Source organism: Ceratocystis lukuohia (genome assembly GCF_044167205.1).
Source record: "Ceratocystis lukuohia strain C4212 chromosome Unknown Supercontig4_pilon, whole genome shotgun sequence".
Classification (NCBI taxonomy): Eukaryota; Fungi; Ascomycota; class Sordariomycetes; order Microascales; family Ceratocystidaceae; genus Ceratocystis; species Ceratocystis lukuohia.
This window is the reverse complement of record NW_027263523.1, coordinates 583,371-1,059,998: the sequence shown is the minus strand read 5'-3', so window position 1 is coordinate 1,059,998 and position 476,628 is coordinate 583,371. Positions and strand designations below refer to the sequence as shown.

General features: G+C 49.9%; 134 protein-coding genes across 134 annotated transcripts; 67 read left to right on the top strand and 67 right to left on the bottom strand.

Moving 5' to 3' along the window:
- Positions 1 to 3,625: 3,625 nt before the first annotated feature.
- On the top strand, positions 3,626 to 5,287 carry HOO65_040287 (putative glucose transporter rco-3; the record flags this gene model as incomplete). The annotated part of the gene is made up of 2 exons (XM_071002753.1): positions 3,626 to 3,757; positions 3,821 to 5,287. The coding sequence occupies 2 exons, from the start codon at positions 3,626 to 3,628 to the stop codon at positions 5,285 to 5,287; spliced, it is 1,599 nt and encodes a 532-aa protein (XP_070859130.1).
- A 484-nt stretch (positions 5,288 to 5,771) lies between these two features.
- HOO65_040286 (Beta beta-carotene 15 15'-monooxygenase) lies at positions 5,772 to 7,579 on the bottom strand (the record flags this gene model as incomplete). Its single annotated transcript, XM_071002728.1, has 2 exons — positions 5,772 to 7,385; positions 7,454 to 7,579. The coding sequence occupies 2 exons, from the start codon at positions 7,577 to 7,579 to the stop codon at positions 5,772 to 5,774; spliced, it is 1,740 nt and encodes a 579-aa protein (XP_070859129.1).
- Positions 7,580 to 8,395: 816 nt separating this feature from the next.
- Positions 8,396 to 10,299, top strand: HOO65_040285 (ATP-dependent RNA helicase DBP3; the record flags this gene model as incomplete). The annotated part of the gene is made up of 3 exons (XM_071002709.1): positions 8,396 to 9,886; positions 9,952 to 10,064; positions 10,143 to 10,299. 3 exons carry the CDS (start codon positions 8,396 to 8,398, stop codon positions 10,297 to 10,299), a joined length of 1,761 nt encoding a protein of 586 aa, XP_070859128.1.
- Positions 10,300 to 10,598: 299 nt separating this feature from the next.
- HOO65_040284 (Oligosaccharide translocation protein RFT1) lies at positions 10,599 to 12,386 on the bottom strand (the record flags this gene model as incomplete). Its single annotated transcript, XM_071000622.1, has 1 exon — positions 10,599 to 12,386. One exon carries the CDS (start codon positions 12,384 to 12,386, stop codon positions 10,599 to 10,601), a length of 1,788 nt encoding a protein of 595 aa, XP_070859127.1.
- A 7,963-nt stretch (positions 12,387 to 20,349) lies between these two features.
- Positions 20,350 to 22,960, top strand: HOO65_040283 (uncharacterized protein; the record flags this gene model as incomplete). Its single annotated transcript, XM_071002598.1, has 4 exons — positions 20,350 to 20,376; positions 20,784 to 21,441; positions 21,492 to 21,537; positions 21,757 to 22,960. The coding sequence occupies 4 exons, from the start codon at positions 20,350 to 20,352 to the stop codon at positions 22,958 to 22,960; spliced, it is 1,935 nt and encodes a 644-aa protein (XP_070859126.1).
- A 3,459-nt stretch (positions 22,961 to 26,419) lies between these two features.
- On the top strand, positions 26,420 to 29,986 carry HOO65_040282 (uncharacterized protein; the record flags this gene model as incomplete). Its single annotated transcript, XM_071002518.1, has 3 exons — positions 26,420 to 26,446; positions 26,523 to 26,711; positions 26,819 to 29,986. 3 exons carry the CDS (start codon positions 26,420 to 26,422, stop codon positions 29,984 to 29,986), a joined length of 3,384 nt encoding a protein of 1,127 aa, XP_070859125.1.
- Positions 29,987 to 31,273: 1,287 nt separating this feature from the next.
- Positions 31,274 to 32,059, bottom strand: HOO65_040281 (uncharacterized protein; the record flags this gene model as incomplete). Its single annotated transcript, XM_071000621.1, has 1 exon — positions 31,274 to 32,059. One exon carries the CDS (start codon positions 32,057 to 32,059, stop codon positions 31,274 to 31,276), a length of 786 nt encoding a protein of 261 aa, XP_070859124.1.
- A 2,967-nt stretch (positions 32,060 to 35,026) lies between these two features.
- HOO65_040280 (Translational activator GCN1) lies at positions 35,027 to 45,052 on the top strand (the record flags this gene model as incomplete). Its single annotated transcript, XM_071002443.1, has 7 exons — positions 35,027 to 35,150; positions 35,229 to 42,583; positions 42,653 to 42,757; positions 42,847 to 43,187; positions 44,304 to 44,573; positions 44,640 to 44,790; positions 44,909 to 45,052. The coding sequence occupies 7 exons, from the start codon at positions 35,027 to 35,029 to the stop codon at positions 45,050 to 45,052; spliced, it is 8,490 nt and encodes a 2,829-aa protein (XP_070859123.1).
- A 1,302-nt stretch (positions 45,053 to 46,354) lies between these two features.
- Positions 46,355 to 48,219, top strand: HOO65_040279 (serine hydroxymethyltransferase; the record flags this gene model as incomplete). The annotated part of the gene is made up of 5 exons (XM_071002718.1): positions 46,355 to 46,459; positions 46,566 to 46,622; positions 46,695 to 46,788; positions 46,876 to 47,013; positions 47,072 to 48,219. The coding sequence occupies 5 exons, from the start codon at positions 46,355 to 46,357 to the stop codon at positions 48,217 to 48,219; spliced, it is 1,542 nt and encodes a 513-aa protein (XP_070859122.1).
- Positions 48,220 to 48,484: 265 nt separating this feature from the next.
- Positions 48,485 to 51,208, bottom strand: HOO65_040278 (Alpha-ketoglutarate-dependent dioxygenase alkB-like protein; the record flags this gene model as incomplete). The annotated part of the gene is made up of 1 exon (XM_071000620.1): positions 48,485 to 51,208. The coding sequence occupies one exon, from the start codon at positions 51,206 to 51,208 to the stop codon at positions 48,485 to 48,487; it is 2,724 nt and encodes a 907-aa protein (XP_070859121.1).
- A 2,097-nt stretch (positions 51,209 to 53,305) lies between these two features.
- Positions 53,306 to 54,341, top strand: HOO65_040277 (bromodomain associated domain-containingprotein; the record flags this gene model as incomplete). The annotated part of the gene is made up of 2 exons (XM_071002936.1): positions 53,306 to 53,576; positions 53,638 to 54,341. 2 exons carry the CDS (start codon positions 53,306 to 53,308, stop codon positions 54,339 to 54,341), a joined length of 975 nt encoding a protein of 324 aa, XP_070859120.1.
- Positions 54,342 to 54,959: 618 nt separating this feature from the next.
- Positions 54,960 to 56,080, top strand: HOO65_040276 (60S ribosomal protein eL18; the record flags this gene model as incomplete). Its single annotated transcript, XM_071002902.1, has 3 exons — positions 54,960 to 54,963; positions 55,457 to 55,561; positions 55,638 to 56,080. The coding sequence occupies 3 exons, from the start codon at positions 54,960 to 54,962 to the stop codon at positions 56,078 to 56,080; spliced, it is 552 nt and encodes a 183-aa protein (XP_070859119.1).
- A 458-nt stretch (positions 56,081 to 56,538) lies between these two features.
- Positions 56,539 to 60,142, bottom strand: HOO65_040275 (Ribosomal RNA methyltransferase MRM2 mitochondrial; the record flags this gene model as incomplete). Its single annotated transcript, XM_071002517.1, has 9 exons — positions 56,539 to 56,622; positions 56,679 to 56,840; positions 56,916 to 56,981; positions 57,053 to 57,418; positions 57,477 to 57,742; positions 57,834 to 57,852; positions 58,198 to 59,646; positions 59,719 to 59,945; positions 60,076 to 60,142. 9 exons carry the CDS (start codon positions 60,140 to 60,142, stop codon positions 56,539 to 56,541), a joined length of 2,706 nt encoding a protein of 901 aa, XP_070859118.1.
- Positions 60,143 to 60,983: 841 nt separating this feature from the next.
- HOO65_040274 (putative dolichyl-diphosphooligosaccharide-protein glycotransferase protein) lies at positions 60,984 to 62,228 on the top strand (the record flags this gene model as incomplete). Its single annotated transcript, XM_071002862.1, has 4 exons — positions 60,984 to 61,343; positions 61,427 to 61,527; positions 61,603 to 61,958; positions 62,077 to 62,228. The coding sequence occupies 4 exons, from the start codon at positions 60,984 to 60,986 to the stop codon at positions 62,226 to 62,228; spliced, it is 969 nt and encodes a 322-aa protein (XP_070859117.1).
- A 704-nt stretch (positions 62,229 to 62,932) lies between these two features.
- Positions 62,933 to 64,796, bottom strand: HOO65_040273 (40S ribosomal protein RACK1; the record flags this gene model as incomplete). The annotated part of the gene is made up of 5 exons (XM_071002719.1): positions 62,933 to 63,358; positions 63,594 to 63,911; positions 64,168 to 64,294; positions 64,431 to 64,468; positions 64,755 to 64,796. 5 exons carry the CDS (start codon positions 64,794 to 64,796, stop codon positions 62,933 to 62,935), a joined length of 951 nt encoding a protein of 316 aa, XP_070859116.1.
- Positions 64,797 to 65,630: 834 nt separating this feature from the next.
- On the bottom strand, positions 65,631 to 66,895 carry HOO65_040272 (putative mitochondrial carrier; the record flags this gene model as incomplete). The annotated part of the gene is made up of 3 exons (XM_071002854.1): positions 65,631 to 65,975; positions 66,098 to 66,691; positions 66,887 to 66,895. 3 exons carry the CDS (start codon positions 66,893 to 66,895, stop codon positions 65,631 to 65,633), a joined length of 948 nt encoding a protein of 315 aa, XP_070859115.1.
- Positions 66,896 to 68,362: 1,467 nt separating this feature from the next.
- On the bottom strand, positions 68,363 to 69,951 carry HOO65_040271 (Pre-mRNA-splicing factor srp1; the record flags this gene model as incomplete). Its single annotated transcript, XM_071002772.1, has 6 exons — positions 68,363 to 68,415; positions 68,481 to 68,557; positions 68,623 to 68,837; positions 68,927 to 69,026; positions 69,092 to 69,148; positions 69,866 to 69,951. The coding sequence occupies 6 exons, from the start codon at positions 69,949 to 69,951 to the stop codon at positions 68,363 to 68,365; spliced, it is 588 nt and encodes a 195-aa protein (XP_070859114.1).
- A 1,378-nt stretch (positions 69,952 to 71,329) lies between these two features.
- HOO65_040270 (Sterol O-acyltransferase 2) lies at positions 71,330 to 73,385 on the top strand (the record flags this gene model as incomplete). The annotated part of the gene is made up of 3 exons (XM_071002681.1): positions 71,330 to 72,701; positions 72,766 to 73,199; positions 73,266 to 73,385. The coding sequence occupies 3 exons, from the start codon at positions 71,330 to 71,332 to the stop codon at positions 73,383 to 73,385; spliced, it is 1,926 nt and encodes a 641-aa protein (XP_070859113.1).
- A 450-nt stretch (positions 73,386 to 73,835) lies between these two features.
- On the bottom strand, positions 73,836 to 76,192 carry HOO65_040269 (putative fimbrin protein; the record flags this gene model as incomplete). The annotated part of the gene is made up of 5 exons (XM_071002629.1): positions 73,836 to 73,867; positions 73,949 to 74,905; positions 75,017 to 75,728; positions 75,803 to 76,013; positions 76,170 to 76,192. The coding sequence occupies 5 exons, from the start codon at positions 76,190 to 76,192 to the stop codon at positions 73,836 to 73,838; spliced, it is 1,935 nt and encodes a 644-aa protein (XP_070859112.1).
- A 1,973-nt stretch (positions 76,193 to 78,165) lies between these two features.
- Positions 78,166 to 79,065, top strand: HOO65_040268 (Zinc finger, RING/FYVE/PHD-type; the record flags this gene model as incomplete). The annotated part of the gene is made up of 2 exons (XM_071002983.1): positions 78,166 to 78,335; positions 78,525 to 79,065. The coding sequence occupies 2 exons, from the start codon at positions 78,166 to 78,168 to the stop codon at positions 79,063 to 79,065; spliced, it is 711 nt and encodes a 236-aa protein (XP_070859111.1).
- Positions 79,066 to 79,503: 438 nt separating this feature from the next.
- HOO65_040267 (putative phospholipase C20G8.02, mitochondrial) lies at positions 79,504 to 82,745 on the bottom strand (the record flags this gene model as incomplete). Its single annotated transcript, XM_071002541.1, has 3 exons — positions 79,504 to 80,479; positions 80,576 to 82,362; positions 82,488 to 82,745. 3 exons carry the CDS (start codon positions 82,743 to 82,745, stop codon positions 79,504 to 79,506), a joined length of 3,021 nt encoding a protein of 1,006 aa, XP_070859110.1.
- Positions 82,746 to 84,770: 2,025 nt separating this feature from the next.
- Positions 84,771 to 89,481, top strand: HOO65_040266 (DNA-directed RNA polymerase III subunit RPC1; the record flags this gene model as incomplete). The annotated part of the gene is made up of 4 exons (XM_071002479.1): positions 84,771 to 84,856; positions 84,932 to 85,043; positions 85,109 to 85,258; positions 85,345 to 89,481. 4 exons carry the CDS (start codon positions 84,771 to 84,773, stop codon positions 89,479 to 89,481), a joined length of 4,485 nt encoding a protein of 1,494 aa, XP_070859109.1.
- A 901-nt stretch (positions 89,482 to 90,382) lies between these two features.
- Positions 90,383 to 97,390, bottom strand: HOO65_040265 (MIT (microtubule interacting and transport) domain protein; the record flags this gene model as incomplete). The annotated part of the gene is made up of 5 exons (XM_071002447.1): positions 90,383 to 93,490; positions 93,599 to 95,199; positions 95,483 to 96,887; positions 96,940 to 97,033; positions 97,074 to 97,390. 5 exons carry the CDS (start codon positions 97,388 to 97,390, stop codon positions 90,383 to 90,385), a joined length of 6,525 nt encoding a protein of 2,174 aa, XP_070859108.1.
- A 1,709-nt stretch (positions 97,391 to 99,099) lies between these two features.
- On the bottom strand, positions 99,100 to 102,936 carry HOO65_040264 (uncharacterized protein; the record flags this gene model as incomplete). Its single annotated transcript, XM_071000619.1, has 1 exon — positions 99,100 to 102,936. One exon carries the CDS (start codon positions 102,934 to 102,936, stop codon positions 99,100 to 99,102), a length of 3,837 nt encoding a protein of 1,278 aa, XP_070859107.1.
- Positions 102,937 to 108,007: 5,071 nt separating this feature from the next.
- On the bottom strand, positions 108,008 to 109,254 carry HOO65_040263 (Embryonic stem cell-specific 5-hydroxymethylcytosine-binding protein; the record flags this gene model as incomplete). The annotated part of the gene is made up of 2 exons (XM_071002860.1): positions 108,008 to 109,171; positions 109,228 to 109,254. The coding sequence occupies 2 exons, from the start codon at positions 109,252 to 109,254 to the stop codon at positions 108,008 to 108,010; spliced, it is 1,191 nt and encodes a 396-aa protein (XP_070859106.1).
- A 480-nt stretch (positions 109,255 to 109,734) lies between these two features.
- On the top strand, positions 109,735 to 111,891 carry HOO65_040262 (Translation factor GUF1, mitochondrial; the record flags this gene model as incomplete). The annotated part of the gene is made up of 3 exons (XM_071002658.1): positions 109,735 to 109,929; positions 110,135 to 111,602; positions 111,680 to 111,891. 3 exons carry the CDS (start codon positions 109,735 to 109,737, stop codon positions 111,889 to 111,891), a joined length of 1,875 nt encoding a protein of 624 aa, XP_070859105.1.
- A 184-nt stretch (positions 111,892 to 112,075) lies between these two features.
- On the bottom strand, positions 112,076 to 113,043 carry HOO65_040261 (putative phosphoglycerate mutase protein; the record flags this gene model as incomplete). Its single annotated transcript, XM_071002965.1, has 3 exons — positions 112,076 to 112,545; positions 112,733 to 112,915; positions 113,013 to 113,043. The coding sequence occupies 3 exons, from the start codon at positions 113,041 to 113,043 to the stop codon at positions 112,076 to 112,078; spliced, it is 684 nt and encodes a 227-aa protein (XP_070859104.1).
- Positions 113,044 to 113,416: 373 nt separating this feature from the next.
- HOO65_040260 (Beta-catenin-like protein 1) lies at positions 113,417 to 115,318 on the top strand (the record flags this gene model as incomplete). The annotated part of the gene is made up of 3 exons (XM_071002711.1): positions 113,417 to 113,443; positions 113,530 to 113,581; positions 113,640 to 115,318. The coding sequence occupies 3 exons, from the start codon at positions 113,417 to 113,419 to the stop codon at positions 115,316 to 115,318; spliced, it is 1,758 nt and encodes a 585-aa protein (XP_070859103.1).
- A 228-nt stretch (positions 115,319 to 115,546) lies between these two features.
- On the bottom strand, positions 115,547 to 116,076 carry HOO65_040259 (V-type proton ATPase subunit G; the record flags this gene model as incomplete). Its single annotated transcript, XM_071003044.1, has 2 exons — positions 115,547 to 115,809; positions 116,028 to 116,076. The coding sequence occupies 2 exons, from the start codon at positions 116,074 to 116,076 to the stop codon at positions 115,547 to 115,549; spliced, it is 312 nt and encodes a 103-aa protein (XP_070859102.1).
- Positions 116,077 to 116,796: 720 nt separating this feature from the next.
- Positions 116,797 to 117,120, top strand: HOO65_040258 (uncharacterized protein; the record flags this gene model as incomplete). Its single annotated transcript, XM_071003064.1, has 2 exons — positions 116,797 to 116,892; positions 116,965 to 117,120. 2 exons carry the CDS (start codon positions 116,797 to 116,799, stop codon positions 117,118 to 117,120), a joined length of 252 nt encoding a protein of 83 aa, XP_070859101.1.
- A 388-nt stretch (positions 117,121 to 117,508) lies between these two features.
- HOO65_040257 (DNA-directed RNA polymerase II subunit RPB2) lies at positions 117,509 to 121,487 on the bottom strand (the record flags this gene model as incomplete). The annotated part of the gene is made up of 3 exons (XM_071002504.1): positions 117,509 to 117,671; positions 117,781 to 119,009; positions 119,094 to 121,487. 3 exons carry the CDS (start codon positions 121,485 to 121,487, stop codon positions 117,509 to 117,511), a joined length of 3,786 nt encoding a protein of 1,261 aa, XP_070859100.1.
- Positions 121,488 to 122,743: 1,256 nt separating this feature from the next.
- HOO65_040256 (Indoleamine 2,3-dioxygenase) lies at positions 122,744 to 124,225 on the bottom strand (the record flags this gene model as incomplete). Its single annotated transcript, XM_071000618.1, has 1 exon — positions 122,744 to 124,225. One exon carries the CDS (start codon positions 124,223 to 124,225, stop codon positions 122,744 to 122,746), a length of 1,482 nt encoding a protein of 493 aa, XP_070859099.1.
- Positions 124,226 to 125,999: 1,774 nt separating this feature from the next.
- HOO65_040255 (UEV domain-containing protein) lies at positions 126,000 to 127,157 on the top strand (the record flags this gene model as incomplete). The annotated part of the gene is made up of 4 exons (XM_071002893.1): positions 126,000 to 126,050; positions 126,129 to 126,216; positions 126,280 to 126,518; positions 126,585 to 127,157. 4 exons carry the CDS (start codon positions 126,000 to 126,002, stop codon positions 127,155 to 127,157), a joined length of 951 nt encoding a protein of 316 aa, XP_070859098.1.
- A 198-nt stretch (positions 127,158 to 127,355) lies between these two features.
- HOO65_040254 (Ubiquitin-conjugating enzyme E2 variant 3) lies at positions 127,356 to 127,937 on the top strand (the record flags this gene model as incomplete). The annotated part of the gene is made up of 1 exon (XM_071000617.1): positions 127,356 to 127,937. The coding sequence occupies one exon, from the start codon at positions 127,356 to 127,358 to the stop codon at positions 127,935 to 127,937; it is 582 nt and encodes a 193-aa protein (XP_070859097.1).
- A 452-nt stretch (positions 127,938 to 128,389) lies between these two features.
- On the bottom strand, positions 128,390 to 130,282 carry HOO65_040253 (uncharacterized protein; the record flags this gene model as incomplete). Its single annotated transcript, XM_071002713.1, has 2 exons — positions 128,390 to 128,938; positions 129,020 to 130,282. 2 exons carry the CDS (start codon positions 130,280 to 130,282, stop codon positions 128,390 to 128,392), a joined length of 1,812 nt encoding a protein of 603 aa, XP_070859096.1.
- A 748-nt stretch (positions 130,283 to 131,030) lies between these two features.
- Positions 131,031 to 132,293, bottom strand: HOO65_040252 (pheromone receptor; the record flags this gene model as incomplete). Its single annotated transcript, XM_071002856.1, has 2 exons — positions 131,031 to 131,452; positions 131,507 to 132,293. 2 exons carry the CDS (start codon positions 132,291 to 132,293, stop codon positions 131,031 to 131,033), a joined length of 1,209 nt encoding a protein of 402 aa, XP_070859095.1.
- Positions 132,294 to 137,680: 5,387 nt separating this feature from the next.
- Positions 137,681 to 141,729, top strand: HOO65_040251 (Importin beta-related nuclear transport receptor; the record flags this gene model as incomplete). The annotated part of the gene is made up of 6 exons (XM_071002499.1): positions 137,681 to 137,919; positions 138,098 to 138,763; positions 138,823 to 138,986; positions 139,298 to 140,568; positions 140,609 to 140,974; positions 141,433 to 141,729. The coding sequence occupies 6 exons, from the start codon at positions 137,681 to 137,683 to the stop codon at positions 141,727 to 141,729; spliced, it is 3,003 nt and encodes a 1,000-aa protein (XP_070859094.1).
- A 3,311-nt stretch (positions 141,730 to 145,040) lies between these two features.
- Positions 145,041 to 147,725, top strand: HOO65_040250 (uncharacterized protein; the record flags this gene model as incomplete). The annotated part of the gene is made up of 1 exon (XM_071000616.1): positions 145,041 to 147,725. The coding sequence occupies one exon, from the start codon at positions 145,041 to 145,043 to the stop codon at positions 147,723 to 147,725; it is 2,685 nt and encodes an 894-aa protein (XP_070859093.1).
- A 3,540-nt stretch (positions 147,726 to 151,265) lies between these two features.
- On the top strand, positions 151,266 to 152,585 carry HOO65_040249 (Vegetative incompatibility protein HET-E-1; the record flags this gene model as incomplete). The annotated part of the gene is made up of 1 exon (XM_071000615.1): positions 151,266 to 152,585. One exon carries the CDS (start codon positions 151,266 to 151,268, stop codon positions 152,583 to 152,585), a length of 1,320 nt encoding a protein of 439 aa, XP_070859092.1.
- A 1,274-nt stretch (positions 152,586 to 153,859) lies between these two features.
- Positions 153,860 to 154,916, top strand: HOO65_040248 (uncharacterized protein; the record flags this gene model as incomplete). The annotated part of the gene is made up of 2 exons (XM_071002928.1): positions 153,860 to 154,271; positions 154,348 to 154,916. 2 exons carry the CDS (start codon positions 153,860 to 153,862, stop codon positions 154,914 to 154,916), a joined length of 981 nt encoding a protein of 326 aa, XP_070859091.1.
- Positions 154,917 to 154,986: 70 nt separating this feature from the next.
- On the bottom strand, positions 154,987 to 155,718 carry HOO65_040247 (putative octanoyltransferase; the record flags this gene model as incomplete). Its single annotated transcript, XM_071000614.1, has 1 exon — positions 154,987 to 155,718. The coding sequence occupies one exon, from the start codon at positions 155,716 to 155,718 to the stop codon at positions 154,987 to 154,989; it is 732 nt and encodes a 243-aa protein (XP_070859090.1).
- A 1,614-nt stretch (positions 155,719 to 157,332) lies between these two features.
- On the bottom strand, positions 157,333 to 160,209 carry HOO65_040246 (Transcriptional activator somA; the record flags this gene model as incomplete). Its single annotated transcript, XM_071002571.1, has 4 exons — positions 157,333 to 157,497; positions 157,581 to 159,246; positions 159,318 to 159,475; positions 159,574 to 160,209. The coding sequence occupies 4 exons, from the start codon at positions 160,207 to 160,209 to the stop codon at positions 157,333 to 157,335; spliced, it is 2,625 nt and encodes an 874-aa protein (XP_070859089.1).
- A 3,428-nt stretch (positions 160,210 to 163,637) lies between these two features.
- On the bottom strand, positions 163,638 to 164,568 carry HOO65_040245 (Trafficking protein particle complex subunit 3; the record flags this gene model as incomplete). Its single annotated transcript, XM_071002975.1, has 3 exons — positions 163,638 to 163,949; positions 164,057 to 164,279; positions 164,531 to 164,568. 3 exons carry the CDS (start codon positions 164,566 to 164,568, stop codon positions 163,638 to 163,640), a joined length of 573 nt encoding a protein of 190 aa, XP_070859088.1.
- A 535-nt stretch (positions 164,569 to 165,103) lies between these two features.
- On the top strand, positions 165,104 to 166,545 carry HOO65_040244 (wd repeat domain-containing protein; the record flags this gene model as incomplete). Its single annotated transcript, XM_071002814.1, has 4 exons — positions 165,104 to 165,244; positions 165,343 to 165,469; positions 165,582 to 166,341; positions 166,395 to 166,545. 4 exons carry the CDS (start codon positions 165,104 to 165,106, stop codon positions 166,543 to 166,545), a joined length of 1,179 nt encoding a protein of 392 aa, XP_070859087.1.
- Positions 166,546 to 168,350: 1,805 nt separating this feature from the next.
- HOO65_040243 (uncharacterized protein) lies at positions 168,351 to 169,492 on the top strand (the record flags this gene model as incomplete). The annotated part of the gene is made up of 3 exons (XM_071002898.1): positions 168,351 to 168,657; positions 168,927 to 169,219; positions 169,274 to 169,492. The coding sequence occupies 3 exons, from the start codon at positions 168,351 to 168,353 to the stop codon at positions 169,490 to 169,492; spliced, it is 819 nt and encodes a 272-aa protein (XP_070859086.1).
- Positions 169,493 to 174,015: 4,523 nt separating this feature from the next.
- HOO65_040242 (uncharacterized protein) lies at positions 174,016 to 174,994 on the top strand (the record flags this gene model as incomplete). The annotated part of the gene is made up of 2 exons (XM_071002959.1): positions 174,016 to 174,643; positions 174,729 to 174,994. 2 exons carry the CDS (start codon positions 174,016 to 174,018, stop codon positions 174,992 to 174,994), a joined length of 894 nt encoding a protein of 297 aa, XP_070859085.1.
- Positions 174,995 to 178,277: 3,283 nt separating this feature from the next.
- HOO65_040241 (Zinc finger protein GIS2) lies at positions 178,278 to 179,011 on the top strand (the record flags this gene model as incomplete). Its single annotated transcript, XM_071003019.1, has 2 exons — positions 178,278 to 178,371; positions 178,440 to 179,011. 2 exons carry the CDS (start codon positions 178,278 to 178,280, stop codon positions 179,009 to 179,011), a joined length of 666 nt encoding a protein of 221 aa, XP_070859084.1.
- A 2,421-nt stretch (positions 179,012 to 181,432) lies between these two features.
- Positions 181,433 to 182,384, bottom strand: HOO65_040240 (Kinetochore protein fta4; the record flags this gene model as incomplete). The annotated part of the gene is made up of 2 exons (XM_071002969.1): positions 181,433 to 181,971; positions 182,057 to 182,384. 2 exons carry the CDS (start codon positions 182,382 to 182,384, stop codon positions 181,433 to 181,435), a joined length of 867 nt encoding a protein of 288 aa, XP_070859083.1.
- Positions 182,385 to 182,814: 430 nt separating this feature from the next.
- Positions 182,815 to 183,506, bottom strand: HOO65_040239 (uncharacterized protein; the record flags this gene model as incomplete). Its single annotated transcript, XM_071003024.1, has 2 exons — positions 182,815 to 183,120; positions 183,183 to 183,506. The coding sequence occupies 2 exons, from the start codon at positions 183,504 to 183,506 to the stop codon at positions 182,815 to 182,817; spliced, it is 630 nt and encodes a 209-aa protein (XP_070859082.1).
- Positions 183,507 to 184,941: 1,435 nt separating this feature from the next.
- HOO65_040238 (putative beta-glucosidase I) lies at positions 184,942 to 187,498 on the bottom strand (the record flags this gene model as incomplete). The annotated part of the gene is made up of 2 exons (XM_071002602.1): positions 184,942 to 187,364; positions 187,429 to 187,498. 2 exons carry the CDS (start codon positions 187,496 to 187,498, stop codon positions 184,942 to 184,944), a joined length of 2,493 nt encoding a protein of 830 aa, XP_070859081.1.
- A 609-nt stretch (positions 187,499 to 188,107) lies between these two features.
- Positions 188,108 to 189,748, bottom strand: HOO65_040237 (RluA family pseudouridine synthase; the record flags this gene model as incomplete). Its single annotated transcript, XM_071000613.1, has 1 exon — positions 188,108 to 189,748. The coding sequence occupies one exon, from the start codon at positions 189,746 to 189,748 to the stop codon at positions 188,108 to 188,110; it is 1,641 nt and encodes a 546-aa protein (XP_070859080.1).
- A 1,131-nt stretch (positions 189,749 to 190,879) lies between these two features.
- HOO65_040236 (putative transporter C11D3.06) lies at positions 190,880 to 192,515 on the bottom strand (the record flags this gene model as incomplete). Its single annotated transcript, XM_071002759.1, has 2 exons — positions 190,880 to 191,796; positions 191,855 to 192,515. The coding sequence occupies 2 exons, from the start codon at positions 192,513 to 192,515 to the stop codon at positions 190,880 to 190,882; spliced, it is 1,578 nt and encodes a 525-aa protein (XP_070859079.1).
- An 828-nt stretch (positions 192,516 to 193,343) lies between these two features.
- On the bottom strand, positions 193,344 to 195,368 carry HOO65_040235 (patatin-like phospholipase; the record flags this gene model as incomplete). Its single annotated transcript, XM_071002689.1, has 2 exons — positions 193,344 to 194,742; positions 194,827 to 195,368. The coding sequence occupies 2 exons, from the start codon at positions 195,366 to 195,368 to the stop codon at positions 193,344 to 193,346; spliced, it is 1,941 nt and encodes a 646-aa protein (XP_070859078.1).
- A 3,678-nt stretch (positions 195,369 to 199,046) lies between these two features.
- HOO65_040234 (C2H2 finger domain-containing protein) lies at positions 199,047 to 202,150 on the top strand (the record flags this gene model as incomplete). The annotated part of the gene is made up of 3 exons (XM_071002551.1): positions 199,047 to 199,136; positions 199,464 to 199,855; positions 199,918 to 202,150. The coding sequence occupies 3 exons, from the start codon at positions 199,047 to 199,049 to the stop codon at positions 202,148 to 202,150; spliced, it is 2,715 nt and encodes a 904-aa protein (XP_070859077.1).
- Positions 202,151 to 203,000: 850 nt separating this feature from the next.
- HOO65_040233 (uncharacterized protein) lies at positions 203,001 to 204,434 on the top strand (the record flags this gene model as incomplete). The annotated part of the gene is made up of 1 exon (XM_071000612.1): positions 203,001 to 204,434. The coding sequence occupies one exon, from the start codon at positions 203,001 to 203,003 to the stop codon at positions 204,432 to 204,434; it is 1,434 nt and encodes a 477-aa protein (XP_070859076.1).
- Positions 204,435 to 205,144: 710 nt separating this feature from the next.
- Positions 205,145 to 208,102, top strand: HOO65_040232 (uncharacterized protein; the record flags this gene model as incomplete). Its single annotated transcript, XM_071000611.1, has 1 exon — positions 205,145 to 208,102. The coding sequence occupies one exon, from the start codon at positions 205,145 to 205,147 to the stop codon at positions 208,100 to 208,102; it is 2,958 nt and encodes a 985-aa protein (XP_070859075.1).
- A 1,168-nt stretch (positions 208,103 to 209,270) lies between these two features.
- Positions 209,271 to 211,061, top strand: HOO65_040231 (Arrestin-related trafficking adapter 10; the record flags this gene model as incomplete). Its single annotated transcript, XM_071000610.1, has 1 exon — positions 209,271 to 211,061. The coding sequence occupies one exon, from the start codon at positions 209,271 to 209,273 to the stop codon at positions 211,059 to 211,061; it is 1,791 nt and encodes a 596-aa protein (XP_070859074.1).
- Positions 211,062 to 211,327: 266 nt separating this feature from the next.
- HOO65_040230 (mfs quinate transporter) lies at positions 211,328 to 213,399 on the bottom strand (the record flags this gene model as incomplete). The annotated part of the gene is made up of 3 exons (XM_071002679.1): positions 211,328 to 212,480; positions 212,556 to 213,065; positions 213,326 to 213,399. The coding sequence occupies 3 exons, from the start codon at positions 213,397 to 213,399 to the stop codon at positions 211,328 to 211,330; spliced, it is 1,737 nt and encodes a 578-aa protein (XP_070859073.1).
- A 391-nt stretch (positions 213,400 to 213,790) lies between these two features.
- On the bottom strand, positions 213,791 to 214,888 carry HOO65_040229 (Lipase 2; the record flags this gene model as incomplete). Its single annotated transcript, XM_071002910.1, has 2 exons — positions 213,791 to 214,614; positions 214,732 to 214,888. 2 exons carry the CDS (start codon positions 214,886 to 214,888, stop codon positions 213,791 to 213,793), a joined length of 981 nt encoding a protein of 326 aa, XP_070859072.1.
- Positions 214,889 to 217,423: 2,535 nt separating this feature from the next.
- On the top strand, positions 217,424 to 218,032 carry HOO65_040228 (uncharacterized protein; the record flags this gene model as incomplete). The annotated part of the gene is made up of 1 exon (XM_071000609.1): positions 217,424 to 218,032. One exon carries the CDS (start codon positions 217,424 to 217,426, stop codon positions 218,030 to 218,032), a length of 609 nt encoding a protein of 202 aa, XP_070859071.1.
- A 563-nt stretch (positions 218,033 to 218,595) lies between these two features.
- Positions 218,596 to 224,001, top strand: HOO65_040227 (Cytoskeletal protein Sojo; the record flags this gene model as incomplete). The annotated part of the gene is made up of 2 exons (XM_071002467.1): positions 218,596 to 221,359; positions 221,414 to 224,001. 2 exons carry the CDS (start codon positions 218,596 to 218,598, stop codon positions 223,999 to 224,001), a joined length of 5,352 nt encoding a protein of 1,783 aa, XP_070859070.1.
- Positions 224,002 to 224,424: 423 nt separating this feature from the next.
- HOO65_040226 (C-1-tetrahydrofolate synthase) lies at positions 224,425 to 227,507 on the bottom strand (the record flags this gene model as incomplete). Its single annotated transcript, XM_071002553.1, has 3 exons — positions 224,425 to 227,064; positions 227,129 to 227,166; positions 227,387 to 227,507. The coding sequence occupies 3 exons, from the start codon at positions 227,505 to 227,507 to the stop codon at positions 224,425 to 224,427; spliced, it is 2,799 nt and encodes a 932-aa protein (XP_070859069.1).
- A 1,606-nt stretch (positions 227,508 to 229,113) lies between these two features.
- Positions 229,114 to 230,905, top strand: HOO65_040225 (Eukaryotic translation initiation factor 3 subunit I; the record flags this gene model as incomplete). Its single annotated transcript, XM_071002736.1, has 4 exons — positions 229,114 to 229,163; positions 229,430 to 230,027; positions 230,226 to 230,450; positions 230,759 to 230,905. The coding sequence occupies 4 exons, from the start codon at positions 229,114 to 229,116 to the stop codon at positions 230,903 to 230,905; spliced, it is 1,020 nt and encodes a 339-aa protein (XP_070859068.1).
- Positions 230,906 to 233,004: 2,099 nt separating this feature from the next.
- HOO65_040224 (putative aminotransferase) lies at positions 233,005 to 234,462 on the top strand (the record flags this gene model as incomplete). The annotated part of the gene is made up of 2 exons (XM_071002807.1): positions 233,005 to 233,663; positions 233,733 to 234,462. 2 exons carry the CDS (start codon positions 233,005 to 233,007, stop codon positions 234,460 to 234,462), a joined length of 1,389 nt encoding a protein of 462 aa, XP_070859067.1.
- A 181-nt stretch (positions 234,463 to 234,643) lies between these two features.
- On the bottom strand, positions 234,644 to 235,663 carry HOO65_040223 (putative fungal specific transcription factor; the record flags this gene model as incomplete). Its single annotated transcript, XM_071000608.1, has 1 exon — positions 234,644 to 235,663. One exon carries the CDS (start codon positions 235,661 to 235,663, stop codon positions 234,644 to 234,646), a length of 1,020 nt encoding a protein of 339 aa, XP_070859066.1.
- Positions 235,664 to 237,834: 2,171 nt separating this feature from the next.
- HOO65_040222 (ISWI chromatin-remodeling complex ATPase ISW2) lies at positions 237,835 to 241,252 on the bottom strand (the record flags this gene model as incomplete). Its single annotated transcript, XM_071002525.1, has 2 exons — positions 237,835 to 240,882; positions 241,166 to 241,252. 2 exons carry the CDS (start codon positions 241,250 to 241,252, stop codon positions 237,835 to 237,837), a joined length of 3,135 nt encoding a protein of 1,044 aa, XP_070859065.1.
- A 2,032-nt stretch (positions 241,253 to 243,284) lies between these two features.
- Positions 243,285 to 244,112, top strand: HOO65_040221 (uncharacterized protein; the record flags this gene model as incomplete). The annotated part of the gene is made up of 1 exon (XM_071000607.1): positions 243,285 to 244,112. One exon carries the CDS (start codon positions 243,285 to 243,287, stop codon positions 244,110 to 244,112), a length of 828 nt encoding a protein of 275 aa, XP_070859064.1.
- A 2,559-nt stretch (positions 244,113 to 246,671) lies between these two features.
- HOO65_040220 (uncharacterized protein) lies at positions 246,672 to 247,301 on the top strand (the record flags this gene model as incomplete). The annotated part of the gene is made up of 1 exon (XM_071000606.1): positions 246,672 to 247,301. The coding sequence occupies one exon, from the start codon at positions 246,672 to 246,674 to the stop codon at positions 247,299 to 247,301; it is 630 nt and encodes a 209-aa protein (XP_070859063.1).
- A 420-nt stretch (positions 247,302 to 247,721) lies between these two features.
- On the top strand, positions 247,722 to 248,669 carry HOO65_040219 (uncharacterized protein; the record flags this gene model as incomplete). The annotated part of the gene is made up of 1 exon (XM_071000605.1): positions 247,722 to 248,669. The coding sequence occupies one exon, from the start codon at positions 247,722 to 247,724 to the stop codon at positions 248,667 to 248,669; it is 948 nt and encodes a 315-aa protein (XP_070859062.1).
- A 445-nt stretch (positions 248,670 to 249,114) lies between these two features.
- Positions 249,115 to 251,744, bottom strand: HOO65_040218 (DNA replication licensing factor mcm2; the record flags this gene model as incomplete). The annotated part of the gene is made up of 2 exons (XM_071002596.1): positions 249,115 to 249,351; positions 249,423 to 251,744. The coding sequence occupies 2 exons, from the start codon at positions 251,742 to 251,744 to the stop codon at positions 249,115 to 249,117; spliced, it is 2,559 nt and encodes an 852-aa protein (XP_070859061.1).
- Positions 251,745 to 252,566: 822 nt separating this feature from the next.
- On the top strand, positions 252,567 to 254,394 carry HOO65_040217 (Protein mlo2; the record flags this gene model as incomplete). Its single annotated transcript, XM_071002726.1, has 3 exons — positions 252,567 to 252,667; positions 252,771 to 252,825; positions 252,895 to 254,394. The coding sequence occupies 3 exons, from the start codon at positions 252,567 to 252,569 to the stop codon at positions 254,392 to 254,394; spliced, it is 1,656 nt and encodes a 551-aa protein (XP_070859060.1).
- Positions 254,395 to 254,755: 361 nt separating this feature from the next.
- Positions 254,756 to 255,781, bottom strand: HOO65_040216 (uncharacterized protein; the record flags this gene model as incomplete). The annotated part of the gene is made up of 2 exons (XM_071002941.1): positions 254,756 to 255,459; positions 255,544 to 255,781. 2 exons carry the CDS (start codon positions 255,779 to 255,781, stop codon positions 254,756 to 254,758), a joined length of 942 nt encoding a protein of 313 aa, XP_070859059.1.
- A 1,370-nt stretch (positions 255,782 to 257,151) lies between these two features.
- On the bottom strand, positions 257,152 to 257,849 carry HOO65_040215 (uncharacterized protein; the record flags this gene model as incomplete). Its single annotated transcript, XM_071003023.1, has 3 exons — positions 257,152 to 257,195; positions 257,248 to 257,716; positions 257,793 to 257,849. 3 exons carry the CDS (start codon positions 257,847 to 257,849, stop codon positions 257,152 to 257,154), a joined length of 570 nt encoding a protein of 189 aa, XP_070859058.1.
- A 928-nt stretch (positions 257,850 to 258,777) lies between these two features.
- Positions 258,778 to 260,595, bottom strand: HOO65_040214 (putative NADPH reductase TAH18; the record flags this gene model as incomplete). Its single annotated transcript, XM_071000604.1, has 1 exon — positions 258,778 to 260,595. One exon carries the CDS (start codon positions 260,593 to 260,595, stop codon positions 258,778 to 258,780), a length of 1,818 nt encoding a protein of 605 aa, XP_070859057.1.
- Positions 260,596 to 261,549: 954 nt separating this feature from the next.
- HOO65_040213 (NADPH-dependent diflavin oxidoreductase 1) lies at positions 261,550 to 263,756 on the bottom strand (the record flags this gene model as incomplete). Its single annotated transcript, XM_071002650.1, has 4 exons — positions 261,550 to 263,143; positions 263,223 to 263,288; positions 263,425 to 263,561; positions 263,616 to 263,756. The coding sequence occupies 4 exons, from the start codon at positions 263,754 to 263,756 to the stop codon at positions 261,550 to 261,552; spliced, it is 1,938 nt and encodes a 645-aa protein (XP_070859056.1).
- Positions 263,757 to 266,328: 2,572 nt separating this feature from the next.
- HOO65_040212 (Single-stranded TG1-3 DNA-binding protein) lies at positions 266,329 to 267,589 on the top strand (the record flags this gene model as incomplete). Its single annotated transcript, XM_071002857.1, has 4 exons — positions 266,329 to 266,546; positions 266,669 to 266,999; positions 267,064 to 267,189; positions 267,263 to 267,589. 4 exons carry the CDS (start codon positions 266,329 to 266,331, stop codon positions 267,587 to 267,589), a joined length of 1,002 nt encoding a protein of 333 aa, XP_070859055.1.
- Positions 267,590 to 268,126: 537 nt separating this feature from the next.
- On the bottom strand, positions 268,127 to 269,212 carry HOO65_040211 (ADP-ribosylation factor GTPase-activating protein GCS1; the record flags this gene model as incomplete). Its single annotated transcript, XM_071000603.1, has 1 exon — positions 268,127 to 269,212. The coding sequence occupies one exon, from the start codon at positions 269,210 to 269,212 to the stop codon at positions 268,127 to 268,129; it is 1,086 nt and encodes a 361-aa protein (XP_070859054.1).
- Positions 269,213 to 270,520: 1,308 nt separating this feature from the next.
- HOO65_040210 (Carbamoyl-phosphate synthase arginine-specific small chain) lies at positions 270,521 to 272,016 on the bottom strand (the record flags this gene model as incomplete). Its single annotated transcript, XM_071002797.1, has 2 exons — positions 270,521 to 271,702; positions 271,825 to 272,016. The coding sequence occupies 2 exons, from the start codon at positions 272,014 to 272,016 to the stop codon at positions 270,521 to 270,523; spliced, it is 1,374 nt and encodes a 457-aa protein (XP_070859053.1).
- A 2,503-nt stretch (positions 272,017 to 274,519) lies between these two features.
- Positions 274,520 to 275,363, bottom strand: HOO65_040209 (Electron transfer flavoprotein subunit beta; the record flags this gene model as incomplete). The annotated part of the gene is made up of 2 exons (XM_071002995.1): positions 274,520 to 274,602; positions 274,667 to 275,363. The coding sequence occupies 2 exons, from the start codon at positions 275,361 to 275,363 to the stop codon at positions 274,520 to 274,522; spliced, it is 780 nt and encodes a 259-aa protein (XP_070859052.1).
- Positions 275,364 to 275,998: 635 nt separating this feature from the next.
- On the bottom strand, positions 275,999 to 277,606 carry HOO65_040208 (SAP domain-containing protein; the record flags this gene model as incomplete). The annotated part of the gene is made up of 1 exon (XM_071000602.1): positions 275,999 to 277,606. The coding sequence occupies one exon, from the start codon at positions 277,604 to 277,606 to the stop codon at positions 275,999 to 276,001; it is 1,608 nt and encodes a 535-aa protein (XP_070859051.1).
- Positions 277,607 to 278,882: 1,276 nt separating this feature from the next.
- Positions 278,883 to 279,847, top strand: HOO65_040207 (uncharacterized protein; the record flags this gene model as incomplete). Its single annotated transcript, XM_071002966.1, has 2 exons — positions 278,883 to 279,243; positions 279,315 to 279,847. The coding sequence occupies 2 exons, from the start codon at positions 278,883 to 278,885 to the stop codon at positions 279,845 to 279,847; spliced, it is 894 nt and encodes a 297-aa protein (XP_070859050.1).
- A 1,500-nt stretch (positions 279,848 to 281,347) lies between these two features.
- HOO65_040206 (Tuberous sclerosis 1) lies at positions 281,348 to 284,512 on the top strand (the record flags this gene model as incomplete). The annotated part of the gene is made up of 1 exon (XM_071000601.1): positions 281,348 to 284,512. One exon carries the CDS (start codon positions 281,348 to 281,350, stop codon positions 284,510 to 284,512), a length of 3,165 nt encoding a protein of 1,054 aa, XP_070859049.1.
- A 3,971-nt stretch (positions 284,513 to 288,483) lies between these two features.
- Positions 288,484 to 290,095, top strand: HOO65_040205 (Glucan endo-1,3-beta-D-glucosidase; the record flags this gene model as incomplete). The annotated part of the gene is made up of 3 exons (XM_071002768.1): positions 288,484 to 289,075; positions 289,140 to 289,479; positions 289,579 to 290,095. The coding sequence occupies 3 exons, from the start codon at positions 288,484 to 288,486 to the stop codon at positions 290,093 to 290,095; spliced, it is 1,449 nt and encodes a 482-aa protein (XP_070859048.1).
- Positions 290,096 to 290,842: 747 nt separating this feature from the next.
- On the bottom strand, positions 290,843 to 292,737 carry HOO65_040204 (putative glucan 1,3-beta-glucosidase D; the record flags this gene model as incomplete). Its single annotated transcript, XM_071002712.1, has 2 exons — positions 290,843 to 292,545; positions 292,611 to 292,737. 2 exons carry the CDS (start codon positions 292,735 to 292,737, stop codon positions 290,843 to 290,845), a joined length of 1,830 nt encoding a protein of 609 aa, XP_070859047.1.
- Positions 292,738 to 296,366: 3,629 nt separating this feature from the next.
- On the top strand, positions 296,367 to 297,532 carry HOO65_040203 (serine family amino acid catabolism-related protein; the record flags this gene model as incomplete). Its single annotated transcript, XM_071002890.1, has 2 exons — positions 296,367 to 296,452; positions 296,608 to 297,532. The coding sequence occupies 2 exons, from the start codon at positions 296,367 to 296,369 to the stop codon at positions 297,530 to 297,532; spliced, it is 1,011 nt and encodes a 336-aa protein (XP_070859046.1).
- A 236-nt stretch (positions 297,533 to 297,768) lies between these two features.
- On the bottom strand, positions 297,769 to 298,440 carry HOO65_040202 (Centromere protein S; the record flags this gene model as incomplete). Its single annotated transcript, XM_071003027.1, has 4 exons — positions 297,769 to 297,778; positions 297,992 to 298,174; positions 298,233 to 298,360; positions 298,414 to 298,440. The coding sequence occupies 4 exons, from the start codon at positions 298,438 to 298,440 to the stop codon at positions 297,769 to 297,771; spliced, it is 348 nt and encodes a 115-aa protein (XP_070859045.1).
- Positions 298,441 to 299,040: 600 nt separating this feature from the next.
- HOO65_040201 (DUF1531-domain-containing protein) lies at positions 299,041 to 299,484 on the top strand (the record flags this gene model as incomplete). Its single annotated transcript, XM_071000600.1, has 1 exon — positions 299,041 to 299,484. One exon carries the CDS (start codon positions 299,041 to 299,043, stop codon positions 299,482 to 299,484), a length of 444 nt encoding a protein of 147 aa, XP_070859044.1.
- Positions 299,485 to 300,132: 648 nt separating this feature from the next.
- HOO65_040200 (uncharacterized protein) lies at positions 300,133 to 301,044 on the top strand (the record flags this gene model as incomplete). Its single annotated transcript, XM_071000599.1, has 1 exon — positions 300,133 to 301,044. The coding sequence occupies one exon, from the start codon at positions 300,133 to 300,135 to the stop codon at positions 301,042 to 301,044; it is 912 nt and encodes a 303-aa protein (XP_070859043.1).
- Positions 301,045 to 301,202: 158 nt separating this feature from the next.
- Positions 301,203 to 302,761, bottom strand: HOO65_040199 (DNA polymerase delta subunit 2; the record flags this gene model as incomplete). Its single annotated transcript, XM_071002782.1, has 3 exons — positions 301,203 to 301,426; positions 301,532 to 302,465; positions 302,555 to 302,761. 3 exons carry the CDS (start codon positions 302,759 to 302,761, stop codon positions 301,203 to 301,205), a joined length of 1,365 nt encoding a protein of 454 aa, XP_070859042.1.
- Positions 302,762 to 303,539: 778 nt separating this feature from the next.
- HOO65_040198 (putative ABC transporter ATP-binding protein C20G4.01) lies at positions 303,540 to 304,415 on the top strand (the record flags this gene model as incomplete). The annotated part of the gene is made up of 1 exon (XM_071000598.1): positions 303,540 to 304,415. One exon carries the CDS (start codon positions 303,540 to 303,542, stop codon positions 304,413 to 304,415), a length of 876 nt encoding a protein of 291 aa, XP_070859041.1.
- A 279-nt stretch (positions 304,416 to 304,694) lies between these two features.
- HOO65_040197 (Vacuolar protein sorting-associated protein 1) lies at positions 304,695 to 307,189 on the bottom strand (the record flags this gene model as incomplete). The annotated part of the gene is made up of 5 exons (XM_071002607.1): positions 304,695 to 304,863; positions 304,964 to 305,048; positions 305,119 to 306,761; positions 306,871 to 307,005; positions 307,143 to 307,189. The coding sequence occupies 5 exons, from the start codon at positions 307,187 to 307,189 to the stop codon at positions 304,695 to 304,697; spliced, it is 2,079 nt and encodes a 692-aa protein (XP_070859040.1).
- Positions 307,190 to 309,289: 2,100 nt separating this feature from the next.
- On the top strand, positions 309,290 to 311,393 carry HOO65_040196 (putative WD repeat-containing protein; the record flags this gene model as incomplete). Its single annotated transcript, XM_071002671.1, has 4 exons — positions 309,290 to 310,995; positions 311,071 to 311,213; positions 311,269 to 311,319; positions 311,368 to 311,393. The coding sequence occupies 4 exons, from the start codon at positions 309,290 to 309,292 to the stop codon at positions 311,391 to 311,393; spliced, it is 1,926 nt and encodes a 641-aa protein (XP_070859039.1).
- Positions 311,394 to 320,743: 9,350 nt separating this feature from the next.
- On the top strand, positions 320,744 to 323,044 carry HOO65_040195 (uncharacterized protein; the record flags this gene model as incomplete). Its single annotated transcript, XM_071002633.1, has 3 exons — positions 320,744 to 320,854; positions 320,919 to 321,047; positions 321,176 to 323,044. 3 exons carry the CDS (start codon positions 320,744 to 320,746, stop codon positions 323,042 to 323,044), a joined length of 2,109 nt encoding a protein of 702 aa, XP_070859038.1.
- Positions 323,045 to 324,480: 1,436 nt separating this feature from the next.
- HOO65_040194 (Importin alpha re-exporter) lies at positions 324,481 to 327,709 on the bottom strand (the record flags this gene model as incomplete). Its single annotated transcript, XM_071002542.1, has 5 exons — positions 324,481 to 326,823; positions 326,877 to 327,047; positions 327,110 to 327,277; positions 327,351 to 327,589; positions 327,640 to 327,709. 5 exons carry the CDS (start codon positions 327,707 to 327,709, stop codon positions 324,481 to 324,483), a joined length of 2,991 nt encoding a protein of 996 aa, XP_070859037.1.
- A 2,207-nt stretch (positions 327,710 to 329,916) lies between these two features.
- HOO65_040193 (uncharacterized protein) lies at positions 329,917 to 335,319 on the top strand (the record flags this gene model as incomplete). The annotated part of the gene is made up of 1 exon (XM_071000597.1): positions 329,917 to 335,319. The coding sequence occupies one exon, from the start codon at positions 329,917 to 329,919 to the stop codon at positions 335,317 to 335,319; it is 5,403 nt and encodes a 1,800-aa protein (XP_070859036.1).
- Positions 335,320 to 337,339: 2,020 nt separating this feature from the next.
- Positions 337,340 to 339,452, top strand: HOO65_040192 (Serine/threonine-protein kinase gad8; the record flags this gene model as incomplete). Its single annotated transcript, XM_071002667.1, has 4 exons — positions 337,340 to 337,364; positions 337,437 to 337,553; positions 337,681 to 339,179; positions 339,255 to 339,452. The coding sequence occupies 4 exons, from the start codon at positions 337,340 to 337,342 to the stop codon at positions 339,450 to 339,452; spliced, it is 1,839 nt and encodes a 612-aa protein (XP_070859035.1).
- Positions 339,453 to 340,076: 624 nt separating this feature from the next.
- On the bottom strand, positions 340,077 to 341,901 carry HOO65_040191 (glycoside hydrolase family 3; the record flags this gene model as incomplete). Its single annotated transcript, XM_071002727.1, has 3 exons — positions 340,077 to 340,123; positions 340,218 to 340,361; positions 340,437 to 341,901. 3 exons carry the CDS (start codon positions 341,899 to 341,901, stop codon positions 340,077 to 340,079), a joined length of 1,656 nt encoding a protein of 551 aa, XP_070859034.1.
- Positions 341,902 to 346,243: 4,342 nt separating this feature from the next.
- On the top strand, positions 346,244 to 348,822 carry HOO65_040190 (Inner centromere protein mis6; the record flags this gene model as incomplete). The annotated part of the gene is made up of 6 exons (XM_071002600.1): positions 346,244 to 346,770; positions 346,855 to 346,926; positions 346,981 to 347,293; positions 347,355 to 347,618; positions 347,691 to 347,811; positions 347,873 to 348,822. 6 exons carry the CDS (start codon positions 346,244 to 346,246, stop codon positions 348,820 to 348,822), a joined length of 2,247 nt encoding a protein of 748 aa, XP_070859033.1.
- A 95-nt stretch (positions 348,823 to 348,917) lies between these two features.
- HOO65_040189 (tRNA-guanine transglycosylase) lies at positions 348,918 to 350,589 on the bottom strand (the record flags this gene model as incomplete). The annotated part of the gene is made up of 2 exons (XM_071002750.1): positions 348,918 to 350,188; positions 350,325 to 350,589. The coding sequence occupies 2 exons, from the start codon at positions 350,587 to 350,589 to the stop codon at positions 348,918 to 348,920; spliced, it is 1,536 nt and encodes a 511-aa protein (XP_070859032.1).
- An 866-nt stretch (positions 350,590 to 351,455) lies between these two features.
- HOO65_040188 (putative LCCL domain-containing protein) lies at positions 351,456 to 353,462 on the top strand (the record flags this gene model as incomplete). The annotated part of the gene is made up of 1 exon (XM_071000596.1): positions 351,456 to 353,462. The coding sequence occupies one exon, from the start codon at positions 351,456 to 351,458 to the stop codon at positions 353,460 to 353,462; it is 2,007 nt and encodes a 668-aa protein (XP_070859031.1).
- A 5,701-nt stretch (positions 353,463 to 359,163) lies between these two features.
- On the top strand, positions 359,164 to 361,274 carry HOO65_040187 (Alkaline phosphatase; the record flags this gene model as incomplete). Its single annotated transcript, XM_071002669.1, has 2 exons — positions 359,164 to 359,703; positions 359,778 to 361,274. The coding sequence occupies 2 exons, from the start codon at positions 359,164 to 359,166 to the stop codon at positions 361,272 to 361,274; spliced, it is 2,037 nt and encodes a 678-aa protein (XP_070859030.1).
- A 259-nt stretch (positions 361,275 to 361,533) lies between these two features.
- HOO65_040186 (putative hydrolase C9G1.08c) lies at positions 361,534 to 362,289 on the bottom strand (the record flags this gene model as incomplete). Its single annotated transcript, XM_071000595.1, has 1 exon — positions 361,534 to 362,289. One exon carries the CDS (start codon positions 362,287 to 362,289, stop codon positions 361,534 to 361,536), a length of 756 nt encoding a protein of 251 aa, XP_070859029.1.
- Positions 362,290 to 362,601: 312 nt separating this feature from the next.
- On the top strand, positions 362,602 to 363,375 carry HOO65_040185 (copper homeostasis protein cutC; the record flags this gene model as incomplete). The annotated part of the gene is made up of 1 exon (XM_071000594.1): positions 362,602 to 363,375. One exon carries the CDS (start codon positions 362,602 to 362,604, stop codon positions 363,373 to 363,375), a length of 774 nt encoding a protein of 257 aa, XP_070859028.1.
- A 161-nt stretch (positions 363,376 to 363,536) lies between these two features.
- On the bottom strand, positions 363,537 to 365,744 carry HOO65_040184 (Phosphatidylglycerophosphatase GEP4 mitochondrial; the record flags this gene model as incomplete). The annotated part of the gene is made up of 2 exons (XM_071002649.1): positions 363,537 to 365,293; positions 365,561 to 365,744. The coding sequence occupies 2 exons, from the start codon at positions 365,742 to 365,744 to the stop codon at positions 363,537 to 363,539; spliced, it is 1,941 nt and encodes a 646-aa protein (XP_070859027.1).
- Positions 365,745 to 367,039: 1,295 nt separating this feature from the next.
- Positions 367,040 to 367,943, bottom strand: HOO65_040183 (Phosphatidylglycerophosphatase GEP4, mitochondrial; the record flags this gene model as incomplete). The annotated part of the gene is made up of 3 exons (XM_071002982.1): positions 367,040 to 367,060; positions 367,188 to 367,526; positions 367,722 to 367,943. The coding sequence occupies 3 exons, from the start codon at positions 367,941 to 367,943 to the stop codon at positions 367,040 to 367,042; spliced, it is 582 nt and encodes a 193-aa protein (XP_070859026.1).
- Positions 367,944 to 368,235: 292 nt separating this feature from the next.
- On the top strand, positions 368,236 to 370,077 carry HOO65_040182 (Origin recognition complex subunit 2; the record flags this gene model as incomplete). The annotated part of the gene is made up of 2 exons (XM_071002722.1): positions 368,236 to 369,878; positions 369,963 to 370,077. The coding sequence occupies 2 exons, from the start codon at positions 368,236 to 368,238 to the stop codon at positions 370,075 to 370,077; spliced, it is 1,758 nt and encodes a 585-aa protein (XP_070859025.1).
- A 206-nt stretch (positions 370,078 to 370,283) lies between these two features.
- Positions 370,284 to 373,175, bottom strand: HOO65_040181 (Dolichol kinase sec59; the record flags this gene model as incomplete). Its single annotated transcript, XM_071002569.1, has 3 exons — positions 370,284 to 372,340; positions 372,412 to 372,759; positions 373,073 to 373,175. 3 exons carry the CDS (start codon positions 373,173 to 373,175, stop codon positions 370,284 to 370,286), a joined length of 2,508 nt encoding a protein of 835 aa, XP_070859024.1.
- Positions 373,176 to 377,775: 4,600 nt separating this feature from the next.
- On the top strand, positions 377,776 to 378,754 carry HOO65_040180 (uncharacterized protein; the record flags this gene model as incomplete). Its single annotated transcript, XM_071002958.1, has 2 exons — positions 377,776 to 378,400; positions 378,489 to 378,754. The coding sequence occupies 2 exons, from the start codon at positions 377,776 to 377,778 to the stop codon at positions 378,752 to 378,754; spliced, it is 891 nt and encodes a 296-aa protein (XP_070859023.1).
- An 809-nt stretch (positions 378,755 to 379,563) lies between these two features.
- On the bottom strand, positions 379,564 to 380,091 carry HOO65_040179 (uncharacterized protein; the record flags this gene model as incomplete). The annotated part of the gene is made up of 2 exons (XM_071003045.1): positions 379,564 to 379,698; positions 379,780 to 380,091. The coding sequence occupies 2 exons, from the start codon at positions 380,089 to 380,091 to the stop codon at positions 379,564 to 379,566; spliced, it is 447 nt and encodes a 148-aa protein (XP_070859022.1).
- An 897-nt stretch (positions 380,092 to 380,988) lies between these two features.
- HOO65_040178 (uncharacterized protein) lies at positions 380,989 to 382,924 on the top strand (the record flags this gene model as incomplete). The annotated part of the gene is made up of 2 exons (XM_071002704.1): positions 380,989 to 382,002; positions 382,091 to 382,924. 2 exons carry the CDS (start codon positions 380,989 to 380,991, stop codon positions 382,922 to 382,924), a joined length of 1,848 nt encoding a protein of 615 aa, XP_070859021.1.
- Positions 382,925 to 383,057: 133 nt separating this feature from the next.
- Positions 383,058 to 384,427, bottom strand: HOO65_040177 (Formate dehydrogenase; the record flags this gene model as incomplete). The annotated part of the gene is made up of 3 exons (XM_071002829.1): positions 383,058 to 384,155; positions 384,298 to 384,345; positions 384,425 to 384,427. The coding sequence occupies 3 exons, from the start codon at positions 384,425 to 384,427 to the stop codon at positions 383,058 to 383,060; spliced, it is 1,149 nt and encodes a 382-aa protein (XP_070859020.1).
- A 730-nt stretch (positions 384,428 to 385,157) lies between these two features.
- Positions 385,158 to 386,669, bottom strand: HOO65_040176 (putative methionine--tRNA ligase, mitochondrial; the record flags this gene model as incomplete). The annotated part of the gene is made up of 1 exon (XM_071000593.1): positions 385,158 to 386,669. One exon carries the CDS (start codon positions 386,667 to 386,669, stop codon positions 385,158 to 385,160), a length of 1,512 nt encoding a protein of 503 aa, XP_070859019.1.
- Positions 386,670 to 387,434: 765 nt separating this feature from the next.
- Positions 387,435 to 388,076, top strand: HOO65_040175 (Nuclear transport factor 2 domain containing protein; the record flags this gene model as incomplete). Its single annotated transcript, XM_071003032.1, has 2 exons — positions 387,435 to 387,495; positions 387,544 to 388,076. 2 exons carry the CDS (start codon positions 387,435 to 387,437, stop codon positions 388,074 to 388,076), a joined length of 594 nt encoding a protein of 197 aa, XP_070859018.1.
- A 323-nt stretch (positions 388,077 to 388,399) lies between these two features.
- On the bottom strand, positions 388,400 to 389,509 carry HOO65_040174 (Protein farnesyltransferase/geranylgeranyltransferase type-1 subunit alpha; the record flags this gene model as incomplete). The annotated part of the gene is made up of 2 exons (XM_071002904.1): positions 388,400 to 389,277; positions 389,365 to 389,509. 2 exons carry the CDS (start codon positions 389,507 to 389,509, stop codon positions 388,400 to 388,402), a joined length of 1,023 nt encoding a protein of 340 aa, XP_070859017.1.
- A 55-nt stretch (positions 389,510 to 389,564) lies between these two features.
- Positions 389,565 to 390,613, bottom strand: HOO65_040173 (prenyltransferase alpha subunit; the record flags this gene model as incomplete). Its single annotated transcript, XM_071002932.1, has 3 exons — positions 389,565 to 389,575; positions 389,649 to 390,052; positions 390,594 to 390,613. 3 exons carry the CDS (start codon positions 390,611 to 390,613, stop codon positions 389,565 to 389,567), a joined length of 435 nt encoding a protein of 144 aa, XP_070859016.1.
- A 773-nt stretch (positions 390,614 to 391,386) lies between these two features.
- Positions 391,387 to 393,010, bottom strand: HOO65_040172 (Mevalonate kinase; the record flags this gene model as incomplete). The annotated part of the gene is made up of 2 exons (XM_071002762.1): positions 391,387 to 392,679; positions 392,762 to 393,010. The coding sequence occupies 2 exons, from the start codon at positions 393,008 to 393,010 to the stop codon at positions 391,387 to 391,389; spliced, it is 1,542 nt and encodes a 513-aa protein (XP_070859015.1).
- A 3,635-nt stretch (positions 393,011 to 396,645) lies between these two features.
- On the top strand, positions 396,646 to 399,083 carry HOO65_040171 (ribosomal protein L34-like protein; the record flags this gene model as incomplete). The annotated part of the gene is made up of 5 exons (XM_071002614.1): positions 396,646 to 396,663; positions 396,844 to 397,773; positions 397,835 to 398,265; positions 398,556 to 398,687; positions 398,765 to 399,083. 5 exons carry the CDS (start codon positions 396,646 to 396,648, stop codon positions 399,081 to 399,083), a joined length of 1,830 nt encoding a protein of 609 aa, XP_070859014.1.
- A 304-nt stretch (positions 399,084 to 399,387) lies between these two features.
- On the bottom strand, positions 399,388 to 402,227 carry HOO65_040170 (putative beta-glucosidase F; the record flags this gene model as incomplete). The annotated part of the gene is made up of 3 exons (XM_071002572.1): positions 399,388 to 401,348; positions 401,407 to 401,823; positions 402,062 to 402,227. 3 exons carry the CDS (start codon positions 402,225 to 402,227, stop codon positions 399,388 to 399,390), a joined length of 2,544 nt encoding a protein of 847 aa, XP_070859013.1.
- A 5,588-nt stretch (positions 402,228 to 407,815) lies between these two features.
- HOO65_040169 (Lipase) lies at positions 407,816 to 408,964 on the top strand (the record flags this gene model as incomplete). Its single annotated transcript, XM_071002896.1, has 3 exons — positions 407,816 to 407,906; positions 407,968 to 408,127; positions 408,199 to 408,964. The coding sequence occupies 3 exons, from the start codon at positions 407,816 to 407,818 to the stop codon at positions 408,962 to 408,964; spliced, it is 1,017 nt and encodes a 338-aa protein (XP_070859012.1).
- A 1,240-nt stretch (positions 408,965 to 410,204) lies between these two features.
- HOO65_040168 (DNA repair protein rhp7) lies at positions 410,205 to 412,253 on the bottom strand (the record flags this gene model as incomplete). Its single annotated transcript, XM_071002683.1, has 4 exons — positions 410,205 to 412,001; positions 412,071 to 412,098; positions 412,155 to 412,184; positions 412,249 to 412,253. The coding sequence occupies 4 exons, from the start codon at positions 412,251 to 412,253 to the stop codon at positions 410,205 to 410,207; spliced, it is 1,860 nt and encodes a 619-aa protein (XP_070859011.1).
- Positions 412,254 to 413,263: 1,010 nt separating this feature from the next.
- Positions 413,264 to 416,586, top strand: HOO65_040167 (DNA repair protein RAD16; the record flags this gene model as incomplete). Its single annotated transcript, XM_071002534.1, has 5 exons — positions 413,264 to 413,300; positions 413,463 to 414,961; positions 415,063 to 415,270; positions 415,366 to 416,293; positions 416,358 to 416,586. 5 exons carry the CDS (start codon positions 413,264 to 413,266, stop codon positions 416,584 to 416,586), a joined length of 2,901 nt encoding a protein of 966 aa, XP_070859010.1.
- A 178-nt stretch (positions 416,587 to 416,764) lies between these two features.
- Positions 416,765 to 418,228, bottom strand: HOO65_040166 (Thiol-specific monooxygenase; the record flags this gene model as incomplete). The annotated part of the gene is made up of 1 exon (XM_071000592.1): positions 416,765 to 418,228. The coding sequence occupies one exon, from the start codon at positions 418,226 to 418,228 to the stop codon at positions 416,765 to 416,767; it is 1,464 nt and encodes a 487-aa protein (XP_070859009.1).
- A 950-nt stretch (positions 418,229 to 419,178) lies between these two features.
- On the top strand, positions 419,179 to 424,584 carry HOO65_040165 (uncharacterized protein; the record flags this gene model as incomplete). The annotated part of the gene is made up of 2 exons (XM_071002466.1): positions 419,179 to 419,553; positions 419,617 to 424,584. 2 exons carry the CDS (start codon positions 419,179 to 419,181, stop codon positions 424,582 to 424,584), a joined length of 5,343 nt encoding a protein of 1,780 aa, XP_070859008.1.
- A 3,662-nt stretch (positions 424,585 to 428,246) lies between these two features.
- HOO65_040164 (C6 transcription factor (Ctf1B)) lies at positions 428,247 to 431,563 on the top strand (the record flags this gene model as incomplete). The annotated part of the gene is made up of 4 exons (XM_071002535.1): positions 428,247 to 428,594; positions 428,667 to 428,683; positions 428,748 to 429,049; positions 429,108 to 431,563. The coding sequence occupies 4 exons, from the start codon at positions 428,247 to 428,249 to the stop codon at positions 431,561 to 431,563; spliced, it is 3,123 nt and encodes a 1,040-aa protein (XP_070859007.1).
- Positions 431,564 to 434,470: 2,907 nt separating this feature from the next.
- Positions 434,471 to 437,200, top strand: HOO65_040163 (GAS2 domain containing protein; the record flags this gene model as incomplete). Its single annotated transcript, XM_071000591.1, has 1 exon — positions 434,471 to 437,200. One exon carries the CDS (start codon positions 434,471 to 434,473, stop codon positions 437,198 to 437,200), a length of 2,730 nt encoding a protein of 909 aa, XP_070859006.1.
- Positions 437,201 to 439,060: 1,860 nt separating this feature from the next.
- Positions 439,061 to 442,399, bottom strand: HOO65_040162 (malic enzyme; the record flags this gene model as incomplete). The annotated part of the gene is made up of 3 exons (XM_071002533.1): positions 439,061 to 440,284; positions 440,372 to 441,174; positions 442,219 to 442,399. 3 exons carry the CDS (start codon positions 442,397 to 442,399, stop codon positions 439,061 to 439,063), a joined length of 2,208 nt encoding a protein of 735 aa, XP_070859005.1.
- A 5,221-nt stretch (positions 442,400 to 447,620) lies between these two features.
- On the bottom strand, positions 447,621 to 449,835 carry HOO65_040161 (uncharacterized protein; the record flags this gene model as incomplete). Its single annotated transcript, XM_071002645.1, has 3 exons — positions 447,621 to 449,588; positions 449,650 to 449,722; positions 449,822 to 449,835. The coding sequence occupies 3 exons, from the start codon at positions 449,833 to 449,835 to the stop codon at positions 447,621 to 447,623; spliced, it is 2,055 nt and encodes a 684-aa protein (XP_070859004.1).
- A 325-nt stretch (positions 449,836 to 450,160) lies between these two features.
- On the top strand, positions 450,161 to 453,073 carry HOO65_040160 (putative U3 small nucleolar RNA-associated protein 13; the record flags this gene model as incomplete). Its single annotated transcript, XM_071002565.1, has 3 exons — positions 450,161 to 450,337; positions 450,424 to 450,451; positions 450,516 to 453,073. 3 exons carry the CDS (start codon positions 450,161 to 450,163, stop codon positions 453,071 to 453,073), a joined length of 2,763 nt encoding a protein of 920 aa, XP_070859003.1.
- A 409-nt stretch (positions 453,074 to 453,482) lies between these two features.
- Positions 453,483 to 455,081, top strand: HOO65_040159 (putative mRNA-splicing protein ubp10; the record flags this gene model as incomplete). The annotated part of the gene is made up of 1 exon (XM_071000590.1): positions 453,483 to 455,081. One exon carries the CDS (start codon positions 453,483 to 453,485, stop codon positions 455,079 to 455,081), a length of 1,599 nt encoding a protein of 532 aa, XP_070859002.1.
- A 325-nt stretch (positions 455,082 to 455,406) lies between these two features.
- On the bottom strand, positions 455,407 to 456,425 carry HOO65_040158 (Protein rds1; the record flags this gene model as incomplete). The annotated part of the gene is made up of 2 exons (XM_071002946.1): positions 455,407 to 456,199; positions 456,265 to 456,425. The coding sequence occupies 2 exons, from the start codon at positions 456,423 to 456,425 to the stop codon at positions 455,407 to 455,409; spliced, it is 954 nt and encodes a 317-aa protein (XP_070859001.1).
- A 1,438-nt stretch (positions 456,426 to 457,863) lies between these two features.
- Positions 457,864 to 462,084, bottom strand: HOO65_040157 (Protein SSD1; the record flags this gene model as incomplete). The annotated part of the gene is made up of 3 exons (XM_071002494.1): positions 457,864 to 457,903; positions 457,971 to 461,823; positions 461,958 to 462,084. 3 exons carry the CDS (start codon positions 462,082 to 462,084, stop codon positions 457,864 to 457,866), a joined length of 4,020 nt encoding a protein of 1,339 aa, XP_070859000.1.
- Positions 462,085 to 467,237: 5,153 nt separating this feature from the next.
- Positions 467,238 to 469,031, top strand: HOO65_040156 (Nucleoporin GLE1; the record flags this gene model as incomplete). The annotated part of the gene is made up of 2 exons (XM_071002735.1): positions 467,238 to 468,164; positions 468,252 to 469,031. 2 exons carry the CDS (start codon positions 467,238 to 467,240, stop codon positions 469,029 to 469,031), a joined length of 1,707 nt encoding a protein of 568 aa, XP_070858999.1.
- Positions 469,032 to 469,640: 609 nt separating this feature from the next.
- On the bottom strand, positions 469,641 to 470,496 carry HOO65_040155 (t-SNARE affecting a late Golgi compartment protein 1; the record flags this gene model as incomplete). The annotated part of the gene is made up of 2 exons (XM_071002992.1): positions 469,641 to 470,379; positions 470,450 to 470,496. The coding sequence occupies 2 exons, from the start codon at positions 470,494 to 470,496 to the stop codon at positions 469,641 to 469,643; spliced, it is 786 nt and encodes a 261-aa protein (XP_070858998.1).
- Positions 470,497 to 472,497: 2,001 nt separating this feature from the next.
- On the top strand, positions 472,498 to 474,086 carry HOO65_040154 (Eukaryotic translation initiation factor 4E type2; the record flags this gene model as incomplete). Its single annotated transcript, XM_071002771.1, has 3 exons — positions 472,498 to 472,526; positions 472,810 to 473,721; positions 473,801 to 474,086. The coding sequence occupies 3 exons, from the start codon at positions 472,498 to 472,500 to the stop codon at positions 474,084 to 474,086; spliced, it is 1,227 nt and encodes a 408-aa protein (XP_070858997.1).
- Between the last annotated feature and the right edge of the window lie 2,542 nt (positions 474,087 to 476,628).

The following is a 476,628-nucleotide window of genomic DNA, read 5'->3' as shown; positions in this document are numbered from 1 at the left end:
CGTCTCCCGAAAAGGGAAAGAGGCAAAAAAGAAAGACGATCAAGAGGAAAGCAGGGCCTTTTTCTCCAACTGCCTTTCTCCCTAGGAGGTTGTTTCCTCTAGATTTGCGTTTCCCTCCATGCTGTTTTTGGAGAAAAATAAATAGTCTTTGTTCATTACCCCGCACGTACAAAATGAGACCGCATGCAACGCCGGATGGCGACGACGACGATGACGAACTACAGGAATGACGACAGAAAAAGCGACGATCAGGAAGAACGAAGTAGAAGAAACCTCGTGTGCAGTGATTCGTGATACCAGTTTGGAAACTTCCCCAGAGTTCCCCAGATTCTTGTCCAACTGAAGCTTGTGGATCCCAGGTTGTTAGTGGAGGTGCGCCGAAGCCCAGACCAAGCCCATCTATATCAACAGACACGGACACACAACAGCCATGCAAAAATCCACGATGACCAACAGAAATACAGGCAAAGGAAATTGCCGGGCTATCGCCCATGCCGACACTAAGGAGACATAATAATAAAGAAGCTGCCTCTTGTCAAACATAGAGCGTGTTCTATACCCTTTCAAGTAGTATGGCAACATGTGAGAAGAAACCTAAATCTCACGATCGATAGTAGCAAATCCCTGGCTTCTCTAGAGTGATCCATCTTCTGTATCCATCCCCATGGGGGAGGAGGGCCACATGATCCGTGACGAAGCTGGGGAAGCTAAAAAACTAAGTAGCCTCGAGCGCAATTTTCTCGATCCTGTATTTTCATGTCTGGGGAAAGGAAGATTTGAACCTGGAAACACTCAATTCGGCCCGTCCATGGACTTATTATTTTTTTTTTGGCTGGCTGGCTGGCTGGCTTGCGTTTCGCGTGTTCTTGTACTTTCCCATTGCCACTAGGAGGTAAAACAAAAACAAAGAATACAAGTAAAAGGGCAAATACAAGAGCAGGCTCATGGCTCCCGATGTCTCCTTGTGATAAGTTGACGTTGTTGGCTGGGGGTTATCTTTGGTCTTCCAAGTTTGGATATCGAGGCTCTGTTGCAAACAAGCACACTAAGAGGTATTGCGGCTCAACATTTCAGTCGTGGTTAAGGGTTGGCAGTCGGCATACGTCTGCATATTCCCCGTTGTCTGCTTGGATTCCATGCCATCCGACCAACGATGTAGCTACCAAGACCCCGTCCCGTGACCTTTTTTCTTTGGTTTACTCTCTTTCTGTCTTTCCTCTTTTTAGCGCCTCGTGAGGTCTGGACCATGCGAGGCGGATGTGTAGGCCGAGTCCAGTATAGCGCATGTCTATCGGACCGAATACGCCAGGGAGTGCGACTAACAGGGCAGGGCCAGGGAAAGCGAGACGTGCGACGACCCCAACTGTTAAGCTTTTTCTTCTGCAGGAATGAACACAGGAAAAGGAGAGAGTGATTTGGAGGGACCTGGCTGGAGAGGGATCTCAGTTCTTCGATGGTCAAAAAGGGGAAAAGAGAAAGGAGAGAAGAGAGAAGAGGAGAGGAAGAGAAATCTATGGAGAGACGGGGATATGGGAGAAAGCAAAGTAAGCCAGGCCAGGGAAGGCTACAAAGCGCGTCTAATTTGCTTTTGTGATGCGAAAAACTAGATGCAATAGACAGCGGACCTGGGAAGTCCACGAGATTCACGTGTAGACCTTCTTTAGAGCCATAGATGGAATCTGAGAGTGTCCATGCGGCTTCAGCCCAAAGTAGTAGCTGCTACTAGATATCGTGCCTTCCGATTTCTGTGCGCAGCCTCAGCCTTGTAAGAATCCCAGACTCGTCAGCCACATTCGCCACACTTTGTTAGCTGCCCACAAAGAACAAACGGTGATATTTCCAACAGAGCAAGAACTCCGTACCACCACAGCTATTGTAAATAATAATAAAAATAAAAATAAAAATAAAAAGCTCTTCGCATACAATGGATGCGATGGGGGAGAAGCCAGTGGCCTAGCAAAGGGTCTAAAGAGAATGAGATGAAGGGAATGACAAGCACCGCCTCCCCGCCCTTCGCCATATGCATCATTAAAAGGTGAAAAGCTTTCCCAGAACGGGGAAAGCGCAGCCGCGACTGGGCGACGAAGAAGAGAATTGGCGTCTGCCAAACCCAAACCAGCCAAGATTCACATATTGCTCGGCCCAGCCCATGACTCAACCCAGCTAGGCTTGATGTTGATGGCTCTCTCGCTTGTCGCGGCGCGATGGGTTGGTTGCGCCCACGTGACAGCGTGGGTTGAGACAAATTTGCGTCCCTTCTTCCTTCTTGTCGTCCCCTCGGCCTTTGAGGCTCAAAAGCTACCAGCTAATCGCTTCTTTGTCTCCTACAGACACAGCCTCAGCCTTGCAGTTTTCTCGGTCTCTTGTCTGCTTGTGTCTGTCTTTTCACAACTGTCTGTATGAATGACGTACTAAATGGAGTGGATCTTTGTTTGTTGCACAGCCGCAGAGCCTCCTGCTTTCTTCTTTCCTTACTTGTTTTTCGCCAACCCTAGGCGTAGTAACCCTTATGATTCCATGCTTCATGCAAGTTCCTTTTTAAGGCTTATATTGTGTCCATACCTCAAGGCAAACGACGAACCTTCCGTCGGGAGGGTCGGGAGGCTTGTTATTTTTCTCCAGGTTTTGTCGAATTAGCACGCTTTGCTCTTGGAGGGCGATTGGCTCACTTGGTTACAAACAATAAAACCTGGGGCTGCTACTGCAATAAAGCCACTTGCATCACCGCATGTAGACTTGGCTCACCATTCGGCCCTGCTGTGGGCTCTTCCCCACAACCTTCCCCGCATCTGTACACAAGAACCGTCACATGACTCCCAGAGTCGAATTGAGGGAGTAGGGCTCCACTTCTACTAGCTGGTCTGTCCCTTCGCTATTTTCTCTTTTCTCTTTTCTCCTTTCTAGACCTATTATCTCACTTCTTGAAGCTTTCTGGGGACGCCGCTAGTGCCACCCCATGTCGCCCTGGCTATTGGCACTGTCTTTACTCCTTCCCTGTTTCTCTCCCCAAAAAGAAACTTTGCCTTGTTGTCTCCTTCCGGTTTTGCCACACCCTCTCCCTCCCCTCCCCACTAAAAGCGCTAAGTTGAACTTCATGTTAGGCTTTATTTCAAGGGAGGCGTTCAAGGGAGAAAAGAGAAAGACCAAAAGAAAAGGCGGCGGCACCTGGCGACTGGGTAGTTGCTTTTGGGATTTGGTAAGTCTCACACGCCCTCTTTTTCCCTCTTGGCCGGGGGGGGGGGGGGGGCGTGTGTGGGCCTCTGCTCATTTCCCCGCAATATCCTCACACCAAGACCGGAGGCTCCATGGTGTTATTTCCCTTTTCGGGACTTGTTTTGGGCATTTGCTCAGTATTTTGTCACTCATCGACGCCAGACAGCTGGCTGTCTTGTCATGGCAGGAAAACCTTGGAAATTACTATATAAGGATCGACTCGGTCGTCCCTTCTCATCTAGACACTTGCTCTTTCCTCCATCATCACTCACTCTTCACTTCCAAGACATCCTCTCTTCGTCTTGTCGTCTATTCAATTCACTTTCCCTTCTTTCCTCCGCTACTCTAGTGCCATCTTTTCCTTCTACATATTCTACTCTCCTCTCTTGCCCCCCGCCAAACAAACATCACAATGGGTTTCTTGGTGGACCATCCTGCCACGGCCGGCGCGACCTGGCCGTCCATTGCCGTGGGAATGTTCGCGGCATTCGGTGGTGTCCTTTACGGATACGATACTGGAACCATCTCCGGTATTCTAGCCATGGTAAGAGATCCGCAAGCTTTACTCCATGGTGTCTACACAGTTACTAATAGTTGTCCCTTCTAGAAATACTGGCTCAAAACCTTTAGCACTGGTCACACAAACCAGGATGGCTCCCCTGCTATTACTTCGGGACAAGAGTCACTGATTGTCTCCATCCTGTCAGTTGGAACGTTTATTGGTTCTCTGATATCTCCTCTCCTTTCGGATCGCATCGGTCGTCGTCTTGCCCTAGTCATCGTCACGTGGGTCTTCAACCTAGGTGTTGCCATGCAAACTGCTGCTACAGGCCAGGATCTGTTCATTGCTGGTCGTTTCTTTGCTGGTCTCGGTGTCGGTCTCATTTCAGCCATCATCCCCCTCTACCAATCGGAGACTGCTCCCAAGTGGATTCGTGGTTTGATTGTTGGTTCTTACCAGCTGGCTATCACCATCGGTCTGCTGCTGGCCAATGTTGTCAACAACGCTACACACAAGAATGACGATACCTCTTCCTACCGCGTGCCCATTGGCGTGCAATTCGCCTGGTCGCTCATCCTCTTCGGCGGTATGCTGTTCCTGCCTGAGACCCCCCGTTTCCTGATCAAGCAGGGCAGACATGAGGAAGCCTCCCAATCTCTGTGCCGCCTTCGTCGTCTTGACCCTGATCATGAGGAAATCCAGGCTGAGCTGGCAGAGATCCGGGCTAACCACGAGTACGAGATGTCGCTGATTTCCGAGTCTTCCATGCTCGATGCTTTCAAGCCACCCATGCTCAGACGTCTCATCACTGGTGTGGGTGTCCAGTGCTTCCAGCAGCTCTCCGGTATTAACTTTATTTTCTACTACGGCACCAAGTTTTTCGAGAACTCGGGCATCAAAAACCCCTTCGTTATTTCCATGATCACTACCTCCATCAACGTGGTCTCTACGCTACCTGGTATCTGGGCCACTGACAAGTACGGTCGTCGCAACCTGCTCCTGATTGGTGCCGCTGGCATGGCTGCTTCTCAGCTCATTGTTGCTCTCACCGGCACTCTGTCCACTGACCAAACCGACACTGGTGTCATCATTGTCAAGAACCTGGCAGCTCAGCGTGCGGCTATTGCTTTCATCTGCATCTACATCTTCTTCTTTGCCTCCACCTGGGGTCCCCTGGCTTGGGTCGTGTGCTCTGAGATTTACCCGCTGCGTATTCGTGCTATCTCTGTGGCCACCACTACTGCTTCTAACTGGGCTGTGAACTGGGCTCTGTCATACTCTACACCTTACCTGGTTAACTGGGGTCCCGGAAACGCCAACCTGCAGTCCAAGATCTTCTTTATCTGGTTTGGCTGCTGCTTCCTAGGTGCTGCCTTTGTCTACTTCTTCGTTTACGAGACCAAGAACCTCACTCTGGAGGAGGTTGATGAGCTGTACTCTCAGGTCCCCCATGCCTGGAAGTCTGCTGGCTGGAAGCCCACGCTTCGCTTTGCTGACACCAAGATCCCTGACCATGACAAGCCCCAGCAAATGGGTGAGCATGTCGAGACGGCTACCAAGGTTGAGGTGTAAAATGATTGCTGTGATTTGGTGGTGCTAGCAGCAGCTGGCAACGCACGGTTGGTATTTCACATCTGCCATTTATTTGTTCATCTCGGCTTAGGGCAAAGGATTTGCAACTTCACTTCCTTCTGTGTATTATTCCTCTGGTGGTGGGTGGTGCCCTTTTCCATGAGCCTGGGGCACTTTCTGTCGTCTTGTTTTCTCTTTTCTTCTTGGATTTGTTCTTTCTACTTCTTTACTCTCTTTTGATATCTTGGGCTGTTGGCGTTTTCTTTGCTCTTTTTATCTTTGGCAGTAGTCTACTTACTGTTTATTTTTGAAAATTCATATCTCTATATATGCATGGGGCTGTGGAAACAAGTCTATAATCATTTCTTCTAACTAATTGTCTTCCTAACTTTTCGCTCTCCTTATATTGTAATGTGAATTTAAATCAACGCACCCACTCCTCTGACCGTATAGTAATTTCATCTTTGAAACATCTCACCATCTCTTAATGCTTAGCCTTCGCATGGTGGCCATGGAACCCCAACCCAACTGCGAACTCACACTCAGCTCTCCCTCTCTCTTGCATCGTGCATGCATCTAGACACAGCAAGTAGCTCTTTCTGTTAGCCCCGTCCAGCACTACACTCAGCAAAACGCCATTATCCTCGGCTTCGTTGTTGTTTTCAGGCTCTGGGTTAGCCACAAAGATGGGCTCTCCCGGCGTATGGCCCTTCTCGCCACTCCAAATTATCACGTTGCCCGAGACTGTATCTGTCTTGGCGATAGCATCATACATTGTGCTAAGTCCCCGAGTGACTACGCTATATACATAGCGATGCTTCTTGGTTGAATATGCTGGGTTGATAGTAGGAAGTTCTCCTACGTGCGGTGCAGGAATGTCAACTACTAGCTTAGGGGCTGGTCCAAGGCCAGATGTTAGCTCTGCATTTATATCAAACTGGTAACGCCGCAGTGCGCCCATGTTGCCGGGCTTAGAGGCAAAGGACTTCCAGAAACTCTTGCCGCTGCCGTTCTTGTCTAGCATGACGTTGCAGTAAAAAGATGACATGATGTCTGTGTTAGGATACTCGACCATTTCACAGAACAGATGTCCCTCATCATCCTCGAAGGCATTGACTGAGTGGAAGAAGAAGCCCGCTGGAGTCTCAAATCTGCCAACTACACCTCGACCATGATGCCTATCAACCACAAACCACCTGCACTTTTGTGACTCCTTAAATGGCAGAATAGTGTCAATGATATTCAAGTTCCACAAGAGCTTCAGGCCGTTCCAGGCCAAGTGGCTTGACGGGATGCACAAGACAAAGTAGCTTGGCGAGAGGAAGCAGCTGTGCATGTAAGCAGCTGCCACTCCGGGCCCCTGGATATCGGCAATAACTCGTGGCTTGGAGTCGCCCTCATGTAGTTGGTAGATGCTATATGTTGGCACCCGGCCAAACTTGAGGCCGTAGTTGAAATAGTCGCCGGTCTTGGGGTCCCTTCCTGGATGAGCACAAGAAGAGTGGTAGGCGAACTCAGTTCCCATGTCGCCCAAAGTCAGGCATTTGGGGCCAGGCTCTAGAGTTATAGGGTCAATTTGCCGCACGTAGGCATTATCCGTGGCGGCCCAGAGACTTTTTACATTGGCTGTGTGGCCAGTAACGGTATCAATCAGGGGCTTTACCGAATCCTGCGGATAAACGCCAACGTCTGGGCTCACGGTGACCTGCAGGTTCTTTGTCGTCACCATCTTTCGCGAGAAAGATGACATGACCTTACCAAAAAGACCGATGCATGGGTCTTTTCGTTGGGCAAAAGAGAAGCCCTGTGTGGCACCAGCCCGAACCTGGGCAATGAAATCGTCACATTGCCGCCGGGACGAGTACCACACACTTGTGCCCTCACTCGAATCGCTGCTCTTGGGAGCCACAATCTCAAATCTGTGTACATGGCCAAGGCCGTCGAACCAGTGCTGGACATCATACGACCGGCCCGAATCATCAAGGTCGACCGAGTAAACGCCAGGACCCGTCCTGTATAACGAACCGGCAGCCCAGGCTGGGATCTCTCCGATCGTACGGAGCTTAACTGGCCCTCGCTCCTCAGTCAAGGCTTCTAACTGAACGGCTTGGTTAGGGTCAAGATACATTAGGCTGAACAAATCACAAAGCTAACACTGGCACTTACCCCAGCTTCGTTGGGCCACTCGTCGAAGTTCCCTGCTTCCCAGTTTTGAACCGTAGCTTGTGAGTCTTCCGCAAGGTCGCAGACAGAGCGTTCGAAGGCGGAAGCTGTTGCGCCAAAACAGGACATTTTGTGAGCAACAACAGGCTTAAAGATTAGATGAAGAGACAGAGAAGTAGAGTAGTTCAAGGAAGAAAAAACTCCAAAAAACAGAAACAGGCAACTGCTCAAAAGAAGAGACGGGTTTGCAGGAGAAGCGGGAAAGAGCAAACACTCGAGGTCGCCCCTGCCCTATTGAGAGAAGAAAGAACAGGAATACTTTACTTTTAAGTCCAAGCCTAACAGAGCAGCCCTCCATCATGTCACATCATATCTCTTTTACTTTTCATTGTAGTTGTGCTTGACGGGGCGAGAGGGACTTGCTTGTGTGACCCAAGACAAAGGAACACAAACATATCACAAACCGTGGACTTTTGCTGTGGCCAACCCTGGGCAAAAATACCAGGCGCAAGTGGCTGACTAGCTGAACATACAACGGAAATAAGACCTAAAATAAGCATTAGGTAGATACTCTTTGGGAGATAATAAGCGAACCTCCTGTATTTTACATAAGGGGCAAAAAGTTAAGTATGATGCTCCGAGTGAGGGTCGAACTCACGACCTTTGGATGGCATTTTACATTTCGGAAAGTTAATATCAGACTCCTCATGAATTATGAGACCACTGCGCTACCACTGCGCCATCGAAGCCCGTGATTGGTTGCTCTCTAGCGAGCTCTAAATAATCCTGGCTGTGGGCCGGGGTTTTCTTATCTAATCGATAAGATAACTAAACCGACTTTTTATTTTATTTTTCCTGTCCGCTAATTTTCCTTGAGCAAACTGAAAGCCGCTCCGGCCTGCCTTGATAAACCTGCATCCGGTCCCCGAGCACACTTAAACAGCCATGCCTGCCGAGATTATGAACGCGCCTCCGGCTGCGGAGGTTTCTGACAAGAAGAAGAGAAAGGAAAAGAAGGAGAAAAAGGAAAAGAAAGAAAAGAAGGACAAGAAAGCCTCTGCTACCACCGACGATGTCGATATGACTGAAGCCCCCGCTGTCGCTCCTAAAGCTAAGAGCGAAGATGGAATGAGCAAAGAAGAGCGCAAGGCTGCTAAGGAACAGCGCAAGAAGGAAAAGGCTGAGCGTAAGGCTGCCAAGGAAGAGAAGAAGCGCAAGCGCTCCGAGGGCGACAGCGAGGATGCCGCGACCGAAGAGAAGCCCGAGTCCAAGAAGCAAAAGATACCCTCTGGTTCTCCCCCTTCTACTGCCGGCTACACACAGTCTGCCGAACTTACCGCCTTGCCCCAGGACAACATTGACTCCTTCCTAGCCAAGAACTTTGTCACCATCGAGGACCCAGAATCTACCGCTCCTCCCTTCCGTCCCGTGCTGTCCTTCTCCCACCTCCCTTCGACCGCACTTCTGGCCAAGAACCCGTTCTCCAAATACAACAACCCCACCCCTATCCAGTCTTCATCGTGGCCGTACACACTATCGGGCCGCGACGTGGTTGGTGTTGCCGAAACTGGCTCCGGCAAAACCATGGCGTTTGCTCTGCCGTGTGTGGAGAAGCTGAGTGCTAATGGTGCTTCAAACAAGAAAGGCATCAAGGCTGTAGTTGTATCTCCAACCCGCGAACTAGCCATGCAGACGGCCGAGCAGGTGACGGCTCTAGCTAGTCTAGTGGGCCTCAAGAGCGTGTGCGTCTACGGAGGTGCGTCTAAGGACGATCAGCGCAACGAGCTGCAGCGTGGCCGCGGCGCCGATATCATTGTGGCGACCCCTGGACGTCTCAAGGACTTCATGAGTGACGGCACTGTGGTACTCAGTGGAGTCGAGTTTGTGGTACTAGATGAGGCCGACCGTATGCTTGACAAGGGATTCGAGGACGACATCAAGATGATCTTAGGCGCATGTCCGCCCCGGGAGAAGCGCACCACTCTCATGTTCACCGCCACATGGCCCATCAGTGTGCAACAGCTGGCAGCTACTATGATGGTCTCGCCCGTCAAGATCACTATCAGCAACAATGGCAAGCAGCGTGTCGACGGTGAGCTACAGGCCAACACTCGTATCACGCAAACCGTCGAGGTTGTAGACCCGCGTGCCAAGGAGCAGCGGTTGCTGCAATTGCTTAAGTCATATCAAACTAAGAACAGTGCCAAGGACCGCATCCTGGTGTTCTGTCTATACAAGAAGGAGGCAACCAGAATTGAGACATTCCTAGGCCAACGCGGCATCAAGGTCTGCGGTATCCACGGAGATTTGCGCCAAGACCAGCGTACCAAGTCGCTAGAGGCGTTCAAGTCAGGTTCAACACCTGTGTTGGTGGCTACTGATGTGGCTGCTCGTGGCTTGGATATCCCAGAGGTCAAGCTGGTGATCAACGTGACGGTGAGACACCCCCCCCCCCCCCTCCCCCTTGGCGATGTTATGCACAAAATTCTAACTGTGTTTAGTTCCCCCTTACCATTGAGGACTATGTCCACCGCATCGGCCGTACTGGCCGTGCCGGAAAGACTGGCGAAGCTTACACCCTGTTCACGCTGCACGACAAGGCTCACTCTGGCTCGTAAGTATCCCCTTTTGCTGCGCCTGCGTTAATCTCTTTCTTTGGCACTAACATGTCGCTCTCTCCTTCCTCTCTTAGGCTCATCAACATCCTCAAGTCTGCAAACCAGAATGTGCCCGAAGACCTGCTCAAGTTTGGCACCACTGTCAAGAAAAAGGTGCATCCCGTATACGGTGCCTTCTTCCGCGAGGTTGATCCCAGCAAAGTCCCAGCCAAGATTGTGTTTGACGATTAGATTAGCTATCCCATTTTGTTTTTCTGTTTTTCCTCGCTTTGCTTCTCCCTTCATTGGCTAATTCGGCTTCATTATTGTAATGATGGGTTCATCTGTTTGCTATTGTTTGTGGCTGATAGGAGTTTATAAAATTAAAAGAATTATCTCTGTTGCTTTAGTTTCTCCTACATCTACTCGCTAGTCATCAGCGTTGGTACGATTTGTAAAGCTGCTGTAGGAACGACAGCTCGGAAAGACCACTATATCGCGAACACCAATTAGTAACGGATTAAGCCACGGCTCGGCTATAGAAAATACACTTACATGGCAAGGACAACCGGCACTGCAGCGACGCCCATAGCTGCCAGCCTCATTAGCGGATTGGTGACCCCGTTGCCTAGCAACATTTGAGCCGTTATCCTGATTACATGAGGTGCTCCAACACACGCCACTGACGCCACAATCCCGGGTCGTAGTGCAAGTAGATCAAACCGCACACCCTCTTTCAGAAAGTAGCGTGAAATAAACGCACAGCTCCACACAATGCGACACGCCATGTTGACAATGTTAGCAAACACTAGGCCTGATGCTTGCATATCGGCAACCTCGAGGAAGAAGTATCCAGCAGCGCCAAAGACGGCTGAGAACATAGTCATCCACAGCGACTGTGAGTGCACCTCCTTCTCAGTGGCTACCGAGGATACAAACGCCTCGGTCAGTCCGTTAAGAGCTAGCAAAGGGATGTAGTAGCAGTAGCGTGCCAGCACATCCCCCGCCCCATCAGCAGCCCAGCGGGTCCCAGCCAAGATCTCGATAGCGGGTGGCGCAGCCACGGGACCAATGGCGACAACTATGGTTGAAAATAGGAGATAGATCTTAAGCAAAATGGCGAGATCATGCGCTGCTTTGCTGACGGTGACCTTGCGGTCAGCCACAGCTTTACCATCATTTTCCTTTATGTTACTGCGCGCTATATCCTTCTCTGTGCCGCCGTCTTTAGATGGAACCGAGGCCACACTACCTATCGCCAAGAGTCGTCCAAAATAGTTACGGCTCATTTCTTCGACTGGTTGAAACACCAGACGCGCAACCAGCCCGCCATAGTTGTTAGCGAGCGCATAAACTCCCTGGGCCACTGGGCTCGCCAACACCGACACAATCAGTGTATCTCCCTGCGTCAAGAAGTGCTTGACAATTCCTTGTGCCTGTAGACTTGCGGCCAATGTTATGGCCGGTTTGTAAAACAGTCCAGCCACAACATATGTCTGTTCTTGTTCCCTGCGATCCAACTGGGGCTGTAATCCTCCGCGTGGAAGCAGCGAGAATCCTTCATCGCGCGCCAGTGGCCATACATGGAGCACATATACACACCACAATATGATTCCATATGCGAGCTGGCCTGCAGCAAAAGGCAGCACACCAATGTCAATCTGTGCGCGTGATGCCCAATATGCAGCCCCTAATGTACCAATACAACGAGCAATGGCTGCTGCAGATTCGGCCCTAGCTCGGGCACCGAACTGCTGGCGAGCAGCCAGTAAGGCAAAAAAGGGCTCAGCAGCAAGCTCAATCAGTGACGCCATACCATAGATATTTAACGCTAGTGGAACAAAGTCAGCCGCAGTGGAGACCCGGCGGAACATTGCCCCAAAGACTAGGGCCACGACAGCACCCAGGGGCACGGCTATATATCCCAGGTTAATGGCGGTTTGGGAAGGGGAGCGGCACATCTTGAACTCCTGCGCGGACCTTGGTTGTTCCGCCTTGCTGCTTTTGCTGCCACCTTGACTTGGGTCTTGGCTTATGTGTTGGCTATGACCTTGAGACGTGTCTTTAGACCTGGTCTCGGCCTCGGGTGTCGCTCCAGAGCTAGATCCCAAACTGGGTCCAGGAGCAATAGGCTGACGCTGGGCAGCGACGCGCAAGCTCTCTCGGGCGAAAAAAAGGATAGACAGGTAGTAAACCTCCAACTGCGTTGCCAGGCCCAGCTTTTGTGCCGTCAGGAACCGAAGCAGCACCTGGCCAGCAGCAAAAGTCAAGCCTCGCGAGAGCAGCTGTTGCAAGAACAGGAACAAGCCGCCCCGGAAAACTGCTCCTCGTGAGCTCATGATTTGGGGGGTCTTTGATTGATTACTTCCGATTACGTTTGAGGGCGTTCAATCAGGCGATGACTCCACGATGCCTCTAATGGGATGAGCCTGAATTCAGGGGCCTAAAAGCGATGTAAACGAAGCTGCAGAAACCTCGGAGCTAAGAGAGACACAAGAGTCTCCTTAAATGTGACTCAATTTTCTTCCTAAATATCTGTTCTTTTTTTATTTTCGCTTTTTAGGCAACTTCCGGATGATGGTGATGGTTCGTCCGCCCGAGCCCGAGACCGAATGAATGAATGTAGTACATTTTGCTTACAATTTAAGCTTGTCTCACCATAACCCTAATGACTAATCCTTGTCAGTCCGTGCGCATTTGGCGCTAGCATGATTCCAAGATCGACGTACAACCTTTCCCATGTCCTTCATAGCCAAGGTCCACAGTTGTTGCTGCGTCTAAAGTCCGAAAATGCAGTAAAAAAATAAGCCGGGTGAACTATTCCACCCATCTGGTCCGTTTCATTTTCTCCCTTTTTTTCTACCATGAATGTAGGTCAAAGATCTAAATCTCGATTAAGCATAGTGCTTAGGGTTACTGGAGTTATTCACTATGAACACTTAGTACAGTTATATGACAGACTAATATATGGGGCTTAATTTTAGTGCTACTCCATTGAGGCTAGCAGAAAGTAAGGAGTAGATTGATTACCCTACTCATGATTATGTGGCATCTCTATATCATCACCAAACGGCTGCCCAAACAAAGTCCAGTAGTTTGTATCGACACCCTGGAAAGCCCACCGCCCTGCATCAGCTGCTAGCCCCGGCAAGTTTTGGCCTTGGACTACAGTATTGGCTTGATTGTTGATCTGGCCGGCCATGACATTAGTGTGAATAGGTTGCGTTGCGGCTTGTTGTGGATAGTACTGGTGGATTTGGTGCTGCTGTGTGTGGTGGGAATGCTGCTGGTGCTGAGACTGATGCATTTGGCCTTGACTGTCTTTGTTCTGGCGATGGGCTATCGCTATGCCACCTTCAACCCTTTGCTGCGAGACATTTTGTGGCAGATTTATACAGGCGTCATGTGTCGCTTTATCTGGCCCCTGTTGTTCCATGCCGATAAAATCAGCGTCCCCCAGAGGGCAAAAGTCAAGATACGTCGTTAATTCCGGATCAAGCGTGAATAGGTCTCCCATGTCGGGGATTTCCTGTATGCCTGGAGGAACAGCAATATTTCCAGTTGGCAAACTCGTACTTGCTGTAAATATGGGACCAGGAACAGATTCGGTTGATGGCACCGAGACAGAGACTGGCGATATTCTAGAAGTGGATAAGGTTGTATTACTAGGTATGGGGACCGTATTCATCGTTGACCTAGAGGACACGGAAGGCATAGCCGGATCTGTTGCCGCCATTCCAGCTGCTGTTGTTCTAGACTTTTCTGGCTCTTGAGTTGACTGGCTGGTAGAATTGTTGTTGTCGTGGTCTTGCGTTTTTAGAGTGCGCAACGTGACTGTACCAAGATAGGGCACGTTAATATGGCACAGGCCCGTCGTCGAGGCCGTCTTGGGATCAATTATTGGCATAAGCTGGTCGACTATAGCTGCTGCTTCGGCTGTGAGTTTGTCGTTGTTCCTTTCTGCAACTTCCTTAAGAATCTTTTGTGTGTTGACCACCAATTCTCGGTCTTTGTCCTTTTGATCTTCGGGGCTGACAGTAGCCGTTCCACGGAACTCGCACATCTCTTCATGATTAAGCTGGTTGCATCCTACATTCTGGTCAAGATACGATAGCAACACTGTCATGGAACCAACTAACGACGTGTAGTCAATATGGCGGCACATCATGCCACTCATGGCGTTACATCGCATACTACAGTATCGAGTAAGCACCTCCCGACTAGCGCATAAGCAACGGCATCTGCTGTATGCACGCTGCTCAGTTGTGGCACCCTTCATCATGTAGGGAAGATGTAAAATTATAACCAAGCTAAAGAAATGCATTTGAACCATGATCTGCAGGTTTGGTAGCAAGGTTTCTGCCGTGAAGGTGACTCCACAAAGATCGGGCAGCTTCCACCATTCCGCACCATTAGCGTGAGCAGCGGAAGTAATCTGGTTGTATATAGACATAGTGAGTTCGCGGGCGTTATGTGGACGTAGTGTATTTCGGTCGCTGATCCGAGCGGAAGCAATAGTCAGAATACGCTCTAGTCTTTCGGTGGGCGATAGCTCTGCAAGCACGCTAGGGGTCGCAAATGACGTGTCGTGGGTTGCTGTTGAAAGCCCCAAAAGCAAGGATGTGTATCGGTCGAAAAAATTAAGCCGGTACCAAAGAAAGCCTGGCGCTGGTTTCCAGGATGGATCAGTCTCATGGTCAACCGAGGGAACCATAAAGCGCACTCCCTGGCCAAGGCCCATGAGCTGCGCAAAATTTATAGCGCGACGGCAGACAATCCAAGCCTTGCGTAGGCTGCCCATATTGGCCATGAATAAGCACTGCAATAATAAGCACTCCAAGCCTTCTAGATTGACAAGAAGCTCATCGTCGCTAGTAATTAAACAAGAAACTGCGTTGTACCACTCCTCTGTAATAAGAGGCAGTGGCTTCTTGACGGTCAGGTCAGCGGCGTCAAGAGTTGGTTCAAGATGCTGGATAATTACGGCCATTTGCAGCAGTTTCCTGGCCATGCAAAGCGGGTGAGACGTAGGTGATGGCACAGATTTGATATCCTGCACGGCAGGTATCCTAGACCCTATGATGGACTTGATAGGAAATATAGTTGACATGATGAAATAAATGCCAGAGCTGTTTTCAAAAATGCGATTGATGTCCTCTTGAGGAAGGAAGAGAGGCAAGAGTCTTGTGCGTAGGGCATCTAGCTTCTGCGACCGTGGAATCGTGGGGGGCAATGCATATAAGCCAGTTCGCGAGGACTCGGAAAAGTTTGGTGATGGGAGAGTATATTGCCAAGCCAGAACATTGTTGAATCGGTGGTTCTTTTTGGAGGAACAGGAGGGCGGTATTTGTAGGGATGATATACACGAAGGACCTGTACTCGGAATTTTCGATGACGACGGAGGTGGTGGGACTGAGCGCGGGAGTGATAGCGGTGCTGGGGTCTGCTGTGGCGTCGTCCTATTTCTATGGTGCGATAGTACCTGCTGTCCTGCAGGAGACGCGTCGACTGAGGCACAAACCTTGGGCTTAGATGTCATCATGGGATCTATGTCAGTCTTCGGTATTTCAGACTCATCCGCTATGCTGGCACCATCAATAGAACGAGCCTTTTCGGTTTCATCTGCCACCGAGGCAGAAGTGCCTGGTGGCAAGGACAAGTCTTTCATAAGCCCTCTAGTCGGGTCAACGACTTTGACGACCAACTGCAAGGCTCGTTCCATTTCAGATAGCCTCTGATGGACAGTACGTGTAGAGCTGGCGGCAGGCTCTGACCGCTCATCAGGCCCGGGCTCTTCGGGGTATTCCTGGCTGCGGCATGGCTCTCCTTTTTCAGTGCAGCGTATGCATACAGCGGAATTGGCGGTCTTGTATTCACACTTGATTTTTCGACGACGGCCTTGAGAGGGAGGAATGGTTAGAAGGAATTTATGCTCGTGGGACACATAGAGTATTCATCTGTAGTATAAGACAGAAATTGGGTGGGGCATGATCGTGACGCCAAAGCTCACAAAACAAACCCACCACACACAACGTACATTGCCAGCAGCTCTTAGTGCCCTTGCGCACGCGGCGCTTGCCACCTTCTGTAGCCTGGAATTTCTCTGGCGTTGAGATGGGATTAATGTTTGAGGCTCCCACGGTGTTTGTATCTGAGCATCCCTCTGATGGGGGCTGTTTTCTCTTTCGATCCTGCATCAAGAGATGGGTTTATGGAGGGATGTGTATGGGTGATAGATTTCGAAGGCCAATTAGATAAATGCCTGCTTTGTGAGTCCTACCCTTTTTTTCACAGCAGCGTATTTGAGATGCTGAAGCGACACAAGGCTGATATCTATGCTCCAATGTTCCTTATATCCTATGATAGCGGTTGCTGATTTATCCGGTTGTTTGTGAGTGTCAAATCACCACCAAAAGTGACGATGGTGATACAAGGCTGTAAGTTCAGGGATGGGAGTTGTGGGTGGGCTAGAAGTAACCTTGATGGGTATCTTCCAAGGCATAAAAGGCAGAAAGACAGTGAAAAGACACAATGGTCTCAAGACCGAAAGACACAAGAACAGCGACAAGGTTGTGGATAGTTGGTCTTTAATACACAGCTGAAAAAGCTTAAGGTTGAAAGGCGGAAAGAGGTTATGCCGGGCGTGAATTTGTAGATGAAGCAAAATAAGGGTTTTGGAAATTGATTTATAATAATGAGATTTGCCGTTGAGGTGTCGTTGCGATGGCACAGGCGATGGGGGCGGCAATGGCGGGTATTATGTGGGTGTTATGGGTGATTAACGCACACGCACACACATATATATACATAAAATTGAGGGGCTAGAATTGAAGAAGCTAATAACACAAAGGGAGATGGTAATAGTAAAATAATCAGGGACTGTGGATTGATTATATGGAAGCTTATGGTCGGCAAAAACGATGGCCGACAAGGTCCGTGATTCATGGACGAACTTGAGCTGACTAAGACAAAAAACTCCAGTTTGGCTTTGTGAGTGCCAGAGGATCTAGGGTTAATAGTGGACCTCGAATATGATATCAAGTAATTCCCTTGGCAGCAAAAGCTTCTCCTTTACACTGTTCTTCATTTTCTTCCTCAAGGATTCCGATCTTTTCTCCTCCTTTATGCCATGAGCCATTTCACCATCATACTTCCAAGACTAGGCAGCCTTTTCTGTGCCTTGGACCTATGTACGCAGAGAATGCCTTCTAGCCATGCCCATGCATCAAGGTTATTTCTGTGAATGTACATGTCGTCAGGCTTTGTAATGGATGCTCCTTGCCTGCCCCACTGCTTTTCGCACTGGCCTTCTTGTCCGTTACCTCTTACCCTGATTCGTACCGCGCTCATAGCCTTAATCCTACAGCGAAGCGCAGTGCTACGCCCATTAGGTTGAAGAAGAAAAACCACGCTTTTTACCCCTTTTAGCGCCAACCCCAAAAGAGCGACGATGCGAGCATTTGGTCCGAAATACCAAGGATTACACGCCTCTCTGCAAATTTTGCTACATTTCGTGGGCTTGGCCTGGAGTTAAGGCTTTTGTAATGCGCGCGCTTATTCCAACCCCATATCCCATCTTGATCTGGCCTCTAGTTCGGACATTCTCTTTTGTCTTGACTCGTCTGTTTCTTTCATCTTTATTTATGTATTTAATATTTCTTTCTACATTCAACGTCAGTACAGGCCAGTATCTGAATCACCAAACCATCAAGCCATCTATAGTATTCGCACCAATGACACATCATCATGTACCATGATTCACCCCGTGCCGTAGTGCTATCTGGACCGGGACAAGCAATATCGAGATTATGGATCCCGTTTCCTCGAAAAGTATGTCTCAAGCTGGACAAGCACGATAGCCGGGCTGCCTGCAGTGAGGTTAAGTCCGAGTGTTATGGGTATGGGGGGTTTACAGGAAACTTGGGTTAGACAAGCGGCCGTAAGAATTAGGGTTTGCTTTGATGGTGCCCTGGTACGTCCTACATCGCTATGCTTGTAGTCCTTCTCGACCAAGGTCCTTCCCATCTTTCCGACCTCGCAGTTGTTTGTTGTTCTTGGCAAGGGTTGTCAAAGATACTAAATGGCAACCATTGTCAACATGCCTACGCATAGTAGGCCAGGGTATGATCAATATGCCATCTATCCATGTGACGCTTTTGGTTACTTGGCGTGCACTTACCTGGCGGTTGTGACGTGATGTTTGTTTTGTTTTCTTTTGTCTACATTGGGCTTTGCTTTGTTTTGTTTTGTATTTTTTTTTGGCGCTCACCTTGTGATAGCAGGAATTTGCAGTTGAAGAAACTTCAAAAAAAAATCTGTCGCAACAAGCTGAGAAGCTCGTTGTGTCAGTGGCAGACGAGCAAATATTTCTAGAGTTTAATGGTGTCACCAACCCTCCGCCTCTTAATATAGATCTTATATGTCTCGCTGTATAGACAATGTCCCAACACAGCCTTCAGATGGAAGGCGCACGTTGTCACTCTTGCACAAAGTTTCTTATCAGCTGTAATAGGTGATAGCGCAACTACCCAGTTCAATTTCCAAAGTTCAAGGGAAGGGACGCAACATGAGCAGAATTTTCGCACACAAAATAGCAAAACAGGAAGCTTCCTTTTTTTTTCCTTTTTCTCCTCTTTTTTGTTCTTCTAGAGACGATCCCTTCTTTTGAACTCTCGTGTCTTTGCTTCTCTTCTTTCAACATGTGTGGCATGGCATGAGGTTGGTAATGACTTAGTCGCTCTTTGTTCCTTTTTGACAGTTCATTGTTCTTCTGTTCTTTCTTTAATAATATTTGTTACTCTTTGCTTGTTTTGTTCTGTAGCCCGACGCTATTTGCTTCTATAACCAATCATATACATTCCTTACTCGTCCTCTCTACGTGACCTGCTGTCTACGATCACGACTTTACGAATCCCTACCTTCATCGACTCTCTTTTCAATCGTTGGCGACGGACCTGTCAAATTTCTACCAGTCTACCCCACGTTCGGTATAATACTAAGGCTGCTTTTGACCTACGCCTACCATAGCAACCAAGCAACCAACCACAGCACCGCCCTTTCTGGCTCGTGACCTACATGCTGCCTCGAATCTTGTGTTCTAAAGTCCTTGCCTCTCCCTCATCTTGCATCATCATCTCTGTGTTGTTTTTTTGGCCCTAGCATCAACCGATGCTATTTCCAAGGTCCCCTCGTCAGTTAACCAACTTTCACCCAAATATCCTCGTTCAATAAAGCGGTGGGGAGAGAAAGGGAGGTGGTGGCTGAGACGAGGCGGATTGAGTCAGAGACTTCGCTTTCCTAGTGCCCCAGAGTCAGGCGTGTGCTCTGGTGGTAAAAAAGAAAGAAAAAAAAAAGCACTCTCGCCTGCTCCGCCTACTATTCTGACACACTACACCAGAAGCACAACACCATCCAGAAAACTGGTCGGTGCACAAAAACGTCACAGCGCATTTGACCTATACTTGAATTTGAACCTCAAGTCTTCACCACGACCTGCACATTGCATGTGGCTCATCATCGAATATTTCGTCCCTCTAAACTATTGCGTTATTTGAAAAAAAAAAGAAAAAAAAAAAAAACCGCCCACGAAAGCCCTCCAAGAGGCAAAGCGAACAGACCTGTAACAAGGTCTCCCCCATGGATCCCTGTTTGTAAAGGGAGCCAAGTCTTGTTTGCTGACCGAATTTCATTTCATCTGAGATTCATGTTCGGGGAGATGATCGTTTGCCTTCTCTTTGAAACCTTGTCTTCATTTGTTCTTGAAATTCTCAACCTACGGCTGTACTCTACGCAATATCACAACGCGGTACCAGATATCTGCCTTTTCCAGCTCTATATTGTCTTCGTACATTGCCAACGACCAACGACCAACACGTGCTCAAAATACTGTCAGATAGCGCAATCCAATAGTGTCTATCCTCTACTCTAACCTCATTCACTCTACTATCTCTTTGTTCTTCATCTAAGAATTTTCTTTGTTCGCGCTATTCCTATTGCATGCCATACGCCATAATGTCTACTCACAACCGCCCTGTTTCCACAACGCCCTCACGAGCATCCTCGATTGCTTCTCGCACGCGACTTGATTCGTCACCGTCGCCACTTTCTTCCTCAAGAGGCTCTTCACCTTCAATAGCTTCGTCGGCTCGCACACCTACGCATATGAATCAGCCTTCAACACTCTCCAATCGTACAGATACCGACATATCGGATACGCCCCCTGTTTTAAGATGTTGCTGCGGCCTTATAGAGTGCAAATTCCTTAAAAATAACTGCGCCATACTCCAGAATGTAGAAAATGACATGCGCGCCGCTGCGGCGCTAGGACAGGTACGTTATGATGGTTGCTCTTTCCTGTCTCTAAAAGAGCAGAGACCCCTACCAGGAATTTCTTCGGCATGTTGCAGGGCAGATCGAAAGTAATATGTGGACTTTAAGCATACATAGGCTTTGGAGTGGCTCAAAGGGAGTGAATTGCAAAGTGTGTGGCATGTATAAGCCGCCCTTGATAGCGAGACTCGGAGGAAACACAGCGGGGTTCTTTCAAATACCGTCTCGTGCGTCGAGGAACCGATTGAACTCGGCACCCCAAGGGTGGCTTCTATTTTGTCTGACGCTCTTTGTGCTGCTCTCACTTTTAGTCCGTGGTTGTTCGGTTCGGGCTTTGTTAGATACGACTTGAGCCAATATTGTCTAAATATCCTATGGACTATTCATCGCTGACATTTTCGTTACAGGCTTTGCTGCATCGGCACGAAACTTACATGGCTGATGCTGAACGTGACCGACTTAAGCTCGTGGCTCGGATAGAAGAGTTGCAAAACGACAAAATCGAACTTGAGGCGTGTAACGAAAAGACACAAAAGGAAAACAAGGGCCTTATGAATCAGATTGATATGCTCAACACTTCTGTACAAGATGCAGATATGAGAATAATGCAGCTCGAGGCCAACCTTTTGTCCTCGGAGCAGACGGTGCGCCGACTCGAAAATGCCACTGCCCGTGCGGCTGACATGGAGCGCCAAATTGCCGTCCTTGAAAATGAACAAGACACGCTGCGCCACACTGTCAGCAAAACTGAAGCAGAAAGCCGAGACACGATGCAACGATGGCGCAGAGCTGAGCGCAGTATAATCATACTCCAAGAGCAAATGGACCGTATGGAACAAGAGGGGAAAGAAGAGCGCGAACGCCATGCTGAGATTATAAAGCGCATAGAGCGACAGCGCGAAGTTGAAAGGGGTCTTAACACGGCAGCGGGCCGATTAAAAGGTGCGGCTGCAGCAAAAAGTCTTGTTTCAACAGCTGAAGACATTGTGGGCGAAAACCCCGGGAATACAGTCGTTTCCCACTTCGTCCGCGACCTCCTAGCTGATAATGCCCATCTGCAACTCGGTATGACTGAGCTGCGAGAATTGTTGATTAATTCCCACGATGAAATCCAGGCTTTGCGGGAACAATTATTATCGCATCAACCATTGCAGCAGCCTAGTACACCGTCGGTTGTGACCCCTTTTCCTGAAAGCGACGAGAGTGTCACATCACCTACAGAGTCACAAAGCTCTGATCGTGGGCCGTCAAAACAGGTTCATGTGCATCATCACTATCATGTTGCAGCAACATCAAAGCGCACAGCGACAAAATCGAGGAAAAAGCGCAACAGCTTGGTGCCAGGCTCCTATAACCCCCTGCATTTGCTACCGTGGGCAGTGTAACATGCTTGCCGCTAACAACGCCTTCACACTCACCCAACCCTTCTATATCTCTTGGCGACGGTGACGCGCAAACTACCGAGTCCTTCAACTGCATCCCCGATGCCGCCGTGAGGGAAAGCCGGAAACGAGATTCTATCAACACTGCTGCTTCTACACGTCGCGATTCTATTTTCTCAGAGCGACCCTCAATATACTCGCCAACATCGATTCCATCTTCGCCAACTAGTAGTCGGCGTGTGTCGATGCTGAGCGCTTATCCGGCTGACGACAATGAAGTCACATCGCCAAGCTCACGCAAACATAGAAAGCGCATCTCAGATATATCCGCACACTTTGCGGTGCCGAATCATGCTGCTGGGATTCACGCTATTGCCGAGGAAGATGATGGACGCATCAGCAAGGGTATTCAGCGTCGTGTCACTTCATTATCAATCGCGGAAGAGCTTGCAGGTCTTGATGACGAGGCCGAGTTCGAATTCTGCGAGGATGACGATGATGGCGATGATGATAAGACACAGGATGTAGTGGCTCCGTTGCGCTCACTCCGGCGTCATGTATCACACGAGTCTATCATGTCTCTCTCTGGCGGTCTCGACATCCACACTCTCAAGGCTAGGCCTAGCCAGTTGACTCTTAGGCCATTGGGGACTGCATCGGCTGTCATCACTGACGTCGTGGCACAGTCTACGATCTCGTTTCAGTCGGGGTCTGATATTCGCAGCAGTCTCGCAGGCTTTGTGGGTGGCGATTCGGGCGTGACAGTCAAGGTAACAGCGGACGACTCGAGCGACGTTACTTCGGTAAATTCCTCATCGATTTCGAATGTTGGCAACAGCGAAACGAAGCCGGGCTCCGTGGTGCGCGGCTGGTCCAAATGGGTCCCGTGGGCTGGATACTCCTCGACGGCATCAGCAGCGAGCACGAATGCGAGTGCCGCGACTAGTGTGAGCACCAGTTTTAGTTCTACATCGACACTTGCCAGCGACTCAGCGGCATTGGCCACACCAAAGCAAACGCCGATTAAACGGGCGAACACGAGTGTCGGCGAGATCCAGCAGCCGGGCTCTAGCCTGCCTTTTTTCCGCAATTCCGGGGTGAACCAGCCGGGGCCATTGCCAAGGTACTGGGTGTCGGGGAGGGGGAGAGGGCGTGGAACAGCAGCACAGGCTTTGGTGGATAGCCTGAAGAATAATGTGTGATGCCTCTTTCTTTTTGTCACCTGTTGAGTCTCTTTTTTTGTTTTCCCTCTCTTTTCCTTTTCTCTTTTGTGTTGTTTTCTTCCTTCAGCCGACGTGTTCCAATCATGTCCTTCCTTTTCACTCTTGTTTCAATTCAGGTAAGATTTCACGAGCGACGACACAGAATTCCCTCGCTCTACTCGTTCTTTATTGTCTTTTTTTTTTTTTTTCTCTCGGTTTTCCCTCTTTCAGTTCTCATGTTTCCTGCACTGCATACATACATATATAGCATTGTTGCCAACCCATCCTTGGTCTGACTCGCTGTCTAATCTGTTATTTCCGTTATTTTGTTATCCCCCGGCTGCTTGTTTATTTCCAGCCCATGACATTTTTTTTTTGTTTGTTTGCCTCTTCCGTCTTTCTACCCTTCTTCTTTACTTTATCCTTGTTCTCTCTCTTTTTTGTTTTCGATCTGTCACGATTTCTCTTGACCAGTTCTTTGATCTGTCGTTTGTCAGTGGCTTTTGAGCCATTAGATAAGTTATAAGTTCATATATTCTAGCTAGAATGTCATCATGGTGCTTGTTCTTTGATTAATATGCACTAAACAGGGCAAAACGGCAGTTCTCTTATGATGTGCAGTATTTTTCTATGCCGTAAGCTAATAGCACAGCATCAACATGATCATGCGAGAGTTGCGGCCGACTTATGCAAGCCTCTTGAACGAGAGAAAACGCACATTTGCAAACCGGTGGGCCTTGTCTCTCTTGCTTCTTCTTTAGTTCTCCTCTTTCTTGTCAGACAGGGATCATCTTGCATAGAACGACGGTGGCTGTTCTTGGCACGCAGATGCGCTAAGCCTATTATGGGTGCAGCTGAAGGCTGAGGAACAGGGGAGGAGAAGCAAGAAGGGTCTAGCCAGTCCGAGTCAAGGGATCTTTTTGTGTGCTGGTAAAGAGGGAGATGGAGTCAGGGGTGCTTTGTTGTCTTGAAATGTTGAAGAAGTGTGCAGGTTTTGCACAGGATAGAAGGTAGAGAGCGATGCTGTGCTTATGCTACGTTGTACGCTTATTCAATCCCGGCGATCTTTGCATAAATATATTGCATTTTTTGGCCGTGTGGTGAGGTTTTTACATGTGCATATCCCGCAAGGCGCTATGAGACGTTGAGCTTGGGGCAACTTTGGCTATCAAGACTTGTCCATTCTTTCTTCTGACTATCTCTATGATCGAAGCCTGAGCTGGGCTGACCAACGAGCATTGGGGCTGAAATCAAAGGTTGGTTGGACAAAGCTTGTTTGGGGGGGGGGGGGGGGGACTTTGCTAGCAAGCTGTCTTGAAAGCCCATTCCGGGTTAATTCTCAATGGCTGAAGCTGGAATACAACCGTATGCAAGGTGCTTTGTCTTTTTTGCAAAAATAACGAGAAGGCAGCTCATTTAATGCTCCTCATCTTCTTGTCTACTGAGGCGTACCCAGATGCCAAAAACACGGCCACCATTTCCTAGGTGCATGTGGCTAGAGAAACACGGACAAACGACGCCTCGTGATACCAACCTTTGCCCTCTTGATTTGATTATAAGGCAAATGTAATATGATTTGCAGGCGGGTCTTGTTTGCGCACAGCAGCTTGCTTCTCTGCATGCGCGTTCATTGGCTGGGATCCATCCCCTTTAGTAAAGATTATCGCTTATTCTCAGCCCTGGACTTCACCCTCTCATTGAATTTTGCTCGCTGACCTCACTCAACCCACCCACCCACCAGCTAGCCAACCTTGAGGAAGAAGCAGAAGACTCGAGACATGGCCCACACATTAAAGCCGAGCCCCTAGGACGTACAAAGAGCTCTAATGCGTGACGATGGTGGCGTTTATGATGCTACAGCTATGGCTTGGACTAATACTATAGTTGCCTCATTTTCTTTTTATCCTCTCCTCAAGCCCCCATCTTGTAGCACGCGAGAGAGCAAGACAGCCAGTCAAGTTAAGTTAGCCTCTGCGGGCAAGCCGACATTTCCACAATTTGGGGTGCGTCTAGGAACCTACGAGAACAAGAGAAGTAGAACGGCTGTTGCGTTTATCTTGCGCGCTCTCGGCTCCCCCTCTTTCTGATATTACCTGGCAGCCCTCCCAGCCATAATCCCAGCTCCTCTTGCTTTGAGAAACGGGGTAGATTTTGACGAGCTAGACGACCTGACCCCCACCCCCGGGCTGTGTGGCCTGTCTTCCTTCTACTGGTATCCTCAGGTGGGTTTTAAATTTCCCCCATTTGCAAGTTTTTTGTTTCCCTCCTTAACCAAACCTGAGTCCCTTGTTCGTTCACTGGAATCGGGTCTTTGTCTCTTTTTTCCCAGACCTGCACTAACCGCCGCGTGTTGTATGTGTGTGTACGGACAAACATGTGAATGTACTCACATATATAGACCCACATGCATATATATGCATACACGTACTGCATTGCTAGACAAGACACACATGCTTTAATGCTTATAGCAGGTCTGACATTTCTTCTTTTCCTTGTCTGTCAGCCTTGCAAAGGCAGCCCGAGCAGCAAAACTCGACACTCCTTGCTTTTGTCGTTCCATTTTTGGGCTGGTACACTGCATTCCCGGCGGCTCTCCGAAGCTCTTTGTCTTCCTGTCTCTCTATCTACTGAGCAGAGTCAGGTCAAGTCATACGCTAGATCTGCTTGCCTTCCCACTAGTTCTCACCGCTTTTGCGCCCACTAAATCCCCTAGTCCAGTCCGACGCCAATTGCCGCTTGTATTTACTTACACACATCCTTACGACGACTCGACGCTAGGGCAGGTTTGAACCCCACCAGCACCAGCACCACCGCCTTTCGCCAGCAAGCACTTACCTTACTGCTACCTACTTACTTGCCTGTCTGGCTTTGCCCGACCCGCCAGTTACTACCACTTCCTATCCTGTTCTGCAGCTCCACGGCTAGCTAGTCTATTTGTACCTGGTACTTGCTAGCCTCTGGCGCTATAGACCCGTGGTGGTGTACTCACTACTTGTAGCCTACACTGACCTGCCGCTATATCGGCTGCTCCTTCCTCTGGCCTTCCTCCCTTTCTTTGTAACTTTGGGAAGGAACAAACAACCGCTAGGCTAGAAAGTAACAAGTCTCGGGGTTCTTGCTGCTTCTTTACAAGAGGAAAAGGAAGGAAGAAAGAGACGAAAGAAAAAAAGGAAACAAAAAGGAAAGTGCCAAATTTGGCTTTTCACTTCCCTGGATTTTGACGTCCTACTATCTCTATATCCTCCTTCATTATTTTTCTCTCTTTTATTCCACTGTCTTTCCTTTTTTTCCCCTTTGCTTCCCAAGGCTGCTTGCCTTAAAACATACTGATCCCCCCCCCCCCCCCCATTCCCGCTTGCCGCTGTCCCTCTTTGGCACATTTCTCAGGAGGCTTCACAGAGCCAAACACACTCTTTTATGTGGTGATAATCTGTACATGAAGTGAGCGAGCCCGTCATCATGGATATGAATAGCCTCACAAATAGCGTAAGTGTATCGTATCGTCTACCTTTCGCTAATTTTGTCCCCTCCCGCTAACAAAAAAATACTTCTCAATCTCAAGTCGTCCGACCCTCGCGTGAACTCGGCCACTGCCAATTCTACCGGCGGCACCTTGAGCAAAATTAGTGTTTCTGGCACATCTAAAAGCTCTGCCTCGGCTTCGGCCTTGATCAGCACTCTTATTCCTGTCATCGTTTACTCCGCTTTATGTCTGTCCATCTTCTGGCTTTTGCGCCACAAGTTCCCGCGGGTGTATTCACCACGAACGATCCTAACGAGTTTTCTACCACAGTAGGTCTTTATGACTCGCCGCCTAGGGACATATCACCCACCTCTTTTCACAGCTACTAACCCCAGTTTCACCACAGAGAACGAAGCCAGCCGTTGCCTGGGCATCTCTTCAAGTGGGTGACTGCCTTCTTCAAAGTCGAAGATACTTTTGCGCTCCAGCATATATCTCTAGATGCCTATTTCTTCCTGCGCTTCCTAAAGGTCCTTTCTGGTCTATGTTTTGTTGGAGTCTGTATTACATGGCCCATCCTTCTTCCTATACATGCCCGAGGTGGCTCCGGCCTAAAACAGCTTGACAGCTTGACTATCGGCAATGTTACCGAGAAAAAAACATTTGTAGTCCATGCTCTCGTGTGCTGGCTATACTTTACCATTGTGCTCTACACCATCTATCGCGAGTGTATCTTCTACATCAATCTACGCAACGCCTACATGTTCGCGCCTTACCAGGCCCAACGACTATCTTCTAGAACTGTGCTGTTCACGTCAGTCCCCCCTCGCTACAGGGATCCAGCCCGACTGCGGAAGTTGTTTGGTGATTCTGTCCGTAACGTTTGGATCCCTAAAGATACATCTGACTTGGAGAAGCTTGTCGAGGAAAGAGAACAAACGGCCTTACGCTTGGAGAAAGCCGAGATTGCCCTCATTAAGCTCGCCAACAGACTACGCAAAAAGGCAATGGGCCAAGAGCCACCATCGGAAGCTCAGCAACTTGACCCTCAGTTCCAGCCTGACTTTGTCTTGGGCGAAAAACTTAGCACCCAGTCTGAGGTGCCATCATCTAGCTCGCCAGAAACCCTTTCGGATTCACATGTTCTCGGTAACAAGGATATCTTTGTAGGTAGCTCGGCCTCTCCACCTATCCACGACCAACATATTCCACCAAAATCAACAGTCACATCCGATTTTCAACCGTCGAAAGTTGACATCCAAGAGCAAATTGTAGCTCTCGATGCTCTCCAACAAGAATCTAGTAATGATTCAACCATCAACGGTACTGGCTCCAAAATAGCCTCGCTGTCTTCTCCGTCGCCTTCTGAAGCCGCTCCTGCGTCACCAACTAAGAGCGAATGCGCCATAGACGACGAAAAAGTACCCCATGTGTTAACTGAAGCCCCAGAACCTATTTCAACTCTTACGAAACTACAGGCTGATGATAAAGGAAAAGTCTGGTGCGAGGTCCAGCAAGACACTCAACCCCAACCAGAAGCCAATAATGTACCCGCCACAAAAGACAGTTCTACTGTTGATGTCGAAGTTGCCCACCCTCGCCTTCCTGATGTCAATGGCTCTGTCGCCGCCCAATGGGTCCCCGCTGAAATGCGCCCTGCCCATCGCCCTCTTGCCAACTTCTTCCGTCGCGTCGACACCATCAAGTGGACCAGAAAGCGCATTCGTATCCTAAATCCGCAGATCCGGAAGATGCGCAAGATGCTGCTTCAGGGTGAGGGCAAGCCTCTGGCCTCCGCCTTTGTCGAGTTCAGTAATCAGGCCGATGCAGAAAAGGCCTACCAGACACTAACTCACCATTTGCCCTCCCACATGTCCTCGCGCTATATTGGTGTTACGCCTGACGAGATTGTCTGGACGTCGTTAAACCTAACGTGGCTCAGCCTTTTGCTTCGCAAGTTTGGCATAGCCGGTGCTACCTTTGTCGGCATCATTTTCTGGTCTATCCCCTCTGCCTTTGTCGGTGCAATCTCCAACATCGAAGCCCTTGCCAAATATGTGACTTTTCTCGATTTCGTCTTAAAGTTCCCCGAGTTTTTGAAGGGCATTATCCAAGGCTTCCTCCCTGCACTCATGCTGTCCTTGCTTATGGCTATCGTGCCTTATCTACTTAGAGGTGCTGCTCGTACCGCTGGCGTCCCTTCGCTTTCTTTGATCGAGTTGTTTGTCCAAGAGTCATACTTTCCGTTTCAGGTGGTGCAGGTTTTCTTGATCACAACCATTTCGTCTGCTGCTTCTGCTGCTCTTATGGAGGTAGTCAAGTCTCCGTTCTCGGCCCCTTCGTTGCTGTCGGAGAACTTGCCCAAGGCCTCCAACTTCTACATTTCCTACATTCTCGTTCAGTGTCTTGCGGCCGGGGCTGGTGCTATGGTGCATCTGGTTGATCTTTTCAGACACCAAATCCTCGCACGTAATATGGACTACCCCCGCTCGGCGTTTAGGGTATGGCACCAGGTTCGGCCCGTTCATTGGGGGGCAATTTTTCCAGTCTTCACAAATATGGGCGTCATAGCGTTTTCATACTGCTGTATTGCGCCGGTTATCATGATCTTTGCTTCATGTGGCATCTTTGTCATCTATCTTGTCTATCGGTATAACTTGATGTTCACCTACAACTCCAACATCAATTGTCGCGGACTCGTTTATCCCAATGCCCTCTTGCAACTCTTGACTGGACTATACTTGGCAGAGATTTGCATGATTGGTTTGCTCGCGCTCAGAGTGGCGCTAGTGCCGATGATTATGATGGTCATGTTCCTCATTTTTACCGCCATGTGCCATGTTTCTATGTCAGCTGCTATCCGGCCTCTCCTATACAACCTCCCCCAGTCCCTTGCTGTTGAGAGCCACGAGCTGGCCCATGGTGGAAACTTCAACATTGGTAGTGATGACGTCATCCCAGACGATGTTACTCATACGGCTAATGGCGACACCAACATCCGCCTCAAGGCTCCTTCTGCCGATGTTGACGATGGCTACATCATTCCGAAGCACAGCAGCGATGTTGACCACGAAGAAATTGCATCCCGTGGCATGGAAGGTGCCGATCGCTTTGTCACTAGCATTTTTTCTATTGGAAAGCTCAAGCTTAGCGAAGCCACCCAGGCGCTAGATAAGACTCCTATTGGGCCTGTCGCGACGTACCTCAACCGCTGGATCAGCCCACCGCGAGACATGAAGCCTGGCTTTGTCATGCGCTGGCTCCATCCTGAAGTGTTTGATGACTTTGCAGCGATGCAGAAGCTTCTGCCACCTGAGTTGCCTAACCCGACGCTGACATACCCCGAAGACTATTCAAGCAAGGCGTACTGGCCGCCAGCGATGTCAGCACCGCCCATGCGGCTCTGGATTCCACGAGACGAGGCGGGTGTTAGCAAGCAGGAGGTTGAGCACACATCCAAAGTAGTCTCAATATCAGATGAGGGAGCAGAACTGCTTCCCAATGGCCGCATTCGGGCTGATGTGGAAAAGGCCCCGTTTTTTGAGGAGCGCATCGTGTATTAAGGGGTTGGAGGAGGCTCTGTTGGATTACTGGATTTCCCAAGCCGTCATCTTGTCTTATATTTTGATCATTTTATTTTCTGTATGGTTTGTTGCTATTTCTTCCTCTGTCTTCAGCCTTTCTTTTTTTTTTTTCGGATATTGGCGTCATTTTTAGCGTATCCTTCTACATGTTATCATAGAATCTCGCGTCTATATGGGCTCGACTTGACCTGGCGTCTCTTGTGCTTAGTTTTCCCCAAATAGGTGGGGAGAGGAGGGGTGTATGGTATGTACTCGGGGGTTTAATTATTCGTGGTTGTTGAATGTTGGGACGGATTTAATGGGCTTTCATAAATTCATATTACCTTTGTTTCCGCTGCAACCTTCCATGTTTTCACATTACCACCACCATGCATCGGCACGTTCTCTCTATCTTGTGCCGTCCGTTCGTTCCTCTTTCAAAACGCCTGTAACGACTCTCTTGTTTCACCTGGTTTGTGCCAAATCCGGGGGGCGATCCTTGTCAGGGGATGATGGTGTTCGTCAAGCCAGGAGTTACTGAGGGTTAGAGTGCTGTTCTATGTTGCGCACGGGCTCGAGTCTTTGTCTTCTTTGTTCCGGGCTTTAGCTTTGAGTTGTGTTTCAAACGAACAGCTTCAGCAGACTTTCCATCTCTATCCCGGCGATCATCCTCTCCGGTCTTCTCTGAGACAGCGCAAAGACATACAAGTCCTGGGGCTCGTTGTTCTCACCATCCTTCTTCCTGCTCCTCCCTCTTCGTCGCTGTCTTGTCTGCTCTAGATGTTGATATACAACGCCACACAGTATCCTATGCAACAACAATGTATAAAGTAGGAAAATTAAAGAATTAAATTTGTGGTATCGTGAATGCTTGTGCGCTGCCTCCTCTCACTGTGTATCTTCGCTGGATAATAGTATGCCCATGAGGCCGCATTACAAATGGACAAAAAAATACAAAGGAAAGAAAAAGAAAGAAAGAAAAACAAGAAGAGGTTCAACCCAGTTCCATTGCCCAAAAAATACCCCCAAAAAAAGGAAAATAAAACAAAAATGCGCCCCTCTCCCCTAAAAAAAAAAAGAAAAAAAAAGGCCTTGTCAAGTGTAGCACAGCTATGGAAGTATAGAGACAAGCCCCCCTCCCTGTCTACTTTTGTGCAAGTTTTCCTTTTTCCCCTCTTCTACTTCGCTTATGACATCAGCGGGTAGAAAAAAAAGGTTTTTTTTTTCTTTTCACCAGGTGCCTGGAATCAAGCCACAGCCACCAGAGCAGGACAGACAGTGCAAGGCTCAGCGAATCAAGCTCATCACCGCCTCGCTTGTCTCCTTCATCGCTTTTTGTAGATCTTCAGGCGATGGGGGCGCTTCTGCTTCCACGCCGTTCCTGCAAGGCATGCCCGCACCCTCGACGAGCTTATTCGCCTTGGCTGCAAGGCTCTTGAGGAACATTTCCTGCACGAGCAGCGTCGAGCTGGCCTGCTCAACAGCAGCCTGGAACTCAGGGTTTGTCCGAGCCAGCTCGTGGCGGCGCTCGGTACGCGCCTTTTCGCACTCGCAGATGTAGCGATCACGCAGCTGGCGCTCAAGTGCCCATTTCCGGCAACGCGCATCGTATTTACGACGGGCAGCAGCGGTTACAGCGGCCTTGTTACGTGTGCGTAGAGCAGCGGCTTCTTCGTGGCTTAGAACACTAGGCGTACGGGCACCAGAGACCGAAGCAGAGCCGACAGAGGGGGTAGGTCCGCCTGATAGCGAGAGAGACCCAGATACAGAAGACCAGCGGGATCGGGAGCCGCCTCGCGAGGGATAGTAGTCGTGGTCCGACTCCGAGTCAGAGGAGCGGATGGAGAATGCAGTTATAGACTTGCGGAGATCCTCGATGGTACCAGAGAAACGGGTGGATCGGGGTATTATAGACGATGTCTCGGTGTTGTTGGTATTGCTGGTAGTGTTCTGGGTAGGGCTAGGAAGGCCGGGGATAACTTGGCTGATGGCGTTCGCTCGCAGATTCTGGAGGAAGTCAAAAGTCTTGGTGCGCTGCGGCAGTGACTGAGACGGCTGCGTTATAGACGACATGATGCAGTTGTGATGGTGGGTGTGGTTTTGGTCTAAGGCGTAGGTGAAGTGTAGTACGTGATGGTATGGATGTGGTAGAAAGAGAAGGGGCTTCGTGTCGAGTTGTCTTGTTGTTTATGGCTTGAGGTGGAGGAGAGAGTCAAGAATAGACAAGAAAGAGGTTGTCCAAAGTTTGGGCTTGTTGGGCCTTAAAGCTGGATGGATGCCTTATAAAGATACAGAAGAGCTTAATAAAAGTAGATAATAAAAATGGCAGGAAAAAAATGAGGGAAAATGAGAAAATGAACAGCGAAGTGGTAGAAATAAGTTCAAGATATAAATAGAACACGGAGCAGAAACGGCAAGTTGCAAACGAAATGGAAAAAAAAACATGATTATATGTGGCCGTTTTAATTCTTTTAATTATAATTATAACTGACATGATAATGCAATCTTGGCCCAGTCCGCTCTTCTTTCTCTTTGTCGCTCTCTTTCTTTGTACGTCTTTCAAGGCCCTTGAAGCAGCAGCAGGGCAAGAAGCCGCCCACTACATAGACACCCACCCAAATGACCTTTTTTACTTTCTCACAAGCAAAATAGGAAAGAGCTTTGTGGTTTCTGTTTTTGACCAGGGCCCCGCCTTTATCTTGCTCTTTCCTCAGGTCCTCCTCGCTCGCCCTTCTTTACGAAAGCAAAGGGAAGAAAAAAAAGTCTGGGCTGTGCGTGCACCCTCCAGCCAATCAACGAGCAGCAGGGCGCAAGATCCATACTACCAGCCCGCCTTTTCTCTTCTTCTTTCCCTCTTCTTTCTTCTTTCTCGTACACGGCAGATCACTCTTTGACACCTGCGAACCAGGTCCTAATTAGGCTTAGCCTCCAGCCAACACTATATCACATGGGGACGCCCATGCCTCCATGTCCATACCAGTCAATGCCTCCTCTCCTTGCTATTACTTGAGCGTAGGCGTTTTTTTCTTCCGTCCTTGTGCTTGTCTTTCTTTCTTTCTTTCTTTAGTTCTTTAGTTCTTATTTTTCCGCTTGCGGCCACCCCTACTTGCCCTGCTATTTTCGGCGCCTTTCTCTTGTGTGTGTGTGTATGTATGCAATACATGCGTACCTTATTTTTCTCGTGAATTAGAGAACGGCCTTTGTCCTACTCGGGCTTATCCAGAGCAAGGCAAAACAAAGACATCCCATCCCGAATCCAGGAGTGCAGGTGCAGGTCTGGGCTAGAAGCACCTCTCTTCTAAGCTTGTCTCAGATGCTCTAGTCCCCAGTTTCACTATGCTATGACTACTAGTACTAGGACCCACCTCGGACCTGCTTTTGCAGCTCTGCGTGCTGCGTAGACAACGCTCCGTTCAGTTGTTTGATCCTCTTGCTCTGGTCTTGCCCTGCGCTCTATGCTCCCTGCCTCCCATATCTCCCCCCCCCCCCCCCCCCCGGGGGAAAGAAGCACGGCACGCGTCGAGAACAAGAGGCCTTCGATTCCAACGTACCTGACAAGAGAAGCAGAGACCCTAGCCAATCCCCTAAAGTACCTGACAAGAGAGGCAGAAGAAGCCCCCCTCTTGAGCTTTTCTCTTTCCTCCCCCTTGCCCGCTTCCCGTACCACCTCTTTGTCTCTATATATCGCCGGGATCTAAGTGTAAAAGGACATCGTCATCTCGTTCATACTGCATAAATAAGCCTCACATTAAATCTGTGCACCGCCATCAATAGACTAACAAGAGTGCGAACACGCTGATAAGTACATATCATACAGCTGTTAAGCCCCAAAGCGGTAGAAAAATCGCACATACATGTTTCATCGCCTGATTTCCTTCCTTCCCTTCTTTCTGAGCCGCGGCCAAATTAATCCGCTCTCTATCAAATTCCTTGCGCGTATTTTTCTGCTTTAAGGCGTGGGTGATTGTGCCTTAGTTGCCATGCCAAGAATAACTACATGTGCTAAAGAAAAAGAACACCAGAAAAAAACGCCTTGGCTGATAGGATAAGATAAGCTTTGTTTCTCGCTAGCTGTCGGCAGCTGGCAGCAGCAAGCGATTGGCTTTTCTAAGCACAGATAAACAAAACCCCCCCCCACCAACGCCAATGACCCCGCATTAGAAGTCTGAACCCTAACAGAACTATCTTAAAACTACACATACTACTTTGCTACCATGCAAATACCACAGTTTTGATACCAATCATTCGCAAGTTACTAGTAAGATAGGAATCAATAAATTCAACCCCCAAGAATTATACATGCAAACTGCGATGGGCAATTGTAGTTCAAGAAAACAAATACTTTCACATAACCTTTAGGCTGTTCTAATCATCTTTCCTATCCTTGATCTTTAGACTCATCATGCATCATCTTGACCTGGCCCACATTTTTGCTCGCGGCAGACAAAATCTTCACCCTTGGCTGTCGAGTTCTGTCATGATACAGCCAATTTAGACTGAGGGCAGGCTTGATACAGCTCGCTGACAGAAGAAGTAGGTGTGCTACATACAAACCTGAGAAAAATACCTCTTAAATCTCTGGAGCTCTGCCATCAAGTTTATTGGCGTAGTTGCTCAATCGGGACTTGTCTGAATACAAAGCCTTGTGTCCACAAGATACTTAGTGACCGCCGCGTAAGAAGTTTTTTTTCCCACTTTTGTCTCTTCCCACCTTACATTACTGCCGTCCGCTTCTCCATCTCAGCCTTCCCCTACCATCTTCACGCAAGGCTACATGCTGTAACAAGAGCAACGGCGCTCTTCAAATAATTGCATCAGACTTTGTTCTGTCCTGCTTCTTTTTGCCTGGCTCGCTCCCACCAAACAAAGAGGGACAAAAACCCAAGTACACAGGCCTGGCAACGTCCAGAATCTGATGTTTGGAGCTTATATCTAGTCTTTGGGACACTCCCACCCTCAATCATTCCCCCTTCGCTTGCATCCTGCTCTCTCAGTATTTATTTTTGCTCTTAAGATACCCATAAAGATCAATCAAGAGCCATGGTTGAAGCTTCCCCTCTCCCCGACTTTGATCTTGTCGGAGCCAAGCAGGCTGTCTTGTCGTCCTCGACTACGATTAGGATAGCTCAGTTCAAGACCATTGACGAGCGCCTCGCCAAAAAGAGTGAGTGATGATGGTACCTAAAATTCCTGTAAAATGCTCATATTCCGTTATCTGACTGCTGGAATCTCGTCATAATAGCCATAAACCCGGAATTGGTGCCCGGAATCCTCCGCCTCTTCCTCTACACCCTTGCCGCATACACCGATCGACCATCCCGCCGTGCCGTGCAATCATGCCTTGTATCACTACTCGCCAATTCCGATCTTGACGCCATTGCCCCCGTGCTTGAGCCCTTCGTCGCTGCTGTCTACCAACAATCTCAAAAGGACGGAGTTGCCCCTGGGGTTTCGTTTGTTATTGTTGAGTGGACTGCTCTGCTCGAGCAGCATTTAGGCCCTACTCCCCTCTGGCCTAAATTTGCTAAGCCAGTGCTACAAACGGCTGCCAATGCATTTGAAAAAACCCTTGCGCCCCAGGCAAAGACAAGTCTGGCCGATTCTGCTACTACGATCACACGTCGTGGCTTGCGCAAACTCTTCTCTACGAGTCCAGATGTCGAGAAAACCGTTAAGGAGGCTGTAGCTATTCTAACCGCCAAGGGCCCTGCCTCAGCCGCCAGGAATGCGCCCTTTCTCGGCGTTATTGCTGGTGTCTCATCGCGCATTGAAAAGGCAAAACCTGTACTACAGTCCCTCAAGTCTGACTACTTTGCGTTTTATGCCCGCGAGATTGTCGGCTCCAAGACCGCTGTCCCTGCACACATTGCTGGTGCATGGTCCGATTTCTTCTCCAACTTTGCGACCGTCGAAGACTTTACCGCTGAGCTTGTCTCTGCGCTTGAAAAGGGCCTCCTGCGTGCTCCCGAGATTGTACTCACAAGCATCTTGGTGCCGCTTGTGACCAGTTTACCCACTTCGTACGACCTGTCACAAGCCCTGGTGGCTAATCTGCTGAAGTCTATCTTGAGCTCCGTTAAATCATCCAATGCCGTTATTCGTCAAGGATCTGTAGTGGCTTTTAAATCCATCGTAGCCAAGTCATACAATCACGATTTGTTAGCTAAGGCTGCTGATGAGATTCTCACACCTCTCAAGGCGGGTAAACTGCCCTCAGCTGACCACAGAGTCATGCATGCCGACATGCTAGATTCTATCCCCTTGTCAAGTGGTGTTGCTGACAAGGTGACTATTGCTTTGGCTTCAGTCACTGCGAAGGAGGGCAATGAGGCCGCCCTGTCTAGCGAAACTATTGCTTTGACCAAGGCTAGCCTGTTTTCTGTAAAGAACGGAACTGAGCTCCCTAAGCCTGTACTTGATGCCTATGCCAAGGGCTTGGTAGACAAGAAAATACCTACCCGTCGTTTGTGGCTGTTCCGAACTGGATCTCTAATCTTGGAAGCTGCTCGCCAGGAAATTGCCTCTCCTGCTACGATCAAGTTTGCTGAAGCTGTTGTACCTAAGCTGCTTGATGGTCTTGTGGAAGTCAACAACAACTGCATGACTGCTGCCCAATCTGGTGCTATAGTTGGGGCTTATATAACTATGGCTCTTGTTCCTGCATTGGGCAGCTCCCTCTCAAGCGACATCATTTCTGCCGCCCTCGCTAAGGCTGCTGTATACAAGACTGCGTTGAGCGTGGGAGGAAAGTCTTCTTTTCTTCTGAATCCTAGAATTTATGCTAAGCTGACCTCCACTGATGATCTGGTTTGGTTCTCACGTGCTATCTTCTCTGTGAATGGGAGCACGCTGGAGTCTATTGACGGCGCTGTCTCTCTCGCGTGGGCTGAAGCTGTTCTTTTTATTACTTGCTCTTCTGCTGTCCCTCATCTTGTCAGTCAAGAAGCTCGCAAATGCCTCTCCGAAAAGTACGCTGAGGCACCTAGTGCTATTGGATCTTTGTTGATTTCTGGTGTATGGGACTGGCTCCATAAAATAGAGACGGCTGATAAAGAGTCGGCGGTTGTGATCTCCAAGAGCGAGAACGCCCTCCTCTACCCCGCTATCCGGTCCTTTTGCTTGAGTGTTGATGAGCGCAAGCAGTTAAATATGAAGGTTGCCGACGAAGTTCTGGAGAAACAAATGTGCTCACTATTAGTCCTTCTTCGCGATGACTTGATACCGAGAAGTAGCTGGATTGAGCTGACGATCAAGATCGGTATTGATCCTGGCTCACTGGCAGTTAAGTATCAGGAAGAACTGATTGCTCAGATTCTTGAGAGGACTAAATCTGAAGAAAGTCTTAGTGTCCGAACATCTGCCTACAAAGCTACCTCCGAACTGGCGTTCGTTGCCCCTGAGACTATGACGTCACGTATTGTTGAGTTAATCAAAGAGTCTTTGGATCCTGATCAACTGGAGAACATTGGTCCTATGGAGGCTGCAATTTACAAGACTCCCGCTGGCACTGCCTTTGTCGATGTCTTATCAAAGAAGGCTCAAGTCGTACCGAACAAGAATTCTAAAGACTATGAGGTTTTGAAGTGGGAGGAGGAACTCCGCAGCTCAATTGCCAAGAAAAAGGGCACCGAGAAGAAGCTTTCTGCTGATGATCAGGCAAAGGTCAACGCACAACTCAAAAAGGAGGCTGGTATACGTGAATACATTGGGAAGACTGTTTCAAAGATCCAGCGTGGTGTTGGCATTGTGAAAGCTCTAGCTACTGGCCCACCTACTGAGGCCTCGCTGTGGATGCAAGCCGCTGTTGACTGTCTCTTGCGGTCGATCGACTCTGGCGCCTGTCTCATTTCTGGCGATGTGGCTCCTCAAGCCTTCATTGCATGCTCGGAAAGATGCAGTACTCGCCTTGGGAACAACCGCCAATTTGTCGGTATTGCTACCCTGCGTGCACGGGGTGTTACTGACTTGTCTAAAGACCTCCAGGAGGAGCCCCTCGGTGAAATGGTCACTCGTATTCTGTATAAACTACGATTTGCAGCAGAGCAACGTCCCTTTGACACTGTTTCGCTGATTTATCTGTTGCCACTCGTCTTCCACATTCTTCAGAGCGGTGGTGTTGGTTCTGTCGAAGAAGACCGTGATGTGCAGGTTGTTTTAGCGATTGAGATTTTGTCTTTCCACGCTGATATTTGCTCTGATGAAGCTGTCCCTCGCCTCGAAATTCTAGCCTCACTTATTGTTGCTATGCAGAGATACAACGCTCACTACAAAATTATCAAGGAGTGCCTTGCGCATGTTACTCGCTCAGTCGCCCCTAATATGTCTGTCGCTGAGATGCAGGCTCTGGCCAAGGGCGCCATTGTCGCGGAAGCCAATGTTCGCTCGGCTGTTTTGCAGTCAATTAGCAGCGATGTTGACATGAGCGAGCTCGACTTCTCTAATGAGATTTGGATCGCTGCCCATGACGACGACAATGAGAACAAGGTGCTTGGTCTAGAAATCTGGATGGAAAGTGACTTCAAATTGACTGAAGATGTTCCCCAGAAGATGCTTCCTTTCCTTGAGAGTAAAGACTATCAGCTGCGTGTTGCTAGCGCCCGCGCACTAGGCGATGCTATCAAGGCCCATGACTCCGCTCTGGATTCTGTGATCCTTAGCCTTGAATCTTCGTATGTTGAGTTGTCCAAACCTCGTGTACAGCTTTTGGATGAGTATGGAATGCCCAAGAAAATGGACCTCTCGGATCCTTGGGAGGCTCGCCAAGGTCTGGCCCTAGCATTCAAGGAACTGGCGCCATACTATACCACTGTCCAGCTGGATGCTCTGTTCGACTTCCTCATTGAAAAGGGGCCCTTGGGTGACAAGAACGCCAACGTCAGAGGCCAGATGCTGGATGCCGCGATTCATGTGATTGACCTTCGTGGCAAGATCCTAGTTGAGAAGCTGATGAAATCCTTTGAGAAGACCCTACAGATTCCGGATAAGGCTACTGAGTTTTCGGATCGCATAAATGAGGCTGTTATCATCATGTATGGCGCTCTAGCACGCCATTTAGCTGCTAGTGATGCTCGCCTACCTATAGTCATCGAGAGGCTGATTGCTACTCTGAGCACTCCCTCTGAAACTGTCCAATATGCCATTGCTGAGTGTCTGCCCCCCCTAGTCCGTTCATACGGCTCCAAATCTACCAAGTATATTGAGCAGATTCTTGAAACCTTGGTGAATTCCAAGAGCTTTGCTATCCAGAGAGGCGCCGCCTACGGTCTGGCTGGTCTGACTATGGGCCATGGCATTGGTTCCTTGAGAGAGCAGCGTATCATGTCTTCGCTTCGATCAGCTGCTGAGAACAAAAAGGAGCCGCATCAGCGTGAGTCTGCATTCCTCGCTTATGAGTTGTTGTCAGTCATCTTAGCCCGTCTGTTCGAGCCTTACGTGATTCAGACCGTGCCCCAGCTGCTGGCTGGTTTCGGTGACAGCAACTCTAACGTGCGTGATGCTTGCCTGGAGGCGTCTAAAGCTTGCTTTAGACAGCTGAGTTCCTATGGTGTTAAGAAGATTCTTCCCACCCTACTCAATGGCCTTGATGAGGACCAGTGGCGTAGCAAAAAGGGTGCCTGTGAGCTGCTAGGTGCTATGGCTTATCTTGATCCCCAACAACTGGCTTTTAGTCTTCCAGAGATCATCCCTCCTTTGACCTCAGTGCTCAACGACAGTCACAAGGAAGTCAGAGCCGCTGCGAATAAGAGTTTGAAGAGGTTTGGTGATGTCATTAGCAACCCTGAAGTCAAGTCTTTGGTGGACATTCTGCTCAAAGCCCTTAGCGACCCTACTAAGTACACGGACAATGCTCTCGACTCGCTCATCAAGGTGCAGTTTGTACACTACTTGGATCCTCCCTCGCTGGCCTTAGTTACCCGTATCTTGCAACGTGGCCTAGGAGATCGCTCCAACACCAAACGCAAGGCTTCTCAGGTCATTGGATCACTAGCTCACCTTACCGAAAAGAAAGACCTTATCAGTCATCTGCCCGTGCTAGTTGCTGGCCTAAAGATTGCTGTTGTGGATCCAGTGCCGACTACTAGGGCTACTGCGTCTCGCGCTCTGGGTTCTCTAATGGAGAAACTGGGCGAAGATGCTCTGCCAGATCTGATTCCTGGCCTCATGCAAACCCTCAAGTCAGACACTGGTGCTGGAGATCGTCTGGGCTCTGCCCAAGCCTTATCGGAAGTTTTGGCTGGCTTGGGAACTTCTCGTCTGGAGGAAACTCTGCCTACAATTTTGCAGAACGTCGAGTCTTCCAAAGCCTCAGTCAGAGAGGGTTTTATGTCTCTATTCATTTTCTTGCCTGTGTGCTTCGGGAACAGCTTCTCGGGGTACCTCTCGCGTATTATTCCTCCCATTTTGGCTGGTTTGGCTGATGATGTGGAGTCTATTCGTGAAACTGCCCTCCGTGCCGGTCGTCTTCTAGTTAAGAATTTTGCCGCCAAGGCTGTTGACTTGCTGCTGCCTGAGCTAGAGCGTGGTCTGGAAGATGATAGCTACCGTATTCGTCTCAGCTCCGTGGAGCTGGTTGGGGACCTGTTGTTCAACCTTACCGGTATCAGTGCTTCTGACGAGGATCGCGATGACGATGAGGATGCTGTTCGCGAAGCTGGTGCTTCTCTCAAGGAGGTTTTGGGTGTCGAGAAACGCGACAAAATTTTGTCTGCCTTGTACATCTGCCGCTGTGATACTTCAGGTGCTGTACGCGCTGGAGCTGTGGCTGTGTGGAAGGCACTGGTTCCTAGCCCACGTATTCTCAAAGAGCTTGTGCCTACTCTTTCTCAGCTCATTATTCGCCGTCTAGGCAGCTCAAACATGGAACACAAGGTCATCGCTTCCAATGCGCTGGGCGAGCTTATCCGCAAGGCTGGAGACAATGTCCTTTCTACCTTGCTTCCCACTTTAGAGCAAGGCCTTCTAACGACAAACGACACGGATGCTCGCCAGGGTATTTGTCTAGCCCTCAAGGAGCTCATTGGCTCTGCTACGCCTGAGGCTTTGGAGGATCATGAGAAGACGCTTATCTCCGTCGTTCGCACTGCCATCACTGATTCCAACGCTGAAGTTCGCGAGACTGCTGCTGAGGCTTTTGATGAGCTGCAGAATCTCTTTGGAAAGCGTGCTATTGATCAGGTTCTGCCTTATCTGCTCAATATTCTGCGCAACCCCGAGGATGCAGATAATGCCCTACAGGCTCTACTCACTTTGCTTACTGAGAGCACTCGTTCCAATGCTATTCTCCCCAACCTTATCCCTACTCTCACTACACCTCCAATTTCAGCCTTCAATGCTCGTGCACTTGCTGCACTCTCCAAGGTGGCTGGCGCCGCTATGAACCGCCGTTTGCCCAATATCATCAACTCATTGATGGATAACATTATTAACTGCACGGATCCTACTCTCAAGGAAGACCTAGATAACTCTTTCGATATAGTTATCTTGTCTATTGATGATGAGGACGGCCTCAACACGCTGATGAGTGTGATGCTTCAGCTACTCAAGCATGACGACCACCATCGTCGTGCTTCGATGGGCTTCCACATGGCCAAGTTCTTCTCTAGCGCCTCCGTTGACTACTCACGTTACAACCAGGACATTGTTCGCACTCTACTCAACTCCTTTGACGACCGCGATGCCGACGTTGTCAAGGGCGCCTGGGCTGCTCTCAGCGAGTTTACTAAGAAGCTTAAGAAGGATCAAATGGAGGCTTTGGTAAATTCTACGCGCCAAATCCTACAGCGTGTTGGTATTGCCGGCGCTCCTCTCCCCGGTTTCGAGCTGCCTAAGGGTATTAGCGCAATCTTGCCTATCTTCCTGCATGGCCTCATGTATGGAGGCACAGATCAGCGTACACAGTCAGCCCTGGCCATTTCGGACATTGTTGACCGCACTAGCGAGGCCTCTCTGAAGCCTTTTGTTACCCAGCTTACCGGTCCCTTGATTCGTGTAGTATCTGAGAAGTCTACTGAAGTCAAGTCGGCCACGCTATTGACCTTGAATACGCTGCTAGAGAAGATGCCTACTGCTCTCAAGCCTTTCATGCCACAGCTGCAACGTACCTTTGCCAAGGCCTTGGCCGACACTACCAGCAGCTCGCTTCGTAACCGTGCTGCTCGTGCCCTTGGTACTCTAATCAAGTACACGCCCAGAATCGACCCCTTGATTGCGGAACTAGTCACGGGCAGCAAGACAGCTGACCCTGGTGTCCGCACTGCTATGCTAAAGGCTTTGTACGAGGTCATTAGCAAAGCTGGTAGCAATATGGGCGAGGCTGGCCGCACTGCTATTTTGGGTATGATTGACAGTACTGAGGCTGATGAGAACAACCTGGAGATGACTATCACCAACGCTAAACTACTGGGAGCTCTTATTAAGAATGTTCCAGAGGATATTGCAATTACGTTGATAAAGAATCGTGCTATGCCTTCAGCATTCACTTCATCATCGATTCTAGCGCTAAACTCCGTCTTGGTCGAAGCACCCACAACTATTCTAGAATCGCCACTTCATGAGGCTCTGCCCGACGTTCTAGTTCGTGGTATTAAGCACAAGACTGTAAGCTTTTCTCCTTTTTACTTCTTCATTAAACAAATTATATTACATATGCTAACAATCAAAACTTAGCCTTTCATTGCTGAGAACTCCATCTTGGCTACCGGAAAGTTCTTGATGAACGAGTCACCCAAGGCCTTTGAGACTACAAAGCTCATTTTCGAGACTATTGCTGAGGTCATACAGCCTGGGCATGCCGTGGACGGACGCCGCCTTGGTCTAGTGCTGATTCGCACTCTAGCCCGCATAAATATGGACATGGTTAGGCCCCACTTGGCACTTCTAGCCCCCAGGTCTTTGCCGGTGTGCGTGATACTGTTATCCCTGTCAAACTGGCTGCTGAACAGGCTTTCGTCAGCCTTTTCAGCGTACCGGAGGAGGAAGGCCATGTCTTTGAAAAGTACATGGCCGGCCCTGGGGCCGAAATGGCGCCCAATGCCAAGCGCAGCATGCAAGACTACTTCAAGCGTGTGGCGCTGAGACTAGGCGCTCAGGTCAACGAGCGTAGAGAGGCGGAAGGTGGTGTTGGTGGACTAGGCTTGTCAAATGATGAGATGGAAGATGAGAAGGAGCTTCTGAGTGTAGGCAAGATTGAGATGGGTGACGTGTTTGACTAAATATGTTGCTCTACGAGTTAAGAGTATAGAGCTAGTACTGGCTGATATTGGTGCTTCTAACCAGTAGAAGGGATTTGTGCGATGGTCTTTTTTTTCTACTTCACTTGCATTTTATTTTCCCATTTTTCCTTGATATTTGGTCTATCATAAAAAGTTTCGGTTTTCTTGCACACTGGCTTATAATGACTACATAGCAAAAAACAGTCCAGGTTTATAATTAGTCCATACAATACTATTATCATGCTCTTTTTGTGCTACTTACCAAGGTGTCGCAAGGGCGGTTAAATTACAACTATTTTTAACTAATGTCCAACCCACACTGCTCACCGCCCTTAACCAACCAAACCTTTATCACTATCTAGCTCTTAGGGCGTGCTCCACTTTACATCACGTGCACTTTCACGTTTGCGCACAACAAGCAGCACACCAAAAAATGCCCTCTCGGCCCATTCCTAAACAAGGCGCCAGCTCCACTTTTCCCACAACTTCACCCCCCTCAGAACTACTGCTGAGAAATTCTGGTCCGTCCTGATTATTCTTACGACTTTTCCCTTGATCCAGCACCCCATTCACGACCACCGGACTCAAGATGTGAGTAACAACATGGCCCTAGTATTCTAAGCATTTTCGGATCTTTTTATTGAGAGGAACACTCAAACCGCACGCATCATTTGTTTTGCTGGCTGCGCTTCTTCGTCGATCGATAAACGATATTTTCATCCTTGGCTGGGCCGTTTGTGATGTGGCTACCGACTCGGCGGATACCTTTCGTTGGCACGATTTCCATTTTTGCAGACCTTTCGAAGACGAATCTCGGTTCATCTCTTATCAGCAACTCCTTGAACGTGTTTCAAAGTGATAGCTTCATTTTTGCCGACGCCAATGTTACCGACAATACATTTTTATTTCTTGCCTCATGGTGTTGCGAGCTGTATATTAGTCGTATCACTCTCTGCCTTGGCCTAGCCTCTTGGCCATCATTTCTCCGTCCGGCCACATGATGAACTTGTTCTCGATCGACGATAGAAGAAAACGCATACATGCAAATGGAATCAACGGCTTATCCAAGTTACGGGATACTAATCATAATATTTTTTCCCATGTAGGGTTAACCTGACGACTCAGAAGCGCCTCGCTGCGTCTGTCCTCGGCTGCGGCCAGGGCAAGATCTGGCTGGACCCCAACGAAGTCACCGAGATTGCCACTGCCAACTCTCGCCAGTCTATCCGCAAGCTGGTCTCCGACGGTCTCATCATCCGCAAGCCTGTCACCATGCACTCCAGATCGCGCGCCCGTGAGCTGAACCTGTCTCGGAGAGACGGTCGCCACCGTGGCTTCGGTAAGCGCAAGGGTACTGCCGATGCCCGTCTGCCCAGGTACGTTTGATCTTTCCATAGTTGTACGTTGCATCTTCAGCGGATTTAAGACTAACAGCCCTATAGCCAGGTCCAGTGGATGCGCCGCCTGCGTGTCCTGCGCCGCCTCCTGGTCAAGTACCGTGCCTCCGGCAAGATCGACAAGCACCTGTACCACGAGCTCTACCACCTGAGCAAGGGTAACACCTTCAAGCACAAGCGTGCCCTCGTCGAGCACGTACGTAATTCCTTTTCACAACCCAGTTTCCTCAGTCTTTCCCGTGTTAAGCGGGAGATCAGACTTGGTTGCAATTTTTCCTCTCCTTCAGAATACCAGTTTCTAACCCCCAGTACAGATCCACCGTGCCAAGGCCGAGAAGCTCCGTGAGAAGACCCTCAAGGAGGAGATGGACGCCAAGCGTGCCAAGACCAAGGCTGCTCGTGAGCGCAAGCTGGAGAGACAGACGGCGAAGCGGAATGCTCTGCTGGCTGATGAGTAAACAGAGTAAACAAGCAGCAGAACAAAACAACATACTCAAAAAAATGGGAATTCATCATCAGCACATGGAAAGCCGAAACGAATACACTTGGTGTGACCGAGATGAGAGATTATGAAAGGAAATAAAAGCGGGAGAAGAGAAAGAATAACTTCTTTTTTTGGCGCCGTAACGACAAGAAAATTGGTTGGCGGTTGCCAAGATAGAGAGTAAAAACGGGTTCATTCATCGCAAGATCTCTTCGTTTTTTTTTTCGCCATTTCTTGAAAGCCTATTCTCTGATCTTCTCCTATTTACTGGATGAATTCTTGGGGTTATCTTTTTTTTTTCCATGATGTGTATCCAGTGGGATGGTGGTGAGGGGAACTTGTTTTTCTTTTTTAACCCTGATCAAATGGTCAGCTAGTCCTGTAGGTTATGTCAGTATTGGTCATCTGTTTACTATAATGGTACCTTTTACTTTCATATCACTCATTAGCCAAGTATGGTGAGCGATTAGCTGTAGTGTTTTGTTGCGGCTGATCACGTGGTGTAAACACTGTAGGCATATTTAACCCTAACGTAATGAGTTCCTGCCCTCTCATACTCAATCTTGCAGCATTTGTATCCCGGATCAAAGGATTTCATGTCAAACCCCGCGGACACCATAGCAAATGACAACACCCTCTACAGAGTGTTGATAAGGATTTTTTAACGGGATCGAGTCAAAATAGCGGGGGGTATCCAAGACCGCGGAAAAGAAGTTGATGGCTTGTAGTATGTTTATACTTGTGTTTACGTGTGGTAAGAAGTAGTGCGGACTCCTCCATAAAACGACATCTCAAAGATCAACGAGCCTATGCTAAGCTGCAAAATTGTTGGTACTTTTTTGTAACCGAGGTATAGAGTAGAATTAATGGCCATTTTGTAGTAGACTTCTGACTGTCGACCTAGCTTTACTGAACAAACAACCTATCCATCTACTTGTCTACCCCCACTCTTTTCCGGTTTGCGGATTCCTATTAAGGAATCAACCTGCGTTATCGATACAAGCTTCGGAAGAAGGTAGTTACTCGTTCAAGTTATTCATCGGACGTTGAACGCAAAGTTCCCGCCCATTAGAGTTTCCGGTGAACACATTGACATTCTCATTCCTTTTTCTCTTCAGAAAAATATTTCCTTCCCCCCTCTTTCTTCTCTCACTGCTATAATTTCCTGGCACCTTGCTTTTCTTTTTCCTCCCTCTACAATAGCCCAATTTATTACATAATGCCGATGCGTGGAGTTCGGGGTGTTGTCAGCCTGTTGGCTAGACCCGTTGCGCCCATGTTGGGGGTTTCCCGTGCTGCGCAACTGGGAGGCAAGGCTGTTGGCTCCGGTGTTTTACGGACGAGAGGCTATGTTTCTAGCGCCTTCGAAGGCCAGCAAACGGTGAGTGTTCTTTCTTTTTTGCAGGCGGGAATGTTTCTTTCCATGGCTCCTCGGAAAGCTTGCGTTGTTGGTGCAGGAGCTAACATGAACTCTTTGGCGATGATAGTTGCTTGCGGAGAGCCTTTCTCAGGCCGATCCAGCTGTGTACGACATTATTGAGAAGGTAAAGTTTTTCCAAGATATAATTTGGCGCAAAATTGTGCTTGCTAACCCTTTCGCTATTGCTACTCTCTAGGAGAAAACTCGCCAGAAGAACTTTGTTAATTTAATTCCGTCGGAAAACTTCACGTCAGAGGCTGTTCTTGAGGCTCTTGGCAGTCCTATGCAGAGTCTGTTTATCCGTTTCCTCCCTCATCAACGGCGAGTCGCTTTTACGCTCGTGTGATTGCAGTCACACTAACTGGTCCCGCTTCTAGACAAATACTCCGAAGGCTATCCCGGAGCTCGCTACTATGGTGGAAATGAATTCATTGACATATCAGAGCGCCTTTGCCAGCAGAGAGCTCTGGAGACTTTTAATCTTAAGCCCGATGACTGGGGCGTCAATGTGCAGCGTAAGTGGAACTTTCTTAGACAACTTGTAGTAACATTTTTTCAACTAACACCCACCAGCCCTTTCTGGAGCCCCTGCCAACCTTTATGTCTACGGTGCACTTCTTCATACCCACGACCGTCTGATGGGACTGGACCTTCCCCACGGAGGCCATCTCTCCCATGGATACCAGACGCCCACCAAAAAGATTTCCGCCGTCTCAAAGTACTTTGAGACTTTCCCATACCGCCTGAACGAAGAAACTGGGTGCATTGACTACGACCAGCTAGAGCAAAATGCTCTACTGTACCGCCCCAAGATTATTGTCGCTGGAGCCAGTGCCTACAGCCGGCTGATTGATTACAACCGCATGAGAGAAATTTGCGACAAGGTCGGGGCGTACTTGATGGCTGACATTGCGCATATTTCCGGCATGCTTGCTGCTGGTGTCCTGCCCGGCCCTTTTGACGTTGCTGACATTGTGACCACCACAACCCACAAAAGCCTTCGTGGCCCTCGCGGCGCCATGATTTTCTATCGCAAGGGGGTTCGTCGTGAGAATCCCAAGACCAAGAAGCCCGAATTCTACGACCTGGAAGGCCCTATCAACTCGTCGGTTTTCCCCGGCCACCAGGGAGGTCCTCACAACCACACGATAACTGCACTTTCTGTGGCTCTAAAGCAGGCCCAATCTTCTGAGTTCCGTGCCTACCAGTCCCAGGTCCTGGCCAACTCCCAAGCCTTTGCTAACCGTCTGGGCCAGTCGCCAGAGAAGGGCGGTCTAGGATACAAGCTTGTCAGCGGCGGGACTGACAACCATCTTGTTCTTGTTGACTTGAAACCTAACGGCATTGACGGCAGTCGTGTTGAACGCATATTAGAGCTTGTTGGCGTTGCGTCAAACAAAAACACAGTTCCCGGTGATAAATCGGCTATGGTGCCTGGTGGCCTGCGGATGGGTACACCAGCAATGACTACTCGCGGCTTCACCGAGGCCGACTTTACGCGCGTGGCGGACATTGTACACCGTGCCGTTGGAATTGCTATAAGACTTAACAAGGAGGCACGCAAGGCAGCAACGGACAAAGGAGAGAAACTGCCGGGTAAGCTGAAGCTGTTTATGGACTATGTTGGCGATGGTAGCGAGGACCCCGAGATTGCTGTACTACGCAGTGAGGTTGCTAGCTGGGTCGGCACGTACCCCCTACCTTGGGCTGCGGCCAAATAAAAAGGACGGCTGGTCGTATGAGTGAAGCTACGCTTGGTTTGTGATTATTTGTTTGGAGTTGTTTCGTGGTTTTTTTTTTCAACACCCCTTCTGTCGTCTTTTTTTCTCTTTGGATACTTCAACACATATTTTTGTTTCATTTACAGCAAAGAAAAGATCAATACTTGTTTCTCATTAACATCTACGAATATTCAGGGCGATGGCTTGAGGTAATGAAAGGACTGATGTTTAGTTCAGTCTCTATGTCTCATTGATATCTTGGATATTAGGTTATAGTTATTCTTTCATTTGTGGTTTCAAGATCTTTGGAAAGGGTAGATTTTGGCTGCAGCACTTCAGTTTGGCCTTCTGTGTTTTTGATGGTTTCTCGGGGGGGTTCACGGGTTTCTTTGGCCTGGGGCTTTTCCTTCGACTTTTCCTGCAGTTTCTCTTGGGACTCGGCCTCGACAGACTCGTTGTCTAGCTTCATATGCAGGACATCCGAGCCTCCTTCATACGCCTCGTCCCAATCAAACCATGGATCCTGATTCTCACGACCAAAAGCTAAGACTAGCTTCTCCGTCGCATCTCGGTCCCCGTTCATGACCTTGCCAGCTGCAGCCTTGGTCTTGCCCGTTGCACCTTGCCCCCAAATGCTTGTCTCATCAGCACTTAGGAATGTCGCGATGAGCCGAAATGTAAGCGAAATGCGGCCACCACCAAAGGCCTTAGCTGCTTCGTCTTTATCGACATCGGCGCGCTTGTCAGGCCTAATTCCATGTAGCCAGTGCTTATTGGTGTATAGGCCCATGCGCAACAAGGAGTTGTGCGGCAACACAGCTCGTTCGACTCTTCGTGGCATTCCTTCTCCCTTGATCTCAACTTCGCCTGCAAGTTCGGGTTCACCCTTGCTAGCAGTATCACCGCTTCTAATTTTAACGGTGCGTTTAGAGCGGAAAACCATTGTCCGCTGCGCCCCAAGCGACAGATTAGCAATATAGGAGGTGCGTGCAATATCTAGCGTCTTATCGCTGTGCTCGGAGATGTAGTCGTGACCTGAGCGGTAGTACTGGATCAACACGTGATTCACATGGTGGCCGAGGTGGGTCTCAACGGCCTCTTTAAGTCTCAAAACAGTGGGGGAAAATGGGAGCAGAGGAGGTGATTCGTCAGCAGGATGGCGGTACAGTGGCTTGCTGCCGTCTTTGGCAATTGCGCCCTGCACGGCAATTCTTCGGGGCACTTCACCGCTACGGTGAGTCATGCTTGCCCACTGCACTTCTTCTTTAAGTGTATTGAAGGCCTCATCGGCAACGTGGGCATCAAGCAAATTTTCAACGACTGTCGTGTCGCCCTCGCAAAGCCGCAGCGGCTGCTCTTGCGGTAAGTGGAGAGGCTTCTTGTCAGGAGACCCGTTAAACCCGGCTTTGGACTCGGGGGTATTTGCAGCTTTAGGCTTGGTAGCCTTAGACTTCGGAGCGTCCGGCTTGACAGCTTCGGGCGGGACGACCTCGGGCTTATCGATCTCGGGTTTGGCCTTCTCTTCCCCGACTATTTCATCTTTGGCAAGATCACTAGCCTTGGCACTCTCGACAACCTTGGTGGTTTTATCGGCCATACAAGTAGTATCAGTTTCGCCAGCCCCGTTATTTTTCTTTGCTTCGCCGGGCATATTTGCCTTGGAGCTCTTTACTAGAAGCTGCTCCTCCAAACTCAACGCTTCAGACGATACGGGCTTCTCCTCATCCTCAGTCAATAGGGGTGTGCCCGAGGTTCCCCCACTAATAGTAAGTTGTTTAGGATTGGCTGGTGCGGATTCGACGTCTTTGGCGGTAGCATCGCTTTTCACGCCAATGACAACATCATCGAGTAAAGCAGCTAGCTCGTCTATAGATTCGTTCTTATCGTGGTCTTCTTTGGTGACAACAGAGGTGGGTTGTGGTATTTCTGGCCCCTCCAAGACCGGTTTCTCCAAAACAGCACCTTCAGAGTTTTTTCCTGGGGTTGAAGGTGTCGGTTTTGGCTTATCATTATCACCTGGGGATGCTTTCAATGCAGATTCTAAGACAATCTCAAACTCACTGCTAGTCTTGGATACCGGAGTCTTGTCGCTAGATTCGCAGATCTTATGCTTCGTGATTTCGTCTCCATGGCCTGATGAATTCAATGACAGATTCTGAAGGCTCTCTGTGATGTCTGGAGTTTTGTCCTGGTGATCTTTTGCTTTTGATCCTGACTTACCAGAGCTTCGCTTTGATGGCCTGCCTATTGCCCTCTGCACGCGCGTTCGGGGGGCTGCTGATGAACTCTTGGAGGTAGATCCGGAATGGCCTAGGCTTGAAATTGGAAGCGTTTCTCGGAAAAGACTATCAGAGTTGATAAGACAACAAGCGTAAATCTGATCCAGCTTCTTAAATGCAAGCTTCAGGCGCTCTTTCTCCCGCCATCCACAGCAATCTTGAATGATGTTGACTGTGGTTCCGTGCGGTGTTGCGTCAACGGCAGTTGCGAAGACTCCGATATTAGCTAAAGAGCCACAAAGATACAATTCGAAGGCAATGTGTTGCCGCAAACGCTCAACCAATCCGGTCTGCTTAAAAGCCGAGTAATAGTTTTTTGTAATGACGACATCTGTTCTCTCATCCAAAGCCTCTTTCAATACGTCAGGCATGTCACATGCGCTTGTGCCACGAGAAACACAGGGTCTTTCATTAAATTTATACGTCAAGAAAGCCTCAGGGTCTGTCTCAGGGGCAGACTCCCCCGTTGATGTGACAATGTGGTGAGGGGCATACTTCTCCTGAGCCTTGAACTCAGATCGCACCCAGATAACATCGCCTATAGAACGGAAGCGGGAGACCAGATGAGCAATATCAGACGACAGCTTATCGCAATCTTGCACGGCTAGCAAACCGTCCTTGGAAAGAAATTCGTTCTGGGCATCTATTACAAGCAGCGTCTTGCGGACCTGAAGTCGGGGGAATTTGGAAGGATCAAAGTTCGGCGGCATGATTGTTGCAGGGAGAGGAGGGCCCAGACAAGATAGCAAGCACTTGGGAGATGATGGTTATGAGACGTGAACATAGAATAAAAGCTTGTCCAAGCGGTTTAGGGTTCTTTTGCAAGGGAGCAACAGGGAGAACCCAAAAGAAGGGATATCGAAAGGAAGGAGAAGTAAGGAGGTATGACGAAGCTGGTGTAAAAGCAGAAAAATACTAACAGACGGAGATCAATGGGGAACAGGAAACAGGCAACAATCCGTGTCCTCTATTGGCACAGAAAAACAGGGAGCAAGAAACAGACAGGAGAAGATAGTAGGCGAGAGACCTAACTGCAAGATGCTGTGGGTAAATATCCAGCCCCTGTATGTAGATGGGCAGTCCTGCAGGTGGGCAGGGTGGGCAGTACAGGGCTAGAAATGCAGGACGGCTTGCAGGCTAGAAAAGGCGCAGGTGATTGGCTTCCGCAGCTCGTAGGAAGCCCATGGAATCATCAAAGAAAAGCCCGTTTTCAAGCTAACACGAGGGCGATCTGTAGCCGAGTTGACACCCTGCCGGCCAAAGCGTAAACTAGCTAACAATAACAACCACGGGCTAGCGGTCAGCGGCAATAGTGGTGATGGACAATACTTATACCTGACAGTCGCTGCCAGCTGTCGTGCATCGGCCGGAGTTACACAACTCAGGCCGGGAGCTTTAGCCTTAGCGCTACTATATAGTAGGGGTGCTAATGATTATGTAACAAATAATGGCCAACTAATGTGAAAGCACTGCGTCCACTATGAAGTACAACTGTTGGGAAATCGAGCATTGAAGTAGCTATGCTCCAGATGTTTGAGCAACAAAAATGCAAGATAAGCCCCCTAAATACTTTACATGCTAATAGAGGCATGCCTTGTGTAGAGAAGCAATATAGGAGGGCGCCCTATAGCGGCATCAGTAGCCCGACCGGGCACAAGTTACTAAGCGCCAGGGAACGTCAAAGAGGATATGTGGCTTATCTTAGGTATGGTATGGCCATGCACTATAGTTCTGTTACGCCCACGGCAACTAAATTCCAAGACCTGTGACACTGGCTCATGTGGTTAGTTTTCTTCCAACTTACTTTCTGATATCTCAGATTCAAGTAACGCCATCGTGTATTTCAGTCACTTCTCCATCAGAAATTTACTAGTATAGCATTTCCCAAGAAGCCACTCAACGCTATTGCTACCAACAATTCTTTTCAAGAGGAAAAGGCGCAGCTGACCGCTAAACAGATAGTATCTAACAATATCTAGCCAAGCTGTGTCAGAAAGACGGAATCTCTCATGATACCTTTCCACTAGTACAATGCCATTCTAGACAAAGTCAACTACATCTCGAAACTTGAGGCCAAATGGAAGGTTTACTCCAGCCAGAGGGCAACGAGTGAACGGCAAGCCCTCCAGACCATGCCCCTGAACGAGAGAGAAAGATATCTCCACAACTCCCAGTAAACATAGATATGCCATTTGTATGATCAATTTATGAGGCACGTGCTTTGCTCATGCATAGCTCGTCTGACAATGGGGCGCCAATACTACAAAAACTGTTAAAGAATAGCGGCAACGGAAATTTGGATGACTACGGCCATGACACATGAGTAACAGAGGAGATGGCGGCGGCGGCAACTATTACTATTGGGAGAGGGATGATGCTAGAAATGACGACCACGTTAACTTTAGTGCTTATATTATATTGTTGTGCTTGGGACAAAAGATTCAGGATAACGGCAACTGTAGAAGGCCAGCTAGGGGCGGCTAAATTTTGATGTGATTGACCACAGATTCTAATGCCAGCTAGTATACAAAAATATGTCATCTCTCCATCATCACGATATGGAAGACTGGGGTGGTTCATATCTGGACTCGTCCTCTCATATCACGTGATAGCGAGTAAGTATTAGTAATACTCGACAAGGCTGACGAAATACCTTGCTACAAGCCTTCGCGCCGTGCGTCCCCAACCCCAACCGCGGCAAGGCTGATAGACGTCACAAGTTAGTTTTCACACATGCGGCTGTTCTCCCCGCAGATTCGACACCTCTGTATTATCATACTTCACTTTTTGTCCTCAGCATAATAATAATGAGTTCAATGGACTTGTCAATGGCCGATGACAGCGACAAGCCATCTATTCACCTATCGCCGCAAGCTAAACCCACAACACCTACTATTCCATCTGCTCACGTTGTTGCCGAAACACCTCAAATACGAACACATAAATTCACCCCATCAACAGCTAGTGTCTTCGCAAATCAAGGCCTCCAACGTTCTATTGCTCTTGCGCTCAAGCAAGTCGGCTTTAATAGCGCAACACCGCAGGCACTCGATAGCTTCGCGCAACATGCCGAAAAATGTGAGAACGCGCTGCTTTGACTTGGCTGCTTCTCTCATCATAACATGCTAACGGACAACAGATTTACAGACGCTTATAGAAGACGTCCATAACATCGCGCTTAGTGCGCGTCGGGACAAGCCAACACCAAATGATTTTCAAGTCATGCTTCAAAGCCGCAACCTCCCCATCTGGCTACTAAATCCACATCGCAAACACCCTATCCCGCAAAAGTTGCTTGAGCCAAAGAAAGAGGCATCTGATCTACCTTCACCTTCAAATCCTGCGGTGAAGTCATTACCAATTCTACATCCAGATCTCAGTGGTGAGACCCAACGTAAAGCCATGGAGTATATTCCAAAACACTTTCCGGAATTTCCTAGTATTCATACCTTCCGCTACACGCCTAGGATCGAAAAGACGGAGCGTGATTCTCAAAAAATTCGCGCAGCGGCCGCACTTGCAGCCAAACAGGGTGAAGATGCCCTTCGCGGGCTAGTGCGAGCGGCCAAAGTGCGCAAGCAAAAGGAAGTACGATCCATTGTGCAGCGGGAGACCCATGGCCGCGAGAGGTACCGTCTATGGGAAGCCGCTATGCAAAAGCTTCTTTCCGATAAGGCAAATAGGCCAGCTATTGGAGGACGCTCTCGCCTTTCAGACCAGGAAATTGCAGACGCCAGCATGATTGTCAATGCTAGTATTCCCTATCTACGTCAGGAGCGGCCGCGAACAGGGGCTGGGAAGAGGGCTTTACCAAGGCCTACATTGGAGATTCAAGGGCCATAGAAAAGTGAAGAATCTCCGAAATATGGCTAAGAAAAGTGTCCGGCATGCCTGGCGTACAGATTGACTGGAGCTTGGAAGAACTAACACATCTTAATGGTTTGGCGTTACTTGCTTTGGAGTTAGAGGAGTTTTTATTTTATGCCAGTTAGTGTAGTGGGCTGCAAAATGTTTTAAAATACAATCACCTGAGAAGTCACTCAAACAGAACCAAATTAAGTTTCCTACGCGAATTTCCCACTCATTCTCCATCATTTCTATTTCACTTGATAGCTCAACACATCGGCATTAGTGTAAGCTAGTGCCGATATTTCTATGGAGAACTTTCTAAATACCAGCCCCAAAGCTACTAGGCTGCATTTTTTTCACCGACCTGACCGAAAGAGTGGATCCACAGTCTCCAAATCCTCCCAATAACGCCTCATGCAGATTGCCCTAATGCCCACAATTTACTTCTTTGGCCCCACATTCTCGTTTTGCAGCGAAAAGTTTTGGCCTGAGAGGAAAGTGGAGACACGGTCTAGAAAAATTCATTGATATCTCTGAGATTTCCCACTTGACTCCGAATAACTATTATTTCACTTCTATCAACCATCCGGAAAATCGCGAACCGTCGGCAAAATGGGTATGTCTTGTCCGAATATCTCAAGATAAAGAAAAGAGCTTTCTCAGCCTCTGTGTGCGAGTGGATTAGTTTACAATGAGCAATGCTATTTACGCTATCGAGATGACGGACGTTGCCCTGTCCATCACCACCCTTCAATAACTTGAAAATGGCCTCAGCCGTGGTTGGTGATGACAGCTGCAACTGATCTCGATGCTATCTATTGCAGGCTCAGAGGACTCTTCTCTGCGAACCCATGGTTTTACAAAGCAATACCGCTCGAAAACGCCGAATCAAAGCCACCTCTCGATTCTCAGCTCGGTCTGATTTCTCCATCTCTTGGCCTAGTGAAGACCTGAAATATGGCTTCACAGACGTCTCGTAGAATGAGATGAGACCATGCGACTTTCGAGGCTAATGGTGATTGATTCGTCGTTAGTACAGCATTTGCTTTGTTGCCATGCCTTGAGCATACCCTGAACACTCTTGGCTGACGAAACATCTTTTTTTTTAGCTATCGATCTGAAGCGTCACCACGTCAAGGGCACCCACCGCACTGCCGCCAAGAGCGACAATGTCTACCTGAAGCTCCTCATCAAGCTTTACCGCTTCCTGGCTCGTAAGTTTTGCCGCTATCCAATCCGATTTCAACCACCATCCGATAGCCATCCAACAGTTACTAACAAGTTCTCCAGGCCGCACTGACTCTTCCTTCAACAAGGTCATCCTGCGCCGCCTGTTTATGTCGCGCACCAACCGCCCTCCCGTCTCGCTGTCCCGCGTCGTTGCCAACATCAAGGAGGATGACAAGCGCACCGTTGTCGTTGTCGGTACCGTCACTGATGACAACCGTCTGCTGACCGCCCCCAAGGCCACTATCGCTGCTCTGCGCTTCACTGCCACTGCCCGTGCTCGCATTGTTGCCGCTGGCGGCCAGGCCATCACCCTGGACCAGCTTGCCCTGAAGGCCCCTACTGGTAGCAACACCCTGCTGCTCCGTGGCCCCAAGAACGCCCGTGAGGCCTTCAAGCACTTCGGCTTCGGCCCCCACAAGCACAAGAAGCCTTACGTCGAGTCCAAGGGCCGCAAGTTCGAGCGTGCCCGTGGTCGCAGACGGTCGCGTGGTTTCAAGGTGTAAATTGTCCCTCTTTGGTCAAAACAAAAGAGCGATTGCACCTTGGCATCAAAAAAAGATATCAAATCAAAAAAAACCTGTCTACACAAAAACTCTGGGCATCGGGATGTTATTCCGTATCCGTTCCACAATTATCTCTCGTGCGTGCAAGCACATGGCTATGTTTGTCCTCGGTTGTGTCTTTATTTTCCGGGGTTGGCTTTTGGGTTTATTTTTCACTGGGCATTTTCTTTTCTTTTTTCGGAGCATATGGCGTAAAATCAACAACTGGACTTTGACGGAACAACAAAATCTACGAAAAAAACAAGAATCCACACAAACAGCCAATTCCCAAGACGAGATCCGACTGAAGCTTAGTGCATGGCCATGTGCAATCTTGGTAATTGGGGAGGATGCGCGTGCTAATGTAGCGGGAACGAAAATTTTATGATATCATGTTCTAAAGTATCTTATGGTTGTATCTAGTGTTCAGTGCTCTTTGTAGTTGTCTCCTTTGTAGCATTCCTTTTGCGCTTAAGCGCCACAAAGTATGCTTCCTTGGATACCTGTAACCCTAATGTCAACATAATGATACTGCCTGCACGTTTCCATGTCCGCTTACCTTTCGTGAGGAGTCCGGCTTTTCTCGAAACACCTTTGTAAACATAGTCTTGAGCTTCAGCTCGAAGGCCTTGTCCTCCGAACCTTGGTAGAATTTGCAAACAAAATGACCGCCAGTACGTAGCGTATCTTGAGCAAACATGAGGGCCGCCTCACAAAGGTCCTATAAATTATGGTTAGGGTTAGTCATTGTAACACAACTTCATTAAAGGTGATTGGGAGGAAAAGCAGAGCGCACCATACTGCCGACATGGTCGCGAAACGCTATACCGCTTGTATTCATCATCATGTCGCTAATGACAACCTGCCGCATGAAAGAGTGTTAGCTGAGCTACATGTAATGCGTCCACCAGCCGCAAGCAAAAAGCGACTTACATCGACAACTGGACGATCTCTTCTCTCATGGACTCCATGGACTAGAGTCGGCGGAACATCCCGGACGTCTGCTTCTGCCTCTTCTCCACCTTCTAGTTGTCTTTTCATCTGCTCCTTTAACTGCATACGGGCGCGCTCCTTGGTCTCGATTACTAATGTCTTGACCTTCTCGCGCACCTGTGGTGCCAGGAAATCGCCCTGAAGGACTACCGCACCGGATGGAGCCGCAGCTGGCAGTAGGTCGATTCCTACCACGATGCCACCGGGTGATATCTTGTCGACAGCCACCTGCGACCAGCTACCGGGGGCAAAGCCCAGATCGACAACAGTGTTTCCGCGGCGGAAAAGGCGGTAGCTTTTATCTATCTAGAAGCGGGTTAGCTAGTGTGATCCAAGGATACCACGTAAGAGAAAAGGGCCGTACCTCGAGAAGTTTGAACGCGGCGCGGCTTCGCAAGCCTTGGGTCTTAGCTTCGCGAGTAAATGGATCGTTGCTCTGACGGGCCTTCCATCGTGACGAAGCGGCAGAGGAAGCACAGCGGAAACTGAGAGACTTCGTACCCAGGCTTATGACTTGTGGGGCGCCTATTGGGCGGAATACAGACATGACTTTGTGGTGTGAATCCCCTAGACAGAGATGAAATAGGGTCGGGTAGATAGCTAGACTCTTCTCGCTCGAGAGAGCCCGCCCTGAGCTTCGATTAAGAAAGTGACGTCAAATTTTGCGTTTATTTAAAACAGTGCCAGATTAGCGTTGTACACACTGTATAGCGCGCCATACTCCCACCAACGCCCTTATACTAATGACAATGTAGAGCCTTCAAGCTTCAACACCGTTTTAATCTCTATCTCATGTCATATAGGTCAATGAGGCTGCAAACTATGGTTAATCTGCGCAACAGACAAGCAGGTATGATAGAACGGTAATGAAAATATCATGACGGTAACTCGCAATGACGCATAAAAAAACACAAGGGTAAATAAAAAAAACACGAACGCTTGCAATGAATGTTGCCTGTCGTAGCCCGAACCTCCCAAAAAAAAAGACATAAAAACACGCGATACTTTGTCAGTATATCTCAGCCCACCACCCTATTAACAGTCTTTATTGCTTGCTAGCTTCATGCTATGAAGCTCGCTCCTACGCCCCTTCTATCCTTTTTCAAAGGCGAAAAGGATGAACCGAAAGCGCTCTTCTTGAGTCCGCCAAGAGCAGACTTTGACAGTACACGACCGCTAGGCCCAGCACCACCAGTATTAAGTCGACTACCGCGTTTGGGAGGGGGGAAGGCGGCAACGTCGTCTATGTCGTCATTATCAAACAGTGTTTTGGGTGCAGAATCTAGGATCTTGCGCTTCTTCTTAGTTTGCTCAGAGTCCCGGCCTGCAGCTGAGTTGCCAAGGGTGGTGGGGGCCTTGGGCTTGAGGGTTTTGGATTTTTTGGGTGGATTCTTGTTGCCGAGGATCGAGTCTTCTGGCCCTTCGCCATCATCGCCATCTTCAGGCTCTTCGGGGATCGTTTCGGCCAACTGTTTTTTGTTGTTGGCCTTAGTAACTGCAGCTACCGTAGCTGAGTCAAGATTCTTCTTTGTCCGACCGCGAGGCTTTGTTTGCTTGGCTGGTACTGGTTCATTCTCCTCATCTTCAGCAGGGGTAACCTCTGACAATCTTGATCTTGGTTTATCCTTTGTGGCTTGTACTTTATCGGCAATAGCTTCCTTGGGAGCAACAGCAGGCGACTCCAGCTCAAGAGCCATGGTAGACTCCTCTCCCGGACCTTTGGTACGATTGAGAAAGGGGGTGATGGAGAATGTCGACTTTTGACCAACTTGTGTTTGCGTTGACTTCCTGTTCTTACCATCAGTGATTCCAGGAGTGGCAATGGCCAAGTCTTCGATCTCATCGACACGACGTTTCTTCGTAGGCTTTTTCCCGCCAGGCCCAGCCCTATTGCTAGGCTTATCGGATACTCCTGATGTTGCTGCAGACAAGGGGCGAGAATCACTAACATCCAATTTCGCCTTTGTGTCACGCAGCTCTTCTCGTAGCTCTCGCATCTTTGTCTTCATGGTTTCAAGGCGCTCCTCCAAAGACTCGGAGTTAGCATTAGCCTCTGCCAACTCCCGTTCTCCTTCTTTACGAACTCGGTCTTTTTCTTTAACCTCAGAAGCCACCTTCTTTTCAAGTTCTCTGATTTTGGCTAGGAGATCATTCTTTTCGTCCTTGGCCTCGAAGCTATTGGCTGCTGCCTTTTCTTGCGCTGCCTTGAGCTTCTCTTTTTCCTTTTTCTCGGCTGCTAGCCTTTTCTCGAGATCTTCAACCCGCGATCGCGCCTCAGCAAGTTCTTCTTTATTGCCGCTATTTTGCAAGACTCGCTGCTTGGATCGTTTCTCAGCTTCTAGCTCGACTTCAAGGGATACGACCTGTCGTTCGAGGGCTAGCTTTTCAGCGATAGCCTTCTGTTGGCTAGATAGTTGGGTTTGAAGGTGTTCTAACTCGGGCTTAAGGCTGGAGAGTTCACGTGAAAGGGCTAGTTTCTCTGTTAAGAGCTTCGCAGACTCGTTAGAGGATGTTGTAAGGGACCCGATCTCGGCCTGTGGGTTGCGAAAAGTTAGTTAGTAACTGACTACACTGTGCGATAAGAATCATAGCAGTCTCGTGCTTACCCTCAATAAAGACAGGTCTCGAGACTGGCTCTTTGCTTGGCCGTCCAGCTTATGACACTTCTGCTCACTCGCCTCCAGTTTGCTCTCCAAATCGTAGCACTTGGCTGTGAGGCCTTCAATCTCAGCCTCCTTCCCACGCAGCTTCTGAGACATGTCGGCCTTATCGTCTTGTGCCATCTGGGATTTGACTCGTAGCCGTCGTTTGTCTTCTTCCTTGACGGAAATTTCTGTGTCGTGGGATTGAGCCTGGGCCTTGAGTTCAAGAGCGTGAATTCTTTCGGATCTCTACACCAAGACAACAAGGAATCTGTTAGGAAGCAGTATAACACTAAAGCTTAGTCATCGGTATAGGCGTACTTGCCTTGACATTTTCGGCAGATGCGACAGCCTTTTGCGCCTTCCGTCCGTTACGCGTCGGCCGCATGTTGTGCGCGTTCAGGCAAGGCAGTTTCCTTAGTTTACACCCCGTGATGTAGAATTGTAGTGAGGTCAAAAAGCCTAAGGCTAGGCTATCAAAGGGGTGGCGAATGTAGGAATTAGGTGGATATGCAACTAAAGAAAAAAAAACTTGCAAGATAAAAATGGCGCTGTAAAAGAAAATGAATGGTGATGTAATGCGTAATAAAAGGCGGACAATAAGAAAAAGAGTGTCTTGAAAATGGCTGTGATAAAGGTTAAGGAAGAGGTTTAATGTGGAGAAACAAACGATTTATAGCTGAAAGAAAGGAAATATTGCTTGCTTGTTTTTGTCAAGACCAAAGTAAACATAAGGCAACTGCGCTATCCTATAGTACTATAACGCCTCTGAGCGTCTGCCTTGATTCTATCTATAGCTGTGGCTTTCGCTCCTACTTTAGTGCCTTAACGGCCACAATCTAGTGGCTACAAGGACTATAGCAAGCACTATGTCCACTGTAAAGGAAAGGCTTGTTCTTTAAAATAAATAGCCCGTTTAGCAGTCTATTTTTGCGCTTAGTTAGTACTCTGGTTGATGACTAAGCTAACCTAGAGCTTCAAGACTTGAATGGGCCACGTTTTGGAGCTTGCGTAGCATCACCAAATTGCTGTAGTGCGATGCATCAAGTGGCAACGAAGCTTCCCAAAGATTTACACGATTGTCTCTAGTCACATCTTGCAAAGCCGGTCCTCTGCAGTTTTCCAGAGAGTCTCATCTCGATTTTGCCTGTCCGATTGAATTGTTCTTTTTGCTGTTTTTCTTTTTGTCTCTGGCCCCAACATTGACTACAACACCACCTTTTACAACTATGCGCTTGCTCACTACCCTCGTCTCGGGCCTGACGCTGGTCGCCGGTGCCTTGGGCGCCAAATCTAAAGGCCACTTCAGCGATCCCTTCACAACCTTTCATGAAACTGCAGTCAAGGCTGCAGCGCCGGTAAAGCTGAATACAGCACTGTATAACGAACTGACGGCTTCGTCGCGCGATTACAGTGTCTCCGTACTGTTGACGGCCATGGATCCGCGCTTTCAATGCCAGCTATGTCGGGAGTTCCAGCCCGAGTGGGACGTCCTCGGCAAGTCTTGGGCCCAGGGCGATGCGGCTGGGCAGTCAAGACACATCCTCGCTACACTCGACTTTAACGATGGTCGTGAGATCTTCCAACAGGTAAGACAGGGAAGAAAAAGTCATTGCGTCTATGGAACTTTCTATCATGATTCAATAGCTAACTTAGTGTCTCTTGCATTTAGCTGGGTCTATCTACCGCACCTGTTCTCCTCCACTTCCATGCTACCAAGGGCTCGCATGCCAAGGCCTCTTCCGACCCCATTCGCTATGATTTCAGCACTGCGTAAGCTCAAGAGAAAAAAGCCGACTAGTATCACAAGACATCACTCATCCTAACCTATTTGCTTTCCACATGTAGCCCTCAAACTGCTGAAGTTGTTCATGGCTGGATCTCCCGCCACCTTCCCGGCCGCCCTCACCCGCCCGTCAAGCGCCCCACCGATTACGTTGCCCTGGCCGTCAACACAATTCTAGTGTCTGGAAGTCTTACCTTGGCCTTTGTCATGTGGCCTTATGTCATTCCCATGATACAGAGCCGTAACCTGTGGGCTGCCATCAGTCTAATCGCCATCCTGATCTTCACTAGCGGCCACATGTTCAACCATATCCGCAAAGTTCCCTATGTCGCTATGACCCGTGACGGTGGTATATCCTACTTTGCCGGTGGTTTCCAGAACCAACTAGGTCTCGAGACACAGGTCATCGCTGCTATATGTAGGTTCTTCTCTCCTTTAGGATATTTTGCCTACATCTCCCGACTTAGCTTCATCATACTAACTACGTTTCCTTCCGCTATCAGATGGCATCCTATCATTTTGTTCTATTTCTCTAGCAATCAAGGCCCCTCGCATTGCTAGCCCTACTGGTCAGCGCATTGCGGTTGTTATTCTCTCTGCTGTCATCCTAGTCGTATACAGCTTGCTCATGAACATCTTTCGCATCAAGAACGGTGGCTATCCCTTCCGTCTCCCGCCTTTCTTCTAAATCAAGAATACGAAAGGAAAAAAGCCTTCTCAGATAAGCCATTTAACTTGCTACAACAGGGAACCTTCACACAATAGGGTCAGAACTCCCCTGAATGAAGGCCCTTTTGTCCCCAAACTTTGCTTCGACGTGGATTTTAAAGGAAAATGTATGTCTTTGGCTACGGTCTATTCAACCTGGTGGTCGAGAAAAGCAATGATATTGGATACATCACTTTATTCATGTACAATACAGATACATTAATTGCGCAAAATAAGAACTACAGGGCAGTATGAGGAATGTTATCTCTTTGTGATGTCAGTACATCTCGTGACTAGAGTTAACTTTAGAACCCTAAGGCAGCACACAAACTAGATTTGCATTATTAGGGTTAAATACAGATCAAGAGCTGTATATGCCCTATACAAAACTAGAGCAAGTGGCAGTGATATAATAACTACATGCAAGGCTCTTTTCTTTTGCTGTTGTTTCTTGTTGTAAGATAGCATCAATTTCTCACCCCTCTCCGGTTTTATGTATGAGTATAGGTGGAAGTATGCATTCGTTTGTGCATGTGTGGAATCCATTCATCGATCATCACAAATAATAGTAAAAATAGCAAAAACAGCAGAATACGGACGCGTGGGGTTCCGATGTCCTCTAGAAGCTTTGAAAGTTTTTTTGTGTTCCCTTTTTTTCATCAAGTACTTAAAAAACATAATTCTTTAAGCCCGCGACATAACACCCCAGACACGGATGGTGTTGTCAGTGTAGCCAGCGAACAGAGTCTGACCGTCAGCGCTCCACGCCAGCGAGATGCACTCGGGCTCGCGGCTCCGCTTGCCAATGTTGGTGAACTCGGCCTTGAGCTCATCAACCTTGGTCTTCTTCTCCAGGTCGAAGATGATGATGGAGGAGGCAGTGGCAGCGCATAGCCAGTAGCGGTTGGGGGAGAAAACCAGAGCGTGGATCTCGTCACCGGCGTTCAGCGAGTACAGGTGCTTAGACTCGTTCAGGTCCCACAGCATGGTGGTACCGTCCTTGCCACCAGAGGCGCACAGAGAACCATCGGGGGAGATGGTAACGGTGTTGATGTAGCCGTTGTGGCCGATGTGGTCGGTCTGAAGCTTGCAAGAAGACAGCTCCCAAACCTGAATCAGTTCAGTTAGCAGGAAAGCTCTTAAAGTGCTATGCTGAGGCTAAGAATTGCCAACAAGACGAGACGAATGCTAGTTGTTGAATCAGGATATGGTGTATGTTGTTCTCATGGCCTTTGGAGCTCTGAAGTAGCAAATACGTAAAAATGACATCATGAACAAGCAAGCTTGTACGTCCTACGACTTTTTCTGTGGCAATTCTAGCAAGGTTTTTATAGTAGTAACGTACCTTGACGAGCTTGTCCCAGCCAGCGGAGACGATGACGGGGGTCTGGGGGTTGGGGCTGAAGCGGACGCAAGAGGCCCACTCGGTGTGACCCTTCTCGGTCAGGGTGAACTTGCAGTCACCCAGGGTGTTCCAAAGCTTGACGGTCTTGTCACGGGAACCCGAAACAATCTGGCGGTTGTCGGCGGAGAAAGAGACCGACAGGACATCACCCTCGTGACCAACGAATGTCCGGGTAGTGTTACCGGTAGCCAGCTCCCACAGACGCAGGGACTTGTCCCAGGAGGCAGACAGAGCGTAGGCACCATCGGAGGAGATCACCTAATCGTAGTTAGAATTTTCTGTTCCAGTGTCACTGAGACTGGCAATCATTTGAGGGCTCCTTTCTTTTAAAGCCCTGTCTCTCGTTTAATACTGAAGGATCCATCCAGCATGTATCGAAAGAGCGGAAAAATGGAGCCCTTGGACATGGAGAGACGGGGCTGAAGAAACAATCCCGCAAAGAAAGCCAGTCGTCAAGGCTAAACAAGATATATAGCTTATTCGATGGGGGATAGGATTGGAGTTCTCAACATACACAGTCAGAGACAATGTGAGAGTGGCCCTGGAGAGAGCGCTTGGGGTAGCCGTATTGGGTCTCATCGCGGGTCAAGTTCCAGATGATCAGAGTCTTGTCACGCGAGGCAGACAGGAGCATGTTGGGGCTGGAAGAGAGGAATCTAGTTAGCTTTGATGTTTTTATTCTCGTCTGCTCTCTCGTCGACGTGGAGGCTGATCGAATAACAGGGCTTGGAGGCGGAAATCAATTTCGATGAAGGGGGGGGAAGAGGTTGATCGTACTTCTCCATGGAGGTAGCCAGGGAGGTGACCCAGCCGTTCTGTGAGCAAGAGAGAGTCAGTGCATTGCCCCATGTTAAAATTCAAGATCTTGCTTCGTTCAACTCATTTGATTTTTTAGCCCTTGGTAGCGGGAGAGCCTTTCTAGGTCGTCGACGCATAAATAATGCTATTATGACCTGTATGAAGGCTCTGTAGCCGACCACCGCCCAGGGTTAAAAAAATGCTAATGTATTGTTTTGAAGCTGGTGATTTCGCGAGCAAACGACTTGTACGTATTGGTGGGGGGAATTTGCGCCGGAAAGAGAGAGAGGGGCGTTAACGTACGTGGCCCTCGAGGGTGCCCTTAAGGATCAGCTGCTCAGCCATTGTCGAAGATTTGGTTATGACGACAAAAACGAAAAAAGAGAGGGAAAGAGACGAGTCTAGAGGCTTTCTCTTCAAATCAAGAGAAAGGGAAAAAAGAGGGTAGGAGATTTGGGAAGCAATTGGTTTCTCGCCCAGTAGAATTGGCTGGGGCCCACTATGCCCTGCAAGGAAGCAAAATTTCAGGATTCGATGAATTTTTGTGTGGGCAAAAATTCAAAAGCGTTAGGGCCGCACACATGAAAAATAGTGGGGAAATACCTGACGTCTGCTGGCAGCTGTGATCGATGAGGGGGCAGCTGTGAGAGCATTGTTTGGCTAACAATCTCTTTGGGGTTCAGACGGAAACATTGCGAAGGTTCTTCTTTGTGTTACCAATAGTCACAACGTTGTCATTGTGGCTGAAGTAGTTAGACTTTTTGGTGTATGTTTTACCCGTCTTACAAATCAAGCGAGGCTGGACTTTAGGTCGATTGCGCATGTTGTTATGGCTATATTGCACATGTGGTCTTGAATTGATTAGGCATGAAGATTTGTTCGCTTTCTCGACACAGAATTCGCGATGTAAAACAGAACATAGACTATAAAAAACACAAGATGTTGAAAGGCTGGACGAATATGAACAAAGCCAGAACCAGGATATGAGAACAAAACAAAGAAAAAGACCGCACGCAATGATGATATCCTACCCCGAAAATCCAATTCCATCCTGTCTAATGCCAAAGGAAAAAAAAAACACAAGAATTAAGCAAACAAGCAGATAGACAAAGAGAACGCAAAAGACGAAACTCGTGTCACATTACAACAACCATCACCGCCGCCCGGTTATACTTCGCTCTACAAAGACTGTTCTTCTTCTCCCGACGACTTGAGACCCAAGAGGAAATCGCGTGTCAGCTCAAAGCTGAGCCAATTTGACGCCATGCTAGGCGCAACCTTGAGTAGATTAGGCAAGATGCCCTTATACAAGCCCTTGATGCCCTCCTGCATAATGATGACGCGGACAGCATCAAAGATGCCCTTGTATTTATAGCCCATACCGGACATGGTGTTGATCTGGAATCGGCGGCGGAGAACATCGAAGGGGTAAGTGCAAGTCTGGGCTACGGCGCCAGAAAAGGCACCGGCAAGGAGCTTGCCAATGGCGCCAGGATTTTGCTCGCCATCGGGGTGAGTTGTTTCCTGGCCCATTCGTAAGTCATGAAATTGAGACCGACCTGGAGGGCTCGCAAGATGGGTTAGTTGATCAGCGGACCAAACAAAGGTGTATGCGCATAATTGGAACATGGGAGTAGAGGACTTACATATGGTGCTACACCGGCGATAGTTGGTAGGATACCGCTGTATAACGCGCGGATACCACCCTCTGTGCGATAGATATTGACCATGACCGTCCACATGCCCAGGGGTTTTGCCGGGTGAGCACCCAGCTCTGCAAAGGAAGCGGTCTGGATGGAGAGCCGCGTCCGCACAATGTCCAACGGGTAGGTGAAAATGACTGACGTCACACCAGCCAAACCACCACAGGCGAGTCTCGACAAAGGTGACAAGTCGGCGCCGGGCGTGGCTTCAAAAAAGTAGCGCTTATAGAGGTTGTAACTACCAAACTGCACGGCGGAATAGGGCACAATGCGAATGCAGTTGGTGCCGTTCCCACGCATGAAGCCGCGCCAGCCTTCCTCGCGCCACATTTTGGTCAGGCCACCACGGATAGAAACCTTATAAGCATCGCGGCCGACACTCTGCACTTGGTACAGAATCTTCAAACGTTCGAGCGGGGACACGACGGTTCGAGAGACAGCGCCAGCAACACCCCCAGCGCAAAAAGATGCGACGAATGGCTGCGAAAAGAACTCGCGTGCCTTGGGGAAGGTTGCGGTCGACGGTTCGGCTTGTTTCTAGAGAAAAGCAAGGAGAATGCATGTTAGTCGTAAAGAGTATGGAAGGGGGTTTTCGTCTGGCGTATGTGCAAGGGCTGGCAACGGCTGCGCTGGTCGATCAGACGTAGTCGACGAGCCGGCAACTTTGGCCTGTTCCGGCGAAGAGTCTCGGGGGAAATTGGACAAAAGGATAGAGTCTAAGGAAAATCTCACCAGCGCCATTTTTGCTGCAGCGTATGAATTGTATGATGCAATGTAGAAGAGAGCGACGGGTAATGGCGAGAGTCGAAGCTAAACGTATGGTAGTGAGAATACCACAGAAGCACGCGGAAAAGATGGCACAGCAGCAAAAAGAAAACAACGAGGACAAAGGTTTGACAAAACTGTCTGTAACGAGCTGTAATTCGGGTGGGAGGAAGCGAGATGCGTAGAGCGGTGACTTCTTAGCTGTGCTTGATCAATAATGCGCGTGCCGGGATCCTCTCTGCACAAAGGAGGCTTTTGGAGAGAGACTGCTGGCTTGTATTAGCCGCGGTAGAAGACAGAGAAAAATAGTATGACCAAAACGACGGGAAAAGAAGTGAAAAAAGACAAGCTTTGAAAGAACAACGATTGTAGGAAGTGTGCAATGCAAGAGGCGAGGCCAGAATAAAGGAGAGGGTAAGAGGAGAGGACAAATCTATACGGAGGAGAGAGTAGAAGGCAAAAGACGGGAAGAAAATATAGAGGACTTGAATGAGTGAGGAGTTGGCCAAGGCTAAGCGGCCAAGCTTAGCGTAGGCTTTGGCCTGCGGCAGATTCTACAGGGTCCTACTTTTATTGGTCTCTAGGCTTCCAGGTGTTTGGGCCTCTAGGCCTCTAAGCCTGCTTCGTGTCTGGTCTTGTCCCATGCAGGCACAGCAAGATGTCAAGTCAGGCCAAGGACAAAAGGAGCAAACACTGGTGATCTCCATATTACACACATATATGTACATACTATATACATGTTGCACATGAAGAGGGGTCCTGGAGAAGCTCAGGGCAACGGCGACCCCAATTCGTGAGACAACGTCGCCCTTGCAACAGAACAAGAAAGGGATCCCCGTTAGTGCTCCTCCCACGAAGCATTTGAAGACTAGCTCACACGAGTATCAATTGAGTCTGTCTCACTCATGAGGCTTGGTTTTCTAAGCCCGGCTGCAATCGGATAACTTGGGACAGTGTGTAGGAAATAGAAATACTGTAATATTACGCGATTTTGTCACTGTCTATACTGTGTCAACATGGGACATGACGACGTGACGAGAGCATATCCGATGGCAATGGTAAGGTGATAACGCCAACATTCATATTTATGTGTATCTTAGTTATATGGGACGTTATTTTTCTCAGTGCTAGCTCCGGATCAGTACCATTCTGCGGCATCAAGGCTACTTTCCAAATAAACAGCAGACAAAAAAACAAACAAAGGATCCAAGTAGACACAACGTAAAACCCGGATAAAACCTCAAATAACATGCCAACCCATTACAAGGGTCCTCAACTCCAGGATAAGCAGACAATAAAGGCGAATAGAAAAAAAAAAGAGCACCTATAGCAAGGAGAACTTGAAAAACGGCATGTGGCAACAGGAAGACAACCAGAACAAACTGGATGCTTGAGCAACTATGCCCACTCTACAACATCAGACATGATATGATGTCTTGTTGTTTACTCTGCGACATCAAGTTCATCATGAGCTGGGGGAGGGCTTTCGACATTGGCTATAAAGTGATGGGTCAGTAATGCTGTCCATTTAAGGAGGCAGTAAGGGATATTGTAATCTTACGTTTGTGGTCCTCACTGGCAGGCTCACGACGGTCGCGGTCATCGCGATCCTCCTTGGTTTCGCGGTCATCGCTAGAGCTAAGGTGATATATAACTATTAGTATTTTTGGCCGTGGGTAGAACTATGACCCTTAATTACTCACCGTCGATCAGGGCTGCGAGAGCGGTCGCGATCACGACGATCCCGGTCATCGTAACGATCACTTCTATCACGACGATCCTCCTTACGAGGCGGAGTCAGATCCCGGCCGCTGCTGCGACGGGGTGAAGGGGAACGACCACGACGAGGGGAACGGCGGCGATCGCGGTCGCGACCCGAATCAAAGCGCCACGAAGCCGAAGGAGGGGTACGCGCCCACTGATAGTATAAGTTAGCCTTGCTCGTCTACAATGCCGGACTCCTTATGGGTCCGCAAAAGCCCCGTTCACCCATTTGTCTCAACTCACCTCAATCTTGAGGATGTCATCGCGGCCGATGCGCTTGTTGTGCATCTCATGGTAAGCATCATCAGCATCACGACGATCCTCATACTCAACAAAAGCGAACCTAGAGCTATCTTATTAGAATAATGGCTATCAACAGAGGTAGGCAGCAGCAATTTAAAAACGTACAGTCTGCTGCTAGCGGAGCGAGGAGCGGGAATGTCGCAGCGGACCAGGCGACCATAGCTGCAGAGATTTGTTAGTATTGAACAGGCTCGGAGATACGGCAAATTTGGCGAGGAACAAAAATAAATAAACTCTTAAAAAGCACGAATACATCATCTAACGAAGGCGTCCGTTGTTTTTCAACCGACGCTCGTAGGGGTGTTCCTTTCCGTTTGCCTGTACATATATTTCACTAAGCAATATGCTTTGGACTGCTGCGCTCACGTAGTACATCGTTCAAATGCATGCCCAATACTTCACTAGATCGCCAGAGAAACAAACTTTCTGTCTTCTGGGATTCAATAAGAGCAGGGCTACAATGAGTAGGCTGGCCATATTGAATACGCCAACGGCTCGGGATGGCACTAAATAAAAACGGCGACGGACGAATGCAAAGTGATGCGCTAGCGAGCGAGCGAGTGGGACGAGGACAATAAACGACGACGGCGACGGTGAGGACGAGGAGAAACGCGACGAGGGGTAAAAGGGGACTAGGAGATGCGGTGTGCGAGGTACGGTGCGAGGGAATGTGCGACGCGGTGGTCGGGTCGCCAGCCGATGCTGAGCGGTGAATGAGTGAAATCACCCGGTTCGAGGTTGCGCATCGGATATACCGGGGCTGAGAATCGCGTTCGGGGGCGCGCTCGGTGGGAGGAGGGTAGAAGGGTCGAATTGGAAAGGCGATATCGATATCATCTTCACGAAGCTGAAGATGTCGATTTTGCGAGGAGGACGTACCGTTCGAACTCGTAGGCAAGATCGCGTGCACGGGTGCCCTGGCTGAAGCCAGTCACATACAGCGTAGTGCTACCACCGCGAGACATTATTATTAAGCTGGCAAGTTAGAATCAATGGCAAAATAGCTCGATGATAGGAAACAAAGCGGTTCTTGATGGCGTCGCTTGACTTTTGACCAGGAGAAGAATGGCTTTGATTGTAATTTCGACGAGGCTGTAGATAAACAAGGAAGCAAGGAATTGGACGCGAATGTTAATGGGTGCCCAGCGAAACTCATAGCTGTCGAACCCACTTTAAAAAGAGGAGTTGTATCACGTGAAGGGGATTGTTGCCACTCTCTCACGGATGCCAGAATAAACTCTGTCAGCTGGCGACGCCTGCCACGCACTAGAGCAAACGACGATAGCAAAAGCGCAACACTGGAGAAAGGCAGGCTTTAACAGAGATGACATCATTCAGTCCAATGTGCTTCGTGATGGCGAGCCCACTTCACATCATAAATTGTAGGGGTGGATACAAGGAGATTAATCAAAGAACACACTCCAAACAGAGTTTTTGCCGTAGTAATGCCATAGAAGAAACTTCCAGAATAGCCGCGGAGACAGACAACGATGTCATGGGTCTATCTATTCATGCACAACAGATAAAGCCCAGTGGTATGCGGCAAAGCCGGAACCTCTTTTTGGCATGATGTGGGCGACAAAAAGATGCCCCTCTCTCCACTTGCGTCACATGTTGAAAGAAGGTTTCGAAAGCTGAGACCTTGCAGCTTTCCAGGAAGTCGAGCTACTATAAAGATGCAAAAGGCCAACAGTCTTTTGTAATCGGAATTATCATTATTGCGTGCGCCGAGTTAACGAGATCGCCCGTCGGGCTTAGAATGATGCCGACCTCCTTATAGTAATATCTGACCTAAAGCGGCACTCCTTTGCTGTCAAACATATGACCAGACTAGCAGGAAATAACTCTGAAAGGAAAGTCTAGCTCCGGGTTGCGTCCTTTGAACGGTTATGCTGGAGGTCCTTTTTTTTCTTTTCTAGTATTTTTTCTGCTCCCGTGACCGCATGATCAAGAAGAGCGTTACATAAAATACGGAAACCCGGAGCTGCTGGACCACTACCGCGACTCGCCTCCCAATTGTTGCTTATTTCGTTCATGTCTCACATCCTTATGAGCTGCTTATTTATACTCAAGCTCTACACCAGTCTATGCTTTGTAGCTTTTGATGTGTAATTATTTGCCATCATTCTGAATCTTTTTTTATATTACACAGCTACACAAGCTTGCCGTCTTTACTCTATGAAGTTACCCTTCTAATAGGCCTGCCCGCAGCTGTGCCATTACATTTCCACTCTACTCACATCACACATTTGTCATACTCGTGATTGAGATACCACCTCTTCCTTTCCTTGCCTCTTCTTCCTACTTCTATCAAATTCTTTGTCAGCAAGCAGATTGAAAACTATGGAGGCAACTACCAGGCCTGACACACCACCCACAACACCTCCCCAGAGGAAGTCAAGAGCAGTGTTTGCTACTCCATTCCCCCCAGCATCTTCACCTAAAAACAGTCCCTCTCTGGACAGCGGTATCAATATCACGATGAGTTCCACCACTGAAACGACGCCGGATACATTCACTCTACGGCACCGGAAGCCCGACGCCCGTACCGAAGCTCTAATCCTCAGTGAAGATATTGATGTTTCGGTCACAAACAATGCTGGAAACACAAAGGACCTCTCTGATGACGAGAAGCATGTCCTGCTCCAGTCAACTGAGCTTCGGGACGTTATCAAAAGCTCTCTCCAGAACTGCGATGGTCCAAAAAAGGTTCTGAAACGCGGCAAGTTTCGCGATCTAATCTTCACCAAGCAGTTCAGTGCTTTTGATGGCCAAAATGACTCTGCCGCCAACAGCCCGTTCATTGGCTTCTTCAACCTCTTTTGGATGAGTGTATTCATGTACATGCTCAAAATCGTCGTACTCAATATCTCCATTCACGGCAATCCACTCGGAACACACGAGATCATCTCGACCATGGTTTCGCGCGACCTAGTCTACCTTGGATTAGCGGATGGTGTCATGTGTGCCCTAACGCTCGTTTCGTGGGGAATACAACACATCATGTTTGCGGGCTATCTCAACTGGGACCGTTCTGGTTGGCTATTGCAACATGCATGGCAGGTGTTCTTTATCGTCAGCGTAATTGGACTAACTCTATACCGCGAGTGGCCTTGGACACACACTGTATTCTTTGTGCTGCACGGCCTGACTATGCTGATGAAGCAACACGCCTATAGCTTTTACAACGGCTATCTATCAACCGTCTACTACGAACGGGCATCTTTGATAAAGAAGCTTAAAGAGCTAGAGGCTATTGCGCCTAGCCATAAAGCCTCAAACACCGCTCCTGCCGCGGCAGATATTGACACTACCCATCTCGCTGAAAACCCCCATCCGCTGCCAGCAGAAAGTCTCGATTTCAATGCCCGTCGTGTGCACAACTCACATGATCAAGACTTGCAAGCAATTGCGGCTGCTATAGACTCTGGAGAACCACTAGACCTGGCGCAAATCAGCACTTATAAACAAATCATTAAGTGGGAAATCGATGCCTTGACAGAAGAGCTCAAGGGCCGCGCTACTGTTCCCGAGCGAATGTACCCAAACAACCTAACACTCAAAAATGCCTTGGAGTGGGTAGCATTGCCAACCTTAGTCTACGAGCTGGAATACCCGCGGTCGAATAAGATAAACTGGCGCTATGTTGCAGTCAAAGTGACGGCGGTTTTTGGAATAATCTTTGTCATGATTCTGATTTCTCAGCACTTTATTTGTAAGTCTTTATTTGCGTTTTTTTTTACATAAGCCAAGACTAACAATAGTATTTGTTTGTCTAGATCCCGTCTTCAGTCAAGCTATTGCCATGAAAGAGGCTAATGTGCCAGTTATCGAACGCTTCAAAGTTTGGCCATCAATGCTGAGCGACTTGATGTTCCCGTTCGTAATGGAGTATCTGCTGACATGGTACCTGATCTGGGAGACAATTCTCAATGTACTTGCCGAGCTGACTTACTTTGCTGATCGCAGCTTTTACGACGCTTGGTGGAACAGTGTATCGTGGGACCAGTTTGCTCGCGACTGGAATCGTCCTGTGCACAACTTTTTGTTACGCCATGTGTACCACTCATCACAAGCGAGCATGGGTATTGGTCGGTACACAGCAACCATCATTACATTTTTCCTTTCAGCTTGTGTGCACGAGCTAGTGATGTGGTGCTTGTTCAAGAAGCTGAGGGGATATTTGCTTATTATGCAGATGTTTCAGATTCCAGTATGTTCAACTTATAATCCGCTGAGACAACAAAATTTGCTGACGATTTATCACTCTTTTTCATAGCTTGTTTCCCTCCACCGGTCGCGGTTTCTCAAGGGCCGCAAGACGTTGAATAACTTGATCTTCTGGCTAGGAATCTTTACAGGCCCAAGTCTATTAGGAAGTCTTTACATTATCTTGTAAGAAGTATGCAAATAGTAGCATGTTATTTTATCATTATTGTTAGCAGTACAAATATATTGTATCCATACACCAAAGGAACACTACATTTTAACATGTACACATTCTGCGTGTTGAAAAAGAAAATTAGAAAAAAAAAACATATTTTAGTAGCCAAAAAAAAAATCTGCGTCTCATAGAAAAAGGAGAAGAAAAGCTGGCCGTGAAGTCATTGATCAAAAGCAAAAACAATTATCCAGATAACGCAGAGAAGACCCATGGCGTGCCGCGCGCGCGCGCATAGCACAGGGCAGCAAGACCCAAGATTTCTTTTTTCCCTTTCCTTTTTCCGCCTTGTCACCTTTGGCGTAATCCGAAATGGAAGATTATGTGGCAGATGAGATAAAACAATGGATAGGAAGAAATTTGTGCCATGTTTTGTTCTAGGTGTTAGTGTTGCTAGGCTGGGATGATTTACATTTTCTCGTGTGTTGCCATGAGCGAACCTATTCATTAGAAGGTTAGCAAAGTTGAACACAAGAACAGGGAAATAAAAACCAGGGGAAAGGATAATAATGATAACTCACCAATGAAAGTCGTTACTAGACGACTGCGAACCTGGCAAATATCCTCGGGCACCAGCCAAATTGTCGCACCCATCTTGCGAGCAATCGAAATGCTCAGCTTGGCATTGAGGTAGGCGTCATCATCCGTGCGGCCGGGGGTGACGAGATCATAATCAACATAGCTGCTCTTCATGCCGTTGAGCACATCAAGCAGGAAGACTCCGGAGCTAAGAGCGGGGTCCTTGAAAGAGCGGATAGACGAGGTCTTGCCGCCCTTACGGCTCATGTCGTTAGCCCAGCGCACCATTTCAGCGTCGGTCATTTCACGTTTGCCAAGGCGACGTGCAAGGTCTGACAGCGTCACAGTGATGTTACGGCGCATCAGCTGCCATACGAAGCCAAGCGTTAATGTGCGCTGGCCGTCAGTGATGTCGGCTCCCTGGATACCAACAAGGGAGAATCCAGCTTGCTTGCCGAGCTCGATGGCATAGTTGGTGTTCTCAACGGCCTTGAAGCGCATCATCTCGCCGCCATGGGCAGGGGCCTTGTTGACGTGACGCCAATTGATCTGGCCAGGAATGATCTTGTCGTAAGCTTGTAGAAGAATGCTGCCATCGCGCAAGTCGTCGAAGAATGATTGAATCGAAGGCTGTACATCTAAAGAGTTGAGCCACAGGGTAAAGACACGGGCCTCGCGCTCGCCCTCAGCGTCAAAGTCCTCAACTTGCAACTTCTCTTCCTCAGTGATGGGATCCAGGCAGGGGTGGGTGTTGAACAAGTTTGCAACGAAAGCCAAGTTTAGTTTGGGGTTGCCAGCAACCAGGGACTTGGGCGTCAGGAATTTTCGGCAGCCCAAACGGTCGGCGTTCTGAAGCACTTGCTCGGCACGCTGTAGGGTATCGCGGGTCTGAAGAGGGCTGCGATCACATCCGTAGTCGGCGCCGATCTGGGCGAGGAGAACAGTATAGTTCTCGCCATCTTTGACATCAGTAGAGAAATTGGTGACCCTGGATATAGAGGAGACAGATTAGTAACAAAGGAAAAAAGAAAAGAAATTCGGGTCATACGCAAAAGAAGAAAAAAACTCACTTTCTTTGCCAGCCAGCAGCCTTAAGTTGGTAGTTGAACCAGCGTAGCAGAATCTGCTCGGGGACAAACGCAGGAACTGCTCCAGAGTCTCGTCATCTTCGAGCAGACGGTATAGCTCGGGATGCAACTTGATGTCGATCTTACCCAGCAGGCCGCGGCGAATGATCTGCCAGATCAAGCCCAAAATAAGATGTTCGCGCACCTCGATGATGTCACCACTGCCGATGTTGACGACAGAGCAGCCAATACCCTTGGCAGACTCAATTACAATGTTGTTGTTTTCCGTCATGTGGAAGGCGTTGAGTGTCTTGATCTTGCGACCGGGGATGTTTAGAACACGCTCATCAATAGTATCAGGCACGGAGTCGTTGATAAGCTTAGCGAGCACCAATCCATCTTTGCAAAGGTCGAACATTTCGAAGGTATCCGTAGGGAAAGGCAGGAGATGGCCAATGTCGGTATCGCCAGCCAAAACGGCGTTGATATGACGGGTAAACTCGGTCCGCTCATCTTCGTTAATCGTGTGAGTGGTGTTGGTATTGGAGCCATGGACGAGAATCTTGCCACTGCCGCTGGGGCGCGACCGGTGGCCAATTTTGCTGCCAGTAAGTTGGGCGACGATGCCGGTGGTGATGGGAGAGGTAGGGGCAGGATGGTTGCCAGTACTCATACGCTGCTGGGCAGGAGAAGACTCGCGGAGCTTGGCAATGAGCTGTTGTTGGGAGGTGATGACCAGTTAGCATAGGAATAGGGAGAGATAGGAAGTGCTCTCAAAGGATGTCTTACACCAACGTAGTCTTCTAGCTCTACTCTGCGCGACGAATCCAAATCAACCTCCTTCAAAGCCTGACGCACAACATCGTAAGGTTGTCTCTCGCTGTTCTGGGTTGCCTTGATAGCAGTCGACTCATCAATGTAGCCCTTGTCGTCGACGTCGAGTTTACGAAAGGCGTCGCTGAGAGCAAAGATCTCAGGCTGCTGGAATTGAGGGTATTTCCTAGAGGGACGTAGATAGAGGTTCGAGATTAGAATGGACTACTCGAAATGAAGACGAGGGGTAGTTTTGCGATTGATCGCAAGCTAGGGAGGGAGGCAAAACGGGCGGATAGGGAGGCAGCACGCAACATGGGAGCTCGATAATAGAGATACTCACTTTTGAAGTCTAATGACGTTCATGATGGGCGGTTAGTTTGATAGGCGAGGAATATCGTAGAAGGAAGAGGGAACAAAAAGAGAAATAAGAAGGGAATATGGACAGCGAAGAGTTGTGACGAAGTCGAGTTAGCTAAAAAAGACCGACCGGCTTTGATGGAATGGGCAAGTCTGAGTCTTGTCTTAGGCTTGAGAGTCGGGGGTTTCCCTGGTCTGGGGGCGTGAGCTAGGGCTAAAGGAAATAAGGCTAACAAGGGGGGTAGCTTTGGTCTGGTCTTTCGTGTTAGCTATCGCAGTGGAATATGGCGACTGGGAGGCTGCATCTACACCCCTGGAAGACGATGGAAGGCAAGAGAAGGCAATGATATAATAAGAAAATGAGGAGCAGATGTGTGGCGATGATGGTGATGATGATGATGGAACAGGGCAAAAAAGGGGGATAGGACAGGGCACAAGATGGCAACTAGAGAGAGAGCACGGGACGCTTCGGTTGGTTGCTGAATGATAAAAATTACACCAACAGGAATAGGACTGGATAGCAGAGCACAACAGTGGATGGCCGTTCACACCAGAGGAAGTTCTCTGTTTCAGCAGCTTATAAGAAGAAAGCTATGAGCTAGGCGAAGCTGTATTGTGTTTAGGCTAGAGAGGAGGGGTTTATAGGGGGGGTCCTTGCTTACTTGAGCGTCGAAATATTTCCAAGTACAAAAAGAAGAAGAAAAGAATATCGGCAGGAAGTAGAAACGCCAGGGCACCAGGCAAGCTAAAAGAGGAAACTGCTTGAGTTGGTAGAATCGAAAGTGAAAGTAAAAATGAAAAAAAGATTCGTCTTGTTCTTTCCTTGTTCAATCTTGATGTGTAAAAGGTAGAATAGAAGGCGCGTTGTGCATCGATGTGCTAAATTCCATAAACAAGGAAGTTGCAAAGCTGTGATAAATGCAACGGCGGGGGCGGGGCATTGGGTACATATGTAAGCGCCAATGTACTGTATACGTACTGTCATACATGATTACATCACGCATTCAATTCATCGCTAACAGCAAGTTGCTATGTAGACCTGCTTGGAGTAGACCTTGGCATATCATTCTTCTGCCTATCCTCTTGGCTGTGCCTGCCTGTTGTTTTGCCCTTCTTGTTCTACCCTTGATCAACCTCTCTTTTTACTCCTGGGGCTGTGCTGCCGTGCAAAGGTACCTGCTTACAGTGCAAGGTGCAAGGTACAGTGTCTGATGTCTCATCGCGTAGCCTGGTCCGGATTTTATGCTGGTACCTTCCTTGGTGTAGATTGGTTTTAGCATATACTTAGCTGCTTAGGAGCAGTCAAGCAGCACAGCCTAGCCTTACGTATACGCTTTCTTAGTTAGGACTACTGCTATGTCTAGCTATTTTGTCCAGGCACCAGAATTAACATAGGACGGGCTGTCCATGACCCTAACAATGCCATTAGGCTTAGGGTCTTGTATTCGCATAAACTCAATGAGGGGTTTTCATCGCCAAGTCCGCTCGAATGCATCACGCAGCAAAGGTGGCTTCAAGACCCAATCTCAGTTTGGGCATCATCTTTAAATATGAGCAGCGCATGAACGTCGTTTTTGTTTTTTATTTGTCCGTTTTCGCTTGGGCCTGCTGTTTTGTTTATGCTTTTTGTTTAGCCTTTAGGATTGTGCTGTCACTATGGTTCCATTGGGTTGGGCCTAGCCAGGTAGGATAAAAAAGAGCCCTAGGTCGTGGGCTCATAAGCCCTTTGGTCAAGGCTTAAGGCTAAAGTTGCATATTTCTTGTGTATTTCTTTATAGCCTGGTCTCTAGCCTGACTAGAGCGAAGATGGACAAGAATAAAAAATATAAAAAGTGGGCATTAAATTCTTGTTTGTAGTTTGATCGCCATAGTAGCACTTATAACAAGATAGCAAAAGTGATCCTTTTGCCGAACAAACCTTTGAACGACTTGACGTCCTGTTCCACAGCAGCACCGCCTCTTTTTGAATTTCCATTACAATGAATGTGTGCCGGACCTGTGATCAGCCTCTGTTCATCCAGCCTGAAAACGACGAGGATGATGACCTGCAGTCTGGCCCCGGTGCCGCCTCTTCATCATCGGCCGCTGTCTCCGCGGGGGAGCAAGTCCCAGATGACCTAGCGCTGACCTGTGAATGTCACTTCCATTGGTAAGAATCCCAGAACTCACTCCCTTTTCTGACTCTTTTTGTATTCCTGCCTGGCCATAGCCCCAGACTAACACGAATTACTATCCATCATCCCCTCAGGGAATGTCTATTTGATGAAGCTACCGACATCGCTAAAAGCGGCGGGTGCCCTGCCTGCGAAAAACTGCTTGTCACTACCAAGCCAATTAGTGTTGAAGCCTTTATTCAAGCACCACCGTCCATCATGGCTGTGTACCTCAACGAGGGCGGCCTAGACCCGGCTCTTGACTTGGGACCATTGCTTGCCGAAGAAGCATTCTTTTCTATTAATCCGCTGGCACGTCGTGCCAAGGCCTTACACCTAATGGCTATCGAGGGCGATGTTGCTGGCCTGTTGGACATGGTGCGTGATCTCTCAAGCGATGAGAGCTTTGCTACCCAGATGGGACCGCTGTTGCGTTTCCAAGACCCGCTGAATGGCGGACGTTCTGCCCTGCATTTGGCAGTTGAGAATAGCAACGAGGATGTTAGCTGGATGCTGCTTTGGGTTGCATCAGCTCTAGGGGTCGAAACTTTCCCACAGTTCTTGGTCAGTATTGCACACGAGTTAGGCCTGGGAAGACTGGAGATTACGTCGCAACAGGAGGATATCCGCTCATTGAGGGATAGCACTGGTAGAACCCCCGAGGACATAGCTCGCGAGATCGAGTTTGCTCCAATGCTGTTGCCAGGCGTTTTAACGCCGCCCTAGTTGAGATTTTCTCCGTGGCATACCTAACATGAACCTAAGGATATGATAGCATGGAAGGGAATTTGATAATGATAAGGGGACTGGCATTGAGACGAGGCGAGACAAATAAAAAACCAAAAGGCGCAAAGACTAAGAAAATCCAAAATCTAAACTACATCCATCATCTGTGATCAAAACATGGATGGTGGGGGTATGAAAGTAAATGGGTGATGGGGGCTATGTGGATAGGCAATATGACATGCATGCATATGTAGGTACGCACCATACACATGCATGCCCGCGACTAACACAGGAGTGAAAGAGCAAAAACAAACAATATAAATGACAACAAGCAATGCCTCGAAGCGGAGCTAAACCAAGATGAATGAAACAGAATGACACGTAACTCGTCTGGTCACTGACAACAGAAAACTTGCCTCTATACTCATCATATTCCCCTCATCTGCGCCTTTTGTTGGCCGTATTTATTCTGCCGGTTCTATTGGACAGAAGCTGCGACAAGAAGAAATGGCTGACGTCCTCGTCAGCCCAGTAGCCCATGTGGGACGCAATCGCGTTGATAGGGTTGTAATCTAGCACCCCCTCTTGTATGGTAAAGTCTACGCGACTATTACGGTTCAGTGCCCGTACCTTTTGTTCTTCGCGGCGGATTTTGTTACTCCTTCTTTCCACATCATCCCACCCTTCTGCCATAGCTGATAGAGATGCTGTTGACGATGGCGAGGAGTTTCCCTTGTCGCTACCATTACTGCCGAGTTTGGATACTGTGTCCTTGTCCTTGTCTGTACGATCTTTACGGGTTTTTTGGAACTTGGAATATAGTGTTTCCAAATCATCGTCAATTAGCGTGGGCTCATTGCCGCTCATACTTGGCCGCCCCTGGGTGTTGTTGGTTGGGTCGGCTAATTGTCGTTTGCGTGCATTGGTCAGCTCACCCAACTTGTTGGCAGCATTGACAGCTTTGCCAACCTCAGAGGCTTCATCATCGTTGCTATTAGCCACGGAGCCGGCATTAAAGCGCGCCACTTCATCATTAGTAAGACCAAGACTGCGGTTGATCAGGCTTGTGGTGATACCAGAACTGAAACTAGACCACAGCCCACTAACGCTCTGCCCGACTTTCATACCAATGCTACTGAGGCCCTGAGGTGCAACGCTACCAAAGATTCCCTTCTTCGTATAAGGTAAGTTCTGCGGTTTGAGTGTCTTCATAGCAGGCGAAATCAAAGGCTCCATACGGTAGGCAATAGGGTCGGATGGGTGGATAATGTTGAAAAGCTGTTCAACCTTGGGCGACGACATTGAGTGAGGGAGTCCAGTGATTGAAGAGATGCGGCGCTCTTCAAAGTCTGGATCTTCAAGGTCAATGACAACTGGCCCAGGGGGGGTTGCATTTTGACGTGCTGCGATTGTTCTGAGGTGAGGCAAGTGTTAGCATCATATATTCGCAACAGAGAATATAAGAGTGAGTAAGAGAGCTAGATTTCTAAGGACGATCAAGTAAACATACCTGCCCTTGAGCATTTGGAACAGTCCAATGGGCGAGCCCAAGCAATAGAGGTCGCTAACGTCAAAGTCAAGACTGAGATGCTCGCGACTTCCAGAGTGCGATTTTCCGCGTGATAATTTATCGCCCGTATATAGCCGTGTTGACAATTGATTTGACTTGCTCTTAGGAGAATCCTGCTTTTGGCGACACAAGATGTCAAACATAAGGGCTGACCCTAGCGAGTGGCCCATTATGTGAACTTTGCCTTTGAAATTGGGATTTCGTTGCTTGAATAGTTTCCAAATGTGATTGGCCTCTTGTGTGACAATTTTGATAATTTGCTCACGATATCCGCTTTGGTAAAGGAGCACATCAAGGGCAAGATCTGACATTAGAGAGCGGGCAAAAGCAACACCCTCTACTGTAATATCTTCGAGAGACGGGTACTCATCTTCATCAAATTCATCAAGGTCGCCGATATCTGCCTCATGCTTTCTGTCTCGTTTTTTGGGAAAATCAAGCAAGTGTCTCCAGCAAACTGGAAGCACTTGTACACGGCAGTTTTCGGTTCCTTTTCCCAGATCACCGTTCAGAGCTTTAAGGTCGGCTGAGCTAGAATAGACTGACTTGATGGTCTTGCGCAGGAGGTTGACATCATGAATAAAATTGATGCTTTCCATACGCAAGCTGAGCATTTGGCCAATGCCGTGGGTTACGAGGACAAGATGTTCGATCTCCCGGCCTTGGGAGTCATGCTCGTCATTATAGTCGTTGCGTATTTCGCTCTCTTGGCGCTTGCGAAGTTCCTCGTCTTGCGAAGTCGTGATCTCGGGATCCTTGGTAGTCTGACCTAAGATGGCCACTGAGCGTCTCTTAGAGGCTTTGTCGGTGGCGGTTGCTTGAAGACCTGGAGTGATGGGAGTCACGGGGGTTCTACAACCCTCAATGTCTTTGTCCTTTTCTTTATCCTTGTCTTTATCCTTGCCTTTACCGGGCTCCTGGTAGCCCCGTATGAGTTTGATACCGCTGAGATGACCTGCTCCCGCAAAGGTACCATACACGGCTGAGGTCACCCACGAGAACATGCCATCGGATGATAGCCAGGCAGTGGTATCGTCCTGATATGTGGCTACGCTGTTCATGTAGGTACCGAATAGGCGATGTGATTGGGGTGTTGAGGGAGCCTCGGCGGATTTTGCAGCCCCTGTTGTTGGCGATGCAATAGCTACTAGGGTCTGCTCGGTACTCGGAGGCTTCAAGTTTTCGGCGGATGACTTGGGAGTTTGCCCCTTGGTCGCAGTTGCTGTGCCCTTCTCAGACTTGGAAAGGGGCGGGGTGTAGAGCCAGGGCTTTACCTTGAGATATCCCTCTTCCAGTTGTGCAGCCAGGTTTTCCTCGCAAGGGACGAGCTTTGAGCCCTCTTGAGTGAACCAGGTGCCTCGGCGAACCTCGTAAATAGGCCCCTGCCAGTACACTGGTCCTAGTTCTCGCTTGGCGATGTCGACGTCAAACAGATAATCCTCGTTCACAGGCACCTTGACGTCAGACTCGACGTCTTGGATGGCGCTATAGGAATAGTCATCGTCAAGTGAGCCATGGGTGCCGGAACGCGGTCGGTTTCGAAAGCGCTCTTCGCTTTTCTCAAGAAGCTCCTGATAAGCGGCTTCGAGGGCGCGTGAGTCTGAATTGGAAAACGATAGAAACTTTTTGGCTGGCGGCAAAGGCTTCTCTTCAGTGGGTTTTTTGGTAGAGTTGGCGTTGGAAGAAACGTTAGGAGCGGGCGGTAGTTGGGGTTTGCGTTTGGGGTTCTTCAGGGTTTGAGTTGGTAAGCGATTGGTGGACATTGGATGACGATAGGAATAGCTAGGTTTCTTTCCTTCATCTTTTTTTTTTTTTACTTTTTTTTTGGAATAGGAGAGGGAAAGACACTTACATCAACAGCGTGATACCACATAACATTCAAAGGAGGACAGTCTGCCGGGTAAGAGCTGAGGCTGCGGCCATAGAGGTGGCTTGTGCTATGGTCTACCTTTTTTGTAATAGGAGCACTGGTGATAGATAGAGGCGAGCTGGTGTCTCTGACAGGAGTGGCAGGCGTAGAAGACCTGCTGGCAGCCCATGGATTGATAGAGTCCAGATAGGAATGGGCCTTTTCAGGCTTCTTCTCTGACTTTGCTGCTGTTGAAGGCATTGTAGACAGCAAGCGGCATCGCGTGAAACGAAGCCAGCGTCGAGTTAGAGCTGGCAATGGACGGGTGATTTGTGGGCGCAAGTAAGAATACAAACGTATATGCGAATTCAATCTCGTGGGACAGGCCAAGGCTAACTGGCGATATGAGGCGAGAATGCTGCTGGAGCTGCTGCGGCCAGTGGCAGCCAAGGCGGAGAAAGAATAAATAGATGTGACGGTGGATGTGGGTGTGGAATACACGGTTGCTGATTCTATGGGGGATGAGGAGAAAGAAGGTGAAAAGGGAAGAAACGAGAAGGAAGATGGAGGGAGGGGAAGGGAAAATGAAGGCAATAGAACAGGATAGAAGAGCAGAAGCCAGACAAAATATAGAGGACGACAGGGAAGAGAACAAAGATGGAAAATAAATGGAGGATAAAAAGATTAAGAAGTCTAAGGTCAACAAAAATGCAGTTGCCGCATGTATATCCAAGACGCTTGAGCCACTGGCAATCACTTGCGTAGGCGTGTGTGTGTATTCTAGGAGTAGGAAGTGTATAATAATAGTAGAGCCAATGAGTAGGCCATGCCAACTAGGCGCAAGGCCTTGTTGACCAAAATTACAGGCAGGCAGAAGCAGGCTTTGCGGTGAACGGTGGACAGTCAGTCACCAGTGGGAAAAAAAAGAGAGAGTTGATGCTGAATAGAATAGACTGGAAGCGAGGGGATTTTAGAAAGGGTGGTCTTGGCCCTCGCAATGGCCTTGGTGTCTTTTTTGGTAGGCAGGAAGCGGTACAGACATGTATATGTAATGTGCAAACAATGAGACAAGACGCAAGGTACAAGTGTAGAGTTACAACAAGTACAACAAAGCCTAAAGACCTAAAGACCAAGGCCACGGCCAATCAATTTAAGTCGGTGAGTTTGTTTAGGGAAAGGACGGACGAACAAAGAAATTGCAGTGAATCAATTGATTTGCTCGCTTTGTCTCAGGCAGTCAAGATGGTAAAACACGACGCTCAAGCCCTGAAATTTCGACAGCTTAACAAGCCTAAAGGAAGACAAAAGAGAGAACAGCATAAAATTACAGGCAAGCTTCGAGTGTGCTTTGGCAAAAACATGATTAAACTTTGTTTTTGTAGCATGTGAAGGGTGGCGGCGCGGCTGGTGGATGCTAGACTGACGACACAGTGCATAGCATTTGGTCAAATCAGCGTGAAGGAAGGAGGCAGCAAACACAGTGCGGGAATATTATGCTAGGCTTAGAAAGCTTAAACCAGTGGGCCCAGTGCCTTTCAGCACATGCACAGTAGCTTGGCTGCCTTTTAGCAAGAAGAAGCCTCTAGAATAGGCACTAGAATACTGGCCTGTTGCTGAAGGCTTGTTCTGAGTCCTAATGGACAGTGCACACACTGTTTTCAGCCACAGGACAGACGGCTAGGCTAGTCTTGTCTTGTCAATGGAAGGCTCCCCGCTGTGGCGCCGCTCTGCTCTCTCTTACTTTGCAGCTCCCACCCCTGCAAGGTGACCTAATGACGCCGACCCAAGTGCTGAGCCAAGCGGCCAAACTTATGGAGGAAGAAAAAAAATACCAGAATTAATTTTTTTTTTCCGTCGCGATTTTTGTACTCGAGAAAAAGATCACCAACACTTTTCGAGACGTCAACTTTTTGCTCTTCTTTCGTTCTCGACCATCAAATTCCCTTCATCGCCGCGAGGACGCACCGTTGCTGCTTTTTCAGAAGCGCCCAGCTCCATCTTCGATTTTGTATTGTGCAATTCCCTTGCTGGGTCATTTCATTATAATTTCAACTCTTGAATCCCCCCGCCACTGCCATTCAATTCAAGTCATCCCGCCATGCAAATTTTGTAGCAGCGCAAAGTTTCATCGCACTCCAATTAGTACCTGCTGCTTCCATCGCCTGCTTGCCGTCTCGACCTTAGCTGCCTCCCTACCAGAGCTTTTAACGGACCTTGCCCTGCTACGATAATCGCCTAATCGCTTGTCTACTACCTACCCGCCTATCCATCTACCTCTCCCTCACCATGGAGCACATTGCAGGCAGTCCCGTCAAGCAGCAGCTTGTCGACAAGCTGCCTAAGCGCTTCAAGGCTATGAAGTTCGGCGTTCAGTATGTTCGGGCTTTCCTTCGGCTTCGTCATGTATAGTCCTGCTAACGCATTGGCTCTCTTTCTCCCCCTCCCAGGTCCCAACAGGACATCTTCAACCAATCAGTCCTAGAAGTATCAGATCGCATGCTGTACGACATTGAGAAAAACCGGACGCCGTATTTACACGGCCCTCTAGATCCCCGGCTAGTGCGTATTCTCATTGTTTGATAGCTGTCAGGCCACCTGCTAACCTACTATTTCTCCTACTACAGGGAACATCAAGCAAGATGAGCAAATGCTCTACATGTAACGAGCTTCTTCAGACCTGCATGGGTCATTTTGGCCGCGTAAAGCTGCCTCTGCCCTGCTTCCACATCGGCTATCTAGGCTTTATCATTACGATTCTGCAGAATATCTGCAAGGTTTGTGGCTACCCCCGATAAATTTGAACTTGGCGTAGCAGGTGCGATGTCGATGTGGAAGGCTTACATCTTATTATTTTCTTTAGACATGTGCCCACGTGATGCTTACGGAAAAAGAGCGCCAGTCGTTTCTAAAAGATCTGCGTCGCAAAGACCTTGACAACCTTCGTCGAACACAATATGCGAAGAAGATCAATGAGCAATGTCGAAAAGCCAAGACCTGCCCCAAATGCAACGCTATCAACGGCACTATTCGCAAGGTCGGCGTGCTGAAGCTGATCCACGACAAGTTTACTACTTTCAACAAATCGACCGCCGCGAAAAAGGTTCCTCCTGAGGAGAAGAAGATCTTTGACCGTTCCTTTGAGGAGGCCCGGAAGCAAAACCCTGAGCTAGACAAGCACTTGAAAAAGGCCATGGAAGACCTGAACCCTCTGCGCGTGCTCAACCTTTTCAAGCTCATCAGCCCGACCGATTGTGAGTTGCTTGGTCTGAACCCCGTCGAGGGTCGCCCTGAGATGTTCATCTGGCAGTCGGTGCCTGCACCTCCCGTGTGTATCAGACCTTCAGTTGCGCAGGACAATGCTAGTAACGAAGATGATATCACCACCAAGCTGTCTGAGATTGTCTGGATCTCGGGAATGATCCGCAGTGCATTGCAGCGGGGCACCCCCATTTCCACGATTATGGAGCAGTGGGAGTATCTGCAGCTACAAATTGCCATGTACGTCAACTCCGACGTGCCGGGTCTTCAGCAGCCTGGTTTTGGCAAAAGCGTACGTGGCTTCTGTCAACGTCTCAAGGGTAAACAGGGTCGCTTCCGAGGTAACCTGTCGGGTAAGCGTGTGGACTTTTCTGGGCGAACCGTCATTTCTCCAGATCCTAATCTGGGGATTGACCAGGTGGCGGTGCCTATCCTAGTAGCAAAGAACCTCACCTACCCAGAGACCGTCAACCGGCAGAACATCGAAAAGCTGCGACAGTGTGTGCGAAACGGTCCTCAAGTCCACCCTGGTGCGCAGCAGATTCTCATTAAAGATGAGACAGGCTTTTACAAGCAGAGTCTCAAGTTTGGTGACCGCAACAAAACGGCTGAGCAACTCCGCTTTGGCGATGTTGTTGAGCGCCATCTTGAAGATGGTGATATTGTCCTATTCAACCGCCAGCCATCTCTTCACAAGCTCAGTATCATGAGCCATCTGGCCAAGATCCGGCCGTGGAGAACATTCCGCCTCAATGAGTGTGTGTGTGGTCCTTACAATGCCGATTTTGACGGCGACGAAATGAACCTCCACGTACCGCAGACTGAGGAAGCCCGTGCCGAGGCTATCACGCTCATGGGCGTCAAGAACAATTTAGCTACTCCTAAGAACGGAGAACCTATCATTGCCGCTACCCAGGATTTCATCACGGCTGCTTACGTTTTTAGTAGCAAGGACCGTTTCTATGATCGTCGTTCATTCACCCAGCTGTGTCTGCACATGATCGACAGTCAGACGCATCTCGAGCTGCCACCGCCGGCTATTCTTAAGCCTGAAGCCCTCTGGACTGGAAAGCAGCTATTCAACATGCTGATGCGCCCTAACAAACAGAGCAATGTATTAGTCAACCTAGATGCCAAGTGCAGAGACTATTCACCGCAGAGTAACAAGGCTCCAGACATGGACCCGAACGATGGTTGGCTGGTCATTCGCAACTCTGAAGTTATGTGTGGCCGTATGGACAAGTCGACTGTCGGTGACGGCAAGAAGGACTCGGTTTTCTACGTCATCCTCAGAGATTTCGGCCCAGATGCTGCTGTGATAGCCATGAACCGACTGGCTAAGCTGGCGGCAAGGGCTCTGGGCAACCGTGGGTTCTCTATTGGAATTGGTGATGTATACCCATCGCAGCCCCTGACTTTGCACAAGAACACGCTCGTAGACGATGCATACAAGCGTTGCGACGAGCTTATTGAGACTTTCAAGGCTGGCAAGCTGGAAAAGGCCCCTGGCTGTAACTTGGAGCAAACGCTCGAAACCCTGATTGGAGGCATTCTCAGTAAAGTCCGTGAGCAGGCCGGCGCTTACTGTATCAAGACTCTTAGTCGCAACAATGCACCCCTCATCATGGCTAAGTCTGGTTCCAAGGGTTCCAACATTAACGTGGCCCAAATGGTAGCTGTTGTCGGTCAGCAGATTATTGCCAATGCTCGTGTTCCTGATGGTTTCCAAGACCGTTCGCTGCCACACTTCCACAAGAATGCCCGGCAGCCACCCTCTAAGGGTTTCGTACGCAATAGTTTCTACACCGGCCTGGTGCCAACCGAGTTCATTTTCCACGCCATGGCTGGCCGTGAAGGTCTAGTCGATACCGCTGTCAAGACAGCCGAGACTGGCTACATGTCTCGTCGTCTCATGAAGTCGCTAGAAGATCTGTCAACTCAATACGATGATACTGTGCGCACATCAGGCGGTGGTATCGTGCAGTTCCAGTTTGGTGCTGACAAGCTGGATCCTGTGGATATGGAGGGCTCTGCCGTGCCTGTGAACTTTAAACGCACTTTTACCCATGCCGAGAGCTTAACATGGAACAACGATGACCCCATGCTGCTACCTCATGAGGTGCGGCAGATCCGTGATGATATGCTCAACCCTGAGCGTAAGAAATACCCTCGCATCGGCTTGCTAGGCGACAAGCTCGGCTACGAAGACCAAAGCGACTATGCTATTGACGAGCACGACGGTGCACGCAACTTCCTGAAAACAATTGACGCGTACATCGAGGGCCGTGCTAAGAGCATCGAAAAGGTCATGGTAGATGCAGGGCTAGATCCTGCTTTGACACGCAAGGAAATCGAACGGCTAGGATCGTCGATCGCCACCCAACTCGGCCATGTCGAACGCGTTAGCAAGATATCGCGCACTACATTGGCGCGCTTCATCCGCCTTTGCCTTGAGAAGTTCAAGAAGGCACACGTCGAGCCTGGTCATGCTGTTGGTGCCGTGGGTGCGCAGTCTATTGGTGAGCCTGGTACACAGATGACTCTGAAGACTTTCCATTTTGCTGGTGTTGCTGGTATGAGTATCACGCAGGGTGTTCCTCGTATCAAGGAAATCATCAATGCGTCCAATAACATCAGTACGCCTGTCATTGCCTGCCCACTGGAAAATGACCGACAGATCGAGGTAGCGCGCGTAGTCAAGGCCCGCATTGAAAAGACGTTTGTGTCCGATATTATCAGCTATCTCGAAGATGAGTGGAGACCTGAATGTGCCAAGGTTGTGTTGCAGGTTGACATGGACGCTCTAGCTGACATGAATCTGGGCATCAGCACGGGTGATATTGCGCGTGCCATCTTCAAATATCGCAAGCTTAAGCTGTCTAAGGGTGATATTTACGAGCCACACCCAGGCCGGCTTGAGATTTTCGTGCGTGTAGAGGATGGGAAGCCCCGCAAGGTGGCCAAAACTACGCGTGCCCAGCAAATGGATGACCAGGGTGACTTGTACCTGCGGGCCAGCTACCTGAGACGCACGCTTCCGTTTGTGCCTGTAAGTGGATATCCGGATGCGGTGCGAGCCATCATCCAGACTAGCGACGAGAGCCTCAACAAGGTGATTGTCGAAGGCTACGGTATGCGTAGCTGCATGACAACCGAGGGTGTTATTGGCACACAGGTCACATCCAACAACATCATGGAGGTCAAGGATGTGCTAGGAATTGAGGCGGCCCGCGCTACAATTGCTAGCGAAATCGGTGAAGTCATGAAGGACATGAACATCGATCCGCGACACATGGATCTACTAGCCGACGTCATGACATACAAGGGCGAAGTACTGGGCATTACGCGTTTCGGTCTGGCTAAGATGCGCGATTCAGTGCTGCAGCTGGCGTCGTTCGAAAAGACACCTGACCATCTATTCTCGGCTGCCGCCGGTATGAAGACCGACACTATCGAGGGTGTGTCCGAGTGCATTATCATGGGCCAGACCATGTCCATTGGAACCGGCGCTTTCCAGATGGTCCGCCGCCTAGGCATCTCACAAAACGACGTGGTACCCAAGCCTACGGTCTTTGAGGATATATGGAGCGAGGCGACAAAGGCAAAGAAGGCGTTACCGAAGCAGCAGCGGTACAACGGCGTCAACGGCGTCAACGGCGTCGGTGGTGTGGCTGGAATCAATGGATTTGCACACATGAATGGCCATAGCCATGGGGGCGATGTCGTCATGGTTGGCTAGACCATGGAAGTTAGGGGGAACAAATTTCTTGACACTGGGATTTTTCTAGCATTTTGTACAATATCAAGCGATTACATTTTACATGTATATACATACATCTTACAATCATAGCAACTGATTCATTTGAGTGCCACCACACCCAATTACATATACATATACATGCAGTTTATCCTGAAATAACTCATTGATGAAAAGTTGTAAGTAGTTTCCTTATTAGAGTGAAATAGGCCTAAGGCTTGTTCGTGGTGGTAACTACTATATCCAGTTACACATGGGACAAAAAGAGAGAGAGGCACGAGAATAGAAAAGAGCACATGGAGGGTTCGAATGAAGATGAAAGGTAAATAAGCCGAAATGAGGAAATAAATGATGGACAAACATTGGACAGTGAGGTTGGTTGAGTGGGTTGGTGATAACCGATCAATATGAAAAATAAAAATGAAAAAAGCCGGTTTGGGGGGGGGGTATCGTTTCATTACCGTAGAAGAAGAAACATTCAGTTGAAATTTGGATGAGGAGAGGGAGGAGAGAGAGAGAGAATAGGATAGATAAAAGACAGGAAAGGAAAAGAAAAGAAAAGAAGGGTATCCAAGAAGAGAGAATGTAAAGAAAAGAAAAGAAAAACAACCACGACGACGACGACAACGACGACAACGAAAAGATCAGGAGCAAAAATGATGGCGGAAGGAGAGCAAGAGAAATAAAGCAGATACTAGAAAAACGTTGTAGTCGCGAGAACATCAGATGAAGAACAGCAGCGATGAAATGAATGTCGGCTGTTCAAGTAAAAAAAGCAACATGTGTACGGCATTTGCTTGACTTTCTGCTCCTTTCTAGCCGTTTGCTGTCTTTTTGCTCTCTAGTCTTCCTGCCTTCCGTCCCTTGCCCTCCGTTCCTCTACTCAAGCCGTCGCCCACTCGGTCCCACGCTTGATGAACTTATCTAGTAGATGAGCTAGGTCCGCCATGACGAAGCGGACAATATAAAACGCAAAGAACTCTGCAGCGTGGCGTGTGCACAGCTCAAGGCCAACCTGGGTCTTGTCCGCGTGCTTGAGTCCGGGGTCTTCGACTTGGCGAGCGATCTGGTCAACAGTCTGGGCGGCATCAAACAGGCGGGCCAATGTCTCCATATATGCAGCATTGGGACCACCAAACTGCACGTTCCGTACGTCACGACGCGGCGGTTTAGCCATGGGGTTCATAGTCATAGGCAGCATCTCAGCAGCGGGCGGCGTATCGCGCTTAGACATGCCTCCAGAACCGCCAGTCCCACTCCCATAGGCCGTGAAGCTATCATTATTGCGCGTATTGGCAGAAACGCTTCCCCCAGAAGTGTATTGGCTGGTGAGCCCAGCCTGAGATGTCTTGCTACGCAGACGACGCCAGGAAAATGACGAGCCAGACTTGCCAGATACAGAGGTTGAACGTGGCACGGCCGAGTTTTGATCTGCCTCAGTGCTGGCAGAGGATTCGCGGAAAAGGATTCCAGGTGTTTGCACGCCAACTTCGCCGCCCAGTTTACGTGCCAATTGTGGTGTCAACTGGTCCAGCACAATTTCAAGAGACTGCATTTCCTCAAGCACCAGGTCCGCATCATTAGTGTCAACACGGCTAAGCCGCTCCAGTGCAACAATCAGCATATCGCAAGCAGCAATCTTGTCGTCCAGATTCTTGAGCTTGACACCTTTGACCTTCCAGGCATCGCGTGGGACAAACAGCTTATTACTGACAAATCCGCCACAGGGGTGGCAAAGTGTCTGGTACAGGCAGCGCATCAGCCAGAATGGTCGGAGCATGAAGTCGTTTGGACAAGGCTCTAACGGCACGGGAGTTTTTGGATCAATCGAGACATGGCCAGGGCGTGGTGAAATGGGCATGGCACCACTCGCTGAATGGCTGTTGATATGATTCAGTCCAATATCCGCAAAGTAGACAGCCTCGGCCGAGTCATTCTTCACATAGTCATTGAAGGCTCCCGAATGCGGTGGCGGCACAGTAGGATAGTGGCCGTTTCTTGCCATATAAGAGTTTCCAGGGGTGCTAGGTGACAGGTCGTGCATATCATCAATATTCGAGACCGACATGTTGCGCGTACGGGCACTGCGGAGACTTGTAGAAGAGTAGTTTTTGCGCAGTACACGGCTAGAAATAGGGGATACAGAGCGTGCATTATCAGGCATGTCATCAAACTCGTTCAAGCCCATGGGAGGTGTAGAGTGCACGTTCAGGTTGGCATTATTGCTAGTTGGAATTGGAGGAGCCAAAGTTGGCGGGTGCTTCGGGACAATTCCCGCAGCATTACCCGTAGCCTCTAAAGCAGACTCTTCTTCTGCATCATAAATTTGCAAGGGATTCTGCTGAGATAGGTCCTCGGTTGTTGCTGCATCAGCCTCAATGTGGTTTATACTTGGCGTAGGAACTTCGGTAATCTGAACATTAGCATCGAATGGGCGTTTTGCCGGCGCCACTGTCGTCGTCTCGATGCTTAACTGTTTCGGGTTCTGACCAGACAAGCGGCGGTTGCGTACGGTCTGTGAAGCGGAGCTCGGTGCGCGGGACCGTGTCCGAGTAGAAGGGAGATCGGGAAGAACCATGTCTGGTGGAGGCGCAACAGGCTCGGATTGCACGAGAGGAGACGATATCACCGGACCTTGACCTGGGCCAGTACTAGGGCTAGAACCTTGGGATTGTGCCTCAGATGGCGAACTTCCCAGGAAGGTTGCCGAGGTGGGAGCAGAAGTGCCTGTGCTAAACCAAGTACGAGCGGCAAAAGCCTCAGGTTGGTGCTGACCGAAGGGGTCCTCCTGCTCTTGGCCTTGGACGCGAATGTGCGTCTCGTGGTCGTTGGTAGTCTCGAAGTCATCAGTCTTGTAGCCCATGGACATTTCCTCTAGCATCTGCTCTTCATCGTCACTAGAGTTGGCATCATCAAAGAAGTCACCGCCTGAAATAGAAGGTGTCTCAAGAGGCAAGTCCTGGCTATAGGGCTGGTTATTATGGATGGATTGATGAGGGTGGTATTGACGGCTTTGGCTTTGTATCTCCTGGTATCGGCGATCCTCATCAAGCAGCTCACGCTCACGTTCACGTATTTGGCGGTCCTGCTCTAGCCTCGAAGCCTCCATCTTGGTCTGCCGCACACGCTCTTTAGCTTGCTCAACCTTGCGCATGGCTTGCACTACGGGATCATCTCCTTGAGCGGCTGATTGTTGTCGTCTATGTGCAATGGGTGTCAGAGGTTCGTACGGATCGTCATAGGCAGCTTCTACAGCAGCATCCAAAGCCGCATCAAACTCAAAATCGGCGCTACGGGCAATGGGGGGACGCATTTGCAGGCTTTGTCTGCTGGGTTGGTGCATAGACGAAGCCCGAGAATGCAGAGACGACACTGTAGACTCGCCAGAGCCGGCATGGTCCAGCCACGAGTCCTGGCTCATGGCACGGGCATGCAGGCTATTTCCTGACAGCCGTGCGCTCAGTCTGCTAGTGTCTTGGAGGGACTGGCTTTGGCCGTAGCTGTAGTCATAGCTGGGGCTTTGACCCTGGCTATTCGGTAATCGGTAGGGCGAGAGGGGGCGGGGCAAATACTGCTCATCCTCGGGACGGTGCAGAAAACTTTTGTCTATGGGCCGCCATTCATTAGCGCCCACGGGCGAGGTGGAGAAGGCGGAATTCAGCTGGCCGGGGCGGTGTGGCCTTTCGGGTATGGGCAGCATCACGGGAGTCTGGCCGGGAGATCTTGAAAAGTTCGACCCAACGCCAGAGACAAAGTGGGAGGCCGATGATGGAGTAGAAATAGAGGTAGAGGTAGCATGGGTGACAGTTGTTCGGGGTGACATCATTTCATCGGGGTCATCCCCATCATCGTCAAACTGGAGAGAAGAAGTCATGGGCGGCATAAAATCGGCACTATCGCGTTCGGGCCGAGCAGGAAGTTCTTTTTCGTCGTCGTATTCAAGCTGGTCCATGCCATCAAGCTCTTCGATACGTGAAGTGTAGCGATCACGCTATATACCGGGAGACAAAGGGAGGAGAGGGCGGGTGTTAGCAGCAGCGGCATGAGCATGGGGGAGGAAAACTAGAGCAAAGATAGCAAGCTCTCCAACAGCACTTACAATTTCTTCCAGACGACGACGCACATCATCGACGCCTACCCGAAGAATTACCTGGTTTAGAAGCTCGCTGGCCTCAATGTAGGCTCTTCTAGCGCCCTCAAAATTTTGTACATTGTCAAGTTCGACGGCGGTATTTGCCTTTTGCAGGGCCCGTGATAGCATCTCCTTTTGCGAGAGCTTGCGAGAGCGCGTTGACGAGTGCTGTGAGCCATCGCCGGCACTGGTTCTGGAACGTGCTGAGGCTCGAGTAGCAGAGGAAGGGGTGACAGCAGACGAGGAGGAAGTTGCATAGTTATCTGAGCCACGGGCAGCGTGAGTACTAGTGGCAGCGGCGGCGGCCGAAGGGGTGGCAGAAGCGGTGGCAGAAACGCCAACACCGCCCTGGAAGCGATCGTAAGATGCAGACATTAGGATGGCAGTATCGGGGGTGGGCGTCATGCCAGAGGAGTTGGACTCGTGATGATCGAGGGGCAGCGGATGGACGGCAGCGTGAGTGTTGATTCGCAGGTTGTGATGGGCAGTATGGTTGTAGTAGTCATAGCCATGACCATTGTACATGGCGGTGCGCAAGAGACTAGGGTTAGAGCGATCGAGGCTCTCGTGAGTAGACGGCGCTCCCGATGAGGACGATGAAAGCGACGACGATAGGGAGGAGGATGGCGGCGATGGCGATGACAACGAGGGGTTTTCGATGGTAGCAGTAGTGGCACGGGCGAGGGATTGAGACAGAGATTCGGGGAGAGGAATATTCAGGGGCCCGAAAGCAGACAACGTGAGAGTCTGGGGATGGGAATGGGAATGGACAGGCGGAGGATTGGCAGTTGTGGCGCTGGCAGTGTTGGCGACAGTGGAAATATAGCCTGCAGTAATAGGGGCTTTGGATGCTGGTACGGCTGAGGCTGGTGCTGATTTCAGCGCTGAGTAATGCGAGAATACCGCTGATGTTTTCGTCGTTGCTTTTGCCGTTACTAAAGCTGAAGCTGAGGGCAAAGCTGAAGCTGCCGACAAGGAAGAAGAAATCGACGAGGTCGAAGCAGCCGAGGAATGAGACGCAAACGCAGGCGTAAAAGGGGACACTGACTCCTCCTTGATCTCCTTGTTCTGGTGCTTTTGCTGGTTCTTGTGGTCGCTCGAAGGGTAATTCTCGGATATAGTGTTTGTTTTGGCAATGGTGTGAGAAGCCAGATTTACTGCTCCTATTCCTATTCCTGCTCCTGCTCCTGCTCCTGCTGCACTGCTGCTAATTAACGACGACGATGACTCCGAGGCTGCAGCCGTTGATGGCAGCGATGATGAGAGAAACGAATCGCCAGACGATGATATTGAAAGCGACGATGATGAGACAAATGCCGGCAATGGGGGCAATTTTGGCGGTGGAGTGCCGATGCTGGGGAGAGGGGCGATAAAATTTGGAGGGGCTGACAAAGGAGGAGACGCTACTGTAGCGGTGGTTCTGCCGCTGTTACTAGCACTGTTACTGCCACCGTTACTAATGCTTGTGCTGACAGTGCTGACGCTAGCGGTGCTAACAGTGCTAACGGTGCTGTGGTTAGTAGCTGTGCTAGTGGACGATGAGCTGCGGAAACGGTTGCGATGTGCCACTATAGCAGCGGTAGTAGCAGAAGCAGCAGTAATGGCAGCAGTGGGGGGGGGCTATGGCCCTGGCTTTAGCTTTGGCTTTGGCTTTGGCCTTGGCTTTAGCTTTATCTTTATCTTTGGCAGGGGGCGCTACAGGGGTCGATGCAGGGTCTTTGGCAGGGGTTGGCAATGGCGCTGTGACCCCTTCTATAGAGCCCGCTATACCCCCTACTATAGGCCCAGTTACAGTGCTTGTTGAACTGGTATTGGTCGTGCCTGACGATATTGACCAACGGTGATGCACACTCGTTAAAACTGAAGACACTGGTGCCTGGACCTGAGCAAAAGCCGCTGAGAGCCTACGATGCAAAGAGCCGTGGCTTTGGTTGTGGTGGTAGTGATGGTAGTGGTGGTAGTGGTGGGTGTGATTCTGCTGGGTCTGCTGCTGCTGTTGTTGTTGTTGTTTTTGTTGTTGCTCTTTTTCTTCTTGCTGCTGCTGCTGCTGCTGCTGCTGCTGCGGACTATTATTATTATTATTATTGCTATTATCAAAAGCAGCCGAAAATGGCAATTCTGCAGCAGATGGGAGTCCTGGCGGCGAGTGTTTTGGTAGAGGAGGCGGAGGTGTAGGAGAGTCTGGGGACAAGGGCTGGACGTTTAGGGTTAAGGGTAAGGGTGGTGATAAAGAAGCAGAGAAAGAGGACGAGGAAGACACCAGAGGGAGAGAGGGGGGAGGAGGAGGGGGAAGTAGAGGAGGAAGCATGGGAAGAGCAGCAGGAGATTGCGCGCTGGCTGTAACTGGGAGTGTAGCAGGGGCAGAAGGGGGACCAGGAATAGAGCTAGCAGTGGTAGCGACAGATGTTGCGGCGCTGCTATTGCCGACAGCGACGTCAACCGCCTCAGTGGAAATAGAGCTGGTGGAAGCACCACCACCACCACTACTGTTGCCTGAGGCATTCTGTATAGACGAAGTAAGTGAGGAAAATGACAGCAGTAGCTTGCGGCCACTACTGCCCCCTGAAAGATGTGACGGCGGTGGTGGCAACAGCGATGATTTACGGGCAGGAGGAGGAGACGACTGCAATAGAGACGGAACAAGAGCGGGAGCAGATGAACTGGATGAGCTGGTGGTACTGGCGGTGCTAGCGCCTGCACCGACACTAGAACCAGAGCCAGCAACAGCAACGATAGGAGGCTTAGTGGCTGTAGCAAGAGCAGTGTTGGTAGCAGTAGAATTGGAATCGCCATCGCCCACACGCTGCTGCATCAGTTTTTGCGCCTGCGGCTTTGGTTGCTCTTTCTGCCGATGCTTCTGCTGCTGGTAGCCAGGGGCCCTAATCTGGGATTGCGACTGAGACCGGGACAGGCCCTGTTGGGACAGGGCTAGGCCTGTTTGGCTCGTTTGGCTCGGGATCTGAGCGACATTCCGACCATCTTGGAGCGATGGGCGACGACAGGGGGGTTGCTGGTACACCTGATTCTGTGGCTTCTTTGGAAGTTCTGGGGCGGTGCCAGAACCAGAAGTCTCTGGGACCAGGAACTGTGACTGTAGGTTTGAAGACGCCTTGAGTGTAGGCGGCGCCCCAGAAGTCGACGACGAAAGGGCAACAGACGAAGGCGATCGGAACAATGACCGCAGTGGTGACGGCGAAGGCGACCGCAGAAATGAGCGAGCCCGAGATAGCGTGTTGTGAGGTTTAAGCTGTGGCGACTGCAACTGTGTTTTTGCCTGCGCCTGTGTCTGCGTTAATGGAGGTGAGGACGGCCTTAACGGCAATGGCGGGGGTGGCCGTGATCGCAGTCGCGATCGTGATTGTGATTGTGAGCGTGGACGCGAACGTGGGCTTAGGGGCTCTGCTACAGGGTCTTGCAGCGGTGGTGGTGGGGGTAGAGGCACTAATGGGGGCGCTGAAGGGGGAGGCCACGGGGGGGAGAAGTCCGCGGAATGATGGAGTAGGTGTTGGAAGTGGCGGGAGGACCGCCTGTATTTTTTGCGGCCGTGGAGGCAGCCGAGACACTAGGCCTAGGACTGGACTTGTGTCCTGCTGAAACGCTGCCAGTTGTAGCATGCTGGGCTCCTGTAGCCGCCGGGGCTGCAGCAGATGTAGCGCCTAGGCCACTGCTAGGGCCGCTGTGAGGACCACTGCGACCACTGGAGCTGGGGCCACTCCCAAACCCAATACTAGACCCTCGATGGACGGCTTCGATTCCCATAGAGCCAAAAGAAGGGTGAGACCTGTGTTATGGGACGGATGGACGAGAATAGAAATCCTGCTGTGCTTGTGCTGTGTATACTTGTGTCTATGTATATGCGTGCAAATGTGCGTATGTCGTATATGTGTAATGCGAGGCGTCGTCCAACAGGAAGAGAGACACCGAGACACAGTAAGCCAGCCAGGTCAGCAAGCCAGCAGCTAACGGCTAGCTAGCAAAAAGGAGCGAAACCAGGCAACAGAGAAGATTGCCGGCGTTGATCCAGGATTTCCGAGCATTCAGTCAAGTTTGGGAAGACTTGCAAGTTCCAGCCCGTCTTGCTAGTTTGTCTGGTGAGGCTCGATATAAAAAAACAAGAACGCGCAGCTATCAATGGAAAACAACCAAAAAAAGAAAAGAGAAACGATATGAGGAAGAGAAGGAAAAAAAAATAAAGAAGAGAGAAAGAAACGTCGAGAAACATTCAGGCAACAATAGTAGGAGAAAAAAAGAAAAAAAGAGCTGCGCCGCTGTCTTGTGATTTCTCTCGCAACCCCGAACAAAGCCCCAAAGAAAAACTCACAGACTTTCTACGAGTTGAGGGGCCCGCCGGCTCACAGACACTAAGAGGTCAAACTAGAGGAGGGCAGCGATGATGAAGCTTTACCAGTGGCTCCGTAAAGGGAGCACAACGTACGTGAAGATAGCGCGGTTACGGATAATGCAATGTCTACAACGCTCACAGCACTTACGACGCCTATTAACACGGCTAGCATTACCACGGCTCAGCGTGCAGGAAACCACCATCCATCCATCATCTCAGGCAGCACGGGAAGATATCACCAGAGAGCCATCAACGAGGCCAGGAAGCTCAAATAAACTTGTGGTCTGTCCAGCCTCTACTTGTGCTTGTGTTGTTGGTTCACACGGCAGAGCACGACATGGCTCGTGGTTTGACTCTGTTTCAGGACAAAGATCGGCCTTTTTCATGGGGGTGTGTTGGTTTTGTGGTAAGTTTGTGGTCCAAGCCCCAGCCAAACAAGGCGAGCAGCCAAGCCCAAAGGGGGTCCATCGTTCTTTTTTTCTGGAACTCGAGAAACGTGAAACAACGGGAATAGAAGTAACCAGCAAAAAGAAGAAGACTGAGGAAGCAAGAATCCAGGGGGGGGCCTGACATTCTGGCTTGACCTGCTCTTCCTTGTTTCGTCCTTCACAGTCCTCTATAACGTGAATATCTCTTCTCCTGGTAGGTCGCCAACTAGAGCACGGCTATCAGCAACATCGCATAACACGGCCCTATCCTGCTTGCTTTGTTCCTGCCGGTTCCTCTCTCCCTTCGAGTCTGCAGAGGTCTCTTTCTTGTCCTCCGTAGCACACTTGAAGACAAATAAATGTCCAGCCTCCAAATAACGAATCCGTGTTTCCTGTTCCCTTATATTCTGTGTACGTAGCTAAGGGTTGCCAAACCCTCTACCAAATGTTTGCTTTCTGAGCTTCGACGTAACACTAGTACCACTGTAACTGACGTTGTGATGTTAAATATGCGACCTATGAAATTGTAAATGTTATGTATGGCTGTATAGGAAGAAGAAATAAGGAAAAAAAGCAAAAAGCCTTTCCCAAAAATAGAAACAAAGAAGAGAAAAACAGCAAGTAAAACAAACATGAAAAAAAAAACCATAAAATCATAAGCAACTCTCACCCTCTCGCTTCCCTGTCGCCCGGCCAGTCTATCGCTGATAGCGTGACTGGTGTTGGCTTCGTCCCGGGAAATATCCATTGTCTCTGTACTCCTCCGCCGCCATATTCATGTTCAAATTACCTCCCATCGGCAAAGACCCCATCCCATCAAATACCCCTAATGTCTCGTAGTATGGGCCCGGCCCGCTGTTCATGTTCATGCCAAGCCCCATCCCATTGCCTATGCCAGGCATACCGGGCATATTAACTCCGGGTGATGGCATGTACTCGTCTTCATGCATATAGAGGGCAGGCCCTTGAGGTGTCAACGCCGGCTGGCCCGATCGCCCAAAAGCTGCTTGTGGAGATAAAACCGGTCCAGGGGGAATGGTCATGTTGCGAGATATGCTTTGGCGACGAGGGGCCGCGCGGGCATGGTCGTAGCGTTCGTCAAAACCGCTTGCCGACCGACGGTTCGAGGGAACTGTGGGCGTATATTGCCCACCTGAGTCTCTCATAGAACCTTCACGGCTACCATTGCCAGCAGAGCTAACCCCACCACTGCTGCCCTGGGGCAGAGGACAAGAGCTGTTCCATGAGGTGCCAGCGGTCAAGGGTGTACGGGGACTGAAACCATTGCTTGAGCCGTCGTTCGTTCCTGTCCACGGCGACTCGCTCCCTTGCATAAACGCATTATTGTTACCGGAGCCTTCTAACCACTCGTTATAGAGCATGTAGCAGCCATTTTCACACATTGTGCGGTTAAAAATGCGCAAATCCTTTTCAAGCTCACTCCCTTCGTGGCTGGAGAGGAGATGCTTCTTGGATAAGTAATTTTGGATTATGTCTTCTCCATGCCGAGAAAACCATTCTTTAAACATCTTGAGATCGCGAAGAATATCGCCATCAATGTACGGCGAAGAGGGCATCTCACTGCTTGGGAAGATCACCTGGTATACTGCCATATACTTCTGAAAGTCGCTTCCCCGACCTTCATCGACAATATTGTAAATGCGATGGCGGACCTGGGGCTTTAGGCCACTGTGACGACGTTCAGATCGTGCAGGGCAAGGCGGATCCTCCTTCGAATGGTTGTCACGAGCTAAATGGCTGGCGAATGTCTTCATGCAGCGCGGGCATGAAATGGTGTTCCGATGGCACCACTTGAGATGCTTCTCCACGTCATGCATGTCGTTGAGCACAAACCCTCCACAGCCAGCAAATTGGGGTGGGTTGTACTTGGTAAAGGGGCACGCGAAAGCTGGATCAATAGAAGGCATGCTGCGGCGGCGGGTGCTTGCTGATTGTCCACCTGAAAATCCTTCCTCAGCCTCGTGTTGAATCTCTTCAACGCGGAAGCTGCCGCGAGCCCGGCGACTCGACGATCCTTCAAAGCGCCCACCAAGTGGGGATCTTACGGGACCCCCATTGTACCACGCATAGAACTGCTGTAGAAGTAAACCGCTGAGCTTTTCCCGTGTCTTGAGAAACCTATGATCTTCAGTGATCATTTCCATGTCCTCCGGGAATTCAGTACTAGACTCTGCATCTTGATTGTCACTATGTCCATCTAGTTCTGTTGCAGCTGGGTTTATACCAAATTCATCATATCCGTCAGAAACTTCAGGAGTATCTTCATGGACAGTTGGGACAGTTGGGACAGTTGGAGGGCGTGTTGTATGCATAGATGATAGCGGGGGTCTGGTGTGTCGATCGGAGCCTCTGCGGGCCGAGGGCCTTGTAGCAGAACCTTCATCATGCATAGAAGGACGACGTAGACGGGTATAATTGAATTCAGAGTCACTTTCCTCGGGGATGGCCGAGTTGGATCTCTGTTGCGACGATGTTCCTGGGCGTACTCCATTGTACGAAGGACGACGGCGCTTGTCGCTGTTATTGAGGCCGCTGCTCTGCGATTGGGACAGAGGTGGCGATGGAGCCTCTATGTTGTGACTGCTAGAGTTGGAAACCGTACGTGTAGGCGCATGGGGGCGGCGAGAGGAAAAGCCTTCCTGTGGTGGTGATGGGACTTCGGGGGCAATAGGAAGAGAAGGTCTACCCGAAGACTCTCGAGAGCGATCAGCAACGCTTTGCCGGCGAAAGTGTGGCTTAGGCGGGGTAGATGAATGCTGGGAATGAGAGGGTCGATGTCTCGAGCTTCTATGAGGCGATGGATGAACTTGCTCACTATGATCTCCGTTGGCGTATCCATCATCAGAATCACTTTCCATAGCAACCCCATTTCCAGGAGACTGGCTCATGTACGAATTTCCAGACCCAGCATGGGGGTTCCAGGAGCGGTCACGTTCACGGTTGTTCTCATAGGACCCTGAGCCTGAGGAGCGACGTGGAAAGAACTCATTAGAAGGCCGAGAACCACGTGAGAAAGATCCACGATGATCAGATCCTATGGAGCCTGAGGGTTCGTACTCAACCCAGTCTCCAGTGGACAGACGAGACCGACGTCGACGTTCGGATGTGGGTGTTGCCCCCGGGGGTACGGCCACGGGCCGGGTCATGGATTCCATACACGAAGGGCGGATATAGCCTTCAGACGTAGACGTAGGCCGACGAGAAGAAGACTTGCCATTAGACCGGTTAGATGTCTTTCGAGAATGACCTTTGTTTCTCAGTATAGCCTCCGAGTCTGAGGCATCTCCATGCGTATCTGACTCAGCAGTATCATTGTTAGTGCCAAGATTGCTCGCAGGTGGCGAGGGTACTTTGGGCTTAGGGCCAGTTTCGATATCACTACCAAAGTTCATTGGCTCATGAACAGACCGACTGTTCTTACGTGTGCTCCTATGGCGGGGTTTCTTGTAGCTATCTTTACTTTGGGCTTCTTTTTCTTTAGCAGTGGCGGCCTCAATTCCGGCTTCTAATCGGTCAGGATCAACGGAAACAAGCTGCTTATTTTCGTTATCTGGCTGACTTTCTGTGTCGGTAGGTTGTGTATCCTGGCTATAATCATTGCCATTTTCTTGATTTCCGGCATTGGTCTTGTGGCCAGCAGCATCTTCTTTGGCCTGCTCATCCTCATTGCCAGCCGTCAACAAAGGCCGATCCTTGCTCTCGTCACCACTCAAGTTGGACTTTTCACCATCACTCTCAGAACTGATCTCGGGGTTAATGTTTAGCTGGTCAAGCTTAGTGTCAGCATCGCCGATAGAAACTACGCTTTGATCATCATCATCTTCACTAGATTCGATGCCGGCGTTTTCCTCCTCATGTCTTGAACCATGTCTCCGTCGGCGTTGGGAGTGTCTTTCGTGTCTGGACGGGGACGGATATCTTGCAGATGGTACGTGATCTGAATTTGCTGTGGTAGATGCATGTTTTGCTGAGGTTGACTTGCGACGATGGCTGCTGCTTGGTTCTGACTCGCCTTTAGCACGGCTAGACGAGGATTTGGTTCGATTCTTCTTAGACGATGAACTTGGGCCAGGGTTTGAAGAAGACCCCGAAAGACCGGATAGAGTTCCAGGGGTCCGGTGCATAGATTTAGAGCCGGCTCGAACATGTGATGGCGGGTTTGGATAAAGAGGGTCGGTGGAGCTTGAGGTAGCGGTCATTTTGGTACGGGAAGTACTCGACGTGGTCCGTTTCCGATGGTGTGATGGGGGGTGGTGGTGGCCATGGGACTTCCAAGACCGGTTAGGATCGCTTTCTCGGTGACTACGATAGCCAACATCGCGATGTCCTAAGTCGGTAGCCGAATCAGTATCAGAGTCAATGGCAGAATTATTGCCGTTGTCAAGGTCATCCTTCAGGTAGTCCACCCGGAACCGATGGGGCTTTGTGTTCATGGAGGCTGAAGTTGATTTCCGACCGCCGCTAGCTCGCCTTCGATGCTGCTCTTCATGTTCTTCAGGGCTTCGTGAGCTCATGATTCTAGCTAGTTCAGTTTCAGGGTAGGGATGAGGATCATGGACTGTTTAAGAAGAGGTGAAGGGCAAAAGACAGCGAAGAAATAAGAAAAATAGGACAAAGAATTGGGGGAGGGAGGGAAGGGGAGAAAACCGAGAAAGAAGGGCAGAATGAGTAGAAGCAAGCATAGAAAGGAAGAGGGTAGATGTTTGAGTAGATAGTTGAAGAAATGAAGCAGAGAGGAAAGAAACCCCAAGTGACTGCAAGCAATTATGGTTGGTCACCCACAAATAAGTGGAAACACGATGAAGACAGGAAGAACAGGATAAGCAGCAGCGAGGAAACAATCGATAAAATGAGTGGATAAATCAATCAATAAATCAAGAGAAAAAAGTGCGAAAATGATGAAAATGATGGAAATTATCAGCGACTGGGACCAAAATTAATTGGGCCAGTCAGCGGTCCGATGTTGAGGGACAGCTTGTTGGGTGGCACTTCCAGCAAGGCAAAGCAGCCGTAGATGCAGAAGCGATGCAGGTAAATGAATAAGTATAGAGACACCAAGATATCAAGGTTGGGGTTGGAGGGGTGGCGAGCTAATAAAGGGAGATATATGCTTAGTTTAGGTAGAAGAAGAAAGGGAGAACAAAGAGGGGGATTAGAATGCAGACAAGAGGGGATATAAGGATGAACGACGAAGTAGGAAAGTGGGCGGATAGGTGGCAGGTAGTTATGTGGACAAAAAATACTTACAAGTGACGATTTAGGAAGGATGGGTGGGATGGATGGGAGGGAAGGAGAGGGAAAGCAATTGCTGTTTATGTATTGATCATTATTATTATGTGTACATACATTAGAGCGGGATATACAAGTACAAGATACAAGCTACACGCTCATGTCCATGTTCATGCCTGGTTCGGACGGGAAAAGAGTTACCTTGCCGCTTGTCTTTTCTTTGCAGGTCCACCAGGGCTGGCCAAAGCAAAGCTTAGCAGGGAAGCTGCTCTCGCCTTGAAAGAGTAGTAGCCTGATTGACTTGTACTCACTGTAGCAGCCTCCTTATCTTTACCTAAGCTGCAAGCAAACACAGCCCAAGACGGGCTAGTGCAGTGAAAAAAAGACCCTGAGTCAGCTAGTCTGGTGACAGGCGAGGCTACAAAGAATAGAGTTGAGCCACTACGACAAAGGCTCAATTGTGCCCGCCCGCATTGTACGGGCGTGGTCTCATGTGCCCATGTCTAGCCTAGCTGTTAGAGAAGTAAAACATGTAAACAAACGGGGAGTGGGGGGATATGGAAAACCGTATATAGAAACACGAGTACATACATATGTACATACTTATGTACCTCAAATCCAATGCTGGATCATGGATGAGATGGGAAACGGAAAGAGGAAGAGGAAGGCAGAGAGGGGGAGGATGGAAGAGAGGGGAGACACAGAAAGAGGGGGTGTTGATGCAACAAAAAGGGCTTTCCTTGCTCTCCTTCTGTAATTGGTGGTTCTTTCCTTATGTGCGCTCCGTGATTGACTCAAACCAGAAAAGAGCTCAATTGCTACATCAAACCAAGAAATAGCTCGCGTGGTTGAAATAAAGTCACGACGTAGAACAAACAAGCAAGAGGGGAAGCAACAGAGAAATCGACAAAACGACTGGGCTAAACTGATAGGCTTGTCTTTGATTGGCCAATGGGATAAGCTGAAGTTCTCGCCTTCGACAAACAAAGTGGGGGCAGGTATACAAGCTCAAGGGTCTTTTGTAAACTCACCAACCCTTAACCCTAAACTAATTGCCTCAGTTTTGGGCTGCTGTATTGGGGAAAATATACTTTCCTGGGTACGGTTGGGACATCGTATCCTACCAAGAAGGACAGTGGCTTAAAACCTCACTACTTCCTGTGTGTTTATCTCTGGAATACTTTTGGATACCTATTTGGGTGTGTATGCTATAGCAAGGGGTATAGCGCATCGTGGGGTCTGTCGAAGCGTGTAGGCTAGTGTCTACCTAACTAAGCTTAGTACTTTTTACTTGTGTCTTAAGCTTGTCGTCAAGTGACATGACTTGTGAGCTAGTTAGTAAGTAGTATAAGCCTAGGCAAGCCTTAATCCTCGTGATTGAATGAGATGGCACAAACTAAGGGGGTAGCTGTAGACCGTTTTGCAGCTAGAGGCCTGGCTTCTGATGTTCTATGGTGTGGTATAAGGTAGCTTGCTCTCTTGTCTCTACTCCTGCTTCCCACCCTATACTGATCTTATTTCGAGGGCCCCACTTGAGATTGTTATCCTGCATTCCTGCACTCGACCTATGTACGTACGGGATAACGTACATTATATATGCACGGATGCACTGTAAGTACATAAAATGCAACTTGCCTGCTCCATTGCTGTCGCAAGACCCCACTTTTGGCCGGACTCATCACCAGGTTTCTAGGGTTTTTCTGTTTTTTTTTTTTTTTTTTTTTTTCAAGCTCCTTCCATACCCTAGAAGAGCGGCAGGCTATTCATCACATTTTCCTTTGTCAAGTGTTTGTGTCCATGCTCAAGGCGCCCTTGAGCGTCAAGCAGCTATCTGTGTGTAAAAAAAAAAAAAAGAGGCTTGCTATGTGTTCTTGCTAGCCCAAACAGCTAAGCCTTAGGCGGCTACGGCCTAAGAGAGAGGAGTCAGCAGACATACAAAACAGACATACAGAACAGACATACAGAACAGACATCTGTAAGATGCGGGAATAGATACAGGAATGGATTGCAGGCGGAAAGCCTATGCCGCCAAATCTCATACAGTACCCCACTTCTTTTGAGGACTACGGTCAAGTCCAGACCAGCCATTCCATGTACGCTCCTTCTTGTTTTGTCGCCCTCTTTCCCCGCTTCTTGTCTCTATTTTTCCCTGAGAGCTTTCCCCTTCTCATTGCTTTCTGTCCTAGTTTTTTCTCTTATTTTTTATTTTCCCTCTGATTAGCCACAATCCTCCAGCAAAACTTGTCTACCCCGCCCCGGGTGTTTTGGTTTTGATCGAGCGCCACAGTTGAAGGCCTGATTCGAACGCCCCACGATAGATGGCTTTTAGGATCCCGATATTCATTTGATTCGCCGGCTTCCATGTTAAGACCGTCGCAGGACCACGCAGGCCACGCAGGCCACGCAGACTACGTCTGATTATAGGGGGCTAGCACGGGGGGACTTTCAAGTGTGATGCTACATTGCCTGTACATTGCCTGTACATTGCCTGTACATTGCCTGTACATTATACGCTGAGCTTTGATCTGATTGTGGGGCTGCCTTCTGTCTTGCACCATTAGAAACGAAAACGCGTTCCTTACTGACAATTATGGCGGAGCTAAGGAGGGGGGGGGCTCTAGACACAAGAGGGGCTACATGGTTGTTGTTTCGCTCATCAGCTTCAACGTGGGATGCCTCGCTTCCCTGCCGTGGCCGCCGCACCAATGGCTTCATTTCTATCTTGGCCCTGGTCTCGCCGTTAAGAGCACGGGCGAGATGTGGTGAGGGGTTCTCGGCGTTGTTCCTGGCTCTATGGGGGTAAGTAAGCCAAGCCCTGTTATGACGAAACTAAAAGGGATGGATATCAGTGAGAAGGCTCCACTGCAACACAGACGCTGCTTCTAGATCTTGTTTTTGGTCCCTGTACAGTACGGCCCAACAGCTGCACTTATGTCAAAGTCCTCGACTCGGCTTCTTATTCGCTCGCTGCCAAGTCGGGTGAGCAATAAGAACACTGGGCCGATTGGGGGAAGTAGACCTATCTCCAGATCTCAGCCCCTGCCTGAGCCCCAGCCTCAGCCTCACATGAGCAGCGTTATTTAGCTTGTGCTTTTTCCTCTCATATATTTGTTCCCAATTGGCAGGCTTAACGCCACATGGTTACAGCCTCACGTGGTGCCCGACAAATCCGAGTACTTGCTGCTTCTAGGGGAAATCAATATGCTTGGATTGAAGTGGGTTTTGGCATCTATTTGGGTCAGGCAGAATTGCGAACCTGACCGATCCCTGTGTACCCATGTACCCGTATACCCGTACCCGTACCCGTGTACCTTCGTACCTGTATACCCGTGTACCTGTATATATCCATGCCCCATTCGTGTATGTACATAAGTCTAGGTACACACTCAAAAGGTATTTGCACTACTGCTTCATTTGTAGTTCTGCTTAATCGTGTACAAGGCGTCCTTGCATGTCTGCCCATATGGTGGACTTGCTGGCAAACCTCCGGCTTATCGAAGCCACTGACACAGACATTACCGAGCCAGCTTCATTCTTGTATTGTTGTATTAACCATCAGCCGTCATGTATCTCAGCCTAAGGCTAGCTATATATCTCCAAAACGTACACGCAGTCACGATCCTGAGGGCCTTTGCCCGTGAGCAAAATACAGCCTGCATAGGCCTGGGTTGCAATGCCGTTCTTGCTTCTCTGACTTCTAGTAGCCTTGTTAGTTGTTAGTGGTGTTGGCGCTGCTAGCTGTCTTCCAACGAATTGTGTGCTGGCGTTGCGTGCGTCTATTGGATAGGTCAAAAGTGCATAAACAGGCTCTCTAAAATAGGCACCAAAATATTTGGGTGGGGGACTAGCTGAAGACCAGTAAAGCCACACACAGTTGGCACTTATGGGTTCTATTGGCTAGTGCAGCCTCTTATCGTTCCCACGTCTTGGCCATTGTCTTTTGCCTTCTTTGTGTGTCTCTTGGGTGGTAGTGAGGCTGCCTTCTCCTTCTAGATGTCTTCTACCAGACGGCTCACGTAATCCTAGCAATACCAAGAAATACCGCAACATAAGTGATACGCATGGTACTATGGCTTTGCTCTAAATCCTTCTTTTGATGTAGTTTACTTCCGGCAATGCAGTCTTCCACTATGGGAGACTGCATTGACGACCACGAAGGACCAGGTGTAGCAAGGGAAGATTGAGTGTGAAGAGACGAGTCAGTAGGGGGATCAAGCATCCTGTATACATACATACATGCATCCAAGCTGGCCGCCATGTCGTCTCCTGATCCTTGCTGATACGTAGGTATATTGCCACTGCAGCAGCCCTGTATTTACTTACACAAAACAGCCTTGAATTGCTGGTCGCCCCTGCTCATGACTTTCCGAAGAAACTGGTGATTTTTGCATGGCCTTTGTTGGCACCCGCTTTGCTTAGACCCGTTTGCTTTTCCCTAAGCTTGCTGCTTTGTGTAGCACTAACAGTTTGCTGATTTGAGCTTGAATGTTGAATTGAAGTTTTGCATTTCTTTGAAGGAGGTAAAGGGGATCTTGGTGGTTCATTGGGAGCAAAGCGTTTATGAGAAACAGTATTAGCAGTCTTGGTAGAATCCATTGGAGGACCCGGATCTTGAGATGGCTCTGTCTTGGCCGCTTTGAGACTGGATTCCTCAGTGGATAGCTTACTTGTCGTTGTTGGAGACCCCTCCTTCTTCATGCTTGATACCTGGAAGAAATTGGCAATATTGCTTTTGTTCTCCCAGCTATTCACTGGCACCACGAACATTGGGGAGTCTTTTCCAACCTTGCCTACCTCACGGGTTACTGGGTATACCTCAAGTTTGCCATTAAAAGGACGTAGGATGTTTTGTAGATCATCTTCCCAGACTGTCTTAGAAAGATCTAGCCACATCTGTAGCGCATCCGAACCTGGGTCTAGAATCACGGGCATTCGATCATGCAGGAAACGAAGCTGCGGATTGCTATTTGTTGTGACAATGGTGTACGTGTATAGCTCCTCGCGGCTGTGGGGTAAGGGCGAGCCAACAGCCTCATAACGTGTACAGTCCCATAAGCCAGCCATGCAAAGCAGCTTACCGTCTTTTCGCTTGACATAATGGGGTACTTTATCTGTCCCTCTGTTCAGCCACTCAAAGAAGCCCTGTGCGATGACGATGCAGCGCTTGTGTGTCTTTATCGACGTCCACATTCCGGATGACCCCGCCAGCGAATCAGAGCGGCAGTTAATTGTCCGCATGGTGAACTTGTAGTCTGGTGGATGCTTCGTCCACGATGGGATAAGTCCCCACTTCATCGTTTGGAGCTTGTAATGTTGGCGCGTTTTTAGCTCAGGGGCAGTGCCGTTGTCATCCGAGGACTCTTGTCGTACAAAGTGTGCACTATTAGCACGGCATACAAGGCCCTGATTTGTAGGAGCAAAATTATGTGTTGTATTAGGCGCATCGGGGCTGTTGTCTTCAGGCGCCTCATTAATGACCATGTTCTCTTCTTGTAGCTGTCGCCTGACCTGGGAAGGGCGCTGTTGACAAGGCGTTAGTGAGCGTTACTCGTGAGGGCGGAGGGACGGAGACTAACTAGAGCTTGTGCATATCGTCCACACATTTTGGGCGTATATTATATTGAGGCTGTTTGTTTATTTGTTTTTTTTTTGGAAGGTAATCATGAACATGGACTGGACTGGTTCATTCATCGTGGACCGTTGTCGAAAGAATGTCCAGTCGTCTTACCGAGTCTTACCGAAAATGACTAATCCACACAGTGCTATGTTTTAATTGGCTTAGTTTCGGTATGCTCGGTCAATAACGACGTTGCACAGACGAAATTTCGCAGAACTTCAAAAATTGATACTTGTTGTTGGTATTGCCTTGGTACCTCGCCATACAGCTTTGTTTTTCTGCAGCACAGCAAAATATTGCACACCGGGCTTTGCAGCTCTACTTCATTCTTTCTTCCTTCCTTATTCTCGCCCGATGCGGCTTAGGGTTAGCTGAAAGATTAGAGGCTACCATAGATGCATTGGCGGTTCTCAACTTCCGTGCTAGGCCGGCTGCAAACGCGAGCCCAGCATGTATCCATAGGGAAATGGGCCACAGCAAGCAGCTTTCCCAGCCTCGGTTCCCAGCTAAAGAAACGAAGAATAGAGCTGTCGGCTGGATGGTGCCGGATAGCCAGCCAAGAACGATATCATTCTGCCACGGCGACAGCGGCAGTGTCAACACCATCGTCACGCACACCTACGGCAATAGAGCAGAGAATTCTTGCGATTCCAATCGAGAGGTACCGGAACTTTTGCATTGTAGCTCATATTGATCATGGCAAGAGCACACTAAGCGATCGCCTGCTGGAATATACTGGCACAATTCTGGCAAATGCCGATAATAAGCAGATTCTGGTATGTTATGCGACAAAAAAAAATAGAAGGGATACAGGATTGGTATTTTCTGTTAGAGATGGACATTGGCTAACATTTCCGGTGCTTTAGGATAAACTAGACGTTGAGCGCGAGCGAGGCATTACCGTTAAGGCGCAGACCTGTACGATGATTTACAACTACAAGGGCCTCGACTATCTCCTTCATCTTGTTGATACTCCTGGACATGTTGACTTTCGTGCCGAAGTTACTCGGTCATACGCATCTTGTGGTGGAGCTTTGCTTCTCGTCGATGCCAGTCAAGGCATACAGGCACAGACAGTGTCAAACTTCCACCTGGCCTTTGCTCAAGACTTGACTCTGATCCCTGTGATCAACAAGATTGACATGCCATCAGCTGACTTGCCGCGTGTCTTAGACCAGATCGAAAACACCTTTGAGTTGGACCGTAAGAGTGCTGTGCTTGTGTCAGCGAAGACTGGGAAGAACGTGCCGGCAGTTTTACCTCAGGTTATCGAGCAGATCCCGAATCCTGTTGGAGACGCTAATGCGCCCCTAAGGATGCTGTTGGTGGACTCTTGGTATGATACGTTCCGTGGCGTTGTTTGCCTTGTCCATCTCTTTGACGGCACTGTCAAGACAGGGGACAAGCTAATTTCCATGGGTACAGGCGTGCATTACACAGTAGGAGAAGTTGGTATACAGTACCCCAATGCCGTCCCACAAAGCATGTTACGAGCGGGGCAGGTTGGATATCTTTATTTCAATCCTGGCATGAAGCGCATCCAGGATGCTAAGCTGGGTGATACATTTACGTTCGCTGGTAAGGAAGATACGGTTGAACCGTATCCGGGCTTTGAGGAGCCAAAACCCATGGTCTTTGTAGCTGCATTCCCAGTTGACCAAAGTGACCACCACAAACTCGCCGAGAGCATCGGCCAATTGGTTCTTAACGATCGTAGCGTCACTCTACAGAAGGACCACTCTGAGGCTCTAGGTGCTGGCTGGCGTTTAGGTTTCCTTGGTTCCCTACACTGCTCGGTATTCCAGGACCGACTGCGCCAAGAACATGGTGCGAGCGTTATAATTACAGAGCCGACCGTGCCAACAAAGATCATATGGCCTGACGGTAAAACAGAGATTATCGAAAACCCGACTGAGTTCCCAGACAACTCTATGCACTTGAAGATGGGAACGCTGCAGGAGCCCTATGTCACAACAACAATAACGCTGCCAGAGGAGTATCTTGGTCGGGTTATTGAGCTGTGTGAATCGAACCGCGGCGAGCAGAAAAGCATTGAGTTTTTCCATTCTACGCAGGTCATTCTTAAATATGATATGCCGGCGCAACAACTAGTCGATGACTTATTTGGCAAACTCAAGAGCGCAACGAAGGGATATGCCACGTTGGACTATGAAGATGCCGGCTGGAGAGAAAGCAACCTGGTCAAGCTACAGCTTTTGGTGAACAAGGTCCCAGTCGATGCGGTCTGTCGAATTGTGCATCACTCTCAATGTGAGCGTATTGGGCGACAGTGGGTGACCAAGTTCAAGGAGCATGTGGACCGACAAATGTTTGGTAAGTCTTGTTCCCTAGGATACCTACTCTAGCAAGCCCCTAGCTTTGTCTGCTAACGCCAATCTAATCCTTTGTAGAGGTCGTTATTCAAGCCGCTGCTGGAAATAGAATCGTCGCCAGAGAGACACTCAAGCCCTTCCGGAAGGACGTGTTGGCTAAGCTGCATGCTAGCGACATCACTCGTCGCAAGAAGCTTTTGGAAAAACAAAAGGCGGGTCGAAAGAGATTGCGTGCCGTAGGGAACGTCGTCATTGACCAGGCAGCTTTCCAGAGCTTCTTGGCCAAGTAGATACGGAGGGAGAAAGAGGATGTACGATGCGATGTTGTATGTATGTGTATGAGAGTTGTACGATAGTTGTGTGATGAGATACATGGAGAGTGTGTAAAACCTGCCATGATATTAAATATCAATCTAAAGGCAATTTATAAGCAGAAAAATGACCGCTTTTTACACGTGCTTGGAGTTTGATTCTTTATTGCTGCTCTGTCGCCTCCACCGCATCTGGCTTCATACCCTCGCCCAACTGCACCTTTTTATACCATGACCATCCCATACCACCTTGTTTAGTTTCATCCCTCAGTCTTAGCCCAGTCATTTCAACTTCAGCATCTGCTTCTTGTTCAGTTCTAGTCTCAGCGCCAGCCTCGCCAACAAAGTCGAAGATGCGATAGTCGGCATTGGAGTACCACCAGCCGCAGACTGCTTGACGTAGGAAGCCTGAGTGTGAAACTACGATGACCCACTTCTCGGAACGCTTCTTGAGACTCTCACGTGCTCGTGCGCCACGCGCAAGCAGCGCAGACCGGCCCCAGGCGTACTTTTGACCAGCAGGGGAGGTCTTGTCCGGGTAGACAGGGTCGACGTCGGCGAAATTGATGGCTGGGAACTCGGCTTTGAGAGTAGCGATATCTGAGCCAGTGTCACAAGGTTTTGCCGTGGTTTCTAGTATCGAGTCAGCATGGGCTTTTCCAACTGCTCATAGCGCTACTTTGGTGTGGAATGGGGCATGGTGTGATATAGGTTCTGGCCTCGCTGGTCTGTGTTGACCGCCACTTGCTTGGGCCAACCTTAGAACACAATAAGCGTGTACACGAATTAGGTACGCAGAAAGTGCGGAGACAAGACATACCTTGCCAATCTGCGTCAGCAACAAACGAGACTCCTTTTTGCCTCAAGAAGTCTAGAGCAATCAATGCCGTCTGTATTGTTCGCCGCATAGGGCTCACGATGATGGCTACATCCTTGGGGTCCAAGTCGGCGAAGCGCCGTTTCAAGTTTTCATGAAGATCTCTTGACTGGGCCTCGCCCTTTTCTGTGAGGCAAGGGTCACGTAGGTCATGGTTACGTATGGGATAGTTAGCTTGCGGAAGCACAGTGGGAGTGGAGGGAAGAGAGAATGAGCAAGAAACTTATCTGTAGCATTGTGAGCCGCTTCAGCATGACGGATAAGAACCACTGTAGGCGGCATTGTAACTAGGAATACAAACTGGTAAAAATAATGAAACAATGAACGAAATATGAGTTAGAGCAGGTCAGAAACGTGGGCTATGGCTTGTTAGCGAATGTTAGTTTTATAGTTTTATAGCAATTCTGGACCAACCAACAATCGTCTAGTCTCGGTGAATACAAGGCTGTGATTCTCGGTAAAGAATTAGTGGGGCCTTTGTTTTCATTGATATTTTAGACTGCTTGTCGCTAGGGGTGACCGTCAGCCTCGTGGTAAATACAGATAAATGCATGCGTTAAGCTGTCAAGGAATCTCAACCGAGTGATCTTAGTCTCTGTCTCCAAAGCCGCCAGTTTGAAAGTCACCATGGCCAGCATAGATGAGATCTTTAACGTGAGTCGTTGGCTTTTCTATGTATTCTTGGATAGTTGAAGAAGCCTACCGTAATTTGAGCTCGATGCTGACGTAATCAACCACAGGGTGCGAAGACATCAGGTAGCAAGCGCAAAAACGAAGCTATCCGTGATCCAAGTGAGAATACACAATCTTGTGTCTCCGTGGATATTACAACGCTAATATGTGCCCTCAGACGAAATCTACAAGGCTGCCCGCACCGGCAACACGACTCCACGTCACTCTCAAGCCGATGATAACGATGTTGAGGCTGGGCCGGCTCTGCCACCAGGTGACGACGAAGACATCGGGCCCGCAATTCCCGAGGACGATGATGACGATGAAGAGGGGCGCTTCTTTGGCGGTGGTATCAGTAAGAATGAGCAGGAAGTGCTCGACTATGTGCAAGGCGACGACGCACCAGTTGAGAACATTGACGAGCCGTGGCTGAGACGCAAGGTGATCGCCCTGGAGAAACATATCAATAAAAATGCCGAGCTGCGGGCTAGGTTTGAGGGCGAGCCGCAAAAGTTTATTTCTAGTGAGGCAGACCTCGATGCTGACATCAAAGCGCTGTCAATCCTCGCCGAGTACCCTGCACTATACACGGAGCTTGCCAAGATGGGTAGCGTCGCGAGTTTGGTTGGCCTACTAGCCCACGAAAACACAGACATTGCTATCGATGTGCTGCAGCTCCTAGGCGAGCTAACAGACGATGAGGTTGAGGCTACTGAAGACCAGTGGGATGCCTTAGTCACACCTATGCTGGATGCCGATTTCCTGGAGCTACTGCAGTCGAATTTAGTGCGGTTCAACGAGGACGATGAGGCAGACTCATCGGGTGTTTACCATGGGCTATGGATTCTGGAAAACTTATGCTCAGGTCGCAGCACTATTGGAGAGCGCGTCGCTACACACAAGCCGCTTGTCACCTACCTGCTTACCCGCGCATCAAAGTCTGAACCCACCGGTGTTTCGCAAAACACTCAATACTGCACCGAGGTGCTCGCGATCCTGGCCCAGAGCAGCAAAAAGGCCTGTACTTCTCTAGTCTCACTCAACGCCATTGACACGGTCCTGCAGCTAGTAGCACCATACCGCCGCAAAGACCCGGCCAAGGGCAGTGCAGAAGAGGAGTACCTAGGGAATCTCTTCGAGATTCTGGTATGCCTTGTAGACGGGGATGCAGGCAAAGCCAAGTTCCTTGAAGCTGAAGGCGTTGAGCTATGTATACTTCTCATCTCCGATTCCAAAAAGGCCAAGACACCTGCCCTGCGCCTGCTTGACCATGCTACAGATAACAAGGCTGATTTTAAATCAACTACTACGGCTACGCAAGTTTGCATGAGAGTTGTCGATGCTGCCGGGCTCAAGCCACTCTTTGCGGCGTTCTACAAGACTAAAGATCGCGACATGCTGGATCATCTGCTGAGCTTGTTTGCGTCGATGCTGCGGCTCCTTCCACTCGACGAAGCACAGCGCATTCGTCTGCTAGCCAAATGGGTCGAAAAGGACTACCAGAAGCTTGGCAAGTTGATTGAGCGGCGACAGAGCTTTGCGCGATCTTTAGCTGCAGTAGACAGCAAGCACGGCGCGGTAGACGGCAAGCTGCCTAGTGATGCGAATGAAACTGTAGAAGACGAATTCTTGACGGACCAGCTGAGTGCAGGTCTGTTCTCACTGCATAACATTGACCTAGCCCTAGCATGGCTAGTTGCTGAGGATGGTGGAGTACGGAGCAAGGTGCAGCGGGAAGTAGGATATAGCAAGATTCTCAAGACGTTGGAGTTTCTACTTGAGGGTATTAACGGAGAAAGCGAGGGCGATGACGATACAAGGGCCATGCTGACGACACTTGTAAGCCTCCTCAAGTAATGAGAGTGGGTAAATCTACTTGTAACAGAGAAAAAGGAGAACAATTCGGGGTATATAACCACGGGTATATCACATTCAAGCGTTTAGCAACAGTGAATATAAAGACGGAATTTGTAGTTGATAATCACGAGCAAGAGACTGACACAAGCTCAAGAAGAGTAAGACTAAACGCAAAGACGGAGGGCTAATGGAAACAAGTACAGAACCAAGAGAAACAAGCAGTGATGCTTAAGCAGCACTTGGGGCCACAGGCTTCACATCGAACACGGCACTCAGCAAGTCACCAACGACCTTGACTTGGCCCTGCTTGCCAGCCTCCTTGATCTCGGCGATCTTAGCCTGGGCATCCTTCTGGGCCTCGGCCTCGGCCTCCTTGTTGCCCTGAGAGTGTTCAGCCGTGAAGGCCTGGAACTCGGCGTCCTTGCGGGCACGGTAGTTGTCGATTTCCTTCTTGGCCTCGTCACGAGCCTGCTTGACGCGCTTGGTGCGGACTGAAACGGAAGAGGTTACAAGTTAGAAGCTAATAAAGCAGAACTAGGGCGGCAAGAGAAGGGATGGAGGGTGTGCAATGGGTGTTAGTCGGGTCTAGATTAGAAGTTTCCTACATTCGCGAGCTAGGTAGAAGACAAAATAAAACGGTTAGCAAGTAAAGCAATTGGGACGTTTACTTGGCCAATGCCAAGCGATTGGGAGAGATATCGACACCCACCTTCCTGCACGATTTGAGATGCCTTCTTCTCGGCCTGTTTGAAGCACATTGCGTTAGTTTCTAGCCTCTACTCCTAGTCCTAAGTCGCAGTAAAAGCCATCGCTCGATGCTCATGGAAAAGAATATGGAGTCGTACGTCGAGAAGGGTCTGGATACCCGCGGAGCTTTGGGCAGACTATAATATGGGCACAAGCGAAGAGTTGGAGTTAGTAGACGTGTCTTTGTACGTTTTCGAGTATCGAAATGTGAAGGTATCGTGTATCTCGCGATAATGCCGCTTTGCTGGTAACGTCATGGGCAGGCATGGGTGGGTGGGTAGCCTTTTGATCATTAGCTCATACCATGTTTTTATGTGTGTGAATTGTCGAGGGATGGACTTGAAAAGAAGAGAAAGATGGACGCGCAGTTACAGCAAAGTGACGAAAAAGGCGCAGATATATAAAGAATGCACAGCCCACGATGAATTCTGTTCCAAGTCAGCCATTGCTCCGTCCGCAAGACCCAGAGCTTCACTAAGCCGCGTGAGGTTTAAGCAACGCCACTATTGTTGGTACGTGCATATCTTTATTAGATGCATAGCCTCACGCTAGCATGCATATATTAGCCTATATGCAAGAATCGAGGCTTGTTCTATTATTCACAACTAACAAGCTGTGCTATTCATCACGACGAAAATGTTTCCAGTCCACGGCTCATGACGCTCTCACAACCGAGAGCCTCTCTTTTAATAACTCCCTTGTTTATTTATTCCCTTTGAATCCGCGTCGCAATGTCACGTGCATCTCGTTTCGCCATTGGCTTCTCGTCGGTCTTTGCCACAGCGACAGTGCTAGCCGTGCATTTCCAGCAGCAGGCCGAGAAGACAGTGAGTCGTCCAGCCAGTTTAGGAACCTGTTATCCTCTCCGCTAAGCACATCCTAACTCGCGCGTACTATAGGCCATGCACCAGGGTGTCCTTAGAGATATGGAGCAGCAGCGCATCAAGCATGAACGCCAGCTCGATTTTGACGCTCAGCGAGCGCTGGAGCAGGAATACATGAAGGACCAGACAGTCAAGGGGGCTGATTTAACAGGCGTGCCAAAAGACCCGTGAGAATTGACGGGGTGAGGAGGGAAAGCAGGTTTCTGTATTCGGAGAGCCTGTTTGTTGATATCAAGGCGGGGAAGACAACTTTGCACTGTACTACTATTACTACTACCACCACTACTATTTGTAAATCTCATGTACTATTACTTTGACGAGTATATTCAACATCACATTATATGAAAGCTTTTCCAAGTGCAGACGCAAACAAGTAGATACACCGGCTTTTTTTTCTAGACTATCTTTAACAATGCCTTGGCTTGAAGGAGAAAAAGGAAGAGCAAAGAAAAAAAAGCGACAAACATACGGAGAAACCAGCAAACAAATACAAGACAGCCCAAGACAATAATACCAACAGTAGCACTAGCACTAGCACTAGCACTAGCTGAACACAAACTCAACGAATCGTAGCACCAGACCGGTCGGTGAACATTCTGGCGGCAATGTTCATCGACTGCAGTTCCTGGAATAGCAGCTTGGCTGCATAGGGAATGTGAATCTGCGCAATCTTAGTCTTGTTCTTGCACGGCCGGCACTCAAACGACTGCTTAGATAGGTTACTGTAAGGAGAGAAGAGCATGTTAGTATATCAAAGCCAAAACCAGCGCCAGCACCTGCACCAGCACCTGCAACTGAAAAAAAAAGACGTGGGCTCAAAAAAGTACTTACGCAATCGGCGTCATCAGACCACAAATCTCACAAATGTGCACTCGGAAGGCATCCGAAACCTCAAACAACCGCTCCTTCAAGAACGCTGCTGCACCATGGGCAATCATACAATCACGTTCCATTTCTCCGAAACGCAAACCACCATCACGAGCACGACCTTCAACTGGCTGTCGCGTCATGATCTGCACAGGGCCACGCGCACGCGCATGGATTTTGTCATCCACCATATGGCGCAGACGCTGGTAGTATGTAGGTCCAAAGAACACCTGAGCACGCAGCTTACGACCTGTGTGGCCGTGGTACATGGCCTCGAAGCCTCGGGACTGGTAGCCGTGCTGACGTAGCAATGCAGAAACTGAATCGACGGTGACATCTGTAAAAGGCGTGGCATCACCCTCCATACCCTTGAGCGTAGCCACTTTACTCAGTAGACATTCAATCAAATGGGCAATGGTCATACGCGAAGGGATGGCGTGGGGGTTAATGATGATATCAGGCGTGATGCCCTCGCGGGTAAATGGCATATCTTCTTGGCGGTATGTCACACCAATTGTACCCTTTTGACCGTGACGAGACGCAAACTTGTCGCCAATTTGCGGCACCTTTGTCGTACGCACACGAACCTTGACATAGCGCATACCATCCTGATTAGTCGTCATCACCACACTGTCAATAATGCCGTTTTCAGTAGAACGCAGGGGAGTGGATGCGTCACGTTGTGTATGTTGTGTAGTACGTTGGCCCATCTCCTGTGAGTCCTGACCAAGGGGAGAAGTTTTTCCAATGATAATGTCCTCGCCTGATACACGCAGGCCAGGGCATACAATGCCGTCTTCATCCAGCTTGTCATAGGTTCCATGCTTAAGTCGCAAAGTCTCATTGCGGAAGGGCTTCTCGAAACGCTCAACCATATTGATACCCACTCGCTTTTCACAGTCTGTGTAGGAACGGAAGAAAAGACTGCGAAATAGACCGCGGTCAATACTGCTCTGGTTCATAATGACGGAATCTTCCTGGTTGTAACCAGAATAACAGGCGATAGCCACAATAGCGTTTTGACCCGCAGGCAGTTCACGGAACTTGAGGAACTCCATGGACTGGGTGGTGGCCAGAGGCTTTTGAGGATAGTACAGAATGTTGGCCATAGTATCCATACGGCGAGAGTAATTAGTAAGGAAGAAACCCATGGCTTGTTTACCCATGGCAGACTGGTAGGTGTTACGAGGGGACTGTGGGGGTGGGGGGCATTGTTGTTAGCGACCATCATCTTTACACAGCTTATGCCATAGTATGGCCGTTTTCTTCTATCTTACCTGATTGTGATCGGGGAAAGGAATAATACTAGCGCAAATACCGAGAATCATGCTGGGGTGGATCTCGCAGTGCGTGTACATGTGCGTGGTTGGCTTGATGTTAGTCTTCAAACGCTTATTGATGTCGTCGTCACCCATAGGTTCTTCAGGCACATCGACACCGGACTTTCTTAGTCGATATGTGTCGAGGTCCTCTGGTGTCATGCAAATCATGGTGGTCTCCTCTTCTTCAGCATCCAAGTACTCAATAACACCCTGGTTAACTAGCCAGTTCCATCCAAACTCGCGCGGCCCACCCGTCGGGTTCTCCTGTTCCTCACGGATACTATTGACGTGGTCCTTGGTAAGCACTAGTTGGCCTGCTTCCAAGCCCCGGTCAGGGTCGGCCTCGCGCTGAACAACAAACACAGGCCGCATAACACGGCCAGCGTCGGAAAAGATCTTGAACTCCCGATCTCTGATATCACGCACTAGTGAGACCTCATTAGGTAGGTATGAGCGTCTTCTTGTTTCCGTCATCTCCGTCACCAAGTGCTTGGGGTCCTGATGGACACCAACCCACACACCATTGACAAAGACCTTGGTGGCGTTGGGGTAGCGCAGCGGCTCGTACTCCTCAATAATTTCCATTCCACGGTTGATCATGAATTCGATAATGGGATCTGAAGGCGTACCCACACTAACGAAACACATGAGGGACAAGTTCTTGACTAGACCGCAAGCCTGTCCTTCGGGCGTCTCTGCAGGACACACCAGACCCCAATGCGTGTTGTGCAGCTGGCGGGGTTTGGCCAGCTTGCCATCACGGCCAATAGGTGTGTTAGTACGACGCAAATGCGACAAAGTAGACGAGAATGTGTATCTGTTCAGCACCTGAGACACACCAGCAGTTGAACTAGCGGCCTTCTTCTGGTCACCCCAGTTACCTGTTGCAAGAGAGTATTTCAGGCCGTTGGACAAAGCACTGGGTTTGATACCATTGACCATTAGGAAGCGCTTGTTTTGCTGGATACACATGCGCATGTAACTCGCTAGCTCGCTGTTGATGCGACGGATAATATTTCGGAAGAGCTTGGCCAACAGGGGACCCGACAGATCCAAGCGCTTCTTGCCAAAGTGATCACGATCATCAACATCGCGACGACCCAATGAGCACTGCAGCAGTTTGTGCACCATGTATCCTAGGAAAAAGGCCTTTCTTGTTTCACTACCCTCGGTTTGAGAGATATGGGGCAATGTCTCTTTCTGTAAAAGATCCTTAGCAGCACGGATACGCTTGTCACGTGTCAGGCCATAGCTCTGGCCACGCTTACCAATGTAATCCAAAGCGACCTCACGGTCTTGGATGACAAAGGCTTCCTCAATACACGGACGCAGCATCTCGAGCATCTGAGTATCGTTGCGGTCGTAGCAAATGTGATTCAAAATATCCTCATCACTAACCACACCAAAAGCACGGAACACAATGGCAACAGGCACGTCGCTCTTGACATAGGGCAGAGTTGTGCGAATTGTGCTGCCAAAACTAACTGACTTGCTAGCAGCAGACTTGTTATACAGACGCAGAGCTAATTGCGAAATCAGACGCGATCCCTTTTCCAAGGCACTGCGTACCTCAGCCGTGTAACTGTAGGGACTGGGCTGGGCCTTTTTGAATACCTGCACAATATTGGCAGCGGAGCGTTCCTGGGCAATGAGTACCTTTTCTGAACCGTTGATGATGAAGTAGCCACCCTGATCATACGGACACTCATTCAGCAAAAACAGGCCCTCGTCATTTTCGCGACGTAGATGGCAAATTCGCGACTTAACCATGACAGGCATTCTGCCAATAAAGACAACATCCTTCATGTCGTCTGACTTGCCTTCAGTAATGTTGTCATCTACAGCCTCGTCTTCCCACTCAATACGTGTAGGGTGCTCGCCGGTGCGCTTCAGGTCGTCTTGTTGATCGTCGGTGAGCTCGTTGAGTGGGATGGGTGACTCGACAGCGAGACGCACTTTGGAGGTGATCTTTAGATAGAGAGGGCTAGCATAGGTCAGGTTGCGCTCACGGCACTCGTATGGAAGAAGGGTCGATTCTTTTCCATCCTGCTCGGTGATAGACGGCCGCGAAACCATGACCTTGCCGAAATCAACATCGTATCTACGCAGCGCAAAGGCACGGCCGTCGTGGCTGGGAGGATTTGTCTGATCAATGGTGATGTGCGAGTATTCGCTAACGAGATCCTGAACAGTAGTGGTTGTGAACTCGTCAAAGGAGTCCACTTGCTGGGAAGCTAGACCCTTGGTCTCGAAGAAGGTTGAGATTACAGACCAGCAGTCTTCGGGCGTGATACCTTCGTCGGCCTCTCCGTACTCGTCATAGTCGTAGCCATCGTCATAGTCTTCCATGATCGATTGGTATATGTGCGTGCGAGGATGAGAGAAAGGAGGGCAAGGAGAGCGTGACTGACGTCGAGACGGCAAGGGTTCGGAACAGGAGGTTATAGACAAAGCGGGATCTCAGTGATAGAAAGCAGAGAGGATGGGACGGCAGTGATAGAGCGATAGATGGCCGGAATGCAACTATCGGACGGCAAGTTCGAGATGTGGTGGGACAAGTCAAGTTGGCTGGTAATGAACCTTGCAAGAAGCTGGGCTGCTGAGTAATGGGAAAGGACAGCGATTGCTCTGAACAAGCACAGAGGATAATAAAAGGTTTAATGCAAATAAAATAAACGAAGCAGAAAGACGAGGCAACTGGACGCTAGTCAATCAAAAGAAGCAAAGAACAAGAAGAAAAAGAAGAAGAGAAATGCGCGTAGATATAGAGGGAGAGGTCCAATGTCAAAAAAACCCAGGAAACTACTTTTCGACTAGGTACTTTCGGGCTTTGCTTGTGAGCTTGCTGGCGGTTCGTTCTGGTGATGAATTTGCGATGCTTGCTTGCCTGAACAACGAAAAACCTAGAAACGATTGAGCAAAGCCTTGCGAATAATAGCTTTTTATTGGCTGCCTTGTCCCTCAAAGTAAAAGCTAGCTAGGCCTCGTTCGTTTGAAGTTGCCACCGCGACGCGAGACAAAGTCTGAGTGTGGCGGTATGTGGCGTTCTGGCGTGCCTCCTCTTTTAGAGCGTTTTTCTATAACCCTAACCCTGTAATATTACCATCGTAGTGGGCTTACTACAATAATCGGAGTTTCAACAGGTAATCGATCGATATCTAGAGTAAAATTATTCATGTTAACAGATGCCGTAATACCATGCACTCTATCTCTCCAGCCAGCAGTTCTCCTTGAAGTCTTAATTACCCACAAGACTGCCTATGCCACTTAGCCAACTTCAGCCAAATCAAATCCAGATGAGCCAATGGCCCACCTGCATGTAGATCACTCCTCTTCTAATGATAATAAGGCCTACAGAGAAGGGAGAACAAGGATTGGACAGAGCTTATGCAGCCATGGCATGCGATAATGCCATAATATACATCGGCTAAATATTAAAGAATGTGGCGTGTGTTGCGTTTCACAAAAGGTAACTTCACGTCGGCTTATACAACACTAAGGGTAGATGACGCATTTGGCTTTCTATTTGCAAGTAAAATACAACAGATAGATCATAGATGCAGCACGATAGCGTATGGAAGCATAAAAGGAAATCGTCACTATCTCTAATAGTGGCAGATGCCGCCCTCGCTAGTCGACCATTCGCCAGCAAGCCCAGCAACATCCAAGTCTTCCTCAGCCTTGAGACCAGTCTCAAGTTCTGTCTTCCCGAGGAAAAAGTCTTTCTGGCCCTCAGGTTTGCCCTGGCGTTTCATAAATTTGCGAGCCCATGCTTGAGCTGCAACCTCACCGGTCTCATCACGTGCCTGCTTCAAGAAGGGAATTAGTGCCGTGCCACCCGTGCCGGTCAGCTTTTTTCTAGCTTCTTTCTCGCTAGTATCGGACATGTTCAGCTTGCGCGATGATGTGGCAATGTTGATAGCTTTCCGCGAAGCCCCGGGGCTTTGGGCGCGAGCTGGGCGAGATTCGCGTGACGGGACAACAATGTAGCGCGTGACAATGTTTATGTGTTTATCACGGAAAGCGCTTAGCATAGCGATGCAGGCGTCGTATGCTAGACTCAACTGCGGTTGGTCTTCGGCGTTTGCGTGCACATATTCGCGGATGTTGGCGACTAGCTCAACGTCACGCAAGAAGCGAGCGTGACCTCCCGGCATATACTGCAGCATTTCCTCCATAAAAGAGTGCCGTGAAGACGTTGAGTTGCCGTCAGACTTTTGGCCGGTAGGCCGGTGGGAAATACCAAGAGCTATGTCGAAGAACTGGATCAAGCTGCTCTGGGCATTAGAACCGCCGGCGTACTGACGATATTCGGTGTAGCCACGAGCATCTTCGTACAAAACACCGCTGGGAAGGCCAGCATCTGCCATATTGCGGGATCCGGCCAAGAATGGCCGGATTTGGTTGTAAAAGACAAAAGGAGCACAGCGTTCATGCATGCGCTCCAAGAGGGTTGTCAAGTCAGTCAAAAGCTCGGCTAGATGGCGTAGACACGAAGCCGCTGTATCAGGGTCATTATCACGAACAGCCTGGATAGTCTTCAGCAAGAGGCCAATGCTGGGCGCTCCCCTGGCCTCGATAGCGACAGACACGAGATAGAACCAAGATTCATCAAGTGAGCCAGTGAAGGTATTCAAAGTCGACAAATTCTCGAGGTTGTCAATATCCTCGTCAATGAACAGCGGTTTAAAGTTCCACAGACAGACTGCAGCATATGTTGCCACAGGAGGGAGCTCTAGGTGTTTGGAAACTTCCAAAAGGGGAGCGGAAATGCAGCGAGGGAGCTTTTCTTCAGGGCGGTCATCTCCCCAGATGTATGCGTGGGCCATGAAGCAAAGCATCATGTAGGCACGACGCCACTCAGCCTCATCCTCGAGACCAATGGTGGATAAGACGGGAAGTCTGTCAATGACGCCACGCAGCCGACGACTTAGGATAAGGGCCTGCAAATTAGCCATGACAGCCTCCCACTTGTTGTAGTAAGGGTCTGGCAGTCGGGTGAGAGGCAACGCATCTGGCAGGAAGCCGTTCTTGAGAGAAACGCCATAGCGGCGGACATCCCGGAGATCTGGAATAGCAGGAAGCATCTTGGAGTGCTGTATAGAGATGTGGGATGGGAGCAAACAAAGAAGAGGCAGGCACGCTCTCGTTCTTGGGGGGAGAAGCAGCCAGAGGATTCGCAGTATATGTAAGATGATCGGGCAAGGTAATTTGTAATAGAAATAGACCTGACGCAAGGAGTATCAATAATGAGCACTTAACGTACCGCGATACTCCTCAGCCGTGCGAGAACACTGCCAACTGCGCGCATACGGGTTCGAAACGGAAGAAAAAAAGCGAAGCAAGCCTAATAGTCAGCAGAGCTAAAAGGCAGCGAAAAGCGGAGAATGCGATATGGAAGTGACTAGTTAGTGGGGGAGAGAGAGAGAAAGAGGCCGGCGAAACAAAGGATGGGTGCCACAGAGGCTTTATAAGAGACTAGAGAAGAGGAGGAAGGAATTGAAAAAGTGAGAAGAGAGAAGAGAAGAGGGAATGGGTAGGAAGGGTCTTGGTCCTAGTGTCCGGGCCTAGTAGCTAGGCCATAAAGGACAAACGAGCCTCCAGTTGAATGAGACGTTGACATTTGGGTGGTCTGAGGGTGGACAAAAGGAACAACAGAAAAGAAGTGGTTCTGGAACCGAGAAAAATTTAGATCCCTGGCTGGCTATTCAAGTTACCTTGCGCAGCTGAGAAACTGTGCTGGTGGTAAGAAGTCTGATCGAAAGCTTAGATACAGCTGTGGCTTATGGTGGTTACAATGTGGAGAGGAAAAGAAAACAGAGATCATGGAGAGCCATAAAAGGGAAAGAAGAAGCAAATTCTGATGAATATCCTAAACAGGAAAGAGACATCACTCTTGCCTGTCTCGTGCTCTCAAAACGCTACCTAAACGAAGCCCGCGTCATTGCGCACCTTCTTTCTGTTTTTGGCCATGTCCCACTCTGTCTCCTCTGGTTTTATCTCAATGCTCAATTGTGTTGTTGTGTCTCTTCTTAGTCTGCTGTTAGTACTGCATAATACTGGATGCTGATGGCGTTTCTTTTGTTCCATCTTCCGCCCTTGCGTCATCGTGCTACTCCAACGCTTTTTACTGCTGCGAATGTACGTGCTTCTGCACCCACACTCCTTCGATTGAGTCAAAATACTGCTCCCTAGCGCCCCTCTTTATCGTCTTCATTACCTCCCGCTGCCTCCGCTCGTTCTTCCCTTGACCCGTGACCCTTTCGTTTCGTCTTGCCCTCTTCGCTGCTTATTGGTACATGTTTTAATCTGCTCTGCGCCCAAATGCCTCGTGATGTGACAGGTCTCGTTTTCTCTTTCTATATTTTGTCGCTGCTATATACCCATATTTTCAGCGTATGTACCTTCTATCTGATCTGATTTGCATCAGCCGATTTTGGTTACAGAAGCGTTCCACTGGACTGGTTGTCGATATGTGTATATCCGAGAATTTGCCGGAAAGCGCAGCATTCAAAGTGGGGGCGAATGCGCTTGCAGTGCTCTATTTTGTAGCTTGCCAGCAACAAGGGGTATGCAGAGATACTTACGTAGTGCCCCCGCAGTCCCGAAGCCCCAGCTACTACTATCATCAAGCTAAAAAAGCACAACATTGCAATTGAAGTGGTTTCCGCCTACATAGTTGTGTGCTCACGTGGGAAGCTATAGGCCGAACTTAAGCGCTCGGCAACCCTAACTGTCTCGCGGCTGGTGCCTCGGAAGCCTTCTAAGCTTGGCCCGCCTCACCCTTGACATCATTGTCATCGCGAGAACTAGTATCACAACAACGACGACCCCACATTAGCCTCAAGACGCCAGTCCGCCATGCCGGTGCCTCAGCGAGTGCTCAACTGGCTGTATAGCATTCTGACTGGGGTATGAACTTCCTCGTCTAGACTGTCCATAAACTATACCGCTCTGACTGTGCACTAACCAACGACCTGCTGGCAATAGGAGTACCAAGACATCAACCGCAGCTACTACGACATCTCACAGGCCCTTGCAACGTATCCCAATCTGACCCTTCAGAATGAAGTTCACAGTAAGTCTTGTCGTGCGATAGTCGGCTGGGAAGATGGAAGCGCTAACCCTGCATTTCCGGCAGCCTTCTCCAATGGCGCCTCGGCCCTCATGCTCAACATATATGGGACCGTCCCTGTTGTGTTCCGAGGCCATACATACTACTTCCCCATCTCCATTTGGGTTCCTCATGCTTACCCACGCGAACCGCCAATAGTCTACGTGACCCCCACACCAAAGATGGTTGTTAGGCCTGGGCAACATGTCGACCCCCAAGGGCAAGTCTATCATCCGTACATCTCGGGATGGTCAACGTTTTGGGATGTAAGTAGCTCATGGTGTTCGCTGAAAGACTCGTTTCGTAACTAACGTTGGGGGCCTTACCTGTAGAAATCGACCATTGTTGATATGCTTGCCATCTTGATTGATGTCTTTGCCAAAGAGCCCCCCTTGACTGCCCGGCCTGCTCCTGCTTCTGCTCCTCCTCCCCCGTCCTCGATAGCCACCCCAAATCCATCGCAACCAAGCAACATTCATCAGTCCGCAACCCCGGCGCCTCAAGCACCGAAGCCACCTCAATCATCGCAGCAGACAGTACAACCACCGCTTCCTACGCATTCACAGTATCAGCAGGCAACTATACGACCCCACATCCCCAATCATACTGCTGAACGTGCCGCCGTTTCAATATCTGGCCCTCCGCCACCTCCTCCAAAACAGCCCCATGCAAACTCGAGCGCGGCCAACTTCAACTCCACCAATTCTACGTCATCTCCTAGCCCTGCAGGTCCTACCAACTCGGATAATCCGCGATATGCTTCGCCAGCTTCACTGCATAAATCACAGCCATCACCCCAGAGTAATAGCGCAACACCTCCTGCTGCAAGACTGTCCCGCTATGACTCTGCGCCCCCCTGCCCCATCAAGAAGCGCACGCTCGGGGATCCCACCGCAGCAGCATAGTACTACTGCCATTGCCCAAAACAACAATGGCTATAGCTCTCCAGCACTTGCTTCTCAGAGCCCGCCTGCTGCAACACCGACCCGCGGAGCTCATTACAACCCCCTCCATCCTCCACATCACTCTTACCAAAATTACAGCCTGCCACAACAACAGGCGCCTTTCGTCCCAGACCCTAATCCACCAAAGCCAAAGCCCCCATGCCAGACCTTATGGATGAGCCTGTAACGCCCTCGCCCCCACCCTTGACTTCAACTTCAGCCAGTGTCGCGCCACCTATTCCGCCCAACCCGCTCAAAGATCAAATTACAAGTGACATTGGCGCTGCTTTGCATGCCAAGCGCCAGGAAACTCTGGAGCGCTATACTAGTAGCATTTCTGGCTTACACACGCAACATGAAGCCATGGCCTCAGCTATGCAGGGCATGCATGCCGAGCTTGCCGACCTCGCGCACTTCCACCAAACGACAATCACCAACATATCCATTCTACGCGACACCATTGCACATGCTGACAAGATAATTGCCGACAGCGCTAGCCTGCCCAATGTCGATATCGACGAGCTGCTCGTTGCACCCACTGTCGTTGCTAACCAACTGTACGCCGTGGTGGCCGAGGAGCGTGCACTTAATGATGCCATCTTTGTTCTGGGTCGTGCGTTGGAGAGGGGACGTATCTCCCCTGCTGTCTTTGCAAAAACTACGAGAGGCCTTGCTCGGGACTTGTTCTTGCGTAGGGCGCTAGTGCGAAAGATCGGGAAGGGTATGGGCCTGGACATGTAGCTTGCATGTGTACATGTTCGTATTTGCTTAGGCTGACTGACTCTATGATTTGGTTGATGCATGTTATGAGACAACGAAGCGTCAAATACTATTTATTTTCTTCCTACATCGAGCAACTAGGTAAAGCAAGTGACTAGTAGGCTGCGAGCACAATAATCCACAGGTATTGCAATAAGAATATTGGGTGTACATATATGTGCAACAGTCAACTGTGAATCAATTGTCATTAGCCCAAAGCTGGCCTCTATGCAGCCATATCCGTAGCCAACAACTAGTGTATGAAATAAACCAATATCTATTTTCATGTCCAAACATACAGCGCCCATCCTAACCCTTAACTCGAATGTTTGCTCCTCCCCCTATCCCTCTTCATATAGTGTTGTTGTGGCTGTCTGCCGCTCGTGTTCTATAAAACAATGTTAATGAGGGCGAATGGGCATGATTGGTAAAACTCAAGCTTCAGCTGTATTGAAGTGACGGGCCGTATCTCCCATGTACTGCCACTTTGCCCTCTCTTTTCTTCCCCAGTGTCTGTTGGGTCGGGGATGCTGCAAAACACAGCTAGCAGCGGAGGCATTGTACGGCCGCCACTCGGCAGGGTCTTCTGTGAGAGCCTGGCGCTGGAGACTCTCTAGAAGAGTCAATTGTGCAAATGGCTTCCAGTCTTCGGGAAGCCATTGGGGTACGTGCACCGCAGCAGCATCTGTTTCACTGCCAATTTCGTGGTGAAAGCCTCGGAAGCGCAACTGCCTCCGGAAGTTGCCTTTCTTCTTCGTATTCTCTAGATTGCCATGTGTGCCATGGCCGAGCTTGAGACTAAAAAATGAATGGCGCGGGGCTTGACGGCTTTGGGGCCATTCCGGCTCAGCGGGGGGGAGTTGGAGAGGCTTGGTGGGTGCAGGCACAGAAGCACCATTAACAGCAGCAGGGGCCATGGAATTCATGGCAGTGCTGTTGGCTGCACCGAGTGGACTTCGACTTTGCTTGGCCCGGGGTGCAAACTAAGACCCCAAACTTAAGCTCCATCCAGAGTCTGCTCGCTTGTTATATGCCCTTTGCCTGGCCCGTGGATTGTGACTAACGTTAGGTTGTTCCAATGGCTGAGAGTGGGGCTCTGGCAGCGACAGTTCAAGGTTGAGGCTATCTTCAACAGGCGAGTTAGAATCCTCGCGATCAGAGTGCCATAGCCTAGTTAGAAGGGTCTCCGAAATATTTTTCAAGGCCCGTTTCGGCTTTCCAGTAAAGGTGGCACTGGTGTTTTTGGTGGCAGACATGGGTGCCATAGATAAAGGGTGTGCATCAGACTTTGGTCGATACCCAGCGAGTTTTGTAGGCTTTCGGTACTCCATCTGAGGTTCATAGAAAGAATCAGTGTTGTATTCGTCGTCTGCCGTGGAAGAAAAGCCAGAGTTGGTCATCGTGGAGTTTGAGCGATAGCGTGAATGCAGCCTAGAGAGTGCGGCTGAGGTTGAGCTTCTATGGAGGCCATGGGGACGAGGGGAAGATAGGCGTAGCTGGCCCGTGATTTCGATCTTGTCATACTCGTCACTGGGCTCTCCGACCTTTCGGATTGCGGAGACAACAGATGAATACCACGTATTATTATTATTCGAGCGAAAACGCTTAGAGTCGCCCATTGTGTTTGCTCGTCTATAGCTATGTAGAGGAATGGGAATTTTGCTTCTAGCGGGGCTTTTTATGACTAGCCAAGATGAGCCATCATCGTCATCCGAGGCTATGTCGGAGGCAGTAGCAACATGCGCGCTACTAGTAGGAAGAGGGGGGGCAAATTCTTTGGTTGCGGCTGTGGCGATGGTTGTGGTTGTAGTAGCAGAGGACAGAAGAGGATACGGAGACATATTGCGAGTTCGTTTTATCGTGGCAGTTGTACAGGAATTGTACCGCATCAAAGACGAGTACGAAGGGTTGGGCTGTAGTGATGATAGGCCCGTCGAGTAGGACGGAGCGTCCGATGAAGGAGTGGAAAGGCCTTGGGCCGAAGTGGCTGTAGTCAATGTTGGGCAATGTCCGCGATGACGAGACTCGATCGCTGGGGTAGAGTCGGCATCTTCGAGAGAAGAGACATGGGCTTCGGGATCAGAGGCCGAAGCAGAGCTACTCTCGTAGCTGGGAAGCTTCCAGCGACGTCGAGGGCGGGGCCGGGCTCGCTGCATAATAGGCATCATTGGTTTGCAATCGCATGATGAGTCAGTAGCAGCGGCATTGGAAGGGGAATTAGAGACCGGACAAGGCGACGGCGGAGTTCGGGGTATCTGGTCTGGGATCGAGGAGCCGGCTGGGCCAGGGCCGGGAGCACATGTGGGAGGAAAGAATACTGCCGCCATTTGTAAATATGCCGATAATTAAATAGTGAATACAAAGCAGTCAGTACTCGAGAACCAAAACCAAACAAGAAGAAAAGACTTGATAAGAGAAGAGAGAAACGCAGCACGCCTATGCGCAGGAGTCAGCCAAGATAAATGCGCGCCGTGGTTGTTATATGAATGTATAAGAGACGAGACGGAACAAGTGACTGGATTTCCGTTTCTTGGGGAAGGAGTGTGGGCGGGGGAGCGGGCGGGCGACGGCGGATGAGAAGGTGTCCTCTACGGCAAAGAAAAAAGAAGAGGGGGGGGAGGAGAGGAGAAGGGAGAAGAGAAGAAAAAAGGAGCATGAGAAGAAATTTCAGCATAAGTTTGTGTGCATAAAGAGATCAAAACACGCGACAAACTCGCGATGATGAAACGGAAGGGACGCGCAACAACGGGAGTGGAGTCAAAATGGGAACCAGCGCAGCTACCCAAGCTTGAGAAGAAGCAAGTAAGTGCCTATTGTGGAGGGGTTAGGTGACACAGGATACAGACTGACGCACTATATATATAAAAGTCATAGGCAATAAGGATACAAAGTACTTGCTACGGCACAGCATACACGGCTTTTATAAACAACGTATATCATGGCATTGCATTTTCTTTCCACAGCAGCAAACTCTCACTTTCCCAAAGGAAAAATGAAAAACGAAAATGAAAATGAAAATGAGAGCCAAAAGACACAAAAAGAAAACCAATCGCCTTCTGCGAGCTCAACAGCCAATCACACCTCTTCTCTGCCACTTGCCATGCGCTTCTCGCTCTGTTGATCCAAGTCCCGCTCAACAAGCACAGCTCTAGCCTCAATGTCCATCTTTGTGGGCGAAAGGCTGCATGATGTGCCAGCGCGTACCATGTGGGCCCTGCCAGCGTGCGACTTGTTTTCAAGGTTACGAGAGCCGCTTGCCATAGGCTCCCCATTCGTCGAAATCAAGCCGTGGTTTTTGAGACTGAGCGAGCGGTTGTTCCTATTGCCATTAGAGCCGCTGGGTGATCCGATATTGGCGAAACTTTGAATAGGGCTGTTTGAGATACGTTGGGCAACGAGAGAGCCATAGGAAAGCACGCAGATAATGGACGTCATCATCCAGGGGACAACTTCGAAGCGGAACGCCATGCGCGTTAGTTGGAGACTAGCGAAGATGGCTGGAGCCATGTGTTAGTGCGTGCCCGGACTACAAAAGCGACGATAGGACCTACTCGGAATGACCATCATGAGACCGTTGGTAACCACCAAAACCTCGATCGGCGTGAATTTGTTGCGTGATGGAAGGAAGCGCTTGTTCTTGGCAAGATGCATGATGAGCTTCACGTTGAACAGACCCGCAAACCAGAAGATATTGGCCGCGAAAAAGACGTTCGATACAAAGAAAAGCCGCCCGGTATGTGTACTAACTGGCTCTATCCGCAGTGCAGCCTGGCTGTATAGCACATAAACCACAATCTTTAGAGCCAAAAGTGCCATGCTAGAAAGAACTGAAACTGTCATGGTTACCCACTTGATCGTTGGCGGCCACAGTTGCATTATCGTCCACAAATGCATCATCAAAATGCACTGAATCAAAAGGAACGTCATCCCTCCGGCAGCATTGGACCCAATGCTTACGAAAAAGTCCAAATTATTGACTTTCAGGTACTCGCCGCTAGCCAGGTCATACAGCTCGGTGAAATTGGAGGGGTAGTACAGCGCCAGCAGCAGTGTACGGAACATGTTGACCAAGAGGGCGGCTGCCTGCAGCCTCACGCTGACCTTGCGCATGCGTTCAGGCAAGCTAAACGTCACCAGAGCTAGGAAGATGCCACCACAAAGGCCAAACTGAACGCCGTAGGAGATGGACTGGGAGTAGTAGATTCCAACAACGTAATTCATGTCATCCAGGGATACGCCAATCTGAGTCACCCCGTCTGACAGCGTGATATTGAAGATTTGGGTGTACGGATTAAAGGCGCTGCTAGATCCCGGAGTGGCATTGTCTTGATTAGACATGGTGAACAGATGGGCAAAGATTTGGAAACTTATCAGTAGAAGCAAAGGCAGTCAAGGTGCAGAAGAGTGCCCTGTCTTGGACGGTGAGAGCCAGAGCCAAAGCAATGTGAGAGTAGAAATTATATAGTAAAAGGAAAAGAAGGACGGCCTTGAAGTCTGTCTCTGAGAAAGATGGATGATGCAGCGAGAACGTTGGAGGGAGATGAAGACGATATGGAGCCCTTACTCATTATATACACGGCAGACTAGCCGGGGCGTGGGGATAGATAACAAAGAAAAGTCTTGGAAGCTGACAGATAATATCGCAGAATACCAAAGAAGAGGATGGGGGAGAAGGCAGGATATGACCACAGAAACTCAAAGAATCATAGACAAAGAGCAGGAGAACTAGAGGTACGCCATAGAGAAAAAGCCGCAGTCTACCAGTAGCCAGATATCGATGTGGTTATCATGCCAGCCCTAGCGTTCTCCGTCCGGGCCTGTCATGAGCTTTGTACTACACACAGCAAAGGCTCAGCTCAGCGAGAAAGAGAATGGTTTCAACGAAAGTGGTAAGAAAGGGTATGGCCTGAAACTAGATATATCGCAATCTGATTTGTCGAAATGCGAGATTTCAAGCACCAACTCTGCCAGTGGCAAGACAGCAAAGCAACAATGAAAGATGTGTAGGCAACGGCGGGCCAATAAGGAATAGTGACTCCGGGTTTAGGAAACGGAGAGACTATATTTCAAAAAGAGACAAGGAAAAGAAACGCCACTTTCAAAGGTACTTGGCACTGAGCTTCACAATAATGAAGCTGGAGCTGGAATCAAAGAGGCATTAAAGAAACGAGAGCCGGCATCTAGGATCGTTCTGTCATGTCCTGTCTAGCAGCATCTTTCACTCGCATCCTTTTCCATGGTGGGCTGCTGTTCTAAAAGAGTGTAACTTACAGACCCCAGCTCACTTCATCTGCCCTCAGGCGCCCGGATCTCTTTTGGTTGTTCTGCTCGTACTCCTGGTGCTAGCCCAACTGCGAGTTTGCCAGACCCTTTCTATGATCACATTGCAGCGCAACTCACCGGCCCTGGTGGGATGCAAGAAAACAGGGAGTGGAAGAAAGATGGTAATGGTATAGTAGCCGGGAGAAACATTGAATGGATAGGGAGGGAGATGAATCAAACGGTAAATTAGAAATAAAATTGAGACCATACACAGGCAGTTACTCTACAAGCTGCCTGCCGCCACTGCTCCCAATAAATTACCTGACTTTTTATTGTTGCCAATTTTGCATTGCCTCTTATATCGAGGACCGCCCCTGTCAGTTTTGACCAGGATGTTTCCTTTTTGGGTTAAAAGGTGTCTTTCTCGCTTGCTATTGTTCTTTAGTTTAGTGGGTCCAGGCTTAACATTGTACCTCCGAAAAGTGGGGCCGGTGATTGCTATTGCCACTGCTATTCGCCGATCCGCACCTCGACATGGAAAAAGAAACGATAAACTAAAATAAATAAACGAGCAGAATTGGGCCCAGACGCCTCCTGATGGCCTCTTTGTAGCTATCGGAAGTCAAGCAGAGCAAAGCCGGTCTAGGCTTGGTCTTGGCCCATTCCTATCGCCTGCCCACTACGCAATAAAGCGTAAAGGAGGCTAATCACACACAGTTTCACTCAACATCTGAGGCTTGCCAGCTGGTTATACTCTGCAAGATACGCTTTCGTCTTGTTTGCTCTTTTTCTCGTGCTCCTAGCAGGCGCTTCCTGCCTCAATCTGCCGTGCTTGCAGTGCAGACTTGCTAGCTCTAGCGCCAGTTATCTGTTCGCCCGTTTGATCTTGGTGATTCCGTTAGACGTTAGATAAATCCAAGTTCAGCTAGTTATCCGTTGCACTGCTATTCAGCTGCAGCTCTCTCAACAAGGGAAGCCCTAGCTTCCTATTCATATACAGCACGTACAGGTTGCTCATGCCCCCAAGAACTGTGACTAGCTGCCTGCACCGCCGATGGCCAAAGCCTGCATCTCCCCCATGGCGTGCAGCATCTTTCATATCCCCCTTTCGTTTTGTGACCATACTTGCTTGGCCCGCCCCCGCACCTGTACTGTGAGGTGTGGATATAGCGTCTGTGCTCCTTGTCTTGCTTGGTCCCAGGCTAACAGCGGCCTGTCGGCTCAGCCTAGTCCCAGCCCTTGATCTTTGCAATGGCCTTGTTTCCGATGCATACTGGTCTTGTCGCTTCTCCTCATCTTGTCAATGTCAACGCCAACGCCAGTATCGGTGCCACAGCAGCAAGCGACAGCGGTGCATGTGTTTAACTTGACGCACGTATGTTTGAACTCATGTCTGTATGCAGCTGTAGTCTCCTTGCCATGCGCGCTGTCATATTCCATTCTGTTCCGCTTCCTACAGTGTCTTTCTTTATCAAACCGCCATGAACAACTGACGACTCAGGATGGAACAGTGCTCCACTACTGCTTTCTCATTTGTCCCCTCTTACCATGTTCATCTCGCATCTGTCTAGCCCTAAGACCATTCATAATCTCCTTTTCGTGTCCGCCCATCTCAGGTCACCATTTTCATATACGTCGGTTTGAGGGCTACTTTCTTTTGCAGCAAGCCATACCGACCCTGACATCGCATCTGATATTTCAAATCAGGTCCACTGGCCAGCCTGTAACGCAAAGGAAGATACGCAGACCCTGCAGCTGCGTCTCTACACACTCTGATGCTCGTATTAACAGTGCTTGGGTGACACTGCAACTATTAGCAAGCTGTAAAGAAATAAAACTGATCATTTTACTCCAAAGAGCACTAAAGCCTATCCCGCCCCCCTCCATTGTGCCAGCCCCGTGATGAGCAGTGCACATACCAGATAACCCAAGCTAATCTTACAGGCAGCCACCAAAGCACGTTTCTCACCCTCGCCAATACCGGTATTCATACACGGTGGTAATATAGGCGGCGATACACACCCCCAGTAGTCCGTGCTATCTTCCAACACCGCTAGAGCAGAGATAGCGCGTCACAAATAGAGCCATTTCTTGTATGAACCTCCGCTCAAGCCAACTTCAATCTTTCGGCCTCGATCTCCAATTCCGTGACGACTTCTACTGGCTATACTCCCAGGTTCATCCGTTAGCTTCAGTCCCATCCAGACAGAGGCAAGGTGACACAGAGCGAGTGAACCAGCCCCCGCCCTCGTTTCCCATTAGAGCCGAGAGGCCACTCACCTAGGCACAAACAGATCACCCAAGCCACTAGCGAAGAAAGTAACAGCGACCTAGATTCTCAATCGTTAATAGAGGTCCCCTTCAAGCAACTCCCCACTCCCGCCATCACTCCAGTGATTCCAAATCTATATATCCGGCAGCAGGAGCAGCAGGAGGAGTACTTACACCAAAGATAGCCACTCCGCGCACGACCGATGCGTTCTCGGAGCTGGTAAGAGCATCGTAAGTCGAGCCAAAGAAGCCGCGAGGAGCGACTCTGTAGCCGGGGCCAGTGATACCGCGAGGAGCCATGTCGGTCGCTTGCTTATTTTGGGAAATTGAAAATTCAAATGCAAGATGGAGGATTCGGCAAGTGGATGTGTATCGTGGCCTGTAGTTTGTCGAGAGCTGATGTCGTGGAAATGTTCGAAACCTGCCTGTTTCCTGACGTTGGCCGTCCAGCTTTTTTCTTGCGAAAATGTGGGGCTATAGAGTTCGGGGTTATATCAAGATACTAACCCTAGTGTTTCCTTTACCAGAAATGAACACGTTCTAGTGACCATCGTTTTCACAAGACTATCATGTTGATAAGAAATCCAGGAAACTACTTCCCACTAACTACAATTCCTAGCTAATCACGAGGAAACAATTACCAACAGAGATTTCATTAGCACAACCCTAGCCTCGCTCATTTTAGAATTTCGTATGGGCGCCGCCTACCACTATTCTTCTCACGATATCTTAAGCTGGAATCACTTGCAAAAATGAAGTCGCTCGGGCCCTATCCCTATTGGGCCTTGCATCGAGCTGTCCCATGGCACATGGATAGAAAAAGTCCTCTCTCCATGCAAAACTTTGACCAATCCAAGTTTGTAATACCATGCGTGATGCATATGCTATGGTGACTATCCAAGTGCACTGCAGTGCCTGTTCGGCTCTGATAATTTCGTGTTACTAGCTGAAAACTGGATGTGGCTTGCTAGACAGCGAGTGTTGGAAGAACGAAGCAAAGGGCATAAACTATGTGCAAGTTGACGTCATGCAGCGAGAAGAGGACTCGCTTTCTCAAAGGAACTTTCATTGGGGGCCATTGCGCCTTCAACCATCCGTCTTCTCTATTCGAATCCGGAGGGAAAAAAAACAAAAACTTGGCGGATATCACATACAGCCAGTCTTCTTGGTCGAGCAGACTTCTAGCTAGTCTCATATTCCGGTGCAACTCCTAGGCGTTTAGTAGTTTCAGATGTGCTTAGATTCTGAGAGTCTTCCAACCCCACGCACACATCTCGCTCCTCCTCATCGCTTCTCTGCTTCATGCACCTCCTTGCCGTCGCCTTTCCTCTATTGTTTGCTCGCCTTTGATAATGGCTGCGCCATTCTAGGATGCCCTGAGTGCTGCAAACGCTACCAGGTAGCTGGTGGGGGCAGTAGCCTGCCTCTCAGCGGGGTTCGAACAGCACAGCCTAAGCTCCGGCCATTGTTTTCTTTTTCCTAGGAGAACTCGAGGTTGCGGCGTACCATGCTGCTTTTATTTTTTTTGGAAGCTTGTCCTCAAGTTTTTGGCTCCATACCATTAGCAGAGGCTTACATGCTCACCAGTGGCCTCGTTATGTTTGGCTAGCAGAAGGCCTTAGACTTGAGTAGACAGTAATGTCACCATCTCTCGTGATACTTGTCAGAGTCTTCAGCACCAGTTACAGCGACTCCGGACTCCCAAAACGGGCTCCCATTTGTTATCGTTATTGTATTATTTAACGTCTACCTACTGTTATTGCGCAACAATACGACGGCGTATTCCGGACAGGAGGTGCTGGCTGATGTGTAACTCCTGGGCGGTCAGCAGTTGCAGGTTTGCTTAGATTTGAACTTCTCTGTCGGCGCCGGCCAATCAAGATATAATGTCCGATAAACGCGCTGTATTCCGAACATACGACCATAGCCTGTGGAAAATACGGGGTCCCGTCTGCTCCCCCTTAGTCAAGCCACAGAGCGCCGAACCAGTAGTATGGTGGGTGACCACATGCGAATCCTCGGTGTTGTATGTAGTGATACTTTTTGCTCCCACATGCATTTTCGGAGAGTGCCTTACAGCCCGTGTTCAAAAAACTTCGCTCCTTCAACTCCAGGAAAAGGAAATAACCCTAAACAACCCTTATTTTTACTCTACAACAAAGGAACCAACGACTACAAAAGACACGGAAGACATGGAGTGCGAGGGCGCACCAGACGGCGCCAGCATGGCGCGCACTGCCGAGGACCAGGTCGATGTCACCATGATGGAGATCATTGATCTGGCGATGACAAAGGAAACTGGGCAGACGGAAGCCGAAGTAGAGGGGGAATCCTCGACGGAAGCAAAGCAACCCGGCAACCAAGAGCCGACGAAGGGAAAACAAAGCGGCAGGACCACGGAACGCGAACGCAACCTCTCCCTGGCCCACAAGTATATTGCAGCCCAAAGGAAACAGGCGGAACTGCAAGCAAACGCACTCCTCTAGATGGCCGAAAGAATCCCGGAAATTTGCAACCAAGCCATAGAAATGGCAAAAGGGGATTCAGTAGTGAAAATGCTGGCCAGCAGCGTATCCGCCGTCTTTAGAACGGCGGTCAGCAACGCACAGCAAGGGAGCCCCGCCCATTGGCAACGCAGGAAACAAAGTGACCAAGGAAAGAGGTCATGAAGCGGAACAAAGCAAGCCAAAGGGCAAATTGTCTTACGCTTCGGTAGCCAAACAGGCTAATGGAAGAACCAGCGCACCCGTAGCACTGAAGGAAAAAACGGGACCCAAATCCCTCAAGAAGGTTGAAAAGAAAGTCCGGATTTTCGTCCGGGGACCCGTGACGACCAAGGAGGAGAACATGGGCACGGAGCTGGCAAAGATCTTCGGGGGAACGCCCAAAGAGTTCGCAGTCAAGAAAGTGAACTCGGGTTGGGCGTTCTACACGGAACAAGGCAAGGCAACCGAAAGAAATATGGAAAGAGCGAAGGAAGCCTGCGGTGCAAAGGTCTGCGAAATAGACAACAAATGGACCCATGCACGAATAACCGGCCTGAGCGACTTCTACGTGCTCAGCGACAAGGGCCCGGTGCCCACAAAGAATGAGGAATGGTTCACCGGACAGATTGCACGGCAAACCGGTGGACAAGTCAAGGCCATCAAGTGGCAGATTGAGGCGGAGAAGTACAAGGACGCCACCCTCCGCGTCGCCATCGACCTGCTGGAAGGCAAAACACTCCCCTCGGCCATGAAATTCGAGGGAAGCAACAATGCGGCACAAGTCAAAAGGTGCAGGACCCCGTCCCTACCTTTATGCCGCACCTGCTGGGAAGCGCACCCCACCACAGGCTGCAAAGCACCCCTGAGGTGCAGGCTCTGCGGGAGACCCAGGTGCAGGAGAAGAGGAAGGACGACGGCCAAGGCTACAAGAAAAGAAAAAGAACAGCCACAGCGGAATCCGAATCTGAGCCTGAAACCGAAAGCGAACCAGCCCAACCCTGCCAAGACGCATGTTAGGAGACCTAACGATCTGGAGCGTCAATGCTGGAAAAGGGGAACCGAACCACATGAATGCACTACGACAGGCGTTTGAGCATGGAGTAGACATCCTCCTGGTACAGGAACCCTGGATCGGACAGCATAAGGACAGGACGAAGGACCACCCGGAATTCACTCGGCATAGCCCGAGAGTTGGATGGGAGGACCGCCCCAGAAGCATAGCCTACGTACGAAAAGACATAAAAACAACGGAGACGCACCAGGCCCACCCGGACCTATGCCCTATCCGTATAAAAACAACGCAGGGGACACTTCAACTGATAGGGGCATACAACGCTCCAGAAAGCCGCAACTGCATCAGGCCGGGCGAAGGCCTACAGGAGCTCATGCGCTCAGAGAAAGAAAGCACATGGATAGCGATAGGGGATCTCAACGCACATCACAGAACATGGGACGCTAATCCCACGGAAAATGAAGCGGGGAGGACCCTGGAAAGCTGGATGAGAGAAAATGACCTTACAGTGCTCAACGACAAGGACGAACACACACACAGCGCCGGCAGGGTCATTGACCTCGTCATCACACCTCAAACAACAGTGGGCAAATGGGTAACCTGCATGAAGCTGATACCAGGCAGCACCAGCGACCATGAGATTATTGAGGTGAAAGTAAGGACAAGGACAACACGGAAAAGACCCGAAGCAAAGTGGAGGCTAAGGAAAATGAACGTAGACACGTTCGTAGCGACATGCAATCAAGAGGCTGACCAGCTGGAAAAGCTTCTAGAGAGCAATGGCGACGAACTAGACACGGCTGAGCTCCTTGTCAAGGGTCTGATAGCAACTGTAGAGAGGGCACTTGAGGCTTCAACACCAAAAACGCCCTCTAACATTGTACTCAAACCGTGGTGGAACGAAGGGTGCAAGGGACAGAACGCACGGATGAGGAGAACCCGAACAGACCACCGCAACCAACCCACGGACAGCCAGAAGAGGGACGAATATGCGAAGCAGCGAAAAGCAATGAGGCAAGAAATCACCAAGGCAAAGAGAACCCTCATGAGCAAGACCATAGCCGGCCTGAAGGAACCGAAGGACGTCTTTCGCGCTGTCAAATGGGCCAACGACAAGGTAGACAGATGCATCCCCCTGCTGCAGAGACCCGACAAGACGAAAACCACCTGCACAGCCGAGTCAGTGGCGCTGCTCCTGGATACACACACAAAGGAACACACAGAAAACGAGTGGTTTTTTCACGAACCTAACCCAGAGGCAAATGAATGGCCACCCCTCACCCGAGAGGAAGTGAAAGATTCTCTGTGGAAACCCGCGAACACGGCCCCAGGAGCAGACTGCATCACAAATGAGGTTTGGAAAAGGGCATGGGAGCCGCTAGGCAACGTGATAACGAAGCTGTACAACCTCTGCTTGGAGAACGGAAACCACCCAAGTATCTTCAAAAAGGCAGACCTAGTAGCGATCCCAAAACCTGGACGACCACGCGACGAGCCCAGATCGTACCGACTCATATCGCTCCTGCCCACCCTGGGAAAAGGCATGGAGAGAGCCGTGGCGAGAAGGCTAGCAGAAGAGGCAGTCCAAAAAAGGATCATCCCAAGGAACTACGCCTGCGCAGTACCGAAGAGGGCAGTCCCTCCTCATCGAACTACGCGGGAGGATAGAAGACGCACAGCACTGGAAAAAAGTCACTTCGATCCTGACCTTCGACATCAAGGGCGCTTTCGACGCAGTTGAACCAGCGAGAATGGAACGACAGCTGTCTGAAAGCCGATGGCCGACCAAACTGTGCCGCTGGGTCAGAAGTTTCATGGAGGGAAGGACCGCACGCATGAGAACGGAAGAAGGCTGGACGACGAAGCGAGTAGGAGGCTCCCTCCCACAAGGCTCTCCAGTCTCACCCATCCTATACATGCTTTTCATGGCTCCCATCTACAGGAGGATACCAAACCTCCTGGGATACGCAGACGATGGAGCACTGGTGGTTAGAGGCCAATCTTTCGAGGACAACTGCCAGAAAATTAAATCACTGATGGAAACAGTGATAGAATGAATGGCACAGAATGGGCTAGACCTTGACCCAGGAAAGTCAACACTCCTGCACATTAAAGGCAGGAGGAGGATCACCGAAAACCCATCTGTCACAATCGAAGGAATGGGAGAGGTGAAGCCCACACCAACAAAGAAATCAATGAGATGGTTGGGGCTTCACATCGACTCTAACCTGCTCTTCAAGGGGCATGTAGAAAGAACGACAGCAAGCATCAACCGAGTAGCCAACGGCCTAAGATACCTGGCCGGATGCTACAAGGGAGCAGACACAACATGCATGCTGAACGCAGCCCGAGCGTGTGCACTGAGAAAAGCCCTATTTGCATCGAGTGCATGGATGGGAACTGAGACGACAAAAACTGCAACGGAAAAAGTTAACGTCGCAATCAGAAACTGCCTGAGGGCAGCCCTGCCCATGTACTGCACGACACCAAAAGAGTGCCTGCACCACGCAGCAAGCCTCCCGCCGATCGAACTCCCGTGGGAGGACGAAAGGAGAAGGGAAGCCATACGCTGGCATACACTGGACAAAGAACACACTCTACGAGGAGCTCAGCACAACCCAGTTGTGTGGAGGCTGCGAAGACTGCTTCCGGCGGTAATGGAAACACACAAGACACTGAGGCCGACAGTCACTGGACCAAGCATGCCCCCTCGAAAGTGGCTCAGCAAAGAGAAAGAGGCTGAGAAACACAGAGAGGAGGTGGACATGGCCCCCGTAGGAACACTCATAGCCGATGCGCAAGCCAAGCTTGGATGCCTCGGACTCAACCGCGAACCCCGCGTCAGCCTGGCGGGGCACATCCTGGTAGCCAGGACGGGACATGGAGACTTTGACCAGTACCACGACCGTTTCAATCACCAATGCCCACGCAAATGCATCCACTGCGAGCAGCCAAAAGAACAAGGACATATGTGGACGTGCAGGACTTTACCAAGGCCGTGGGGCCAGAGGTTTACGGACAAGCTACTGAAAAGCACAAAAGCAACAAAGTACGTTGCTAGCGTGCTACACCGGAACCTAAGGCACCTACAGCAGAGGGGAGAAAGGCAAACCACACGGATGCACACAGCGCGGATGCAAGAGTAAGGAAAAAAGAAGAAAAAAGAAGACAAGAGCGGACGGAGATGTCGAAAGGACGCGGAAGAGAATTCGGAAGGTCATTTCTCCCGACGCCCGGGGTCTACTAAAAATGCGGCGACCGCCTCGCTGAACAAGAGGACAAAACCGACGTACTCCGCCAGGGCCAACACCCAGGGCCGACAGCTGTCGGACTCTTAGACTAGATCACCATATAGATAGGGCGCCAAAAGTCAAAAAAACATGGTAACCAACCCTGGAAACACAACCCAACCCAACAACCAACCAGCAGGGAAGCCCTTAGGGCAACGTCTTACGGAGAAGGCTCCTGGCCACAAGGCTGGACCCTCAAAAAACCAGACTGTGTGAGCATCCGAGGGCTCGTGATATATCCTTCCACTTGTCTGGTGGCCCCTGCCTTGCGCGTGTGGATGAGGCGCCAGACAGCCCCCTTTCTAGTGACATGCCACAGTCACCAGTCTATCCGAGGACAGAGGAGCGCAAGAAAGAAAACGAAACAAAAGAAAAAGGTGCGGACTGTGTGAACTCTCAAAATTCAGTCCTGAGCGTGAAGGTGAACTCCTTGAGTTGGAGTGGTGTTGCGGCGATGAGGAGTTGGCGATCGCGAAAGTTGTCGTGAAAAAGGGGGCGAGTCGACGACGAGGTTGTCCTCAAAGTTGGGTAAGTGCGGCCTCAAGGCTCCACAGCTCATTGTCAAGATCCATGACAGAGTCAAAGAAGAAGAAAAGAATGAAAGACGCTTATCAGTGTCATAGGCGTCGTCCTCCAGCAGCCCGGAAGAAGGGGAGGCACCAGACCTCAAAGGTACCCCCCGAGGGTTGTAAGAGGGAGAGTTGCTCCGCTCCGTATTGTATTGTATTGTATTATTTTACGTCTACCTACCGATTATTTCGCGGTAATACGGCGGCATATTCCGGACAGGAGCCGTTGGTTGATGTCATCTTCCGGTGACTCCTCCTGGGCGGTCAGCAATTGCAGGTTTGCTTGGATTTCGAGCGACTCCTATGACTTTTTAGGGTCCGGCGCTTGGGCCAGGATGGCTCTCTATCCAGCCATAGCCCTAGGGCGTGCCTGCGGGGTTCCAGGTATTTTTGGTCTGCGACGACCGCGTGTGATCTAGTCTAAAAGGCCGCCGGCTTTCAGCACGGGGGGTAGGCCCCGGCAGAGTACAGCGGTTTTGTCCTTCCGTATGCATGGCTGCTGCCGCATCTTTTTTAATATTTTTCCCGTTCTGCTGGTGGCTGGTAGCAGAGCTCCCTCCACACCTTCTCACGAGCCCTCCTCGACATCTCCTTCCTGTCCTGCAAACGTTTCCTCCTCCTATCTCCTATCTCTTCTCTCTTCCCCTTCCATTCTCCCTCAACTTCGCCCTCTTCGTCCCCTTCTATGTTGTTGCCCTTGCTGTCTTGGAGTTGGTTGTGTCATCCTAGGCTGCCCTTGTTGTGGTCGCTCCCCTGTAGTCTGCGGTGGCAGTGACCTGCCTCTACGCGTTTCTTGAGGGGGGGTTGCCTCTGTGGTGTCCAGACAGCTCAGCTCGGGCTCGGGTTGTTGTTTCTCTTTAAAGAGCCTCAGGTTGCGGCGAAGCACGTTGGCGACATAACAAGTCGCTTTCGTGTTTTTAAGGAGCTTGTCAGCGAACCTTTGGCTCCATGGTCTGGGCAGTGCCTTGCAGGTCCACCAGTGTCCTCGTTCCTTGGCTTGGTTGCAGGCTCTGCATCCAAGTGGGCAGTTGTGTCCCCATCGCTCGTGGTATCTGTCGAAGTCTCCATCGCCAGTTCTGGCCGCGAGGATGTGGCCCAGCTCTATTCTAGTCAGCCCTTTGTAGCGGGAGTTGCGGAAGGGGGGTTCGGTGGGGACGCCGGTTCCAAGCGGACGGTATCCTTTTTGTTCTTTCCACCACCCTTCGTAGTCGAGACGACATATTCCAACCCCCCTTCCGTCCAGAACAGGCCGTCGTATTACCGTGGAAAACCGGTAGGTAGACGCTAAATAATACATACATACATACATACATACATACCATAGAGCGCTGGATCAGTAGTACGGTGGGTGACCACGTGCGAATACCCAGTGTTGTACGTTCTTTTTTTATTTATTGTCTCGCGCTATCCCTTTTACCATAACTCTGTGTCCAAGGATCTTTCTTTTTGCTGCTTAGGCTTCTTTTTTTTGCCGTCATTTTGCTGTAGAAAATCAATAGGGAAAGCTAACCCCCTCCTTGAGCAGTGTTGGGGTCTGTAGCTGTGGAATAGATCTTAAATGTTGAATCAGTTGGTTTATTAAAGGGTTCAAGTCTATGCTACGTCCTGGAACTTATTCCTTTTGTATTGTGGTGTCAACCATGTCACGTGATCAGCCACAATAGGTTCGGATAAGTGGGGCACGTATGGGACGCCACTTAACATATATACCGCGCCACGCAACAGTAGCTGCATATCAAACTTAGATATGACACTTTCTAGCTCCAAGGACAAGTCCGGCTCCACTAAATGCTAATTAGGGTTATGACGCCACAAAAAGCCACAAGGACATGTGTATCTTCAGCAAGTAAATCAGCAATAATTTGACACCTTTTCTCATGAAAAAAAAAAAAAAAAAAAAAAAAAAGGAATTTTATCCCACTTCAAACGTCCATCTGGATCTTGTCAATTAGGTGCTGTCACCCAGTGTGCACTATCATAATTTCATCAACTCATTAGTCTTCAAGAGATAGGGCTTCACAACTTTACTTTTCTACCTTGCTTTGTTCTATTACCCCTGTTTACTATTATATGCACCATTGGAATCCTGGTTTTTGCATCCCTGTGAGTAGTCTTGAAACTGTCATGCTGCACGTGTTTATACTGACTTCATCATTGTAGTAGAACTGAGTTGCAAGCAGCTTAAGCTTTTGAACATGGCTACTCAGGTAGCTAGGGACCTTTCTTTTGGTGGGGTTGCAAACCTCACTTCATTCGAAGACGTCCGCCGATACGCAAACTGGCCCGAGGATGTCCAAGCTCCACCACTTTTCAATCGAGTAATCCAAGATGGGGTCAAATCAATGATCCAGAGCATGTCTCTTTTCCTTGTTCAGTCAATTGCTGAAAAGTTCCCAAAATTGGGAAAGCAACTCAATGAACTCAGTGGATATGCTGATGGTGTCAATCTACACAACTTCAAAGTGCATCTTTCCTTGAAAAGTGGCTTCGATGTGTGGGTTAATGGTAATGCTATTTCAGATGATATTGTCAACAATGTCATGATTCCTGAGGTCAAGCAAATTATTCATGAAGCCCAAAAACAGGTGAAGAAACGCCGTCCCAATGCTTTTCTTGAAATGGAAGATGGGATAGAACGAGCATTCAAAATTCCTGAAAAGGCCCATCCTGCATATGGATACCCCAGTCAGAATCTTTGTGATGATCTTACAGGATATCACCAAGCATTCAAACAATCCGCCAGGCAGTACTTATCCCCTTACACATCGATCGTTGCGCCATCAGGTACGGGAAAATCATATACTGTCTCACAGCTGGCTGTGAAGCATAACAAGTATGTGATTTACTTGAACTTTGCTCCACCAGGGCATGCAGGCTACCCTGGTAGATCACCATATACACCATTGATTCTGAAAACCCTAGATCAGGTCAATTCCAGGGCGTCTTTCCTTGCAAGGCGCAACATAATGGAATGGAAGTGGGCTCTCATCATGAAGACATTATTGTGTTTGGCTAGGGCAGCTCGTGCCTCTGGAATCAGCCCTGAAGAATTCTTCCGTTATCAAACTGAGAAGCAATATGCTCCTGTGCAGGAGAAGATCGATTCTACCCTTACTTTCGTTATCGAGGCTACACAGTCATCTTGCCCAAGAGGTGAACATTCTAGATCATTGCCTGATTTTGCACCTTTTAGTAGTCATTTTCAAAGTGTATTTAGAGATGATACAAGTGAAAGTGATGCTGAGAACAGTGACGAAGACAGCAGCGAGGACAATATCCAGGACACCAGTGACCTGAGAAATGAGTGCTCCAGTGAGGATGACTGCAAGGCCAATGCTGAAGACTGTGACATGGATGATGATTCTCAACATCAGATCAATGATCAGGATTCACAATCTGATCTCCAATTTGTCATTTGCATTGATGAGGCTCGAAATCTTTTGTTCGACAGAATAGAAAGAATCTCGCTGCCATTCCGTTCCCTCCGCAGTGCGTTATGGTTCATTTCCCAAGAGCACCAAGAAACATCATTCTTTGCTGTTTTCTTGGATACAGCATCTACGATATCGAACTTTACTCCCCCTGCTATCAAAGATCCCAGCCAAAAAGTCGCTCTACATGATCGGCCAGGCCGGAAGATTTTCCCTCCCCATTTTCGCTTTTTTACCAAACACCTCTATGCTGAGCCAACGCCAGATCAGCCTGTGGCACCAAGTACATCCCTTGCAACACTGTTGACATTTGGCCATCCTTTATGGGGAGCACTAGCCCTTCAAGGAGGCTCTGAAGGTCGCATCATGGAACTTTGCATGCAAAAGTGTGAGCCTTATCTATGTAATGTTGCCTTCGATGATGAGAGGAGAACTGGACTCCTTGCACTTATTTCCTACCGGATTCCTTTCAATTTCTGCTCCTTCACCCTAGCAGAGAGACTTGTTTCTGGTTGGATGCATTGTTTAGTGGATGTTTCGGAAGATCGTGAAAAACTCATGGTTGTACAACCTACTGACCCTATTCTCGCCATAGCTGCCTATAGGCATGGTGTGACCATGGGAGAGAAACTTGTAGAAGTACTCGAGGTACTGGATCACTTTCTTTACTGGCAAAGTGTCAATGTTGGAGATATTGGGGAGTTTGTTGCAGGCCTCATCCTCCTGCTTGCATTTGATGCTAATGTAGGGCAATCTCCTAAACCCATCCCTCTGAAAGGCTTTGTCCAGTCCCTGCTTGGAAAGCAAGCTGCGACAAACTTTGCTGCTGTTTGTCGGAAACATTTGTCTGATGAGGTCAAGGAAATGTTGTCACATGGTCAGGTGTTTTTTAATCGGTTTTATAGGCGCATTACTAAACCGACAATGAGTGACCTCTACAAGATGTACAGGACCTGCACTGCTTGCTATCTCCCTACCGGCTTGTATGGGGTTAGTATTCTCATTCCAGTTTTCATCCCCAAGACACAAAATCGAGAAGCATACTTTGGCTGTATCCTTGTACAGGTCAAAAATCAGGCCTATGATGACTTTGATGATTCCATGAAGAATTCGGCTTATGATTACATCGATACTGGATGTAAGCAGCTCGGGTTTGATGAAGTGCCCACGATTGGCTTGACGATGTGTTTGCGGGGTAAATCAACTGGCACTGCAGTTCGCCCTCCGTCCGGCAACAACAAGACCAATCTTGGTATCATTCTGTCTGTTGGCCTTGACTCGGAACAGTATCCGATATTTGTGGGCTCACGGACTCGCAATGGCAGCCAGGGGAATGAACAAGTCTTGAAAGCTTTGCAGTCATTGGTATCTGAGGTGAACAAGATGGTTCTTGAAGAGAACAAGGATGCACGTCAATACTTGACATTCCAGTCGGAGTTTCTTCCATGATCGAAGGAGAGGAAGCGACGGGTTTTGTACCGTGTCGTTGATATTTTTATCACTTAGGTAGATATTGTTACCAGTTCTAGCGCATCGGTTGCCCAATACTAATATTTATTTCAATACGCAATCTGTTTTGATAGTGTACCCTCATCATCGAGGCGTGATCGGCCTCTCCTCTATCCCCGTGCTCCTGCAAGCCCGATACGTTAATCTTTTTCCGATTCTTAACACCATAACTTTGCTTCAGCATCAACTAGATCATTGCCTCTTACTCCCATGTGTCCTAGCACCCACAACACTCGGGCAAGCCTTCCAGGTGTCTCATCTGCCCAGGCTATTAGGATCCGTCTTGTCTTGTCCGCTGTTTCCTGTGACGTGCTGTTTTTAGTGGATGCGTTGCGTAGCCGGACCACGATTCCTCTGTTGTTCAGGCACAGCCAGACTTCCCCGGCTTCTTCACGAGCTCTCGTTCGCTTGGTTGCCTCGAGAGCACCAAACCTCCGCATCTGCCGCTTCCATTCACGTTTCCAGGGCTGTGTGATCTACTCCCTAGGTAGCTCCACCCCAATGATAGCTCGCCCTGCGCTCGGGTTGTCATTTACATCTTTTAATCTGTTGAAGGATGCAAAGAGTATCCTGTCAGTGACATCCTCTACCTCCGCCTAGCCTCTCTTTGTTTCTTCCTCCTTGCTAAGCCACGTTCGGGGCGGCATGTCAGGTCCATCCAAGATTCGACTCAGTCTGGCGTGTTTTTCCATTTGTGCTAGCAGGAGCTTACATAGTCTTTCCACGACTGAATTGAATTATCGCCCTCTCAGAATGTGTCAGTCATTTAACGTGTACCGCTTCATGGCTTCCCTCCTTTCTCTATCCTCAAGGAGGAGTTCGAATGGAAGGGCGCTTGCTGCGTGGTCCAGCACTCCCTTGGCATCGTACAGTACATGGGAAGTGCTTCACGTAGGCACTTCCTAGCCGAAATCCCCAGCTTGTCCGTTTCCTCTTTCGTTTTCTCTAGACCGGACCTATGTACTCGTCAAAGAGAAGTTCAGGGTCTCGGCGCAGACCTAGCCACCTCATTGATGTCTTTTCCAGGGTAGGCTCGTACATGTCTAGGCCTTTCACAGTCACAAATGGGTTTCCTGCAACCCCCCTTCTGCCCTTGATGTGCAGGAGCGCTGGCTTTCCCTGGTCTATTTCTAGTTCTTTGGGTGTGATGCACGCTACCACTTCCTTCAGAGCAGTGGTGGTGCCTTCGGCATGGATACTCGCTTTTCTCCTCCCATGAATCTTCTGACCCATCTCCACAAATTCGTCTGCCATCGGCCTTCCACCATCCTGCGTTCCAGTCTGCATCAGAGGCTCCTTTGATATCGAACGCAAAGATTGAGGCTACCTTCTTCTACGGAGATCGATAAGCAAATCCATCACCGCCCTTCTCGGCACAACGCAAATGTAGTTACTGAGGATAGTTTCCCCGTTAATAGCTTCTTCTGCGAGTCTTCTCGCTACTGTTCTTCCTAGGTCCTTGCGTAGAGCGTCGAGGAGCAAGATTAGGCGGTACGCGCATAGTGCCAGCTATAGGCAGCCTAGCTTCGGGATTACCACGATATTAGCTTTCCTAAAGGTGTGTGTATGGTGTCCGGTTCCCAAGCACAAGTCGTATAACCCCGTTATAATTCTACCCAGTAGATTCTGGGCAGTCTTCCACGCCTCATGGGAGATGCCGTCTGCCCCAGAGGCCGTGTTCGTTGATATCCATATTGATATTGCTATTATCATTTAGCGTTTACTAACTGTTATTTAGCAGCAATACTATGGCATGTTCTGGACAGAAGGCGCTATCTGATGTCATCTGGGCGGTCAACAGCTGCAGGTATGCTCAGATTTCAAGCGACTCCTGTGACTTTTGAGGGTCCGGCGCTAAGACCGGGGGGCTCTCCTTCTAGCGTAGCCCTAGGGCTCCCAGAGTTGGCTACCAGGTATTTTGGGTCTACGACGACCGCGCGTAAACTAGTATAGGAGCGCCGGCATGCGGCACGGGGTCAAACGATGCGGGCAAAAACGGGCTCCCATGTGGTTTCAGGAGTATAAATAGAAGTATAACACCACTTCCAACAGGTCTCCAAGGCACTATGGCCGAGTGGTTAAGGCGCTTCCCTGCTATCGCCGGTGCTCCGGCACTTGCAAGCCAGGAAGTCCGTTCGCGGGCGCGTGTTCGAATCACGTTGGTGTCGACATTTCTTTTTGCGGAGCTCCGCTTTTGCTACTCCGGATTTTCTCGCCGGAAGCTTCATGAAACCATCCAAACCTCCAACTCTCAAGCTCGCTTAGCTCAGTTGGTTAGAGCGTCGTACTAATATTTCACCGTTGAAATATCAAGTAATGCGAAGGTCGCCAGTTCGACCCTGGTAGTGAGCATCTTCATCAGCGGAGTTGTCCATCTTTTTGCAGCCTTGGACTTATTAAGGCGAGTGTGAACCGTGACGTGGTTGTCTGCCAACCTTGGATCGCATTCAACGTGCTAGAATTACCGCCGATTTTTTTTTTTTTCATTTCCAAGACTAGTTAGTGTCTGTTCAGGGGCGGGGCTTGTGTAACGAGTCAAATTAGGCTGCCTATAACGCAAACACCCAAATAACAACAGGACAAGGTTCTTTTTTGTCTTTTTTGTCTTTTTTGTCTTTTTTTCTTTTCTTTCTTGTGCTCTGCTTGCCCTTATCCCGAGCTTCGCCTGCTCCTCTCTTTTCTTCTCAATCCGTCCTTCAACCTTGGCGCTCCCTTTGTTCTTCGCCCTTTCCTTCGCCCTCTCCAGCACGTGCTTTCTTTTCCATACACAACACTAGCTAAGCCTTGCGCCTCACATGTTACAGAACAGCCTTCAAAAAAGCAATACGTCGCCCCCCCGCACTCTTACATATCACTCTATATCCGCTGGCCACTATAGAAGAGCAAACGGCAAATAGACCTCCACACATTCGATATCAAGACCATCTCTGCACCAGTCTGCCTCGGCCTTAATGGAGGTGTTCAGCAAGCATGAGTATGACAATGGAGTACTTCCTATCCAAAACTAAATTCAGCTGAAATTGCCCGATGCACATGTAGCCTCACGTTGGTTTACATGCGACGTACGGGCCCATCTGGGAAATGAAAGTTTAGGCTATTCATGATCCAACCCTGGCCCAAGGCACAGCAAGAGCATTATCCTCAGATTGTCTGCCTTCTCCTACTAATTGGGCAAAATAAATCATGCAGCTTACAGTAAGACAAATCCTACCAAGCAACACAATGCTATTGGTCTGGTGGGCGCCTGTCCTTGGGCAAAAGCTACCCCGCATCAGGTATCAATAAAGTTGCTTCACAGTAAACATAAATCTCGTCATTCCCGCCAACCTATTACACAGACTCAACAATAGTCTGTTATCGCTACACATGCTCCGAGCTCAAGTAAAGATCCTATCCATCAACACGTTCAGATCTAAAGCCAGAGAGCTTTCGAGAAGAAAAAGAAAAAAGAAGACTCCTGCTCAAGACTCTGTCTCAGCTATGTCACCTATACCCCCCTCATCTGTCCCAGAACAGCCAACACTCGAGCCCGAACCAGTGCCGTTGGTCAGTCTACAGGAGACGGTCGTACACGAAGCGCCAAAGGTCCCGGTAGAACAACAGACGAACCAGCATGAAAACGACAAAGACAAGCAATGTCTTGAAGACCTCTGCGCTACCGGTCCCTTCGTTGACAAGGATGACATCGAGACCAAAAAAGGCGGCCTGCTGAGCGGCTCTTATCAATGGGTTCTTGAACACAAGAGCTTCCAGCAGTTCCAAAAAGAGGAAGAATCTCAAGTCCTCTGGGTCAAGGGGGACACTGGCAAAGGCAAGACAATGCTTCTTTGCGGAATCATCAAGGAGCTCAAGGCGGATCCGTCGGTGTCGCTCTCTTACTTCTTTTTCCAAGCCACTGATGGCGATAAGCTGAATACTGCCACGCCTGCGCTACGAGGCTTGATCTATCACCTTGCAAGCTGCAATCCGCAACTCATCAAGCATATCCGAGAAAAGTACGATGCTAAAGGCAAGGCAGTCTTTTATGACGAGAACGCTTGGCATAACCTCTGCGATATAATGACTGCTATGCTGAATGATCCAAGCCTGAAAAATGCCATCCTGGTCATCGATGCCTTGGATGAGTGCGGCGTCGGCCGGCAACACCTGCTTGACTTCATTTCCAAGCCCTCGCCTGCCAAATGGATTGTATCAAGCCACGATCTACCAGATGTTGAGGAAAGCCTGTATGACCCAGAGCAGAAAGCCAAGATACACCTTGAACTAGACCAGGCTTCAGTCTCTGCGGCAGTCGAATCCTATGTCGATTACAGGGTGGAACGGCTAGCAGAGGAAAAGAACTACGACCCTAAAATGAAGACGGCTATCTTAGAGGTGATGAAGGAAAACTCCCAGGGCACTTTTCTCTGGGTAGCTCTAGTTTGTCAGGAGCTTTCCGTGGAGAGCGTCAGAAGACGCCATAGTCTAACCATACTAAGCGCATATCCGACCGGCCTTGATCCTCTATACAAGTACATCATGGAGCAGCTCTATAAGACTGATGATGCACGGCTCTGCAAAGACATTCTTGACAGAGTTTTAGCTGCACCTCATCCTATCCCTTTTGAACAACTACGTAACGATGTTCACATACTTACAGACTTGGAGAGGGAAGAAGTGGAAGAGATCATCAGCTCATGTGGCTCTCTCTTGGTTCTCCATCGCGATGCCGTTTCTTATGTGCATCAGTCGGCAAGGGATTACCTTCTGAACAAAGCCCCCAACGAGATACCACCTCTCGAAGATACAGATGATTATTAGGTGGTCTTCGTTCTGCCACCAGGCATTCTTTGCATGACCTTGGGGCGTGAAATTTACCACAGCGGAGAAATTGGCAGTTTATCTAGTATAAAGCTCTATAGTAATATGAGGTGCTTTAGCAAAACATAAGTTGACATTGTATAGAAGAACCCATAGTGAGACCTTCTAAGACATTGCTAGACGTACATCGTAGAGCTCAGCTCTCCTCATTCCGTGTGTAAATGAATAAGCAGCTTTGACATTAGTGCTCCAGACGACTACTATGGGCGCATATTTCAGGCAAGCATCTGCGTGGTATCCTCTGCTGCAGCTTTAACGAAAACGCAGATAAGTTGTTAGTATGTGATAATCAAATCTAGAGCTTAGCATACATAGATAGCATGGTTTCACAAGAATATAGGTACAAGCATAAGCATGTGTAACTTGACGAGGAATCATTCAAGACAATAAATGAGCTGCAAAGTACCGCTACCGGAGCTACTCCTAAGCTAATAGCGCTATCTTATTCCAAATATCGGACAACAGCCAAAATCCTAGATCGAGCGGGCCTTCCAGTCCCCAATGCATAGACTGTCAGACAAGAGACTAGTTTGACCAAGGGTTTTCAGCAACTTTGGACGTACGATGTACTGAATGCTTGATTAGCTAAATGTCTACTAATCAGGGCAAAGAGTTTATTCGGAAGCTTATTTCCCGCATGACATCATACCTAAAAAGACTAGGACGCACTCTCTAGGGCTACGCTAGACAGAGAGCCCTCTTAGCCCTTGCGCTGGGCCCTACAAAGTAATATGAAACGCCCAAAGTATAAGCTCACCATCCGCTGCCGGCCACCCAGCAGATACACTAGAAGAGGGCATCCTCCAGCTGCTTCTGTCTGGAATACGCTCGCATTGCTGCGAAATAACAGTAGGTATGTAAAAAAAAAGAAGTACAATACCAAAACGGACCCAAGTGTCCCCGGTAAAAATGAAAGCCGGGTCTTGCCGTGGATCGAACACGGGACCTCTCGCAAGCAATGCTATAGGGTGAACCCTAAGCGAGAATCATACCACTAGACCACAAGACCTACGGAGCCGGAGCTCCTTATTCGCCGAAATTGGGGCCTCTTACAACTCACTATAAGCCCAGGTTTTTGCGGTTACCGCTTTTTAACGGCCAGTTTCGCCATCTGTTTCTCTTGATGTCCCTGTGTACAAGACTCCTAAAATCTCAATCTTTCCCTCTCATCAAATCTCATAAGCCTACACCGCACTTCAAGTTCTCGTATCACAATGCCGCATATGACAGATTCACCTCAACGTGAGGCTTACGATCGTGACACAGCCATGACCGATATTCATCCACCCCCACTTGGCGCCGGCCCTTCATCCCCACATCCAAGCCAGACTCCTGCCGATGAAATCCATCACCACAACACCCCGCTTCCCACTGAATTCCCGGTCCTCCAGGGCCTGCCGGCTCAACGGCACCAGCCCCTTCGCGAGGGCTTCCAGCAGGCCAGCTTCGCACGGCGTTTCGTTGACGCATGTCTAGTAAACATCCAACAGCGCAATCTACGTCGACTCATAGACTTGCTAGGTACCACGACGCCACAGACAAACCCTCAGATAGCATACACTAGCTTTGCCCAAGTGTGCGAAGATGTCGACCAGATTGTCAATTTCTTGTGGTACACAGGCTCGCGTAAGTGATCCCTACAACGTCCTCCCCTGCTTAATTTTAGTAGATGATTATTCAGACCACTAACATACATGGCTAGCCTTTCTTCAAATCCCCTACATGTTCGAACTAATTGTGGAATTCGTCGAGCTTGCCTATGCTATGGATCCTGCGCCGATCCCCACGCTTATTGTTCTGCGCAAATTCGACCATATCTTCGCTAGCCTAGCTAGGCAAAAAGATGTTGTCACAGACGAAGCCGTGGTCGGTGTAGACAGTTACTCAATGACGCAAACAGATATAGTACGGCTACAGGCAATTGTTTCCGATGTCCGTGCCAGAATGTGGGAGAAGCTCGACAAAACGGCTGCCGCTGAAAAGGCCCTGAAAGACGGAGACGAAACCGGGGGCCGAGATAGCGATGACTACGACGACTGCGAGGATGATGATGATAATGACGACGACGACCTAGAGTGTTCGTTTGGAGACAGATTCACAGAAGCAGCGGACGAGCCGCTGCCAGGCGCTACGGATGAGCAAGCCTCAACTAGTGTCGATGGCTCGGACTGGCGGCCACCTAGGACCACAACAGAGCTTGGAGTAGCCGTGGCGCAGGTCTTTGAGCAAACTCTTATTGTGGTGAACGAGAAGCTGGGTGATAGCATCTGAAGATTCCATAGCTATAATATCAAGCCCAAGCCCAGTGCATAATGTCTACATGTTTCCATCCTACGCTCCCTTAAACTTCCACCTCTTCCACTATCTCCAAGTCCAGTCTCTTTGCAAACTCCTCTGCCCATTTCCGCGGAAATGTCTCAAAAACAGCACGGTTCCATCTCTCGCCCATCTCCATCTGGACGCTCGTGACCGCCCTGTCCCGAATCCCACACGGGACGAAGCGCGCCCACGGGTTTCTCTCGGCAGAGCCTGTAACGGGAACGTCCATATTGACTGCCACCCCCAATCCCGAAATATGTCTACGTAAATGCACGCCCATAGCAGCAATCTTGCGCAAGCGGCTGTCGCGTGCATTAGCACCTATCCATACGCCAGGCTCGTGCTCGTCCAACTCCGTTGCAATCCCACACACATTGCGCAGCACGTCCTGTGTTGTATTCTCAAGCAAACGAGCGTATCCACGCACGCTAAAGTGCCGGTGCCGCGGCGAGTGCAGGTCGATGGTCGGCCAGAGCACGATTTGTCCCGGCCCATGGTATGTCATGAGCCCGCCGCGTGTGCTGGGCAAGATCTGTGGTTTCAGGGCATTAAAAGTCGGGTGTGCAGGCCCAGAACACTGCAAATCAGCAAGAATGGCGGTCCGCTCGCCCCCGGAGATATCAGCCTCACGCATGCGCCGGCCGAGAGTGAAGACAGGGCTGGGTGTAAAGGCAAAGACGATCGGCTGCGGTGGGGGGCCGGAATCGGGGTTTTTCTTCCACGCAAGAAATGCACTACGTGCCGATTCCTGCATAGTGCTAAGTTCCGTGTAGGACGGCAGCGAAGGCCCCCCCTGGCCCTGGATGCTGAGAAGGAGTTTACTGCTTAAGCCATCTCGTGTAGATGTCGATGAATAATTCTTCCGAATAGAGGTCTGTAGCAAGAATATGGAAGGACCCTGTCTAAAGGCCTGGCTTAGACGCCCTGGGTCGTGCAAATACGCAGGAACGAAGACCCTCATGGAATGCAGATGAGGGTACAGAAACGGGAAAGTTGCAAACCTTGGCTCAAGAAAGCTGACGGGCAGGGAGGATGGCTGATTTGGAGAATCATGATGCCGCTTATGGCTAAACATCGGCTAATACTATCTATATATACCGAGCTGAGAAACTACAACCTAAGCATCATTTCTTCTACGTCAAGACGAGCATAAATTAACATAGGAAATATGCAAACAAAAGTACAAATTTGACATGGATAGCATAGCCTTCACCGAAATGAGCAAGGCACCAACAAGAGGGAAAACAAGAACAGCACACCGCGCTCTTTTCTCTCCGCCATTCCAGGCCCAATGTGTCAACAACACAAGACATCCATAATTATAACCAAAGAGCGTCAAAACCAACCCCAGACACGAGTCGAACAAACGAAGATCTGCGAATGCAAATAGGGGGGGAAAAGGAGAATAAAAGTATCAAAATACAGCAAATAAAGAGCACAAACGCGAGAATATCAGAGAACAATGATGAAAAGACGCAAGCAGAGAGCACAGCAAGAGCAAATACATAGTAATGAAAAAAAACAGAAGCAAAAGCAGCCAGCAAACCCCTCTCCAGCCAAGAAAAAAAGGGACACAAGAAACAGAATAAGAGGAAAGGAAAATAAAGACGGTTAGACGGGCACATGTACGAGAGAGGAAAAGAAAAGAGAGAGAGAGCAAATGTAGAGAGCAATAAAGCAGACAGAAAAGCACATGACAACAGGAAAAGGTTGCTTCTCTCTCTATTCCCTCCCTTCACTCAAGCCTCAAGAACAATAGGACAAAGGAAAAATCTGGAAGACAAAACGTGAGGCAAGGCCATACTTGTGAGCGGGGACCAAACCTATCAAAAAAGGAGAACAAAAAAGAAAAAAGAGCAAAACCAAGAGTATTTCCGCAATATCACATTTCTTGCCTGTACACTTTTCTCCCTCCTAGCTCTTCTTCCAGCGTTGGCGGGCTCTTTTTCATGTGTATTCGTCGCTCTCGTCATGCCATAACAGAAATGAAAATGCACACAGTCCATGTCTCTTCCTGACATCCCAAGCCACACAAGCAAGGAGAAGAGCGAGTAAGAGAAAGACAAGAAATGGACAAAAAAAGAAGCAGATACCCACCAACCTAGCCAGCGGCTCGAGTCCTATCCTAGCACGTTACAGAACAACAGTAACATCCAGGGCAGTAAGACTCACCCCCCAAACACCAATACAGAAAGAAAAATGCGCAAGGAAGCGTGAGACGATATGGGACGGAGAGAAATGTGGGGGGGGGGGGCAAAGAGCAATTCCACCTCTCCGACTCCATGCCCATCCGTTCACCATATTACGTTGTGCTTTCCTCAGATCTTCACAGAAATGTGACGCGGCTGGCAAATCATTGTATCGACCCCTAGTCAGCACCAATTTCGCCACCTTCAATCTGAGTGAAGCCGACACCGAAATCAAAGGCTTCGTTGTTGTCTCCGTCTGTTTGGATGAAGGCGTCAAAGTCAAAGTTCTCTAACACATTATCGCCGTTGAGAGGATCGGCAAGCTCAAAAGAGGGAAAGTTGACCTATTCAAAAACGCGTTAGACAAAACATACTTCTCTTTTTACCCTACACCATGTGGCCAAACACAGAGAGGCACTAGACTTACCATGTTGTTGTTGGTGTCAACACTAAAGCTAGGGTCAGCATGAGCCTGGGTAACAGCCCCAGGTCCGGCCCCAGCTCCAGCCCCAGCGCCCACACCTGCCCCTGATCCGGCTCCTGTGGGAGGTGCAACTCCGCTAGGAACGGAAGGGGCTTGCGAGTTGGGAATTGGAGGCTGAATACCTCCACTGGGCTGGGATGCAACATTAGGCTTGAAGCCAGGAGGATTAGCCGGTGTGATGGGCGTCGCCGGTGTAGGGGCATCCACTTCAGCGCTCTCTGGTACAGGGGTAGCGCCAGCGGCCGTGCCAGCTTTCTTCTGAGCCGCAGCCTTAGTCTTGGTGGTCTTTGTCTCCTTCTTCTTAGGAGCCGCCTTGACTGGTTGCTGGGGCGTTGGGGGTGCTGGTGTTCCTTGTTGGGGTGATGATGTGTTGGTGCGAGAGTTGACAGTGTTAGGTGCAGAGGGTGGCGGCATGACAGCCCGCTGCTGGGGCGTTCCCTGGACGGGCGGACCTTGTCCCTGGCTAAGCTGAGGTCCCCCCTGCTGCTGGTTTTGTTGTTGGCCAGGCTGCATCATTTGGTTACCGTTCATGCCGTTTTGCTGCCATTGGCCCTGGTTGTTTTGGCCGCCTGCTTGCTGTTGTTGTTGTTGCTGCTGTTGCTGCTGCTGGTGTTGTTGTTGTTGTCTAGCGGCCATAAGTTGCTGTTGTGTCATTTGCCCGTTGGGATACTGAGGATGAGAGCTTGGTGGGCGCATCCCTCCATTCATTTGGTTTCCGGGAACCATGAAGTTGTGGCTCATGGCACCGTTCATCTGCTCGCCACCTATAAAGTTCATAGGGTTGGGGGAACCCTGATTCTGACCATCTACGGTAGCGGGAGACGGGATGCTGGCGTTGTTCATCGGACCAGCCGTACGCTTAATATCCCCAGGGTTAGGCGAAGCGCCGGTTTTGTTTTGGGGGGATGCCTCAGGATAAGGCTGGCCATTAGGCCCAGGTCCGGGAGGGTTTTGGCCATCACCACGAGGCCCACCCATGCTATCCTGCTCTTGTCTAGCAATCAACAGTCGCTTCTTATTTTGCTGCTCTAGCATCATAAGCTGCATCTGGTAGTCCTGAAGAGCATGGTTGCTCTGCCCGCCGGCACCATTAGGACCGCCGGCCTGGTTAGGACGCATAGGACCCTGGCTCATTTCACCACCAGGATACATGTTTCCCATAGGCCCTCCCTCAGGACCCTGGGGCATCATCGGCGAGCCCTGCCCTTGGGGGCCACCGGGCATCTGCTTGCCTGGCATCTGTTGGCCGTGATGTTGCTGTAAAGTGGCAGCATAAGTGGCAATCGTCTTGGGCTGGGTACTGTTGCCGAACTGCTGCTGCATCTGGGGAGTCATAGAACTTGGATTCATGCCACCTGCCATGAGAATCTGTTGGTTGGCCTGGCCATTAGGGCCACCAGGGCCCTGGGGGCCCGGCATCATACCAGTGGGGCGAGCATTCATCATCATGTTAGACTGGCTAGGGTTAAAGCCACCATCAACGCGGACTTTCTTTGACGGTGATGGAACATTTTCAGAAGCTCCCGGCGAAGGAGGACGATCACGATTAGCGTCCATGCCGCCCTCACGAGGCATACCATGCTTTTGTTGCTGAAGCATCATCTGGCCACTATTTTTTTCTGTCAGTTAATATCAATACATTTATTTATAAAAATAGAATAAAAACACGATGTAACTTACTTGTTAGCAATAGCCGCACGGGCGAGGGGAGCCCCAGATTTCATCATTATGCCATTGCCAGACATGCGCATGAGGTTTGAGTACATTTGAGGGGTACTTCCATCGCGAACCTGACGGAGCAGATCATGTTGAGAGACTTGTCTCATGCGAGGCTGTGCCTGTTAAGCGTAGGTTATGGGTCAGTCAATGTGCACGTGTGGGCGTGCGTGTGTAGCTCGACAATATTGTGTCAAGACGAGAAAACACAAAGACTCACCTGTGTATGGTTGACGTATTGGGAAACGTAAGGATTGACATTCTTAGTAGAGCCTTTTGAAGCACCGTAGATGTCCCAGAACACAGCGAACCATTCAAGCAGGAAAGATGTCTCAGAAGACATGGGCAATCTGGGATCCGGAAGATCGCCCTGGGCCTTGACGTCTTCTTTGCTGTCGCCCTCAGCGTTTTCGTCATTGTTGTTGCGGTTCTCGTCATTGACAGTCTGGACGTGGTATTCACTGTTCTTGACCAGCGGCAGAGCACAGTCGTGCATTCCAAAGCGAATGAAGTAGTCATAAATATAGGTATTCAAAATCATGCGGTGCTGGGGATCGGTCACGAGAGGTCGTGCACCGATGTGTTGTTGTTGCTGCTGCTGTTGCTGCTGCTGCTGCATCATGGGTTGTTGGCCCGGTTGTTGCTGCTGCTGTGGCTGTTGCTGCTGAGGCTGCTGTTGTTGCGGAGGCCCTTGGGGGGGCTGCTGCATCTGCGGTTGGCCAGGTTGGGGCTGGTGGCCTGGCTGTGGTTGTTGGCCCATGACCATGGCTCCTTGGTTCATCATAGGTACAGTGGCACCAACAGGGCCTCCGGCCATAGGATTCATGCCGCCAATATTCACGTTGGCGGAATTCATCGTCGCGTGAGGGAAGGCAGGTGGGGAGATGTCGATGGCAAAGTGGTTCGATTGAGAGGGGGGAACACGGTCAGATGATTTTGGGGATACAAAGACAAAAGCAAGAGCGCGTTACTTGTATGCACTCGTGTGTCGAAAGACAGATGGACAAGAAAGAGGGAAAATGAAATAGAAGAAAAAAAGGAAGGAAGGAGGAAGGGCTGATGATTTGCGCTGAAGTCGGGCAGATCTAATAGCAATAAGCAGTAGGTAGGAGAGAATAGGGCACACACAGCGAATTTGCGGTGATTCCAGGGGGTAGGCTTTTGTAGCGTCGACACCAAACTCTCTCAATCGCAGAGAGAAAGTAATACGGCGAAAATTCAAACTAGGACAACTGAGAAATCCTAGATAGACGCGACGATTCGCAGAAAAACAAGGTATGAGGACGTGTTTTTTTTGTTCTTGGTGCTGACCGATTAGCCAACACTGGCAGCGAGTTAATTGAAATGACGACGCGCTTTAATAAAAGGTGTGGCCACAAGATGGGCACAAGCCTGTCGGCGAATACTCTTGAAATAGTTTCGCGAAGGCGTGGTATGTAATCATGCACCAAGCCAGCCAGGCAGATACCTGCAGCGTGTTGTATCAATGGCGACCTGGCACAGGAGAGCTATGCGATAATAGAGACTCAGGTCGGGAGCGGAGGGGGCGGAGACGATCGGGTTCATTCAACAGAAAGCCAGGCAGCGCGAATCGGGAATGAGGGACGGATTTCTGTCTATTGTATGAGAAGAGAAGAAGGAAAAACGAAAGGATAAATTAAGGGGGACAGGGAGAAAGGGAGAGAAAGAAAAGCGGAAGAGAAAAGAATGCGTGATAAAATAGAAGGGAGTTAAGAAAGGCAGAACACACCAAGAAGCGACGAAGAAGAAAAAAAATGCGAAGAGGAAATTCGGGGCGGGATTTTTGAGGGCGGCGAAGAATGAGAAAGAAGAAGAAAAGAGATGGATGGAGATAGAGGTAGAGATGGCTTGGGTCCAAACTCTTGAAAAGAGGGATGGATTGGATTAGTGCTTAGCAGGACAGCTCAGGCGTAGAGCAAGGGTTTTGCTCCAGGCGCAGGCCTTCTCTGCTGGACAACCACTTCCAGGCGAACTGGCGCAGTAAAGCGGGTTGTGCTGATGACAAAAGCCACGAAGAATCAAAGCAATAAATTGGAGGGGTGAAAGGGATGCTATATCGGCGATCGTGAGTGGATTTAGTAATGACGGATGATCAACAAGCAGCTGCAGTTCAAAGGTATAAAAAAAAAGGAAATAAAAAAAAAAAAAGGTTCGTGAGGTGTTGGCTGGGCGTTGCTGGCTTGTGGCTGGCTGGCCTGTAAACTTGCTGCGTGTTGGTTCTGGGGAGAAAGAAGAATCGGGAACGGGAACTGGGAATAGAAGTTTAGGGAAACGCTTTGGTATAGTAGGAAGAAAGAAGAAGGGAGAAGGAAGGGAGGACAAGCCCAATGCAGCACTCAGCACAGTAATTCCTGGAGTTGGTAGACGGAGTAAGAAGAAGCACTGTGAGAGAGGGGGCTGCCAAAGTGGCTGCGGATTGGCTGTGAGCTATCTGTATAATGTCTGCAAGCTACCTGTTTACAGCCTGTAGCCTGCCGTAGCGTGCTGTTATGCACCCTATTTGGCCATTGTGTGCTGTGGCGCTTGCGATAGGGCCTGTGTGTCTTCTGTGGCGCTCTTACACTGCCAAAAAAAAGAATGTGTGTGCCTGAGGCATCAAGGACCCAACCATACTGTAACGCGACACATCCCGCACTGTAGACGCGACAGCAGAACAGTGCGTGTAATCTTAAAGGAACAGACACCATCCATGTCGCTCTACATCTGCTGTGGGCTTCTCCTCCTTTGACTTGGTATTGCAGTTCTCATCTTCAGCCTCAACGTGATGGAAGCAAGCAGCCTGAGTCCTGAGTATAGCATCGCGGATACGCTAAGTGGTCAATCTACCAGTTGCTCTTCCCCCTCCCTAGCCAAACAGATGGTGGGGGGGGCGCCCACTATTACATGAAAGGAGCCTGTACATCTATATGCTGTATATACATTGTCTCGATCGGTGCTTTCTCTGCCGACGGCCTGTATATCCTATTCTATTTGCGAGAGAAAAAGAAGGGGAAGCCCCATTCAATCCTTGCGAAATCACCCGGTGGCTTTGTTTGTAGACAAAATCAAACGCGCCCTACAACTTTGGGACACTCGTACCGTGACCTGCACTGGCGCTTCTTGCTTTCTGGCTTAGAGTACACTTGCCTGTACTCGTACTTGTACTTGTACTTCTACCTGTAATCGGCCTTCTCCTTACAGACCAAATTGCAGTGTATCCCTTTCTTTCTCCCCCTCCTCTTCCTCCCAACAGCCTGTCACAATCCTGCACCAAACTCCACTCCCCGGACGAAGCAGCCAACCAAGCCCTTCCCACATGCACTGTATTCATCCGTCTGTTTTTCTGCCCTATCTCGACAAGTACCGAGCATCCTTGCCGTCTACTGGCCCAAGGGAGCAGCCCACGCACAAAACGCCTAAAGGGCAATAGATAAAGGGGACCCGTTGGCCTGCTTGGTTACCAAGAGATTGATAGCGAGAAAAAGGAAAAAAGGCAGAAAAAAAAGGCAAAAAAAAAAATCAAAAGGGGGGCCACGGCATAACAACCACTTTTGAAGATCATGATGTCGTAGGTGTGCCGTCAATACCAGACAGCCCGTGTTCGTGCTCAGGTCAACAAAGTTCAGGTCGTTATAGTGCTTGTGTTCTGTAGCCAAAGTGTCCATTTCGCTAACAACCGCTAAAAGCGAGGAGTGGGCCTGGCTTCTCGTCTGTTACTTTGGGGATGGGGTTGTGGGGCATTGGAAATGCTTCACATCTGGTTTTAGGTTGGGCTTTGGCTTTAAAAATAAAGAGCTAGTCTTCCCCCCTCAAAACATCATTTAATATTCAATCATCACTTATTGAAATCCCTCCCTTCGTGAATTAGAACCACGACCATCCATTCCAGCATCAGTTCTATTCTGCCCAGGGTTGGATTTATGGAGAAGACCTAACCACAGGCCTGTCAAGAATAAAGACTACAGGATTAATTGACTCTCATTGTGTTACCAATGAACTTAACCCTATTGATGCTTCCTTCAATCAACCCCAACGACAAGAGGGCAAGGAACAAAGGTGGACATGGGACTGGATAGATGATGAACAAATTCAGATGACTAGAAGCATAACAAAAAGAGAACCGTTGCTAGAGATCGATAAAGCAGGTACATGTGCCCCTAAAATATGAGAGATAAGCGGCCATATCGGACGGATCCTGGGATTTGGGAGATACGACAGGCAAATGAAGAACAAATACATCACGGCTTGTGCCTCTATTCCTAGATTGCCATTTCCCAGACTCGTCTAATCATCCTCTGGTGGCAGCTCATCATCGATGTAGCGGACAAGGGTTATGCGCATTTCGGTGGTGTCGCTGCCGCGCAGGACGTCACTGATAAAGTGCGCCTCGACCTGCATCTGAACCATTTCTAAAGCCCCGCGCAAGACGCCGCACAGGATATTTGAGTACCACAGCTCGCTCTGCGCGCGGCCGTCGTCAGGCAGCTCGACAAAGTCAGCAAGCGGGTTTTCCTCAAAGATAAGCGAGAACTGCTTGTTATCGCTGGTCCAGTTCGTTACAAGGGGTGTGATATTGAGGAATATTTTGAAGCCGACCTGTGAAGGGGAGCAGGTGGTTGACAAAAGAAAGTGATTAGCGGTGGCTCTTAATCATGGACCGGGGAGAAAGCAGATGGGTCGACATCTTTGCTTCGCATACGCACCCTTGAAATAGCATCGGCCGTTTCTCTAAAGTTCGCACAGCGCTTCATTGTGTTGGACTTGGCGAGATAGTCTTCGATGATGCGCAGTCCGATGTTATAGCCCATCTTGTCGAGCTGCTTGTTGACCTCGGGGTATTTCGACTCGTAGTCCTTGCATAACTGAGCGACAACTGTCCCATATGTTAGGGTGACAAGCTCGGCGTTAACTTTGTCGATGCGCGTCCTATTCGGAGGGGGGTGAATGTTGCATTAGTATCGGAGCTGCTTGACAACAGCCGGCGCTTTGGACGTGCGCAGCACCAGAATAGCGTTCAGCAGGCGGTGGTCGCGAGAAGGCGGCTAGGGACGAAAGAAAAAGAGCTGGGGACTAGAGTTGTAGTACTGACTTCCAAATTCTAGCGGCACCTCATAAGTTAGCGGGCTGCAGTTATCATGAAATTTACAACGGAGAATAGAGGGATGGGAGAAACCAACTCCTCGCCAAGGCGCGCCGCCTTGTTGCTGCTGGCCATTGCGCTCTGTACTATAGGGAAGAGATGTCGGATATCGGGGTGTTGAGCCGAAGCCAGCAAAAGAGGTCGTATGGAAAACTGTTTGGGAGCGCTATGTTGATTGCGGGACGTTATTACTCGGCTTTGGTTTTGGAGCATTCTAGTTTACAAGCGTAGGACAAACCCAAGCTTCATTGCCTGGTAGCTAATAGTGGATGCCCCTCGTTGCGGAAAAACACCGGCAGAAATATGTATATAGCAAATGCGGTCCAGCTTAGCCCTCACTCAACCTTGTTTTCTCGGCCCCATAAAAAGACTTCAAGCAGGAAGCGAGGCAAGCCAGCCAGCTACGCGATCGAGCAAAGAGAAAAAGTTCAGCCTTGTACAAACTTGGGGTGCACTCGAATAAGGCTTCTCTTTGGCCTGTCATTTTCTTCTCCAGTTTCTTTTTTTTCCGGTTTTTCTTTCTTTTGCACTTTTCGCGTCCAGGCATATCTGAAGCCTCTAGGCCCTCAGCACTCCTCTCAAAAAACAGACACCCGACAGTCCTCACAAAATGGCCTCCGAAAAGCGCCCCGCCTCTGACGATCCGGCTAGTTTCCAGCTCGTCAAGCGGCCCAATCTGGGTGACGCCTCAACGACTGGCGCAATAGCACGCTTCAATGCCTCTGTTGGAGGTGGTGCCATGATTCAAACGGTATGAGAGGGTGCGCTTGATTGAGACTGATGAGGGATGAGAGCTGCTAAAGTACTAACAAGGCTTCAATTTTTTTTTATTTTTGCTTCATTTTCTAGACACCGCGCACAAGTGGACTACAGGCTCCGGTGATGCAGCTTTCAGGCCATACGGGCGAGATATTCGCGGCATCGTTTGATCCCAATGGAAACTATATTGCGTCCGCTGGCATGGACAGAAATATTTGTATGAGAACCTCGAGCCCCAGCCAAAATTGAATTGAGGCTGTTGTCACAAGAGCATTGACGGGGCAACTTCCGACTGATACTATTGCTGACGTCTTATCATTCTGTAATAGTGTTATGGCGCACGTATGGCGACTGCGAAAACTACGGAATCCTCAACGGCCACAAGGGCGCCATCCTCGATCTTTGCTGGTCCCGTGATTCACGCGCACTCTTTTCGGCATCTGCCGACATGTTTATTGCTAGCTGGGATCTCGAGAGCGGGTCGCGGATACGGCGCTATGTGGGCCACGAAGAAGTGATCAATGCGATGGACATCAGCAAACGTGGAGATGAAGTGCTAGTTAGCGGCAGCGATGATGGCACAATTGGCATCTGGGACCCACGTGTGAAGAGTGCAGTCGACTATATTGGGACGGACTTTCCCGTGACGGCTGTGGCCATTTCCGAGGCCGGCAACGAGATCTACTCGGGCGGTATCGACAACGATATTCGCGTGTGGGATGTGCGCAAGAAGGCGCCGCTCTACTCGCTCCTTGGCCACACAGATACTATTACTTCACTACGTATTTCGCCCGATTCGCAGACAATGCTGTCCAATTCGATGGACTCAACCGCGCGCACGTGGGATATCCGGCCGTTTGCGCCTACGGAACGCCATATCCGCACGTTTGATGGCGCATCGGCCGGCATAGAAAAGAACCTTATTCGCGCGGGCTGGGACTCGGACGGCAAGCGCATTGCAGCGGGCTCTGGCGACGGCTCGGTCTTGGTGTGGTCAACAGATACGGGCAAGATGCTGTATAAGCTTCCTGGCCATAAGGGAACCGTCAACGTTGCCGAGTTTTCTCCTGGGAAAGAACCGATTCGTAGGTTTGCCCTATATAACACGTGAGAACACTAGCAGTTGCTAACATTTCCTATAGTACTCTCCGCGTCTACAGACCGCACAATGCTCCTGGGCGAGCTGCGATGATGATGATACCGCGATACTTGGCTAGCACTTGCGCCAAGGTATACACATCGATTGCCTTGTGTGGGCTTGCTGGCTGGGCTGGGGGAGACAAGCAGCACTAGTGTAACGGTAGAAGAGCCCAAAATAGTGCATCTTAATTGCAGGGCTCGGCATTTCCCAGATTGCATGCTCCCTGGATGCTTGGCCTGGAGATAGACAAGAAGGAGGATAAGAGAAGGGATGAAAGCATATACACACAACTACTTGCTTGCTTGTTCTCAACAAGAGCAAGTTCAGGGTCTGTGCGAATGCATCGACAACATATACCGGCGTTTAGGGCGTTGCTGCTTTTCTTTTCTTTTTTTTTTTTTCCCTGCTACGTTACACTTTTTTTGGCGGGATTTTGAGATACAAGATACATGGCAAGTTGTGTTCTGTCTGTGAAATTGCGCAGTAGTCATATAAATGAGTGTTGTACACTTTGCGCGCATTGTAATTAATGTACAGCGCAATGTGCATAAATACATGAGGGCAAAGCTAGCTCCACTTTAGGCAGCCCTCTAGCCAATAGCAGCATAGTGTAGCTTTACGCATAAGAGATGTGCTGGCTCAGTGGAGATAGAGGGCGAAATGGACAAACGAAGAACAGAACGCATAGATGAAACCCAAGCCAGCGAAAACACAAGCAACGGCAAAACAGGTTACCGGCCTTCGGTTCGTTCTATTTTATGCCAAGCCTTTATTCTTCTGAACTCTGTCGCAGATGTGAAACTGGCGCCCCTGGACTTAAAAAGGCTTCAAACAGGCCTGCAGCCAATCAGTGGCCAGGGACTGAGCTAGAGTCCAGGCACCCAGCCAATCACAGGCGACTCATGTGGTAGAAGCTTGGGCTTATAGGGCCAACTTAAACTTACACACAACGATCTCAACGGGGGCTCTCCAATCCGAGGGCCAAAAGGGTCAAAGGCCAAGCTAGACCTGATCGATCGGACGGCGATGTGGGATGGAGTGGACTCTCATTTCTCTTTGGTGAGCTTGGTCGCGTGGGTGTCCAAGTTTCTTCAACAGTGAGGGCTTATTCTGCAGTTGCTTCCACTGTGAGTTCTTTTCTTGTCTATCTATGGTTAACTTATTTTCTTGGCAGAACTTTTTTTTTTCTTTTCTTTTGTCTTTTTTATCTTTCTCCTCCCCGTTCTCCGTTGTCAGCATCAACGTCAATCACCATCACAATCAGCAGCAGCCAGGCTTGGTCTTGTGATGCTTTAACGAGGACCTCTTTCTCCTTCTCACTGCCTTCCTTTTTCTCATCCCTCGCTCGCTTCTTCGAGCCTCCTTCTGGGTTAACCCATCATCGGAGTTAGTCTCTTGCTTTCAATACCTTCTTCTCTCCCTCGAAGCATCGCAACGCGTTTGCACATTGTAAGGCTGTTTGTTGCTTGACGGTTGCATCCGGGCTAGAAGTCTTTATCTGTCCCCGCCCCTTCATTTGTTCATCTGGTACAAAGTTAGTACTACTTCTATTCTATAGTATATCCTGGCGATATATGCGACCCTCATTGATACCCAACCTTGTCTTTCGCTGTCGTTTGTCTGCACCTTCATTTGCATCTTAGCATTCGTTTGCTCTATTCCATTGTTTGTTCTGCGTGTTTTGGGCGTTGTGTCGTCCCCGAACCTCAAGACCCGCCCTCCTCCTCTCTTTTCTGTTGACCCGACTGGCTGGCCTCGACAAAATAAGCTGGGCTTTTCTTTCCTTTTGTACTTTTCTTTGTTTTATTCTAGGTGTTGTCCGGCTTGTAGATGAACATTTGCCGACGACTCGGGTCTTGAACTATCACCTTTGTCGTTGTGATTTGTCGCTAGTCACTTTTCTGCAGGCGGCGCTCCCAAGTCCCAAATTTCCCGAACCCCCACCAGATCTGTCGAAATGCATAGCCCTCAGTCGGGATGGCTGCCTTTTGCTTTCGGCTTCAGCGACGGCCCATCTTCTCGCCAACAGCGCGCCCGTGCCAGCGACTCGCAGTCAACAACCCCTCCAGACTATCCGACTCTGTCTTCATCTGATCGGCGTGCTTCTAGCCATCCGAATGTTGCAGCTCTTGCACCGACCATGCCTCCAAGCAGGCGGCTGACCCGTCGCTTCACAGGCTCTGAAAACCCAGAGTTGCAGCTACCGCAAATGTCAGAGCCTGCCCGGGCCCGGGGCCCCAGGGTGTCGAGCAGCCAGCAGACAGGTAGACGGCAGAGAGGCGGGCAAGACCACCGGAGGAGACATCGCCACGTAAAAGCGCATCGAGAAAGGCAAAACATGGCCATGTCTTCGAAAAAAATACTGTTCTGTATACCACTTCCCGCAATCCAGTCGGCCGAGGCACGCAGGCATGTCATTCGGTGCGTCATCTCTGGCCTTCTCACTATAGTGGTAATCTCAATTTGTAAGTTTGATCCCTCCAACAGCTCGGCAGTAGTCCAACCTTGGAAAGCGCTAACTCTCGTTCTGCAGACATTGCACTCATTCTTGCAGGGAAGTTTGAGCAAAACGAATTCTCCATGCTACTAGTGATTCTTATTCTATCCTCCACTGTGGTTTTCTGCCACAGTTTGATTCGCGCATATGTGTTGATCACGCGCCCCGTTCAACATCCTGCTTCAGACCCTCTGTACAATGTCCACGGCTACGCCATCCCAGCTGAGCCTATCCCCGTGATTTTGGCACGTGATGAGGAGGCAGCAGGTATAGAGAGCGAAACGACGAAGCTGAGCCCTCCGGCTTACGGGCTCTGGCGATCTAGTGTAGTAAGTCAAAAGCATTTCCCCTGGCGCAAGCAGCCTACTAATGCCAGAACGCAGAGAGTCGACCCAGATGGCCTCCGCTGGCAGCCAAATCCCAATGCCACCTCCCAAGAACCGGACAGACCACGTGTGGAGCCTCGACCTCCCTCGTATGCCTCTGATGACGGCATTACATATGTTGTTGATGCAGTTCCGCGGTCGACTGTTGCGTCCGAGGACAATAGTCTCCCGCTCCACCCTTCAGAGGTTGGACGTGTCAACCCGTCGCTGCTGTGAGACAGGCAGCAATTGGCAAAAGCAGCAGCTATTGAAAGATCTGTTTGAGTGTTTGATGCTCGAATCGCATGCCTCAACGTTATCGTCGCTGTTGGGAAGCCTTTTATCTTTCAGGGTGTTATTAATGGTCTTTGAGCTAGGGTATGTAGGTATCAATTACTGAATGCAGCTCCAGTAGTAAATAGAGCTCCTAATTTAAGCTTCTTGTACACAATTGCCTCCGTAGACCTCCCTTCCATAGGCGCTACTGGTGTCTGGTTGACTGCATATTATTGATATTTTATTTGGTAATTTTAGGAGCGTCACACAACCTCACCCTAGGTATCAATATAGTCCTGACGTTGGGCTATAGCCTGTAGCCATTCTAGCTAGGGTTAACATACCCACAATATCGATGTCCATGGCACGTGCACCTTTGTCAGATGTATCATGTTGTGCAAAATGCCGATTTTCCATTGACTTGTGAAGGAGTTAAGTTCTGTCGTTGGGCACAACTATGTCGGAGAATTTTATAATAGGGTTTACCCGGTGTTAATCCGGCTACAGGCATTCTCCAAAACATATATCTCTCTGCTTCCAGTGCCATGAATATTGTCAAACTTTTGTGTCCTCATCATCATCATCAGGTCATTGAGAGCTTCAATAGGCAAAAGTGCAAAAGTGCTATAGGCCAATACGCTTCCTGGCTTTGCCATCAGCTCATTACAATTACACAAATCTACCTTTCTTTATTTCCCACTTTTATTATCACTATTTACTGTTCTGCACCATTAGGATTTCACTTTTGGCATCTCTGTAGGCGAGCGATCTTGAGGCTTCCATGCTGTGTGTCTTTTATACTGACCTTATTCATCGTTGTGATAGAATCGGGCTCAAAGCAGATTGATGCTGAAATATCCCTCTCTCCTGAATTCTTAAAGATGACCATATATTCCCAGGATTTCCAGAAGGGGCTCGACATCTCCGAGAAAATACCGTCATAATGACAATCTCAACAACCTACCTTTGAGATGTAGTCTTCTTACAGCTGTTTTCCAAATGGTGTTATCAATGGCATCGTTATTCCTAAGGTCAAGAGAGTTATCCGCCAAGTCAAAAAGCACCCCGAGGAAGACGCCAAGTGCCAAGAGGAACTACGAAAGACACACAAAATTCCCCAAGGGACTCATGATGGTCGTCGTACTGGGATTACCGAGCCTTGTGAAGTAGCACTACGAATTTAGTGTGGGATGCAGCAAATGTTTGTCCCCTTACACAACCATTGTTGCATCTTCAGGTACAGGCAAAACATATCCTGTTTTGCAGCTCGTTGCTAGACATAAAAAATATGTTATTTGCCTGGGCCTTGCTCCTGAGACACACACAATGGCTTTCCTTGCAGATCGCCTTATGCGTCCCTTATCTTAGGCTGCTGGGAAAATTTGCATCCCATGAGACCCTTTCTCAATTGGAGATAGAATGGAATGGGCGTGGTTTCTCATAATCGAGACGCTTCTGTATGTTGCCAGACCAAACTAGACTAGCTCAAGCCCTTGGAATCGGCCCAGAGATAATTTCGATTTCCAAACCGGCAATCATTGTCCAGCACAGCAAGACCTTATCAAATCCACTCTTAGCTCCCCCATAAAAATACCATAATTATCTCGCGGGTCACGAGGGCTAGTTAAGTGGAAGCTTTTTGGTAACTATTGCCAAAAGCTTCTTACCAGTGCTGGGTACAAGGTAAAACGGTAGCACCAGAAACACTACGGTTCTTCACAGGCCTCCACGCACTCACGTCCCGACTTGGCCCCGGTGGGATGTTTTGAGTAGCACCGCCAAGTAAAAAACGAACATGCTATTCCGCGCTCCCCAAAAGGCTTGTGGAAGAGTGGCAAACAGGGAGAATATACGACCTTGCTTTCCTGGTACGGCATCCCAAATATCTCACCCCTCCCCTACGACTACATAAGACCCTAGCCAGAAGATGCTTGCCAATGACTCCTTTTCTCGCCCCCCTACCGGATTTTTACAAAGAATGACTTTGCTTCAAATTACTGCGCCGGATACAAGCTGGAAATAACTCCTTACTCTCTTATCCGGGGGCACTGCTTCAACGGTATTGTACCTAGGACATTGTCTTCCATCTCAGCTAGATAAAGTGCAATCACAACAGGGGGATGTTAAAGAGGTTGGATTTCTAGACATTATTTCGCACTAGGACCTCGTTTAACCTCTGAAAGTTTAGCTTGGTCCAGCAGAAAGACTTGCCTGAGACTGGACGCATAGTCTGGCAGACATTTCAGAAGACCGACAGGACCTTGCAGTATTGCAACTGGCTGTCCCAGCTCTGGCCATGGTAGTGCATAAGCATGGGATGACAATGGCGCCAGCCCCTGTGAGGATCCCCGAGGCGCTCGATGCTGCACTTTATTAGACGAGAATCAACGTTAGAGAGATGGGCGAGCTCGTTGTCTGGCTTGTTCTTCTCTTTGTTTTTGGTGCTATGTCAAGTAAGATATTTGCTGACCTCGTCCCTCTTCAAATCTTCCTTAGAGGCCTACTTTGGAAAGCCCCATAAAATGCTCTAATCCCGGTTTGGATCCCTGAAAGGGTGAAGAGAAGAGAAGAGAGGCCTTCTCGTCCGCATTCCTGTTCAAGTGATGAACCAGGCTCATCATCCCCTTACGGTAGATAGGGAGCAGTCTGCCTATTAACATTCTGGGGACAGGCTTAGGAAGCTTGACCTCGAGGATGAAGTGTCTATCATTGTCTGCGAGGTAAAAGGAAAAAATGGCACCGGGGTTCGGCGGTCTTCAGGATATACGAGGGGAAACCTAGTCATCATCTTATCAGCTCCCCTAAACTCTGAGCAATGGCCTATCTCAAAGAACTACCAGAAGATCCCAATACACCAGTACATCAGCAGGGGTGTTGCCTATTCTATAGTCCCTTCTACGTGAAGCGAATAGGTAAAGGCCGAACAAGAACACCAAGATCTGATTTTATCAGGGTTGAGACTGGATTTCATCCTTGGCTTCGGGGTTTAAAGAAGAGGAGTGTGGGAGTTTGTCATCGCTAATAGTTGGCGTTTTGTATGACTATTTCACTCACTATAGCCTTGGGGAGATGAGACCGTTTCGTGTAACATGGCTACGCGATTTAGGAACGTCACTTTGTGGATTAGGGTTACCGCACATTGGGTTGATCGACAGCTATTTATGGAACACCACTTCTACACCCATGTTCCGAGGCTTGAGGAATTCTGGGAATACGAGCTGGGCTTACATAGCCAGCTGATGGATGATATGTGTGGGATGCGCCAGGCTAGGCTTAGCAGAACGAGGAACACATAAAGCCTCCCTTTATAAAACAGGGCAGGCAAATGTTGCACAAGACCTCGCTCGAAGGGCTTCAGCTGAGCTTAATGCGCTAGCAGCCATGAAAGATGACAGGCAAACAAAACAAACGTCAAGAAGCATATTGGTGAGGGGCGGTGGCCAAGCTTGGATAAGGTATTGTCTATTAGTTTGTATAGAACATTACATTGCTGGCGATCTCCTTCGGCGGGGGGCCTCCTGTTGCTTTGTGCTGTTGGCGATAGAAGTGCCCTGTAGCGGACAATAAAGGGGTATTTCCTTTTTTTTTTCTTTATGATTAGCATCTAATTTTTTTAGCGCTTCTTCGCCTGTTTGGTCAGGTCAGTGAACTGTACTCTCTATCTTGAGGGTCTCCATGACAATGTCGATGTTAATCCACACTTGGCACAGTCTGCCATCAAGCTAACTACACAAGAATAAGTGCAGGAACTAAGTCCGGTGCACAATATCGGGCCTTCGTGTTGCTCTTTCCTCGTATTGGCGACGCTATCGTTGAAGACTTTTCCTTTTTTTTTATTTTTTTTATCCCGCTTCTCCCTTTTCGCTATCTTTTCCTTTCCTCTATATTCCTCCCTCATCCACCCATCCGCCCTTTAGATCCCAGATTACCGAATTTATTGAGCCTCCTCCGCTGCTAGGGATCCAAACATGGGGGTCAAGGTGCTTGAGTAATAGTGTGGCTCAGGTTTAGCCCGGCCGGCAGCCATCCATCCAACCAACCCAGCCGGCCCAGCCTTGGGCTGTGCTAATACCATTCCCATCTATGCACATGTCATTTGTAGCCGCTCTTTTCTTTAAAATGCCTGATTCTTCTCGCATTTGGGATCTCTCCTTGACTCTCTACCCTTCACATGCTTCTTTCTACCTCCTACACGCTGAACTGGCTACATCATATACCACGTCACCCTTCTTATAATTTGATTTGCAGCACTCGCTCGTTCTCTTGTCCGCCTACGCCCAGCCCAGGCCTTGCTGTTGCTTTTTGTTTTGTTTGACACACCATAAACAGCCCAAGCCAGTCAGCAGTCAAGCCTAATACGTCCCGCGCGTGTCTGCCCGTATCTACATCTGCATTGCATCAGCATCAGCATCAGCATCAGCAAGTCGTATCCATATATAATAACCAACATACCTTACTACCTTTCGAAGCCCCTCCTCTTAAGCATGGCCCCCATTCTTTCTTCTGCTCCTGTGTCCGAAAAATCAGGCCTTCCCTTGCCTGCTGTCGCCACTTCTACTTCTCCATTCCCCAGGCCCACCTCGCCTTCTCAGCGACGCCGCTCGTTCTTTACCGTTACCATGCGTGCTTCTCTAATCGCCTTGTTTGGCCTCATATGCCTTGGTGCTGCACTCGCTCCGCGCGTCCCTTGCAACCACGATCTTTCGGGAGACGACCAAAGTCATGGCCACGTCGATGCTGTCGCCGACCTACCTGACGGTCCTGCTGTCGACGAGTCGGCCTTCTCCAGCATGCTGAATTCGGCCTCGCCTGAACATCTCCACAAGCTGTTGCACTCGCATTTGCCCGGCATGTATCGTCACGGCGTCTACGAATCGGACCGCCATGCTGCCGAGATGCTGCACAGGACAGATGCCCGTTTGGCTACTTCTCTGGTGCGCATGGCCAAGAGGCAAAGCAACTCGTCTAGCGTCGTAACCGAGCCCTCGTCGACCGAACAGACCACCCAACTTCCTACCGAAACCGATACTAGCTCCCAAGCCGAGACTGCTAGCGAGTCCACTCCCACGCCTACCTCCACCACTGAGGAGAACTCCGACACCACCATTACCGGTAAGAATTGCCTCCTTGTGTTTGGTTCAGGCCAATTCAGTTAATTTGATGCTAAACTAACCTTGTTGCGTGTTTCCTGTAATAGAAGCACCTACTACGCTCACCTCTACCACACCCACCCTTGTGACTAGCGAGTCCTTGACCACTTTTACTTCGACCGATGCTGCTGGCAACGTCCATGTTGTTACTTCTACTGCAATGGTTGTCGTCCGCCCCAGTAGCACGTCATCCTCGGCCTCCGCCACTTCTACGCCCGATCTGCAAAATGCCGCTACCCGCCCAGCTGCAGGCGCTATGGTAGTGCCTGCTGTGCTTGTCATGGCTGCTGTGGGTGGCTTCCTGGCTCTGTAGGAGCAGCATCGGCCAGTCGCACAAAAAGCAACGTACTCGTAATCTTCTTTTTTTTTTCTCTTCTTTTTAACTGCTGCATCTAGCATTTCATTTGCCCGTTTCTTTTTCTTTGCACAGAATCCTACTCTCATTTAGCGACAGATACACACTCCTTAGAACGTATGCATGAACTCATACTCGGCCTACATATCACGCACATGCACAAATCTACAGATACAACCGCACCCCTTATACTATATATACGCATACATACACTAGATGAATAACAATAAATGTTCTATGCCCCTTGGCAAGAAGCTTCCCTGTCTCCTTCACCGGTGCTTTTCGCTGAATCTCGTACTATGTCCGCATAGTCTGACCGCCAAAATTAGCCGGCGTTCTGCTGCAACGTAAAATACGCCCAACAAATCTTGCTCATCTGTGCATGTTATGAATGAATTGTGCATTTCAGAAGTCTGGCTTTTTTTCTTTTCTACCTCACGTGCCAGGAACCTGGACGGATGCGGTGGCAAACTTGGGACCTCGAATCCAACGTCAACTATTCCATAGTGTTGTTTCTCCTACCACTAAGGATAAAAAATAAAGAAGAACCCCCGAAGGCTTGTATTATATTAGGATAGTGTATTTGGCGCATTAGATGTCCCGCCACCGAGGGGGGCCAAAATGGTGCACCTGCAAAGCCGCGAGACACCGAGGTCAGCCAATCAACTTGGCTAGGTTCAATCTTGGTCATATCGTTGCGTTCCAGGAGTTTGGAAAGAAAGGGATCGATTCCCCAGGTGTTGGTAAGTCCCAAGAAGTCTGGGATTCAAAGCAACTAACTGTCTTCAACAGCTCGAGAAACCCTAACGGATAAGTCGCCTAGTCAGGAAGTCTTTCCCTAGCCATGAAGAAGCCGGCGCTGCCATCTCTCGGGTCACCGCTTTGCTCCAGGGTGGCTTCCAGCGTCCCATCCTTCTTCTTCTTCTTCTTTTGGACGTACTTAATTTTTGCATGTCGATACCTTATATTTGCACGGAAAGAAAATAGGCTCCGTAACAGGATCTTGCGATATTTCCGGGATCTTGGTGGTTGCGCTGAGTTGCGTTTTCATTTGGAGAAGCACCCTAACACGGACCAAGGGGGTGAGCACGTCCTTGTGTTGTAGCAGCGTCAAGACGAACTTGAGGGGGATGAGATATTATGGCGCGGGAATACTGGTCTGTCTCTCATATCTCCGGTTGAGCAGAAGTTGTCCCGGGTCGTCTGGCGTCGACTTAATCTTAGCTGTTGACAACCTTCGATCTGCGGGTCTCTGGTTTACGTCATTTAGCAGCAATGCTGCCCTTATATTTTTAAATGCTCATTCCCTGTCACTTTTTATTCCACTTGGCCGTTAGCTGCTGCCCTGTCGCGTGTCAACCTTGGCCATTGTCACGTTGTCCTGCAGGCCAAGCAAGGCAGGCCAAGTATCGACCGCTACTTGAGCCGTGGGTAAAAACTACTTGGTACATTTGAAGACTGGCCACGGAATAGGCTTCTCTGCAACTCGAACTTACCTGATTTGAACACCATGCTGAGGGCAATGCTGCTTCCAAAATTTCCGAGCAGCCACAGCTTCAGTGCTAAACAGCCTCTTTTGCCCTCTAGCTGTCTCCAAATAGTGCGACTATACACGTGTTATGTCCCTGTGCATTGTTTTAATCAACAGTATTTTGCCGCTCGAGCCGCATCCTATGCATAAATACTTCAACTTTACATCACACGCGTAAGTAGATGCCTGTAGAACAAGGCCGTTTGTAGAATCTCGTTATCTGCTCGCAGTTTTGGAAAGTGCTAGACTAGGGTTTGTAGTACCCCTCCATTTGCCCTTGAGCAGCAGCCTCCTTTTTTCCTTCCTTTTTCTTTGTTCTTGCCTGTTTGTTCCGCTCCTTTTCCCTTGCCACTCCATGAAAAAAAAAAAGCTAGGGCCTCCTCCGTTACTACCTGCGAGGTCAAGGCCCCACCCCACCTCTAGCTGTTTTTTTTTTCCCTGTTCCCAGCACTACTTATAGTGGGGTTAGTCGCCTATTCAAGCAAGATCACAAGACGAAAATTTACGTGCGTTAAGGGAAGATGGGGGGGGGGGAACGCCTTTTTGGGGTTCGCTTTTTGGGGCTCTTACCTTACTTGTAGTGGAGGCGGGCCTTCTATTTCCTCTTTTCTAGACCTCCGTTTTCTTGGGTGTTCTCTTCCCTCTGTATTTATTTTCTTCTTCCTCTTTGACATACGTCTGTCTATATTAGCGGATTAATAATTCCCAGTTGTCACCCAAAAGTTTGCTTCCTTTATTTTCGTTGTCGGTAAGCAAAAAAGCACGGAAACGTTCTTGTCCCCTATCTCTCGCTTTTGTTTTGTTTTTTTTTGTTTTTTTTTTCTTCCTTTTTCCCCTTGTGCAACAAAAAACGCCATCCCAACTTCTTGTCAAACAACCGTCTCTCAGGACTCTCGTCTTTTCATCTCTGTATTATATCAAGCGCGACTGACGGCGAGCGATAAGCCCCTTGCAGACCATTTCCCGTAATCTTGCGCAAGAAAGAACCTTGAAGGTGAGTTTGAGCTTTTCCCCCCTCTCGGCCCTATGGGTTCTGGCCGTCATTTTTTTTTTCCCTTTGTACGTCGCAGTTTTCCGTCTATATTCCCGTCGGATACTTCCAAACTAGCGTTTGCCCACGACTTGCACTCCGTACCATCCGCCAGTCTGTTCTGGGTTGGACTTTTCTCCCAGCGGTTCGTTTGCTTAGAAACAGCAATTCAACCGTCAGCCATGTGACTTGCACCATAATCCGGCTTTCCCAATCGTCTGCTAGTCTCACTCGCCACCTTTCCTAATACCTCGACTTCCTTGTTACATGTCTCTCGATTGTCATTTCGAATATTGATTTTCTATGCGATTATATCTGGCCTCATTTATATTTGTTTTACTCTTATCTCAAACATCCCCCTCGGTCTCTTTTTTGCGGTTGTTCATGCAAGTCATGTATGTACCATGTCGAATACTAATCGACATGGTTAAGAGTCCTCGGAGTCACCATGACCAATGCAAAGAAACTAAAACAATGAATGGATATTTTAAATCAAACCCCGATTTTGACTGGGCTGCTGGCTAGGCTAGCAAAGCCAATCAAACCACACTCGAAATTGCGGTTTTTGGGGGATCCAACCAACTTTGGTCACTATTATACACCTAGCGTTAGCGGCTATCCAACTAACATTGTCATTATCACAGTCAACCTACGACCCTTCTTCGCCAACAACAATCACAATGTCTTCTATTTCTCGTCGTGCGTGCTACAAGTGCGGCAACGTTGGCCATTATGCCGAAGTCTGCCAGTCTGCTGAGCGTCTCTGCTACAACTGTGTGTATCTGTACATCTTCCCAGCTTTTGCGCCTCACATCCTCTAACTAACTGGCCCTCTTAACAAGGCAAGCAACCTGGCCACGAGTCCAACAGTTGCCCACTTCCTCGCACTACTGATGCGAAGCAATGCTACCACTGCCAGGGCCTTGGTCATATCCAGGCTGATTGCCCTACTCTGCGTCTGAGTGGCGGTGTAGGCGGCAATCGTTGCTATAACTGTGGCCAGCCCGGCCACATCGCCCGGACTTGCAATGCCCCTCATAACGGCATGGGCCGTGGCGGTCCTCCTATGGCCCGTGGCCCCTTTGGTGGCTACCCGCCTCGCGGCGCTTTCAACGGCGGCCCGCCCCGCCCTGCCACGTGCTACAACTGCGGCGGCCCCAACCACTTTGCCCGCGATTGCCATGCTCAGGCTATGAAGTGCTACGCTTGCGGAAAATTGGGACACATTTCTCGTGATTGCACTTCTCCCAACGGAGGCCCTTTGAGTACCGCCGGAAAGACCTGTTACCAGTGCGGCCAGCCTGGTCACATCTCGCGTGACTGCCCCCAGAAGGTCCGTCCTCCTATTCACCTGGACGATGGAGAGATGCCCCCCCAGGCCATCCCTACCCCCAACGTCCCTCCTGTTGCTTAAATGCAATGGATAGGTGTGTCGCAAATGGACGATATAGCCATTCGTTCTATTTGTAGAATGTGAGCAAGCCTTTTTGGTTGATTGCACAGTCAACTAGATGCTATGCCCTGTATTTTCCATCATCTTATTCATCTTATTTTTCTTTTCTTTTTTATCCCCCCCCATCCCATCCAACCCCCAAAGGATGGGTCTTTTATCTGCGTATACTATCTTTTTTTTATACCTCTCCCTTTTTCATTTAACCCTTTCTTTGTTTTATATTTCTTTGTTTATCTTGCGTTATAATTTCCCTTCGGTCTCTTACCAGATTTTCCTGTGTGCTTGCCTACACAGGCTTGACACTCTTGTTTCGGCGTCAACGGCTCTTGTTTCTAATTCCTCTCTTTGGTTCTTTGTACTTTTTTGAGCTTCCCTCTTTTTTTGATTTCTTAACAGACTGGCCGGCTGGCTATTCTGGCTGGACCTGGCCTGTTCTGCAACGACTACTACTACGACTCTCACGACACGACATGCACAAACGACTTTCACTGGAACCCGTTTGGGAAAAAGAAGGAAGGCGAGGGATGATGAGGTGTAGAGAGGAGAAGAAGGCGAAGGAGGAGAAGGAGAAGGAGGAAAAGAAGAAGGATGAGAACGAGAGGAAGTGACATGGTGGTTGGATCTGGGGAAAGAGAAGAAGGGATATCAGGAGAAATATATTAGGCAGAACGGAAGCAGGGGAGGCTAGAAGCAGAAGAGTCAAGGTGTTTGGAAATGAGTTGGTGAAGGCCTTGCTTTATCCACGCTCTTTTCTATCTTCTTCCTATTACGGCGAAGTGTATGGCCACCCTGAAAAAAAGAGACACGCATTTGATGAGTCATGTGCGTGGTTGTGTTACAGCTATCAAAGTCGAAGTACAGCACGGCAGGCGTAGGTGTCGACGGACGGTGAAGTGACAGCGACATGGTTGAAAAAGTAGAGAGAGAGAGAGAGAGAGAAACCCAGGTAAGTATGCTACTCTCCCTTTTCGCTTCTTATATACAAGGACCTTGTATTATATTACTCTATAGGTAAGTAGCTCCAGCCAAATCAGGCCATCGAGCAGAGGATAGAAGCGATGCTACATGTAATCTGTCTTGGTTCTATTTTGACCAAAGACTGACACAAACCAATCGGAGGTATAAACGTAAGGTGCGGTGGTGCATTTGCTTGCTTGTTTGTGTGAATTTTCTTTTACGTCTTCCCACTGTTACTTCGCAGAAACAAGACCGAGCCTTCCGGCCGGACAGGAGCAGCTGGCTCATGTGATCCTCTAGCGCAGCTCCCGGGCAGCTAGCAATTGCGGACGTGTTTGGATTCAGAGCGTCCCCGGCAACTTTGAGGGGTTCTCTATCCAGTGTAGCCTTAAGGCATGTCTGTGGGGGGTTTCTAGGGCCGACTGCCTGATATTTTTGGCCTGCGGGCCCGTGTAGACTAGTCTGACATGCCTACGGCTTCCGGCACGGGGAATAGGCCCCGGCGGAGTACAGAGGTTTGTCGTTTGAATACATGGCTATTGCCGCATAGTATTCTTTTCGTTGGTGGCTGGGGGGTAGGACTCCCTTAGCACCTTCTCATAGATCCCCATCAACATGTCCTTCCGATTCTGTAAAAATACCTTCCATCCTTTCTCTCTCACCCACGCCATCGACTACTCTCCCTCGCTGTTGTTCGCCCCAACCTCCGGAATTGGCTGCGTTGTCATGGGTGGGATGCTCAAAGTGCTGCGGATGCTCTTCTGTAGCTGCCACCGGCGCCGTTTCTGCCTCGATGTGTAGATTGAGGGGAGGGGGCGTTGCCTCGAACTTGGATATATTCAACGGGTGCTTCTAAACGGGGGCTTGGACGGCCCAGCTCAAGCTTCGGCTGTGGTGTGGCGGCGCGCCACATGAAAAAGACGTATAATATTAAAAAAATGACCTCTCACCAGAGATGAGCCTTCATAGCTCAGTTGGCAGAGCGCGACACTAGTAATGTCGAGGTCAGCGGTTCAAATCCGCTTGAAGGCAATTGGCTGGTTTACAACTAACCAAGGTTCATTTTTTGCATGTGAGATAGGCGATCGATGTATTATCATCCATGATCAACAGCTTTGTTATTACGTCTAGCGGAGAAGACTCCCGGCTGCAAGGCTGGATCCTAAAAAGTCACAGGAGTATTTTGAAGAAGACGCACACCTGCAACTGCTCACTGCCCGGAAGAGGCGTCGGAGGACGACATCCTCCTACCCCTTTTCCGTCCAGAACATGCCGCCGTATTGCTGTGGAAAACTAGTAGGTCGACGTTAAATAGCACAAACAAACAAGCAAACAGCTTTGTAACCACTATTGCCTTGTACTATAACTGTGCTGGGAACATGCACATAAGGACTTTCTCTTTTGCCGACTGTGTATAACATGACCTTAAAGCGTATCTAACAAAGCATCGACCTTCTTCTTCTCGGCCTCTCTTAGATCTAGCACTAATTCTTCGTCGCTTTCTGCTTTCAACCTTGAAACGCGTCCACCAACGCGCGCAAGTAGTACGCGCATTCGCTCGAGCTCCTTCTCCATGGCGCCGTTGCGTGCAACGAGGTTTTCTTGAATCGCATTGCGGACAGCCTCATTGCCATCCTCCTCACTCCCCTGTGCAGCCACATGCCCGTCAGCGTTTGCGTCTGGGCCCGCATCTGTATCGGGACCTTCGCTATGCGAGCGCGCTCGTTTGCTGGGTATTGGCTGCAATGGTGCGAGAGACGCGCGTATCCGGCGCAATCGCTGCACGCGCGCAAGCACGGCGGCACGCTGGGCATTGAGGTTAGTGAGGGATGTGACGAGGTGCGTGTAGCGCTGCGACTCGGCGGGAAAGGCATGGGCTTGTGTCTCGCTAGGCCAGGTCGGTGGGAGATTAGAAATGGCTTTGGTCATGCCTGGAGGGGATGAACGGTTAGTGGATATGTTTTCTTTTTTTCGTTATTGCACACTACGGGTCAAAAAATAGTGGAACAGAAGGATCAGGAAAAAAAAGACAGGAAGCCGGGGACTCACTTATATCTACGTGCCGCCCAACACCATTGCTCATATCCCCATCCGCCGTATTGACATCTGCTCCACGCTCTGTAGCCTGCCAGTATAGCCGGTCTAGCTGTTCTGCAACATGGCGTGTGGCTTGTGGTGCATGTACTCGACGAGAGTGCTGAGTTAGCGTGTGGCTGAGACGGAAGAGAGCATCATCGACAGCACGGGCGGGCAAAGGGTCGTCTACAGTGGCCTGGGCCTCAAGCCAGGCGGGGCTTGGCACTAGATCGTTGGCGAGCAGACCGGTTTGTGTGGTTATGAAAGCTTGTTTCAGGGCGAGAATGGTAGGCGGAGCCATGGCGCGGGTATCTGAGTGCTTGAATGCTTTGGAATGGGGGTTGCTGGCTTTTGGTGCTTCTCAATTAGAGGAGGTTGAAAGTGGAGCTCGGGTTAGCTAACTAGGGTTGGCTTCTGCTAGGATGCAAAAAAGATGCATAGTCACGTGACACACACAGCTTGTATAAACTCGAATCTTCAATCTAATCTTCTCAGTATATTACTCCGTGTATATCCGGCCTAATCATGTAAGTACAAGAAAAAGGCTTTTGTTTTTTTCCTCACCAAGCAGTAACGCTTCATCGCCCAATGCGCCCAAGAATAAAACCTAAAACCAAAACCCAATGCTATGCTATGCTAATAATACTAATGCTAATGCCCCCGTGGGCAGGTGGAATTTCCGAGAAAGTGCTCAAAGAACGACTGTGCACCGGTGGCTGTAATTACTGGTCCTAAGCTAGAACAGCTAGAACCATGAGGCTAGCCACAACAACGAGAATAGTGGTAGCCTGGAGGGAAACAGCTGCGCTCTTGTTGTTGTTCTTGTTGCTGTTGTTGTTGTTGTTGTTGTTGTTGTTGTTGTTGCTGCTGCTGCTGCTGCTCTTGTCCTGGTCACGGTCCGCAAAGACGCCACCAAAGGGGCCGCCATGGGGATCGATACTGTCGGCGATTTTGGAAGCTCTGTCGGCGTACTTGGCGTAGGTCTGGTTGTCGCGACCGTTGACAACACCAACCATGCCAAAGTTGCATTCTCTACCCTGTTGAGGGGGTTAGAAGTGTGTCTAGAAAGAGGGTGCAAAAGAGAGAGTGAGAAACATACCTGAGTGGAGTAGAAGACAAGAGGGTCGGTGTTGTTCAGCTTGACACGGAAGGCAGTCTGAGCCAAGCCGCTGCCGACAGGCACGTAGCCGGACCAGAAACCGCCGTTGTTGATAGGCACACAGGGGCCACCGGGGGCATTGAAGTCACCCATGGCAACACTGTGGTTAGCCGGGCCGAACTGGAACTCAAGGAAATCGCCAGAGTCGGCAGTGATCTCACGAGGATCGAAAGTGTTCTTGTCGGTGAGCTTGACAACGATGGTCTTGGCGGAGGTCAGGCCGGTAGCGGCAGCGATAGCGAGGAGGACAGAAGAGAAACGCATTTTGAAGGATGGGTAAGTAGAAGAGAAGGAGACTAAGAAAAGAAAATATGAATTAAAGAGGTAAAAGAAGCGAAAAGATATTAAGTGAAGCAAAGAGGAAAGAATATGAATGATTAATATGAAGGTGCAAGCGAAGCGAAGAGGACGATCAGAGAAGAGAAGATGATGATGATGATGATGATGATAGAGAAGAAGGAAACAACCGGGCATAGAGACACGAGCGCCCCTCTCTATTTAAGCAAATTACAGCCTGAGGGAAGCAGTTTTCTCGTGGCGCTTCTTTTGACAGAGGCCAAGAAAAGACACCCTAGAAGGATAGGCAATAGGCGATGGGAAGGGGACCCAAGTTAATTCCGTGTAACCATCAGATGTGCCGCTTCCTGTTAACCCACAAAGCAAGGGTTTATTTTTTGTTTACCTTCCTTAATGATCCTGCCCAACTACTATTCTGGATGACGGATATACTAATGCTATCGACAGCGGAGACTGGCCTGGAATACAGTTTTTTTTCTTCGCTCTCGAGACCGGAGAGACCACGCAGTTTATTATTGAATGCGGCGAGGAAAGAAGGAGAAAGCTGTCACCTGTCTTCTGGCTCTTGTTATGTCCTGCACTGCAATTACTTTTGCCTGCACGTACCACTGTAGAACTGTCTTTGCTCTCTCCTACAGTGGGGTAGGGAAATTAGTAGACATGCCACATTATAAGCCAGCCAGCACTCGCTGATGGCTTGTGTTATTTGCTGCGGACAAACAATCTTGCGGGAAATCTGTCTGGGGAAGTACGAAATGAGACTGGTACATGAGCAAGACATTGGGGCTCACGATCCCGTTGTCTCTTGTTTTCCTCCGCCTTTTATTTTTGCTCTTTTCTCGCTTCGAAGTCGTCTTGTCATGCCCTGACAAACTTGTTGGAAACGCCAGACTTTGCCGGCCCTCTGTATCTGTGCCGCTGTTCCTCCGTGCCATTTTGCTGCCCCTTGTACCTTGAGTGCTCTTCTTTATTGTTGGGTGCTCCTTTTGACCAGTGCTTCTATTTTAGGGCCACCTTGACCCACTGTAAAAAGCTTTGGCCAGAGCCCTAGATAACCCACTGTAGAAGTGCTAAAAACAGTGTCTCGGTAGTCACTGGGGCCTGCTAGTCTAGCGGCCCTGTGCTGTAAACCGGGTGTACCCAAATTAAGTTTGCAGGGAAGATTTCATTGAGGGAAAAAAAAAAAAAAAAAAAAAAAAAAAAAAAAAAGAGAACGAAAAAACCCCTACCCGAGTAAAACGCAGTTAGGGCTCATACATCGCCAGCCATAGCAGGCCTTCTCATTTCCCAGAAGCTTCCTTTGAAGCATGTACCAACTGCAGGTCTTTTCTTTTTCTTTTCTTCTTGCTGTGAGAGCTGCCCTCCCCCCTCCCCACCAGCCCTCGCTTCCTGCCCCTACCCTCTACACTCCCGTCCACCAACATGTCTTGTCCACGGCGAAAAACCCTCGCATGGCGTTTGCTGTGGTCTCACTCGAGGTGTCCACCACCACCTCATACCTGCCCTTTTCAGCTGCAAACTTCTTGCGCTCCTCACACCAATAGCTGGTTGCGTACTTGGTCTGTGCTGTTATAGTGATTCGTTTAGTCTCTCCAGCGTCCAGTCTGACCTTAGCAAAGCCCTTCAGCTCCTTGATTGGCCGGGTCACCTTCGTGGGCGGTGGTTTCACATATGTCTGAATGGTCTCTGAGCCAGGCTTCTTGCCCGTATTGCTCACAGTTACTGTGACCGTAAGCACACCGCCAGCTTCAGCCACCTCCATGTCCGACAGCTTGAAGGTTGTGTAGCTCAGCCCATGGCCAAAGGGAAACAGGACTTGACGCTCCGCAAACTCGTAGTAGCGGTAGCCAACGTACACATCTTCTCCGTAAAGAGTACGGCCCGCCTCACAGCGGATGTTGAGAAAGGCGGGATTATCCTGTCCACGTATGGGCCATGATAGCGGCAGCTTGCCAGACGGGTTTGCATCACCAAAGAGCACGTCAGCGATAACATTGCCCGTCTCGTTCCCGCCATACCATGCTTGTACCACGGCTTTGACTGATGCTATCCATGGCATTTCCACGGGTGTCCCTGATTGGTTAACTATCACAACACTCGGGTTGGCTGCTGCCACAGCGGACACCAGAGCATCGAGATGCCCGGGAAGCTTCATAGTTTCTCGGTCGCTGCCTTCAGTCTCCCAGTCTGCGTTTAGGCCAAGACAAATTACGACCTGCTCAGCATCCCTCGCTGCGTCGGCAGCTCGGATGATTTCCTGTTGGCTATCAATGATCTTGCAACCGCCAATTCTCAGAGCGCCTCCACGTAGAAGCACCCGCTCAACGGCTAGGGGCGATGTAGGCGTTGAGCCAAACTCGACCTTGATGACATATGTCTCACCCCTTCTAAACTTGTATGTCCCCTTTTCCTCAGCGGTGCCGTAACTAAAGTAGTAATCGCTGGGAACTTGTTTGGTGGCATTGTCTATGACCATGTCGCCGTTGACAAACAGCTTGGCCGTGCCACAGACAATCAAGGAAAGCTCAAACGTGCAGTCTTCGTCAGCTACAAGAGTCCCTTCGATAGTTGCGAACCACGTGTCACTCAGTCTTTTGTTGTTGTAGTCAACTAGCAGCATATCTGACTTTTCCAGGTGGATATATTCGACTAGCTCACGCATTATGGCGGTCGGCGGCTCGCGATAGACCTTCATCGACATACCAGGCTTACCGTCCGCCGTTGTAACATTCGATAACAGCGGTAGCAGCAGGTGTGAGTATGCGCCTAGTACATATTCGGGTTTTTGGGTGAGCTTGGCTGAAATGCCTTCGTAGGGCGTGATGGCGTAGTAGGAACGCAATGCAGCCGAGCCGCCGCCGTGATACATGGCTAGTTTAGCATTAGGCCCAACGACTAGTGTCTTCTTGTCTTTTTTTAGCGGTAGCAAGCCGTCTTCGTTTTTAAGTAGGACTGTGCCTTCGATGCCCATCTCACGTAGTAGGGCGGCGGTCTCGGGAGTGTTGCCCTCCCGCTCTGGCGCGTTTTCAGGAATGCCTGAAGCGGCACAGCGCTTGATGAGCTCCAATACTGTGCGAGCGCGCTCGTCGACGACAAACTCCGGCACTTTGTTCGTGGCCACGTTGAATTTGAGTGCCTCTCCTCGAAACCGGGGCGGACCAGGCATCTCGATGTCTAGGCCCGCAAGAGCCGCATCGGTGGTTGAATAGGTTCCATACCAGTCACTCATGACGAGTCCAGAGAAGCCCCACTCTTGGCGTAGCATGGTTTCTAGAAGCTCTTTGTTTTCACTGCAAAAAGTTCCGTTGACACCATTGTAGCCTGTCATGAATGCTCCAGGCTCTGCGTCTCGCACCAGTAGTTGGAACGGCATAGCATAGATCTCGCGCAGGGCACGTCCAGAGACAATGCTATTCGCTGCGTTGCGCTTGTGCTCTTGGTCGTTGCATACAAAGTGCTTGGCTGTGGCCTGGACGCCTGTGGACTGAATACCCTTGACTAACGCAGCGGCACCAAGCCCCGAGAGAGTTGGATCCTCTGAAAACGACTCAAAGCCACGGCCACCCAAGGGTGAGCGTTGTATGTTGATAGTGGGCCCAAGCACTACGTGTGCGCCCTTGAGCTTGGCTTCTTCGCCCATCTTGCGGCCAGCCCTCTCAAGAAGCTCGGTGTTAAAGGTTGAGCCAAGACTAGTGCCGCAGGGAAGACAAGCGGCCGGCACGCTGTTGAAGAACTTGGTCCCCCGAATGCCGTTGGGGCCATCGGAGAAGCGTAAGGACGGAACACCATGTTTTGGGATTGGCTTAGTGTGCCAAATGTCAATGCCTAGATAAGGGTCAGATAAAGTCTCAATACTGTATCGTTGTCTTGACCGAGTTTTTAAGCTCACCAGCAAGCAGATCTGCTTTGTCGGTCAAGGTCAGTTTGCTTAGCACGTCTTCGACGTCGATGTTGGCCATGATAAAGGATCTTTTGAGAATAGGGAAGGCGTGAAAAGTTTTACAGATACCGCCAATGCACAAGGAAACTACGACACTGATAGGAACAAACTTAGATTAGAGGGTAACTACGTGAGTGGGATGTATCTGAACAATGTAACGGACGTAGCGCGGAAACAGCCGCAGGGACCCAGAAAATATCATCTAATGTAGGGGTTGGCAAAAGGGTGGATCTCTCATATGCTGACGTGCTCATTATATCTCAGCATTGCAGCTTGAAAAAACAGAGAACAAGCAATTGTTACGGATGCAAAGTAGATGTGAATGTGATGCTGATATGATTCGGGTTAGTAGGTAAGAAGTGTCGACTGCGGCACCCGTACTTATGTAGGCATGCATAGTTGTTGCAGGATGGCGCAGTATGACGCCTATTCTCTTCCAACTCTATTTATCGTGTTATTACTGGTACCTGCTCGTTATTTTTTTTCCTTCCTTTCTTCTTTTTCCCTTCCATTCCTCCCTTCTTTCCTCTTTTCTATAAATTTTTTTTCCACCTCTCAAGTGGGATCTACCGAGGAATACCCGGAACTCTACAAGCCGCCATGCTGCACCAACCCTTCTTTTGCTGTCCTACGACTCTATAGGATCCATGCCCTTCATGGCATCTAGAAGAACTTGGAGACTGCCCACCTCTGTCGGCCCGGTAAATCCGGCAGGCGGCAAGGCCCAGTTCGGAAGAGGCGTGGTATAGCCCCAAGCACCACCAGCATCCTCGTACCTCAGGCTATGTAGCCAGACTGACAGCTCCTGGTCGCCTGGGTCAGTGAACAGCTCTGTGCCACACTGATCGCAAACATCGCCCGAGAGCTTTTCAGCACGGCGTTTTTCGTAGTTTTCCATCATTTCATCGTGGTAAGCCACAGCATCAGCCGCATCCTCACGCCCCATACGCTGCAGCCGTTCCATAATATCATCGTCCGTCTGCTTGCTGCCATCGGCGTCGCCTGAGCCCAGATCAAGGCCCCAGACCTTTTGGTTCGCATAGATAGGGTCGTTTTCAATTGGGTGTCCTTGGAACTGAAGGTGCACGCGAATCTGGTGGGTGCGGCCGGTCACCGGAAGGCAACGCACAACCGAGTAGCCTTGCTTCCGCATCCACGGCAGGTTCTGCACATCCGGATCAATGCCTGCATCGCCAGCAACTGGCTTCTTGACAGAAGCACTGTCACTGCTAGATTCACCAGGCCCATAATACGCCAGACGCTTGAACACCGTGCGGGCGACCTTGCCCGTAGCACGCACGCGGTTGAGTCCAAGTTTTGGCGAGATCTGCAGGATGGGTTGGTCGCAAACAATCTCGCCATCAGGAAACTTGCCAATAACACGGGCAATGTATTCTTTGCGTACAGTCCGAGCCGAAATTTGCACGCCCAGTGCCTCGGCGGCTTTTTGTGTTTTAGCAAAAAACATGATGCCGCTAGTCAGTCGGTCCAGGCGGTGGCAAGGACGCGGAAAGAAATCGGGGTCGTTGCGATCAGACTTGAGAATCTCGACGACCGAGTTGTACAGGTATCGGCCAGCAGGATGTACCGGCACGCCTGCAGGCTTGACTACGACGATCATGGCATCGTCCTCGTGGACGACCTTGATTGGCTCAGCTGTCACGGGCGGTTCATGACGGTGGATAGTGTGTGAAATCAAGTCACCATTTTGCACGAGATATGTAGTAGGCACCTGATTCCCATTGACCTGCACCAGACCCTTTTCAATAGCGCTCTTGTAGTAGGCCGGTGGGCGGTCCCGAAACTCGCTGACAAAGATGTCTAGCAGTTCCCGTTTGCGCCACCGCTGCTTACAGTAAGTGTTGTAGGTGAAGAAGTAGGGCTTGACACGGCGTAGGCCGTCTTCAAAAAAATAGGGGCGCGGCCAGATGTCATTGGTCCCCGTGATATTGGGGTTCTTGGCTTTTTCGTTTTCCATGTGTTTATGGCCCTTTTGTTTACCCCGAGGAGCCTTGACAATGACTCGTTCATTTCCTGTATCGATGACCTTAGCTTCTATGTTAGTAGAGCCGTTGGAAACAGCCAGATCTATGGAGGCAGTGTTTTCACGTCCTGATGCAGATGTAGTTGACTCAGTGGCTTCATTCTTAGCACCTTGACTGGGCTGAAGTCCGGCTTTAGCAAGGCTCTCCCCATCTTCTGGAAGGGCAGAGACCGGGTTCGGGGCGATCTCTATCGGAGTCTCGGGTAGGATTGATGGGGAAGCCATTGCAAGGTGGGCCACCAATGACCGCTTTAAATTCGCAGACGAGATGCTAAAAAGCCTGCACGCGAAGACTCGGAACAGCGCCACAGTAGTTATTAAATGGTATAGAAATAATGGGAAGCGCTTCTGAGGAGACTGACAGTCAGCAAGCTTTTATCTCCAATGCAAGGTACCGTTAATGTCAGGCGGCAGTGTCCAGGGATGTGAGGGATAGTTTGTGCAACCCCTCTATAAAAGTTTTAGTGGTGACCCCAAGAGTAAATATAGGGGTTACTTAGGGTTAGCAAACTAATGATATTTGTAATCATCAACCAAGGAAACTGCGCCGCCGCTCGCCTCGGCTCCTCCAACTTTGCTAGACACCAAGGTATTCAGGGGAATTGGCTATCTACATCTTAGAATAGCTATGAGATAAGTCTTAGTACACAATGGCAGCTCAAAACACCGATCTCAAGAAACGTCAACGCGCGGATTATCCGTTCATGCTTGACTATAGAACGCGATGGTACGTACCCGTCACATGACCAAGACCCCATTCCATGTCATACAAACTAACCTGGTGTTTGATTATCTTTAGGGCTGACAATGACATGTACCAACACATGAACAATGCCATTTATATAATTTTGTAAGCCGGGCATTGCATTGAGAGACATTGAATTTCTGTGTGCTTACACCTTGTACTAAAGATACGATTCGACGCTCTCCGCCTACCTCACTGAGAACTGTGGCTTGAACCCAGCTACATCTCCACAATACGGCGTGGTGGTGCACTCGCATAGCGACTATTTCGCGCAGATTGCCTACCCAGCCGTGGCTGAGGTGGGGCTGCGTGTGAACAAGATCGGCCGCTCTAGCGTAGTTTGGGAAATGGGCTTGTTCGAGCGCGGCTTTGACGATGTCCGTGCCGTGGGGGAGTTTGTACAAGTTTGGGTTGACAGAGCTACAAAGAGGCCAGTGAAAGACGGCTTGCCTGAGGTACTGAGACGCGGACTGGAGAAGGTTTATAAGGGTCCTGGGACGGAGGTGGGAAAGAGCAAGCTATAGCCAGCGCATAAAGGGTGGATTGTGGCTGCCAGCCTAGGCTGCTGCTTGTACTATGGACATACCCCAAGATCACAGAAAGCATTTCTTCTAGACTGCTGCGTCTTGGGCTATGTTACTAACACCACCATCCTCCAGTCTTTGCATGGCATTGGCCACCTCTTGCTCCCAATTGCTCATGCCAACAATAACCCACTCGAAAACACCCACTAGATACAACGCTACACATTGGCCTACCCAAAGTCCAACCAGGCCCCATCCGTGGAAAGCCAGAAAAATGCCGGCCGGCAGGGCCCCGCAATAGTAACTCAGCATATTGATAACTGCGCCGACCCACTGACGACCCATGCCTCTTAGAGCCCCTCCACATGAGCCGTTCAGACCATCGGCGATCTGAAAGAGTGCTACATACGGCATGACGTCTGCCACCAGCCGAATGACACGCTCGTCGTCATTGAAGAGCCGGCCAAACGTGTGCCGCGATGCCATCAGCGCTGCGAGGATTACCGCGCCAGCAGCAACTGAGAGCATAGCACCCGTATGTGCTGCGCGCTTGGCGCCTACATGGTCACGTGAGCCAAGCAAATTGCCTAGGCGTGACGATACGGCCACTCCTAGACCAAAGGGCACAGTGTTAATGACTTGGTCGGCAGTCATGATGACCGACTGCGCAGCTAGCGGCACAGTGCCTAGGCGTCCAGAGGCTAGGGCGACGATTTCAAATGCCCACCATTCGGTGCCGACGTGCATGACTCCGAGCAGGGCGAGACGTGCAAACGGTGCTGTGTGGCTACAGGCACGGCGAAGGTCGAGTCCGCCCCAGCACTCGGACCCACGCACGAACGTGGCGTAGGCAGCCAAGAGGAGGAACGAGAGCCAGTAGGATATTCCAGTGGCGATGGGGGCGCCATACAGGCCAAATCCAAGGCGATGGATGAACAGGTAGTTGAGCAGGGCATTGAGAGGGGATGTCACAAGAAGGACATATGTGCCAGGACGGTAGATGGCTATTCTTACACTGTTAGTCGGCACACACGATAGTAAGGAAAGCGATAGGCAACCCACCCTGAGCCTGCAGATATTTTTTCAATGACTCGAACCAGACATAGCCCAGGCCACCAGGAATCAAACAGCGCAGGAATGCAGCGCTCTGCACACAAATAAACTCCTCCTGGCCTAGCCAGCGGAATACTGTCTCGCTATGCCACCACAGCAGAGCAACTAGAGCGTAGAACCCACTCAACACCACTAGTCCGCGTTGCAATAGCACGCCTAGACCCGAGCGATCCGCCGTCCCTGCCGCCGCTGCCGTGAAGCTGCTAGACGCTAGCGTGTCTAATGCCGTAGTGCCTCCGAGAGCAACGAGCCATGCTGTCGACATGGCGAACATGTACGAGAAGGCGGCTGTGGCAAGGGCCTCGGCCGATAGTCGGCCGACGACTAGGACGGATACGGTCTGAAGGGAGTTTTGCAGGGTATACGCTAGGATCACCGGGATGGCGGCTTTAATCTGAAGTGAAGCTTCGGATAGCCATAGAGCATGGTCGCTGCAGACGGAGCGGAGCCAATAGGGGCGAGAGTGAGAATGAGAGTGAGAGTCGGAACGTGAGTGGGAGTGGCCATGGGGGCGGGAGTATGGGGATTGCTTAGAGAGCGGAGATTCAGGGATTGGGAGAAGAAAAGTTGTTTCGTCGGGGGGCGACGATGACGCAGATGGAGAAGCCATGGCTAGACAAGGCCAAGGCGAACGCTTAAACGAGCGGTGTGGTGTGCCTTTGAGTGCAGACGGACAAAGGAGAAGGAAAAAAAAAAAAAAAAGGCAAAAAAAAGGGCTAGGAAATTCAGCTATTTTCAACACTATCACATGGAATTTAAGCCAGCTTTAAGCTAGTGGTTTTGAACCAACAACAAACTAACACGTCAAAAAAGAAACAAAAAAAAATAATGAAAGAAAAAAAGGCCGAGACATTGTCTTTTTGGTTAAGCTTGACGTTAAGTGAGACACAAAGAGCTAAAAGGGTCTCGTGCGCCTGTGAAAGTTGCAGGGCGTCATGTGCTGCCAAGGCGGGGAAAGAAAGTCGGCTTTGCTCTGCCTTGAATTGTGGTTGGTTTATTACAGAAGGGGAGGTGAGGTGGCGGTTTCATACGGTTTATTCAATTTATTATTATTCATGTATTTTTTCTCCTTTTCTCTCTCATACTGTAGATCTGATCATGGCATTATCAATACAAAAGAAAAGACAAAAAGAAACAAAACAAAATCGCGTAATTTCGAGCCGTAAATTGGGTATCTTTCCCCCCTCTCTTTACCAAAGAGAAAATTTATGTTCCTATCATGAGAGGCTCATAAGCCAGAAATGCAGAAAATGAAGGCAGAAAAAAAGGAAAAAAGGCGGTAATCGTGAATGCATGGCATCTAATAAGATTGGATGTTTGAAACGAAACGTATCAATAGTACCAAGTCAGGCGAGACTTTTGGCGAGCAGCAGACGATGAAAAAGAGCCAGGTGACAGACACACATGCACATGGCTCTTGTCCATCATCTGACACTATTTACCGCTGGTACTGGGGCTTGCGATCCAAGTGCACCATAGGCGGATTTGGGTCATCGCTGTCGTCAGGATATGGTAATGTTGTGTAGTGTGGTCGAGAGCCTAGAAGCGCCGACTGTGGCCGGAAACCCGGCGGTGATTGATAGCCAGGGACTGGGGTTTTAGGCGGCCTTGGCGGGGGTTGGCTGATAATGGTCGACAGAGGAATAGGGCCTTCGTTTCCGTAATCAGAGTTAATAGTGTAAGTGCGAGTATAGTTGTAGGCTGGGATGTGTCCCGGGCTTGGCCCCTGGTTGTTGTGGCCACTACCAGGCTTTTTCATGGGCTGTTCATCCGGCGACACGATGGCGATCATGTCGGAGCCATTGTTGGTGCGGTAGTTTTGTGGCGTCAGTGGTAGCGGGACAAGCCGATCGGGATCATCCATGTGGCATGCAGAGAAATGTGGTGAGGAGACGGGTGATTGTGGCACGGCTAAGCTATGCGGTGAGCTGGGCGAATATGCCGGGGGGTAGGTACGATCAGCAGAGCTACGCCGAGAGCTGATGCGGAAGTTGGCACCACTGTCGGCGCCTGACTCAAACGACTTTTGGCTTGGGGCTGGGCTGGAGTCCAACGCGCCCCACGAGTTTGGCACCTCAGCCGGCAGCTCCATAACGTTGGGCGGAGCTTCATCGAAAGGCGTAACAGGAGAAAGGTTCGGATTAAGGAGGTCGTTCCCAACTTTGCTAACAGGCCTAGTGTTGAAGGCAGCAGCGTCTAGATTCTGTCTGTGTCGTTGGACTGCCCTGCCAATGCCTGCAAGCTTTGAGGCGGCATTGACGAGCATCTTGCGCTCGGTCACGTTCGAAAGGTAGCGGCGGGTGCCAGTGCTGATATCGGCCAAACGGTTCCACTCGTTCATCCCAAATTCGCCAACTCCAACCTCAACATTGAAACGGTAGTAGTTTTCGATATTTACCCCGCGCCGCGGCAGGTGTTCTCGGATCATGCGTTCGTGGATTCTTTCGCAGTTTTCAATCTGGGCTGCCATTCTGCGCTGCACTTCGGCAAACTCGCCCAAAAATCCATCGTACCACTGATGCTTGGGGATGCTAGACTTGGGGCGTTTACCAGTGCCTACGCTGACGAAGATTCCAACGTCTCGCCCAGGCCATTCATTGACCAAGGCCTCATCTAGAGCCTCGGCAGACGGATTGAAGATGCCACTGCCGTCGTCGTGGAAACAGGACTGGCCGATTTGGATAGGCTTGAAAGCGATGCCAATAGCACACGTGGCGCGACCGGCTTCCCAGATTTTGCAGTTAAACTCCGGTGCTGGCCCGCCTCGGGAGTCATATGATCGTAGCATCGCGGCTGAGTTACCTCTTGAGGCACCTTTATACACGGCAGTAACAGCACTAATGGAACAAAAGGTTAGCACGATCGGGCTTGCCAAGATATGGGGGGGGGGGGGGCGAATGTAAATCAATTAGCGAACTTACGTTTTTGTTCGGTTTTCACGGCTATCATACAATCGTGCCGATGCATTGCCGTAATGCCGCATAGCACTGCGGTAAGGGATCTGGGGCTGGACGTTTTGGCCGCGAGCGCTGAAGCTCACTACGCTAGCGTTGCTAGCATGCCGGCTAGGGACTGTACTGCCCTTGGTAGAATCGGAGGATGACGGAGGCGGAGCGGGCTCTGAGCCGTCGTTGCCTTCAGAAATACTGGCGGTGTGTTCCTTGACAGCAGCGCGTATGGCTTCCTCGAGTTTAGAGGCTTTAAAGATGGTTGAGCGAAATGGAATGCCGGCAATTGTTTTATCGGTTTCGAAAACCATGCGGGTCAAACTGGCATACAGTTCTTTGCATGTTTCTAGATCAAGGCGCAAACGGCCAAGCATCAGCGCAATCAAGCCGCCGGTGCCAGTACCAACAATCAGATCGAAGTGATCAGCGGGTTTAGGGATTTCATGTCGTCGGGGGGCACGGCCGTGGGACTCGACAAAGGTGCGATGCATGAGGTCTTGGATGATGATGAGCATGGAGTAGCCTCGCACTCCACCGCCGTCTGAGGGGGCGAGTCTAGGTTAGCAAAGGAGATACGGCAAAGCGACGGATGGGAAAGCCAGACAAAGGCAAAGAGGTCGTACCAAGAGATAGAATGCGAAGCGGGGGACCCTTTGTGGTGTCCCGCCGCCGAACTGAGGATGCCATGTAGACGAACGATGGGGAGAGATAGATAGGATAGGGTGAAAGATGAAGGGCGACAAGGACGAGCAAAAAAACGCGGGGAAGAAATTGGTAGTGACGTAGGTGCTCGCTTTGAGTAAAGCCTGATAGCTAAAGTTATGTCAGGTTGGCGGACCGGGCGTTTTTGAGTTGGGCTTGTTGGCGTTTGGTTAGAGCTTTGGTTGGTATGTCGTGAATGAATAAATGTTAAAGCAGCAGAAAAGGGAAAAGAGACGGCAAGGAAAAAATGGAAAGGGAGGGAGATGAATACGAGATGGGGAATGGGAGGGAGCAAAAAAGAATTGTGCGAAATATGCGGCAAGCAAAATAAGTAGAAGAAAAGGAAGAGTAAGAGGAGCAAGAAGAGCAAGAAGAGCAAGAAGACAAAGAGCGAGTTACAGCGGCACAGGCGAGACTAGGTCAGTATAAGTAGTCACCATAAAGTACAGTAGTTGCATCACTAGAGTTCAAGCCACAGCATACAAGCATACGGGGCAACTACCCTGCTCAGGATGGACAAGGGCAAAAGTCCGCATCTTGGCTTCCCCTCGTTCCCTAAAACAAATCTCTAGTGAATGCTTTGCCGCAGGTAGCTTGTTTTTCTTATTTTTTTTCTCTCTTTTCTTATCTCTTTTTATTTTTTCCCTTCTTTTTTTTCTCCCCTTTTTGCCTCTTTTTTGCGTATTTCTTTTCTCCTTCGCTAGTAACCTCTCCTTGGCCTCTCTCGGGCGCGGGTGTACGGCCCGGGGGGCTGCATTCTAGCTATTGCCCTTACTAAGGCTAAATCTTGCTCCCAACAAGAGCCAATGCAATACCCACACTAAATAGCCAACAATGGAAGGGCCAAAGACCCCCGGTCTTGAGTAAAATGCACACCTTCCTTGCGTCACCACATCCGGCATAGAGCTTGCTTAATCTGGAGGCGAGAAGGCTTGTGACTTTGTTGTGACTTTGTTGTGACTTTCCCTTTTTTGCATCAGACGCCAACAGAAATCCAGAAAGAAAAGGAAACTAGGGGAAACCAGAGCCGGTCAGTCTAGCAGCACCGCCACAAGACAGGGACGAATGCAAGCAGGCAGACAAAAAGACGGAACGGTGGAGAAGCTACAATGTGTTTGTATGTATGCATGTATCTTCGTACCCAAACTGGCCACACTAATACTTGGCAGCTTGTGCGCATACTATACTTGCCCGGTTCGTGTCCACCAGGCACGTCATGTCAGCTTCAGTGTCTTTCTGTTATTTACCGGTCTAGCCAGATATGGCAGTCTCGATTTGAACCTACGCAGCTGCTGGCCTAGCGATCATAAAGCAAGATGGAGGCTGCATCGTGGGATACTGACATCATGGTCCCATTATACTCGGTTTTTACGCAGAGCGAGCTCCAAGAGGTTGTTCACATTCGCACACTAGAAAGGCCAGCGGAACCCAGTTGAGAAAGGAGGATGCGCGTACCTTTGTCGATCTCATCAATCGACGGGTTATCGGATGAGGGGGGTGGGCTGTAGTCGGCCCCCCCTCCCCCCTACACCGGCTTATCACCTGCGTGCACATGGGATTGATTAACTCTGCTAGCAGCGTGCCATTACTAACTCCCCACAGCTCTCTGGTGCAAGATTTTGGAGGGATTCGGGCGCAGGCAAATAGAGACCAGGCACCCAAATTTATAAACCACAGCAAGGCACACATACAACATGAACATGGCCTTAGGGCGGTTTACTGCTCCCAGAGGACAATCATTATGGTCTTTCTACTGGGATAGGCAAAATGTTTAACTCCGTCATAGGAGGACAGGGCGTGCCAAAAAGAGGGGTAGGCAAGTGTAGATGCGGCTATTGTAACTACGGCGTAGACCTGAGTCTGTCAGCTGCAGATAGCAATGAGGTGAGATGAAGCCCAGCTTATTTATTAACTTCATTTGTTTCGTGCTGCTTTTTCGTTTTTCGTTTTTCGTTTTACGTTTTGTTTTTTGTTTTCGCTTGCCCTTCGCTAATTCGTGTCTTTACTCTTTGCGCCCCCCCTCCCCGGAATAAAGCTCTTATGAGGCCTGCATATGCCCGCCGTCATCATGGGGTTAGAGGGGCGAAAGCAACAACAATACTTGCAATCGGCGGTTTGTGTCTCTAACAATGCAACGAGGCTAAGTAGTCATATGTCTGTAAGGTAAATTAACAGTATTCCGTGGTGTCCGCAAAACTTGGAAACAGATGCGGATGTCTTTATTGGTAAGCAGCTGATATTTACAGCCCGCCTAGCAATACATGAGACCTGTTCATATTTCCTCTCGCAAAAATCGACAGCCCCTAGCACCCATTAGTGCATTGCTACACAAGATAGCACAGCACAGCACAGCACAGCTTTGATCGCGACAAGCCAGTCAATGATAAATGGACGGGCATTGGCACAACATACATACATACATACATACATACAGTTAGATATCTGGAGGGCTGGGAACAGTACGTACCAGTAGTAACAGGCTCTCACGAAAGCAGCCTATGATTGGCTAAGACAGATGTCTTGTGGGTATCCGGGTGGGGAGCACGTGCTGCTGTCAAGGGTACGGAAAAGGCACAGCAAGAGTACCATGTACTTGTGCCTAAACGCTGCTGCACCCAAGTACCCTTCAAGTACCTGTGAGCCACCCTAACTCAGAGACTCTGGCTTTCCGCCGCTCGCTCTTTCTGATAGGGCCTCTGGTTGCAGGCTCTAACAAGTAGCTCTATCTTCCGCAGCCTTGTTACAGAAGGCAGGCTACTGCCCCTCTATTATAGCCTTCTGTCGCAAAAGAAACTTTAATTGTCCCAAACGTCCAGCGGTTTTGGCGCAGCCTTATTCGTCGTTCTCATCGCCCACCCCCTTCTTTACTCTTCCTCCCTCTCTTTCTTCTCTTTCTCTCTCTCTTTGCTGCGCACTCTCTTTTTTTCTCGCCATTGTGTGAAGCTATTCACTGCGATTTGCGTACGCATTATTTGCTCCTTTCTTCTTCTTCTTCGCTACGCGCTTTCATTAGTTCTACCCTTGATTTCATTACACACCCCCCCCCTCAAGGCTTCAAGGCTCCAAGGTCCCAAATCTTTCAATTCCTCAGCCTCACCTCGTTTTTGGAGACGCAAAGCCGTCATCGCCAAAACCCCCCCCCCCCCCCAGCCTTGACATCGGAGAGTGGGTGCTACCTTTTTCACCTTCACTTGCGATTTTTTTTTTCTTCCGCACTTGAAAAAAAAACCTTTTTTATTTTCACAGCGCTAAGCTTCTTCATTCCCCTTCTCGCAACGGCTAACCAGCCGATAAATTCTTATTCTTTACTGTCAACTTCGTTAAACACTCGCCTGACTTCTTGTACGGTGCACGCTGATTGATTGGTCCGTCACCCTCTTTCTGTCGCCCATAATCACCCGCCGCCCCCGTAACTCGGTTTCTAGACTCGCTGGCCACCAGCTCTTGAGCCATTTTTGTTTCTCCCGCCGTCCCTCCACTCCCTTGCCCTCATGGACCCTCCACAGAAACGGCGGAAGCTTGCGCCCAAGGTCCCACAACCGCCGTCCAGTAGTCCGTCACAGGCTAATTCGCACACTATCGTGAGTATATCTTTCTATTCAACTTCATAGAAGCATCTGATACTATGCACCTTGACCTTGCCTGTGTTCCCTCCTGTATGTGCACGCTGCAGTAGTAAACAAATTCATGTTTGGCGCGTGTCGATTGTCCGTTAGTTACGGAGGCCGCCATGTTTCACGCTCCATGCTTCATACTTGCCGGGTCGGCTATGCGTGAACCGACTCAAGATCTTGTTTGGTCCTGCCCATAAGCGTCGCAGATTACTTGCCTTGGCCACCACTTCTGGTGGTACAATCGCCTAGATAATCTTCCTCATTACTAACACTGCCCATCTCGTCCCTGCTTAGCCCGCTCCTGCTGCCGCCGCTGTTGCCGCCGAGACTGGCTCCGTCCCCGCCCGAGTTGAATTCGAGAGATTTGCCCGCCACCTCCAAGATGCTGCAATGATGATCCAGCGCTCAGCTGAACGTCCCAACTACACGAGCGTCTCAGCTCTGCTTGTGCGATGGGAAGATGACGTCGCTGCCGAAGACGACATTGTTGCTGTTGAAAAGGTTTTACGCGAACAATACTCTTTCGAGACTGAACAATGGCATATACCCTCTGTCGCCAACGCTAGCCTCAAGCTAGGTGTCCAGGTAACTGAGTTTCTCAAGAACTCCAAGCCCGACAGCCTCCTTATCTTTTACTACGCCGGCCATGGCTTTGTCGCGCCCGACGATCAAGTATACTGGGCCTGGTATGTCGAGCATCTCATTGGCAAGAACAAGAAACACCAGCATCTAGCTAACCGCTCAAAAGCAATACTAATGACGACTCCCCAAAACTCAAATGGGACGGTATTCGATATCTCTTTGAAGATTCCCAGTCCGATGTTCTCTTTCTCCTCGACACATGCATCGCCTCGGCCACTATACCTCCCCAGTCCGGTAATATGGGTGTGAAACAGGTTATTGCTGCCAATACCGCTGAATTCCGGGCCCGCGAGCCAGGCAAACGATCGTTCTCGTCATATCTATGCGAATCCCTCCATGTATTTGCGTCGACAAAAACTCCATTTTCTATTCAATCGTTGTATGAAGACGTCGTTGCCCGTCAAAGAGTCGACTTGTCCTCTAGCGCTCCTAACGGCGACATGGGTTTGAATACCGCTATAAGCGCTGCTACAGCAACTAACAACCCATCTACACCGGTTTGCTTTACGACCACACAAGGAAAATGGCCCAATGTCGTTCTGTCATCGGCTCTGGCAGATGGGGTTTCCCCTCCCTGCAATCTCTCGCAACTCAAAGTACCCAAGCCAGACCCCGAACAACCTCGTGCTGTGCCATCAAACTCGGCTGATAACCTGTCAATCACGCCTGAAGCCGTTGTGGAACTAAAGTTTGATGAGCCTCGCGTTCTAGCCTGCACTACGTTTGTGGGGGAGGCAAGCTCTGATATGACTTTTTTCAACACATGGCTAGCCGAGAGGCCTGAGATTGCCGACATGGTTGCTGTTGAAGCCATGTTTTTCGGCCCTCCTACTATGCTCCTTATTTCAATGGCGATGCCAATCTGGGAAGTAGTACGCCACGACAAAGTCTGCATATTCCTTGGCTATATTGGCTCCCACAATTTTGTGCACCTTTACCAAAATCTAGTTGGGTTTACCGGCTCCCGCCGTACACAGAACACAGTTTCCAAGGAAGTTGAGGATGGGCGAATTCTTCTGGAGGCGCACGAAGCCGCAAAGCGCAATAGTATAGTAGGCGAAGAAATAGCAGCTCCTGAAACCCCGTTCCGCAAAGTTACTCTGGCTCGCGAGGGCGCTACGGTCTCGTCCGACGATCCCATGCAAGAAGTCCATTACCAATCCAAGGATGATGTAGAGGAATCTGCTGAAATGAAAGAAGCTGCAGAACAGCTCAAGGCACTCAGCCATACCCGCCATCCTATACCAGATGCCACTCTTACACCACAGCAGCAAAACCGCCGTAGATCGACGCTACCGGATAGTGCCCCGGAGCGACGTGAGGATGGGCTTGAGCCTGAAATTAAGCAAGAGGAAACTCCCGAATCTGCCACGCGCCCAAAGGCGCAACGCCGATCCATCCCGAAAGCTGCACCACGTAATGACACACGATGCACACTCTGCAGTCACTTGCCATTTAAGGACTCTTCTTCCCTCCGCAAGCACATTGCTGCGGCTCACACGCGGCCGTTCCCTTGTGCCTTTTCCTTCGCAGGGTGTTCCAGCACCTTTGGCTCTAAAAATGAGTGGAAACGGCACATTGCGTCACAGCACCTGTGTCTTCAGTACTACCGCTGCTCAGCGTGTCCGGCTAGTGCAGCAGAGGGCAAATTCAATGAGTTCAATCGCAAGGATCTGTTCACGCAACATCTACGACGCATGCACGCGCCATTTGCCATTAAAAAGAATGCGGGAAAGGCCGATGCGCGCCTGCAGGCCGACTGGGAGGCGACAGTCAAGGAAATGCAGCAGTCATGTCTTGTGCAGCGACGGCTGCCGCCACAGCGCTCAGCCTGTCCTAAGGCCGACTGCCAGTCGATCTTTGAGGGCTCTACATCGTGGGATGAATGGACAGAGCATGTCGGTCGACACATGGAAAAAAGCGAAGCACAGGGCATGGGTATTGACCGAAATCTAGCAAAATGGGCGTTGGACGAGCGTATCATCGAGCGGGACGAAAATGGCGAGTACAAACTGGTGCCGGACGTCACTTACTCAGGGCGTCATCACGAGCACCACCACCAGCCCATCACACTACCCACTGTAGCGGCATCAACGACAGTGGCAGATGCTCCGTCGACTTCTGCATCGGTGGCAACAGGCAGCGGAGCGGGGCGCGCTATTGCACTAGACTCTCCAACTTCCGTAGCAGGAGGTGCGACTGGACCGGGGTCTGGAGCGGCAGTAGCTGCAGTCGCTGCGGTGGCCGGATCGTCACCCTCAGACCAGAAGCGGAAGCGATCGGATTGGCGTGGTGAGCTGGTGCCACTAGGCTCCATGGAGATTGACGAGGGTGCGTAGGGTGTGGAGAGGGCGAGGCACTTGCTGTGTATTGCATAGTGTTCTTTTTTTGTGCTGCTTTTTTGTCCGTGTGTTCCGCGATGGTTTTGGGGTTTTGTCTTCAGGGTTTTTTTTTTTTCCACTAAGAGGGTTCCTGCTATCAGTTATGCTTCATACCCATATTGTTTTCCTTCTCTTTTGTTTTTGTTCTTCGTCATTTTTGCTGCTTTTTAAAATACGTGATATCCTTTTCCCCTGGCTAAAAACTGATGCCCAGCATCACATGGATGATACGCATGACTATGACGTATATAACGCTATCAGTGTTCGTGTGTGTGGTTGGTTAGGTAGTTGCGACCTAAACTAGACCCTCAGTTTGTTGCCCCACCTCTCTTCTCGGGACTGGCGTAAATAGCGCGGTATTGTGGCTAAGATTGATAGCCTACAACACCCTTTTGCTGTGTTTGCTTCATTGCCCACTGACTCAAGGAAGGGATAGACAACAGGCCACAGGCAAGGGCAGGGAGGGGCATTGAGATTGGTAAGCCTATGGAGGAGAACGAAGCGCCTTCTTTGAATAGGCTAGCTTAGCTGTAAAAAAGTCAGTATGAACGATCACCATATTGATGACGACAAACCCCCTTTATGCTTTTCATGAGTCTTGTATTTGTATTTTTTCGTCATTGCTCAGGGCTAAATCTTCGCTTAGTAGATGAGCAAATAAGCCTGTACTTTCTTCCTTTTCGGATCGCCTTTTTTTTTTTTTTCTTCCCAACTTAAATCCTCTCCCTTCTATATTATCCTTGGCAATAATTGTTGTGACATACAGTCTGGATTGTGCAAAGACTCAATTCATATACCATCATATGCCATGCCGCCATCGTCAGACAGGCGAAAGAGACCAGGCGCTAAATCGATAGATGAGCCGCTCAAGCTTCAGGACCGCGAGATTGCAGAGTCAAATAAGACACTAGCTTTTTTCTTGGGTGGTCGACGACGAGCGCAACCATGGGCATCACAGAGCCTAAGACCAGCTAGTAATTCGGCCTCTCTTAGACGACGGCGGTCTCGAGGAGTAGATACGCAAACTCAGACTGATGTCAGCGCACCGAACACCGGAATCGGGAACGGCGTTGCGGTCCCAACATCTGAATCGCCTACTCGCGCTGAAGCCCAAATTCAGGCCCCAATAGCCCTTCTAGATCCCAGGCCTAACGCGTCCCGCAATCCAACTACGACAGGCCCTATCCACAGCGTTGGTCCTAGGGCCAACTGCAGTCGCGATCCCACACATGCGTCCTATGCAACAGGGCAAACTTCTACTTCATCAAATGCGCCAGAGGCTACCACAGCGTCGGGCCCTACACCATCGCCCATACGAAGATTAACTAGGTTTTGTAGCCAGCCTCACACGTCCAGACAAAGGACATTCGCAGTAACCAAAAACTCTACCGACACTTGCCTTGCACAACATAGACACCCCGGCTTCAACAGAAACGGAAATGTGGGCGACAAGCTTGAAATTTTGACACCCACACATCATGCAGCAAAGAACAGCGAAAACAATCATGGTCTGGAATCCCATCACCCCTCACAGCCAATCAACCATCACGTAAGAAATCATTCAGCAGAGGATCCCGCCCTGCCCAGGTTGCCATCTGGAGCCCAAAATACTTTTGATCACAACGACAGAGGCAGCAACAACAGTAGAAATCTTTCTCAACATCATGACTCTAGCCTCAATCCATTCTCGCCTAGCAGCCAATCAACCTACCAACCTCTACACTCTACGGCGCCTAATCCTGGGGCTGCATCTAACCCCAGTGGCCCTATGCCACCTCGAAATGCGCCTTCTTTCAAGCCAAGTGAGCCCAACAGTCAGAACCTAACCGCCACTGTCACCTCGCCGACAGCTTCACCCCATGCCAGGATTCAATCAGCCTCTCCCAACGAAGCCACACCAACAGAACCTTCGCATGCGAATTTAGATGCTGTGGAAATTATCCTGAGTTCGCCCCAGATTCTAGCTGAAGCCCGCAACCAAGACCCCCAGCCTAACGCAATATCCGATGCGTATGTAGCTCTTTCTCCTGCTCCCACCATGAAGGAAAATTCTGTACCAGCCGCTAACTCACTGCTTCCCCCTCCCCCATTAGAATGCCCCCAAATCCTGCCGACGCCTTCACTCAACTCCAGACTATTGCAGCCGCCGCACTCACCCATGATGATGCTAGTAAAACTAATGCGGACAGTGGCCGGACTTCTCTACGCAGAAAACGTGCGTATGTGTCGCTTGAACCATTAGCGAAACGGTCGTGTTCCCGCTCAGAGTCGCAACAGGAGTCTGTAATCTGTGCCCCCGTGCCAACCGAAGCTAGGGCTACCGCCCCGACTATAACCATGTCTATGTCTTCTGTCTCTGCCCCAACAACCACAGCGCCACTCTCAGCCCAGACTCTAGTTCCAAGTTCAATCCCAACGACAAACACTCCTACAGCCCCTCCCCAAGCCACTGGCTCTTTCTTTTCTCTTGATTGGGACGACATAGAGTGGAGGCAGAGAGTATGTGAGCAAAACAATCGCTATAATTCGTCTGTCATGGTTGCCGGCAGGCTCTCACTGCTTCGCAACGCTGTTGCAAGTCGTGATGTATTCTACCTAGTTCTTCATCAGATATTTTCTCTCACGCACGTTAACATGGGCTTTGCATCAAATTTATTGGGCATTCCTAAGCATGAAATGACCCTGATTATCAGGATCATTTCTAGCATATTATGCTCGAACTCTGATATTGACCCAAACTTTCATTTATTTTCCCTTTCATTCCCATTGCCCTGGTTCAAGATGGCGCTAGAGGATCTACCGAAGGAGGTCAGCAAAGCGATTCGTGCAATACCTCGTTTCCTTGTCCGAATATCCACACAGTACCCCAAGATGTTTAGTCACTCAAAAGCGCGGGGATATCCTTTATTGCCCCGTGAACTATCCTGGGGCCTTCTACTGCCGTCAGCAACCATGCTCCGCGCCATCTACTGCTCAAATTGCCGCACGCTGGGGATCATAGATAACCACTCAAACTTGCCCCAGATTCTCGTCACTTTGAGAGCGCAGATGACGGCAAGGTTTCTTTTATGTCTCCAAATTGAAAAAAACCCCCAATTCACGCCCGCCGATCTCAAAGACGCAGAGGTCAAGGCCATTGATCATATGAAACTTTGCGTCAAGGCCTACGCAGAATTCTTACAGAACAATAACATTCCGCCGCCATCGACTGTGGTGCCGACACCACCAACCCTAATGTCTACAGTGGCCGGTACGTCACCAACACTGACCATCCCATCTTTTGCAACTACAGCTGTCTCAGCAATGGCTACAAACCCACACTCCAGTTCTAGTTACGCAAGCCATATACCCGGGTTCCATTCCCCCACTATGAGCCAATGGAGAGGGCCAGCGATAGCATCTGCGGGGCCAACGCCCATCACACCAGGAGGCGAACAAATGACTTCTTCACCGCTGATACCCAGCATAACCGCGGCCACCTACCAAGCGGGCTCCTCACACTTATCGCTCGCCCCTCAATTTAGTACTACGTCACAACCTACTTTGTCCCAGCCAACATGGAATGCGGCGGCACCTTTTGCACCTGGGTCTAGGCCTGATCTGCTCCAGCCTCGGCTCCAGCCCCAGCTCCAACCCCAGCTCCGGCCCCAGCTCCAGCCCCAGCTCCAGCCCCAGCTCCAGCCCCAGCTCCAGCCCCAGCTCCAGCCCCAGCTCCAACCCCAGCTCCAACCCCAACTCCGGCCCCAGCTCCAACCCCAACTCCAGCCCCAGCTCCAACCCCAGCTCCGGCCCCAGCCCCAGCCTCAGGCTCAAGCGTTCGCTCAGGCTCAGCCCCGGGTCCGGCCGGCACAGTCACAAACACAGATGTTGGCTCAGATTCAAACTCGGCTTCGGGCTCAGGCTCAGATTTCGCCCCGGGGCCGGACTCGGACTCAGACTCTAGATCAGACTCGGGGACAGAGGCAGACTATGTATCCAAATGAACAGACACATACACCACAACAACAGCACTATTTGAATCAAGAGCGGCAGTTGGTTCAGGGACGACCGCAGACAGAATGGCAGCAACAACAGCAACGGCCGTTGCAGCGGACAGAAACCCATCCCCCTTTGCTACAGGCAAACCCCAGGCTTCTCTCAAATCAGCTTGGCTCTACACCGCTAAGTTTACCTGCCTCACAGCAAAACCAAGCAGCTATCTCCGCGACCAATACTCTTGCTGCTGGTATACCTAGCAACACGCCGTCCCATGGTAATCAACAGGCTCGCTATAATGTCGATGCTCGGTCGCAGCCACAACTACAACCCCAGCAGCAAGCACAGCTTGAAATTCCATCCACTCGCTCACAACCGTATCAGGCCCAAAATCATCATAATAGAGCCCAACAACACCAACACCATCCCACTCGGCCTGTGCCAAACCCACAAGCACAAGCATTACCCAGCGAATTTCAACCTTTGCAAGTTGCCCAAAATCAACCTCAGCGGCAATACTTACAGCCCTTACAACACCCGAATGCTTCTACCAGTATCGCCTCTACATCAAATGCTCCATCTAGCGACATGGCGGTGGCGGCCTCGAATTCTATGGCGCCGCCACGAGCTCCAGATAAACTACAACGACTTCTTCTCCCTACGTCAAACGTCAGGATTCATCCGAATCTGTACCCCGTAAATGATTATCTAGCCATGCAGGCCGCTTGCCATAATGCAATTGCCATGCCTCCTATTATGCAGCTAGGTTATGAGCCGACAATGGCACGTACGACGCATCTCCAGTATGCCAGCGGCTTTGCCTATCCGCCCACATTGATCGAAAAGATATGTATAATCGACAATGCGCTGTTCTCCATATCCGCCAACGATCTACACAAGCTAGCCAGACACCAACCAGCACCGGGCTTCCGTCAGCTCAAAATCCGCAAGTACCAAGCGGGCTCCCTGACTTTGCGCATGCGCATGTGCTATTTCCCTAATTCCCATAAAGGCGAAATTAGCCTGGAGGATTGGCTGGCTGCAAAACACGTGTGGCCCACGCTTATGACAATCAAGCTCAACGGAAACATACAGACAAACGTTGGCCGCAAGGAGGTATTTCACCACGATCTTCCATTAGACATAACCAACCTCGTTGTGGAGGGCATGAATGAGCTCTCCGTTGGCTATTTCCAGAAGAAGGCTGGCTTTGAACTGTACTACGCTATTGAATTTGTGGAGATAGAGACACACCATACTCTCCACGATCGAATCCTCAACCACCAGGCTCTTCCAGTGGCAACCACCATGGAAACTATTGTCAGTCGTCTGACCGCTACACAGGACGATGATATTGTAGCCTCAGAAGAGATGGTTATCAGTCTCCGCGACCCTTTCAGCACGCAGATTCTCAAACACCCTGTTCGTGGCATAAAATGCTCTCATTTAGAGTGTTTCGATCTTTACACTTGGCTGACAACACGGCCTATCGTCCGGAAATGCAGCCTGGTTACCGGCCAGCCGTGCACATCCGAAAATCTATGTGGACTTTGTCAACGCCGACCTAAGAGTGTGCTAGAATCGCCGCCATCCAATCCCGACCGGTGGAGTTGTCCAGTCTATGGCTGCTCGGAGGATGCAAGCCCAAAGAACCTACGACTAGATATGTTCCTCTTGGGTGTATGTTCAGAAATTCCGGCTAGTGATGATGTCCAGGCTGTGGTCGTGGATAAGCAAGGGAATACCAAACTTAAGTTTGCTACAATGGACGAAGCCACAAACCAACCCCGGTCACTACGCAAGGGCAGGCCACAGCCATCGACAGGCTCGGATATAGCTAAATCTCAGGACACGACCTATACTGGGGGTAGAGATGAGTCGCAGGGCGAAACCACTGCTCAAGAGCCAGTTGTGATCGATCTAGATTTGGATTAAAAGAGAGGTGCAGAAATACTCGAATATTCAAAATACTAACCCAAGTTTTAAGATAGCAAACTAAAAAAATCTAAAATCTAATACTGTGTCTATTTCTAGTGTGTAGGCTTAGCCTCCCTCGGACTAAAATCATCTCACGTGTTTTAGCAAATGAAAGACTGATATCACTGATCACGATCTTACGGGTCATGTTATCAAACCCTAAACCCTCAGTCTCAGGACCCTTATTTATGAATATCGTGATCTTAAAACCAAATCCTTTAGCCACAGCAAAGTAATTGCCTGACTCCAGTAGACAGCACTCTCTAGATGATGAGGGACTATCAGTTGGTTGTCACCCCTGTTTTTAGCCATGGAGAAAAATTCGAATTGCTTGCCTTCCTTTTTTGACTTGTACCGAAAAATTCTTCTCTTGACTTTTCTTTGTGAATTTGCCATGATATTCTTTCTTGCCCAAGACATGATTCAATCCATTTCGTTGGCTGGCTCTTTACTTTGATTCGTCTTATTTTCTTTGTGCTTCCGCCTGTTCAGCTTCTTTTGCTCTACTCCCTATCAAACAAGATCAATAAGCCACCTAGCAACGATCCCCTCCTTCTGATCTGTTCGATCCGCTTCAGCTTCGCTTCCTCCCCCCCCCCTCTTTTAGCAGTCTATAGCTTTAGAGCTATCCGACCTTGGGCCAGAAAAGCCGGCGTCATACGTCATCGCCTTGGTGGCTTTGCCTATGCAAATTAACTTTTCTGCCTGCGCGGTCTTACTAAGACAGGGCAAGCCACAGCAAAACAGCACAGGGCAGGCATAGTCTTGGCGGCAAGACAAGTTGCCGAAACAAGGACTGTATATCTTTTTTGTTTGTTCGCCTGTTTGGTTTCCCCATTGGGGCTCAAGCTTTGCTAGCCCTTACTTTGACTTCGCCTTCTTCGTGACTTTGTTTAGGCTTTTCTCTCTTTTCATCCTCTCAACAGATAATCGTTGTCTTGGCTCATTCACGCGTTGCTTAAAAAGGCATCCTTGGAGGATCTCTATAGCTTGATTTACCTTTGAAAGACAAGGTCGTCATACTTTTTTTCCTTTTTTTTTTTTAAAAAAAAATCCTCTACGTTGTTCTTTCTTCATCACCCACCAGGATACCAGCTACTACTGGTGTCTGGCTCCCCTCCCCGTCATGTCCGCCCGAATAATCCTCGATAACCCGCCCGAATTTTACACGAATCTCGACACCATCAGCGGCCGCATCCAACTTATACTCAACCGCGCAGAGCTCGTTGGCGCTGTAATTGCTAAACTTGAAGGGGAAGCTATCACTTCCTTTGGTCCTGCTTCCCAACAAGTCGACAAATACGGCCATTATGCAGAATCTCGACGGTCCTCGTCCGGCGGCATTCCCATCGAGACTCACAAAATTCTATACAAGGTGCAGCAAGCTTTTCCACCCAATGATCCGATGACTGGCACCTCTCCAGGCTCCGTCATGTTAAATCGCGGCATGCACGAGTTTCCCTTTCAGTTTCGCTTGCCCTTCAACAATGCCTGCAGCGACTCGGCTGCCATGGCGTCGCTAGGTGGCCTTGCTGGCGTCGGTGGCTTTGGCTCCGGTTTGCGCGTCATGGATGGCAGCAAGCAGTTGTTCCTCCGTCACGTCCTTAAAACCCTTCCGCCGTCACTCAACGGTCTATCCAGTGCTGCCGAGGTGCGCTACTACGTCAAAGTCACGGTGCAGCGCCCTGGCTTGCTGAAAGAGAACTGGCGATCGTTGGTTGGCTTCCGCTTCATGCCCATGGAGCAGCCGCGAAAACCCCCGGCGTCATCCATGATGTACGCCCGACGGCCGTTTGTTTTTTCCCAGCGCCCGAATAACCCAGCCAATGCAAAGAAGAAGAAGTCAAAGACTACCATTGCTGGGGACGCTAGCCAAGCAGATTTAGAGCTCGATTTGGCAAATACCCAGCAACCAACTATCGAGATTTCAGCTCTACTTCCACATCCGGCTATATTGACATGCAACAAGCCTGTGCCATTGCGGATCGTGGCTACTAAGAAAACGCAGTTTACGGAGCCCGTATATCTCGTTGCTTTTGAGTTGGTCCTACTTGGCTTAACACACATCCGATGCCATGACTTCAAGATGACAGATCCCCACCGCTGGGTTGTTTGCGCTACTTCAGGGCTATCTATACCTGTGACTACAAATCCAAATGCCGAAGTTGGGACCGAATTCGTTCTCCCCGATAATCTCTGGAAGCACATACCGTTACCTAACACGGTACATCCGGCTTTTGTAACGTGTAATATTTCACGCACTTACGAACTCGAGGTCCGCCTGGGCCTAAGCCGCGATAAGCCAGGGACGCCAGAATCATCGAGCACGGGGAGCACATTTACCAGCATATTCAGGAATTCAGGTATAAAAGAACAGGACCAGCTTAAGATCCCCGCGGACACCATATTTCTACCCCTGCGCTTCAACAATATAGATGTCTATTCAGGGATAGCGCCTCCTCCACAACTCCTCAGTGAAATTCAGCGTCGCCAAAGCCAGATGCAGCGACCGCCTCCGCATCCCACACATCCGGTAGGAGCTGTATTTGCTTCGCCTGCGCATAACTATGGCGGCATGCCTGGTGGCATGCCTGGTGGCTGGCCAGGTGCTGGTAGAGGCGGACCGATGTTTGCTAGCCCCCCTCTACCTCCCCGTAGGCCGAATCAGGGCCAGGCTGTTGATCCACGGATAGCAATGGCGGCGGCATCGCATGACCCTTTGTACCCGCCACAAATGGGGACGCCGGCGGCTGCGACCTTTGAAGAAGCACCCCCCAGCTATGAAGAGGCTTTGGCAGATGCAGTGGCTGGTCCGTTTGAGAACAATAGCTCTCGGCCGGCATATAGTGGGACGACTGATGTCAATGCATCAAATCAGGCGACAGAAGCTAACGGGAAAAGAGCAGGGAGTGAATAGACTTGATAGGAGGGCAGATGGTTGATTTTTCTTTTTTCTTTTTTTCTTTTCATGGTCATGGCGCTATCGGCTCGTCCCCCTGTAGGCGACATGCCCTGATTGACAGATTACGCACGTGGTGACATTTGTCTTTCGTGCACATGAATGAATACGAAGAAGACGCCCACTTTTGTTCCTGTGGCCAAGTTTTACGCTAATTATATTTAATTACATTAACTTATGGGCGGCTTTCGCTTCCTACAGTTAGCGCGTCTCTCCTCGCCTCCTCATGCCTTGGAGTTGACATTGGCTTCAACAACCTCGATCCTGTGGGTTTTGGGTCCCTTTTCATCCTCAATCACCTCGACCTCGTAGACGTCCTTGCACACGGCACGATCCTTCTCATCAATAGCTTGCATCGCAGCCTCTCTTCCCTTCCGGCCAATTTTCCACCAGGGCAGCTCAAAGACGGCGTCAATGGCTTCGAGCGGTAGACCAGCCAATTCGGGGATAAAGAAGTACACCCACAGGAAGCCAATTGCGGTAACGACGACAAAGAAGAACATCGTTCCGTACTCCGTCATGCCTACGAACATGTGGGGCACGGCCTTGGAGTTGCCATATTGGTTTGCAAAGTGCACTGTCATGGCAATACTACCACCCACGGCACGCAGACGGATGGGGTAGATCTCGGAGTTGATTAGGTACTGGATGCTGTTCCAGCCTAGGGCCCAACCAAAGCCGCTGATGTAGATCATCACGATAGCTCCCATAGCGGCGCGCTTCTGCGAGCTTGATTGGTGCGAACCCTCGACGCTAGCCTCCTTGTCGATAACCAGGAACAAAGCCATGTAGAACATGGACAAGAGCTGCAGCGAGATCCCCGTGAGAAGCGACCGTCGGCGGCCAATAAAATCAATCAGCACAAACGCGCAGAGCATAGAGCTCACAAACTTGACCACGCCAAAAATAGCAGTCGCAAACAGCTTTTCGTTGCTGCCGCTAACGCCCATCATGGCAAAGTACTCGGGCGCATAGATGGTGATGCTGCTTGCCCCACTCCACTGACTGAGGAACTGGACTGCCATACTAAGACCCAAACGGCTACGGTTTGCCGGCTTGGTCACAAGCTCACGCAAGAGAGTCAGGACAGATGAGCCCTCCTTTGCGTTTTCTTCAATAGCGACACTGGCCTGGATATCGGCCATTTCGGACTCAATGTCCGGGTGGTCGGTTGGCAAGCCACGCAGGCGGCTAAGATTGGCGCGAGCAGCGCTAGTGCGATGGACTTTGGCGAGCCAACGCGGCGACTCGACAGCAAAGAATGAGCCGAAAAGGATGATGGACCCGAACATCAAATGCACCGAGTTTGGAACTAGCCATTGTGCCTTGGAAGAGTCAGAGATGTGCAGCGAGCAACCCCAGGAGGCGAAGTAGGCACTAAGCATACCGGGTATGAGAAGTTAGTTAGAGACCTTGGGAGCGGGAGAGAATGCAAAACAAAAGCCAACTCACATCATGATTCCCAAATACACAAAGCCGCTGAAAATCGTCACACACAGCCCACGGATGGCCGGCGGAGCGACCTCGGCCAAGTATGTGGGACCAACCACCGTCGTCTGGCCAACTCCAATGCCAGCGATGAACCGACCGACATACACCATGCCAAGACTGCCCGTCCGCGAAGCAGCAAGAAAAATCGAGATGCCTGCCATCCAGACCAGGCACAGCTCACGGGAAGCCCAGAGACGGCCTAGGCGATCTGTCACGTAGAAAGCCAGTACAGCGCCGAGAATGGAGCCCAGCTGCAGCATTGAGGTGATGTTAGACAGGCGATCAGCGCGCTGGGAGGCGCTGAGATCTGTTGATTCAAGATCAAAAAGCCCAATAAAGGAGGGCAGGGTGACGGTGGTACCAATCAGGCCCTCGTCGAGGCCACGGGACGAGCCCATAAGGCCGAAGCTGCGAGAATAGAGAAAGGCGGTGTTAGTTGGACATTCACCATAGGATTCCAGTGTGGGGTAGCTAGATTTAGGATTTTAGAAGACCTGCAGTAATTTTGCTGCTTCTCCAAATATGCCTTCAAGAGCCGCTCCTTCCCCTCAATTCAAATCTGGGCAACAGCCGAAAAAGAAATATGGAGGCAACAACGGAACAAAAAAATAAGAAAAGAAGGAACCAGAAACGAAAATAAAAAAAAGCCAAGAAAAGAGCGAACAAGACTTCCTGCTGGCACTTCCAAGGAAACTACCAACTAAGACTAACACATGTCAACGGCAACTTACATAAGCAAAGCATAGGCAATGTTCCAATTGAAGCACGCCTTGATCGTTTGAAACTGCAGCTTTCCAAGAGGCATTTTGGTAAAGATAGGCAAGGTAAGGATAGAGAAAGAGGCACTCTGGAAAAAAGGAAAGAAACTTGACCAACAGCAGGTAGCAGCCGCCTGCGCGCTTTATACTTTTGCCCAAGCCGGCCCAGGGCAACAAGCAACGGGAGCAAGACAGTGCCAAAAGAAAAGGCTCCGTAGGGACTTGTTCTTAAAGCCGGTCCATATCAAGGTTAAATAAATGATAGCCGCTAAACAATAGAGCCGATCTAGTTTTCCCACCCTAATGCTAGTTTTAGCTCCCCCCCATTAAAGCTTGTTTCTACCCTGATTACGACAGCATCTTCCGACTTGCCACCTCCAATTTTGTAATGGTAGCATTCTGATAGCATTACCGCTCGTCTCCAACCCACTTTCCGCGCTAAAGTCCCTCTTTAGCCAGCATGTCTGCAATTGCTAAATAGAAGGCAATGGCACTAAAGCCCTCAGGAACTCCGGCTATATGTCGAGCAGTGCGCGCAAACACGTTGGTCCAATTGATAAGGTCGAGATGAGACACGTTAACTAGTGTGCCCTTGTACGAACCCCAACGGCTGCTCTCCACACTCACTAGTCCATCATTGGGGCCCTCTCTGCGTCTGATAATCCTATGCGTTAGCCAGAACGGACTTAACAACGACGGCTTGGGTGTTGTAGCCCCATAGGAGAAGTATCGCACGCCCTCTACGTCAGGCGTTAGCGGGTTGAACGTATTTTGCATATATCCGGTGGTTAATTGCTGGAATGCCTCGGTACCCAAGCCTACACGCCGTAATATTCCGTACAGTCGGGGAAGGGGTAATAGCGGCACTGTATGCACGTAGTTGGCGAAGTGGCTGCCACGGTGGGGTGTTGCAATAGTCACCAAGGCCCGCACGTCCACCTGGTCGCGAGCTGGCCGCAGAGACGAGAGCATACAACGCGCATCCAGGCCACCCATACTGTGGGCAATCACACTGACTGGTTCACGTGGACACAAGGTGGCAATCTGCCGTGCAAGATGGTTTGCACGGTGCTGGATGCTGGCAGAGGGTGGGACAGACGTCGTTACTACACGGACGTTGCGTGAGGCCAGTGCGTCGACGATGCCGTGCCAGTAGTGAATGGGAGGCAAAAGGCCCGGGCGTAGCCCTAGATCATGGCTGAGGTCAAGCTGCGAGAAGCCAAAGAGACCGTGGGCTAGAACGATAGTATGCTTGGGGACAGCTACACACAGTTAGGGGATATGAGCTCAGCATGTCAAGTGGCAGTTAGACAGGGGGGGGGGGCAGGGTGTACAAGCATACAAGAGGGCAAGACACAAAACCGCAGGTATCTACGTACCATAGTTGTCGCGCAGAAGCGCAAAATCATTGAAGATCTCGCGGTCTAGCGGCTTCTCAACGCGTGACCGCAGGCGATTTATGCGCTTCGAAGAGGCCCAGCGCCTTTGGCAGCAAGCCTGCACAGCTCTTGGTGCAGGGCTCGAAAAGGCGCACATTACAAGCCCAATTGGATTTACTAGTGGGTTTGGGCAGCCGGATAGTCTAACTGATAGCATGTTCTATAGCATTGGTCTAGTGGAGAGGGAAAGGAAGCAAGCATCAGAGACACAATCTTGTGGCCCAAGATGATGTTGTTTTCGAGGCGCGCTAGAATGTTTATCAAGTAGATACGTTGCCCTAAGTTAGGGTTAGCCAATCAAAGGGAGATGACGTGCGCAACCATGGGGGGATGAGCGTACTCCAACTCAGGTTTCACAAGATCTGGACCCGAAGGCAACCCTAAGCTCTTTTTTTTTTTGGGGGGGGGGGGTTGAAGGAGAGATTTTCTGCATAGAATGTCCTCGCTTTTTGATTGCATCTAGCAAGATCTACGTCTATGCGAGCTTTGCGCAAGTTTCCATAGCCAGCGATGTTTGTTTGCAGCTTGCTGTGTTGGGACTATCGTGTGCTTGGTGTATCGCCAATCACTACCACCTTGTCTTCTCTTCACTCGCAGCTTTGCGGCTTAGTGAGAAGATTTACTTTCAATTCTTTTAAAGGCTTTTAGGCGAACGGGGGATAGTGTAGTAGACTAAAGCTACCCTCTAGTTCCAAGATCAGGGGGCTCTAGGCCCCGATGGTGGAAAAAGTTGCGATATCGAAGCAGCCTCTCTACCGCCAGCCAGGAAGAGAGCAACATGTCTCTTTTTACAGAAACGCTGTTGCACAAAATACCCAGCGTCATGTTTATGAAAGCCGGTCGTTGCTTTAGAGCCTTGTGCAGCACCCGCGGGTTGGTGCTCTAATATGGGCTGTATTATTCGCCCCTGCAAGGGCTATATGCATGCACTTATACCACTTTAGTGCTTGAACCAGCATGCATCATGCTGTTATTGCCCCAAGAAGGGGTACTTTATACCCTGCTATACCATCTTCGAATTCCAGTATAGTTAGTAGTTCGCGCATTTTAGAACTGTCATATTTATAGCCAAAGCTTGGACTTGATTGTTCTGCTAAACTTTGTAGTGCACCCGTTGCTATGGCCTAGCCAGCCTGACCTGGGATACGCTTCCTCGCGAACGTGGGCCGCCTCTTCTTGGTGTTCCCTTTCGTGAAGTCCTGCCCCCTTGGAAATCTTGCCCTCAGCTTAGAGTCTAGGTCTCAGAAACCTATTTCAATCTGAAACATGTGGGTGAAGAAGGAAGGCTGCAAAGAAGAGCTCGCCATCCTGGCAAAGGAAGAAGCCAGTCAACTAGAAACAAACCGACCCGCGAATAGAAGTGGCCCGTCCGTTTGGGGGATCCAAGGAGAAGGAAAAGTTGGGCTTGTTTGTTGTTTATTTTTGGTCAGGAGAAGCCCTTGAAGTTCCATTTGTTTTCATGCATTCTTGCATGTATATTTTTTTTTCTTTCTTTCCTGTTTATTCTTCATTCCACCGTTTAGTTCGCATTGCAGTTCAGTCTATAGTTTGCAGTGCGCAACTCCCTCTTTCTTTCTTTCTTTCTCATCTGCTTATAGGTGCCCTCAAAGGACCCCCCCCCTGATCTTCTTTGATCTTTGGTCTTTGATCTTTGATCCTGGATTGCTACATCTGCTGTTTCCTGTTTCCCGCTACACGCAACTGTGCCTCCCTCCATTTTCGCCTTTTGTTTTCGCTCTTTTTTTCGTCAAAGATAATAGCAAAAAAGAAAAAACACCGCCAAAAGGACAGGACGAACGGCGTTATAACATCAGGCAATCTAGAAAGCGATCCGACCTGGAAGACTCGGGATATGCAGCCGCGCTGAATTTGGCAATTGCCTTGCATCGAGTCACAGCTTTTTGGTTCTTCCTTCCTCGCATCTCCAGCCAATCCAGCCAGTCAACCAAGAAAAAAAATCGCAAAGGAAAACGGCGCACCTACCAAACAAGATTTTGTCCGTCCAGCCAGCCCAGTTTCCTTGTTTGTACGCTCTCTGTTCCCAGCTGAGCTCTTGCCTTTTCTTGCCCGTTCTTGCCATATACGCCAATAATATCGACGGCATTTATAGGTAGCCTCAACTTTTCTTACTGCTATTCGCTGTCTTGTATCTGACAGGAAGAAAGAAGAGAAGAAAGCCACTGCACAGTCGAGCCTGGCCTGCTTCGTTATCACGAAGCTAAGGGAGATAAGATAGATCAAAGACCTAAGAACCCAATCTAAGCCTAAATCTATCGGGGGTTCTTTATCTATTATTTCTCGCTTCTTCCAATCTCGGCTGCCCCCTTCCCTCTCAAGATCCCTCCTCTTGGTTATCTCATCTTCGTATAATTTGCTATCCCAGCTTCGCTTTTCTTTTTCGTCTTGCTTTTTATCTGCAGCCAGTCACAGCTCAATCTTTTTCTACCCACCAAAAGCATAACAAAAAGACATCAGAACCCAAGACGCAGGCTACCCAGTCTGTAGCGTCTCTTAACCATCGCTCATAACCGTGGCTCTCCTTTTTTGTTTGTGATCTGCTGTTATCACATCGGTCAAAAAATTAACGACGTGCCTAAATAAGGGACAAGGAGAATTACCGCCGTTTAATTCAATGGCGCAAAAACGCCCACCCAAGGGCCTTGTCAAAGCCCGCATCAACACCCTCTTGCTTTCCTGCCACATTATTCTGGTTCTTGCAGAAACACAACAAGATGTTCTAAGGGCTCTTGTTAAAGCAGACCAAGCCCTGCAAGTCGGCTCCATTTTCTCGTTGCTAGGAATGCAAGCTAAAGCCTACTTGTACCGCGGCCACTGCTTTCGAGCGCTGACTATGTGGGATGAAGCCCGGCACTGCTACCAGCGTGCCATCAACATTTCTGCAGTAGACACAGAGAATCTGGCTCGCAAATGCTTGGCCAACATGGCTATGGAGCGGGAGGCCATGATTCAGCAACAGCTAGAAAGACGAGCCACACTCAGAGAGGGGTGTGGAAAAGCTGACACAGCAGAGCCCAGGCCGGCAGTGTTTGCAGATGATGAGGCATATTTGCTACAAAGAGTCCGGGATGTTGGCAGACCTGCTGCACCGGCAAGGCAGAGCCCTGGGGATGACGAGGAGAGGAGCAACGACGAACAAGGGGAGCAGGAGAGGATACAGCAACAGCCGCCATGGCAGGGCCATGTGCTGGTGAGAGCAGCAGGGCAAATAGCTGCGAGATAGCATCAAGCAGCTGACTGGCTTCTTTGCTGTGCTAGCCGTGGTGGTGGCCAAGCTAGAGACGTGATAGTTTTTCATGAGAACGATATTGCTCAAAAACAGAAAGGGCCCTTCCCTGGGCGACAATCCAGAAATAGATTTCTTTTCTTCTTGTGGTCCGTAGCCACACACTATACAGCGTAGCTCTGTCTTTGTCTCTCTGTGCGCCTATGTATGTGAATCTATGTTAGTTGTTTCAGCTAGAACAGACTAGAAACATCAAAGAAAACAGCTTCAAAGAAAGCGCCAAAACGAACCAACGTTTTTCTTGAAACAAGATCTATAAGAACTGCGGAATCTTCCTCGGCGAGTAGCGTTGCTATTTTTCCTCTGGACAACTCGTCTAGCTTACTATATCGTCTTTATTATTTTCGCTGTTAGTAATCCTTTTAGACTCTTCGTGTTCGCTTTTGTTATAGGACCCTTTTGTAAGTTATCGTTGTGGATAGAGTATGGTCTTGCCCTTCAGTGTACTAACCTTTCTCCAAGACTTGCCTGGCATGGAATCCACACCCGGATCGCCCGTGATGCCTTCTGTCGACGACTCGCTCCCCTCGCACAGGCATGTACATGACCTCGCGCTTGCCAGCTTCAAAGAGCCGCCTACCGTTATTGATCAAGAATTCTATGATGAGCTTGGACCTAGACCTGACGATGATTACTTGGAGGCGGAGATAGAATATATCAAGCCTAAGCACTGCCCTGAGATATCGTCGCCCCCTCCTACAAATGATCCTAAAAGGATCCTTGAGCCCGAATCCCCACTTCCGCTTCCGTCGGCGCCGCCTGACGGCTTGTTGACCTTGATTGAAGGAGAATATGCCAAGGCGCAGATAAGCAGGAGAACAACTACACCTCACAAGCTCTATACAGCCCTGAATCATGTCGTTAGCTCCTACCAAACTGCCCGCCCAAAATCAGCCGATGTTGAGCAATACGACCTTTTTCCGGCATCATACGTCGATAATCTTGGGCAGGCCATGAATAGGTTGGTCTACCAGGAAGCCAATTTCAACCTTGAAAGAGACCTGCAGTTTGAGACAAGCAAGCTCCATCTGGAGTTCGCAATGGCTGGCTTGGGTGCTAAGGACATGCAGACCAGGCGTCGACAACTGATGAGAACTATTGCTACCCATGTGCAGTTTTACTCTGCCCAGATAGAGTTCTTGGAGAAGGACATTGCCCAACGCCGACTTCGCCTGCCAACCTACATGCGTCTTCACGAAGAGCACTGTTCCGAGGAATGCGCTAGACCCCACGAGACGGCTAGTCCTGAAATGGAAAAAATCGGCACTGGCTACTGCACGGGCAGCAACTGCGAAGCTGACGATACTCTTCTTTGGGAGCCGGCTCCCAAGAATATGTTACCCCAAGACGCTGAAGAGAGGAGCAAGAAGCTCAATGCGTCATGCCCCACCGAGGTGGCGGTAGTCGGGAACCCCTCGACTCAGAACATTCGCCATATAACGTACCACGGACTCAAGAAAATGGTTGAAAGGAAGTTCAACTATTCTACCTTTGTTGAGATGATGGACGACAGCATCATGAAGTACCGGCGTGCTATGGATGACCTCGAAAGACTCATCAAGTTTAAACTTAGGATATACATAGTATGGAAAGAAAGCCAGGGCATTTCGGTTCCCAGGATCATGCCTCACTTGATGCCTAAAATCGGTACCTTGACGGAAAAGAATGGCAACATCAAGTTCCTGGATCTCAACCGGAAATATAACACTCTAACTCGGACTTCTCGCAACTATAACCAGGAGATGATTCGCAATGTTGTGGAGATGTACAGGTCTGAGAACCAGGCCTTGGCTCTTGAGGTCAAGATACTTGGTGGCCTATTGGATGAGATGGCTGGGGAGAGTGAGGAGAGCAGGAAGAAGACTCGCTCTCTGGCAATGTCGCGCTTGAGCGTAGCTAAGAATAACGCACAATGGCAAGATTGGCTTGTTGGATACAAGACTACTGCGCAGCTGGCTGATACTAAGGCTCAAGCCACCCAAGGCCTTTGTAAGTTCAAAGACAGCTCTCCCGATGATAATGACGAAGACAACACGGATATCAGCACTGGAGAAAAGCTTGATCCCACGGCCAACAAGCTTTTTATGGTACAAGAAGAGCTTAGGCATGCTAAGGCCCAGATCTCAGAGCTGGGGATGGCAGGTAAATCACCAGGCAAATATATCGCTCTAGCCGTTAAGCGGGCTGAAAAGATCCTAAACTTCCAACACGCCCAACTTTTAGAGCGGCTCACATACGACTATGACCGCAAGTTTGACGACGTCAAGGCTATTGCAAACAACTTGCGACTTGCTCTTGAGACCCAGATTTCTTGGTTGACTACCCCCGAAGCCATTCCCACTATTACAGAGCTTCTTGATCAACGAGCAGCTACACGTGCCGAGATTGGAGCCGAATTCCAAGATGAAATTTCCCGACTGAAGGAAGATGCCGTAGTGCGCGAGGCCGAAGTCGAAAGTCTAAAGTCCCAACTCGCCAAAGCTTCCTTGCAGCAAGACAAGGCTGATGCAGCCTCTCCCATCAAGAACAGGCCACGGCCTTCTTTAGGAACTGCCAGTTGGATCAAGAAGTGCAGTGTTGCCATGACTTTGCGTTCACAAAATTCTCGTCTACGATGTGAGAACAGGCTTTTGCTCCAGCGTGACTCATGGATCAGCACCGAAGCTGGTCTATCTTCGCAAGAAATGGCCGAGAATCACAAGGAAAGAATAAACGAGCTTCGCGAGACGTATGAGCATCGTGAGCTCGAAATGCAGAGCTCTATTGCCATTTTGCAGGAGATCGTTGACAAAGTTGAGAACCCCGATGCGCAGGGTCTAATCACCAGACTCAAGGCAATGGCCGACATAATGCAGAGGGATAGCCAGGCTCAGATCAAGGATAATGCTGCTGCTAAAAAGGAATGGGCTAAGGCTTTAATAGCTAAGCTGGAGATCTTTGATATTCATGACACTGCAATGGAAGGTGTCAACGAATGCATTGATTACTTGAACGGAATGTGTTATGCTTACCAAAAGACTCTGGAGAAGGCTGCTGAAATCTTCCCTCCCATAAAGGACAAGGCGGCTGTAAAGTCTCGCAACATGGCCGTGAAATTCATGGAAAAGAGCTATTCAACCTTCACCAAAATTGCTAAGGAAGACTTGAGCAAGATGCGGGCGATAAAGCGCTATATGGACAAGGTTAAGAACGGCGAAGAGTTCGGAATAACGCGGGCCAGCGTTTACCAAAAGTATTTAAATGGCCAAAGCCTTCTTGAAGATGGTAAGTTGACTTATATCCGTTTTCCGGGATTCCAAACCTGCTAACTCTGAACAGCTAGAAGCGAAGCCGCTTATTATAAGAGTCTTGTCCTGCAGACTCGACGACTAGTCCTAGAAGAGTCCGAAGAAACTAGCAGCTTGCATGAACGGCTCCTTGAAATCACTGAATCAGACTACGCCTCGAATAAGCCAGTTGCTGAAATTCATGAAAGCACTGCTGCTGCTGCACTGCTACAAGCTGATGTCGACTGGAGAAACCACTCGAAACTTCAAAGTGATGCTAAGGTTGCTACTGAAAGAGCATTCGAAGCTATGCGTGAAATGAAGGTTAAGCTTAGCCTTTCCATTCGCCTGCGCCACCGGGAGCGCCTTGAGAAGGAGAGTATCAAACGCGACTTTAAATTTGGTAAATTCAAGGCCATTGCCCATTGCTTATCACTAAAGCGGGGATTTCAAGCCCGAGTTGATAGTCTTACCGATATGATCAAAGCTCAGGCACAGCGTCACACACAGCAGATTAGGACTCTAGAAATAGACGCAGCTGACGCTAGAACTATGCATGAGAAGACCAAAGCTGATCTCTATCAAGCAAACTTCGAGCTGAAACTTCTCAGGTCAGACAAGAGCATTCTTGACGAAGGAAGCCACGCCTACAAAGAGATGATGCAGCTGATTAACGACCAAGCGTTGAAGTACAAGAGTGACCTTGGTGAGCGCGAGAGAATAATTGCTGATCTCAAAAGCGCTCAAGCCTCGCTCACCCAAAAGCTAGAAGACAAATCTAGACGCCTACTACATGTCGAAGAACAGCTGCGTGACGTCACCATCAATGATAGTCATGGCCGAGAAGCCTTGCATAAACAGGTCCAAAACCATGTGGACAAGGTGAAAGGAATGGAGATGGAACTTGCAGTTGCCAAGGAGGAGCTCATCCATGTAAACCACAACATGATCGATGCCCAAAACAGCGCCAAAACCCAGGTTGCCGACCTCTTGGCCACCAAGGCCGAGAACGAATCCCTGAAGGCAGACAATAGTCGGCTCAGAAAAATGACAAACAAACTTCAAGAGAAAGTGGACACGTTGGGCGATAGGCTCGCTACTGAAGAATCAAGATTTGAAGCCACTCTACGCTCTATAAACAAAGGCATGGGGCGAGAAGAAATGATCAAGTTGGCCAAATCTTCTGATGCGCAGAAGTTCGAGAACCTCAAAGAACAATTCGAAAAACTCAAAAAGAAATCCGAAACAGATATACTCGAGCGTGAAAGCCGGATTCAGGATCTCGAGCAAAGGCTGTCTACGCTGCCTGAAGAAAGAGAGGACTTGGAGGCTCTGTGCAACCAAAAGGAGGATGAGTGCATCCATCTAAAACATGCATTGAATAATGCCAAGGAAAGCCTATCCGAATATGCTCGGAAAGCTTCGCAGCAAGAAACGGTGGTAGGCGAGCTGAAGGAAAAGATATCAAAGGGCGAGCGCACGGCCTATGAGACTCTCGAAGGCATGCCATCTAAAAAGATCCTTAAGGACGTCATCGGAGCCGAGGTTAATAACTTCTCCCTGGCCTTAGAGCGCATGCAGCGTGATGTCAACAACGCCGTAACTTCCGTAACGACACATAGCATCAAGACAGAGACAAACAGCGAGATCCGACATCAGTCTGCTAAAGAGCTTCTTGAATATTTCTCAAAGGAGAGGTCGGCAGACCAGCCCCCCAATCCCAGCTACACTGATAGGGATGCCAAAATGTTCTTGGAGCTGGTATCTTTTCGCACTATGCGCGCTGAGCTGGCCTCATACATGACAAAGCGCAACTTTTCTGCGTTTGAGAAAAATATGCAAAGGGTTCGTGAATTCCTCCCTCGTACGGATATTGCCCATAAGTCGTCGCCTCATCAATCGGAAATCTCCGGCAGTCTCATGGTTCTTCAAGGCTTTAACGACTTGCATACAGGCAATATCTCGCTAGCCATGGAAAGCCTCGCGTCGGCTGAGAGCTATAATCCCCGCTCATGGGAAAGCAAAGCCTATAAAAAGCTTGTAGCCAAGCTTCGCAACGACATTGAGGCGGAAAAGCGGCAGCACGAAACCTTCCCCATCGACCACATGGATGACATCCATGCTCGCTGCTCGTGCAAGGCCCAGATTTACCGTTGCCGTGACCACCAGAAGTCCAAGTGCGGCTGTAGGTTTCTGCACATTCTCAATCCGTGCACTACACATTCCAATAAGTTCACACATCAGGTCAGGCAAGGTGCTGAGTACCAGCGCAAACTCAGAGAGCAGGCCTTTCCAATGCACGATAAAATGGTCAATGCATCGCTCGCCTTTATCAAGCGTGTGAGAGGTGCTGCAAGTGGTCAGCCTACACCTGCCGACGGTAGGGGTTCTCCGACTAGTAGCGAGACCCAAGCCAAGGAGGACGGTTCTGCTCAAAACACTTTGTCGCCGGATATGACTGACTCCAGCAACAACGATGCGCTACCTATCGGAAAGAGCCCGACTGTTAGTTGTTCATCTCCATCCCAGAGTGACTCACCAATAGAGACCACCCAATCCTTCACTCATGGGATTAGTCTGGCTGATGAGCTTGCAGATGCTTCTGATAGTGACGAAGAATCTGATTATTACGACAGGTGATGGTGAAAGCAACGAAAAAAGGTGTAGGGCTCGAAAACGACACATTGCAGTTAGACAAACTCGGAAGGAACGGCGGGATACTGGGAATTTCAAGTAATTGCAGATTTTGAATTCATTTCTGGGTGTCCCTTATCACTTTGAGTGTATCACAAAGTAACACCAAACGTTTAGTGATGTAGCACCATGTGAGAAGAAGAATATTGAATACGGAACTCTATCAGTGTTAAAGCAAAAAGCCCATACAGAAATGCGAAGGTATATAGCAACAAAAAGATACAACTACTAAAAAGAAGAATCTTCAAATCAACAAGTGAGTATGCGTCGTTGAGTCCAAACCCGCCTGGATCTCAGATATTAAATCAAAACGAAAAGAAGCAAAATCAAATAGGAGCATTGCCTTTTCTAGCAAATAGGGTAGTATTTTTAGAAAAGGCCGCTAATCTCTCCAGTCTCAGTGTCGACATCGACATTAAGATAGCCGGGGGCCGTTGGAAGGCCCGGTATGGTTTGGATGTCAGCAGCCAAGGCGTACAGGTAGCCTGCACCTGCAGCCAGGCGTACGTCACGGATGAACACAGTAAAGCCAGTCGGCGCACCCTTCAGGTCCTTGTTGTCAGATAGAGAGTATTGGGTCTTGGCAATGCAAACCGGGAGGTGCCCAAAGCCCTGCTTGGTGTAGGTCTCCACCTTAGCTTGTGCTAATTCAGAAAGCTCAATATCTTTAGCGCCATACATCTTCTTAGCAATAGCTTCTACACGTTCCTTGAACGAAACAGAGGGATCCAGGTTGTAGAGAAGATTGAAGTTTTTGGGCTTCTTGCTAGCAGCAACAACACCCTTGGCCAAATCAAGAGCTCCCTTACCACCCTCAGCCCAGTGATTAGCTAGAATGGCATCTTCGGCACCAGCGGAAATAGCCTCCTCGCGGATCACGGCAATCTCAGCATCGGTATCACTGTTGAACTTGTTGACAGCAACAACAACAGGAACTCCAAACAACCTAGCGTTTTCAATGTGCTTTCGCAAGTTGGAACATCCAGCACGGAGAATCTCAATGTTCTCCTCCTTGTAAACAGGATCCAGAGGAGTGCCGGGGACAATGTTAGGGCCACCGCCGTGGGCCTTGAGAGCACGCACCGTGGCAACAATGACGACAACATCAGGGGTGAGGCCTGAAGTCCTGCACTTGATGTTGAAGAATCGTTCACCGCCCATAGTGAAGTCAAAACCAGCCTCGGTGACAACAAAGCCAGCAGTGTCATCGGAATCTTGCGGCTCAGTACCGACAACCTTCAGAGCCAATTTGTCGGAGATGATGGAACTGCAGCCAATAGAAATGTTGGCAAAGGGACCAGCATGAACAAACACGGGCGTTCCTTCAAGTGTTTGCATGAGAGTAGGCTTGATTGCGTCTTTCATCAGTGCGGTCAAAGCACCGCCAACACCAATGTCGTCACAGGTCACAGGCTCACCACTGGTAGAGCTGGCGACGACCATACGACCCAAGCGTTCGCGCATGTCTTCAAGATCAGTGCTGAGGGCAAGAATGGCCATAACTTCGCTAGCCACTGAAATGTCAAACCCAGTCTCACGAACAAACCCACGTTCAGTAGGTGCAGTTCCAACAGTGGTGCCACGAAGGAAGCGGTCGTTGACATCTAGCACACGACGCCAGGTAATAGTTGCGGGATCGATATCAAGACGAGCAAAGCGGCGGACCTCTTCCTCGGTTAAAGAATTTGGGTCGGTCTTGTCGATACCCAGCTTCTTCAGACGCCGGAACATAACAGGGGCAAACTTGCGTACGCCATCCTTTTCAGGGACAAGGCGGCGAAAAAGTGGCCCGTCTTTTTGGGTGCTCTCATGGAACATACGGGTGTCAATAGCAGCAGCTAAAAGGTTGTTGGCGGCGGTGACGGCGTGGATGTCGCCAGTTAGGTGAAGGTTAAATTCGTCCATAGGGATGACTTGGCTGTAGCCACCACCGGCAGCACCGCCCTTGACACCAAAAGTAGGACCCATGCTAGGCTGGCGAACGTTGGCAAAGGTCAGGTGGCCAAGGTGAGCACCAAGAGCCTGAGCTAGACCCATTGTGGTTGTTGATTTTCCCTCGCCAAGAGGAGTAGGGGTGATACCAGTGACAACCACATAGCGGCCATTTTTACGGTGTTCCAAGCGCTTCAGAAGCTTGAGGCCAACCTTGGCCTTGTAAGCACCGTACTGTTCCAGCTCACCGGCTGTAATACCAATTTCCTTGGCCATCGTAGTAATTTGCTTGGGATTTTGAGCACGCGAAACGGCAATATCAGATGGGACGGGCGACTCAAGCTTGAGGGATAGAGGGACAGTCTTGCGCAACTTTTCGCGAGCAGAAGCACTGACAGCAGCCTCAACCACATTCTGCATAAGCATAGCAACAGTCATAGGGCCAACGCCACCAGGAACGGGAGTAATAAAAGAGGCAACAGCAGAGGCAGCATCATAGTCAACGTCGCCGACCATGCGCTGGCCACTCTTGCGAGTAGAATCAGGAATAAAGTTCGTGCCAACATCAATAACGATTGCACCGGGTTTGAGCCAGTCAGCTTGAACAAAACGAGCCTGGCCGATGGCGGCAATTAATATATCGGCAGTCTTGACGTGCTCAGGCAAGTTCACAGTCTTGGAATGGCAAGTAGTCACGGTGCAATCAGCATTGCGCAGAATGTGACTGATAGGGCCGCCAACGATGTCACTGCGGCCCAGAACAACAGCGTTTTTACCCTTGAGGTCAACGCCAGTAGATGCAAGCAAAGTCATGATTCCCTTGGGGGTGCAAGGGACAAAGTCAGGGCGGCCACCACGCTTGGCAAGTTCGCCAATATTGCGAGTGCCAAATCCATCGACATCTTTGTCGTCGGCGACGGCAGAAGTGATGGCATACTCATCGATTGAGTTGGGAAGGGGGAGCTGTACAAGGACTCCATGAATGGAAGGGTCATTGTTCAAGCCGTGAATGATATGCAAAAGCTCAGGTTCTGAGACATCTTCGGGGAGTTTTATCAGCTCGCATTTGATGTTGGCCTATACACAAGGGTGAGAATTTGCTTGCATTTTATGGTAGTGTAAGTGTCACTACGAGACATACCTCAGCAGCGGCTTTCAACTTCATCCGAACATATGTAGCTTTAGGGTTATTAGCCGAGTTAGAATGTGAATAACCCTATGCACCATCACCATAGTTGGAGGGGCTTGTGGAGGGGCTTATGGAGGGGCTTGAGATCAAGCTTGAGCTTACTGGAATCAGAGCGGTCGCCCACTAAAAGTATAAATGATTGTGTCAGCTAATTATCTGCCAGGCCTCCTGGTATACGGCATAAAGCATATCGTGAATAGACTGACATACCCTGGATGATGCTCAGTGAAGGTAAGAAGCGCGGGTTAGTTTCCTGGTGCTTTAGGATGTCGACAACTAGGCGCTCCCGGATGGACTTGGCAATGGCCGTGCCGTCGATTTTGGTAGCCATGATAGCGGGGGTGAGAAATGTGGATGGTGATGTAGTGGATGAAAATAACGACAGCAGAGGCTGCGAGTGCAGGCGACGAGACTGGCAATATTGGCGGGAGTCTCCTTGTCTGTGTTGGAAGGAAGAAAAGGGAAGAGAGCAAGACGAAGGAAGAAACGAGGGGGAGCTAGAATATGGCTGTGCTTGTGGTACAGGGCGGTGTTGATATTGAGTACGTAGCCAGGACGAAGGCTGGGTAGAGGTGACAGTAGGTAGAGCAGCAGTAGTAGCAAGATGGGAGACAGGTTCAGCAACAGTGGGTATAGCAAAGGGAAAGAATGATGCAAGTTCAGAGGTAAAATGCCCCCGCTGCGGACTGAAACGGAAGGAATGCAGAAAAAAGCCTGCACCTTCTGGATTGGGCATTGGTGGTATTACTAGATCCTGTCTGCTGTTGTGATATTGATGGGCCTGGGGGCTCTGGGGGCTCTGGTGGCCCTGATAGCCCTGAAGACTGTCCTGAAGGCTAGTGCTGTTGCTGCACGTATCGCCTGTATTTCGGGGAGATTGCCGCCTTTCATTGGTAGCCGGAGTGTAGGATGGGCCTAAACCTTCTGTGGCAGCCGCCGCGGGGGCATTGGCAGTACTAGCAGCAAGAATGACAGGCGTGGAATCGGCTTGATAGCTGCAGCCTCTCCGGTGGCTGCTATAAGCACGAAGTCTCGTAATTGGTCTGCTATCAGACGCTAGAAGCGCGGTTTCAGCTCTTCCGACTTTGCTGCTTATCCTAGTAACGTTGTTGCTTGTACACCGATGACAGGCAACGAGGAGACTGGATGTGCTATATAAGGGATACATGGCTGGGATAAAGAGGCATCACATTAGAAGCATGGCTGAGAAAGGTTGGCAATCAGTGTATGGGGAGGGGAGCCTATGAAGCGATCAGATAAGAAGGGAAATGCAGCAAGGTTGCAAGGCCGGTGGCAGTACTGAGTTTATTGTTATTTCTGCACTTGCTACTTGTCTACTTGTGCCTTCGTTTAGGTTCTGCCTCAACATCCAGGCACTTCTCTATGCTTCCCTCCGGCAGAGGGCAAGAGACGGCGGTGAGTCAAAAGAACTACTGTGAGTACCAGACCGGCATTGCTATAGAGGCCTGCAGTTGTCGATATCTCCAGCTCGAAATTCCAAATCTACCTCGCAAATGGGTCTTGGCCAGTAACTCTCTGTTCTGCCTCCTCTTGATCTTAGGAGTTCTGGTTTTATTTCAAAATATCCCAGCCTGCTATGCTAGGCGAGCGCCTCTAAAAGTGGAGCTGTGCCTGAGGCGTTGAAAAGCGGTGAGGCGTCACTGGACTTTTTCTGGGCGGGCCTTGTCTGAATCGCGGGGCACAAGAAAAAAATCCAGCTTTTTGCTTGAGCCCCACCAAAAAACGCACAACACCAATCAAGCAATCCATTCTTCTTCTCTCTCCTCCAATACTGAACTATCACCAGATTACCCGAGCGAACGAAAGGCCACCTTTTTTGTTTGCGGCTTGCAATTTGTTTACACCAAATTTCCGCCCATTTTGTTTCTCTTTTCTTCTTGTCTCCCTTCGTTACATTTCCAGATTCGTCTTTGATAATGCGGCCTATTCTTCTTTCGGGCCACGAGCGTGCCCTCACCCAAGTCCGGTGAGTTCTCTTTTCTTCACCTCTACTCTTTTCTATAGCCTTGGCTTTTTTATATCCTCTCCCTACCATCCATTTGCTTTCATGAAACGATGACGCTCTGTTCAAATCACACTTTAGCCCCTTAATCCTCCTCGGGCTGGCCCCGCTACCTTACCTTGCCAACTTCTCTCCCCCCCCCCCCTCCCATCCGAGATGGCGTCGCACTATTTCTCCATTCTGCGTCCATCCCATGTTTGTGCCATCACTAATGGCAATGTCTCTTCTAGCTACAACCGTGATGGTGATCTCGTCTTCTCGACCTCCAAGGATCAGCAGATCTGTGTATGGTACTCCCACAATGGCGAGCGCCTCGGTACTTACAACGGCCACATCGGTGCCATCTGGACTGTCGATGTCGATCCTACTTCAACCATGATTGCCTCCGGCTCCGCTGACAACACTATCCGCCTTTGGAACATCAAGACCGGCAAGGAGCTCAAGTGCTGGGAGTTCCCAACCGCCGTCAAGCGTGTCGAATTCAACGAGGACGGCACCAAGCTTCTGGGTGTAACCGAGAAGCGCATGGGCTACTTGTCTAACATCATTGTCTTTGACATCAACCCTGATCCGGAGGCCCCGCAGACCGATGAGCGCGCCCTGACTATTGTGTGTGACAACAGCAAGGCCACCGTTGCCGGCTGGAGCTACCTTAGCAAATACATCATTGCCGGCCATGAAGACGGTTCCGTATCACAGTACGATGGCAAGACTGGCGAGCTGCTCGAGAACTTCCCTATCCATGAGCTGAATGCCAACATCACGGATCTGCAGTGGTCGCCCGACCGCACCCACTTTGTCACTGCCAGCAAGGACAAGACCGCCAAGGTATGTTTGAGTTACTGCGTGCCCGATGACTGGAGAGAAGGGGCAAGAAAAGGGGCCAGAGATTTCCGCCTGTCCCCTTTCTCTTTTCTCTCTTCATCTCCCGGGTCTCGGCGGGGAGAGGGGGCGAGAGCTGAATGCGTTTTTCCTCTTCTGTGCAACTGCGTCCTTTACTAACTACCATGCTTTCTCCCTCTAAAGCTCATTTCCGCCAAGGACCTGACGGTGCTAAAGACCTATGTTGCCGATACGCCTTTGAACAGTGCTACCCTGACTTACAACAAGGACTTTGTCATTCTTGGAGGTGGTCAGGCTGCCGCCGATGTCACCACAACTAGCGCCCGTCAGGGTAAATTTGAGGCCCGCTTTTACCACAAGATCTTTGAGGATGAGATTGGCCGTGTGCGTGGCCACTTCGGTCCCCTGGTAAGTTAATAAGCCATTCATCACTGCCCTGCCCTTTTTGGCTTTTTTTTTTTTTTGGGTTGTCGGCTGTCAGTTATTGATTGGCTTGCCTTATGCCTTGTTTTGTGCTGGCATTGATGTTGGTCGGCCGTTGGGCTCCAACTTCCTGAAATGGTCGTAATTCCTTTTGCTAGCAGGGCTTGCTTTTTCCCTTTTTCCTTTTTTCCTTTTTTCCTTTTCGTCTTGATTCTTGGTTCTTGGTTCTTGATGCTTGATGCTTGATGCTTGATTCTTGTTTTTGTTTTTCCTGTTCGCTAACCATGTTCTAGAACACCGTTGCTGCCGATCCTACCGGCAAGTCGTATGCCTCCGGTGGTGAGGACGGTTATGTCCGCATCCACCACTTCGACAAGGGGTACTTTGATTTCATGTACGAGGTTGAGCGTGAGCGCAAGAACAAGATGCAGAAGGCGTAAATGTCAACTCGAAACTCAAACGCAAGCTCGTGCACCGCCATTTCCTGCTTATTGTTACGGCTTTCTGCAACCTGTATCTCATGATTCTTGTCTCTCTCCCTTTATCCTCTGACTTCCGATTTTATGTTGCACATTGTACAAAAGGGGACGAAAAGGAAGGGAGAAAAAAAGGGAGAAGAAGACGGCGGTGACGCTTTTGCTCCATCATTGGCTAGTTGCTCGGCTTCGGAGATGAACGAAACGAAACGAAACGAGGCAAGACGGCGAACTTGTCTGCCGGGTGCTAGACGACGACGACAATAAGGATGAGCCTTCTTCCCTTCTTTAACCCCCCGCCCCCCCTAAGTTGGCTTGGTTTTCGGCCTTTTGACCTTGAACTCGGCTACTCGACGAAATTGGTGATCCGTCTCTCCTTTTCTCCCCTGCTCCTTGTCACGACACAAAAGAGAAAAAAGTCTTTGGTATTTTTTGTTGAGGCCATTCCTTTTTATCTTCCCTCTCTCTTTTGTCTCTGTCTGTCTCTCCCTTTGCTTACTCGAGAACATTCCTTGGTTGGCTGAACACAAGGGGAGGAGAGGGGGAGATGAGGGGAGGGGGGGGCCAGAAAAGGGTCCTTTTGATCTTCGAGCTTTTATGACGTCTTTGTTTCTTTTCTCTTTCTTCTACTTTCCATCCTTCCCTCCTCCCCCCTTCGTCAAATCCGCACATTTATGAATAATAAAAAACAAGGAAAAGAATGTTGGAGAGACACGGAGTGGTTGGACAGGTACCCCAAGCCTAAACCTTTCCCGCATTATCATCACGTCTCTCTTCCTTCATGTTGGCTTGCGGTGTTTCTGGTTTCTTTTCTCTTTTCTTTGTTTTTCTTTGATTTCCTTGTTTCTTGTGGGCAAATCTGGGCGTTCTTATATTTTACCTATTTCTTTCTCATCATGTTCATACCGGCTTTGGGGTTATCTGTTAAAACTGTTTCTCTTTATCACTCTCTTTTCCCTCTTTCTCTCCCCCCTTTCATTGCTCCTGCTTGCCTATCTGGTCTGTATCTCTTCTCCATATTCGCCTTGCATGCATATCGCCCTGTGTCCTTTTTCCTAGCGACTCTGATGATATAAGGAAGAAGTAGGAAACGAAAGAAACGAGGAGGATGAAGATCTTTTGTGAGCTTTTTTTTTTTTACCATATTTCTTTTTATTATTCTGGATTGGATTAGGTAGACAAAAACAAACCAACAAGGGGACCTTTTAAAAAGAATTTAAAAAAAAGGAATAAAAGGCAGTTCGTACAAGACATCCTCTAGCCAAGATGCCAAGATGCCAAGATAGTTACCAAAGCCTCTCTGCCCATAGCCTTCCCCCCCTCTATCTCCTCTTTTCTATGCCCTATGCATGCCCTATTCTTATACCGGATTGACTATGCCGGGGGCCCGTTTATGCTGCCAAATTTGACGTCGTACAACCACCCATAGTCTGTATGCAGAGCATCACGGCCTGGCCTCATTTACTGGTAAAAAAGCCGGCGCGGACGGAAATTTCCTGCTGGCAATAGAAGCGGGAGGTTAGGCAGTGGGGGTCGCCGGCTTGCCTAATGATTCACTGAATGATAAGTGCTATCTATCTATACCTAACATGTAGTTATATGTATAGCCTGCCTGCCTTCCTTCCTGCCTGCAGCAGGACATGTGATCCGGCCAGCCTTCTGCCCTGCCTGATTATGATAAGTGTTAGCGCTATCATTGTCTCGCCTAGTTCCCTTCCTTGTTTTTATTGCTAGTTTTTAATATGCCTATAAGCCTAGCCCTATGTGGTTTCTGTCTGTCTGTCCGGAACTCGGCTTTCAAGCTCGGCTTTGGGACTAAAAAGCTTTTGTCGCACACCTCTTGCAAAATTAAAAGAAAGAGAGAAGAGAAGAAATAAATTCATGGTAAATTGATGCCCCCCTCGTACGATATATAAAAGGCCACCCCGTTTCCCTCAAGGTCAGGACTTGTAAATAGGCATGTACGCCCATGAAACTCTACATTTGACCATAGCGAGTCCGAGCCTCAGTCCCATTCTCCTGTCTTGTCCCCTTCCCACAACCTCTCACTTTCCTGCTCTGCAATGACGCCCGTTACCCCCACCATCTCGATCGAGCCGGCTCTCATGCACCGCTCTCTTCACGAGCAGCCACTGCTCATCGCCTCGGCCGCTGGCAGCACGTTGTACCCAGCAGGCCCTGGCAGCCACCCAATCCTAGACTTCTGCGGTGGCGCTGCTGTTACCATGTTAGGTCACTCACACCCTGAAATCATCGCTGCCATCACGGCTCAGCTGCAGAGCGTGTCCTACATTCACACTGCTGCCTACACCTCAGCCAGTGCCGAAGCCCTGGCCCATGCTGTGCTAGCCCACGACGATTCAGGATCGATGGCTCGCGTGTACTTTGCTGGGAGCGGTAGTGAGGCCACAGATGCTGCGTTGAAGCTGGCACGTCAGTTCTGGGTTGAGAAAGGCCAGCCTGGGCGCATACACTTTGTGGCGCGGCGCCAGGGGTACCATGGCAACACACTAGGTGCCATGTCCGTGTCTATGAATAAGGCACGGAGAGCCCCGTATGAGGATGTATTGATGCCAAACGTGTCGTTTGTGAGCCCGGCCTATGCGTTCCAGTACATGCGTGAAACCGGTTGCACTACAGAAGAAGAGTATTCGCAGTGGCTGGCTGACGAGCTAGAAGCCGAGTTTCTTCGTTTAGGGCCGGAGAATGTAGTATGCTTCATGTAAGTTAACAGTCCCTCGTTTCTACCATCCTCTATCAAGCATCGGCTGTTTTTCTGACCAAAGTATAGAGCCGAAACTATGGTAGGTGCTACTTCAGGTTGCGTCACAGCTCCCTGTGGGTACTGGCCTAAGATTCGCAAAGTGTGCACCAAGTACGACGTTCTCCTTGTTCTAGATGAGGTCATGTGTGGTGCCGGCCGCACTGGAAGCTTCTTTGCCTTCAAAGAGGAGGGCATCGTTCCCGATATTGTAACCATCGGCAAGGGTTTAGGTGCTGGGTACATTCCGCTTTCAGCGGTGCTAGCCAATAGGCGTATCGTTGAGGCGCTGCGCGCAGGGTCGGCTGCCTTTAACCACGGTCACACTTTCCAGGCCCATGCCCTGGCTTGTGCAAGTGCGCTGAAAGTGCAAGAGATCGTGCAGCGCGACGGGCTGCTCCAGCGCTGTGCGCAAATGGGTGAGCTACTTCGCCAGAAGGTGTTTGAGGCCATGGCTAGCTGCAAGTATGTTGGCGAGATACGCGGACGTGGTCTTTTTTGGGGCATTGAGTTTGTCAATGACAAGGACACACGCAAGCCGTTTGAGGGCCATGTCAATTTTGGGCCCAGAGTGCAGGCTGTAGCCCTTGAAAAGGGCGTAGCGATATACCCAGGTCATGGGACAATCGATGGTGTTTTGGGAGATCACGTGTTGCTCGCGCCTGCCTTCACCATCTCGGAGGAGGAAATTGCAACCGCAGTTACAGTGTTAAAAGAGGCGTATCACGTGGTTGAGGCGGAAGTCGATACCACTTTGTGAACAGCGCAATTACCACGGATGGTGTTCTACGCGTGATTACAAGTGGATATAATAAAGGGTAACTTCTAAATAACAAGGAGTCATTTCAGATTTAGGGTTTCTTCGGTCAAACTCTTGGTGAACAAATGTCACGTCGTGTGTGTGTAACGCAGCCATTATATAACAAGCCCCTTTAGGGCTGTCAGCCCCACATTCCCAACGGCATTTCCTGCTGGTCGCCCAACAACAGCCACACATCACTCCAATTAGAAGCAAAGTCTGCGGTTTGGGCAGTAGAGACAGCTTCTTGGCTGTTGCCGACAATATCTGTTAAGTCAGCCTCAGGGTCCGCCTCGGCACTCGCCCCGGCACTCGCATCAGCATTAGTCTCAGCATTAGCCTCAGGGCGAACGATACCGGAAGTGGGTGGAGGCTGTTGGTTCTGATTGCTCTCTGGTGTACAAAGCTTTCCATGTGCCCCAGTACTCATGGCAACATCACCTCTATCCATTCTGGCTATGTTTGAAGAGTGACTATGCTGCTCAGGTGGCATGCCGGTAGGATCATGGATCGACGACTCAAGTCTCAGATAGTCATTGCGGGTTTTGCCACCCTGAAAAGTATGTCCATCACGGCTTGCCCGCTGATACAGCTCCTTGAGCTGATGAATGGTTGTCCACCAACCATTGCCCAGAGGCCAAATACGGCGAAACTCGTCTAGGTACGCAACATCGCGCTCGTGGTCCCGTGCCGCTGTGGCCAGACTGCGATTCAGATTCATGAGCGGGAAGCATGTCACGTAGATGTTCATAGTCGCAGCCGAAAAGGCGCATATTCCAGCAAATGGAGTTCTTAAGGCCGCAGCACAAGGGTGGGATGGATCCTGCGACAATGGCTGTGACGGTGGCTGGTGTTGCGGGATGTGGGCGTAAGTACTAAGCGAGAAAAGCATTTGTGTGATGTGCGAGGCAGCCCCAAAAAGCTCGGCAGCCTGGTCTGCCCACCAATTTGAGGGCGCTGTGAGGGGAAGGAGGGGCGGATCTGCTGGTCCGTCTGGCAGAGTTGATGCAGAAGGGAGAAACGGGACCCACTCACGGCCAAGCCAAAGCACGCTTAAATTTATGAGATTAGTCTTAGGAATAAGAATAGCCAGAGAGGGAGGGATAAAGGTTGGTTGGGCCGTGTCAGGTGGGCACATGAGCCGCATCTTCTCACCTAGCATAGTATATCAAATTCAGAAACACAAACATTTCTCCGGTTCCAACAGAGACATATGTCTCTACTGAAGTCTCAGGGAAGCACAATCTTCTCCCATGGCGTCTCCGCCATAGCCTAAGGCGTTCACGGAGTTTCATCCAGGCGGCATCAGGCTCCCATGGGCTCTCATGCGGGAACCGCCGTCTACCGCCCGAAACAACCCAACGAAGCACATCGTACCAGACATCGAACCCCTCTACCGCAAGTCGGTGCGCATGGTCTATATTAGTGACGGGTTCGCAATGCTCCAGCTCCGAGTTAGTTTCGGGGGGGCCGAGTAAAGGGGGTAAGCTGAGTTCCCCAAAGAGGAAGTCTTGCCCGCTCCATGGCCAACTTTGCGCGATGCAGGCTAAGGGCATCATGGGTGGGTGGGGCTGTATGCATGTGATTTGCCGGTCAAGAATGAAACAGGCCCAAAATGTGCGGTTGAATACACCAGCCTCGTGCGATGAGGATGGGGGTGCATCGTTTGGCTGATGGCTTAGGGCCTGCACCATCCTAGACGCCATACCTGTGTGGGAGTGAGAGAAGATTGCTATTAGTCCACCATCGCTACCATCCTAACAGTAGATCAAGTTACTCACCAGAATACATCCACGCCGCGTGAGCCCGGCCCAGCCCCCATTCTCTCATCGCCAAAACCGCTAGCGTCTGCACAAGGGCAACATCTGGTGAATGCAGTCCGGTCATAGCCGTCTCCCGTGCCATCTCCGCCCATAGGGCGACTTGTCCAGAAGTGATGCCCTCTCCCCCCATCAGCGGCGCCATCAAGCCCACTAGCGCTGCATAGAGGGCACGTACGGCTGCACGCACTGGCTGTACCCCAGCACTAGGCTGTATTGTTGGGCAGGCTAGGCTTGTGCAGTCACGGGCCACGGACGGCAGGTGCACGAAGGGCAGATCTGGGAACTTAGCGGCAAATAGAATGCTAGCATGGTAGATCACTGCTGCAGCTGGATAGGATACATGTGATAGCCCACTTGTTTGATCTGCCGCGGGTGTGCATACAGGCTGGGGTTCTTGGTCTGGTGCTGGCGGAGATGATGGAAGTGGGATCTGGATACTCTCGACTGGCAGTCTACCAGGTTCTAGTGCAGGCCATACAGAGGCTGTTGTGTTGTATCTCGGGCTACAAGTGCAACGCATAGGATTAGCTAGGTGGGATCTCCTAGGCTACTTTTAGAGGAAGACTGCGAGGCTGATATACCGCTGTTTCAGCACAGGCTCGGTCAACTCGCATGTCGCCTGACGCCCTGTGCGTATACACTTCTGACACGGAGGAACTCCGGTATGACGGCATTTAATTTTGGACCGCCTTCACGAAACATTAGTAACCTGATTTTACACTGGGTTGGGGGTTAGAATGGGGAGCTCACCGACAGGCTGCACATGCAATTGTCATGCGAACCATCTTGCCTACCGACAGATTCAATCAGTCTTCGTCCGTTCATCGTAAGAGTGCCTCGGATTTGGAGTGAGAACGAAACCCTAAGTTGTCTGTCGGCTTTCGGTAGAAAGAAGTGGGGCATCGGGTTTGTAGGGTTACCTAAAGCCGAGGGTTACGTCATGTCATTCCAATGACGATGCAATAATTTTCAGGGGATCGATCTAGGACAAACCGGCCAAGAAATGAGCGTGCAAATAAGGCGGGATATAAAGAAAATAGACAAATAAAAACTGGAAAATACATAAAGAAAGTCTCTCTATCTCAAGACTTGTAGAAAGTCGGGAAAAGGGAGGATGTAGACGGCTACATATAGAACCAGCAATATGGGACAGCACTGCTTTCTACCAACGATGATTCGGATCAAGTAGGCTTGAAACAACAAAAGACCAAAAGCCTCCCTCCATCACCTTGCTATCTGCGCTTCGATTTACTCTTCGATTTGCTTGCTGGGCCCTGGTTCGAAGACGTTGATGCCACACTGGACGCGCGTGAGGGCGATGTGGACGTGGCTTTGCTGCTACTAGCCTTGGACTTGACATTGTCTAGTGCCTTGTTCTACGAAGCGCTGTTAGCTTAAGCTTACTTGTCCCTGCTGCACTCTCCAGACTTCTTCTTTCACTCCTCCCTTCTGGTCTCTGGGACCCTTTTACTTCTGCTTAGAGACGCTTAAATCGAGTCCTTGTCCAATATCAACGGCCACCACCACGTACCTTGACTCCGTTGCTTGTCGCTGCTGCTGCTGCTGCCGCAACGGCTTTTGCCCTCTTCTTAGCCGGTGCCAGCTCCAGAACGCTGTCCTCCTCATTGTCCGAGTCTTCGCGTTTCGTCTTGCCGTTGATGCCGTTGCCGGTGGGGGAGGCAGCGCCACTGCCCTTGCTAGAAGCTGCATCCTCGAATTCCTTGACAACAGCTGTCAATAACGTGGTGCATCGTCTACTAAGCTCAACTGGCGTGCGGCTCAGGAAGAACCAATCGAAGCGGAATAACGGGCTTTCGCGAATCTCATCACGCATCAAGTCGTAGAGGCCTTCGCGGTCGATACCAAAACGGTCCAAAAGAACCAGCAAGAAGCGATCTTCCTCCTCAGTGTATACCTTCTTGTTGGTCGTTGAGACAGAGTAATTGACCTTAAGCTGCTGCAGCGGCACACGGTACATAGAAAGCTTCTTACGTAGAAGCCTGCGTTGGTGCTCAATCTTGCGCATCCGTTCCTCGCCGTCCTCAATGATTTTGATGTACTTGCCATAGTCGGCTATCTCCATGTAACGCTGCCAAAAGGTTTTAGCATAAGCGCGCACCTCAGCTGGCGTCTTGCTGTCAACTTCTTGGGCAATGCCTTCAATGTTATGCCGGCCGTACTTTGCTGACCCGTTGATGAACTGCTGAAAGTCACGGCGGTTCCAGTCAAAACCCTGCTCGGCAAGTTCTAGCTTCTCCTCAATCTCCTCGGCCGTCAAAGGTGTGGCGCCATCAATTTCCTGTTGATCAAGGGCTCGCTCGTTCTCGCGCTCTTCTAGAGTGCTCTCATCGCCGTCCGCGAGCACAACCTTGTAGCCAATCTCCTTGCGGTAGTATGCCGTCTCACGCTCCTGTAGATCGCGCAATCTGTGGGGGTAGAACTGGTAGTCGTGGGCTGCAGCTTGCTTGGGAGCCCTCGGGGCCTTGGGCTTGGGCTCTGATTTGGCTGCCGTAGGGTACATGGCTTGCTTGAAGTACTTGTCCATAGAGTACGACTGCTCCTTGCGTTCACGCTTAGCAGGCTCAATCCATGTCATGTTGATTTGCTCATTCTTTTTCTTGTTGAAGTTCTCACCGTTCCACTCGTAGGCCGACTCCGAAGTGAAGTTTTGCAGATCATCAAGACCAAGCTTCTCATACTTGGCACTAAGCTCCTTGGTGCGAGCCTCACCCCGAGATAGGATGTCATCAATATCAGTGTCATCAATCTTGCCGCCCCTTTCACCAATCACACCAGTACCGGCCTTGGAGTTAAACAGGTCCTGGGCACCATGCTGGATCATGGACAATAGCTCGTCCTTGTTAGCGGCAGCCTTGGAGGCAATTTGTGCGCGGCCCTGTTGGATAACAAGCTGGTCAAGACGCAACTTCTGGGCGGCTCTTTCTAAAACCTTTTCCTCAATGGCCTTATCTGTAACAAATCGATACACTACGACCTGTTTTGTTTGGCCAATGCGGTGAGCTCTGTCCATGGCCTGCAAATCAGCTTGGGGGTTCCAGTCAGAATCGTAGAGCACAACGATGTCAGCGGTTGTTAGGTTAATACCGAGACCACCAGCACGAGTAGTAAGCAAGAAGATGAACTTTTCTGAGCCTGGCTTGTTGTACTCGTCAATGGCAGCAATACGATCTTCATGAGCCGTACCACCATCAATACGGCAGTACTTGTAGCCACGGAACACACAGTAGTCCTCAAGAATGTCTAGTTGACGGCTCATTTGGGAGAAGATAAGAACCCGACTGTCCTGCTTCTTCATGCGCTCAAGAAGTTTATCTAGAACAACCATTTTGCCAGAATTGTCAACAAGATGCTCGTCGGTGGTGTACGGAGGGCCAGGCTCGGCACCCTCAAACAGGTAAGGGTGGTTACAGCACTTGCGAAGCTGCATGACAATGTTGAGCAGCCTAGTTTTAGACTCGCGCTTTCCGCCAGCACCGTTGACAGCGTCAATGTCCTTTTCGAGAATCTTCTGATACCACTTGACCTGCATTTCAGACATGCCAATATAGACGTTGACTTCCTTCTTGGGAAGGAGGCTCTTTTCGACATCAGCCTTTACGCGACGGAGAAGGAAAGGCTGGAGAACGCGATGTAATTGCTTGACAACAGCATCCTGGTCTCGGTCCTCGCCTTTAAACCACTGGTCAAACGCTTCGGAGTCGCCAAAGACATCGGGAAGTAAGAAGTTGAGCAAAGCCCAAAGCTCGTGGAGGTTATTCTGAAGAGGCGTTCCGGTGATGAGAAGGCGGTTTCTCGAGTTAAACAGACGGACAACTTGAGCAAGCGAAGACTCCTCGTTCTTGATACGATGGGCCTCGTCGATGACGATATAGCCCCAAGCAAACTTGCGCAAATGCGCCTTTTCACGGAGGACAATTTCATAGCTGGCAATGCACACATCAAAGTCTTCCTCGTTGAGGCGGTTGTTGATCAGATCCTGACGCTCCTCTTTGGAGCCTTGCAAAACCAGAACATTGACCTCGGGAGTCCATCGCCCAAACTCACGCTTCCAGTTGTCAAGTGTGGACTTGGGGGTAAGGATAAGATGTGGCCCATTGACTCCCATGATATGGCGTAGGTATCCTAGAAAGGAGATGGTCTGCAGCGTCTTCCCTAAACCCATTTCATCGGCCAGGATACCCGAGATACCGTTCTCATGCAAGGAGACTAGCCAGTTCAGACCGGCGATCTGGTAGTCGCGCATAGTGCCATTGATATATTTTGGTGATTCGCGGAAGACAGTTTCGGCATTGGTGCCATCCTTCTCATCTTTGAGCAACTCAGCATCTTCTTCGGCCTCTGTTCGGCGGCGGCGGTCAGAGCTTGCACCGCCCTGGCGGCCATTGCTCTTTTTCTTGGCGCTAGCAGCCTCATCATTCTGGCGATCAATCTCACGCATAATTTCGCGGATCTTGGGGTCGGGGTTGGCGTCGATAAAGTGGCGGAATAGGTCGGTTAGGCCGAGCAAATAGCGAAAACGGCGGATTGTATCATCTTCCTGGAGGGAGAAAGACGGGTTAGATCTAAGGCCTCATTTCAAGGTGGAGAAGCAGAGATATGAAGAGAAGAGCAACGCACTTTTGATTCACCTAGGCTGTCGTGCCTTTTTCCAAACACAGACTTTCGAAGTTGGTTTGTTTCGCCTCTTTTTTTACGACCATCCGTGGTCTCGGCCGCACTTTGGGATTCGGAGTCTGAGTTTTCAGTGACATTCTGTTTGTTGCGCAGATGGGTTAGCAGAGGCCTTGAGAAATTTAGGCTGATTAGGGAAGGCTGCGGACCATAGTATCATTGGCGTTGTGGTCAGGCGCATCAATCATAGAAGCATCTGAGTCCACCTCATTGGCTCGCGATGATCGGGGAGCCATTGTGAGGGAGGGAAAAGACAAGGAGGGAGGCGGCGATAAGTATAAGAATAGAACCAGACAGGCGGGAGATAAGGAACACTCGATAATAGATGTGCTCTTGTGATGGTGATGGTGATGAATACTGGCGACTGTAGAATCGAACTGATGGTAACAAGCGTTGGAAAAGAGAATGGATTGCCACTTAACGCGACCTAAACGCGTATCAAGCCACGTCCAATAATGTGCAGTTATCAAGAAGATTAAGCCGGGCCCAATACCAAAGGCTAATAATGCGACAAAAACGGCGTTTCAATTGCGCGTGTTTGGCGATCTTTTTTGCGTCGCTTCAGTGTACGTTGTGTGTTGGAAGAAATGCTGAAGGAAATGGGCCCTTGCTAACAAAGGCTTTGCTTTTTTGGCGGTGGGTTTCTGGGGAACAGTAAGGCAAGGCAAGCATCTAGGCCAAAGGCGGTAGTTGCTTTTTTTTTTTCCTGCACCGTGGCTCTGAGGGACTAGAACGGCAGCCGCACAGCAGAAACGACAGGAACAGTCTAGTCTGTCTGGTGCCCAAATAGGAAATAGATGTTCAAGGCTTTAAGGCAACTAAGAAGCCAGGAATCGAGGGCTTTGATTGGCGGAGTGGGAGCCGGGCAGTCTTCATGCAGGTGGCGGCAGCTGTCACTCCATAGAGATTCGGTGCTTACTCATCAGGCAAGTCAGCGCCCGAGAACAGCAAACGGGAACAGCGCAGAGTAATAATTGATAGCAAGCAATAGCAAGCGTAGCAAACCTAGCGATAGACTTGGATCCACTGTATATTACAGGTCCCTACCCCTATCATGCTGCGCAAAGCTGCAACAAAATGGGTCCCACGTGCCCGTCTCTATAGAGATCCCTCCCCAACCGGGATCCAAAACTGGCCCCCTCGTTCCTGTTGCCCCTGCTGCTTGCCCTATTACTGGTTCTTCTACTGGCTTACCCACTGCGTCCCACTGCAGGAGAAAAAAACAGGGGACGGGCTTCTATGCTTCTCTGCCTCTCTGCCTAAGAAATTCTTTAGCTTGGGTTTTCTCTCCCTCCCCTCTATTTTTCTCTCTTCTGACTCCCCTCCCCGCTAGAGCCTCGTCTCGTCCACCCATCCGCCCCATCTATCTTGTTCTTCTTGTTCTTCTTCTTCTTGTTCTTCTTATTCTCGCATCTTCTCTTGCCTTTGCCACATACACAAACCAAGTTCTTTGATATTGTTTAGATCTTGAAACCGGCGAATCCTGTCCACTCATCCCTTCTTTTCCTACTGACCCTGCTGGTCGTTCTCTTGGTTGTGCCTCATACATGACCCTCGTAAGTACTTCCCATTTCCTTTCCCGAACCCCCTTGTGTCTTCCCTTTTTGTTCCCCTGTGTGTTGTTTCTGGGGGTGTTTTTGGGCATAATTCGATGGGATTTGTTGGCCTGTTTTCTGCACGTATCATCCAATCTGTGCTGTATAACTTCAGTGCAAGCCCATGAGAGACACGCATCCGTCCTGCATACAGGTAGCTGATCACCTATCTGCCTTCTACCCGACTGCTACTCGTTGCTACCCTCTGCTACCCTCTACCACCCTCAGCTGCTTTGTTGTCTTGCACATATCAGCAGGCAAACCTTAACAGCCTTGGCTGAACACCACACAGCAGAACACTTCCTCTAGCAACCTACAGTCGCCTACGATAACGTTGCTTCGTCACCACAATACTCCCATATCGCAAGCGTCATCGCCCTCGTCTAACCGTCTTTTCTGCCTGTCCTTTTAGTTTCTGTAACTAGCTAAATCTGTGCCGCTATTTGTGTAGCCGCCATAGGCCTTGTCATCCTCTCAACATTCTCACTCTTGACCTCTTTTATTCGAATACTTTTTTTTTCTTTTGCTCGTTAAAACATTTTCGTCCAAAAGCTCAGCCGCAAACAGGCAACACAATCGCCCGCCGCCGTTCGTCTTATCGTAGAAATTCCCTACCATCCATCCCAAGCCAAGATCGACATCCGCCCGAGTATATTTTCCGATAACGCTCGCCATGTCTGTCGACTCTCCCGAACAGCTGCTTGATGCCTTTAGAGCCGCAGCTCTCTCTGTTACCAAACTCTACAAAACCTCGGCTTCGGCCCAGAACAAAGCTCGCCTTGACGGCTACCAAGACTGCCTCGAGGACCTCCTCGCCTTCCTCGACCGTGAAAACATTGGCCTCGGTGATGGCGAGGGCTGGCGCATTCGGAGTTGGGCTACTGAAAAATTAAATGGCGATGCTGCCATGAATACCGGCGATAGCGAAGATGAAGAGCCCTCTGTGCCTGAGCCATCCCGGAGCACTCCTTCCGCTGTTGCTCCTGTGTCTTCTCCTGCCCCGAACCCTACACTCTCTATCTCTACAAACCAACCGGCTGCTCCTCGAGCTCTTACTCAGCGAGCCGAGGCTGTTTCCACTTCTACCACACACGCCCCACTATCCGCCCAATCAGCCACTCAATCAGACATTTCCACCCAGCATCATACTACAATTGGACAGTCCCACGCCCCAGGCACCGCCTCATCCTCTACGACAAAGTCCTACCCTACTTCCATAACTGTCCCTACAGCCGACAGCTTCACCTTTCAGTCCTCAATGACCTTTCCTAACATTGACCAATTAGCACTGTCTGATTCTACTGCTACTCCGACCTCTCGGCCGCCGCTCCGCTCTCGACTAGCTGCCTCCAATTCTACCCGCAATTCGCAGTCTCGCCACCTTGGCCGCGGGTCGGGCCAAAAGCGCAAACTCAATATTGCTGAGATCTTTGACTTTGGCGATCTGGGCAATGGTAAAGACATGTTTGGCAGTGGACCGAAGCGGAACCGGCATGCCTGAGAGTAGGCAAACGAGGCCTTAACTAAGCCCGTTATCTTATGTCGGCCTAACTAATACTTGCCCGTTGGCTAGACCTCTTTTTCTCTGTCGGAACTTTTACTCTCATCCTCCTTCATTCTCTCTTTGTCTCTTTCCTATTATTTTTATTATGGCTTCATTTATCTTTCTTCCATTTTCCATTTTCTAATTCGGTCATCTTTTATTTTCATTGCATGGGAAATCTTATGGTATATATCGTGGCATGACGAGGGCGTTCACAGTCACCGAGTGGGATGGCGTTTCTTCATTTCTCTTTCTTCTTTTTCATCCTCTTTAGCTTCGGCTTCATCTACATCTAAACATCCTTTCGACATTCGGTGGCTTTTCGGGGAACGGCTGATGAAGACATTTGGCCTAGGTTTTACCATGAATGGACATGGTACCTTTCGTTTTTTTTCTCTTGTTCTTTGATTTTCTTCTTTTCTATTGTCGCTTTTGCCTTTTTGTCCTCTTTGTTGCCGTGGCTTGCTTCTCTAGTTCGCTGTTGATGGCATCTGCCTTTGCTTCAAAGGTCATTTTGGCTCACTGGATCTCGTCTTCAACAAGGGCTTTCGTTTCTTTTGTTTTTATTATTCATGACTGTAACGAAACAAGTATCTTCGCAATATAAACCTTGCTTACTCATATCACTTTGACCATGGCCTTATTTGTGTCCTGTCCTGTAGCTTCGTTTTGAATCTCCCTATTTAACTTGATTAATATATGTATCAAGAACTACCCAAAACTCCATAACGCCGTAGAAAGTCAACAAGTCAAAAGTAGCCATGAACCCTAACCTTAATCTACTGTCTTTCCCAAAGCGATCAGCCTCCGCCGCTCACAGCTGTCACAGATGCGTGACGCCTGGAGTCCATGTTTCTCCTATGTGTTTCATGGTATCCGAGAACTTTTTACTCGTGATTCGCTTCCCTCCTTGTCCTGTGAGAGGGGAATGTTCGTCTGGTTGAAAGAAGGGGTTCTGCAACAAAGAAATATACGCAGCCTGGATTGCCTTGAAGACCTATTAAATGGGTTAATGGGTTAATGGGGTAATGTATTTGGCAAACAAAATGGGTAAGACGCAAAGCGAACAACATTCATCCATGTCATTCGAAGCTAGTAGACAAGGTGAACCTACTGGTTTTAATTCCACATCACGAAGGCCAACAGTGACAGCACTCCGTGCCCGATCTGAGACCATCGTTGAGTCGATGCTACGGCCACGCATGTCGATTATAACCACAAATTTGACGCCTGTATTTGTCTCAAAACCATACGCAGCTAGCCGGTCATCTATGGCGTGTAGCAAGCCCAGCTCCCCGCTGAGGCCAACTGCTGCTGCGGTATTGCTTTTAGCTCGCAGCTCGAAGATGTCAAGAGAGGAGGAAAGGAGTAGGCTGAATTGTAGCGGTGTGCGGATTGGCGCGAAGGAGGTTGTTGATGGTTCATAAGATGGAAATATAGTGACATGCAGCGGATTGTTCTATTGTAGTGAAGAGTTGTTGTTAGTAAGTGATACCGTGGGCTATGATGGGGCTGAGGAGAAGAGGAGCCTACATTGCGTCCAATCACACCGAGGCAGGCGATAGAGGGGATTGCTGCAGCCATGAAGAGCTAGTATCAAATCGACAGTGTATGGAATAGATATGGCAAGCTAGATACTTGGCGATTCTGGAGACCCTAAGCAAGATAAGCAGAATCGAAGCGTGTGACGTCCTCTCCTCTTCGTTTCTAACTACTTGGGCTGTGGCGTTTTGCGACGTGGGGCATTTCTCATCCCCCATGTGGCGCAAGCTTTTTGGTATAATGGCTGGATGGATTAACTTTGTCGCCCTGTGCAACTCAAAATGGACCTCATAAAATTAGAGCCAGGGTTCTCTGGGGGGGGGGGGGGGGTCAGGGGACTGATAAAAATGGGGACCAAACAGCAGCCGTACAAGGGGGTAAAGAGTCTAGATCGCCTAGAATAAGATGACAAACATTAGCTTCACCCCAAGCCCAAGCCGTACATTGGGTGTGTAGATATAGTAGCTCTCAAGAGCGGCAATGAAAATAATTCAAAGAGGTCAGTTTTCTTGAAGCCACTGTTTAGTTTGCAACGTGCGATATGTAGACGGTGTGCATTAATACTTGTTACTGTCTAGGCCTGGATCTTGGCATCCTAACTTATAACGACGGCTGACTCTGAGTCGCTCCTGCCTTGCGTAGTCCTCTTTCCGAATACCTTTGAAATACCCATTTTCCACGCTTGAATTTTAAGCAGTTTCCCGTATCTTTTCCAGCTTTTCCGGGTTCCAGCCCCTTTCATGTCTCTAAAAGAAAAAAAATAAGAGAAAATTCTCCCATTTCCGTTTGTTGTTTCTCTTGCTCCTTCTTCTTTCTGTCTGGTTAATCATCAATACTGCAACTGCCTATTTCTTCTTCTAAACCACCTACTTTCTTTGGCTATTTCTGCTGCGAATTTGACCAAAGTTCCAGCTATAGGCGTCCTCTTTTTTTCTATCTCTTTCTCTGTCCTTCTCCGTCTTTCTCTCCCTCACGATGACACACTCAGGCTTTTCCACAGCATCTCAACCCCCCCATATTCCAAGCCAGTGCCACCTGTCGCCAGCATCTTCATTTCTTGCCGATGCTTCGGCTGAAATAAACACCTTATTGGCTAATTCCCAGACGCTATCGCCTCAAACGCTCTCGTCCCATGATAGCACAGAGTCGCTACAGGACTCAGATACTAGCATAATAAACCGCAAACGCCAGATCACAGGGTTTCAGGGCAGCTTTTCGTCTAACGTTGGCACGCGCGAGTGGCCTACACGCGTAGATTCGCCCACGCTGGAAGCTGGTGGTGTTAAAGCCTTGGTCGCCAAGGTTGAGGCGAATACAAGAACTAGCGTCTCACATCGTTCTAGCGACGGCCCCAGGAATCTTGACTCTCCGCCAGCATCGCCTCAGGCCAAGCACTGCGATAAGTCGCAAGATCAACGGGACCAAAACCGTCCCCACACAGCTGCCACCATGTCAACCCCGGATGCTGTCTCTGGTGACTTTGACGAGAAGTTCCACATTGCTACAACTACGCTGCAAGTCACGCCCGCTACCTCACCTCGAACCCAATCGGTAATGCTCTCAACACCCCCAAATCGCGAGTCTAAAGATGTGCGTGCGTTCTAGAAGAATGTACGGTCGCGTTTGCGCGTGAGCGGTGTTGAGGGCCATTTAGCCTTTTCGTCTCCGCAGTCCCCATATCTGGCCCTTCGGCCAAGTTTCAAGACGGGGTCAAGTCTGTCTCTGGTCTCGGCCACGCCTCCTGACTCTCTCTCGGCAGCCAAATGCACAGAGCTCGTGGCCGTTTTAGAGGCGCAAGCGGAAGATCGCTTGTGTCTCAATGACGCTTCTCTTATATCTCTACCGTCACACAAGGGGGGGCGCATTCTAAACAAGACACAACATCTGCGTCATCCATCAGATGAAGTTGGTCGCACAACCTACCCTGGGCTTCAACAACTGACACATTCCACTTCTGACCCGCTACCCTATATTGGGCAACTTGCAAGTTCATGCAACGGCTCTGTAGTGACATTTCGATCAAGCATGCCAGCATCTGAAGTCTCTGCTTTGCATAAGGAATCTTTAGCCCGGGTGCCAATGCGTTGTGCATCTCTACAAGACCGCCTTCAAGACTTCCAGAAGTGGCTTGATGACTACCTGCCACCAAGCACCCTTGAAGACGTCATTAACAGTGATGGCCCTAATGCGCTTGTGACACATAGTTATCCGGCCACTTCAGCTCTTGTATCTCCTCAAAGTTATGTAAATGGTATCAAGGGCGGATACATGGGCAGTTCCCCGCCCTCTTTCATGGCTTGTCACCGTAGTGTCAACAGCAGTCCCGCTCTTCCACCCCAAAAGAATGGGCAGTGGAACGTGTGTGGGTTCCGCAAACAAACACAGTCTCCAATGCAAACTCCACTACAGTCCCCCTGCTCCTCCCGCTTTCCAAGACGCTATACCGTTGAAGATACTAGGGTTATCAGCCGTGATTTAGCTCCTCTTCTGCCACTCCGTCGCGTACGTGCTACTCTACACAGCCACCAACTTGCCCCATCGCCATTATCGCCGCAGAGCCCTCGAATCTTGCATCCGCCTACGCGTCCACCACGTTTTGAGACTGAGTATGGCCTGTTTACTGACCAACCGCCGTCATTGCCAGCTCGGCCTATGATGACCCAGGACATCACACCACGGTCATCCGTATCCGAAACTGAATCCCAAGCTATTATGCAGAATCATGTGGAAACTCCTCCACCACCATCTGCCTACCGCGATCCATTTTTTGTGCCGTATCAGCCATCACGTACTTCGTCACAGCATTGCCGCAGTAGAGAAGTGTCCTCAGCTTCCGCTACTTCGGTCAAATCTGCGCCCCCCATCCCAATCAAGTCTCAGCGGAGGGCTAGTGGTCGGCCATTATTGTATTGGACCATTTTTGGCCAGGCAATCGAGCCGCCGCAAGTTTGGGTGCCTGGTGGCTGGATATAACGCTGGCATTATACAAAATATTAGTATGGATAATAGTAACAAGCAGTACAAGATTTGTAGCCTTACACCAAGGAGAAGGAGACATGACTAGATTGATGGACTGATACCGCCGCTCAGCGTATTGCTCATTTAATATAAGCCTAAACAGTAGCAGAACTAATAAGGAAAGCAGTAAAAAAACACCTCGACCAAACCCCGACTTTAGTCCATTAATATATCAACATGTAGTAAAACTTGTGAGCGGGCCACATCACCAAATCTAGGGGATAAAAAGCCAACCAAGCAATGCAAAATTACATTAAAAATCGTAACACTCCACCACGGAATATCTTCGTTAACCCCGCTCGTCTTGTTTGTACCCATGTGACCCCTATACATGCGCACTTTTTCTCGAAAAAGAGGTTCACCCTGCTTTCTTCTCTGCCCCTCTACCCCGCCTGCACTACTACATGTTCGCTTCAGGTGCTGCCCCGCCTCGCTTGTTTGATCCATCATGACGCTTGACAAGGTACTTGGATAGAGTACGCGATAGGGCGCGCTTACAGCTGGCCTTTTGGCTGCCAATGAAACTCTCAATGGTGACTTCAATAGCACGGTCAATGTCCTTTTGCAGACAAAAGTCGGAGAGGCGCATGCGACAAAAGGCCTCTGTGATGCGTATAATGGCTTCGAGATGTCGGACCTAGATGTGTTTAAACGTAGGTTAGAGATACGGATACGGAGAGGACTGGAGCGGAGAAAGAATGGGCCTACAGTAATTGGGTACGCGCCCGTTATCATGGATTCACGACGCATATCGGCAAACAAACGTGATACTTTATCGACCTCTAGCTGGTACAGCACCGGGCGGACCTTTTTGCGGGAATAGGTGATGTACTTGCGCAGCAGCTCCTGGTCAATGGGGCCGCCCTTCTTTTTGCCCCTACTCCCCCAAGCCTTTAGCTCTTCTTCGGCAGCAATCAGCTCGGCCGAGCGTTCTGGTGGTGGGGCATCATGGGCGGTAGCAGCTCCAGAGGCAACGAGTTGCTGGTAAGCCAGTGTTGCGGCACGGCATTTCTCGCGCTCGACCTCGATTGCATTTCGAAGTAGATTAGCCGAGTCTTTCCATGTCGGGTGGCTGACTTCATGCGAGTCAGTAATAAAAGAAGCTAAGCGCTTGTCTTCTTCGGGATCAACTACATCGCGCACGACACACAGGATATCAAAACGAGACAAAATGGGCTCTGTCAACTCAACATTAGCAGAAAAGGGGATGGTAGAGTTGTACCGGCCACCAATAGGGTTAGCGCCAGCAATAATACCACAGCGAGCCTGCAATGTCGTCACAATACCAGCTTTAGAAATGGAGATAGTCTGTTGTTCCATAGCTTCGTGGATGGATGTCCGATCCTGGTCGTTCATCTTGTCGAACTCGTCGATCAGACAAGTGCCCTTGTCTGCAAGCACTAGTGCTCCACCCTCTAAAGTCCACTCATTGGTCACGGGATCGCGACGTACGCTGGCAGTGAGACCAACAGCACTAGCGCCCTGGCCAGTAGCAAACACAGCTCTCTGGGCAGTCTTTTCAGCAAACTTGAGCATCTGTGACTTGGCCGTACCGGGATCTCCCAGCAGCAGGACGTTAATGTCGCCTCTGATATGGTGGGAACCCTTGGTAGTTTTAGCTACGCCGCCAAAGAGTGACAAGGCAACGGCTGTCTTGATATCGCGGTGTCCGTAGATACTGGGACCAATGGAGTCAATGATTCTGTCTATAATATCAGGCTCTTTTCCTAGTGCGGTGATGATCTTTTCTTCCTCGGGCGTAATGTTGAAGCCCTGGAGATCGTCGTTCTCCTTGATCACATTGTTGGCTTCAAGGACAGTGGCAAACACGGGAAAGCCGTTGCGGTTGTTGAGCTGGGCATCGTAACTATTGCGGTAAATTCCAACGATCTCAACCTCGTCTCCGGGTTTGCATGTGTCGATCAAGTCCCACAGAAGAATAACTTCCCTATGTCTTGGCAGTCGACCGGCTTCAACTTTACCAGGAGACTCCTGCAGAGTGATCTTTTGATAATTGCGATAAATAGTCTGGTCGGTGTTAAGAGTGAAAGGTCCACGAGACTGACAATTCATGCAAAAAGACACTTTGACCTCGACATTGGACTCCTGCTGGTAGGGGCCCAGAGTTATACCACACTTGGTACAGTCGAATTTGACATACTTGAGCTGGGGAAATACGCCAGTGCGGCGGGTGACCACACCGGTAACAGACACCAGACAATTAAGGTGACTCTGGCGCAGCTGACGGAGCGTATAATTGATGGGGAGATCCTTGAAACGCACATGCACCTCTGGCTGGATGTTGGCATAGTCAGGGAAGTTGTCGATAAACATGTCCATGGCCACCTCGTCAAACAGCTTGAGGACCTGTGATGGCGCATTACACAACATGTATGCCAAAGAGGCATTGTGTTCTGAGAGCAGTTCATACGAGACAGTAATGGTCTCTGCATTGCGCGAGGCCAGCTCGAGCATCATGGTGGCATGGTGCGAATTTCCCGAGCTATCAATCGACTCAGTCATGAAACGCTTGAACTCGTGCTTGATAGTGCGCTGGGCCGAGGGCGTAGCAATCCAGTCGGCTAGTTCGTTAGTCTTCATGTCCGACAGGGCCTGCGAGCTGAGCTGCTCCTCCATGATGTCCATTTCCATGTCATCGGGGGCCTCGTCATATAGGTTTCTGTGTCGACGTGGCTGTGCAGTCAAATCAATGTCATCATTGTCAAAGTCACTGCCAAGGAAGGCCGACGGGAGATTCCGGTTGCGTGCCACCTCGCGGTCTCGCCTGTTCATTTCCGACTCCAAGGCTCGTCGAGAGCCAAGGTTCATAGAACCATATTCCGTATCGTCTAGACCAACGCCCTCGTAGCCATCATCAGAGTGCTGACCTCTGTAGTCGTCCATGAAGTTGTCATTGAACAGATCGACTTCACCCTCTGCAAGTTCATCCAGGTCGTCAATATCATCTTCGACATCAAGAATCTGATCATCCTCAATCACATCATCGTCGTCTGCACCATGGCGCATCATGTCGCCGCGCATTGGCGGGGAGGACGGCAGAGCCGGACTAGATCCAATCGACATGTGGTCATCTCTACTACGGGAACGCTTTCGGCTAGACCGAGACGGGCCCGGGCCCAGATCGGGGCTGTCACGGGGTACGGGAGGAGAACTACGCGAAGATTGGGCAGCCGCATACAGTTAGCAACAATCGAATTACAAGAGTTCGGCGATTGGGAGAAGTTGGCAGCTATGTGTATACCTCATGGCCTCTTTAGTTTATAGCAGTTTAGAGTGCAATGTGTCCTTGTGGCTGGGGGACGTGATAGGGAGAAGTTTGTATGGCGTTATGCAAGTCGTGGGTAGAGAAAGAGCGGCCAGGGTAAGCCAAAGCAACCGTCTTGTCTCTGTTGTGTTGTTGTGGGGTAAAAGCTGCAACGCAATGTTTTAGTGGTGGTGATCCTCGAGGTCTTGTTTGGACTTGTCCCCTGTTTGCTTGTCTGGGTATTTTGGAGGGGAAATTTGTGAACGCGCTTGTTCGCGTCTTTGAGGCCACACAAAACGCGTAAAGTGGTTTTTCCCTGCCGCTAGATAGCAATGAGTGTTAGTTACGCAGTACGCACTGTCCGTTTGCACTGTTCCCATTTTAAACGCAGGAGAATAGTTGGATCAATCAGCAGTGGGCAAAATGGGTAACAGGTTTAGTTTATAGCAGGTACGCGCAACCACCAAGGAAACTGCTACATAGGAGCAGTCGCTGTAAAAAATCATCTCAGCCTTGCCGTCTTTTTGCTGGCCTTCCTCTTTCCCCTCATCACTTTGTACCTTTGCTTCCAGCCGCCATATCCCATCATGAGCGCATCCAATGATCCCAGCGATGGCTCCAAGTCGCAAGTCGCAAAACGTAGCGATAGTATTTCGCAGCAATCGGACAATTCCCAAACCGCGGCTGAGTATGTCCCTAATGCTACCACTGGCACTATGACCTTGAGTCGCATATCGCTACATAAATTATACCTGGAATTATATTCTCTGACTGACTTGTCCTCTGCGTAGATTTCTCCAGTCACAAATGCAACTTGAAGCCGAAGCTCGCGAAGCTCTACCATATGTAAGTAGATGATCCTTTTCTCGTGCCCAAAGCTCCTTTTACGCATTCTAATCGCCAATCCCTCTGCAGAGCATCAACACTTGTACATACCCGCAAGGCCCTCTGCGCCAAAGCATCTTTTCTTGCCTGACGTGCAACCCTCCGCCTGCTGATCTCTCTATTCCCTATGATAAGGCCGCTGGAATCTGCTATGCCTGTTCGGTGCAATGCCATGGCGACCACCAGCTAGTAGAAATCTTCTCAAAGCGCAACTTTACCTGCGACTGTGGTACTGATCGCATGCCCTCCAAGACTCCCTGCTCCCTACGCAACGATTCCAAGACTGGCAAAAAAGGCGCAGTTGGCGACAAGTCCGCTGAGGGAAACAGATACAACCACAACTTCAGAAACTACTTCTGCAGCTGCCGACAGGAGTATGATGCCTTTTCGCAAAAAGATACCATGTTCCAATGTTTGGGACTAGGTACCCATCTTGACGGCGGATGTGGTGAAGATTGGTTTCATCCTGGGTGTCTGGTAGGGTTGGGGGCCGAGTGGTATGAGAAACAGAACCCAGACGTCGCAACAGAAGATGGTGTTGCTACAACAAAGACCAAATCCGAGCAGGCGCCCAAGTCAGGCGCACCCCCATCCGAGTCTATTCCTAGAGAAGTACCAGCTGCTGTTGCTGCTACTTCTGATGGCGATGATGATGAAGCCATCGAAGATGATGTCCCCATGCCCGAAGGCTTTCCAGAAGAGGACGCTTTTGAGTCATTCATTTGCTTTAAATGCCTAGAAGCCCACCCATGGGCCAAGAAATATGCAGGCTTGCCGGGCTTCCTTCCAGCCGTCTTTGCCAAGCCCCAGAAAGAAGATTCTACGCTTGAAACCACAGTTAGCGAGGTCGAGTCAGGCTGCAAAAGCGATATAGCTGTGGTTGAGCCTAAGAAGCGCAAGGCCGAGGAGCTCGAGTCTGATTCCCTTCAAGTGGAGGACCAAGCTAAACGTGCTCGCACGGTTAGCGTTGATCTCAGTGCAGCTGAATCTCTTGAGACTGATACTAAGACCGTGGAAGGCGCTGTATCCATAGAAAGCGGGCTTGACACACCCGCGACCATGTGCAAAGTCTCGTCGATCACTCCCTCCCCCGAGCCATTCAGTCTCTTCTGCTGTCCAGGTTTCCGAGACAACCTGTGTCCTTGCTCCACATGTCAACTTACCCTCTCTAGTCACCCCCAGCTGCTAGAAGAGGAGGAGACGTACGAGCCATCTATATCGGCCAACTCTGAGGCTGGTGGCCAATCCACAGCCGGCAGCGGTAGTCTCTACGATCGTGGCGAGAGCGCCCTCAAGAACATGGACCGCGTGCGTGCCATCGAAGGCGTCATGGCGTACAACATGATGAAGGAGAAGCTGAAGCCCTTCTTTGAGCAGTTTGCTGGCAGTGGCAAGGCAATCAGTGCTGATGATATCAAGGATTACTTTGCCAAGCTTCGCGGCGACGAGCAAGGTATGAAAGATGCACAGCAAGCCGCAGAAGGATCGGGCGTCGATAGAGACAAACGGGAAGAACAGGATAGTTTTTAAGGGGCGGGTAAGGGGCACCTACCCAGTTGTGTAAATGATAGAATTCAGGCATTTACACGACCGCACTATGCCAATTAGATAGTAACGGATCGACAGAACAGAACAGCCAGGATAAATATGAGAACGGTACATGAAGATAATATGCCAGCAAAGAGCCCCAGGTTTCGTTTCTCGAATCACCCACAATCACATTTCCCAAATGAAGGGACTAATCATTATGCAAATCATGTGATATCATAAAACACTTGAACGCCAAAAACCCGCAGCAATGTCATATCTGCCCTACCATCGAGCCCCCCCCCCCTCCCCCCTTCCCCCATCAGCATTATAGATCCGCCGTATCAGAGGGAAGTGTTGAAGATCAGGCTCCTGGGCCTGTCCATGTCCCAAACCCCATCATTGGGCTAGGTGCTAGCGGTGGTGGTGCCGACATGACATCATCGTCCTCGGCATCGTCGTTTTCCAGTCGACCCCTGTCCATCTCGCGCCCACGGCGATGCTCCTCCTCACGCTGGCGATCTTTTTCACGCTCTCTAATCATTGCTGCCTCGAATTCAGCCGCCTCGGCAGCCTTAGCAGCCAACTCGGCCTGAACCAGCTGCAAGCGCAGTTTCTCGTGCGGGTCGACCAGGTCGTCATCATCACTCCAGTACGGATCATCGTCGGGGATCTGTGGCAAGGCCATACGCTTCCAGAAACGTACCTCCTGACGGTGGGCAACATCGTCAACGCTATGGTTGTGGCGCGCCTCATCCTCAGCTAGCAGTTTGCGAAGCTGGCGCATCAGATCGTGCGCACTGCCGGCATGGGATTGCATGTTCCAAATTTGCTCGCGCAGGCGGCAGTTTTCCTCTCGTGCCTCGGCAAGCTGGGCACGATACGAAAGGTGCCATGAACATACGTCGGCCACGTGCTGGGCTTTGTAGCTGTGGAACTGCTGGAGCATATTGAGTGTGACTTGGCGGAAGTCTTGCAGCAGCCGCATATTAGAGTCTCGGCTATGCTTGGCCTTGTCAAGGGCTTCTTCGAGAATAGATATTTGTTCTTCGTAGTTGGCGGATTGGGCTGGAGAGGAGAGAAGAAGATGTCAGTTCAGAGCAATGAAGACCGAGCAAGGTAGGTCGGTAGTAGGCTAGATAGATGGCTTACCATTTAGCCCATCTGCGGCTGCTGCTATCAAATCTTGTGTAGGGATATTCTGGTCGCGTGCTCTTTGGCGGACTTTGCCAATATTAGACACGATCTCGTCGGTCTTCTTGCGGTTGTCGGCCAGCTGTTTTGATAGTTCTTCAACCAGACTCCAGATGTAATTGAGCTCAGCCTGGTATCCGGCAGGCATTACTGCGCCAGCCGAGGAAGCAGGATTATTGCCATTGGCGTTATTCATGGCAGGTAGTCGAGACTCTAGGGTAAAGCGCACTAGATATATTTCTCAGGTTTGGCGGATTTATTGGTCGGCTGTTGGGGATTTCGCTAAACACCAGGTCAGGTCAGAAGCTACAAGACTTGCGATAGGGTTACAAGATGGAAATGCTCGGGGGTTAGTTCGGTTGGGCGATGATCGAGTTAAAGCTGCTAGAGCAAATTTTGTATATCGAATACAGGCCATGCAATGAGGAGAAAATAAATAGCCAGTATATGGTCTAGATGCCGTTTTTGTCAACTTCTACAACGTCTTGTGCCTTGTACATACTCTCCTAAATGACCTTGTTGTCAGGTTGGCGATGCGGCTAATCATCGGCTATAGTACAACGTCACACAAGACCCCACACAACCCTTGTTATCTCAGTGAATATGACGACATGTCATCAAGTTAAGGGTTAATCATGATGGCAAGAGGCTTCCCGTCATGTTTAGTGGTCCTGAGCAACCGAAGCTTCAAAACCCAGGATCTAATGCTACCATTATTCTAGAGCTAAAAGATTGGATCTACGTTCGTGCGCCAGGTATCCAAGCCCTAATATTAGCCTGATTAGATTTGCTGATTTAAAGGAAATCTAGTCATCACTGCTTGAAATGGCGCTTCCCCTTTTCTATAATCTTTAGCTGACCCGGCTTCAATACTACAAGGTCGAAGTTAAGTACCTTGGCGGCGCCACATACATCAGATGCTTCTGACCAAAGTAGCCCAACGAGCTTCCACCGGAAATAAGGCTCCGTGCTGCTTTGATTTAGATATCTTGGTCTAGTAAGCATTTCTGGCTTCCCTTCACGGACCATTAACAAGAGCAGCTATTCTATTAACCCCATACTACCGGACTCACGAAAAGTAGCCAGCTGGCTAGTCGCTTGCACGCTCATATATTAACAGTTTATATCATTGGCACCTATTTTATTTTTCAGCCTATCATATAAGAAAGACTCTAATTCAACTGTACTAGTATATTTTGATAATTCTGTGGCTTGGTCACATCACCCGAGACAAAAGGGTACACTCCAAAACGACGCTATCACTCCACGATGCAGATGCTTAGTTGGTAATGTAGCTTATGCCCATTTTCAAATGTATTTCTTTGTCCGTATGGGCTCGAGATAAGACGGGCATACCCGATGTAAGTTTGGGCCCGCTTGAAGCAGGCGAAGGTATCAACAAAGAATCGGTTCGATCAACGTGCGCCTCGCTCAAATCGGATCTTGATGAGCGGGTCTCCGTGGTTTGGGCGGGCGTACAACTGCACGCAATTTCTACTGGACCGGATGATCTTTGGCACTGTTGAGAATACAACTTCTGTTCGACCAAGTCAGGGACAAGTTGGCCTAGATAAGGCTGCGGTTGGGCATATGATTCGTTTGCCCGAAGACTATGCAAGGCGTAGGAAGACTCTATCAGCCTGCTCTTTGCATTGCTCGTACAGCCAGATTGTGTTTCGTTTGTTGGCTGATTGTCCGGCAGCCGCACATAATCGCTGTATGTGTCCTGGAGCCGAGGAGCTATACCGCCTGTGGTAGTATTCTGGTTTTTAGCTGGCGAGGGATGCACTTCGGGAGGAGGGAAGATGGGCCTGAGCGGCTGTGCAAAGGTATCTAGAGTGGCGGGCTCCAAGATGGGAGTGGCTGGGATAGTAGCTGGAGTAAGAGCGGGAGCAATTGGGACATGGCCGGCTGGTCTCTTGTTGGATGGTTTCTTGCGGGCTACTGGGGCACATTGAGCTTCGCCGGACGCTGCAACGACAGCATCAGGGGCAACGGCAATAGAGTTTTCTTTCTCTATATTCGACTTGGATTTCTTCACGCGGTGGCCGACTTTAATCTCCTTTGGTCTAGGCTTAGTAGGCTTATTCTGGCTTGTCGATTTAGAAAACCCGGGGCTCTCGGGACTCGCCTGACACACGAAGAGCTAGAGTTAGCCATGTGTAACTAGAGTATGGGCTATTGGAAGGCTATGTAAGTGCACTTACAAGCTTCGCAAGCTTTTTGGAAGCTCTCCTTTTTTTCTGAGAAGGGCAGGGCGCCATCTCTCGAGCATTAGAGGAGGAGACAAGAGACCAGTAACTGACATATGCTGCTTAGTAGGGGGTTTAGAATATAGCAACTTTTTCAATACAATAGAGATGCAATAGAAACAGGAAGAGCAGTGGGCTTATATACAATTCCGTTTCACAGGGAGGCCATACCCTCTTGAACTTTCTCTTCACTTTTTACTCCCCCAGTAGCTCTTTTGCTCTTTTTTTGCTTAAATTTTAGCCATCTGCGCAGCAACCAACCCTGCGTTTCTAACCTCATCGACTAAAAGGGAAGTGCTGCACCCTTTTCTAGGCCTAATTTTAACGACATGCAAGTTCTCTAGAAAGAGTGTTGAAGATAGCAGCTCACTACAGAAACCAGACTTCGTTCAGGTAGTAATCGAGGTACTGCTACCCCTCTATTCTTGTGCTTGTGTTACCGATGTCGTGATGTAACACAAGTCTAGTCGCTGCATATCAAACCCATATTTTCATAGCGACAAAGCCGATAAAAAAGGATATTTATTCAGTAACAACGCAGATAAAACGTAAAATACCAGACGCCAAACACCTAGCATGACGCAGGAAATGCAAGCATGAAAAAAAAAAAAAAGTAACTCCAGCTATCATCAAAACGAACCTGATATGAACAAGGGCAGAAAAAGGAAACGCCATAGGCCCGGTAGTGCCTGTGTATCACAAGATACAAGCAAATATGCTAACAGAAAAAAGGAAAGAAAAACAAACAAAGAGAAAGAAGAGCTAGGCAAAATATGCCATGAAAACACAAGCCTATACACCGTTGGTGTGTTAAGGCCTTCTGGCTGTTCTATACGAACGAGTCGTATGTACATATATTCGGGAAAGGCCAAAGCAGCGAAAGAAAAAAGGAGTAGAAAGAGAGGCCGTGACCAGGTATGTGCATGGAGCCCCCGACTTTTTAAAAGCCAAGGTATTTGATCGTCATCCATTCAAAGTTACGCACGCCTAGGTTTAGTCCATTCTTGGTCCACCAGTTGCGCACTGCATTCTGGTCGCCAATGCTGTCCTCGAGTGCTTCTTCGATAGTGCACGTGCGGTACGGAACCTTGTGTGTACGGCCCTCCATACCAGGCAGCTCGCCGCGAGCATAGCGAAGCCACCACTCCAAAACAGCAATGTGCTGGTGCGTAGTAGGTGCTGTCAGGATCTCGGCATCGTATATAAGCTTGTCGTCCCCTTGAAGCTGGCGCCAGAGTTCTAGTACCTCGACTTTGCCCCAGCGTGATGCCATACGCGGGATGCTATCGCCATGGGCAACAGCAATGCTGGACTCGGCCCACCATCGAATCACGTCGAGTCGGTTATTTTGCGTCGCTGTTAGCAGGGATTTTCCCGGTCGTGGTGGGATGGATTCGTCCTGCATTGAGACTTCCCTCCACCAAGTTAGGACTCGGATATCGCCACGGGCACTGGCTTGCTCGAGTGCAGCTTCTGTGTAGAGCAAGGGTAGACCCGAGTGGCGCCACCACCAATCAAGAACGCGTGTGAAGCCGTTTTTGGAAGCCCCGTCGACTACGTCACTGTTGTAAAGGAGGTGGTGGCGGCCTTTGAAGGTTGGGCTGCGTTTCCAGAAGTCGAGGACATCAGTGCGGCCGTAGTATGCAGATGCCATCATAGTAAAAGACAAGTTGTCAAAGGCTTTAAACAGATCAGGCCGGTTTGCCTCAAGATATTCCAGGACGGTTACCATAGAAAAGCGGATAATCAGTTTGATGGTTAGCGGCGTAAGTTCGGTAAACTCTGGCGGTGCCTGTGACAATTTGTGGCACACCATGGCCTCTGTACTTCGCAGAGCTGTGTTTTCGAGCTCATAGCCGAACATTTGACCGGCAGGGGTGCTAATGTTAATAGGACGACACTTCCAGGCATCAGGCTTGGGAATCGTAGTGTATATGCCTAATGCCTGAGCCAGCTCCCAGTCACCAGTAAAGTCCATAATCATGCTCCATAGTTCCGGAGGAAGGTGGATAAAGGACTTTCGCTGGCCGCCGTCCGGGAGACGCGATGGAAGAGAGAGATCAACCTCGCAGCCCAGGCTGAACAATTCAGCCTGGTTGCGGATAATATGGATAACTTCGTTGAATCCAGTCCAATGCACAATTCGCTTACAGTCGGAGGTTGGGTCATAATGCCACTGGATGGGCGGCAAGGTTCGAACCCAAGGCCAGTTGAGGTGTATTTCGTTGAGCTGTCGTTGAGTCATGTGATTTGAGATGCACTGCTTGCTCATGCCTGGAACTAGCAAGATACGCTTTGTAGTATCCCAGCCACGGAGAATGCGCAACAGCATAGTATCAGCGAAGCCAGCTAGCATCTTGGAAATTCCATCTGCATCCAAGGGCGCTAAAACCAGAATGTCAGCCCAATCGACCAAATCACAGGCTTGTTTCCGACACATCTCGAGCTCGTTGGGGCCTTGTTGAACGGGGTCGGTTGGTGATTGTTTGAGGAGATCGGGTGGCGGAATGGCCAAGCTACGGTTGTGCCACGTGGTACAGGCCTGCTCAAGCCGCGGGACGGGGTCGTCAACGACCGCTCGTATATCCATGTTCTGGCTTGTCGCAAGATTGAGGACGAGGTACTGGGCCCAAGAGGTATCTCGGCTGCCTGTAGAGGCGACCAGCACATGGAGATTCCGGGGGCGGGTTGGCTCCAAGATTGAAAGAGATGACGTAGCCGGAGAGGCCGTCATTAGCCTTCGGGGGATATCAGCCATTTAGGAGGTGGGTTTGGGCATTTCTCGGCGATGGTGCAGAAGACGAGCGACAAGTCGTCGAGTCGAAGGAAGAAGCCACAGATTAGTCAATGAAGAAACCCAAGGTCCGTTGTCGAATACAGGTCGGAACAATATATTATATAGTAGCCAAGTATCTGTAACTAGATAGCCAGATAATCGACAAGCTGATTATGACGAGTGGTGCGGTCGAGGCAATCGTTGTCGCTGAGTTTTTGGTGTTGAGGGAGGCCTTTTGGCTAATCAGGAAGCAGAACCAGCGAAAGACAAGAAGAAAAGAAAAATAGGAGAAACTACTGAATCGGGATGGGAAATATCAAGACGAGGGAGAACATGCAACGGGTCGGAAAGGGAATAAATATCAGGACAAAGATGAGCAAAAAGCATGCGTGAGAGTGATGTGACATACGGACAGGTTAAGGATAAATTACCAGGCCAAGGCCAGGCTTTAGGGAAGGAATCATTCAAGCTGAGACTTTTCTTGGGCCTGATAAAAGTGGGGTATCCTCTGGCTAGCGCCAAATTCAGCAATGCCACTTGTGCTGCTATTCGCAGCAACTGCTACAAATAGCACACAAGGTGGCTATTTCTCATGACCAATAACCCTTTTGTAAAACAGGCCACTCACACGTGACTTATTCACAATACGCTACGGCAACTCAAGGGAAGGCTTGAAGAATTGAAACCCCTATTTCGATTGGGCGGGCAAAGCCGATCTGGCCAACTTACAATAGCGGACGCCTAAGCTAAGACATGCAGAATAGAGATGCTTCAAACAGAAAACGGACAACTCAAACTGACGTAGAATTGTGCCAGCCATCCAAGTCAAGTGCTCCACCTTCAGATGAAGAATGCACCACAGCTACATTTACCTAGTTTACAAGGCATATGGTAAGCAAGCCCCACAGCGTAAATCGCTTCCTATATCAGCCATCCCTACCAAATCTCCTCTATCCATGATACCCCGCGAAACGCTGCGTCCACATGCTGCTCTGCCTCTACCTCTCTATATTCGACCATTGCGTCCTTGACGAGTCGCTTTACAGCATCTGCCATTCTGCGCGACCCGCCACAAACAAAAAATATAGCATCACTCTTGACCCAGGCCGCCAGCTGCTTCTTATGTGTTCGCAGAATATCCTGCACATACACTTTCGTCTGTGCATCGCGAGAAAACGCGGTGTGCAAAGAAATCACCCCATGCTCTTCTAAATGCTGCCATTCGCCGCCAAAATGGAAGTCGCTTTCTCTGTTGCGGCAGCCAAAGTAGAGGTCTGTTGTCGGTGTTGGCATCTCGATCTCTGTCTCTGTGCCGCCCTTTTCCACGTGGGACCGCCGCTCCTGCACGAGACTACGTATTGGCGCTATTCCTGTACCAGTTGCGACGCACACCAATGGCCGACGTGCATTTTCCGGCCCATATATCCGACTTGAGGAGGCCGTGTGTGAGACGTACATCTCCGTCCCTTCGGGCAAGTCCTCTAGATACCTGGACACGAGCCCGCGTCGCACTCTCCGCAGAACGGTGCGGTATTTGACCAGCGCTACAACAAGTTCAATCTCGACTGTATCCTCCGCTGATCCCGCCCCGCCGCCAACTTGAGGCCAGTTAGCGATGCTATACTGCCGTGGGCGGATTACAGGAAATATGTCGAGAACTGCGTGTGCTGGGATCCGCACAGTGTCGAATTCCTGCAGCACCTCGAGAATAGAGCGGCGCGGCCGGCTAGCATAGTCGTAGTATTCGTCCGTGAATTGAGACTGGCTAAACTCAAATAGACGAATTTTCTGGTCTTCGTCAGCTGCAAAGTACGACAGCTTTTCAAAGAATGTGCGAGAGGGTACAGCAAAGATGTCAAGACTATGGAGGAGCAAGTCGCGAAGCGTGAATTCTGGTGTTCTCAACAAATCGGAGGGTATTGAGCCCATAGAAGCCCAATTTATGGTGTTTGTAGCCACTCCGGTCCAGCCCATCCATTTGATGAGGTTGTCAACATCTATAGGGAAGTTTTTGGCGTAGAGGTTAAGAGTATCGCCGGGCATGAAGGTTGGCACTTTGGTTCCTGGGTCCTGGCCTGCAGCAGATATCTGGAACTTGAGCAACCGCACATCCTGCCAGTGGTTCTTAGGCGTGATTCTTGTATTGCATGATAACTTGGCGAATATGCGTGAAGGTATTTCGACAGGGACATTGCTAGGGGTTTCCAATGTTGGCTTAGAGATTTCCATCATGCCGAACTTGTGAGCTAGCTGCGTTTCGGGAGTCCGCTCTCCCGGGATGTCATTAGGGTCTTTCACTGTATTTATCTCCGAGTTGCTGGTCTGGGGATTTTCGATCTCCAGCTCCGTAGGCTCCTGGATATGGGGTGAAAGTAAATGTGGTTCAACCTTCCTATCGGTGAAAAGAAGCGGTATCTGAGGTGGGAGTGCCTCTGACTCAGAGATTGGCTCGGTGCCAAGTGGGAGAGGAAACTCTTCTAGAAGAAACTGCCTGAACGAAGCTAGCCATGGGATAAAAACCTGATCAATCCTATGTCGATTTCTTGTGTTAGGGACTGCAATATACTCCAGCCTAGGGTAGGCGATTATCCGCATAATCCTATACTTACCCATCCGGATGCTGTTGGTCGCCTTCACCCCTTGGAAAAGCTTCTGAAGCCCCAAGCTGGGCTAGTCTTTTGCTCAGTTTCAAAGACGCCCAGTTAAATCTTTGGAAATGCAATGTTAAAACCAGCATCATGCCACACAGAGTTTAGCTAGCTGACAACCTACTGTTGATATGAGCTGTCACCTAATCCAAACACCACAAACCGAGCCCCCTCGAGACATCTAGGGGCCAGTTTCTTTCTTAGGAGGCGTTTCCATAGCTGCGACGCATTTTTCGGCATTTCTCCCAAGCCGGTGGTAGAAACTACAAACACCACAAGAGAGTGACGAAGTAGAGAACTCTGTTATCACGGTCAGCGAATACTTTTCTCACCAGACAGGGGTTCGGGACTTACAAGCTGGATTTTGTTCATTTCACAAAGCTCAGTCTCGAGCCGCAGTCTTAGTGCCATTCGAGACAGTTGCTCCGCAATATCATGGCTAATTCCAGTCTCTGTCCCGTATCCAACAAGGACAGTCCGACTACCGGACCCCATGACTTGTGCTAGTTTCTGTTTACCGTATAGAAGAATTCGGGGGGCGTCAATGACAACAATAAAGACAAATAAATCACAAGCCTTGACCGGAACCAAGCTGGATGATATCTTTTTCTCGCCAATACCAGTGCACATGCGACAGGTTAGCCCCGAGTCACACCAGATGCTGATCGCAGGTTCGTTGAAGATCAAGGTTTACCCGACAATCAGCCGGTATCCAAGCCTGTGCGAAAGCGACCTTTCACATGTCAATAACGAAATTAAGACACTAAAAAGCAGTCAAACATTTATAGAAATCGTTATTGGGTCGTCTCAAATGGCCGCATGGGCTAGCAAGGGATAGAAAGTGAGATTGGGAAGCTTGAATAAGCACATTTCAGCGTGACAGGTCTTGGGCCTAAAGTGCTGAGTAAGCCGCTCATCGGCCTCAAAACTAGCTTTAGGGTTCAAGCGAAGAACAAAGCTGTATAGAAACAAGGAATTTCAAAGAATCAAGGTGCACTGGGGAAGCGTTTGTCAACAAAGCGACGGATTCTCGAATGTTCGGCTAATTTCTGTTGATGGCTGAGCTGGAAGGAGCCAGAAGGGGGAAAGAGCATGGTTGTTGACAGTGGGGCTCTCTTTGTTTATGTCTAGCATACAAAAGAAAGTTGCAAGTTGGCCAGTTAAGTTTCGATTGTGGTGTTTATATAATTAAGCTTGTGAAGTCTGCGCATCAAGTAAAATACTAACACGCATATTTCATATTTACGTATAACGACAGGCATAGATTTCCAGTTTTAGCCTCAAGCACAATCTAGTCTTAAACAAAAGCACCACGGCTTTCTCTCTTGTCTGAGACTCTCCGCCGGCCCCTTAACTAGACTTTGATCTGATGTATCCTTAGGGCGGCCTCAGAGCGTCTAGACTAACAGTTCAGATGATAGATCGCTATATGAGCACATACACAGATATCTGCTACGTAGCACACCTAGCACCCTGTGTTTTCACAAAATTTCATAGAGGAAGTAGCCTAACCGACTTGGTGCCGAGCCGGCGCCTGACCTAGTCATAAAGCTCACGAGAGTTGAAGTAACTGAAGTGTGATGAGGAGTGCAGGTTCCGCTACCTCCAGCTCCTTTAGGCAGTAGCCCGCAAATAATTAGTATGTGACTAGAGCCCACCTCCTGTGAAACACGCAATCATGGACAGACATCATGGTAAAAGGTAACGACTGGCGTCAAGGAGAAAATAAACCGGAAATAACCAGTGGAAAGAAAACAGAAATAATGCCACTTCCTATGCCAGAATATGCCAGGTTCATCTACAGAAGCTTGTAAGAAGGCAGCGTGTGTTTGCAAGCATGAAACATCAAACGGTCTATGGTAGCTACTCAGTTCTACCTGCCGGTACTTCACTTGTTGCATGACCATATTGTAAGCTCATATTCATATCACAGCAAAAATTAATAAAACGCCAAGATATGAACGCACAGCATAGAACATGACACAGAATGAGAAAACAACGGGCCATAGGTAACAAGGAGAAGAAACCCAAGCTTATTTTCCTTGTAGTTAATGGGGTTTGAGTTGACTGGGCAGCAATCAATGCATCGATTTGATCTGTCGATTTCTGGTATTACGTGGGGCTTACAGTTTATGTACTGGTACTTGATTAACAAGCGTACACAAGTTAGGGGCAAGGCGGGGCAGCAAAAGCAGCTAGGGTGCTCCCCAAGTTATAACTTGATACAACCCAGGGGAATGCTCTGTCGTTACAATGAAAATACAGTATATATGTATATGTACTTTGCGCCAGAAGCCCCCCAAAGGCTGGGCTTGTTTGGTGGCGTTATGTGGCCTCTTTCCTAGTTTCCAATAGCAAAGCCAATTGATAACTTTGCTTGCTTTTTTGCTAGAGGTACTTGCCTAGCTGTATCGACACCTACAAGCCTGTAAAGCACCTTCCCCATCCCTCCCTGCCCCACCTTAAATTGCTTAGGCCAGCAGCGAAGTTACTGCAACTGCTTAATATTCTAGCTTGTTTTCTTAGGTCCCTTTTTTTACTAGTGAGCAGGTGGACAACAGCTCCATAGTAGACAAGGCAGCTGCTTGTAGCCTGCATGTTTTCAGGCAATGTCCTAATCTGGCCCTAAAAATCCTGCCCCCCTCTGCCGCCTTTCTTTTCTATAGCCTTCGCCCTCCCTCTCTCTTTTCATTCTATTTTCCCTTCTTTTTTTCTTCTTTTTTTCTCCACGTTCTCACCACAAGTCAAGATTTACAAGCAACCTTGTGCCATCGCGCTTCGCGGACATCCCGTCAACCTTTCATCAACTCATCAGGGCCTTTAGCTACCCTATCAACGATCAATAAGTCTCCTTCACAGGCTCGACTCGACACCAACCTTGCTCTAGCCACCTATTCTCACGAGCAGGATCTCGCCCAGCAACCAATCCCCCCCCCCAGCTTCAGCACCTCTTTTCTACTTCTTGAAACAGCTCTCCGCCACTAAGCTGCTTCAATCTTCCTCATAATCACGACCGATAATTTTCTATTCGCTTTATTCGTGTCTTCCCTTTTTATAATCTCACACAATGTCTGCTGCTGCTGCCGATGCTGCCACTAACGGCGTTGCTGCCGTTACCGAACCTGCCACCGTTGCGGAGGAAAAGACTAACACCCCTACAACCACTACTACCGATGCTCCCCAGGACCAGAGCAGCGTTGCAGAGGGCCGCCGCCTGTATCTCGGAAACGTTGCCTATGCTGCCACCGAGGAGGCACTAAAGGAGTTCTTCCAGGGATTCGATGTGTAAGTGACATCCTCTTTCCATTCCCTCCCTGTTTATCATTCTGCCACCAATTCGTTCTTCCTTCCAAGCTCTCGCATCCCGCCAAGTCCTCGCTGACCTTGTTCTCTCTTTCTCCTTGCAGCAAGTCGGTTTCCATTCCCAAGAACCCGCACACCAACAAGTCGGTTGGCTATGCTTTTGTTGACGTGGCCACTCCCGAGGAGGCTCAGCGCGCCATCAGCGAGCTGGACCGCAAGCAAATCATGGAGCGCAAGGTTTCTGTCCAGGTTGCCCGCCCTCCCCAGGAGTCTACTGGCGACTCTGCCGAGCCCCGCCGTCAGGCCAATGGCCGCGCTGGTGGTCGCACCCGCCGCCGTGCCCAGGGCAAGAAGGACGACAAGTCTGCCACTACCACTGACGGTGCTGCCCAGGCCACCTCGGCCGCCAACGATGACGAGTCTGCCGCCAACAAGGTTTGTCTTTGGTTACTCGCTCAATATTTGCCCTCCTATCAGTTTTCTAACTATATTTGCACAGGAGGCTAAGCCTACCAAGTCTCGCTCCCCGAAGCGCAAGACTCACAAGGGTCCTCCCGACAACGGCGTCCAGTCAAAGGTTAAGGTCATGGTCACCAACCTCCCTTACAATCTCACTGAGGAACAGGTATGTTTATGATGGACAACAAATGTCAATTAGCAAAAACTGTAACTAACGTGGAGTACCTGCACAACAACAGCTCAAGGAGCTTTTCAGCGCCTTTACCCCTGTGTCCGCCAAGGTTGCTCTCCGCCCCATTCCTTCGTACATGATCAAGAAGCTACACGCTCGTGGCGAGGCCCGCAAGGGTCGCGGTTTCGGTTTTGTTACCCTAGAGACTGAGGAGCTCCAGAAGAAAGCCATCGAGGAGATGAACAACAAGATGGTCGAGGGCCGCATGATTGAGGTCAAGGTTGCTATTGATAGCCCCGACAAGGTTGAGCGTCCCGCTGATGGTGAGGAGGAGAAGAAGGAGGCTGCTGCTCCCGTCGAGACCGCCCCCGAATCTACTGCCGTCTCGGCTTAAAGCATCTGTCATTGTCAACTGCCATGACCCTGTTCTACCGGCAAACAATTACAATTGAACAATGCCCCCCCCCCTCTCTCTCTTCTTCCCCTTTCCATGATTCTGGCCTTTTATAGACACCAGGCTAGGATATAGATCAGACCAATTATCCGTTGACATGATGTACTCGAGTGTCCCACTCAGGGCTGCAATGCGAAATCATTGCTGGGGACACACGTTGCTATTATGTACAGCTTAAATCTAATTATTAACGACGATTTTTACGAAGAAAGACACTGACTCCAACAATGCCTACACTGCGTGATACTGTCTCATGTTCAAGATGGATTTTTTTCTACAAGGAAAGAAAGCAAGCACTAATACGCAAGTATTCCAAGAGATGGGTATTTCAACTTGTTAGTCTAAGCAAAAGAAGATGGAGTTGTAGAAAAAACCAGAAGCTAGCACAATGGTAAGACAATAAAATAGAATGGGACAAGAGAAAGGACACATTCATGCACACAAATCCAGGGCATTCAACCATCCCATGCACTACAGCTACCAATCCCAGTCATCGTCTTTCTTCTTTGTAGATATATTGCTGTTGTGGGTTTTCTTTGATGCACCACCCATAGCAGCAGTTCCAATGGAAGTGTGTGCATTTCGGTCCTCGGCAATAGACGAGAACGAGTCCCAAAAGTCCTTTTTGGAATCGTCGATAGGAGCCTGTCTATAACCACCAGCGCCACGCGAAGTTGACGAGCCGTTGCCACCCTCGACAAAGCGGTTAAAGCCGTCCTGGGCCGTCTTGGCACCCATGGTGGCCGAGCGCGCCACCTGCTGCGCAGCAGTCTGTGCAGCTACTTGAGCTTGCTTCCACTGATCGCTCTCGGTAATTTGACGCGCAGTCGGCTGGATGTACCCGTCGTTGACCGTCTTGGCCGTCTTAGTCACGGTCGATGTGAACCAGCCAAAACCCTTGCCAAGAGCAGCCACTGGGTCAGCCTGTAGGTCGTTAATGGAGGGCAGGGCATCGTTAGACGACGATGAGCTAGGCATGGTACCCGTGTTTCCAAAGCCAGAATATTTGCCTCCCTGACTAGGCGGCAGGTGGTCGGGCCGTGAGGCATTGGCATCCCCCAGACGGGCAAAGTACGCATCATCGACACGGGCCTTGCCGCCGGAGCCTGCAGTGGCAACGGGATCGCGGGAGCCAGACAAAGGCGCATTAGATGTCGATGCTGAGGACACGGAGCTGACAGCAGGCTTCTTCTTCTTGGGCACAGGCACGTACTCACGGCCCTCGACCTGGGCAGCCAAACGCTCCTTCCACTCGTCGCCAACGTCGCCGCTGTAGCGTTGGGCGATGGTGGCCGAGTCCCAAGTCAACCCAGCGGCGACAGTGTCTGGGTGAGCAGCAAAAAAGTCCTGCCAGGCTGCATTGCCGCCCAGGCGCATGCGCTCAAGCTCTCCAGCCTTGAAGGCATCCATGCTGATGGATCGTACAAAGGAAATGTGTACACCGAGGCCGCGGTGCACGCCAGCGCACACGAGGCAGATGAAGATTCCGAATTTCGGGGAAGCCCATTGTGGAGATGGCGCATTGCAATCGCAGCAGACACTGTTCTTCGGTTCGCGCTGCATGGTAGCGAGCTGTGTAAAGGGAAAGAAGAGGGGTCAGCTGGGCCTTGTCTCTAGTGCAGGTGGGGGGGGGGGGGGGGGGGGAGCTTGGGGAAAGCATGTGAGGTCTGTTATGGGCCCAATTCGATGATCAAGGGGAAATATAGCAGAGAGTTTCGACTCACCTTGGACCGCGTCTCGGGGTCAACCTCCCACATCGCCTTAGATGCCATTGTGCGTATGTATATATTAGAGGGATATCAGTATTGTGGAGAGTTTAGATTACGGCCGTCGCCAACAGCCTAATCAATAGAAAGAAAGAAATAGCGCCTGGTTCCGGTTTCAGGGAAACAATTGTCCTTAGCTCCAGGGAAACGGGCAGTCAATAGAATGAACTGTGGAAGGAAGGAAAGAGACGGGGGAGAGAAGAAAGAAGAGAAAGATGATAATAGGAAGCCCAGGAGCAAAAGCCAAAAATAAAAAAGACTATGTAAGGTGTTACAACCAAGGCGTCTCTAAACACAAGCCACAAAGCAGCCAAGGCAAAAGCGAAGCAACAAAAATAATAAATCGTAAAATAAGAAAGAAATCAAGAGAAGATGTACAGCAAGTCAAAAAAAAGGGTCCAAGAGCGAGAGCGAGGCTTGGGTCTTGCGTCGCCAGCACTTAAAAAAGGCTAGGCTGTACTCACTCTTCTAGTGACTTTTGAAACTAGATACTTTTAGGAGTATGTAGGGTTCTAAACCCTAGAATACAGTTATGCCCATCCTCGTTTGGGCAAGACGTCTTTCTTAATCACGCAGCGGCTTTAGAAGTCACTCTCCATCTTGTCGAGCTAAAGAAGTCACAGCTTGCTTCAATTCAATACAGCACAAAGCCTAAACAATTCATACTTGGACCAGGTACAGTGGTTGATCAAGCCCCTTCTTGGTTATGTAACACAATCATCAATGGAGACGGAGATCGTAAGGTACTGCCAGCTGATGGCCACTGGCAGACCCTGAACAGCCCTGGCTGGTTACACGGTTCAATACTAGATAATAAAACAAATTATTCACGCTTTTCTCGATCGCATCAGTCTTGACCAACTGACCAACTGCAAGGAAAACAGAAAGCTCAAATTGCCATTATAAATAGAAACAAGACCCAACTCTCAGATCCAGAACAGCAGCAACAGCGATGGCAACAACAAGTACTCCCTCCCTTCTACTACAATTTTGTAAAATAACAAAACTCCCTTGAACAAAAAAGATACAACCCGGCAAAAACCACCCTTGCATTACCTCTTTTTTCTTCTAGTACTTTCAAAAAGAGAAACTAACGCTAAGATTCCTAGGCAGTGGCGGCAAGAGGCTGGGGCTCAACACCGACACGCTCACGACTAAGAATGTCTAGCATCAGCTGGGTGGGACGGTTGTCCTTGTAGACGGTTTGACCTTCCTTGAACATCTTGACGTTCTGGATGTACTTGTCAAACAGGTATGACGAGTCCATGGGACCGCCCTTGGCCTCAGGGTGGAACTGGGTCGAGAAAATGGGGCGGGTCTTGTGCATCATGCCCTCGTTGGAGCCGTCATTGAGGTTGACAAAGTACTCGCGGAACTCAGACGACATGGTGCTAGTGTCAACAGCGTAGCCGTGGTTCTGCGAGGTGATGTGGCACTGGCCAGTGGTGATGTCCAGGGCGGGAATGTTGTGGGCACGGTTACCATACTTGAGCTTGATGGTCTTAGCACCAGTGGCCAGAGCAAGTAGCTGGTGGCCCAGGCAAATACCCATGATGGGTACGGGCGAAGTGTCCATCAGACGACCCAGGTTGAAGATAGTCTCCTGGCAGTGAGTAGGGTCGCCAGGGCCATTGGAAATGAAGACACCGTCAAAGTTGCTGGAAACCTTGTGAATGGGGTAGTTGTAAGGGAAAACGGTGACAGAAGCACCACGGCTGACGAGGCTGCGCAGAATGTTCTCCTTGACACCACAGTCAATCAAGGCGACATGGAACTGAGCATTAGGAGACTCGACAACAAAGGGGGCCTTAGTGCTGACACGCTTAACCAAATTTATCTGGCCAGGGTCGATAAAGCTCTCATCCTCGTCAGCATCGTACTCATCACCAATCGAAATTCGGGCCAGAGACGAGCCCTGCTCACGCAAATATGTCACGATGGCACGGGTATCAACGCCAGAAATGGCAGGGACGCCTTCGCTAGCACACCAATCACTCAGGCTCTGTACGGCAGTCCAGTGGCTGTACTTTTCAGCAACATCGGCCACAACGACGCCGGCACACTGAATGTGGGGAGATTCAAAGTACTTGAGTAGGTTGTACTGGTCACGCTCGTTTGAGGGCACGCCATAGTTTCCAATCAGAGGCTGGGTGAAGACAATGATCTGGCCACGGTATGAAGGGTCGGTCATGGACTCGGGGTAACCAACAAGGGAAGTAGTGAAGACAGCCTCACCCGAAATGTTGGAGTTGGCACCGAAGGCCTTGCCATGGAAGACGGGGCCATTCTAGAGGAGAGCATGTTAGTACATGGATATGGAGGAAAAGAAGAAGGATGATGATGGTATAGTTAAGCAAATAAGAGCAAGAGAGAAGAGGGCAAGGATAAACGAATGAATTAGGGACTCACCTTGATTGTCAGAGTGGCATCCAGGCTCTTAGCAGGAGTAGTAGAGCGGACGCTGCGGGAGGGCATAGCCCGGCCAGCACTACCAGCCTTGGTGGAAGAGAAACGGGTAGTAGCATTGAAGGCCGAGGAAATAGAGCTAAACCGGACTCCGTTCACCGCGGAGCGGGCAGAGAGGCGTTGGAAGACAAACATTTCGTTCGTAAGGGAAAAGAAAAGGAAGAAATGGTTTGTTGGGAGGACGGTATTTTTAAACGGGGTGATATTTTTTTGACTGTATGGTGGGGTAGAAGAGAAAAGTGATAGTGAAGAAGCACGGAGGAGAGAAAGCTTGAAGTTATCTAAGGGACTGTGTAAAGCTGTTAAGCGCTGAGAGCTCTCCACAGATGGTCTACAAGAGAGGGAGAGGGACGAAGGATATTAGCAGGCGAGCATAGTACATGGTAGCAGAATGGCAAAGAGATGGGATAACAAAGACAGTCAAGGCCAAGTCACCAAGTTGTAAAACAACTACGGATCCTAAACGCAAGGGAAACAACGAAAGTGTCGGCAAAACAAGAAGGTAGCAACGCGAGGCGGATGTGATGTAAGGATAGAGACCAAGATGCAGCCAGGACATCAGGAGGACGTGACATACCCGAAAGATAATCTTGAGAGGTGAAGACTGAGCAGCGCTGCATGAAGCGCGAATTGGGCTTGAAAGCAAGACTTGAATTGACTTCAGAAAGGAAGAATAAAATGGGAACAGATGGGCTATGAAGAAGGCGGGGTGATTTGAGAGAGAAAAGAAAAAGAGGCGGCAGAAGTTTTGGCGATAATACTCGAGAGGGCGTGGGATTGAAAAATAACCCAGAAAATAAAAGAATTTCTACAGAGGGGGGAAAAAAAAAATAAAGAAAAAAGCTCGAGCCGTTGGGGAGGGGGGAGGGAGAGATGAAAAAGTTTTCTCACTCTACGTGCGGCAGGAAGGTACGTTTTTATTATGGCAACAAAGAAAGGAAGTAGGGAAGCAAAAAGTAAATAGAATTTATTAGCACTTACTCCTCTCGCTAGAACAGGTGGGGTGGGCCGGCTGTCGAGAAGGAGCAAGATAATAAGGGCACGCCAAGCAGTAGTAGTATGTATACAAGTACTTGTGTTTATGTATGTCTGTATTATTTAGCGACAAGTACTGTGTGCAAGGCCCGGTGAATATTAGAGAAATGCCATGCAAAATGAAGGAAGAAAACCTTTTCTTATCCTGATTTTCCCACGATTTCTCGATATAAAAAGAAGCAGTCTAAAAATCCATCCTGAGATTAGACTGCTTCAAAATAGTGAAGCAAGAACAAACAAGTGGCCAACTGATTAGATTAAGATTACATCCAGCGCCCCTGATTGGCTAGAGCCATCGGCTTCTAGCTCTTAATAACCTAGCCTCATCTTCACTTATCTTCTTTCATCCCTACGATAGCCTATGCTATGTGGCCTATGACAGCTGACTGACTAGCCTGCCCATTCCTTAGAGTTAGTCATCGTTTAGGCTCCTTTCTTTACACAATGCTAAAACATGTCCTCTTCAGCCATCAACCTATCCACAAAACACCAAGGTATGGGTCATGCATCCATCCAACATGCCGCGCCAACTGTGACTAATGCGGTACAGTCACCGCCGCGAGAAAAAAAAAACAAGCAAGTGGGAGTCAAGGCCTGGGCCCTGCTAGACAAAACCAGACTCCAAGCTGCACCCGACCCACGCGGCGCCGTAGATCACAGAACCCGCTTCTGCTTACAAAAAGATGCCATCCTTCGACGCCCTGTATAAACCCTCAACTACCAAAAGTCTAGCCCTTCTGTGCCTTCTTTTCCTTGTGCACACCAACAATTCTAGCCACGAGAACCGGGCCCGATTAACAGCGGCGATTCTCCTCCGCTATGGCCATGCCAACAAGCCATAAAAGGCGTCAAATAATGGCCTGTAATTTGCTCTGTTCCCACAGTGTTCTTCCTGCAGACGTTCTGCCTTGTGGCCTTGGATAAACACTGGATCCAATACGCAGCACATGCAAGAAAGTTGGCCTAGTTTAACGTGGCTTGACTGGCTACAACTCTTCGTAAGGGCAGCAAATTTACACAAGCTAAACTTCAACCCCGACCGCTTTCTTCAACAGTAGTAGCGCGGGTTTTCTAATCTGCTCCTCCCACAATAGCGGGTGACAGCTGGGCAGAAACACCGCTGTGTTGGCACCAAAAAACGTGGATAAACATGCACGTAGTATATTATAACGGCGGGTAGCTCGTGTCGTACCAACGTTTCCCATGCCTCGTCTTGGGTTACATACATGGTAACCATTGCTACGCTCTTGCTCCTTCTTTCTCTCTCTCTGACTCGAGTCTAAAATGTACCTTCTTTTCATGATATGTTGCAGTCTATCCAAAAGCCTCTCCAGCTTCGTCTTTTGACGCCATGTATCAATCTGCGTCTACCATCGACAGTCTATAGTTTTTTGCTTTTCACTCAACTCCCCCAACCTAATTTCCTCACATCCGTACCTCGTGTCGATTCCCGCTGTATTAATTCAATATTGTATTTGCCGGGAAATGACTAGGTCACTAGCCCAACAAACGACTTGGTCACACTTGGAGGGAGGCTACTTGTTGATAGAAGCACATGGGTGTTGGCAATTTCAACCCTAAAGTAGGGTATCTATATTTAACCCTAAATAGCACCAAGCTCCTTCAGCTTACTTACCAGACCATCCACATCTTCTACCTTGCCGCCGCCTTGTCTGGGGGCGGGCTCTGTTTCTTAGGTTAGCATAGAACATCGCATAGAATATATCATGAATCTCTCCATCTAACATACCTTCCACTTGCAGAACCTTGAGGCGCTTCTCGTTGGTTACGCCATAATCTGCTAGAGTCTTCTTCTCCAGAGGCTTCTTCTTCGCCTTCATGATATTAGGTAGACTAGCATAGCGCGGTTCATTCAAGCGCAGATCCGTTGTGATAACCATAGGCAGCTTAGCCCGCAGCGTCTCTACACCACCATCGACCTCACGCGTGACTGTGATCTGATCACCAGCCCCAAACTCGACCTTGCTAGCCTGGGTAGCTTGGCCCCAGCCCAAGAGACCGGCCAGCATCTGACCAGTCTGGTTGGAATCATCATCGATACTCTGCTTGCCAAGGATGACGAGATTGCTCTTGTGCTCACGCGCAACAGCTTGCAGTAGCTTGGCCACGCCTAGAGGCTCCAAGTCGTCACCTTCTTTAACATCAACGTGGATTGCACGGTCGGCACCCATAGCCATGGCTGTACGCAGGACCTCTTGCGCCTTCGTTGGGCCAGCCGAGAATACCGTAATATCTTCGACGCCGCCGGGTGCGCGCTTCTTCTCACGGATCCGCACGGCTTCTTCGACCGATAATTCATCAAAGGGGTTCATCGAGTGTTTGACGCCTGCAGTTTCCACGCCGGTGCGCGCCTTGTTAACGCGAGGCTTGACCTGTGTTAGACAAAAAGAAAAGTTAGCTTCGTCTGATACTTGAGGCGAGTGCATGATTAGGAGGAGCTATGGCTTCTTAGATCTAACCCGGCATATAAAGCAAAACAAAAACATGGCATACCGCATAATCAATAACCCGCTTGACAGGTACCAAAATTCGGAGAGAAGACATTTTATCTTGCCGTCCACTATATAGTTATATGGTTGATATGGTGGGGGAGGGGGGTATCAAGTATTAATGACGGAGAACGGGGCCAAAAGGACAAGGCTGAAATAAAAGGCTGACAGAAAGAAAGTCGAAAAAGTTCTAGGGGGAAAGATCAACGTTAGAAGCTTTGGTGAATAACTAAAGCTTTGCTTGGTATTATGAAGTTGGGGAAGTCATACAGCTAAGCTTTTTCCCTTGTTGTCGCTGCCGCCATGTTGAAAAAAAAAGCGACATCGCTGCTTTTCCTTTAGCTGCTTAAGGCTATTGCCGGCATCCTTCATACCTCGGCCTCTGTATCGGCCATAAGTATTAGTACATATACCTCAGACCACCCTGGTAAGTGTTCACATGCAACGAACGATAAAATACAGTAATATTTCTTGATTAACACCGAGTTGAGGTTATGAGATTAAACAATACATGTACACATGCTCAGAATGCAGAGCTATCAGAAGGGTAGTTGCTTTTATCCCCACCCTGTTCAATCGTCGTTCATGTCATTTCCACGGTCGTATGGCGGTCTATCGTTCACATCTTTTGACTCCTGTTGATCATAAGATGGCTTGTACGAATCCGCAACACCATGAAATTTCCGGTTTCTGCGCCGTCGCCGAGCGCCATTTGGGGCGCCATTTGGAGGACCATTTGGGGGACCATTGGATTGCGTTCCAAAGGTGTTGGGTCCGGCTGCTGCCTCCGATCGGGGTTGGGCGGGAGTCTGGAATTGCCTCTCGCGTCCATTGCGCCTCTCACGTCTGTTGCGCTGGCGTTTTCTCAGTGGCATAGACGATGTTTCATTAGTCTGCCTGTTCTTGGGCACGTCTGTTTGAGCCTGGGTGTTTCCAGGGCGGGAAGGGCCATTGTGTCTTTGGTCCTGGCGTTGGCCTTTCCGCTGGTCTGAATTCCGGAGCCTTTGCTCCTTGCGAGGGTGCCGGATGCCAGCAAAGTTTTCCTTGCCACGGTTAATGAAGACCGTTGAGTGTGCGAACGAGAAGCGGTATATATCATCCTGGGAATCATGAAGAGCTCGGTCATTTTCGCCATTTTTAGGGTTTCTGAAGTAATATGAGCGCATGTTCCGGACGCGGTCTTCAACATAGCTGGTTGACACCATTTGGTAGGTAATAGGTGGATTTGACGTGACGGTTGCTATGGCATGACCGGTGAGAGGAGTCCACACAATGTTGCGACCATCCCCTCGGTTGAGAAGCTGGATTCCTTGTGAATCCAAGTCCTCGTAATTGGCCCGGGGTCCTCGCGGGGCATTTATAGTGGGCTCATTACCAGAGTGTTGGCCCTTGGGGCCCAGGGGCGCATTAGCTGGCGCAGAGTCGCACATTGTGACCAACTGCGTACCCATGGTGCCTGTAGAGTCGCGTGTATACTGCACTTCCCATTTGATATTGCGACGGTTGGCGGTTTCTTCCATTGAAATCCACTCGGGCACCCTTTCAGGTGCAACAAAGTCAACCCACAAGGGCCTCCGCTGGGACTTGTCAGGCCAGATAGCACCGTGTAGGGCTTCCCGTACAGCATCAGCTGCAAAATCATGGGTGAAAACTATAAAGGCATGTGTGCAGGAGTGATCGATGTAAAATTCCGTGATATCAACTAATGGCCCGTCTTTTAGTCCCTCGACAAGACTCGATATGTGATCACGCAGTGCATCACGAGACATGGAGCGCGAGAGGTTCTTGACGTATAAGGCGCATGTTGGGTCATGAAGAGGTGGGCTTAGGTTGCTTCCTGTTTGTCTGGGGCTAGGAGACGTGTCGCTAGCATTGCCTTGGGCGTCTTTGAGACGCTTCAAAGGCTGTTTATCCTCGCCTTCAACTGAGGAGCTCCGTCTACGTCTCTTTGGAGAAAGAGCACCTTTAGCGGGGGCCACAGTCTTGGGATGTTCGTGCATGTCATAGTCAGAGTCTTCTCTCGCCAAAGCACCGGAACCATTAGCATCAGTGGGAATTGAGGCAGACTCTGGCGTCTGGAGCTGGATATTCCTGGCGATATCAGACATGACATGGGAAGCATCATTAGTGTCAATGGCCATATTTAGAGTCTGCATATCGGTCGTAGCTATTGAGGCCATTGTGAGATGAGAGGGAGGAAGCAAATGGGGTAAGGGATAGGTGTAGATGAAAGTTACCAAGTCTGGTATAAAACGTCAAGCCAGCAATAGACAAGGAAAGGCAGACAAAGAAAAGGGCAAGGACAAAGCGCTGATAGAGAAGAGCTTTGATGTACAGAAATGGAAAAGGGCAGCCCGAGAAGGAAGCCAAAGAAAAGTATAAAGGGATTCTTTGTGTTACTAGCAGTGTGAGTACAAAGAACAAGTAAGGAAGAGACAATTAAGGTTGAAAAGAAGATGGATAAGGACAACGTCGCGGTTTGATTTGTAGCAGAATAAAACGCGTGAGTTTGCTGATTCTGGTTACGAACGAATCTTTTCGGAGGCGAAAAAAAGGGCGACCAAGCTAACAAGGCGACAAAGGGGTGTTTATTATGTATCACTAGAAAAGGGATGCATTCGATAATGGAGAAGCAAACAAATAGCAACAAGTACAGCAGTACCAGGAAGAAAAGACGAAACAAATTTCAGAGTCCAGCAAATGGACAGCAAGCAAAAATGCGACGGTGAGCGGGAGAGGTATAGAGAAAGCGAAACGAGGCTGAGTGAGGCCCAGGCTTTTCAGTGCAAGGCTGAGAAAAAGAGGGAGGTCTTTTGTCTGTTTTCCTCAAAACCTCCCTCACCATATCGTTTCCTCTTGTTCTGTGGCTGAAGAATATGATTGTGGCGCATATTGCAGTGTGGCTGATCCGTTCTTTCATGATGACTATAACCTGGTTCTTTGTTTGTTCGAGCTCTTTGACGTCCTAGCACAAGAAGTCTTTGATTTTTGAACTCCCTCTTTTTCAGAAGTACCCTAAACTCTTTATCTTGGATTAATCTGGTGCGGCTTATTCTCTACTGCCATTTGAGGTCACATCCACTAACTAGCTCATATAACGTCACAGTCCTCTTTGTTCCTATCCTCCTCTATTCTTTGTCTTCCTCCCCATTCTTAGTCTCGCTCTTACTTTTAACCCCTCTTCACCAACTACCCACTCTCTTGTCTCCTATACAAAGAAGTTGCCAGCATGACAACCCTCTCTACGGAAGGCTACAGCAGACGTCAGAAATGCAGCTCCTGGCAAAAGTGTAGATAAATGCCCGAGCTCCCAGCAACATCATACCGTTGCCAATGCCTTTAGGTCTATCCATGTATCGAGCCGCAGGCCGACGTTTTCCTGCTGATTTTCTACTCAAAGCTACTCCCTTCTGAAAGCTTACTTCAACGTCCATCAACGCCCCAACTCCCACTAAAATGTCCTCCCACACCGCTACCGGACGCGTGCGCAAGGCCAGTCGACGTGCCACCCTCAAAGTTATTCCGGAGCGTCGCGCAGATAGCGTGTTAGCTCAGAAGGGCCCCAGTCTTAAGGATCGTCTCCGGTCCATGGCAGAAGAAAAGAAGTTGTTCCCGGCCAGCACAACTTGGCATATTGATGAGACATCGCTTTTCGAGGCTCTCTATCTCCGCCAGTATCGGCCTCTTGTGCCAGCTTCATGGGACACACAATTGCGCGGCGTCCCAATCCCCGAGTTCTGCTTTTGCCGGAATCTCACAGACCAGGGCCAGTTCGGCGCTCCACCCATCTACTCAACGCAGAATACAGAGTACCGAGGTAAGTAGTCCTAGGACAGCGCTTTTCTCTTCGTCGGATTACAGCCGGAAGCTAACTCGTCCAACTAACAGCTTCCAAGGCGTTCATGGAAATCATTGATCTCACTACCAATGTGCGGGCCCTACGCCACCTAGATCGCCATGCTGCAATCCCCAGTTATCTCAAAGACGAGCTAGAAAAATATCTGATGTGGGCTGCGCAAGACGGCGAATACTACAAAAGCCGAGCCGTACCCAACATCTTCTGCGAAATTGTCGACACATCGTTGTCTGTAGAAGGTATTGCCAGCCACATCACAAGCAAAATGCTGCAGGTTGCCAAGCAACACAGGCGCTTCTGGAGAAAGCACAGCTACAAGGACTCCAACGGCAACACTGTTGCGGCTGACTGTCCTGTTGTCTATGGACTGTTTGTGCTCAACCACACGGTACTAGTTCTCACAGTCGATCCCAACCGCAGTAGTCACACGCCGGTTAGTTATCAGATTGAGATTGACTTTTCGCAGCGCAGCCAGGGCATCTGGAATGCCCTAACACTAGGCATTACATCATGTATGGCCCGTGATGGGATGGTGGCGCGCGAGGAGTTTTTTTCAAGGAAATAACATCAAGGGTATTTTTTTGCGGCTGCACCATTGCGCCATCTTTTCTAATAACGTGTTTTCTTTTACTATAATGGGTGGTAGCCTCTTCTAGGCTTTCTTTAGCTATTCAATAGACAGACTTCTCTCTATTTCGTTCACACCTATCTCTGCCGCCCTTGTGATCAATAGGGTGGATGCATGCATCATCTAAAAGGCACGCAGATGCATACAGCCAGATGGCAAGCCAGAGTCAACTTCAGGGCAAGGAGGTGGGGACACAGCATTAAGTGCATCGTAAGCACAAGCACAGCAGAGCGCCCATGTCTCGGGCAACAAACGTCACAAGGGCCCGCCCTTTTGTACTGACAGCTGTATATACGTTTGACAGCTGTAGGTCAGCTGGCGCTAGTGTCCAACTTGACTTGGGGCCTTTTCCCAACATCATATTCATTTTGCCTTCAACGACAATCCGTCATACCAACAAACCACAAAAACAAAGCAGACACAAAAACCTGTACGAAAAAATACCACCAGCCTCGCTTCAAAGCTAGCTTAGACGCTGCCTTTATTTTTGCCTATTGTTGCCGGATCTGTGGCCACCATCACCCTCTCTTTATCTCACCATCTTTCTGATAAGCTACTCAGCCTTTTTATATAATCAAATATTCTTTTTTTTTTAGGTCCTTTTGCCGCTGTTGCTGCTGCAGCTTGATCCATCCATCGGCCGACGTCACAATCAATCAGCAACACCTCATAAAGTCATCACCTTTTTCTTTCTTTCCCCTTCTCCTTCGGCTTCTCTACCTGTACTGTCGAGCGCTCTGAATGTCGGCCTACAGCCAATAACTTCCGATATCCCGTTTGGACTGTGTGGTGGTGGATGCTTCTACAGATACTGGCTGTAGGCCTTGGTGCCTTTAGATAGGACGACCATCGCCGTCACACCACTCCAGCTGGCCGCAGATAATATCAGATCAGCAATCTTTTTTTTTAAAAAAAAAAATTAAATCAACTATAGCTATAATGGCTCCCAACGGGTAAGTTCTAGTTTCCCGTCGCTTTTATTTTTGACGTCTTGTTTGGCTTTTATTGGACGGGACGGACCTTTTCTTGGTCATCGTCATTTTCTTACTACCGGCCTACTATAATGTCTTGGTTGGCTGGCTTTGCTGCATCTACTCTGCACTTGCATGGCAGGGTAAAAAAAAAATTCACAATGGCTCCTCACACGTCGACGGCACATTGGATCGCTTGTACAGGCACTGCATACTAGCTGCACACCGAGCAAGCAGTGTTGAGCCGATCTGGACTGAACTCAGCTGAACTAAGCCCTGTGTGTATGTGTGTTTTGTGCATGTGTCGTCTTGCTCTCTCCCGTCTGTCTGTCCGTCTGGTGAGCTGACTACTTGTATGTCTGTGTGTGTGCTTGTACCTGTGTACTTGTGCCTATTGTATGGTGTGCCCTAGTTAGGTTGTCTGTCAGCTTAGTTAGCTTCTCACTTGCCTACGCACGCAGCACCAATGCAACCATACAGCATACGCAGAATACTGGCTGACTCGTTCTCCTTTGCCTTCCATCACAGATCATTCAAGGAACTCTGCCAGGCTCTCAATGCCTTCATCATCAACCCCACTCTACCCCTACCAGAAGACCTCAACGCCGTCTTCGATGCCTTCTACCGCAAACACGACAAATATGACGATTCCAACGCCGACCGTCTCCAAGACGAGCTCCAGGTCATATGGGACAAGCACGTAGCCTCAGATCCTCAGCGATATGCCCCCTTTGTGGCCATTTTTTCCCGCCTATTCCAGGCCCTTCACACGACTGAGCGCATTTTCCATTGGTGGGACCTGACTTTACAGCACATGGCAAATCAAATGATCAAGGACAAGTCTCTCCAGGCCGAATCATATCAGGCTCTACTACAACTACTCGTGGCAGAAAATGATCAGGACCAGACATCTGAAGACGATGCAGCCGCTGAAACCGCTTCCCGGTCTATGCCATTTCTAGATCGCCTTCTACACACCTGGCTCGTTGGCGATACCGAAACCCCCAATGACCTGTGCCACCAACTGGGAAAACACCAGCAGACTGTCCTTGTATCGTTCGGCAAGAAGAAACCAAGAGAGCTCATGGCCTGCTTGAACAAGTACTTTGTTAGAGCTGAATTCCGGCTCAAGTGTCTCATCCTCCTCAACGACCTGGTACAAGCCCAGCCGCCTCACCTGCATCTGGTTCTACAAACCCCGCTGTTTGGGAATCTCCTAGCATGTCTCGAGAACGATGCTTCCACCACTGTAATAAACCTTGGCCTAACCTTGCTCATTATGCTACTCCCCAATATGCCAACGTCGTTGATACCATACCTCCCCGCCCTCTTCAATGTCTACGCACGCCTTCTCTTTTGCAGTCGTGGGAGACATGATTCTGCTGTGTCTCCCCCCGCTAGCAAGACTGCCTCCATCGATTCCCCCTTGCCGAGCATCACTAGTAACGACTCTTGGGACACCTGTGCGTTTGATCCTCAAAGAGACGGTAGAGACGTCCCACAGCTATGCAACTACTTTACCATCCTATACGGACTGTACCCCATCAACTTCATGGATTATATTCGCAAACCACAGCGCTACCTACGCCACGCAAATGCTCCAAGTGCGAACTGGTTCGAAATTCAGTCGACAGAGATCCGCCAGCTATCCGAACGCTTCCGCTGCATACATGTGCTGCATCCCAACTTCTACAGTCTAACCATTGAGTCAGAAAAGACGGATTTTAGTCGCTGGATGTCGAGCGGTGCAGCCGAGCTGGTGACTGATTGCATGAGCCTCTGCATGCCGTCTACTCAGCCGATAGTAACTTGTAACGACGAGGTCCCCGTCGGGGAGAGCCTAGCAAATGATACGGCCAATGCTGGTTTTTCGGTAGACGGTCCAGTCAGCGATACTCCTATTAAAAAGACCGAGTGTTCGGGGAGTTCTCTATTGAGTAACTCTCCTGATGATTATGAGAGCGCTGGGGAGCTGACCCTAGCCCAAATCTCGTCGGAAGACACAGGCATCTCTATAGGCGCTGAATCTTCAACATGCGTGTCTCAAAATCACGACGAGCCTAAGCCTACGCCTTCCGTTGCCTGTGACACTTCACATCCCGAAAATTTAACCCCCGCGCAGGACAACGAATACAAAGGAAAGGCCGAGTCGTTCGATTCTTCTGGCATTGCACATCAGATATTCATGTTGCAAAACGAACTCCGCTTTGAAAAGTACTTGAAACAGCAGCATTCTGCTCACATTGGCGTTCTCCGGCGGCGTCTTCATCAGCAAGCTGCTTCGGAGGCCGAAACTCAGAATCTTATTATCATGAATCGACACTACAAGAAGCGCTTTGACGAGGCCAAGGTAGCAGAGACTATGGCCAAGAAAGACTATGAAAGAGGTCGTAGTCTTTCGATGAAACGTGAAACCGACATGATGGCCAAGAACAAGATTCTGCGTGAGGATCTCAGGGCTCGCAAGGCCGAGATCGAGACGCTCAAGCGAGATATGGAAGCTTACAAGGCTGAAGCGGACCGTCTAACGAAGCTCATGTGTGCTCTAGAAGAAAAAGACCTAGCCCAGAAACAAGATCAAGAAGACATGGAGATGACGCACCAAGAAATGAAGCATCTCAAGAGTGAAATTGCCCGCCTTGGTCAATCAGCCCTCGACGAAGCTGGACGAGATGCCGAAGTCCAGGCTGCAATCAAGGCACGAGACGAATCTGAGGCACGAGAGGAGATTTGCCGCATGAAGCTAGAAGCTTGTCAAAAAGACTTTGAACAGCAGCGGCGCACCTTCGACAAACAAATTATAGCCCTTAAAGCACGACTCTCTACTGAAAACTCCACTGGCCGCACTTCCGGGCGCCATCGCAGTGAAAGCCAAGCACAAGAAGCCATCACTGCATCACTCGCCGCTTCCCGTGCCAAACAGTCAGAACTTCAGAAACAGTATGCTGTCTTGGTTCGTAAATACACGGCTCTACAATCCTCCATGTTTGACGCACCGCTCCCATCTCCTGTCCAAATTGCGCCCAAAAACCTGTCACAACCTCGGGTCAGTTACTTGGAGGAGGGTAGCGAGGACTCTACTACCCCGGTGGGGGCAGGGACAGGCATGGGCGGAGGTCACCATTACATCGGAGGCGATATTCCCCCTCCGACGACACATTTATACCATCCATCGAGTCAGGCACACCACCAAAGCTCAAGCCCAGGACCCTGGCCACTACACCGTGTGTTTTCAAACCCGGATCTATCAGATTCTGCAAGTGTTTCCAGCCGTAGTCCGCAGCTCCCGCATGCCCATCTGCACAGTCACCATGTGTCTGGAAGTGTCGGTGGCTACGGCTACCCGCTTCCTTCGCGTCATCCAGGGGCTGGACATCGCCAATTCTCGGCGGATTCGTCAAGCTTTGGTGGTGGCGGTGGCGGGGGAAGAGCCAGTGCCAGCATCAGCGGAAGTATAGGCGGTAGTGGTAGTGGGCATACAGAGGTGGCAACTCCCAGTTCACCATTAGTCCAGCAGAGATATCATGGACGCGGGGGTGTACAGAGCAAATTCCGCAAGGAGGACAAAAAGAAGGATGAAGGAAGCAAAAAGAAGAGCAGTGGGTTCCGAGGCATCAGAGGGTTTGTTTAGAGGAAACAGTCTGATGTGGCGAAGCTCGGGTGTCTTAAAAGCTCATGACAAAGGGATAGGGATGACATGACAAGCCAAGCCCGGCCAAGACAAGAGAAGAGGGTGGAGGGATGCGGCTGAAGGTGACTGCAAAACGTCACAGCATTTTATGCTTTTTTTTCTTTTTTTACGGATATAAAACGAGTGTTTACGAATTCAAAATGGTGTTTATTTGGAGGCCGGCTGATTACTCTTGTTATTTTAGGTCCTGTTACGCGGGGGTCTTGTTTCGGCAACATGCATATACATAGTTCAATATAGTACAGTACACAAACACAACATAACACCCACATGGCAGCATGTCTTTTGTCTGCCGTCCATCAACCACGCTTAGCCTTTGACAGGCTCTTATATTATATCACAGCTTCTATTTGTAGGTTGAACTTTTGAAGGGGGCACGGCTGAAGCAGGGCTGAGACGGGGCTAAGGATAAGCGGAATACTATAAAAGTGACAGAAGAACGAATGACAAGAAGGGAGGGAGGGAGGGAGTAATGTGGCGATTGTAGGATAGTAGGGAAGAGCTGGAAGGCGGAAAGAAAACACATGATTGAAGAGGGCAAAAGAAGAAGAAAAATTAAAAATAAAAGATCGAGACTGAAGGCTAGCAGCGCCAAAGCTAGCCAACGCTGGCACCAAACGAACAGGCTAGACTGACTGCGCTATCTAAGCTGTAAACAGCCAGCCCCAGCACAGGAGGAAGCGCTAGAAAACAGAGCAAGAAAAGCGAGAACTTTTGAGCTATCTCCACAGGTAAGGACTACTAGTTCACATCACAGCACAGTGTCTACAGACATTTGACATTTTTAGACGATAATCTAGATGAAAGAGAAAAAGAGAACATGAAAGAAGTCATGACTATGAGATGGTAAGCAGACAGGTGATAGGGTTGATGAGAAGAAGAACAAAGGAGATCCAGGAGCCCCAAAAGCCCTAGCTCTTTGCGAACGGATCCTGCTCTGTTATTTGTTTACATTAGCCAGCCGTTGGTCGCCGCATGTTTGCCTGTGAATTTCCAGTTGCCACAGCACGCCTATGGGTCTTTCAGGCCCTGAACAACTCTCTGTCCGGGGGGGGGAGAAAGGAAGAAAAAAAGCGTTGTGGCTTAGACACTTGTAGGTGACATCTGGGATTTTGTGATCTTGCAAGTCTGGGGGCAAGGGGGTTCTGTGCAAGAAACAGGCCCCTGCATGAAGGCTTTTGGGAAAGGGAGAGAAGAAAGAAGGGAAGGCTTTCGGAGGAGGGGGGCCCTGGACTTCTTGGGTCTGAGGGGGCGGATAAGCTGTGTGGAAAGAAAGTGGCGAGAGACATCAGTGCCTTCTAGACAAGCTTACTGGTGTTGTTTTCCTTTTCTTTTGTCTTATGCGTCATAGAAAGAGCGCAGCTTCGCCCATTCGGCGGACTACACGAAAAGATTAGTCTCTACTCTGTGGAGGGCTCGCTTTTGCCATTGGATAGGCGGCCTGCCGGTCTTGTGATGTTTGCTTCTAAAAAAAGAAATGCAAATCCAAATTGAGGCTAGGGTTGGTCTGAAAGAGAAAGAGCGGAAGAAAAAGCGGGTGCATGCTCAAAAAGGGGAAGGCACACGAGGATAAGAAGAAAAATAAGAGGGTGAGAAAGGAGAAGGGGAAAGGGGCCGAGTACGATTGCCCCACTTTTAGTAATAATTTAAATGGGAAAAAGAATGGGAAAGAGGAGAAAAAAGCAAATAAAAAAAATTAAAAAATAAGAAAAAAAGAAAAAAAAAAAGGTACATTTTGTAAGATGCATACACAACAGAGAAAAGAAGAGAAAAAAGGTACAGTTTGGTGTGCACAGGGAGAGACACAATCACAAGCCGCAGCACAGCGCAGCACGGCATAGCGTACTGTAGACAAAAGAGAAAAAAAATACGGCAATTTTACAAAGACAAGTGGCAATGTAGACTAGGCGGGGGGAGTTGGGACATTACATGCACACACACGCACACACACTGGGAGAACGGAAAAAATATGCAGAAAAGATCTCTCCAAAAAAGGGCACAGGAGAACCTGTGGTCTGTGGCGATCTAGAGGGCAAGTCCGATTAATGCTTGACTTGGCCTTGCTGTTGGCCTATCCCGCACCATCATTTACACACATACCCGCTTTCCTCGTCGACACAGAAACAAGTGCACCGTCAGGGCTCAATCTGGGGGAGGGGGCTTTCCCTCGCTTAGGACTGGCCCTGTAAGGTGAAGGAGAGCCCTGGGGTGGCTTCGGAGCGAGCCCAGGAAAAAGCAAGCAAGTGATCGTATAGGTGTGGCATTGGCATGGGTGGACAAGAACGGGTAACGGGGAAAACATGCAGAGCAACCCTCTGGACTGTGTGTTTTTTTGGCTTGTTTTTGTTTGGCCCAATCTCGTTCCTGGGCTGGCTTTTGCGCTGCTGCTTCTAGTGCTAGTGCCAGTGCCTTGCCTTGCTTTGATCTGCTTTGATCTGCTTTGATATGGCTCGAGTCTACTGCTGTCTTTTTCCCCTTCTTTTTCTTCTATTTATTGTTTTCATTCCAGAGGCTTTTATTCTGTTTGGCATTACCAACGGAGACCAGACCAATGGAGCAAAGGAAATGAATATATTGGCGCCATTCAGCATGATGTTTGGCTTGGACTTGCTGGCGTGGCCTTGACCTGGCTGGGCGATTTTGCTTTGATTTGGCATTTCGGTTGCCAGGTTCTAGAACAATGAATTGAGAGAAGAAAACGATAGTTTTGAGCTGACTATGGGAAATTTGACAGGCAGTGTTGTAGTGACGGCCGTAATTAGCACTAGGAAAGCCGCCAGAGCGCAATACGTATAAACATGACATGGAAATTAACATTGACATAAAGCACACCGCTCAAGTTCGTATTCACGCTGCTAGAGTTCCATTGTTCTTCATGCAGCCCAGCCTGGCCAGGTCAGTGCTAACAGGCCTCTCTCTGTCTTTGTCTCTAGTCCTGAGTCCTGTCTTGCTTGTGCCCTTCTTTTAGCACTCGGACGAAACAACAAGAAGGGAAAGAGGGAAGAGGGCGCAAGAACGTGAAACGAAGGCGGCGCTGCGAAGAAGGGAGGGCAAGACTTTGGCATTGAGCTGAAGTCGATATGCTATTCCGCACAACGACGGGTCGAAATGCTCAATTTGTCGTGCCAAAGGCTTTTTCATTCTTGAAGAGAAACAAAAGACTGTTCTCGGCCTTGGGCGGCCATGCGATTAACGCGGAGAGCCGGGGACAGTGCTATTAGATCTATCTCCTGATTGGCTGAGTTTTATTGATTTGTTTTTTATTTACTTTTGGGTCGAGGCCAAAAGAATAGAGACATGGAGTCGCGTTGCTGCCAAAAGGCTGGCCAGGCTCGGCCGGGTGATGGGCCGGTTGGGGGGGGCAGTTACATGCTATGCTGAATGGGCATTTTTTGTATTTTTCGTATTTTTTATCTTCTATATTTTTTTTTTGGCGCTCTTTCCGTTTTTATCACCCTGACTCTTGGTCCCTTTTTTGTGCTGCTCCTGCCTGCTTTGTTGGCTGGTTCTTGCCTCCCCCCTTCTGCGGCTGCTACGGCCTCGCTAACGCCTCAGCCTTAGTGTTGTTTTCCCAACGCTTAATTCTTTATTTTATCGATGGCCTCCAACATCGCTCCCACCCCGTATATAAAGCTTTCTTGCTTCGGGCCCCTGATGTACTGTCCTCTTCTTCTTTTCGTTCTCTCTTCACCTACACATTTGCCAAAGGTTGAATTTCCACATTCGTTGTTGTGTTTGTCTTTTATTATTCTTCTTCTTCCTTCTTTATTAGTACCTATTACTATTAGTCTGTCTCTCGCTACATCCATTTTCTACATTTATTGCTGCTCGTGTCCATCTGCATTTACACACCAGCCCTTCATTTACAAATATCTACCATAAAATCACATTCACATATTCTCACATTCACAATGCGTTCTTCTACTGTCGCTTCCCTCGCCATGGCCGCTGTGGCCTCGGCTCACACCGGTTTCAACTACGGTGCTCTGAACCAGGACGGCTCCGTCAAGAGCCAGAACGACTTCGAGGCCGACTTCAAGGCTGCCTCCTCCCTGGAGGGAACCGACGGCAAGTTCAACTCGGCCCGTCTGTACACCATGGTCCAGGGCGGCACCGACAGCGATGTCATCAGCGCCATTCCCGCTGCCGTCAAGACCGATACCACCCTGCTGCTCGGTCTCTGGGCCTCCGCTGGCGAGGAACAGTTCAAGAAGGAGCTCACTGCTCTCAAGTCCGCCATCGACACCTACGGTGACAAGCTCAAGGATCTGGTTGTCGGTATCTCCATTGGTTCTGAGGACCTGTACCGCCTGACCCCTGAGTCCAAGAAGAGCACCCCCAACCCCGGTGCTGAGCCCGACACTCTCGTTGGCTACGTCAAGGAGGTCCGTGATCTGATCAAGGGCACTGCCCTTGAGGGCGCCAAGCTGGGCCACGTCGACACATGGACTGCCTGGGTGAACGGATCCAACAGCGCTGTTGTTGATGCCGTTGACTGGCTCGGTAAGTAACACGAAGCCGATAGAGGGCATTCGCTGTCAAGTTTTCGATACTAACCCGCACGTAGGTTTCGACGGCTACCCCTACTTCCAGGAGGCTATGGAGAACGACATCAAGAACTCCAAGAACCTGTTCGACGACTCCATGGAGAAGACCCGTGCCGCTGCCAACGGCAAGCCTGTCTGGATCACCGAGACCGGCTGGCCCGTCAAGGGCCCTGACTACAACAAGGGCCAGGCCTCTATTGAGAACGCCGAGTGGTACTACCAGAACGTTGGATGCCCTCTCTTTGGTGTTGAGAACGTCTGGTGGTACATGCTCGTCGAGGCTGGTGCCGAGGTCGAGTTCGGTGTTGCTCCTTCGCTGGGCGCCGCCCCCTACTACAACCTTACCTGCTCCGCCACTACGTAAGTGACAGATACGACTGCCACTCCTGGATTCCCTGTGACAACGGCTCATCTAAACGCATATTACCCGGATTGGATTCTAATTGTTTCTCTGTTCAGCTCTTCTAGCTCTGCTGCGCCCTCTGCCACTGGCAAGGTCAAGGGCTCCGGCTCCGCTTCCTCTGGTACTGCTCTCCCCACTGGCTCTTCTGGTACGAATTTCTCTGGACCCTACTCTACGCTTGTTCCTGTTCCGGTTCCTGGATCGAAATACAACTTCTCGGACACTGCACCCGCAGCTCCCTCTGGATTCGCTCCTGTGGTTTCTGCGGGAGCACATTCGACTGGAAACCTTCCCATACTGGCCGGCGAGGCTCAACCATCCTTTGATTCTAACAACCCTCCTTCTCTAGGCTCCTATGCTACTGGCTCTGCTTCCCCTACCGGTGGATACTCTGGCTCCGGCTCCGGTTCCGGCTCTGGTTCCGGCAGCTACGCCAGCGGTGGTTCCTCTTCTGCCACTGGCTCTGCTGGCCCCAGCTCTTCCGGCCCTGCCACCATCACCAGCTCTGCTGGCCGTCTGACTTCAGCTGGCGCTGCCCTGGTTGCTCTTGCTGCCGCCGTTGCTATGATCTAGATTCCGATTTCTTGAGATTTACGGCAACTCTATCTGAGCTCCACCCACATCGGCGGAGGAGCTCCAACAATCTTGTGATATCCATTTTCGTTTCTACTTATCGTGCGGTGCTTCTAGATCTTGATGTGAGATGGTTTGCTGGAGGGCGTCTCCGTGCCATGGTTATTCCATCCTGGAAAACATCGCTTCACTCTTGGTCGTTTTTTCATTTCTATTTTTTAACTTGCAGCTTAGCATTCTTGGAACACATCCATCCTCATCCTCACTTAGATTTTAGATGAGCGTCAGCAGCATCCGGCTATGCCATGGCCTGGTTGAGTCTTTTGCTTGCCAGAGTTCCCTGCAATTAGTAAAGGGGGCAGTGAACATGTAAATAAAACAACCTTTCGAAACTTGACGGTGTGCCATCAGTAAAGTGTCCTGGATGTGTAGCATGCGATTTGGTGAGCGATCAGTCGTAGTGAGTGTTGCCTTTTGGCTGACTAATCAAGGCTGCGAGTGACCACGTCATCCGGCCTTGGACAAACTGCAATTACCAATTCCATTAGAAGTGTCAAAACTCTTCCCCTAGATGGGTTTCCTGCGGTCATCTACCATCTCAACATCTTCAATGTGTCCATCATCATTACATTAACATCTATTGGATAAGCCAGCTAAAATCCGAGAAACACCAAAAAAAAAAAGAACATTCCAAGAAAATCCAATAAAAAACAAATCCCCCCTCGCTTAGACAATCTCAATCTTGTCTTACTGATACTCGGGCCACTCCCCAAAGTCTGGCACGGGCTTCGTACAGTCCCATATCCGCTCATATGCTAGCTTGGGCAAGAAGCCGTATTCAATCCCAGCCTGGTAGCTGAACAGCGGTGCATTCTCTGTCTTCCATGACCAATAAAACCAGCCCCATGAGTGCTCATACGCCTCCATTTGTGCCGTGGCAAAGGTATACAGAAAGCTCTTGTAGCTGTCCGAGTAGTCCTTAGGACTGCCCAGGCTGTGCTCACATGTACAGCGATCGTCCTGCGTTGGACACCAGCTCATACCGTTGTTGGTCTCGAATGAGCCGTCCCAGCGAGCACCGGCATTTGCGCCATTAAGATACTTGGTGCAGTCGTTGTCAGCGACTGACCACTCGCCAACCATAGTTGGCCCAACCTTGGCAATGTTTTCATCCCGGTCTTCGGTCCACTTTGTGCATGCAAAATCCACTTTCTCGGCCCGTGTCTTGTTCAGCAGCGGTTGCGTGAAGATGATGTAAATGTGCGTGTCGATGCTCAGCGAGTCGCCATAGCCCTCAAACAGGCCGCTCCATGAATTCACATCACGGATCCCGTCGCTATATACCTGCGTGCCGGTGTAGCCAGCGCCCGAAACTATGTCGTACGCCTCTTTGGTCCACGAAACCAGATCGTCGGTGGGGATAGAGGCGCCAGGTTCATTTACCAGGCCGTAGAACGCAACGACGTTACGGTAGCGCTCTTGCGCGAAGAATGCGCTCAGTTGCTTGTGGATGTCCAGGCTACGCTTGCGGTTCAACATTGCACTTTCCGTCCCATTGAGCAGCCACGTGATGTTGCCTGCTCGGCCGCTGTGATTCCAACCGTTCTGACTACCTGGTAGACCGTGCAGGTCGAGTTTGACTCGCAGTCCATGCTTGCGAGCCCATTCAATGCCACGCAGAAGGTAGCGCCATGAAACACCCTTGATATATGGGTCCCCCTCATACGTGGCCACGGCCCAGTAAGAAAATGGAATGCGTACATGGTCCAGACCAGCCGCAGCAATGGCGGCAAAGTCGTCCTCGGTTATGAAGGTCGAATAATGCTGTTCAAGGACCTCGCGACCCTTCTCGGGGCCCAGATGCTTCAACAATGTGTACTCATCGTTAATGCCGAGATCTGTAGAATAGTCAAATAGCGATGGCGTCATAAACGGCTCCAAGTTGAGCCAGCCACCGACATTGACTCCACGTATGGGACGGTCCATGTACGAGCCCCAGCTGGTGTTGAGGGGCGGCACTCTGTCGTTGGCACGCGTGTTATCAGACCAAGTGGAGTTGAGCCCGGCCAGCGACAGGTTTCCGACAGTGGCGTCTGTCCAGGTGCAGTTAAAATCCGTGGTGTCCATCCATTTGGTCATATCGAGATAGGTGCCCACGACATCTTTGGGGATGTTGCGGATTCGGGAACAGGAAGTTGAGTTGCCCTCGCTGTTGTTGCTGTCGTCCTCCTCATCTTCGTCAGAGGCCGTAGATGTGGCTGATGCCGAACTTTGCCCACTTGTGGCGGTCACTTGGCTAGAAGTCCCGGTAGCCCTTGCATCGGCATTCTCAGCAAGCTCGGCTGATTTGTTGCTGTTCTTTGAACCACCAATGATGTTTTGAGATGCGAGGACTCCAAATATGGTGCCGATCACAATCAGTGCTGCAAGAACAGCAGTGCCAATGATTACTGAGACGGTGTTTTATGTGTTAGTTCCCGAGACATGTACACTTGACTCAAGGCCAGCAACTCACAAATCCTCCTTCTCTTCTGCACTGCGCTAATCTCGGTACTAACAACAGCGGGTGTGGCTTCCTGCTTTGTTAAGAGAATGTCGACCTGGCTGTCCAAGGCCGGTTGTTTTGGCGGGACGCCTAACATACTATGATATGGGTTGTTAAGGACAAAAGGGGCAGCCTTCCTTGCAAGTAGTCTAAACCCACAAGCATACAGACGGCAGCAATGACAGACAGGCTGGACAAAGCAGTACCGGCCTTTTATTAAAAAACAAAATTAAAACCAGGGAAATAAAAAGAAGAACAATAACTCGGCGGTTACAACGAGCAAAGAGAACTTCAAGCTCCCGGTAAAGGAGGACGAAAAACGAGCGACTAGGGAAAGAAAGAAGAGAAAGAGGAAAAAAAAACAAAAAGAGACTAGAGACTTGCAACAAGGAGCTAACAAGAGGAGAGAAGGAATTATATGAATAAAAACCCCCCAGGCTAGCTAGGGAAAATACTACATACAGGCTGGGCGGCTCGGCTAGGCCTTGCCTTGCATGGCAGGATGTGAGCTACGAACAACGAAGATTACTTGGTAGAAACATACAGCGCCCGAGCAGTAGACGCAGTATATGCCACCAATTCCATGTTGTTTTCACAACAGGGGTGCTCAAACACGTTCGCCGAAGTTGTCCAGCAAGATTATGCCAACGCCAACGGATGCTGGTTAGGGAAGTCCGCTGATGCTGACGTCCCCACGACACGTTGGATTTCCCTCCACGGCTGACGCAAAGCCCAACTGATTCTTGCTTTGCAGTACAGGCAAAATCTTCGAGGGCGCAGGCATGGTATGTGAAGGGAGTCTCGACGTAGTCACCCGCCTCCGTGCAGCTAAACGCCACCCAATAAATCCCAAGATGTTACCGCTCTAGTGGCGTTGCCATTATAAAGACAACCCAAGCCACCCCCCAAGACAGACGCCAGTCTTTCAGTTGCTGACTATGTCAAGACGACGGGGAAGAAAGGGGTGATCCCCGTCATTACACGAGTAGAACGCCAACGACGAAGGCGGCTACTACTGTAAGGCAGGAGAATTGAGGCGATAAGAAACAAACAAACAGCCAGCCAATTGCACGACAAACAAAGCGGACGGTGTGAATGGAAAAGGCACTTGGCAAACCATAAGCACGCAGCCTGATACCCATCTTAGGGAGGTATCCCTATTAGGGGCTGCAACTCACTAGTACCTACCAATATATCCTACTCTCGGCTTCGTGGGCCTGTGCAGCGTTAATCTGTAGTCTGTACGACCTGCCTCTTCTACGCATTGGCATTTATTTCCCTTGAACAGACTCCCTGTATCAATAGAAGATGGCAACAAAAGAAAAAGGGGAAAAAGTAATGCCCTTTTCCCGCCCCTTTCTTTAGGTCCACACATAGCAGCCTTTAATATCTGCTCCATCTAATTCCAACTCTGTTGGGTTTGTCTTCACGGAGATTCTAGCTTTGTATTACAAAGGCGCGTGAATCCTCCACCACTTACCCTCAGGGGTAGCAACACATTGGCCTTGCGAATTCAACTGGCCCTGCCGGCCTGCTTTCTTCAACCCACGGCCACCACAACACAAGGTCGACAGCAGGGAGGGGTTATGATTCTCTGATTATACACCACAACTTATATTGCAATAAGCTTAGTGGCGGCCCCCTGCAGGAAGTAGTCAGGCTCGTGTTTCTTCTGTCGCTGCCGAAAAGAAAGTCGGGAACAATGCACATCCCGCGTGTTTCAACCCTAAGAGCATCGGCAGCTAGCAACCCTAGGCATCACATGGGCCTTTGTTCGAGAATTGTTGTCTCGTAGTAGGATGGGGGAGCAAGAGATTGGCGTAGCAAGTTATGGTACAAGCGAGGAAGCTAAAAAACCTGCACAGACAACGAGATTGGGCTGTTGGTAGGAGGAGCATGGTAAGACGTACGGTATGCCACTAACAGCTATAAGGACAGTGCGGGGAACTGTGCAGACACTGAAATAAACTGTATGTTCTCCAGTCCACAACCCTAACCCTATGGAAGGGCTTATCGCTAGACTTGGCCAGCGCCCGTAATATCGGGCTCTCAAACAAATACCGGACAAGCCTGTCACTCCGTCAGCCAGCCCAAAGCACGTCCGTCTGATAGATAAGGAGCAGCTCCTCTCTTTTCTCTTGCCGACCGATCTTGGCCTAGAGGGACGCGGTGGCGGAAGCATCAGAAGCAGGAGCAGGAGCAGGAGCAGAAGCAGCTTTTTCTTTGTTCTTGCTCTGTCTGATTGGTGGAGGGCTGTTACTGTATGTACTGATAAAGACCCGTAAAAACGAGCATGCTGGCATTCGTAGCGAAATAAAAAGAGGAGAGAGGAAGCACATTGGCGAAGAGAAGAGAAGAGAAGAGAAGAGCCAAAGGGGAGACAATAAAAGGGAAAAGAAGAAAAAGAGGCAGCAGAAAAGACCCACTCCGTCCCCGCCCGTACTGGGCTGATATACCCCGCTTTTATTCTCTTCGTTAATCTTCTTTCCGCGGAGTAAGAGCGCGAGAGCGAAAGAAGGCGGCAGAAGAGGGAGGCTAATAGACTAAGAGACACAAGGCAACTAATCGCCAGTCGGGGTCAGCAGCTCTTATCAGCTGGCTGGCTGGTGTTTCCTCTTTGTTTTTCCTCTTTCCTCTTTCCTCTGTCTCCGCTCTTCTCTTTCCTCTTCTTTGTCTTCCTTCCTGCCCTGGCTGCTCCTGCTGCTTCCTGTTTGTACTTTCCCAAAGCCAAAGCACGTGGGGTCAGGCGGACAGAGAAGAGCAAGCAAGAGAACTAGCTGTGACACAAAGAAAAGAGAGAGAAGAGAGGAGAAGAGAAAGCCAGACGACCAGACGACGTTCTGCAAGAGACGAAACACACGAGATGGGCTTGTTGAAATGCAAAATCAACTTCGTGGTGCTTCGCTCAAGATGCACTTGTACACGCGTAACTCACGTGCTACCCCCCATTCACGCATATCTACCACCGTCTTCGTCTCAGTCCATTGGCCGCGGCATCCTGTTGGCCCTTTTTTATCCTCTTGGCCCTTTTTTCGCGTTGTTGGCCCTTTTTTTGCGTTGTTGGCCCTTTTTCGCTCCTTGTTGGCCCTTTCTTGGAGACCCAGGCCTTGCATTGATGGTACGGGCGGCCGTGAGATACACACAAGATAAAAAGTAGACCAAAGATGGGCAAGACGAGGCAAGGTGGGCAGGATAAGAGACGGAGAGGGAGAAAAAAGTAAAAAATTGGGAATGGGAATGACTGATACCGATACACATACAGGGGGAGTGAGACTTGGGATCGGGTGCATTTGGAGCTAATATCTACGTCTGTATTGGTTGATGCGGTATATCTGGTGTAGTTATCGGGGATATCTGGTGTGTGTGAAAGGCGTCTGGAGAGAGCTGCACGCCTTGATGCACATGGCACACTAGTATACGAAGACTCTGAAAATGCAGATAAGCACGAAAAAGCCGGGACGAGATAAAAGGGCAGCCAGCGCCCAGGAAAGCTGGGAGTCCTGCTGAACTCTTCTCTCCCTCTTTCTCTTTCTCATAATTTTCTCACCGGCTGCACCTAACACACTCTCCTCTTTGTCCTCCCTTCTATTCAACTAGGCCTCTTTCTGCGCGAGGGAATTCTACTTGCCCTGCGTTCACTTTACACCCATTTTTAATAGAAGAAAAAACAACTTCTGGAGCGCTCTCTTTCCCTTTACCTCTACTATACTATACCCCTTCTTCATTATGGCTGTCACCAAGAAGGCCGAACGTCTCCCGTGGATCGAGACGCCTTGTGTCCGAAGCTCTATCCTCTCGCGGGCTGCCGGCTGGTAAGATCCCTTATTGCCAACGTCCTCAGCTCCCGACCCTGTCTTTTCTCTCTCTCCGTTACACTTCACCTCCGCCTCCTCCCCTCCCCTCGCCGCTTTGCCCACAGCACTCATGCTAACCCTTGTGTTCTTCCCCCTCACTTCCCCCCCCACAGCAACATCTGGCTGAAGCTCGACAACCTGCAGCCCTCGGGCTCTTTCAAGTCCCGTGGCATCGGAAACTTTATTGCCAAGACGGCTGCTGCTGCCACATCCCCCGTGCGTTTCTACTGCTCATCCAGCGGCAATGCGGGTCTGGCCTGCGTGACTGCTGCCAACGCCGTCGGCCTCCCGGCCACCATAGTCGTGCACTCGCGATCGTCGCCCGTCATGGTAGCCAAGCTCAAAGCCCTAGGGGCCACAGTGTACGTGGCTGGAAACGCTTTGGCAGATGCCGACGCATACCTGCGGTCTGAACTGCTGCCCAACGATCCTAGCGGTGTTTATGTCTCGCCGTATAACCATGAGCTAGTCTGGGCTGGTGCTGAGAGCGTGGTCGACGAGGTGGTGGCACAGATGGATGTGCCGATTGATGCGTTTGTGTGTAGTGTAGGCGGCGGCGGCCTCTTGAACGGCATGATACAGGGTGTGCAACGCCACCGCAACAACTCGTACCTCTCGGTGGTGAGCGAGACGCAGTTCGTGGCTGTGGAGACCGACGGTGCTGACAGCTTAAATGCGTGTGTACGCGAGGGCCGCTACACAGGGCTGACAGGGATTACGTCCATGGCTGCGTCCCTGGGTGTTATGCAGGTGTCAAAACGCACATGGGACCTGTTCCAGAGCGAGAATGTGCATAGCGTTGTAGTCTCTGATGCCCAGGCAGCGTTGGCGTGCGTGCGGTTCGCTGACGACGAGCGTATCATGGTTGAGCTGGCTTGTGGCGCAACACTGGCTATGGCATACGATGGGCTGCTCGAGAAGAGAGTGAAAAAAGATGGCATGCCATGGAAAGACCATAACGTGGTGCTGGAGGTGTGTGGTGGCTCAGGGGTTTCTTGGAAAATTCTGGAGGAATATTACGAGAAGTACGCCTCATGATGTGTGGGTGAGCATGGGGAAGGAAATGGAGGAAGGAGAGAGAGTAGAAGAAAGGGAAGGCAGGGCTATATTTGCGTGTTTTTTAACCGCCCTATCTTCCCCCCTGATGTGGTTTGTTAGTTATGCCTAGATATCTTCCGCGTCTGATCTCACAGAGCGCGCCACGCGAGTGAAGCCGGTGTAGAGGCAACTAACTGCCTAGGGCCGCTGTCGCCATTCATGTCAATGCTATATGGCTAGCATGGCCTGTAGACTTGTAGAGTGTAGGACATAGTTGTACAGTAGAAGGATAGAAGACCAAGTGTGAGTGTAAAGGCGTAGCGAGATGACGTAGAAGCAACAGACTGCATAGCATCAGGAACGCCCATCTATGAATGGCCGAGTATAAAGGGTCATGAAATCATAAATTCAAGTTACATCGCATCATCAAAATTGCAGCAGCTGCCAAAGCCCACTCACGACCGTGACCGGGCCTTGGTTGCTGCCTTTTCCGATCTTTCCTTCTCCACAAAGTCTTTGATAATCCCCTGCAGGTCTGGGTTTCGCCGTGTCAGCAGCAAAACGTCGTCAGTTGTGACGGTTGAGCGGCCGGCATGGCTGGCAAAGTTCTCAAGATCGATTGCCGTGTTCTCTAGGATTGGCCTATGGCGTCAGATATGTATATGCCGGGAGGGGAAACACGAGCATCGGCTAGATATACGCACCAAGAAGGGTCCAGACCATTTCTGTCAGCGCACCAATGAACTGTGGCGTTGAGTTCTGCTGACGTGGGAGGAGCTCTTGATCAACAATCTTGCCAACAGCAAACCATAGGGCAGTTTTGAGGCGCTAGAAAGAAGAGTTAGTTGGAGATTCCCGGAGAGAGGGGAGGAAGAAGCAACCTCTTGGCGAGTCTCGTTGTCGTCCATGATTGATAGGCGATGATGGGAAGAGAGTTGGGCGAGATTGGTATCGGCCTTGAATGAATAAGATCGCTCTGTGAACACCAAACGGGGATTACAGCTGTCAACGGCTGCAGGAGCATGCTTGCAGCTGTAAGAGTCCTAAGATGGATATCAGCTAAATCTGGCTTGACGTCAGCACGGCCCCACTCGAGCTTTGCTTGAAATTTTTAGGTTTTCTGGCCTTTAAATTTCTTTATTTTTATTTTTATTTTTTTTTGGCTTCTCGGTCCTGCGCCTTTTTATGCTGTGATTTTTTTTTTCGGAGTTTACTGCTGGTATTCTTCTACTTTATATTTCTCTGTGATATTCTCGTCATTTATTGCCCTGTTGAATATAAGGCTTTTCACTTAAGCCTTAACTTTGGATCTACCCACCTCTGCTTCCGCGACCCTTGCAGTTAGTTCCCTGACTGACAAGCCCTGCCAAGTCCTTTCTCAACTGCGTCTGCTCTCGGCGGCGGTCTTCGAGATTCTGCGATTCTCCAATCCTGTATCGCTGGCCCACACCCTCGAGTCCTTTACCTTTTTCTCCTGCTATTTGCGCTTCATCCCCTTCCATTTCGCAATGGCGTCTCCAGAGGCAATGCCCTTCATGGACCGTGTATCCAACAACATCGCCATGACCTTTGCCGAGCTCAATCCATACAAAATCATCCGCCTGGTTATCATTGTTGGTGCCTATGCCCTCCTGCGGCCGTATGCCATGAAACTGGCTGGTCGCCGCCAGGAACGCCAGTTCGAGGAGGCCTCAGCCGAGGATGTGCTGACAGCCAACGACCTACGTGGCCAGCTCAGAATCCCTGATGCTGACGAGGACGACATTGATGACATCCTGGCTCAGGCCCAGGGCAAGGACGGTGCCGCTGCCACAGGACCGGCGTGGGGTAAGAAAGCCAGAAAGCGCCAGCGCCAGGTCCTCAAGAACCTGCTAGACCAGGAAGAGGAGAGGCTGCGCCAGCTACAGGAGGATGAGGAGGACAAGGACATCCAAGAGTTTTTGCGTGAGTAGGACTAGTCTTAGGTCCTAAGTCAAGGCAGGACTTGGTGGTGTCTCTCGATTTACCCGTTATTTGCATGGCATGGTTGCTTTGGTTGCGTTCCTGGTTAAGATTAATGTTAATACCGTCTCTTTTCTCGTTTCCCGTGCTCATGATACAAGTAGCAAATGGCCGCGTTTGCATAGGTTTGTAGAGTAGAGAAACCCACCCTTGCTTGGCTCCATGGGCTCTTGGTGAATGCCTTGATCTTGGGGTGCTCTCCCTCCCACAAGCTGTACCACCTGCTGTCAGCTGTCAGACTGATAATGTGAGGCACGCACCAGATGTTACACAGACAGCCCACTTTTAGATAATCGTGGTCGCGATCGATTACTACTTGGTCATCTTCTCACGCTGCTTATTTCACTCACTGGTGTAAGCTTCCCACATCTATCGGCTGTCTGCATTATCCTACGACTACTGCCTCTATATGATCTATTTGACCCTGTAATACAACTCTGATTCAGCATGAAGACTCGATCCCTGAATTCCTCATCTCTATATAATCTTGAGCACACCCCCACCCCACGCAAGGCTATCGCCGTCATGTGAAACGGGCCTACTCTATATCAGAAGATGATGACGAAAACACATGTGTTGAAATGACCGACGATGCAATCATGACTTGTATGTCGGCAAAGCCAATTCCTAGGAGCAAGAAAAAACCTCGTTTGAACCAGGCCAATTCTCGCCGATTCACGACTCTGCTTGATCTCCCTTCCGAGATCATCTTCCTAATTATTGAATACCTCCTTCTCCCCTCCTTCTACCGGCGTGAGCCCACCGTAACCATCTATCCCAATTGCACCTGTCTAGACATATGCTCACGTCTACACACCAACCACCAAGGATGCCATATCTCTAGGTTGTTAACCAATGACATGGCTATTCTACGCACCAGCCGGGCCTTATACCACCACGCTCGTGCCGTACTCTACGGGTCTACGGAGTTCCACATCCCGCTAACCATAATTGACTCTCTTGGCTTTAAAAATGACACTGCTCTGGGTGTGATTGCCCGCCACGGAGCTGCCTATGTTCGCAGCGTCAAGCTCAGTATGACCACCCCCAACTTTTTCCGTCGTGGCTGGCTGGTGGCCCGTATCTGTAAACTGAGAGAGATGCTGCCAGCAGTGGATACCATAACCTTGGAGTGTGTGATGGAGAATAACCCCAGCTATTATTTGTATAGCCACGGGCTTCACGAACATGCGGATTGGGATCAGTACGTCTTGAATGATCCTGTGCTGCACCGTGTCTGCGGACGCAAGCTTATTATCATGTATCTTGACAACAACTACTGTGCGGCGAAAGTAGAGTTTGACATGACCTTGTCGCTAGACACTATAGGCCTAGGCTCCCTGAGATATCAGGAGCAGCTTTTAGAGCTGAGAAAACGTGAAGCTATAATGTTCAAGGTGGCTAGGCGCCTGTTGGACGTCTCGGGAAAAACCAAATACATTAAATGCCATCCAACCGAAGTGGACGGAGAGCCCCCATTCGCAAATGACTGGGCACCCCAGGTTGAGTAAACCACGGCCGAGAAGAGGCGTACAAGAACCGGGTATTCGCAGGTATTGATGGCGTCGATAGCTCATCAAAAAATAGCAAAATGACGCATTAAGTATTTAATATATCAACCCTCAAACAGACCCATTCAATATTCCTGTTTCCCGTGGCCTTGGCCGCATCATGAGTGCACGTTGATCTTGACCTTTGTGACCTCAAGCGTCTCCATATCGATCAAGCATATCTCATGTGTCTTGGAAAATGAGGGGATCGTAACTAGGCGAACGCGTTGTCCGTCACTTCCCTCAATTACACGCGTAGATAAAGACGGCTGACAGCCAACAAAAAACAAGTGCGGGCAATCCTTGATGACAAACGGGTCGTTGTCCTGGAAGGGATAGCTGTCTGTATAGAGTGAATTGTGTTAGTGCTGTTGCTGGGAGACCACGTTTCAATACTTGGAAAAAGAAAACGACCATGCTTTTGCCCTTCGATATGCTAAAAACTTACATAGTGTGTCCGGCGCTGTCGGGGCAATACAACGCCACCGGCACATTGCCTCCATCATGCCCAGCCGATCGTCGCTTCCGACATACTTGAAGACGTCGTCGACGTTTTGCCCCGCGGTGCCCAGCACTCTCCAACCGTCAATCTCTGCCTCCCACGGATTGGAAACGGTGTCAAGCCAGCCAGTCTTGGCGCCGTCTTTGGTGGGCTCGGCAGCGTATTGGCGCGACAAGGGAAACATGGCTGTGTGGATAGGCTGTTGTGGATAAGCGACGTTCGCAGGGTCTTTAGGACCCGGGAGTACAGTGATGGGCATTGAGGGGAGGAGGTCGAACAGGAACTGGTCAAAAAGCTGCGAAGGCACTGGATTGTAAGTGCTCGAGTCGTAGCCGTACTTCTTGACAGCGGGCTTCTTCTCTTTGTCTTCTGTGAGTTTCTCTTTGGGCTCGTCGTTGGCGATGGAATTGCCAGCTATAATAAGCCGAGACACAGAGGCTAAGCTAGACTGTAGGGCAGGATCCCCAGATTCACCAAGGAGAAACTCAAGAAGCAAATTGAGTTCCAAGGCATAACTAGCATCGTTGCCTGAAAAGGAGAGGCCCGAGACAATAGCCAACGTAGAGCCCTTCTTGGAAGGACCATTGGCCGGAGCCATGGAATTACTTATTTCCATGTCTCGATTGCCGGCAGGCGGCTTATCAAATGTCCAGCGCTTGGGCTGAGGGGGGAGATCAGGAAACTTGATATCAATGACGTCCAGCTCGCCATTAGCCGTCTCTGTGCCCATGACAGAAATTATACAGCCTGTCACCAGCAGTACCGAGTCCAGGGCCTTGCCCACAAGCCGAATGCGGCCAGACTCGTCCTCCAGCATGATTTGGTCAGAACCATCTTCCGAGTAGTATTTTTGAGTGACAGGAGGGCCACCAATCCAACGCTACCAGTATATTGCAGTCAGTAAAGTGTGCCGGGGAGCGGGTAGCAGCAGCGCTATCAATCGCATCGCAAAAGCCAAGCTAGACTTACATCCTTGGAAACGTCTTCCAAAATATTCGGTTTCAATGCCATGTCCATGTATACAGTCCCCGTAACCCAGCATAGCTCGCCCTGCCGCACATCTAGTACTCTCTCGACCTTCTTGACTACCTCGCCGGCAATTACGTTCCCTTCCCAAGCATCGCGGGCCATCTCTTCGACTTGCGGCTTAATCTTAGTGAGCCGCAGGAAGTACATGTCGCCATATTGCTGCTGATAGGACCGGACCTGGGGTAGGTCGAACGAACGGAGGGGATGGTACGAAGAGGCTGTGCGGGACTGAGAGGGTGGGGTCGTTTTTCTAGAAGCAAGCAATTGGTCGCGGTGGTTAGTCGTAGGGAGTCGGCAATAGGATGTGTGGATGGACAGCGTTCAGCGTTCAACATACGAGGGGGCGCTCAAAAGGCTGCTGGTCACTTGATCGAGAGTTACCATTGTAGGAGCAGCAAATATAAAGAGAACAAGTGGCGTATAAATCTGGCAAGGAGATATTGAATATAGCGAAGAATACTTGGACAGGAACACCAAAAAAAAGACAGAGTCGGAGTGGACAAACTGCAAGAACCTGTGTTGTTTGCTTCTTGCCAAACGCGCTGCAAGGGAAGCTGCCGTTGTGAAGACGCGATTTCTGGCGTAAAGTGGATTTTCGGTGAGATCAGTCTCACACCGAGGCCTGACCGGTATTTTATCTTCGGTAAGAGAATTACAACGCCAAGTTGGGTGCTAAGAAATACATTTTCTTAGGATACAATCTGACTTTCTAGGCTTCTTTCTTTGCCTTTCTTTGCCCAACTTATATCTATTATTATATATCTGAAATTGCCAGTAATTTTAGTTCTATTAGCTCTTTTATCTTTGCTCACCCTCCCCCCCCCCCCCCCCATCTAAAACAACTCAGCAAAGTTGACTTCTCACAATCTATGACAGTGCTGGTCTAAACAACTCCCTCAACAACAATTCAAACACTTCATCAACTATGCCAAGCCAGAATCCCCCCACTGTCGCCGTCAATGGTCTGTCTTATACCTTTCCAGACTACCGGTCCGGAGTCCGGGATCTTACTTTCTCCCTCCCTGCCGGTAGCCGCACACTCCTAGTCGGTGCCAACGGAGCTGGCAAGACGACACTATTGCGGCTTCTTGCTGGTAAGCGGCTGGCTCCAGCCAACACTATATCGATCTGCGGGCTAGACCCCTTCAAGGACAGCTTAGAGGGGGTGACATACCTAGGGCTCGAATGGGTACTGAACCCGATTGTACGGACAGATATCGGCGTGGACGAATTGCTAAGCTCAGTGGGTGGTAACGCATACCCAGAGCGTCGTGACGAGCTGGTGCGTGTGCTAGACATTGATACGCGCTGGCGACTTCACGCCGTGTCAGACGGCGAGCGTCGCCGCGTGCAGCTAGCCATGGGCCTAGTGCGGCCATGGAAGATCCTCCTGCTCGATGAGATCACTGTTGATTTGGACATACTCTCGCGCGCCAACTTCCTCACATGGCTGGCCGAGGAGACGCAATCGCGCCAGTGCACAATTGTGTACGCTACACATATCCTAGATAACCTAGCAGGCTGGCCCACACATCTAGTACACATGGACATGGGCGGTGTCAAACAGATGGGCGAGAGTAGTGAATTCTTGAAGATGGTTAGTAGCGAGCACACGGCGTCGGGAAATAGCACGCTAGGCCAGTTGGTACTCGGGTGGTTGAAGGAAGACCTGGAAAAGAGAGGGCCGCGCAATGAAGTCGATATCGGGCCCGAGGGAAAAACATACGGTTTTGGCAGCGCTGAGATTGGCGGCTACGGTGATGAGTCGTCTCATTTAAACAAGAGTTCCGGAAGCAAGTAAGAGATGCTAGGGGGGAGATCTCATGGAAACCGATATTGTGCATATCATTTAACGGCAGTTCATCTAAGACTACATAAGCTTCAACAGCAATACGACATACATTCATCATCGTCTCTATCACTATAATAGAAATTTCTTTTTCTCCTTCGACTTGACGGAAAAAAGTAGAAAAGGATGCAAAGACACCTCGCGAAACCTCAATATAAAGCAGGGTATGGCTGAAAAGAAAGACCCCAAAAAAAATCATCCAAACAGGACTCCCTCCTTCCGCTCTGCCATCTACTGCACTTGGCTAACAATCTCGCTGGCCCGGCCCAGAGACTCAACCATTTGCTGGCACTCCTTCCGCCGCCGGATAGTGAAGTCGCTCTCCTTGAGAAGCTCGTCCAGAGTGTCGGTGCGGTACATGTTCTCAAGCAGTTCACGTTGCATCTCGTCCTTGGTGAATCTAGTTGTTGGCGTTAGCAGTTGGCCCAAATGTGGGGGTGCAGATAAAAAAGCGAAACGCAAACGGGACAAAGACAAAGGAATATAGTGTTCTCACGTACCCGACGAGGTTCAGCATAATAGCCTTGGGTACCATGTCAATCATGGTGCGCTTGACAATGTTGAAGTATGAAGCAATCAACAACTCTGTGTAAATTTTATGATAGTTAGCCTCGCATCCCTCCCATGTCACTACTCAGGTAACATCAAGACTTACTGATAACCTCAACCTCAATGTTCTCACGGTCAGACAGAGTACCTGAGGCCTTGAGCATCGGGGGAGGAGCCTCCATGGCAGCAGCTTTCTTCTTGTTCTTGCTCGAAAAGAAACTACCAAAGAATCCGGTGTTGCTCTCTAGATCGACGCTAGGGCTACCAGTGCGGACAGGCACCTGATTGGGTAGAGGCTTGCCGGTCTTGGGGTCAACAGCCACAGGCTTGGACGGGTTATGGCGCTCGTTTACAATGGCCATGGCTCTGTGGCCATTTAGGAAATCAGGGTGGGCGGTGTTGATATAGCAGGCTTCCATGGCTACAAGATCCTTGACAAGCTTGTTGGTGGGCTCCATAGCCTTCTTAAAGAAGGAGATGACGACTCCGTGCATCTTCTCTTTAAGGCCGGGGTAGCGGCGGTAGAGCTGCTTGTTTAGAAGCTGCGTCAAGATGCGCACAAGCTCGTCGTATACTAGCGACACACACCTTAGACTGGAATCTTCCAGTCTCTTGATCTGCTGCTTGACAATCAGCTCAAAAGCAGCGGTGCCGACGAAAAGCGCAGGCGACGAACCCGAAGAGTTGTACAGGATAGTGCGGATGTCGGCGTCCTTGACCACGTCGAAAGGGTCGACAGCCTTGACGCCATTTGAGTACAGCTCATGGAAAACAAAGCTGATACGGGCACCGCCGGAAAGCTCAGAGCTGGACAGCTCGGTGTTATTTCCGTCCAAGACTGTCCGCCACTCGTTGGTAAACTCAGTGATGACATTTAGGACGATGTTGGCGCTATTTCCCAGCATAGAGGGGCCCAGGCTCTCGAGCTCCGATGTGTATTTCTGTAGAGAAGAAGAAATGCGGGCCTTGATCTCGGGCAGCGTCTGCTTGATGTGCATCATGAGGATAAGGTTTAGTTTGCGGGCAAGGTACGGAGTACCGCAGTATGGGCTCTTGTTGCGGTAGGCCTTGTGGTTCTCGAAGAAGTTCTTTTCGTTTTCCAAGGCGGCCTGAATCGGCTTCTTGTTGTCAATGTCGCGCTGGCCACGGTTGACAACGGGCACGTACCCCAGGCGCAGGGGGATGATGCGGCCGGCCAGAATATCGACGACATCACTACCTTCTTCCATCAGATCGACCTTGGTGAGCACACCGATGGTGCGCTGACCCTCGGGGTCAACCTCACGCGCCATCTTGAGACCATCTGAGTTGGCCAGATCCTGATTGGCAGCAGTAACAGCCAGGATAATGGCATTGGACTTGCCAATGTACTTGAGCACCATTTCGCGGATCTGGCGCTCAATGTCGTGCGGCTGGTCGCCGACGGGCACCTTGGTCAGACCGGGCAAGTCAACCAGTGTTAGGGTGAGGACATTTGGAGAGTAGATGCGCAGGTTGATGGGGGCAGGAGAAATTCCGGCATTGCGGCCGACCTTGGCATCAGTTTCACGGGTAATTTCGTCGCGGATTTTGTTGAAGTCGTAGATTTTCTGGCCGGGAAGATGCAGAAACTCGCCCCACTCATCGGCATTGGCAGCCTTATCGCCATCAGTAGAGATGTCATCGGCCGAGTTGTTGGTGCCAGAAGGGCGGTTGATGAGCTGGAGCACCAGTGGTCTTCTGGTGACGATACCGGAGCCTCTGGGTAGGCTGTATGGAGCAGAAAGGGGTGGGAGAAGCGGATAGTTAGTATTGCGGATTGCATACAGATTGGAGTTAAGAACATGAGGGAGGAGAGAGATAAGGAAAGGAGACGTACAAATCGCGGCCAACGATATTTTCCAGAACGGAGCTCTTGCCGCTAGACTGACTGCCAACGACAGAAATCTGTGGTAGATCAATGGGGTTGTTGACGCCAACAGTAGCAAACACATCCTGCAGCTTGTTGACCAGCCTAGGGGAGAGGATCACAGAGTTAGTAGCGAACAGCAATGGTAGTAGCACAGAGACGAGATGGACAATGCCATGCTGTCTTTTTGTCGGTATCCCTAGCAGCCATTAGGCCGTGGAGGAGAAGAGATGGCTGCTCACTGGATCAGGGCGGGATCTGAGATACCGCCCGAGGAAAGGGAGCTCATGGCGGACTATTGAGAAGGTATAAAGCGGGAGCTGGAAGATGGGCGGTCGAGGAGAAAAAACAAAGCTGGCGATGCGAATTGTGGGTGGTGACGAGGTAACGTGGCTTCGATGGGGGAATTGCGGCCTTGAAGTGTCGGCAGCAGATTTGTTAGTGTTTAGTTTATGTTTAGCGTGTAATCTCGAATAGGCGGTCGTGGTCAAGGCTGGCTGGTCTGATGGAGGGGAAATCTGGCGAAGTGGTGGAATGGGAGAGGGACAAGACAAGCTGGGACAAGGCAGCGCTGTAACAAGGGGGACAGACAGTTGCTCGGTGTGTCTGTGCCTTTAGGCTTCGATTTCTGCGGCATAAATAGAGAGGACGGGGAGAGAGAGCTGCAGAAAAGAAGAGGCTGCGCAAATTTTTTGGAGCAGCGCAAGAGAAGCTGATGATTTTTCCTGTCTGTACGTGAAATTTACCTTTTTTTTTACAAGTTCTTGTGAAAACAACACGACTGTCTGGCCTTCTATCTCAGGGTCAGTAGTTTTGAGGTCCTGGGACATATTTACTGCTTAGTAGCACTTGTGCTTGACTTAGACTAGTCCTTCAGGTGGGTGAAACCCTGCTTAGGGTCTTGCTTATCAAGCATAGCACGCGTAGCAGTGGGTAGTGCGTTACCGCAAGTTTTAGGCTAATGGGCCGGCCTAACCTAACCAGCCAGCAAGCTGTCTTGTTGCCTTGCACCAAGCTAGGCCATTATCTGCATTCTGATATATGTACGTAGTTTGCTCTCAAAAGGCCAAGTCACGCAGAAGCCCTAATAAGAAGACAATAGTCATTGTCGCTATCAAACGAATGGACAGCCGCCTGCTACATCACATCCAATAACTCTTCCACCCTATCCCCTCCCTTCTAGTCAGACACAGCCAGACATAGCAGAATAGGCCGGACTGCACCAGACATGCAAGTCTCCGGCTGTCCCTCGCTTGGTTTCTCCCAGCCGTCATCGTTTAGCATGGCTGCAGCAGCGATTGATGCTGTCGAGCTATGGTCTTAGCCCTCTGCTTTTAGGGTCACAGCGCCTAAGACCACTAAGGCTACCACGCTATTCTTCTAATGCCTGCTAAATTAGGAGGCCTAGATAGCTGGTTACAGCGTCCTAGAGACCCTAACAGGCCTAAACATCGCCCCCCCCCCCCCCCCCAAAAGCACTCATCTCAAGCCGCCATCTTCTGCTCTTTTTCATCGCCTCTCCACTTCAAGTCCTGATCTCTCCACCAACTTCTTCATCGTCCGTCAAAAGAGGCTTCACGCAAACAGCCAGTGTGATTGCCCCCGTCTTCCTTAGTTTTTTCTCCTCTACGCCCATTTCCCCCGAGTCTAGCTGCCTGTCCTTCTCTGACTCTCTGACTCTGACTCTCTGACTCTCTGTCGCTCTTTGCCTTGCTGTCCCTCTCTAGCTGCCTCCCGCCGTCGTCCGCTTCTGTTCTCACTACAAATCCGGCCAAGCCTTAGCAGCCGCAGGCGTCCCCTTTTCTTTCGGACTTCTGCCCAGCCAGCAACTCCAACTCCGACTCTTTTTATTTCTTACATTTACAGTAAATATTGAATCTAAACCTCTTCAGTGCTTGATCATCTATCGCCACCGTCACAACGTCCCTTAGTATTATTGTGCAGCCGGAATTACCCATTCATTCCACCATCACATCACACGTTAAACCAGCACTACGAAACGTCATCGCCCCTCCCTGCTTGATCATCGCTTTTAAACCGCCATTCAGCTACACGCAATCGCCGCTTCTAGTTTCGCATCTCTCCCTTCCCCTTCCTCTCTACCAATATTGACCCGAGACCCACAACCGGCCAACCAACCCTTAATCCTCTTTCTATCAAGCCGCTGGGCAGCCTTGAGGCTGACGGCCAGTAAATCGTCACCATTCCAACCCCTCAGCCCGCTCCCAACGCGCAGGTGCTTGGGCGACGCCAACGCAACAGCGTCGACATCGACGTTCAGGCTAGCGCCGATCCCTCCTCCAACCAAGTCGTCCCTGTACCTGTGCCAGACGCCGAGACCGAACGCCCGTCGAAACGCCACAAGCTGACATCCGCCCCCGTGTCTGCCATGTCCCCCCACGATGACTCCGGAGCCTCAAGCTCAAGATCAACCGGCCATTCCTTCAGCTTCCAAGACTCTCTCAAGAATGGCGACTCGAGAAATAGTCTCAAGATTGCAAACATCATCAACGGTTCCTCTACTCCGTCATCAACACCTCCTACAGCTCCCAAAGGCAAATACTGCGGCCATGACCGTGAAGAGGTTACCCGCATATTGATTCAGGCCTTGGGCGACATGGGCCACGAGAAAATCGCAAACGATCTAGCTGCTGAAAGTGGCTATTGTCTCGAGACCCCAACCGTCAGCGACCTACGAGCCTATATTCTCCAGGGCTCGTGGCCCGAAGCAGAGAATTTGATTGTCCGCGCGTCTACCCATGAATCGCCAGCCAACAGAGAGTCGAACAACCTCATACTCAAGCATGACGCTGACAAAGACTCTCTCATATTTCAAATCCGCCAGCAAAAATTCTTCGAGCTGCTCGAGTCAGGAAACACCGGCCTTGCTCTGCTAGCCCTCCGCACTGATCTCACGCCTCTAGTCAAGAGAAGCGACGAGTCCCGGCTTAATTTTCTCGCCAGCTTGCTCATGTGCTCATCGCCAGAGTCTCTAAAGCAAAAGGGCGACTTGCCCGATACCGTCGAAGAAGCACGCCAAAAGCTTTTGGCCAGCATTTCCCTGTCTATATCCCCCAGCGTAATGCTTCCCGAGCAGCGACTTGCCACGCTCTTCTCAAACCTCGTCAAGACCCAGACAGCCTCATGCATGTATCACACCGACACAGAAACACCCTCATTGCTCGAAGACCATGAATGCTCTCAAGACCGATTTCCCAACCAGATTGCTCTTGAACTTGAAGATTTGTCCTGTGATGAGGTCTGGCAGGTCAAATTCAACAACTCCGGCACACAGCTGGCGGCCTGTGGCAAAACGGGCCGGCTGGTTATCTGGGATACCACGGACTTTAGGGTCGTTCAAAATCTTGTGCTGCACGAAACAGGAATTGAAAATATCTCCTGGAGTCCAAACGACACAAAACTGGTCACATGCTCGGTTGACAAGACGGCCAAACTACTTGATGCAACCACTGGAAACACGATTCGCAAGCTCCTCTCTCTTTCCGCAGAAATCAGTAGCTGTGTGTGGGCGCCTGATGGCCAGAGTTTTGTCATCAGCTCGTTAGATAAGGATAAGCCCCTTGTGACATTCAATTCTGCGGGTGACATTATTTCTGAATGGGACAAGGGACATCGTGTACAGGACATGTGCCTCTCGGCCGATGGCCGCCATATTGTCGCTTTAAACAACTACAAGCACATTTATGTGTACAACCGCGAGTCAACGCTACTAGTCAACAGCTACCAGCTATCATTCACGCCCCTTTCAATCGCCACCGGCTCACATCCCGACCAGCTTCTCATCAACAGTCAGCTTGGAGAAGTGCATTGCGTCGATCTCATGACGGGCGTGCTACTGCGCACGTATGTTGGCCACACAGCCAGTGAATACATCATCCGCACCAACTTTGGTGGCGCAAATGAGGGCTATGTTGTGAGTGGTAGCGATGACAAGATGATCTATGTGTGGCATCGCAGCACGGGTGTTCTCATTGAGCGGCTGTCGGGCCATACCCAGCGCGCAAATTCGGTGTGTTTCAACCCTCGAGATCCCACTATGATTGCGTCGTGTGGCGATGATGGCGTCGTTAGGATGTGAGTCCTTTTTTTTCTTCCTCTCTCTTTTTCCCCACCTTAACTGGCCATATTCTTGCTAACCTTAATATTCAGATGGACGAACTTTTACAACAAACCCATCCTAATAGCTGCCCATGAAGCTATTGTTCCCGACTCTGTCCAAGAGGGTTCGCCCAATGGCCATACCCATGCTAATGGCCATACCAGACTTGGCAATGGCAATGACTCTACTAGCGGTAGTCAGGGTAGTCTCAACGGCAGTACTACTAACACCAGAAACGGACTCAGTAGAGGGTCGAGCCGGAGTTGGGCGAATGGCAGCATCGATAGCCACTGATGCAAGTTAGTCTACTGAATCAGTTTATCGGCTCAATCTACTGCTAAGTCCAGACCACTCCGCTCCTTCGCCCGTCTAATCAGCGACATGTCCTGTTCTCCTGACCGTCTGCCCTGCTGCCCTTCTGCCCTTCTGCCCTTCTGCCCTTCTGCCCTTCTGCCCTTCTGCCCTTCTGCCCTTCTGCCCTTCTGCCCTTCCCTCCTCCCACTTGTTCGCTTCTTTGACCCGTTATTTGTGCGGCCTGTTGTTTTCTTTTCGTTTTATCCCGCCCCAGTCCCAGTCTCGGGGTTCTGTCTGCCGCCCCTCGCCGCTTTTTTCCTCTCCTCCTTTCCCCAAGCAAGACATGTCATGACGTTGATTTCTTCTTTCCGATGCTATTTTACTCGCTCGCACTGGTTGGCCTAGCATTTGTCGTTGGGTGTACATATAATAATACTTACTAGTCGTACGGGTCAGGGTATACACATGATCTTATTCCTCTTCGACTGTCAAGCAACCGAGTTTGAACAAGAACGGTGTGTTTGACAAGCTACTAATTCGTATAAAGTCTGTGGATTAATCTTAGCTTAGAATTGTATACATGCGTTTAGTTACAGCCACGATGGTAGTGACAAGACACGACTTGGGGCTCGTTTGCTCCTTGTTTGCCTACGGGCTAGGATAGACCGTGCTGGGTCAAGCCAGACAAGGAAATTCGGCTGTTAGGTTCGGTTATTGATCAACCCGAGCTACCCGAAGCCCGCTGAGTGCAGATGTCAATAGGAAGAGTTCTTGACGAACGGAACAGAAAGTAAAAGGAAAAAGGAAAAAGGAAAAAGGAAAAAAAAAAAAAATATATATAGAGGCAGGCAGCACAAGAAATGAGAGCGCCAGCTTTTGTTGGGCGACAGAGATGGCCAGCACCGAGGCGCCCTGCCTGCCATGTAAATTGCCGTACCCAGTATTAGTTACTGTAGTACGAGAGTGGTTGTTCTAAGAGCTGAATACTGGGCCTTTCTATATCAGTTCCTTTTAATGAGAGTAGAAGGAACGGGGAAATGGGGGTGGATGTGAGTGGGGTGATGGATTAAGAGGGGGCACTTTCCAGATCTCGGCCGAAGGAAGGGGACCTTGGCCAATAAAGGGGAGTTTCCTTTTTAGTAGGAGAGAAGAAGCAAGAAGCACTGAATATGTACGTGGGAGTTCATCGGGGCATTTTTCCTTTTTTTTTTTTTTTTTCAATTCTCGAGCAAGGAGCAGGGCACAAGATATGGCGAGGGGGAGGAAGGCAATGAGAGTACGCGTTATTTTATATGAGGATAGCCAAGAAGAGCAAGTTTGTAAGCCGTTGCAAGTCCTCGAGAAATCTAGGCACTATGGTAGCCAGACATGTGTGTCCAGTGAGTGACAGAAGAAAGCAGGCGGGGGGGCAGAGAGGCACTAGGCAGGTGGACTGGCGGACAGGTGGACAGGTGGACAGGTAGACAGGCAGGTACAGTGTCAGGACACACAATCTGCTAGCCTGCGCATGTCCTGTACATAGCACTTGGGTGGAGGACACCACTCAAGATGGGAAGGAGACAAGAGGAACCAAGCAGACAGATGACGTCGGCAAGTGCTTACGTTGACTAGTATTTGAAGCTAGAGTGGAAAGAGGGGAGAGAGGGAAAATGAGAGGAACTTGCCTCATATGCGCATGAGACTAGAGAAGAGAAAGAGCCCTACTCCCTAATAGGCCTCCCATTCAGACCGACGACTCACCGCTGCTTCCTTGCTGGTGCCTCTCCTGTTCAGCTGATTTGCTAGGCCCAAGCCCCGAGTCCAAGTGTAGTCTGTATCTTTTTGACGAACAAGTATTGACTCGCAGGTATATTTGAGAGCTTTTCTTAAGTCCAAAATTAGCGTATATTTGCATGCTGTTATTGGTCTTTGTCTCCGTTCTAGTCCGAACTCTCTTATTCTTGACCGTTATTTTAGCGTAGCTGTCACGAGCGCTATCTTATTGTTATATTCCAGCTCGTATTGCAACATACTATCTGTAGTCTGGCTTCGTTAGCCTCAAGCAGTGACCATATAAGATGGCGGCTACTATACTATAGACAACTCATTGGATGAACAGCTCAAAGGCTCAAAGGCTCAAAAGCTATCTAGTCCCATCCCTCCCAAGATCCCGAGCTTTAAATAGGAAAAAAGGAAATAAAGAAGAACAAAAAGAACAGAACGAACAACAAAAAGAATAATGCAAAGAAAGAACATGAAGGAAGGAAAGGCAGCACAAGCACGGAGAAAAAGCTTGGAATTTGAGTTAATCTTGGAGAATTAGAAATCACGGTGTGCACCAAAGTGGCCTTCTCAGTGTCGGCCTCTCGGCTATTCCTTGCCCAGGCTACATATGGAAGTGTATTTTCCACTTGCGAGACAACAAGAGGAGAGAGAAAGAGAAGAGAAGAGAAAAGCTGCCCTTGCATATGCGCAGAGGCTGGAGGGAGAAGAGAAGAGAAGAGCGGGGAGGGAGGGGCTGTTTGGCCTGCTGGCCTGCTGGCCTGCTGGCCTTGCTTAACTCACTTTCAGTCATGCTTGAGCCTCCCAGGGTCGCATAAGCCCTTATTTCCTAGTGTTTTACAGCGGGTCCCATCCCTGTGAGATTGGCTCAATCAGAGGGGTTGCTTACAGACGTCCAGGCTAGAAGGACTCCCATTCTTAGCCCCGAACGCCAGCAGCCTGCACGCTGTGCGAGTGTCCTATCACCAAGGGGGGGAGGGGCATATTGAGACGAAATGAAGAGCAATAGCCTAGCCTGTATGTGCATATATACCATTCATCTTAATAGCAGGCCAGCCAACGCGCATCCTCACATGCACATGTCAACACACCCTTTTCCGCGGTATTTCTGCTGTCTGCCGAAGAAGCCCACTAGAAAAGAAGGAAGAAAAAAAAAAAAAAAAAGGGGACGCCCATAGAAGCCTGTGGGCCGCTAAGCACTAAGCCTAAAACCCACTAAAGCCTGCTAGTAGATCCCGCCAACAATGGGCTCTCGCTCTACCAGATGTTCTAGTAGCAAAGCCAAGAGGAGGCGGGCCAGCAGCCTCACTCCCTAAATCCCCATTGGCCTGCCTGTCAAGAGAAACTATCGCCAAAAACATGTGGTCGATAGATGGCACCCAACAAGCCGCCCTCTCCAATTTCTTGGTACGGGCGTCATAGCAAAGATGCCGACCGCTACGCCCAGCGGGCAGCACGGTACTTTCTTTTGTTTCTTTTTTATTGTGCTGGCTGAGATTGCAGGATGTTTCTTCTCGAGGGCCTGAGAGCAACAGGCTCTCCGGTAATGAATGAGTGGGAGGGTTCTTGAATTGCCCTAACAGGGAAGTTTTCTAGCTGCTACACGCCACTAAGTCCACTGGCCTTTGCGGGTACCTACAGGGCTCTGGCCAGCGTCAAATCTAACCCCCAGCCTGGTCCAACCACGAACATGTTCCGCGCTCTCTACCTTTGGGGAGCCATCCTCCGTCAAGTGTTGCATTCCAGGATCAACAAACAACTTTTTGCTTTCTCAAGGTCTCCCCCTCCCATGACAAATAGCGGTTGAAGTTTCGAACTCTCGTTTTTTAGATGAGCGAAGGGTGTGGTGTTGGAATAATAGTCAATGCTATATAAAGAGAAATGGGTCTGTGTGAAGGGGACGGGAGCCAAGGGAGCAAGAAGAAACAAGAAAGGAAGAAAAAAAGAGTCAAGTTTGCTGCCAGGAATACCCGGAACAGACTCCCGCTGTTAGAAGCTCGTTAAACAGTGTCTGAGCTTAGGGTTAGAACGAGCAGGCAGGTTAGAAGACTTTTTACCCCCACACCCCTCTTTTTACTGTTATATATTTTTTTTTCTTTCTTTTTCAATGCTGGCATTTCTTGCTACCAACGGCTCTCTGTATTTCACTCTGTCCCTTTGATATTTCGGTACACGTGCTGCGTGTGCGTGTGATTACATATGCTGTGATGTGACGTGTTTTACATGTATAACAAAACACGGACGGGCTGCGCTGGTGGCATCTCTGACGGGCAAGTCTAGACGCCAGCCGTGCAGCCTGCGGAGACAAGATACAGCAAAGAAGAAAAAGGCGAAAGCAAGCAGCCCTAATGTTTTCAGGGGCCGCGTACACAGCATACTTGCATTGCACATATGTGCATGCACGCAAGGTGGGCTCTAGGTAAGGGAGGAGAAAGAGCAAAAAGAGCAATGCGACATGGAGCTGTTCTTAGGCGGTCTAACCCTGTGTGCGCTTGAAATCACGTGAGTGCGTCTTCTTTCTCCCTTCTTCCTCTCCTAATCTTTGCAGACGTGAAACGACGCTTGGGAATCGAGCCAGCAAAGCGCTGCACGTTGCATTGCATTGCACACAATGTACATGCACACACACCGACCAATACATCGATAAATCACATCGTCCGCTGGTAGCAAGGCAAGACAAGTTGCATTCCTTCAAAGACAGACTCCAATTACATATGCCAGTCCAGTACCCCCCACTTGAGCGATCCAAGGACCTAAGAATAACATGCTGGGTCTTTATCACACACTATTATTGCTTCAAAGTTCTTTTCTCATTCGCGTCACCGTTCTTTGTTTTTATTATTATTTTTCTATACATTTTTCTGCTCTTTACCCTTGGTACGCCTCAGCAATCTAGACCAAAGGACACATGCCTTAACAGGGACTGCTGCACCTCTGCACTTTTGCCTGCGGACCTATCCTTCTTTCTCCTCTGCGCCTTTCTCTCGTCGTCTTTGGCCTGACCTTTGCTTTGTCCTCCTTATGGCCTCTGCATTTGGCTTTGCTAGCCTGATGCTTGCCACATGAAGAAGAGCCGGCGTTGACCCTTGGGGGCTGAGCCTGGGTTTGGATGGGCTGTATACAGGGAAAAGACACGCTCCCTCTGCCTGAAAGGCGAACAAGAGACGGGATGGAGAAAAGAAAAGAAAAGAAAAAAAAGAAAAAAAAAAGGCCAGCCGTGGGCTAGGACGTGGTGGATTTCTGTGTATGCATGCATATACATACTACATGCATGTGAACATCCTGTAGCACATTGGGTATCTTGAGTGGTACATGGTACTTGTGTAATTGTGTGCTAGCAATGTGCGTGTGCTTGAAGATGCACTCTTGTGCAGCATACAACTCGGCCGCTCTCGCTTGGCAGTGTTGCAGCTAGACCAAAGCTGGATGCGATTTTTCGGTTGCTGTTGCGCTTTTCTTTTACTAGACGTGCTTGATATTACAACTTTCGCATGACCTCGCAGCATTGTAGTCATCACTTAAACATGGTCACACTGTAGTGTAGCGCGTATACGAAGGAATATGCATGGAAGGGAGACACACACCGCACATCAATAGCGCGCCACATCTCATAGTACCGCCAAACAGCCAGTAGCACACATGCATGTGCAACTCGCGAAAAGAATGCCCGAAGTTTAGATTGGAGAGGGGCATGTGGGACTTGTAGGTAGCACCGGGCGCCGCTTTTGGTTTCTAGTTTGTTGGCCGTCCTGACGTGTTAGTCTTTTTGCGCCCGCTGTTTGGCACCCAACACAGCCTGTGTTTTGGGGGATTTTTCTTGGTAAAGAAAGGGACAAAGGGGGGGGGGGGGGAAGGGGAAGGGGAAGGGTGAAAGTGACGATATCTGGCTGCATCAGGGATCCGTGGCTACCGGACTGTTGCAATCGCCTCCAAGGTCATGGGGACTGATGTACAGCACAATGGGCAAAACCAGTGCCTATTATAAGACCACGATCTCGACCCTTAACTTCCTTTCCCTCGACCTCAACTCGTGCAATGTTGTATTGTGCTGTGTACCATGTAATATAGAGCATACACACTGCTACGTGCAAACGCTACTTGTTTTACATGGGGCCCTAATTAACCAGAAAACATCTTATCACGTACAAAGTACTCCTCAATGTGCTGTTGCTTTAGTATGCCAAGACAACCTAACCTGGTGGAGAGACAGTGGTACTGTGCCTTGGTTGGCTAGCCTGGGACTTGACATAAACCGAAGAAATGTGCTTTCAATAACACCACGCCATGTGCAAGGAAAGGACCGATGTTGTCCGAATCAACTGTAGCTGAGCACTTAGTGTGTGTGTGTGTGTGTGTTGTTTCTGCTCTATGCGTGCAAATCTAGCGGCCCAACAGTAAGAAACGAGTGCTATGTTCTCATAGGCCAAATTCGTTCTATCGGATCCTGATGGCTGCATCCTCTGTAACTTGACTGCTGCACTATTCCGCTCCCTGCAGATTTCCTCACTCGCTTCGTCGGGGTGTTTAGTTGGTTTTGTTTATATTGGGCGCACAGTCGTTGGCTTGATAGCCTACCTACCTAACAATTTAGCTGTCTGTCTGTAGTCGGGCTTTGGTATCTGAGAGAGAGAGAGAGAGAGGGCAGCCGCCTATGCTGGATGCAACTAGCATGGCCCCTGATTGGGGACGGAAAGGAAAAAGAAAAGAAGATAAAATAATAATAAAAAAAGGAAGGGGAGGTGCGGGACTGGAAGCTCCAGGCTCTGCTATGCATGCATAACACCTGAGAAGTCTTGGTGTATTGTGCTGCTCATGTAGAGAAGCCTTGTCATTATACGCTTCGCTTTCCATTTTAGCGGACATGGCCTTTTACCCCTGGCCTTCCATGGCTCGATTTTCATAGGCATTACCTGATCGAGGAAGCGAGGTTGTTGAAGTGGTTGGCTATAGTGCAGAAACCAAGGAGGCGTTCAAGGCCAGAGAGATCCAGAGCACAGTCTAGAGCTAACAGCCGAGAAAGCAAATCTCAGACAAATCCTATCTTGCCCAAGGTTGTTTTTGGTTCAAGAGTCAAGAAGGCCCCATGCTTCTCCTCCCCCCTCCAAATGTCCTACCCCATGTACCTGTGCCTTGCCAAAGCGTGGCATTGGTACCTGGACCATCCGTCCGCGTCCGTCCATCCACCAAAAGCGAACGAACCTTGACTTTTATCTGCGCTTTGACTTGTGCCCTGTTCCACCTGTGTCAGTTTTGTTGATCGTTGTATATGGCATGACGACGACGAACAGCGGATGAAGAATTTGGAAGAAAGGAAGCGGCAAGATAAGGAAGACGACAACGACTGCCACGGGATGAAGGAAAAAGCTGGGTAGTAAAGCCGTGGTGCGGAAACACAGCATCGGCAGGAGGAGCAGAGCATAGGAAATAGGAACGGCCACAGGAACAAAACCCATCCAGCCACACTAAAGCCACAAGACTGGGATACGCCACAGGCTAAACTGCAAACAAACAAACAAGTAGCAGCTACCACCAGGCTTGAGCTAAAGGGTCTCCACACCAAAAGATTGAGGCGTTAGAGATCTGTAGCTTAACAGCAAAAAGTGGCTCTAAACGACACTAAAAGTGGGGCTCATTTCGCCTCACCTGGCTTGTGAGAAGTGTTTCCGGCGTAGTGTCCTTATGGTGTCTTACTAGGACTGTAACCACTTCTAAAGCTTATCTTGAGTGGAGTGGAGTGGACTGGCTGCAACTGCCTCAATAGTTTTTTTTTCTTACTTTTCGCCCTACTGCCTCTCGGACGTTTCCGCGAAAATAAGAGACCAATGACTGAGGTTCTTTCCTTTAGTGAAGCTTAAAACACATTGAACATCGTATAGTGTTCGCAGTGGCATTGAAAAGGAAGCTTGCTTTAGTGCTGATAGCGTCTTCATATAGCCCTGACCCCTGCTCAAAAACAATTACGTCTTGTGAGTCCGGGGGTGCAGGTAGGCTTGTGCGCGACTGGTCTTTGCACTCTGTCTTTGATGCTGTCATCGAACAGGCAGATTGGGTTCTTTCCATTCTCAACTTCACCACTTGGACGAGAGACTGTGTATTGTGCTCCTATGCTCTGCACTTCTCGTCTCTTGAGAGCCAGGACATGTACTCTACAATTGGCGGGCTGCAATTAAGCTCTGTACTTGCAGTGTAGGAGAGGAAACGTTTTCAGGTAGCCCCTTGCTCTTGCTCTTACCCCTCACCCTCACGCCCCCCCCCCCCAGTTTCTTTCACTGGCCATGCTGTTGAGGTGTGAGTACTTGTACACTTACAGAAATTGCTATGCCAGGAAAATGCTTGAGGGTCTGCCAGTTAAGTTCACACCCAAGCATTCACAGAACCCCTCCCCTCTTCGGCCCTCCTTCCTAGGCAATTTGAGGGGGCTCCTTCTTTTGCCCACTTTACTTTTCATTCTCTTGAACTGGGCTGGCTGGCTGGCTGGCTGGCCAGCTGGACGCTCTTTTTTTGTCATCTTGGACTCATCTTCTTTTTCTTTCTCTTTTCCTGCTGTGAGCTTTATTGCAACGCCACTGCATTTGCAAGCATGACCAGGACGGAGAGCAAAGGAAGAAGAAGGAGAAGAAAAAAGGCAAAAAAACTTTGAGTGGAAAAAAGTAGGGGAACAGGAGGGCAGGATGCAAAGAGGAGGGGAGGGGTGCGAAGAAAAAATGAAGGAAGCAAACCCAAGCAACTACCACTTACCAGCTTACCAGTGCTACTGCTGCTAACATAGAAAATCACTTGTCTCGATTTTCCACCCAAGCTTAAGGGTAGCAGGCAAGAGCAAGAAAAAGGACACTAGACAGTGGTAACAACGCTATTTTAACTGTGTATTATAGCTGTTCCGAGTTCAAACCGGACAGTGTCGAATAACTCGCTTCCTACGGCTCGGCTCAATTTACGCAGGCCTTTAGATATAACATACAGGCAAGAAAGAACAAGCTACAAGCAGCTTCGTTCTTGCCTCATTCTTCTTCACCTGGTTTGCTCCTGCCTTGTTAATTCTTGACCACCTTTGCAGGCTTGAAATCACTTGTGATTCTTTTGCCTCCTCCTCTTCCTTTTTAGCTTTATTTTCCCTCCTCTTTTTTTCTCCTTCTTACATCGCATTTCTTTTCTCCCTTGATGAAGCTTCGTTTACTCATTTTCTATTTACCTATTATTATCGTACATTCACATTCCATCGCCCTTATATTCTTTTATTCCAACTCTTGCGTTCATCGTGCTCGCTCTTGTTCTTCACTCTCGCTATTCTTTTCTTTCTTAAGCTTGTGGCTTGCGCCTGCTCTGCTCTTTTTTTTTACGTTCTTTTTCTTCGTTGCCTCTCTACCGTGTGCTCGTCCTAATATATTAATTCGTCTTCCCCTCTCTCTGTGACTCGATCCCCCTACGCCGACATTCTACACTTTGAACATCGGCAAATCCATACCAACAACTCTATCTCTAGTCGGACTGACTTGCACGACACAGGATATTACTTGCTTAAAGCCTCGCCCTGACTCTCCCTGTGACTTTCTGCGCTTAGACTTGTTCAGTATGGGCGGTGTTTTGGTCTAGTCCTGAGATCTCCTGTCGTTTTGTTCTTTCCTTTTGTCCAAATTCTTGTCTGGTCATTTCTTTTGTTCCCTCAAAATGGTGCCTCCTTTTGTCTCAACTTCAACAAATTTGCCCCATGATCGCATGGAGGGCCCGTTGATGGTCCCTCCCGACCGTGGCCAGATACTTGGTCGTGCTGCGTGGAAGGTATATTGCGCCGTATTCTCGTTGCTGCTCAGGCAAACATGACTCTAACAAATGCTTCTTTTAGACTCGATATGTTGTTTGTGGAAAGCGTGAAAGCAGCGCCTCCGGGCCACAGACCCCATCGAGTAGCAAAGCAAGACAACCTTTGCGTATAACCAGTGACGAGGTGTATCTAAGCCTCTACAAGAATAAGGTTTGTTTTCCGGCACAACATCCTTCGATTCCAGTCTTCAAAAAAATATTGCGTTCGAAGCGATTGTGCTATATGCATAGATATATAGCCAGCTCCATAAACTAATGCCTTTTGCTTTTTATTTATAGGGCGACTCCGACAGCGTTTACCAATGTGCAGTTTCTCACATCACCGATTGCCAGGTACAAATGATCGCCCACCGCAAGCAAGGCCCCATACTTCCTACCCTCGTAATCACGGTTTCCGACAGGGAGCGCAAACGCCGTTCTTCACGGGCCGCTAACCTTATCGGAGGCAACAAAGAAAGCCTCTCATCAGCACTGACTTTGTGGCTGCGGACAACGCCCGAAGACAAGCAGTCTTTGCTACACGAATGGGGTCGCTTCATTATGGCACGCAAACTCCCGATGAGCCCCGATAGCCCCGCCTCTCCTACGTTTATGAATCCATTTGGAGCTCGTAATGAAGTCGTGCGACCGCCAACTGGCAATACCAGCGGCCGTTTACCAATGCATCATAAAAGCTCTATTGCCACACAGTCAAGTAGGGAGAGGGCAGTCACATACAGCTCTGACTCTCCTAGTCTCCGCTCCAAGGCCAGCGACCTGTCCACCCCTTCCAGCACGATGCCTGCATACACTATCAGCAACAGCTATAGTCAAGGCCAAGGCCAGGTTTTTAGTCCCGCAGCCAGTGACCTGCCATCTCCTGCCACAACAACTACCCTGGACGAGTATAGGAATGACTCTGGTGAGAGCTGGGCTGTGCCTAAGGCTCCCGCCACCAATACTAGCTCGCCAATCCGCCGCCGCGAGAGCCTTGACAAACGCCCCTCCGCGGTGGATTCTAGCTCACCGCCTGTCCCTGGGGAAACTATTCTAGACCGGGCCTTTAATATGCGCATGGTCCCTGGATCGGAGCGCATGATCCCTGGCGAAGAGAAGCTGAGCTCTCTGGCACGCTTTGAAGCCCTTATGCGCGAGGCTGATGTTAAGCGGCGAGACAAGGAGCATAGGCGACAAGTCGAGGAGCAGATGGCAATGCGCAGCACTTTTAATAGTGACTCTACGGACGAGGACGAGGATTTCGATGAAATGGCGGTGTTTCACAATCATAACGACGATACTCGGCATCACGAACAGCAACCACTGCAACAATCCCATTGGTCAGCAAGTCCTGTGAATGTTGCTTCTAGTGTCCCTACTACGGCTACCTTCTCTCAGAGACACACTCTAATTTCCCCTGCTGCACAGAGAGCACTGAACTTTATCACAAGCCGACATGAGAGTGGGGGGCTAGTTAATTCTAGTACTAGCCCATCACTTGGTCTGCACTCTGATTCGGCTTCTCACCGACCACGGACCGGCTACAGCGGGCGTAGGCGTCCAACGATTTCTTCCCGAACGCACAGTCAGCCCCACTCATTCTTCCAACAAAATGTGGTTGGTGAGGCTCCTCCTCTAGGTCCATCTGCTATTCCTAAGCAGCCTAGCACTAAGTCTCGCCCGCAGACAACGATTGCGGATAGACGCCAGTCTGAGACACGTATCAACTACCGCAGTAGCAAAAGCGTGGCCACAATCATGAAAAACTGCAGTAGTGGTAGTGGCAATTACACCATGTCCACGGCTACAAAGCCGAAAATGGGCTTGACGGGTGCGACGGCAGTGACAGCCCCTACCAGCCCTAACATTAGCACTTCTGCCGGCGCTGACATTATGCCAACTAGACGACTGAGCTTCACTGAATGCGACAAGCGCATTTCGCAAGCTAGCAGCATGCTCATTATGCAATCCAACGTTACAGGTACAAGTAGCAGTGATGGAAGAGCCAGTACGGATACGTATGATTTGCCGTTTGATGAGAACCTAGTGCCCCAACAAAACCGGCACACACTGGTACCGCCACCGCGACCATCTAGGACTTGGGAAAGTGCAGCAACGGATCGCGGTGGGTTTCGACAAGGGATGGTGTCTATGGAGGGGGGATTCTTTTGAGGTAGGAGGACCTGTATTGTTTTGTTTCCTTCTTTTGTTTCTTTGTATATTTGGATTTGGGCAAAGATGTTGTCTCAACAATCTAAACGGCGGCGGCAAAGCACTGATTTTTTGTCATTTCTTTTTTTGGTTTTTTTTTTTCTTTTTGATACCATTACAGAATCACCGGCATGTACGAAGCTCATGACCAACGACGAAGCTCACTTTTACATCTATTTTGTTTATGATTTTGCTTTTTCTTATTTATTTATCTGGGCTGGATTTTTAGTGGTGAGGGTATTTTTGTTTACTATTTTTATCTAAGCGACATACTTTTTTTTTTCCCCTTTCTCTACTCATCTTGAACCTATTACTGTTTGGCTTGCTTGCAAGACGGCGTACAATAGTAGGTCGGACTGGCGGGGATGATGCGCATACATTATATGCTGGGCTAGTGTGCGTCGGGCCAGTCTGAGCTGACGCCTTTGCTCTCTAATTAGACAAGACTTGGTCTGGTCCCAAGCCCTTTTCCTCCCGTCGTCTGGATTTGGCCACTTACACGACGAGGAAAGCAAGACAAACAAAGGAAAGGGAGCCTAAGATCTGCATCCAGCCTCTCCAAGGGAGGGAGACTATCTCTGGCGTCTCTTTGTATTTTGCCGGTTGGTTGCTGGCTGGCTGGTTGGTTGACTCCTGCTGAGGCACTGCCATCTCCCTCCCTCCCTCCCGTCTGCTGCCTTTTCTCTTTTTTATTTTTCTACCCCTTTTACCTCTTACCTCTTCTCTTTGCCTTGTTCGTCTCGTGGCGGGCGAGACCTACAGCTGGGCCGGATGATGAGAGTCGGAAGGTAGACCTCGGGCTAGGGAGACGGACGGGACGGGATGGGACGGGACGGGACGGGACGGAGCTAGAGATTGGTATTACCACTACCGCTAGAGAGGCGCCAGCCAGATTAGTAACATTAAGACGGGATTACAAAGCCGTCCTGCGGCTCTTTGTTTGTTACCTATGTTTTGCTTGCCCCCAAGAATGTCCTTTTGTATTCTTTTTTGCCATTTTACCTTCAGCTTCGGATAGGCTAACTAGATCTAGACTACAATTACCGCTAACTCATTCATTCACCCGACATACTCGGCAGAAGTAGATTAGTGTCGTCATAAATATCAAGCAACATGCATTCGTCCCTAGTATTTTACGTGATCCCACATTGTCTAGAACGGTCATACCTATCCCTCCTCCCGTCTTCACTCCGTCAACTCCCGCCGTTGAGTCCAAGTTCTGTATATTCTTTTGTCTGGACTAATAGTCGCCCGACCAAACCCCGAGTTACACCCGAGAAAGACAATGCTCCTTCACTCATTGAATCATCTTCCTAGGTGCGCTAGTCCACAGAGAAGGCACTAGACATCTAAGCCAAGGAAGTAATCCTTATTCTCTCAACAACTAGCTACTCTATTCAGGCCATTAGCTGTCTCATTGCGGCCTGTGCATCGCCTTCTAGGCGCGACTCGGCAAATTGGGCGACTGTTCCGCTACTCTTCGAATTAGCATCGCGAAGGTATGCGCTGATCCACACTTTGATGTCGGAGATCTCGGCAAAGTCGTCGTGCACAACTGGCTTGCATGTGTTCAGTGCCGTGAAACCCACACCAAAACCAATGTCATCAACATCCGCACCCGTAATAAGCTCGTCGCCTAGTCCAGTCACCACCGTCGGCGCGTTGGCAACTAGATCTAGCATGGTCATGCAAGTGCGGGCCCAGCCCTTGAGGAACTTGGTGGCAAAGGCTGTGCTGTTGCACAGCGTCTTGCTCATCGACACCACGGCTAGCTTGCGGTCTACTGGACGCGCCAACTTGGGTGTCTCGGGCAGTATGATGGCCGGGTAGATCTGTGTGAAGATACCGGCCTGCAGCTTCTCAGACTGCGAAATAAAGTAGTCAGCGCCGTAGCCTTGCTCTAAGCGCGCCGAAACAAGGTGATAGAAGCGGACAAAACGTAGTTTGAACGAGTCGGCGGCAGACTGTAACTTGGAGAACAGGAGCTGCAGGACAGTAGAGAAATAGGCATCGAGATCAGCAGGATCAAACGAAACAACAATGGATTCAATAATGTCGAAAGCATACAGCTCTGTCTTCTTGCGGCTCAGGAGCATCTGGAAAATGCCCAGCACAGGCGTCAGCTTGTCGCCAGTCAGCAGATCCTTGGAAACGCGGGGAATCAGGGCAGTAAGCAGGCGTGCCAATGCAGGCACATTGCCGCGAACCTCCCACATGGACTGGTTCAGAATGGGGTCAATTAGCATGCGGTAGTTGTCCGAAATGCTGTTCGCAGGGCTGGATTCTAGGAGCTGAGCAAGGATCTGAAGAACATAGGGCACAAACTCGGCAACATCTTCAACAAAGACTTCGTTGATGGGTGCCCAGAGTTTTTCGTTGAGAAGCTGCGACTGTGTGGCGGCACCGTAGCGAACAAGAGCACCGAGAGCCTCAAAACTGTAGTAGTAGAAGCGGGGGTTGCTAGGGTTTTGCTTCATGATTTGCATAATGCCTACCAGGTGGTTGAGCACCATAGGTAAAACGGGGACATGCTTGTCTTGCAGGACAATCAAGATTCTCATGACGCAGCGCATCAGGAACTCATTCTCCTGTAGCTTGGGCGGGGAGGGATCATGCTCAATGAGTTTAAACAAGTGATCGAGAAGGTCAGAGGAGAAGGCTTCGATGTCGTCGCGAGTGAGAACATGCTGGCCTTCATTGTCGGTGAGGAAAAGAAGGCGTTCAACAGCAATAGCCGCATAAGTGTAGATGATGTAGTTAGATGAGCCAATGCACTTGATTAGAGGAGGGAAAGCACCCTTCCACTGCTCCTTGGACAGTTGGCTGCGGAAGGTGTACAGGTACTTGATAGCATCAACCTTGGCAATGGGCTCGCCACCCTCACTAACTAGATCCTGGGCAATATGTTGTTGAAAAAAGTCAACTACATTAACCTTGGAGTTGACTGACTTAATACCGTGAGAGGCGGTCACAGCACCCTGGGAGGCAATAGAGATAAACAGATAGATAGCCGTGTCCTTGGCTTTCCAGTCAGTCTTTCCTTGTTCAAGGTAGTGGTTGATGTAACGAGACACGACGCCAGTAACCAGGTCCTCGAAACGCTCCATGAGCTTCTTCAAGAAGTCTGTGGCAGAGCGGCGACGAGAGTCGGTGTCGGAGCCCTCCAGATCACGACGAATAAACTCAATAGGCTCGTCCTCAAACATCTCCATATCGGATTCACGCAGGGCCAGATTAGGCAGGATAACCTTTTCAACGATTTGTGAGAGAACGGGCTCACTGTTAAAGTTATCGCTTTGCTCACGAGTACCGGCGACGGCAGTCAAAAAGTGCAAAGCCTTGCTGGCAATCCCGTCGTACTTGGTTTCAGGACCAACATTAGAAAGCAGGTTCCAGACAGTCTCGACAAAGGGAGGGCAATACTGCATGAAGTCCTCGCCGTACTTGAGAGTATACAGCTCTAGAACTTCGCAGATGTCGGACTTGACCACATCTACTATGCTAGCCTCATCGTCGTCGTCGGTTTCAAGCACGGGGTTGGAGTACTTGAGATACTTGGCGAGCAACCCACAGATATCACCCAAGTTTTCCTCGAAAATAGGCGGAATATCGTGGGAAGACATGTCGTAAAGGATCTTTATAAGGAGGCTGAGAGTGTCGAACCAGCCTTTCAGGGCCGCCTTGTTATTTTGGTTGGTGTCAATCTGGTTGTTGGTTGTCTGCAGAACGGGTAGAGTAACCTGTTAATATTTTCTTGTGTGACTCGCGGTGCATAGTAAAAGCAGATACTCACAATCAACAGTTTTACAAAGGGCTGGCCAAAAGTGCTGATGACATGGTTGATTTCCTTGTAGAGTTCGTCGCTTTGGAACAGCGGTCGCCAGCGCTGAAAGATTGAATGTGCGACTTCAAGGACTCCGACGTTGACCTTGGGATCGGTGGCTGAAAAGCGACTGACAAGATCCTAGTTAGATAAGTTTGTTAGTGAGCCATTGGCATTTGAAGAGAGGAATAGATGACACTTACAGATGTGAGAGTATCCCACCTCTCCCAAAAGTCGGAGTCAGCAATGATGCTGATGGCTTCGCCAAGCTGGCTCTGAATAGCAGCAGGGCAAGTGATCATCAGGCCAATAAGCTCCTGCTTAATAGTGGTTACCTCGTCGGAGGTGAGCTTGTAGTTTCCATCTTCGTCCTACGCAATCATAAGAACTGTTAGAGGCACTGCACTGTACATTGTGTGTTTCAGAAATACGGCAGGTTCATACCACGTAGTTGGAGCGGATGAAGTTCTTGAAGGCGAGAGAAGCAGCCAGCCGGGTCTTGGTGGGCAAAGAGTCGGAGGCAACAATCTTGAGAAGGGTCAAAGAGTATTGGGGCTTCTTCTGTTCGTCCTTGAGGGCAGATTCGGCTGTTGGAAGAGGCAAGCAGCGAGGCACGAGACGACGGGTTAGCGATGGGTTGGAGGTCACGAGCGGCTGCCAGAGAGCACCGGGGCCAAACCAAGCTCGGCATAGGGGCAAGTGCAGTGAAGTATGGTGTATTGCGGTACAATACCTTTCCGGTGCTGAGCAGGATCCAAAGTAGCATCCAGCAGCTGTGCAATTACACCAAGTTCGGCAGACATTATGGCAAAGAGATCAACTTCATGCAATGTAGATTAGAAATAGAACGGAAGAAAAAAAGCGGAGGAGCAATAAATAGCGTCGAGACAAAAAAAGAGAAATAAATGGCTTCAGAGGCTTCGTGATAAATAGAGAGAAGGAAAAAATGATGGCGTAGGAAAAAAAAAATAGAGGCAGATTTTCGAAGGTGGGGATAGCAAGAAGAGGAAAGAGCCAGAATAATAGCAAGGCTGAAGGCTGAAGGCCGGTTTTGCAGGGCTATTGGAGAAGCTTCACGCAACTTTTTTCATCTCAAGATGGCGATGGATTGGGTTTATTGACCAAGGGCCTGAAAGGCGCTGTCGAGGGATGCTGTTGTTGTTATTGTTGACAAGACGCGGGGCCGTTGCAGGGGAAATGAAGCAGTGGATCAGCTCACTAAAGCAGAGAGCACAGGGCAGGGAGGCAAGCCAAAGAACAGACAGAACAAGGCCAGCCAGAAACGAAGCTTGTTTTTGTTTGGACTGTGCTAAGCAATGGCGCCAATGGACCAATAAGAAAAGAAGAACCCCGGACCCTTGTTTGAGAAAGTTCAGCCTGGTCCAAGGCGGTGAGCTGGGGCAGAACCAACAAGGTGGGGGCTGCAGCAAGAAACAGAGCAAGAAGACGTCTAGCACAAGGGTTTTTTCTCTTTAGCTGCCCTGTGATGGCCAGTGACATCTTGACATCTTAGGGTTTGAGCGAGCACTTACAGGAAAAGTCTCCATCAAAAAGGCAAGCGTACCACTATTTTATCTTGGGGAAAAAAAAATAAAATACAGCCAAGAAAATCTCTTCGTCATCCCGTCTTTATCTTTATTTGGGCTTCTTGGTCTCGTCTCACACGTTCGTCTTGCACAAAACATGCATCCATACTCGCTTGCTTAATCTACTCCGTTCTGCTGTCTATCTGCAGGGATTTACAGTTATCCTTGGTTATCAATCAATCTGAGGATTGGCGATTCTCGATCTTCTTTTCCTTTGCATCTGAATAGCTGCACTTATTCTGCTTTGGGCCCTACAACTCTCGACAGTCTGCCCAGAAGAAGCAATACTCCTTTCCTCAGCCCCTTCCGCTGTCCTGTCTGCTTCCTGATTTTACATCTCAACAAACCTCTTGCCCTGCTCCGACGATAACTACTAAAATTCTCGCCACCACGCCATCTTGTGCACCTCAAACAGTAAAAACGGCGCGGCTTTTAAACCATAGAGAACAGAACTCCTGTGGTGGCCTCCTTTGGTGGCCTGCATCCAACGTTGCTCCCAGCATTCGTCATGCGACAGGATCTATACCATAGACCTCAGTAGACGTACGTGCGCTGTAGTCTTATAAAAAAAGGGACGCCCGCTTTGCACAAGGCAAAGCCTCTCTGCTCTGCCTCCTGGTTTAACTCTGCTCCCGAGTGCCAGGTCCATAGCAGACGAGACGAGCGTTCGCGAAGCTAGTCTTGTCTCCCTTCCATTTCTCTCCTTTCATCCGTCTACTACGGCATCGTTATCTCAAAGGTACGTGATATTTGGCAAAAAGGGAAAAAAAAAAGAACCCCAGATATCCCAATATCTCGCTGCATTGCCTGCTGCAAATTGGTTTGGCATGTCTGTAGTATATGCCTATCAGACAACAAATTGCCCATGTAGCCAGCATATTCCGTATCACATCGCACCACAGCTTCTTGCCTCGCAGCTTGAAGCATACCACTACCGCCTCAGCTACCCCACTCCCTTGCAAGCCGCTGTCACATCTACCTGTTTGCCTTGTTTGCTTCCGTCTCGCTTGTGTCTGGTCTGCTTCTTGTTTTTGTGTTGACTCGGAATACAAACCACTGGGGAAGTTGTTGCCCTGTCGTTAACCATCACATCACCCAACCAAACCATCAAATCACTAATCGTCTCTTCTCACTCTAATGTCCTGTGTCTCGCTAAAATCCCCTGTTTGTTTCTTTGTGTTGACTTGTCGCCATGAACTCATAGCCTTTGACGTTGCCGCTTCCATCTCTCTTGTCCTGCGCTTCTACAGCTATCCTCCTAGTTGACACCAACCCCCCCCCCCCTTACGTCATTATGGGCCTTGACTAACTTAGCCCAACTTTTGTTGCTCCACCGTCTGTCTAGCCTAGCTTCTAGCTTCTAGCTTCTCCCACAAGAGCCGCCAGAGTCTTCCCACAATAATCTAGCCACGTCAAGCCTTGCGATGCCGCTACCGTCTGATGATTCGCCCCTACCCGAATCTAGCATTGCCAAGCCCACTGGCGGCCTTGCTGGAGTTTTTCGAGGCCTGACTGGCGTACGACTTCCCGTAGTTCGCTCTCCTCCACAAACGCCAATCGAAATTTCTTCCGCTCCACCCACTACTGCATCAACACCCACATCCCCAAACCAATCTACGAATAATGTACTGTCACCCCCTCCACTACTGTCACGAGCTTCAATGTCGACTCTTAGCACAATGCGCGGCCTAAAAGACAGCCAGAAGACTATGTTGCAGGCTTTGTGCTCCGGCGCACCGTCAGGCCGTGTCGAGGCTGCAAATAGCTTGCGCTTTGTTCTGGGAGAGTGCGATATCGACTCTGCCATGGCTATTTGGTACGCTGGAAAGGATTTGATCGAGCCCGACCAAGCCTCCGACACCAGAAATGCGGGCTGGCAGCTTTTGACGGAATGCGTTGTTCACCGCGATGCCGAGGCCCTGCATCGACATGAGTTTTTCGAAGGGATCGTCATCAATGCCCACCCCGACGACTTCCATCTACAATTAGCTGCGCTGGCGGACCTCTCTAAAGGCGGGCGTGATCTTTCTGGATTCGAGTATGCTTTGTTTCCGCTGCTTGCTCACTGGCTCTCCAAGTGCTTCGAGTTCGTCTCTCAGGCACGCAAGGAAGCATCGCATGCCAGGAACAAGCCCAACAATATCGCAGCTGGCCAGGAACAAAACTTTCGGCAATTGTTTGAGTTTCTACTCAATGTCATCCGCTGCAACTTCAGCTATGCTGACGACTCGGTGATATGTGCGGTCATCGACTCCCTACTCAAGATCTGTGTCAAGACAAGCGTGGTTGACGACTTGGGAAACTGCATTTCGATTTTCAAAGCCATCGTAACCTTTGGCGCGATTCCTGCGGAGAGACTGGGCGCTTGTGTGAAGCTGCTAGGCTCAATATATTCTATGGTTGCTGCGTTGCATGAGGAAACCTGGCAGGCCATTTCCATAATCCTCAGCTCGCATAATGGCCAGGCTATGGTGCGCCATCTGTTGGATGTCCTGCGCGGGTTTCCTGTCGATGGAACAATAGAGAACGATGCGATCAGAGAAGTCAAGGGTGCTCTTTCGGTGCTTCTCAAGCTCTTGGACAAGTCCACAACCAACAGATTCCCTCAAGTCCCGTTCTCTGTGCTCGCCGATGGGCTTGATACCACCGCAAGGGCTGTGAGAGCCACTAGGTTTACTGAAACATCGACGGCACCCGCAAAAATCTACACGGCAATTATCCGAGTCATCAACCGTCTCTTCGATGACCATGGAGATGAAGGATGCATCCACCCGATTGCCAAGGACGAGGACTGGACCATCGTGCTACGGGCCGCTGCAGAGTGTGCCAAGAAACCAGTAAATCCAAATTCATCTCCTGTCATTATGACTGTTAGCGAGGCTACACCACCTGTCACCTCGGCCGAACGCGCTTCTGAAATGCTTAATAAAGATATTGCGACGCTGCTAAACAGACTGGAAAACCTTGCGGCTATGAAAAAATGCCCGGAATTTATTCCCCGCCAGACAATTGTCCGCTTCTTTTCCAGTGTCCGACATATCTTACCAGATTCTGCTGCCCGTATTATTCTTGAGTATTTTGACGAGTTCCGTTGCTGTTCGCCGTCTGACCTTGAATGGGAGAATAATATTACACTTGTTCTCGAGTCATTTTTCATGGATCGAGAACGGTCTAGTGAAATTCGTTTGATGGCCTTGCGAACCATAACAGATGCTAATGAGATGAACGACCTCATTATAGACGATGCCACGTCAAGCCTGATGCCCAAAATTACACGCAACATTCTGTCCATGGCTATGGATGAGTTGGACATTGATGTGTTGCAAGCTGTCATGACCTTGATGACCTCAGTAGCTATCACTGCTAGCATGGACATGTTCGATGAGATCATTACTAGGCTTGGCGAGGTTTTTGAGAATGCTGTCGTAGTTGCTGACATGCGCAGCCGGATGCCATTTTCAAACCTCACTGACTCTAATAGTAGTAGGACTGGGCCGGTTGCTCTAACTACTTCCAATATTATTGTCCGTGGATATGTTTCTCTCTTTCTCAAGCTCATGGATAGAGACGGCGAAAAGTGCTCTCGATTATTTGACGTTCTGGTCGGCATTGCATCTGCGAGCACCCTTGAGATTGATGCCCGACTGACAGCTATGAAGCTGCTTTTCGGCCTCCGTGCAGACTTTGCTAACCGCATATTCCTTACCCATGATATCGACTGCGACTATGTCGCTGCATTACTGTGCCGCACTGACGAGTCCCGTAGACGCAAGCTGGCTGAAGAAGCAAATAAGCGCCACCCGCCAACGACAAGGCTGGTCCGTGGTGTTTCGTTTAACGGAAAGGATATCCAGGACCGAGAAGACTCTTCGCAGGGTGGCGCTAAAGGCGAAAGCTTCTGGCCTCACGTGCAGATATGGATGCACCCCGACCCCGAAGCACTATCGGAATCCCAAATTAGCCGAGTGCTAGTGTCTCATATTCCCGGAGTCGAGCCCATGCTGGCCCCTCCGGATGGGATGTCTGACATTGATTCTGATCGCGAAACAGTAATGCCCTCTCATGATGATTCTGATGTTGAAATCAATGTCAGCGGGGATGACGATGAGGCTCCTCCGTTCCTAGAGAAAGAGAAAGATGGGGATGTAGAAGTTGTTATCGATGACGAGAACAGCCTAGAATATGTTTCAGGGGCGCCATCTGAAGCTCTAGACATTACTAACATAACTGACGCCAACATTCAAGACCTTATCCAAGAGCCGAAGAAAATCCGCCTGAGCTTAGAGCTCTGGATGGAGGCGATAGTCGATATGATGAGTCTAGCTACCAAGTGTGACTGGGAACTGTACAGCTTCATCTTGGTGCATCTTCCCTCACAACTGACCAACCATGCCTTGTTCTGCGATAGCATTGACCAAATACGTAAACTGCGCAGGCTTCTCTGTGAACAAACCTTGGGCAACAGTTTTGCTGAGCCCCCGGCCTCAGCGGGTCTAGGCTTGCGCCGAGCCGACATTGCTATTTGCCTGTATCAGAGCCTAACCATGGTGCTCAGTTACCACGACCATTTCACCAAGACAGAAGAAGACGAGATTGTGTCGGCATTTGTCTATGGAATTGGCCATTGGGAACGTTGTGCCAAGCCATGTATCCACGCCTTATCCATCTGCTGCCATGAAGTTCCACAGTCGACGGTTCGCTGCATCAACCAAATGCTGCCCTTAATGGCCAAGATCATCACACAAGCCCATGTGGCAATGCACATTCTCGAGTTCTTGTGTGTCCTAGGCCGACTACCAAACATCTATATTAACTTCCGAGAGGAGGACTACAACTTCATCTTTGGAATCTGCTTTCGCTACCTACAGTATGTGCGCGACAAGCACAGAACCAGCCAACGCACTGGAGCTCCTAATGATCTTTATGGAGGATTGCCATCGGCTACAGCTGCGACTGCGACTGTAACTGCGGCTGCGCTATCCGAAAAGGACACCGCCAACGATCTGCCGCAGTATGTGTATGCACTTGCGTACCACGTTATTACATTCTGGTTCCTTGCTTTGAAGCTGCCTGACCGGCGACGCTATGTTCACTGGATTGCCCAGAACCTTTTCAAGGATGCCGACGGCCCTAGCGGCCCCGAGGAGCAAGCCATTGTAACGATGGACTTTATGCAACGAATGTCGTTTGCCGACGTGGACGAATCGCCGCCTGACCCGTCGTTCAAGGCGCAGCGCTTTGGCGAGATCGAAAAGAAGAACTGGCTTGTGGGTAATAGCATTGTCACGATCGAGCAGGCCGTAAGCACTGGTTGGGCACAAATAACCAAGCGGCAGCCATCTGGGACTAATTCATACGTGCTGCGACATCCGTTCACACCGCCTCCAGCACATCAGACGTCATCCATTGGTGAGACGCAAACCAAGATCCTGCCTCAGTACTTTTTGCTGCAGTTCTTTTCGTCGCTCCCCCAGCCACACGAGTCAAACTGGCCGGTTTTACTCCCGGATGATGAACCCACGGCACGCACGTTGCGATCGTTTGATCGCAACTTGTCAATTGACGGGCACAAGATCGGAGTTGTGTATATCGGCGAGAACCAAACCCATGAAACAGAGATTCTGGCTAATGTGTCGGGTAGCAGCGACTACGTGACGTTTGTGAATGGCCTAGGCACTCTTACTCGGCTACGCGGTGCGAATTTCAACACACAAGGTCTTGACCGCGAATATGACACGGACGGCAAGTTCGCATTTTGCTGGCGTGATCGGGTCACGGAGATTGTCTTTCATGTGACGACGCAGATGCCAACAAACACAGATGCCGATCCACAGCTGATCAATAAGAAGAAACATATTGGAAACGACTTTGTCAACATCATTTGGAACGACTCAGGCCTGCCGTTCAGGTTTGATACGTTCCCGAGCGACTTTAACTACGTCAACATTGTCATTACGCCTGAGTCGCGGTCGTCTTTCATTGACCGTCGCGAGCAAATGGTTGGCAGCGACGAGGGCGAAGACAGCGCAGCTGCTGACGCCCCTACGGCAGCACAGCAAACGCAGATGCAGCACAAGAACCCCTTTTTCCGCGTCAAGGTCATGAGCAAACCGGGGTTCCCGGAAATCTCTCCTGCGGCGGAGACCAAGATGGTGTCATTGCGGGCTTTGCCGGCGTTCATAAGACTGGTGGCAATGAATGCCTCTGTCTTTTCGCTTGTATGGGCTAACCGCAACGGCGGGGAACACGTGTCATCGTGGCGCAACCGACTGCGCGAGATCAAGCGGCTGATGGAGCGTCATGCAGGCAACCACAACTTTGGTGTGTCTGGCCCACCTGTCGCCCCTATGTCTGCGGGTGCAGGCGCAGGTGCGGGCGGCAGCGTCAATAGTGGCATGGCATCTAGTGGTGCTGGAGCTGGCTCTGCAGCAGGGGCCGGCGGCGTGGTTGGGGGCAGCTATTTCCAGCCTCCATCATCGGCGTCGGCATTCATGCATGAGTCGATGCTTGGCACTAGTGCGCTTCCGAGACCAGCAAGCAGTATGCGCGAAAGTCTCAATAGCAGCCTTCGGCGTAGCTCGGTAGCAACCTTCTTTACCGGTGCCGCAGGACTAGGCAGCCCGGCTGGCACAGCGGAGAACGGGCCAGTTGGAGGTAGCTCGACAACGAGCGGTGAAACGACGACTGGTGGGGGTGCAGCGGGGGATAACGGCGGCAGTATAGGCAGTGGGGCACCGCCAAGATTAGCTGTGACGGTGGAGGGAGCGGAGATGGGGGGTGTTGAGGGCAGTGTTTTGGATTCGCTAGATTTTTCCCGGTGGGCTTAGGACGGCTATTGGGACTAAGCTTGGATGGGCGAGAGAGAAACGCAGGGTGACCATATACAGAGAAGGATACTAAAATACGGAGTGATTGGTTTGCGGTCATTTACATTCGATCTACACCTACGCACAAAGGTAATGGTTGGTGCGGCGCTGGACGCGGCGTTGCACGAGCGAAGAGAGAACCATTAGACCATTAGGGTTACGGATAGCTGTGAGACCGAAGTTACATTAGGGTCTGGTAACCTACTGGACAGTCTTGATGGCTTCAATGGCTCCGATATGGAGCAAGGGCAAGTGCCTAAAACAGCGGCTATGGCAAGAGAGAGACTCGGCCCCGCTCTACCGATATCAGGGACAGACAGGCGGCGATACACGTCACGTGACCATGAGCGGGAGATAGGGGGAAGGAAAGCCTGAAAGCCTGGAAGCCTAATGGCGGCGGGGGATGGAGAGACATGATACTTCGTGTAGGTATATTTGCTAGTATAACAAGTGCAACCAGTGCACAGAGTTGGTTGGGGTGGTTGCTATATCTCTGCCTAGAGACATCGATTTAGCCTGGCATAAAAATAGCTGTCCGCTCCATCCTATCCCTCCCCTCTTCACAACTAGCTTTGACATTGTCTTGTGTGGTGTGGGAAAATTGGGGGCGGGCCTTTGGGCGATCATGGAGGGGGAGGGGAAAGGGGGAGGGAGGGGTGTGATGAGCTTAATAAAGGAAGGGAGAGAGGAGGACGGCGTATTATTTAGACAGGGACCACACACATGCACGTAGTAGCATCGGCAGCGAATGGCGACGATGCCGATGGAAACGACACGACACGAAACGAGACGAGACAAGAGCATACAGTACACAAGAAGAAGCGTTTTGGTGTGTGTCTGTCCTGGGCTAGGGCGGGAAGAAAGGGAGGGCAGTAGGAGGAGATCGCCTCTTCCTCTTCCTGTTCCTTTCCTCTTCCTGGTTCTCCAGCTCTCCTGAAACGTGGCCGAGGGCCCGCCTCCTTTCCCTTCTCCTCTGTAGGCCTATGCAATGCATGTACTGTAAATATCCCGCCGCTGGGCTGTCTAGTCTCTCTTGAGGGGGGGGGAGGAGAGGAAGAGGGGAAGAAAAGGGACAGAAGACGAGACCCTGTCCTTTGTTTGTAAGCCTTCTAGAATGCGCTGTCAGGGGCTTTGAGCGAAGAGGGGGGGGGAAGGGCCTGTAGAGGAGCTTGCTGTAGAGCGCGAGGGCGCTAGAGAGCGGGTGCTGACAGGCAGGTGCCGAGCGAGTTTTAGCGGGGGCTATGCGCTGTAGACGCTATACATGGCCTCTTTTACAGGGCGCTGTAGCGCTGGCACAGCCCCCCGACCTCTCTCGATCCCCGTTATCTTCCTCCTTGTTCCCCTTCCTTTCTTCTTTCTTTTCCGCCAACTCTGTCTGTCTGCGCTGCCTCGTGTTTCTTTATTCTCTCCATCATTCTCTCCTTATATCCACTGCTTGCAGCTTGAGCTGTTTGTCGTGTTTTCCTTCTTGTCTTGTGCTGCTTCTGCTTTGCCTGCCTTGCTCTGCTCTGCTTGCCCTGTCGCTTGCCCTGTTGCCTGTCTCCTTGCCTCAACCTCAAGCCAAGACGTGAGAAGAGAGACCCGCCGTAAATCTTCGCGGCAGCCTCTCACTTTTCCTTTCTTTTTTGCCGGCCTTCTCCTTCTGGCTTGCATTTGCCTTGGCTGTTATTCATCTCCATCGCCCAATATCTTGTGTCCTCGTTCGCCGCCCCATCGCTAAACCGGCTCAGCTTTCTCGACCTTGTATTCGATTCGGCCTTTCTAGCTTTGGGCCTTCCGTTCTGGTCGCACCCCGTCGTCGTCGTCCTCGTCTCTCGAATCTTGTTCTACTATCTCGTGTTTGTCGTTTTACGTGCTGCTCCTTATCGGCATCCTCACGACAGCCGTCGATTTACACATTTCGCTCTCCCCCCTCCCCCCCTACGCTCTATATTGCTTTGTTTCTTCCTCCCTTAAAACTACGGCGCCTACAAATCTCTCAATGTCTTCTTGGAAGCTGACCAAGAGTGAGCATGCATTTCCTTTCTGGCTGTCTATCGTGCCCCACACTACATGCTAACTCTCATCCACCTCTCTAGAGCTCAAGGATACCCACCGGGGCCCGTTCTCTGGCTTCTCCAAGTCTAGCTCCTCTGTAAACGACGAGAAGGAGGATGAGGCGGCCGTGCCCGCCCCCGAGCTGGGTAACCCATCTGGTATGTTGCTCTCCTTCACTGCTACTGAACGCAATCGCCGCCCCCCCCCCCCTTGTGCATGCTGCTTGCTGTCTCGGCCTAATCTGATGCCCAACTTGCTAACGGCAACTTCTACCCGTCTTTATAGCCGCCTCTTCAGAAGCCCTTACTCAGGCCCCCGTCATCAAGAAGCCTGGCATCCTCATCATCACCCTCCACGAAGCCCGTGGCCTCTCACTACCCGACCAGTACCAGCATGTTTTTGCGACACAACACTCGTCCACCTCCCGTTCCACGGGCAATGCGCTGAGTGCTGCCTCTGGCTCGGTCCGCAACACTCCATCGGCCGGGTCCCTGCACTCTGATCGCCCCTCTAGCCAGGGTCGTGGAGGCTTCAAGGGCTTGCCTACAACCCACGGTCGCGTCTCAGGCAAATATATGCCCTATGCTCTTGTTGACTTTGAAAAGGTCCAGGTCTTCATCAGCTCTGTTGACGGCAGCCCCGAAAACCCCCTCTGGGCTGGAAGCAACACCCAGTACAAGTTTGACGTCTCGCGAGTTAGCGAGCTGACTGTCCATCTGTTTGTGCGCAACCCCAACAGCAAGCCCGGGTCTGGCCGTGACGATGACATTTTCCTCGGTGCTGTGCGTCTCAACCCGCTCTTCGAGTCCCTCGACACCGGTGTTAGCAAGAACGACGAAAAGGGCTTCGGTGGTGTTAACTGGGTCGATATACAACACGGCACTGGCAAGCTGCAGATCGGCGTGCGCTTTGTCGAGAACCAGGCGTCCAAGCTATCCATTGATGACTTTGACCTGCTCAAGGTTGTAGGTAAGGGCTCGTTTGGCAAGGTCATGCAGGTGCGCAAAAAGGACACCAACCGTATCTATGCCCTTAAAACTATCCGCAAGGCCAAGATCATTTCCCGTTCCGAGGTCGCCCACACGCTGGCCGAGCGCTCAGTTCTCGCCCAAATCAACAACCCCTTCATCATCCCTCTCAAATTCACCTTCCAGTCTCCCGAGAAGCTGTACTTTGTGCTGGCCTTTGTCAACGGTGGCGAGCTGTTTCACCATCTGACCAAGGAGGGCCGCTTCGACATCAACCGCGCACGTTTCTACACCGCTGAGCTGCTCTGTGCTCTTGAGTGTCTGCACGGCTTTAACGTCATTTACCGCGATCTTAAGCCCGAAAACATCCTGCTTGACTACCAGGGGCACATTGCCCTGTGTGACTTTGGATTGTGCAAGCTAGAGATGAAGGACGAGGACCGCACAAACACTTTCTGCGGCACGCCTGAGTACTTGGCACCTGAGCTGTTGCTGGGCAAGGGCTACAACAAGACTGTCGACTGGTGGACGCTGGGTGTATTGCTGTACGAGATGCTGACGGGCCTGCCGCCTTTCTACGACGAGACTACCAACGAAATGTACCGCAAGATTCTGTCCGAGCCTTTGCATTTCCCTAGCTCCGACGTTGTGCCGCCTGCTGCCAAGGACCTGCTAATCAAGCTGCTTAACCGCAACCCCGACGAACGTCTGGGCGCTCGTGGGTCGACCGAGATCAAGTCGCACCCCTTCTTCCACGCTATCGACTGGCGCAAGCTACTACAGCGCAAATACGAGCCGACGTTTAAGCCCCGCGTGGTGAGTCTCCCTACTTTAAAAGGAAAAAAAAAAGATTATGTAGTGACAATGCAACTAACTCTTCACTACTGCTAGACTTCCGCCCTCGACACGGCAAATTTCGACAACGAATTTACCGACGAACTCCCGCAAGACTCGTATGTTGACGAGCCCACCCTCTCGTCCACCATGCAGCAACAGTTTGACGGCTTCTCCTACAACAGACCAGTCGCCGGGCTTGACGATGCTGGTGGCAGTATCCGCGATCCGCAATCGTATCTGCCCGAGCGGTGAGGAGATGGCCGGAATAAATGCGTATGTATGTATGTGTGTGCCCTTGGCTGCAAACGAGTTGATGGCGATGCTGTTATTTTTTGGTCCTTTGTGATGTGAGAGGAGAAGAGAATTCGTCCACAGAAGGAAAGAGAAACGAGAAGAACGAGGGGGAGGCGCTTTTTTTTTCTTGATTTTCTTCTTTTTTTTCTGCTGGTTTGTTGTGGTTATTTTTCTTTTTCTTCTTATATTTGATAGAGTATTTTGTTGGTTTTGTTTCTCCCCCTTTGCGTCTTTATTTGTTTCTCCGTGTTGTTTATTACAGATATCTATATATAAAATCAACAATACAGCCGCCTGAAGAAAATATACACAGACCTTGAATTCTCTTTTTTTTTGCTCTCTTTTTTTTTTTTTTCTTTTCTTTTTTTTATCGCCTGGACGGACGTTTTGCTGTTTTGTAAGATAACAGAATAACAAAAGAAAAGAAAAAGGAAAAGGAAAAAAAAAAAAAGAAGAAGAAAAAAAAAAGAAATTATACGTATATTTGAAGAAATAGAGTCAAGCAAAAAAAAAGATTAACCAATATATTTGGTTCCAGCAAAAACAATAAAAACAGGTGCGTATCCCTCCCGAACGAGGCGTTTAGAGGTCTTTCCAGACCTCGCGGTAGCTTGCCCACTTCCGGAAGCCTTCATCGAGGAGCAGATTGCAGTGTTAGCAGGAAGCATAGAGCGAGAGGCAGACGAAAGAAGACAAGAATAAAGACGAGGAAAAAAAGCTTACCAAGAGACAGAAAGCCTTGTTCACCTCCACGGGTGCCATCGATAAACAGCTTGCGCATACCCTTCTCTGTTAGTATGCGGACACACGTGTCCAAAAGGCGAATCATAATGGCATCGGGCCGCACCACAAGTGTCGGATCAGTATCTACACAAGCAAGTAACGAGAGTGTTAGTATCAATCAACAGATGGCCTAGCTTCTATAATCTGCCCTGCACTTACCATTAATGCAGATGCATGTCACACCACCAACGTCAGAGCCTATTGTGCCGGCCCATGGAAGATCATCATCCGGCGGCACGCCATCATTTGGCACGTATATCAGTGCCGTGGTGACAATAGTCGAACCTTCCATACCAACGATGATGTTGTTCGGGTTTCTGCCAGTCTCAGGGCTGAGCTTGCCATAGGTGTCAGGCCAGCCTAGATTCTCCTTACGTTTCGAGGCATAGTAGACTAAATCCACAACCTTGGGGAACTCGGCAGGCTCACAGCGCTTAAACGTTAGGCCTGCAGACGAGAACTCATTGCCAGGGAGATCCTCAAAGTTGAGGACCCAATCAGTAACTACACGGCCTTTTCCTGGAGCGTCAAAGTCTATTTCCCAGCCAAGGCGACGGAACCAGCTGAGGTTAGGGTAGTTAGACGGCACGCCGTACAGGATCCGCGGAAAGGTCGAGCCTAGTTGGATACGCACTACTTTAGGCGTGTTTTTAAGCTGGTCATAGGCATAATCATGCATAGCCGTACCGATACCCTGGCGGCGGAAATCGGGATGCACAAGCAACATGGCAATCGAGCCCATGTAGTCGGGCGAGTCCGGGGCAAGATAGTTCACAAAAGTAGCGCAGAAGCCAATCATCTGACCAGAAGGAGTGCGAACAATGTAATGCGTAGAGTAGCCTAGTCGACGAAGCACCGAGTTTAGCCTCTTAGGAGTCAGGCAGAACTGCGACGGCATGCACATTTCCCATAACGCGTGAATAGGGGCAATCTCGCCGTGGTTCAGATCCCACACCTCGGGTTTCCAGTGACTGGGGCCGCTTGCGTTGGGGTACGGCATAGGGATGGGCAAGCCATGGTGGTGGTGCGGGGCTACGTTGGTTAGGGGGAGGGTCACGGCGGGCGAGGAAGGGGCAGAGTCCCAACGCTGACCGAAAAACACCCCAGCAGCAGCCTCAAGCTCAGGGCGGGCATAGCCGTCGCAATGGACAAGAGTGTGTATGCCAAGATGAGCGACATCCTGCTGCTCAAAGTCATAGCAAGCTAGCAGGACGAACGTACGATGCTCGCTCACCACACGCGCTACATCGGCAAATTCGAGCTGCGAGGGTTCGTCCTCATGACGGGGCAAGCCTGAGACGACGAAGATAACCACAGCTGCGCGCTTGATAAAGGCCACGTGGGTAGATGTGATACCACCGCGTTTGGTGTATGGCACGTGGCGAATCATGGGGTGACGCTCGGCTAGAGCCCGGCCAAACGACTCGAACGGGTCAGTAGTGAGGTTCGGGTTGCCATCAGGGTGCACGACGACCGGAGTCAAAAGCACGATCAGGTCATCCTCTTTACGCAGCACATTCGTCAGCGGCACACACGACTGAGTGTCCCACATCAGCGTGGCGGGGGCCCGGTCAACAACGGCCGAGGAGGGGCCACCCTCGGTCATTTCCTCGTCTTCAGCCATTAGTCGACAAGGGCGTGAAGACGGGGGGGGGGAGGGGCAGAGTATAGAGAGAGACAGGAGGAAAAAAAAAACCAGTGGTGGAATGAAGTTGGGATGCAGTGATTTGTATGGGGCAAGGTTGAAGATGGGTGAAGCTTGAGTTATGTAGCGATAAGATGAAGAAAATACAAAGCTACAACCACCCGCAAAAAAATAGTGGATTCACTTCAAGCTTAGTAGTTGCCCTTCTGTAGCTTCTGTAGAATCTAGCCTGTCCTAAGCAACCACGGGTCCATTTAGGGAAGGAAAAGAAGGCAAGGCAGGGGAGGGAAAGAAGGGAGGGGAAAAAAGGAAGGAACAAAAAGAGGCAAGAGGACAAAAAAAAAAAAAAAGAAGGAAAAAAAACCCCCAGTCAGCCACGAGCCTTATAGTAACTAGGCACACAATATAATGAAAGAAAATAGACCAAAGCAAAAGTTGTGCCTAGGCTGTATCTGGACTCCTTTTCCTATCTTCAAACCTCGGTACTGCGGTACAAAAGGAAAGAAATAGTAACTTGAAGTCAGGCCAATGGAAACAAGGGGGACACAAAAGAGCAGAGCTAATTAAAAACGAAGTGAGAGAAAAACGACGGTTGAAGAATGCGGACGAGTAAGCCTAGAAATAGAAAGAGCGAAAAACGGCAAACACGGCTAGAAGCCCAAACCAAGAAAGAGGAGAGGCAGCGGTGGAGATGAAGGAAGGAGCAAACAGCCAGGCGGAGGCGCAGACGTTGAATAAGAGAGATGGCTTCTTTCTTCCCTGTCTAGGAGGGGCATGTGCAGACGTATGCATCTGCATATCTATGATGTGCGCATGGTATGGATGTATGGATATATGGGTGTATGCCGAATACACACATACAAACGCAAGCGTGTCTGCAAGTAAACCGTACGGACTTTCCTCTAATAATAAGCTGGGTCGCCCGCACTACCAGCCCTATGATTGCAGTTGGAATTGGCCTGCGACCTATCCACAAATCTCGAACTTAATATTAACAAGATAGGATAATTTAAGTGTGATACTTGGGGGTAATTGCTTCACATCTGTTTGCATCACAGCTACACAAATGTTTTGTTTGACCTGTCACGGACAGAGGCCAGAATAACCCTTGCGCCGGCTGATGGCTGATGGCAATTCAACCTGATTCCTCACACCCAAGCCTGGTAGAAGGCGACGTTCCTAATCTCTTATCCCCCGTCATGTTTTTATTTTTTTCTTCATCCGCCGTTATGCAGTGATCGCCTCCAACAAAAATGCTCAAAAGGCAAGGGTAGCTGCAAAAGGCAAGGGTAACTGCAATTCTGCTTGCTGGGTATTCTGCTTCCACCGAGCAAGCCCTAACTTATACCCGCATGCCGTATTGGATGCAACTTCCCGTCACAGATTAGCCGTCCCTTCCCTGGTCTTTGTTAGTTTCTGCTTATCTCTAGTCCCACGTTCAAGAGGCCGTTTGCTTGTTAGCCGGCAAGAGACTCAAAAAGCACATGCATCGTTCGTTGGGTTCTGGTCTCAACAGCGGGTTATTACCACAACGTAGCCGCTTGCCGCCTATTTTGTTTGTTGGAAGTGCTTGTGAAACCAAGCAACTGATGTGACTGGCTCTACACATGAAGTAGCACAATGACGGATTACTAAGGTTGTGTCCCGACTATGAGGCAGCTACCTGCCTGAGCCATTACAAAAACTTGGTTCGTTTAGTGCATCCAAGAGTTTCCAGGAGCGCACAGATAATTGCATCCAACAGCAGCAAGATGCATACGTACATTTCCTGTTTTGCCCCTAGCCAGCCAAGCCATTGCTGCAGACTTGTGATATCATCTGACGTGAAAAAAGAACAGAGTTAAAAGACAAATGAAGTAAAAAATACCGTGCATTGGTTGGGTATTCAGACTGACTGGATGTCAATCAATCACTCGTCCAGTCCAGCAGATATACGCCACTTCGCAAGTGACATCACCCTTATTGTTGCCTGTTATACACAGAGACAAGACTGTCATTGTAGCATTGACTCAGAGGCGGTGGCTTCAGGACTAGGCTAGAAGCTTGACTTGGGTTTTTTCTTCAAGCTCCGTTAATCTCTTGTCTTGAGCAGGCGCCTGCAGCTCGGCTACATTTCCCCCTTCATTTTTTTGTTTTTTTTTTTCGTGGAGGAGGCGGGGCAAAATGTTTGACGGAGTAGGTATTTTTTTTTTCCCAACAGAAAGAAACTGTATTCAACACGCCGCCTTTTTAGCTGGCAAAGGAAGCGATAAAAGGACTGCATATCGGAATATGGAGAGAGGCCCAATCAACAGGAAACAAAAGTGGCCGAATATTGCAATAGTGAGGGAGAAGATACGACTCGAAGGCCTTGAGGCTATGAGCTAGGACAGTGGGGCCAAAAAAGCTGTGATGTTGTCGATGCATTAGTTTGGGCCTAATAGGAAAAAGGCGGGCCCATTCTGTTACACAACATGAAGCTAAGGTAACATTGCAACCGGGATGTGTGCGCCACCTAAGCTGGGTTTAGGCGTTGGCAACAACCTTGTGAACGGAAAAAGAAGCAAAGAAGGAAAGAAGGAAATAATAGCTCTTCACAAAATGAAAGCTGGAAATCGCGGTGTTGGAAGGAAGCGATATCCGCCGATGGCAACAACTCTCCGTACACAAAAAAGGCGGTTTTTTGTTTTAAAAAAAAAAGTACAAAGTACAAAGTACAAAGTACATGACAAACACACTATGCAAAGGAGTGAACGTGGCAGGGAATAATGTCACGTTCTATTGAGAAGTCGGTAAGGAGAGGGGGAATGAGAAAGGACTTGTATCAAAGCGGATTAGCAAAATAATGGCTGACACGAGACTACAAGTGGGGGAACGAGAAGATCAGATCAGACTAGCGACTAAGCAGGAGCAATATAAGATATTTCAGGCAATGACACCACAGAGAGAGAGAGAGAGAGACAGCCCCGAGGACTTCTACGTAGCACGTCAGTACGCAAGTACGTACATACATGCTCCCAATTGGCAGTGCACTCGTGAGAACCAACGCCAAAAAGCAGAGGAAGCAGAGAAGGCGTGCGGCGAAGAGGGGAAATTGTCAGACCGCTTTTGTGTGATGGTCCCTTTGTCTCTTGCCTAGCATACATTAGTTGCTACAATATCAAGTCCCACATACCGCCAAGCAGCCAATCCGCGTTCAGTGCCAATAGTTCGAGGGTTTTTTTTTTACCTCTATTATTATCTCATAGCGTTCACTCTTCCTATCTGCTCCTACCCCCTAGCGGCTACCGAGATGTGGAGTCCGAGATAGGTCTAAACATTCTTCTTTCCCTTTTCTCCACTGCTGGCCTCACGCAAAACATTTAATAAGTCTCCCGCCGCTTGCGCACCATATGTGTTATACGTACTATACGTACTTGTACTATACATATATATATGTTGTGTAGCACAGCGCGCGCTTGACGATGTGACTAGGTCTTGGGTTGATGATGACCTGTACAAACCTTCTTTCGCCAACTGCTGCCGTCCTTTTCGATATGTGTTCTGCTAATACTTTCTCTTCTAGCAGTTGCCATTTCCATATTTTTTCCCTTGCAAAAATCAAATATCTAGACTAGGCCGCCTCTGTTGACCCACACTTCCAAGGCCCAAAAACAGGCCAATGCCATTGGCCCCATTTTCATCCATCACAGCTCAGACACTCAGACATATATTATGTGCGCCCAATCAACATTTTCAGCCCAGCCCAACACAGTAAGGAACAGTATTTGCAATCATAAGCGTGTAACCATCCTTCATGTCCATCATGAAAAGATGTCGCTGTGTTTTATCCTTTTTTCCTGCTCAAGACAGCTTTCTTGCTTTATTTTATCTGGGTGCCACTGTGTGCTATGTCATTCCTGTGCCATGTCACACATTGTTTATAGTTGTCTGGATGTGGGTGTCTAGGGCAGAGGGCTAGTGTTCTGGGCTGAAGTCATAAGTGATCGACCCTAGTCCAGCTAACACTAGGGTTTAGTTGTTCAGAGGGTGGGTGTGAATTACCCCTCTGGACCCACTAAATGGACTTTTGCACAGAGCTGCTTCCTAAATAATCTTCCACACTGTGCTAATACCAGACTGCTATCAACGCGTTTGAGCACAACGCCAAATTATACATCACGAATGTCAACTGAAGCAAGAGCAACGCGCCAATGAAATTGAAACACGGGTAGAATCTCCGCTTTAGTTTTTTCTGCATGCAACGCTACAACAATTTGACACGCTACAACTTTAATAGAAAAGAAGCCACTGTATCAATCATCACCATACGCAAAAGGCTTCAACTAGACTCTCTATAGCCATGGCGTCTCACGCTAGTGTCGATGATATTCGCTCTGAGCTTCAGGGCCTCATTGACGACGTTGTTCATGGTATGAAGGCACAACAGAAGTCACTGGACATCTCAACATCTTCTATTATCTCTGTGCTAACACTCCGTCATGCTCTAGCATCCAAGCTACCCGCCCGCCAGCGTGGTACATCCATTCGGCCAACCGTCGATACCATTGCGGGTATGGCATATGAACATGGGCTAGAGCCAGAGCAGCTAGACATGCTCATTGACGTGATCACGCAAAAAAGCCACTTGGACCAGGCATCTCTGGCCGCTCTAGCAAAGAACCTGTACCCGGCAACCGCACGACTAGACAACCATGTCATAGTTAGAATTGTAGCTGCGTTGGGCCATGGGGAGCTGAAGCCGTCGTTTGCTATACAGGCCCTGTTGTTGAAGTGGATAGTCATGGTCTATCATGTGATACGGAACGCAAATATCTTGGGCCGGGCATATGCAGTACTGTTCAATTTGCTAGATACCGCTGCGATTAGGTAAGGCAAGGATGAGGCAGAAGAGAGAATGGAGGGTTGTATTATCAACAGCCCCAGCCTTGACTAACTTTCGAAAACATCTAGGCCACAGCTGTGCCACCTTCTAGCCTTGATCACACGGAGAAAACACGTGCGCCCGTTCCGCATTCAGTATATGTGAGTTACTACTCTAGCACGCCCTATCTTGGGGTCTCTTGACTGCTGACATAGGCTTTATGCTTTTATTAGAATGGACCTCTCCTTGCGACTGGGCGGCGACCCCTCTGTAATTGGTCTGCTACGCGTGTATAAAAACTACTATCCCGAAATCATCATTGGTGAGGCCCTTAAGGGCCGGGCTTCTGCCTTCAAACACCCTGATCTTGCTTGGCGTGCCCGCTTAGATGAAATCCAGGCCGAGCATTCGCGTGCAGCCCAAAACAGTCATACCGACCAGAACTATGGCTTCCTGTCAAGAGGGGCTTTTGGCGGGCGGATGCAAAAAGGCGTGATACCAGACACACATACATCTCAAGCTACAGAGGTGAGTGACTTGCTGCTGCCACCAGATTAACATTGTTCTAACACAATGCCCCCCCATTTAGAACTCAGTCACGCTCAAGGAAATCGATAGTGCGACTAGCTTTGCTCTGAACATTGATCGCATTGAACTCCCAGACCAGCTGGTGGCTGTGCTGGCAGATCCGCTTCTCCAAAAGTTGCTACTGCTTAAACAGGACGATACATCATTCCGGCGCGTTGCAAACTGGATTAATTCGACGTGGCAAGATGTCTGTGAAGACCCGCGTAATTTAAGCCTTTTAGAGGATATGTTACAGGTGCTGGGCGACTATATCGACCAAACGAAGGTACGCGAGGCTATGCCATACATAGCATGTCGATTTTTTATCTTGTCGTTATTAGATACTGACTGCAAGCAGCACGTGGCGCCGGCTGTGCTTGAGTTCCTGGGCCGATTCCTGAGTCAGCAGTGGGATGGCACTAGTGGACGAGAAAACATCTTGAGGATCTTATCAAATACCCGTCTTGGGAATTGGAGTAGTAAGTGCTTGGCTCTTTCATGGCACCCGTTTTGATTTGACTACCAACACTCTTTGCCCAGATTACTACCGTACTCTCTTTTCCCACATTGAGCGCAAGGTCATCGTCGAGAACGACCCCATGTCCCAGATCGTTGTCCTTCGCTTTTACACAGCCCTCGTCATCAACTGGTCCAGCCATTTCCTTGCCGAGACCCAGCCTTCTAAATCCACGGCTTTTGATCTGGCCAAGCTAATCGCCCATGGTAACATTTTATGTGCATCTGTTTCCCAAACAACCCCGTCGGTGATCTCGCACCTCAACATTGTCGACTTTCTACAGACAAGCGCTTCCTGTTACTCTATCCCTGGCCTCAAAGAACACATCCGCATTGTTCTCCCCGAGACTGCTCTTGTGTACACTCTTCTCTTCAGCCACTCGCCTGCCGTAGTGTCTCGCATCTGTCTCGTTCTTTGCACCTACAAAAAGGCCTTTGATGAAGTTGTGCAATTGCCAGGGCACACGAGTAATCTAGTTGGCTCTGATTCATACCATAAATCCTACGTCGACTTATTCAATGGATACCTCAAGGACCTTATTAACATGGTCTGGAGACTGCGCGCCTTTTCACTCACCGATGCTAGTTCACACGGTTGTCTGATGCCGCCAGCCATCGTCAACCGCCTTGATAGTTACGTACGCACTGTCGACTCATCACTAGCCGTAGCTATGGCTTTTGGCCTGTCGTTTGCGCCTGCCCTGTCTGGTGTGTCTATTGCTGCTCTCCGTGATTTAGAGGAGCGTCGCATACAGGAGGACCGGGATGCTGTAACCCGTCGCCATGCCGGCCCCATAACTGTGCAGAGTCTAGCCAAACTGGCAGCTCAGGGTGGTGTAGACTTGTCATTCCAAGACTACCGCCTTATGGTTTTGAAATACATGGAGGCAAATGGGCTGCCGGGACTGCCCGAGCTGATGCGCTGTACACTGCAGATACTGATGACTCCACGCAAGCCACAAACCGCGCTTTGAGACGACATGCAGCCGCGTGCACGCATTCATGATGACACACGGTTGAAGGGGAGCGTTGAATCTATTGTTTTTGCTTACGCATTGCGACTTTTACTCTAATCGATTTCTGTCTTTAGCTTCTTAGCTACATTGTCTTCCACTGGTGTATCAGATCCCCGTGTTTTTCCCTCCGCATCCATCTTCGCTGCATGGGTATCAAGTGGCACATCGGACTGTGGCGGAGACTGCGATCGCAACCGTGATTTTTCCGGGTTGAAGCTCTCCCATGCCGACGGGTTTGCTTTAGGCTGGTGAGCCTCACCCTTGAAATGGTAGCCACGAGCGCGTGGTCTAGCGCCTGTACCCTGAGGCAGCTCCTCATCGTAGAGTGCCAGGAACCGCGCCTTTTGCTCTTCAAACGTGCCATTGGCCAGGGCACTACGGATATCAGCCATGAAGGAGCTAAGTACGTGGTAGTTGTGGATCTGTAGCAACGTCCACCCCAGCATCTCTTTGGCTTGCAAGAGGTGGTGTACGTAGGCTCGGTGGTGCTTGGTGCAAGTGTAGCAGCAGCAGTCTTCGACAAAGGGATTAATATCTGCCTGGTTGGCTGGCCGCCACATGTCTTCGGCACTGGGCAGCAGCTGACGTTGGTTTTGCAGAGCATCCTCCGAGTCTGAGCCGGTAGGCAGTGGAGCGTCTGCAGATGGCAGTTTAAACGTCAGGCACACCCCAGCATCGGAAATGTTGTTTAGGAAGGGAGCCGTGATAACGTCGATTCCTAGTGATACATTGCGCAGCACATCGTGGGGTGTCTTGGGCGAGTCAAGAGCTAGGCGGGGCAAAGATGCTAGCGGCTTATATGCCTCATCCTCTAGCTCCTTCAGCAGCTGTGCATCATACAATGCTAGCCCATCCAACTGTGGGGCCAACTCGACCAAGTGCTGGAGGTACTCCCATTGCATGGGTAGCGGAGTTGGGATGACGGGTGCGTAGACGGAGATGCCCTTGGCACGCGACATCTCGCGCGGCAGAGCCTCGAGGAATGTGTCGATCCAGGCCTCGGTACGGAAGCCCATACGCCTCATGCGTTTGGTTGACGATATCACACCATGACCAGTCTGTGACAAATCGGCTAGCGGCACAGCAATGTCGGGCTGCAGCATGGCCACATGTGCCGGGTAGTCAGTGGCCTTTTCCTGCGCAAAGCCGGTCGACGTAAACACTGTCACGTGCTTCTCTGAGTTGCCAAGTGGTGCGGGTACTTGTGGCACACGCCGTGCAGCGAGAACCGTCACGATTTGATCAGGGGTGGCGGTGAAAGTTCGTAACGCACCGTGCGGAGTAGCAGGGATGTTGAAGATGGGCGGCTGCTTGCGTTCGATGACTGTATAGCGTGAGGAAAAAGAAACCAAGTAAGTAAGGAGCCTGCACACAACATGAGAAGATAGTGAGTGTTGAGGTGCAAGTGTCGCACAAAAGCCATACAAATCCTGTGCAGCTAGCTAGTCAGTCCTACTTACAATCCTCCAATGCCATAAAAGCGCCCTGCACTTGAGTGTGCTTTATCAGGTTGTCCTGCGTCACATGCGGAACTGTACCGCGAGATGCCACGGCAAAGAACGTCGGTGTTTCCATGGCTGGTCTTCCTGGCAGCGATAGCCGACCCAGACGAGCGGCCTGGCTAGCCCCCGCGGTGCCGAGAGCGGGTTTGACAACACGGAACATGGCACCAAATTCCTCAGTTTCGGCAGCGCGATTGTAGAGCTCGGTGACAGATTCAGCCATGATTTACGCGGGCTACGTGGGCTGCAGTGGTGATTAAGGTCTAGAGGGGTAAGTTAGCTATAGAGTTCTTGGTTTTGTCAATGCTCAGCGTGTGATAAGTTACCTGCAAAAGTAGAACCGCAGGAAGGACTATCCAGGTAGCAAGCCAGAGATGGGGCGGTGAGCAGATGGCTTTGGTGGTTCGTAATACCACCTGAAGTGCTTAAAAATCTCACAATGGCCACCGACGTCACTGAAGCAAAAACAGGGACTTGAAGATTTTAACACTAGCGTAAGAGCTTCAAACAATAAAGCCCAAGAGCATAAAGCATTAAGGGATAGGTTAGGGTTATCCCAGCCCCGCTATTTTTGGAGATCCACTATTCTCCGACATCTTCTCACGTGACGTCATATCGAATCAAAGACTGAACGATTTTGTGGTTTCCTCGGTATTTTCTTTGCCTTTGCAGCATTATAATCCCTGCTTGCCAAAGCCAACCTGGCTCTGGGAAGCTGTTTTTTTTTCTTTTTTTTCGTATCAACTTTGTTTTCTCGTTGCCACTCTGCGCAGTTTTCTTGTTCCTTATTGGCGGTTGATTTATCCCGAGAGATGCTACATAGACTTATGGCTTGAGGCTGTTGTCACTCAGTGTCCGTGACTCACCTTCCCAAGACACCGACCGCAAAAGAAACGTGCTGCTATTTCAACCCTCTTTATATTTCTAAAACAGCATTATTTCCTCCCCTCTCCTTTGATTCTTTTCTCCGTTTTATTACGACTTACATCGCGTGCCTATTTCTCGTATTGCATTAACGCACCGGCCTTTCCCGGGCCACCGCTGCTTGCTACTATTGATACTAACTCACAGCTCCCTAAGGCGCCGGAAATGACTACTGAAGCTGGTCGGTCGGCTTCAACGGATAATCGCCGCGTCCCGGCTTTCACCGACGAAGTTGACTTTGAATCTGATGCCCCACTCCCCCAGGCTAGTGCGGCCGGCCTGCACAACCCCCATAATTCCGCCGCTAATCTCGACCTTGGGCCCCAAATAGAAAGCGATGTTGTCCCGGTCTGGCTCCAGGCCCAGAAGAAGCCTGTATGGGTTCCCTATAGTGTTTTCCGACTATGGATGGCCTGGTTGCGCTGGGCTGAAGGCCCTGCCACCCCACGAGACTACAAAATCACGCCCTATTTTCCCGCTGTGCAGGAATTCCCTCTGTTCCTTGTCGATCGGCTGCTGCCCCGGCCTAGACAGCGAGCCTCAGCGCTCGGCCTGCTTCTACTAGGCTGGGTATTGACGTTTTCCATGATCAAGCGAAACGAGCTCTTTTCAACGGATATTGCGGGATGGGGTGATCCACAGCCAATTTCTTGCGGTGTGTCTTACTGGGCGCGTGGCAATATGTGCGGCTTGAATGGTGCGGACTGTCGCCCGTTTGATGGCAGCGGCTTCCCGTTTAGATGCCCGGCTAACTGTCTCGACTACCATTTGCTTAACCCCAGAGCTGTTGGCGATCAGGAAATCGTGTACAGGTCTCTGGTAGTAGGCGGGCCCAGCCGTGACGAACAGAGTCCTGTGTATCGTGGCGACTCTTTTATTTGTGGTGCAGCTCTACATGCTGGCACTATTTCCAATGAAAAGGGCGGCTGCGGTGTCGTAAAGCTGGTTGGCGCTCGCCAGAGTTACACATCGTCCAAGCATAATGGTATTAATAGTGTTGGTTTTGATGCTGAGTTTCCGCTGTCGTTCACGTTCCTCGATGTAGAATGCAGCTCCAGAGACATGCGCTGGAGTCTGTTGATGGCATCTCTGGCATTTTCTATTACTATCTCCCTCTTCACATCCGACCCAGCGGCCTTTTTCTTTTCCATATTTGTCGGCCTGTACTGGCACATTGGCCTAGCTTCAGATCCGCCACCGCACTACTCGATTGCTGATCTAGTGTCGAAGCAGATTGCCAAGTTTGTGCCCGCCATGTTTATAGCATGGGTGTTTTATGATAAGATGGGCGTTAAACACACACTGACAGGCCTCAGAGCCCAGGTTGAAAAGACTGTGCTGTGGCTGGGTGGCTGCTGGATCGGCGCCTTGGAGAACCACACGCTGGAATGGATCCCCATTAACCGGCTTGAGGCTCATGACCTGGCTCAACAGCCAGGTGCCAAGACGGCCCTGGCTCTCATCATTCTCTTTTTGGTTATGGTCTCAGCTGGTCAAATACATTGCTTCCGTGTTGAAGGTCGCTTAATCAAATATCTCAGGCTCTATGGATTGTTCATTGCCGGCATATTGGTCTTGCTGTTGATGCCTGGGCTCAACCTGCGTATTCACCACTATATTCTTGCCATGCTTCTGCTTCCAGGGACTAGTCTGCAGACACGCCCATCGCTCTTGTACCAGGGAATTCTCGTTGGTCTTTTTCTCAATGGAGTAGCACGCTGGGGCTTTGACGCTGTGCTACAAACCCCGATGGCTCTGCAAGGCGATGCCCAGCATAACTCGCTGCTACCAACAATTTTGGCCCCCGAGATAGTCTCTTTGGCCACGTCTGGGCTGAACATGTCCAAAATCACGTTCCGTTGGCAACCGCCACCATCGGATATCTACGAAGGCCTCAGTGTACTTGTCAACGATGTCGAGCGCTTCCGTACTTTTTTCGACGGAGGCATCGATTCACAGTCCGAGTTTACGTGGAACCGCGATATGGGTGTTGAAATTGATGAGTACTTCCGCTTTGCCTACATTGAAGGTAACCATGTCCTGGATTACACGCGTGCTGGTGTCTGGACGAAGGCAGGAACATGGAGACACATGGATCCAGGGCCGTCGAGTATTGGGGCAAGCAGAGTGGCGGGGAGTAGTGAGGAGGAGCTGTATGTACAAATGCTGTAAGTTGGAAGAACAGGCTGGCTGGCTATGGGGAAGAGAAGAGGGGGAAAGGAAGGATGATTCGATCGACCTCGATGTGATATGTTGGAGAAACACTAACTAGCACGGTCCATGATGGTACACGTGTGTGTATGTGTGTGTTTTTATGTGCAAGCGTGCATGCATGCATGACAAGCACAGCTCCGTTGGTTTCTTTCCTTCTAGCCCACATATTGCCTCAGAGATACGCTCCTACACACGGGCGGGCAGGCGGTGTATGGTATGGTGTTAGTAGTATTCTCAGTTATGCATGTATGCAGATATGTAACCAGAGGGTGGACCATAATATACAACCAGGCCATCATCAGAACTTGCACATATCCAAACTAGACAAGGCGCCCATCCAACGCAATGGAGGTCGGGCGATGCAAGTAAAGGCGGACACACGACAACAAGCTAGTGGCCGATCGTGTCAGAAGCACCAATATCTCATGGAAAACAAAGTGACATGTCCGGCTAGCCCAACGCCAACTCGCGGCCGTCTAGCTTCTCCCAATCTAGGGGCAGAAGCGATTGGCGAATCACAGGCTAGAACAAAAGGGATAAGAGGGAGTTCTCGTGCTTCGTGCTCTAATTAATGCTGTTGTTCTAGCCTTCTGCAGAGAAAGTGGGAAGGTTACGTGCTGCGCATGGTTCACGTTGGTGTATTGCTTATTAGATCACAATATAGATAGATGGATACGCAGGCTTGAGGGCCGTGTTGGGAGGGACGGAGGGAGGGGGTGTTTATCTATCTACACGTGCCAGCAACATCATCGTCATCACCTAGATAGCCAGTTTTGTAGCTCTTCTACCCTCTATTCACGAGGGCTGTGTCTGGAAAGCTATGATAGGAGGTAACTGAAATGACCGACTTATTGCCCCATACTGAGTATTAGCGCATTAAAATACGACGGTACGGCCAAGTATAATGGTAGCAATAAACTAAAAATAACCTCTGGTCAAATCCAAGTTCTCCCCGGTCTGACTTTATAGTGCTCATTACAGGGGCCTTAGTGCAGAATCCCCCGACGCAGAAATTAAACTAGGACAAGCTTTGTATACAGGGATGGGTAGATTCTAGTTTCCGTCTAGGCCTGGGCTGTTTTACAAGGCATTTACTAGTTAAGGCCTAGCAGGACGCGACACTACAGAAGCCTGAAAGCGCCCATTACAGGGGCTCAGCACTCATTTAGCGCCAGCATTATAGGCCACTATAGGCCCTGCTGTAGCCTTGTTCTAGTAGAATGTAGTATAGAGTGCTCCTATTATACTTGTTCTACATGTAACATTAACCCAAGAAGTCCATTTCCCAACCCACCATGTCCACATTATATCCGCGAATTCCTTATAGCGGGCTTAAACGGCGTTTTAAACAGACACAAGCGCGACGTTTATATCAACTTTTCACCTTTCTCGAAACCTCTAACAGCATTGCGTCCATAGTGGACAGTGCGGTGCTGCATGAAGAGATAACTAGAAGCTACCCTGCGATAAATTGAATCAATCAAATGCCAAGTAAAAGCCAAGTAAAAGCCAAGTAAAAGTCAGCAAGAGCAAAACGAAGAAAGAAAGTAACGGGAAAGGAGAAAAACGGCTTGTGCAAAATCCGGGGAAGGTGTAGGAGATTAGCAATTACCTAGTCTACTGGGCGGGCCACTTGCACTTATAACTTTCTACAGTGCAAGCATGTGATTACGTACTTTCAAAATCATGCTTCAAAGTATATGAAGTCCCTATGCCATGTGATCAGCGCAGAACAGTGCATCGCTGCGAAAATAAAGAAATTACGGCAGGAACACAAAGCAAGCAAACAGCAGAGGCGAGTCCACAGAACCGGCAGTTGCCACACTTAAATTATTGGTTGGCAAAGATCGGCCACGATTCCTGCAGCTGGTTACCCCATACTTGGCGGGTTTAGCAAGTTATCTCTTGCGGCACTTGTGATGTCTGCCTCTGCTGACTCGTCTCTTCTTCTCCAACAAATATCCCTCGCAATCGAGCCACATAGCACATAGCACACACAACACAGTCTTGCGAAGTGAAGGGGAAAAATACATTTTTATTGTTCTTTCATGTTTTCGTTTTTATGAGCATTAAGCCCCATGGATAAACAAAAACGCTCTGAGCCGTCTCCTGCCTGTGGGTAGCACCTTTGCGTTACGGATGGGCTCATTGAAGAGCAAAACACAATCTACTTTTGCCAAAAGGAAAATGAAGAGGCAGGGGAGGAAGGTGACTATCCAAACGGAGAACCAAGCCTGCAATGACGAGGAAGGAAGTGAGTAATAGCACAACGGCAGCGATAGGCAGCAGGGAATGTGCCAGAGAAACTCCACGGCTGCCTTCCACGATCACCAACAAATACATTATCGCACCATTTAATTATGGGTCGCCAGCCAAGATCTTCTCATTGCCACCCGTCCATTTCACCAGTACCGCCAGTAATGTCAAAGCTCAACGCGCTATGATAAGTATCTTTGGCGTTGAGCTCTGTGCTGGGCTGCTGCGGGTCTGCTCTGTAGGCGGCAGCCGATTTATGTAACTACAGAGACATGGGAGCGGACCAGAGACATGGCGGATGTGCAGGAGGCTCTATCATGGCATCTGCGCATGTAAGTAGCAATCATGTGGCGATCCTTCTTATCCTAGTGGTCTAGCACGCACGCATATTGTAGGCACATGTGCAAAGTAGAGGGGGGCCACTAGAAATCGCTATACCCGATGTGGCCCGGGCTTCCAAAGAAGCTAGCAGGGGAGCAGTCAGTAGGTTGGGGTTAGGGTGAAGGATTAAAGGGAGCAGCAAGGCAAAAAAGTATCAAGTGGACGAATGAAGCTTGGAAACAATGGATAAACTACTTTCTTCTCGCTAGAAACGCACGATGCGCTTCAGGCCCCGCTGTCCCCGCCAGGCAGCCGTATTACAGGCTAGACGTTTATCCGGGTATAGTTGCACATGATAGCAAGTAAGAACAATACCAGGTAGTTTCTCGGCGGTCTAGTAAGACGTGGGCGAATACAGCAAAGGTACAAACAAGTAGGGACAACCAGTCATCACCATGATGTCACCATGGCCAGCCAGCCATCCATCCCACCCGTAAATCAAATCAAAGCTTAAACGGCTTAAGTATGCCGAACAATGATGTTCGCGTACATGGGAAGCCATTGCTTGATTTGCTGTGTTACGCCGCGCCACAGTTTCCTAGCCTTCTGTAGTTTGTCGTATGCCATATAAGCTGCTCAGCTTGATATGCTGATGTGGTCATGCAACAACCCTCCTCTCCCCTCCCCTCCCCTCCCGAAATGCCTACCCAGTTGCAGCGACATCCAAGAGAAGAAGGAAGAAGCTAAGCTAGAAGGCCCGATCCCTACGGTTATGAGACGCGACTCTTTTCTCTCTTCGATTTAGCTAAACGAAATAAAGAGGAGGACTAGAGGACCCTTTTGTGGAGAATAAGGAAGCAAACAACAATAACAACAACAACAGCAACAATAGCAGCAACAATAGCAGCAACAATAGCAGCAACAATAGGAGGGATAACTTGGTTAGCCAAACCCCAGTAATCCAGGCGCTATGGCAATCAAATGCTAGGCAAGATCTGGATGCCAGAAGATTAGTCGGGAAGATGCATAATCTAGCTTACCCCATTCTGTCATCTTGTCAAGTTGTTTCTAAATCGGGAAATCTAGCATGTGAGAGAACAGAAGATTTTTTATTTCATGGGCTGCAACTACCCTTCTTGTCTCAAGGCAAAAAGCAAAACCCAAAGCGCAACAACGAGAAGGAAAACAATATTGAGCAAGTGCTAAACAGTGATCAGGTAGTCATCAACCTAACGTGCACCTTCCCACAATAACGTTGCAGGCAAATCAGGTACCGTGGCCATACATAGTGGGGCTTAACGCAAAAAAAAATAAAAGCGCGAGTGAAACTGGGACGACAGAGCCTCCTACTGCCACGCACTCCGATGGGATTGTTAGTTTTTGCCTAGGCCAAAAATTTTGTGGTACAGCCAGTATGAATCTAGGCTATGTTTGGTTTTAAGGTCGTGTATTCTTCTCATCTGCTAGGGTTCAAGGGCCAGTGTTAGACAAAGGTTCCCTCTTGGCTCTTTTCTCTTGAGGTGCAGACTAACACTAACCCTAATTTGTTTCAAAGCCCTGGCTAGCCTTGCCGGCCCACTCTTAGCTAGGGTTTCTATTTTTTTTTTGTTCTCGGATTCTACGTTTTGCCACACCATGATAGTCGACGGCGCCCTGCCGCTCTTGTAAGCATTGCGAATTGCTTCACCGACCCCCAATAATTTCAGTCATTTTTTTAGTCCGATTTTGAAATGTCAAAGCTTCTTTGGCTTTTGACAAAGCCTCGAGTTCTTGGTTACCTCGCCCACCGGACGAAAATGCCGAGCCATATTCGGCTGCCTAAAGCTTGAGATGATTCATCAAGAATTAGGTAAGTATAGAGTCGAGTGTATGCCTTGTGATGACAACAAATCGCATTGCAAGATCCACTTCTGAGTACTCCTGTTCTGTTTATGTCGCTATCAGGAGTCGCATCCGTGTAGAGACCGGTCAGAGCTGGAGAGGCTGGGAGAGACAAGGAGGAGGAGAAGATGGGTTTTGGCCAAGGCCGTGAGGGGCTTTCCTACTGCTGATGAAAATAACCTTTCCACTAACTAACAACAGATGTCTTGCCTTGTCTCGCTCTCTGCTAAAGATATCCTCGAACGCGCCTCCACGTTTTGCTAGCCGGAAAAAAGAAGACGAAGGAAAAAAAAAAAAAGGACACAATATTCGTCTGTCTCACTAAAACTCACGTGTTGTTGTGCCGCTACTTGATTCGACGTCAAAGCCGTACCCATACTTAGATTTTCTGGATTGACTAGTTGTCACAGGATCAGCTTTGTTCTATTCTAGCTGTCGAGACTTTCTGGAAAGTCCCCCAGAGAGCAACCCTGTACTAGCACTAGCAGCAACCTCTCGCTAAAGCTATAAGCGTAGCGACAAACCGCTGCGTTGTGCTTTTTTTATGCTCGCTTCGCTCCCTAGTCTCTAGCTTCATAGCTTGATTAGGCTTGAACATTTTCTTGGCAGGCAAAAACACCTGCTAGCACACCAGCTGGAAGATGCAGTGCAGAATCCTCACTGAGAAGGGTGAAGCCAGAGACATAAGTCAGAGGGCAAGAGAGAAAAAAAAAGACGAGGGACTTTGGCAGGGGAGACAGAGACAATCAATGACAAGGGGTGAGAACTCCCAGAGTGGGTGGGCGTGGGCATGGGTGTGAGTGTAGGCATGGATGGGTACGATGAGGAGTGAGCCGAAGAGGATATGGGCGTGTAAACTATGGAACTGGGAAAGGAAGAGAAGACCGACCTAAGGCACGGCAAGGCATAGGTCATTCACCCTCACTTGACCTTGAATTGGTGCATGCTTGCTAAGCCAGCCCCCATCTCCGTGTCCCACGCCTATGGCCGCTTGCCGTTTGCATCTCACACCAAGTATTTAAGTCAAGCCGTTCCCGTCTAGCTGGTGGAATTTTCTTTTGCCCTCCTCCTCACCCTCACCTTGCAACCCACCGGTCTTCCATTTCGCTTGCTCTCTTCTTATTGCTTTTAACTAGGGACGATTTGTTTGACCAGTGTCTTGTTCTTTGCCTTCCCTTCCTCCCCATCCCTTTATTCCACCATGGCTAAGCTCACATCCCTCGCCCTTCTGGCCTCCGCTTCTCTCGGTGCTGCCCAGACTTACCAGCGTCTGGGTACCTGCCCTAAGCTTGGTTGCATTCTGCCTCCCGACCAGGCTGATTTCCTGCCCGGCCAATACTTTGATCTCCGTGTTGAGGTTCACGCCCCCGTAAACGGTACTCAGGCTTTCAACGGCGGCGTTCCCGATGAGGCTTTCACCGCCACCATTAGAAAGGTTGGCGAGGATGTGGCTAGACCTATCTCGGAGTTCTTCACTATTCAGGAACCCATGCTGGAAAACTGGGAGTTTGGTTGGTACGAGGACCGCTTTGCCGAGGATGCTCGCTCCAAGAGTATGGTCAACGTCGCCTCTAAAATCTACCGTCGCATTCGCATCAACGAGCCCGGCAAGTACGAAGTCGTCCTGACCTACTACAATGGCGAGACCACTGTCGCCAACTGGGAGGTTCGCCCTATCTCTAGCGACCGTAAGGCCAAGAACGTCATCCTGTTTATTGGTGATGGTATGACCACAAACATGGTAAGTCTTTTTGTTTGTCCGTCTTAGAAGCACACTAGTCTGTCTACTTTTACTAACTGCCTGGCGCCAAATAGATTACTGCTGCCCGTATGCTGGGACACAAGTCAATTAACGGAAAGTACCAGTCCCGTATGGCTATGGACTCGTTCCCTGTCCTGGGCCATCAGATGACGCACTCCGTCGACTCTTACCTGACTGACTCAGCCAACTCGGCTTCTGCGCTGTACAGCGGTCACAAGGGTACTGTTGATTCCATGGGTATCTACTCCGACTCTTCGCCCAACCAATTTGATGACCCCAAGATCGAGACCCTTGTCGAGCTTGTTACTCGTCTTTTGGGTATGCACTGGGGTGCCGCTACAACCGCCCATCTTCCTGATGCGACCCCCGGCGCCCTTGTTGGCCACACCCGTTCCCGCTCAAACTTTGGCTCACTCCTGGACCAGACCCTGAACGGTGTCACCAATTACACCTGGAATGATTACGTCGGTCCCGAGGTCTTCCTCGGTGGTGGTGCCGAAACTTTCTTCAACAGTGAAATCTCCTACCTGGGCCGGGACTACTACAATGAATTTGCCAACAAGGGCTACAAGGTCAGCTGGAACAAGACGTCTCTAATGGGCCTGACCAGCGAACATCGTGCCCTGGGCGTCTTCTCCACTGGCCCTATGCCTGTCTGGCTGGACCGCAACGTCTACACTGAAAACCTTGCCAAGTTCCGCAACCATCCTAGTGGTGAAGACAAGCCTGCTCTGGACGTCCCCGGTCTTAAGGAAATGGCTAGCAAGGCCATCGAGATCACTCACGCACGCAGTCAAGAAAATGGTGAGGATAAGGGATTTTTCCTGATGATTGAAGCTGCTTCCATCGACAAACAGATGCACGAACTGGATTATGACCGTGCCCTGGGTGACCTCCTAGAGCTCGACGACACCATCAGCAAAACTATCAAGCAGCTCGAGGAGATGGGCATCCTGGACGAGACCCAGATTGTTGTCACTGCTGACCATGGCCACGGTTTCGATGTTTTCGGATCCGCTGACACCAAGTACCTGGCTGCTGCTGAAGGTGACCGTAAGAAGCGTAACGCTATCGGTATCTACGGCCAGTCTGGTGAGTCCCAGTACACCAAGCCCGTTCCCGGCATCAACTACGGTACTGGCCCCAACTTCCCTGTGAACTGGGAGCCCCGGTTCGCCATGGCTGCTGGTATGGCTGCTGGTCCTGATCACCGTGAGGACTACCGCGTCCGCAAGGAGGGTCGCCGTGTCCCTACTGTCAAGGGCTATGATGAGGAGGGCAAGTTGGAGATTTATGCCAACCCTCAAGATTCTATCGACGGTATGATTATCAACGGTACCATTATCACCACTGAACCTAGCGGTGTCCACTCGATGACCGACGTGCCCGTATTTGCTCGCGGTCCTTGCCAGAACGAATTTGGTGGTGTCTACAACAATGTTGACGTCTTCTACAAAATTGCCGGGTGCTTGGGCCTGGGTACCAAGCGTACTGAGAGCGGCCAGGAATACACCCAGCGTGCGACCCGTCAGGCTGCTGACCGCTTCTAAAGCGCATAGCACATGATGTTTACTGTTGCCTTGGAGATCGAGTAGGCGATAACTGTGTAGGATTTGGCGGGATTTACATTGCATTAGACCTTTTTCTTTGTTAATTTAGTTTTAGGGGAAGGAGAAGAGTTGCCGGACGAAAAAAGTCATCGTATGCTTATTAGTTACCACTAATACGAACAAGTTGAGTGCGAAAAAAGAGTCTTTTAATGTGGCAGCAGTGTATGTGTATAGTTGCGATATATGGTTCTAAAAATCTTCACCAACCTTGACGTAGGCTTTCTGCAAAGTATTGCATGATGGGCAGCATCTCTTCCCGGCTTCGTGGCATATCTACTTGTGGCCTCTTCCACCGTACTGCTTGTACGTTCGTAAAATGCTTTTTTGCCGTTTCCTCTGTGTTTTGATCTAGTTGCACAAGTAATATACTTGAAGATGCCTTGACTGATCCTGCCACGGCTGACAATGGCATCGGTCCACCGAGAGAAACCACGCCTTTGAAGCGGTCGACCTGTTGTTGTGCTCCTGCCCCTACAGCCCCGCCTGTTGCTGCTATTTTTGCAGCGTGCTGTGCTAATGCTAGCGCAAACGACCCGCCCTGACCAAACCCAAAGAGCAAAATATCGCGCGTGTTCCAGCCACACTTGGCCAGCAACACTCCAGCGATCAACTCGTCCCAGACGACTGCGACGGCACGTGCGAAGCCAGGGTCGGGGTCGATAGCGCCAGAGCGCGAGTCAAGCACAACATCGTCGCCCCAGTGGAAGCAGCCGGCTGGTGTATCAGGCCCGAACATGGCGGGTAGCGGCGTCGGTCCACGTATGCTAATGGCTAGCACGTTGGGAAGGTTCATGGCAGCGGCGAAGCGAGCAAACGACTCGTGCGTATCGCCAAGCCCATGGAAGAGCAGCAGGATAGCGCTGGTAGAGGGCCGGGCTGAGAAGTGAAGTGTGTGTGGGAGGCGATTGCAGAGATGGGCAAAGTCGGCCTCGGAGGGCACGCGAGTGGGCGGCATTTCTATAGGGGGGGGGGGAGGAAGAAGTGAATTAACCAGTAAACCGGTATGTGGGTAGAAATGGGGAGAGAGAGAGAGAGAGGGAGAGAGGGAGGGAAGTGAGAGATATATTGAAATATCGGCCGGTGATTAGCCGGCTGGAAAATTCGGCGTAGAGCTTTCACACCTGCCTTTTTGAATGAAGTCTTAAGTGGAGCCGAAATGCGGGGTTCCTCCATCTGGTGAAACCTGGTCATTTTGTTCTTTGACTTCCCTTTACTTTCTTAGCCTTCCAACGTTCTTCATTCTAGCGTGTTTCATAGCTCATTACCGATGTCTGCTTCCATTCCCATTGAAGTCCCTGTTTTTGAGCCGGCCCACGCCGTAGCTGCTCTCGCCATTGGTGCTCGTCGCATTGAGCTTAACCGTGCCTCATCTTATCTTGCCGGTGGCTTGACCCCCACGACCGATGAGCGTCTTTCTGTCCTTACTGCCTTGGCAGACCCCTCAGCCCTGCGTATCATGATCCGTCCGCGTGGCCCGCCTACTGCCTCCCCGCCAGCTAGTGACTTCATATATACGGCTGCTGAGTTGGCCGACATGCACCGCTGTATCGATAGAGCACGCCAAGCCTCTGCTACTGATACTGCTCAAGGCGCCGGCGGCTACGTGTTTGGTTGCCTGGCACCCACCGCCGACCGTTTGGATACGGCTGCAAACAGAGCTCTGATACAGGCCGCAGCCGGTGCTCCATGCACACTTCACCGGGCTGTCGATCAGGTTCTCCAGGCAGCTAAACAGACTGCGGGTGATGCGGGTGTGCGCGCAGTGGTGGACCAGATTGTTGAGTGTGGCTTTGTGGCTGTCCTAACGTCTGGGGGGCCCGGCTGCGCAGTCGACAACGGCGCTACCCTGCGCGTCTTTTGCGAGGCGGCACGTGGCCGGCTAGAGGTAGTTGTGGGTGGCGGTGTCCGTAGCGACAATGTGCATAAGCTAGTCGAGGCGGTGGGAGATATGCACGGGGTGGTACTTCATTCATCGTGCTTGGTAGATGGGGAATTTAGTGAAGAGGAACTCCGGCGGTTGTTAGAGACTACAGGGAACTGATGCAAACGTGGAGCTTGGTAACAGAATGCCGGCTCTATTTGGTTTCCGTGCATTTGGTTAATTCCTAGTCTTCGGCTCTCTATGTATGTACACACAGACACTCACTACGCTTCTGTTAGCCCACCTGTTTCCTCCTCCCTCTTAGCTCCGTGTTTCTCCTATCATATCATGGACTGATCGAAGTACAACACACCCTCTCCCCACGACATACTAGCCATTGCTTGTAATTGAGCATGGGCCTGGGCTTGAATCTCTTGCACTTGCTGCATGTGCGCAATCTGGCTGTGGGCCGCTACTGGCAAGCCCATTTCAAACCCATTTCTAAAGCCTCCTTGGCTTTCCGGGGCCTTCCCGTTATTGCACGTGTGGCTGTGACTACTGTGGTCATCGTCGTTGCTCGTGTCTGATGGAGCCATCAGGGCCATAGGGGCCGCTTGGCCGTGAGCGTGGCCGTTTGGCAGATTATGCATATGTGTTGCCTCTAGTCCATCCAGTGCGTGCTGCGGACTGTTAAAATTGAAGCTCATCCCCGCCATGTCTAGATCGCGCAATATTTCGTCCAACGGCATATCCAGCCCCAGGCCATGCAGTGCGTGGAGATCCATTGGCGAGAGCGGAAGATTGAATGGCATGGAGTCCAGGCTAACAGCACTAAAATCAGTATAACTAAGCGGATTGGCTGAGGTTGAAGCCAGATTGTTCTCGTTATCAGTGTAGCTTGGATACGAGTAGACATCTTGATGCTGGTGGTTGCCTATCATCTGGGTCGCCTGGGCTACTGCTATCTGGAGTGCATCATGGGTAGAGCCAGCTAGCAGCCCTAGATGCTGTTGGTCTAGCATAATGGCGGCAGCAGAACTTTTAGTGTTGCTGTTTTCTTCGTCACCAACCAAGATTTTAGTGCAAAAGGCGTTGCTATCCTGGTAGGCTTCACATGTGTTGCTGCTGCTGCTTGCGCGATTGGAGCTAGGTGATGAGCTGTCTTCTATCAGAGAGCTATTCGAGTCTGAGCTGCTATAGGCAGGGTCTAGAAGCTCCTCGTTGCTATCGTCTTCGAGCTTCTGCGGGACACACTCCCGCGGGCTAATCTGGTCTTGCACCTCAAACACATCGCTATTTCCACTGCTAAACAGGTCGCCAACACCCCTGTTGCACACTCTTGCCTCCTCCCCCACGATCAATTCGTCATTGCCCTGATTATCATGTGCATCGATGCCATGAATGAACTTGGCAGAGTCCAGACAAATGTCATCCGCAGCGAGACCAAAATCGTATGTCAATAGGTCTATCTCGGCCGCACTATTCTTGGATTCCACATCAATAATGCTAGATCCAACGCGGTCTATAGTCTCCAGGGCCATGGCGGTGTTGGTAGGCTCGTTCTGTGACTGGACTTCATCCTTGCAGCCTGGAGCATCAATGCATCCAACACATGTAAAATGTTCAGTGTCTTGGACAAGGTCCTTTTCCTGATGCGTACCCTCGCTAGTAGAAATAGCGTCCTCCCCACTCACTTCTTGCACTCCAGTTTCTTGGTCTTTCTGGATTGGGATCTGGGCGCTAAGCTGCTGAAGCCGGTACACCTGCAACCTTTGCAATGAGCCTCCAGGAGAGCTGAGGTCATTTGTTTGCATGTCTCCATCTCCGCCATTGCCATCAGTGTTGATGGCCACATGCGTGTCTATAATAGGCTGGTCTTGGCTCATTGCATCAGTGCTTGCCTGTTGCCGGAGAGAGCTTGAGCCGCCTTGATTAGCGTTGCCCATTTTTGCTTCTAGCTCTTTACGGCGCATGACCTCGGCCCGCTCGCGGGCTTTAGTCACAGCTAAGGCGGCGCGATCGCGTTTAGCTTTGGTGGTGCGCGGGCGACGGGCGCGGTCATCCTGGCGGCGTTCTAGAGATGCTTTTTCCTCAGGCGCTGCTTATCTAGTTAGCTAGTGTCACTGGGGAGACTTGGGCTACAGTTTAGCCTTGTCTTATCCTTGATCTTTCTTACTCATGTTTTTCTTGTACTCTGCTGCATAGCGCACCGCATGCTTGGAGACATAGGGCAGGACGACGTTCTGGAACCAGTGTTCAACTGACAGCAGGCGAACCTTGTGTTAGCATCCATGCTGCGCATATGAGCGCGAGATATCTCACTAGCGGCTAGTCCTTGTGACCATGAATGGATGTCGCGACTCACATAAACTTAGGCCAGTGTATTTCCGTCGTGCATCGTTACCCATGGATCGCTGCATGATTTCGGCCAAGTGATCCCATGAGTCCTCGGGGTTAAGGCGGTGAATGCCAAGCCTCTTTGGGGATCGCGGAACAATTTTCTTCCAGAAGAATTTCTCTTCGCCAGGGCTCCATTGCTTCCCAACCATGGTGATATTAACAATAGGGGTGTGTATTGCTCCCGCTATGTAGTGTTCTAGGTGTGCGATGTGATACTGCGTCTGGGTTTCTTAGTAGGCCGGCGAAAGATGCTGTGTGTCTGTATCTCCGTACAACGCCGAAATGCTCCTTGGCTGCCTTTTGTCTCTCCTTGTGATACTATGTTTAGTAGAGGAGGACGATGAAAGCAGAGATCTGAGAAAACGAGATGAACACAAAGATATAAACACAGGATGAACAAATCTTTTTTATTTTTGTGTTTTGCTTTTCTGACCGGCAGTCAGGGCTCAGCTCTTGACAAATGGAGCGTCTAGCAATTAGGTGCTGCTTGGCTTGCAGTTTGCTTGTTGTCCGAATGATTCTTGCAATGACTCTACCTTGCTAGTTGGCTAGAGTCCAGATGAAGTCTTTGAAAACAAGCAGTGAAACAGGCCAGCTGGACAAATGGAAGCGTTTGATCAATTAATGGGCCAAGAAGAGAGCCATGCAAATAGAGCCAAGGGCCAATGGATGGGTCTTAACGCAGCTTTTAGCCTTTGCTTGCCTAGCATTATAAAGGCCTCCTAACTGTTTGCTCTAACATGGGATTTACCTAGTCTCTATGTGTATGAGTGTGTGTGATAGTCTAGATGGAATCGCAATCTTGGGGGTTTGGCACACGGAGATGTTTGCTCGAGCGGCTCTTTTTGACTTCCTCTGCTACCAAATGCAGGCTTAGAACTAGATTTTTAGATACTAGCTTCCTTGGATGCCTCGTCCCCGCTAGCTATGAGCCACAGCCGCCGCTGCAAAGTCGCAACGCTGAGTCAACCCAACAAAGAGCCTAAGGTGTCAGATGATATCAGACAAAGCCATCTCCATTGGGCTCTAGACATGGCGGCCTCAGTTCTGGTGCGCACATAAGGCGTTGAGGCAGCCCAAAAGAACGTGTCCAGCTAGAAAACAAAGCACGACCCATCATCATGGCTCTTTCACGCAGCCAGCCGTCAGTTTCTGCTATTCAAAGGGGCTTTTCGGCTCTGGTGCAGAGACACCGCACCCATGTAAAAAGTCATGAAGCGGTCTTTCGGCACGGGAGAACTGTGAGAGGAAAACCAGTGTTGTTTGTTAGCTCAAAAAGTTTGCTTGGGTCACGGAAGGCGACAAAGTAGTGGATGAGTGGGTGGGAGGAAGGATAGGGGGTGGAGTGGGGAGATGGTGAACAGAGCAGGCTAGAGATCAAGATAAAGGCTAAGGCTTGAACAAAAAATAAGAGCAAAGGAAAAGAAGGGGGCAGGCAAACAGGCTAGCGAGGTGAAGAAAATAGCTGAGATGCAAGTGTAGTGAAGGTCAGGTTGGTGGTTGTGACACAGAATAAAATGCAGACCAGTCCGGATAAAAGGCAACCCCAAAATGATACATGGTGACTCTAAAGAAACACGCAGCAAACTCACCATGCTCTTTTTCGTGCTATCCACCACGCCATCGCGGATCCAAAATCCCCAACTGCCAAGCATGTTAGAGAGCATCATATCCGTGCTTAGCCGGTCGCCAACCACAGCGATGTGGGCCGGACTAGTGACCCCCGTCTCGGGATGTGCCGCAAAATACGCCATGATTTCATTGCCGCAGCCAGGCTTCTTGGTGCTGTGAGAGAGCACTGTCACTCCAGTAGCAGACTCGACAGAAGCTGCCAAACGCCCCTGCTTATCGTAGGAAGCTGCTCCAGCCGTGTTGCTGACGATGACTAGCTTGCGCCCTGGGTAGGCAGCTTTAAGGCGCTCGAAGTGGCTCTAATAACAAAGTTAGTATAGTGCACTTATACGTAGATTCGCGATGAGCTGGAAGCTTTGCAGCCTCCTAATTTAGGTTGTCTAGGCATGGTTTAAGTTGGATACATGTCGGACCCGGCTTTGATACCTATCTTTCCATCGGAAAGCCGTGTAGCCGGTCTCTTGGACAACAGGCCAAAGTCAGATAGAACTCACCTGGTACAAAGGGCACACCTCGTTAGTTTCTGGATATGCAAAGCAATCATCTTTATCTAGCACCACGGCTCTAATATCTGCCTTCTTCCCTTGTTCTTGCAGCGGAGCATCCAGCGGGATGGGCAAGTCGGCAAACGTCGGCACCGTGTAGTGAGGAAGACACAGCGACGGTCGCGTTATAAGCTTCCAGATATTGAGGGTTGCCGAGAGATTGAGGTTCATGGCGGGCAAGATTACGGATAAGCCTAAGGAGTATACTGGGTAGAGCTTTACTTGTATCACCCTCGCAAGGTTGCTGTAAGTGGGTCAAATTCACAACCCATCCCCATATCATATCTAACCCTAGTGCTATAAAACCCTAGTATACATAAGGGATCTTGTATCTTGACGCGTCTCTGTTGAGCTTCACCAAGTTTGCACCCTGGTTATTCCATCTACGATCTCAGTATTCTAACTTTCATTAACCAAGGCTTCAATTAATAAATTGACTAATTGGACTCATTATTTTGCACCAATGCCCCGGACGTTCGTCGTGGGTGGCTCTCCACTAAAAAAGTCCACCACCCTCCTAAACGATGACCTCACCGCCCCTCCCGCTGCTTCTCAAGGCCGTCGCCGTGCTGCTATAAATGCCGTATCACGGAACGAGGGTCTCCTTTCGAGCTCTCCCGACCGGCCAGGAGCAGCCGAGGATGACTCGGATGGCGAGTTCAAGACTTCTCCCACGGCCGTAGCGAAGCCCAAACGCAAGTATACCCGGAAGGCGACCACAACCGACCCAAACCTTACGGCTACACCCTCTAAGAAACGCAGCACTGCACGAACACCCAAGACTCCTACGGCCAATGGGGCTCCCACACCACGTCGCCGGGCGGCAGCCGACCAGTCAGCTCGCAGAAAGAGCATGCGGACCATGATTGAGCGCGCCAACGCCGACGATCTCGACAGCGATGACGAACGACTGGGCCTTGCCCGGCACATATACGGGTCCTCAACAGACTCTGAATCGGGGTCGGGGGGCAATGACGACGAAAATGAGGACGAAGAGGACAGCCTCTCGGAGGACGGGTCTATAACAGCCACACCATCGCGTAAACGCGGCCGCAAAGGCAAAGCCTCGGCGGCTAAAAGCAGCACAATACGCAAGAAGCCCGGCCGGCGAGCGAAAGAGCCCACGCCCGAACCGCCTAGAGACCTGCCCCCTCATGAAATGTACTTTTTTCACAATAAGCCCGGCCGTGCCACCACTAGCAACGCCACTCTAGGCGATCTGGAACTGCTCACGCCCGACGAATACTTTGCCCTGGCCCGAGACCTAGCCGATCCTCATGCCGGCGATATGGCTTTCTTGCAGGCTCTACACGAAGAGAGCTTCCCGCAGTGGGCCTTTGAGCTGGCTGAAGGCTTTAGTCTATGTCTCTTTGGCATGGGCTCTAAACGGGCACTGATGCGGCGGCTTGCAGCATATCTCGCACGTCATAGCAGTAGCGGTAACCGCGGTACCAGGAATCGTATCGTCATGGTCAACGGCTTTGCTCGAGCTATAACGACACGTGACCTTCTCAACACCGTTTGGGCATCGCTCGAAATGAGCCACCGGCCCGCCAGCGGTCAACCAGCAGCACTTTTAGCCGACACCTTGCATACACTCGCCTCGCGTGATGAGACTCTAACAGTGCTGGTAAATAGTGTGGATGCATCTCCTATGCGCAAGTCTGGCATGCAGGCTGCGCTGGCTGCGCTGGCAGCATCGCCACATGTGCAGATGGTGGTCTCTGCCGATTCACCTGACTTTGCCATTTTGTGGGATGTGGGCCAGCGCAGTGCATTCCGCTTTGCCTTTCACGATGCTACGACGCTGGCCCCGTTTGCGCCGCCGGAGATTGAGCCGGTGGACGAGGTACACGAGCTTTTGGGCCGGGCAAACCGCCGCATTGGTGGCAAGGAGGGTGTTACCTTTGTGCTTAAGAGCTTGACGCAGAATGCAAAGGGCCTGTATCTCTTGTTGCTCGCTGAGGTCTTGGCCGCCATGGATGATGCGGCTCCGGGCTCGGCCGTAGAGAACCCTGCAATCGAGTATCGCATGCTGTTCAACAAAGCCGTCGAGGCTTTTGTGTGCCCTAGCTCTGAGATGGCCTTCCGCCAGCTCCTCAAGGAGTAAGTGTACCATTTCATTCTATTCACCCCTACATTGACTATTAATGACACGTTGCTTGCCTATTACTTACTAACTCTGTGTAGGTTCCATGACCATCAGATGATTACGAGTACACGAGATGCTCTTGGCACAGAGTTGATCAGCACGCCGTTCAGACGGGAGGAGATGGAGGCCATCCTTGAGGATATTGCCTCATAGATACTCAATATACACATGGCCATGTTAGATGGAGAGGGCAGAGGTTACGTATATACCCTGGGGTGACAAGTGAGAGAGAAATAGGTCCTCCTTTTTCTGCCATTATGGTTTGTTACTTGTCTTAATATATACTAGCTGCCATGCATGCATGTGCAGTTTAATACAGCTGCCTACACGACGCGATGTAGCTCTCTCTTTGTTTTCCATCATACTCCGATTGACTTGACACACATCCACAGCACCACTGGCACGATCACGTTGTCATTGCCCCCTGTCAAGACAGCCTCAGTCAGGCTGGCAAGGGAGCCACACCCGAGTGAATTGCCTAGGGCTCGTGATACACCCACCTCTTGGGCCACGGGCCAGCCGCCAATTCGCATCCAGGCCGAGGCTGCCATGAGCCCGGCACACACAGCTAGTGCAAATGCAATGCTGCCTTCTAGGCTTTTGCCGCCTCCCCAATACCATTTGTGGCGGCCATATCGACGACCAACTAGAGACGCTGCTGCGTCTCCTAGCCCAACACACACAACACCAGCAACCATGCTGACGTGGCGTGCTGGGAGCTCCCAGCCTTGTGGCCAGCCTTGTACATCTGAGACTGCACGAGACTGAGCTGCGAGACTGAGCCATAGTGGGATAGCACAGCCAATAAGTAGAAAAATGTGAGAGACCACCACGGGGCCCTTGAAATCGCGCCCGTCAACATAGGGGGCTAAAAAGGTTGCGATAGGCTTGGAAAGCGGTGGCAGCTGACTTGCCCTCAGCAAATCGAGCAGCAGGAAAATAGCCAAAGCGAAGGACAATGCCATGGCGCAGAAACAGGCGTCAACAAAGATGGATGGTAGCATCATGGCAACCATCATAAAATGGAAAACCTTGCGGCGAGTATCAACCTCATAAATAGCACTCAAACGAAAGACTACCAGCAAGCCAATCACCAAAATCAACAACCAATATGCGGCAAGCAATAGCCTCGTATTGGCTACTCCTACAAACGAAAGTCGTATGTTCTGCACCCAACCAGAACCACAACACACAGCTTTGTTGAGAGATTCGACTCGTGGGGGTAGTATGATCCAATCGTTGAGTTTATAGCTCACAACCTGCCAGCGGAAATAGCCAACGTCGCCAAATAAGTAGCCCATCGCCCAACCAATAGCTTCGTGGCCATTAAGAGCATCGCGAGATATGGCTAGACGCACGGGAAATATAATGATGGTCACGATACACGTGTATACATACCCTGCATATAGCCATTTGCGAGCCATGGCCTGTTCTGGGGTAAGCTTCAGTAATGGCTTCAAAGACACCGACAGTGTCCGTCTTCGGCGCTTAGTGAAAATGACTTGTGGTCGGTTTTCGGACGACCTTTCCGGTTTTTTTCGAGGTTTAGCCAAAACCCTTGTCTTATTTGAGCTTTGCGTGGCCTCCTGGCTGTCGTCGTTGTAATCATTCCCACTTAATGAATCTGAGGTTTCCTCCGTAGCGGCAGTAATGCTATTTTTACTCGAGCCTAGTCCTAGGAGCTCACGTTTTAGGCAAAACGGGTTCCATAGGAGCCGGAGGGGTCGAACTATCGGAGATTCTCGAATCCGTCGCCTGTCGCGACGGAAGCGCCATTTGGGAACCCGAGCCAAGGCAATCCCCTTGAGAATGGTGTTTCCCGTAGACAATAGGACAAGGAACCCCCCCACCCATATCAAAGCCCGCAAGATCTTGATCTGAGGAGATTCGGCAAACAGAAGAATGTTAATAAGAGCTACTGAGAGTAGCTCAAGTTCGGCTGGTAGCAAGCTTGTAGTTGTGAGAGAGTAGAGAACGACGCAGAAATACTGATGCAATGGATACAAGTAAGACAGGATCTCAAGAGACTTGTACGTAGAGAGTTGATCAATAGTCAATTTTGAGGCTGAAGTTGTTGAGGTTAAAAGCGGTAAGAGTGAAAGCAGCCAGTGCACTGAGCTAGGCGAGGAATCAGGAGTGCTGTAGCAAGCAAAAGGGACGAGATAACGAGGAATAGTGGATATAGCTAGGACAATATTAGGGGCGAGAAGCTGAGACTTATCGCTAGAAATAAGAAAAGATGCCAACAGTGTCAGGACAGGGGGGTAGAGAAATGGCGCTGGATCAAAGTCCGGAGGGATAGTTATAGAAGAAAGACCTAGTGTGGGTTTTGAATAGGGTGAGGTGCGTAACATGATGACTCTTAGAGGATAAACACATAGCATCAGAGTATAAAGAGCACCAAACTGGGCCAATTCTGGAAGGCATTAGTTGGATAAAAAGCAAATGGTATAGTAGGTGCATGGGAAAAGACAAAAAAAAACATACCTCTAGTTAACGGCTTGATCATCGCCGCGACGTCCTCATTAGCGATAACGACGCCTGTTAACACAACCACAACACCCAATTCGGCCGCCCTTCGGACAAGAATTCTTGATCTCCTCTTTTTCTTCTTCATGCTTTGTACATTGCTATCTTCAATCATGCATTCGGGTTTCCATGTTCTTTGCGCCGGAGGTGGTAGCAAGGGCGTCGATACTCCAGAAAGCGGCTCCTCTTCACCTCTCAGGCCTTTGTGCAGGCGGGCCTTTGGGGCGGGAAGGCCGCGCAAAAAGTACTCGCCATCAGCTTCTGTGCCTGAGTCGCTGACTGTAGAGGCCTCAAACGGCATTATAGCTGTTAGCGGGGTAGCTATAGTTGCGCTTGTAGTTGTAATTGTGGCTGTGGTTGTAGCTGCAGCTACGGCTGGGCGGCTACGTAATACCGCCGGTGCTCCTGGGCATGGAGGACTGCAGCTTCCGGGGCTTAGTGTGTTGAGGGATGGGCTCGAAAATGAGGGGGTGATGCTTTCATTTGCATTATGGCTTGGGTCTGGATGATTGCGCAGGTTAGTTGTATAGTCGATAACGAGAAAAGCTAGAGGGCCACCCAGCTACAGGTCATGATCTTGGTGGAAAGATGACAGATGCCGGACGATATTCCTTCGTACCATTATTGAGTCCGGCTCCCCGCGTCTTTGGAGAGGGAAGAGAAGAGTTTGGCTGTAGCTCTAGCGATGCGCTGTTGACATCGTGATCTGGTGGTTGTGGCATTTTTGTGGGTCGTGGGTCAGGTATTCAGAGGTCGGACATTCTAAAAGTTAGAGCCTAACAAATCAACAAATATGAAGCTCTTCTGGGACCAGTGAATGGGGAGGGGAGGTAGAGCAGTGTGTGAAAGAATGAGAAAAAGGAAATCAAAAAGGCAGCCTTGCTGTTTAATTATTCGGCCTTGTCACCTTGCTAGCTATTTAACAAGATCCACCCAGCCTACGAGATTGCGTCTTGTTTTGGCAACTACGTCAAGCTAGCTAGCTTCAACGTACGAACACAGCACTAAGGCATCTTTATTTAGTTGGGTACTTTGCTGTGATCAGAGCTTATGTAAGCAAGGGAGAAACGGCATAAAAAACAGGTCCCAGAATCCCAAAAATCCGGCTAAAGGAGACAAAAGAGGAAGAGAATGCATTGAAGAGAATATGGGCGTCATGACCTCAATGTCGTTGTTGTTTGGGGTATCGGGGAGACAGGCAACTAACTGCTTTCACATGATAATCCCGATTCTGCCTTGTCTAAGCAGGGAAAAAAAAATATGCGGCTTAGTTGCGAGACAGCTCGACCTGTGGACTCGCCACGTAGGTGCATTGCGTACAGTGAACTCCCCGCGGGACTCGAACCCGCAACCTTCAGATTAGAAGTCTGACGCCCTACCATTGGGCTAGGGGAGCTTGGGAACCTAACTATTTTGGCATAATTTCATTTTATATTTGGTGGTGACAAAGCCGCCATAGCCGACATTCCGGGCCTATCCAACTCTCCCTCTTACAACCCTCGGGGGGGTACCTTTGAGGTCTGGTGCCTCCCCTTCTTCCGGGCTGCTGGAGGACGACGTCTATGACACTGATAAGCGTCTTTCATTCTTTTCTTCTTCTTTGACTCTGTCATGGTTCTTGACAATGAGCTGTGGAGCCTTGAGGCCGCACTTACCCAACTTTGAGGATAACCTCGTCGTCGACTCGCCCCCTTTTTCACGACAACTTTCGCGATCGCCAACTCCTCATCGCCGCAACACCACTCCAACTCAAGGAGTTCACCTTCACGCTCAGGACTGAATTTTGAGAGTTCACACAGTCCGCACCCTTTTTTTCTTCTTTTGTTTTGTTTTCTTTCTTGCGCTCCTCTGTCCTCGGATAGACTGGTGACTGTGGCATGTCACTAGAAAGGGGGCTGTCTGGCGCCTCATCCACACGCGCAAGGCAGCGGCCACCAGAAAAGTGGAAGGATATATCACGAGCCCTCGGATGCTCACACAGTTTGGTTTTTTCTCTCTTTGGGGGGTTTTCCCAGGCTGCACTGGACGTCGCCGTCTTGCTCTCGTGATTTTCACGACTTCAAGAAGCGTGGCAGGTTTTTCAGAGGAACGAATGTTTGTGGGGAAGTTGGGGGTTAGCCCCACTACTTCTGGGCTTAGGGTATATCTGGGGATTTCCTTTTTTTTTTTTTTTTTTTTTTTTCTTTTTGTTTCTGACGACTACAGGTGGAAGACGAGTAACAAGCTTGCTTGGGAGCATACGAGCTTCTCTCGCCCAAAATCTGTGGTCAGCCCTGCAGAGGGTTAATTCTGTCCGGTAATCAATCCGGCGTCGTTTGATCTTAGTGATTCCAGTAGACGTTAAATAAATTCAAATTCAAATTCAAATTCCGGGCCTATCCCCGTGCCGACAGCCGCCGGCCTTTTAGACTAGTTTTTTTTTTTTTTTTTTTTTTTTTTCTTTTTACACGTGTTTGCCATCTGCCAAAAAGACCAGGTAACACCTTGGAACCCGATAGACGCGTCAGCGAGCCACGCTGGATAGAAAGACCTGGCTTTGCTGCCGGTCCTTAAAACGACATAGGAGATGCCCGAAACCTATGTGTTCCCGTTACTACCAAACGCCCGGGAGGTGCTCCCGTCCGAAACACGCCGTCGTATTGCTGCGAAATAACGGTAGGTAGACGTTACATCTTACAATAGCTCTACAGCTAACTGGACAGCCAATCAGCTACCTAAGGCTCATACTAGACGCCTTGAACAGGATGAGTCCTCCGCAAGCCCCTCTCTATCGACAGATTAAAATTCCATCGGCGTAGTCTCTTATAATCGAGGCACTTCTACATATTTCCGGACTGGCCCAGACTCTTAGAATCCGCGCAAAGGAATTTTTCGATTTCCAAACTGCCAATGACTATTCAGCACATCAAGACCTTGTCAAACCCGCTCTTGAATTCGTCAAAACACGCCTACCCTCTCGCTTGTTACATCTGCCACATCTGTCAGTTAACTTGATGCCTTTTGGTACCAGTTGCTGAAATCTATTCGCTACTGTATGGGATAAGGCGGAAGGCGAAACTAAAAAGAACACTACAGTTTCCGATAGCTGTCCGCCTTCTCTCTAATCAGCACATCTCCCATCTCTCCCTACTTTTGAATGATCAGCTACTCGCCTCTTCCCGCCTCCCTATCGGATTTTTACAAAGAACATATTTGCCTTGCCAGCCCCTGCCCAACTTACTACGCCGGATACAAGCTGGAAAGAGCTCGCTCTTTACTTTTCGCTGCCCCTCTATGGCGGGCCCTACTTCAACGGTCGAGGAGGTGCTTTCTTTTGGAACGGTGATTTTTGCCTGAATTCAGGGGCGACTCATCGCGCCAACAATAGCCAATCTTTACAACATGTACGGGAGCTGCACAGCCTGTCTCCTCCCTACTGACTTTGATGAGGCGAATATTCTCATTCCAGTTTGGATCCCTGGAAGAGCGGAGAGAAGAGGCCATCTCGGCTGCATTCCTGCTCAAGTGAAGAATCAGACCTACGGCAAGCAGGGAGTTCTCTGTCATTGCCGTACTGTGGATATATTTAAGAAGCTTGGCTCTGAGTATGAAGTGCCTATCATGGTCTACAAGGCAATGACACTGAGCTCCAGGAACCTCCGGAGATGCGAGGAAAAATAGGAGAAACCCCGTCTGCTGGCCTAGACGCAGGGCGGTATCCTATATCCAAGTGACCGCCAGAAGGTCCCGATACGCCAGTAGAGCAGCAAATTTTACGTCTTTAGCACTCCCTTCTACGTGAAGTGAGTAGCCAAAAGCCGAATAAGAGACAAAGACCTATGATTTTATCAGGTCCGAGACTGGGTTTTATCCTTCATTCCAGTAGATGGAAAGGAAGGGGTACATGTGTTTGATCCTGCTAGCGTTTCCAACAACCCAACTCTGGTCATTCATCCATCCTTCTACAGTGCAGCTCGTAAAGACGCTAGGGAGGTAAGACTATCTCGTGTAACATTGTGGCTCTGTGGTTTGTGACTTAGGGTTACAATATACTGGGTTGGCATGTAACTATTTATGGAACACCATGTCTACAAGCATACCCATGTTTCGAGATCTACTGGGGCACTGAGAATACGAGCTTCGCTAGTCATTGCATGTCTAGTTGATGTGTGTGATGCGCGAAGGCCGGGCTTAGTAGAAAGAGAAACACGCAAAGTCGCCCTTTATCAAAAAGGACGGGCAAATGTTGCACAAGATCTGGCTCGAAACAGTTTATACTGAAAGATGGCAGACAAACAAAACATATGTCAGCAAGAAGCGGTGGGATGGCTTGGACAGGCTGACAGGCTATACTACACGCCTGTGTGCGATATTACAGTGCCGAAGATCTCCTTTGGCGGGTGGGCCTCCTATTGCTTTGTGCTGTTAGCTGTAGCAGGCACTATAGGGGGGGAGGGGCTATTTGCTCTTCTTTCATGATTAGCATGTAGTCATTTCTTTTTAGCGCTCCGTTGCCCATTGGCTCAGTGAGCTCTACTCTATCTACCTAAGACTCCATGTTAGCCCGCGCTTGCCATAATCTGCCATCGTGCCAACTACACAGTAAGCCAGCCAAGTCCGGCGGTGAATAATATCGGGTCTTCGTGTTGCTAGCCCTCTCCTCGTATCGGCAGCGCTATCGTTCAGGACTATCCCTCTTTTTTGTATCCCCTTTCTCCCTTTCGCTCTCTTTTTCCCTTCGCCTTTATTCCTCCCCATCCACCCGTTCGCCCTTTAGATCCCAGATTACCGAATTTATTGAGCCTCCTCCACTGTTAGGGGTCCAAACATGGGGGGTGCTTGAGTAATAGTGTGGCTCAGCATTAGCTTAGCCAGCCAGCCCAGCCAGCCCGCCCAGCAGCTTTGGGCTGTGCTAATGTCAATGCTATCTGCTAGGTCCTGCTATGAACATGTCATCTGCAGCAGCTCTTTTCTTTTAAATGCCTGATTCTTCTCGCTCCAAGAATCTTTCCTTTGCTCATCACACTCCACCCCCTTCTACCTCCAACTCGCTGAACCTGTCATACAATATAGTGCGTCACACTTTTTATAATCTGTTTTGCGTTGCTCGCTCGTTATCTTGCACGCCCACACCCAGCTTAAGCTCTGCCCTACCCTCCTAGCTTGTCTTGCTTTACACACCAAGCCAAGCCAAGCCAGTCAGCAGTCAAGCCTAATCCGTCCCGCGCATGTCTGTCTCTGCATCTGCATCTGCATTGCATTAGTATCAGCATCAACATATTGTATCCATATATAATAGCCAACATACCTTGTTCTTATTGCCCTTTGAAATTCTTCTCAACCATGGCCCCCATTCTCTCCTCTGCCACTGCATCTGAAAAGTCAGGCCTTCCCTTGCCTGCTACCGACTCTTCTGCCTCCTCTTCATTCTCCAAGACCAACTCGCCTTCTCAACGACGCCGCTCCTACTTCACCTTTACCATGCGTGCTTCTCTAATCGCTCTGTTTGGCCTCGCGTACCTTGGCGCTGCACTCACTCCGCGCGTCCCCTGCAACCACGATCTTTCAAGAAACGACCACAGCCATGGCCATGTCAATGCCGTTGCTAACCAGGCCGACCTACCTTCCGGCCCTGCTGTCGACGAGTCGACCTTCTCTAGCATGCTCAACTCAGTCTCACCCGAACATCTCCACAAGCTGCTGCACTCGCATTTGCCCGGCATCTATCGCCACGGCGTCTACGAATCAGACCGCCATGCTGCCGAGATGCTGCACAAGAAAGACGCTCGATTGGCTACTTCTCTGGTGCGCATGGCCAAGAGGCAAAGCAACTCGTCTAGCATTGTAACCGAGCCCTCGTCTTCCGACCAGACTACCCAGCTGCCTACCGAAACCGACACCAGCTCCCAGGCCCAGACTACTCCTACGTCTACTACTACTGAGGAAAACTCTGACACCAGCATTACCGGTAAGAATTGCCCCCTCGCTTGGGTTGGTTCAAGCAAATATAGCCAATTTGACGCTAAACTAACCTTGCTGTTTGTTTCCTCTAATAGCAGCACCTACTACTCTCACCTCTTCTACGCCAACCCTGGTTACTAGCGAGTCCTTGACCACTTTTACTTCAACCGATGCTGCTGGCAACGTCCAGGTTGTTACTTCCACTGCAATGGTCGTTGTTCGCCCCAGTAGCACGTCGTCCTCGGCCTCCGCCACTTCTACGCCCGATCTCCAAAATGCGGCTTCTCGCCCAGCTGCAGGCGCCATGGCAGTGCCTGTTGTGCTGGCCATGGCCGCCGTGGGTGGCTTCTTGGCCCTGTAATGGTAGCATCGGGCCAGCCACACAAAAAGCAACGTACCCTAATCTTCTCTTTTCTCTTCGATTTAACTACCGCATCTAGCATTTTTCCTGTCCGTTTTTCTTTGCACAGAAGCATCCTCTCATTTAGCAACAGACATACATTCTTTTCTGCGTGTATGCACGAACTCACAGTCAGCCTACATATCACGCACCCGCACACGCAACCTGCATACACATACAGATACACTTACACTCCTTAGACTATACTATACACATATATTTATACCAATCCATATACACGCACACACTAGATAAATATCTATCCAGCTATCAATATTCCACATCTCCCAGTAAATGCCGTCGGCTCGTGCTATTCGTTGAATCTTCTGCTGTTTCTACATGTTGCTCGACTTCTGAAGTTATCTCGTGTCCCATTGCAACGAAAACACGCCAGCCGCATCTCACCCATGGTAGTCTACGCGCCAGTCACGTCTGGTGTCCCATGCAGATTATCTCATGACCAAATTTCTTGCATTCCAACAGTGTAGCTTCTTTTGTTCCTCCTTCACGTGCTAGGAAACTCGACGGATGCGTTGGTAAATTTCGGCCTCGGCCTCGAACTCGACGTCCACTATTCCATAGTGGTTTCGCACCGTCGAAAAGGAAAGATAAAGAAAAAAGGGAAAAAAAAAAACGTCAAATGCCTTCCTTATAGTAGTATAGTGTAATATAGTGCATTTTCGTGCGTTCAGTCACTGAAGCGGGGAGACAAAAATACTCGAGCATTGTAAAGCCACGAGACGGCGAGGCTAGCCTGCTAACTAACTAACTTAGCCAGGTCCAATCTTGGGCATATCGTTGTGTTCCGAGAGTTTGGAAAGGAAGTGATTGAGCTCTTCGACACGTTCCTTGTGAGTCTTGAGAAGTTCGGGATTCGAAGAAGCTGTTTTCGACAGCTCGAGGAACTACAACAGAGAAGCCACCATGTTAGCAAGTCCCCGTCTACTCATGACAAAACCGAGGTCGATCCCTCTAGATTCACATACCTTTTTGCGCTTCGCCTCCTCAAATCTCCGCTGAGCTTCTGTTTTGAAACTTGTCCCTTCGTCGTTATCGCTTTCGTGAGCACTGCCTTCATCGCCGCTGCCCGAAGCCTTGCGCCGCTTGCTGTCACCTTTGTCCTTGGCCGAGCCGTCCCTGACACCATCGTCTTCACCGCTGGCGGCACTGCTCCGTTCCAATGCCACCTCCAGCTTTTTATCCCTCTTCTTCTTTTTCTTCTTGTTTTTGTCGACCTTTGCACCCTTCAAGCGCAAAGCACCACCGCCGCTAACGGCGGTGTAGTCATCAAGAGGCATACTTGCTCCGGATAATGAGTCCTGCAGCTTACACCTTAAGCGGGAGGGTGATTAGGTGGCGCGCATATGCTAAAGTTAGCTGACTGTTTATCGGGCTCAGTGAAACATGGAATGCTAACGTAGATGTACAATGCAAATTAACGAATGGTAGGAGTCTAGCCACGGTTGATGGGCTTATTGGTGTCTGAGGCTGACAAGGCGCTTGCGATTCAGGACGCGCTTGGTTAAAGTGGAGAATCAGAGTCCATCGCTTATGTCATAGAGGGTATAAGCGCATTGACAAGGCATAAGATTGGCTACCACATCAAGCTGCTTTGTTTATGTTCGTTTTGATGACATGTGATTGCAACTAAGTTCAATTGGTATGACTATCACTAATCAACAAAAGGTGCTTCTCCCTATTTCTTTTGTATGTCTTTTTTAACCATAAAATCTCCTCTCATTCTGTTCAGCCAGCTTCATGTGGCGTCGTGCAGTGACGCCACTGCTGACTCAGCTAACTTTATATGACGCCACATACCCAGCTTGTAACCTTTAACCTTAACTCCTCGTCCAAAACTTTGGACTTAAACGATCCCTTTTGAACTTGCATCGTCTCTGGTCTACTTGGACTTGGGAATCACTTGGTCACATTTTTATTTCCTATCCCCCTTCCCTTCCCATCTACCGCTTCTTCACCGGCATTGGCGATATTCTGACGTTTACAACACCATCTTTAACTCCTTGTGTGTGCAGGGAGGGACTTGGCGATCAGAGAAGGACGGAGATAGATGACAGACAGCCTGCAACTCCGTACTCCCTTTGATCTATCATATTTCTAAGGCGGGCTTTATATCTATTCAGTGTACTCCAGTATCTCTTTGTCCCCAATCTTTTGCCACGCACTCTTGGCCCAAAATGGCACCTCACCGCGACTCCTTAGAACTAGCATCACTTGTTAGTTCTAGTCTTCACGAAAACGATGAGAGATACGCAAATGATTCCCAGTCTTCACGACAGAGTATATCGTCCTCCCGCCGAATGTCCCTTGAACGCGAAGATCCGCTCGACTTTGAAGCATCCAATGCGGCAGCGGCAGCTCTTACCGGCCGTAATCGCACATATTCAGTAGCTTCCAGCTTCGACTTCGCCGCCTCCTTATTTCCGCTTAGCTCGACTGCCGGTGCCTCGGGCTACGCTCCGCTAGGGCGGTCCGCCGCAAGCGGAACTGCTGCACATACAGGGCTAGGAGGAGGGTCGCTTGAAAAGCACAAAACATTGACGTACTTGAATGGGCTGTCGTTGATAATTGGCATCATAATAGGATCTGGAATCTTTTCTTCACCCAGTCAAGTCAGCTCAAAGGTCGGCTCGCCTGGTGCGGCCTTGGTAGTCTGGGTGGTGGCTGGCATTCTGGCCTGGACGGGAGCTGCAAGCTATGCCGAGCTAGGCGGAGCTATTCCTTTAAATGGCGGTGCGCAAGTGTACTTGGCCAAGATATTTGGCGAAATTTTTGGCTTCTTATTCACCTGGGTTGCCGTCTTGGTGCTGAAGCCTGGGTCAGCCGCCATCGTCGCCATCATAATGGGTGAGTACTTGGTGCGTGCCTTCATCGGCACTGAAGCCGAGACGATTAACCCGTGGGTCAACAAGGCAGTGGCCATGCTTGGCCTGGCACTCGTCACCTTTGTCAACTGTGTTTCGACTAAATTGGGCACCTGGATCAACGACATGCTTATGCTTCTCAAGTTCGTGGCGCTGCTAGGTGTAACTGTGATAGGCATAGTTTGTGCAGCCACTGGCTTCTCCAGCTCAGGGACGGCCAACACTGACTGGAAGGATCATGGCTGGTTTGATGAGACGAACTGGGATGCAGCCTCCTTTGCGCTAGCTCTTTATGCCGGTCTCTGGGCCTACGATGGCTGGGACAATGTAAGTTTATCCTCTCCTTATACTCTACACGGCTTGACCACTGCAAGAAATCCTGCCCCCCCCTCCCATGCTGACTAGCCACCTCTAGACCAACTACGTTGTTGGCGAATTTCGAAACCCTACCCGTGATCTGCCTCGTGTTATCCACAGCGCCATGCCTATGGTGATTCTCGGCTACTGCCTTGCTAACATCGCTTACTTCTTTGTAATTCCAATGGCTGAGCTCAACGCAACCAACACCGTTGCTGTCATGTTTGGTCAAAAGGTCTTTGGCCGTGTCGGCGCACTTGTTTTTGCTTTGGTTGTTTGCGCTAGCTGTTTTGGCGCGCTAAACTCGTCGGCCTTTACCTCCTCCCGTCTTGTGTATGCAGCTGGCAAGGAGGGTTATATCCCAGCATTATTTGGCCGTATCGGTATTCATGGCGACAAAATGCCCTCATCGCTTTCGTCACAACGTACGCGCGGCTGTCTCGGGAAGACCGTGGATCGCTTCTTTGGGGATGATGAAGCAGGCTTGTTTTATACGCCTGTGAATGCCTTGCTGCTCAACATGTTTCTGACGGCCGCGTACGTGGTGGTTGGCGATTTCAGCACTCTTCTGACCTTCTATGGCGTGGCTGGATACACATTTTACTTTATCACAGTATTAGGTCTGATTATTCTACGCGTCAAGGAGCCCAATCTTGAGCGGCCCTACAAAACATGGATCACCACTCCCATCATTTTCTGCTGCGTATCTCTGTTCCTACTCAGCCGCGCCGTGTTTGCTCAGCCTGTGCAGACAGTCGTGGTAGTTGCTTTTGTTGTGGGTGGTGTTCCGGTGTACTTCTGGAGATTGCATGGCAGAGACCAGGTAACGGCTAGAAAGGAGACCAGACATGGCTCTGAAACGCGCAAGTGGTGGCAGTTTTGGAAGAGCTGAGGACGGTTCTTTTTTTACGTTTCTTCCTTTCATTCTTTATATTAAATACAACAATTGTTACTACCATTATCATCGAAGCGCTGAATTGCCAACTCATTTCCCATCTCCTACTCCGTTTGCGCTGCTTCTCTTCCTACTTCTTCTCTTTGCCGTATGATCGTGTAGCATAGTGGCCCTGATGAACGATCAAGTCCTCGGGGCGATAGTCGTGCTTGCCACTAAAGTAACTTTCCAGGATGCTCTTGGTGCCCTCAGCATACCGTTTCTGTGCATCCAACGACGTGCCTGACATATGGGGGACCATAGCGTTGCCACCGCCAAATGGGGTCGTCGCATAGCGCAGGGGATGGTCCTTTGGGGCTGGCTGTGGGAACCATACATCGCCGCCATAGCCAGCCAAATGGCCGCTCTTTAACGCCTCGGCTACGTCCTCCTTGACCACAATCGCACCACGAGCCGTGTTGACTAGATAGCTGCCACGCTTCATCTTGGCGATGAGATCCTTGTTGAACAGGCCGCGTGTCGATGCGTGCAAAGGGCAGTTAATGGTAACGACGTCACACTGTGCCACCATCTCCTCAAGTGACTCGACGCGACGGCAGCCGATTTCCTTTTCCTTCTCAGCGCTCAACGGCTGGTAGTCAAAGTACAGCAGCTCCTTGCAGTCAAAGCCACGTAGACGGCGCAATACACGTTCGCCAATGCGACCGACTGCCACTGTGCCCACCACTTTGCCCTCTAGGTCGTACTCAGCTTTGGCGGCCTCAGCCACGTCCCACTCGCCACGCACTACCATGTCATGGGCAGGTGTAAAGTTGCGGATCAGCACCAAAATAGTCATCAGCACGTGCTCAGCCACCGAAACCACATTGGACCCGGTGACTTCGGCCACGGTGATACCGCCGTTTGTGGTGCATGCCGCATCTAGGTCGACGTGGTCCGAGCCAATGCCGGCTGTGATAGCTATCTTGAGTTTCTTGGCCCTTGCAAGACGCTCGGCCGTCAGGTATCCGGGATGAAAGGGCGTCGTGATGATGACTTCAGCGTCGCCGAGCTCACGATCAAAGACAGAGTTCTCGCCCTCTTTATCAGAAGTGGTCACCAGTGTGTGGCCCTGTGATTCCAGCCAGGGGCGTAGGCCTAGCTCGTGTTCTGTAGCTCCCAGCAAACCAGGAACCTTGCAAGAAACGGGTGGGAGAGAGATGCTGTTAGTGAGACGTCCCGCTTTATACTTGGTAGTCAAAAGTGGAGACTCTGTTCCTTCCCGCAGACTCGAGAGTCATGCTCCTTCCCTATGGAACTAGCAGCGTATCTTTGACAAAGCATATCGTAATTGCATTTTACGATCGAGAGCAATAAGAAGTCAATCTCACCTCCTTTGCGGCTTTGCCGCCGTCATACAAGACCATTAGAACCTTGACCTGGTAAGAGTTAGAGAAGTTAGAGAAGGGGTCACAACTTAGAAAGATCCATGGACGCGATAGGCAACATAGAACTCACCATTTTCAATGAATGTAAGTTAATATAGATATAAGCTTGTAGTAATTATGCTATTAATTAGGAGCGTAAAGTATCGGATGAAGAGCTAATTCACAAAGCCACTTCAGTCCTGGTTCTCACACCGTCTTATATACTTAGACTCCCCTCACGAAATACTGCATCCGCAAATGAACGTCTTGCATTCCCGCCCTTCCCTCTTTCTATCTTCAGCCTGTTCCCGTCGCCCATAATCCCAAGTTGCGATTTGGAGTAGTTCCCTACTTCCTTACTCCGAGAACCCCGAGCTTACGCCGTATACGCACGTAGTTTAGTCTAGCTTCTCGTCTTCCCTTTCCCCTCCTCTTCCTCTCTCCACAAGGTCTAGCCGCTCTTGTTCGCTTAAGACATCGAGCGCTGGCAAATGCCTTGAAATAAATCCCGAAATTTGGAGGTCGGGCTCAGCCAAAACAGCAATTCCTCCCCTACCAGGATGTTAACCCCTCCCCTGTTGTCGGTACTTGATCCAGAGTCACAAAAAGATTTGCCTAAATACCCAACACCCCATTCTTTACAGCCTATACGGCTACCAACTGCCGCAAATTTATAGCCGAAAACGCTCGCCCAAGAAAAGGAAACCAGCAAGAGTATGCGAGCGCATTTTCGAAATAAAATAATGTACACTGCATTACGGAGCTAGAGGCTATTAGAACCCCTAAAATCTTATGTGCAAACCCTACTAAAACCCTAGTACTGCCTAGTATGCTTCCTGTGCCAGCAACACAGGTGGGAACAGGGTTGTCGACATGCTCTTCGTCCGCTCCACAGGACCCGTACCATAGTCGCCGTCAGCACCAAAAGCGGCAAACTCCATTGTGCGTCTATCCCTCCGCACGTCCAAAACATCTAGAGCCTCGCCAGCCTTTTGCGGAATGATAGGGAGCAGCAAGATGCTAGCCACACGCATCAGTTCTGCTGTTTGGTACACAATGTTATCCTTCTTCTCTTGTGTATGGGCTTTGTTCCATGGCTGCATCTCTGAGACGTAGCGGTTGCCAGTGTACAGAAGAGCCATGATTGCTTTGCAAGCAGCAGCGGGCCGGAAGGATTCCATAGCCTGGGTATATTTTTGGACGGCCTCAGGAATGGGCAGCTGGGTCTTAGTGGCGCCCTTGTTGGCCTTGACAGCATCGGCGACACACCAGCTGACAGTGCGCGTAAGCCGAGCCAGCAGATTGCCGTAAGTGCCCTGCAAATCAGCCCGATAATGAGCGGCAATGGTTTCGTTAGAGTAGTTGGCATCGTTCTCGATTCCACCATCACGTATCATAATATAACGCATACAGTCGAGGCCAAAGCGGTCGACTGCAAAATTGGCCGAGACGGCGTTACCCGCACTTTTGGATATCTTGGCATTGTCCATGGTCCAGTGAGCATGGCTGAGAATGCGCTTAGGGAGTGGCAGTTGCAACGCCAAAAGAAGAGCAGGCCAATAGACGCCGTGGAAGCGTACAATATCTTTGCCAATGACGTGCAGATCGGCGGGCCATATTGAGTCGGCTGGCAAAATACCGTCAGATGTGAGGGCCTTGGGATATCCCGCTTGGGTAAGGTAATTGATTAAGGCATCAACCCAGACGTAGATGGTCTGGGAATCGTCGCCTGGCACTGGAATGCCCCACGAGAGACGGCTAGAAGGCCGGGAAATGGAGAGATCAGACAGGTTGTAAGTAACCCAATTGACCACATCACGCATGCGGCCCTGTGGCTCAATCCAGTTGGGGTTCTGGGCGTAGAATTCGAGAAGCTGGGTCTTGAGGGCCGTCATGCGGAAGTGGTAGTTCTTTTCCTCGATAAATTCAACCTCGTTACCAGTCTCTGATGCCACACGCACGACCCTACCGGTGGTAGGCTGGAAGCGCTGCTCAGTAGCATTCTCGGGGTAGAAGCACTCGTCGCTTACCGCATACCAGCCGCTGTGTTTGGCCTCATAAATATAGCCAGCGCTTTGTAGCTGGTTCCAGAAAAACTGCACGGCATCAGCATGGTCGGCGTCAGTGGTGCGGATCCACTGATGTTCCGACAGGCCCACCATCTTGGCGAGATCCTGGAACTTGGCGGAGTTCATATCGCAGAACTCCTTTACTGGAATTCCAGCCCGCGCAGCTGCTTGCTGTACTTTAATACCATGTTCATCAGTGCCGGTACTTAGTACTGCAGACTGGCCGCATAGCTCTCGCCATCGCTTATAGACATCTGCTAGGACCATGGTAGACATGTGGCCAATATGAGGAGCTAAGCGAAAATAGGAAAGTTAAGTCAGCAGTAAGCTTCTGGCCTAGCGACATTTTGAGAAGGCGGAGAAGAAGAACAACAATTGAACAGGCAAAGCAAGCAAGGAGGAGGCGCACAAGCATTAACGTAGAAAATAGGCGTTGTAAAATAGCACGGCTTCAGTGGCTGGGCTTCTGACGGCGGTGATGAAGAAGCATCTGAGGCCATAACTGTGCTCTCGAATCGCATTATGGACGGGGTATGACAGGTCAAGGCCGATCTATTTATGATAGAGGTAGGCAGGACTGGCCGTCTTTGACTACGGGCCAAACGGCCAGCCTGAAGCTGGAGAAAGCGCATCGCGGCGACACACGAGAGTTAAAGACGAAGAAAGAAGCGGAAACAAGAATAAAACGCTGGTAAGCAAACAATTGATCAAAGTTCCGGTGCAGACTCATCGGCCGGTTTCTTTCTTCCCATCCAAGCTTACTAGCAATCAAAGCTTCTAGGATTTCTTATCGATAGCGCAATGTGCTTGCTTATCGATAAGAGATCTGAAAGGGTTCCTTCCCTTTGTATCTGCTGGCGGCTTTTCAGCAGTGATACATGTTCGTGGTAGACAAGGTCTGTCACACTCCCAACTATATCTTTTATTCTTATGCTTGCGCGCCATAAATATTGGATTCATTGTCTTATAAGATCTCGCGCTCTCTTGAAATAACATCTTACTACTACTCAAGCTTCGCAATCATTGCCCAAAATGGCTACTACAGCACCCAATGTTTTAACATCCGAGATGCAGACCAAGCTCTCGAGTGATGGTACGTCGTCACTCCCACAGCCCTTTTATCAACTCCTTCACTACATAGCTTTTGTCGTCAGCACCGGCATCCTACTCTGCTTTTTCTGTACTGACTCCCCTCTCTTCTACCCCGTTCTTCTAGGCGCCCACAACTTTGTCGAGGCTTACTACCACAATCTCAACTCCACTTCCAAGAACTTGGACCAATTCTACGTCGATTCAAACGCTAAATACACCACTGCACAGGTCAAGGCACAGCTGGTCATCAATGGTGCTGCTGTGGGCGGACCCGCCGCCTATCTTGCACTCGTAGAAGCACAGGGGGCTGACTTCCGTTACGAGGTCGAAGCGTACGACACTCACGTCATCAACCCGAGCTTCGCCATTGCCATGCCCGAGACCGGGATGCAGCCCAAGAGCAGCATCATGGTGCAGGTTACCGGTAAGGTCAACTTTGGCAAGGGTCGCGACGTCTTCCGCAAGTCGTTTAGTGAGGTCTTTGTGCTAGTGCCCAACTGGGATGCCTTTTCTCGTAATGCGCCCAAGAATGTGCGCCGCTTTCTAGTGCTTTCGCAGAATTACAGAACACTGATGGACTAAAATTAAGGCATGAAAGGAAAGAAAAAGGGCGTTTTATTAGAGGCAGGCGGGGTGAGAGATCGTGGGTATATATGCACCCGCATCTTCTTTTGGCTAGGCTTCGTTTAATGGCTTCATGATGGCGTTTGGCTTTGGTTCTTCCATATTATTGGGTTCTATTTCGTTTTTTTTTTGCATTTAGTTCAGGCACAATGTTCTTTATCGCGTGAGGCGATATTCCTTTTTACTACCTGTCCGTGACTCTCTTTCTCCCTCTGTCCTCCCTCGCTGCATCAGCTTCATACGTTTGTATCTTGGCTCTTCTCTATCGCCCCCAATCTACTCTAGAATGCCAGTTGCTGTTGGCGGAGCTTCCAGTATCCTGCACGGACTGGGTCCCACTTCTCCGATAGCCTTGACAAGCACACTGCAGCTCTCTCCTTCTCACCCTCCGCTACAAGGATCTCAGCCAGGAAATCCAAGGCATGTGTGCTAAGTACTGCCTCCTCATCGCCTTCGCCAATGTTACGCACAAACTTCTCGACAAAGGCCTTTTCCGTTTCAATACCGCGGCCACCCTTGACCAAAACGCCCTTCAAGTAGTTCCATGGTGACTGGTTCTGCGGCGCCAGGTCAATCTTCTCCCGCGCATATGCGAGCTCCCGTTCTATAATTGCATGTGGCACTTCAGGGTCGGCCTCGGTAGCGTGTACAGCAGCTCCCGATGAGGCCATAGGGTCAGAAAAGACTAGGAAAAAGCGGTGCGACCAGGCCGAGTTGTTGCGTAGATCTTGTTCAATGTAGTTTTGCGTGGCGCACAGCTCCTGGATATTCCACATGCCAATCCGGCGCACCAGCCATTGGCGGTAGCTCCACACGTGGTAGTTCTTGGCATCAGCCTCCAGCATCTGAGTAATAAACTTTGTCTCGGATCGAGCCAAGATATTGACCTGGGCCTTGTCGTCAGCAATGGTGGGGTAATGTTTGTCCATTAGCAGCTGGCGGTGATGCCAGATCTGATAGTTCTTAAGATGCTCTAGAGACACTTCATTAAGCCACTTGATCTCGTCATCAAAGGGCAGTTTGAGCCCCTCCATAATCCTGAAGCGGTAGAGCCACACGGTATAGTGAGCGGGGTTCATGCTAATAATGTGAGCTGTTAAACGGAAAGCACGCTCTGATAGCTCATTGCTAGCCATGACAATGCGCAAATAGGCCGTAGCTATGTTTTCACAAGTTCAAAAGTTAATGGGTGGGTTTCTTTCAAAGGGGGCTAGCAAATAAGGTATGGGCCACAGAGCAGACATACCCTCAGCATACTTGGGTGGGAAGGCAATGGCAGCCAGCGACCCTTCAGGTTCCTCGGCAGGAATTGGCGGCACATCCTCCCAGATGGGATCATCGCTAAACGCTATTTTCTGCTGACCGTAGAGGTTCTCATTAAGTCCCGCCATGATTGCGTTTATGTGCTAGACTGCAGCGTAGCAGGCTCGGTCCGTCGTCTGCTGTCTACACAGGCGCTGTTAGTAATATGTTGATAGATTTTGATGGATAGCAATATTTTTAGAGCCAAGTTCAATGCCAAAAACTTACTCAGGCCAAGTACTAAACTCTCCTCGAGAGTCTTCAGGCGGCCTTCAAATTCGGATAGCGAGTAGTCACTAATCAAACGCCCTTGGTCGTCAGTGCCCCAGTCGTAGCCCTTTTGTACACTACGAAACGGCACTCCGTCCTTTTGTACTGTCTTCCAGTAGTCACGCTCGGAGCGAGCGTTGCCGAAGATTTCTCCAGATGCAACCTCACGAAGGACCTTGGCGTTAGCCCAGGCAGCCAAATCAGCAGAATCAAGCCCAGTGATGCCGAGCTCGTCGAACTTTTTCGACGCGGGGTTAGTTTGATAGTAGCGGTGGAGAGAGCGTCCTCCTACGGTGGTTGGGGGTTGATGGTCGACAAGAGAAGTGGAATCGGGTCCTATTCGGGCAGAGAGAGGCGGTGACCTAGTCAGTTATAGTTCAGGGAGAACAGAGAAAAGGAAAGAACAAGGACAAAGAGTAGGACGCAAGGAGGAGGAATCTTGAGTGGGAAGACCAGGGCATATCTTATAGTGTGACCGACCTTTAGAGGGCTTTGCGCCTGCTTTGGGCTTGGGGGGCATAATAACAAGCAAGGCTTACAATTGAATGCAGCTTAGCCTTTGACTGAGCGGTTTCTCCTTGAGAGAAGTTTGAAGCAGGGAATACGCGATCTTGAGCTTCACGATTGCTATTTGTTGCGGCCAAAATCGATTTTAGATGGAAGCCCTTTGATCAGGAACAAAGAACAAAGGTCTACCTTCGTCTTATCGATTACCTGATTGGCTGGTTTTCGGCGTACCAATAGATGGGGGGTAAACCATACCCCACTAAGCAGGTAGTGCATCCTGGACTTTTTCACACTGTATTTATGGGTCTTGTTCCACACTGTACCCAAAGCGCAGCGCAGCTCTATCTAACGTGCCAGCTCTAAATAGCTTACCAGCACCGTGCGAGACCAACTCACAAACATGTTGAAGCCCACATTGTACCTCAGAAACTCAGAAACAGCCTAGTCAGTATGCCCTTCGCAATCACATACCCATTCATTACTTTCACGGAGCTTCACTAGGAGCATTGCCAAGCCTAGGGAACGAACAGCCACTGGCCTGAAAGAACATGTATTCCAACTTGCCTGTAGGCAGCCATGCCATAATTTCATCATACGTCATCCCATCACATGAATGATATACGCACACACACAGCCATTCACTCAGCCATCCATTCAAATGCACGCATAAAGAGTTGGGTGTAATCCTTGGTCTATATTTATATAATTCATTACTTGCTAAGTAGCAGAAGGGGTCTAACTAGAAAGGGGAGAGGAAAAGGGAAAGGAAGAAAGAAAAAGAGGAAAAATAAGAAAAAAAAAAAAGGAAGAAAAGAGATATCACCAATCATGTCATAAAGACTCGAAACAAACAAGTAAAAGAACAAGAGGACATATCAGAATCTAGCCCAAAGACTCCGAATACCAGTCCTCCAGAAGTAGAAACAAGGAAAACGAAACACTGGCGGCAGGGGCTTCCCTAAGCATGTAGACAAGCTAAACGCCCTTGTTAATATTTCCCGTGTCATTCGATACCCAAGCAGCAATCAATGGCCCCATGAAAAAAGAATGTGTAGAAGGAAAGAACGAAAAGGACAAAAATAAAAGCGCAAACAAAACGACACAGATCAAGCCGCCTAGGGCAGAGCATGGGGCGGGTTATCCAACCCAGCCAGCCAGCCCGTCTGTTCAACCACTTAACTCCCTTTCCTCATTGGGAAATCGTGCCTTCTCTCACTCGCCAAAACTTCCATCCCTCTCTTTCACCAGTCTGGCCATGAACGCCCACAAGCTTTTCGACACCTTCAGTGCCTTCGGCTTTAAGGAATTTGTCAACATCGATTTCCATGCCGCCCCAAGCATCATCTTCTCCGCCGTTTTTGAGGACAGCAGGCCACAACACACCAATACCGTGGCAGCCTACTGAGGTCTCAAACCGCTGATATCCCTCTTCCTCGAGTTTGCCGTAAAGATCAGACAGCTTTTCCTGTGACACATCAGGCTTCATAAGGGTAATGGAGCAGCCACCACCGCCGGCGCCAGTAAGCTTCGTCCATCCAATTCCCTGGTGGTCTGCCAGCTCACGGATTCTCTCAAGTCGAGGATGGGACACGCCAAGAGATACAAGCAAGCCGTGATTGACGCGCATGAGCTCACCAATTCTCAATAAATCTTCCTCATTCTTCTCATTGAATCCGTCTTCCTCGAGGATGTCGCGAGCCGCATTAGTCACCTTATCCATCGAGTCAAGGATCGTGTTGACCAGTTTAGGGTGAGTCTCCTTGAGCTTTCGGACTTTGGCCAGCTCATGCGCCGTCGACTTGGCCTGTTTTGTGTCGACTAGAAGCAAAGGCAGCTCAGGGAACTCCCAAAGTGGGCTGACAATCTGAGGCAATCCCTCTCGTCTCTGGAACACCACGGCCTTACCTTGGGTTGAGACAGTATTGTCAACGCCAGATGGTGTGCCATGGATGCACATCTCCGCCACAAAGGCCCATCTGTTGATTCTTTCGACCTGCGTGCGCGCCTCGTCAGAAGGCTGGTCAGGATGGGGGCCGGAGAGCGCTCTCAGCTGCAGCAGTAATGCAGCTGACAGACACACGGCAATAGAAGCGCTACTACCCAGTCCTGCACCTATAGGGATGGTTGAACGCAGAGTATACATGCATCCAGGGAACACTTGCGATCCCAGCGAAAGGAAGAGGTACAGGAAAGACGAGGCCGATGCCTTGTGGATTTTGCGAATTTCGTCTGGCTTGTCCGGCGAGATGTCTTCGAGATGCGGCTGAATTGCTTGAACCAGATCAGGATCGAGCTCGGTCACAAGCGAGTAGTAGAACTTTTTCTTTTCGGGCGCATGGAACGTTTCCCATGGCAAGTCGTCGATCTTCCATGTGTGCGTAAGATCAATGTCGGGGAAACGCAGCGAAACAACGCGGCGAGACTTGGAAAGAGTGGTTACATGAAGATATGAACGTAGTGAAATCGCAGCAGCAATTGCAGCCTGAACAGATGTGCCAAGTTAGTGAGGAGCAGGAATAGAGACGCCTGAAATACTACCCAAGCCAAGCCATACATATACACACCTTTCCATAAACTACAGAGTGCTCGCCGAACACAATAACCTTGCCAGGGGCCGAAACCATGAACGGCGGCATCATGGGAGACGACGGCTTACGATCGTTTCTGAGCCGCTGAACCAAGGCATCATTGCCATTAATATAACCGTTGGTAGTTGTGCTGACGCCATTTTCAGTTAAGTGGCCGTTGGCAATTCCATTGGCGGCTCCATTGGAACTGCCATTGGCCAAAGTCTGGGAAGAATATTCGGTCATGTGAAGTTATATTTGGAGATGTCGTGATGAATGTGGTGTGATGAAAGCAGGAGCGCTGGTGAAATTCTGTTGAAGAGGCAGGGTGGCGATGGGCGTTGGTAGAAATAAAGAGAAGCAAATTCAAATAAACGGTCGGCACGGCTGTAAAGCTTGTGAAGACACAAAAGGAAGGCTGACGAGTCTTAGCCACACAAACACGGCAGAGGCAAGAGGGCGGAGCAAAGAAGGAAATATGGAAAGGATGAATAGAGAGATGGTTAGCGGAAGATCGAAAGGCAGGAGCAGCTTGGGTTACAAGCAGCTATAGTAGCAAGTGCCAAGGTCGAGAAAGAGCAGTTACTCTTTGGCAATTACGCGATTGTCGTGTATAGCAAAACAGAGAGGTAAGCTGGGTCTGTCTTCGAAAGAGCAAATGGGGGCGGGCAAGTATGAATAGGTGATTATAAAGATGTACTAATAAACTTAAGATAAAAACAAGAAAATGCGGCAAAGGGCCAAAGTTCAAAGAAATAAGAAAAAACTGAAGTGTGATTTAAAAGATACACCTAAGTACACAAAGACGAAGAAAAAAAACAATAAAAGGAAGTAAGCCAAGAAACTTCAGCACGTACAAATTATGAGCGTGACATGACTGGCCAATCCATCAAAGGCAGGATAAACAGGACAGAAGGGGGAAAGCACTCAGAAATATGTTCGTTGATGCACCCCTGTCACCTGTCCTGCTTTTCTTCCTTCCGTTGCTGTTGTGTTTGTGTTTCTTCTAGTACATACCCACTTCGGGATGTGGTTACCGATCCAAACAACCCCTCCCTAAACCCCCGTCTCCAATCGTCCCAAGCCCCCCCCCCCCCCATCAAAATGCCTACATGGAAAATCATAGCCAATCACCAGGGTAGAAATCCGGTAAACTTGGGAAGCCTGCAAGTCCCCTATTTTTTAGCACAATGTTTGTTGAGCAGGTGCTACCTACATACCTACAAAGTACATGGCACCTGCCAATCAACCAATTCATTTATTGCAAGTACCCCTTAGTTCGGATGTTCGAGGCCCCCAAAAACAAGACCAAAGGTGTAAAGCAGGAGGGTCAAGCCCACGCCTTCCACATCATATTCTCGAGGCGGTAAGACAAGGTGTGAAAAGCCGTGGTAGTTCTATCACATGAGACTTCTCAGCACAAAACACTATGCTGAACTTCAAAGACGGATGGCTTCTTACTTTTGATTCATGCTATGCTCTAATCAAAGAATACATCACAACTATTTATTGGTACTTTACTCTGCATGATCACCTAACCCCAGCACTAGGCAAGGGGCTTTATTTGGTCAAGTGACTACAAATCAGAAATGAAAGTCATCCTTTGTACCCTGACGTGATATTAGCAAATCCTCAAATAGGTATCATCTCAATGAATGGACAAAACATGATGGATGCATATTGCCTATTGTCATCATCAAATTTATACAGCACTATCACACAAGTCTTTTATCACGACATTTCTTGATCACACAGACCCTAACCCTATAACATAAAGGGTGCTATTTTACAAGTGCATGCACACTAAAAGATGCATTGTCAGAACTCATGATAAGAACAAGTTTCACATGACAGCATCAACACAACTCGAGACACGAAAAGGTAATTTCACTCTTGGGCATTACGGTTTGGGGCTTAATGCAAATACATGTACTTGAAAGCCGTACGCTACAAATGTGTGGTGCATGTGCTTTGTATCACATAGAACACTGACTAGCCATGCAAGGGGAAGATGATATTCCTCTTTCACCTACACACGTTTTAAGTATTCCTTGGAGCACTGATGCAACCCTACACGACAAACCATAGGGTTTATATTATTACGTTCACCAATGTTGCCCAGATCTTTTCAGCCTCCATTGTGGGTAGACCTAATGTGTTGACGTCAAAAATTGCCTAGGAGTTCATCATAACAGGAGTAGCACGTCAGGAAAACCAAGTATTGTGGGCAATCTCTTAGAAAACATCGCTTACGAGGCTTATTGCCAATGGTGATATTCTCAGCATTTAACTGGATGTATAGGTGATTTAGTTTTTTTAAGGTTCACACAAGTTTAGGTAATGATAACGATCTGGTGAGAAAACAATGCAACGCCGTTTATTTTATTTTTGGGCTATGGATCGTTTATTTCTTCTCCTTCTTGGAGAGGTCGACAATGTTCAGGTCTGTGAAGAGGGGCAACGTTAGTAACTATGCAATTTGGGAGATGTAGACCAACACGAATCCGCCCAAAGCACAAGAGCCACAGGTATTCCCTTATAGCAGTGTTTGGGTGGCATGTGTGAATACAAAGCGAGGATATGGGTCAGCCGTACTAGGAGGCAGGCTCTGCTTGAGCTTCTCGGCCTTCTCGAGGTCCTTGAGGGACAGAGTGTACAGGAAGCGCTGGCAGCGAACCTTGAACTTCACCTGCTGCTTCTTCTTGTTGCGCTTGATGCGGGCGGCTATGTGATGGGAAATATCAGTACTTCGTTCTACGCCGTAGTTTTATTCTTGATCTTGCCCTCAAAAGGAAAAATTGGCGGGCTAGGAGAGGGCGATGTCTTGACAAGAGTCAAATTGCTCGTCGCAGTATGGAATGTGGGCATGTTGTCATGGGTGTGATTTCGGTGGCAATATCCGTGCAGTTTTGAAGTTGAAGCGTCGTGATCGCAAGGGCGTTGTGGTTATTTGTTGGGATCAAAAACTCCTGCTTTCTTGGGGAAACTCACAGGAGGCATCCTTTCTCCGGCAGATCTCAAGGAACTATAGCATAAAGTTAGCAATTGACTTGAAAAGAAATAATCCATTGAGCATTGCACCTAAGAGAACATACCTGCTTAATGTCGGCGACTTCACGGGGCATTTTGACGGTGTTGATGTGATTGATAATCTGCACACTAAGTGTATGAACAATGGTGTAGTTAATTTTGACAGTCTGCGATGATATTTTGTGCTTGGTTGTTTAATTTTTTTTGTGGGATAAGCCCCAGCATGGAGGAGTGAAATCGGACCAATAATAACGTTTAATTTTGATCACAAGTATTTAAACACTATCTTATCGGGCTGCCCTGATGGATCTCAGGTTTGGCTAAACTTAGGCTTGGGCTCTCACTAGCAAGCTTGGAACTTGAAAAGGACAACAACGGCAGTTAAGGGGCAAGAAATTGGAGACTTTGTAAACTGTTCTTTCATCTATAGTCTTGATGTTGAACTATAATTCAAGTGTCCTGTGCTTCAAAGGAGAAATTGGCGACTTTGATTTTACGTGAGATTCGGAGATAACGACAGCTGGGTGGTATATATTATGCCATACAAATGAGAATCATCAACCAACCTAATAGCTATGCGCCCTCAGATTAAAGGGCAAAACCTGGTTGAAGCGCAGCGTTGAGGCTTCTAATTGGAAATAAGGGTTATAATTTTATAACTGCTATAACTCCTGTATTGCTAAACTCTTATCTCTCTCTATCTTATCGATAAAAGAACAAGTAACCTCGTAATATGAAGGACAGGCTGTTAAAGCTTCTGCCTTGTCCGCTTCACATTGACCTTCTTGCAAAGTTGTCAACAACAACCAACATTATCTTCCTCATAGATCCATCAAATCTAGGAGGACAAGATGTTGGACTTTTTGAAGGTATGTACCCCTTCAATTTCACTTATTTGAAAGAAAATGTGACGTCATGCGTGGCGCGCAAGTTACGCAGGATGCTGCTTGTCTTGCTAAGCTGTCCCATTACAAATCTGCGCGAATAGAGGCATCGCGACGTTTCTGGTACATAACTGACATTTGTCCTTATTTCTTGGATTCTTGCAGCGCCTTGCAGCGGCTCTAGATCGCCCGCTGTTTCCATGGAAGAAACTCGTACTTGGGTTCTCTATTGGCCAATTTGCTCTTGAAACGTTCCTCTCGCTGCGTCAACATAGCGTGTTGAAGCACACTAAACCGCCTAAAGTTCTCGCCCATGAAGTCACCCAGGAAGTCTATGACAAAAGCCAAGCCTACGGTCGCGCCAAGTCGACCTTTGGCATGATCAACAACCTCTGGGGTCAGATCCAAAATATCGCCTTTATCCAGTACGACGTCCTGCCTAAACTGTGGGATTTTTCTAGCCTCTTTGTCGCCGCCTTCGTCCCCGCCCGTTTTGCGGGCGAAATTTCTCAGTCTATTGTCTTTGTCATCGGTTTTATTGTTATTCAGCAGGTCTTGGGTCTTCCGAGTCGTATCTACAGCACGTTTGTGTTGGAAGAGAAGTTCGGTTTTAACAAGCAGACGCCTAAGCTCTTTGTTACGGACATCATTAAGACGAACCTGCTGACCGTGGCCTTTGTCCCCCCTATCCTAGCTGGCTTTCTGGCCATCATACAGAAGACGGGCGACAAATTCTTCTTCTACCTATCGCTGTTCACTGCCGGTCTCCAGGTTTTCATGATTACTGTGTACCCCATCGTTATCCTGCCCATGTTCAACAAGCTGTCTCCCCTTGAAGAGGGTGAGCTAAAGAACGAGGTTGAAGGATTGTCTAAGAAACTTGGCTTCCCCCTACACGAGCTGTTTGTTATTGATGGAAGTAAGCGTAGCGCTCACAGCAACGCCTACTTTTACGGCCTGCCCTGGAAGAAGCACATTGTTCTGTACGATACTCTACTCGAGAAGAGCACCAATTCCGAGGTTGTGGCTGTCCTGGCTCACGAGCTTGGCCACTACAAGCTTGGCCACACCATGTCTTCTGCCATCATTGGTCAGGTATGTTTCTCCTTTTTTTTTATTCTTCAATATTGATGATACTAACGAAACACCAAACCAGGTTCATTTGTTCTGTATCTATACCCTGTTCTCTGTCTTTGTGCATAACACGTCGCTATTCAATGCCTTCGGCTTCTACGCCCAGAAGCCTATCATCATTGCATTCCTGCTGTTTTCTGACGTCCTCTCTCCTACCGACGCCATCATGAAGCTGTACATGAACATCATGAGCCGCAAGTTTGAGTATCAAGCTGATGCCTTTGCTGCTGATCTTGGCTTCAGCAACGAGCTGGCACAGTCGCTGATCAAGCTTCAGATCCAGAACCTGAGCACGATGGAGGCTGACTGGATGTACTCGAGCTACCACTACTCGCACCCTATTCTATCGGAGCGTCTGGCAGCCCTGAACTGGCAGCCTACTGGAAAGGTGTTGGTTGACAAGGAGGAAAAGAAGGACCTTGATACTGCGACTACGACTGGTCGCGATGAGCTGTAAGATGGATGGGAGACAGGTTTTAAGTTCTATAGAGTTTCTTGAGTACCATTTTGAAGTATCTGAATGCAAGAACAAATCTTTCTAGACAAATGGCTGCAAAGTACTGTGAACAGTGAATATGCATGTAATGGAAGGTTGTGGGTGGAGACTAGTGAGCTGTTAGCAGCTGACGAATTGTTTCTGACAGCTGCCACAGCCTCACCAGAGTTTTGCCCCACCTAAATTTTCAGTGTCAAGCATCATCAAATTCCACCAAACTTCGTCGCTGCTGACTTCCAGTCCAAAGCTTATTATTAGCTCACAAAGACCTGGCCGCCATGATCCAACGGTCTCTTCTGACTGCCGCAGTTTCGGCCTTTTCGCGGCCCAGTGCCGCTACTGCTGTGCAAACAGCCTTGCGTCAATCTAGCACGACTACGTACGAGTGACCCCTTCGATCTTCTGAGAGAAGCCTAGCCACCACATTCGCCTCTGCTAACACGTTCTCCTCTGAAGCAACCGTCGTGCTTTTTCCGTGCTTTCCCCTCTCCGCCCTGGCCTGCAGATCCGATCTTCGCCTATTGCTGCATTCTCGCCAAAGCCAGCCGCAGGAGCAACGACGGCTGTTGCCGATGTGGTTCCTACTGAGGCGATTTCGGCAAGCCCTGCGCTGGCCATGATGCAGATTCGCTGCGGCCCGCGCAACACGCTCAACAGCAATTCGCGGTTGAAGCGCAAACGTCGGTTAGGCTTCCTGGCACGGAAACGGTCGCAGACAGGTCGTAAGATATTGGAACGGAGACTGGCCAAGGGCCGCATGCGGTTGACCAACTAAAGGAGAGGAGAAAGGGATGAGTTGGCGTGAAGGGGGAGGAAGGGCTAAGAAGCAGATAGGGAGCCCTGGGGAATTGTTAAGCTGCTATGCGTGTCTCTTTATGAATGTACTACTACTCTATTGGATCTCAATGCATCATTTTCTTTATTGCATTCTATGATGTGCGTTTAAAACGTCTATAAACTGAGGCCTTAAGCCGTATATTATCACTAACTATTAACAGATCGTGTATCGTTCATATGTACATATGTATGTGCACTGTATATAATCCACACACCAGAGCCAACTGGGTGCTATTAATGCCCTACACCGGGCTCTCCAGATGACCCTCGCACGCCAAAACATCAGTGAAGCAGGCCAGGTGCAAGTTATCGCTAGCATCGCCCAGCCAGATCTTGAAGCGGCCGTTCAAGCTGGGCACCACCCAATCCTGTATATGGACGTTCCACACACTCAGATCCTTGCGGGTAAGCGACAGCGAAATCGTCTGCTTCTCCCCAGGCGCTAGTTCACAAGTTTTCCCAAAGTCACGTAGCTGAATGATCGGGGTGTCATACTCAATCTCATCGGGGAACTGCAAGTACGCTTGCACAACGGCCTTGCCGGAGTGCTGCGTGCCAGTATTGGTCACCACAACATCTATAGTGTAAGCCACATCCCATAATGCGGGATTGCCGCCTTGGCCACCGCCAGCACGCACGCCTGGCTTTTGCTGGGTCGAGTAGCCGGGCGGGTAGTCATAGGTCTTGGAAGCACGGTCAGCCACGGCATCGTTGGCCTCGTTCGGCTGCAGCCACGAGTACAGGTAGCGGAAGATCTTCTTGAAGCCTTCAGGGGCTAGGGCCTCAGACTTATCAGGGATCGGGCCGTCGTAGTCCAAAACGGGACCCTTGGCCGGCCGCCGAGGCGGCAACTCGCTCATCTCAGTCACCTTGGTGATAGTGGTGTTATCGAATGAGAAGCTAGTGTAGCTGAGGCCGTGGCCAAAAGCAAAGCGGGGCTTGACCCCGGCCTTGTTTAGGTGACGGTAGTCAATGTATAGGCCCTCACTGTAGTCGTCTTGCGGCTGGGTAAGAGAGAAGCCAACCAGCTTACTGAGGCTGTCGGGAAGGTCGCTCTCAGAGTGCGTGATACTGTAGGGCAGGTGGCCGCTGGGTGACACATCGCCGTAAAGCACGTTAGTCAGCGACTCGCCGGCCTCCTGGCCCGGTAAATGTGCGAATAGAACCGCCTTGACAGAAGGCAGATCGACCCATGGCTCAACAATCAGCGGACCAACAGTATGTGCCACAACAATGACATTAGAGTAGTGTTCGGCAGCTTTGGCTACCAGCTTATCACCGCCGTACCAAGCTGACAATCCCGAGGCATCGCGGTCGCCGTGGTTGCCTTCAACAGTGTAGGTGTTCTCACCTGAATCAGACGAGATGAAAACAATAGCCACGTCGTCATCAGTAGCAGCAGGGACATTGCGGGGCCACGAATCGGTCTGATAGTACGTCAAATTTTCGGTGCGCTTCTTGAAAGCACCTAGCGGTGCGTCCATGTAGGGATATTGCACAGTGCCTGATCCCCAGCCCTGGCCGAGAGTGCCCTTGTTGCAGTTTCGGTCACTGCAGGCATTAGGGCCATCAGGATTAACGTCCGCGTCAGTGCCGAATATGTGCAGTGTCTGGCCGTTGTTAAGTGGTAGGAGGCTGCCGTTGTTCTTGAGTAGGGTAATGGCATCCTGGGCCACAGCGCGAGCAACAAGATAATGGTCCTCTTGCACGTTGACAAACTCGTTGACGATGCCCTGGGGTGAGTTGGGCCAGGCACCCGCATAGTAGTCGCCATAGGCATCAGCGGTATTAGTGGAGAAGCTTAGGTGGGGGAAGTCTTGGTCCTGGCCGAACTTGTACCAGGTGGCGACGACACGCGTAGCCATGTCATTGAGACGTGTTATGGGCACGGATCCATTGAGCACAGAGCGCGTTAAGTCGTACATCCAGTGACTAAAACCGAGAAGAGGTACCTGGGTGTCGCCAGGCATGTCCATGTCGAGGCCAGCAAGAGCAGAGGCGACGCCGGACATGTGCGAAATCCAATCAGACATGACAAAGCCCTGGAAGCCAAGCTCGTCCTTGGCTATGCCGTTGATTAGATGACTGTTCTGGCTAGAGGCTGAGTTGTTGACAGCATTATAGGCCGTCATCATGGCACCAACGCCTTCATGGATAGCCTCAGCAAAAGGCCAGAGATAAAGCTCGTGGAGAGTACGGTCATCTGTAGAAATGTTAGCACATCGGGAAGAGCATCCAAGGACGGGCTCTGTCTTGCATACCAATGTTTGCACTATAACCAGCCATGAATGGGTTGTACATTCTGTACATCTCCTGTTCGTTTCCAATAAAGTGTTTGATAGTAGCAATGACACCCTGCTCCTGCACGCCCTTAACGGTCTCTCTGCCACCAACGGCTTGCAGAACGGGGTCGGAACCGAAGCCCTCCCAGTTGCGACCGCCCCTAGGTCGCTTTCCAAGAGGGCCGACAGATGGACCAAGGTAGATGTTGACACCCTTGCCACGGAACTCTTTGCCCATGGCAACAGCACGTTCATACATGAGTTCCTTGTCCCAAGTGGCCCCCGTAGTGATTCCAGCTGGGAAGACAGTGACGTTGTCAGTCAGACGGACGCCATTTGCCGCATCGCCCAGGCAAAGCTGGGGAAAGCCAACGCGGGGTGCACTGCCGGTGTTCCCTACACAGCGCCTACAAGAGAAAGTTAGCAACTTTCACCGAGAGAGGCATCATAGCTAATGGATGGTAGGCTTGTTTCACAGCCATGATATGTAGTAAACGTACCCTAGTCACACACACAATTATTGTTAGTACGCGAGCACAAAGGATAAGCATAGCAAAAACAAGAACCAACACAAGCATATACATAAGCACAAGCCTCGTTCCCATAAATGATCTTCCCAAGTTGAGCCACTTACCCATGTAAATTCCAGTTCCGGCAGTAATGTTCGTTTTTTCGGCCAGCGTCATATTATCCACCAGAGACTTCGCCCGCTCATAGCTAGTGGCCCAATCCGGCACCCAGCCTCCATACGGGGCCGGATAGTAAGGCGCAGACACAGCCTGAGACTGAACACCGCCCATGTTTCGAGGAGGTAGAGGATAAAAGACAAGACAAAAAAAAAGAGGCGGTGCCCTGATTGGTCGTTTTCGGAGTATCACCAACAAGTGTGCGCACAAGTCAGCAACAACAAGAGACACAAGGCAAGACAAGCAACTCTCCGATCTTAGCAGTCTGCACAACAGATTAGCACGGCTGCCAGACTTATATACACGACCAACTTCCCCCTGGGTAATATCCTGTTACATATTATTCCGCCTGTTGCCCTTCACATGATGGCACCTCGGGCCAAGGAGGCTTCGACCAAGGAAGGCGTTGTCTAGGCTGGCGTCCATTAGGTGAGCCAAGCCCGCCCTCACACACAAGCTGCATGTATACTACCCACGGCTTTTATTAGACCTGATGTGAGGAGACACTGCAGGGTTGCAGATCTAATCTCTTGGGGCCGCTTGTTATGGTCAAGAGGGGTTCCCTTTTGCCCATGTAGGACGGGGTCTTTCTCCCTAGCCGTACAAGCTTACAAAGGCACAGAAGTACAAAGTACATGTATATGTATGTCTGAGCTACCTTATTTTTTTGTACCTGCGCAGTATACGCTGTATGTATCTCAGTGCGCCTTGATTGTGCGAGGGCTTAGCCTAAGTGATTAAAGGCTGGCAACACAACCCCGAATTTACGTAGTGGCTCTCTCTGGTTGGCCCGGCTGTCGCTAGTGGCTATCGGCTCGGAGACATAGCCCGGAAAAGGGTACCTGAGCCGTTGAGCGTCGATCAGAGACCTTTTGGCTAAAGGGATAGACATTAGGGTTTGTTATATCCGGGAAGGGTTTGGCTGGTAGACTTATAAAAGAGCCATATCCACCACTGTGCCATGGCTCATCGTCATGCCAATTCAACGTACACAGGAAAGCAGGACGCTTGTTCTAGCACCGTTGCAAGACCAGTGCAGGCGAGGAGCCTCTCTCTGTGAGTCTAACAGTACTGTAAAAAGCGCCTCCGTGTGATGCAGGTCAATTGCAAGTATGACGACAGATGTCCTACTTCTTTCTTCATATCGCAGCGCCCCCCTTTTTATAGCATCGCAAGCGTGCAACTTCAGCCGCTCCCTGGCCTATTCCGCTGGTGCGATTCTATTTGGGGACAGAAGAACGCCATGTGTTGCGGTGTGTGCATCATGTGTAACAGAGCTTGAAGCACTGAGAACGCAGGTTGGAGAAGGACTTGGCCCGAGCCTGTTGCTATTTTGTGGCCTTGTTGAATTAGTAGGGTAGAATCCAGAACTCAATTCATGCCAGCCATCCTTATCACAGCCATGACCAGGTTCATTGTCGATAGGTTGGTATGTAGCAAGACACGCTGCTTTTTTGCTTTGGCGTCTTGTTTGGACACGGCAGGTCCTGCAGGAAAGGCTAAATGCTTAGTGATTTCTGATTATTACTTGGTAGGTTGCTCGCAGTTTGCAGCTTGATGTCTGTGTTTTGTTTAGTCTTGGCCCTGTAACTGGCAGCCCAGCGCAGCCGCCGCACTATGGCCTAAGCTCAAGCCAGGCTCGACTGCCAACGCATTAACGAAGATGCAAATAGGATGGTTTGGATCAAGAAAAAGGAGCTTGGCATGGCAGATGACATGGAGTGCGTGCACGTACTGGCATGAAGTGGGAGGAGCTGACTGGATGCAATGCAGACAGACAGACAGACAGACAGGCCATAAACAGCTTCAGCAACTCGGCGAGCAGGCGGCCAGTTTATGAGATCGGGAGATCAACGGCAACGAGTAGAGCCTCTGTCTTTCTTCCTGCTTCTTCTTTTTCTTCTGTCTCTTCCGGTTTTTCTTCTCCTAGTCTCGCTGACTGATCGGCCATCAGACTTACCTGTAAAGGCCTCGTCTCTGCTTCCTGCCAATCTCTTTTTTCTCTTGCCTCTGGCGCTTCCAATTTCCCAACAAAAAAGATGCTAAAAGCCGAAGGCTTGGGCGGCAATCCCCTAGTAAAAGCCGTAGAAGAAAAGAATTTTCGAACATCTGGATTCAGCGTCTATTTCCACGCGGCTTAGTCGTCAAGCTCTAGCATCATGGCCTTGCCTTACCACCTGTTCTTTGCAGCCAGTGTAGCCTTGTTATACGCTGTGCACCTGCCCTGCCCTTTTTGCGGGTTTAACCGCAGTTTACCCTGGTCTACGTAAGTTAGGGTTAATGTAGATGACTTCTTTTCTTCTCTTCCTCTTCCTCCTTTGGTTCCTTTTTTCCTTTCCTCCTCGTAAATGAGCTGGGGTAGCACCCAGCTGGGATCCAGGCCTACAGGCTATTTCGTCATTGCCTCTACATGCCTTGTTCTCCAACTGCCTGGCCTCTCTTGTCATTCCCGCTCTTCCAGCACCTACATTTTTTCTCTTTGCATCTCTCACCCCCTGTCCAGCTGTGACAGACGATCTCCTTGCCCTTGTTCGCTAGCATCCCAGTCCCTCCGTTTCTTTTCGCTCAGCTTCCTTTGCGCTCCTATATTTCCGTCTTCATCTTCTTCCCCAACAAATCTCCTCAATTTCCACGAAACTTCGGTCCACGTGGACAAACAACCTTTTCAACCTCTAGCCTCGACCGCAAAACCGGAGGGAATATCGGGAGGCCAAGAAATGACAACGCCAGATAGCACCAGGCCGGCCCCCAAGTTCCAAGTATGCCAATCCTCCTCAACAACTGCCACTCGGCTGAGCCAAGTTAATCTTATCCGTTTCTCTAGCCAGCGCCACTCAGTGCTAGATTGCCGCTAAGAAGGGCCCTATTTATCGTTTCGCCGCTCGCCAATATGGCACTGATCTCGAAATACTAGGATGCAGAGGTTTTGGTGTCCCGTTTGGCAACTTCCAGGACATGAACATACCATGCTGGTTTTATCCCCGAGAGCCAAGTGAGAAGGTCTCGAACTCATATTGGAGAACCCCAAAACTCGCAACAGCGCAGCAGAGAGGCTTGAGCTGTCTGTCGTCTTAGAGCCCGGAGCAACTGCCAGATGCGGGCACAACCTAATGAAGAGCGCGTTCCTTTGTCTCCTCTACTGGACCCTTGCCGGCGTCTTCCTCGCGTTGGCGTTGATCTATGGATCTTATTTTCTCCTGTTTCTTGTTGGATAGCGCTGGTCTTACTTTTCTTTTCTCATTCCTTGCTCCTGCTGCCTTCTCCACACTTGACGGCTGTCTTGTTTCTAGGGGGGGGGGGGGAGAGAGAGAGAGAAAACAGAGAAAGGAAAATCGAATACAGTCAGAAAACTCGGCCGGCGGCTGCATATCCATGGCCGAAGGGTTGTTTTATCGTTCGTCCTTTGCACGTACCCATGGGGGCATGGACGGAGAAGTGAAGACCAGAGAGAAAAGAAGCCCTTGACAAAGGTGACAAGACAAGAAGCATCGGATGGATGTCTCCTGCCTGCCGAGGCCGCTGGCTTGGTGCAATATTGGTCCGCATGCCGCTCGCCGTGAAGTTGAAGTTCAAGCCCCATTTTTAGGTTGGAGGTGTGCGTGCGCTTATATTGGCAGTTTTATTATGCCCGCATGTTCTTCCAAGCACGCGTGTCCCTCATATGATCATCACATATAACAGATTTATGCGTCTTTAGTACACGTGCTTGGCTAAGGACGCTTTGCTCGCTTGGTGTGGCGGCAGGCCTAAACTACTAACCCTGATTACGTATGAACCCTAGACCTACGGCCAAGCTAAGGTTCTAGTTAGTTCGGTCTTGCCTGTACCGCTAAAGTTTAAGCCCAGCCCTGAAACTAGCTGCTATAGGAACTGTGGGAACTGGGTTGACTTTGTTGAGACTAGCAGAGAGTTCCAAGGGAATTCCAGCGTAAGCGGCCCGAGAAGGCGAAGCAGAGCCAGACAAAACCAAGACAGGACCCCATGAAGCCAAAAAAAAAGGTTAGTGGAGAAGAGAGATTGGGAAAACAAGAATAAGAATAAGCATAGAGACAACTCGGCGGCCGGCTGCTCACAAGACTCCAAATCGGGATATAGAATGGTCAAGATGGCGTCAGATGAAGATTTTGTGCAGGCTCTGGACCGTCGGTAAAAAAAGACAAGCTATTGCCGCTGTATTCTCCCAACTTGCATTCCGACTTGCAGTAATAGCACAACGTCCCTCGAACGACTCCAAAGGGTTTAAAGGGTCTAACTAGAAAGGAGAACAAGCAGCAGCTATCTCTGGATCACGTTACCACTCATTTGCGTGAATTCAAAAAAAAAGGGGTGAGGAAAGGATAGGATGGAGAGCTGTCTTTGGACTCCTCAGTCTCGTTTGTCTCCAACAAAACAACGTTCACGAGGGGAAGAAAGGCCTCAAACTAGCAAATGAGGAGGCGGAGGACGTACGTACTGGCGGACAACCTGCTGTCTGTTGTTGGGGGTTGGCCAGTTCAAGGCTGCAGGATCAAATGCACGGAAGGATACATGCGTAGGAGCGCAGTGGGCTTGGCTCTGGGAGGAAGAGAGCGAACGGCCTTGGGCTACGTGTGAGGGCGGCTTTCCCACTAGCATAATGGTTCCGGAGAGTGCGGGACAAGATGTAGTGCAAGTGGAGTGGACTTGGTACATGTTGTACGGTGCAGAGGCTGCTGAATTGAAGACAGTTTAGTATGGCAAGAGAGTCTCTACTAGCAAGAGAAGCCGGCGCCTGTTGGTCGTATAAGCAGTCACAGTACCTGTCCACACTGTCGTCGCCAACACCAACTTTTCATTGCCTGCAACGCTTGGCCTCCGTCACCGCTTCTAGTTGCACTGCTATTCGTCCACACAGAGCTTGGCAAGCGCAATAAAGAAAGATAAAATACAGGAAATGGCCTTGACAGGTCCTAGCAAAGGCTAAATAGATGAGAGGACAAAGAGGAAAAAGAGAGAACATCAGAGAAAACGCACGGGGCCAGGGCACACCTCCAACACCACCCTATAAGGAACATGGGTATACCGACGCATGATGGAAGCTATTGGGCCTAGCTCGTTTTTGACTTTGACGGGGACGGGCCAACTTGAGAAGCAACATAAAATAAAAAAAAAAAAGAATAAAAGAGAAAAGGGAGAGGGGAACTGTGGACAGGCATGTCATTGTTGGAGTGACCAGGGGGCGCTTGCCATGACTTGGACCTTGGACTGCTATTGCTGGCTTTGACAAAGACAAGAAAGACAACAACTGCTCAACACTCTCTCTGTTTTCTGAGGCGGGGCATCCTTGGACCGGGTGCTTTTAGCTTAGGCGTTGGCTAGAACTTAGCCTGGCACGTTCCTCATGGGGCTTTACGAGGAAGCTTGTTGGCGGGCTGCTGCGAGTAGAAAGTGGGCGGTAGGAGGTGGGAGCGGAGATCTTTTCCTTGGACTGTGCTGCTGCAAGGCTTTGTTGAAAGTGGCTCTAGATCTACTAGATTTATCGTCGAATACCGGGCGATATAAAACCCACGGGCTGTCCGCCTACTTTGCATTCTGGTGCTCGCCCTCATCTTTCCTCTCACTCCAATCTTCACCTACAGTACAGGCCTCGCCTTTGTTTTCTCTTTTGTATATATTGTCTTGTTCTCTGCCTAGTGCTGCCTCTCTTTCCTTATCTTCTTTGTCCTATACTTTGTCTCTTCACTATGAAGTTCTCTGCCCTTGCTAACTACGCTGCCGTTGCTGCGGCGGCTGTTATCCGTCGTGGTGATGACTACATTGAGCTTGACAGCCGTGGTATGTGGTCTTGATAGTGCCCCCTTCTCTTCATACGGACGTCTTTCTAATTCTCTTCTAGACATCAGCACTAGCCTCTACGATAACCTAGACTTCTACGTCCAGTGGGCCCAGGCAGCCTACTGCAATGCGGATGTGGCCAACAACACCGCCGTTTCTTGTGCCTACGACAACTGCCCTAGTGTCAGCGCCAACAAGGCCACCATCCTGACTGCTTACACGTAAGATATCCCATCCCGCCTCTTTTGCGCCTTTGTCACATAGGCATGCTAATATGTCATTCATTTCTCAGTGGCGAGCAGACTGAAGTTGCTGTCATTATCGGCGTCGACCCTACCCGCAAGGAAATTGTCGTCTCTTACCGCGGTTCGTCTAATATCCGCAACTGGATCGTCAACCTCTCCTTTATCATGAGCGCCTGCGACCTGGTTGACGACTGCTATGCACATGACGGCTTTCTATGGGCCTGGGAGGAGACTGGCCCTACCGTCATGGCCACTGTCGCTGCTGCCAAGGCTGCCAACCCTGGCTACACTGTTGTGGCTACTGGCCACTCGCTGGGTGCTGCCGTCGCCACTATCGCTGTTGGTCACCTCCGTGCCGCGGGCTACCCGTCTGATCTATACACTTATGGCTCTCCCCGCGTTGGCAACCCGGCCTTTGTCCAGTTTATTACCGAGCAGGCGGGTGGCGAGTACCGTGTCACTAAACTTAACGACCCCGTGCCCCGTCTCCCCCCCATCTTCTCGGGCTACCGCCACACCTCGCCCGAGTACTGGATTGACGATGGCTCGTCCTCCAACACCGCCTACACTGCCGCTGACTTCACCGAGTGCGACGGCTATGCTAGCACTGCGTGCAACGCCGGTACCTTGGGACTATCCATCACTGCTCACCTTAACTACCTGCAGCATACTGGATCTTGTGACAGTGGCAACTCCAAGCGCACTGGTCTTGAGGGTGATGCCGCCTCTGCTGATCGCGTGTCCGATGAGGATCTGGAGGCCCAGCTGAACAAGTATGTGCAGCAGGATCTGGACTATGCCAGCGCTCTGTAGCCAGACTAGGTGCTTGTCGACGGCCCCATTTTTTCGTTTCTTCTGCACATATTTCTCCATCTCTTTTTCTGTACATATTATTCTTTCCTCTTCTTCTTATTCTTCTCCAAGGGCTGGCCCTAATACCGTGTTGTGTATCTTGCCAGCAACCCAAGATCTCAGCACACGCAACGGCCTCTTCCTTCTTTTTCTCTTGTGTTTATCCTTTCCTGCTTTAACTGTCTACTGCAATTTATTGTACCTTACTGTATATATTACGCCAAACCAAATATATATATATATCAACTACGTCTGGCATGTACCTGAGATTTATGTTCGTCTTTTGCCCCCTCGCTGTAGGCAAACACGACCCACCTCATAGTGTGGTGAATGTCAAAAACAGCTCCAAAAACAACTGCCGCATTCCTCGCCAAAGTCTGCATTCCTCCCTTGTTTGCCGCTGTCCCATGCATAATAATACCGGCCGGTAGTATTCAACTTACACAACCCCTGTATTCCTTTCAGTTCATGGCTAAATTACAACCCCCAAGGACTCGAAAAAAATCCTCCTGTCCTATTCTTGCTCTTGCTAGTTTTTTTTTTTTCGGGGTGGTCCTTCCTCTCTCAGCTCTGAGCGCAACTGCTCAATTTCATGTGCATAAACCATCCAATGCTCGTTCGTATTTTGGGGCAACTGCTCTCTGTGACTTCTTCAGGCCGTTTCCCCCATTCTTGCATTTTTAGCCTGATGTTCATTATGAGTTGGGGATTGGTAAGCAAAATTACCCCCCCTTGTGTACCAAAAACCTACTAGATCGAACTTGGGATGTCGGGTTTTTGCTGCTTTTACTTCAGTAGGATCAAATCTCATGGTTTTTTTGGCGGAGAAACCCCTCCCCAATTGGCAGGAGTAAGGTTAACACGAATACTGTCTGGTTCAAATCTTGTCCGAGGTCGGTGTCAGAAAGGTGGCAAACAAACACTGGGGCTTTTTGCGTCCCAGCCCAGCGACTTAGAGCATCACCGAGGTGGCTATTTTTGTGTTCGATATCTGTTCGTCGTATTCTAGAGCTTCTCGCTCGCAGAATAATCGGTGCGTGTGTGCGCATGCGCATGCATTGAACAAGGGTGGCCGATTTTTCCATCTGGATATTAAGTTAACATGGGGGGTATAACAATGTGATCTTGCATTTAACCCCTAACTGAGGTCTGCCTGTTATATTATGCTCGTTGGGTTAGCCCGTAGACACGCAGACCGAGTTTAAGACCTAATAGTCTGTGCTCCCAGCACCATGCCCTGCACATTTGAAAGGCCAATAACTTGTACGTGACTTGGGACCTTTAGCCTAGCCGACAGCTTTAGACACCCAAAGACAATGACCTGCTGCAGACGTGGCGAAACCGCGATCAGTTTCTCTATCAGCTCGTTGGTCAGTTGCGTGCAGAATGATAGCTCGATGTAGGTCAGCCACGGGAAGCCGCCATTGACGGAAAATGCTGCCTCGAAAGCCTCGGTAGTAATATGGCGAGCAGAAACAACATTGAGATAGCGCAATTCGCTAGCCGAGTGCTCTACAAGTGCTTTGAATGCCAGAGGTCCAATCGCTGGGCTGATGATTTCCCCGTTTTTTTCAGTGGCGTTTGTAATGGCACGGCACCTGTCTAGATCGAGATGATAAAGAGGTAGGTTGCCCCAGGATCTGAAGAACTCGGCCATTTTGGCATCGGTAAAGGACGGGCATTCGGTGATGCGCAGCTTACGTAACTGGTGGCAGTTTGCGTGGATTGCGTCGAGGAGCTCGTCATCCACCTCAGTCATGGAGCGAAGAGAAAGACACTCGAGATTAGAGCCGATGGATGAAATCAGGGCAACATAGTCGGAAACATGAATTCGTTTGGTAGTCTGGACACTGAGGGAGGTGAGTTGTGTTAGGCGCCTGATGGAAAGCAGCGATTCACCGGTGACCGCAGGATTGTGGCGGATGGAGATGTGTTTGAGGTTCGGGCAGTGAGTAACCATGTACTCAACTACCTCGTCATTAAAGGCAGTGTCGGTGTAGTCCACGACAATGCCCTTAAGGTGTGCGCCACGGGCCTCGAAGAAGCGCATCCAACTTTCTGAAGATAGGAGATTGCCTCCGTGAAGGGCAAATGACTCAATGGGGGCCCCCGTCTGTATTAGGTGGTCCATGACAGGGTCTTTGAACTGAATGCCGTTGTGGATAGCCAGCTTCTTGAGGATTTCGCAGGTATTGAAGCACATGATGAAATCGTCCATAGTCAAGTTGGCTGCGTCATAGAGATACAGGAATTCCGAGCGTGGCCGAGCAAAGAGGGATAGTGTTGACGAGTTAAGCAGACGGCGTTTTGCCACAAGACGTAGAATGCGGTCGACGACGCTCTCAGGAAGGTTCTCAACACTTTCGGCTAGGTGCAGGTTTTTGACGAGAAGCTCGATGCACTGGAGCGAGAGGGTTTTGGTACCGAGAACAAGAATGCGGTCCATAATGTCCTTTTGCTTCTTGCGCGCTGTGGCGGGGATTTTCCGGGGCCTAGCGCTGGTTGTAGTTGCAGCTTTGCTTTTGCGGCTGCATGCGGTACAGAGCAGACCGCCATTCGGCCCGGGTTTGGAGTAGGGCGTTACGGTAAACTGTTTGCTACAAACATCGCAATCTTCTTTTTGGCTGATGCGATTACGGGGCAAGTCGGCAAGGGCATCGATAATGTCGGAGCTTTCTGATGCATCACTTGACTCTGAAGCAGTATCTGAAGAATCTGAAGAGCCGAAGCCAGTGTGCTTCCTTTTGGGGGCCTGCTTGCCCTTGCCCTTTCCCTTGCCGCTACCTCTCGCGCTGCGTCGCGTGGCAGAACGAGTTGCCCGAGGGCCTGGTTGGGGGGAAGCTTCAACAAAGTCTCCGTCGTCCTCATCGTCACTAGGAACAACGATGGCGTCATCACTAGGACCAGCGGTGGCATCATCCTCCTGGCGCTGCTGCGCAATAAGACGCCTGCGGTCTTCAGCCGTGCGCCGGATCTCAGAAGCCGAGATATTATGTGCCTAGCTGAGTGTTAGAGAGGAAGTGGTAGAAGGCCGGAAGCTAGATCGGGCGCCGGGAGGGGAACGTACGGCCAGAAAGTCACTTAGAGCCGATGTTCTGAGCGGGAGTTAGTAAAGAACCATCTGTAGACAAGAAGGAGTGGCTGGACTCACGGGCCAGTAATGCCTCGTCTGCCGTTTCGTCTGCCGTAAAGATTAGTAAATAGAGGTCAAATGTGGGGGTAAAGACGAGTAATTCAGGCCTTACGCCATTGTTTTCAGCAGAGTTTCGTTTATTCGCAATGAAGAGATGCCAATGCAAGAGAGAAAAGAGAAGAGAGGGATGTAAGTGATAACAAGAATTCCCCTGCTTTGGAGGGGCAAAATCGCAGAGATAGGCTGTCTTTGTCAAATTGAGTTCTCGAGCAGACATAAAAGATGCAATATATGAAGTCACATCACATGACTTTGGGAGCCATCACTAAAATGGACCTTGCAAGAAGAACTGAGGCAACTTCCATCTGTTTCTCTAGGCAGCCCATCGATGCCTAGAATCAGGACTTGTCCAAGCTTGTATTATGGGGCAACTACCCCTTGTATGACATTAGCTTGCATATTAGGGCGGCCTGGCTGAATTGAACCACAGGGGTTGCCCCGCTCATTTGACGGAATGGCAAAGAACCGACTTATCACGGAAAGACAACGCTTATAAAAGTCACGTGCCTTCGTGTATTACCTGCTGCTAAAGTGCGTGCTTTGAGGAGGGGAGGAGAACACGCTACAGGGATAGTCGGTTAGAGGCTAGGTTTGACCGGATTCCGGGGGAGGGGGCTAGAGACTTCCGGTTGTCTAGAGCCAACAGAGGGATAAAAGCAGAAAAGGGTTGTCACTTAGTGCCTTGTCTCTGCCTATATAGTATGGCCACCGCTTCGTCACCAACGTGATGCAAAATCTGCTCGCCCTAGCCCATTGCCATTTTCTCTCTTTCCTGCGCTTCTTTGTATACTTGTCACTCGTATTCCAGTCCTCTTTCCTCGGGCGTGGCTATCGCTGGATACCTTTGCAACCCGGGCAACGACTATTGGCCTTCCCCCCCCATCCAAGACAGGCTTTTCTTTCGTCTTTCTCACACGCTGCCCACAGGGCTTCTTCTTTGCTGCAGCGTCGGTTTTTGCCCGGTTTCTTAGCTGCATTCTTATTCTGGCCCCTTCGGCCAACGCAGCGTATTTGTTTCGCCTTGCAGACAACTCAGCGATTAGCTAATCAACAACTGAGTGCCCAATATGCGTCGAGCAACCCGGAGCCAGACCCAAGCGCCAAGTACGTTTGATTTTGAGCCTCGCCTTCCTTACATCGGTTTTGTTTTCTCTATATATTTCACTTGTCGCTTGCATTAGCTCCTTGAAATTTTTGACTCTAATCTCATGATTGCTCTTCATTTTCCCTTTATACAACCCCGGTCTTGACATCGCTCTTCCTCAGATTTCCCTCTACCAACCTTCACCACTAACGACTTTGCACCATCGACAGGCGCCCAGGTGGCTGGAGACCAGCCGCAGGCTTCAGGAGCTGCGGACTCTCAGACACTGTCTCAGTCTCGCCGCTACACTACTCGCAGTGCATCACAAAGTGCAACGCCTGCTTCGGCCACACCTCGCCAGACACCACCTCCTGTGGCCCAAACTGGAGTGGAACTAAAGCGTCCTACTTTTGCCATTTCACCTGCCCTGCCGCTCCCTCCCCACTCCTTCGCCTCCGACTGTGGTATTGTTGCATCCACTGTCCCTCTGAGAACTCCTAGTGACCTTCAGTCCCTTGAATCTGGTCAACCGGCGCCAGTTAACTCGAACAATACAAACATCGAAGTTTGCATCCGAGCTGCTAGTCACATAGTCGCTCGCAGGGCTGAAGCCAAGAACATGGACAACTCCGACGATGAGGATCCCTTCGATGTAGACAACTGGGGCCCTGAAGAACCCACTCGTCTAGAGCCAGGGGTTGTAGTACTAGGCAATGAGCCTGCTGCTCAACGGCCCCACAAGCGTCCAAACCCATCTGAGCAGCAATCGTCCGATGATCCGAGAAAGCGCAGTCGGTTTGGACTAAACAACGATTTTAGAACCGCTGCTGAAGTGCTGGCTGAAGAATCCGGTGTCGCAAGCCTAGCCCCTAATAGAAGTGTCAGCATCCTTTGCAATTCTGATGCAGACTCGTCCTTTTCTCTCCCAGCTTCGACCATGTCGGCGTTTACATTCAATACGCACGTGCCGCTAACGCCAGAAGCCAAAGTCGACGCTGAGTTGGAGTCAAACCCACCCTTGGAAGAACCCTTGGAAGAACCCTTGGACGACTCTGAGTCCGAGAACAGCTACGCCTCCGATGACGACTTACCCAACACCTCCAACCGGTACTTTGCGCGATCTGCCTCAAACCATGAATCTGCCATGCATAAAAAACACCCCTTCCTCAAAACCATGTGGAAGGATCTTGAGGCTATGCCTCCTATCGAGAAAGTACAGGCACCGCAACCTCCTCTTATCTCTCGCCAGTTGAAGCCCTTTCAACGGGAAGGTCTCTACTGGATGACTGAGATGGAAAAGCGGCAGTGGAAGGGTGGCCTTTTGGGCGACGAAATGGGTCTGGGGAAGACAATCCAGGCCGTTTCTCTTATTATGTCTGACTTCCCTACGAACAAGCCCTCGCTTGTCTTGATCCCCCCGGTTGCGCTGATGCAGTGGATGAATGAAATCAATTCATATACTAACGGGAGACTTAAAACGTTTGTCTACCACAACTCACGTGCGGCGTCCCGGAAAGTTACCGTAGAGGAACTTCTACAATATCATGTCATTCTCATTTCGTACAACTCTCTTGAGTCGTTGCACCGTCGCCAGACCAAGGGCCTAGCACGTGGGAAGCGGGGAGAGCCGAAGGTCCTGATCCAGACCGATAGTCCTATCCACCAGATAGAATTTCACCGTGTGATTCTTGATGAAGCGCATGAAATCAAGGCAGGTTCCATCCTTCCCTCTGGCATTTTATTTGGTCAGGCTTACCCCATGCTAACAAAACTTTCTTTTAGACCCGAAGCACATCCACAGCCAAGGCTTGCTTCGCGCTCAAGGCAACCTACCGTTGGTGTCTCTCGGGAACCCCCCTGCAAAACCGTATTGGGGAGTTTTTCTCTCTTCTTCGGTTCATCAATATCCGCCCATTTGCATCATACATCTGCCGCGCCTGCACATGCGAGTCTCTAGAATGGTCCGCCGAAGGCGGGATGTGCAAGCATTGTAAGCCTATTGCTCTCTCTATTGAAACAACATATGCCCCTGAATACACACGCCTGTGCACACACATCTGCTAACTATGGCCGCCATTCATCTAGGCTCATGTCCTTCTATCGGCCATTATTCCATTTTCAACCGCGAGATTCTAAACCCTATCCAAAAGCAGGGCAATTACGGAGGCGGCCGGGAGGCGTTCAACAAGCTGCGCATTCTCACAGATCGTATTATGCTTCGCCGCCAGAAAAAGGACCACATGGATGTCATGGAGCTACCTGTCAAGGAACTGCGCGTCAGCCGCGAGTTTTTCGGGGATGTTGAGAAGGACTTCGCCAACAGCATCATGAACAACAGCCAACGCCAGTTCGACACGTATGTTGCACGTCGCGTCTTGCTCAACAATTATGCGAACATTTTTGGCCTGATTATGCAGATGCGCCAGGTTGCTGACCACCCCGATCTTATTCTCCGAAAGGATTTGTTCGGGGCTGAAGGCGTGGTTGAGTGTAGCATCTGCGAGTCGCCAGCTGAGGATGCAATCCGCAGTCGCTGCAAACATGACTTCTGCCGTGTGTGCGCTAGGGAGTTTGTAGCTGGGTCTGGCCAACCTGATTGCCCCCGCTGCCACATCCCCCTCGTCATTGATCTCAAGCAGCCCGAGTTAGAGCAGGATGTGTCCAACATGAAGAACACGTCCATAATTAACCGCATCCGCACGGAGAACTGGACCTCATCGACCAAGATTGAGCTTTTGCTTCACGAGCTGTACATGCTTCGCTCGGACAAGGAGACGCTCAAGGTGATTATTTTTTCGCAGTTTACGTCGATGCTGCAGCTAATAGAATGGAGGCTTCGCCATGCTGGTTTCAGTACTGTAATGCTAGATGGAACCATGACGCCAGCACAAAGAGCAGCTACTATTGACTACTTTGTCACCAACGTTGATGTTGAATGCTTTCTAGTTTCCCTGCGTGCTGGTGGCGTTGCGTTGAACCTCACCGAAGCATCACGGGTGTTTTTGATTGAACCGTAAGTCCCTAATACCGCGACCGCTGCATTTTGCCCGATTCATATGTTAACAAGTCTTTTGCAGTTGGTGGAATCCGGCCGTCGAGTGGCAGTCTGCCGATCGGTGTCATCGGATTGGCCAGTCGAGACCCTGCACTATCACCAACCTGGTGATTGAGGACTCAGTTGAAAGCAGAATGGTGATGCTTCAGGAGAAGAAGGCACACATGATAAGATCGACCATAAACAATGATTCCAAAGCCATGGAGTCGCTTTCAACTCAGGACCTCATGTTTTTGTTCCGCGGCACATGAGAAAGGATATGCTGCATATGGTGAGATAAGCAATATGAATCTACATGATGAACAGTTTTGTTTAAATTACGGTATTGAAACATGGAGATTTCACGATAGAACGCCGCTGCTCGTAACGCAGTGATGGATGTCATGAGTAGGGTTGTTTGAAGGTGTAATACTAGATATAAGTGGACCCTTAGCCCTTGGCAACACTGGTTGTTGTTGAATCCTCAGGCAAGTCTGGAAACTTAAATCCAAGATCTTCTAACGTCATGGCTGTACAGCCTCCTTTCTCGAACCGTAACTTCGCCTCGATGAACAACTTGCGCTGCCACATCTGGTACTCACCCCAGAATGGAGGCTTCTTGGCGCTTGACCTGCCCACCCAATCATGCATCGTATTGATGTACAAACCGTCGGTTCCCTTAGGCATGTTGTGCAGGTTCTCGCCCCGTTCCTCGACAAGCGCATCATGCCAGGCCTGCATTTCTGTTTTTGTTGGTAATTTCTCGGCGTTGGACCAAACCGTGGCCAGCACCGCAGCCTGGGCTTCTGAAATCGCATAGGGAATAGCCTGTTGCAAGAGACCGGGAAAAGCGAGTGTCGGATGCTCAATACTGAAAAGGTGCTGGTAGAGGCCTTGCACTGCTCTGCCGGTCGTGATGAGTTTATCTTCTAGCTCTGGCAGAAAGGGCAGACTAAACATGTATCCGGAGCAGAAAACGACGGCATCAACATCAGGAATCTCAGCGCCATCTGCAAGTCGCACGCCGCGAATATCAGGCAAGAATTCGGTGATTTCTGGTACCTCAACTGCGCCAATGTGTTCCAAGCGGTCAGGCGCAGTGGCATGTCGTACGGAGAGATACAATGGCGATGCAGCAACTTGGCAGATCTGCCGCCCAATGTCAACGCCTGACGGGCCATTGCCGACCACTATGACCTTCTTGCCTGAGAAAGAGGCATTAGACCGGTACTGCTTGCTGTGGCTAATAATTCCGGGGTGGGCAACGGCGAAAGCGGCCAAGCCAGTGATTTCAGGCACAAGAGATAGACTGTAGTGCCCATTAGCAACGACTACGGCGTCATATGTCGCAGTGGTCATGCTGCCGCCGGTTGTACCGTCCTCGGCATGCACGGTCCACTGATCACGGCCGCTGGAAGACGCCAGGTCGACACGCACGACATTATGCGAGAACTTGACCAAGTCCATAACCTCAGCAGCATAGTCGAGAACGTATTGGTAGATTATCTCGCGTGATGGGAAGAGCTTGGCCGAGGCGGGGAACGGACACCCAGTGTACTGCATCAATGATCCCATAATATTAGCGTGCAGGTCATCATACATAGCTGAGGCGTATAGTGGCGGCGCAGAGCCAGACACAAGGTCGTTGGGGGCAGTTCGTGGACTGGTTTGTGGTAAGTATGGAGCCGGGGCGGTTTCAGGTGTGTAATACCACACACCGCCACAGGCGGAGGCAGACTGCCGCTCGTAGATGTCTATGGTGGTGAAGGCATTTTGCGCGCGGAGGTATTTAGCAACAGCAGTGCCGCAAGGACCGGCCCCAATTATGGCCACACGCTTCACACCGAAGACAGGCGTGGGTTCTGGATGGGACTTGATAAGGAGCCCGCGGAGAGCTGTGAGAAGAGAGGACATGGCGAGAATGAACGAGAGGAGGGTGAGCAGTATGTTTAGTCTAGTAGAAATATAACGGCAGAAGTAAGGCCATGAATGAAAGGGTTTAAAGGGATTAGAATATGTGGTCAGGTTAGATAGAATATGTAGCAGCAACGCATGGGGCAGTGCATGCCGGGGGAGCAATGAGAGATGATCAGCAGCAGTAAGAGGCTGAAGAAGGCCGACAGTGCTCAGCGCTCACAACTATATATATATATCTATGTGTGTGTGTGTGTGTGTGTGTGTGCGTCTACACAGCTACCAACCATATGTACACATGACCAGTGCAGCCAGCATTCACATTAAAACTACTGCATTTCAGTGTAAAACTTACAGTTCCAAGCCTCAAGATAATGTATGATACCATTCCGAACCGAGGTGGGGCTGATGGCTGATCTATCAAGTAGTACATGTGGCTGAAGCTCTGAGCGCCACATAGGGATCATTCTTGCTCACCGCCTTCCACTACAAGCTCTAGCTTCCCTTTGACGGGGGGGGGGGGGCCTAAAGCTGGCCCCCTTGCATGACATAACTAATTACCAAGTCAATATTTGTGTTTGGCCATATTTGGCACAAGGAGACGGAGACCACATGCTCCTTTCCCTACCCTTGAACCTTCAATTTTTTTCTTCCTTCTAAACCAAGTCCCATCACATTCACCAACCCACACGGCCAAGTTCTAATGCTGCCTGGCTTGACTCACTATTTCACATCTTGATACTAGACAAGGCTGACGAGATATTGCTGTTTCCTCCGCTGAAATACAACTCGCAGCCTTGTGTGATCATTCGCCAAGCTAATTGTCCTCTATTCTCACCTGCACACACAGATGACCGCTACCGAAGAAAACCAGCGCGTCATTAATAAAAGCTTCTCGCCTAGTCATAATTTAGCCTCTCATAATCGCAACCCGCTACAATTCCCTTGCAATGGCATCTCTAACCCTCCAAGCTCTACGCGCCACTCCGTCCACGGAAATCTCAACCTTGTCGCCTTCGCTCGCAGCGCCATCCTCATGCACAGTCTCTGGCGTCGTCACCATCGTTTGGCCCTATAGCATTGTTCACCATACTTTCTCTTTTCTCCTTGCAACGCTAGATGCACGCAAGAGACGCGACCGCGGCATCGTTCGTGTCCAACTCGAAGGCCCCGCCGCTAAGGCCGTAGCTGAGCTTAATCTCGGCGGCGGTGATGAGCTTGTCCTTAGTCTAGACGGCGTTCAATGGGGCGACCGGCCGACATCAGCTGCCATGCCGGGCGTCATTGAGCACCAGCTTATATTTGGCTTCAAAGTGTTGCTTGTGGTATGTTTGACTCGAAAAACAAGAGGCATCCCAACCTAGCTGACGCAATATTAAATCTTTTAGGCAAATACTGGCGACGAAAAAATCGAAAAGCTTGTACAAGTTGATGTCGCGCCTGAAGAATCCCAAATCCCAAAATTCGAAAGCCCGATCCCTCTTCCCACTGACCTTCAGCTAGGTTTCTCGACAATCCAAACGCCTACACGGAATCGCAGCCAGCAACAGCCTGCGGACAATTCACGCTCACGCTCGCCAGAACTGCTCAGTATAAAACGCACACGTGATAATGTCGACGAATTTGCCTCGCCAGCCTTCATCAAACGCGCGCGTGTTTCGTACGGCGCGCTTTTCGAAGGTGGTCTGGATCTATGGGACGAAGAAGACGAAATTCTCGAGAAGGCCACTAAAAAGAAATCCAAGGCACATCGCAGACGGTCAAACTTTAACCGTCCCTCTAGCGGGTGGCGTTATCAGAGCAGATCAGCCAGCCCCGAGCATAGGAACGAGAATGAAGCCAAGGAAGAAGACAACGAAGACGTTGCGAACGATGCCCATACCGAAGAAAAGTCTGTTTCCAAGGAGCACACTAGTAGTGAAAATCCCCCTCCATCGGTCGAGGTAGAGACTCTGCCTACTCTGTCTGAGGGGACGCAAACTACCGAAGATGCTATGATAGTAGACCACCGTCCGATGGTGCCTTTGCAAACCACACAGCCACACTCAACAACTGAGAATGAACGTAAATCTACTACACCTCCACCACTGCAACAAGCATCTGCATCAAAATCCCAAGACCCCTCTGAACCAAGTGCTGTTACTTCTTTTGAATCTACAACCACCCCCAAGCTATTACGAAAGCCCCTTGAAGATATCTCAAGCGTCCCTCGACTCGATGCTCTAGCATCTGTAGCACAAAAGGCCATTTCAAGCCCCGCATTCACTTTACCGAAACCTGAAAGTTCTGACTCTCAGTCTACCGCGCCACCGTGCACAACACAATCGTTCGACTCAATACCCGTTTCAGATGCATTGTTCACAACCGACCCCTCACTTGCGCCAGCTGTAGGTTTGGCAACCCCAACATATCCAGGAGCTCCGGCTGTCCAAGGACTCAGCATCTACCATGATCCCGTGGGGCCCACGCTCCCTCAGGAATCCCCGACTACAGATGGACTTGTGACAAGCTATTCCACGACGAAGATTGCCGAGGTAGCACCGATGCCCACCACTGATGCCTGGGGAGCACCCCTGTACACATCAGATCTTGGTGCGCCAACCGAATATCCAGACTTAGGGCAGTCTGGTCTTTTCCAGCCACTACCTATAGACCCATCCTTCCATGAAACTGCTTTTAGGGCATCTCGAGATACAGTTGTCTCTGATCCACAGCTCGATGTAGGACCTCAACCTCCATCTCAAAATTCTCAGCATCCTACCGAGGACACTCATCTCGTTATGTTACCCGAGAGAAGTAACGGCACTAGTCAAGACCAAGACCTTGCCGGAGCTAGCTACGATCAAGCAAGACAAAACAGCCCCCCACACCCCTTTGACTGTGGAGCGTTTGACCATAATTCACATGAGACAAGCTCCGAACCCACTGGATCCCAAGAAACTGTCGACACTAGTATTGCTAAGCACGAAAGTTTGTCTAGAGAACAGCTTTCTAATGAACTTTCTGACAACGAATCTGACTCTTCCTCGGCTTCAGACAAAGACAGGAGCCCTGGTGATGTTTCAGGCGATGACTACGATATGCGCAATTACGCAGATGTCCAGGATGACGACGACGGCCTAGGCAGTGATGTTGAAGAAGATGAGCGCATTGCTGCTGAGGCTGGCGATCCCGATGCTCAAATTGCTGATGAAGATGAGCTCGTTGGCCGGCCTGGATATCCACAGAGCGACGATGAGGACCAGGGTGAGGAAGAATACGAAGAAGAAGATGACGATCAAGATGAACAGGCGGAAACCGATGCGGATGGCGAAAGTGAAGAAGAAGAAGAAGAAGAAGAAGAAGAAGAGGCCAATTTCGACAGCGATGATGACGAAATAGGCCATGAAATGTTCACCCATGCTCATTCATCTTCTGAACCTGTAGTCATTGACTTACTTTCCGACTCTGACGATGACGATGACGGCAACGAGGCAAACGTTATGCCGACCCAGACTCCCAAGTCCACATTGTCTAGTTCTCTTGCTTCATCATCGCCTATGAAATTTGAGCCCGAAACCCAAACCAAAGGTTCAGTAACGAATACGTCCCACACCGCTCATAAAGGTGATGAGGAGGAAGAAGAGCAAGAAAACGCTGTAGACAGGAATGTCTTGATTGTTCAACAAGATGGCAGCTTTGAACCAGGGAGCGAGAGTTCCGCCTCCGAGGCCGAAATCGAGGCTGAATCAGCTTCGGACGTGGAAGACGAAGATGAAGAAAGCCACGCTGAAGATGACGACCAAGAGGATGATAGCGAGGATGGTGATTCTGAGAGAGAGCAGGAAGATGAGGACAAAGCAAGCAATGCCGACTCATCTCCTGTAGCTACACCTGTCGAATCTTCGTCTGTTGAAGAGCCCGAAAATTCCCTGGAAACGCAATCTTACCCTATGAAAACGACTTCTAATGCAAATTCTGATGCTAAATTCTTGGACACCGCCCCCAACCATGAAGAATCACCCAAGCCAAGTCCTGTGATTAAGGATGAGGCTGGGGCTAAAGATGTTGGGGCAGCTTCTCGTCTTTTTCTTGAAGACGTGAACAAGGTTGAGGTAAACGCTGCAGATGAGCCTGAGCCTGAGCCTGAACTCGAACGCAATCCTGAATCTGAGCCTGCAAAGAGCCCCATACCCCAATATGAGGCTAGTCTAGCAGCTGATACTACTAGCCAGGAAAAGACAGAGCCTCAACATGAAGCCGAGAAGATAGTCGATAATGCCCCCCCTTTCCATATCACGTCCACAGAATCTCTAGGCGTTACCGCTGATACAGATATATCCGGCGAACTTCACTCTTCTGCTACCATGAAGGATTTTGATACCGAAAATCAAGACATCAGCGTCGCAGAAGCTTCTAGTGCCCTTGAGGCTAACCCAGCTCAAGCTGCTCCGGAAACCTCACCATCCTCACCTGTTTTGATGGCTATTGAGAAGGTCGAAGAAATACCGGTCACGTCGGTCCATGAAGAAGATATTGTCATTGCTGATGCAATTCCTGCAGTAGAAAGACTATCTAGTATTTCCGCACAGAGCCCCATGAGAATGTCACCGGCTGTTCCTATGGGATCCCATGCGTCAGAGGATATCCATCTTCAAGATGGCCATGCCGCTGTTGTCAAAGAAGATGACATCAAGTCCGTTACATCAGTGGCTACAGATCAGGAGGTTGAGATGCAGCTACACGATGACTATGAAATGTCCCATGTCTTGGAGCAAGACGAAGGAAATGACGATGTGCATATGGGCACTGGTGATTCAGATGCTGAGGAAATTGACATTATCCCAGAGGATGTCATGGCTGATGATGAAGTCATGCACATCGCCCAAACGCCTGTTATGGATGACGACATGACTATGGAAATTGACCATGCCCAACATGCTGATGACGATGTCGAGATGGCTTCTACACATGGTGACACCGAAGCTCATTCGACTGAGATTAAACCCGCGACTTCCCAAACTTTGGCTCCACCCGCCGACTCGTCTAATTATGAGCACACGGACTTTGAAGAGATGGTTGTGTCCCCCATGCCTATTCAGGCTACGGATACCGAGCAGGCTGACGAATCAGTAGACGGCGTCATGGAAGAGGATGCGCCCCCCTCTATTGAAATTACAAAGCCTAGTGTCATTGACACTGAAGAAGAAGCAATTTCTAGGAACGCAGATGAAAGCGATGCCTCTATCATCGACATCGAAGAAGTTCGGGATGACGAGAATTTGGCCGATGCCCACAAAGTGCCTGAAGTTGAGGAGGTTGAGGAAGAAGCGGGGGAAGAAGCGGAGGGAGAAGATGAGGACGTCGAGCCAACACTTGAAGTAGAGGAGGCCGAAGCAGAACTAGATGACGAGGCGGAAACAGCATCCCACATTTCAGATAACTCGCTAGGCGACGACCCCAGTATCAGCATGGTTCGAGGTGATACTCCAGAGCCCACGAATCCGAACTGGACTAAAGCCGGTCCGAGTCCCAAAACACCTCAACCCTCTACTCTAGCGACTTCCACTCCTGTCACAAGCAGGACTACCAGATCTCAAGCTAAAAGCTTGAGCATGTCTCCTGGTCTTGCTGGTGATGAGAGCATTCTCATGACTCGTAAAAGTCTCCAGCCTACACAAGCCCCTGAATCAACCCAGTCCACGCCGATGACTAGGTCGTTGCGGCGCAAACAAGAAGCCGCAAAAGAAGCTGCATCCACGCATACAGACCCCAGCGCTTCGGCGGCAGCCGTCGACGAACAGACACCTAAAGAAGCCGAGCAAAAGCCCGATATCCCCCTCCCGCAACTCAAGGCCAAGATCAACAAAAGCCTCCGCGAAATGAAGCATCTAACCACTGTCAAAGCCCTGCGCCTCAGCCTGAAAAAAACCGTTGACGTCATTGCCATGGTTGTTGCTACACCTGTTGAGCCTCAACGCGCCCGCCGTGGACAGCGCGACTTTATTCTCAGCTTCCAAATTACCGACCTCTCAGCCTTCCCGCTGCATGTATCGGTAGTCAACGTGTTCCGGCCACACAGCGAAGCACTTCCTGTTATTAAAGCGGGAGATATCGTGCTACTGCGGAGGTTCAACGTAGCATCAATGACAGGCTGTGGCTTTGGCCTGCGCAGTGGTGCTACTTCGGCTTGGGCAGTATTTGAGCAGGACCGAACGGACGGACTGCCGCAGATCAAGGGCCCGCCAGTTGAGTTTGAGGCTAACGAAGAAGCTCTGGTCGCTGATATGCGCTGCTGGGTTAATAAGATACGCACAGATGAGAAAGCATGGGGAATGCTTGAGAAGAAGAGTAAGTCAACGGAAATGGGAAGATAGGGAAATGGTAAAGGGTGTCAGGGCTAGCACAGGTTGGCTCTGTTCTATTGTTTGTATTATCGAAGGGCTACACGCCATTTCATGTTTCACTTTACGATCTTATCTATTACCGAAATGTCTTGATGTCAACTAGACGTTTCATTCGTGTATACATTTTGTTTTTTCACATGTCAAACTCCAGGACACATTTTTCTTCCTCACATGTCAGTCTGTCAGTATAAGCCTTCGATCCTGAATCACAGTTCGAAAATAGGTTACATGCCGACTCGACTCTCATTAGTAGATCTGCATGCAACTTGACTTTTGATGACATACTAGATAGCGGGGAAGGTAAAGCTACAGAATATGGAAGGAGCAAGGCCAATTCGAAGCCAAAGGCCACAGTTAATTAGATGAATAAAGATAAGGATGAGCAGAAGGATAAAAAAAAACAAGTAGGGGAGGAAGTCCTAAATAGGAAGGAGCAAAGCAACCAACAATCAATGGTGCAATAAAATAAAAAGAACCCCAAAGTTCAGAGTGACGTGCAGTGTTATAATACAGGCAAGAGCCAGGTCAATGCGGAGAAGGCAGGGAGGGGGAAGGAAGTAGGAGATAGGTGGTTAGAGCCAAAGAAAAGGGAAGGAAGGAAGGAGATAATTTCCCCCGGATTTTTGGCGGGGAGTTTTCATGGAAGGAAGGAGCTAGAATGGTGGCTAGTCTAGGGGGCCGATTAAATCGCGAGGTATTTTATATTTTTTACGTCTTGATTCCCATTTCTTTAGCTCCCCGTGTTTTACACTTTGTAGCATGAACAGACAAGACGGCACATAGTGTGCTGTTCTAGAGTGAGAACTGTCTGTCTTACTTGTATAGCGGCCTGCTTTATATTCCACATCCGGGGTTTTCTAGAGCTCATATCTTGCGGGGCTACCATTCCACGTGCTCATGTACGGTTACGAAATATACAAGACTTCGCCCCTCTCCCCCCTGAGGAGCGCTTCTCTTGTTTATTTTTCCCCCGCAATCCAGCCCAGTGAAATGGTGAAACCATCACGGGATGATAGTTTTACCATGGATGAGGCTTGTTTGCAAGGGCAAGTAGTTCCGCGTGCTAAAACGGCCGGTCACCTTTTTCACTAGGCTCTGATTGGCCAGGCTCATTTGACCCCTTCTTCAACCCGAAAGAGGGACAGGATCCCGACATTGGCCGACAGTGCAAAAAAAAAGCAAAGTGAAGAAGGGAATAACAAGGCAATAACCATATACAGAGAAATAAAAGCAACCGAGTACATGGGAGACGTAGATATGAAAGATATAGGTCACAAAGTGGGAAGGTTCGAGTTGACAAACGAGGGACGTGGTAACTTCCTTCCTCCGAGTTTGGTTCCAATATCCTCCCCAGATTTATGGCAGCTTGTAGCCAATCAACAACAACCAAGGCAGAGACTCCATTTCCCCGCATTTTTTTAGCTCTTCCCGGTTTTCGTAAAAGCTTCATCTTTTTTTTTATTTGCTCTTTCTTTCCTCTGCTCTCTCTCCCCTCGCACCCCCCTTACACCCTTGCTAGCTATGATTGTTGGACGGTGATTCCCCTCCGGACTTTTGTCCAAACTGGTTCGCATCCAATCTTGGAGGGAGAAGAAACTATTGCGCGTTATTTTTTTTCTTTTGGCATCAACTCTCACAGTCGTTCGGGGGGCTGTGCTTTCTATAAGAAGGGGATTCCCCCTTGTGCGAGTCATGTCATGTGACACGGTTTATAGCGTCCTTTGTACCTATGTACTTACATGCTGCATGTTACATGTGCAATGTGCATGTATGTATGACATGTGCATTGATTTCCCAAGTCGTCAAACAACAATCATGACATCACAGTGTCCGAGTCCAGCCATCCTGTTTCCGTGTACACTCTTGCCGCCATGTCATTTTACCGCCTTTGTTTTCAGCAGACATTACTTTTCTGCACGCGTGCTATTATTTATGAAACTCATGCAAGTCCTCTTTTTCGTCTTGTGATCATAGCGCCGGAGCACAACATCGAATTGACGAGGCAGCTTCGTGCTAATGTTCTGGATTTGTTTCCTCCTTTGTTGTTGCCCCCAGCCCCCTGCCCTTATTCGTTAGTGCTTCCGACATTAGGGTTGGAAGATACTTGGATACTTGTGGGGAAGTCGGTGGGGATCATGAACACGAAGCTGAACCCCAGATGGGGGGATTGATTGCTAGTTTAGGACAGACCAGCTAGCAAGAAAAGGTTGATGCTTGTCGTCCTCTTTCCCTATGCTGTATGTGCAGCACGCAAGGGCAATTGGCGAAGAGAAAGGACAGGCAAAGTCTCAGCAAAACAACTGAAGTAGGTGAAAGAAAGTTGGGTGATGTGATGCTCAACAGCGGAACGTCAAAAGCCGAGAAAAAGACGAAAAATGCCGAGAAATTGTCCAAAGAAAAGGAAGTAGCTAGCCTTTGTGAGCGGCAATTGCCATGGGTTGTGTCGATCTGTAGAGTCATCGTATCGTGCCTGCTAGTTTTTGCACCTACCACGACGAGACGGTTCTATCCTCTTCTTTGACTAGCCGATTGCTTGTCATTTTGCACATGCGGTGCTCTTGCCTTTGTTAGCCAGGAGACGCTTGAGGCTCTGAAAAACTAGTCGTGGCCTTGTCCCCCATCTTTTTTTTTCTGTGGCCTTTTCTTCTTCTCTTTTGTTCATCTTATACCTCGCACCCATCCACATTTAACGCTTCCCGCTCCCCTGTCCCCCTGCCTTGTCTCACTGTCTTTTTTTTTCTCTCCTTGTTTTTGTTGTCTCTTCTCCTTCTCCCCATTCCAAGCTTTGCTTGCTTGGGCTATTTCCGCTCCTCTTGCTTTTTATTGCCTTTTCTTTGCTGTACTGTGCTCTGCTCGGCTTGCGCTTGTCTTGGCTTGGCTTGACTTAACGCAACTTGATTTCGACGTGTGCTAAGTCGCCTGACCTTTGTCTTATATGATAGTCGCTTTTCTCATCTTGGTCTAGCTTCTTTGGTTTGTAGGCTTCTTCCCTTTGCCTAAAGTTGCCTGGCCCTGTCGCTTTATTTTCTGGGGCTCATATTATATATAAGAGCCGTTAAGCCCACATTGGCAAAATCCACAGCCCGGATCCGTCATTCTACTCTTGCTCTTATTCTGGCCCGTTTTATCCATGTTGACTGCCTTTTCTCTCACCGACTACCCTTTCTACTCTTCGTGATACGTCGTATTTATTTACTTTGGCTTGTCTGCTACTTCGCGTCTTGTCTTTTCTAGAGCATTTTGGCCATCATCATAGCCAATTTCCTTAATACAGCCAGCCAGCCCTATTCGCTTACTTTCTTCCGCAACATAAACCTCGACTCCAACTTCTTCAACCGTTAGCCCGCCTGCCCGATTCTTATTCGTTTACCCGAGAGCTAGACTTTCCCCTTCACCCCGGACGATACCTCTTGCAGCTATATGCTACCATATAACCACACTACGTAACTTCTACATCACTACGCTAAACGTAATCGACAACCTTGTCATTCTCGTCGTCAATTCTTCACAAGACTTTTTCCTTTTTGTACCTCTTTTCATGTCCTTGCACTGAAAATCCGTGCTTACTACGCAAACAAGACCTGCTTCCAATGTCCAAAGACGATCTCCAAGACTCTCCTCCGCCCTCCAAAATGAACTCTGCAGCTTCAACAACCTCTTCACCACCGTCCGCGGTGGACGCTTCGACCATGACTCCTCAGTCCGCCAATCCTTCTGCCTCACCAAAACCAGCGCCTATAATGCCATCCGCAGGCATAGAATCCAACGCCAATCAGGCCCCAGGAGCCCTCTCTGCTGGGTCGCCCCCACAAACATCCGAATCGCCACCCGCAGCTTCCGCGCCAAACTCTGCTATTTATGCCGGGAAACAACGCACAGGCTCAATGGTTGGAAAGGATGCCGCTGCTGTCGCCGCTGCAGCACATAAAGTCACAAAACGCAGGGCTGCTAGAGCCTGCGTGTCCTGTCGAGCTCGTAAAGTGCGTTGTGACGTAGTAGAGGGGGCGCCTTGTGGAAACTGTCGCTGGGATAATATTGAGTGTGTCGTACAGGAGAGCAGACGCCGAAAGTAAGTATCACATCACCATAGAGTTTCTTTCTTCTCTCCCCCAGCGCTAATATTTCTCTTACAGGAAAAACCTCTCTTCAGTAAACGGAATTCCTGCTCCTGCTCGTCGTGTATCCCCAGCAGAGCCACGTCAAAGTCAAAGTCCCACTGTTTCTATAGATGCTCTTCATGGCCACCAAGCTCCAGCTTCCTTGCAAAGAATACTTCCTGACTCTGCAACATCCCCAATAAACACTCAAGCTACCGCTCCAATAAATGGGAATGTGCCTTTGACGCCTTTGGATATAGCCAATGGAAATGCTCCAAGAGTATCAAATGATGGTTTAAATTCAACACCCATAAGCGACACCTTGACGAGCGGTATTTGTAAGCTACCTGTAACATCACATGTCTCTATTAGCCCCCTCGCTAACACTGCTAGTAGACCAACAGAACTTCGCAAACAATGAAAACATGATTGCTGCACGTAGAGCCTGGACCAATCTCTTGCGCCAGGCTCAAAGTGGTGCCAACAATAGCCATATGCCAGACAATCAATGCTCATCTGTAGCACTTCCTGCCTTTATTCGGCCGCTACCTGCCAAGATTGGGCCCGATGAGATTACTTTCCTATATGCCAAGGGCTCATTGACACTTCCTTCATTAAAAATGCAGTCAGCCCTGCTTCAAGCATACTCGGAATACGTGCATCCTTTTATGCCGTTGCTCGACCTCCACGGTTTCCTGAAGGGTATCAACGCACGCAACGATCCCCGAGGACAAGTGAGCCTGTTTCTTTACCAATGTGCCATGTTTGCTGCGTCAGCATTTGTAGATATGGAATATTTACGTGAGTGTGGCTTTGCTACACGAAAGGCTGCGCGAAAGGTGTTTTTTCTAAGGGCTCGCACCTTGTATGATCTCGATTATGAGGCTGATCGTCTCATTCTTGTCCAAGGATTGCTTCTCATGACTTTTTGGTACGAAAGCCCAGATGATCAAAAAGATACCTGGCATTGGATGGGCATCGCCACAAGTCTGGCCCATTCCATCGGCTTGCACCGCATTTCATCTCTCATGAATGTACCACCACGGAAACTTGGCCTCTACCGCCGCATTTGGTGGTCATGCTTCATGCGTGACCAAGAAATTGCCCTTGGCATGCGGCGACCTACCAGAATAAAGGCAGGGGACTTTAATGTTGAAATGTTGCAGGAAAGTGATTTCGATATCCGTCCTGTCTCAGACGACAATACTGCTATTCCCCGCGACTGCCGTCTCATGAGAGATGTTCGTATGCAGCGAGATCTTGCCGAGATGGCGATCGCCAAAGCTAAGCTATGTGTACTAGTAAGCCACATGCTCAAGATCCAGTACTCAGTACACACTAAAGGCACGGTTCCCATGGATAGCGCATCGATGCTTTTTCCAAACAAAACTCTTGATAACGCTGATGAAGTCAAAGATGTTGACATTAGCTTAAACCGCTGGCGTGCCGAGCTTCCCGAGTCATGCTCGAACCGCCCACTCACGCCCTTTGATGTGGAAGATGGAAAAGCTTCCATTGCTGTCCATCGGTCTTTGCTACACATGATTTACTACACAACACAGTCTGCACTACACAGACCGCAATTTCTTGGAATGCAACCAGCACCGGCCCACCTTGAGAGCAATCTACACCAAGCTCAAGAAATGGCGCGTATTCGAGTCCGCGATGCTGCTACACAGATCACGCGTATGGCTACAGACTTGCATGAATTAGAACTCGATCGTTTCCTCCCTACCACTGGAGTCACAATTGTGTTGCCTGCCATGATCATTCACATGCTTGAAATGAAACACCAAAACCCACAGGTTCGCGACAGAGCCGTCCGAGGCTTCAAGCAGTGCATGGATGTCATGCAAACTCTAAGAACATGCTATGCCGCTGCTGAGTATGCTACTGGATTTCTTGATGCTTTCCTACGCAAAGCTAGCATTGATCTTCGTGCTGAGACGCAAATGTCTGCCATGGCTAGCAAGAGCTCTCATACTGCAGCGGCAGATATGGGTCAAAGCCAAGGTCGTGGACAGAGCAATGGATTGTTTAGCTTCCACACTCCACCCCCAGAGACTGTGCCGCATTTTTCTAAGGACATGGAGCAAAGCATCTTTAGCCAGCCTGACTTTGCAGCAGACCAATCTCTTTCGTTGTCAAGTATGGGTTCTGTTATGGCGCCTATAGTGGCCCAGGCCCAGGCGCAAACGCAAGCCCAAGCACAGGCTCAGGCTCAGGCTCAGGCTCAGGCACAAGCACAGGTGCAGGCACAGGCTCATACTAATGATGGGCTATCTACGTCCTCTCTAGCAATGGCGTCTGTGGCAGCAATCCAGACAACCTCTCTTGCTGCTACGTCGCCACCACATACTGAACACGACGCCGACTCAGCCCTAGGCAGCGCTACACCCAATGATGGCAGCGGTATCTCTTGGGAAGATCAACACATGGACATGGACATGGACGGTTCCGGTGCGGGATCCGTGGCGCCAACATTTGAGTGGTCAGGAGTATCGACTGGAGAGTTTGATGTCGACTACTGGCTACAGTTTCCATCAGAGGTTGGAGCAACTGATGATATCTTCGGTGCTAGTGGCGGTACCGGCACCGTAAAGAATGGCAACGCACAACAACCGCTGGTCTCTGCAGCTGCAGTTTCAGCTGCCGCTGCCGCTGCACTAGCGGCCATGCCGGTGACCGATGGCAGCGGTGACACACTGATGTGGGGCTCGGATCCCATGGCTGGTGTCGAAAGCAGCGGCATGGATGGCAGTGAGCTGACTGACTCATTACAGATGAACTTTGTCACTGAGTCAGAAGTGCCTAGGCTTTCAGCGAAGGAAGAAATGGCCACAGCAGCGTAAGACAAAACTAGGGCTCCTAGTGAGCTGTAAGAAACAGGATCTACTATATATTTCGCTGGGCTTAATATGGGCTCACCTCGCCCTACGTATGGATACAACGAGGATAACTGAATAATGAAAGATTAAAAATAGCTTATGCGTCCCCTTAAAACACTGAACATAGACTGGATTCCAGGCAAGGCAGAATCCTCCGTAGCCAACAACAGAAATGGAAATGTCAATGTAGACCATTTCACCGCACCTACGACATTTTGTGGTAGGAGTCTTGGGTCTTGGGGAGCGAAAGCCCCAAGCTCTTCCCAAGAGCTAACTAAGGGACACCAAGAAAGATAGAAAGACTATTAAGTTTAAGCCAAATAAAAAGAAAAGTGAGAGAAACATAAGAGAGTGCTCTTGTTTATTTATGCCGTTCATGCACACACGTATAGTCTCTTCTTAATCACATAGGCCCCCAGGCCCAGCTTTGAGGATAGCCCCCAACAGTCGGCGGGCGTAATTTCAGCGATTATCGGCTATGAGCCTGTGTTTACTCATATGCGTGCCAGTGCTACATGGTGTATCACGTATTGTCAAGGTTCCAGAACATAGTCATACGTTAGTCGTTCAAGATATTTGCATCTCTAGTACGGCTTTTTGATTTACCTGGTCATTATAGCGCTTCCCGCACACGTACAGTACAGTTAAATTAACGCACAGGTCTGTCTGGCTTATTGGTGATGTGGATTTCTTCCACGAGCACCGTCTAAAGTCGCTACTTGTCGAAGATTCACACACTAACTTTGAATTGCTTACCTTTACACAGGACACAATGAAGCGTATTAAGGCATGGCGTGACTATGTGCTAACTGGTCAGCTGTACGATGTACGGCCTGCATAGTTTTGGGAGTCCCTGAGAACGTGATTGCCATCGCCAGGATTGTCTTGTTCAGCGGCCACCAGCCTAGCATCACTTGATACCTGTGACGGGGTACTTGGTGGTTATCCCAGTACATTCTTTCGCCTCCATAGGTGTTGGGCTATTTGCTTTGCGGCAGAAGGGAATTAGCAACCTCCTCGGCAACTTTCGGTATTTGCACTACCGCTCGCATTCTCCAAGTCTATGGGAACATGAATAGCATTGACTGCAAGCCTCAACTCCATGTACAACTCTACTAGGCGCCACGGCAAAACAGAAATTTGTGCTAGAAGAGAGAGGGGAGTTGGTGAAATACTTTACGCGCCGGTGATAGAACCAATACATCGTATCCATACAGCACCCGTCTAGGTAGCGACGGTACTTTTCCTCCCGCCCCACCACTCGGCAGAGCATCTGCCGATATAGAAACTGCCTATTTAGCGTTTAATACTCACGCTTGTCACCGCTTCCAAAGCTGCATTGAGCCACGTTTTCTTGAGCCACAAGCAAACAAGGAACATGCAATAAGATATCTTGTATGACCTTGGTGTCATGAAGCAGCCGTAGGCAGAAACAGGAAGGAACCAACAGTAAAAGCCGGCAAAATTCAGATACGGGATGCAGGAAGTAAAGACGGGACAAAATGAGGCCACATAATAGTTATCAAGCTGTTCGTAATGGAGGATTCTAGTAGTTGCTTCATATCCAGCTACCGTTTGCCTTTTTGTTTGCCATTGTTTGTTTGTACTACCCATCCCGGCAATTACCATGAATGTAACCATGAAGCTTGGGGCTTTGTCCAAAAAGGCTAAAGGGTCTACATGAACCCTAAAGCCCTGAAGCTTGGTCTCTTAGGATTAGCCAATTAATTCCCCATCCTCCCAATTTCCCTCTTAATTTCCAAGCTCAGCCTCGCCTATTCACTCAATTTTTCATCTTGATTCAATTTTTCATCTGTCTTCCTCCCCTCCCTCCTCTCTCTCCCCTTGCACTTTGTTTTGTTTTGTTTCTTTTCTTTTCTTTACTTATTTTTTTTTCCTTTTTTTTTGTTCGGCGAAGACGCCCTTGCATTTGCCATCTGTTCGTTTATATTGCTTGCATAATTCTAGTGAGGGAGCTAGCGAAGATAATCAGAGCTTCTGGGTAGCGCGTGCCGGGGCCAGCCTGATGATATTTCTATTATCAAGCTGTCTCTGACAACGATTCCCCAAGTAGCTACTTGGATAGCGAACCTTTCCTTGTTATTTCTTCTTCCTCTTCTTCCTCGGCGCTGTTTTCGCTGGGCTCTCCTCGTTTCTGCCTTGCCAATTTTGCTTACTGTTGTCACACAAATATCGGTTATCTCTGGGGGTGGACCATGAAGATCAGCTGAACACAAGCAGGCCTTTCTCGTCTCCTTTTTGCTGCGCTCTGATTTTCGCTTTTTTTTTTTTTTTCTCATTTGCCTCATTTCTGCTGCGCTCTACTTTCATCTCGTCGCTTCTCTTCAATGCCATAGACTTGAGACACTGAGATCCGAGACCCGAGACAACATCAGGCCATCCATATTTTCGTCCAAGCTAGGCCACAGCCTGTTTGCTACCGGAGCCGAAATAGGGACTCATCGTCATGGAACACCCACCTTGATGCGATTCTGATCCTGTCTCCGTCTGTCATTGATCGCAATTTCAACTTTAGCCTCTCTTGTCCTTCAGCTATTGCCCCCTTCACATAGTCTGCATTCCAGTCTCTTCTATCATCATCCCTTTTGTCTTCTATCTGGTTTTTCTATTTCTCTTCTCTTCGCTTCGGCCTCTGCCTAATCCTGACCATTCGCTCCCTTCGTTCGCTTTGCTATCAATTTTAAACCTCAGTCCCGTGATAATTGATCTTTCCTCATCCTGTCTTTTGTTTTTACTACGGCCAACATCTTCGCCATCTAGCTTCGACTATCCAACTGCCATTTACATGTTAATCTAATCGACAAATACCCTCCCCGATCTCTCGCCACGCAATAAAAATCTATCGCCAAAATGGAGCGGCATCTCGTCATGCCGACTCCAGCTCAGCAGCTGATGCCTCATAGAAGACAATTTGTAACGTCTTCTCCAACCCGCCGCAGTATGGGCAGCACTGGCGATGACCTCCTTTTTCGCCTGGCACCTACATGTGCGGTTGATTCCCTTCTTGATCCCTACGGAACTCTCAAAGCTTGCCTCGAGCTCGCTACCCGATCCGAACTTGATTTTGCAATGGATGTCGCTCTTGCTTCTAGGTCAATATATGACTGGTTGGATGAGGTTATGGACTGGCCTTGGCCCTTGCCATCGAAAAACTCTAATGGCTTCGCAATTTTCCCCAGCGGTCTCAGATCCCTTCAAGAATGTGCTTCTCTAGAGTCTGCTGCCAAGATGGAAAATTGCTATGTAGGCTGCTTACCCGCAAAAGACGTTATTGCCTATGAAAACCGTATAGACGAGATTTTGCAGGAACTTGACGAACTCGCCCTGGACGAGATCAAGTCCCAGGTCCTTCTAGAGCATTTTGCGCCTGTCTCAAGCCCGGACAGCCCGTTTTCCCCTCTCTCCACGAATACCACGACCAGCCAATTTCATCGCCTTTCCGGTTATGCCGCAGTTCTTGCCGCAATTGTTCTGCAGGCCCTTCCTCCGTTATCGCGCTTAACGCGCTTATTGGGTTTATGGTCTCTTAGATTGGCAGTCCTCCGACGGGTACCTGCTTTCTTTACATCTCTCCATGGTGCTGAGATTGCCCTTCGATCTGCCTGGAATGCAATTGGCATGACATCTCAGTGTCTTCCTCCCGAGACTCCGAAAACCCCACTCCATGTAAATACTAGCCTTTCCCGATCCGACTTTTTAGTAATGAAGTCTGTAGTTGAACATAAAGTCTCAGTTCCAGGCTACTTACTCGATTACATGCTGGACCAGCTAGAGGGTCTCGATGATACTCTTCCTGATAAATGGCTCTCGCAGGTTGAGACGGTGGAACAGGATTATGCAGAGTGGGTTTTTGCCTGCGAGAAGAAGATACGCCAAGCAGAATATGGCAAAATTGCCCAAGAACATGCGCGGCAAAAAGCTGCCCTCAATTCTACTCAGGTTTCTTCTACTAATAGCTCGCCTCTCCCATCTCTTCGTGTCACGGACGTGGGAACGCACAACAGTCGCTCTGTGTCCATGGCAACCATTTCTTCTGAAGGAGATGGCGAATTGAGTCTCATTGATCTGCCTGAGGAGGTTGGCGGGTCTTCCACGGCCCTCGCCCTGGATTCCTCCATAAATGTTGGTCGTGATGTAGGCCTTGCGCCTTCTGGACATGAGGATGCCGACTTTTTGTCATTGGTTGAAGGGGGCCGAATCACACTTCGGCGTGGCAGCTATTCTTCTTCTGATGAGGCACAGGCCGGTCACGTCATTACTGACAGTCCAATTCGCTTGGAGTCCAGTGTTATCCTTCAGTCGTCACCTGCTTTACCGCCCATGAAAGCCTACAAACCCGATATGGATGATACCTTCACCCTTGAAAGCTCGCCTGTGCCCCCCATGCGCACTACTACCCGTACTATACGCGCCAAGTCAGTTCCTTCTCGTGATGCGCTGCCTTCTAGTTCTGGATTAAACAGCAGCATGATGCTGGACCAATCAATATTGGACGAGTCATTTGTCAAGGATCTTGAGGTTACCAAAACTATCAAGGGACCTACTATGCCTGCTTCGTCTGATGAACAGTTCCAACAGCAAATCAGCGAAATCTTGGAACATATCCCTGCCAGAATCACTTTGTCTTCGGAGCCCAAAAAGCCCATCGACCTGAACCCTCCCGACCTAAACCTTCCTAAATTACGCAAGAAAATGTCTCGTGATCCTGGTCTCCGTTCCTTGTCTAGTCTTTCGTCGCGTTCGCAGACGCCATCATTTACTCTTGCTCCTGCTGAGCGCAACTCGCGTGCAAGACGCCTTGGTCAACAAGAGATCAAGGTTTACCATCTTTCACGCTCGACTGGCGAAGCCCCAATCAAACTGTTTATCCGGCTCGTTGGAGGGAACGGTGAGCGTGTCATGGTTCGTGTTGGAGGCGGCTGGGCGGATCTTGGCGAATACCTTAGAGAATACGCTTCTCACCATGGACGTCGTTCTGGCGCTCAAATCCAGGTCCACGGCTTGAACTCCAATGGAACAGCCTCCCGCCACCCTGCCACTTCGAGTCCTCCCAGCCGACCTCATAGCGCTATGGAATACTCTCCCATGACCCCTACTCACGGTGTTGGTCGACGTCCACGCAAGTATTCGATGGCCGCAGATCATCCTCCCCTCCCACGTATCCCCTCTGCCTATTCTAGCAACCACCCCAATGCCAACCCCTCCGATGCTAATCCTCCCACCATCCCGGCCGGCTCACGCTCTAGCTCTGGTAGCTACGAAGCCAACGGTAGTCCCATTGCGCCTGCCGCTGTGCCAGGTCGTCCGATGCTTGGCCTTGCCGGCCCGAAGGCGAAACAGATGCCTATGACCGAGGAAAACCAGGCATGGGTCAAAAGCGTCACTGACCGTGTGCGCATTGCTAGTGGCGAGTTCCGGGCGGTTGCGTCTAGTGATGGGCCTGCGGCTGCGGGTAATAGTGCTAGCACTACTACAGGCAAAAGCGCTGCTACGAGTGCTGCAGCCCCCGAAGTGGGAAATGGGCGCTTTGGCGAGATGGGCAAGGTTGGCGGAACCAAGAGACTTTTCCGGCGCGGCTAGAAGACCGGCACGGTGATTTTCTGAGGTTCCTGATACGTTTGCATTATGTTGTGGTCCAAGACATTGTCTTGGCTCTTTATTTACCTTTTTCATTTTTCCATTTTTTCCCTTTGTCTTTTGGGTCCCCTGGCTTTAGTGCCTTATTGGATTGGCATTTAAGCAATTTATCATTTTGATTTCTTTTGTCTTGTATCCGCTCGCTTTCTTTGCTCACATCTATCCCCTCATCTTCTTGTTCATTTCATTTTTTTGGCTATTTCCTTTGTTCAGTCCTCTCTATGCCGATCTGAGACTTTTCTTATCTTTTGGTCTTGATTCTGCTTGGTTATCTGCTTTTCTTCATACCACTCTCGTTTTGGCTTTTTGTTGGCGTCGTTCTTTCAAGAGCATCTGTCTTGCCATGCTCCGTTTTTTTTTCCGGTTTTCTCTGGGTTTAGAGCTTTTTAGTTCACTCGCGTCTTTTATCTCGTACATTTATACCAATACTAGCACGTCTTGTTTTTTGTCTTGTCCATCTTGGCATCTGCTGAATTATAGCAGCTCCTTGTTCATCTATCGTGGTAGAAGGTTTGTGTTAGGGCTCAACTGGCTGCTATATTGCGTAATGCTACTACTATTTCGCACGCCGGTAGAGCTGTTGGTCGGCCATCTCAAGTGGTGTCTATTATCTTGTTTGGAACTTCACTTCTGAAAGCAAATTCAGTGCTGATTCAATTTTGCAAGATAGCTAGAACTAGAGAGGGACCGAGACTCGGCGTGTAACTCCAGCTATGTTGATTCCTATACATAGGGTAGTCTATTGCGTGCGACTCAGCATCTGCTCATGAAGCCCACGTCTATTAGCACAGACGAGGGATCAAAACCCGAGATTTTCTCGGCAACTTGGGCTTTGCACAGCTGGGAGGGAATGTGGGCGTTCTGTTCTGTCTGGCCTTATCGCCTCTATTTTTTATTTGGCTAGTTGTCAGCCTTCTATGTCGTCACCACTGATCCTGGTTTGCGATCTGTCCCACGGCATGTGCACAAGGTCGTGTGGATCCGCACGTCTTCTGTGACGTGTGATCCTGCCATTGAGCTGGCCATGAATAAGGTTGTTTGGCTTAGGGTTGCGCGTAATTAAATAGCAGCAGGTTTTTCTTTTGTCACGCTGTTATGTATCCTCCACTGTTTTCTACAAACATCTCCCATCTTCTCGCTATTCCTTCGTCTAGCACCAGCGTTTGTTCTCCGTCCAGGAGCCTCTGAGACTTTAGTCCCAGGCGGGACCAGCCAAGCAGGAATCAAGCACGCAGCAAACAATAAGCAGCAAGCAAGGGGAGACGAGATGAAAGGAATGAGTGAAGGGAATCAATGCTAAGTGGTACCATGAATAAGGGTATCTGCTGTACGACCCTGTTTTGCATTTACCCACCTGCGCTTACCCGAGATCTCCTCTTGTCCGGATCGGGTGCCACCGGGTAGATGGATGAAGCCAGGTTACCGGACCAGTCGTCTTTCTTAGGCTAGCCTAATTTTATTCGAATATATCACCACCATAGATAGCCACTACAGCCCCGGTCAAACAAGGACAGACGATTATTGCAAAAAAAAAAAAGGGATTTCTTTATGTATTCAATAGCCGTGCAAATTGAAGAAAACAAAACAAAAACTATAAGACTTCTTGTGAATACAAGAGAACAAACCAGAACCAAAAGTCTATGTCGCGATAAAATGAACAACTTGAAGGGCGAAAAGGAAAAGATAAAAAAAAAGTGGTATCAAGAGGGAGAGCACACGCGTGCTTTTCGGTGTGTCTGTGTGCGAGAAAACGAAAAGAATTTAGACGACGTCGTCACTGGTCACCCGCTCCACAAGTCCCCTCTATAGGTGGCTCTCGCCAAAACTGGTGGGGTTGTAGATCTTGCTCTCAATGTAGGCGGTCAGGGAAACATCACCCCATTCCTCGAACTCGGCCCACTGAGCCTCGGGCAGCTCTGACACGCCGTCTCTGCGGGCCGCCTTCATCACCTCGCGCGCCACTACAATGCTAGCATCACGCACCCGCTCAATCTCGGGGTAGATCAGACCCTTGTGGATTTCGTCGGCGTTCAGCGACTCAGACAGAGCAGCAGCAGCCGTGTAGATCATGTCGTCGGTGACCTTTGAGGCCTTGGCCAGGATGGCTCCGAGGCCGATACCAGGGAACACATAGACGTTGTTGCCCTGGTTGGGGTGGTAAGTAATGACATTGTCGTTGGCCGTCTTGACAGAGAACGACGAGAAGGGGGAGCCCGAGGCAAAGATGACAGTGCCATCGGTCCAGTTCACGGCCTGCTCAAAGGTGCACTCAGCCTTGGTCAGGGGGTTGCTGAGGGGGAAAAGGATGGGGCGGCGGCCCTTGCCACCGGCATCAACCGACTTCTTGAGGGCACGCACGACGCTCTCGGTAAACACACCAAAGGTGGCGGTCAGACCAACCAAAGCAGTCGGCTGCACGTACTCAATGACCTCCTCCAGGGTGCGGTACTGCTGGCCCTCGTTGTCGGTACGGGCAAAGTATACCTTGTGAGAAGCCAGCTTGTCACCGCGGTCCTTGGTAACCAGGCCCTTGGTGTCAACCAGCCAGAACTTGTCACGGGCCTCGGCTTCTGTCAGGCCGCGGCGAGTGTAGTACTCAACCAGCTGCTTGGCAACACCAACACCAGCTGAGCCAGCGCCCATGAACACCAGACGCTGCTCCTCGATAGGAACGCCAGATAGGTTCACAGCACCAATGTAGCCGCCGAGGACAACGGCACCAGTGCCTTGGATGTCGTCATTGAAGCATTTGTACGAGTCGCGGTAGCGATCAAGGTAGTTGAAGGCCTTCTCGCTCTCAAAGTCCTCAAACTGGACGACCATTTCAGGATACACCTCCCTGGCAGCCTCCATAAATTCATCCATGAAGTCTTGTTGCACCTGGACTGAAGGGCGCTTCTCACGCATGCCCAGATAGAAAGGGTCCTTCAGGTTGGTCTCGTTGTTGGTACCACAGTCCAGGACAATAGGCAGAGTCTTGGAGGGGTGGATACCAGCAGCGGCGGTGTAAAGAGACAGCTTGCCAATCTGTTAAGGTGGCAAGAAGGGTGTGTTAGCCAGGGCTAACTAGCGAAACAGTCATCGACTATTAAAGGTAGAGTGAATAATACTTACAGAAATACCAACACCGTTGACACCCAAGTCGCCCAGACCCAGAATACGCGAGCCGTCAGTGACAACGCAAATTTCGGGGTTAGGGTAGGGCCAGTTCTTGAGAATGGTGCGGATGCTCTTGCGCTGCTTGATGCTGATGTACAGAGCCTCAGGGCGGGTGTACAGGGTAGAGTACTGCAGGCACACATCACCAATGGTGGGCGTGTAGACCAGAGGCATCAACTCACGGACGTGGTTCATCAGAAGACGGTAGAACAAATCAACATTTTGATCCTTAATGCTAGACAGGTACAGGTACTTGTCGATAGGGGTCTGGCGGGTATGAATCATCTTCATGGCACGAGCGCACTGAGTGGAGAGGCTCTCCATGGTGTGGGGAATAAGACCAGTGAGGTTTTTGTTGATGCGCTCTTCAGGGGTGAAAGAGAGGCCTTGGCCTAGAATTAGCTTACGATCAGACATGGCGAGGGGAGATTGGCTGTCACTGGAGGGAAATGACATGGTAGAAGAGGGGGATGATGACAAAGGAGGTGGTGTGGGCGGGAACATAGACGACGAAATAGTAGCGGCGGCAGCAGCGGGAGGACGAGAATGAACAGCAGAGGAGGAAATGAAGCGGGAGGATGAGTAGGATAGTGATAGGGCTGGGGATGGCAAGGTGGAAGGATTGGAGAGGTGGCGAAGAAGACCAAGACGGCGAGACATTGGAGTTAAAGGGGAGCTAAAGCGCGGGCTAAGGCCAGGCTTTATATAAATATGAGATGGGGCAAGTGCGTGATGTTGAGTGTATGCTATACTATGTACTGTGTGATGTAGTGCAGTACAAGACCCGGCAGCAGGGACAAGCGCGATATGGCAGGCCCACCCAAAGAGGCAAAAGGTCACAAGATGAGACTTTTTTTTTTTTTTTAATTTTTTGCTTGACTTGGCTGTGAGGTTGGGGAAGAAATTGGAGCAAGCAAGCGTGCTTTTGGGGGGAAGAGAAAGGGGGATAGGCGTAGATGGAGAGAAAGACCGAAGATGAGGGCCCAGGAGAGAAGACACAGGGCAGAGAGATGAGGAAGCGGTGGAAGTGGAAGAGCTGAAGGGTGTAAACTGATGTGTGTAGCACGGCAACCAAGGTAGCTATGGGGGGAAGCGAACCGGACGACCAAGTATTTATGTGCGCTTGCACAAGACAAGTCTTAGTGGCGTGTTTCTTTTTTTTTTTTTTTCTAATTTTTTTTCCTTGACTTGCGCGACCGGCAACCTGAGTCGAGCACTGAGACGGTGGTAACAGTCCGGTTACAAAAGAGAAGAGGCCAAGCCAAGGCTAGAGGATAAGAGGATCACCAAGTATAGGAAGGGAAGGGCACTCTGACTCTGCAGCCAGCGTGGGCATGGACTGACGAGACCCACTTTGAAAGGACGGGACTAGAACGAAGGGCCACGACAAGGGAAATAAAAATAAAGACATCGAGCCACGATGGGCATAGGGCAGGAGCAGGAAGCGGTGACTTCTTTGGAAGCAAGCATGTAGTGTTTGTTGTATGTAGTTGCAGATAGGAAGGTTGCTGGGAAGGAAGGCTGACTGGGCTAGGGAAGAAACGGGTGTGAGCGGACTAGGGAGGGGGGTGTAGATTTGACAGCAGTCTTGAAGACAATCTGATCTCTAGCCTAGCCGGCCTGCACTATTGCCTATCCATGGCTATGTGCTAGCTGCTCCTGGACACTAAAGCCCATAGCAGCGAGCCACAGCAAATGGCCAGAAGGCGCAATACAGTCAAAGCAAAGAGGAAGGCAAAAAAGAAGAAAAAGGGAAAAAGGGAAAAAAGGAAAAACAGGACAAAGAGACGCAATTGGCTTACCCTTGTTCCACACAGGCTCGCGCAGAATCTGATATCCAGAGGCTTCAGCCTCCGTACTGTACTGAGTCACATTGGCCTGCTGCACCTCAGGGAAGGTAGCTTGCACGTAGCCCTTGAACTGGTCCAACGAAGACATTTGCATGGCCTGTTCGATAGCAGAAACGTTGGTGAACGACGACATTGTGGCTTGATTAGTAGTGGAATCGTGCGCGGTTAAGGCTGGCGCGCGAGAAGACGGCAGAGACGGCGAGGACGATGATAACGAAGGGGAAGAAGGACCAGGCACGAACTGGGAATCTGGGGCTGAGGCGACGTCTGTGGTAGAGGCAGACAGACAAGGAGAGTGAGACCGGGGCGTAGAAATGTTAGAGGTTGATGAGGCACTGAAAGAGCACGAAGCCATTTGACTGTGACTCTGACTGCAAGTTGGGCAAAAAAAAAAAAAGAAAAAAATATAAGGCGAATGATATAGAGGATAACGAAGATAGAGGAAAGGACGCAGAAACCAGCAGAGGGGAGCCTAGCAAGACGGGCTGTATTTATGTGAGAAAATCCACGGGTGCAAAAAGAAGGGGGTACTTCCAAAAGGGCAGGAGGGGGAAATAGCTACGAAGTGAACACCCGGTAATAGCAAGGAGGCGGGACTCTGATTTTGGCAACAGCCAAAGAGAGAAGAGAAAAAGAAATAAAACGAACGAACAAAGCAATTAATTGCCAGACACTCAAGACAGCACAGCACAGCACAGCACAGCACAGCAAATGAGACTGCTGCTGCACCTGCCTGATAGATACCAAATACACGCTGTGGAATAGCGGGAGGGTGGAGAAGAGGAAGCGGAAGCGGCAATTCACTTCAACAAAGCCGTAGAAGCGACCAAAAAGGACGCCATATTCCCCACGAGGCAACTGCCCTCTGCAAACTCCCAGCCAACGCACGCCTCAACAATTTCATCAGAAAATTTTGCAATTCATCGCGACAGTAATGGAAGCTGCCTACTCCGTTTCACAACAACGAGGCTTTTTTTTTTGTCTCGCCAACAATCTCGTGATTACCAGCAGGCAGGAAAGAGCAAAAGGACAGTAATGCCAACAAAATGTATACATGGAGTACCGCAGTACTGCAGAACTTCCCCATCTAACCTCCAACTCTGCTGTAAGTCCATGTGAAGTCGGACCCCTAGCAACAACAACGCCTATGCATTCTTCATTCTCTCGTACCGGGTACTTTTCGTGTACTTTGCAGGGTCTGCGCTCGCTTAGACTGGCCTTCCTACACGCCCCCCCCTTGAACACCCTCGACAAAAACAACGACACGAGCAGCAGCAAACCTCAGAAACAGACATCGCAGCCGCTTCTTGCTTCATTTCTACAGAGAAAGTGAAACAAGCAACCTCGCGAGGGCTAGAGGGCTATGTGCGCGCAAGACCGTTGCAAATGCCCGGAAAAGCTTGGTATTGTCTAATCGGCTTCTGTGTGTAGCTGTCCTTGTGTCGCCGTGTCCCATCATGGCAGAGAAGCCAACACACACACATACATACATACATACATACACACATACACACATACATACACACATACATACACCCCCCCCCCCCTAGCCACAAGCACTCGAGGCTCGGACCTTCCCTCCGCACTCTTACAAGCATGTGCTGTAGTTTCAGGCCTTCGTTTTCACGCAGTGTCGTGTCCGAAAGATGACCGCAAAACCCAGGCTGAAGTTTCCCAGCTACACACAGAGCACTACACATCGTCGCGATTGCCTGTATAATACGAACGTCTTCGAATTCCGCATGCGCCTTGTCTACAAGACACAGGCTGGACTCGCGCTTTCATTGGCTCTAGGAACGCCCCGAGTTGATGCTGCTTCCCACCCGTGCTGGCTCCCAACACCCCTGCCACAGAGCACAATGCCTACATCAAAAAGCAGTCCGATGTCTCCCAGCTCCCTGTGCTCCCCGAAGCAAGAATACTTGGGCTGCCTTGCTTCGCAGCCCACCGCCCGCTGCTCGTCCCCTCCCAGCTCCACAGTTCCATTCAAAAACAGTGTATCATACAACATGAAACCCAAAGCTTCACGGGCTGTTATCAAACAGTCAGGAAAAGAAGAGAAAAAAAAAGAAAAAAAAGGGAAAAAAAAAAGGAAGAAAAAACCCCCCCCCATCCGCCCCAACTTCTCGCCTCCCCCAATAGTAGCCCGGAATCGCCAGGTAACCAATACTTTCGCGTGCATCAGCCACATCGTCTGTTCCGGTCTATTATCTTGCTACGCAATTCACGACAGGCACCTACGAGCAGCTGACTGAGCCGCTACAGGGATGCAACCAACGCCTTATTCAACACAGACGCCCCGCCCCACCCCTTCAGGTCCTTGAGGCTTCCTCGGTTCTGTTAGTATGCGGCCCTCCCTTGATAGCTCCTCTTAGCCCATCTCGAGCCAATGTCAATGTGTGGTAAGTGCGGTAGCAATCTGCTGCTGACCGCGAGATCTTGAAATGCAATCCTCTTATCAATAAGTAGACAGACAGGCCATAGATATGGGCACTGGAGATGGATGGCCGCATGATACGAAAGATCCCGTTGCCACCCACAACAATAGCAACAATGCTTCCATAGCAGCGCATGGAACTATCTGCTTACAGAGCCAAAGAACGAACGAGAACAAAGGAAAAAAAGACAAAAATCCCACCCCGCGTCCTTTCTTTTCTGCCCTTCTCACATGTCTGCCGTCCTATTGCGGCCGCCCAGCTTCCAGACCCAAGAGGAAGGCGCAAGCACCCTTGGATGGGCCAGGAAAAGTAAGCCCGCTTATTCGCGTTTCCGTCTCTGGAGGAAGAGAAGAGAGTAAACACGCTTCTCTTTCCTCCTTTTCTCTCTTCCTCTCTCGCTCTCCGTCTGGCTCTCTGCTATCTTTCCTTCGCTCTCCCACTTCTCTGTCGTCTCAGAGGTCCCACTCTCTGCGTTTACACCTTCCCTTTCACCGCTCCAGAGCTTGCTTGCCCTTCGCTCTCGGACCCTTTCCACACAAGGCAGGTGTAAACATGCGGCTTACATATACTTTCTCTCTTGTTCTCCATCTTACTCAACCACCCAGTAACCAAGACTATTATGGCTTGTCTCATTGGCTGTTGACTGTGGTTTGGCAGCATGGGTCCTGGAAACTAGTCCCTAGCCTCCAAGACGCCATGTCTAAGTGTACGAGCCGGTGGTTGGATATGGGGCCTCTATTTGCAGTTTCCTCCACGAGGCAATAAGAAACAGACACAAAGCAGCGGCCGTCCAGTCTGGGTAAAGGAGAAAAGTGCTATGCTATCCCTTTTGCCTTGTTATGCCTGCCCATAATCACACCTAGCGGCTTCCCTCTTAGCCTACAGATGCTGGGCAGCCAGCTTCCGATTGTGGAAAGACACCGAGACCAAGGTCCGTATTGGATATACACATGTACATGTGCGTACAGTACAGTACAGTACACACAGTCATATATATGCTGTGCCATCCTCAACTCGCAGGTCCTAGAGCGGCTGCGGGGGTCCGAAATGAAGGACATCGGCCTTTTTGGAGGTCGTCCATGCCATTGATCTATTGGAGGATGCCTGTTCCGATTGTCTCCGGTCGCTTCTCTAATATTTTCTTTTTTTCGTCTCCCCCTGCTGTCTTTTGTTTTCGTTTTGCGCAACAAAATCAAATCGTGTATGCCTACTTGGTCAACCAGACGGCATATCAAGCAACTCCAATATTGAAAGCCCGGCCGGCAATGCCAAGTAAATAGAAAAGGAAAAGAGAGGTCTAGAAAAGCACGCGACATCTCCCGATCCCTGTCCAGCCTTTGCTCCAGAGAGGAAGCTTTCATCCCTGCCGCGAAATAGCAAGCATGGATTTCCCGTTCCTCCTTCTCCACCTCTACTTTTTGCCTCTATTTCCCATTCCTTGATTTGCAACATCCCTTCTTTTCCAATGTCTTCTCCAACCTTTTTGTTCGCTCCCTCGCCAGCTCCTGATCTGTGCGTTAGTACTTACTTCCTTAAAACATACTGCTAAAGAGAAGGACCAGAAAAGAGGGAGAAGAAACCAGGAAAATCTCTGTGTTCCCCCCGGGCGTATCCGAAGCTCGTGTCTATATTCTTTTATTTCCTCACGTCGCCCAGCTGCAACTATAATTTTGGTGTACCGTTCTAATGACAAATTTTGTGTTCTCCGATCGTATCTTGCTGGGGGGGGGGGTAATTTCCTTTTTCTCTGTTTCCGCTATTACTCGGGACAGGCAGGACCAGCGGTGTACGTCCAACGCTACTGAGCGCTTTTAGCCTCTTGTCCAATAAACCCTCTACCCTATCGAACATCGGAAAACCCCGGGTCGGAGCCTCTGCCCGAAGGTCTGGGAGGGTGCCGTCTAGTCTTTTTTTTTTTTCCGTTGCTTCCAAATTAGGATACTAACATCCCCTGCGTTTTGACAGCTTAAAGCCAGAAACAGTAGCGACGCCCCCCCCCCCCCCTGCCTTCCCCCTTTGAAACGGGAGAGACTTTTTCCTTTTCCCTTTCCCAGGAAGAACGCTTCACCAACCAGAGCTGTTGCCCTGCCAGGAAGGCAGCAAGGGTGTGGCGGATGGCAGTTGCCTTGCTTGCCTGCTTGCCTTGCTTGGCTAGGCTAGTTAGGAGTCGCTGCTTTCCTGCCCTTTTGTCGGTGAGGTGCAGCAGCACAGTAGAATTAAATCGCCTGGATGGTTAGGCCTCAGTCGCAGTAGGTATGCATCAAACTGCCCCCCCCCTGACGCCCCCTGGTGAAAAAAAAAAAAAAAAAAAAAAGCGCACAAGTATATATGTGCATTTCATTCATTGTGCCACATGGGTCCTCGACGGCAGGCTCTACGCATTGAAGTGGAAAAGTGGACACGATTTACATCAAAACGCTCTTGCCTCCTTGGGCCGAAGTGGTGTGACTTGGTTGCCATCGTGAGCTTTCGTCCACATGATTTGGTGCTTGTATGCCACCTATCACCATCAGAACATATAATGAGGCCGCCAGTTTGCGTTTTTATTTTCATTTTCCCCCTTTGTGAGAACTACTCCCTTTACGTCCGGTCCTTCCTTGTAGAAAACTCACTGATTCGGTCAATCATATGCGTTAGCTGACTCGTATTATGTTTGATGCCTGGGAAAGACATGTCTCATACGATTACTCGGTATTAGACCATGTGCAATAAAGTGAGGTGAGGTCAGGTGAGGAGGTCAAGGGAAGGCCTGCATTGAAACAATGCATAGCCAACCTCAACAGGATAAGGGTTCATCATGACCGGGGTAGTATTCATCTAACCCTAAAAAAAATCAAGGACGTCACCATCACCTAACAAGAAGAAGAAATAGCCCAAGAACGTCCGAGTATAAGCCAAGCAACGCTCATCTCCTTTCTATATATAGTGGAAAATATAATGATACCACTTCACAGAACAATCGGGAGAAGACTCGCACCACTCCTTCATCGTGTAGTGCATCTGGCGACCAATAAGGGTAAAGATGGCCCAAACGTCGCCCATGGCAATCAAATGCGTCAGCTCAAGGTTGAGAATGTTGCTGATTGTTGAGAATGTTACGTCAGCCGTCAGGCGCAAAGCTCCAATTGAGTGTCCGGCAGCCAGCATACTCGCAGCGGCAACTGGATGGGCCGCCATGTAGCTGCCCGCAAGGTACCGGAGCGTCACAAACTCAAGCGGCAGCATGACAATATTAGAGACAAAGTTAGTCAGGATCTTGCAGGCCATAAAGTGTGGCTGAGTAGACAGCAGGGTAACGAGATATATCGGCGTGGACACGAGGACGTGACCATCATTAATAGGCGTCGGGCGCAACTCGGCAGACCATGGGCCGCTTGCTGTTGCGGCTTCATTAGAGTCAGATGGTTCCACATCAAAGCTAATAAGAGGCCCGGTGATTACATCTGCCTCATCTTCGTCGGATCCATACTCGTCGTCTTCGGACTGACTAGGTGGATCGGGAACAGGCCGTGGGGGAGTAGAGGAGTGTTGCTGCTGTGGCGTATGATCGTGTGTGGATGCTACATCAGAAGCATCAAGATAATTAGGGGTTGCGTTTGGCGAAGACGGCGTGGCTGGGCCAGAATTTTCGTTGTAGTTTAGGGATTGCGGCGACATAGCGGCAGAAGTATTTGTATTGCTGTTATTGTGTGCATCGGTGTAGATGGCTTGGCCGTTGGGAGAGAGCGGGGACGAAGGAACGGAAGGAGAAGCATGTTCCGCGGGGTCCATGTCAGGCCCTACCAAGGAATCATTTCGTTGGAGCGTGGTCGTAGGCCTCCCTTCCCGCGGGGGATCGTTTGCGGGGGCAGGATTATGGCTGAACTCTGAAGCAGAAAATCCAACCTGTGGAGCCGTGTTGGGTTCAGAAGCCGCCGCCGGGCTGGACTCTGAGTAGTATGGAGGAGGATTGTTCTCTTCAGACACGCCAGGCGCAGATGGGATGGGCGCCGAATCCTCCATTTCACCGGAGGAGTGCTCTTCTACAGAGAAAGCCAAGACATGGGGGATTCCGGACGTTTGGGGTGTAGGTAGAAAGTTGCGGAAAAAGTTAGAAAGAAAGTCATGGACGCGAGATTCCATAGAAACCCAAGTAGCATAGGCCAGAATTGGTGCAATTGTTAGTAGGGCTTGGCCAGCCCATCGTGCAAGTGACGCAGTGGTGAAATCCGAAGGGAGGGGGGGAGGTGGCGGAATAGGCGATACAGAAGACCACGGAACGTAGAACAGGGGGTTAGGTAGCCAGTAGCCTTGGATGAGGCCGACGCGTTGGAGGATAACATGGATTTGTGTGTGAAAACTGAGCCAGGTCCACAGCCTGATAGCCCATGGCCGGTAGTGACGAAGTGATGAAAACGACAAAGGGTTGTTCGTTGGAAGCTGGAGCCACTGGCGTTCGAGCAGTTTGAAGGCTAGTGTGGTCGGAAGACCGGCAAGGAGCAGTTTTCCACAGGGGCTTCCTGGCTCTAAGTGAGCGCCCTTGACGAGCTCATGCAGAGGGTGCCTCCCCAAGTTTCTCCAAACGAGGAGGCGATCGCGAAGACCGTTCATGCACCAGAGACCAGCATTGATAGCCGTGAAACTAACCCGATGCATGCGGTAGCCCACTGTAGCCTCGTAAGTGGCGTACTCCTTCTGAGGCAGGGCCTCACTTATGGCGGGACTAGAGTCATGCTCGGCAACGCCAATGACATGCATGACCTCATTATGGGAGCGGATGGTGCGGCGGTTCAGCTCGCGACTAAGGTTATTGATAGGACGGCCGCGACTATCGTAACTTTGATTGCGCAAGGTTACGGGGCGTTCACCAGTTCCAACGACTACGTCATAATATGGAGAGCGACCCTGAAGAAGAGGCAATATTAGATGAGAGAAAGTGTTTTCGTTTGGAATTGGCCGAACTTACTAAGCCAGCGGCCGTCAACGGCTCAAGCATGCCCATATCTGGGCTTTGGGGTGCCTGGCGGAGTGACGCGAGGCTGAGGCGGAACAGGAGGTAGTAGCAGTGTGTAGTAGATGCAGTGTTTTTAGAGAATGTAGGACCATGGGGAGAAAAAACAATGCCGGCTCAGATTTACATCTTCAGCGGCATGTTGATGTTTGCTACGTTAGATGAAGTCTGAAGGAGATATCCGTCTTATGAAGCTGTCTCTAGAGAGGCCAAAGCGGGAAGTTTAAGTATATAACAAATCCCAGCTTAACCCCAGAAACAAACAGGCCCCACTTAAAAAGAAGCCAGTGCCAGGGTTATGTGATAAGATAAACTCGCATCCTTATCGATAATGAATTTCCAGCTTTGAATGGAAAAAATCTTGGCCGCCAAATTATCACGACAGAAAACACCAAGCGAGAAGTTCCATTGCTTTTGGCCTTGCAACCTCCGCGACCGCAAGTTCAGCACACAAATATTTAGAGCCATGGCGACCAAGCAGCCACTCAAAACGACCTTTGACGTCGACAAGGTGCTGCAGCCCATCTTCACAGGCGGTGCTGTAGCCATTGACGATGATGCCCGCATTCTAGCAACAGTGCTAGAGGAGGATGTGGTGTTGACAGACCCTTCGACGGGGCAGAATTTGGCACGGATTGAGGGTGTAAGTTGCGGCGGACAAGCATTACTTTTGTGACCATGCGACTGCATCTGCTAGAGAGCATCTGCTGACAGAACTCTTGCTGATAGGATACCGAGTCTGTGTCTACCATTGCATGTAAGATCTACACTTCTCTCTCACTTACCTAGTCTACCTAGCTGACGAAACGGTAATTTTGCAGTAACCCCCTCTGGCTCGCATCTTATAATCTGCTCGCGATCGCTCTCTATGCATATTTACGCCCTTAAGCGCTCTCCCGACAACATCAACAAAATCGTGGCCACACGTCTGCGCACCGTCAAGCCACACACAACACCAATAAACGTGGTGGCCGTGGATAAAACCGGCACGCTGCTTGCCACTGGTGGCACCGACGGCATCATCAAGGTGTGGGACATTACCAAGGGCTTTGTGACACACACTTTCCGCGGACCTAGCGGCCTAGTGACCGCACTGCACTTTTTCGAAGTCGTTGGCCGCGCAGCCGAGAATAGTCAGAAGAAAAGCAAGAAAGCCAACAACAAGAAATCTACCGCCGATAACGAGAGCAATGCCGACGCCAATGTTGTGCGATTCAGGCTGGCATCGGGTAGCCAAGATGGCAAGATCCGCATCTGGGATCTGCACAAACGCAGTGTTGCTGCCAGCTTGGACTCACACGTGTCTGACGTCACGGCCATCGACTTTTGCCCCGAACAACAAACTATTGTATCGGCATCACGTGACAAAACGATTATCTGGTGGGACACACGCTCGTGGAAGCAGCGCAAGGTGGTGCCATGCCTGGAACTGATTGAGGCTGCCGGCTTCGTGGATGGTGGCCGACTAACATACTGCGCCGGATCCAAGGGCAACCTGCGCATCTTTGACACTGATACTGGTGTCGAGTACACGCCCGAGCAGGAGGAAAAAATGGAGAATGAGGCTGTTGTCCGAGGTGTCTACAGACCGTCGCTTCCTTTCATTATCTGCTCGCTTTCTGACCACACCATCTGCCTATTCAAGAATCCCTCCAAGGACGACATGGGAGCCCTCAGTCAAGAGCCAGTCCCCTTCCGCAGAATATCGGGAACCCACGACGAAATCATTGATTTAGGATACTTGCTCCCGGACCACTCTATGCTGGCACTGGCTACAAACTCTGAAGACATCCGGATAGTGTCAGTTAAGGATTCTTCCAAGGCTGCCTCGGATGAAGGGTCTTCCTGGATGGACAGCAGCGATCCCTACTTTGGCCAGGATGTTGCTCTTCTGCACGGCCACGAAGATATTATCATCACTCTAGACATTGACTGGTCAGGCCACTGGGTAGCCACCGGTGCCAAGGACAACACAGCCAGATTATGGCGGGTGGACCCTGCTAACAACTCGTATGAATGCTACGCTGTGTTCTCGGGTCATGCTGAGTCGATCGGTGCCGTTGGTCTGCCCAAGGGCGTGCCTCAGGAGACCTCGGCCGCCTATAAGGACCCTCTCAACCATCCGCCTGCCTTTTTGATCACAGGATCGCAAGACCAGACTGTCAAGCGCTGGGATATACCACGCCAGAAGCCTGATGTTGGCAGCAGCAGCAAGCCGCTAAGGGCTGCATACACGCGCAAGGCTCACGACAAGGACATCAACGCTATTGATGTGCACCACACTAATCAGTTGTTTGGCTCGGCTTCGCAGGACAAGACCGTCAAGATCTGGTCGGTGCAAGACGGCGAAGTGCAGGGCATTCTCAAGGGCCACAAGCGTGGTGTATGGACGGTGCGTTTTGCTCCGCCCAAGATGCCATCTGTGTTGGGTGAGGAGGGCTCAGTGGCTGGCAGAGGCCTGGTGATGACGGGTAGTGGTGACAAGACCATCAAGCTGTGGAATCTGACCGACTACTCATGCATTCGCACAATGGAAGGCCATTCGCATAGTATCCTCAAGGTGGCATGGCTTAACGTGCCCAAGACCGAGAGCGCGCAAAAGAAGATCCTCGTGGCGAGTGCGGGTGGCGATGGTCTAGTCAAGGTGTGGGATGCCAACACGGGCGAAACAGAGTGCACATTAGACAACCACGAGGACCGCGTTTGGGCTCTAGCCGTCAATCCTGACACCAACACACTGGTATCAGGCAGTGGCGACTCGACTGTGACATTCTGGAAGGACACAACGGTGGAGACGCAGACCAAGGCATCACAGGCCGCACTACAGCTCATTGAGCAGGAACAGGAACTCGAGAACCATATCCATGCTGGCTCATACCGCGAGGCTATCACACTCGCCCTGCAACTCAATCATCCTGGCCGGCTGTTAAGCCTGTTCACCAAAGTCACCTCATCTGCCACTCCTGATGCTGACAGCCTCAGCGGTCTGGTTGCTGTTGACGAGGTCTTGGCCTCTTTGTCTGATGAGCAGTTATTCATGCTGCTGCAACGGCTACGCGACTGGAATACCAATGGCCGTACAGCACCTGTTGCCCAACGTATCCTCTGGGCCCTGCTCAAAAGCTATCCGGCTTCCAAATTTGCGAATCTGTCAGTCCGTGGGGCACGTGGCCAGAAGTCGCTGCGCGAAGTGCTAGATGCGCTTAAGGCGTACTCCGAGAGACACTACAAGCGTATTGAAGAGCTGGTAGATGAGAGTTACCTGGTAGAGTACACGCTTTACGAAATGAACTCGTTGATGCCGGCATTGGAGGAGGCCATGGACGACAAAACTGAGGCGGAGGAGTCTGGAGACGATGGGGACATTATCATGACTTAACTGGGAATCACATACTACTTTGGAGTTTCGTTGCCTCTTTTTTTTTTTTTTTACCTTTGCAGGATAGCTAAAATATACGTGCATGCACTTTGGATGAAGATGAGAGACAACAAGGTTTAGATGAGGCCAAGATTTGACGTTGAGACGAGACAATGCGTAGTATGTATGTAGACTTTTGGTCTAGTGATACAAATTTAACAAGGCTGAAAGACAAGGCTGAATATATTTTCTTCGTCGAATTAGGTTGGGCAGGGCTTCGGCTTCAGCTCCAGCTCTAGCTCCAGCTCCAGCTTTAGCTCTAGACTAGCCATAGCCTCAAGTTTGTGTGCCACCAAAACTCCCTCGAGCTCAGTCTCGATGTGCATGAACACCACCACAAATACGCAAAAGAAAAGAAATGGATGCAAAAATGCCTGGCAAGCGCAATGCCGACGAGGCTCTCCTAGAAGATCTCAGCGGTGTCATGTCACCTGCCTCAAAACGGTCCCGACTTGATTCGCACGAGTTCCAACCCGAAGAAAGCGTAGCACCGCCGACACCAAGCGCAGTAACAGATAACAGCAATGACGAGGCCAACGATGACGAGCCCATGGATACAGCCCCGCTACGCCAATCAGCGCCGACCGCTGGCTACGACGACCTCTACTTGGATACAATTAATCGCAACGTTCTCGACTTCGATTTCGAGAAGTTATGCAGCGTGACGCTTTCAAATATCAACGTCTATGCGTGCCTCGTATGCGGAAAGTACTTCCAGGGCCGCGGGCCCAAGTCACACGCCTACTTCCATGCGCTTGATGAGGACCACCATGTCTTCATCAACATGCGCACGCAAAAGGTTTATGTCCTTCCTGAGGGCTACGAGGTGACCAGCAAGTCTCTCGACGATATTAAGTTCGTGTCTAGCCCGCATTACCAGCGCTCAGAGGTGGCAATGCTAGATCGCAAGCCAGCCACGTCGTGGACGTACGGCGGCGACAAGGCATACACGCCTGGCTTCGTGGGCATGAATAATATCAAGCAGAATGATTACGTCAACGTGGTCGTGCAGGCGCTATCACACGTGCCCCCGCTGCGCAATTTCTTCCTTCTTGAAGACGTCTGTCGCCGTAGTGAGCTGGTGCAGCGTTATAGTCTACTAGTTCGCAAGATTTGGAACCCACGTGCCTTCAAGGCCCATGTATCGCCACACGAGCTCCTGCAGGAGATTGCTCTGCGCAGCAACAAACGCTTCACGCAAACCACCCAGGCTGACCCTGTCGAGTTCATGTCCTGGTTTCTAAATAACCTCCACCTCGGCTTGGGCGGCAGCAAAACGAAGCCTGGCTCGTCGGTCGTGCAGCAGGCCTTTCAGGGCCGCGTCAAGGTCGAGTCACAGGCCATTTCAGCCCGCGCCGACGCTAGCGATCGACTACGCTTTGAGGAGGCAGCCGAGGTCAAGATGGATATTGTGCGCTTCCTACTACTGACACTCGATCTACCACCGGCGCCGCTATTCCAGGACGAGCTGGAAAAGAACATCATCCCACAGGTGCCACTTACCACGATCCTGAAAAAGTACAATGGCGTCATGGCGCAGGAGCAACTGGCCCATCGCAAGCGCTACCGCCTACTACACCCGCTGCCACCATACCTCATCTTCCACATCAAGCGCTTTTCACAGAACAAATTTGTCAGCGAGCGCAATCCTACCATTGTCACTTTTGAGGAGCAGGGGCTTGATGTCTCGCCATTTGTTGAGCCGGATGCCACCCACCCGCCCAGCAAGCCGATCTACTATGACTTGGTAGCCAATATCGTGCACGAAGCAGTGCGTGCCAAGGACGATGTGGCCGACTCGGGTGAAGAAATGAAGACATGGAAGGTCCAGGTCAAAGACCGTGGGCGAGGCGAGTGGACTGTTTGCCAGGACCTGTTTGTCGACAAAGTCCAGAGTGAGTTGCTATTCTCGGGCGAGTCGTATCTACAGATATGGGAGAGGCGACGAGAGCCAGCCAAGCAGAGATAGCACCAGTGAGCTAGTCGGGTAGACAGACGGGGATGAGGATATGATACCAACAGCGCTAAAAATTTCATGTTGTATCTTGTGATAATATACTACTATAGAGGAACAGAGTCACAATGGCATTAGCTCATGTCCCCCCACCCCCTTCTACTCCATCCCTTGAAACCAGCCTGTCTTCCTAGCGCCAGGTTTTTGCTTGATTGCTGTGTGCAAACAGACAGGCCCAAGTATGATCACCAAAGTTTCTGTTTCACCAAACTAAAACAAACGTCTTATTATTAGTAGCTATAATTTTCCCATCATAAAACCCTTATTAATTTCATAAACCCTAGTTGACCAAGATGAACGTCGGTCCAGCCACGACACTCGTTTCATTTACAACGCCTGTCAATGGCGCAGAATTCACCAGCGACACATAGGTCACACCAGCTACGCCCTGAGGCACTGCGCAGCTGTTTGTAGCCGCGTCAAATGGCGCGAAGACTGAGCCGCCCGGCGTGACACCACCCGATGTAAATGCACAATGAGTTGCCCCTGTAGCATCGGCCGGCTTCAGCGTCAACTTGGTGCCGGCAGGGGCCGGTGTACCTGCTGCAGGGTCAGTGACGCTCAGTGCTGAAAATGGCGTGATGGCTAGGTTCGAGCCCTCGGGACACGAGGTGATGAACGGCGCGGCTAGGGTGAACACCATGCGTGGTGTTAGAGGCGCATCGAACGCCTGCGGAACGGCAACCAGCTGGGCAGCAGTGCGAATGAAGGTCTGGTGCCGTGCCTCGGTCGTGAGGATTGACCCGGCTGCTGTCAGGATGTTGCTACTCGAGACAAGGCTGGCCGCACCGAGATATGCTGACACGCCAACATTTTCAAGCACAGCAGCCACCACCACCATGCTTTTGGCATCAGTAAAGCCAAAGTTGTATGTGCATGGCTGCACAGGCGTGATTCCACCCTGAGCTAGCGAGCCCTGCAGAAAGGAAGCATGTGAGAATTCGCTTGTGGGCAGGGCAAGCAGGTCGGTCAGCTGCTTGTCGTTGAGGCCAAGGGCGGTAAAGTCGGCGGGCGGGAATTTCTTGAAGCCTTCCTGGTAGAAGGTGGCTTCGAGCCATTCAAGGGTGAGAGCGCTAGAGTGGGAGAGGCTGTTAGTAGCTGAACCTAGAAAAAAGAGACCCATGAAAGCGCAGCTTACAATTGCAAAATATCATTGTCCGTCAGGCCGGCTGCTTCGGCTTCTTTGTTCTGGCGCTTGCCAAGCTCGAGCATATGTAGCTCTCGTGGGGTCAGTTTGGGCAGAGCTGGGAGGGCTGAGGCCACCGACACAAGGGCAAGAGCGACAAAAGCGGGCTTCATGGTATAAAAGATGGTAAAGGACAGGAAGAGCGTCACCGGGACGTGGAAGTGAGTGGATGGGTATATTAGTGCAGAGAAATGAGCGGCGTAATAGCAGGAAGCAGACCAGTGCTTGGGGACTGAGGCAGGAATTAGATTAAAAAAAAAGGGACAGAAATTAATGTCCAGTTATTAAAAACAAAAAGTAATAATAAAAAAGAGCTAGATACCAGACCGTAGGAAGAAGAGGACGAGGAAGAAAAGAAAGGACAAGCAAGCCAGACAGATAAAAAGAGCAGTGAGACGTGAGTATGAGAGAAGAGCCTCATGAACCAAGTGAAAGAAGCATAGTCTAAGTTATATACGCCAATGGGGTCATCGTCTCCTCTCCTCTCCATCCACTTACACGGAAAGTGCGCACAAGCTCCCCACTTCTTAATCGTCTCGAGTCTACTCTAGAAGCCAACCCCTCCCCTGTCCGGCATCTGTACCTTCCGTTTTGGCGGCTAAGCTTAAATTTTAAACTGAGCAGAACACGCATTTTTCCTTCCTTGTTTCCTATTTCACATACACATAGATAGCTAGCTAAGCTTATTCTAGGGAGTCAGGGACCAAGCCGGGTCAAGGATAGGACGGGAAAAGGATACAAAAGACATAGATAGCCGGCGGAAGACAGAGGACAGGAAAACGGGAGCACAAGCAGGCTAAACAAAACAGTCCTGACACACGCAAGACACGCGGTTGCCGTGATCGACGGACTTTGTGCCATGTGCATGCAAGCAAAACGCATGGCTACAGTATCCACGAAAGGGCTGCTAGTTTTAGCCTGAGCTTGTTGCTACGCCTTGATAAACCTAAAAATCTGTACTTCCAGCTTTATCTGTCAACATGCGTCCCGCTACATCCGCTCGGAACGCGTTTCGTTCTTCGGTCCGGATTCAAAGTGTGTGCATATCACATGTCACACAGCATATGTACTCGCCCCTATAACGCACTTCCAGTATTGATTAAAAAAGAACAGAACTCGTCATTCATCTCAGACCGTCTCTTGAAAATATCCAAGACATCTCGCACCAATATAGTCCTCAAAAATCCAAAATAACAAAACAGAGATTCATAGCCGCCACCGTCTCCTCCTCGTAATGTCGACAATATAACCCTAGAAATAACAAGAAAAATAGCCAAGTCATTTCTAATCCCGCCATCATCCCCTTCAAAAGACCCTTCCTTCCTAGTAGATTAAGACATCAGCCAAAAAAAAAAAAGCAGAGATGAAAAGATGCATGCATCCTGAGCTGTCAAAAAAAAGACCGCGTGCACATCCAGATAATCTCCAGCGTATTGATCCTTCCTGGACTTTGAATTATTCGTTTTCCTTTGTTTGTCTCTCCAAACACAAGCATACTCATACAAAGCCTGGCTATACTAGCAGCCATGGCTACGATATCCCACAGCCAGCTTATAGGGCATACGGGTTGAGCGAGCGGATGGTCAGGCAACTAGAAATACATACACATGATTAGCATAGTTCATTTGTGACGAGGCAGAAATGGATAGGAAACTTACGGAGGGCTCTTGCTCAGGTCGGTCTTGAGGATGACAGGAATACGAGTCATTTCAGTTACATCCTGGATAAACTCGCCATCCTCCTCGCGAAGCTTGAAGAACTTCAAGTACTTGTCTTTTAGGCTCTGCTGAGAGCCCTCACCCGAGGCGACCTTTGAGTCTGAGCGCGTGCGGTGTAGATTAGCGGAGTTGCCGGTCTGGCGCGAAGGAGAACCAGGCACACTCTGTGTAGGGCGACCAGCAGTCAGAGAAACACCCGCCATTGAATCAGCAAGCTCGGAGTTGTTGTCATCCTCTTCGTCGTCGAACAGTGCATCGACATCGTCGGTAGACATGGTACCCGTTTCAGTCTGTTTGCGAGTGGCTTCTTCGCGCTCCTTCTTGACACGCTCGGCCTCCTCGGCCTGGCGCGCTGCAGCAGCAGCGTTCGAGACACGCTGAGACATATTGTTCTTAGGGCGCTCATCTTCGGGCACGTAAGCCGAGCTGGGCACGCCCTTCTCCCAGTATAGCTCGAGCACACGCTTGTCTTTGCGGAACTCTGCCTTCTTGAGAGGCAACTGATCGCAGTGTACACGCTTCTCAAAGCCCCACTGAGGAATGAGCACGTCGAAAGCGGACTCATACACGCAAACCACAATACCTTCCACAACCATATCGCCGTCAATGGCCAACCGCTCCTTGTCCATGGCGCGGCACGACTCTATGTGCACGCTCTGCTCCTGGGCGTTTTGAGCTGACTCCTCCTTGACGTTATACAGGTCAACTGTCTTGCTCAGCGCATCAATGTCTTCATTGTAGACAGGCGCCTTGCCCTCTTCAGGGTTAAGCGCAGCGTACAGCTGACGGTGGACAATAATATCCGCGAAGCGGTGAGTAGGGCGCGTGAAATGAGTGTACACAGGGACGTTCAGGGCATAGTGAGGCCACAGCTCCTGCGACGTTTTGCCAGCAACAAAGTACTTGGCACGCTGCATGGTCTTGAAAAGCAGGGTTTCCATGCCCTTCCGCACATCATCATCATCAACCTTGAATAAGCTGTTCTGGAGTTTTCCACTACTAGAAGCATCGATGTCAAAGCCTAGAGCAGTCATGCGGTCGACAAACGTCTGCAAGCGACGGGGACTAGGGGGCATATGACGTCTCAACAGAGCCTTCTCAGGGTGGCTACCAAGAATCTTCTGGGCAACCCAGATGTTGACAGTGTGAGTCAACTCCTCCAAAAGTTCCGTAGCTCCAGACACCTCGAAGAGGTTAGTTCGGACAGGCATGTTTTCGTCATCAAGCTGTGACAGAAGGCGTAGCGGCGCAATGGGATCGCTTCCACCACCGAGACGCTTCTCCTTGAACTTCTCGACAACAGCATTGAGGGTACGAATATCCCAAGGGGGAATAGGACCCGAGTACTCGTCCTTGCCAGCCAAAATGCCATCGAGAACATTTAGGTCAATAGTTGAAGTGCTCTTCATAATAGCCTTACCAGCCCAGGTTTCGTTCTCTTCGATAACACCAGTAACGGGGTTTACAGTGAAAACTACACTGAAAGACAGGCGATCCTCATTAGGCTTCAGAGCGCAAACATCTGCCCACAGCTTATGGGGCAGGAGAGGGCAGGCGCGGTTAAGTAGGTGAACAGCAGTGCCACGCTTGCGAGCCTCGCGATCAGCAAGCGAGCCAGGCTTGACAAAGTGAGTAACATCAGGGACGTGGAAGCCGATTTCTAGTTTGCCGTCATCACGAGTTTTGACGTGGATGGCATTACCAAGCTCCATGGTGCCACCAAAGTCGACGGTGAAGACCTTTTCGTCGCGGAAATCGCGGCGAAGAGCAATCTCCTCTGCTGGTTCGGCTTCGAGAGACCAGTTAGTCAAACCAACACTGCGGATGACAGCATCAGAGAACTCATCACTAGCGAAGTTGTTGTCGCGCAGAAGAGCGTCAGTCTCGACCTTGACGTCACCCATCTTGCCAAGCTGCTCGACTAGAGTACCAAAAGGATGCAGAGAAGTGATGGGCCAGCGCTTTATGGAGGCCACAAAAATTCTGTCAGCATATGCTTGATGATTCTCGACGAAGTCTTGAGGGGCTTGCTCGGTAGGAATAGCAATGAGAGGAACACGCTTGTCTGTAGGTTTGAACCAGACAATCTTGGGCCGTTCAACAGCATGGGGACGCGAGTTGCCACCGTCACGAGCAGCACGCTCAGCCTCTTGCTTGTCCTTGGTGGCCTGGCTGCTGGGGCGTAGCAGGCCAAGGGTTCCCGAAAACATCTGGCCACTAGTACGGTCAATGACAGCGACAACATGTCCAGCATACAGGGGCTTTTGTTCGTCAGTTATCTCTTCCTCTTCAACAAGGAGAAGAGACTGGCCTTCAACCTCGACATCGTCATTCTTCTTTTGAGTAGGACGCTCACGCAGCGAGCCACGACGGCGAATGCCACCTTCAGAGGGACCGTCATCACGGTTGCCATTACGTGATTCGGTATGGTCTTTGCGCTTCTTCTTCTCCTCCTTCTCGCGCTTCTGAGACCAGACTTCATCAACATCGAGAAGCTCCACAGCAACCAAGTCGCCTTCAAGAGCACGGTTGCGGTCCTTGGAACCACAAATGAAAATGTCAGCGTCAAGTAAGCCATCCTGGGTGGTCACATAAGCGTCGCTACGGTTCTTCTTGTTAACACGCAGAATGCCGGCAACAAGCTGACCATTGCTAGTTAAAACAGGGAGAGTAGCCTGAGCCAAGTAAGGGGTGAAGAGGGTCTTGCGCTGAACGCTGTTGCCCTGGTTCTGCTGCTGACCCTGCTGCATCATAGGAGCATGCTGGCTAGCTTGGAGACCCATTAGAGGATTGACCATCTGACCCTGAACTTGAGCCTGGGCCTGGAGAGCCTGAAGCTGTCCCAATTGAACGGCATTTAACCCCATGCCGCCCATGTTCATGCCTGGGAGAAGCATTTGGTTACCCATAGCCATCATAGGCTGAGGGGGGTATTGGAAGGATCCAATAGATGAAATGGACTGGTTCACAGACGCACGCGAGCGGTGGCCCGGCTGGTAAGCTCCCTGAGGGTTACCAGCCTGCTGAGGCTGCTGCTGCTGAGCGTTGGAGTCCTGGTTGTTATTGTTGTTGGAACTAGAGTTGTTTTGGGGCTGGCCCTGGTTCTGGCGCCAGTTGCCCTCAAAATTACGCGAAGGGGTGCGACCGTGGCCACTGCGACCACCCTCGGAAGGTGTGCGGCCACCAGCAGCACCACCACGCGAGCCGATGGCCATGCTCTGGCTACGACCATGTCCACCGCGGGCAGGGCGGTTCGAATTATACGACTGGTGAGTAGCCTCAGACGAAGCGTTGCTCATGGTCTCATCATTAGTAGAGCTTCCGCCGGCAGGAGCAGCGGGAAACTGGAAGCCAGAGGTGGTACGCTTCTGCTGGGCAGCCTCAGCAGCCTTGCGGGCGTCAGCAAGAGCCAGCGAGTGTCGGCGCTGATGACCCCCGCGACCGCCACGGCCAGAGTGGCCGCCGGTATGACCATTGTTGTCACCGCCAATGCTATTAGAGGCACCCGACGAAGGGGCAGGAGGAGGGCCTCCGAGGTTCATGTTTTGGACAGCCGAAGGAGTGCGACGATGGGAGTTCCCATGCTGCTGCTGTTGCTGTGGGGGGGCGAGGCCCATGTTCTGAGGGACCTGAATAGGAAATTGGAAAGCGCCAGCAGCACCCATTTGATGGCCCATTTGGGTCATCGGCAGAGCACCCTGCTGGAGCATGACAAACTGCTGTTGAGTAGCCTGCAGTTGTTGCTGCTGCTGCTGCAAGAGCTCAATCTGTTGTTGGATAGCTAACTGGTCGACTAAATTGGGCAAAGGATGAAATGTTAGTGGGTTTTTTTTTCCCCCTGTTTCTAAGCATGTACAAAAACGGCATCCCAGACGACAAGAATAATGGAGAAGAAAGAGGAGGAGAAACAAGGAGAGTCAGACTTACCACCGGGGCTCGTCAGCACACTGACTAGCGGAGTCATTTCAGACGGGCTACGTCTGTGAGCAATGTGCAGGCGGCGACTAGTAGGAGGCGGAACGCCATTGGGGCGTTGGGACTGGTTAGGGTCCATGCTGAATTTGGATGTTCAGGGGAGGAGTCGAGTTCAAGTCAGATCGAGCCTCGCAAGATTCGAATAGGTTGAGGATTAAGAGGACAAGACGACAAGCTAGCAAGCAAAAGCCAACGATTGTATTGGCTAAGCTACGTAGCAGGAAAAGAGAAAAGTGTGGAGCCGAAGCAGAAGATGCAAAAGTGCAGATGGAGCAAAGAAAGATCAGTTGACAGGCAAATGAAGAAAACGAGAGCAGAGAGAAGAATGAAGGGCTTGGCGAGCAAGTTCGAAGGGTCCGATCTGATATTTTTCAATGCGAGAATTCGGTCGAACGGCCAGAGCACAAATATTAGATCAGACTTGTAACAGTGAGAATCAGACGAAAAGCACGAAGCAGCAATTCAATTGCTGGTGAGGACGAACGATACCACGGAAACGAAGCAAGGTTTTGTCAGTGATGATTGTTAGTTGGTGGTGTTGACGATGATGCCGTGGCTTTTTTTGTGGTGGAAGGGGGAGGAGAAAAGAGGAGGGGCCTTGTGATCAGTGGCTAGCAGCGGGTTGCCGTTGTAACGGGCAACTAAAAAAAAGTGGTCAAGTTGGTTTAAAGAGCAAAGCAAAGCTCAAAGCTTCAAAGCTCAGGCTGGCCCGGAAACGCTGGAAAACGTGTAGGAAACAGGCAGAAGCTAGAGGCAAAACGATGTGCAAGTGGATGTGGATGTGCGCGGACAACTATCTCGAGAGAAGTGAAAATAGTGTCCACAAGTAGTTTGGAGCAGAGTCAGAAGAGCCAGCAGGCTTTCAAGTACTTGGTAGTTGAGAGGCCAGCCGTCTTCGTGGAAATGGAGTAGAAAAGTGCGTGGGTTTGAGAGTGTGAAGAAGTTGAAAGCAAAAGAAGGGAAGAAAAAAGGACAGAAGAGAGAAGAGAAAGGGACGAAAGGAATTTGAGGAAAGAAAATAAAAGGAATAAAAAGAGGAAGAGAGAAAAAGAGGGAAGAAAAAAAAGAGAAGGACAAGTATGGGAACGAGGAAGCGGGCGGAAGGTCAGAGATTAAGAAGACGACGAAAAAGAGCAAGGTGGGAGGAAAGAGACCCAAAACGAGAAGCAGCAAACGAAGCAACCACAAGCTAGGCAAGAGCTAGGCCAAAGTCAAAGCCAAAACCAGCTAAAAAGCACATAGCAAAAGCCCAGAAACAGGAACAAGGACAGCCAGAACAGGAAGGAAGGGGCAAGGACAAAAAGGCGGCAGGAGAGAACAGCAGAGCAACCAACTACAGTAAGTACCAAGTCAAATATCACACACTTTTTTTTTTGTTTCTACAAGGCAGTTGCCAGCATCTTGTTTTGAGTGAGACAGAAGTCGCATCAAAACAAATGAGCAGTAGGCCGAGAAAGAAAACGAGGCCCAAGCGATAAAGTGGCAGTAACAGAGTCGGGGTTTTCTGGTTTCTCGCTTCTTTTTTTCTGCTTCTACTTTGTGAGTTTCCCTTAGCCTGGGCAGAGCTCTAGAGAGCTTTGCCTCCTTCCCGATGACATAAGAGAAGCTTCAAGTTAGCGCTACCCCACTATTCCCACTTGCATCCTAGCTAGCTAGCTAACTGAGCAAGAAAATTTGGCGGTTACCCTGCTAGGCCGCTAAGGTCTTTAGGATAGGACGGACAAGAGCTAGAGCTACTTCGGTACATACAGCACAGGAGGAAAAAAAGAAAAAAAAAAAGAAAAAAGAAAAAAAAGCAAGTACACCAAGGAGAAGGCATCAGCATGAGTCCCACTAGCCACAGCAAGCAAAGAAGAAAAAAACACGTATAGCATTTGGTCTTGCCTGTCGAGCTTAATGCCAGCCAGTATAAGCCGACTGACTGGCTAGCTCTCTCTTGTTGGTTGGGGCTTGGCTGCGTGGCTTGGCTCGCTTCTGTCCTTCTTGTTGTCTTGCTACCCTTACCCTTATCCTTGCCCTGGACCCCCTCAGGCCAGAGGGGAGCCCTGGGCGTCTGAGCGCAAGTATAGCAACGAGGGGTGACGAAGCAACCAAGTAAACACAACAGACAGATGATCAAACAAGCCAGATTCTCACGTCGCTCACATGAGATTCTGCAGCGCTGCACAATTGGACGAAGTGCGACTTTGCTTACTGCTCACACAAGGCATGCGGCTTGTCCTTTTTGTGCCGATAGACCCTAGAGTGGTGGGTGGCTTATAGGGTTTGCAGAGCTTCCAGCTCCACTATTCTAGAGGACAGCGAACATTGGTGCCAATCTTGCCTAAGACAAGACAGAGAGTGATATCTACTTATGCATCAGCAAGTATTACTGATATCGGCCTTTTTGCGGGCTGTAAAGTAGCTTCTCTTATCTGTCCAATTCACCCTGGATATTTGTGCTCAGCTAAACACTCTCTAACTGTTACTCTAAACCTGCTTCACATAGGCGCAAAGTAAAGGGCAAGGCAAGGGTCAGACAATGAGAGCAAGGTGTCAAACATGGTGTCAAACAAAGTGTCAAACTGAGTGCTAAACGGCTGCTTTGGCCTGTGCCAAATATCCGGTTTGGCCTGGGCTAGCTCAACCACTCTAATACTCTTTACAGCTTGCACAAAACAATGGGCAAGCCAAGATTGCCTGCCTGCTTGCTTGCCAGCTGTCGATCTAGTCCTACGGAAAAGCCGCAGGAAGCAATGCTTGATAAAGTTAGCCCAGAGTGGGCGTAAGTGTGTGTAGCTGTGTGTGCAATTATGTATATTACATATGGTGCTCATATCTGAGAGCCAGCCCCGCCTCCTTCCCCCCCTCCCTTTATTCATTTGCCCACCTCCTCCCCCGGTTTACATCGCATCATCAACCATCGCCTCGTATCGGATGGCAAGGCAAGGCACTTCACTCCCTTGCCTTGCGTGTTGTGTCCCGTCAATGACGTGTGGCCCTGTGCCTTGTATGGGGAGACAAGCAAGTCCCTTGTCCTGGTCCAGAGTCTGGACTTCTGTTCAAGGCTTCGTGTATGTGTGCGTTTGCATGTGTGCTGTATAGCCATGTGATTGTATTGTTCAGTGGTCCTTGGTTTTAGTAAACTTTAATGTGGTCATAACACCCCCACCCCCTCCTTACTCTCGATTCTCCCCGCCTCTTCCATTCGCCCCGGCCTCAAGTTTTCGTGTTTTAGTTTAGTCTTTGATTCCATTTGTTCTTGATACCCTGTCATGTTCTTTAGGTTGAAAGAAACAATGCCTGGCTATGCCAGGACAAGAGGAGAAAGGAACGTTGCTTTGTTCTGTTCCATGTTTCCAAAAGCTTGAACCGAGAGCCTAGTTGCAACTGCATGACTTGGATGTTAGGACTCCGAGTCTTGCATTAGCCCGGGATTCAAGGCCCCAATGGTTCAAGGGCCAGCTTAAGAGCTCAAGGTTAGGGCCCAGGCTCAGCAAGGCACCTGGACCTTTTCTTCAGGCGCTCGCACCTTCACGTCCCCCCCCAAGTTGCCCATAGTTTAAAGAGTTGAAACGCATGTGAAGGGTGGACGGGGCTGCTGATCAAACATGCACGAATCGAATGCTAGCCACAGGGGGAGTGACCGACAGCTGACTAATCACGGATTGCGGTTTAACAAAGCAAGGTAGCAGACAAGGCATGTAAATTCAGACAAGTTGCTGCAGTGTGTCGATAAACATGCGGACAAAGTACCATACAGCACAACGCTCAAGAAGCGTTGGATTTAGGTGTGAAGTTGCATCACAGTTGTTATGAGAACGGCCAAGCACAATCAAAGAAACAGCGGCTTTGCATTGTTCTCTAGGACCAAGTGATGGGTGGTCTCTCACCCATAAAGTGCGACAAAACTCCAAGTAAGCTTGAACCAGCCTCCCCAAACTATCGGTGTTGTGCATGCATTGGAGAGAAATCTCTAGATGAACGGTGGAAAGAGAGGCAGCCGAAGTCCCAAGACAGCTCGTGAATTGTGGTAAGGATTCCTCTGATCGTTGGACGACGGGACTGTAAGTGCATAAGAGGATTCCCCTCCTTTGTCTTGGCAATCATCAAGAAAAAAGGACTTCACATTAGGTGCAGTAGTGGTTGGATCTTTCGTTTACCATAGATGCAAGCTTCTGAAATGAGCCACGGGCCACTGTTTCAAAGATCGAGAATAGTAGAAGCATTTATTAGGTTTAATATATGTGGAGGGTAGCAGAGACAAAGATACCTGACCTAATAAGAGAATGGGGGAGAATGACAATGGGAGAAAAGGATTAGTTTCATGGTTGTTTATATTTTAGAATCTTGAGTCTGTTTAGTTTGCCTGTAATTTGATCAAGGCGGGCGGAGCGGTTGTCCCCCAACATCTCCATTTTTTTTTTTCGCGCACGAGGCTGGCAGAATTTTGGCCGTTATTTTGTCAGCCTTGCATACGTTCATAATAGTGTGCAAGAAATCTTTGCTCCAAACCTCATTTCATCACCAACTTCTCGCCGTGCTTAGAGCAGCAGTGCAACGCGTTTTTGACTATTTTTCCTTCTGTTTCTTGCGGGTTTTTCTATTTCCTTCCCTCTTTTCCTTCTTTTTTTTCTGCCTTAGCTGCACCAGGTATAGAAACACATCTTTTTATCGCCCTCTTGTTTGTGATTCTACACCGGCTTTTTTCTATGGTCCATCTTTTACGGCTTTAGCTTTCTCTGGGCAAGAAGAAGGCCTTTTTTCTGTTTGTTGAGTCTTATATGCTTGCGTCATCCGCGCATCTAGCGAATACTTGTTCCTCTGGCATTTTAACAGTGCGTGCCTCCTTTACACAACTTCGACTTGTATCAACAGCATCTGCAAAGGCTCGCGTAGACTCTTCACGAGCGCATTGACGCGATTGTGACCACGACGGCCCACGACCTACGACCGATTTTCTCTTTTGTGTGGCTGCAAGTGTGATTGCAAGTGTAATTTGGACTCGCCTTCCTCGGCCTGTGACGTGATTGTCATCGAGACCCGTGAATTAAATCCTTCTATCCTCGGCCTCGACGAGACAAATTGCCCTTGCCTGTCTTTCCTCCACTACTTCTTCTCCACCTTATCGCCAATCCATCAAACCTACAAGCCGCCATGGCTCGTCATCGTGCCTCCCTCTCTACTAGTAGCATACTTGCTAGCCCTGACCGCTCCCGGGGCTCACACAATGTAAGCGGCTTGCTTGCCGAAATGTTCACCGACTCCCGAAACTCAGAGCTGAGTCACCGTGATGCATTGGAGCAGGCCAAGGCAGAGCACGATCGCGTGCGTGAGCGCGCTCTCCGAGTCTTTGAAATGCATGAGCTCGAGGTTGAACGTCTACGCATTGTTAAGGCACAGGAAGACGAACAGGAGCGCCTCAAGCGCGAGACTGCTGTCTTGGCCGAGAAACAGCGGCTGGAGGCTCTAAAAGCAGAAAAGGCCCCGCCGCCGCCACCCCTGCCTAAGCCTGCACCTGTCGCAGCTCCAGCTACAGCACCAGCCTCAACTCCCACCACCGTCCCATCATCAGATACGGCAAAGCCTGTCGAAACAGTCAAAGCTGTGTCTTCTACTGCTACCACTACCCCATCAACCATTGCTTCTACTCTAGGAAAGCCTACCACTGAGTCAACGACGCTTGTCGGCGAACCTGTCACAACAACAGCCGGCAAGCCAGCAAATAACCCCGGCCTCGTCGCCAAGCCCTTTGGTACAACTACTAGCGCTGCTACCACTGTCCAGAAAAGTCTGTTTGGAACACCCTCAGCTTCTTCACCTTTCGGTAGTGCTGCGACTAAGCCTGCCGGTACTAGTCCCTTTGGAGGTGCAGCTTCGGCAACCACAACGGCGTCGCCATTCGGCGCCAAGCCCGCCCAACCAGCAGCGGCTACTACCGCTGCTACGACTGTCAATGGCGCTTCCGCAAACGCCATAATTGAGGCAGATCCTGTATTTTTCCCGCACAACAAGAGGTACCTTGAGATCCATAAGAAGCTCAAGGAGCTTCGCAAGGCCGTTGAAACTGCTTCCTCGCAGCCTGGATCGCCACTCAAGGGCAAAGTGGGCGATATGCGCCGTGAAATCCGCAAGTCTATGGGACAGTTGACAGAGGGTGCAGGTGCAAATAAGATTCAGGTAAGCAAGCGAAGTCGCTCTAGGCTCATGTCCCATTCTCCGTTATACAGTCTTTGCGTTATACTAACCCACTGTCGCCCTCTCCAGCTTGCCAAGATCCGTGGTGTCTTGAAGAGCTCTTTGGATGGCACACATCAAAGCCCCCCGGTCGATGTCAAAGACTACGTAGCTGAGGCACCCCAAACTGTCAGCGATACTGATGTGCACAAGGGCGATCAAATGCCCTCACTCTTCCTGTATCTGCTTAATATCTTCTCCAAGTCAGTTATCAGCCAATTTATTAATGAATGTGGCGCGAACCCCAAGGCTGCCGACCCCATCGGTGTCCTCTTCAGCCAGATTTTTTCCGACAAGGACTACCACTGGCGAGGCCGCTCACTGGCTGATATTATGCTCGCCAAGCTACGCGTAACCTGTCCTGTGCTTTTTGGCATCCGCGGCAACGAACGTATTCCTGCTGGTCGTGAGGCCATTGGCTGGCGCCGTGATGGGCCTGACTTCATCCCTGAGCAGGCACATTGGAACCGCATGGCGGGTTTAGGTGCAGGCTTTGGTGCCATCACGCTCAGGGACTTCAGCAAGACCACACGCGCAACTCCAACACCACCTACCATGTATTGGGCTACACTAGCGGCGTTGGTCAACACGCCAGTCGAGCAGGTCTCAGCAACACAGTTGGTTGTCCTGAAGTCCATAATCGATGGCCACACATCGCGTTTCCTCTTGTTTTATGGAAGCGCTGGTCTAGCAGCACTACGTGTAGCACTAATCGAGTTCCCTAAGAATGTGGCCAAGAGCCCGAGCAGGGAGGCCTTGGCTGTGGTGGCTGACCGGCTGCTCAAAGACGAGGGCTTGAAGCTGGCTTGAACATGTGTCTTATTATGTTTTCCTTGCGTTTTTCTTGCGTTTTTTTTTCACTTTTCATCTGGTGTTGAGTTTGGCCTATCGATTGGCTACGACATCTCGCATGCATTGCTTGCTCTACATCTGCGGTGTTTGGGGTTGTTTTCACCTGGCGTTCTACGGATTTGCTACCAGTCTCTTTTTCTTTGGTTTTTGGTGGAAAGGGAAGAGGGCGTAGAGCAGAGAGGGGTGGAGATTTGGGATAGGTGCCTTGGTGTCTTTGGGTATACACACAATCTACAATGTACATTCTAGGGTACAACGCTATAATTCGTCCGTTTCGTCCATCTTTATCCTAATTATACGTTTCTTAGATTCTAAACAATGGAGTCAATTCTTGTCATGAATGTGAAAATAATGAATAAGGAAGGGCTTGCCTAAACATTGCCGCATCAAATCCTCAGAAGACTCGTATATATGCAAGGTCAAGTTGCGGACATGACCCGCTGACGGAGAAAAAGCAGAAGATGAGAACCCAATTTGATTCCAAAGCGCCATTACAGAGGGAGAAAACAACCGAACAAAATAAGCCAAAATAAGAAGCCCAAACAAACACGCCATGTACGCCAGGCCTTACACCAGCAGAAGCAGCACCAGCAGAATGACCAACACTAGAATAAGAACGCCAATACAGCAGCTACTCAGCCTGTCCTCGTTGTGCTTCACAACATACTGCAGCTTCTGCATACCTGTTTGCAGCCGCCCGCCGACCCGGTCCGCCACCGTCTCCACCACCTCGAGCATCTCGCGCTGTTCCTCCAGCTCACGTCCCATATCATCGGCCTGACGTCGCAAATTACCCACTGTCTGAAATACGTCGTCAAGCTGCTCGTCTTGCTGGCGCATTATTTGTTGTTGCTGTTGTTCCTCGAAGTGAGTAACATAGTCGTCGTCATTGGTATTTGTGCCATGGGAAGCACCGAGATCAAAGACGTTAGGGTCCGGGAGATTGCCGTTGCTACCGGGGTCTTTGCTCGCGAGCTCGGCCCGCATGCTCGAAAGCTCGCCAGCGACATCTTGCACGAAGTGGCGGCGGCGCGCAACTTCGGCGCTGTCGAGACCGAATGAAGCAGGGTTCGATTCGACGGCGGCTACGGCATCACGCAGATCGTCAGCATCTTCAGTTAGCGTGTCGAGAGCACTAGATAGATCGGCATGTGCTGATGCTAGCTCAGGCGAGTCGGATTTGGTACTGAGTTGGCGGATTCGCACGTAGGAAGTGAAGAGTTGGCGTGTTGAAGAGAGCTGGGTTAGGACATCTCTATAGAAAGAAAGGGTCGGGTTAGCATGAAGTAATGGGTCATATGGCAGCCTGGATAAGGACAAAGGCAGCTAGAAGTTGCGGTGCGTCGCTAGCTAACTAGCTAACTAGCTGGACGTACTGCTGGACCTGGAGAAATGGATCATTCTCCCAGCTTGGTGAGGCCATGGTTGTGGATGACGGCGCTTTTTCATCCGGAGCTTAGGCAATCACAGAGCCAGAGGCAAAAAAGAACAGGACGAGCGAAATGCTCACAAAGATGTCGTAGGGCGCTAGTTTCGTAGGGGCGGTTATCAAAGGAAGCGGTGCATGTGCATCAGGAAGAGTATAGAGATGCGTGAATGTGTCTCAACTGCGTGGGTTGTTCAAATTGGGGTTAAGGAGGGCTGTTTACAACCCTAATGGTATGCCAGGGTTTAGCACATGCTTTGCGGCTGCACGTCATAGGACGCAACGGGCAACGTGGTTGCAGGAGAAGAAGGGGCAGTTCCTAAGTTACATGAATCATTTTTATGATGCACAGACATTGGAGGAAAAAGGGCAGGAAAAAGAGAGGGACGGTTGCGTTTGTGCGTGTGTATCGAATACAAGAGGGCAGCCAGCAATGTGAGCACAAGTGTTGGGAACAGCTTTGAGACGTCACATCCAAGGCTGCGTGGGTGGCTTTCTTGGTGCTCATGTGCATTGGTTTATTAGAACGGGCATCATTGCTGCTACATCAGAGATAAATGTACCTATACTTTATAAAATACGGAGGAAGGAGGCCATCTACTTTGTTCTGGTTTATATGGGCAACTACTCGAAACAACAAAGCCCACGAAATTCCTTCTCCGCAGAAAAAAAAAAGAAAAATCTTTTCTTCCTTCATTTATATTCTGACCTTCTTTCTTTCTTGGACAGATTCTCATCAATTCTTCATCAATTCTGGTGCATTTTCCATCAAAATTTCCATCGCCCGCTTAATTCTGACATCAATAGAAAAAACTACATTTTTTTCTAATTCTGTGGACGTCAAAAAAGACATTCAAAATCAGCCGCGTTCACGATCCACGAAAATTTATTTGGAAGCTAGGATAAAAAAAGGCAGAAAAAAACAACTCCACTGAAGCCAAAAAATTTCCCTTTTTTCTTCTTTTCTTCAAGTTTCCTTGCCTCTTTGGCTTCTCTATCATTAGCAAAAATTCCCTGACGCCACTTCAAAATTTCGGCTGTTTTCTTGTTTGTCATAATCCAACCTGACTTGTTCTTCCTCCACTATCTTGATTGGCTTTTTTTTTTCTCTCATCATCGTCATACAGCCGGTCCCTCTCCTTGACCTTGAATCTGCTCTCAGCTCCAGCTAGACGAGCCTGGATACACACAACTTTGGTTCACTCGACGTCTCTGCGCTTCTGCCGCAGCATTTTTTCCCTCTGCCATTCGCCTTCAACAGCTATCCGTTCGTGATTTCACCCATCTACTCGAGCCATTGCATCGCATCTGATTGCTCCGCCTTGCCGCCGTTACTTGAGTAATATCCTCCCTTCACTGAGGAATTCATTTCCTCCTGTACCATCATCATCGTCATCCACCACCCTTGTATCTCCACTGGCTGGCCAGCCACCTACTCTCTCCGTCTAAATCTGCTTCTTCTGCTTCTGGCTTATTCTTAATACCCTTTCATTTGTCTCTTGTCCCATCTCGTCTTGCCTTGTCTCGCCATTGTCTGTAGTCCTCGGTCATCGGCTTTCTTTCTCATTCTCAACCTTCCAGCACCCGCTCTTGTCTCGACTTCAAACTTGGACTCTGCATCTGCCGCATTGTCGTGTTCTTGCCCCGCACTACACTCACACTTTCTTCTTTCCTCTAACCGAACGAGCGACCGACCGACTGGCTGACTGACATTGTCTGCTGATCTGATACTATACACCCATCTAACCAAACCTATCTCCTCCCCTTGGAACTTCAGCAAAGCCCACGCCCTCTCTACTTCCGATAGCTTACTTCTCGCTCTCTCCCAACACCCTCCTCGCCTCTCGTCCCATCCAGGCGAACTAAGCTGACCCAGTCCGATCTATCCTGCAAGAACTTGGCCTTGTTTCGTCTCCAACCCACACTATCTGCCTCTGTCGTCCCGTGATTGACATCTTTCTTGTGTGTGATACGCCAACCCCGACCTTCTAAGAGAACATGGACAACATATGGACCCGGCGCGCCAAGTAAGCTAACTATCCTTCGCTTTGTTTTTCATTCATTTTTACTCTTCGTTTCTTCCGCTGTCTTCTTCTCTCTTGCGTTTGTCATTGAATCACATGCCATGGGGGTAGGTGCAAGTTCCGCTTTGTATAGTAATGCCTCGATTTGGTCTTGGCTTAGCTTAGCCTAGCTTCGCCCAACCTTGCCATGCCATGTCTTGCCTGTCTAAATTTCCGTCTGTCATACATGGGCACCACACCACACCTTCTCTCCTTGCTATTGTTGCTAACGTTTGTCCCTTAACAGTAAGCTGTCTCTGGCTACGAACAATCAAGGTCAGACATCATCCACGATCTCTTCACAGACTGGTGATGCTTCAAACCGCACTATTGCTCCCTTTTCAAAACGCTTTGGCGGCGACGGAGGCACCACCATCAACCCTAGCAAGGCTGGCTCATTTGCCGCACCAAACTCGGCCTCCGTAGTCTCGCCAACATCGGCATCCAATGCCTTTGGTCTGGGCTCCGGCGCCTTTGCTTCGTTTGGCCCAGTCTCAGCTAAGACGCCCAAAGCAGGTGGGAATCCGTTTGAGGCGGAACTGGGCTCTGCGGTGGCCAAGCCTAATGAAAAGGCCAAGGAAATTGGTTACCAGCAAGGCTCCGTGATCGGCAGTGGCGGTAGCAATAGTGCTCAAGCGGGAATTCTGGCTAAACGCAGCACCGCCCCCGACACTTCTGCTGCTACTTCTAGTATCTTAGACAGAAATGCAGCTTCGGGCCTGGACTTGCAGCGGCATCCTCTTAGGAACAAGTGGGTGTTTTGGTTCCGGCCGCCAACCTCCAAGTCTCAGGGCTTTGTCGACTACGAGAAGACACTGCATGCTATGGCACACTGCTCAAGCATTGAAGAGTTTTGGGCAGTGTACAGTCACCTAAAGCGCGTATCAACGCTGCCGCAGGTGTCAGAATACCACTTTTTCAAGTGGGGCATCCGGCCGATCTGGGAAGACGAGGAGAACAAAAAGGGCGGCAAATGGGTAGTGCGGCTCAAGAAGGGTGTGGCCGACCGTTACTGGGAGGACCTCTTGTTTGCGCTGATTGGCGATCAGTTTAGCGATGCGGGTGAGGAGGTTTGCGGAGCGGTCGTTTCGGTTCGGACTGGTGAGGATATCATTAGTATTTGGACCCGGACGGACGGTGGCCGCGTGCTGAAGATTAGGTACGTTTTTGTGGGCCATGTAAACTTGACATGTAGTGGTCAAAGTTTTTATCTACTAACACCCAGGCACTTGTCACAGGGAAACCATGAAGCATATCCTCAACTTCCCAGGAAACACTCGTGTTGAGTTTAAGTCGCACGATTCGTCGATCCAACAGCGGACAGCAATTGATGAGCAGCGCCGTGAAAAGTCGTCTCACAATTCATCCAGTCAACACCACAACAACAATGGTAGCGGAAATGGCAACAACAATCATAATCACAGCAAGAACAATAACAGCAGTTCAAGTTCTACGGGCGGAGGCCTGTCATCGGGAATTGGAGGATCCCGGGCACATGCACACGCAGCCGATCAGAAATCATAGGAGAAAACTCTTGATCGGCAGCAGTCTGCATCGTGGCGGAGCTCAAGTGAATGAAGGACTAGATCGTCTTTGAGCCCTCTTTCTTTTTTTTTTTTTTACTTCTTCCTTTACGTTTCCTTGTTTCTTCTCTTTTTTTTTCCCCCCTTGCTCCTTTTTTTTTTTTTTGTTTTTTGTCCTCTCTACATATATCTGCCATTTGCCGGGTTTTATATCAAGGCTAGATATCCTTTAAGCAAATTCGCACCCATTGGAATAGGGGAAACGAATGGATGTTTTGAAGGTTTAGGAGGTGGAATTAGAAGACAGCCGGACACTCTTGAAGCAGGGACAGAGGGCAGGCAGTGGAGGAGAAGAAACATTGGGGGGCATGGGTACCTTTTCATTATTCATATCGGTATTCAAACACTCCCATTTCCTCCTTGTCTTCTTTTCTACTCGGGGAGAGGCATTTTGGTAGCTAGTGTGAAGAAAGAGAACAGGAGGAATAACGGAATACATGAGCGTAAGCTTTGTTTTGGACTGAGACTGAGAGTTACAAGAGGCTCAGATGTAAATGAAGTAATGTGATGCTATGCGATGCGATGCGATGCTTGGTAGTAGTTTGCGGCTCTCCCTAGTGGTAGTACTGCAGTGAAGGCTTTTTTTATTCCTTGGAGTAGTACAGGAACATGTGCAATGAGGTCGGTAGGGAATGACCGAAGAAACTGGAGAGGAGAACTGGGCATGGGGTTTGGGTGGTGCATATGTCATGTAAACAAACTGAGGATGAGACTCGGGAGAAAAGAGAAGAAAAGGCAGATGTGGCAGACACCACAGCGGACTATCGGAGAGATTGCCGTTGCTACGGGCCATTCATCTAGCTAAACATGAAAGGAAAAAAAGGAAAACTCAATGCCGCAGATTTCCCTAGTTAAATCAGGACACTGGCGGCGGCTTCCACATGTGCAAATCAGGTCATAAGTATAAACTGCAACTGCACTAGGCAACATGTCTCCCGGGGTAGGAAGCCATGAAGCTAGATCGGCTGTCTGGGTCTGGTCCTGTCCTACTTAAGGATGAAATAGAAGTAGTTTTACATTATTATGTTACCGGTAGCTGTCTAGTTTAGAAAGTAGGAAGGAGATTTCTTCGTGACACAAGGTGTTCGCTCTCACAATACACCGCAGTGGATCAGGGTTGGCCCGCGCGCGGCTGTGCGATAGCAACTGAAGGGAGCTTGAGCAGCCCCTCTATTATTGGAAGTTACATGTGTATGTATATATGTATCAGGATATCTGATATTGGTGCTCCTTGTGCTAGATGCTACTCCTTCCCTGAATATATGTAGCATCACACTCTGGAGGGGACTGTTCTCTGCAAGTGGCTTACTGTTATAATTGGTGTGATACGGATATTCATCGATGTGGCTTCTTGTTTTCCTTGTATGTCGGAGTTCCGTTCTCTGTAGCTTGCTGCAAAACATGCGCTCAAGCAGGAGAAGGGAGATGCTGTAAAGAGTGGAGCTCTGTGAAACAAAGAAGAAAGTGGAGATTCTTCAAAGAAAAGATCCCTTCCCTCCCTTCTCTTGGGCTATGCAACTCCAAGGGAGCTTGAACTTGAATATATTTAACGTCATAAACTCCAAGGGAGAGTGAAAGAAGAAGGTTAAAAAGACGAAAGCGGACATGCGCTCCAAGGAGATATCTGGCGGAAAAGAAAGGAGAATGCAATGCTGGAAAAGTGCCAAGAGAAGCCCATCTCAACACAGAAACCTTGGTATGAGCGTCTGGGCCTATCCCGTGTACTCTACACCGTATTCGTCGCTTCCGTAACAAGCTGCTCGCTCTTCAAGGCCGCTGCATCGACATCGCCTGTCAATAAATGACCAGCCACAATGAAGGGTTTTCTTGTCATCAATCATTGCAGTCTGGACGTGGAAGCAAGAGCATAACCCGTGTGGCGTTAGGGTTGGAATTCACGTGCCATCATGTGACCGGAGTGCCACCTTTGTCTGGGTCCACTTTGTGTGAATGGGCAAACAGTGCTAGGTGCATATACTGGGGAGTAGACCCTACCCTACCTGTAGATATCACGCCAATACCCCTACCACAACCATCTAATACGCAAGCATATGATTATCTATCAAATCTCTCTTAGCCTAGCTAGCTCCGGGCCACGGGCCAAAGCAGGGCCGATGTAGCGCTGTTTTTCCTCTACCTCCAAGCTCTCCTATCAGTGCCCCTTGATTTCAGCCATGATTCTAAACATTCTAAACCCTCGGCTAGAGTACGACATGCCACAAATCTTGCGCCTAGGTTGGTTTCGCAAATCCATCTGGATCAAGCACCTGTTATGCCAACACGCTGAATGACCAGAACCTATGGCAACAAGCAATTGGAAAGGGGCTTCTTGTATGTGGCTCTAGTGATAGCACCGACAGAAACATTCGAAAAGCTCTGGACACCCCCAGCGCTGGGGTCTGCTGCATCAGGCACGAGTGCGTCAAGAGGATTAAATCTCAATTCCGTTTCTACTGAAGATTCCAAAAAAAGAACTGCGTTCA